The sequence below is a fragment of the Panthera leo genome, chromosome D1 (assembly GCF_018350215.1).
Source record: "Panthera leo isolate Ple1 chromosome D1, P.leo_Ple1_pat1.1, whole genome shotgun sequence".
Lineage (NCBI taxonomy): Eukaryota > Metazoa > Chordata > Mammalia > Carnivora > Felidae > Panthera > Panthera leo.
Window position 1 is genome coordinate 81,011,495 of NC_056688.1, and position 576,716 is coordinate 81,588,210.

At 37.1% G+C, this 576,716-nt stretch overlaps 4 protein-coding genes and 1 pseudogene across 7 annotated transcripts; 3 read left to right on the forward strand and 2 right to left on the reverse strand.

The window, feature by feature from the left end:
• Positions 1–160,871: 160,871 nt before the first annotated feature.
• ANO3 (anoctamin 3) lies at positions 160,872–345,651 on the forward strand. Of its 4 annotated transcripts, XM_042905626.1 has the most exons (26): positions 160,872–161,050; positions 162,264–162,335; positions 176,936–177,054; positions 219,059–219,217; positions 232,260–232,360; positions 240,608–240,652; positions 245,664–245,795; positions 248,159–248,265; positions 250,950–251,005; positions 255,010–255,131; positions 258,842–258,976; positions 266,737–266,833; positions 273,355–273,415; positions 303,656–303,738; positions 304,166–304,306; positions 304,810–304,974; positions 317,031–317,067; positions 320,202–320,313; positions 321,068–321,125; positions 326,525–326,622; positions 329,399–329,532; positions 330,623–330,775; positions 333,991–334,138; positions 338,246–338,326; positions 338,503–338,608; positions 343,669–345,651. In XM_042905626.1, the coding sequence occupies exons 3-26, from the start codon at positions 176,959–176,961 to the stop codon at positions 343,849–343,851; spliced, it is 2,610 nt and encodes an 869-aa protein (XP_042761560.1). In that variant the 5' UTR covers positions 160,872–161,050; positions 162,264–162,335; positions 176,936–176,958; the 3' UTR covers positions 343,852–345,651. The 4 variants fall into 4 exon arrangements, with proteins under 4 accessions (XP_042761560.1, XP_042761562.1, XP_042761563.1 ...); XM_042905628.1 differs by lacking the exons at positions 160,872–161,050; positions 162,264–162,335; positions 176,936–177,054 and adding exons at positions 188,375–188,481; positions 190,956–191,005; XM_042905629.1 differs by lacking the exons at positions 160,872–161,050; positions 162,264–162,335; positions 176,936–177,054 and adding an exon at positions 188,375–188,481.
• Positions 274,217–287,026, reverse strand: MUC15 (mucin 15, cell surface associated). Its single transcript, XM_042905630.1, has 5 exons — positions 286,745–287,026; positions 286,542–286,611; positions 279,075–279,805; positions 276,891–277,040; positions 274,217–274,781 (listed from the first exon to the last, which is right to left on the reverse strand). Exons 3-5 carry the CDS (start codon positions 279,766–279,768, stop codon positions 274,621–274,623), a joined length of 1,005 nt encoding a protein of 334 aa, XP_042761564.1. The 5' UTR covers positions 279,769–279,805; positions 286,542–286,611; positions 286,745–287,026; the 3' UTR covers positions 274,217–274,620.
• Positions 345,652–355,279: 9,628 nt separating the features above from the next.
• On the reverse strand, positions 355,280–402,614 carry SLC5A12 (solute carrier family 5 member 12). The gene is made up of 15 exons (XM_042906626.1): positions 402,276–402,614; positions 392,636–392,701; positions 391,413–391,464; positions 390,505–390,572; positions 385,761–385,915; positions 385,502–385,642; positions 379,746–379,875; positions 378,430–378,518; positions 373,924–374,036; positions 369,998–370,065; positions 364,417–364,503; positions 361,551–361,717; positions 359,824–359,927; positions 357,340–357,467; positions 355,280–355,432 (listed from the first exon to the last, which is right to left on the reverse strand). Exons 1-15 carry the CDS (start codon positions 402,612–402,614, stop codon positions 355,280–355,282), a joined length of 1,860 nt encoding a protein of 619 aa, XP_042762560.1.
• Positions 402,615–413,580: 10,966 nt separating this feature from the next.
• Positions 413,581–442,293, forward strand: LOC122201268 (annotated as a pseudogene).
• A 31,797-nt stretch (positions 442,294–474,090) lies between these two features.
• Positions 474,091–474,882, forward strand: LOC122200240 (spliceosome-associated protein CWC15 homolog). The gene has a single exon (XM_042905718.1). The coding sequence runs from the start codon at positions 474,187–474,189 to the stop codon at positions 474,880–474,882; it is 696 nt and encodes a 231-aa protein (XP_042761652.1). The 5' UTR covers positions 474,091–474,186.
• The last annotated feature ends 101,834 nt before the right edge of the window (positions 474,883–576,716 follow it).

Here is a 576,716-nt window from a genome sequence, read left to right on the forward strand (position 1 = left end):
AATAGGCAATCATTGATTGCTTACTGCATACATAAGCAATGGAATGAATGAGGTCTGTGGACTGTCTTATTTCCATCTGCAGTGTGATTTTCTTCCATCTTGTTGCCCATGTTTCTCATTCAACACAAAGCTTTCTCTCAGCCAGCCTTTCCTAACCTCCTTCTCCCTCCATTGTTCCCTCTTTAACTCCTGCCCCCACATTTACTCTCCAATATCCAAAATGTAAATCTGTACACATAAAAATTATTTGAATTTTCACTTTTTAAGATGCTGTTAAAATTTGTAATTGTGTTCAAATTCATCTCCCTCATTCTGCTCTGAGACATATTAAACAAGATCTCTTGCCCTCAGGCTTCTGCAGACACTGGCTGTACACTAGAGAGCAAAAGGGAAGAAACCAGGGAATATATCCCATCTTTCTCTGCACGGGCTGCATCCTTTTCTTATTTTTAATACTTAGAATAGTTTTTGTTCTCCTGCTTGGATCTTAACTAATGAATTGGCGGAAAGTGGCCAAATTGTCTTGGTATGTATATATATGTTTGTGTGTGTGTATATATATATATATATATATATATATATATATATACATACTCAAACACACACACATACACACACACATATATATATAATTCTATGTACATATATATATACAATTTTTTAATTACAATGAAAAGTTCATGTTTTCTGAATGACCATAGGGACTCTGCATATTTAATTCACATCATATTGATTTCATTGATGTGATTTTAGGCCTTTCTTTTTTCTACCGGAAGCTCTATAGAAAACTGAAATAATAGCAAATGCAAATGAATATAACAAATCGCCCCATGATTATCATTTGATACTTACAACGACTATTACTTCTTACCTGGTCAAAGGCCTAAATTCAGCCAGAACAAAGTATTACTTCATGATTCCAGAATCTCAGGTTTATTTTGCTGAAAGTAAACCAATCATATTTAGTTCTATATAAAATTAACCACTTTCATTAAAAAGACTGAAATTAAATATTCTTGATGCTTTCTGTGAAATATTGGATAATATATACTTTTTCAATTACATGGTGGGGGGTGATATGGGTTGAAGTAATAAAAATATATTTCCTGGAAGATTCTGCCAGTTACTCAAAGAAAAAATATATAGTCCAGTAGGTCTTGTAATATTTCCAAGAAATTTAACGAGAATATTTGGCTCTGTCTTAACCAGGAGCCCAATTTACCCAGTAATCTTAATTAAATGAATCAAATGATTATGAAGTTTATCGAGTGTCCTTGCATGGAAAAGGTAGCAATAATACTTTCAAACCAAGGGCCTAGGTAAAGAGTTGGCACCAAAGATGATACCAAGACTCAGAAGAAATTAATTGATTGGACCAACTGCTCTAATTCTGTTGATATAGTGCAAAATGAAAGGACCTTTGATACTTTTTGTGTGAGAATCGTTAACTTTACACCAGTAGAGGAGGGACACTTGTACTATTGTTCATTGTATTAGTATACTAGAGCTACCATAACAGAGCAGCACAAACTGGCTGGCTTTAGACAACAGAAATTTGTGGGGCGCCTGGGTGGCTCAGTCGGTTAAGCGGCTGACTTCGGCTCAGGTCATGATCTCGTGGTCTGTGAGTTTGAGCCTTGCGTAGGGCTCTGTGCTGACAGCTCAGAGCCTGGAGCCTGTTTTGGATTCTGTGTCTCCCTCTCTCTGACCCTCCCCCGTTCATGCTCTGTCTCTCTCTGTCTCAAAAATAAATAAACATTAAACAACAGAAATTTGTTTTCTTACAATTCTGGAGGCTACAAATCCGAGGTTAATGTGTCAGCAGGGTTGGTTTATTTTTTCTTTTTTTAAAAATTTTTTTATGTTTATTTATTTATGAGACAGAGAGAGACAGAGCATGAGCGGGGGAGGGGCAGAGAGAGAGAGACACAGAATCAGAAGCAGGCTCCAGGCTCTGAGCTGTCAGCACAGAGCCCCTCGTGGGGCTGGAACTCACAAACCGTGAGATCATGACCTGAGCCGACGTTGGTCGCTCAACCGACTGAGCTACCCAGGCACCCCAGGGTTGGTTTCTTTTGAGTGTTTTTCTCATTGGGTTGTAGCTGGACACAGTCCTCCCTCTGTGTCTGTGTCCTAATTTTCTCTCCCCGTAAGGACAATAGTCAGGTTGGATTAGAGCCCACACTAATTACTTCATTTTAATACAATAACTTAATCTTTAAAAGCCCTATTTCCATTCTGAAGTATTGGAGGTAAGGACTTCAACATATGAATTTTGGGAGACACCTATTTTAGCCTATAAAACATATAGTAATTGAATTTTGTTTTTGGAGATAAAAAATATATTGGACTTGGTGGTTTTGGTACTATGATGAAATAAAGAGAGAAGGAACTGGAGACAATTTTTTAAAAATCAGAAAGAAAAAAAAGAGAAAAATAAAAAGAATTGCTTCTCGCTATGCCACACTCAAACACATACCAGTGTGACATTCTTTTCCACATATGTATACATTTTCTGCCATTGGTAATCATTTCTCCATTTGTTACATGACTATTTCCTACACATCCTTCTAGAATTAACTTTAGCACCATTCTCTGTAGGAAATCTTGCTCTCTCCCACTTTTATTGATTGAATTCAGTGGTCTTTCCAAGCAGTTAATAGTTAATTCAAACAACAAGTAGTTACCTCAAACAACAAATGTAAATATTTCAAAGAACAGAGAATTAAGTGGTAAGTATTAGTAAAAGACTTTCTGTATGAAGTACAAGTTTAGCGTGGATCAGAACCACTTTTCCATTTACGTACCAAAATTTGCAATAGTTCAAACTAAATTTACCTGGGATTTTCCCAAGACTCTACAAAGCCACCAAGAGAGTATGCATGAATAATTGAGATAACACTCTAGAATCCTAAATTCATAATGTTACCTAGAATATGCCAGAAATTCATCACTAGTAATTTGTCTTACATAGCAAGTATTTCATTCTATACAAAATTCATATTCAGAGATACTTATATTTTCACATGAATATTAAAGGCAGCAGATTTAAAAATATTATTTTTTTATGCTCTCAGTTTCCTTTATTTCATTCATCCTTGGTTCAGCAAGTAAATTTGCAGAAATTTCTTTGCTCATGTTTTTGTAAATGACTTTAAAAACATCGCCATCAGCTAAGAGAGTATAAAACAATTACTGGGTACAATTGCAATCATTTCCATAATGTCTCCCTCTTTATTTGAAAGTAAAGACCAGGAATCTCTTTTCAAACTCAGCAGTGCATAGGTTTGCTGAAATGTGCAGATAGACACCAGTTAACTTTGCCAAATATCTTGCCCTCTTCATGGTCTACAAAATAATCTTACTGCTCCTCTTCACACACTTTTCCTTCTTCTGGGTCCACTGGGCAAAAATTCTGAGATAAAAAAGCTTCTGCTTACTCTAATGCACTCTACACAATACAGCAACTTCCTTTTGACTCTATTGGTTCTTTCTGTCTGTTTTCTTAGCATATACACCTTGTATGGTTTATGAAGATGAAAAATTAGTAAAGAAACTGTTTTGGAACTCTAAAAGAAATACATGAATAACTACGAGCAAAATTAAGCAACACAATACTAACAGCATAAAGAGGAATCACTGTGGAGAAAGAACAGATCTAGATTCTATGGTAAATATACTGGTCTGGAAAGGAATATGAGAAAATCAACATTGATGGAATATTTACTAATGTGCCACATGTTGCTACAAAAATATAAATAAATAAGGAGCCTATAATTTTATGGATTTGGTTCACGATCATAGGCAACAGGAAAACCATAGAGCTAAGATTGAAACCAGATATATCTGATCCCAAGCAAAACCCAATTTTGTTTTGTTTTGTTTTGTTTTTTCTTTCAATTTCTGTTCTACTAGTTTTGAGAGTATAAATATTAAGACTCTGGTTGTTCCAAGTCTGTAAAGTGGAGGTGACATTATCTACCCATGTGATTGTGTTTCAAAACCTGCAAGAACGGGGGGATGCCAGGAAGATGGCGGCGTAGGAGGACGCGGGGCTCACAGCGCGTCCTGCCGATCACTTAGATTCCACCTACACCTGCCTGAAGAACCCAGAAAACCGCCAGAGGATTAGCAGAAGGGAGTCTCCGGAGTCAAGCGCAGACTAGAGGCCCACGGAAGAGGGTAGGAAGGGCGGCGAGGCGGTGCGCGCTCCACGGACTGGCGGGAGGGAGCCGGGGCGGAGGGGCGGCTCGCCGGCCAAGCAGAGCCCCCGAGTCTGGCTGGCAAAAGCGGAGGGGCCGGGCGGACTGTGTTCCGACAGCAAGCGCGACTTAGCGTCTGGGAGGTCATAAGTTAACAGCTCTGCTCAGAAAGCGGGAAGGCTGGAGGACAAAGGGAGGGAGAGCTGCTGAGCCCCCGGACGGCAGAGCTCAGCTTGGCGGGGAACAAAGGCGCCAGCGCCATCTCCCCCGCCCATCCCCCAGCCAAAATCCCAAAGGGAACCAGTTCCTGCCAGGGAACTTGCTCGTTCCGCGCAAACACCCAACTCTGTGCTTCTGCGGAGCCAAACCTCCGGCAGTGGATCTGACTCCCTCCCGCTGCCACAGGGCTCCTCCTGAAGTGGATCACCTAAGGAGAAGCTAAGCCTGCCCCTCCAGCCCCCGTGCACCTTGCCTACCCACCCCAGCTAATACGCCAGATCCCCAGCAACACAAGCCTGGCAGTGTGCAAGTAGCCCAGACGGTACACGCCACCCCACAGTGAATCCCGCCCCTAGGAGAGGGGAAGAGAAGGCACACACCAGTCTGACTGTGGCCCCAGCGGTGGGCTGGGGGCAGACATCGGGTCGGACTGCGGCCCCGCCCACTAACTCCAGTTATACACCACAGCACAGGGGAAGTGCACTGCAGGTCCTCACCACGCCAGGGACTCTCCAAAATGACCAAACGGAAGAATTCCCCTCAGAAGAATCTCCAGGAAATAACAACAGCTAATGAACTGATCAAAAAGGATTTAAATAATATAACAGAAAGTGAATTTAGAATAATAGTCATAAAATTAATCGCTGGGCTTGAAAACAGTATACAGGACAGCAGAGAATCTCTTGCCACAAAGATCGAGGGACTAAGGAACAGTCACGAGGAGTTGAAAAACGCTTTAAACGAATTGCAAAACAAAATGGAATCCACGATGGCTCGGCTTGAAGAGGCAGAGGAGAGAATAGGTGAACTAGAAGATAAAGTTATGGAGAAAGAGGAAGCTGAAAGAAAGAGAGATAAAAAAATCCAGGAGTATGAGGGGAAAATTAGAGAACTAAGTGATACACTAAAAAAAAATAATATACGCATAATTGGTATCCCAGAGGAGGAAGAGAGAGGGAAGGGTGCTGAAGGGGTACTTGAACAAATTATAGCTGAGAACTTCCCTGAACTGGGGAAGGAAAAAGGCATTGAAATCCAAGAGGCACAGAGAACTCCCTTCAGACGTAACTTGAATCGATCTTCTGCACGACATATCATAGTGAAACTGGCAAAATACAAGGATAAAGAGAAAATTCTGAAAGCAGCAAGGGATAAACGTGCCCTCACATATAAAGGGAGACCTATAAGACTCGTGACTGATCTCTCCTTTGAAACTTGGCAGGCCAGAAAGGCTTGGCACGATATCTACAGTGTGCTAAACAGAAAAAATATGCAGCCGAGAATCCTTTATCCAGCAAGTCTGTCATTTAGAATAGAAGGAGAGATAAAGGTCTTCCCAAACAAACAAAAACTGAAGGAATTCGTCACCACGAAACCAGCCCTACAAGAGATCCTAAGGGGGATCCTGTGAGACAAAGTACCAGAGACATCACTACAAGCATAAAACATACAGACATCACAATGACTCTAAACCCATATCTTTCTATAATAACACTGAATGTAAATGGATTAAATGCGCCAACTAAAAGACATAGGGTATCAGAATGGATAAAAAAACAAGACCCATCTATTTGCTGTCTACAAGAGACTCATTTTAGATCTGAGGACACCTTTAGATTGAGAGTGAGGGGATGGAGAACTATTTATCATGCTCCTGGAAGCCAAAAGAAAGCTGGAGTAGCCATACTTATATCAGACAAACTAGACTTTAAATTAAAGGCTGTAACAAGAGATGAAGAAGGGCATTATATAATAATCACAGGGTCTATCCACCAGGAAGAGCTAACTATTATAAATGTCTATGCGCCAAATACCCGAGCCCCCAGATATATAAAACAATTACTCATAAACATAAGCAACCTTATTGATAAGAATGTGGTCATTGCAGGGGACTTTAACACCCCACTTACAGAAATGGATAGATCATCTAGACACACAGTCAATAAAGAAACAAGGGCCCTGAATGATACATTGGATCAGATGGACTTGACAGATATATTTAGAACTCTGCATCCCAAAGCAACAGAATATACTTTCTTCTCGAGTCCACATGGAACATTCTCCAAGATAGATCATATACTGGGTCACAAAACAGCCCTTCATAAGTTTACAAGAATTGAAATTATACCATGCATACTTTCAGACCACAATGCTATGAAGCTTGAAATCAACCACAGGAAAAAGTCTGGAAAACCTCCAAAAGCATGGAGGTTAAAGAACACCCTACTAACGAATGAGTGGGTCAACCAGGCAATTAGAGAAGAAATTAAAACATATATGGAAACAAACGAAAATGAAAATACAACAATCCAAACGCTGTGGGATGCAGCGAAGGCAGTCCTGAGAGGAAAATACATTGCAATCCAGGCCTATCTCAAGAAACAAGAAAAATCCCAAATACAAAATCTAACAGCACACCTAAAGGAAATAGAAGCAGAACAGCAAAGGCAGCCTAAACCCAGCAGAAGAAGAGAAATCATAAAGATCAGAGCAGAAATAAACAATATAGAATCTAAAAAAACTGTAGAGCAGATCAACGAAACCAAGAGTTGGTTTTTTGAAAAAATAAACAAAAATGACAAACCTCTAGCCAGGCTTCTCAAAAAGAAAAGGGAGATGACCCAAATAGATAAAATCATGAATGAAAATGGAATGATTACAACCAATCCCTCAGAGATACAAACAATTATCAGGGAATACTATGAAAAATTATATGCCAGCAAATTGGACAACCTGGAAGAAATGGACAAATTTCTAAACACCCACACTCTTCCAAAACTCAATCAGGAGGAAATAGAAAGCTTGAACAGACCCATAACCAGCGAAGAAATTGAATCGGTTATCAAAAATCTCCCAACAAATAAGAGTCCAGGACCAGATGGCTTCCCAGGGGAGTTCTACCAGACATTTAAAGCAGAGATAATACCTATCCTTCTCAAGCTATTCCAAGAAATAGAAAGGGAAGGAAAACTTCCAGACTCATTCTATGAAGCCAGTATTACTTTGATTCCTAAACCAGACAGAGACCCAGTAAAAAAAGAGAACTACAGGCCAATATCCCTGATGAATATGGATGCAAAAATTCTTAATAAGATACTAGCAAATCGAATTCAACAGCATATAAAAAGAATTATTCACCATGATCAAGTGGGATTCATTCCTGGGATGCAGGGCTGGTTCAACATTCGCAAATCGATCAACGTGATACATCACATTAACAAAAAAAAAGAGAAGAACCATATGATCCTGTCAATCGATGCAGAAAAGGCCTTTGACAAAATCCAGCACCCTTTCTTAATAAAAACCCTTGAGAAAGTTGGGATAGAAGGAACATACTTAAAGATCATAAAGGCCATTTATGAAAAGCCCACAGCTAACATCATCCTCAACGGGGAAAAACTGAGAGCTTTTTCCCTGAGATCAGGAACACGACAGGGATGCCCACTGTCACCGCTGCTGTTTAATATAGTGCTGGAAGTTCTAGCATCAGCAATCAGACAACAAAAGGAAATCAAAGGCATCAAAATTGGCAAAGATGAAGTCAAGCTTTCGCTTTTTGCAGATGACATGATATTATACATGGAAAATCCGATAGACTCCACCAAAAGTCTGCTAGAACTGATACATGAATTCAGCAAAGTTGCAGGATACAAAATCAATGTGCAGAAATCAGTTGCATTCTTATACACTAACAATGAAGCAACAGAAAGACAAATGAAGAAACTGATCCCATTCACAATTGCACCAAGAAGCATAAAATACCTAGGAATAAATCTAACCAAAGATGTAAAAGATCTGTATGCTGAAAACTATAGAAAGCTTATGCAGGTAATTGAAGAAGATATAAAGAAATGGAAAGACATTCCCTGCTCATGGATTGGAAGAATAAATATTGTCAAAATGTCAATACTACCCAAAGCTATCTACACATTCAATGCAATCCCAATCAAAATTGCACCAGCATTCTTCTCGAAACTAGAACAAGCAATCCTAAAATTCATATGGAACCACAAAAGGCCCCGAATAGCCAAAGTAATTTTGAAGAAGAAGACCAAAGCAGGAGGCATCACAATCCCAGACTTTAGCCTCTACTACAAAGCTGTCATCATCAAGACAGCATGGTATTGGCATAAAAACAGACACATAGACCAATGGAATAGAATAGAAACCCCAGAACTAGACCCACAAACGTATGGCCAACTCATCTTTGACAAAGCAGGAAAGAACATCCAATGGAAAAAAGACAGTCTCTTTAACAAATGGTGCTGGGAGAACTGGACAGCAACATGCAGAAGGTTGAAACTAGACCACTTTCTCACACCATTCACAAAAATAAACTCAAAATGGATAAAGGACCTGAATGTGAGACAGGAAACCATCAAAACCTTAGAGGAGAAAGCAGGAAAAGACCTCTCTGACCTCAGCCGTAGCAATCTCTTACTCGGCACATCCCCAAAGGCAAGGGAATTAAAAGCAAAAGTGAATTACTGGGACCTTATGAAGATAAAAAGCTTCTGCACAGCAAAGGAAACAACCAACAAAACTAAAAGGCAACCAACGGAATGGGAAAAGATATTTGCAAATGACACATCGGACAAAGGGCTAGTATCCAAAATCTATAAAGAGCTCATCAAACTCCACACCCGAAAAACAAATAACCCAGTGAAGAAATGGGCAGAAAACATGAATAGACACTTCTCTAAAGAAGACATCCGGATGGCCAACAGGCACATGAAAAGATGTTCAACGTCGCTCCTTATCAGGGAAATACAAATCAAAACCACACTCAGATACCACCTCACACCAGTCAGAGTGGCCAAAATGAAGAAATCAGGAGACTATAGATGCTGGAGAGGATGTGGAGAAACAGGAACCCTCTTGCACTGTTGGTGGGAATGCAAATTGGTGCAGCCGCTCTGGAAAGCAGTGTGGAGGTTCCTCAGAAAATTAAAAATAGACCTACCCTATGACCCAGCAATAGCACTGCTAGGAATTTATCCAAGGGATACAGGAGTACTGATGCATAGGGGCACCTGTACCCCAATGTTTATAGCGGCACTCTCAACAATAGCCAAATTATGGAAAGAGCCTAAATGTCCATCAACTGATGAATGGATAAAGAAATTGTGGTTTATATACACAATGGAATACTACGTGGCAATGAGAAAAAATGAAATATGGCCTTTTGTAGCAACATGGATGGAACTGGAGAGTGTGATGCTAAGTGAAATAAGCCATACAGAGAAAGACAGATACCATATGGTTTCACTCTTATGTGGATCCTGAGAAACATAACAGAAACCCATGGGGGAGGGGAAGGAAAAAAAAAAAAAAAAAAGAGATTAGAGTGGGAGAGAGCCAAAGCATTAGAGACTGTTAAAAACTGAGAACAAACTGAGGGTTGATGGGGGGTGGGAGGGAGGGCAGGGTGGGTGATGGGTATTGAGGAGGGCACCTTTTGGGATGAGCACTGGGTGTTGTATGGAAACCAATTTGACAGTAAATTTCATATATTAAAAAATAAAAAAATAAAAATAAAAATAAAAAAAACAAAAAAAACAAAAACCTGCAAGAACGGTGCCAAGCATATAACCCAAATAATCACTCGTGCATTTGTTCCCTCAGAAACCACTGGCTTAGCAGGTTCTTCTTAAGCAAAGGCAGAAAAGCCGCAAATAGGGATTCCCAAGGGCCACTTTCATCTAAATTAAAAATATCTAAATATCATCTAAAATATCATCTAAATTAAAAAGAGGTTGCTAGAACTAATAATCTGAGGGTCACGTTTGCTGTCTCTGTTGACTGCCAAAGAAGTGATGAATCTCCTAGTTCCAGATCAGTGCAACCACTAACACTGAATTATATTAAGTTGAGCATATTCCTTTCCTAAATGATTTCATTGACAGCATGGTTCTTTCTGTAGTCTTACTTATCACGGTAGAATGGGCCTGGACGGGAGTAAGAATAAGTCACTCCAAGAATGTGATGTGGACACAACTGAAATGATGATGATGACCTGGTCAAAACATCTCAATATGACTAAACATGCATAAATATGATATTTCCCACAGAGTCTTGGGAAAGCTTCCCTAATTCATGAACATTCAGTAAGTAGTTTGGACACTACTCATAAACCTATGTGTAATCTTTCAGGTCCAACCATAGGCAATTTCCAAAGGGAAACTGCCATTTATGCACAGGAATTTAGTGCACAGCCAATGCACTGCAGTTGGTGAAGAGAGAGTCTGTCAAGGACTTAGCTTTGACTTACACTTTCCCCCTTGTGGTCCCCATCCCCCAAGGTAGCCATGCTCTTATATGTCATCTGCATCCCTAGAACAGGCACCTCCATTGGAGGCCTCTTTATTGGGGACTTTTGGCAGAGATCTTTCTCAGGCACTTTTGCCACAGGAGTGCACTTATATACTTTTGGAGAGCAGGACAGGGGGATTGGGGGCATGTTTTATCCACCGTGGCTCAGTACTCAGTAGTTGTCCACTCCCCACCCTTTCTCCTCTTCTCTGTCTCTGGTGGCCCTCTCCATAGTGCAAACCCCACAGCACTATTCCATGGGGAAAAAGATAGAACAGCGGGAAGCCAGAGCTTTCTCTAGTTTAGCTAATACTAGTTTTCTTATACTGTTGCAGTAAGTGATTGAAGCCTTGACTGTTAACTTTCCTTTTGGCTTGTTGTCTTAAATGGCTACTTGAAACACTGTTAGCTCAGCTCTCTCCAGCTCATCTCTGGGTCCTAACATTCATTGTTCATTTCCATACTGCATGGAGGCCTGAGGTGTTGTCCAGAGCAGTAACAGAATCTGGAATCAGACAATTGGATTCAAATTTATACTCTTCCACTTTTTAGTGTTTGACAGTTATTATAGGCTGAATTGTGTCACCCCAAATTCATATGTTGAAGTCCTAACACCCCGTACTTTAGAATGTGACCATATTAGGAGATGAAGTTTTTTTTTTTTTTTTTGGTTTTGGTTTTTGGGTTTGTTTTGTTTTGTTTTTTATTATTGAGAGACAGAGAGAGAGACACAGCATGAGCATGGGAGGAGCAGAGACAGGAGGAGATACAGAATCTGAAGCAGGCTCCAGGCTCTGAGCTGTCAGCACAGAGCCTGACATGGGGCTCGAACTCACAAACTGCGAGATCATGACCTGAGCCAAAGTTGGCCGCTTAACCAACTGAGCCACCCAGGCGCCCCTTAGGAAATGAAGTTTTTAAAGAGGTACTTAAGTTAAAGTAAGGTCATTAGAGTGGACCCTAATCCAATATGAATACTGTCCTAGTAAGAAGAGATTAGGACACACACACACACACACACACACACAGAAGAGCATGTGAAAACACAGAGAGAAGATGGCCATCTACGAGCCAAGGAGACAAATGCTTAGAAGAAGTCAACCCTGTCAACATCTCATCTTGAATTTGTAGCCTCTAGAACTGTGAGAAACTAAATTTCTGTGGTTTAAGCAGAAATTTACATTGTTATGGTGGCCCCAGAAAATTAATATAGCAGTGATCATGCTACTTTCCTTGGCTACAATTTTCTCTTATGTAGATTCTCTCGTGAATAAATTAGTAATTGATTCACAACACCATTAAAAAAATAAGACAATCCAAGCAAAGATTATTGTAAATACTCAAGAAATATCAGCTTTTGAGTTATCAGGAAGATGGCGGCATAGGAGGATGCTGGGCTCACCTTGTCCTGCTGATCACTAAGATTCCACCCATATCTGCCTAAATAACCCAGAAAACCACCAGAAGACTTGCAGAATGGACTCTCCAGAACCAAGCATAGACAGGAGGCCCACGGAAGAGGGTAGGCAGGGTGGAGAGGCAGTGCGGGCTACATGGACTGGTGGGAGGGAGCCGGGGCAGTGGAGGGACAGCCCACCCGTCAAGGCAGAGCCCCCAAGTCTGACTTGCAAAAGTGGAGGGGCTGGACGGAGTGAGTTCTGACAGCCAGTGGGACTTAACATCTGGAATGTTATAAGTCAGCAGCTCTGCTCAGAGAGTGGGAGGGCAAGAGGACACCGGGAGGGAGAGTTGTTGAGCCCCGGAAGACAGAGCTCAGCTCGGCAGAGAACAAAGGTGCTGGCCAGCGACATCTCCCTCACCCATCCCCCAGCCGAAATCCCAAAGGGAACCAGTTTCTGTCACTGGACTTGCTTGCACTACACAAACACCCAATGCTGTGCTTCTGTGGATCTGTCCCTCCGATGGGTCTGCCTGCCTGCCTCCCTCCCGGTGCTGCAAGAACCCTCCTGCAGGAGACCACGACAGCAAAGTGACTTAAGCCTGCCCCTCCCTCCCCTGTGCACCTTGTGGATCCACCCCAGCTAATACGCCAGACCCTATCAAAGCAGCACCACAAGCCTGGCAGTGTGCAAGTAGCCCAGACAGGGGCCACACCACTCCACAGTGAGTCCTGCCCCTGGGAGAGGGGAAGATAAGGTACACACCAGTCTCACTGTGGCCCCAGCGGTGGGCTGGGGGCAGACATCAGGTCTGACTGCAGCCCCACCCACCAACCCAAGTTATTCAAGACAACACAGGGGAAGCACCCTGCAGTTCCGAACCACTCCAGGGACTAACCAAAATGACGAAACTGAAGAATTCCCGTCAAAAGAAACTCCAGGAAATAGCAACAGCTAACGAACTGATCAAAAACGATGTAAACAATGTAACAGAAAGTGAATTTAGAATAATAGTCATAAAATAAATCGTTAGGCTTGAAAACAGTATAGAGGACAGCAGAGAATCTATTACTACAGAGATCAAGGGACTAAGGAACAGCCAGGAGGAGCTAAAAAAATGCTATTAATGAGCTGCAAAATAAAATAGAGGTGATGACAGCTCGGATTGAAGAGGCAGAGAGGAGAACAGGTGAACTAGAAGATACAATTATGGAAAAAGAAGAAGCTGAGAAAAAGAGAGATAAAAAAATCCAGGAGTATGGGGGGGTGGGAAATTACAGAACTAAGTGATGCACTAAAGAGAAATAATCTACTCATAATTGGTATCCCAGAGGAGGAAGAGAGAGGGAAAGGTGCTGAAGGGGTACTTGAAGAAATTATAGCTGAGAACTTCCCTGATCTGGGGAAAGAAAAAGGCATCCAAGGCATCCAAGAGGCACAGAGAACTCCCTTCAGACATAACGTGAATCGATCTTCTGCACGACATATCATAGTGAAACTGGCAAAATACAAGGATAAAGAGAAAATTCTGAAAGTAGTGAGGGATAAACGTGCTCTAACATATAAAGGGAGACCGATAAGACTCGTGACAGATATCTCTACTGAAACTTGGCAGGCCAGAAAGGAATGGCAGGAAATCTTCAATGTGATGAACAGAAAAAAAAATGCAGCTGAGAATCCTTTATCCAGCAAATCTGTCATTTAGAATAGAAGGAGAGATAAAGGTCTTCCCAAACAAACAAAAACTGAAGGAATTCATCACCACTAAACCAGCCCTACAAGAGATCCTAAGGGTATCCTGTGAGAAAAAATACCAGAGACATCGCTACAAGCATGAAACCTACAGACATCACAATGACTCTAAACCCGTATCTTTCAGTAATAACCCTGAATGTAAATGGACTAAATGCACCAACCAAAAGACATAGGGTATCAGAATGGTTAAAAAAACAAGACCCATCTATTTGCTGTCTACAAGAGACTCATTTTAGACCTGAGGACACCTTCAGATTGAAAGTGAGGGGATGGCGAACTATCTATCATGCTACTGGAAGTCAAAAGAAACCTGGAGTAGCCATACTTATATCAGACACACTAGACTTTAAATTAAAGGCTGTAACAAGAGATGAAGAAGGGCATTATATAATAATCACAGGGTCTATCCATCAGGAAGAGCTAACAATTATAAATGTCTATGCGCCGAATACGGGGGCCCCCAAATATATAAAACAATTAATCACAAACATAAGCAACCTTATTGATAAGAATGTGGTAATTGCAGGAGACTTTAATACGTCACTTACAGCAATGGATAGATCATGTAGACACAGGATCAGTAAAGAAACAAGGGCCCTGAATGATATATTGGATCGGATGGACTTGACAGGTATATTTAGAATTCTGCATCCCAAAGCAACAGAATATACTTTCTTCTCGAGTCCACATGGAACATTCTCCAAGATAGATCACATACTGGGTCACAAAACAGCCCTTCATAAGTTTACAAGAATTGAGATCATACCATGCACACTTTCAGACCACAATGCTATGAAACTTGAAATCAACCACAGGAAAAAGTCTAGAAAACCTCCAAAAGCATGGAGGTTAAAGAACACCCTAATAAAGAATGAATGAGTCAACCAGGCAATTAGAGAAGAAATTAAAAAATATGTGGAAACAAATGAAAATGAAAATACAACAATCCAAACGCTTTGGGATGCAGCAAAGGCAGTCCTGAGAGGAAAATACATTGCAATCCAGGCCTATCTCAAGAAACAAGAAAAATCCCAAATACAAAATCTAACAGCACACCTAAAGGAAATAGAAGCAGAACAGCAAAGGCAGCCTAAACCCAGCAGAAGAAGAGAAATAATAAAGATCAGAGCAGAAATAAACAATATAGAATCTAAAAGAACTGTAGAGCAGATCAGTGAAACCAAGAGTTGTTTTTTTTTTTTTTTTTGAAAAATAAACAAAATTGATAAACCTCTAGCCAGGCTTCTCAAGAAGAAAAGGGAGATGACCCAAACAGATAAAATCATGAATGAAAATGGAATTATTACAACCAATCCCTCAGAAATACAAGCAATTATCAGGGAATACTATGAAAAATGATATGCCAACAAACTGGACAACCTGGAAGAAATGGACAAATTCCTAAGCACCCACATACTTCAAAAACTCAAACAGGAAGAAATAGAAAACTTAAACAGACCCATAACCAGCAAAGAAATTGAATCAGTCATCAAAAATCTCCCAACAAGTATGAGTCCAGGACCAGATGGCTTCCCAGGGGAATTTTACCAGACATTTAAAGCAGAGATAATACCTATCCTTCTCAAGCTGTTCCAAAAAATAGAAAGGGAAGGAAAACTTCCAGACTCATTCTATGAAGCCAGCATTAGTTTGTTTCCTAAACCAGACAAAGACCCAGCAAAGAAAGAGAATTACAGGCCAATATCCCTGATGAATATGGATGCAAAACTTCTCAATAAGATACTAGCAAATTGAGTTCAACAGCATATAAAAAGAATTATTCACCATGATCTAGTGGGATTCATTCCTGGGATGCAGGGCTGGTTCAACATTTGCAAATCAACCAATGTGATACATCACATTAATAAAAGAAAAGATAAGAACCATAGGATCCTGTCAATCGATGCAGAAAAAGCATTTGACAAAATTCAGCATCCTTTCTTAATAAAAACCCTCAAGAAAGTCGGGATAGAAGGAAATAACATCATAAAAGCCATTTATGAAAAGACCACAGCTATTATCATCCTCAATGGGGAAAAGCTGAGAGCTTTCCCCCTGAGATCAGGAACACGACAGGGATGTCCACTCTCATTGCTGTTGTTTAACATAGTGTTGGAAGTGCTAGCTTCAGCAATCAGACAACAAAAGGAAATCAAAGGCATCAAAATTGGCAAAGATGAATTCAAGCTTTCACTTTTTGCAGATAACATGATATTATACATGGAAAACCCAATAGACTCCGCCGAATGTCTGCTAGAACTGATACATGACAAACAACAAAGTCCATGACAACAAAATCCATGACAACAAAGTCGCAGGATACAAAATCAATGTACAGAAATCAGTTGCATTCTTATACACTAATAATGAAGCAACAGAAAAACAAATAAAGAAACTGATCCCATTCACAATTGCACCAAGAAGCATAAAATACCTAGGAATAAACCTAACCAAAGATGTAAAAGATCTGTATGCTGAAAACTATAGAAAGCTTATGAAGGAAATTGAAGAAGATATAAAGAAATGGAAAAACATTCTGTGCTCATGGATTGAAGAGCAAATATTGTTAAAATGTCAATACTACCCAAAGCTATCTACACGTTCAATGCAATCCCAATCAAAATCGCACCAGCTGGGGCGCCTGGGTGGCGCAGTCGGTTAAGTGTCCGACTTCAGCCAAGTCACGATCTTGCGGTCCGTGAGTTCGAGCCCCGCGTCAGGCTCTGGGCTGATGGCTCAGAGCCTGGAGCCTGTTTCCGGTTCTGTGTCTCCCTCTCTCTCTGACCCTCCCCCGTTCATGCTCTGTCTCTCTCTGTCCCAAAAATAAATAAAAAACGTTGAAAAAAAAAATTAAAAAAAAAAAATCGCACCAGCCTTCTTGAAGCTAGAACAAGCAATCCTAAAATTTGTATGGAACCACAAAAGTCCCCAAATTGCCAAAGTAATATTGAAGAAGACCAAAGTGGGAGGCATCACAATCCCAGACTTTAGCCTCTACTACAAAGCTGTAATCATCAAGACAGCATGGTATTGGCACAAAAACAGACACATAGACCAATGGAATAGAATAGAGACTCCAGAATTGGACCCACAAACGTATGGCCAACTAATCTTTGACAAAGCAGGAAAGAATATCCAATGGAAAAATGTCTCTTTAACAAATGGTGCTGGGAGAACTGGACAGCAACATGCAGAAGGATGAAACTAGACCACTTTCTTATACCATTCACAAAAATAAACTCAAAATGGATAAAGGACCTGAATGTGAGACAGGAAACCATCAAAACCCTAGAGGAGAGAACAAGAAAAAAACCTCTCTGACCTCAGCTGTAGCAATTTCTTACCTGACACATCCCCACAGGCAAGGGAATTAAAAGCAAAAATGAACTATTGGAACCTCATGAAGATAAAAAGCTTCTGCACTGCAAAGGAAACAATCAACAAAACTAAAAGGCAACCAACCGAATGGGAAAAGATATTTGCAAATGACATATCGGACAAAGGGCTAGTATCCAAAATCTATAAAGAGCTCACCAAACTCCACACCTGAAAAACAAATAATACAGTGAATAAATGGGCAGAAAACATGAATAAACACTCCTTTAAAGAAGACATCCAGATGTCCAACAAGCACATGAAAAGATGCTCAACATCGCTCCTCATCAGGGAAATACAAATCAAAACCACACTCAGATATCACCTCAGGCCAGTCAGAGTGGCTAAAATGAACAAATCAGGAGACTATAGATGCTGGCGAGGATGTGGAGAAACGGGAACCCTCTTGCTCTGTTGGTGGGAATGCAAATTGGTGCAGCCGCTCTGGAAAACAGTGTGGAGGTTCTTCAAAAAATTAAAAATAGATCTACTCTATGACCCAGCAATAGCACTGCTAGGAATTTAGCAGTGCAATAGCACTGCTAGGAGTGCTGATGCATAGAGGCACTTGTACCCCAATGTTTATAGTAGCAACACTTTCTACAATAGCCAAATTATGGAAAGAGCCTAAATGTCCATCAACTGATGAATGGATAAAGAAATTGTGGTTTATATACACAATGGAATACTACATGGCAATGAGAAAGAATGAAATATGGCCTTTTGTTGCAACGTGGATGGAACTGGAGAGTGTGATGCTAAGTGAAATAAGTAATACACAGAAAACCAGATACCATATGTTTTCACTCTTATATGGATTCTGAGAAACTTAACTTAACATGGGGGAGGGGAAAGAAAAAAAAAAAGGTTAGAGAGGAAGAGAGCCAAAACATAAGAGACTCTTAAAAACTGAGGGTTGATGGGGGAGGGGTGGGAGGGAGGGGAAGGTGGGTGATGGGCATTGAGGAGGGCACCTGTTGGGATGGGCACTGGGTGTTGTATGGAAACCAATTTGATGATAAATTTCATATTAAAAAAAAGAAATATCAGCTTTTACTTTCCTTTGTCTTAGCTTTGAAATACATTCCCTTCATTTCTGCCATAATAAGCCTCCCTGTTTTAAGACCTTTCACCTCATGTTCTGCACGTACTGGAAGGTTGATCTTTGATCAGATCCCTTACCTATGCCAAATGATTAAATGTCCATAGGACACATTTAAACTTATTGATGTGCTCTAAAGGCAATCCGCTAAAATGGTGCCATTTTATTTTATTTTTCCAACTAGATCATCTATTAGCCAGCCCCAATTTTCCATTTCAGTTACAGTGGTATACTCTTCCCAGAATCTATGATATTTTAGCATTTGTTTTTGCACATACTTTTGCTCTATCCTTGAAATGTTCTCCTCTTTTTTTTTCTTTTCTTAAGCCTTCTCATTTTTTAGTGCTTAAGTTGAAGAAGATGTTCTTAGCAGCCGCACTCCTAGCAGTCTCAAAGCAAGCAAGGAATAGGAGTTAGGAAATGAGGTCATTTAGAGACACGTCCCAAACCTGTTCATTCAGCAAGCAGTTATTGGGATTGCTCCATCTGATAATAATTGAGCTAGATTTGGATATAGGACATGAGAAAAGTATAGACATGTCTGTCCTCCAAGAATTCATAGTCTGGCAGAGGAGACCACTACGCAGCACACAATTAAATATCCTATGCGATATCTGAAAGGACGTTTTGTACAGATAGAGGGATATGTGCAAATAGAAGGGCAGAGCCAACTTTTAGTAGGCGAGAGCATTTGAGCTGAATCATGAAAAATCTAGAAACATAAGCTAGGAGAAAAAAAGAGAAAATGTGCTGAAAAAGAGACATGTTCAGGGATCTGCCAGCGGTTCAACACAACTGATGTATCTAAGGAGAGCAATAGGAGACAGGAGGGAGAAAGGGGCAAGAGAAAATCTTAGATGTGAGAGACATTTGGATAAGTAGAAGTCACGTAAGCCAGCCTGAGGCCAACATGTGGCCTTTTCCCTATCTCTTGTCTGGTCTGAAACAAAAGCATATTATGATCAGTATATTTGCACCTGCTTGCAAATGGCTGATAGTTACAGATAGTCTTGATATAGGACATATTATTTTTGTGTCTAAAAATCCTCTAATGGGCGAAAATCACAACCAAAAGGATAGTCATAAAGATTTAAGAATTTCAATTACATACTGTGATTTGGTCTTTTCCTTTTTCCCTCCATGCTCTTTCTACCAATTTTTTTTTTTTTAATTTTTTTTTTTCAACGTTTTTAATTTATTTTTGGGACAGAGAGAGACAGAGCATGAATGGGGGAGGGGCAGAGAGAGAGGGAGACACAGAATCGGAAACAGGCTCCAGGCTCCGAGCCATCAGCCCAGAGCCTGACGCGGGGCTCGAACTCACGGACCGCGAGATCGTGACCTGGCTGAAGTCGGACGCTTAACCGACTGCGCCACCCAGGCGCCCCTCTACCAATTTTTTAAACTTCTTCATTGTTTGCCATCCTTTCTTTAATTTCTTGTATAATCAATCAATCAGAGGTATATCATTACCACTTGAAGAAAGAAATTTAGAAGATCTTTATGAATGTTATAAACTAAAAGATAAGTTTTAAATGCCATTTTGAGGGGTGTCTGGGTGGCTCAGTGGTTTAAATGTCCGACTTCAGCTCAGGTCATGATCTCAGTAGTTAGTGAGTTAGATCCCTGCATTGGGCTCTGTGCTGACAGCTCAGAGCCTGGAGCCTGCTTCAGATTCTGGGTCTCCCTCACTCTCTGCCCCTCCCCCACTTGTTCTCTCTGTCTCTCTCTCAAAAGTAAATAAAAACGTTTAAAAAATTGAAATGCAATTTTGAGATTTTGCTATACAATTTTATGTTGTTCTTTTCTAAAATTATTTAAGATAATTATTTTTTCACTCTAAGACCGTAATTTATATCTATGACAATTTCTGGATAATACTTAAGTGTGAACTTGTATGTTTTCAAAACTCTGGATTAATAAGAAAGGGTGAATGACAATATTAAATACTAAGCCTTTTGAGCATTTGTAACTTTTTCTCATTTAAATCTATAAAATCCTGAAAGGTAGGGATTAAGTTCATTGTATAAATGAAGAAACTAACCATCAGAGCTACTAAATAATTGACCATTGCTTCATTGTTTTATGTTACAAAATGTCAGTGTTACCTCAACCATTTCTATTGACAAATTCCAGTGTGTTTCCCTTAAACTGAGGCTAAAAAAGTGCTGGTTGGAGAGCCAAGGATGATAAACTTTATAATGGACTAGCTTATACCTGGAATAATCACATTGACAATCATAAAACCCTTTCCAAGTTTTAATTAAGTAGCATTCTTGTGAAACTGATAGTTTTCATTGCTTGGACTTACTCAGACTCATTTGATTTCATGTTTGTCTTTTTTGTTTTGTTTTTATTTTTGTTTTTGAAATGCCACTGGACTGAATCCAGAATAAAGAACAGTTCAGTAAGGGAAGAAAATCATTTTCTGTGTAGAATCTACCAATTCATGATGATGAGCTTCATAAACAACCACTGAAAATGTTATTTTCAGATTCACCATGATACAAATGGCAAAACAGAGGCACAAAAGGTTAATTAATAAATGTATGTGAATAGTAATTAGTAAATGTACTGGTGGGAATCAAATCCATTTGATACAATATCAAACATTCTTGTTTGCCCAAATCACCATGCTTTTACAACCACAATATTATAAAAATAATCTTATTTTAAATGATACTAAGAGAAAATTTGTGACTCATATTCTCTTAGACGCTTTAGTGTATTTTTATGGTCAGGCTATGATTTTTGCTGAATAAATTCTAAAAATAGACCCCCCCCAAAAGAAAATATATATGACTTTACAGTGAACCCCACAGACTAGCATATGAACATAGTCATATGAATTGCTAAGATCTGTTCTGCACAAAGATTTCATATTAGCTAAGAAAATGTTCTAAAAAATATATCTAAAATAAAACTGAACTGTACCAGACAACCATCATTATCAGGCTCTTCCCACAATATCTTTTAGTAAAATATAAGTCTTGAAAATATGTGTCTTTCACTTTCATTCTTTTATTTTTCTTTACAGGCAGACTTCTCATCTTCTTTTCTTTTTTCTTTTCTACTTTTTTTTTTCCTTTTCTTTTCTTTTCTTTTCTTTTCTTTTTGTCTTTTAATTCCAGTATAGTTAACATACGTGTTTATTAGTTTCAGGTGTACAATATAGTGATTCAACAATTCTATACATTACTTAGTGCTCATCACAGTAAGTTTACTCTTAACCCCCTTCACCTATTTCCCGTCTTCCCCCTCACCCCCCCTCTCCTAACTATCAATTTGTTTTCTGCAGTTAAGAGTATGTTTTTTGGTTTGTCTCTCTCTCTTTTTTTTTATTTGTTCACTTGTTTTGTTTCTTAAATTTCACATATAAGTGAAATCATATGGTATTTGTCTTTCTCTGAATGACTTGTTTCACTTAGCATTATATTCTCTAGCTCCATCCATGTTTTTGTAAATGGCAAGATTTCATTCTTTTTTATAGCTAAGTAGGATTCCATTGTATATATATGCCAATATACATAAGTAATATTCCATTGTATAAATATGCATCTTCTTTATCCATTCATCTATCAGTGGACACTTCGGTTGCTTCCATAATTTGGCTATTGTAAATAATGCTGGAATAAACACAGGAGTGTATATATTTTTTTTCAAATTAGTGTTTTTCTGTTATTTGGGTAAATACCCAGTAGTGGAATTACTGGATCAATGGTAATTCTTTTCTTTCTTCTTTTTTTTTTTTTTTTCTTTTTTTTGAGGAACTCCGTACTGTTTTCCATACTGGCTGCACCAGTTTGAATTCCCACAAATTTGTGCATGAGGATTCATTTTTCTCCAAATACTCACAACATTTGTTGTTGCTATGTTTTTGATTTTAGCCATTTTGACAGGTGTGAATTGATATCTCGTTGTGGTTTTGATTTGCATTTCTCCAATGATTAGTGATTCTGAGCATCTTTTCATGTGTCTGTTGTATATATTAATTATGTGTTATTATGACATAAGAAGAGGAATAAAGGCACATATATACATACATACTTCAGATTGTAACAAAAAAAGAAAAGGCTAGCTGAACATGCATAATATATCTTTAGTCCTGTAAAGATTTTCATGGATTTTGGAGGAAGTTGTTGTAAGTCATCTGATTTTTAAGGGTTAACTTTTTGTGTTTTGTTTTATTTACATTTTTGTGGGGCTGACGAATATTATATATTTGAAAAAACAGAAAATATGGATTTGATCTCTAAGCTGACATATTTAAATGCATGCTGCTCAAATGAAGTACAATTTACCAAAAAAAAAAACGTTTTCTTTATTTAACAGGAATGGCCAAATCTACTAAAAAGAAGAGAAAATATGCCATATTTCAATTTTATGGTACAGTATTTCTTGACTGTGCTCTGACTAGAGTAAAATATGATTCTTTAGAGATGCCTAAAAAAATCTACAATTTTTTTTCAGGATTTTTATTCACTTTATTTTTGGTAAAGATGAAATGATTGACCTTCATTTGACTTTAAATGCCAAGACCCATAATTTATAAAGTCCTACAAACAGATCTGTAAACCATAGAAATCCATTAAAAATACATTTAAAATGGATTTCTTTCAAGGGAAACATTAGGAACTCTCCCTTACTTCCTGTCTTGGAACAGAAGTAGGACTTAATATTTTTTCTCTAAAGTCATATTGTGAGTCAGAGGTCAGTTTTTTCCCCAATATAACTTTGGAGGTCAGGTCTCAGGATATTGGATAAATGTTCTAGAATGGCAGATTTCAATTTGATATGGGGGAGGGGGCTTTCTGACATCTAATCCAATACTTGAGGATTAAGAAATAATGAGGGAATTGATACATGAAATTATAATAAACCTTTAAACACTTCCCTTCTCCTCTCCTTAGCTAAATAACTTTAGGACTAAATAAATCTTGCTTTTAATCCTGGTTTTGTTGCTTTCTAAATGCATGACTGTGGATGAGTGGGTTAACCTCTCAGAGGCTGTGTTCTCTGTAATTTGTAAATGGGAGCAACAATGTTTTCTTCGGTGGCTTGGGGGAGAGTGAAATACAATAAGATACATGCAGGGTTTAACACTGTTTGTGACCAAATACAGGTGCTCTGCACAAACAGTTGCCTGATTTATAAGTGTGTATTTGTGTGTGAGCAAACAAGTGACCCTCACGCAGCTGCATTTAAAAGCCTGATCCAACAAAAGCACCTAACACAGGTATTATGCATGTACCCCAAATGATGCCACACTTCTTTGCCCTCAAATACTGTTAATGAAAAGAACTGTCCAAGGATATTGCCAACCATGCGGACGCCTAGACCGACCTCAGAAATTTTGATTAGGAAGATCAGGGAAGGAATCTAGGAATTACAATTTTAGCAACTCTCCCTAGGTGAGTCTGAGAAAAGTGGTCTGTCAAGAAACTCTGGGTTCACTTTTACAGGTGAACTTGATATTTGTGTAACGTTGAGCTCTTTCCAAAAATAATGCAAGGTTTTCATCTGAAATGAGGGTGTCTGCATACAGACTATTTTAGTGTGATCATGCTTATATTCAAAGAGGGATCAGTTTCCCAATGAATAAGATCCCATAAAATGGATATCCCTTCAGGGGTTGTATTTTAGAAATATTTATTTTTGTAAATATATAAATATATTATAATATATAGATATATAAATATATTATTTTATACTTATAGTCTATTTAGTAATAGACTGGCCATTATTTTCAGTTAGAACAGCACTTTCCACTCTGTTCTATTTGTTAGGATTACATCTGGTTAGAACACGTTTTCAGTAGCCACTTTAGTATGTTTGAAGTGTGTCCCACCTCTCTCCTGTAAAGATAAAATTGGTTAACCTGGCTTCCCACCCCTTTCCTTCTTGTAGAGGTCATCCCCATCAAAATGACACTCTTCTCCTCTCTGGGTTTCATTACCTTTGGGCTTTGATGGGCATAATTGGTCACCGTGGCTTCAAAGTGACTTAACTGATATTTCATATCTGTCACTTGATTGACCTCTCCTTTTACAGCAATGGGCTCTCACTAACCTCTGCTGAGGTCGCCTTTGCCGCTCAATCATGCTCTGAATTGAAGCAGCCCTGTGCCAGCTGGTCCCAGCACGAAGTAAGCTTGCCCTCTAGTGGCCACCGGTTATATTGCACTGCAGGGGTTTTGTTTCTGCCTTTGCTGCGGGTTGGGGAGGCCTGGAGGCCAATTTAAGCCAGAAATCAATTCATCCACACAAAAAATAGGTATCTTTCAGTTTCACCAAATAATAATGTTCTTAGTGTGAGGATTTTTCTCATAGTATTATTTTGGATGAGCTGACATGAATAGCCTTTCAATAAAACTAAGCAGTTATTAAGGAATGCGTTAAGAGTATGTGTTTTTACTAAAAAGCTATTTTCCATCATATAAATGGAGGAACGAGCATCTGGCAAGGAGAAGGAACTCCCCGTGCTATGTCTAGACTTTAATGTAAATTTCTATCATAAAATGTCTTACTATGGCTGATATTAAGTAATACATTTTGACTCCCAAGATGTTTGAATTCTCATCATCTCCCTGCTCTTAACAATCTTTCATTGGATCCTTATTGCCAATAAGTTAAAATATAAACTTATTAGAAAAAGATAAATAAGGCTTTCACAATTTGGGCCAAAGCAGTCTTTTTAATCTTTTGCTACTCCTTCATTTCAGATCCTGAGATTCTAACCAAATCAAACTACATGTACAATTACATCCAATCATACTTCTGTCCTTTTTCCTCCATGTTGTTGCTTCTACTTTATATACCTTTATTCCCTTCTTCCTTCCTTTCCTCCTTCAGAGACTTCTATAAATCCAGAATCTCTTTATTACATATCTATCATCTATCTATCTATCTATCTATCTATCTATCCATCTAGAGAGCATGAGCAGGAAAGGTGCAGAAGGAGAGAGAGAGATAATCTTAAACAGGCCCCACGCTTAACACAGAGCCCAACACGGGGCTCAATCCCATGATTGTGAGATCATGACCTGAGCCCAAATCAAGAGCTTAACCCACTGAGCCACCAAGTGCCCCCAGAATCCCTTCTTTGTGATGTAAATGTTATCTTCTCTGTAAAGGTTTCCTGATTTTTCCTTCTCCCTGATTATACCTTGAATATTGTACTGCATCATCCCTGAATGTACTAGAGTGAGTTTGTAAGGGTCTTAAAACCTGGGAGTGTGCCTGTGATCTAAACTGTACTTAGGTAAAACACTCATCAATAAAAAAATGATTTAATATATAAATAAGCTCTACTGTGTGTCTAATTATAAACTGGTGGACATAGTCTGAACTTAATTCTACCAATGGCTTTCTTTCTAAGACATTGTTGGTGGTGTTTGTCATTTTTTCAGCTCAGTGTCCATTCCCCACCATTGTAGTAACGACTCTCGGATTCTCTTTCCAGTGATGTTGACTCCATCTAGTTCTGCTTCCATTCAGGAGCATATGATTTAGATCTGACTAATGAGAGCAACACATTCTTCTGGCTTGGTGACTGACTCAAAGATGGACAACATTGGGATCTTTGCTAATTCTCATGGAAAAGAGACTCATACTTTTCTACTATGAATCTTGAAAAATGTGAGGAATGGAAATTCTACCACTATCTTTCTACCATATGAAGCCACCGTTATGATAATAGAGCACAGAGACAGAAAATTGGGGGGTTGATGATATGGCTGAGAATATAAATTAAGTCAAGACTCAATAAAGTGTATTTTGGAATGTGATCCAGTTAAGATTGAGTTTTTTGTCTTTATGGAGCCTAAACAGTCATAACTGATCACATATATTTTACTGTTTATCCTTACTCAGACCTCTTTATTCTTACTTAATTCAGCTCAAGCAGCAAGAAAACAAGCATCCTTCAATAAATAGTTCCCAATTATTTGGCATAAAAATACGATGGTTGGTTTGGACCCCAAAGGTACGAATTCTTAGATATTGCACTTTGCATCTGTGTCTCAGTGTTCCCAGTGCTTTAAACTCCAATTACCCAAAGCAGTAATTTTATGGTTATCATGCTCTTTATTATCTGTCTTCGCTGTGTAATTCCCTACTTCTCTGTTAATGTTCTCTGCACCTTCCAAGCAATTTACTTACATTTGAAATTTTGTTTCAGTGTTCTTCTGTGTGAAGCCAAACTAAGACTAAGCCTCTCTGCGTGTGTGTGTGTGTGTGTGTGTGTGTGTGTGTGTGAGAGAGAGAGAGAGAGAGAGAGAGAGAGAGAGAGAGGTGTATACTGTATCCTGGGATTTGTATATTAGGACCCTTTTATAACACAAGTTGCTAGGTAGACATCTTTACTTTCATACATTTATAATCTACTTCTTAGAAATCACATGGCCTCCATGGACTAGTTTAGAGAAACTCTAGTGTTCTGGAAACAGATAGCTTTGTGTGTAGGATGGAGGATGGTGGGAGAAATTGGAGGTAAAAGCAATGTCTTGTGACCACCATAGCAGTGCAGGAGAGATAAAATAAATGCTTCATCCATTGAGTCTCTGAGCCTTTCTTCGTATGGTCCAGTGGTGAGAGGTATCATCCCTGGAAGCAGAGAATTTAAAGTTGCTTCACAATTTTGCCTAAGTCAGGATTTTATAATTTTTATGATTATTATTTTATAACAATGAAAATAATCTTGTGACACAACCAGTGCATATAAATGGATATCTTACCAGACAGCTGCTGCCTCTGTGAATTGTTTTTTGATGGTGGTGGTTTTTGTGGGTTTTTTTGTTCTAAGTCGTGGAATTAAAAGTTGTCATATAGATATGTAACTGTATGGAACTTTGCAAATCATATATCTGGAAAGGATTTCACATCCAGAATATACAAAAAACTTTCCTACAATGTGACAACCAAAAGGCAAAAAACTCAATGTTTAAAAATGGGCAAAGGATTTGAATGGAAATTCTTCAAAAAGGATATACAATGTTCAATAAGCACATGAAAAATACTCAGTATTATTAGTCTGTTTGCTGTGTTTGAGCTCTGAGTCAAGTCAAATCATGGCAGCCTTGCAACTGGGGTCTTTCTTCCAGAGAGCCACCCAACAGGCCAGATGATGACAACTGTCTGGAAATATGCCTTTGAAAGGGCTCAAACCCCTTTCTGCTTCCTCCAGTGGCTGCCAGGTTGTTGATTTTCACCATGGTTGTGGACTGTTGTAGTTTAAGGTTAACATGGAGGTGGAGAATGGGATGAGAATAGAGTAAGTCAAAACATTGCAAAGTTTGATATTGGTGAGATTCAGCGATTTTTCTCAAATAAAGCCTCCTTGAATGGCTGTTAATCTTTGGTTTATTTCCAAACTTCTGCAAAAGTTAATTCTGACAATGTTTTCCAGTTTTCTTGTTGCTTCTACGAAGGAGAGTTTTTTTTGGGGGGTGGGTGGGTATCTTTACTCCATCCCTAACTGTTACCTCTTATAGAACTATAGTATGCTATCAGAGTCAGGAAGCTACATTGGTACAGTGTGTGTGTACATTCTAGGTCACATTGTCATATGTGCAAAGTTGTGTAACCACTACTTAAATCAAGATACAGAACTATTATGTCATCACCAAGGTTTCTCTTATGCTACCTCTTTATGGTCACATCCACCCCAACCCCCTCTCTTCCACCATTTTTAAACTCCATGAACCATTTGTCCCCATTGCCCAGGAATTGTGTTTCTTTGCTACACTCAAGTATTGGTAAGGAGTATGACAGGCCTCTCCACAAATGCAATAAAGATACTAGAGTATAGCAATTGGGCCGCCAGTCATTCATGCTCCCTGGAGTCAGAATGGCTCATTTTCTTGGCTGCCGAAATCAGTAAGAACATCTGTCATTGTTTTATCCCTAGCAGTCGGTACATAGTAGTAATAATACTTCACTATGTATCAAATACTGAAGTACTCTTCATACAGTGACTCATTTTTTTTTTCTAATGTTTCTTTATTTATTTTGAGAGAGAGTGAGACAGTGCATGTGAACAGGGGTGGGGCAGAGAGGGATAGAATCCCAGGCAGGCTCCGCACGTCAGCACAGAGCCCAGTGTGGGGATCAGTCCCACAAACTGTGAGATCAGGACCTGAGCCAAGCTCCAGAGTCAGAGGCATAACTGACTGAGCCACCCAGGTGCCCCTCACTTAATTCTTATTGTAATCCTTTGAAAGTATTAAAATTAGTATCTTTATCTAAGAAATAAAGATATAAAAGGCGAAGTAACAGTTATTAACTAAGACTGTCCAAAGCGTACCTCTGATGACTGAAAAAGACTTATTCCTCTTCACACTTACCTCCAAAAGATTATGGAAAACTTTTCTTTCAGAAACTAAAATTTTGCAAAGATATTCCAATGTGGAGTCATTATGTGGAGAAACCTTTTTTTTTTTTTTAATCCCACTCAAGGAATTAAGGGTCACCAAAAACATGTACCTGAGATTTCATCAAAATGTGTTGTCAGGAGGCATGAAACATTTTTGTTTGTCAAAAGGATGTGCAGAATTGGAAAGCCCAAGGACTTGGTTATGTGCTGATAAGTTCCTGAAAATACTGTTTGAAGAGACCTAGGCTTGCCCTTTGTCCTTCTATGGCCCCTGTTACAACTAGAGCGAGATAGTCTTTATAGTCTTGAGGGCAAGGTCTTCCTTAAGATCCTTGTCTCTTTTGGAAGATGTGTCCCCCAGCCCAGCTCACATGCGTCTTAAAACACATAGCTCATCAATAATAGAACCACCTAGATTAGCCATATCTGTATATCCTCCTATGCTAAAGAAAAAAAAATGTGGAAACCATTATTCTGTACCTACACACTGTCTAATCTGTTTCAGAATTCATATTAGCAGCAGGGAGCTGTGAAGCAGGGCTAAGGGTGGCATTATTTTGGCTGTCAATGGAACTCTTTTTTCCCTGAATTTGACTTTGCTCTGATATGATCAGCCCAAATTGCTGGGTGTTACACAAAAAATTTCTGAAACTCCTTGTTTTCAACTGAAAATATAGTTGAAAAGACTGTTCATATGATAATGGAGTGAGACCCAGGAATCAGTCTGAACTGTGCTTTTCCTCAGCAAATAGGTTCCTGGGTTTTTGTTCTTTTTTCTTTAGTACATTCTCTGATGTCTGTGTCTGTGTCTATCTTTTTTTGTTGATTGTTGGGAAACACAGGGACAAATTTGTTGCTGACTTCTAATAACGTTAGAGGACGCTAGGGGTGCCTGGGGGCTCAGTAGGTTAAACGTCCAACTTCAGCTCAGGTCATGATCTCACCGTTGGTGAGTTTGAGCCCTGTGTCAGGCTCTGTGCTGACAGCTTAGGGCCTGGAAACTGCTTCAAATTCTGTGTCTCCCTCTCTTTCTCTGCCCCTTCCCAGCTCATGCTCTGTCTCTCTCTCTTTCAAAAATAAACATTAATTTTTTTTTTTTAATTAGAGGACTCTATAGCCAGCATTCTGAATATTAATTTCACTTTTGAATTCATCCTTTCCCTGTAATATTTTCCTTGTATTCCATTTCTTCTCTACTTTTAAAACCTTAACATGTATATTTATTCCTTTCTTTAAAAAGATTACTTTTTTTAATTAGGAAATTTGTTATTATGTAGGTCACTTTGTGGCATTAAAAAAAAAGTCGATTAACATGACTAGATAAAGTTGAAAACAGAAGAATATATCTCCAGTCTATCCACTTAAAAAATAATACTATGGGGGCACCTGGGTGGCTCAGTCAGTTACGTGGTGGACTTTGGCTCAGGTCATGATCTAATGGCTCATGGGTTCGAGCCCTGTGTCAGGCTCTGTGCTGAGGGCGCAGAGCCTGCTTGAAATTCTCGCTCTGTTGTCTCTCTCTCTCTGCCCCTCCCCTACTGGTGCCTTCTCTGTCAAAATAAAAACGTTAATTTTTAAAAAATTAATTAAAAAACAAAGACAATTCTTATGTATCACTTCAACCATGCATCAGAGGAAAATTCAGGTTTCATGAAGCCCCACTAGTCTTTAATTTGGAGGGACTTTTGAAAAAGAATACAATGTTACAAGTATAGAACTGGAAAGTAAATGAGAAAATAAATCAAAAGCACATTATAACTTTTTAAAAGGTCACAGAACCCACACACATCACAAAAGCCAGAAAAATAACATATATCCTAAGTCACCACCTGTCACAACTCTATAATCACTTTTCTTGCATTTTGACTCCACACTCTTTGAATATTTTTAATGCATTTTTATAACATTCTCTACAGAAGAAAATTTGAAAGGCAACTAACTCCTTGCTTCCTCCAAATGGTTGACTAAATGTTTTGAATTATGATGTTTTTAAAATTTTTGTTTGTTTCAGTGTCATGTCACTGCATTTTCCCATGTAAGAAACGATGCTTTTCATGCACCAGTCTGTTAGTATAATTTTATCTTAAAAAAAATTTTTAAGTATATATGACAATGTGAGCATAAATGTGGGATCCATTTCTTGGTCTTAGAAGTGCCAGGGAAAACAAGGGATCTTCGCGCTTAAGATTTATTAACTTCACTGTAAATCCGTTCTGTAAGTAAGGACAGAAGCACTGTGCCTTTACTCCGTTGCTTAAAGCATTTAACAATTAGTTCAATCTAAAAAAGAAAAAAAAAAGTAAATGCTCTTCAAAATGAGAACAGCCCAATGACTTCCTGGAAAGAGAAAAGGCATTTAGAGTGGGCCTACTTGGTCTGACCTATGCTGAGTAATTTTATAAAAATGATATCATCTACAAATCTGTTCAATAAACTCTCAGAAGCACCAATTGTCTAGCATACTAGGAATCTCATTGGCAACGAGGCAGAGCTGGTACCTTAACTTCTAATGGGGGAAGACAGATAACGAACAATTGAACAGATAACTATAGATTGTGATGAGTGCTCTTCTGAAGGAAACAAATAGGATGCTGTGAGAAAGAAAATGGAGAGATTGGGATGCCAAATTTAGATATAGAAAATTTCCACAGTGCTATTTAAGCTGAGACTGCAAGATGAAATGGAACAAGATACGAGAAAAATGAGAAAACTGTGGCCAGAGGGTGGGATCAGTTTGTGCTAAGACCATGAGACTGTGACCCACGTGGAACAATGTAGAGAAAAGCTCTGTGCCGAACTGAGGGGATAGGTGGATGGTTTGATGTAACATAGGTGGCACAGGCCTCAGATCATGCAGTTCTGGAGGCCAGGGCAAGGAGGAGTGTAAGTGCAGCCAGTGGTGAGCATTTAGGGGCTGGTTCTCAGGTTGACATGACACAGCCTCCATTCAGTCTCCTGTGTGCAGTATGGAGCATATGAAGACATTGCAGCGAAATGGGGAAGGAAGTCAGGAGGCTGTTCTGACAGTAAGGGTCAGAGGGCATGGTGGCTTGCACCAGGTAATAGGTTGCAGATGGAGGGGAGTGACTTAAATGGTAATTGCTGATGAGCAGAATGAGGCAAAGTACAGGAAAAAGAGGATTCTAATTTGATTCCCTGGTGTCACATATTTTTACTGATGTGGAGAAAGACTGGGGAGAAACAGATTTCATGTAATCCTTAAAGCAACCCTACAAGGTGACTGTTTTCATACTCACTCTATGTATATGAAAGTGGGTAATAAGAGGACTTTAACTGCCCTCCTCTCCTTCGGTTCAGAAATAGAAAAATATAAATCAAAAATTTCCTGGACTTATTGCCCTAATAAATGCACATATGGAATACTGGTCTTCCTTGCTCCCACTAAGTTTTTGAATTTGGGGCCTAGTTGGTCTGCAGGTATGGTTAGCATTCAAGAGCCTCTGTCTGCAAGCCTGAATTCAGAGCTATTCCGTTAGAATCATCTTGCCTTCAGAATTTCCACTAGAGGGAGCCAGCACAATGTGTTTTGTTTTCGCTTCACTGCGTTGTTTTTGGTAACTTGTAAATTTAGTACGTACTGGCTGCCCATAGACTTAATCTTAATAAAGTTCACTTTGTTATCTTTTAGAAAACCGTATGCATATTTCGCACAAGATCCTAGAGTCTTCATACAAAGCCTTTTGGAAAGATAAAATGTAGGAAGTTAAGAAAACGTAGGAAGTAGGAAAAAAAGAAACTTTTTTTTTTTAAAGCTACTTTTTTGTTGCTGTTATTTAAAGGTTTATTTATTTTTGAGACACAGCACAAGCAGGGGAAGGGCAGAAAGAAAGGAAGACACAGAACCCAAAGCAGGCTTCAGGCTCTGACCTGTCAACACAGAGCAGGACTAGAGCTCATTAACTGTGAGATCCCGACCTGAGCCAAAGTTGGACACTTAACTGACTCAGCCACCCAGGTGCCCCAAAAAGAAACTCTTATTTGTATTATCGGCAACAAAACATCTGATTTAAACTGTGGTGGAGGAAAAAATCTGAAAATATTTTAGTAAATAAGGCATATAAGATTATGTAAAATTTAATAGAAATCATTGTTATTACCTTAAAATGTATAAAATTATATTTGTTCTTTCTTATTCACTGTGCTGTCTTTATTTTTATTTTAGGTGAATATATAATAAATACTCATGGACAATAAAATTTACTTTTTAGCATGGCCCCCAAATCTGCTTTTCCTGTCATGTCATGCATTACTGAATCTAAAATCTTTGTGCTCTAAGGAGTTTTTGGAACACTTGTGTCATGGAGGGTAAATATTTCCAATTTATGCATAACACAAAATAAGCACAAACAATAATAATAATAATAATAATGTAACCATTTGGGTGTCAGTTGAGCACTTTACTATAGAAACTTATTTAATCATTTCCATTAAATCTAAAGTGTTGGTTTCAGATCCACTGCAAGACAGGGGAACCTGTCCTTTCCCTTTGTCATGTGCTCAATTATGAAATGTTGCATGGGGACATTGGCAGCAACATAGCAGCAGTCCATGGAAAGATATGAGTGATAAAGGCATCATTCAAAGTGGAGTCTCTAATGTGCCAGTAGACGAATGCCCATCCAATGAAGCATGTGTTTCTAATTTGGGATTGCCTTCCTCTCAGGGATCTGACACATAAGGTGTTATGAGTTCTGAAAGGCTTGGATTTCATTTGCTGCCTCCTGACAACCAGATACAGTGGCAGATACCATGTTATGAATCCATACTGTTCTATCCTAACAGATGGCCATTAGCTCAGCCTGCTGGGGAATCAACCTTTTGTTGTCTATCTGAAAATAAGCAAGTCAGCTCTTCACATCCTGAAATTACAATGAGAGAAATAGCCCAGGGAGCTCTGAATACAACATGTGACAATAAAATCTGGGGAAGAGAACTTTCTTAACCACAAAAAGATGTGTATTCTATATAGCTTAATATTTTTGTATTCAGAGCACGTGAAAGAAATAACTATATTTTGACCAAAGGCCTGGGACGTCTAAAAGTTTAGCTGGCTGGTCCTGCATTCTGGCTACACATTGAAATCATTTAGGGAAATAATCTGTTAATGATCTCCAGTGCTCAAACCACACTTCATCGCCATTAAATCAGAACTGCTAAGATTGAAATCCAGGCATAAGTTATTGTTTTAAGGTTTCCAGGCTTCTCCCTTGTACAGCCAATTCTGAAAATCATTGGTGTTTCCTAAACCTTATGTTATAGGTTTCACCTTGGGACTTTGTTAAAATACAGAATGTGATTCAGTATCTCTGGAGTAAAGCCTGAAATTCCGGGAAGATGGTGATATTGCTGTTAACACAACACTCTGTATAGTAAGGATACCAGACAATGTGGGTGGGTTTTCCTGTCCATGATAAATATGGGTCCCAGAACTCTTTCTGCTCATTTGGTGATATTAATTGCTGCTTGATCATGCAGAAGCTCTTGGACTGTTGACATAACCTTCAGCTTATCTTATGAGAGTCTGTAGCTTTCTTCCAGAATCTACTAAGACTTTTTGCTTTGATTATTCTCCTTTGGGGAAACCTGGACAAACAGATGTAGATTTTTAGCAGAAAGGAATTTATAAAAAATGAACTGTACATGAATGAATGGAAACACAATGCCTTTGCTTTTATGTTCCCTACCTGATTACTGCATCATTAGTATAATATGTAAAATTAGATCTGTGGATTTTTGAGATGCTTTTTCACTGATCCAGAAATAGAGGCACAGAGAAGTTAAGCAATTTATCCAAAGTCACAAAGTTAATAATTGGCGAAATCAGGATTTAAACCTAGGCAGTAGGTGCTTCTAAGCTTTTGCTCCTAAGCACTATTTTATACAGCTTTGCAATAAACCTGACAGGAACCAGTTGATAGATAAGCCTTGAAAATGTAAGTGACTTACTCAAATATCAGAAAATGATCAATGGCCAGGGATGGGTTGAAACTCATTTATTTTCTCTCAATTACAAAAAGGAAGTCCAAGTTGTCTACTTGGATGCTGAATCCGAAGGAGAATTTTGTCAAATAGAAAATGCTAATTTCTGAGGAGTCCTGAGGACCCTCTGTTGATTCAATTTCCCTTCCATTTTCTTCTCCATATATATTTTGATCTGTTCACACCACAGAGAATAGACTAATGTTGTCATAAAATTAATCAGGTGATTGTGGAAGGCAGAGAGTAGGCTTCCTTCCTGCTGAAAATATTTATGTCTCAGGCCAGGAGGCTAAAAGCCCAAGAGGGAAGGGGATGAAGGCAGAGGAGGCTGGAGAGAAGGGCCCTGGCAACACTCTACCTGTCACAGGAAGGTGAAACTGCCTGAGGGGAAACCATCAGCTTGCCTTTTTCCTAATTTGCTTTCAAGATAAAGAAGTGGGAGTTTACTTCGCAGCTGTTATTGCTGACATTTGAGAGGGTGGTTGTTCAGAAAGGCACAAATGGACTGTATGTCAGCAGGCAGTAAAGCAGGATTTTTTTCACTATTTAAAAAAAAAAATGTTCCAAGAAAGTGCCTACAGGAGAAAACATAAACTTAGAGTCTTAAACTCTCATCTTTTCTGTGAGGGGGTATGAAAAGGACCCCTAGCTATATTTGTTTATCTAGTTAGCTAGCTGTCTAAGAGCTTGCCATTCTAGCCTGGGTAATAATGAACACAAAAGAGAGTGGATGAATTGGTAGACTTTCCCCAGTCTCTGTCTTCCTCCCAAATATCAGATCAATTTCATTGGCCTTTGTGTGCCTAGAGCAATAAGGAAAACATCTAAAGCAGACCAGTATTGCCCTCTTTAAGCTGTACCATGGCCCAGAAAGCAGAAGATAGGAGGAGGGGAATATCTTCTTTCTAACTGGATACACTAAATTAGTCAACATGGGTGTTTCTAAATTAAAGAATATTTAATTAAATGGTGCCACGGATCTCATATGCAATATATATTAGCCTGCAAACAGCCTCTTAGGACGACGCTGCAGTAGGTGGGTTAAGCCCAATATCCAGCCATGAAGTTGATTATAAGTGAACACAATCTGTGTTTCTTTCTGATAGATTTCAGTCCAGAGTTTGTGTCTGATCCCTGTGAAAAGTAAGACAGGAAACAGAAAAATCAAATAAAGTAATAAAGTCACCATTGTGGGTATCTGTAGCTTGGTCCTGCTCTGAATCCCAGGTGATTTAGAAATGACATAGTCCGCATGCCTCACCCACCCCAAGGCCACCTCAAGGGCAAAGGACCTGGGCTATCTATCTACTACAACCCATTAATCATTAGTTGAGAGATGTTCCCAGGGATACTAATTCCCTAGAACTCCTAGTCTGCCTTTCACAGGAACAGAATAGGCACAGATGGTGAGAGGAACCCTTCAAGCAGAGAGACACAGATGCTGGCAGCAAAATTCAGGAAGACATGCACAAAAATGGCAAGGACAGGGCACTGCTACAGCAGTCTTCAGAGGTTATACGTTCTAGGAATGCCAAATTCAACTATTATAACATTATTTGCAAACACATCTAATACTCAAGCGAAATTGTTTGCTTCCAAAATATGATAAAGGTGCATTTTCACACTAACATATTAACATCAACTCTGTTGCTGGCATGCTGGCCTGGTAATAGACACTGGAAATAGAACAAGGAAAGCAGCACACCATGAAGCAGCATAGAATACAGAGGAACAATTAAATACGGTTAGAGAAAAAAAGGCCTGTGCTCCGTCATGTCCTTTTTACTAGATTTATAACCCTGTGCATGTCTTTTTCATGTGTTTACATGTATAAAGATGTATATTTATGATGTTCAAGTTACTGCTAAAGTAATTGTACCCAGTGGTTTCCATCTATATCAGAAATGCCCCCTCTGTCTTCTTCTTCACTGGTAAGCCCTCCTAAAGACTCAGATTTTTCTCAGACATTCAGCTGGGCTATGTTCTGCTTATTAAAACTTTGTTGTGACAATTTTCCATAACCTTATTAAATGACTATATTTCATTTCTGTCCAAATGTATGTATAGCCTTTATTACAGATCAACTGCTTTCTTTACTGAAGATAAAGAATTCTCCCAAAACAAGTTTATCATTTAAATGATTTATCTAGGGCTTTTCACTTGTGCTATGAAGCAAAGCATTGAAAGAAATACAAATCGAAAAAAGATATGCTTATAGTTGGCCCAATGAATAACAAACTTTAATAATAATTCACAATTTTGAAAAATAGCCTCAGGAATGGAAAATTAGATAGAATGATTAAGAAAAAAATAGTGAGATAAAATTTTAGTTGTCAAAGTACTTCTCACAGAAAGACATTCACTTGATGCATTAATATTGGCCAGTGTATTTGAGTAATAAGTGTTTAGCTATAAAAAAAAACAAAAAAATTAATTTTCTTGAGAATGCATTTTATTTTTTATATTACAGTGATCATTGAATGTATACTTAAATTTTAATGTGATCTTCAAAAGTTGAAAGGTTTTTTTACATACACAGCTACACAAATCAAAAATTATCAGACAGCATTTCTCAGTTTAAAGTTTAAGAAATATGATCGTTGACTCTAAAGATCCAAAGCATTTACTGAGCTAAAACATCAGGCAGAGGCATGGATTCTTGGTCTCGAGAATAAGAAATGAGCTCTAAAAAATTACCTAAAATAGAGTCACATTCCAATCCCCACTTGACAGCTCTAATGAATTTTGCCTTTCTCCAGGCAGAAAAATAATATATCGTACATTAAATCATGCTAATTCCAGCTTGAGAATAAACGAATGACCTGTTACGTCATATTGCTTTCCAATAGGTCCAAATTAGGTTTAGGTTCTATGGTGTGACATTTTGCACCGAGAGATTGGGAAGCAACTGGGGAATGGATCTCCTGTCCTGATCTACACTTAAGGTGTATCATGTGCCCATTTTTATACACAGAGCTGGCCCAAGGTAGAAGGATAGAGTCAGAGAATAAGTGGAAGCCCATCTTCCCTGAACTCCCAATTCTGTCTCTCTCTCACTTCCTCCATTTTGTATGCCTTTTTTTCTCAACATAATCACAGTATGTGCTCATTGTACAAAATTTTCTAAATGCAAAAATACATCATGAAAAACAACCCAAATTAACCATAACTCAGACACCCCAGAATCACCATTAATATTTTAAGGTATATCCTTACATTGATTTTTTTTCTGTATAATTGCGTGGTTAGAAATATATCTTTGAGCTCCTAACTATTGCTTTTACTGGGTTAATTCCAAAGGATCATTTCTCAGAAAAAAAACTGAAAGTGTATAAATAAGGAATGACATTTTAGTGGTAGGTTTTGGCTAATGACAAGGAGGTGGATGCCTCCTTCACCAAAGCAAAGAGCTAGCCTTATTTATATAAATAGGACATTAAAGCCTCATTTCATGAACCCATCCTACTGCCTGTTTTATTTTACTCTTTTTATGAGTAATTTGATGACAAGTTTTTTTTTTTTCATCATGAATGTGTACCCACTAAAATATTTTGATTTTCTTATACGTCTGATTGTTGCTTGGGGGCTATGACTCAGGACTAACAGTTTGCATGAAAGAACAAATCTCAATTATCACATTTCAGAATTTATTGACCTTGGTTCTTCATGACAGACAAATTTAATCAGTTAATGACTAACATGCATTTCTGACATACAGAGAAATCTAAGGTATGGCTGTGAAATACCAACGATGACTCATGATTATCTTCAAAGCTAACTCACGTTTTTTTTTTTTTTTTCATCCTGGAATTCAAGGCCCTACCCGATATGGTTCAAATTTCCATTTTTAAATTTGTCGTTAGGATTTTTTTTCACAATATAAAATATGATATTTCTGAAAGAACACAAGGTTTATAATTAGCTCTGATTTCAACTTCTTACCAGAATCTGTTTTCTCTGTCATCTTGTCAATTATTTATTTTTGTTAAAACTCTAATAATACCTACTTCACTGAGTTCTTGTAAATATTAAATAAAATGAGGTACAGGATGTGAAATACACAGCAAGGTAACTAGCATGAAGGAACATACTCAAGAATGTTATTTCCATTCTCTTTCCTTTGATGAGACTTAGCCTCCAGCCAAACGAAATTATATGTTGGCTTCCATGCCTGTCTACCCACCTCCCTCCCCAAAGAATTTTCTCATGTAGTCCTCTCTATTTAACTTTCACAGTTGAGACCTTTTTATCTTGGAGATATGAATCAAAACATCTTCTTCACAAAATATTTGCTCACCTTGCTCTTCTAAAAATTAATATCTTTTCTGAAATTGCATCAAAATGCTTTATCTATACTTCTCTTTCAGTCATTATTACTTCTTTCCTTACAGTATAATGTTGTGTAGACACAGACAAGCTCCAAGTTATTTAAAAGAATGAATTCTAGAGGATAAGGCATGCTTTCATCCCATTCTGTCACTAATCTGTTGTGTTACTGTGAAGTGTTCAACCTTACTGTACCTCAGTTACCTCTTTTTTTAAAGTAGTGGTAATTATAATACCCATTTTCAAGATTGGTGTGAGTACAGTAGCTGACACTAAGGATCTAACTAATGATGGTGATGATAATGAGCTTTGTGAGGGCAAGTCCAATTTTATGCAACTTGGGAAACTCCACAAAGACTAGCACTTAATCAGGGCTAATTAAATGAGGAAATGAATAATATGTGTGTTGGGACATAATAATGGGAAACAGGTAGCATGATGCTGTGTCCTGTTGGCATAGTTCCACCGTGTTCTGATACTTGCAACATCATGGGCTATCCTGTTGTTTATTTCTTAGTATCTTTGACATGTCTTCCTTTGCCAAGATGTCGAGCTTTGTTACACATTTCCAGTAGCTGTTTATAAGAATAATTAACACAGTATTATCATGCCATGTATGTATGTTAACTTGAAAATTTAATACCCATTGCACTAAGATGTTACACACTATAGCACACTCTCAATCACATAAGTAAATGCGTCTATTGACATTTTTGTTCTTTCTACTTTCTAGTTCTTACTTGCCTCATAACTAGCACCTAGAAACATATGAGGAGTAGTTAGATCTTAAAATGCTATGTAAAGAAAGTCCCTGGGTGAATATTAAGAAAAATGCACACTTTTCACTACTGTGACATGTGAGAAAGAAGAGAGAGAAATGTACAGAACAAGGTGGTATGATGTCAGGATTCAGACTGTCTTCTTTTCTGGCAGGAACCTAAGTAGGAAGGTAGTTTAAATATCTATAAAGGTTTGGAGAGTCTGAGAATATTTGTGTGCTATTGGTGGACATACACAAGCATTGACTGAGGATTCTAGGGACTTCTACAAAAGTCTATGCTTTGATATTGTGCTTACACATACAATACAGGGCTGAAAAAGAGGTGGACATATATAGATGGACCTGAGGAAGTGTTCCATATCCTGTGGTCTGTGAATGCTATGCAATGGATTTAAAACCTTCTTCATGCCTTTGGTGAAGTGACATGGAGATTTGGGGAGTTACGGTAAACCTCAAATGCCTTAGAAGTCATACGATGCCTTCTTTTAAAACTCAAGAATGTAAATCTGCTCCTTTCTGTTCCCTAATTGCTAGGGAAACAATACTTATTTTATGGGCAAAGATGTTTGGAAATCAAAGTGTCTTTGTCTATTGCCCTTGCCTTGATGCTACTCATATTTCACAAACCTAGTTGTACTTAAGAATTATTGTACAGGTTTATAAAATCAAAACTATGTATAAATACACAGAGGTGTTTTCCAGGTCAGTTTGGTCTAGTATGATTTGTTTACAGTGATCAGAGGAAATGCGTCCTCCTAACATTTTGCTGATAAACAATTTAAAGCAGGAACTTGAAATCATTAGGGGTCCCCAGCCCTTTTGAAGACTTGATGAAAATTAGGGATCAACTCCCCAGAAACAAATGCATATACACTCGTACACAAAAGTCCTGAATATAATTTAAGAGATTAAGAAAATCCCCAAAGCCCAATCATGTACCTTAAATTAAAATAAATCCTGCTTTAAAATTTAGTGCAGGGCTTAACACAGTTTACCTTGGAAGTGCGAGCTATTTTATATTCATTAAATTCCAAAACCTTTGGCACCAACATTTGTAAGAAAGAAAAAAATAAATTAAGAATTATCTTAAACAGTAAGAATGAAGTCAATCATCTCCATAGCCCTTATATCACCACACAACACTTCTTTATTTGTGTCAATGAACAAACGTATCCCCATTAACCCATATTATGAAATGGAGCTGTGGATTCCAAGAGCGAGTTACTTTTGAATTCTTGCATGACTTTTTGCTAGCTATTCAGTTCAAAATGTTTAAAAATGTTACAAAGACTATAAACTTAGTAGCATATATCTTCTTTGCATAAGGATGACAAAGCAGGTGAAAGTTTGTTCTGAATTTTATCAAAATGGGTCTTCACCAGAGAGGAATGTATTGCTTCAAATGTTACACAGTAGATTGTATCTCTTATCTTAAAAAATAAATGCATTTTCAAGAAGATTTTAAATAATGCCTTCTGTGGTTCAAGTTCATTGGTTAGGGCAGAAACTACTGGTAGTTAGGGCAGAAACTATTAGCTGCCCATTCAAGAGCATTCTCCCTTTCGTACTTGCTCACAAGACATTTTTCTTCAGGAGTGAGGAGCATAGTGCTCAGGGAAAGTGGGGCTGTCTCCTACAATCCAGGATGTGAAACATGATTGGTTTGCAGCAATTCAAGATAATACCTAACCTTTAAATTGGAAAACAAAAGTGACTGATGAGACTACTCTGAGATACTGTTCTGAAACTCATCCTGTCATCCCATCATTTGAATGTCCATTTTGTTTATCCTGAGTGATTTTTCCCCCCACTACCTGGCTCAACTGTTATTCCCAGTAAATGGATCCAGGTTTTACATTGCTAGGAAACTATGACATCTACATCTCTGTGGTTTCTGGATTTGGGGGTGGGGGAATGGGGGGTTGTTGTTTTTGCTTTTGGTAGAAACAGCTTCGGTCTAGAGCAGATCCAAGGATTCCATTTCTTTATTTTTGTTTGTTTCTGTTGTTCTTGTTTTTCACTCTTTTGCTTTGTAATAGAAGAAATCCAGTGTGGGTGGCTAGAGGCTGTTTTATAGAAATATATTCAGATAGAATTTAAAGATTATTATGCTGGGATTTAAATATTCTTGCTACTTTATGTTGCCAACATTTGTGATCGCAATTCAGTGTGAGAGTCCCTGTGTGTTTGTTGGAGGCCACAGGAAGATGGCACATTTTGGAGAGTTGGGGGGTGTAAAGGGGATGGGGTGTAGAAATTGAAAGAACAGGAGTGGAATGTGGGCTCTGTGCAAATAAAATGTTTTTAAAGGACTGCTGTCCACAGTTTTGGTAATTATGGTTTATAATCTTTTCTTGGGAGTCAGAGACTTTATATAACATGATCTCACTGAATCCTCAGTGAAAGTACTATTTTATGGGCACCTGCGTGGCTCATTTGGTTAAGCAGCTGCCTCTTGATTTCTGCTCAAGTCATGATCCCAGGGGTCATGGGATCGAATCCCTTGGCTGGCTCCATGCTGAGCATGGAGACTGTTCAAGATTCTCTCTCTCTCTTTCTCTCTCTCTGCCACCCCCCTGCTCTCTCTTTCTCTCTCTCTCTCAAAAAAAAAAAAAAAAGAAAAGAAAAGAAAAAAGAAAAAAAATCACTCTTCTAGTTATTATTCTTGTTATTGTAATTATCATTACCTCTCTCCAAGTGGGGAAACAGAAGGCTCGGTAGAGTAAGCAGCTTTCCCAGAGTCACACAACAAAACTGAGAACCAAAATTTAGACCCTGTTCTCTGATTTCACCACCTACACAATGCCTTTGCCCCTTCCTGAAAAAGAATGACTATGACTTACACTTTGATTTATAATTCTCTCTGAAACATTTAAAAACTGAAAAATAACTCATGCTTTTCTTTTTCTTTTCTTCTTCTTCTTCTTCTTCTTCTTCTTCTTTCTTTCTTTCTTTTTTTTTTGCATATCTTTAAGAGACAGAAATATATCTGAGACAACGGATGTAGATGTCACCAATTGACAGCCTGCTACTTCTGTCATTTCTCTAACACATTTTTTTATAACCCCCTTGTGATAAAGCCTTTGTTTTTCCCTTAGCAACAATAAAACTCTTTTGAGCCAAGAAATTAATAGAGATAGTAAGACTAGTAAAAGGCATTAAATGTATTTCATCACACTTAAAGGTATATATAGCAAAAAAAGTTATCAATATTTCTTTAAAAGGTCATGTAAAAGATATGTAATTCTATACAAAGTCTAGACGTAAAATAGATCATCAACTCGTATTTCCACCAGATATTAGATCAGATTGAAATTTTCAAAACTACCTTTAGCATATCTGTGGGTTTCGTTCTTACAGATGTTATTGTTTGGAAATGAGTCTGACAAAACAGTGCCCAAGGGACACTTTGAGCCAAATTTCTCCCTGTTCCTACCTTCACCTATGCTTCCACTATGTTCGTCCTGGGATTTTTTTTTCTCCTCCCCTCAATCTGTAGAACTCTTACACTACAGAGCTGACTCTCTACGTCATTCTGTTTTTATGTACTAACCTGTACATTCTCTTGGGATAAGCATACTTCAATGCTAACTGGAAAACAGATGGTGAAAACAGCTACTTAAATAGTACCACTAATGCTGTTCCTTGTCTAAACGTGTGTGTTTAATAAAAGAAAATGAATTGGTTTAATATTCTCTGTAATAACGTGATGGTGGGTAGCAAGGTTGGGTTTTTGTTGTCGTCCTTGTATTGATAACTGCTCTTTTGTGCAATGATTTATATGTAAAAATATTCTTAGTACCTAAGGAAAATAAACTCTCATTACATGAATGAGTTTATTGAAACTGCCTTAGGCAAGTAAGCAGTTTCTTTATGAGTCCCTGAATGTAAACATCTCTAAAATAAGAAATGAGAAAATGTCCATATGACGTGCCAGGGCTGGTCCTGGCCTTAGATTAATTGACCTTCGCCTTAATGCTTTGGGGAGTGAGGAATATTAAGCAACATATTTAAATCATTGAAATTCAAATTATGTTTTTGTGTGTTGTTTTGCTTTTACTAGTCTAAAAGGGAGAGAAAAATTTTAATATGCTCTCGAGGTAGAGTCCTGCCAGTTACGCACACGGATTGCATTCCTCCTTAAACCAGAGATTAATTTTCTATGAGATTTGAAGTGTTTACTGGGGTTAAGGGTTAGGAGAAAAGAAAAGGTCAATCATTCTTGCTGTTTTTGTGTTAGGTGGCAGAAAATCATCCCACAAATAAAAAAGTTGTAGATGTGGGGTGCCTGACTGGCTTAGTCAGAAGAGCGTGTGACTCTTGATCTCAGGGTCATGAATTTGAGCCCCATGCCAGGTGTAAAGATTACTAAAAATAAGTAAACAAATAAACTTTAAAAAAGTCATAGATGCTTCTATTATATTTCACTGCAGTGAGTTATTATCACTGATGAATAATAACAAAGGCACTGATTCGCAAACCCTCCTATTCCAAAGCTAATAAGGCCTAAAGGATTAAAAAACGTTTGCATAATTTACATATGAGCAATGGAGCCAGATTTTACTGTGAACAACATTATTAGTTTATAAGCCATGTAAATTTGGGTTTGCACTGAATGTCAGGACCTGGAAGCTAGAATGTTTTTAAAGATCTTCCAGAATTCCTGTTACTCATGAATCCTCTCTAGGATTAGTACAATTAATAACTGTTCAAATATATTTGGGTATCTCTGGAGACAGGGAGCCACAACCAAAGAATATCATTCTGTATTGGATAACTCTTAAAATTATGTTGGTCCAAATATTTATAAGTTATGCTTTCAGGGTTAATTGATGAATTATTTCCTGTAATGTAAAGATAGTACTCACTGGCTGCTTATGTGCTTATATCCCCAGTTGCCTGAACTATTCCACATGTGTATATGTGTAATTTCTTTGAACCTCCTAGTATTTCAGCATTCCCTTTTGATACCTATAGATACCTTTGCATATCCTTTTGTTACCTTGTTGACATCTATGAGGATAATTTTAAATTTTGCTTTATAAAGAACTGGTTTTTAGTAGTAAGTATTTCTGTCAATATCAGAAATAACCAGTGAGTGTCACTGTTCTAACACAGACAGATACTCATGGGTTTATTGTCATAAAATGATCAACAACATCTTGCAGAAGCCATAAAAACTTGTAATTATTCAGAACACAGGCAGTGGGTTGGATGAATCAAGGGTCCTCTTATTCCACCCACATCAGCTACTATAGAAATTTTGGACAGATTTACTGGTGCCTTTTTTTTTTTTTTTTCACTAGTCTACTTCAGTGTTGCAAGAAGAGAATTTATTTTGCTTTCTCTTCAAAATAAAAGACTGTCCATTTTTTTCCCTAAAATATTCTTTCTACTACTCAACCATTTATTTTCTGTAAATAACTTTCTCCTAATTTCTGGTACATATTGTTATTTCTGACTTGATTTCAATTATTTACTCAATTGATTATTGATATAAAGGGGAAGACAGTAATTCTGAGGATTCATTTGTACTAGGTTTCCTTCTAGGCATTTCATGTATACCCTTTCTTCTAACTCCACAGTGAGGAAGTCCTTATTCATGCTATTGTATAGATCAGGGAAAAGAGACTGAGATACGTTAAATAACTTGACTCAGGGTGACATAGTAGTACATCTGACATTAGAAGCAAAGATTGTCTGATACCAGAGCCCAATACTTTCCATTACATCCTCCTGCCCTCAGACTATACCTGCAAAAATGGGATGCTTAGAAACTACTATCTGAATTGTTGTGAACATGTTTGGATTTTGATGAGCTCCATAGATAGCATCTCTTTCCCATTGCCTGATTTCTGAACCAATTGAGAAATAGAGCACTAGAGACTGACGGATATCAAAAGGTCGGCTGTATAATTGATGAAAGCTAGGGCAATGAGACTTTGATGTGTGGCCAAATGAGCTTTCCCAACTTCCTCTCCTTCTGAATCTGAGACCTGCCCATCAACTAGGTGACCCAGCCAGGAAACCTGAAGCAACTCCCATAGTGTCAGACCCCTTATATTGTGGCAGGAGAAAGGGGAACAGCCCAAAATGGAGAAGAAGGAAAAAAGTTTTCCCATACTTGAAAATGACAAAACACCCTGATAAACTAGGTTTTTCCCCAAAGAAGAAAAGCTAGGAGTATACTCTACTGAAGTTCCTCCACGTAGGATTATTTTATTAATATGCAATTTTATAATGCAGATTATCAACAAATACAGAGAATTGTGGAAAGGAGTACTCAGCTCCTTCTTGCCCTGAATACAGGATTTTTTTTTCTTTAAAGAGTTCAAATTTACTATTGGTAACAGTAAAAAGATGTTTTAAAGACTATCAGTATTGTATTGCCAACAGACAGGTAATACATTTACAAAACATGTATAGAATTTTATATACAAATAATGAATTTAGGAAATAAAGTAAATTAAGACACTACTAATACAGGAGGAAACCAAAAGAATCATCAGTACTGAGAAAAGTGAAATGAAAGCAGCATTTTTAAGAGTCCAGGGTACTTAAAGTAGAGAGATATACCACAAACTCATAATCAAGTTATGTATGCCCCATAATTCCCTTACAAGGATAATCAGGTGTTTATCCTGTAAGCATTTGTGCAGTGATGAACTCTTAAGTTTTTAAACTCTTAAAGATGCATTTAAAAAGGGATGTGAAAAAGCTACTCCCTGAATCAGATGTTTTTTGTATCTGCAATGGCAAACAAGATTATTTCAGGCATTGTAGGGCTGGTTATCATCTAATAATTATAAGGACTTGAATTTTTACACTTAGTGAAATGGTAATTCACTGAATGAAGGGTTTCAAGCAAAAGAGTCATTTCATTTTTAATTCATCTGCCTCATGTGTCTTCACTCTCAATCCCAAACTTACTTTCATGGTGGGCAGTAGAGACACCACTTAAGAAACTCGCAGCAGTGGAGAGGGTGAGAAGATATGGATAGGTTCTGGATATACAGGTACTTAGAAAGTGGATTTGATGAGGGTTATGAAAGAAAAGTATCAAGATTTTGGTCTCTAAGATTTCCTCCATCGATTGAGATGGGAAAACTATGGTTGAGTTGGGTCTGGGAACAAATATCAGAAGATTCATAAGAATGTTGAGTTTGGACACAATTCTTTCAGACCAAATAGAAATGTAAAGACAGATGTGATATAAATGCCTGGAGTTAGGGAGAGATATCTGGATGGGAGATATGCATTTAAGAGGTATGAGCATATAGATAATATTTAAAATTATGAGACAGGTTAGATCACCAAGGATAGAGAATAGAGTATAGAAGGGAAGGGTCCAAAGCCTGAGTCATAGACATTTCCAAAGTTAAAAGGTCAAAGGATGAGAGGAACATACAACAGAAACTAAGAAGGAGCATCTATCTAGAGAGTTGGCGAAAAGCGAAGAAACTGTAACACCTTGGAAGCCAAGTGAGGATAGTGTATCAAGGAAGAAAACATAAGCAATTATGTCAAATGTCCCTAATGCAGCCAATAAGATGAAGATTAAGAATGACTTTTGACTTTGGCAGTAAAGAGACCATCAGTGACCCTATTACAAGTCTTAGTGGACGTATGGGGCAAAACAAATGAACAAACAAAGAAAACCACAAAACTTGTGGAAGATTTAAGAAGAGCAATTAGTAATGTGACTATTGACTGTACTTTTGTGGAATTTTGGAGCAAAAGGAAACAAATAAATTGAGAAAAAAAGACATCAGGAGAACTGGAGCCAAAAGAGGTTGCTTTTTTTTTCTTTCTTCTTTCCAATTTTTTAGGGATTAATGCTTTCATGGTGATGGGAGGTTGGACTTGATTCTGTAAGGAATCTTTCTATTCAAAAGCATGAGGGAATTATTGGGCTGAAGTAGGTGAATAAGCAGAGGAGATGGTTTTAGCTGGGAATGCAGTTAGTTTATGTAGAGTATCAGGCAGGAAGTCAGAATATATGGGTACAGATGCCAGTATGTGGGTGGAAGCTGTGGAAGTTTTCTATAGATTGCTTAAATCTCAGTGAAATAGGAAGCAAAATTATCAGCTGAGAGTGTAGAGTGGGGAGGAGGTGGGTGTTAGAAGACAGAATTTGGAATAAGGGAATAAAATATAAAATAGTCTTCTAGGTGAGTAGGAAAACAAGATGACCAGGGAAAGATATTGACTGCTGGTCACCATAAAGGACCCACTTAAGGTTATGAATATGAATTTGAGATAAGTCTACCTGTTGGCACATTTTTTCTTCTAATTGTGATTTAACTTCAGGTGTACATGTGGAATTATTATACCTTGGACCCACACACATCTCACATTTAAAAATAATTTTTTTGTATCTTTCTTATTCTATTCAAAAGCATATTTTTGCGGTGCCTGGGTGGTTCAGTTGGTTGAGGTCATGACTTCAGTTCAGGTCATGATCTCACAGTTTGTGGTTCAAGCCCCACGTTGGGCTCTTTGCTGACAGCTCAGAGCCCGGAGCCTCCTTCAGATTCTGTGTCTCCCTCGCTCTCTGCCCCTCCCCCACTCGTGCTCTGTCTCTCTTTGTCTCAAAAATAAATAAACATTAAAAAAAAGTTAACAAAAAAGGCATATTTTTAAATAATATACATTTTCATGTTATAGCTTGTCTGAGATGGTATTTTAAAACATAATACAAATGCCTGATAAAGTGTCTCTTACACAATTGCTAATGTTTTTCCTCCTTTTGTTTTTTTCCCTCTTGATGGTGAATCTGATTTTAAAAACAAAAAGCACCCACTTCAACTAACATAAGCATTGAAAACTATTTTAAAGATCAGTCTCCTTCCCCTCTTACAGATTAGGAAACCAAAGCCCACGGGAGAGGAATGGTACACAAAATTCCATTTACTTCTATGTATACATACACACACACACACACACACACACACACACACACACACACACACACATAATTTTCCAACCAAACCTCACTTTTTTTTTAGAGCTTTGTCACAGATCCAACTCTGCCTTATGTTATGATGTGGCCAGGGGGTATTACTTATTCAGATTTTGGCAGTCATATAGGAGCAAGCTGCTGGAGCTTTCATTATAGATATTCTTCTGCAGAACAGGTGTGTAGAAAAAAGTCTATGCTAATTCCCAGCAGATGCTCAACCTGTGTTGTCCCATATATGCACCAGCTCAGCTGAAGCAGAAGTAACCTATCCCTGCATAATATCACTCACATTATTAAGAAAATGGCACTACTGTTGCCTGGTTACCTCTTCATTTTCTTAATTGCCTCTTCATAATGTGAGTTTCATAAGCTATAGCAACCCCATGGAAAAACCAGAATTACAGAGAATTACCACTGTCATCAGCTTTCCAATTTCCATTTGGAATTAAAAATCTAAATACCTTGACCTGTCTCTGCCATAGCTTTAGAACCTTGGTTAAGTAACTGAACTTTCTAGGACACTAGTTTCCTAACCTATTAAATGAGTAAAATGGACCTGGTCAGTGGTTGAAGTACTTTTAAAGTAGCTACACTCAGGCTGTGTGAGATGTGAAAGTGAAGTAGAGGTTTTATTTAAACCAGAGCTAAAGTAGCTCAATTGTGTACTCTCTGAACACCCTCCCACCTTCCTAGATTTCCTTGAGAAGCTACACAGAACCCAAGAGCTCCAAGAGCTCCAAGGATCGTGCTTTTAAAACTGCTAGATGACAGGATCTAAATTTTTTTGGCTCTGTCATTCTATAAGCCTTTGATGCTATGCCAGAGGGGTGTATGTGTGTGTATGCATGCGTGCGTGTGTGTGTGTGTGTGTGTGTGTGTGTGTGTGTGTGAGAGGGAGAGAGAGAGAGAGAGAGAGAGAGAGAGAGAGAGAGATGAATGAATGATTCAGGTAAAATATGCTTATGCATCTATTGTTGCACAGATAAATACCTTAATACCATAGAGCATTGACTGTTTTATTTTTTCCCCAATGATGTAGTTTCAAAGGAAAAGAAGTAGGCTCAAAGTGAAATCAATATAGACCTTTGCCTTCTCATTTCATTTTTAAGCCCTATCATATAAATAAACCTGCATCGTTAGAAGAATTATTACGGTTAAAGGTGGTAGAGAATGATTAATATCAAAAATTTCAAAGTGGGAAAGAGACTGGTGATTCAGCCCTGCTAAGCTCCAGGTACTGGTCAGAGGCTGTATAGGCACCTGCCAGGATCCAGCCAAACTGCCAGCCGTCATGTGGTATCTGTCTTACACAATTCCTTATACGTGAACTGAATAAATGTTAGCTCAATTTTTGGAGAAGTGAGGGAAAAAGGCCCCTTCATACAGAAGTGGCTAATGTAGAAGAGTTCACTAAAAAAAAAAAAAAAAAAAAAAAAAAATGACACAAGTCAGAATACCTTTGATATTCTAATGAATAAACTGAAGTCTTTCAGTACTATTTTCAGGGGCACCTGGGTGGCTCAGCCAGCTAAGTGTTGGACTTGGGCTCAGGCCATGAGCTCGTGGTTCATGAGTTTGAGCCCTGCATCAGACTCTGAGCTGACAGCTCAGAGCCTGGAGCCTGCTTCAGATCCCGTGTCTTCCTCTCTCTCTGCCCCTCCCCCATTCACACTCTGTCTCTCTCTCAAAAATAAATAAACATTGAAAAAAAACTTAAAAAAAATAAATACTATTTTCACAGATTTCTTTATATTTATCTCACTACAGAAGTAAAATAAATAATTACAACAGCTGGAATGTATTTAAAGTTCAGACAAGAAAGTTATTATTATTTGGATGCTAGCATTTTTAATATTCTAAAATATTTATTTTCAGCTTTTACGTAGCCGTATATATGTATGAAAGAGATTATAATGCCATGAGAAAAATTGTTACACCAGCAATATATAAAAGTAGCTTGATCAAACTCTCGCAAATCTTAATTATTATCCATTTTTAGCTCTGCTAATATGATGCCATATTCTTGTTTTCATGTCATTGATTATTAGTGAGGATTAATATTCTTTAGTATTTACATATTTTTAATATTTTTTTAAATTTTAAGTTGTTTTATAGAATAGAACAAGCTTTCCATTTCATTTTTTTAAGTGACTGAAAGGTATCACTTGCAGCAATAGCCAGTGTAGATTAACATTTATGTAATGTTTAGTGTTAAGGATTCATATGTAATATAAAAGTCCCCAAAGAGGAGCATTACCTCTTTGCCCATTAGATTCATGTTAATTATTCTATTATTTGAAATTAATATTCTCAAATTGCAGGCTGTTCCTATAAAATTTTATAATAATGAAAGGTACATTCCCCCATTACATCTCTAAGCCACTCACCGCAGATAACTACTATTACAACTTAATGTATACATTACTCTATGGTCTTGCTAATTTATATAGTACAGGTAAATACATATTAGAGGATGGGTTGCAACCAGGGAGGTCATAGTATAATAATTTTTGAAACTTGATTTTTCACTTAAGAATATAGAATAATATATTTTTATATCAGTCCATGTAGATCCACCTCATTCATTTTCTTTAAGATTTTGTTTTTAAGTAGTCTCTACACCCAGTGTGGGACTTGAACTCACATCTCTGAGATCAAGAGTCACATGCTCTACCATATGAGCCAGCCTGGCACCCCCATCTCATCCATTTTAATGACCTTTTCATAGGATTGTAAAATGTAGACATACAAATGTGTTTTATGATTTGTCCCAACTTTAGGCGTAGCAAAGCAATAAACATTATTGTGCATCTATATTTAGGCTCTGTGTGTGTGTTTCAGGAAGAGAGACTCTCAGGAGTAGAACTGTTCCATTAAAGTGTATGTGCATTTTCAGTTTGTAAGTCACTGCCAAACTGCCCCTGGTGAATGGGACTTGTCAGTTTAAAGTCTTATCAAGACTATATGGCAGCACCCATTTCTCTACATGTTGCCAACCCTGGCTATTATGAATGTTTTTAGAAATGTTGGCAATCTAATCACATTTTGTTTTAATTCTTACTCTTTAATTGTTCCTAAGTTTTCACACTCTTACAAGAACCATCTCCATATACGTGTTAAGGAATGACTGCAGTTTATTTAAAAAAAATAATTTTTTTAATGTTTATTTATTTTTGAGACAAAGAGAGACAGAGTATGAATGGGGGAGGGTCAGAGAGAGAGGGAGACACAGAATCTGAAACAGGCTACAGGCTCTGAGCTGTCAGCACAGAGCCCCACGTGGGGCTCAAACTCACGGACCGCGAGATCATGACCTGAACTGAAGTTGGATGTTTAACGACTGAGCCACCCAGGCGCCCCTGGAATGACTGCAGTTTAAAGCATATCTTGATTTCCTCTTCTATTCACTTGTTAATATTGGATTTCTAGAAACTTTCATGAGTAATGTCTAATTTTATTGGATGATAGTCAGAGAATGTGCTCAGAAATAACTTTTTTGGCTCCCTAAAAGAGAAACCCTATGGCTGTGCCGTCCTAGCAGCCTGGGCTGTGGGCTGGGGGATGTATTGCCATTTGGGTAATTGCTGAGGCATAGAGTTGCTAACCGAACAACATGAACGGAAGACCCACTTTTGAGTAATTGTTTCACGATTGCTTCAAAAACCTTTATCATCCATACGTGGCATTCATATTTCTGTATAATAATTCCACATACACTACTGTCTTTGAGCTAAGCAACCAGCTAATCTTTTTTCCCCACCTCCTAAAAGCTTTCCTGCCTTAGAAGCAGAACTTTTGCCTTCCTATGTTTCATAAAGTTTGTATTTATTTTCCACATGCACGTATCTATATTTGTCTTTGGGCCTTCCACAAATTTATTCTAGAAAATCTATTTCCTTTCAATCAGATGATTAAATTCATTTTCCCTAGATCATACTATATATCCCATACCTATATCCATGTCTATATTACAACTATGTGCAACTATGTTGCAGAGGGTTTGATAAGAAACATATTTTAACCCTAGTTTAATAATTTGGAAACTACTTTTTAATAAGAGAATAGGGACTTTAGATCACCCAGTTCCATCCCCTCATTTTACAAAGACATAAATTAAGGAAAAGGGAACTTCCCAAGGTTATCCACTTAGTTGGTCATGACTCACTTTCATTCTGAACTAATGAACTAATGAGCATTATTTCTTTGAAAAGAAAAATTCACACAAACACCTTTGATCCTAATCAAGAAGAACAGGTGTAGGTTAACTTGCTTCAGCATTTATAGTGTGTAATTCATTCTAGTTTAGAGATCATTATTCATTGAATCAGTAAGTGTTTGCAAGCAACATTGATGAGTCTTAGCTTTTGCATTTGAATGACTTCTCACGTTGGCTGCTCTTCCTTTCCAGATTATATGCAATTCCTCTGATGATATTGGTGTCCAGATTTGTCAGTTTATTTAAGCTACTTAACCAGATTAGTTTAGGCTTTTCCACTGTGTAGGACTACAGACCTAATTTTTGCCTTAGTCATAAATCTTCTTAACAGAGGGCTTTCACAGCAATAGCAATTTTGATTTCCAATATTTAACAAGTAGTCTGAACTTACTTAAAAACCAAAATTTTAATGAAATATTTTAACTCACTGTTGTGTTTCTGAAGATGAATTAGTCTAATGTGAAGTTCTTCTTTCAACGTTCTTTACTGAGCTTTCTCTAATTTTCATACAAGATTTAAATATTCAGCCAGATATACATACTGACATAGAAACTAGTATTTTGAACCTGATAAACATAGACATAGAGGACAGCCTTTCCAACTACATTTGGGATATAGAGTTCTCCCAAGATAAACACTATAGTATTTTCAGTTCTTTGTTTTTTGTTTTTTGGGTTTTGTTTGTTTGTTTGTTTGTTTGTTTTTTCCAAATACTCGACTTCATGTCTTCTTTGGTTTCCTTTCTTTCTTCTGCAACCAGCTCTTGTCATTGGTCAGGAATCTGTCTTGGCCCCCTGTACTTTTTTCTTCCCATTTTCTTTTCCAAGGGTTTACTCCTTATGTAGATTCAGCCCTCACCTTTATGTGCATAATATCTCGGTCTATGTCTCCTACTCCTATCTCCCCCTCAGGCTCATGAGCCCGTGTACTGAATTATCCCAAATTCAACCCAAAGTAAGTAAGTCTGAAACTGAGCCTATCATATCTCATACCTACTTGACCTTCCTCCCTGTTTAGCCTGTGGAAAACATGTGTCAGGTCTCTGGAACTTAAAATATTAACATGAACTATCATTTTATCTCTGTCTCTCCCCGTTTTCAAATTCACCAGCCAACTATGGTTTTCTGATGTATCTTTTGTCATGTTGCTCATATATTTGAGTTTCTACTGCTACAACCTTGATTGGAGCTTCAACCTACCTTTAAGAGTTCCCAGGTGATCTTGGAAACTTTTCCATAATCTTCTGCCCACAATTGCCAGATTAATCTTCCTATAACTTGCTTTCAGTAATTAGGACCTCTCTTCAGTTTCCTTCAGATGCAGTTAATGATCTAGTGAAAAAGACAAGATTTTTCAGTTTTGTTGACTATTGCATGATTGAATTGGACTACATGTTTCTTGGCTTCCTTATGTCATTCTCTGCATCTATTGGTCTGAGTTACACAAACAGGCCTCTCACAAAGCCTTGGCTATTTTACTTCCACACTATCCTTCATTATTTCTCACATTGAATTAACCTTGTTATCTTCTTGGTCTACCCAAATTCTTCAAATTCATACTCTTCAAATTCAGCTTAAATCCTATCATTACCTGAAAATGTTGTTTAAAATTGCTATTGCAATTCTGAAAAAAAAATCTAGTCTTTGCCTCCCCAAACCATTTTATCTGTGTTGTCATATTCATAGCATGACTGGAACATCTAAACAGGCTTCTATATAAGTGCCAGGTAAGAAACCTGGGTTTAAGTCTCAGCTCTGTGACTTCCAAGCTGCATATTTCCTAACAAGCCCATAATACAACACACACTGAGTCTCAGTTTGCTCATCTGTGAAGTAAGTTGGGTTAGATTAAATAGTCTTCAAATCTCTTTCAATCTTATGATCCATAAACCGATATTTAAAGGCATTTTGTGCAACACAGTATAAAATATACTCTACTTTTATAAAATAAACTCTACTATTATAAAACAGACTGTATTACATATTTATCTGGTGATCATTAAATTTCTCAAGCCCCTGCCTTTATAAGAATATTCACACTCCAGAATCAAAATAATAGACAAACTATAGAATTATTTTATTTCTATTATTGTAAGAAACCAATTTATTTAGTTGACCTGCTACTAAAATATGAGCCTTCCTACTAAATAGGTTCTGATACCAATTCTAGTGTGAGGGGGAGTCCCCATACCAACAAGCAATTCTTGGGATATGAGCTGAGTGTCATAAAACTCAATTCAATTATAACTCTATTTATCTGGAGATAGCATTGGATTCCACAGGTTATAAGCTCAGTCCTATAAGACTCCTCTCCCCCCACCTCCAGATGCCAGTCCTAAACCCAGGTTATCACCTGTGCTTCTGATGGGCCGGATACAAATTTGAGATTCCAGCAGCGCCCTTCTTGGACTTCATACAGATAAACATGAAGGAATTACTGTAATTATAGGCAGAAGAAGCTGTTGATTGACCACTTATTGAATGCTTTCTATGAACTAGGACCGAAGCCAGAACTTAACATCACAAATGCTAATTTATAAGCATAGACTTTAATGTTTACAACAACATTCCAAGGTAGTTATTATTATTCCTATTTTGCAGAAGAAAAAAAAATGAGGTTAGAGATCTTAATCTCCCCACAGTCACATAGTCATCTCATAGTAGATGAGAGCAACATCTACTATATTTTATTAGGTATCTTTTGAGGCTTAGAAACATTTCTGGAGAAAGGCTTATTTAAAGGGAATGATTATTTCTAAATGGAGGTGTCACTTAGAAAAGTGCCTGTCAAGGTAGCCTTAGAGCTGAGTCTTCTTTTAAAAGAAGAGTAGACTTTCCCTCAATCTCATGGGTAGAGAAGGCATTTTAGGCACAGAGAAAAGATTGACCAAAATTCCAGAGTCAAAGAAGTAGAGGTCATGTTCAGGGAATTCTGGTGATTTGGCATGGCTGAACAGAAGAGCAGAGGGTGAACAAAGAGAAAGATACAGACTTTGAGTTTGGGTGGGCAGGATATTAGAAGAGTGCATTACTCACCCCGGGAAAAAGTAATTGGAAGGTCTAGCCATTCTAAGTTTTTTCAAAGTCGACAGCTAAATCAGCTTGCATAACAGCACACAGACCTACCCACCTGCTTAGTTTCTAATGCAATTTACTGAAAAGTTGTGTCTTCCTACACACTTCTTTATAACTAATTTGACCTATACCAGATAGCAGTTTTACAGCAGCTATAGTCAACATGAAAAGCTCTTTTTTCATGATAATTTTCTATTCTCTTTCTGGTCTACTGAGTTTCTAAGCAAAATTTTTCTTGTTCCTTTGTTCCCTCTCACAGGCTTGCGAAAGTTGTGCTCATCTCATTGTGAGCTTGAGAAGAGTGTGTGGGCTGCCAAAGGCAAACACAGTGAAGGTGAGTTATGAGGGTGGAGTTTCAGGTGCTCTCACCAACTTTGCTCTTCAGTATAATGGTGTAGCAACTGCAGAGTCTTTGTGTGGAGTGAAAGTTTAACACTAATGTGCAGGATCACATTCATGTGATTAATGATCAATGTGACACTTTAGCTTATCATGCAGTTTGCAAAGCACATTCGCACCTGTAATTTACTTAGTTTTATCCCAAGCTGCTGGTGAAATTGCATTTACTTATAAATGTCTTATGCAAGATCTTACATACAAAAACATTTGTACCACTTGTTTTGAAGAAATGTATTCCCATTATAAAGTAGTATCTTGGTAGTCTTAGTAAGTATTAATAAATTGATCAGCTAAAGGCCACTGCACAAACCATTTGATATATACTTAATTATAACTCGTTTTTTTAAAGCTTTTTTAAAGTTTCTTTATTTTGAGAGAAAGAGTGAGAGAATCCCAGCAGGCTCCACACTGTCAGTGCAGAGCTCAATGTGGGGTTCTAACTCACAAACTGTGAGATCATGACCTGAGCTGAAACCAAAGGTTGGACGCTTAACCAACTGAGCCACCCAGGTGCCCCAACATTTACTTACTTATAATTTTAACATAAGATCTTTAATGTAGATTTTATATGGTTAATTTTTATATATAGGCAGTCCTTGAATTATTGTGGTTTAACTTACAATTTTCCATTTCACGATTGTGCAAAAGTGGTAAGAATTTAGGAGAAACTGTACTTTGAATTTTGATCTTTTCCAGGCCAGTGATATGTAAACCTTACTCCCTCATGATGCTGGGCAGTAGAAGCCACAGCTCCCAACCAGCCAGCCACATGATCACGAGGGCAAACAACCAATGTACTTAGAATCATCCTGTACCCATACAACCATTCTGTTTTTCACTTTCAGGAGAGTATTCAGTAAATTACATGAGATCATCAAAACTTTATTATAAAATAGGCTTTGTGTAGATGACTTCACCCAACTTTAAGTGTTCTGAGCACATTTAAGGTAGGGTAGGCTAAGCTATGATGTTCAGTAGGTTAGATGTACTACATGCATTTTTGACTAAAGATATTTTCAACTTATGATGGGTTTATTGGGACATAACCCAATGAACATATCTACATAAAACAACAAACTGCTGTAAAAACCTTAAAAGTTAAAAGTTAACAGTAAACCAACACATAATAGGTAAAAGCAGAAAAATGCAAACTATATTTAGCAATAAACTTTTTTCCTGAGATCCAATCATAAAGAGAAAGAACAAGGCTATTAGTTAACCAACTGATTGGTTACTGATTAATGAAGTTAATTAAATTGTTGTGGTTAGAAAATAGATCACCCAGAAAGTAGATAATCAAACAAGAAAATATGAAAACAGAGAGACAAACATTGGTAATACTTGTTACTCTTTTTTTATTTTTTTCTTAAAAATTTTTTTTGATGTTTATTTATTTTTGAGATTCAGAGAGACAGAGTATGGGGCGGGGGGGGGGGGGGTGGAGAGGGGGAGAGAGAGAGGGAGACACAGAATCTGAAGCAGGCTCCAGGCTCTGGGCTGTCAGCACAGAGCCCAGCGCAGGGCTCAAACTCATGAACCATGAGGTCATGACCTGAGCCAAAGTCAGACACTTAACCGACTGAGCCACCCAGGCACCTCTAGAGAACTCTTAATGGGAGAATTTACTCTGACCCAAGATATCCCACTGCCTCAACACCATATGGAGATGGGTATATTGAGCTACCATAGCCTAGTGCTATTAACCTTTCAAATTGTATAACTCACTTTCCTTGTCTTGATTCCAGGCTTTACAGAAATCTTTACATTAGAATCAATTTTCCAGTGTGTGTGTTTTGGGTAATGTTTGCTGAATATATGCCATAATTTCCAGTATCCAAAGCAATACTATTTTCCATGACATAACAATAATTTTATTAGTATTGTATTGGTATCATTTTATTCCAGGGTTTGTACCCTTTGACCAACATCTCCCTATTCCTCTATCTCCATGACCTGGTAACCATCATTCTACTTGGTTTGTAAGAGTTCAACTTTTTTAGATTCCACATGTAAGTAGGAACTTACAATAATGTCTTTCTCTGACTCATTTCACTTCACCCTCACATTGTCACAAGGGGCAGGGTTTTCTTTTTTTTTTTTTCCATTTGAATAATTTCCACTGTGTGTGTGTGTGTGTGTGTGTGTGTGTGTGTGTGTGTGTTTATCCATTGACAGACAACTTAGGTTGTTTTCATGTCTTGGCTATTGTGAATAATCTTTCATTGAACATACAGGGTGCAGATATTTCTTTGATGTCCTGTTTTTATTGCCTTTTTTTTTTTTTCATTTCTTTGGATATATACCCAGCAGAAGAGTAGCTAGATCATATGGTAGTTTGATTTTTAATTTTTTGAGGAAGCTCCACACTATTTTCATAGTGGCTGTGTCCATTTACATTTCCACCGACAATTCACAAGGACTCCCTTTACTCCACAGCCTTCCCAACATTTATTAATTCTTGTCTTTTTGATAATAGCCATTCTTTTTTTTTTTAATTTTTTTTAACGTTTATTTATTTTTGAGACAGAGAGAGACAGAGCATGAACAGGGGAGGGGCAGAGAGAGAGGGAGACACAGAATCGGAAACAGGCTCCAGGCTCTGAGCCATCAGCACAAATCCCGACGCGGGGCTCGAACTCACGGACCGTGAGATCATGACCTGAGCCGAAGTCGGACGCTTAACCGACCGAGCCACCCAGGCGCCCTGATAATAGCCATTCTAATGGCTATGAGGTGATATCTCATTGTGGTTTCAACTTGCATTTCCTTAATTAGTGATGATGAGCATCTTTTCATGCACTCGGCCATTTGTGTGTCTTCTTTAGAAAATGCCTATTCAAGTCCTTTATCCAGTTTTTAATCAATTTTTTTTTTTTTGCTTTTGAGTTGTAGGAATTTCTTATACATATTGAAAACTGCAAACTCTTTATAGATAGTTTGAAAATATTCCCTTCACTTCGTTGGTTTCCTTTTTTTGCTGATTGTTTCTTGGCTGTACAGATGCTTTTTGGCTTGATTTGGTCATACTTATTTATTTTTGCTATTGTTGCTGGCACTTTTTGTGATTTTTTTTGTCATATCCAAAAAACTGTTGTCAAGACCAAAGTCAAGGAGCATCATCTTCATGTTTTCTTCTAGTAGTTTTATACTTGTGGATCTTCCATTTACATCTTTAATCCATTTTGAGTCAATTTTTGTGAGTGGTGTAAAAAAGGGGTCCAATTTTCCCTATTCTACATGTGATTATCCAGTTTTCCCAACACTGTATTGGTATTATTAATATATCCTGAAAACTTGGTTGCCATGACTCCACCTCTGAAAGATGTTCTGCGTCCTTCTGTCAAAATCAGATTTCTGAGACTATAACGAAAAATCAATTTCTTACTACATGTAAGTAAAGACCACCTTAGGATGCCTCTCAGCTATCAGTACACTAGCTTTTCTCTGATATAAAGTTTGTTTATATGTTTAGTATGTTTAGTACTTCACATCACTCACAATTTTGCCCCTAAATAGCTTTCTTGTATTAAGTAACACACACAGGAAATTATCTGAAGTTTCTGCATACCCCCCAAAAAGGCAGGGTACGAAGCTGGCAAGGGTAATGGTGAATTAATGAAGAACCACATGACTAAAAACAGGCTTTTGGATAATGTCAAGCGACAATTAGAGTATTAGCAGAAACTGGTATTTATCAAGTTATTCTATGTGCCAAGGACCGTGTTAAACTCTGTGTGGGTCAACTCCTCTTGGCAACTCTATGAAGCCAGGGTTATAATCAACTACAGATCAGGCGAGGATCAGACATGTGGAGTAACTTGTCTGTGGTCTAGCTACTTCTTCCCTTCCCAGGGGCCTGAACTAGGACTTGAACCAGGTCTGTCTCCTAAAAAGACAGAGCCCTTGACCCTTTCCAGACATTGGTGTAATCCTACAAATATGTGACACACAAAATTTCCAACTGTGGAAATTATAATTAGATGTGTTTCTGGAAAAGGAATATTGTTAGTTTTGTCTTCAAACCTATGTAAGAGATGGTATTCTTACATAATAAGTTACCAAAATCCTATGTTTGGATAAATACATGACTAAAGAGAAGAAGTATAATTTACAAGGCAACTCTAAGTGGACTTTTGAAAAATTCCACAATTCCACAGTTCTTATTTTTATCACAAGTGAGTAATTTGTCACATTTAGACTCACCGGTGATGTTAGATGATATGCCCTTTCTACCCTAGTAAATGCAAATTTCATAGACAGTTTCCATTTGTCATCAACAAATTGACATCCTGGGTCCAACCTGGTTTTTTTTGTTTTTTTGGTTTTGTTGTTGTTGTTGTTGTTGTTGTTGTTGTTATCAAGGCCTAGGCTTCCCAGGCCTACCTGCTCTGGAACTAGGTGACCACAAACCAGACTTATCAGAGAACACCCCTTGTCTCCTTTCAGAAGGAGAGGAAACAATCCTCCCTACTCATTTTTGTATATTCCTTAGTGTCAAGTCAGGGTATTTACTAGTTTGTTTTTTCTTGGGAGTGAGAGGCAAGTTTTGTCACATATACTTGTTTTGTTTCAAATTACCTTATTTAGGTATGATTGGCATGCAAAAGCTGCATTTAATTAATGTACACAACTTGATGAATTTGGAAATAAGTATCCACCTGTGAAATCATCACCACCATCAATGCCATAAACATATCCACCACTTACAAAATTACCTTCTTCCCCCTTTATTTTTTTTCTTTTTTGCAGCAAGTAGAATGGTGGTTACCAGGGGCTGGAGGGAGGGGAAAATGAAAAAGTGTTAGTCAAAATGTACAAAACTTCAATTATGCAAGTTGATTAGATTCTGGAGATGTATTTATGGTAAGGTTAATAATACTGTATTGTACACTTAAAATTTTGCTAACAAGATAGATTTTATGTTATGTGCATTTGTTTATATCAAGAGACTTTGTTACAATTCCATTGTTCTGTTAGTCTATCCAAACTCCTTATAGTCAGTCTCCTTGATAGTTCTATGTCTACATAGGGTTTGTTAACTCATCCTGTGATTCTGTCTTCAAAATATTTGCATATCTCAACTGCTTATCGCCTTCACTGGTACCACTGTGGTCTGAAATCCCATCACCTCCCCACCGGAAAATTGAAATACCTTCTAACCAGTGTCCACTCTAGTCTTTACTCCCTCCTCCACCTCTCACACATCTTTTCTTGACAGAGTAGCTAGGACAATTACTTTACAACCTAAATCAGATAATACCACTCCCATTTTCAAAAACCTCCAAAAGCTTTTATGTCATCCAGACCTTACTTAAAATGAGCTGCCACGCCCAGTTACCACCCCTGTTTTCAGTTCCTACTGATGATCTCATAGGGCACAGGGCCCCCCTGTGGTTCCTCTCACCTCTGGGCTGTGGCATTGTTGTGGTTTCTGTCTGGAATACTATTGCCCCTGATGTGTGCATGGCTTATTACTGCTTCACCTCTTTCAGGACTTTGCTCAAACATCATTTCCTCAGCAGGATGCTGAGTGGACCTTCCCTGACCATCATACTTAAAATTGCATGCTTCTCTCCCACCCCAAGGCACTTATTTTTCTTCACAGAACTTATCTGATATGCTGTCTTTTGTTATTTTCATAATATCTCTTCTTCCATCAGATTGTACACTACATAGGAGAAGAAATTTTCCTTTCTTTTTTCTGTTTCAATCACTATCATCAGTGCCTGGAATAATGCCTGATTAAATGGTAGGTTCTCAAAAATATTGTTGATGAAATGAACTACACAGTAATCTATCTTTAAAAAAGTGGTATTGGTAAAAGTTTATTTAGTACTATATTAATTTCTCTGTAGTGGATTTTAACATTAATATGAGATCCTTAGATAACAATCTCTGCTTTTCTTATACGTGTCCTGAAGGTAATCATTAGCCAAGCCCTGACGTGTGTGTGTGTGTGTGTGTGTGTGTGTGTGTGTGTGTGTGTATAATTTCCCTAGTGTAAAGCAGAGCACTGCCTCCCACATTAAAGACTGATAGTCTTCCTGTCTTAAAGCCAAATTACTTACTGTAGGGAGATTCACATGATTCTTCTGGCATAAAGGTCCAGATGTTCCCCTTAATTTATTGAAGGCTTTCCTCTTAACACAGCTCTTATTCTCCTGGACATAGTAGATTATTAAATATCATAGGAATATAATTAAATTCCATTTTCTTAGGAAATTTTGTTTTACATTAATTCCAAATTATTGATGCAGAATATAATTTAATCTTCAGTCACAACCCAAACATTGTTGCTCCTATTTGCCATTTTATTCCTAAATAACATTCTAGAAAAGCCCAATCTTAGCACCTACCCATTCTATTCTGCAAAGAAAAAGCAAAAGCCAGCAGATCTGTAAAAAAATATGTGCGGTGGAGTGACCTTCCTTTATTAGGACGGGTGTTCATTCACTCATTCATCATAGCATTGTGGTAGATCTCCTTTGCAACAGACACTGAGTTAGGTGAGAAAGTACATGAGGAAAACTGAAAAGAACATTAGATTCAGAATTAGGAGAACCAAGTCAGACTGGAGCATATAATAGCAGTGTGACCTGAGCAAATAATCATATTTTTAATGAAGAAAATGCAGGTACTAATACACATTTCACAAGCTTAGATTTTGTATGAGTACTGAAAGAATTATTATGTTGTAAAATAATTTGTAAAATGCTATATGAATATAAGAATTTTCATTATCATGTTATAATAAAAATTGTATTTTTATATAAAATTAAATATCATACATCATTTCATAACGTAATAAAAAAGGAAGTATATAAGAAAAGAAGAGGTTGAGAGAAAGGGAATGTGAACGCAAGGGACCTCTTCTCAACTTAAAAAATTCAAGAGGAGAAGAATATATAAATGTTAATAATCAAAAACAACATCTGCCTGTCCATCAAAAGATAGAAATGTAGTTTGCGGGTCCACAGTCAAAAGTTTAATTTCAATGTGGCAAATTCCATAAGGCCTTATCAGCAGAGTAGCATTTGAGCAACGTCTTGTAATGGAAGTAGCTCACTGGCAGGTCATTTGTCCCCTATTATAAGATGGCTTAGGAGGTGATTATTGTATTAATACAGCATGGCGGTCAACTACATGAGCCTTAGAGTCAGATTTTTTTTTTCCAAATCTTAGTTATGCATTTCCCTACCTAGCTGAAGGATTTTGAGTATATTACTTACTCCCTCTGTTCCTCAATTTCCTCATTAATAAATTTGAGATAATAGTACTGACCTCATAAGGCTAGCATGAGAATTAAGATAAGTGCTTCACATACTAAGGTCACACTAAATGTTAATTGCTGTTATTCTACTTGTTAATGCTATTATTATTGTAAGTGAGGCAGCACACAAAATTCCTGTTTCCAGAAATGGATTTGCAGGAAAGAATGCAAAGAAATGAGGTGACCCCTTGATCATCTTGGTATAAGTGAGAGTAGCAAGTTGGCCTCCTCTTTGCTTTTTTTTTTATGGCTATTTATTTATTTATTTTTGAGAAAGAGAGAGAGAGAGAGAGAGAGAGCGAGAGAGAGAGAGAGTGCGAGCAAGCCGGAGAGGGTCAGAGAGAGAGAGAGAGAAAGAGAATCCCAAGCGGGCTCTGCACTGTCTGTCACACAGAGCCCAACCTGGGGCTCAAACTCATGAACCGTGAGATCATGACCTGAGCTGAAATCATGAGTTGGAGCTTAACCAAATGAGCCACCCAGACGCCCCTTCCTCTCTGTTTTTGTTTTTGTCTACTTCTGTATATTAGTGTCTCTACCTTACAAAGCTCATATTGTCCACGGCCCCTCGCTGCAGTCCCATCTGGTGCTCAAAGATTTTGGCTATTTGTCTCTGTAGGACTCCAGAATTCAGGAATCAGGGAACATAAGACATAAGTTAAATAAGTGATAAACCGATACAAGTCATATTAGTAATGATTTAGTAATGATTTAATGTTTTTTTTCTCCATTTTTAACAAGAGATGTTCAGTAAATATCTTAAGAAGCAAAAGATAAACACTTTATCTGGGTATTCGAGTCACCTCCCAAACCAAAAATTATGCCTTATAAATACACACCAATCATCATCATCATCAAGCCATTTAACAGTGTTATTATTTTTAATTTATAATCACTGTCACTTATTACTGGTTTTAATCCCGACAGTTTTACAAGTTAAATAAGTATTATTTTTTTAATTTATATGTAATTTTTGTGTCCTTTTAATAAATTCTAGGCAGGTCTATGAGTATGTTATTTGAAAAAAAAAAAGCCAGGTATAGACGATCACAGCTTCCTGTGGTATTCAGATGATGAGCAGTCCATTTAGTTATTAGTCTATAGAAATCTCAACATTTTATATTATTTCCAATCTTATTATCCATCAGTCCATAAACATCCATTTCACATGGCCAGAGTCTGCTCTTTTTCTAGTCCTCATCCTTTTCCTTTCCAAAATCTGAGTTTTTCTAGCTCTCTGCTCTTGCTCCCAGCACCACTCTGAAAGGCTTTGTAGCAAGCTGCTGGAACGAGGTCCACATGAAGCTTGGAACGTCTAAAAATCTTTCAGAGTCTAGGAAGGACAAAGGGATGAGTTAGGAAGGCAGTCCACAATATCCCAACGGGAATGGTAAATGGAACCTTAACTTGCTGAAAAGTGTGATGAGTTAGTGAATTAGAGGGGAGGCATTGACTATTCAGTTCCACTTGACCTTTGGCAAGTGTAACAAAGTATTAGTTAATTTAAATACTAGATAAGCCTAATAAAAGGACCTCAAGGCCAGATTTGTCCCTTGTTTATAAACCTGAAACTTCTGCTTTATAAGCTTCAGAAGTTTAAGAAGGGAGGGGGCGCCTGGTTGGCTCAGTCAATTAAGCGTCTGACTTCTGCTCAGGTCATAACTTCACAGTTCACAAGTTCGAGCCCCACATCGGGCTCTATGCTGACAGCTCAGACCCTGGATTCTAGATTCTGGATTCTGTGTCTCCCCCTCTCTCTGTCCTTCCGCTTCTCTCTGCCCCTCCCCCCCTCTCTGCCCCTCCCCAGCTTGGGCTCTGTCTCTCTCTCTCTCTCAAAAATAAATCAACATTAAAAAAAAAAAGAAGTTTGAGAAGGTACAAGATAAATGAAACATAGTCCTGCTAATGTTGACTGTCCTTCATCAAGTGACTGATGAGTTACGCCATAGTCTGTCTCTTAATTCTGTTTTACTAAAGGCCTATCATCTCCATTTATGGCAGGGGTGAGAGTAGAAAGGGTGAATAAAGAATGAGGTGATCTCCTGCTCTTCACAATGAGTGACCTATTGTCCAAATATTTATTCTAGATGGGCTCACCATAGTTTCTGGTTTGTCAGACAGTCCTTACTTGTAACTGTTGTCCATCCAATGTAATCATAGTGACCCCTTTCATACCTAAAAGTATCCGAGTTAGGGAAATAATTTTCTGATGACATTAGTGCTGGTTAACACAAATGTCATAGCTATTGACAGACCAAAATTGCATGGGTGCAGAAAGACAAGTAAATAATTGCTAAGTACTATATGAGATAAAACTGTTATAGTGTCCAGACTCAGAGCCAGATAGGCTGACTCTAGTCAGAACTCTACACAATGCAGGCTGTTTTAAAGTTTTACGTTAAACATAAGAGACCTATCTTACAGGTATCAGAACTAAATCTAAGGGAAACAAAATATACTCAGGCACATCCCTTAGGAAGTAACAGAGCATAAATTTTAACTGAGATCTTCTGAGGTCAAGGCTGCATACTTTCCTAAGTGTCTCCTTGTTTGGAAACCAAATACTAAGAATTACGCTAAACATAACAGTCATTACACTAAAGGTACAATTTGGTGATACATCTCTTAAGAGAAGTAGAAACTGAGAATAAGACTAATCGTTAGGGACATGACTAACTGGCACAAAAGAATCAGAACAATTCATGATTCTATATAATTAAGTTCTCAATTATTTAGTAAGGATGAACAAGTTCAGAAGAGACTTCATGTGGGCTGGTCTATTCAGGGAAGAGGTGCCATTGGGCCTGGGAGAACTTGGATGATGAACAGCAAGAAGAGAACATTCCCCAAAGAGGAAACAAAGGGCTGTTTTCGTGAGGCAGATCAAGCACTACATTCTGACCCAAACAGAGTTTGTGCTGGGAAATCCAGAGAAATCTGATGGATAAAATAGGTCGGGCCAGATAATGAGAATGTCTTTAGTGTTTAATTTTGTTTTACCCATGCATATACATAACTTTACATAAATGCGTACATGTGGTTATTCACATGCTTTTGGATGTATAGTTGTTTTCCTTTTTCTCTCTTTTGTCTTCCTTCTCAGCCTCTCTTCTTCCGTCCAGTTGTATTAACCTACCTACCCATATTAACAACCCAGCATGTAGCTTTCTCTATATTTTCTCCCTGTCCAACTAATCAGATAGATACCCTACTAGGATAAATCATAATCTGCCATATTGGTGGGTATGAGTTTTGTTTCCAGTGTTTTGCTACCAAGACCAATGGTACAATAAACAACCCTGATGTATGGGTCATTATTTATGGCTGCTTTATTTGAATGGGATAGACTTCTAAGAGATGGGTTATTGGTTAAAATAGGCTCTAATGCTTCACAATTCCAAAGCAATGTATGAAAGAATGCTTTTCCCAACATCCCTATAAAAATAGATACCATGGCTCCTTTCCATTTTTGCTAATGTGAAGAGCTTAAAAATATACCTCGCTATTTTAACTTCTATTTCCCTGACTACCAGAGAATTTTTTTTGTTTTAAATTATGATGTTTTTAGATTAGAATCTTACAATGTGGTCTGTAAATACTCTGCATTTAAATTTTTTTTAATGTTTATTTATTTTTGAGAGAGGGAGAGAGAGACAGAAAGCGGCAGTGGGGAGGGGCAGAAAGAGGAGACACAGAATCAAGAGCAGGCTCCAGGCTCTGGGCTGACACTACAGAGCCCACACAGGCTCGAACCCACAAACCACGAGATCATGACCTGAGCTGAAGTCGGACACTTAACTGACTGAGCCACCCAGGCACCCCAATACTCTGCATTATTTTTTTTCTGTCTTGCTTTACTTTTCCTTCATTTTTTTCTTTTTATCAACCAGGGTTCAATCAGCAAAGCAGAATGAGAAATACTTTAAGTATTATGGAATAAGGATTTATTATAGGAGTGAGAACTTACCCAACTGTAGGAGTTTTGTGGAGAATAGTCCAAAAAGGGATGTTAGAGAATCAGAGAAAAGCAACTAGCCAGTTCTTTTGAACACTTGCTGTGGCAAACAAACCAGAGTTTGCCAGGGAATCTAGAGTGGGTCCATGACGGAGCATTGGTGGAGCAGCCTATGGAAAGACTATCACCTCTGCACCTGCTGGTGGCATGGTATTTCCATAGAGCAAAAAAGAGCTGGACATGGTACTGGGAAAAATAGGGACCTTCTAGAATCTGTCTGCTCCTGTGTCATTGTCTCATTGTTTGTAAGCACAGTGACCTTCAGAGGAAGTGGCTGCTGCTTTCCTTTAAGTTTACTAGGCTTGCACAGATTTCTTTTTGATCAGCTTTAGCCTGGAACCATATTGGGAAGGCAATTCTGGAGAAAGCGGTTGTAGTTTAGTGAAGTTGACACAAAAGGAACATAACAAAGCACAGGACCAATTTTTGTGAATGTCCACAAAATACAAAGATAAGTGTAATAAGTGTGATCTTATAAACTTCTGTTAAATGAAGTTCATTGTAGTAAGTCAATCTAGATCTTTAGTTGTTTACTTTGGTCTATTATATTAAATTTTTTGAGAAATATTTATTGTCTTCCATTACATTTGCAATTTTATCAATTTGTCCATCTAATTGTTTTGCTTTTATATTAATGACTGTACAGTTTGGTGCATAAGGTATAGGACTTATATCTTCTTTATAAATTATACCTTTAGCTTTATGTAATGTGCCTCTTTAACATTTTATTCCGTATAATGTGAAATTCCATCTTGACTGATAATATTGCTAGACTTGCTTACTTTTTTATTTGCATTTACCTGAAATCATTTTGACCACCACTTTATTAGTTTCCATTAACTAATGGAACAAAATATATATATATATATATATATATATATATTTTTTTTTTTTTTTTTTTTTTTTTTTTTTTTTTTTTTTTTTTGCACAGAGTGCTTATCTTGATCTTAATCCAATTTAAGTCACTGTCTTTTAGTGGATTCTTTTTAGAGTCCTTATATTTGGAATATTGGCCGACATGCTTGATTTTATTCATTTCATCTTATTTTAAATGTATAATTTGTCTTCACTGTTGAGTACACATTTTCCTTTTCCTTATTTTTCCTGGTTTGATCAAGGTGCAATATATTTCATTTGTTTTCTCCTTGGAAAGTTCATTGTTCTTTCCCCATTCATTAAATATTATTTTTTATTTTCCTTGTTCTCATAATCAAATGAGTTAAACAAAATTATTTTGTCTATTAATATTCATGTTTTCATTTGCCTCTTGTTTGATCCCCTCCCCAATAAAAGAAGGTGTTAAGACTATATTAAACTTTTATTTTTCCTCTCTAATTCTCCTTTCCTTAGACTTCTGTAACATTCTTATTTAGCCCAACTACCTGGATTTGTTGAAATTAATAATCAGAATTTATTCTATAGTGTTTTCTTTTTAATAGCTTTTTGTAGTTCTTATGTTAAGTATCCCTGGAGTGTGTATTATTATCCACTTGAATTTAATTAGGTAAATAAAGATTAGATACAATTATATTTTACTCTTATTTTATCTTGAGGTCCCTTTTCTAATTCACTTTTTAAAGTAGAATCCTTAAGTATTTATTCAAATAGACTCTGTAAGTTATACATTCCTCAAATTATTGAAGATTTTCAAGTGTCTTCCTGTACTTGAGAATAATTATATCTTGTGTAAGTATGTGATTTTGAGATGAAGTCATTTATATCATCAACCTGAAGAAGCTATTCTAACTTCCAGCATTGCATATGAAAAAGTATAATGTCAGTCTCTTTTCTGTTTTCCTTAATCAATATTTTACTGATTCTTAGGTGACAAAACCTTATTTGAAGATTGGAAAATATAGTCATGATAGTTAAAAGGCAAACTTTCCTAAAAGTCACCGGAAGAAAATTCTTGTTTTTATTGTGTAAAATGTGTTGCTATAGTGGTTTTTTTCTTGTTCCCCCCTCCCCCACAAAGTGTTCAACCACTCTTTTACAATAAAACGCCACAACCAGGGGAGACTTGGAACTTCAAACGTTTAGGGCTTATATAACCATTTGCTATCTATTCTTAAAGAAATTATAAAGAGGGGCGCCTGGGTGGCTCAGTCCGTTGAGCATCTGACTTCAGCTCAGGTCATGATCTGGCGGTCGGTGGGTTCGAGCCCAGCATCAGGCTCTGAGCTGTCAGCACGGAGCCTGGAGCCTGTTTCAGATTCTGTGTCTCCCTCTCTCTCTGAGCCTCCCCCGTTCATGCTGTCTCTCCCTGTCTCAAAAATAAATAAACATTAAAAAAAATAAAAAAAAAAGAAATTACAAAGATGTACTGTTTTTCTGGTACAAAGCTTACAAAGACTAAAAAAATATATATATCCTGGCTGAAATTGGCACATAGATTCCAGTATATATTTGTTAAATGTACTAAAAATAAAATAGGTAGTTTTATTCTAATATTTGTAGAAATTATAGGAAGGGAGGAAGAAGAACTTTATTTGATATAAAGTATGATTTACTAAATATTTTTCAAGGTAATATGATGTGATCATCTACTCAGTAATTCTAACATAAATTATTTAGATTAATGAATACAAGGGCTATAATTGACACATTGTTAATACATAAATGTTTTCAAGTTGCCAATATTTATTTTTTAAGTAAATTCAATGCTGGCACATTAAATAATTAATTCAGTAACATTTTCATCCTATTAGTTTTATTTTTTTGCAAACTGTCTCTTCATCATATCATTATTTAATTTTAGATCCCACTCAAGTTCATATTGCCACAAGGTTTCTATTTGTAGATTTCAATCAGTGAAGATTTTCTGTACTATTTCTACTATTTTCCTTTGGAGAGGAAAGAGGAATAATCCTAGTCAAACCAGCCACAAGGATTATATTTCTGAAGTCAGAGCATGTGAAATTCTCTTCCAACTGAAAAGAATCCTAGAATACGAGGGGCAGAAGAGACCTTAGAGAGCATCAAATCCATCAACCTTATCATAGATGGGACACCTTGAACCAAGAAGGCAAAGTGATTTGTACACTGTTAGACGGCATGCTAGTTTACACATCAGGACAAGACTCCCAAAGCAATGCCTTCCCTTCCATATTTCTCTGCTACGTCAGAAAGGGGACCTTCATGCCAAGTGCTGATTTTCTGTTTTCAATTTTAAATCTGTGCTACTATTGGATTAAAATGGCATAACCACATTTTCTGCCCAGACTATTTTCTTCAATTATTTTCATGTTTATTTGTTTTTGAGAGAGAGACAGAGACAGAGACAGAGACAGAGACAGAGACAGAGTGCAAGCAGGGGAGGAGCAGAAAGAGAGGGAGATACAGAATCCAAAACAGGCTCCAGGCTCTGAGCTGTCAGTACAGAGCCCGACATGGGGCCCAAACCCACTATCCATGAGATCATGACCTGAGCCGAAGTTGGGTGTCCAACTGACCTAGCCACCCCGGTGCCACCTGCCCAGACTATTTTTAAATACTATTGCCATTTTGTATTTTTTGCACTTATTTTTATTTATTTATTTATTTATTTATTTATTTATTTTTTTGCACTTATTTTTCTAACATAAGTCATATGCATTTGGTGGTTAAGGTGGCTGCTTAACTTACTATCCAAAACAGGACACGTTTTAAAGTTTGAGGCCATTGATAATTACACTGTGACAAAAAGCAACCCAGAACATAATGTCACTCTAGGGATAAATGGAGAATTAGGGTAAAATATCAATAAGCAAAATGAAAAAAAAAATAATTACTTCACCCCCTATCTTCTTTATGTAGACTCTGCTTTGTTTTGAGTTTTATTATCATAAATCTGTGCATATAATTTTTTTGCAAAAATTGACCTCACACTGCAATATTCTTTGGCAATTTGTTATTTTTTTCAATTTTTTTTAATGCTTATTTATTTTTGAGAAAGAGAGAGAGAGAGAGACACAGAGAGAGAGAGAGAGAGAGAGAGAGACAGAGCATGAGTGGGGGAGGGGCAGAGAGAGGGAGACAGAATCCAAAGCAGGCTCCAGACTCTGAGCTGTCAGCACAGAGCCTGATGCAGGGCTCAAACTCACAAACTCGGAGATCATGACCTGAGCTGAAGTCGGATGCTTAACCAACTAAGCCACCTAAGTGCCTCTGCAGTTTGTTATTAATAAGTGACATATTGAGGTGCCTGAGTGGCTCAGCTCGTTGAGCTTCCAATTCTTGATTTCGGCTCAAGTTATGATCCCAGTGTCATGGGATCAAGTCCCACATCAGGCTCTGCGCTGGTTGTGGAGGCTGCTTAAGATTTTCTCTCTGCCCCTCCCCCCATACAACAAAAAAATACAAAAAACAATAAATCAGGAAACTTTTTCCAGGAAATAAATATTCATGCACACTATCTCTTTAAAGGATTTCTTAATATTGCATTGTTAATGTCTTTGGGGGAATGTCAAGCCAGCAGATACATTCTTTGTTCCTGCTGGACTGCGTATGTTAAAATAGAGATCACAGAGTATTCACAATCAGTCACTCCAGCCTCCCAGGGCCACAAATACATTTTCTCTGAAAAGAAAATAGGTAACTACAGAAGCTACTTTCATTTCCACCTCCTACTGGCAAACACCCCAACAACCAGTATAGCACAGGCGTAAGTCAGCAGAAGCATCAAGCTATCAGAATAGACACTAGCCATAGACTAGCACTTCCACATCCAGAACTTCAGCTGAGTTTTCATGGAAAACTTGCTGTTTTCAAAAGCATGGAAATTCACCAAAATGTGGTAGAGTGGTCCAGATGACCAGAGTATCAGTTTAAGAAGTTATGAAGATGAACAGATGTAGAAAATAAATCAATAGTTATTATAATCCTAGATTTTCTAAACAAAACAAAATTAGTCTTTATGAAATTATCTGCCTGGAGTAAATAAAATGACAGAGCAATATAAAGCCATAGTTTTACATGCTAATTTTGAAAGGCAATTAATACACTGGGCTGATATTTGAATATCTTATTATTAGACTCTTAGCAAACAAGAGAAAAGTTTGTGCCTACTTTCAAAAGCATGCATATATAATGCACAATACAAACATGGTAAAATGCCATGAAATGACGTTAGTCATATTCTATAGGAATTATAGGAGATTAAATTCACATCTAACTTGCTTTATAGTGGGTGGATGTGAAAAAAGGAAGGCTTCATTGTGGAAACGGCATTGCTTTGGGGACTTAAAGGAGAGTAGGGGTTGAGAAAACTTGAATAGGATGGGAGTTTTAGGATGAGCATTTCAAATGCAGAAAACAGCAGCAGCAAAAGAAGAGAGGCCTATGAGGAAGAAAACCATTGGAGGAACAAAACGGAGTGTAAGAGAGTCTTAGAAACAAGATTAGAGAGTGTTGAGGGCAGATCATGGGGCTTCTTGAATAGTAGAACAATAAACATGGTCTCTATTCTATAGGCACCCTGAGTGATGATAAGTTTTCCACAGAGACATAATATTATATAATGTTTATTCCACCATCAAATACTTTTTTCCATGCATCTTAATGCAGTCTTCTTAAGCAAATCATTTTGTGTCCCTGTCTTTTCAAAATACTACGTGATAATGGGGTGCCTGGGTGGCTCAGTCAGTTAAGCATCCTACTCTTGATTTCAGTTCTGGTAATGATCTCATGTGGCGGAGTCCAGCTCCAGCAGGTCCAGGGGTTTCTGAAGCATAAACGGCCTCGGTGAAAAAGTGAAAAAAAATAAAATAAAACAAAAATAACAATGGACACAGACAACAGCAGTGCGTTGATCTGGCCGATTTATTGTAGCAAATGTGGCATTATATCTGCTAGTGATTTCCTTGGCATCTACGTTTTTCTAACATTACCTAATTTTAAAAATGTTTCTATGTGTAATCAACCTTTAAGAAATAACGTGGCGATTTTCTTGTAATGTTCCCTCATACCCTTTGATTATTGATTAATTTCTTACATTATTCCATTATGCATCTGCATTTATCTATAATCTATAAAGCATTTGCTTTGCTGTTTTCATGAAAGGTCATCTATCTCTCAACACCTCAAGTGGAACAGTTATAGGGACATGACCTCCTAACCACATGAGGCCAGAAGAACAATGTGTTTGCCTCGGTCCGAGGTGCCAGGAAGGGGCCGGAAGGGCCTTAGAAACCCATGCCTCACACATTCTCAGAGAGACAATGCACCTAGGAACTAATAAACCATTCTGTACCTTAACCCACTAGGTTCAATCATCATCATCTGGAATGCCTCCGAGGGGCCAGGCGGGCCTAGCGGTTGAAGTCACCTGTGCCCAGAGATACACTCCTTAGTTGCCAGAGTGAGGCTTTCAAATCCATGTTTCTCCTTTGTCGGCCTCTTTGCTGGCAAACGCATGAGGCTATCCTTCCTGTAAGTAGAGGAGTCTCCATAGGGGATGGCAAGAGCTAAATGTAAGGCCGCACAATTTCTTGCGGAACCTTATTTTCTTTCCTAATGGTTCTTTTCCCAGGGGGCCTGTCGAGGGCAGTTCCCCAACAGACAATACCCCAGGTACTTTTATTAAGGCCAAATTACCTAGAAGTGGGAGTACAAGAAGCTTCTCTGTCCGTGAGCCGCCTTGCAGTCACCAATCCGTCCACAGCCCGGGCCCTGCCACTCAGGCTGGGATAGCTTGGCTTCCAGCACTCATGGTTCTTGGGATTTGAGCCCGGTGTGGGGCTCTGTGCAGACAGCATGGAGCCTGCTTGGAATTCTCTTTCTCAACCTCTGTCTCTGACCCTCCCCCAATAGTGCTCACTCTCTCACTCTCTCTCAAAAAAATAAACATTAAAAAAAGTAAAAACAACAACAAAATACTGTGTGATAAGAGCACCTCAGGCTGGGTTCGGATTAGGTGGAAGCTGCTGATTTTCCTCCATTGCATTCTCTTAGGCACTTACATCCTTAGGACCTGTCATTCCTCAACGCATCTCTGAGCATCTAGCCTGGCTGTCAGAAGGACTCACCTGTTCTTTTACTGTCACGTGTGGTCAGCTACACTAGGCTTTGGGGGAAACAACGGTTAAATTGTACTCCACCCTTCACGTATCACAGCACTGGGTTTTCTGAAGAGCTTGTTTGTGCTTCTAATAGAGTATGGATAGCAACTCGCACCAAGAAAGTAGTTCATATATTAAATATAAATATATATAAGCATAAATATATAAATGATTTTAATATAATTCCCCTTGGTTTTGCATAAGGAAGAAGACAGCTACCCAAGCCACTAAAGCAGCATTTTTCTTGAAGTTATTTTAAAATTTTAAATTAATTGCTTTCGTTTCTTATTCATTAGTAAGTATTCATTCAGCTTGTGTGAAAGGAACTATACTGGTCTCTGAAGAAACAGTCAACATTCAGTCCACTCTCAGGGAGATCAGAGTCTCTCTATAATAATGTCTCTGGGTGAGCTCTCCCCTTCTGTCTTCCTTACTCTTCTCAAATAAACCCATTACCAATGTGACTTGGTTATTTAATTTTGCCTTTTATTTTGTTTAAATGCTTATTTATTTTGAGAGAGAGAGAAAAAGAGCACATGCATGTAGGGGAGGGGCAGAGAGAAAGGGAGAGAGAGCATCCCAAGCAGGCTCTGCACTGTCAGCACAGAGTTGAATGTGGGGCCTCTATGTCATGAGCCATGAGATCATGACCTGAGCTGAAACCAAGAGTTGGACACTTAACCAAATGAGCCACCCAATTGCTCATCATTTTGCCTTTTAATACCTTAAATAATTGGGTTTTCTATAGAGGGAATGACTGAAAAGAGAATTGCTTTATTTCAGTTACCATTTAGGTAATGAGAGCAGAATTGGCAACCCAATTTCAATTAAGTCATTTATTCAAGACCCAAAGAGGTAATGACAGAAGTCTCACATTTCCTGTGATAGAGCACAAAACAGGGAAGCTAACGATTGGCTGAGCTGAGTGTTCATATTTTGAAGTTCAAAGGAATAAAAAACCTCCCAGTGATGTAAAAACAGAGTTTCCTACCTCTTCTGGGAGGCAAAAGTTAGCATGTGGTCTGATAAATTAATTACCTAAGGAGGACATGAGACAGGTGGTGAGCTGTGGGAGGGTGAATGCAGCAGAGACCTGAGCAAGAAAACAAAACAAAACAAAAGTCCAAGACTGAAAAAGAAAAATTACTTTGTAGCATGATAGATAAGGAGAGAGTTTAAGAATCTATGTATAAAATCCATATCAAATCAGTATATATCATTTGTAAAAAGTAGAACATGACAAAAATTATGGAGGTATAAAAAAATCAGCTTTAATCCCTATTTGCAAAATTACTTATTTAGAAATTTTGGTATGCTTCTTTCCAGTCTTTTTTTTTTCCCATTTTGCAAAACAAAGTCAAGATCATATAACATATGATAATTGTGTTTCATCACTGAACATTATATAAAATATTCTCTCATCTTTAAAATTTGAAGAAAGAAATTTAAAACCAAAAATAGTAAAAAAATAAAAAAAAAATCAGTTTAGCCATCTTTGATGAAGCTATTATATATTCATTCCTAACCTTTCCACAATGGAAATGTCAGATTCAAAAATTTCCTCTTATCAGTTCATAGGAAGATTTATTTTTTAGGAAGGTCTTTGTTCAAACCCCCTGCCCTTGTTGCTTTCAACACACACACACACATACACATACAGCCTTTCCTTCTCTTTGCATTGCCTTTCCTGTAAAGCAGATGGTGCTTGAAATTTTCTAGGGTCCTTACGAAAGCTGTTCCTCTAGCAACCTTCCTTAAAAGACTGATTTTAAAACAAGCAAAGATGTTCTTTGAATTCCCTGCTAGCCAATCTGTCAGTCCAGCCTAAAATATTTCTAATTAAAAGTAATAAACTTTATGAGAAGATAATTTAACCATAGTTGGCACTGCTGAGGTGAGGGTGCGATGGTGTTAGAAATACCAAATCACGTTTTTTTATAATTAATTTCTAATGAGGTTCTAATTCTTAACTCATTCCTGGCTCCAGTGCCCACATCTTTGCCTCCAGCTGAGTTGTGGTTGGAGAAAATTAGACATCAGCAAAAGAAGAGGCTCTGGGAAATTGAAGATGTCCTTCTGCCTGGAAGTGTAGAGTAGAACCATAGGCTTTTACTTCTTTCAATTGTTCTTCCCAATTATGAATTGAATTAATGTTCATATTTCCACAATATTTCTGATTCTAAACGTAGTGATTTAAAGGGGTTTTTAAAAGAAGATCAGGGGGCCCCTGGGTGGCCCAGTCAGGTAAGCATCCAAATCTTGCTTTCGGCTCAGATCATGATCTGGTGTTTTCATGGGTTCAGGCCCCGGGTCAGGCTCTGCGCTGGCAATGGAGCCTGCATGGGATGCTCCGTCTCCCTGTATCTCTGTCCCTACCCCACTCGTGCCGTCTCTGTCTCTCTCAGAATAAATGAATAAACTTACGAAAATAAAATAAAAAGAAGATCAGATCTTCATGGGTAATAATTATAATAGTATCTGGTATTTACTGAGCTTTACCTTCCTGCCATGAACTAGTCTTTAAATATATTATTTAATCCTCACCTAAGAGATTGGGTGGTATTAGAATTCAATGAGTTGGATTGTAATTGGAATGACCTATGAGTTGAGCTACCTGAGAATTTTAACTGCAGATGAACAAAATATAACAAAAACTCCCTCAGGAATTCATTTATTGTCTTGGGTTTCAGTGCTCTTTTGTATAAAATAGCTGTAAAATGAGGCTTTGTGGAGACAGTCTCTGAGGTTTGTTCTGAATCTTCAAATCAAGATAAAATTCACACTGAGTTAATTCTTTATAACCAAGTATTTCTTCAGTGCCTGCATACTTAGTTTTTACTGAATGTTCAACATCTTCTTTCTGGAAGCACTGTTATCCTTCATTAAAGACAGCTGCAAATTCTTTGCTAGGCCTTTCACTGGGAGTGGAATCCAATTTCTGTCTTCTCCAGGCTTAGCCATTGAAAACTCAAGAGGACTCTAGGCAGAACCACCAGGCTGAGCCTAGCCAACCTATGAAATATCATGAGAGATAATAGTTTCGGAGTGTTTTTTTATGCAGTCATATTTAACTGGAACATCTGCTTGTTCAAAGCTACATTCCCTTTACTGCCCTTATATTATGTACTACAGGTGAAATCAAAAAGTGTATGATAGTAGCTCAACCTGTGTGAGGTTTTGAACATCTTGAAACAACTGTTTTCTCTTTATCATCTGCCTTTACTTGTATTCCTCAACTGACTGAGCTGGTCTCACAAACCTTCAAAATTCGGGAAAGCATATACTCTTTGCTCTTGTTCAATAAGGTTACATCTTCCACAAGGAGCTAAAAGGTTTGAATCAGGCAGCAGGAAAAGGAAGGTAAGAGGAAGAGAGACAGAAGAATGTGTTGAACTGGCTCCTGATTCTATTTTGGCCAGTGTGGTTTGGCCCTCCCATAGTTACTTCACCTCTTTGATATCAGGTGTCTTTCTCTCTCAACATAAGGTGATGGTTATTTATGATTTTGAGAATTCTTTGTTGTTGTGGACCTTAGTTTCTTTTACAATATTAAAATAATATTCTATATACGTTATAAGGCTTTTGCTAGGATTACTTTAGGTATCGTGGAGAGTGTTTTTACAGCACCTGTTACTGATAAATGGCCCCATGCCATTATTATAGCATTCAATGCCTCAAAGGCTGAAGTACAAGAGGATAACTCACATGCAGTGGTGTTCTAGACATTTAACATAGCTTATCTGATAAAACCATTCTACTGGCTAAGTGGAAGTTATCCATATTTCCTGTATGCAACTTTAAGAGGAAAAGACAAAAACGTCTCTGCATCTGCTGTTGCATTCCTCTCAGGGGAGAGATAGATCAGCTTGGCCCTTCTGCAAGTGCCAGTGTTTACAGACCAACTTTTAGTGAATTAAAACCGTACCCCGATATAATAACTCGCCTCAAACTTGAAAAAGAGGTAATTACTTAGTGGCTCCAGAGATTTGTTCGGATTTATTTATAGTCGCTAAGAAAAGTCCTCCTCTCCCTCTCCCAGCAAACCCAACACAACGCCCACCCACACTGCGGCACTGGACGCTCCGGGGATGCGAGGTTAATTCCCGGAGTAGCCGCTAAGGGGAGCTGGACGCTGGACCGCCCTCCGACGTTGCCATAACAACGGTGGGCGCGCAGCCTTAGGAGCTAAGTGCCGGCTAAAGCAGGTGTCGGATTGCAGCGCGCTCTCGGAGGCTCAGGGATTGTGTGGAGCCCGGGAGCCTGTCAAACAGTCTGGTTACTATTCCTCCGCCTCCCTCTAGGACAGCTTCCGAACCCAGCTGGGACGCACAGAGTGAAAATGGTCCACCATTCAGGCTCGATTCAGTCCTTTAAACAGCAAAAAGGTCAGTTGGAATCTTGGTCCCCCCTTCCTAAGGGCGTCACATCCCCCTCTGCATGCCCTTGCAGTTGTGTAGGAGCATCCTTTCCAGGCTAATGCGACGCAGAGGTGGAGAACTCTGTGAAGTTAAAAAAAAAAAAATGTTCTTTTTCTTTTCTTCTTCTTCTTTTTTTTTTTTTAATGCTTCTTCACTCTGCATCCAAGATGAGTCTGATTTCTGAGCCTCCGCACGGTCCCTGGGTGAAGCAGAATTCGTCATTTCTGGGACTTGATTTAATTTATTATCTCTGCTAAGACTGCTTCATTGCATTGCAGTAAACCAGCTTAGTAGGGGTTGTCTTATTAACCCAATAGTGCTTTGAGTTTTGAAGACAGAAATTCTGGACCATGTTTGCCCCAGTCTGTGATTCAAATGGTTAAGAAGCTTCACATGAGCAAATCTCTTGTTTGAGATGCTTTTACCCGATCCTAGATAAATGAATTTTAGGAGAGTTCCAGAAGTTGGCCTGTTGAAAGGGCTCTGAAACTTTCTTGGAAAACTTAATTTTGCCTGTGTCCTATGCTTGATTCTGGGTTTCAAGCTTTTGTTATTGTTGGTAGGTTCCTCTTCTAGGGGCTTTATATTATCTCTCTTAGCTTCTCCTTCAAGTTTCCCCCTGGATGCCATGGTATGAGTCTATATATTCATAGTCAAATTAAGAAATATTCCAAGTTATTCTCACTCTTTGGTCCTTATTCCTTACCTTGTTGAAAAGTATTTTTACAGAGCATGTTTATTTTTAGGCATATCCCCAGTTTTTTGGAGTTTGTCCAGAAACATATTAAACAACAATGCCATTTTATTGACTTAATAATGGTAATGGTAATTATGCCATAGTTGACCATACGATACCTAAGATATATGAATTCTGGAATGGTAAATTGGCTCAAAGTGAAGTTAGTATTTACTTAAATATTCCTACCTTCCCCCCATGTTATCTATACTCTATCTATCTATCTATCTATCTATCTATCTATCTATCTATCATCTATCTACAGTCAACAGTTGTTTCTATGTAGATCTTAAAGCAAAAACTGGATGAACATACCAGGGACAATTTAGTAGGGATTCCTTCATTAGTCAGAATATGGGACTGAATGAGCTTCAAATTCCATAATTTTGTACTCTGTTAGAAGTCCAAGTTCTCTTGGTTCTTAAAAAAATATGTTGAAATGGGAGTGGGATGAGAGACTGTCCAGTTAGACCAAAATTTCACCTAGTGTGCGATTCCATGTCAAATCTAAGTGTTCCAAAGAAAATTACATTGCTTTAAGAAGTCATGTTCTCTTTAATCATTGTTTTAAACACATGTGCCCTTTCAGAATGAAGACAAAGATTATAGGAACTTTGCCCCAGCTTCATACAATTAATATTCCCTCTGATACATGGCTAAAGGTGACTCATTTCTGGAACTTGGAACCTTGAAATGGTCCTCACACAACTTATTATGTATGGATATATATTTTGCTTTTAAAAGCAAACAATTGCCAATTTAAGGACCACCTGTCATTGCTCAAAGTGAGTTATAAAAATTATGCAAATCCTAGTTCTTCATATTGTCCAAAAACATTTGGTTTCCTTTATGATGCATTATGAGACATTTATTTTCAAGTCTTACTTGTCGGCCCAAAAGGCAACTTTAGCAGAAGGATAAATATGGAGAGGAGGAGGGAATAGGAAAAGAAGCAGTAATAAAGTGGTTCTGGTTAATTGCTTCTTAACCCTGAATGGGCATTCCAAAAAGACATACCAAACTGATGATTAGCTATTTTAATTCCTCAAAGCAGCAGCAAAATAATATTCTAGATGCTTTATGACCCAGGAAGCATGAGACAAAAAGCTTTCAGGGGTGTTTTCACCATAACATTAACCAGAAAACTTAACATTAAAATGGAGAATATTCTGTACTGGAACTTGGGAGTTCTAAATAGTAAGCTCACCTTCATAACTAGCTTAAAAACCTTGAGCAAAGTGTTTAATTTCCTTGGACTTAGCTTGATTGAAAAGATTGAACCCCTGACCCCTATGCCTTTTCTATTTCTCTCTGTTCCTTAGGGAAGGATGGGAGCAATGTGAAAGCAGAGATAATTTCTTTCTGGGCCAAAGAGGAAAGCCCTGCATTTAGTTCACTTTTAAGAAATAATGTAGTTGAGTAAACCAGTTTATGGGGATTACTTTTAATCAAGTCAGATTAATATCTGTTTTTGATTTTGATTTCAATATTATAATACCTAGAAAGAGCCTGAATATTCAGAAAACACCCCTTTTGTAAGACTTTAAAAATGTTTACCATCACTTGAAAAACAGATACCCTCTATATTTAAAGTCTCAGCAGGTGTGGAGATTTTCCCTTATATGAGAACTCTGGGGCAATCAATTCCTGATCCAAATTTCCTCACTGATATTATTCAGCGTTTTCAACAAATCAATATAGATGCCAGAATCGTTATCTGTAAAGTGAACTACTGTACATAAAACCAAATTTCTCCATTAATTTAATCTATGATCTTTGTTTTCATCCCTGGATTTTAATTCTACATATGCTGCTTACAAGTTTTATTCTGTAATATATCTAATCTTCAGTTACTGTGTCTATGAATTGAAGATAATATCGACATTGCAGAGTCGTAATGTACTTAGCAGTTCATCTGGCACACAAATCGGGGCTCATAAATATAGTGAATAATTAATAATAATAATAATATGATAGTCACTCTTCTTCCCAGACTCATCTGGCTTTTGTTGACTATTTAGGAGTAAAAAACACCCTCAGCACTTCCCTGTTAAGTTTTTGACCTTTATTTTACTTTGTCTTACTTACTTTTGTCATTTTGGGGTATTCTTTTTGGGGGGGTATTCTTAAGGAAAATTAGACTCCAGACCTTCTAAAGATTTCTGACAATCGTCTTGAGTTACAACCACAAACTACCCGACTCATATACCCATTCCTCCAGAAAGCCTCTCAAAAATTCCCATAGAGTAATTTTAGATATTCATTTCATAATTTCAAAATGTTATTGCAAATAAATTGTACTTATTCACTCTCCACTCAACCCCTATATACCAGGCTCTTGCTGTGTGCCCGGCATGGTGCTTAGCAACGGCATTATCAAGAACACTTTCATTCTTGGGGTGCCTGGGTGGCTCAGTCGGTTAAACGTCCAACTTTGGCTCAGGTCATGACCTCACAGTTTGTGGGTTCGAGCCCTGTGTCAGGCTCCACAGTATGCAGAGCCTACTTAGGATTCTCTCCCTCTCTTTCTGCCCCTCCCTGACTCATGCTTTCTCTCTTTCTCAAAATAAATAAATAAACTTGAAAAAAATAAGATTTTCATTCTTGAAACTATTATTGAAAACAGATTTTTCAGAGAACTTTGTATAGTAGGAAGTCTGAGAGGTTCACTAAATACAATCTTTATGCAAATTATAGGCAACTCTGCATTTTTCTAGGAAGATGTTTTGTTTCTTGACAATGTCAGCTAAATTTTGTTTTCTAAAGAAGAGCCCAACATATATTTTTAATTTTTTTTAATATTTAAAAATTTTTATTCCACTGTAATTAGATTGTTTTATTAACAGGCTTAATAAATTAGTAAGTAAAATGTGAGATGCCTGGGAGGCAGAGTATTCCACAGTTTCTTTATTTCTGAAGTCTCAAGGGTAAATTGGGGTGTATTATGCTTACAGAGAACTGGGAGTGTGCATTTGCCTTTGCCTTAGCACATATTGGAGGAACACATTAGCTGGCAAATTAGCAATGATATCTGGTCAAAGTCCAACTGTGCTTCCCAGCCTGGCTTGCTCTGTTCACTTGATTGAGGATGGATTCATGTATCACGCAAAAGTGGGCGAGAAAAGGACAATGTGAGTTCTGGCTTCTGGTGGCTGTTATTTACCAATACAACCAGTAAGACTTTCAGGGAAACCATAGGTCACATCAAACACAGACTGTCCCTAAAAGGCTTGGGCTTAATGGGATTTGCTGAAGCTGTTAAGTGATTCATCATTATTCTCAGGGACATTTGGTTAAACATGAAAAGAATGTTTTTAATAATTCCATGGAATCAAACACTTCCTACTCAAAAAGTGGTTTAATAATAATAATCTTTACACTTATATGGGAATTCACAGATCACAAAGCCCTTCTATTTTCCTTTTCTAAAAATAACTTACTTGCTATTGCAGGTGCCCACCTGTAAAGCCTCTTAGCAGCCATCCTGATTTGTGTCCAGCTCTTAGTTTACAGTACCCTGCAGGGACAATGTTGCGGGAAATATCTAGTTTCAGAATCCCAGATAGCCACTAGTTAAGCCTCATTTTCCTGTCACTAATATATTTAGGATCTAGAACTTCCCTATACTCATCCCCTGGCGAAACCAGAAAAAAAAAAGTGCGAAGCCATTTATATACTGACTGAAATGCATTCACACAGGTATACTGACTCTCCCTGGTATTTTGACAGTTGATTCTTTTTTCTTTTTATTAGTCTTTTTTAATGTTTGTTTGTTTGTTTGTTTGTTTGTTTGTTTGTTTTAAGAGAGAAAGAGAAAGAACAAACAGGGGAGGGGCAGATAAAGAGAGGGAGGCAAAGAATCCAAAGCAGGCTACAGGCTCCAAGCTGCAGAGCCCAACTTGGGGCTCAAACCCATGAACTGTGAAATCATGACCTGAGCCAAAGTCAGATGCTTAACCGACTAAGACACCCAGGCACCCCGACAGTTGATTCTTTTATTTATGACTACAGAGAAAGCAATGTCTCTCATTAAAATAATTCCTGCTACATAGGAGAAAAAAGTTGATAGACGATATTTCAGGGACAGAAATTATACTTCTCTCAGGCTGATACTGAATATCAACCTGATCATCACAAAGGATGGACATCTAATCTAATTGTGAGACCCCGAGATCTTCTACTCTGTCCCTTAATGTTCACCCTTCTCTTCGTTTATTTCCTCAGTAGATATCCTACATATATACAACTCTAGCTCCCCAATGATAATCTCCTAGAGAGGGAGAGCCAAGCTATGAAAAGAATGTAGATAGTTCAACCCCAATAGAAAACACATGTGTCCAGGACCATTTCTTTAAAAATCCTGCATACCTCAAATGGCTCAGAAGCATTACTTCAAAGTGAGAACACTGAGGTTTAAAATGATGACTTTAAATTAATAAAAATACTATAGAGTTTGTGATAATACATGTCCTCTATTTAGGAATGAAGAGAAGTGATAAGATTTAAAAGAATTTCCATCTAGAGTAATTATAAGATAAAAGTATGTGTTTCAAACTTATCTAGAAGTTCAGTTATCCAAAACATCACATTTGTTAAGGATTCTAATGAGCTAAAGTCTTGGGGTGACTGGTGAGAGAATTGAGGTTTAGGTGTTATATGCATTAACTCTTAATAAGTGGTAGAACTAGGGTTTGAACCCTCCCTGACTCCAAAGTCCACATTTTTTTAAATATAATTTATTGTTAAGTTAGCTAACATACAGTGTTTACAGTGTGCTCTTGGCTTCGGGAGTAGATTCCCATGATTCATCACTTACATACAATACCCAGTGTTCATCCCAACAATGTCCATCACCCATTTTCTCCTCTCCCCATCCCCCCATCAACCCACAGTTTGTTTTCTGTATTTAAGAGTCTCTTATGGTTTCACTCCCTCTCAGTTTGTAACTATTTTTTTTCCTTCCCTTCACCCATGGTCTTCTGTTAAGTTTCTCAAACTCCACATAAGAGTGAAAACATATGATCTCTGACTGACTGATTTCACTTAGCATAATACCCTCCAGTTCCATCCGTGTTGTTGCAAATGACAAGATTTCATTCTTTTTCATTGCCAAGTAGTATTCCACTATATATGTAAACGACATCTTTTTTATCCATCCATCAGTTGATGAATATTTGGGCTCTTTCCATAATTTGGCTATTGTTGATAATGCTGCTATAAACATTGGGGTACATGTGCCCCTATGAATTAGCACTCCTATATACTTTGGATAAATTCCTAGTAGTGCTATTGTTGGGTTGTAGGGTAATTATATTTTTAATTTTTTGAGGAACCTCCACACTGTTTTACAGAGTGGCTGCACCAGTTTTCATTCCCATCAATAGTGCAAGAGGGTTCCCCTTTCTCCACATCCTTGCCAACATCTTTTGTTTCCTGAGTTGTTAATTTTAGCCACTGTGACCAATGTGAGGTGGTCTCTCAATGTGGTTTTGATTTGTATTTCCCTCATGATGAGCGATGTTGAGCATCTTTTCATGTGTCTGTTGGCCATCTGGTTGTTTTCTTTGGAGAAGTGTCTATTCATGTATTCTGCCTATTTCTTCACTGGATCATTTGTTTTTTGGGTATTGAGTTTGGTAAGTTCTTTATAGATTTTGGATACTAACCCTTTATCCAATATGTCATTTGCAAATATCTTCTCCCATTCTGTCATTTGCCTTTTAGTTTTGCTGATTGTTTCCTTGGCTGTGCAGAAGCTTTTTATCTTGATGAGGTCCCAGTAGTTCATTTTGGCTTTTATTTCCCTTGCCTTCAGAGACATGTCAAGTAAGAAGTTGTTGCAGCTGAGGTCAAAGAGGTTGTTGCCTGTTTTCTCCAAGGATTTTGATGGTTTCCTGTCTCACATTTAGGTCTTTCATCTATTTGAGTTTATTTTTATGTATGCTGTAAGAAAGTGGTCCAGTTTCATCATTCTGTATGTTGCTATCCAGATATCCCAGCACCATTTGCTAAAGAGACTGTCTTTTTTCCATTGGATACTGTTTCCTGCTTTGTCAAAGATTAGTTTGACCATACTGCATACATTGTGGGTCCAGTTCTGGGTTCTCTCTTCTGTTCCATTGGTCTATATGTCTGTTATTTGTGCTTATACCATACTGTCTTGATGATTATGGCTTTGTAATACAGACTAAAGTCTGGGATTGTGATGCCTCCAGCTTTGGTTTTCTTTTTCAACATTACTTTGGCTATTTGGGATCTTTTGTGGTTCCATACAAATTTTATGATTGTTTGTTCTCATTCTGAGAAGAATGCTCTTGCTATTTTGATTGGGATTGCATTGAATGTATAGAGTGCTGTGGGTAGTATCGACATTTTAACAATATTTGTTCTTCCAATCCATGAGCATGGAATGTTTTTCCATTTCTTTGTGTCTTCTTCAATTTCTTTCATAAGTTTTCTGTAGTTTTCAGCATACAGTTCTTTTACCTCGTTGGTTAGATTTATTCCTAGGTATTTTATGGTTGTTGGTGCAACTGTAAATGGGATCACTTCCTTGATAGCTCTTTCCATTGCTTTATTATTGGTGTGGAGAAATGCAACTGATTTCTGTACATTTGTATCCTGCAACATTGCTGAATTCATGTATCAATTCTAACAATTTGTTGGTGTAGTCTTTCAGGTTTTCCATGTAGAGATCATGTCATCTGAGAAAAGTGAAGGTTTGGCTTCTTCTTTGCCAATTTGGATGCCTTTTATTTCATTTTGTTGTCTGATTGCTGAGGCTAGGACTTCCAACACTGTTAAACAACAGTGGTGAAAGTCAAAGTCCACATTCTAATGGCTGCAAGCTACTGGCTGCAAGCTCTTTGGAGGACTGTTGTCCTCAGCAGCTGGGAGTCATCTCATTCCCATTTGATTTCCACCATAGCTGTTTGTAGCTTGTCCCCTTGTTCTACCTCTTCTCTGTAAAACAATCAGAATTCAAGGTAGATTTCTGAGCTATATCATGGGTAAATCACTGTCCATTCTGTGGCCTTAGGAAAATGAAAAATTTAGACAGAATAATCTCCATGTTACCTTCTGACTCTGCCATTCATCAGAAGTTGCAGAAGTGTGAAATCCTATTCTAAACCTAGCAGGCAACCTGTCTGTCCCCTTAGTCACTGCCTTTCCTGCTGAGTTGCATTGCAAAGCAACAATTACTTTAAGTTCTGGTTGGTTTCAACTCAACAGGCATGTAAGAAACCAGCACCAGCTGCAGGATCCTGGTTCACCAAAGCATGAGTCCCTATATTCACAACTTCACTGTAACTGAGACACAGTTGGCCTTGGAGGAGAGGATTTCCACGTGCATGAAATTGGGTGAATGTGAAACTGTTTTGCAAATGCATTGTATTAGTCTCAGTGCACTTTTTATCATAACATTTCTAGAAAGTTAGTAGGCTGACCAAAAGACATCTCTCAAAATAACTCCCGAAAGTGTATATATTTTATTTGGCTTTGGAGCACTATTAAAAGCAATTTAGGTGGAGGGAGAGGGGTTGGGCGGCTTTGCAAATACACACACAAGTCCAGTTTAAACCCAGTTTCCATCCCTCAGTGGTATCTTGAGCAATTTCTTTGCTGTATTTCTCTACTTTAGCTCATTTCTCTGAATTCTAAGACCTACGTTTTCAAGATTTAAATAATCACCTGAAGTTCTTGTTAAATGCAAATTATTCACTCCCTCCAGATTTACAGTCTCATCTCATTCTGGGGAGGAGACTAAGAATCTATGTTTTTAGCCAACATGCATCCTGCAGGATTCTAACAACTGAGCCCATTTGGGAGACAGTTTTATAAAATAAAATAAAAATATAAGCAGTGATTGAGATAATGAATTTCAGTATGTGGACTATAGCAAGTTGTAAATAGGCTTAACTATTATTATTAGTGGCAAACTACACAGATCCTAGATATACTTAGCTGATGATACATGCACTTAGTCTTAATGAAAATATAACTTTAGTGTGTTTCTAATATTAATTATAATCCCCTAATCCTTTGTTTTTAAGGTATGATGAAGCTCCTAATGGAAGTTAAGTACCTTGTCTCATTTATGGACACTCCAATAAATGAGTTAGGAGACTTATAGAGAAGAGCTCTCAGACATTGTCTTTCGTTGTTCTGTCTTGACCCTTGTAAATACCTTAAATGCTATCAATTCTTTATATTTGCTATAGGTATTTTAGGTCCTATTTATTACTATATAATTTTTTTGAAAAATAAGGGAGGTTTAGTGAATACCCTCTCATTAAGAAATATCTCAAAATGGTGTCTTAAAAATACAATAATACATGGTAAAAGTTTATAGTTCTTGATTTATGTATAGGGAAGCTGTGTGTTAGGTTTGTAGTGTTTTAATTGTTTTATAATTCACTGTCATAATTTAAAGTCATAGTGAGACACACACTTTGTGAAATAAAAATATGGAATCACAGAATTGGGTTTGAATCTTAAGACTGTTCACATAGTGATCGTGGGCAAACTAATTTCAATGTGTTTCAATTTCCTTATGTACGAACCCAGAATATTAAGTGCCATTATTTAAATGCTTATTCTTTGCCAGATACTATTTAAAGTGTTTTGTTTGGGAGCACCTGGGTGGCTCGGTTGGTTAAGCATCTGACTCTTGATTTAGGCTCAGGTCATAATATTCATAAAGATAAATTTCTGTTATTGTAATTTCATAGATAAGGAAGCTGAAGGAGAAAAGCTAGCTGGTGTTCAAGGTCACACAGTAGGAGTAGTAGAGCTAAGATAGCTATTTGTCAGGTAGGAATGTCATGAGGATTAGCAATTCTGCATGGTTAGTTCCTCCTACAGGGGTTGCTATATAGTAGGCTCAATACTTGGTGACTAATGTTTTTATAAAACACAAGTAGCTCCCTACCCTAACTTCAGATCAGTGAAATTAAGGACTGTCCATTATCCAGCACAAGGTTTTTGTTCCTTACCTACATAATCTCCACTATCTACTTGGTTGTACCAATAGTTCTCAATTCATTTTTCAAATAATTCTCCCAAAGTTTAGATGAATGTAAAGATTCAACTTCTTTTTCCTTTTAGGTAAAGTGAATTTAATTCACTAACGTTAGCTCAATTTAGACCTATTCAAAAGATATCAAAACATATTTTAGCTGTGAACTGATGGATATTACAGACACAGCTGTACACTTAGAGCCAATCATACACTTCTAGTCTACTTGCCTAAAATGACCTTGACTACAGACTGAATATAGCAACACAAGATGGCCCCAGACTAACAATGAGAGAGATAAGTGGTCAAGAACTTGAGTGGAGGAGTCAAGCAGCTTGAATTCAAATGATGCTTCTTATGATTTGTACGTATGATTTTTGCCACAATTTTTACTTCTCTAAATTTCCCATTTTCTCCTATATAAATTAGGACTGGTCGTGTTGTTTAGAGGAGTACTTGCTATAGTGTATACTAAAAAACAAACAAACAAAAAACGATAAGACATATACCAATCTGCCTCCCTCCTTTTTTGCTACTTTTTCTGATCCTGAGGAGTTCTAAGACATTCCAATACAATTTATGCTTGTGATATCAGTGTTCCTACTAAACATAAGACAGGAAAAGTCAAATTTAACACCCTTTCCTTACAGTTCAGTACTTAGGTGGATTTCTTTTGAATCATGTTATATCTATACATTTCAACATAACAAGGGCATAAATTTAGAAAACAGAATTATCAAATTCACATAATTGTTAGTCTCTGAATTTGCATTTACTCCTGGTATAGCATTAGCAATTTTTTATTGTTTATGATATTATGCTTATAAAATTATAGATATTCATGACAACTAAAAAGAATTTTTTTGATGTTTATTTTTGAAAGAGAAAGAGAGAGAGAAAGAGACAGAGCATGAGTGGGGGATGGACAGAGAGAGGAAAGGGAGACACAGAATCCAAAGCAGGCTCCAGGCTCTGAACTGTCAGCACAGAGCCTGATGCGGGGCTCAGACCCATGAACCGTAAGATCATGACCTGAGCCGAAGTCGGACGCTTAACCAACTGAGCCAACCAGGCACCCCTAAAAAGAATTTTATTTAGATGTAGTTCAAATTGCTTCTTTCTATTCACCATATTTTACATATTATGAAATATACTATGGCCTGCTATAATAAGAAAGAAGCAGCTTTAAGATGTTAGTCACTGAAAGCAGATAAGAAAATTGAGGGTAAAACAGTAAATTCCTATTTCCTTACTGAGGAAAATACTGTCTTTTAAAATATTGTCTTTGATGGGGCACCTGGGTGGCTCAGTTGGTTAAATGTCCGATTTTGGCTCAGGTCATGATCTCACAGTTCGTGGGTTCGAGCCCCGCATCAGGCTCTGTGCTGACACCTCAGAGCCTGGAGCCTGCTTTGGAATCTGTGTCTCTCTCTCTCTCTCTCTGCTCCTCCCCTGCTCATGCTCTGTCTCTCTTTCTCTCAAAATTGAATAAACATTAAAAAATATTTTTAAAATACTATCTTTGGAAAAATAAATAAGTAAATAAATAATATAATACTATCCTTGGTATAATGCCTCCTTTAGACCACTTATACTTTGAATGATGCTTTTCTGTTTCTAGCACATTGCTCCAAGACAAGTGAGTCGGTGGTATATACCACATTGAACAGCTTGCAATTAGTCATAACTCTTCCCAGATGTGAAGAAATCACCCACTCAGAGGCACTTATACCCATTTAGACAACAGTACTCTAGAATTTAAATCACACATAGCAGTTACGTTAGCATATGGTCCATATAAAATCATGTTTTGCAAAACTTAATTTATATACTCGAAAAACACTATATAATATAGCCGAACAATGAATGCATGTATGAGAATATTCTATCTAAATGTAATGTTTTAGATGTAATTCTTATAATTTTCCTCATATAATTGGAGTCCTCTGTGGTGCTTGAGAACCACATTGTCTTTAAGAATGTCGTGATTTGATATCAAAAAGTAAAAAAGGGATGGGGAGTTTCTGAACTTTGCTTCAGACCTAGTCTTGGGAAAAACAACAACAACAACAACACCTTTTGTAGTCAGTCACAAATGTGGCAGTCAAGGCTTTTTTGAAATTATACGATATTCCTTCCTTCAGCCAAGTTAAAAATCCTTGATGTGAATGATACTCAACAGATATAAAGCTTAATATATTTGAATTTTATTTCTGCCAAGAATATTTTGTCATATTTAAATCTATTTAACTTCTCAGTAAAGGAAAAGATGTTATCCTGTGTTTATTGAGCACTTAAAGATACCTGTCTGAAAGCATGAAGGATTTGTAATTGAACTTCCTGTGTTTGGCTCATCACTGTGTGCTTGATATGCATTAACTCGTCTAATTCTCTTGAAAATCCATCAAAGAAGGTACTATCCACTCAATTCTACAGGTAAGGAAATTGAGGCCTACCATGACAAGTAGTTTACTTAGCAGTGTAAGATGAGCATTTAGTAGTGTAAAACAGGTGTTTAACTTAGCTGGAATTTGAACCAGCAGTGTAGCTGCATTACTTGTTCTCTTAAGAGTATAGAAGTTTTATCAAAGTAGCTGAAAGGAGTTGATAATAGTTCAGAGCCTGTTGTGTGTCCATCCATGTGCTAGTCACTGCATATATGTTATATGACATAATTCTTATATTAATGCTTTGATGCAGAAGTCTGTTTCACAGGAAAGGAACAGACTGAGAAGGAAGTCTCACATGGCCACACAGCTAATATGTGGCAAACATAAGATTAAATCCCATGGACTTGCTAGTGTACCATGAGATACATTAGATTTAGGAAGAGTAGTTCTGTTTCTGCCATTAGTTATCCTGAAAAAAAATTGGATTAGGAAAAACAGCATATTGATGAATAGTTACAATGAACATTTCAGGGTATGATCTCTGTCTGTCATGAAAAGTGGAAGGATTATGGCCTCTTATGAAATTCATTCAGTTACAAGATACAATAGGCATATCAACTAAGAATCTTTCAGAATTTCTGTTACAGCTTATTTCTCACTTTCTATAGGATGGTGACAATCTGCGAAGATTTTCTTACTGTCTCAGAAAGACTCCCTTCCATTCTCATGCTATTCTAAACCACCTTCTGCAAGAATACCCAGTTCCCTTCAGTGTATTCTCCACCCTACCCTCTCGAATCTAAACTTAACCGTTTGTTGTTATTTCACTTGGATGTGAATGTTGGGTGCTCAGCTTGTCTGTCCTGGAATGGGAAATGACACGGGACCAGGAATCATGGTGCCTAAGCCCGATGACTGTATGTTTCTGAAAATATGTACTGAACATCTACTATGTTCCAGACACTATGCTTAACGTTGAAAATATGACATTCAATACAATTTGACATCTGCTGAGGAAACTCTGCTAAAGTTTATGTTCCTTTCCACTGATGCCTCTATGTTGAAGCACTGTGAGTATCTCTTAGCCATTTTTATTGAAGAAATAACTGGCTGTCATCAGTTTGGACACTCGCTTTAATCATGAAAGTGTTCTGGTGGTTAAGGAATCTCTTAAAATTTTGAAAGCAAGCAAAAGAGCTTTAAGAACAGCTATAGTCAGCCTTGTCCTTGGAATAAACTCCTGGGAGCTGATCCAGCATTGAAATCCAAAAGCACTGCCTATATTAATGTTTTGGAAATATTTTTAATAAAATTTCCCAGTATCTAATTTTTATAAGGAGGTAATATAAGATGGTAGTTGCATACAGAAGCTTCAGATTCTTGCACTGTCAATGTGCAAATGCAGTATTGACATCATAGAGCAGAGGAGGCAAATATCTGTGTTCTAAATGATCATTTCCCCTCTTTCATCCAAGTCAAAGCCTGACTTGAAAATATTTCTTTACAGAGTTTCTTTACATTTCTTTACATTTCTCACAGAGTTCATGTGGAAATGAAATCTTTTTGTCAACCTTGTTATGGAATCAGGAATTCAGCTCTACCTTATCTATGGTGAGAACAAGTCAGTGTCACTTCTTTTACACTCTCCTGCTAGAATTTGGAGTGCCCTGATCAATCTCTTAAGAACAAAGTGCCACGTTTTTCTACTTTTTGATACTACTTGTGGGAGAAAGGAAGTAAAGACAAAGGGGGAAAAAAGAGGAATCAGAGCAAAACAAAAAGGTTTGGGATTGCACTTTATGATGGAATGATGAAATAATTCAGGTATTTCTCACATTATATCTTGAAAGTCTAGGTATTGTTCGGTTTACTTAAAAATGAGTGGGTTGAACAACATCTTATACAATACCATGTGTTCCCCAGGGAGCAAAAAATGGGTCCTGAGCCAAAAGATCCTAGTTATGATTGATCAACAGCCTCTCTGGCCCTGGACACCAAGTATTATTTTCAGAGATGAAAAAGAAAGGTGTAAATGTTCTCAGTTGTAAATCCCAGTCTCAAGTGTAAATCCCAGTTCAATAATATCCCCCTCAAAAAATATCACTTATTTCATTTTTAATCCCATCTCTTCCCTATATTAACATGTGGCTTGCAACATAATTTACTCTTTTCTTTTCTTCTCTTCTGAAAGCATTCCTGATTCTGAAACCAACAGGAATCCCATATCACCACTTAAGTACATTCTGCCTTACTTTACCAGTGTACTATGATATTAACAAATAATCATGATTTAGGGTAATCATAATATACTGATTTTTTTTTTTTTTGGTCAAAGAGAAAGTCATTTTCTCAGGTATAAAATTAGTATGGTTTTTATTTATTTATTTTTAACATTTATTCATCTTAGAGAGACAGAGTGTGAGCGGAGGAGGGGTAGATAGAGAGGGAGACACAGAATCTGAAGCAGCCTTCAGCACTGAGCTGTCAGCACAGAGCCCGATGCGGGGCTCAAACTCACAGACCATGAGATCATGACCTGAGCTGATGTCAGACGCTTAACCGACTGAGCCACCCAGGCACCCCAGTATGGGTTTGATACATTAAACTAATACCATGAAAGGCATAGGACATTCCTTCAAGAATGCCACACTCTTGGTAGCCTAGCTTGAGAATCTAAAAGGATTTGTTGTATAATGTATTGATGGAACTCTTCCCATGTTCTATATTCTGAAGTTTATAGGGATTACAGGGGTGCCTGGGTGGCTCAGTCGGTTAAGTGTCAGACTTCGGCTCAGGTCATGATTTCACAGTTAGTTGGTTCAAGCCCCTCAACGGGCTCTGTGCTGACAGCTCAGAGCCTGGAGCCTGCTTCAGAGTCTGTGTCTCCCTCTCTCTCTGCCCGTCCCCTGTTCACTCTCTGTCTCTCTGAAAAGTAAACATTAAAAAAAATTTTTTTTAAGAAATTTGAGGATTACAAAGATGGCCAATTCATACCTGTCTTTAAGAGGGCCACAGTAATGGGAATAATGGACATTAAACTTTTGACCTAACTTCGATTTATCATATATATTTATGATTAACTTCTCTGAGTTCCTGAAGACCAGGTTTTGAATGAATCTCAAATTATAACGAAATCTCTCATTTACTCGTATTTTAGTTGACTTAGTGAATTTTACCACACACCGTGGAAATATAAGGGATTTAGGGAAAAAATCAGAAGAGGACTTTATTCTCTAAGATCTGACATCCTAACAAGGAGAAAGCTGGGCAAAGGGAAGTCACAGCAGAGTGTGAGAATGTGGATGACATGCCCACTAGGGACGTGGAAATAGGAGATGAAGAACTCTAGCCTAAGATGACGAGATGGGTTTTCAGGACAAGTGTATGGTTGCTCTTGTGACATTATTGGGGGTTTGCTTCTTTCACTTCATCTCACAACTTGTTACCAAGGAGGGCCCCTGATTGTTAAGTAAGTACAGAGGTTTAGGAGACTCTTTGAAAGGAAATCATGAGCTTATTATTATAGTGATTCTTATGTTAATAAGAGATGTTGGGGTTTTTTTTTATGTTTATTTATTTTTGAGAGAGAGAGATAAATAGAGCATGAGTGGAGGAGGGGCAGAGAGAGAGAAAAACAGACAGAGCTCAGGCAGGCTCCAGGCTCCGTGCTGTCAGCACAGAGCTCGACTCAGGGATTGGACTCATGAACTGTGAGATCATGACCTGAGCCAAAGTCAGATGCTTAACCAACTGAGCCACCCAGGTGCCCCAGAGATATTGTTTAGTTGATTGATTTAGACACATTATAATCACTCCCAACTCTGGGAATTTATTTTGATTCATAGCATGCACTTAATTCTAAATCTGTGTATTGTTTTAGTACCAACTACGAAATTAACATACTTAGAGTTTGATCCTTAAAGTTGAGCTTTAAAACCACATTAAAATTAGGGGCATCTGGTTGACTCAGTCAGTAGAATATGTGACTCTTGATACTGGGGTTGTAAGTTTGAGCCCCACATTGGGTAGAGAGATTACTTAAAAATGAAATCTTAAAAAAAAACTACAATGAAAATTTAAAATCCAAGTTTAGATATTCCTTCTGTGACCTAATTAGATTAAAATAATAAATGGGGGGCGCCTGGGTGGCTTGGTCGGTTGGGCGTCCGACTTCGGCTCAGGTCATGATCTCACGGTCTGTGAGTTCGAGCCCCGTGTTGGGCTCTGTGCTGACAGCTCAGAGCCTGGAGCCTGCTTCCGATTCTGTGTCTCCCTCTCTCTCTGACCCTCCCCTGCTCATGCTCTGTCTCTCTCTGTCTCAAAAATAAATAAACGTTAAAAAAAAAAAATTAAAAAAAAAAAATAATAAATGGTAATACATATATAGTTCTAATAATCTCTTAAATTTGTAGGACTGTTTATAGTATATAGCATAAAAATATGATAGAAGGATCAACACACATCTCAAATACATGGAATCATTGTTATTTTTAACAAGCATTTCCTAGTTTTCCCTAGTAACTGGTACTGGTCAGTAAGAACCCTTCCTTACTGATATAAGCCATGTTGAGGAATGAGAATTTTTAAAGAAATGACTAAGCCAGTGAAGAAAGAATCTTCCTTAGTTTTGGGGGGAGCCCTGACAGTAGCAGAAACCCATAATTAAGCATAATGACTTCCTTTCTTACTAGAGCAGAGATATGTATTCTGGTAATGCCCACTTTACTTTAGAATGTCATTAATCGAAAGAAGAAAGAAAGAAAGAAAGAAAGAAAGAAAGAAAGAAAGAAAGAAAGAGAAAGAGAGAGAGAAAGAAAGAAAGAAAGAAAGAAAGAAAGAAAGAAAGAAAGAGAGAGAGAAAGAAAAGGAGAATGAAAACGAGAGAAGGGATAGTGGGGGAAAAGCAATAACAGGCAGACAGACCTGAGAGGAGAAACCCCCAAAAGCAACCCAAAATGTAGAAGCCAGTTCACTGCTGATACCAAGTACCCAATTTTGAAACTTCCTTAGAAGGACTGCTGTTGAGAGTAAGAGCATGTCCATTCTTCTTTGGGAGCTGTGAGTGAGATTGATCAGCAGAACATGACCCATCAGTATCAGGGTGGTGTAGCACGTCCTGCAGAAGCGCGGACCTTTCACCTTCTTGCCTAGGACCCGTTACCAACTCTAGCTTCTGCCCGAGTTTGAGTAGGCTGCTTAGCAGGAAATGTATCTGTGCAGTTTATTTGCTCATGACCTAAATTTAAAAATGTTTTCTAATATTCACATTAGCATGATCATGGTAGAAAGTATGAAAAAATATTAATTTTAATAATTATACCTGTTAAAACATTCTATAATTTTAAAATATTTAGATTCTGATTTTCTAGTTTTATCACTATTTAGCTTTGTTTATTCATCGTTTTCCAGGTTATCATTACTTAGGCTTGATTTTGTGTTTAGGTGCAACCAAAGTTTTACAAGTTTCACATTTTGGGGTCATATGTATATTTTGATCAATTTCCCAGTTGAAAAGAGCACAACTTTGTGATATTTTTTAAATAGAAAATGCAGATATATCTGATGGAATGCCTTCTCTTGAAACCTTCATATGTGAATGAAAACTTTTTGACTAGAGGATACTTAACACAGGAATAGTTTCCCCTAAATATGATAACTTTGAGCTGCAGAATGCAGCCCAGAGAAGTTACTGTAGCAATGGTATAATTATCATTTCATATTCTTTTATTCTTGCCTCTTTACTCAACCATCACAATTGATTCTATAAACTCAGGGGTGTATACACATTCCAAATCAATTTATCTTCTCTCTCTCTCTTTTTTTTTTTTTAATTTTCATTTCTCCCCCCTACATTCTGGTAGTGCTGCTTAAGATTGTCTTTCTTACCGATGACTTAATCTTTCCATGGGTAGATTTTGTTCTTTTATATCTTCAAAAGGCATTTTTAATGTCAACCAACAAATTATTAACCCTAAATTATGTCTTAACTTACCCACTCTGTTTTCATTTTGATGTGTTGTGAACTAATTTTTTTGAGGAGTCATTTTTATTTAAAGGGAAATTGTAGATTCTGTCTATATGTCCTTTGCTTATTGTAGCATATCTTATTCAAAGTTTTTCTCTTCTGCAACCTTTCAGACATATTATTTCTTCTTGTATTGAAAAAAAGAAAGACATTTCATTAGTCCTATGACTTAATTTCTAATCCTCATCCTTGAGGAAAGAGAGAGATCTATATAGCCAGGTGTTTGAACCAAAGCAGTTTGAAAGGATTCTCCTAATCCTGCTAGTTTCCCACCCTCCAATTAGATGTTAAGGTGGATGACTGCTTTCTGTTCCTTTCCAGTTCGGTGAGCTTGAATCCTGAGATCACTGGAAGTGGGTCTTTGGACAGGCTCTATAGGTGCTCATTTTTAAAAGTGTTTATTCTGGGGTGCCTGGGTGACTCAGTCAGTTAAGCCTCCGACTTCAGCTCTGGTCATGATCTCATGGTTCATGGGTTCGAGCCCCATGTTGGGCTGTGTGCTGACAGCTCAGAGCCTGGAGCCTGCTTCTGTGTCTCCCTCTCTCTCTGCCCTTCCCCTGCTCTCTCTTTCTCTTTCTCCCTTTCAAAAATAAATAAACATTTTTTTAAAAATGGAAAAGTGTTTATTCAGTCACCTATACCTCTGGGTACATTTACTAATGAAAATTTCTTTTTGGCCTGGTTTCTACTTAAGACACATTGTGTTTCTGTCTAATTCATTTGTTTCTGTTTCCTCCTATATCGAGAAAACCCAAGGAGGTTTCTCCCAAGGAGAGAACCCAATGGAAAACTTCACTTCCAGTTGTTTTTTCTGTTTGGGATGGACACACTTGCCCTGGGCTAGCTTTTCATCTGTTAATACCTAGAGATGAGGGATACAGTCTCCTAATCTGCCTGCCCAGACAAGAGATAATGGTGAACTCAAACCAGAATTCCTTCAACTTTCTTGTTGCAAAACAGCACCAAAGATGACTAGATTATTTAACCTGGCTTTGTCTATTCTATCATTATTTCCTAGTTTCCAGCACTGAGGTAGGAATGAAGATTCATTCATTTACTTTTTTGGTGCTCTCTTCCTTTCATTTCTTTGGCCATTGGGTTGGGGTGCGGATGTGGTTCGGAGAGAGGGAATTAGATACTTATCTTTAACACGCAAACTCCCCAGAATTCTCTTAGGAATTTAATTGAAAACTTTACCAATATATGGATTATATTTGTCAATTTGCCCTTTTTTTTTCATTTTCTTTAATGTTCCCTGGATTTTGTTTACTATTTTCTTTGCTTTTTGTCTTTGCTATATTAAATTTAAGTTTGCTAGTTTTCAACTTCAGTGATTTGGAAGGTGTATATTCTGTTTGAAATTCCCCTAATGGTCTGGACTGTGCCTGCTGTTCAGTAAACATTAGATCATTCACATGTTCTCCACTTCATTACCTTGATTACATTTGCCCATCCAAGAATTTTTTTTCTGTAAATTGGAAACTGTTCCAGTTTTAAAATTTCTTCGTAATGAAACCTGTCTACTTTCCCTACTTCCTTGAACATAATCACAATGAATTCTAATTTTCTGTTTAATCACTGGCCCTACCACCCACCAATAAACTATAATCTATTGAGAATAGGTTCTTATTAACTTTTTATCACCAAACTTGAAATTTCCTAACACACAGTAGATACTTTTAATTCTATTTTTGAAAAATTGCTATGCAAGGGTAATGAAATTGAGACCTCTATTAAAAACTTTTAGTATTTTTTTTCTTTTGCTACCCTAAAGCATATTTGTCTGAAAATAAATGATTCAACATATGAATAGAGGCTCAAACAGAGCTGCACTAATTAGGAGGTATTGCTAAGACTACCGTTGCTGATTTCTCATTAAGCCCTTGTTAAAAAATTAAAGTATATATAAATATATATATGCATGGTTTAAAAAACAGCAGAATAGTGACAGAAGTTTCCAGAAACAAACAAAAAAGTAATATCCTGTCCCACCCCTCTGAACTCCCCAGGCTCTCTTCCCAGAAATAAATTTTTTAGCTTTACTACTTACTAATGTTTGTTCTGGGACTTCTATGATTTTATTACTTGTTAAATTAAAATATCTATTGATTTTCTGTTGAGTTAGTGGACATTTAACTTTTCTTTCTACCTCTCTGTCACCTCTGCCATCCCTGCTTCCTTATTGTCCCACTAAAGCAGTACCGATTTTGATGAAATCAATGGTTAATGTATGTATTATTTTCACTTTAAAATTGTTTAGTGCTAGTCAGGTGGTAGTAGTATACTAAGATTAATATCTTTTCAGGTAATATTTCTTATTTTTCTCAAAAGACTTGTTTTTACCTTTGCTATATTTTCATTGGAACTCTTCCATCATTTTTTAATGTTCAAAATAATGTGTCACACCCCTAGCAGACATTTTTTTCTTATGCTGAAACACATGAAATTATAACTTTTTTCCTCAGGATGTTCCTTCATCTTACCTGTCTCCTGCTCCCATGAGAAATTTTTAAATTTCAGGATTAAATTTCAGGATTGTCATACTGGGACTTCTCTTTCTGGTTTTCTTCTGTTAGATCTCCTGTTAGATCTCCTGTTCCAATTAAAAAATGGACAGAGGAGGGGTGCCTGGGTGGCTCGGTTGGTTAGGCGTCTGACTTCAGCTCAAGTCATGATCTCACTGTTCCTGAGTTCGAGCCCTACGTCAGGCTCTGTGCTGGCAGCTCAGAGCCTGCAGCCTGCTTCGGATTCTGTGTCTCCCTCTCTCTCTGCCCCTTCCTCACTCGTTCTCTCTCTCTCTCTCTCTCTCTGTTGAAAATAAACATTAAAAAATGTTTTTAAAAAATGGACAGAGGGATTGAAGAGACCTTTTCTAAAATTGACCTACAGATGACCAACAGGTACTTGAAAAGGTGCTAATATCACTAATCATAGGGAAATACAAATCAAAGCCACAGTGCGATATCATTTCACACCCATGAGATGGCTACTGTCAAAAAGATGAGAAATAAGTAGTGCTGGCAAGGATGTGAAGAAAAAAGAACCCGTGTGCACTGCTGGTAGGAATGTAAAGTGATGCAGCCACTATGGAAAGAGTATGGGCGTTCCTCATAAAGTTAAAAATAGAACTACCACATGACCCAACAATTCCACCTCCTGGGGATTTATTCAAAGAAAACAAAAACACACACTGGAAAACATATTTGTCTCCCATTTCTATTGCCACATTACTTACATATAGCCAAGGCATGGAAGCAATTTAAGAGTCCATTAGTGGTCAAATGAATAAAATGTGGTATATATACAATGGAATATTATTCAGCTAAAAGAAATATTGCCATTTGCAACAACGTGGATGGACCTGGAAGCCATTATACTAAGTGAAATAAGTCAGACAGAGAAAGACAAATACCACACAATCTCACTTATATGTGTACTTTAAACAAGTGGAGCTCACAGATACAGAGAAGGGATTGGTTGTTTCCAGATGCAGGGGTGGGGTGGGTGGGCAAAATGGGCAAAGGAGGTCAAAAGGTACAAACTTCCAGTTATAAAGGAAATCAGTCATGGGGATTCAATGTACAGCATGGTGACTACAGTTAATAATCATATACTGTGTATTTGAAAGTTAGTAAGAGAACAGATCTTAAAAGTTCTCATCACAAGAAAAATTTCATAACTATATATTACGACATATGTTAACTACACTTATTGTAATCATTTTGCAATATGTACAAATACTGAATCATTATGTTGTACCTCTGAAGCTAGTATGTCATATGTCAATTATACCACAATAAAAAGACAGATTCCTGCATTAGTTGTGTAAATGCAACTTTACCCCTAAATTTCATCCTGTTAAGCTTCATACTCAGGATGTGACTGCATTTTATACTTGTTTACCAAAAGCCAGAAAAGGCCAGTTTAATTTAATTTGAAGTCTGGTTTAACCATATTGGAGGTCAGTGCTTACACCATCGATAATGAAAAGCTGCTGTTTAAAATGAGAAGTATCCAGATTCTTAATGAATGTTTAAGAGTTCCATCATCCTGGGGCACCTGAGTGGCTCAGTCCATTAAGCGTTCGACTCTTGGTTTCAGCTCAGATCATGATTTCATGATTCATGAGCTCGAGCCCTGCATCGCCGCTGCACTGAGCGTGCAGAGCCTGCTTGGGATTCTCTCTCTCCATCTCTCTGCCCCTCCCCTGCCTGTGGTCTTCTCCCTTTCAAAATAGATAAACTTAAAAAAAAAAAAAAAAGTTCCACCATCAAGGGGAAAAAAGGCCCCTGGGTGATTTTGCAAGCATTTTGTAATTGCAGAAGTTTAGGAATATTAGATTTATTTTTCATTTCAAATACCTGATGACATTTTGTTGTTCCACACTTTGTCCTATATGTTTTGAAGAGACCTATTTTTTATAGTAATATTTATAATGAAATATTATTGCATTTGACCCAGAAATGTGACTTAAATGGCCATTTACAATTTAACTGTTGGTATGATTCTAATGATTTTGTTGAGCTGTTTTTGTTCATGCTTCTCCTTTCTGAGCGCCAGGCAAAAAGAATAGAGAACATTTGCAATAAACATATTTATTCTGAAGGGAGAGTGCAGGGATGGTAATTAGGCCTCCAGTGTCAGCTGCCAACTTTGTTGCTGACTGATGATTTAGAAGGTAATATCTCTGAAAATACTGTTCCAACTACTTTAAGGGTGTGCTAGGTAGTACAGTGGGAGCCACTTACAAAACTGTCAGTAAATATTCATCTTTAGTCCTTTGGCAATCTGATTTCTTTTTTCAATAGCCCTCTATTTCTTTAATGTTTTCATCTCCTCGTCATGACTAGTTTATCTTCTGGCTCTGCCTGTGAGTAGTGAACTGTGTCAGGTTTTTGTAAAATACCTTTTCTTTCTTTTTTTTAAATAATGTTTATTTATTTTTGAGAGAGAGAGAGACGGAGGGTGAGCAAGGGAGGGGCAGAGAGAGAGAGAGAGACAGAGACAGAGACAGAATCCGAAGCAGGCTCCAGGCTCTGAGCTGTCAGCACAGAGCCTGAAGTGGGGCTCGAACTCACAAACCGTGAGGTCATGACCTGAACTGACCTTGGACGTTCAACCCACTGAGCCACCCAGGTGCCCCTTTCTCTCTCCTTTCTATCACTATTAGAATATAGCTAAATACTTGCCACTTACTTTCTTTTACTTGGTGCCTGATTCAAAGAGTCAGGAGAGTTGATGGAATTGTACATCACTATATCCCTTGACCCCTCCTCCAAATAGGAGTTTTTAATATGAGGATGGCGATTAAATGTGACTCAGATATTGCAGCTTCTCTCACTGATGCTCACGGATCTTGAGTCAAATCACAGACTTACATCATTCTCAAAATGGTGCTCCAGAATTCCACAATCAATCATTATCATTTTGCTATATTTACTTAGAAACAAAATAATAATGATAAGCACTTTTAGTGCCTACTGAATGTTAAATAGTCTGCTTGGGGTTTTGTGTAGATTGGTCTCTAATTTTCACAATAACTGTACAGGGTAGATTGTGTTTTTCCATCATTCAGTTATGAAAATTAAAGGTCTGAAGGTTTAAGTAACTTCAATTCGGATTGTTCTTTGTGAGCTCTAAAACAGCTATACCTTACCTAGAAATTGCTCTTGTTGCATTCAGCAAGCCAATATATCTTAAAGGAATGACCGATGGCAAGCAGCTACTGATTTTTTACTTTCTATAATTTATTTATTTTTTATAATTTACATCCAAGTTAGTTAGTACATGATGCAACAATGATTTCAGGAGTAGATTCCTTAATGCCCCTTACCCATTTAGCCCATCCCCCCTCCCACAACCCCTCCAGTAACCCTCTGTTTGTTCTCCTTATTTAAGAGTCTCTTATGTTTTGTCCCCCTCCCTGTTTTTATATTATTTTTGCTTCCCTTCCCTTATATTCATCTGTTTTGTATCTTAAAGTCCTGATACGAGGGAAGTCATAATGATATTTGTCTTTCTCTGACTGACTAATTTCACTTAGCATAATACCCTCTAGTTCCATCCATTGTAGTTGCAAATGGGGAAAACTGAGATCTTTCCCCCTAAGGTCAGGAACAAGACAAGGAGGTCCACTCTTGCCACTGTTATTCAACATAGTATTGGAAGTCTTAGCCTCAGCAATCAGACAACACAAAGAAATAAAAAGCATCCAAATAGGTCAGGAGGAGGTCAAACTTTCACTCTTCGCAGATGAGCAGCTACCTATTTTTAAGCACATGGCCTTGAAGCAATTCTGAACTCACTCTAGCTAGGACTGACTCTAACCAGAGGGATTTCACCACCAGTTTCAAGTGTGTAAACAAAGTGTGCCTCAGATGATCTGATCATCTCCTGAATTAATTTGATCTTTGGGGGAAGGAATTACCTTTCTGTGAATTGCACTATAATATTACACTGTTTTTCTCCAGATATTAAGACTGTTTCATATTTTGTTCATTGCTATAGGTCTGAATTAACTTGCATAATTTTGCTTGCTAGTCTTTCCCATGAGGGAAGCTGTCACATGCATCCTCTTTATAATTTTATTCCCATCTGTGGTGCTTTACACATAGGATATGTTCAATAAATATTTCTTAATGACTAGCTAAACTCATGACCTAGAATCTTCCCTCAAGACTCTCTCCACTCAGTTGGTGGGACTAAAGTATTCATGTATCAATCAAGAAGAAATGATATAACTGAATGTTTGTCCTACAGTGAGTAATGTAATCTGTGAAATGTATTTATCAAGAGAATGGGAAATTTTGGGGAGTTGGAATAATCAGAAATGTCATCATTTCCATTAAATTTAAATTTGTGAATATCTTAAAGACAGAGTTCTCCCATCAGCCAGATGAGGAAGCTATGATCTATACGGAGATTAAATAACCACCCCTAAATCATCCAGTTAGATAATGGCAGAACATAAACTCATCAGGCAATCCATGGGCAATTATTAATTGATGCCCCACTTCTAGGGTCTCTATTAATCAAGGTTCTGTTTAGCACTACCATAAAATAGTACAGACTGGATGGCTTAAAAAAAGAAATTGATTTCTCACAGTTCTAGAGGCTGGAAGTCCAAGATCGAAGTGTTGTACGTTTGGTCTCTCCTCAGGCCTTTCTTGTTGGCTTGCCCATAGTCGTCTTCTTGTTGTGTCCTCATGTGTCCTCTTTCTCTGTGTACAGGCATTCTTAGCGCCTCTTCCTCTTCAGTATAAGGACACTAGTCCTATTAGATTAGTGCCCCATCCATATGAACTGACTTAATCATAATTACCACATTAAGGTCCTGTCTCCAAATATCATCCCATTGGCAGTTAGAATTTCCTAACTGAATTAAGTGGGGGACACAATCCAGTTCATAAGAGGGTTTAAAGCTGTGCTTTCTGAGAATGTGTCCTTGGACTGTGTTCATATTATTGAGGCAACCTACACACTCTTTCTTAATGGATCTCTCTTTTCTTCAAGTCTCCTGTCAGCTTCAGTTCTTATTGAAAACTGTGTTACCTCTATGTTCCCAAATATAGCTTTTAGAAAAAGAGAGAGGAAACCAATTGGTCTAACTCATCTCTCCAAAAAAAGAGGATACTATAGGTCTCTGCTGTAGACTCTGGGTCTAGAGTTCTTTTTTGTCTAGCAAGAAACCAGGACGCAGGATTAAAATGTGAGAGATGGCTAATGTCCGGGGGAAGACAAGAACTCCGATTAAGGGCCAATGCTCTGTTTTTATTAGAATCAAAAAGTACAAGAAAGAGGGATACCTGGGTGGCTCAGTCAGTTGAATATCAAAAAAAATAAAAAAGTTTAAGGGCCTACTTTTGGTCCATTCAGCCATGACTAGGACAGCCCTTAAAATACTGTCTTTCTAGTAGGGGTTAGCACATATTAATTTGCAATGTTACTTAAGTGAAGGGATAGGCTATTAGAAACTGTAGCTAGTAGAACAGATATTTTAACAACATCAAAAGCAAAAAGAGCTCAGTTTCAACGTTACAGTAAATATTGCTGTGAGTCCACATAGCTCTAAGGTGCTTGGTTCCAAATCCAATAAGCTGAGATAACGTTTTAATTTCATTTCTGTTTCCATGCAGAATGGGTCTTTTAGAAAATGTAGTCACATCTCTGTAAGTCTGGGCCGTGTTTGTTTTGAAATTCCGAATTCTATAAGTATTAAATTCTACCTGAGTGGACAAAAAATCCTGGAGACAAAGAGCCCTTGTCTAAAAGTGCTGAGAGAACTCTGCCTCATCACGATGAATACAAATATTAATGACAGCACTGTGTAGCTTATAGAATGAGCCAGAAGAATCTATGAATTGTGAATTTCCTTTAGTAATTAAAAGTGAGCTCTAACATCAGATTCTGAATAATATGTGTATCACAGTTTATGTCAACAATCTCAATATGAATGAACCCCTATTTTAAAATTATACATTTCCCGGAAAGAAAATTGGCAAAATTCAATTTCCTTTATTCTTCCCTGATTTTGTATTATATAGTACCTTTGACCAGTGCCATGTGTGAAGAACTGACAGAAAGCGAAAAGAGGAGGGGGGCAAAGAGGGAGAAGAAAAGGGGGAGAGGAAAAAAGGGCTCCTTTTGAAGAACTTGCTTTTTTTTCTGATACTTTACGTTCAAAAAAGCACAAAGATCTGTAGTTCTGGCATAATTCACTCCTCCCCCCAACTTACAGGGCCCATTTCAGAGAGCAAAATAAGGACTCATATATTTTTCTATTCTCAATCAGTTAAATAGGACCCTAAAGTAACACATCTTCTCAAATGAAACAAATCTGTGTATGTTGTGCACACGCATGTGCCGAAAGCATGGAGGTGAGTAGTGGGAGAGTGAAGATGAGACAAGAGGCAGAAGATGAATTGTGAAATGCTATCAGATTTCAGAAGGGAATCCTGGACATCTTTCAGAATCTGTGCTGTCTGGAAACATTTAAATGTCAAAGAAACGATACCATTTCTCTTTGATATTTCTAATTTTCAGTCCCTTCCTCCTGTTTCACATCCCCCTCCTTCTCTAAATGTTTTGTCTGTTTCAATTTGAGAGCTCTAAGCCTAACAGGTCTAACAAAGATGATTCTGTCACACTTTGCTTTTTTAAAAAAAAACTTTTTTAATGTTTTATTTATTTTTGAGACAGAGAGAGACAGAGCGTGAGCAGGAGAAGGGCAGAGAGAGAGGGAGACACAGAATCCGAAGCAGGCTCCAGGCTCTGAACTGTCAGCACAGAGCCCGACGCGGGGCTCAAACTCACAAACTGCGAGATCATGACCTGAGCCAAAGTCGGGCGCTCAACCAACTGAGCCACCCAGACACCCCATACTTTGCTTTTTTAAATAGGAAGCAACAACACATTGTCAGTTACCATTTTTTAAATAAACTTTTGTTCTAGTGTCCTTGGCAACCCTGCAGGATACACCTTTAATTGTAGCTCTTTTTTCCCATTGTGTCTGACTTTGTTTCTTAATCCCAAATTACATACTCAACACAGTACCTGCTCATAACTTTATCTTCATTTTTCTCTTCACCCCCCATATAAAGAACATCTTCTTCCATGTTTCCTTCAAAGTGTATTGACTACTCTCTTGCTTACTGTTGTTTTCTAAAATTGAAATCTTCCTAGTTCCCACTGAACCATTGTGTGGGAGTTCATTCTTGGATATTCAAAAGAGTTCAGTTTGAACATCCAGGGTTCTGCCTCCTGGCACCCTGCTGGTTACCGAGAGAGAAAATGGGATCCAGCAAGTGAACACCTTCTCATCTTTTCTCTCCCTCTATATACTCAGACAGCTCTTTGATATAAGGATAAAATCTGTTCTCAGATGAAAATTAAGTTGCCCTTTTTAGAAAAGCATATGCTCTATGAGTGTCCAAAACTCTTAAAAATGGATTGCTGGCCTTTTGTCTTCTTCTTGATGAACAGTCAGTCATTCAGACCTGGAAAAATTGAACTTAATACTTTTTTTATAAAAGAAGTTACTGCACATTTATAAAGGGTAATGAGTAAATGGAATTTCCTTTTAATTTAATTACCAATCTTTAACAGTGCTTTTATACTATTTTAGTATTTTTTATTGGATACTGATTGATTTCACAATACACCAGACACTGTTCTAAGTCCAGCAGTAAACAAAACAAAAATTCGGATTCTCAGGGAGTTAATATTCTGTTTGGAGAGAGAGAGAGTAGAAGTAAGGAAAACGCATAGTATGTCAAACAAATGGTGACCAGTGCCAAAGAGGTAAAAATTAAAGCAGGAAAAGGATCCATGAAATGGTGGAGTAATAGTCAAAATTTAAAAAAAATTGTTTATTTATTATTTACTTTTGAGAGAGAGAGAGACAGAGAGCAAACAGGAGAGGGGCAGAGAGAGACACACACACAGAATCCAAAGCAGGCTCCAGGTTCTGAGCTGTCAGCACAGAGCCCGGTGCAGGGCTCAAACCCACAAACTGTGAGATCGTGACCTGAGCCAAAGTCAGACGCTTAACCGACTGAGCCACCCAGGTGCCCCATACTCAAAATTTTAGATTGAGTGGTTGCTGAGCATTTTTTATAAAAAATTTGTTTTTGAATATGTTGCTTTATAGAAGGAAGAATAGTAAAAGATTATAGAGTATTTGGAAAATTTTTAAATGTGATAAGAATATGAAGGATAACAAAGCATAGACTACTACCTAGAAATTATAAGTTTTATCCTACTGGTGTATTTCCTTCCAATTGTTTTTCTAAGCCTAAGGATTTATACATACAAATGTGTGCATACATTTATATTTGCATACATGTATATAAACACAGACACATAGTGTAAGGATTTTTTGAAAAGTCACTTCTATTCACTGTTGGTGGTTATAGAGTATATTGATAAGAACTTGGATACTAGGACCAAATTGTTTTGGCACAAAACTGTTCTGCTACTAATTTTGTGTTCTTGGACAAGTTATATATGTATGCTGGTAAACCAAATCTGTAAAATGGAATAATAATGGCACCTGGCTCACAGTGTCACAAGGACTAAAGAAGTTTTAAGAACAAACAGGTGTATATGCACATATAAGACTTCTACATCTACCCCAGCAAAGTATAGTGGTATCAATTTTATATGGTTCTGAGATCTTATTTGCTTTCAGGTTCATGGCTGCGTCATGGGTATTTGTGTTTGCCAGATCTTATAGACCTAGGTAAATTAAAGAGCATTGAATAAGGATATATGGCCAAAGGTCTAAAGACTCATATTTCTTTTAGGCTCATCTGTTTCTGGAATCAGTAGTTCATTTTTGTGAGAGGAAAGGGCTCCTTCATCAAACAGTTACTCTTTCTCATTTCTATTTCTGTTTGAGTGGCAAAGAAGCCATTTATGGCATCAACTCTTATTTGATAGGATAAACATCACATTTAGAAGTTGAAATATATTAAACATTCATATTTGCTATGGCAGTGGCAAAGCAAGATGTTTTTCAGTCCCTCATAGGAGGTATTACAAGTGAAAGGATCCACAACTTGGATGTACAGATCATTTTAATGCTTTTGTCAGTTTCTGGAATCAGTCTTTATAACTGATCCCTTAAAGATCAAGAAACCTGGTCTTTAGGAAGAAATAAATCAAATTTCAATGGAAACAAAAAAGGTGAGTAATAATCTCTTTTTTTCATTTCAAATTATATAATTTATTCAGGTTGACCTTTGAAATTAAATATTGTATCAAGATTTTGATAATAAAAATGATATATTCCTATTCCATGAGAGTATAAAGAACTATTTTTACTCATGTGCCATATAGTTAGACACAAGTGCAGACATTTATCTGCAAATAAGTTATTAATAAGTATTTGGTGTTTGGTGGAAAAATTAATGTTAAAAACATGAATGAGTGGGTTATTGCTGGCTGCAACACTTAAAGTAACAAAACTACAGGAAATTTAGTATTTCCTCCCCATTTTCTGTGGCTCAAGCACGGTGGTAAATACTTTAGAGGGTACAGAATAAGACATGGTTTTATGCTCGAGTAGTTTGTGGTTTTGTTTTTGAATAGAGAAAGGGGAGAACAGTAGAGGTGCATAAAGCAGTGAGAGAAAAATTCATCAGGAGAATTATAGGAGAGCTCATATCACAGGACAAAGAGTAGCAGAAACATTATTTTCAGCCAGGGAGGATGTTATCTCCAAAACAGCCAACAAAACCCCATGAGTATAGAGTCAGAGGCTCAAAAGTTTATTTTGAAAGTGTGCATTCTCAGAAGTACATAATCATGTAACCAAAATGCAAAGAGTAGCATTGCATTAATGATGGTAAAGAGAACAGCGCCTAGAAGACTTTATAGAGGCCACTTGACTTTGAGGTAATTGAATTCAAGCACCACTTTGAATGTCAAAGAGCATGTATTTGATTTCCAAATGATAAGATTTCATTATAGACACATGAACGGACGAGTGAGATCATTGTAATAGATCCATGAGCCTCCTAACCTCGGCCTCCACTCACTCCTCATGCTGCCCTTTGTAAAACTACACTCTGTTCTTAGTCATAGGCCCGCAAACAAATCCAGCCTCCATATCCATTAATAAGAGGTGTATTAACGATTGAAAAGACATGGGGAAAAGTAGTCACATCACAGATAAAAGAACTTTAGATTCTACATTAAATATCTGATCATGCCCTTTAAGCATATCGCACTTTAATTTTTCACCCTTATCCTGAACGACCCATTTATCCCACTCAGCAAAATAAAACTCAGCAGTTGGTTAAAGGGAGACCATGTAAACATACCCCTTGAGGGTCTCAGTCTTTGTCATAGACTCTGGGTCTAAAGTTCTCTTTTGTCTAGCAAGAGAGCAGGACACAGGATGAAAAGTGAGAGATGGCTAATGTCTGGGAAAAGACAAGAGCCCCGAATTTTTATTAGGATCAGAAGGCTTACAAACATGGTGATGGACATGCACAAAGAGACAATGAATCTGTGAACATTAACTTGTAACTTGTGGACGTGAGCAAAAGGGGGTCTTGAAGATATTCGTGGTTAGAGGTTTGGGTTAATAAAAAACAAAATCTGGGCACTGGGCGGTAGGGCAGAAGGTTGTTTACAGCAGACATGAGACACCACCTCTGTTTATCTTAACTAGCCTTGGGGATGAGACAGGTAGGACAAATAACCTGAGAGTTAACAAGCCACCTTTCTTTGGTTAATCATCTCCATTCTGGGCTGCTACACCTGCAGCACAGTGGTCTATAGCCCAATTTACCTGCTTACTTAACTTGGTCCTTCCTTCCTATGAAAGAAGCTTTCTGCTATAGTACTAAATTGTGTGTGGGGGGAGGCACTTCCACCCTGAATACCTAATCTTGTTTATTTTGTATACCTATGTTCTGTATTGGTGCCTTTGCACCTCCCTATTCTGGGGCCTTTGCCCCTCCCTCTCTATTCTGGGGCTCTGCACCCCCTCTCTGTTCTGGGGGCCTAAGCCCCCTTCTGTATCCTTATTCACCTAATCTTGTTTACCTAAACTTGGCTGTGAGCATCCTATAGCTTTGTAATTCTTTATGCCTTGTTAACCCATTGGTGTATGCCCAGGGGATTCCTAAGCTTATTCCCCACAAGTCTTTATTTACATAAGGATTTTTCCTCAAAACTTATTTACCCAGCAAAAGTAGGTCTCAATGTAGAGAAAGAATCTATGATTAAGAGTTGGAAAAAAGTAGTGCTATTCTAAGAAAATAAGCCTGACATCAGTACATTATTTAAAATGGAGGGATATGTTGGAATGTGCTAGAAAAACAATAACTATTGATTATCAGCTATGATTTAGAACTTAATAGTAACTCTCTGGTAAAATGAAGAATGAGTATTTTATTTCTAGAAATATAGAGTGGATATATATGTAAACCTTTTTTCTTCCCTTGGAAAAATACCCTTGACAGCAAGAAAAATCATGATTGTATTCATTGTTTTCAAATTGCATTTTCAGAAGATCGTATTGCCGTTTCTATTGATTAACATATTCATTCTGTCCTGCCATAATATCTGAACTCCAGCCAATAGATACTAATTCAGCACATATATCATACACACACACATTCAATATGTGCAGAGAGCTTTCTATGCTCAGCAGCTTCATCAGAAGTGAGATGGTAAAAACCATACAACACTTCAGTTTGTATTTCACAAGTGAGAAGTTCCAACACAGTAATTCAGGCTGTACTGCTGCTGTAATAATGACAGCATCCATACAATCAACATGCAACCTTATGGTTTTCAAAGCAACATTCTCTTCATCACCAGTGGCCGATCAGAGACCTTCCCTCTCCACTTTGCTAGGATTTCCAGAGATTAGAAATTAATTAGTAAGAACATCCTCTAACACCTCACACTTGGCTCCTCTCCTCTTGTCTCTCATGTACTCACTCTGATAATCTCAGATAAAAATAAGCATGAACTCCTACATTAAGAAAATTTGATAAAAATGGTATCATTTCCTAAAGCTAAATACCTAAGGAGAAACAGTTTCAGAGACAGGTTCGTTAGTCCCCAAATGCTTTTCTACTGTAGAATTAGTCATCATATCTCAGAAGTAACATGAATATTCTCTCAAAGCCCACTTCTGTCTAGTAGCAAGCTCACAGCAGTTATGAACCTAGCCTTGTAAACCCTAGTTTTTCTAGCTCCTTGAGGATCTCCAAAAATGGCACTGCTTATATAATTAGAAGTGTGTGTTACCCAAGCTAGAAACTGCCCTCCTTGGTTATGAGAACACTGGCATTATTTGAGAAGTTGAAGAAATGCAGCCCCTCACCCTATTTTTTTATTGCTAATAGTTTTACTGCAATGGTGAATCCTTATGGGGAAATCGCATATATCCCAATCTATAGGACTTCAGTGAATATATATCTGACTTGATATATCCATAAATGGCATTTTTACTGTGATCTTTAGTGTTAAGTTTTAAAAATGTATTCACTCAGAGACTGCAGCACTTTCAGACGAAGACCACACTTTCCAAAGTGTGGTCCTGGGAATTCTAATAAATTGAAGAAAATAAGAGAAGAGGTTAATGATCAAATAAGGTAGGAATTTATTACTTAGTATTTACTGTCCTGTAATCACATCTGAGGTGGATAGTAATAAAAATTAGCACATTGAAGACACAAATAAGTTTTACCAAGCTCCTGGCCAAACAGGTTTTAAACAAACTTGTTTTCAACCAAGTTATACTAACATACTATAAAAGAATTCCACAAAACATGCTTTGAGAATTTTTAACCGAAGAATGGGTCATGAAAACCACATATTCTATCATGTTTAACTGTGAATAGAGCTGTGAGAATCTTTACTTATTTCTGCTTTGGATGATAGAGTGGATATTCTACAATGCATGTCAGAATGTTTCTGCCACTTTAACTCAGGTTAGCATAGTGGGTTGTTTTAGGAAATTACAGCAATTTATATAATAGGTTACCCCCATCCTAAATGACTATGAAATTATGACATCTAACATGTCAAACAGTATTTTCACACAATTACTTTAGGTTGCCCTTGAAGCACTGCATTGAAAAAAGAAACCTAAAGCAAGTGGTAAGATTCAGCCTGAACTAAGAGAGAAAAAGAATTATTCAGACTCCTGATGAAATATGTGCACTGACTAAAATTTGCTTATTTCAAATCTCACCAAATGTACTAGGGTGTTTGTCTTTCTCTGATTGATTTGTTTCCCTGAGAATAATACTATCTAGTTCCATCCATGTCATTAGAAATGGCAAGGTTTTAATCTTTTTATGGCTGAGTATATATATATATATATATATATATATATATATATATATATGGAATATATATGGAATATATATGAAAAAAATTTTGATGTATACACAAATTTTTTTCTTCTAAGTTTTTATTTAAATTCCAGTTAGTTAACATGGAGTGTAATAATAGTCTCAGGTATAGAATTTAGTCAGAGAAAGACAAATACCATATAATTTTTACTCATAGGTGGAATTTAAGAAACTAAACAAAAAAGCAAATGAAAAAAAAAAAAAAAGAGGCAAACCAGGAAACAAACTCTTAACTATACAGAACAATCTGATAGTTACCAGAGGGGAGGTGGGTTAAACAGGTGATGGGGAACAAGGAGGGCACTTGTCATGATGGGCATCAGCTGATGTATGGAAGTGTTGAATCACTATACTGTACACCAGAATCTAATATTATATGTTAACTAACTGGAATTAAAATAAAAAATTTTTAAAAGAAAAAAAAAAAAAAACTAAGAGGGCACCTGGTTGGCCTACTTGGTTAAGCATCCGACTTCGGCTCAGGTCATGATCTCGCAGTCCGTGGGTGCGAGCCCTGTGTCAGGCTCTGTGCTGACAGCTCAGAGCCTGGAACCTGCTTCGGATTCTGTCTTCCTCTCTCTCTGCCCCTCCCCCACTCGTGCTCTGTCTCTCTCCATCTCTCAAAAATGAATAAACGTTAAAAAAATAAAACGACTAAGGATGTGGAAGTAAAGGATTAGAAGTAATAAAATGTAACAGAGTAACAACAATAACTAACCCTTATATAGGGCATACTTTGTGCCAGGTGTTGTTCTCAGTGCTTTACAATAACAATTGTCAATAGATGCCCTCAGAATCTGCAAAAGGCAGATAAACAAGTAATAGTTAACTTTAGACATGAGGTAGTTGAAAGCTGAGTGTCTGGAGAAGCCAACAAGAATCATGCCTATCTGCTTCTAGAACTTAGAAAATGTCAGGGATTGTAAACACCAACTCTGACTGGGATACATGGGTAGAGTTTAGAGAGGATTAACTGAAAATCTTTTAAAAAGAACACTCCAATGCATCCAAATACTCAGGCACAATTCCCAGTTTCTGTTGATGTTCTTTTACCCCTGTTCTCTTGAAACTAGTTTATCACTCAGTCCCTCAGTTCTACCCCCAAAATATGCCAGAGCGTGCCCGTTATTCCTTGTTAATCTGATTCCAACACCATCATTTCTCACCTAGATTAATGCAGTAGCCTCCTCATTGGCCTATTTCTATTCTTACTTCTTACACTCCATTTTTCCTAAGTGTGGTAGCATTGAGAGTCCCTTTCAAAAAACATCAAAACTAGGTAAACACGATGGGCCTCATTCTCCGAACTTCTTTCATTGGACATTTGGCTTCTTCTGTGAACATCTCCCCTGGGAATTCCACCTTGCCTGATGTTATTCTCTAATAATTCTACCTTGTTTGGGGTGCCTTGGTGGCTCACTCAGTTAAGCGTCTGACTTCGGCTCAGGTCATGATCTCACGGTTAGTGAGTTCGAGCCCCACGTCGGGCTCTGTGCTGACAGCTCAAATCCTGGAGCCTGCTTCGGGTTCTGTGTCTCCCTCTCTCTCTCTGCCTCTCCCCCACTTGTGCTCTGTCTGTCTCTATCTCTCTCTCAAAAATAAATAAAATGTAAAAAAAATTTTTTTAAACAATTCTATCTTGTTTAATCATGTTCTTCCTTCTCTGGTCTCTTAACCCTTGTATAGTTAGTCTTGAATGTATGCTTTTTCTCAAGCTGTTTAATGCATTTAAATTTTCTCTCTTTCTTTCTTTCTTTTTTTTTAATAACTGCTTAAATCCTACTTACTCTACAAAACTTTTCATTCATGGTACTGGCACTTTTAATTTAGAATTATATAACATATGATACATATGTTATACTTAGGGGATCCTGGGTGGCTCAGTCAGTTAAGCTTCTGATTCTCGATTCTGGCTCAGGTCATGATCTCATGGTTTGTGAGATGGAACCCTGTGTTGGGCTCGGCACTCACAGCACAGAGCCTGCTTGGGATTCTCTCGGTCTCTGTCTCTGTCTCTCTCTTTCTAAAGATCTTTAATTTAGTCACAGGTTTCAGGGATTAGGGTGTGGACATCTTTGGGAAAGGGGTGTTATTCTGCCCCTCCTAGAGGAGAACTGGAAACATCAATATGAACATATCAAAGTTCATACATACACCATTATGTTCTTCCCTGTCTGGTCTCCAAAATCCCCTTCCCCCTGTATGCTTAGTCCTGAATACCTGCTTTTTTTCTCAAGTTGTTTAGTGCATTTGAAGTGTCCATTTAAAAAAAAACTGTCTAAATCCTATTTATTTTTCAAAAATGTCCATTGTGATAGTTATTTTTAACTTAAAATCATGAACGCTTGATACATGGAAAGTAATGAAAAGAATATTTAAGCTATGACATATGTACTTACATGTATATGTATGTGCTTGTGTGTATATGTGTGGGGGTGTATGTAATTTCTTCACTTTTTGTGCTGAGTGAACCTAGAAGCAAAGGTGCCCGGTGGCAACAAACACCACAACAACCGGGCAACAAACGCCCGGTTCTTGATTTTAAAGACCATCCTCCCGTAAAAGAACCAGGATCCTGTAGAAATGCTTAGACTAGGGCAGGGGAAAGACATGGTAAGTCTGGAAAAGCTTGTGCTAGAAAATAAGAATGTTCTCAAAGAATATGAGGACATGTAAAAATGACACAGGCCAAATCTGGGATAATTTTAGCATTAAAATAAATGATGATAATGGATTTAACTTATTGAATAAAATAAGAATCTATGATTCCATATTTATATACATAAGTATGAATAAATATATACATAAGTTGGGGGTGAGACAAGGCTTTCTCTTACATTATAAAGCAGAATTAAGAATGCAGAAGGGATGATAGAGATAGGTCACCTTTTAGTAATCATCATATCGCTGGTCAGTTCAGGTGGAATATTCAGTAGAGGCTAAGGCTGGTGGGAGGAAGTGTGATGAAGAATATAATTTGCCATAATCTGACATTATCTTTCCAAAAAATGCTAATCAATTACAAAGGAGATATGGTGGCTTGATTGTTTGGAGAAACCTGGCTGATACCAACATGACCAAGTGATCTGCGTTCGCGTCACAGTGGTGCAACTGAGTTGACATCCTGAACCTACTGACTCAATGCGCTGAGAAGAGTGTATTTTTGTGGTATTTTTGCCAGGAATTTCTTACAAGAAAACACCAGACAGATTCAGGTTGAGGTTCATTCTACAGAATATAAAGGTTATAATCTTTAAAACTCAAAGACTTGAGAAATATTCCAGAATGGAAGGTACCAACAAGACAACTAAATATGTATTGCTGGATACTATCCTGGACCAAAAGGAAAAAAGAAACATTGTTGAGGTAATTAGTAAAATTTTTAATCACATCTGTGGACCGTACAGGAGTATCTTATCAATGCTGATTTCCTGAGTGGGAATATTGAATGGTGTATGTAGAAAAGCGTCTGATATGTTTTAGAGAGGAAGTGATGCACTCAAGTATGTAGGAATGGTGAGGCAGCATGACAGTAGCTCTCAGAAAGTTTTGAAAAATTCTCATAATAATTTGTGTTGGGGATAGAGAGGAAGAGGGAAGGAGAGAATGGAAAGTGATGGATGAATTGGTCCAAAGTGGTAAGGATGCAGGTGATCAGAGTTGAATCTGAGAAGTTCCAGTTCTTTTTTTCCGTATCTCTTAACCTCTCTCTCATTATATCTCTTTTCCGTTTTGCCCTACATTCTGTGTAATTTATTTGTTTAAATCCAGTACTTTAGTTCTTTCTTTAGCTGTATGCAATCAACTATGTAACTTCATTGAGTTTTATATAATTTTTATATTTTTTATTTCTAAAATTTCTTATGGAATTTCTTAAATCGAAAGTTTTATGAATACTCTTTGCTTGTTCATCTTTTTGAGTCTATATTTTATTTTTAAACATTTTGTTCTTAGTTACTTTATGTTCTTTATGTTATTCCAGTATCTGAAATCCTTAAGGATCTAAACCTGTTTTTATTTGTCCTGATTTTCATTAGTAGAGGTTCATTTCCTTTTCTCTTCGGGCAATCTTTGTTGTGTCTTACATTTGGGAGATCTTATTTGATAGGAGTGCCATGAAGGCTTAAACCAGGAATGCATTTGTGTTTTTCTTTTGTTGGGATCCTGGGGGCTATGTGCCTGGAACCACTTTTCCCTGCTTTAACTGCCTAAGCTTAATGTGGAAATTGTAACTTCAGATCCTCACTTCGGAGTGGCCAAAGGTCTAGACTCCTGGGTAACACAGGCTTTCATGTTCTTACCACTCACTATCTCTGGTTATTTCAAATTGTGGTTAGTTCTTTGTTTAGTTGTTGTTCGATGTGTTTTGTTTTGCTATTTTTTAGCTTTAGAAAGTTTTATTACTTCCTACAAACCAAGAAATACATTACAATATGTTTTAACCAGAATCTTCTAGCAGAAGAACCCTTCAAAATGTCAAGAATTTATTTATGCAAAAAGAGGAAAATTGAGTATATAATGTTTTAATGGTCTTCCTAAAATTGTCTATAAATAACACCAATGTTGTATATTCCTTATTATGTTGGCATTAGCACAGAGTTCCACAAAAAATAGTTGATAGTAAAGTGAGTAACAAATGAATTAATGAAGGTCTATTTGAAATCTCATCACGGGGCGCCTGGGTGGCTCAGTCGGTGAAGCGTCTGACTTCGGCTCAGGTCATGATCTCGCGGTCTGTGAGTTCGAGCCCCGCGTCAGGCTCTGTGCTGACAGCTCAGAGCCTGGAGCCTGTTTCAGATTCTGTGTCTCCCTCTCTCTCTGCCCCTCCCCTGTTCACGCTCTGTCTCTCTCTGTCTCAAAAATAAATGAACGTTAAAAAAAAAATTAAAAAAAAAAAAAGCTCATCACAATAGCCTTTAATGTATCTAATAGTGGCTAAAATTTACTAAGCATTTAAATATGACAAGCAGTGTTCCAAGTCCATGGCATGTAATATCTCATTTAAGCCCTTGTAATGTATGTATGACTACTTACTAACCATTTTCTCATTTTATGAGTGAGGAAACAGACTGAAACAGCTAAATGAATTGCTTAACATCAAACCTTATATGTGGTCCCATTATGGCCAATTTTTTTTTTTGTCTACTGGTCACAGAGCCATGTGAAGGCACTGCTGATGTCCTGCTTTGAGAGAAAGCTGACATCTACGCAAAGATGTATTATGTAAGCATAAATAAATAGATAACTAAATAAATGTGTACACACGTGTATACACACGCACACACCCTATACACACATCTTTCTACATAACCGTCTTTCTTAGATTTTTCTAGCAGGATTCTGCCATGTAGACTTTGCTCAAATAGAGTAGCATTGGGCATTCTGTACCCTGTTAGCACTTGAAAGAAATATTGAGGGAACATTTTATACTTGAGAAAAGCTAAAACTTTTGAGGCAAACCTAGAGGAGTCCCTGTCTTCAGAATGCAAAATTTAGTGCTTAGAGGTAAGGCCCCCCAAATTTCTTCCTAAGCAATGAATCCTTAGGACAACTTTGTTTGATATGTTAAATTAATTTATAAACTGGAATATTTTTACTTTTTTTCTATCTCCATAGCAATAAGATCAAGCCAATGTCAAAAGATATTAGCAGCTACTCCAAATATGATTTTTTTTCCCTCTCTTTGTTAGTGAAAAAAGTATAGAAACATAATGGTACAGCACTGAATAAGAACATATATTAAGACTGCCGAGGTTTAAGTCTTAGATCTACAACTTATTCTGTGGTCTTAGACTAACTTAACCACTCACTGCCTCAGTTTCCTCACAAACATGTTGTGATTATTATCAGTACCTATCTTATAAGGATTTTATGAAGTTTAAAGGCCAGTGAATATAACTGACTGACTGAATGAATGAATGAATGAATGACTTAAGGGTCTGATACGTAAGTATCAGAAAGGATGTGGTTTTATTGTATTCCTCCAACCTTAGCCAAGCTGACCTGCTCATTTTCAAATGGGTACTCTGCAAATTGATAGCTATAAATACCATTCTTTAGAGACCTTATAAACTTTGATTAACATTTGAAAAGGATTTTCTGATTCCTATGAAAAGTCTTACTTTACAATTATGAATATGTATTAGGTACCACATGTTTGCTAATTTTGTCTAAAAGTTGAATATCTCAAGTTACGTTTTATAGTGCTTTATCTTCTCATTATACATACTGAAAAGGTATTATTTTCTTCTTGAATAAAAAGCTATGAGGAATATTGAAATTCTAATTTTGTATGTACTCTGCAAAATTCTAGAATTTAAAAGAGGTTTATAATAAACGTAATGTATTTTTGAAATATTATAATTAAAAGGCACTGTACATCCATGATGCCTAACTCAAGAAGTACGTACTAAGCTGTCTTTAGAAGTTCAGTAAGTGTGTACTAGTCTGAATTGCGAAGTAACATTTGAAAGCAGATATGAAAGTTTAGTAAGAAGGAAAACAAAGAGGGCAATCAATAATTAACCACTTACTATTTCCTACCTTAAGATGGTTTTGTCTTTTACAAGTGTCTTCAAAGTGTTAGAATCTGTAGGATATGACTTTGTGGTTGGCAGAGAATAATGTATCAAACTCTTGGAATATCACCAGTAGTGTCTGTCAGGCTTTTTTTAGTGAAGCTGTTAGAAATATGGACTCAGATTACAACTCAAGCATTTCTATTGGATGTATGGTCAAGTCTCAGTAATTCAAAAAAGGATTATTTCTGGACAGTGTTGTGTACAGTGCAAATTATAGGTTGGAGAGAGTAGACACAGAGAGATAAGAGACACATTTAGCAGGTGATTACCATAAGGTTAAAAAAAAAAAAAAGCACCGATGAGAAAAGAAAGAGACCTCAAAGCCTACTGCAAAACCCCCTTTTCTTGATTTTTGTAGGAATTGGCATTATGCTGTTACAGATTGAGGCAGGGGAGAGACTGAATTAATTGAAAAGATTATATAACATAATCATTTCTTAAACTTTGAAATGATTTGATTATTTGGGCCTGGGCTTCTGTAGGCTTTATTGCTCATTAGCTGAATAATGTTGGATAATGACCCTCCCTCATACTTAAAATAGGAATAACGATACTCCTATTATGAAACCTTAAAGGGTGTGAAACTGCTTTGTGAATTCTAAAACTACACAGGTAAAATGAAGGAATCCAATATCCATCACTATCTTTCATGGATTGTGAAAATTTGCCTAGGGATAACACTGAAAGTACTTGAAACGTATTTTCTTCATTAATTTCTCCCTTTAGTTATTTCATTAGGATTAATTCCTAGGAATGAAATCACCCATGAAGATAAACATCATTATGCTCTTACTATGTATTGCTGTATTATTTTCCATAGTGATTAAACCAGGCTTTGAATCTAGAAGTAGTATATAATTTTATCAGTTTCTCAGCTACCTCAACCGACCTGGGTTTTAGTGTTTATGTTTCTCCAATTTTATGATTATTAGAGTCCCCAGTGTGGTTTTAATTTATATGCTTTGGTTGAACAATATTTATAGTTGTTTTTGTCTTATTTTTTTTATTTGAGAGCACAAGCGAGGGAGAAGGGCAGAGGGACAGAGAGAGAGAATCTTAAGCGGGCCCCATGCTCAGTGTGGAGCCAGGTGCTGGGCTTGATCCCATAACCCTGGGATCATGAACTTGAGTCGAAATCAAGAGTCAGACACTCAACTGACTGAGCCACCAAGGCATCCCATACAATTAATTTTTAAACTATATGTATTTTCTGTCCAGTTGCTTTTCATTTTTTAATTTACTAAATACCTTGATATTCTTCATGGACACTAATAAACAAAACATCTACTAAGTTAATTATTTGCATTACTGTTTTATTAATTATTAAAATGTATCATATTTGATAATTAACTTTTTATTAATTAACAATGAAGGACTTACATTGATAAATAAGATAATAAAAATTGACATTTTTCCAATCACATTTAATATTGATATCAGGGCACATGGATGGCTCAGTCAGTTAAGTGTCCAACTTCAGCCCAGGTCATGATCTTATTGTTCATGAGTTTGAGCCCCGGTTTGGGCTCTGTGATGACCACTCAGAGCCTGGAGCCTGTTTCAGATTCTGTGTCTCCCTCTCTCTCTGCCCCTCTCCCACTCATGCTCTCTCTGTCTTTCTCATAAAGAAATAAACATTAAAAAATTAGTATTAATATGTTCCTAGTCTATTTTCTTTTTAATTTGTTACTTTTATGTATATTAATTTATATATATATGCTTATGTATAATTTTACACTCATGTATATAATTTTCCTTGGTAATTTTTGTCTTCTGTTTCAAAGTTGGATATATTTCTTCAAAATATACTTATTTTGAAATGTGGTGGGAAAAGTTAGGTTCTGAACTGACTGACTCCCCTCCTCCCTGATCTCTCACCTTCCTAAAATTCTGTGACTTGCTCTTTCCTGGTTCTCTTTCTTATAATCTGACTCCCTTTCTCCTTACCTTTTTCCCTTCCTCTCATCCTTCCTTCCTTCTTTGTCTCCTTTTTGTCCATAAATATGAGTCATTATCTCGAGTCGTTTCTCAACTTCCCTCCCTGTATTATGTTCCTAAAGGACTCATCTCCTCAGACTGTACCTCTTCCCAATTTTTTTAAATAACTGAGGTACAGGCACAAGACATGGTACTGTTTCATGTATATTATTATGTGTCACCATTAAAACAACTCAGTAGGTTGTTCATACCTGTGCTTTTACACATAAAATGGTAACTCCTGAATCTAAGTGATTTGTCCAATAATACAAGGCTCATAAATGATGAAGCCTAGAAAGATTCCTAATGTTTGTTAAACTTTAAAGCCTTGTCTTAACTTTGATGCTGTATTGCCTCAGTCATCTAGGTTCCCCATTACTCTCAAACTCTGGTCATTCTCCATCCCCTCTCTCTATCCCTTCCTCTCTTTCTCTCTGCAGTGTCTTTCAATCCATCCCTTCCTTCTCATTTCCTCATTGCATAAATTCCACTAACAGCTCACTGTATCTTTGACCAGTGCATATGCTACTCTCTACCAACCACCATCCATCCTTTCCTTCATATATATATATATATATATATATATATATATATATATACACACATACACACACACACACACACACATATATATACACATATATATATACATACATAGATATACACATATATATATGTGTGTGTATATATATCCTTCTATATACCTTCATATATATATATATATATATATATATATATATATATATATATTCTTCTATATACCTTCCTTCATGTATATTTGTGTATATATATGTATATATGTATCCTATATATATATATACACACATATGTATCCATATATATCCATATATATATATATATAGAGAGAGAGAGAGAGAGAGAGAGAATATTCTAATATTCTTGGTATGATATTTGACCGTTACTGATAACCAAATTTTCCAGTACCTCATCATTCACTTCCTTTGGGAATATACTGTGAACTAAAAGATTTGTGATTTCATGAAAATTAACCTCTACCTTTTAGTTCCCATGCAATTGTTCCATCTGTACCAATCACTGATAACCTATAATTACTTTGGTGGATCCTGTATTTCTGAGAATGCACTTTTATCCTCCCCACTTTCTTTCCTTCTTTCTTTCTTCTTTCTTATTGGTGCTAGACCCTGTTTCAGGTCTTCTGTTGTGGAGGATAATCTGACTTTGCAAACAGTGGCATGGGGGTGGACAACAGAGAGCTTTAGTTTGTTGGTTCCCTGTTTATTTACATTCTAGATAGTTTTGTAGTTAATAGGGGTCAAAATTTAGCCATTTCTGGTAGTCTCTTTATGCCATGAGTCTCCTCCTCTCATTTTTAAGACTCAACTCAGGAAAGCTTCCAAACAAAAAGATCAATGCATATACCCAGTTACACATTTTTTTTTCCTGCTTCTGAATTATTTATCTGCTTTTGTAGTTATAAGCTTGTTGCCTGTGCATGGACTTTGTAAGAATCTGGCCTTTTTAGTCAGGAAATTATAATACTTAAAACGTAGTTAAGCACATGGAAGTGCTAAAACATAAAAAGTGATACTGGGCTGGGCTCTTGCCAGGTCTTCATAACACACTAGCTGTTAGGCCTGTAGGAGTTCTAAGCCTTAAAAGCTTCTGTGTCCTCCTCCATGTGGTGGGGTATTATATTTGCTCGCCTGTGAACTTCTCACAATATGATTTGAAGCAAGAAAAGCATTCATTGTGAGCTATTGTTCAACTGAATAGGAAAAAAAAAAGTTCTTCGTGATATGACTGTGTTCATTACAAAGAAAGGAAAGTTTCCCCTTGATGGTTTCAGAGGTGAAACTAGACAGAGGAAAATAGGTTTGGAAAGAGATTCATTGGCCATGTAGAGGTAACAGACCATCTACATTTATTGTTGGAGCTGATAAAAATTCAGTCAGACTTCCATCTCACGGGTTCTAAATCAGAATTTTGAGAGGTGAATATGGGAATACTTTCATTAACTGCCTTTCTCCCTGCCCCCAACACACACACACACACACACACACACACACACTCACTCATAGGCATTTTTGCACATGCTGCAATTTAAGAACTAATGATAGAGGCAAAAAAGTAGAAGATTAAGGGATGAATCTTAAGGGAAGATTAAGGGATGAATTTTGGAAATATCTACATTTATAGGAGAGAAAAATGAAGAGATGGGAAATTTAAACTCAAACAAAAACAAAATGAAGACACATAAACATTAGAAAAATTAGTATCATTTAAGCCAGAGGAGAAAAATTTCACCTAAAGAAGACACATACATCGCTATGTTACGCTGTGTTAGTCAGAGCTCTCCAGAACAACAGCAACAAAAAAATAGGCTATATTTTAATAATTTATGCACTTGGCACATTTGATTTTATTTTTGATTTTCTTCAACTTTACATTACAGTTGTGCCTACCAAGAGTTGGATAATCAGTCCCCCTAATGGAATTTGGAATTGTTAAGCATATAAATTAGGGCATCCTGATGATTTATGACTTAATTACTTGTAGTCAATCTTGTTATATTAAAAAGTTACACTCAACTAAAGTAACCACTGTCTTTCTTTTGTAAAAAGGTAATTTAACTGGCTTTCCCTACAATTGCCATCCATGCAGTGCAAAAGTATTGGCATATATTGGTTCATGCAGTGACAGAGGCTCAAAAATCCCATTATCTGCCATATGCAAGATGGAGACCCAGGAAAGTGGTATAGGTCAAAGAAATGAGGGCGAAAGAAGGGGACCAATTTTACAGATTCCAGTCCTAGTCTGAATACCTAAACACCAAGAGTAGAGTACAGAGGAAGACTGATGTCTCTGCTAAGCAGTCAGGCAGAGAACCAGCAAATCCTTTCTTCCTCCATCATTTTTACTATTTAACTCTTTTTTTCTTAATGTTTATTTTTGAGAGAGAGAGAGAGAGAGAGAGAGAGAGAACGAGTGGGGGTGGGGCAGAGAGAGAGGGAGACACAGGATCCAAAGCAGGCTCTAGGCCCTGAGCTGTCAATACACAGCCCGATGCGGGGCTGAAACTCACGAACCATGAGATCGAGATCATGACCTGAGCTGAAGTCAGACACTTAACTCAGTGAGCCACCTTTTTAATTTTTTATTTAGGCCTTCAACACATTGAATGATACCCACCCATGTTGGTGAAGACAATCTACTTTACTCAGTCTACTGATTCAAATGCTGATCTCTTCCAGAAACACCCTTAGAGACCCATCCAGAATAATATTTAACCAAATACCTGAGCAACCTATGATCCCGTTAAGTTGACACACAAAAGTAGCTATCACAATCAGTAAATAAATAACAACAACAACAACATTGAGAAGATAACAGGTTTAGAAATTAGGAGGTCATTGGGGATATACAGAAGGAAACTCTAGTCTTATTTGCAACAGAATTTAGGAGAGAGGTATAGGGAATTAGGTGTGAGGGCCAGAGGTCTGGAAGTTGAAGACTGAAACAAGATGTTTAAGAATTTGTAGTAAAGAAATAATGATAGACACAGATTCTAGCTCTGTTGTTAATATGCAGAAAAGTCCTTGGAAAGATTTGGACTGCATGATTTCAAATGTACCTTCTAAATCTAAAAAATCTATGGATGCATATAGGGCAACTGAGTACATGTATCCTTCTAAGATTCTACCAGACCTCTTTATTCCTTCTGGTACCAATCACATGTACTTCATTTCATTGCTTTGTGAGCCCATGCCTTTTCCTGCTTATATTCTACACAATCTTCAACTTTTAGAACATTTTTTAATGTTTATTTATTTTTGAGAGTGAGAGAGACAGAGCATGAGAAGGGAAGGGGCAGAGAGAGAGGGAAACACAGAATCTGAAGCAGGCTCCAGACTCTGAGCGGTCAACACAGAGCCCAACACAGGGCTTGAACTCACGAACCACAAGATCATGAACTGAGCCGAAGTCAGACACTTAACTGACTGAGCCACACAGGCACCCCTACACAATCTCCATCTTTATCATCCTTCCAGCATCCATCACAGCACCAAACACATCCCTGTGTACCTTGTGGCACTCAGTGAATGCAGGTTGAACCCTTTCCCCAGGATTTCCTTCTCAAAAGATTCATAAACCCAAGAGCACTGCAGCGTGCCCTCTTTGAGAAAGGAAGAGATAGAGGGAAAGAAAAAAAGAAATCAATATCTGACCATAGAGGAAAGAAGCCAAGAAATCAGTATAAAAGATTCATCAGGCATAATACAGTGAAGAACCCCATGCTCCACCCCCCAGTGGATGGGGACCCTTGACCTTGTCTAGATTCCGCCTTTTTAACAGTTTTAATGGATACTATTAATCACAATTAAATTTCTGTATCTCCAGTAGCAGTTGACATTTGTTGCCTTAATAATCAGAAGGCTTTAGATATTAAAAAGCAAATGTAAGACTGAATTTTGTTAATATGCTAGCAAATATATCAGTCTAAATTTTTTTCTTTCATATTATAAAACAATATAATTTGGGAATTGCTATTGCCATAAAAAGATCTTTTTTAAGTTTATTTATTTATTTTTGAAAGCAGCACAAGCAGGAGAGGGATCTGGGTGGGGTGGTGGGGTGGGGGAAGCAGGAATCCCAAGCAAGCTCCACAATGTCATTGTGAAGCTTAATGCAGGGCTCGATTAATGAACCGTGAGATCATGACCTGAGCTGAAATCAAGAGTCAGATGCTTAACTGACTGAGCCACCCAGGTGCTCCCCCAAAAGATCTTTTCTAAAAACCTCAAACAAATAAATGGTTAATGTATATACTAATAAATGTTTTGGTTTTTTTAATGCTTTGGTAGAAATATAACAGATTATTTTTAGATAATTTAGATAAAACCTTTTGCCTGGAAACACAGTGAATTTACTTTTAAAATAATCTGCTAACAATATCCACTTGATTTGTAAAAGCATTTTAACATTTGTTTAAGTGACCTTTCTAAGTAATGGCATGTTTTGATCAACTTGATAAAAATAGCTGATTTAGCTTTTAGGATACCAAAAGTTAATTTTAACTGGTGAAATTTCACTAAGGATCTTCTGTAAGTCACCTGCTTTTATTTATTTTCCCAAACCACTTGCATAGTCTGTCGTTTTTAATACTTAGGTAAAATTCTAATATTCTCTAATTTGTGATAAAATATTTTCTACAGTAATTGCTAGATCTAGTTACTCATAGCTTGAAAAATAACTTAGCTAAATAAGAATTAGAAAAGTCATAAAATCAGGGAACTTTTGAGATTATTTGTTTTTGACATTATTGTACTCATAGGGAGACAGACTCAGAGAAGTTATAATGCTTGTTTGGATCATAACAGAGACTAGAACCCAGACCTTCCCACTCACAATTCCTTTTGTTTATGATTATCTAATACCCATAAACACCATTCTGTAGACATTTCATTATACATTATGTATCCTTACATATTATGTTACTTCATAAAAGATCTATTTCTGAGAAATGAGTTTTCTTTCTAGCTGATTTCAAATTATAAGCATTTTGTATATTATAAATAGGTTTAGAAGTCAGAAAATCCACAAGAATTTTACAGAGTTAGAATGTTAATCAATGATATTTTGGCCAAATTGACAAACTAGTCAAAGCTCTGAATGTCCTAAAACAGTACTGACTGAGGCACCTGGGTGGCTCAGTCATTAAGCGTCCAACTTCAGATAATCTGGTGTTTCCTGAGTTCGAGCCCCATATCAGGTTCTGCACAGACAGCACGGAGCCTGCTCTGGATTCTCTGTCTTCCTCTCTCTCTCTGGCCCTCCCTAGCTTGCATGTGCTCTCTCTTGCTCTCTCTCTCTCAAAAATAAATAAACATTAAAAAAAATGAAAATAAAAAACTAGTACTGATTAATGTCTTTAGTAATAGAAGCTGGATTGAAAAAATTTTAATTAATTTCTGTATATTTTTGCAATTTTCTACAATTATCAATCTCCTAGATAGTAATCAATAAATAAGCAAGCATACACCAAATACTACTTCTCCAGAGTCCTTTCATAGCTTCCCAAGGCTCCTGGGAACAACATCATATTATAGGAAAACTCCTATGGAATCTGAGGCCAGTCTGCAAACTTGGATAAACTCAATGTTAAAATTTAGTGTTTAGCCTGTGTGTGTGTGTGTGTGTGTGTGTGTGTGTGTGTGTGTGTTACTCACAACAAACTTGTATAGAAAAATATTGTTGCCCATTCTTTGCCCATGATAAACCTAAGGTTTGGGGGTCTGTTTGCTCATTTACAGTCCCACAATGGCAGCACCAGGTGCATCACTGGGCCCCTTTTCTGGTGACATTTCCCTCAAGTCCTTAGAGAATTCTTTCTCTAGCCTCGAATTCCCTTAAGCCTGTACCTGTCTGTACACTTCTCATACTTCATTGCAATTATTTGAAACTGTTCATTTTTCCCATTAGACTGTGTATTTCTCAAGTATAAGAACCAAGTCCTATTTCATGGGTGTCCTCCTACACCTGACATGGTATCCTCAACTGTAGAGCAGGTATCAGTACATTGTGTGAAGGGGAAGATCAGTTTTCCTCTAGCCCTTCTATGTGGACTTAAATTTATTTCCATAATAATATTAATAACATAATAGTATATTATGTCCACGTATTGTGTTTTCATTCCACACCAAACACTTGGCTGAGCACTTAAAATGGATTCTTTTAAAAAGGGATTATCTTATTTATTTCTCACAATGACCCCTACTAAAGGCACTGTTTTAGTATACTTGTTCAGTTGACTTTTTCCTTTCCCCTGGGGATAGGAGACCCCTGGTACAGAACCTCAAGTTTCTCATTCTCCTCAGTTTATAGGACTTTAGGTGCAGCTGTTTATCATCGTTTACTTACAGGTAAAGAATTTGAATTATGCTGCCTCAATCTCAACAAAAGGACTGAGGAAGTTTCCAATAAGTGCACAGTTCAGACTGTTCAGTTCAATCAATTAACTCAGACAAAAATACCAAAGATCAAAGACAGAGGAATATGGGCATTTTTTAGAAAGACCTGGGCCCCAATCTTGAATATCTGTGACCTTAAACAAGATATGTACTTACTCTGAACCTCAATTTCCTCAGTGGTGAAAATGATGCTACATTTTTTTTTCCCTAAGAGATGTGATGAATTAGATCTAGCACCACAGCAGAGGTTTTATAATTTTGCATCTGGTCTCATAAAATGTCATTTTTTTTTAGCCCATTTCCCTTTTGTACCAAAAACAAACAAACAAACAAACAAAAATTATCTGGAAGTTTTTCTAAAAAACAAAATACCAAAGTAGCCTAGGATCCCAAGATTTCTCTAAAAGTTTTTCCCCCCATAAAAACAGAGCTGAAGTTCTTTGACACAAAAAGAACACATATTTGAAAGAATGCCACTATATTTTTATAACTTTTGAGAAGGGATGAAGACATAGTTGACAGAGGTGAAGATGTTTTCTTTCTCTAGTCCCTTATATACTGACACATTCAACCTCTCTTACATTCTCCATTCCATGGTTTCTTTCAGCTCAAAAATGGTGAAGAAAACCTGTTCTCTTTGATTCTTCTCAATCACTATGAGGATGGATGAAAAAAGCCCTTGAAAATAAAAGGTGCCACACAAGAGTATTGTATTACATAAGAGACGTGTGATTAAAATCTGCAGAGCTAAATAAATATTTAGGAAAAGAACACTCTAAAAATATCCTGGTGCAATGCCAAGTGGCAGTCCGATTTGCAGTCCACTAAGGAAGAGTGTACCCAGAATCACACTCCATTCAAGGTTCTGGGCACTCTGGACTTGGAGGAAGCCAGATAGCAGAAGTGATTTTTAAAGCACTCTAGAGGGAATTTTTGCCAGAAATAATGAACTCTCGGCCAGCATGTGATCGAGAGGAAAGGGCTCTGTGACTTTTCCAAAGACTTCTATGAATATAGTGTTACCTTTGGAGAGGAATGGGAGGAAAAACTGAGAAGAGGTAAAAAGTAGATTTCATGTGTATGGGCAATGTTTTATGACTTCACAAGCATGACCCAAAGCAAATTTAACAAAAAGTTAATATTTGTCAATTATATGTCACTACATAGATGTTCACTATGTGCTATACTCTGTTTCTTTTGTATATCCAAGATAATTAACAATTTTAAATTGATTTTCCATCAGGATCATGAGGCATACTGCAGCATGGATAATGATGATTAGGACTAACTCCATGAAAGTAACTGTATAAGACATGAGGGAATGTAAGCAATGCTTCACAGTCTGGTAGAGGTACGTCTTCCTCATGGAGCCATGCAGGATGTGTCCTGCAAAAACCAAGGGGTGCTATTCATGTAGATTATCATGGGGCTTGTGTCCCCTGGTATTGTCCCATTCATCAACCCTTGGAAGGAAAGGTGAAATAGAAGAATAGAAGGAAGCAAAGTGCCATTTAGAAGCTGAGATGAACTTAGTGGGCAGGACCAGTTTCCTGAATGTTTTGACTTTCAAATTCAGTCTAGAAAGGTAACTAGAATCTGGGTAGACAGATAACTAGAATTTGGAGTCCAGAGGGAGACAGACTTTCCAGGCAGATGTAATAATAAAGGCAAAGTCTTACAGTTGAGACCATAGGTTATTTATACATTCCTCCAGCTCTTAGTTTGTCCAATACACTTTGTTACCTACAAGAACTCAAAATCTCAGGAGAGGGGTGTCTGGGTGGCTCAGTCAGTTAAGAGTCGACTTCGACTCAGGTCATGATCTCGCAGTTCATGAGTTTGAGCCCTGCGTCAGGCTCTATGCTGACAGCTCAGAGCTTGGCACCTGCTTCAGATTCTGTGTCTCCCTATCTCTCTGCCCCTTCCCCACTAGCTCACTGTGTTTCTCTTTCAAAAACACGAATAAACATTAAAACAAAACTTTTTTTAAATCTCAGGAGATAAAATTGTGCTGACTCACTTTTTGCTCTCCAGAGCCCAATTTTACCTTCTCTGTCCACCAGTCTCTTTCTGTGCATTTCATGGAGCACTTTTTAAAAAGCAATTTTTTTAACGTTTATTTATTTTTGAGAGACTTAAAGAGACAGAGCATGAGCAGGGGAGAGGCAGAAACAGAGACACAGAAGCTGAAGCAGGCTCCTGGCTCTAAGCTGTCAGCACAGAGTCCAACACGGGGCTCAGACCTCCAAACCGTGAGTTCCTGACCTGAGCTGAAGTTGGCCGCTTAACCTACTGAGCTACCCACGTGCTCCTCATTGAGCACTTTTGCACTAAATTCTAAGAACATTAGGTCTTCTCTCAGGGCCCTTTGGTTTACAAAACAGGACTCTGCAGAGGGATGGTGCTTTCAGTGATAGAGCAGCCTCCCCAGAAAAACCTTTCTAAAACAATGCTTCCCCTTATTTGAGTGGTTTCAGTTATCCCCCATCAACTACAGAAAGTCTTTAAAATGCAAACTCCATAGCATGACTTTCAGACTCCTACCGATCTTCACCATTTCATCAAATTCTGTCCCATTGTCCATGTGCTACAGCTACTTTTAGTGCCTGCACTTTCTTCCTCTCCTGCTGGGTGTGGGTGGGAGCCCAGGCCTTCTATGCAAATAGGACTCAATTACAGGCATCACCATTTACCACAGTTTTAATCTGGGCAAGTTTTTCCTCAGGGAGCTTTGGCTCTTTCTTTGCAAATGAGATAAAAGTATTTAAGGTTAAGGGTGATTAGTATATTTAAATGAAATAAATGTAAAGTGCTTAGAAGATTGTCTAGAGATACCAAACTCTCAATATATTTAGTTCCTTTTTTTCTCATTCATCTTTGCAGTCCTTTGCTTTTGTTGAGTTTTGAATAAGTCCTTCCCTTTCTCCTTACCCCCAGTGCCCCAGCCACACCATTTTTAAAAGATTTAATGTAACATTGTATCTAGCCCTTATCACATTGGAAAGTAAGCACCTTCCCCCCTCTTTATTTTGTGTTTCTTCTCTATACAGTATCAACTGCTTTCCTTGGATTTGAGATAATATTATATTGGGTTCTAGACCTAAATTGTTCATTTTATAGTCTGCAAAGGCTACACTCTTGATAAAACACACAGTATTTAGGAAAGTTGAAAAAAAATACATTGGATCCTGCCAACCAAATATAGATTACTGAAATTATTTCTTTATTTGTGTCATTATTGCCACATTAACACCACTGTATTAAGTAAGGCCTCTGTACCCACAAGTAGTGATTCTGCAAAGCACAGATTGTTTTCCCTTTGTGCTCCTAATCTGGGCATTAACCCAAACATTTGAGGAAACTTAATATGTGAGGTCATTAGGAGAAGTGGTTTCTGTTATTACTGGTTATGAGCTTAGAGTGGATTGCTGGGGCATTTTCATAATCAAATCCGAATGCTGAGGAAGCACTCAACTGATCACGTATGCCAGCACAGGCATAAGGCAGCTTGCATGTGTGCGGGACTGAAAAAAATCATAGCATATGAAAGGGAGATATCATCTTGGACATCTCCCAAATTTTATTTATTTTCTTGTTTATGGAAAATATAATATAAAGCAATATTGAAAACCATTTTGAAATACAAGTCACTTGTAACAAATTATAGTGCATTTGTTTTGCATATCACCTTCTGGTCCTTGACCATACATATACATATTTCATAGTTTCAAACATAAACATAGTACATCTGCCATTTGGCATGTTGCTTTTTATTCCATGCTTTCTTTTTAGTATTTTTCTTTTCTTTTTTTCATATACAGCAAAACCTTGGTTTGCAAACATAGTTCATTCCAGAAAAAATGCTTGTAATCCAAAGCACTTGTATATCAAAGTGAATTTCCCCACAAGAAATAATGGAAACTCAGATGATTTGTTCCCCAACCCAAAAATATTCATATAAAAATGTATATAATACTGTAATATAATACTATATATATATATACACATATATATATGTATATATACACTTATATACATATATATATGTGTATATATATATAAATTAACCTGCACTTACCTTTGAAAACCTTCATGGCTGGTGTGAGGGAGAAAAGAAAGGAGGGTTATTGTGTAGGACAACTTTCACTATCACTAACGGATGTGGACTACAGTACAATATTAATAAACTATTGTCATATACTGCATTTAATGTAAATTGCAATAAGGCAGCAGAGGAAAGGGTCTATATCTGCAGGCAGCCTGACCTAGAATGAAGCAAATCATTCCTAAGCTTACTCTTGTATGGTAAAGCAAAGGACCGTCCATAGGTGCTTTGAAGTGACAAAAAATACACCAGTGCCAGTTGTGGGCATCTTCCAACATTCTGAAAAATCACCGATTTCTGCCAAACACCGTGGCCTGAGACCAAGCATCCAAGCATGGGGGACAATCACCCACAGTCCCGCAGCAAAAGAGAGAGACAGAGAGAAAGAGAAACAGAGACAGAGAGAGAGAAGCACTGGCTTGTGATCATGTGACATTCAACATCACTTACTACTTGTAATACAAGACATCACTCATTTATCAAGTAAAGTTATTAGAAATGTTTGCTTGTCTTGTGGCGCACTCACAGAACAAGTTACTCGCAATCCAAGGTTTTACTCTACTTGCTTTCAGTCAGAGAATATTCTAGGTGCTGGAGATACAGTGGTGAACAAACATTCAGGGTAAATGCAAATTACCTATACACACATATAATATGTATGTATATATTAATCAATTAAAGAAAACAGGGTTTCAATTAGTAAGGAGGAAATGGGTAATATTTTTCAAAAGGTAATTAATAGTATTTCCCATAGCTTTCCTCTCTGCCACAAACAAGAATACCTTTTTTTTACTGTGCACATGTACTAACAATGCTTTCACCTCACAGCCCAGAAAGAGAGAAAATACCAAGTTGCCACCATGAACTACTTTCATCCAAAAGTCAGGTCAACTCTGGATAGTGTTGCTATTCTCTTTAGAAAGAAAATTGTTAAATGTTTTTCTGGCAAAAAATTAAGGCACCAACCTTTAGATACCTGTTACAGGATGGCACAGAAGGAACAGGATATCTGCAAAAAAAAAAAAAAAAAAAAAGCCTATTCCCAAAAGGTAGACTGGGAAATCAAAAACACAGTAGTCGCTGAGACTTAACATAGATCATATCCCTGTCAATGGGACGATATGGATTCTTGGTCATGGAAGTAGAGTGAGTTTTCAGTCAGCCAATCATGGGGCAGCCCTTGATTCTGTTCTCTAAAACAATTTGCTTGGTTTATTGTCTTCCATTGTCCTGGTTCTGCCTTCCAGGAGTCTCCCCTATTATTCTCTTTCATGGCCTTATCTGAGGTGGACAATTAGGAGAAGACCTTTCTAGACAAAGCACATGGTTAGGAATCCACTTCCTGGTGTCCACATTCAGAAATACATGCATGACCTAATAGCTGAACAGAGGGTTTTGTGAAATAGATGTTAGTGTTTTTAGCATTAGTTTCCTGGTAATTTAATGTGCTACTGCTCATTTGGTTCCTGCCAGTCTCGTGCACTAATAGCAACAACCAGATGTTTTCAGGTCTTATCTAACATGAGATTTCCTCATTTTAGCCAGATTTTCTTACATTTTGTGAACTTTATTGCTAAATTTTCTACTTCTCTGGCTCTTTTCCTACTACCTTTAGTGTGAAATGGAAAATTATGTTTTCCAGCTCTATAAGACTCCAAAACATCTATTTTTATTGTATGTCACAAAACACTTCCCTGAGAAAGCTATATTTTACTCCATTCTTGATTTTTTTTGATGAGTCATTTTTATCTAAATTTTGTCTTTTCTTGGACAACTACTACAAAATAGTAATCAGTCCTGATATGGAAGCATTCTAATTCCTATTGTTATTTTAAAAAGTTTTTTTAATGCTATTTATTTTTGAGAGAGAGACAGAGCATGAGCAGGGGAGGGGCAGAGAGAGAGGGAGACACAGAATCCGAAGCAGGCTCCAGGCTCTGAGCTGTCAGCACAGAACCCTTTGTGGGTTCCTGAACCTACAAGCTGTGAGATCATGACCTGGGCAGAAGTCGGACCCTTAACCACTGAGCCACCCAGATGCCCCCTCTATTTCCTATTTTTAAAAAAAATTCCTCTAATATTACACACTCAAAGAACAGACAAAAATTAAGTAACTGTTTTACAATCTCTTAACAAGGGCTATCCTCTTCTAGGCCTGAAATTGGGTTATCAGTGCCCTATGTTCCATGTTGGAGTTTGGCACACTTTTTTCTGTGAAAGGCCCTGTAGTAAATACTTTGGGTTTTGCTGGCCACGTGCTGTCTGTTGCAACCACTCAGTTTTGACACTGTAACATGAAAGACCTGTGGTCAATATATGAACAAGTAGACATGGCTGTAAAGCAGTAAACTTTATTCACAAAAAAAAATGCCAGGTTGGATTTGACTTGCAGACCATACTTTATTGACTCCCTACTCTAGCTCCTTCACTCATTTGATTCCACATTGTAGTCTGTTATTTTCAACTCCTTGCTGTTCCTAAATAAATTCTGATTTGACAGTAACAGAAAACCTAATTCAGAACAATTTGAACAAAGAGGAACATTTATTTTCTCACATAACCAGCAATTCCAAAGTAGGCTCCTTCAGGATTGTTTAATGCACCAATGCTGTCAATCAGGATCCGTGTTATATACCTCTGTCCGCCCTACCATCTCCAGAGTCTTGTTCTCATCCCCAGGCTAGTGTACCTCATAATCGCAAAATAGCTGCAGCTATCCCTGCAGTTATACACACACACACACACACACACACACACACACACACACACAACATCCCACTGCAAAAAGTCTTCCTTAGATCTCCTTTCACAATGAGAAAATTTCCCTGTATGCCCTCATTTGCATACTTCCTTTCACTTTCTTTTGACATAAATGGGGTCACATGCTCACTTGTAAGAAATCACGGTTACAAGACATGGTATTATCACCACTGGTGTCGACTTCTCAGGATTTATCCTCAGCTGAGGGGTAGAGTCACCTTTTTTAAATGGGTGGAAGTCTAAACAAAATCCAGGTCCTGATTACAGTGACACAGGAAATGGGTTTTTGGGCAAAAGACCAATAGTGTGAAAACATACTTATAGCTGTTTGTGACTTATTTCCTTTGTAAAATATATCAAAAGGGAAATCATCCAATATTGTTCATATCTTTGTCATTCATGCTTACATTTTATCCCCAAAAGTTGGAAAGGATGTACTTGGATGACTTATGCAATAATCCTTCCAATATTTCTACTAAATTATTTTAATTTTTTAGTTTTATGATCTTTTATTATGGAAAATTCCAAATAATACAAAAGTAGAAGGAATTATATGTTGAATACCTATGTATATACACTCAGCTTCGACATTATCAACCAACCTCTAGTCGAACATATTCTATCTATATACACTTATTGGATTCTACCATCCACTAGATTAGTTTTCATCAAATGCCATATATCATGTTTTATTTAGTAAATGTTTCAGTGTGTACCTCTAGAATTTAAGAAATTTTTAAGACCAAAACCAAAATATCATTTTCATATTAAAAAAATACTATCCTTAATATTGGGATGCTAATACCCAGTCCTTGTGTATATTTCATGAATTATCTCAAATGTAGTTTTGTAGTTGTTCAAGTCAGAATCTAAAAAGACTCATACATTGGAATTGTCTGGTACGTTTCTCAGATTTCTGTTAATGCATTGGGTCTTCACCCTCTCATTTTGTCTCTTGTGTTATTTGATGGACAACTGAAATTTTTGTCTTTCAGATTTACCTACATTCTAGATTTTGCTGTTTACATTCCCTTGGTGTGAACATGTGTCTTGGCTTCTTGTATTTTATGTAAGATTTAGAGACATGATCAGAAAGTTAGATTTAGAAACATGATCAGATTCAGATTGAATTTTTGTCAAGAGTATCTCATAATTGGTGTTGTACGTTTATATTAGGAAGTACATAATACCTGGCTTCTTCTCTGTCTCCCCATAATAATAGCAGCCATGGGTGATCATTGTCTAGATTTAGTATTTTACTAAGACAGTATTTTATTCTAAAGATGTAGAAATCAAGGTCTGGTTAGGTTCATTATACATGGTCACAGAGGAAGCATGGCAGTTCATCAGCAAATCCTTTTGGATTTAACTTCAAAATGCAGCCTGAACGGGAACTTGTTACACCTTCTGCCTCCCTAGCACGTTAGTGCAACATGTTTTCTGTCACTGAGACTACTTCTGCAGCACCTTAACTGTCCACCCTCAAGCCTTACTTCCTCTAGCCTGTTTTCCACATAACAGAGCAAGCCTTCAAAATAGCTATTAAACCACATCCCTGTTTTTAACCTTCTACTGATTTCTAATCTCACTTGGAATAAAAGGCAAACTCCTTAGCAAGGTTTACAGGCTCCTACAGTATATGTCTCCAGGCTTTGCCTTTGCCTTGTGTTCTTCACTCTTCTGCTCACTGTTCTGTAGCTCCAGAGGCTTCTTTGCTCGTCCTGGAATGTTTCAAGCACTTTCTAACCCAAGACCTGCACTGGTTTTGCAGTCGGCCTAGGATGCTCTTACCCCAGGTGTTTTCAGACTTCATCGCCATTTCATCTTGATTTTTGTTCATCCTTGACCTCCTCGGATTGAACTTTTGTGATGGCTCCATTAAAAACCGTCCTGCCCATCATTCTCTGTTCTCATATCTTGTCTTTGGTTTCTTTTCTCAGTTCCTTATGAATACCTAACATTACACACTTTTATTGACGGTCTTTCCCACTTCTGAACAATCTGAGGAGGGATTTTGTCTGTGTTGTTCACCCTTCTAATATGATAGGATTAAAACAATGCCTATCCTATAGTAGATGCTCAGTAAGGTAAACGTTTGAATGAAAGGGTGAATGAAGGAATCTGAGTAAGAGCTACAATGAGTAAGTCCCAGTCTTCATCAGCCCTTGTCCATGGGATGCTATGTGGTAAGCTTGAGTTTCGTTTTGTTAAACTCAATATGCAAGAATCCTGGGCTTACATGCCTTATGAGGCCAGATAAGTGTTGTATTGCCTAATCACTTTGGAAAACTGCTTCCCAAGACAAATTTGCTCCCTGTTTGATCTGTAGAAGGACTGCTTCCCTTAGGGACTAAACCTTTCTCTACATTTGATTCTATTTAAGGAAGAAAAAAAAATAATTAAAGAGCAAGTATGTTGCAATGATTAGAATTAATGGAACCAAAGTTCCTAGACTGTTTCTGAGTCTTGATAGTCTGGCAAGTGCTAATAGCTGTATAGCTGGAGCACCTGTTACTGTTATTCAACCAAAAGTTTGTTTCGGTTTGCTCTTCCTGGTGACACTTCCAGTTTAGCAAGGGATTGGAGGGCGAGTCACTTGGAAAACAATAGTTATAATAATACAGTCATTATCAGTGTTATGGTGAAAAAGCTACATGGGGAAATATAACAGTGATTTTACAGAAATACCTCAAAAGATGAGATATTTAAAGGAAAACCATAAAATTCCATGGCTTATAAAGTAGAATTAAGTTTTAAAATCACATTGGCAATTCTTGGTAGATTTGCTAATAGCCAGTGGCTAATTTGAATAATAAGCAATAACGTGTGTGTGCTTGCGGGGGGAGAGACTGAAAGTCATTATATGGCAGTGCCTAATGTACAGTGTTTGCCTCATAGCGAGCATTCAAATAATGTTAGTTTTTTCTGCCTCTAATAGATACTGTATAGTTTTTTTTTTTTACTCGTTCCATGGGAAAATAATAATCCACAAAGTGAAAAAAGAGAATAATTTAATTGAATAAAATGTTATTTGCTTTATATTGTATCACCTGCTATCAACAAAATCCCAAAGCTTGTAACAATCCATTTCTAGAATTCTTCGCTATCACATTCGGATGATGTCACAATACTGCTTAAATCTTTTATGAGTTTGTCACCAATTCTGTTCTTGGGGTTATTTTCTTCAAGGTTCCGTTAAGGAAAATAGAAAGGAAGTCTTCTTACTGATAAAGAAATTATAAATGGATGTACGTTCTTTGGTTCTTTACATTTTTGGGTGTTGTTAAATTTGCTGACAAAACCTAATAAGCAAACATGATTGAAAAACCATCGAGAAGACATTAAATCTCAGGATATTAATGGCCAAATCTCCACATACTCTTTATAGGCCAATTTATTAGATGACGAAGACAGCGTGTGGCCACCCTCTACACATGCCATGCATCTGAGCTAATGATGGAGACCAAATGATCCTCACACAGGTTTTTTTTTTTTTTTTAGTTTTTATTTAAATTCTAGTTAGTGAACATACAGTGTAATATTAATTTCAGGTGTACAGTTTAGTGATTCAACACCTCTTTTTTGTGTTAATTTCTTTTTAATGTTTATTTTTGAGAGAGGGAGAGAGAGAGAGAGAGAAAGAGAGAGAAAGCACAAGCAGGGCAGGCACAGAGAGAGACACACAGAATCCGAAGCATACTCCAGGCTCTGAGCTGTCAGCCCAGAGCCCAACGCAGGGCTCAAACTCATGAACCGTGAGATCATGACCTGAGCCAAAGTCAGACGCTTAACCAACTGAGCCACCCAGACACCCCAATTTAACGCGCCCATACAACACCCAGTGCTCATCATAGCAAGTGCACTCATTAATCCTTATCACCTATTTAACCTATTCCCCACCTACCTCCTCTCTTATAACCATCAGTGTGTTCTCTATAGTTCAGTGTTTCTTGGTTTGCCTCGTTCTCTTTCTTTTCCCCTGTGCTCATTAGTTTTGTTCCTTAAATTTCACATATGAGTGAAATCATATGGTATTTGTCTTTCTTAAGTTTTGAGACAAATCCTAGCATTGGTAAAAACTACTTTTCAATTTTGAGCAAATTTTTCATTTTGCATCTCTGATTATCAATTTCTTTATTGATTAATTGTACAGTCAAATTATATCAGTAGTTTTAAATTTTTGGAACATGACTGTGTGTGTTAAAAATTCAGATTCTAGACTCCTTTCTGAGAGACATAGTTGTCCTGGAGAAGTGTTAAGGAATCTGCATTACAATATACTCTGCAACTGACCTTGAACCTCATATTTAAATTCCATAGACTGGGGTGCCTGGGTGGCTCAGCTGGTTGAGCATCTGACTCTTGGTTTCAGCTCAGGTCATGATTTCATGGTTTGTGAGTTCACGCTCCACATTGGGCTCTGCGCTGTCAGTCCAGAGCCTGCTTGGGATTTCTCTTTCCCTCTCTCTCTGCCTCTCTCAAAATAAATAAATAAACTTAAAAAATAAAATAAAATAAATTGCACAGCCTATCTATAGGGTCTCCACTCACTCTTCAATTTCTGAATTTTTTTTTCATTTTCTTCTAAATGCTGTGTTTGAAAGTGACATTTTTGCATTCTAAGCTTTGATGGCATATCTAATAAGTAGGATCAAACATAGCATACACCTAGCCACTATGTTTCATCTGTCAGGGCCTTTGCTGATAGACCTTTGAATGCAACTTTTAACAGGGAATTCTTGTGAGAATTCCACGGGAATCCCATTTTATTTTTGATAGAATTTTCTCAGCAAATCACAAGATTCTTAGAAAACTTTGTTTTGTGTAGTTAGTGCTTTGCCTGAATTAGACAGAGACAGAAAGATTTGGGGTCTATATGGACCTAGTAATCACAGTGGCAAAATATGACTGGCTATGTGGACCTATGGTTAACTTTCAGGGGTACTTTCTTCAGGAGATAAAACATTAAGACAGCCTAGTGTAAAATGGCCAGGAATCTATGGCAGTGTGTGTGTGTGTGTGTGTGTGTGTGTGTGTGTATTGGGGTGAGAAGTTGGTGTTGGTGGTTTGGTGGCAGGTATGTGTGTGTGGCTGACATAGTCTTTAATGTCAATTTCCTTAGTTGTTATAGTCATACAAAATATGCTTACTGTTTCCCTTCAAATTTGTGATCTACTACAAAGATTATTATGTTTGTTTTATAGAAATCAAGACCTGGTTTAATTTTCTCATATACTAGGAAATATAAGATTAACTCATTTCTTTTTATCAGAATGATTAATTTCCATACAGCTATATCTGTAATATACATGTGATATACATATACATAATATACATATATATATGAATTAGAAAAAAGTTTATATGAGTCCAAAGTCCAGCATTATGTGTTGATCAGGAAAAACAAAGCAAACATTTCTGTAATTAAGTGTTCCCATTAATTCTCTGAATACATAATGAACTTATCTAACCCTATGCCTTTGTTCATTTCTTCTGTTTTTGTACACCCAGCTTTGCCCTCTGAAAATCACATGCATCCTTCAATACATAACTCAAACAACACCTTTTTTTTTTCTTTTACTACCATTGCTATCTCTCTGCTTCTATGCTGTTGGATCATACTCTATTGCTGACAGAATGTTTTTTCATAATTAGTATTAAATGAATATTTTTCAGTCAAGCTCCATGACCTGTGAATTCTAACCTCCTAAGCTTCTCTCGAATCTGTTTATTATTCTCTTGTCCCACAGCTACAACCATGGTTGAAGGCCACCAATACGTTGTCCTGTGGATAACTGAAGCAGCCTATTCTCTTGTTGCCATGACTTTACTTATATCCTACTCACATCCATTCTACATGCTGAGAAGACAAATTAGACTGTGTCACACTCTACAGTTTAAAAGCTTTCAGTGGCCCCCCATTGCCTTAAGATAAAGTCTAAACTCCTCAACAGGCCCCACCAGGCCATTCAAGAGCTGATCCCTGCTATCCTCCAGTAGCTCCTTTTCTTCTCCCTCCCCATTCTGTATCACTTTCTACTCTGTTTTCCAGTAATATCAAACTTTCCCCTCACCTCCAGGTGTTTCTATGTGTTGGTACTTCTCTCTAGAAAGCTCCACTCTCCCATCTTATCTAATTCTTATCTATTCTTCAAGTACAGTTTAGAAATCTTTTGGTCTGGAAGGCTGTCCCTGCTCCCTACTCCCACTGTAAGTTCTGGTAAGAAGCCCCTCCTACACGTTGCAGGGGCTTTGGGCACTTCCTCTACCAGAGCATTCCTCACACTCTAGCAACTGTAAGTTCTTGTACACGGAAGGGCGTTCTTTTGCCTAAGTCGTCATTTCTCCCTAGATCTGACACTACATATGGCATGTAGTTCAGCAGACATGGAAGTACTGAAATGAAATGTACTCGGTGCATGTTTTTCTTGGAAAATAAAAGAAAGAAGATGCTTTTGTCCTAGAGTCAGCTAACAAAGCCTTGAAGAATGCACATAAAATTGTTTATCCACCGGCTGTTTGTAACACTGGATTTCCATTCCCCATATCTACCATCTATTTTTTAATGACCTGACATTTGAGGGACAGCAGTTACATCATGAATTCATGCCAGTACATTAAATCTGTTATATATATTCACTACATATATATATATATATATATATATATATATATATATATATGTATGTATATATGCTAAGAAATCTCACTAAGAAATTTGCTGTGAAATAATGTGTTCTCTCTCATTTTCACGACAATAGAAATTACCCTGAAAGCAATGAATGTCATGTATTTTTCCCACAGCAGATTATTTCTCTCTAATCATCTTTCTGTTTGTGCCTTGGCAGGGGTATTAAATTGTGTATTAGTAGGATGGCAGTTTAAGTGATGTGCTGCCCTCCTCTTGCTTCTAGCAAAATGATGTAGTAAGTAATAGGGATGATATGATACCCTTAGAAGCCAGGCAGCCATATGGCTGATTGTTAATGTGATTGAGTAATTAAATAACTATGTCTCCGTGATAGGGATCAATGCCATAATAATTTTCTACATGGTTGTAAACCTTCTGATCCCGAGTTCTTTTTCTTGTTCCTGCCACATTCAGTATTTTCATGAATTGCTGGAATGAATCACAAAGAAAAAATGCTTTTGACATTTATACAGGTAAATAAATCTTAAAGGGCTAGTATTCAGTATTCAGGTATCACTCAATTTTCGCTGAATAAATGTGTATCCAGGACTTATCAGGTATTCTTATTGAGTGCTTATTAGGTGCCAGGCATTGTTGTGGCCTTAGTGGTAGTCTCACAGTGTAGCTGTGAGCAAGCCATACTTCTTCCCTGCTGGAGCCTTGACATATAGCAGCTATTCAGACAAAAATCAAATGATTGCAGGGAGAATTATTTCATTACAATGGAATTACATGTCTACATGTGGTAAGATCATAAGCAGGGAAACCTCATTTAATTGAGCTGAGATTAGAAAATATGTCCTAAATAGCTGCAGGTAATCTCTTTCCTTTATAATATCAAGAGCTGGTAAAATGGGCAGACTGTAACACAATGGAACTGAACACAGGTTAGTAGGTGATTCTGAGTTGAAACTGAAGTCATCACCTTTATGACAATTGAAGGGAGATGCTGTGGCTTGGCAATATCCCACAAACCAGTTGCAGAAACAAGGTCTTTAGAGAAGAAAGGACTTAAAGGGAAAGTAAGAGATGTGTGCAAATATTTGAAGAGCTGTCATATGGAAGAAAGACTGCATGTAGTTTTCAATTTTCTGAAGGGCAGGACAAGGACCAATGTTGGGCACCATAGGAAGGCAAATTTCTGTTCTACAACAAGAATTTTTTAACAGCTGGAATGGTCTGAACGCAGAACAGGCTGCCCTGGGGGAGCCACCGACAGTTTCAAAGCAGGGAATGACATAATCTAAGCAGAAGTGCTGAGTCTAATGTTAACAGAAGGATCAGTAGAAATCTCCATTGTTTGGAGGATGGCGCTCCATGTATGAAGGGTGCTGCTGGTTGTCAGAGCAGTTTTGTCTTTCTGTCCTGGGACCTGAGATTCCTGAATCTCTGACAGGATTTGTCTAGTTCCAGGATAAATCTATTGGCTTAAATTACAACTTTTTTTTTGAGTAGAATAAAGAGAAAAGTCTTTAACTTTGATAGAAATAGAGGCATCCATTTGTAGAACTTGACAGATGGAAAAGCAACTCAGATTTATCCAAAGATTGAAATATTTCATTCTTTCATTCAGTCGTTTGCTCACTCTGAAAAATATACAGAGTATGGTGTCCCATGGTTTGGAAGATATAAAGATAAATTAGTTGCTGATCTTGACTGCAAGTAGTTTACAGTTTAAGAGAGAATACTGATATAAATAAATAAGTGTACTCCAGATAAGGAGACATTTATTTTAATAAAAATGTTAAGACTAATTAGATTAGCTAGAGTTGAGCATTTTGCCAGTGTGAGAAAAACATTTATCATTTACACTGTTTGCAGTAATTATCGTAAATTAAACTAATATTCCTTTCAGAGCTATGCCAATCAGAGTGTGAATATTAGGTTGTATAGAAGTAGACTTTGTAAAAAAGAAGTTATCACAGGGGCGCCTGGGTTGCTCAGTCAGTTAAGCGTCAGATTTTGGCTCAGGTCATGATCTCATGGTTCGTGGATTTGAGCCCTGAATCGGGCTTTGTGCTGACAGCTCAGAACTTGGAGTCTGCCTTGGATTCTGTCTCCCTCTCTCTGCCCCTCCCCTGCTCACACTCTGTCTCTCTCTCAAAAATAAATAAACATTAAATTTTTTTTTAAAAAAGAGTTAGCACAGATTTTCAAAAACAAATTGATCATGCTAATATAATTTTGCATTTCACCAAGTACTGTCTTTTAATGATTCAAGTCAAAACACTCAGGGATGTGTTCACCAACTGTAGCCAGTATGATCTCCGTGTGACATGCTGGCAGGTTTCTATGCACTTAATGGATTCTTGTCTACTCATCTCACTTCCTTCTTATCATCTCTGTTCATTTGTTCAATCCAAGAAATTTGCACCTATTTTTGACTTTCTCATATTCTCCATTATTTGTGTCTTAACAAATTCTGTATTATAGGTATAATTAGTTGTATCATTGTTTTAACACATTGTTTGCATTTGAAGATTGCATTTAGACTTGTCCTTGCTCCCACATAGAGTCTAAGATTAAATGTTATAACCCCGTATCTTCTACTCTCCTTCTGATATTTCAAGATAGGGCCAGTGAAGTGGATACTTCTCCATTTATGCGGTTGATCCTGAAAATTAAAGGCATATTAATTGGAAAATTAATGACATAAAATCAAGCTTATTTCTGTTAATTTTAACCAACAACAAATATATCCAACTTATATACTGATCATTTCTTAAATTAAGCACATTATAGTTTAAAATTTTTAAATATTTATAGAGGGAAAAGAGAGCCATTGTGAAAATCCCATAGGATTTGGGAAAATACAAATCCTGGATTTGAATATCAGTTCAATTATTTATATGAACTCAAGCAATTTAATTAGGCCATCTGGCTGTATATTTTCAGCCACTAGTTATATGAGTTATATGAACATTTTATGGGATCCGAAATATTATATATAAATGGTTTAGCACCATGTCTGGCATACAAAAAGCCCTTAATAAATGTAACCATTATTATAATAATATATACTAAACTAAAACAAGAAAGTCCAAATAAAGAATTTGTTTTATAAGTAAATTCTAACTCATCAAAATCATAAAAATCGTACATGAGTATCAATCTCTGTGTGTATACATTCTTAATAAGTAACATACTTAATCTCTTATGACTGTGGTAGAATGAAGCAATATTGTTATTGATTTAATACTCTTATAGTTGTTTTAGGATTTTTAGCATGTGAAGGTATATTTTAAGGTCATGGTTGGCCCTGGTGTGCTGAAATCCACACAATACTTCAAATTGTCCCACCAGTGTAAACCACTGAGCAAGTTACTAGAAGGGAAATGAACAAGGATCTGTGATCCCTGTCCTCAAGGGGCTGAGTCCAATGGTAGGGATAGAACTTACTAAGAAAAATTATAATTCAAATAAAAATGATCATTATTAGTTAAGCAGACTAGGTGCTATTAAAATTCAAAAGAAGGAAATTTTCTCTTAAGGGAAGAATAAGGAAAGATTGTACAAGGGTATGGATATGTGTGGATGCATTATTCAATATATTATTGAGTATTATTGAATATTGAGTATATTGAGTAAAGTATAGAGAAGGTAAATCATACAGAACCACATTCCTCCTAGTCCTCTTTACTTCGAATTAATTACCTGTTCCCATTTCATCCTTATTAAACTCTAAAATCACAAATGGAGTCAGAAAAATCTCCATGTGTTTCTGGAATTGCATGTTCTAGACAATCATCATTGTTGCAGAATCCAGGGATCCTTCCTAAAGAGATTCACAGGACTCTTTAGGAATATTTTATACGTGTGCCTTACAACAGGAAGGAAGAGACCACCCTTACTTCACCCTATAATCCCATGGCAGCCATGAATTCTATTTACTCAGCAGTGCTGAGCCTTGCCTTGGCACTAAGTTGCCATGATGTTCATAAAAGCAGGGGGAGGAAATGAAGAGATAGCTATGCCTGGCTTAATCACACATATTTTCAAATTGTCATCCTGGCATCTCTGAATGCCTTTCCCATAGGTACTTAAGAAATTACTTCATTTATTTTTTTTTAACCAGAAATAATGATTAGATTGTCTGTATGATGAATTTTTTTAAATCCCTAAATAAGAGTATTGCCATAGAGTTTGGGAAAACTGATTTCTGAACATTCCTTAAATACATTTCCCTGGAATTGTCTAATTTTTTCAATTTCAGTATAATTACTCTCTCATATTTGTAGAAAAATCTTATTATTTTAACTCACATATATGTTATATATAAATATAAATTTCAGTCTGATTTAATATTCCAGAGAACCAGTTTAAAGTTTTATTTAAAATATATTTAATACGAAATAAACTCCTTACTTTAAGGTTGTACCTTATCCCCAAAGCACTAATGTCATAAACTGTATTTATGTACTGTTTTCATTGATTTTGTCTTTAAGTTTTCTTTTTTTTTTTTTTTTCAAAATTGAACAAAGAGATTGGATTGGTGGAGAGAATTTACACACATTGGCTCGTAGCCAAATCTATAAAAATAGGCTGCTAAGTTTATAGCCTCCTTGCATTTATTGGCAGCTCCACAGTGATGGATTTAAGAAATTGAAAAGAGGTTTAATAAAGTACAGATAAGAATAACTAGAATACAATTTGAACTAAATAAAGGCCTTGAGACTTCTCTTAGAAACAGAATGACAAAATTTAACTACGGAAAACCATAGAATACTACAGTTTTGGAATTGGAATTGTCCAGAATTTGGAAGTTAATCCACATACAATATTGGAGTAATCCCATGATTTGGGATTTGTTTTGTTTGTTTTTTTTTATTTTTAATAAAAAACATGCAGTACTCTTCTCAGAATTGTCTATGATCTGGCCAATTTGTTTGTTTTTATTTGGAGAAAAGTGCTTATGGTTCAGAGGAGTGACAATTTTTTTTTAATCTATCATAAAACCGCATCTCCACCTTCAGCATACACACTTGTGGCCTTAGGTCTACCTAGAATTTCTTTACAAACTCCTGAATATACCTAGATCTGCCCTAAGTCCACTGTACCCATTGACATGTGGGAAAATGCCATATGACAGACCTGTTAGGAATTTCAGAGGGCAGTATTCCCTTTTGAATTAGAGCCCTATCTAAATTTATTCATTTACATAACAGAGTGTACTCAGAAAGCCTTGTCAAGCCCAACTGAAGGTGCTATGTTCAGTGTCAGTGCTGTGGCCTAAACTGAGTTAGGAACCTAGCCAGGTTCCAGGGCCATCTGTTTGCCCACTGCTGCCTCTTTGACTGCAAAGGGCTTGTAATCCAGTCAGCGAGTTAAAAAGAAAGAAAGTAACCTGAAAATGTATATCCCAATCAGGAACTGTGCGGGCAGATTTTGCTAAGAGACCCAGTGGGCTCCTGCCTTTTGTATCTGACTGCATTTCTTTTCCATTGTTCTCATTGCAAAAAGTAGCACTTCTTTATGCATCAGTCCATTTTTCTTTTTAAGGATTAGAAAATTTTCTGGACCAGGGGTACCTGGGTGGCTCAGATTCTTGATTTCAGCTCAGGTCACGGTCTCAGGGTCATGGGATTGAGCCCTGCATCAAGCTTCTTACTGAGCATGGAGCCTGCTTGGGATATTGTCTGTCTGTCTGTCTGTCTCTCTCTCTCTCTCTCTTTCCCTCTATCCCTCTCCTTTTCACTCTCTCTCTCTCCCTGTCCCTCTCCCTTTTTCTCTCTCTCTCTGTAAAATAAAAATTAAAAAAAAAAAAAAAAGAATTCCATACCATTTCTTTGTTCTTTTGGGTGTCACTTTGGAAAAGACTTATCAAGAACTTATCAGTGTTTTTTTTTTGAAAAACCTGTGAAATAAACCCAGGCACATATTTTCTTTCCCTTTATCTTTGAACTGGGCACTAAATCTGCACAATATGAAAAATTTTGAAAACGTTCTTTTCTATAATGTCAGTCTGTCAATTTAAATACATTCTGTATCATAGTGACAAGAACAGAACATTTATATTCAGACAGCTTTTAAAAGAAAATTAGGAGGCAACGAAACTCATTTGAAGTTTTTGACATTAGATTTTGACTGAAGTAAACGGAATATTCTTTTTTTTTTTTTTTTACTTTTTTTAGCTTAGATATAATGATTAAAGTGCTCAGCATTGATTTTGTATAGATTGGAAATTATTTTCTTATTAACTATTCCATTTTACATAACAGGTGGTGTAGCTCTAAATACTTTAATGATACTCTTGATATGTAAGTATCTATATGATAAGATCATCCACACTCTAGTCTCCTTCTCTACCCTAAATAAAATAACATTTATGAAAACAGTTGTCTGTTGTCCCTTAGACTTTATTTGAATGTTGGTATTTCTATTAAGTAAGTATGTTTCAATAATTCTGTGTAACTAGACAAAAAAAATGGGAAACCAGGATTCCTGGGGATTTGTAATCCAGTCAAATTGTAATTATTTTTTGTGTTAAGACAAAGACTTAGCTGAAACCCAGGGTAATTATTTTCAAATCTTACAATAGATCCATGTGAAAGATATGCAGAGAAGATACAAGATACATTCAGGAAAAATCACTTTTTTTTTTTCCTAACTGGGGCCTTGGCCTCAAAATTCTACATGAAATTGCTGACTCTGCTAAACTGGGCTCTGTTTTAAGATATAAAATAACAAATAGCAGATCTATTGGCCTCCTAGGTGTGTTTCTTCTTGGCCTATAGCTAATTATAAACTTAATATTACATTCTTTCAAAGCCTTGATAAACACAAGGAAATATTGAAGGAAAATGAAAACATACCTAAAGTGTAATCTCAACTGGTTAAACCATCGTCCAGAAGATTAGCTGCATAAGCTCTAGTTATACTGTTCTTGCTTCACTTTTATAAGAGAAGATAGGCAAGAGATAGGCAAGTCCAAGAGAGTCTGGCCACGGCAACCTTTTTGTTGGTGTACCTATTGGCTTTACTGTCAACAACAAAAATTTCCATACCTTGGAAGTGGACTATAAGAAGGGAGAAGCTTTGTGGTTGCCCTAGAGCCCATCAATAGTATTTCTTCTTGAATGTATGAAAGGTGGTACTACAGTGAGAGGTACATAGCTTGGGGATCCTATGGACTTGAGTTCAGATCGTAGGTTTGGCAATTATGGGGTGAATGTTTCTAATTTTTGTTTTCTCACTCTTGAGTATTTATAATGAAAGCTTTCTTTCAGTTTTATTTGAGAATTAAATATAACAACTATCACAGAGGTATGCAAGGCTGGTTCAACACCAAAAAAATCCATCAGTATAATTTGCCACACTGACAGATTTGATAGGAGAACTACCTGATACATCAATAGACATAGACAAAAGAATCCAACATCTGTCATTCTAAAAGTGTCAGCAACCCAGGAATACAAAGAAACTTCCTCCATTTGATACAGGGCATTTATAAAGAACTTAACCTTTAACATCATACTTAATCGTGAAAGATTGCTTTCCCACTAAGATCAGTAATTAGACAAGGTTGTCTACTTCCACCATTCCTACACAATATTGCATTGGAAGTCCTAGAGAATAAAACAAGGATAGAAGAAGAAAAGGTATCCAATTGGAAAGTAAGAAGTTATACTACCCTTATTTGCAGACAACATGCTTGTCTACATAGGGAATTCCAAGGAATGATTCAGGGAATTGAATTTCTAATGTTTAACAGGCCATAAAGAAAAAAAAATTTTCTTGAAGCTAATAAGTAAGTTTCCAAGTTGACAGAATACAGTGTCAATACACAAAAATCATTGCATTTCTTTACATAAACAATGCACAATTGAAAACTAGAAAATTGAAATTTAAAAGAATATATGAACTTTTTAAAGGCTCCAACAAAATGACACAGCTAGCTATAAATCTAATAAAATATGTGCATTATTTGTATGAAGAAAACTGCAAAAATATGATTCCACTGGGTTCATGGACTGGAAAACTTGATACAGTTAAGATGTTAATTCTCCTCAAAATGATATATAGATTTAATTCAATCTCAATTATAATGTCAACAATTATAGATAAACCAATTATAGATAAGCTGATTCTAAAGTGTATAAGGTAAGGGGCACCTGGGTGGCTCAGTCAGTTAAGCGTCTGACTTCAGCTCAGGTCATGATCTCATACTCTGTGAGTTCGAGCCCCGCGTCCGCTCTGTGCTGACAACTCGGAGCCTGGAGCCTGCTTCGGATTCTGTGTCTCCCTCTCTCTGTCCCTCCCCTGCTCATGCTCTCTCTCTGTCTCAAACATAAATAAAAACATTTAAAAATTTTTAAAGTGTATAAGTTAAGGTAAAATAACTCAAATAGTCAAAGCAATAAAAAAAAAAAACCAAAGTTTGAGAACTAGTACTACCTGTTTTTAAGAGACACTATAAAGCTAGAGTCGTCAAGACAACTTGGTATAGGTGAAAGGATAGACACATAATCAACAGAGCAGGATAGAAAACCCAGAAAATAACCTACACAAGTAGAGACAACTGATCTTTGACAAAGGTGCAAAGACAACTGAATGGAGAATGCAGCCTTTTAAAGAAATAGTTGACCATAAGGGGCACCTGGGTGGCTCAGTCAGTTAAGCGTGAGATTATTGCTTTTGGCTCAGGTCATGATCTCCTGGTTCATGAGTTCAAGCTCTGCAGGATATTACTTATCCTTTATCTTTTAAAATGGACTTTTTAAAAAACCATAATACTAACAGCAAAAATTTTCTTATCCTAAACTTATTGAAAAAATATCCAGAATCAATACCATTTTTCTGTTTTCTTTTCTAGTAGAAGTTAGTTTTTTCCCATTCTTAAGCTTTTGAAATGAGCTTTCAATTATAAAATATCAAACTATGTTCAAGAGAAGATATGGAAATTGCCAGCCTTTGGCACACTATGGTGAAACCCATAAGTAAAACAACAGTAACAGGTGGCAAAAAGTGGGAAGTTCTGTGTTTACAAATGTTCGTGGCAGGCTAAAAATATAGAACAGGTTGTGCCCTGATGCAGTACTGGTTAGACTAGTCACACTTGTGTTTAGGTTCAGAGTCTACACATCAGTTGCTTCTAGTTGACTTAACTGGTTTTACCAATAAGTCTTGGTTGCAACACATTTAATTAGATTTTTAGGTTTTCAAAATGCCATCATAGACTTGTGAGATGTGGTAGGAGTCTTCAGATCCTTCCCACTTCAAGAATCGGGTGTAATCCAGGTTTCTTTGCTGGGCCCATGCACTTGGGCAAAATCCAAATGCCATCTTTGAGCTCTTCACAGTGGAACAGTTTGTCCTGTGATAGTGTAAACATTAGAACTTTGCAGCTTGTCAGAAGTACTATAAAACTTCAAATTTTATATCCTAATCCAAACCCAAGAATTTGTTTTCATTTGGAATTGCCTTGCATGAAGCAGGCAAGAATGATCAGGAGTTCTGTCTTACTCCTTTACACACACACAAAATGATGGGGAGAATCTCAGCTAAAGGTTTATCTCATGCTTCTTTTTTTATTTTTAGTTTTTAACTTTTTCCACCGTGCATCCTAAAGAAATCCCTTTGCATCATAGCACATTTCCTTAATACCAGCAATCTCTTACTCTCAGCTTCAATTACTGCCAAAATCTGTTTGAGTACTAAAAGGGAAGCAAGGAAATTAATGGCCACTGAGGAGGGAGGAGTAGGATTTGGAATAGCTCAAATCATATGTGGATCATTGTTTTTGTAATAATAATGTTCATATTTATGTCACTACCATATAAACATTTAATTTAAAGAAGAAACTCATTTGTATTCCAAAAAGCATTATAGGTAATAGGTTGTATGAACATTCAAGATTCAGAACACTGTTTCATGAAGAGTAAATGCCTCTTGATGTCCCCTTGATATTTTATTTATTTATTTATTTATTTATCTATTTAAATTTTAATTAGTTAACAAACAGTGCAATATTGGTTACAGGAGTAGAATTCAGTGATTTATCACTTACATACAGCACCCAGTGCTCATCACAAGTGCTCTCTTTAATACCCATCACCCATCTACTCCCTGTCACCTCCTTCCATCAATCCTGTTTGTTCTCTATCATTAAGAGTCTCTTATGGTTTGTTTACCTCTCCTCTTTTTCCTCCTTCCCATATGTTCATCTGTTTTGTTTCTTAAATTCTACATATGAGTGAAATCTTACAGTATTTGTCTTTCTCTGATTGACTTATTTCACTTAGCATAATACATTCTGGCTCTATGCAAGTCATGGCAAATGGCAAGATTTCATTCTTTTTGATAGTTGAGTAATATTCCAGTGCGTGTGTGTGTGTGTGTGTTTGTGTGTGTGTGTGTGTGTGTGTGTGTGTGTGTGTGTGTGTGTGTCTGTCTATTTATCAGTCCGTGGACATTTGGGCTCTCTCTATAGTTTGGCTATTGTTGATAATGTTACTATAAACATTAGGGTGCATGTACCCCTTCAAATCTGTATTTCAATCTCTGTGGGGACAAGGAGTTTTATCTCTGTAACCTATGGTCTAGAAAGAATATCTAGAATCTATTAAATACTTGTCAAATGAAGATATTAATTGGTAAACTCAATTAATAGAGCTTCATTTGAGTCTTATAAGTATTTATTTGCATACTATGCAAATATACGTAATTTATGTAATTATACATAATTATACGTAATATAATTATATGTAATTATATGTAATATGCAGACCCAGTGCCACGTGCTAGCACTGTGGCTGTGAACAAGGTAAACATGGTCCTTGCCCTCATGGAACTTACCGTACAGCTAGAAAGACTGTATGTTAAATAATAGTCCAATAAATAAATGCAAATGTGAGTTCTATTAAAGCAAAGTATATATTTCTAAGAGGACATACAGCAAAGAAAATGAACTTATTTGGGGTGGGCTGTGTGACTTGTAAATTAGAAATAACACAGATAAAGATAAAATGAGACCTCTCATTTCAACCTTTGGGGCTTTGAACATGTATTTCACCACTTTAAAAACCCCTTCATAACTTAGTGCCTTTCTTAGAGTATTCTGTCTTGCATTAGATTTATTGGAGACCTTTACTTATTCACCCTAATACCTAATATGTTTTTTTTTATTTAAAAAAAATTTTTTAATGTTTATTTATTTTTGAGACAGAGAGAGACAGTGCATGAATGGGGGAGGGGCAGAGAGAGAGGGAGACACAGAATCAGAAGCAGGCTCCAGGCTCTGAGCCATCAGCCCAGAGCCTGACGCGGGGCTCGAACTCACGAACCGTGAGATCGTGACCTAAGCTGAGGTCGGACGCTCAACCGACTGAGCCACCCAGGCGCCCCAATACCTATTATGTTTTAATTGAATGAGATAAATTTTGATTTTGCTAATCACTCTTGTTTCAAGGCTGAGTATGCATAGTTTACTTTTGTCTCCTGCACAGTCTTGCACTTAACCAGCCAGTCAAAAGTACAATAAAATCAATAGTTTCCTTTTCCATGTTTACTTGTAAACATCTTAGAATACTTGCAACCAACCTTATAATTGTATTCTCTAATGGTAAAAGTATGTAATGTTTCTTTCTGTCCCCAAAGGTTATGCTGAAAGTTCCCCCCAAGTTCTACATCGTATGTGTGTAGTGAATAATCTTGGTTCATCCCTCTAAATCCATCCTGCACCATATTCTACCTTGTTCTGTTCCCCAGAGAGCAGATATCTGTGGACTACAACAAACAAGAGTTTGCATGACCTCTAACTACTATTTAGATTTGACCAGTTGGGAAGCATCAGCAGCAGATTAGAAATTGACAAAAGAGAGGTTGGGGTATTTTGTTTCCCTGGCTCGCTCCATGCCCTTCTGTGGTTTTACAGTGGCTGCGTTCTGCTCTCTCATCACGTAGGTTCTGCAGGATTTCCTCTCCTCCAGATATAATCATCTCTAGGTTCTTATGTCGGCTCCCTCTCCCTAGTCTGCAGCTCCAAGGATAATAAAGGTTTTTGGCCCTTGTTAGCTGTAGGGAACTTCAACAACATTTATTGGTTTCTCTTAGACCTGCCCACACCTTTCTAAATAATCCCTTTATTAAACTTGTTTCACTTACTCTCAGTTAGCCATCCTATTCTACTAGGACTCTGCTACAAGAGATATACTTTTCCTTGTTCGAAGTGAGAGTAAAACTGAAAAATGAAAGAAGAGCAAACTATTGTAAAAGAAGTTTCTGGGTAAACAAAGAAATTGCATGTTTAATTGCAAAGAGCAGAGACCTGGAAGTTAGATGGACCCTGTTTGCTCCAGGCTCCAACACTTCCTACGTGTGGGACTAGACACCAGTTACCTAAATCCTTTGATTGTCACATTTAAAATGGGGATGGAAAATCTTAACAGGACTAGTATGAGAATTACTGATAACATACAGGATGCTCCTGGCACTTCATAGGCACTCAGTAAATGGAGCTTTTAAACCAGCAATAACTTCCAGCAAAAAGAGCACACTCAAGCAACAAATCAGAGATGTTTCTTTAAACACAACAGAGCTACAGTGATTTTGACACAGAAGAGAAGAAGAAAATTCTGTCTATATTTCTATTTTTTCCTCAATGCTTATTATTTAAATAAATGTGCTTTCCTATAATCTACTATTATAGGAGAGTGTGTTTGAATTTTATAGAATCAAATGGCATCCTGGCATTCTTGGACCATCAATTTTAAAATATTTCTGAGTAAGGTGTAAAGTTTTCCTAAACCACATAATGCATCTTGAGATTAGAACAAGAGTCAGACAACTACATTTGTTATTTTTTCAATCTCTCTCTTATAGACATTATGTAAAGCCCATTAGGTCATATTATCATTTTATTTTACCACAAGTCTTCCAGAATTCTTCTAACCATTTACTTGGTAGAAATTTCAGAGTTCATTCTATTAAAGAATAAATATATTTTTTTCACACGAGTCTTAGGATGAGTTAGTTTTCTTGAAGAAAAATTTTACCAAAAGAGTACATCTTTTGAAAATGTATATTTTACACTAAGAAAATCAACCATTTTTTTCTTTACTCTCCTATTGTCCCTTTGAAGTTTTCTAAGGATCTGTTTCTTCCAATTAAAACTCTATATCAACTCAAAGCCCATTGAATTAAATGGTATCTGAATGGCAACTTTTCTTCCTTTGGTGTCAGACATTTTGAGACTTCATTTCTAGAAGATATCTTATTTGCAATTATATCTCTTGGACCTTTGGGTATGCACAAGTAAAATGTTATTTCAGTAGATTCCTTTAAGTATGTCAGCATTTACGAAGTGCTTTTAGAACAATTGGAAGTAGCTAATTGTTGCTTTAGAAAAATCTGTTCTATAGAAAATGACACATGGGCTGCAGTTGACAAATTTATCCTTGAACTCAGGAGCTGCATATGCTTACCAAAATTGGCATGTTACTGTGGTCTCTTCTCTGGTTATTAGTTTTAAATAATATTGAATCAATATTATTCGAGGGTATCAGGTAAAGCCACACAAGGAAAGAAATGGAACTTTGGGGCACAGAAGAAAAATGTTCTGAATGCTATGGGGGTAGCTGATGTTAATCATTCCGTGTGAAGAACAGATACTGTTAGTTATGCCAAGCAGAATATGATGATATTTAATATGGAACTTTGAAAAGAAACTTTGTACTCTTTAGAATGCTAGGATATCAGACTTAGAGCTTAGACTATATTGGTTTCTAGCAAAGACTATCTGTATAATAGCTTTGGAAACCCTCAACAGCTGAGGAGATGAGAAAGCACTGCACCGAAGACCCATAGGAAGGAAAATGAAGAGCTGTATGTAGGAAGGACCTTCGTTTCATCTTCAACGTTATTTTCTCAATTTTCGTTGAGTGTTGCATTTGATAAATATTTTCAGCAATCGTGTTTTATATGGGGAGCTTTCTATCTTACATGCATAGTCCTTTGAAGAAAATGTGTTGAACCCACGAATTATAAATAAAGATGGAGAAGTAGGAGTAGGAATACGCCAAAAATAATCCAGTCGGATTACCTTCATAGACAAGACTTCACTGGCATTACCACCTGTATTAGGAGTTTCTCTTGGGTGGTTTTATAATGCCCTGTGTATATTTTATATTCTCTTTTTAGTATAAAAACTGTTTTTGTGTTTGTGCTTCCCCTCTGAGTAAGCACCATGTTACACTCAACACTGGGTCAAAGTCTGGCCTAGAGACAGCACTCAAGAATTGTTTGAAATCACTACATAAATGATAAAAAACTAAATAAAAATCAGTCTTAAAAATAATAATTGATACTTATTTTGTGTAAATCAGTTACACACATTGTTAACTCAGAGCAGATTATATATTATTCATATCTATTCTTTTATAGATCAGCACAAGAAATACAGTTTAGATACATGGTGGGTAGGCATTTCCTGTTGATATGTACCAAGCAGCACATGTTCATTTTTTCATCAAATTATATTCCACAGTTTGTTAAGATTGTGGATATAGAATTATAGGTTCTGAGCTATAGGTTCAAGCTCAGTTGGCTTTAGCTCTGTGGTTTCTACATTCCAAGCTCTCTGCTAAAAACGTGTGTGATATTTATACCAAGGGAAGCCATGGTAATGAACCATCCAGGATTGGGGTTCATGAGGAGCCATAGAGCATTCTGAAAAGATCCCAGGCTCTGAAATCCAGAAGCTATAACTTTCACATTCAGTTCTGCCAGTTGCTAGTTTTATGAACTGGAGGAAGTAAATATCTTAACCTCTCCCAGTTTCCTTCCCATCTAGGGTGGGCAGTGTTTAAAAATCTTTTGTAAATATTGACAAATGCAATTATTCAAGAAAAGACCACAAGACATAAATCTGTGAAAAATAAAGGGCAAATAAATATATAAATAAATAAAATAATACCCCAAAGAGCAGTAGCTAATTTTTATGCCTCATCTAGACTCACCTAGACTCCAGCAATAGTTCCTTTATGCCTGTCTGTCTCAGTGTGCCACAAACAGATTTTTTTCCAGTTCTGTAAATACATTGCAATCTTCCTACCTCATGACTTTCATACATGTTATTATCTTCCTGTAAAAGCACCTTCCACAAACACACATGCACACACACAGACATCAATGCAAACATACATAAACACTTTTCTATATGTTAGGTTCTTCTTCACGTTTTTGGCCTAACGTGTCACTTCTTCAGAGAAAATGTCCCTGACCACTTCTTAAAGGAAGTCTCCTTTATTATTATCATTATATAACTAACTACCTCTGGGTGGCTCACTTGGTTGAGCATCTGACTCTTGATTTTGGCTCAGGTCTTGATCTCACAGTTCCTAGGGTTGAGCCCTGTGCCTGGCTCTGTGCTCTCAGCATGGAGCCTGCTTGGGATTCTCTCCCTCCTTCTCTCTCTGCTCCTTTCTTGCTCTCTCTCTCTCTCTCTCCTTCTCTCTCTCTCTCTCTCTGTCTCTCAAAATGAATGAATGAATGAATGAATAAATAATAAATAAATAAATAAATAAATAAATAAATAAATAAAATAGCAATACCTGTATTTTCATAACATTTCAGACAATTTATGTGTATATACTTATTTATTTTGGTTTGGTCAGTGTCTGATTCTCAACTAGAATACAAGTCCCGTGAAGGCAGAAATTCTAAGTCTACCTTGGTCACCAGTGTATACCGAGGGCCAGCAGAGTGCCTGCAGAGAGCAAAGGCCCATTTCATATCTGTGAATGACTAGGTGTATACTGGAATGAATGAAATGACAGAACACACTGGCAGCATCAGTGAGCATAATTAAGTTGTTCTCACTCCATACCAGTTTATGAAGTAATGTCTACTAAGTCAATAGTCATCTTTCATCTAAAGAACTGTTGAAACTTTCCCTCGTGTTTGAATATGGTAAGAAAGGGAAATGCAGAAGTTGTTGCTTTTTGAAGCTAGATGCTAGGGTCAGTGGATTAAAGTGAATGGTATTTTATAGATTCCCACGCAGGCCATTTCTCTGGGGCCCAGGGGACATGTCTCTCTCAGTTCAACATCCTTACCATCAACTGTTACAGTCTTTCATCTCTGCACCTTCTCTCTTCCCCATCCCTTCCACAAATATTTATTCTTTTACTCATATGTTCTGCTAGAGTAAAAGGTTATTCTCAACCAGGCCCCAGAAACTGAAACAGTGTCCTACATTGGTGTTTCTTAAAAAAATAGATCACATTACAAAAGACTAATAGACATAAAAACTTACTAGGACAGGTTTGCCCTATGTTATTCCTTGGATGTAGTGTAAAAAACACTAGTTGGTCCTTAAGAAGAATTGTCTAGTGTTTTTGCAGGATTTCACTATGCTTTCTGTGGACCTTGGGGAATTCCTGTTCCAGAGAATCTTTTCTCTTCTCTTGTCTTCTCTTGTCTTCTCTCCTCTCCTCTCCTCTCCTTTCCTCCCTTCCCTTTTCTTTTCTTTTAATTTTTGAGAGAGAGGGAAAGAAGGATAGGGCATGAGCGGGGGAGGGGCACAGGGAGACAGAGAATCCCAAGCAGGCTACACACTCAGCATGCAGCCCAACACGGGATTCCACCCCATAACCCTGGGATCATGACCTGAGCTGAGACCAAGTCTGCTGCTCAACTGACTGACCCACCTAGGCAGCCCTTTAAGAGGGTATTTTCTTTTCATGTCATGACAAGGTCCCAGAAAATCAAGAGACAGGGTGTTCTGTTTCCAGTCAATTCACAGTTCTTCCTTGTGTCCCCTTCAAGGTCACATTCCATTTGCACACTGAGACTAAATGTGAAAACAGATACATATTTTTATAATACTGAAAGATAAAATCCCCACACCCAGGTTTATCTGAATTTCACCCATTCAACCATGTCTTATTTCTGTAGAACCTCTGTAAAAATTGCCTTGTTATTTCTATCTCAGTTTTCTCATTTGTCTCAACAACAGTACGTACTGGTACCTCTACGTGTCTTCATTTGAATCCATTCTTTGAAGAGCTACTTAGAAATTTGGAGTTTATTTGTGAACTGACTACAAAATTGAGTAGCTAAACAATTATTGGCCTAAGAAATTTCAGGGGAATTTAGTTCAATTTGCTTGTATGTTAAATATGATAATTACTGAAAATGTACCTTTCCTTTTCTTCACCCCTTGCCCACACCTATTATGACCCAGATTTTACTCAGTCTCAAAATTGAATTTAAGATAAGTAACATTCATTAACTGAACGTTCTGTGTACTAATGCATTTGCATTAGCCTTTTCACTTTTCAATCACTACATTAGAAATTCACATTAATACAGAGATTCAGCATATGGGCAGGTGAATTGGGAGGCTGGTAGAAACAGATGTGCTTATAGCTATGTTGTTTATGTGTTTTAACCTCTACTGGAATGGACTTTGCTAAATGTTCTTTACATTTCAATGTTGTGAATTTGGGGGTGAATAGATGATGTTCAGGAGTTTTGAACTAATTTGTAGACACACCTTGATGTGGTTTTAGCTTGGAATATGAACACCTTTCTCCTCATTTATCTGTGTGACATAAGTTCATATTGCTTTTCCTTTCTAAGTCTCAATTCCCCATCACCAAAGAAATAACAATACCTGGGGGTGCCTGGGTGGCTCAGTTAGTTAGGCATCTGAATGTATCTCCACTCAGGTCTTGAGTTCATTGTTTGTGAGTTCAAGCACTGCATTGGGCTTTGTGCTGGTGGCATGGAGCCTGCTTCAGATTCTCTCTCTCCCTCCGTCTGTCCCCTCTCCCCCCCAGGTGTCTGTCTGTCTGTCTCTCTCTCTCTCTCTCTCACACACAAAATAAATAAATAAACTTAAAAAAAAGAAATAATAATACCTGATCTGTAAGATTATTAGAAAATCAAATGTAGTATGTATATGTTTAAGGGAGAATAGGGTATAAAAAGAAGGGCTCAGTTTAGTAAATAGTAATTTGAATGTTTATGTACTAGGTTTATTTACTTGCTACTTGGAAATTTAAATGGTTAGGTTTGTTTGTTTGTTTTTTTGTTTTACAGAAGCTTTAAAAAATGATAAAAGGTCAGGGGCACCTGGGTGGCCCAGTCTGTTAAGCATCTGACTTCAGCTCAGGTCATGATCTCATGGTTTCTGGGTTCAAGCCCTGCAGCAGTCTCTGTGCTGACAGTCAGAGCCTGGAGCCTGCTTCGGATCCTGTGTCTCCTCTCTCTGCCCATCTCCTCCTTGCACTCTGTCTCTGTCTCTCTAAAATAAATAAACTTAAGAAAAATTAAATTAAAAAATGATAAATGTCAGCTGAAATCTGTTTATTTCTCAGAACTGTTTGACAAATCTCTCACTTTCCCTGACAAAATCTAAACAAAATGAACTCAATTAGTTCTAGTCCCTATGTGGTGCTTTTCAAGAGTACTTTCCTGAAACAGTCATCACAAGAATTAAAATGTATTTTTTGCCTTTTGCTGATTATTTCTCACTTCTAAAACTTGCCATTTTGAATTTGCAGGTATGAATGTAAGCAAGAGTGAGATAACAAAAGAAACTTCGTTAAAACCGTCCCGGAGATCCCTGCCTTGCCTTGCCCAGAGCTATGCCTACTCAAAGAGTTTGAGCCAATCCACCTCTCTCTTCCAGTCAACGGAGAGTGAATCTCAGGCTCCCACTTCTGTGACCTTAATCTCCGCTGACAAAGCAGAGCAAGGTGAGCGCCTATCCTGTTCTTTTGTTCAACTTGCAGAGTGTTTTCAAGCCATTCCTTCTTTCCCTCATACATTCTACTAGTATTTATTAGAGCTCTTTTGCAAGAAGGCTGGCATAGAAACAACAGTACACTAGTTAATGGGAGGCCAGTGGTTGGCCAGATGTGTTTTTGCTTCTTCCTTGCCTTGAAAGTAGCCAACTGTATGGGAACCTGGACCTAATATTTTCTGTTTGCAGGACCAGACAGACCATCTACCTGAATTGCTAGGTCATTATCATTTCTCGTGAGAATTTATAACCAGTAACTGAATAGAATATGTCAGCAATAATAAAATCAGTTTCCTAAAAAGAAAGACTAAAAACTTTATGTAATATTGACAGTAAAGCAATGAAGATTTGGCTGCGGGAAGATATGGTTGGACAAGTGTTAGCAATCAGATGTTGGCACTGAAGTCATAGATATTAAAAGGGCTGAAATACAGGGAAGTGCCAGCTAAATTCCGCATTAATGAGACTATGTGGCCACCCTGGTCACCCTTCTCCACACATCTGCCAATCTGAGACACCATTATGCTTTTAGACAATTCCTTTTCACAAAAGCCAAGAGTCAAAGTACAACCAAGCCCTCTGTCATTCAGTGGGTGAGGTATGTTTTTATTTTCCCATCCCATACTTTTGTCTCATGAGAATGCATTCCTTTGTGAGTCCTTGGGGGTATTTCTTCCTCTGGATAACTTGAAAATACCAAGATTCTCTTTTTAATAATATTGTGAAATCACTACCAATTATAAGTAGCTTACATCCATGTCCAATAACTACTTTTCTAGTAGCTAATTACTCAAGAAAATGAAGGTATTAAAATATAATAGAGATATATCTGTTATTGAGATATTTCTCAATAATATTTTCAATATTCTCAATATTCAATATTCTCAATATTCAATATTTTCAATATTCTCAATAATTATTGAGAAATATCTCAATAATAGATATAATATATAGATATATAATATATAGATAATATAATATATCTCTATATTGAGTTATTTCTCTTATTGAGTGAAATTTTAATTAACCAATTTCAACTCGTTAACTTAAAAAAGCTTCTTTATGTTTGGCTATCATTTGGACATCAGCCACCATGGTCATTTTTCTAAACGTTAATGTTTCTATTTCCCAAAACAATGTATGTCTTTTTTTTTTTCTTTTTCCAGTTAATGCTGAGGAGGATAACAAAGACTCTGTGCTCAAATGCTCTTTCGCTGACCTCAGTGACTTTTGCTTGGGTAAGTTGATTTCTAGTATTTCCTACTCCTTTATCCCCTCTCCAAAGGTAAGCTGCCTTCTTCAAATCTAGAACATTATTTTTAAAGAAAAAGATGCATGCTTGGTCTTTAGTATTTGATGGGTGAGTATAACAATCTAAGGTGAAAAAATGACTAAGCTATTTCAGGTACAGTTTGAAATTCAAGTAGTAGAAGAAGATTTGTAACGAACAATTCTCATAACCCAGAATTTTTTGACACTTTCTTTCAATTCTCTGTGAATAAGCACATTAATACTGTTATTTCTAGATTGTTTCAAATTTCAGCAGTATCTGTTAATCCCCTGTTGTGTCAGATGAAGATTTTGCATAACCTTTCAAATTGTCGTAGTTATATTGCCATTTAAAATTTTAGATCTCTCTGCCGATTAAATTTGTAGCTTTAAATAGTATATTTATACCTTTATATCATGTTCTCTCACATTTTAATGATATCTCTTGTCTCTTGGCAAACAATGCTTTGGCAGTTCCAAGTTGTTATGACCTCTGTGCCACTCTTGAGTATCCCTAGAGTCAAGGTCGAATTGTTTGCCCTTTCCAGCCCTCCATCTATTACTCAAAATCATGCCACATTAAACTTTCTTCTTTGTACCACGAACTTTAGTTAGTTTTATTTTCCTAGATTCTGGGTTTTTTTCTTGTTGAGAGGAGAAAATACCTCATCTTCTAAATATTCCCATATGTTCCAGATTCTTATTTTTATATCTTTATCTCATTCTTCTTCTTTAAAAAGTTCTTGGTGTTCACTGGCTTCTCATTGGATTATTGGATTCAGTCCAGTTTCTAATTTCCCACATACTCTTCTTTCTTACTTTTCAATCTCATTTTTTTGAGTATATCTTTAAGCAATTACCTCTGCAGGCTCATGTGAGATGCAAACTTTCTAAGTTACTGTATGTCTGAAGTGACTTCAGTTCACTCTTAAATTTCATTTTATTTTCTTAGTTATAAAGTTCTAGGCTAAAAATCACTTTCCTCAAGGTTCCTGGGTGGCTCAAGCGATGATTTCATGATCTCACAGATCTGGAAGTCAAGTCCCACAATGAGCTCTTCACTAACAGTGTGGAGCCTGCTTGGGATTCTCTTTACCCACCTCTTAAAATAAATAAATAAATAAACATTAAAAAATCATTTTCCTCAAAATCTGGAGACTGATTCACTGCCATCTAGCATCCATTGTTACTGCTAAAACCTCAATTGCTGTCTGATTGTTGTTCGTCAGTGATTTTTTTTCTTCTCTCTGTGCATTTTTACTATATTTTTGTGTGTTACAAAATTATACAACATAATGTTTTGGTGTGGGTACATGTATGTGTGTGCATTTGTTTTCATCTCATGGTTTTAATTTCTGCCTCTGCCTCAGTTGTGGAAGATTTCCTGCACTTTCCAAATGACTTTTCATTTCTGTGTGTGTGTGTGTGTGTGTGTGTGTGTGTGTGTGTGTTGGGGGAAGGGTGAGGTCATATATGTATATTTGATTTCCAAGAGTCTTTTTTGTTTTCAGAATGTAGCTTTTTCAGAGCATCTTATTGTATTTCATGAACACAACATCTCTAATCTCTCTAATTACACTTGTGATTATCTTAAGTTTTCCTTTGATTTTTAAGGTTAAGTCTACTGTGGCTGAGATCCATTTTTCTGACTACTTGAATTAGTCATTCTCTTTTAGGCTGTAGAATTTCCAAGAGTTTCTGGTGATCTTTGTTCATCTGTTTACATTTAAGAATAAAAGAACACTGGCAACTGTTGCAACTTTTTGAAAGTTATTTATTATCATGTTAATGAAGTCTCCAGAGCAAGGGATAGTCAATGTACTTGAAAGCTCATTCAACCATCTTGATCTTTGTTTCTTTGCTAACAAGTTGATGATGAACAGCTCTTTAAGGATGAGCCAAAGAATGAAACCTATAGAGCACTTATCTTAGAGACTCAATACAGTTTTACATTTAAAAATCTATCCCCCCCCAAAAAAAATAGTATCATAAATGAAAAAAAAAAAACATTTTTCCTCACAGCTTTCTTGATAAGAATTAGGAATGGAAGAAAATTGAATATTCTGGTAATTGTACTATTGAACATTTCATGACATGTTGCTGAGTGGGGGAAAATAGCTGAAATATAAATACAGACTTTCTCTCATTTTAGTTAAAAGCGTATTGGAAAATAGCTAGACAGAAATATACCAATATGCCAGCTAAGAGTGCATGTCTCCATACAGTAAGATCATTTGTGCTTGTTTCTTTCCTCTTGCTGCCTATATTGTCTTGTTTTCTCTAAACAACATAAACAAATATTATATAATAAGAATATGTAAAGAAAAAACTCACATCAGAATTTTTTTGGTAAGTAGAGAAAATTGCTTGTATTTCAGTCAGAATAACACACAATTCTATGGATAGCTTTCAAAACTGAAATTTGAAACTGGTTGATAGTCACCCAGTATTTGGAATAACAGTAATACTGAAAGATTCTATCCTGACCCTCTGTTGGGAGTCAATATAATTTTTATTTATTTTTCCTATAACAGAGACAATTTTACTTAACCTTCTCTTTTGCCCTTTGCTATTATCATGCAAGATTTATTTCATTTGAGTCAGATTTACATTCAGATCTGTAGCTTGCTGGCCTTGTTACATGAGCAGTACCTTTACACCGGGGCTTTTCTTTTTCATAAACTAAATAGAAAGAAAATAAAGTCAGGACATTACTGACATCACTCTGCTCCAACACTTATTTTACAACCTCAGCGTGAATTTATTTATAACCTTCAGAAAGTTAATCCTAGATTTTCAGTAGTGAGCATATCAGTGGCCTGGCTGCATTGCCTACATCAGTGATTCTCAACTCTGGCTGCACATTCTAGTCAGCTGGGAGCTCCAGAGAATCAGTTTTAATTGGTCTGAAGTGAATTCAGGATCTATAATTTTAACTACACCCCAGATAACTCTTAAAGGTAGCCAGAATGAAGAATTTCTAGCCTGAAACATGTATCCTGATTTCTCTCTAAGGACATCCTTAAGGTACTTTTTCATAATTTTTCAAACAATGAGCTGTGTCGTTTATCATAGCATTTTGAATTACTGCAAATTAGTCATGTTTCTTATAATACTCACTTTTGTGTGTGTGGCATAGAAACGGTGCTGACTTGTTCAGTTTCCTAATTAAAGGAAGACAACCACTAGCAGGTTCCTTTCATATACAACATCAATATCAAAAAGAACTTTTCATAAGAACAAATGCACTCTATCAGAGTACAAAGGTCTTTCCCAGAGTAATTAATTCTGAAAATGGTGACTATTGTTATTTTCCAATAAGAAGACAAAAACAAGAGCAAAAACCTTGTCCAAAACATCCATACAGATGATAACAGTTTGCAAAGCATCTTTCACTAATAATTCTCCCAAATTAATACTAGTTAATAGCTTAACAATAACTCTGGCCATGCAAACCTTTCCATTCAATTCTATGCATCTTATTTTGATAGGTTGCCATCACACATGTTAACACTGTCACTAAATGCTTAATGTAACTGGGTGTCCTAACTCTGTGTTTCTTTCCTCGTCATTCCAGTGTATCCCAATGAATCTACACACTTGACTTGCGTTCCTGTCTCTCCAGGCATTGTACCCCATAGTCAATATTTTAGCACCCCCAGCGTCAATGTACCATTTATTCCATTTAAAGAAACATCACAGCTTCTAACGGGATTAAAGCATTTACATACAAGGTATTTGCCTTTACAGTGAAGGTGAGAATGAAGCTCTGGCTGATGGTGGTATCACCAAGCATTCCAGGAATCCATCTGGATGTAACACCTGGCTGGAAAGTACCCTTTTAGAGTCAGCTGCATATCTAAAATATGAATGATTTTATCGTGTTTCAGAAAAGATCCAGCAAAACGATGTCAAATATACAAAGAGTGTAATTAAATAAAGCATGAGTATTTTAGCAATACATACTCTCTTTTAAATTCAACAAAGTTACATTTTCTAATTTTGCTTTTAGAGTGCAGACTGCCAGCTTCTGGGTGGGTTAACGCATTTCTAAGTGCCAACAGGCTCTGATACAATTTTTTGGAAACTGACTGATGCATCTAATTAATAGCTGTGTGTGTTTTTTTTAAGTGAACTACTTTGAATTGCCCCATGAGAGAAGATCAATACTGTGGCAGGGTTAACTGCATGTAGTCAGTTCCATTGAGGATGAGTATTTCTCACTGTTCCAAATGATAGCTATGGAGGAAGGAACATTCATGATTCTATTGATTCAGACCTGGACATTTTCACTAAGTTTGCCTAACAGGATTTGTAGTATATATGAATGAAATGCTGCTTTCTCAGCCAGACATTGGCCAAATTCTCATTGTTGTATCTACTAGCTGTGTCACTGTGGCATATTATTAAACAGTCTGAGCCTCAGTAGTCTCATTTGTAAATTGGAATTAATGATCGATACTTTGCATGATTATTGAAATAAATGAAGAGACATAACTCCATCACACTCCTAGCATGGTATCATAGAGGTTCAACAATATTTGCCCATTGCTTTATTCACTCACTTGTAAGCTTATCTTTCACCCCAATTTTTCTGGGCTCGGAGAGATCTTCACTAACCAGTGATTTTTAAGGCAGAATGGAATAGCAATAATTTACTGAACACTTATTATACAACTCTCTACCTGCATTATCTCACTTAATTCTCATAACAATTCTTTTGATTAGGTACTATTATTAACCTCTTTTTTTTTTAATTTTTTTATTTGACGTTTATTTATTTTTGAGACATAGAGAGAGCATGAACGGGGGAGGGTCAGAGAGAGAGGGAGACACAGAATCTGAAACAGGCTCCAAGCTGTCAGCACAGAGCCCGATGCGGGGCTCGAACTCACAGACTGTGAGATCATGACCTGAGCTGAAGTCAGTCGCCCAACCGACTGAGTCACCCAGGCGCCCCAATTAACCTCTTTTTATAGCTGAGGAATCTGGCCAAGAGATAAAATCACTTGCCAAATGCCATATATCTAGCCAAGGGAGAATTGAGATTCCAACCCAGGAAGTCTTAATCCCTCGTTTTCTCAAACCTTAACCATCACAGTAGGCACACAGTCAGTCCTTTGAGGTGAAAAGTGGTTAGCGATGTCCATAGAACAGTAGCTCTGCAAGATGTTATTAAGCATGAGGCTGTGAGCGGCGAAAGATGGGGGTAACACTGCATGGCAAAATATATTTGCGAGATGATTGAAGAAAGCTAAGCAGGGGGGCGCCTGGGTGGCTCAGTCAGTTAAGCATCCGACTTCGGCTCAGGTCATGATCTCACAGTCTGTGAGTTCGAGCCCCGCGTCAGGCTGTGTGCTGACAGCTCAGAGCCTGGAGCCCGTTTCAGATTCTGTGTGTCCCTCTCTCTCTGCCCCTCCCCTGTTCGTGCTCTGTCTCTCTCTGTCTCAAAAATAAATAAACATTAAAAAAAAAAAAAAAGAAAGCTAAGCAGGTTGGGAGGTTTAGATAGAATTTGGTTTTTCTTTAATTCTACTTTTCATAGAGCAGCTTTCAAAGCCCGGGCACCATTTCACCCTGTGCCCCCACCTACATAGACAGACAGACAGATTCACACACACACACACACACACACACACACACACACACACACACACACAATTATTCTGGAAAGTGCTGATCCATGTAACAATGAATTTGGAATCTTGATGTAATGATACTCTTGTCTATCAGTCCTGGAAGCCCTGCCATCATCACCCACCCTTTCTGTTGTTAGTATTCTGTAAAATGACAAAGACAGAAAAATCCATACTGACAAGTAACTGCTGCTTGATTCTGCCCACACTCATGCTGCAGCAAAATCAGATAACTTCAACATGATATAATTGGGGCTTATTAAAACCAACATAATTTGAGTCCAACCAACCAAAACATATATCCATCTAATCTTGTAAAATAAACAGTTTGCTAATGTTATGAAATGAGTCCCTTAGGAAGTGGTTTATACTAGAGTGGTAAGATATTTGTTTTCTATGAGCTCAATAGTTCAGCTTGGTGGAATGTTCATTTTATTTCTTAAAACAGTTATGGTCAAATGAGTATAGGACGATTTTACTTTCATTCTGTAGTATTAGATGATCTCCACTAAGTTTTAATTTTTTTTTTCAAATAGCATTTCATCTTCAGACGGGGTAGAAAGGAACTTTGTAGTAATGTTACCAACCTAGTTCAGGATTACAGAATTAAGGGAATTACAATCGTTTCAATTGTTTATTAACCCCATTAAGTAAGTCCTCTTGACTCAGTTTTCAAATTCCATTCAGAATCTGACGCACCTCAGCTCTTGCTGCTGCAAGTGCTGTATCCAGGCCACACCTTGTCCAGTCTGCCACGTCTCTTGGTAGATCAGCCCAATAGCTTCCTAATTGTCTCTGTTCCAATGCTTGTCTCATTATGGTCTATTTTCCATAGAGCAGTTACAAGAAGCTTTCATAAAAGGGAAATTAAATCTCATCATTTTTCTACTCAAATCCTCCCTGTTTCCCATAACATGTAAAATGTAAACTCCTCACTGTAGCCTTCAGAGACCTTACAGGATATGGGCCTGATCTCTCTAGAGCACTTGCTAAAACTTCGTTTGACTCACAGTGCTGTAGCCAACCAGCCCTCTTTTTTTGTTCATAATGAGCTTGCACTTACCCCAAGGCCCTATGCTGATAGAAACTGGATTTATACAAGCTTCACTTTGTGTCACCTGATCTTGATTCAGGAGGTCTTATCAGGAATTAATAAGATTTATTTTTTCCCTCTTCCCTTTTCCAGAGGAGACTTTGTGAGTCTTGTTGGTGCCTGTAGCCCAGAATCAGAAACAGTACCTTATACAGAGTAGGTACTCAAAGAGTATTTTTAGCATCATTGGAAGGATAGATGAATGGATGAAATACAAGGAGAATATTGACACACATATCTTTGGAGAATCTGCTCTCCATTACTACTTTGCTTTCCATGATGTCATTCATAGCTGTGATTTTTCTCACCTGTTAGGAATCGGTTTTCTCACAGAAAACCTAATCTGTGTTCCTCTTTTTGATGTAAGTTGTGTTGACAAACCTTTTTGCAGAGCACTTAAAGACCTAATAGCTATGACTCTTCTTAAGCAGTAGGAGAATGCCTTTCTAACATTATCTTTACAGGAAGTCCTCCCAAATACCCATTTAGATGCTTCCTACTTTCTATTATTATAGCACTTTGATTATAATACTATTATACTCAGTTCACCAGATGATAATTGCTATTTATATCTGTCTTATTCATATTGTCTAATAGATACTGTCTACTCAGTGGTAGATAGATGGAAAATTGATGATTAGGTGAATGTATGGAACAATGGATGTGGATAGAATAAACACTGGCACATTGACACAGTGGAAAGCAGTTTATCTTCAAGATCTGCCTAGTTGTGGGGTGAGGGGTGGCACTACCTCACCGTGACCAGCTAGTGTCAGGACTTTAGAACATTGCTAGTGTAGGAAGAAGTAGGCAGCGAAGGACTATAAAGAATAAGTCTGGATCTTCATTACCACCATGTTCTAAGCACTAAGTAGACCATACATGGACCATTAGGTTTATTCTTCATAGGACACTTCAGTAGACTAATAATTTTTAAAGTCATGGAACTTATTAGCAGTCAGAAGATCCAGTTTCAGGAACTATATCATTCAGTAGAAAGGTATACACTGTGCCTCAGGTTCCTGATTTATGAAATGGAGATCTCAATATTGCAGTTTGATATTTTTCTTATAAGGTAAATTGGGATTGAACAGAAATGAATTAAGAGCTTTTGTGAGATACAAGTAAAGAGAATGCACATTGGGAATATTCATGTTAATTAAAAATTAATTAATATGAAAACTGATTTGGTTTTGCTAAAATCATTATTAGTTCTCTTTTCACTGTATCAGGCTCCCTGGTTCAACATATTAAATAATTTTTTAAGCTTTGAGAATCTTTTTTTTAATATAATTTTAATTATATATATTTTTTAAATATAATATAATTTATTGAGATAATTCACATACCTTACATTTCACCAATTTTAAATGTACAACTCAATGGTTTTAATGTATATAAATTTGTATATAAATTATAAAGAATAAAAATAACCTTGGGGTGCCTGGGTGACTCAGTTGGTTGAGAGTGTGACTTCAGCTCAAGTCATGATCACACAGCTCGTTGAATTTGAGCCCCGTGTCAGGCTATGTGCTGAAGGCTCAGACCCTGGAGCCTGCTTCAGATTCTGTGTCTCCCTCTCTCTCTGCCCCTAACCCACTCGTATTCTGTCTCTGTCTCTCTCAAAAATAAATAAACATTAAAAAAAATTTTTGAAATAACCTTAAGCCATTATTATTATTATTATTTTAATCTTCGGCCCCAACTACTCTGGCAATCCTGGAACACACTATCATTAGCCACGTATGAGAAGGTTGCACAGGTGGAAGTAAGTGGAGGCCATCTAATAAGATCACTCACACATGTTTAAAATTGCCTAACAGTTACCTTATCCATTTCCAGATACTCCAGCAGTTATATTACAATGTAGCAAAGTAATGAAATGGCATTAAAATAAAGAAGAATTGAGCTGGAATACTTTGTCGGTTAAAATTACACTCTTGGAAATGGCTCTAAGGTTTATGCTGCAGCCATAGGAAGCTCCTATCCCGATTGGTCCCCTTGAGTTTTGAGCCGATGTTGGTTTGTAAACAAAACTTGGAAGAGTTAATGGATTCTCACTTGTCTCAATAAAAGTTTTCATCATAAATTATATTACTGATGATTGAAAAAGGGATTTTTAGATTAGATTTTAAATTGTTCATTGGTATACTCAGTTAATTACGTTACTGTCCATTTAAAATAGATGATATGACTTTTTTTGTAGCCCCCAAATAAATAATTGGTTTTGTATATTCCTAATTACTAGAATTATAAATTTAGAGAAAGATCGAAGGAAAAGAATATGAATTTCTTCAATACCTTATGTGTACAAATCACATAGATTATTTCATTTAATTCTTGGAAGATGTTATTATCCCAGATTTTCAGAGTAAGAAACTTTCACTGACCCACTGCCTTTAATCTAATAAATGACATAACCAGGATTAATTTGGGCTCACCGAAATCATTATTAGTTGTTTTTATTATTTTGGACTTTTTATTACATTGGGCTCCCTACTTCAACATATTAAATGATTTGTTTAAGCTTTCAGAATCTTGTTTTTTTTTCCTCATATAGTGGCCGTATTGAGACATCGTTCACATACCATAGAATTCACCCATTTTAAGTCTACAACTCAATGATTTCTAGTATATTCACAGAGGTGTGCACTCATCACCATAACCAATTTTAGAATATTTTCATCACCATAAAAGGAGTCCCCATACCTATTAGCAGTCACCTATTATTCTTACCCTAACTCCCCAAGCCTCATTTACTCTCTGTTTCTATAGATTATTCTGGACAGTTCATATAAATGGAATCACATAATATTTGGTCTTTTGTGACTAGCATTTTCACTTAGCCTAATGTATCCAGGCGGTCATCCATGTTTTAGCACTAATCAATACTTCGTTTTTATTGCTGAATAATATACCATTGTATGGTTCATTCATTCATCCATCAGTTGATGAATATTTGGATTGCTTTTGCTTTGGGGGCTATTATGAATAATGCTGCAAATTTTTTGAGAATTTATATTTTCATTTATGTTGAGAATGTACCCAGGAGTAGTATAGGGAATCATATAGTAACTATGTTAAAACTTTTGAACAACTGCCAGATTGGTTTCTACAGCAACTGCACTATTTTTCATTCCCATCAACAGTGTATGAGGGCTTGATGTCTCTATATGCTCACCAATGGTTGTTACTGTCCATTTTTTTTAATGTTTTTATTTTTTTTGAGAGACAGAGCACAAGCGAGAGAAGGGAAGAGAGAGGAAGAATCCTAAGCAGGATCTGCACTGTCAGCACAGAGCCCAATGCAGGGCTCGAACTCATGAACTATGAGATAATGACCTGAGCTAAAATCAAGGGTTAGGCACTCAGCTGACTGAGCCACCCAGATGCCCCCATCTTTTTTATTATAGCCATCCCAGTAAGTGTGAAGTGGTCTCATTGTGGGTTTGATTTATATGTCCCTGGTAATAATGATGTTGACCATCTTTTCATGTGATTATTGGCCACTTGTATATCTTTTTTTGGAAAAATGTCTATTCAGATCCTTTGCCTATTTATAAATTGGGTTATTTGCCTTCTTATTAATGAGTTGTAAGTATTATATGTATGTATGTATGTATGTATGTGTGTATGTGTGTGTGTATATATCTATATCTATATCTATATACTCTTCCTGTTTCTTATATGGATACAAACATATATATGCATGTAAAAATGTTTATTTGTGTATATATACATGTATATATAGCATTCATATATCTTATATATCTATGCTATAACTTAATATCAAGTGCTGATATATATGTACATGTATACCATGCATTATTTTGTGTGTGTGTGTGTGTGTGTGTGTGTTATTCTACGTCAAGTGCTGATAAAAGTAATAAAGACTTATGAGGAGACAAAGAAGTATGGGAGGTTTTATTTTAGAAACAGTGGTCATGGACCACTCAGATTCTCTGAGGCTGTGACATGAGCAGATGCTTGGCTGCAATAGGGATTGAGCATTCCTGGCAGAGAAAAGAGCAAGTACAAAGGCTCGGTGGTGAGAGCATACTTAACATCAAGGATGGTGCTTACCCAGGGTGCCATGATGTAGATATGACTTTTACTTGGAGCTAAGAAACTATTGGAAGGTTTTGAGTAGAAGTTTAATGTAATTTAACTTAAGCTTTGAAAGGGCCCCTCTGGCTATCATGTGATAGTAGCAAGATATAGAAATAGGAAGCCTGGTTAGGAGATTCTCACAGACTTCTGCCAAGAAAGAGTGGTGGTTTAGGTTAAGAAACTACAATGGTTGTAAATTATCAACTTCTAGATATAATTTGAAGGTAGTTCAGACAAGAATGATGGACATTTAAATCCCGTAGTCATTCAGCAAATTTTATTGAATGGCAATGGCAGGTCAGACCTTGTTCTAGACGTTAAGGACAAAACAGTGAACGAAAAAGACAAGAAAAATGAACAAAGCAAAAAACTGGCCCTCAAATACCCTAGTGAGGGAAATACATAGTAAATGAAGATAAATAAAAACATATTGCATGTTCAATACTGATAGATGCTAAGGAGTAAAACAAAGCAGAAAAATAAATGATACTTCATGCTCAGTCAACAAAATTTACTCAAGGATAGGACATTAGGTATAAGAGAAAATGAGGAGTCATGATTTTGGCCTGTGTAATTGGAAGAATGGAGTTGCTATTTATTAAAATGGTAATTGTTCCTGTATTTTATTATGCATAGACTTGGGAGAACATTCTTGTGAACATAGATTTTTTTTCTTTTAGATCATTTTAAGATTCCTCTCCAGTTGTGCTCTTAAAACATATTGACATACTTTGTTCCAAAAGTTTTACCAATTTATATTGGTTCAGAAAACAAATGACTATTATCAGTTTCCCTAGCATCTGGATATATATTTTTTAATTTTTTTGTGTTTATTTATTTTTGAGAGAGAGAGAGAGACAGAGTGGGAGCAGAGAAGGGACACAGAGAGAGGAAACACATAATCTGAAGCAGGATCCAGGCTCTGAGCTGTAAGCACAGAGGCCAACGTGGGGCTCGAACCCACGAACCTTGAGATCATGACCTGAGCTGAAGTCAGATGGCTTAGTCAACTGAGCCACCAAGATGCCCCTGGATATTTTTATTAAAAATGAAAGATGCAATGGGGTGCCTGGGTGGCTCAGTTGGTTAAGCATCCTACTTCGGCTCAGGTCATGATCTCACAGCTTGTGATATTGAGTCCCGCATCAGGCTCTGTGCTGACAGCTCAGAGCCTGGAGCCTGCTTTGGATCTGTGTCTCCCTCTCTCTTTGTCCCTCCCTGCTCACATTCTGTCCCTCTCTCTCTCTCTCAAAAATAAATAATAAAACATTTTAAAAAATGAAAGATGCAAAAGAATATTTCTGTACTTGCATAAAATAGTACCTTTTTTATTTTAAGTTTTTGGTCATTGAAAGTATTAAACCACATAAAAATAAATAAGTTTTTACCAAATTTATCTCATCTTTCATTTCTTGTCTGCTTACAATTTTTATCTTTATCTATTGGGGTACTAATATTTATCTCCATCCTTGTCAACTTTAGGAGGATAGAAAATTATGCTTATAATTAGAGACTCTACCTTTTTTCATTCAACAAATATATTACAATTTTTATGTGACCCCATTTTTTTTTAATTGTGAATATTTTATTACTTCAAAGTTTCCTAAATCATCATCTCTCCAAATACTACAAGAAGCGGTATTACATAGTGGCTAGAAATGTAAGGTTAGAGCCCGATTTCTGGAACTCTATTGCCACACACCAAATGTAAGATTCTAGGTAACTGCTACATTTCCTCATCAGTAACAAAGTCTAGAAATAATACCTGTAAAGGATTTAATCGAATAATATGTGAAAATAATATGGCACCCTTCCCAGTGCTCGGAACAAAACCATTGGGACTATTGTTGACTTTTCTCTTTCATATGTCACACCCAATAGAACTCTGTTAACTTTTCCTTAAAAAATACATCTTCAGTTTGATCATTTCTCCATCTTGATACCACCCTGGCCCAAACCATATCCTTTCTACCTGATTATTGTAATAACTCCTACCTAGTTTCTCTGTCTAAACTAGCATCCCTCTCCCCACCTTTGACACTTACATCCTTCCTTTCTAATGTATATTTTCCAGTGCACTCACCAGAAAACATACTTACTGTTTTCTTAATTTGTGTTATTTATCATTTTCTTCTTGTACTTGAATGTCCCATGAAGGCAGAATTCTGTTTGCTGCTATATTTCCAACTCTTAGAACAATGTCTGGCATATCATAAGTGTTTGATAAATAGTTGTTAAATGAATCAAATGTAATCTACATAAATGTAGGGAAAACATTATGGTATATTCGTGAGCATCAGCTTTGGAGTCAAATCTGGATATGTTTCAGTTCTAGATGCACTCCTTATTGAGTTAGTGACTTTGACACAATATTTAATCTCCATCTGCCTTAATTTACTAGTAAATGTAGGTAAAAAAAGCATACCCACTTTGTACAGTTGTTATAAGGATTAGAGGAAATAATACCTGTAAAGTTTCTGGCTCTTCATATGTACTCAACAAATGTTAACCATCAGTTAGCTCTTTTTAATAGATCTAGGTGAAACTGTAAGTGCTTAGAACATTTTAACATAAGTGGCAATTAATGACATACTAAGACATAATATTACCTGTCCAATCTTAATTCATACCATTGCTAAGATTCCGATACTCTGGCTGTGCATAGTATAACATATGCACAGATTTTATGCATTACTAATAAAAGAAATTAATGCATGTATAATAAATAATTTTTTATTCTGTTACAATACTAAGTCAAATGATTGAACTCTTTAAAGCATTATACATGGCTGTCTATGTCAAAGTTTATGTTTCGTGGGTGTCAACAGATGGAATTGAATAACTCTCTCCAAAATATTTTGATTTATTTGAGAAAGCTAAATATGTACGATTCTGTTTTTGAATTTGAAGAGAGGCTTGTGTCCTATGGAATGCAGATTTTGTGAGGCATGTCACAGTTCTTGGTTGTACTTGCAGTCACCATAGAGGCTTCTTGTTTTGTACTTTTTTACCTTGACTATAGCTTCTTCATTGTTCATATATGCTCTTACACGTGGTTGATATTACGGGGTCTTACTCTTTTTGTAATTCTAATAGGAATTATTTTTAATGTCCTCTCCTTTTTTTCTAGTTGTAGTTTCATTTCAATCTCCTAATATTTTTAAAAAGATTTTCTTGTAACGTTTGTTAGACTTTCTTCCATAATTTTTCAGAGCTTCTGTCACTCTTCAGTCAAATTCACATTTAGAAAACTTTCCAACTTTTAAGAAAACAAATTCTCAAAATTCATGCAGTTTTTAATTAAGCAAACAAATGTTTGGGAATCTATTGAATTTCAAAATTCATACAGTTTTTAATTAAGCAAATAAATGTTTGGGAATCTGTTGAATTCTTAGAAATATCTTTGTCTTCAAGTTCAAAAGAGGTGATGAGCTTACATGATTCTAATGTTATTTTCAAAGCTTAAGTACATTGAACAGTAGAGATGCATTTAATTCTTATGAAAGTTACTGTAGCATCAGTGTTAATCCACTAACAGAGAAGCTGTCATGTTATTTCTTTTCTTTCTTCTTTTTTTTTTTTTTAGCTTACATTTTGGCCAAATGGTCATAAGAGAGTTATACTTGGCAAACCCTTGGAAAACATGAATAAAAGAGAGATTAGTACATTTAAAGAGAAAGAAAAGGAAGAAGTATAAAAATGGATGTAATTTTCTCTTTCTCTTTTCTAGCCCTAGGAAAAGATAAGGATTACATGGATGAATCAGAACATGCTAATTATGACCGATCTCGGCTTATTAAAGACTTTGTTCCCAAAGATAATTCTGAATCCAAGGCAAAATTGTCTAAGGTAATACAAACTAAACTGTCAATAAGTCACTTGAAAGCATTATGTCTAAAACCTTGCATTTCCTTTCAACATTAATGCATATTGTGCTGGAGGGTATAAGAGGGCACACAGCTTAATACACATCTTTAAGGACTTAAAGGTGGAAAGTTATATGTAGACATCATATTCATGTATATTATCAAACATTTTTTAAAAACAATCTGAACTGTAACATTAACCTTTAGGGGTTTATTGCCTCATTTTACATTTTTATTGAAAGGCAGCATGGTTTCATGAGAGCATGGAATGGACCAAGATTTGAATTCTAGTTCCACTCCTTCCTAGTTGTGATAATTTGAACCGGTTAATTAAACTCACTGAGCCTTGTTTTTTTCATCTGTAAAGTTGGATTATGCTGTCTGGTTGACAGAATTCTTTGATGAGTGCATGAGACAACCATATGAAAGTATTTTAAGAGCATAGCTGACTATATGCAGGTTTTTTATAACAACATGGAGGCAGAGAATACCTCATTGAAACTGTAGTTCTTCCACAGAGGAAGAACTGGGCTAGAGTTCAGTTTAAAAAAGAAAAAAAAAAAAACCTGGCTGCAGCAATCCGACCATCCCTCAAACAAAATGATTTTGTGCACTCTTCAAAGCATCTGAGTTTGGTTATTCAACACCAAATAGCATCCCTGTTTGATATGTTCCAAGACAAATTCTGACTCAGTCCAAGCCCACTTTTTTTTTCATTGTTTCCTATTGATTAAAGTGGGAATGGCTTTGTAAAAGAAATTTGCAGGTTAACACAGGGGAATGACTTGTTTTCATTGTCTCTGCAAGTCTAATAATCACACCCTTGAATATATATTTCTCTGATGTTTGATTTGGTTTGGCTTGGATTAGTGTTGAAAATCCCTTCATTAGTCACCACAAAAGCATCAGTGAAGAAATTTGGCACAATTTAAATATTACCATCATAAATGAGACCAACTTTGATAAATAGATGTAAGAATAAATGCTTGTGTCAAATTTCTCCATCCCTCTTTCGTTTTGTTTTGTTAAATGTGATCGGTATTTTGTGCCAGTAACTCTTAGGTTATCTTTACAAATCAGGAGTTTGTTTACCCTGTTACTTCATCCGCCTCCTTGTGACTGTCTGATCATCATGATGTTTAGAATGTTTCTTCTATCTGTGAAACATTGTTCCAAGTCAACTGAGAGGCGAGGTTATCAGAAATGGGAAAAAAAACAAGCAAACAGATGTTATTCTTTAAGATGCCTATGGCACCAATGAGCAGGCAAACACAGTATGCTTTAAATAATTAAGAAATGAGGGGCTTCTGGATGGTTCCACCAGTTAAGTGTCTGACTTTGGCTCAGGTCATGATCTCACAGTTTGTGAGTTTGAGCCCTGCATCAGTCTCTGTGCTGACAGCTTAGAGCCTAGAGCCTGCTTTGGATTTTGTGTCTCCCTCTCTCTCTCTGCTCCTCCCCCGCTCATGCTCTTGTCTCTCTCCTTCAAAAATAAATAAAAACATTTTAAAAAATTTAAAAAGTAATTAGGAAATGAACTAAGATTAAATAAAATCTGTCTCATCTGCTTCTCTAGTATTTACCACATGCCACCAATGATACCACACCATTTTATTGTTGCTCAACAGTAGCCTGCCCTTTCTTTGTTTCTTTCTTTCCTTCTTCCTTCCTTTCTTTTTTCTTCTTTCCTTCCTTCCTTCCTTCCTTCCTTCCTTCCTTCCTTCCTTCCTTTCTTCTTTCCTTTCTTCTTTCTTCTTCTTTCTTTCTTTCTTTTTCTTTCTTTCTTTCGTTGTAGGCTCCACTCCCAATGTGGGGCTTAAGCTTGAGCCAGAGATCAAGGGTCACACGCTCTACAGACTAAGCCAGCCAGGCACCCCAACAGTAGCCATTTCTCAATCTCACTTTGACCAGACTTGAACTGTGTAATATAAAAGTTAAGAAGAAATAGTTAAACCTGCATGCATATTTTATTTTTGATGTTAAGGGAATGGTATGTGATGATGGTAATAGTTGTTCCAACTAAGAAATCCTAGTATAATGTCTTACTGAATCTAATTACATACTTTCCTGCTATTGTACTTCTACTCAAAATGTAGAGAAAAGTCATGCATCACCTGGGTGGTTTGGACTCACTTTTTTAGATTCTGTTGAAATACATACACTTTTATCCATTTCATAGCTTAGGTCACAGTACAAATCCCGTTTGAACAAATGGTCCCATTATAAAAAGAAAGAAAATGTTTACTGGTTACTTGCCTGTCTACAAATGAAGGGCAAAATAATCTGTTGGATTATGTTAATTGTGTACATTTGTTACAGGGAACCTTGAAGAGCAGTGACTTTTATTTCTACTTTTTGGGCCAGTATCTGGATATCCTTACATTTATAAATTGGTCAACCTTCCTCTTACTCCTTCCCCACTACTAAGTGATATGAGTATTTATGTACATATGTGTGTGCATATATTAGATTATGTATATTTTAGATTGGACCTTATGAAATTGACAAGATCCCTTCATTTATGTGCTACAAAATAGCAACTTTCATATTGTTTAAATTAACATGTATGAATATATGTATACATTCTGTGACTGAAGATCTGTGCTTCAGATCTGGCTGAAGATCTGTGCTTCACACATTTTTTTTCTGGTTGGGATATTGTACTGGTTGCCACATGCCCCATGCATATGATGTGATGCAACTGATATTTTATGTCTTTATAGAAGTTACTCAATTGCAAAGGGATCATTTTAGAGGTGAGGGAGCAAGTTTAAAAAGCAAAAACTTTCAGGAGAAAGTGACTGCTAATGGAAACTATATCGTGAGTAATGGTAAGTACTGGATTACAGGAAAACAAGGGGAGCTTTCTAACAAAATTTGCCATATTTCTTATGAACCTAGCTATAAAGTAGGTAAATTCATTTTACATTGAATTTATGAGGAAGTCTGTTGAGCTCATCAGCTGTAAAAACAAACAAGCAAATCTAAAAATGTATGGAGCATTTGATTTGTCAACCATTGTGCAAACGTTGCCTGAATGATCTTGAATCAGCATGCTGAGTTTAAATTATGACCATATATCCACTGCTTACGATAATTTGATAAAATAAGTATATTTGTAAGGCACCATAGTTTGTTATAGAATTAATTTTGAGAATAATGAATTGGATCTTTGGGATATTTTATTCTAATCATGAACTTTTGGGATGTCATTTATGCTAAAATCCTTTAATATTTGAGAAAATGAAAACATCTACAATACAACTACATCTACAAAAAAACATCTACAACTACAACTGATATCTCCTATGATGAAGTGATATTGATAAAGTAATAGAAAATAGTAGTAAATATTTATGTTATATATTTGGAAGATACCATGTGCAAAACTTGGCACTTGTAGGACAAATGAAGATCGCACATATGGACAGGTTTTGCTGTCCAGGTATCGGGATGCAACACAGGATACATGCATACAAATGGAGAAAGCTAAGAGGCTCTGGAAATGAGAGATCATACTAACTATGTGATAAGTCTAGATTTAGGCTAGCCTCAAGCTTTTTGACAGGAGCCATTTTAAATAACTCAGAGGCACTGTAGTAGATGGGACATAGGCCACAGTCTTTCTTCCTTATATCTCTATTTTTAGCACCTCCCATCAAGAGATAGAATCGTTAGAATGGCCTTGGGCCTTGCTTTGGCTAGCAGACTGCTGCAGAAAGTCACAATGTGACAATACTGAACCTTGGACTCCAAAGATCTTGCGCTCCCATTCTTTCTCTGGGACTGTGCCTCCACCACAGCAAACAAGCCAGAATTGTCCTGCCTGAGGATGAGCCATGTGGATCAGAACCTAGTGAGCCCAGTTGCCCCAACTGAAGCAGAAATATGAGAGAATTCAGTGGCAAAGACCAGGAAACTCAGAGCCTGAAACAGTTCAGCTGAACCCAGATGAACTACCCAGTTGGGCCCAGCCTCCCCACCGAATCATGATCTAAATGAAAATCGTTTGGTGATGATTTGTTTCTCAGCAGTAGATAATGGATGCAGCCACGAATGTTAAAAGATAGCATGTTGGCTGACACCAGTGATTGTTAATGTAAAGTGAATTTTTCCTCCATTACTGGGAATATTTGAAAAATTGTCCCTAGGTTTTCCACAACATACTCTATTACCCATTTCGCTCCACAGAGCCCAAGTATATTTTAAATGTCATAATCTAAATAGCGTGGTATCTAGCCAGCCTATCTAAAACATTCTGACATTGTTTATCTTTAAAAAAAACAACTCTATTTGCAAAAGTGTTTTCTTTGTGATAATATCAAATCAGGGTAGAATTTCAAGATTACCTTCAATGGAACTATGTGTGGATAGTTAGCAGTAGTCACAAGTACCCACTAAAATTGGTGAAGAATTATTTTTTAAAGACAAATTTCTTTCTTTTTTTCTTTCTTTCTTTCTTTCTTTCTTTCTTTCTTTCTTTCTTTCTTTCTTTCACATTTTGACAAAAAGTCTCTGTCACAACTATATGGATAAAAAATTTCAGAAAGTAAATTTGTAATGAAAAAAAGAAAAAATTCTATAAATCCATATAGACCAAGGCACCTGCTCTGACTGCAAGCAGAGTTCTAGAGTAGAGAGATTGTTTTTAAAACAGTTTGGGTGAATATTTCCTTTTTCTGTCTTATTAATATAGAGATCATTATGAATAATGATTAAAGGTAACATCCTACAGCCAGCTGGATGACCCCCAGAAGCAAAATCCCTCTCTGTCAAAGCGCCCTGTCCTACACACCAGCTAAGGCCTCTAGATGTGGATAATTTACAGGAAACATCTACAGTTCATTTAGGTTAGAAGGCACAAATCTGTGAAGCAGAACCCATGGCTTCTGTAGTGAATGTTAATGAAGAATTTCCTGCTGCCACTATCCCTCAGGATGCCAAAAACAATTGCAGATGTGGCCAATAGCCAGTCTGGGAATATGAATCTATATTCCAAATTACAGTGACTTCTCCTCTTAAAGGATGCTGAGTATCAAAACAGACAGGAAAAAGGTTATGGATCAGGAAAATCTTGATATGAATATTTTAGCAGTTCATTAAATTTAGATCACAAAACCATTCAGTTTGACTGTGTCAACTGGCATTGGCAGATGGTGTTCATCTTTAACTCAACTGGTAGCAGGAATAATTTTCTATGGAGGCTGGAGACACATCATATGTTGGAGAACACGAGAGGAGGATGGCCTCTGCAGTTTCCTGTACCTTCCATGTGGGTATCAGCAAATGTTTCATGTGCCTCAGTGGCTCTTTGCCTCCAAGTAGTGTATAGGGATTATTAGCATTCTGAACTTGCATACTTTTTTTCCTAGCAATTATGAGATAATGATGACTTAAACTACAAGATAAATGACTAAACTGGGCTGCTTTAATTGACAAAATTACACATGAAATTAAGTGCTAATTATTTGCATGTAATGGGATAAGTCAGTTTCTAAGGAAAATGTTCATATTTTCATAATGTTAAGACCAGAAGTAATATTTTTTTATTTAGTAATGTTATTGTTGGAAATGGTACCCTAAATATTTAATTTTCATATATATTATGGAACATACAACAGGTTATCTTGATTTGTTCATCTTTCTGGCCACTTTCTTAAGTTTATTTTCTTGTCTAGCATAAGAAGACTTCTTTTCCAGCAGCCCAAAAGATGCTTGGTCTTGTTTGCAGAGTCTTTGTCTAACATAGAAGAAAGTTTTATCCTCCCTGCAACCATAGGAGTTTAGTGCCATTTAGTATTTGCCTTGACCCTCAGAAACCTTCCCTAGTAAGTGGTGAGGACTTGTGTTTTACCAGCCTATTGGTAGTGTAGATATTACAGAACATTTAGTGTAAGATTTTTTAGAATCCTTCCACATTATCTGTAGATTACTTAAACCTAAACGTAGTATGTGATGTGTGTCTGTGTGTGTGTGTGTGTGTGTGTGGTGTTATGATGAAGGTATTTCACATCGGTAATGAAATATTGATCTTTCAAAAATGTGCAAATGTTCTCACAATAATAGGTCAATAAGGGGTTACACTAATTTTAGATGCCTAGTGCATCTTACACCCAAATGAATTATTGAAGAGCTAAACAGTTAATAGACTTAAAATGGATATATAAATATAAAATAAGCATTTTTTTTTTTTTTTGCTAATCACAGAATAGTGAAATGGCCTTTCTAAATGGTCTTTTTAAAAAAACAATAAAATTGACCATGGGGGCGCCTAGGTGGCTTAGTCAGTTAAATGGCTGACTCGATTTTGCCTCAGGTCATAATCTCACAGTTGTTGAGATTGAGCCCCGTGTTGGACTCTGTGCTGACAGCAGGGAGTCTGCATAGGATTCTGTCTTTCCCTTTCTCTCTCTGCGCCCCCCCCAAAACAAATAAAGAAACATTTGTAAACAATTGATTATGGAAAACTTGACAGATTTGACTATTTACATACTAATCAGTATCAAAATTACTGTAAATAAAATTAGAGTAAGGGATAAACGTAAGATATGATAATGAACTTATATAATAGAACATACTTACCAAACAATAGTTAATATTCTTAACTTATAAAGATATTATATAATCGATAAATATGAGTGAAAAAATTGAAAAGTAGTATAATTTAACATGTAAAACTATTAGCAGTCAGTACTAGCAATTGCAGAAATGCAAACATAAGCAATGTTCTTTTTTAATGTTTATTTATTTTTGAGAGACAGAGTGTGAAGAGGGGAGGAGCAGAGAGAGAGGAAGACAAAGAATCCTAAACAGGTTCCAGGTTCTGAGCTGTCAGCACAGAGCCTGATGTGGGGCTCGAACTCACCAACTGTGAGATCATGGCCTGAGACAAAGTCAGACTCTTAACTGACCGAAGCCACCCATGGGCCCCATAAGCAATGTCTTTTTTTTTTTAATCAAATTAAAAAATAATTTAAAAAAAAGCCAGTATTGACACTATAAACTGTTTATTGCTAGCTGGTAGACATGTATATTGATCCTCATTTTCTGGAAAACAACTTAACAATGAGGATTAAAAGCCTTAAAATAATCTTACCTTATGACCCACTTCTAAGAATTTATTTGGAGAATATAATTAGATGTTGGCCCATATAATTATGTTTGGATGTTTCTCACACTGTAATTTGTGGGTGGTGAGGGACTATAAACACTTAAATGTTCTAAAGTAAAATTTAAAATTAAAAATAATAACGCCTTCATTTGCAACGATGTAGATGGAACTAGAGTACACTGTGCTAAGCGACATAGTCAAAGAAAGACAAATATCACAATTTCACTCTTATGTGGAATTTAAGAAACACAACACATGAACATAGTGGAAGGGAAGGAAAAATAAGATAAAAACAGAGAGGGAGGCAAACCATAAGAAACTCTTAAGTACAGAGAGCAGAGTTGCTGGAGGGGAGGTAGGTGGGGAGGGTGGGCTAAATGGACATTGGGGATTAAGGAGGACACTTCCTGGGATGAGCACCAGGTGTTATATGTGGTAAATCACTGGATTCTACTGCGGAAAGCAATACTACATTGTATGTTAACTAACTTGAATTTAAATAAATAAGTTGAATAAAAACCAATCCCTCAAATGAGGCAATTGAAAAATAAACTTCCAAAAATAGGTAAGGATGAGAAATGATCACAATGTATGATTATACAAGAAGGTTGTTATTAAAAGCAACATGTACAGTTTGATATTGATTATATAAAAATATCTAACTCTTACTGAGAAGATACACAACAAAATTTTAAGTGTTTATCTCTGGGTCATAGGATTCAAATGATTTAAGGTTATGTCATGTGTTCTTAAATTCAAGCCATAAGTATTATCATACAACATCATCCCCATTTTGAAATTTTACACGGCTAATGAATGACTGAGCCAAGATTTGAAAAATAAGATGGTTCTGTTTCCTGAAACTGCTCTTCCACTTGCTACACTGGCAAGACAAGAACAGTTCAGGACTTCATCTTTGTAGTCTGGTAGCTATTGTAAGTAGCATTTCGGTTCCTCCCCCTAATACATATTGATCACTTATACACCGGAAGCTGCGGTAAGCACTTTGTATGTATTATCTCATTTAACTCCCACACTCAATGAGAGGAACCAGTAGTAGTCTCATTTTACTAATGAAGAAAATAAAGGTTAAAGGTGTTTTGTCCAGTCTCTGATCTAGACAGTAACCCAGCTAGATTGTACCATGTCTCTTTGATTCCAGAACCTGTGCCTTTCTGACTCCAGTTCAGTAGTTAACTATAAGAAATATACTTACACATTAATCACACCTTCAAAAACCTTGAAATGTTGCTCTGAAATAGGCAGCTTTGCTTTTTATTCTCTGTGTGGCTAACCTACAACATCCCAGGAATGGACTGACCTGTTTGTACTTTATTTTTGTATCAACAAATAAGTAAGTAAAAAAAGCAGGGAGTTTGTTTCAAATTTAATATTACTAAATGTCAGTAAAAGTCAGTCACAGGGAGTGGGTAGGTATTCCTTAGGATTGCATAATAATCAGTAGATAAAATATTTTCAAATGCATCTACTCTATGGAACAGGAATTCCCCTTGTCAATCAGAAAAAAAAAATGTTCAACAGCTATGTTGGAATGGAAGGCTAGGAAATCAAGACATGAAGACATTTTAATTGTAAGAGTAAATTTAGGTGAGGGATGAATTTGATGAATTGGTGTCTTTAGTTCTTTCAAAGACTATATGGGAAAAATATGCCTGCCTATTTAGTATTCCATAGCCAGTACAAGTAAGCAAATGAGATGTACAGATATTTTCTCTTTCCTGACACTAATATTTAGGTAGTAAGACATATAGGAAATTTCCTGAATCATCAACTCACCGGTTTTCTCTATGAGAGCTTAAGAGTTCATCTTGGGAGATCTACCTTCTAAGTCTCCCTGGGGAACTTAGCTCTAAAATGAGAGCTGCAATAACCTCTCTGCAGAATTTGTACATGATTATCGGATGCGAAAGTAAACTCAATAAATTAGTGTGTCAGCATACCATTGAAAAGGTTCAGATGATCGTTCTACTTGACTTTTATACATTCAATCAATGGTAGGCCCACATCAGACCGGTTCTCTGCTTAGACATGAAGGCAGTCAGAGAAGTCAGATCAAAACTTATGTTATTTGGATACATTGAAAGTCAAGTTTACATTAATCTCCCACCTCCAGGGCCCCCAGGTTATGTGTGTAGAGAAAGACCACAGGATTGGGGGTTGGAGCATTTAATAATGCTAATATTAAATACTACAATGGCTAATATTTATTGAGGATTTTTCAGTGATTTTGTTGATACATTCTTTTAGCCTCACGACAACTTTAAAAAGGTGGGGTCTGTTTTTTACTCCCATCTCATACGTGTGGAAATGGAGGCTCAGAATGGCTAAATGATTTCCCTGTTAATATACAATTGGGGAAGCAGTAGGTAGGAGTTGTATAGAGTCCACCACCCTGTTAAGCATTGGGCGAGGTTGTACAGACTAGAGATGTGCACAAGAGACTGTAGGAAGCGTGAAACAAGTTTATCAGGTAGTTCGAGAACAGGTTCACATTACGGGGGAATGAATGACCATATGTATTAGAGACCATGAGTTTTGTGCTTTCCGCAATGTTTTATGCTTAAGGAAAAATACAATAAAACTAAGACTCCCATGCTCAGATCCGGATAAACTGTAAAATATTCGTTCCTCCTGTGATGCTTCTATTCCTTCACCTTCCCATGTCCTTTTCCTCCATTCACACTAGCATGGAGACTTGTGTGTGTGTGTGTGTGTGTGTGTGTGTGTGTTTAAGTTTATTTTTGAAAGAGAAAGCACAAGTGAGGGAAGGGCAGAGGGAGAGGGGAAAGAGAATCCCAAGCAGGCTCCCCACTGTCAGTGCAGAGACGGATGCAGGGCTCAAACTCAAGGAACCATGAAATCATGACCTGAGCCCAAATCAAAAGTCAGATGCTTAACTGACTGAGCCACCCAGACACCCCAGGGCATGTAGACTTGTTAATATCACCAAATGAGCCTATCAAAATATTAATTATTTGAGCAGCTGTCACTATTTTTAAAGAAAATGTCAGCAAATATAAAGCGCTGTTGAATTTCTTAAATAATTTCTGATGCTTGTGGAAATTTTTTAATTGAGTAATTGCTATTGACTGCTTTGCAAGATATAAATCGAGAGTTCAGATAAGGGTCTCAGTCATTGAAACCTGGATGATTTGATTAATCCCTTGATGACAGGCAATTTCAACACAAGGATTACAATAATCTATGCTTTGTCTCATAAAGGTTTCAAGCTATTGTGTGAAGTTAAAATTCCCTATTTTGTGGGTTCACTGGAAGACCAATTTTTAAGCATGTTGGTTAATTCAAGGCCATATCCATTAAGTGGCTGTTACTTAGTTCAGTATCCTGTCAGTCCCAATTCTAAGCTGTCTTGTGGAGGCTTTCTTGACAGATATAAATGTAATCCTCTGTTGGGTCTCATCATGTAAATGTTAACCACAGAGGGACAAAACTGTTCGATTGTATTTTCAATTTATTTTTAGATAACATTTACTTCTGTTGCTTTCAGATTACAGTCACTTCGTAATACGTAGCCCTGAGCCAATATGCTACAATGTCAAGTTTAACCAGATGCAGGATTTTTCAGAAACCATAAAGGTTTCTATTGTACCTTTCTGCCATGAACAAGAAAATGAGGCAATTTCCTTGAAAAGCTGAAAAAAAAAAGGAAATCCTAGTGAACACCACTCAGCTATCAAAAACATTAAATAAAAAATGTTTCATCAATAAAAAAGTTTTCTTTGCCAGACCACTATTATTCAGACTGAAACATACCTCCGACCTTTATGCTAATCTGCCCAACTCGTTTAAATAACATAAGAATGTGCAATAGATTATTAGAAATTGACAGTAAAATTATGAAAATGTCACTGACATTATATGACTAAATGTCACTTAGGTGAATCATACATAGAAACTATTAACCAATGACACATGAAGATGTCCTCTAACCCCACCCCCCACCCCATAGCCAATCCTCTTAAAAAAATTTAAAAAAAAAAGAGAAGTTCTTATAAAGAAATGAGTTGTCTTTTTTTTTCTTTTTTTAATCATTATTCAAACTCAGGCATTTTAAAGAGTTGTCTAAAAACCCTCCAGTCAAATGCCTCCTGCAGCATTCAATCTGTAACACTCTAGCTAATGGAAAAAAAGCAGGCAGTGGAAGGGAGAACTTTCTGTTGTCGTGCTGAAGAGTGCTTGAAAGAAGCTTGTCATTTGCAATTCTGTTGTCAGCAATGAAGGATTCCAAATGCAGCTGAACCCAGAATTCTGACGGTGGTACGTTTAACAGTACATCAATCTAGGAATTCTATGTTACTTTCTGTTTCCTTTGAAATATGTAGAGAAGCCAATTAAGAATAATTGATATTAGTTTCAGAACTGGGGATGAGTATGTCTCTTATTTCAAAATATCAGAAATGCGTTCTTAAAAACTTGAAGTATGTGATCTAAATTGTTACCTTTTGAGCATCTGTGTTTGTCTTTGTATGTGAAACGGTGCCTTTCTGAAGTTTTTACTGTTTTTAAATGCATTCGATTATTGGTTTCACTAAAATAGTTACTCCCAAATCCTACTGTAAAATTAGGTCTTGATTCAAGAATATGTAAGATACAATTATTTGTAAAAGTGTATATTTTTAAAATGTTCTTAAGAAGTTATTTTTATATAAAATATTTTAGTAAATAATTTCGGTCAAAATAGAAAATCTGAGAAAAAAAATCTGAATTGAAAGAAGCATAACTCGCAGCAAAAAATGTTAAAGTAAACAAGTGACAACAATGAAAGTCACTGTGATTTAAGCTACGGAACAAAATGTTTCAACCTGTTATCTTTATTTTCTCATGGTTTTAAAGAGGATAAAATTAATTCTTTTTCCATTCCACAGGCTTCATTTTGATTTCTTTGTTTAAAAATATTAACTGCTTCCCTTTAGGAAATCAGAGGTTAGGTTTCTGAATCCGCATTTCAGGTGAGATCACTTAAAATGGATATGGAAATAAATATTCTTTTCTTTAAGAAAAAGTAAGTACTCAACAGAGTCCTTACATGGTATTTAAAACAAAAAAATCTGTGAGCAGGAAAGGTATACCCAAATATATTCTTAGTGAAAGTAAATTACTAAGATGATATTTAAAGCTCACATACTTTTTTTTTTTTTTTTTACAAATGTTTGTTTCATTGAGAACCTGGTAGAAAATCAGTCTATGCTCCATCATAGATCATTCTACTTAGAACAGCTTGACTTTTGGTTTGCTTTACATAAGCCAGAAAACCTTTGATATTTTGAGTAAATAAAAATGGGTGGACAGAGAATAATATAAGATAGTCTAAAAAACACGACTTAGTGCAATGCCTGTCACATTATAGAAGTTCAGTCAGTATTGTGTTTCTCTCCTCTCTTTAGTTTCCTTTTTAACTTTTTAAAAGAGTATTTACACTTGCTTCATAATTTTGACTCTTTCCACGGATATATACATCTTATCAGATGGTATTCAAAGCCACATTTTATCCACTTATGCAGATCAGGTAACTCAGGTGTTTTGGATCCAATCTGAAGTCTTGTCTTCAGTGATTAATTTTCCATCTTCTTTGTGACCCCATTGATACTGTGTTGACCAATGAATCAGCTTTATTAAATAGGACACTCCAAATGTGAAAACCTAATGATTCCCCTTAAATATAATAAGTAAATCACTATGGGAAAATTACAACTCAAAGACAAAGTATCTGATAAATCATCCAGATCAATTCATTGTTTTAACCATAAGAGAAGTGGGAAATGCAAATTTTCCATAATTATATCTGAATTTAATTGAATTAATACTCAGCCATCAGTATAAAAGTAGCTTTACATTTGAAGACTCCTTTCAGGAAAGAGTCTGTGCTGCATAATTATACTTAATGATCATAAAAAATATGCATGCTTTACTATGTTAAAAGCAAACTTATAAGCAGAACTATCACTGTTAAATTAAAACATATAAAAAATATCTTTTTTGACATTATTTTCCTGAATAAAATGAGAGACTACATTTAGTTATATTTAAGGTTCCAACCTCACATTCTAAGAAATGTTGGCTGCAGCAACTTTTAAACAGAGATACCTTACAGCAGTCGTTGTCAGACTGAGAACAGCAGAATCACTTGTAGAGCCTGTTCTCACACACACACACACACACACACACACACACACACACACACACACACACGACCAGCCTCTACCCCCAGAGCTTCTGATAACAATAATTCCAGTTGAACCTTGAGAATTTGCATTTCTAACAAGTTCTCAGATAACGTTGATGTTCCTGGTGCTGGCACTACATTTAAGAATGACTGCTTTAAATATTCCTTTAATATCTCTAGTGGACTCTGCATTTGGAGAGCCTACCATATGCCAGACTCTGTACTAAGTCTAGATATGCATTCATGAATAAAGAGGCAAAATCTCTATCCTTGCAAAGCTTGTAGTCTAGTGGAGGGGTCAGAAAATAAATAAGTAAATCAACACCTAAATATCTATTTGCAAGTTGTCATTAAGTGGGTCCTTAGTGGTGGAAGGGAAGCTTCCTGGGGTGACCAGGGAGGCAGTCTCTCAGAAGAGATTGAAGACCAAGAAATGAAAGATGAGAAGTCAGCTGAGGAGGGAAGAGTGGGAGAAAGAGGCATTCCAGGCAGAGTGCCCTCTTGGAGGGCCTTGGGGTGGGAAAGAGCTTGGTGTGTTCAAGAAACTGATATGTGGCCTGTGTGGCAGGAACACAGAGACCGAACGCCAGGATGGCCGAAATGAGAGGAGAAAGAGAGGTAAGCAAAGCACAATATTGGAAGGGCTTATGATGGGGAGTTTGGATTTTCTCCTAACTTTAAATGGTTTTGAACAGATTTCTGTTTTCATGGAATAACTCTATGTGTGAGGATGGGGGGAACAATGTTGGAAGGAGGGGTGACAGGACAGCATTCCTACTGGAGGAGGACCATTGTTTAGCTGGGAGTGGTTACAGCTGAGATGGATGCATCAGCTTCTAATATCAAAGTGTGGAAACCACAGAGATGGCATTTATTTAAAAATCACCTTGAGGTTGATTATAACGACATGGAAATATGTCAAGGAAATTAAAAAAAAGCAGGTTTGAAAGCAAAATTATAATCATGTGTAATGAGAGAAACCAATGATAATGGCAAGATTATAAGTGATTTTTATTCCCTTTATTTTTATGCAATAAGAAAAAAATATACATTATTATAAAAATTCCTAAATTCAGATATTTAATGAGAAAGAAAAATCTGTGATTTTTGAGAAGACAATCATAATTTGCATAATTAATTAAGCTATTTGTGGTGTGTGTGTGTGTGTGTGTGTGCATGTGCATGATGCAAAGTACAGTGGATACAAAATGAATAAAATATATTTCTTGTCCCCAAAAAGTTTGCAGTCTATTGGGGAGGGCAAGAATAGGGACGTAAGATCAATGGGTCTCAAATGTTAGAGTATGTAAGAATTAACCTTTATGCTGTTGATAACCCTTCCAGGTACTAATTGCTCCTATCACAACCCGACACCTAATAAATCTTTCTGTGTGTGTGTGTGTGTGTGTGTGTGTGTGTGTGTGTGTGTGTGTGTTTATTTTATTTTTAGGAGAGAGAGAGAAAGAGAGAGAGAGCGAGCCTGAGCATGAGTGGGGGAGGGGCAGAGAGAGGGAGACACAGAATCCTAAGCAGGCTTCAGGCTCCCGGCTGTCAGCACACAGCCCGACGACATGGGGCTCGAACTTTCGAACTGTGAGATCATGACCTGAGCTGAAGTCTAATGCTTAACCAACTGAGCCACCCCTGTACCCCAACACCTAATAAATCTTGAATATACTCTCCCTTTCCCATGCCCCTTGCCTTTGCATGTAGAGTTTTCTTTCCCTCTTTCATTTTTCACAAATCAAATCAAATACTATTTTTAAAGACTTTTTTAAAGAGCATTTTAAGTTTACAACGGAACTGAGAAGGTGGTGCAGAGATTTCCTGTATCCCCTTGCTCCCACCCATGTGTAGCTTCTTCAATTGTCAACATCACTCACCAAAATGTACATTGTTTACCAAGGATGAACCTACACTGACACATCATGTTCACCCGAAGTCCATTGTTTACCTTACAGTTCGCTCTTGGTGTTGTGTGTTCTGTGGGTGTGGGCAAATGTTTAATGGCATACATCCATCATTATAATGTCATACAGAGAATATTCATTGCCCTAAAAATCCTTTTGCTCTGCCTATTCATCTCTCTCCCCTCCCAAGCCATTCCCCTACCTATACTCTACAGCAAACACTGATCTCTTTATTTCTGCTTTTTGTTGTTTCCATAGTTTGTCTCTTCCAGAATGTCATATAGTTGGGATTATACAGTGTAATTCCTTTTCAGATTGGCTTCTTTCACTTAGTAATATGCATTTAAGGATCCTCTATGTCTTTTCACAGCTTTATCACCCATATATTTTTAGTGCTGGATAATATTCCATTGTGTGGATGTACCAGAGTTTATTTATCCATTCACCTACTGAACGACATCTTGGTTGCTTCCAAGTTTTGGCAGTTATGAATAAAGCTGCTTTTGACATCCATATGCAGGGTTTGGCAGACATAGATTTTCAACTCCTTTGGGTAAATACCAAGGGATACAATTTCTGGATCACACATGTCTAGTTTTGTTTGAAACCCCAAACTGCCTTCCAAAGTGGCTGTGCTATTTTGCATTCCCACCAGCAATGAGTGAGAGTTCCTACCGCTCTACATCCTTGTCAGCATTTACTATTTTCAATATTTTGGATTTTGGGCATTTTAGTAGATGTCTAGTGGTAACTCATTGTTTTAAATGACATATAATGTGGAGCATCTTTTCATATGTTTATTTGCCATATTTGCATATTCTTTGGTCAGTTGCCTATTTAGTGATCATACACCATTTTTCATTGGCTTGTTTTTTTTATTGTTGAGTTTTAATACTTCTTTGCTTATTTTGGGTAACAGTTATTTATCAGATGTATCATTTGAGAATACTTTCTCCCAGTATGTGGTTTGTCTTTTCCTTCTCTTAATATTGTATTTCCCAGAGCAGAAATTTAATGAGTCCAGCTTATGATTGATTTCGTTCATGGATCGTGTCTTCCGTGTTATATTTAAAAAGGTATTACGGTATTCAAGGTCATCTAGGGTTTCTCCTGTTACCTTCTAGGAGTTTTATGGTTTTATGTCCTACATTTAGGTCTTTGACCCATCTTGAATTATTTTCATGAAGAGTGTAAATCCATGTATAGGTTCTTTTTCTTTTTTTTTTTTTTTTTTTTTTTTTTTTTTTTTGCATTCGGATGTTTAGTTTTTTCCAGCAATATTTGTTGAAGAGAACATATCCTTTCTGAAGGAAGATGGTTTCTGTTTCTCAGGATAGTCCCTTTATCTTTGCTGTCATGGCACTTATATTCACCCCTCTTATAGCATAAATCACACCAAATTGTAATTACTTGTTCCTCCCATTTGTCTCCCTGACTAAATTACTCTCTCTTAAAGGGATCATGGATTATTTGTCTTTGTAATTACATTATGCCTTGCACAGAGCCTGACTGATAATAGAAACTCATGATAAGCTTGTTAAATGAGTGAATATGAAAGAGAATATTATAACTCTAGGTAGACTACAATAGAATTATTAGTGTGGCTTTCAAGAGTTAGGATAAATCTTATGGAGAAGACAAAATCAAGTTTGTCTTTAGATGAAAATTTTTGAGTAATTTTACTTCTAGGAATTTGTATTAATAAAACAATTAGAGATATTAACAGAAATATAAGAACAAGGATATTCATTACATCATTATGAATCACTGCAAAGGATAACTTAGCAAAGCAAACTGAAATATGCTTCAGTAGAATATAAATAAGTAATGATCTAACCATAAAAGTGAATGATGTTCAGCTTTTTACAGTGTCTGGCTGTTTAACCAGTGCAATAGGATATAGCCAACCTGAACCACTAATCCTCAAGTGAGCCAATGGCACAACAATAAATAAAACAAAGGAATATAAAATTGCATTATTTCCCACCTTTGGTTCTGGGATTCCCTGACCCAGCAGATCTAGTCCACATAAGCCATGAGACTATGAAGCCATGGACACTCTTCTCTGAAAATCTAGAAAAACTTTAGGGAACCCTGGTATCATAAATCCTTAATCTCATGTGTATCCTTTGCACCAAAACAAAATGAAAAGAACCCATTACTCTTACCTAGAACAGCCTTTGTTTTTAACCTAACTCAAATGAAATAAGATAAAATTTTATGTATTGATGTAAAGATGTACAATGGACTGTTACTGTTGTTTGTCCAAACATCATTTACTTTGTTGTTCAGGTGGAACTGACCCTGTTTCCTCACCCTGAGATTGCCAATCAGAATTTTCCATCCTCTTGATAATAACAACAGGTACACTGACGGACAAGATCCTCAAGCTGAATTCTGCTCTGGGATGTTTTCCAAGAACTATAAGGAAAGATGCTCCCTCCCCAACTATAGGAAGGAGGTTATTTTTAAAGGGATTGAATAAGACAAGCAGAGAAACAAACCACAAAAAGCAAACAAAAACAGAATTAAGAGACAGATATAAAGAAAAGTTGTAATAGTAGAGAGAGTGAGAATTTTGACAACTGCATTTGGATCTCCAGAACCAGCTTTTTTGAAGTTAACTAGCTCTACCCCTGGACTTTTCAGAGGTAGAGAGCTGAATAATTTTTGCAGTGTGAGCAGAAAAAAAAGTCTTTCGTGTTAGGGGAAGTTATAGTTGTCTGATTTGTGTTGGATTTCTGTCATTTGGAGCTAAAAGAGTCCTGATTGTTCTGGATATTTATGATATCCTGTTGAGTAAGAGCAGATTTTTTAACAGTATGTATAAAATCCCATGTGTGTTTCTGTGTTGTATATTGCATTTTATATCTCATATAAACGTGTATACATACACACATACAGTTACATCTAGGTTTGGGGGTAGAAAGAAGAAAGAATGAGAAATTGAACTCTGAACTTGTACTAGCAACCCTCCCTGAGCTGTTGTCTCTAGCAATGCTTGCGCTATTTTGTACCTATCATACATATTGTTGGAAAAACAGCGGAAGAGTCGGAAAAAAGAAAAAGAGTTGAAAAGAGCCATTGTTAGGAGCAGTGGGAGGATCGGGGCAATCAGAAGAGCAGCATGAGCAGAAGTTCAGAGTCTGGACTAGATCACGTGTGTGCAGCTGCCAAGGCTGGAGACACACCTGGCTACAGCACATTGTGTGGGGAGGAACCGGCTGTGGAAAGACTACAGATGGGGGGGGGGGGGGCAAGGTGGATTCATGTAATGCGTCTTACTCAGGAGCCTCTAGTGCCTCATGCCTCAGATCTGTTTGTGTCATCCTGCTGACTTACGGTACACTTTCGGGCACACTGCTGGATTGGAGTCAGCCGACTGAGCTGCTGCTGGGTGGACTCAAACACGAAAGCAAATTGGGTTGTGTTACTCCTTAACTCAGCACCATGTGTAACCCCTTATATGAATGCCAGCGTGGCCCTTTCAGTTTACAGAATAGACCCCTGTTTGATGCTGCGGGACGAATACGGCATTGGAGGATCTTTTGTGGATGATACCAGTCTTTTATATGCCTAAGAGGAGTAGTAAGTACAAAATAAGAATTAAGAATAATAATAGCAGGGGCACCTGGGTGGCTCAGTCGGTTAAGCGGCCGACTTCGGCTCAGGTCATGATCTCACAGTCTGTGAGTTCAAGCCCGCATCGGGCTCTGTGCTGACAGGTCAGAGCCTGGAGCCTGTTTCAGATTCTGTGTCTCCCTCTCTCTGACCCTCCCCCGTTCATGCTCTGTCTCTCTCTGTCTCAAAAATAAATAAACGTTAAAAAAAATTAAAAAAAAATAATAATAGCAAATTACTGAAGTAATTGACAAATAATATGAGCCAAGGAGTACATAGGGTTTATATAATAAACATGTGAACTAGATATGATTCTTAGCACCTTTTAATAGATACATGTCTTTCAATACAAGAAGAGTTAAGAACTTGGCTCCTGGACTTAGGACACACAAGTTTGGATCTTGGTGCTGCCTCTTAGAAGTTGCATTGGGAAAATTGTTAAATTCACTGCCCCTCAGATTTCCTCTCTGTAAGAGAAAGTGCAGGAATGGTAGCAGTCAATATACCTACCTCTTAGGGTATTTGTGAGGAATGAACGAATATTCATTTAAAAAGTTAGAATTGTATTGGTACACCGTAATTTTTCAATAAGAAAAAAGATTCATGTTCCTATGGGTAGGGAAATCAAAGATTTGAGAGATTAAATAACTGGTCCCGGACACACAGTCATAATGAAGGGCAAAGTTGGCCTTTTATTCCTTCAGCGGTCTGATTCTGGGCTGAGAATGAGAGGGAGATTGAGGTTAGAGAAAGAAAGAATCCAGAAGGAGGAGGCAGGTATTTCGAAGTTTTAGGACTCTAGGAGAAAAAAAGAAAAACTAAGAAAAAAATGATCTTGGAGAAGAGATTTGTCTATCGAAGTGTGTTGTGGTATGAAACCTCTCATTTTCCTCTAGACTACAGGTGACAAATTACACTTTGTTTACCAGTGCTCTCCACAAATGGGGTTTTGTGGGGAGGGGTGGGGAGAGAAGTAAATAAGAGGATGAGGGAAGTTCATAAATGCTAGATGTTGTATGTTTATAACCGAAGAAAATAGACCTAGAATGTTGGTTGCTGGAATGCTCGCTTCTCCCTGGTGCCACCAAACAAATGGTTACTAGTCTTTCAAGGACTTCGATAATGTCTAGGTTGGGCCTTGTCAATAAGGTTCATCTTCAATATTGGATGGAAACGGAAGGTAGAGAAGGAAATAAGGCACCTGAAAAAATGGGTTATGTGAATTTGAGGAGGCAAAGAAGTGTAAGAAGTCCCTAAACAAAATAGGAATCTGTTGCTGCTCTGAGAAACTTTTAAAAGGCAAACAAAACCTAAGAAATATATTTAAAAGATATATATATATATATATATATATATATATATATATATATATTATATAAAAGATCAAAATGTGTTCAGTTCTCTCCCCCGCTCCTTGGATCATGGAAGCTTCTGGGGATTTTGCTTGTCACTTGGGATTGATTTTGTAGAATACTTATAAATCTGGTCTTTTATCTTTTATTTTCTCACTCAGAAGTAAGCTCAATACAGATGGTTTATATCTGTATCTAAGAAGACATCCTACTTAGAAATTATCTGACTTCAGATGTTTCATATCTCTATGTAAGGATAATTCACATATCCATATAATTGGATTCCATTATATTATCTAAAATATATTTAACGTTGTCTTTTTAAATTAAAATGTGTACATCAATAAGGCAAATATTTTTTAGGAAATTTATTTTTAAAAATGCAAGGGGGATTAAATAATTAAAAGAGAATGCCTTTAGGATTCCTAAATAGAGGTCTCGGGACTGCCATTATCTGTAACTGTGTTTATGTTTTCCTTTATGGTGCCACTGCATTGGAAAGCAATCTTTTCAAGAACTACAAATGCTTGCCAGAGCATTTTAAGTGCTGAACATTTCAAAATGTTTATGTGTTTATAGATGTGAATTTTCATCCTAGTCCTTCTTAGGTAAGCAGTTTTTCCTTCGGTATCAAGGGGAAATGCAGGAGACTGCCTACAAGGAATTTCTTATCTTGACATAAGATCCTAGAGTTTAGCACATATGACTGGCATTTTTGACATTGAGCGAAGTGTTTTTATTAAGTGGGCGTAAGGCAGCCAGCCATCTGTAAAAAGAAAGGGATCCTGGGGAAGAGACAAAGATTAAAGAAGTACCACTCTTGTAGAAGCTGGACCTTGGAATCTGTCATCTTTGTTTGATAGGGTCTTGATGTGGTACTGGGTCAAAACAGCAGATAAGAGGGGAGGCTTTTAGTGGAAAAAGTAGCATTGGCTAACATTTATTGAACACTATTATTAAGAATCACCTCTAATGTTGTGTGTTCCTCATTCACCATTACTTAATGCAGTTGCCACTGCCCTGCAGACCTCAACCTGATTTGCAAGGACTCTGGTGACATAGAATTCTTGGGTTTCCGAAGTCTCCAAGAAATGAGTCACAACAATCTTTTAGCCCAAAACGACTGCATTCTTTATTCCTCCGCCATGGTGGGTGTCAATAGCAGAAAGCTGAAAAGCAACTTCAAAACTCTAGCTCCCCAAAATTCTGCTCAGAAAGTAGATTATTTATCCTGTTTAAACTCCTGCACTGTGAGTGGCTCTGCCACCCCGCTGGAAGATGTCCTGCCTTGAAGTGGCCTGAGTTCCCAGAGATTGTTATAAAATTCATGTTTTACTCTGCCTTCCTTCCTATATATAATTTAATCCTGTGCATCTCCTCCTTATCATAAGGGAATTATGGAAATAGTAGAATTGGAGATTTTTGTGAGGCTGAGTAGTTACGATTTTAAGGGTCATATATAGATTTTGAAATGAATTATTGAATGTAAATGTTTATTTATTTTTGAGAGAGAGAGAGAGAGAGAGTAATCATGGGATAACTCTCCTATCTGGTTTATCTAGCTTGTATACATTCACCATAGAGCAAATACTAGACTAAGCACCACGTAAACAGTTGTAAAGCAACAAAGACGTGTTCTGTGTCTTTATGGTTTGAGATAAATAAGCAGTGGTGGTAAAAGTCTTCAAAAAACAAAAGCATTTACTGATGCCCACCTTGGTCTGTTTAAGTTACAAATATGCTAATTCTCAAAATGCCTGAAAATTTCACAATCAATTCCTGTGAGCAGGTGCAGGCTGGCTCTGAAGAAGGAAAGATGTCAGTGTTAAGATGGTAATTCGGAAAGTGGAGGCAGGGTATCACAGGGCTTCATTACCAGGAATCCCTAAGAAGTCCCAAACATAAGGAAACATAATTTTCTTTGTTCTTCCTTTGCTTTATTTTTTTTAGGCTATATAAAGATAACCAGAAGAAATTCTGCTTTTAGACACAGTTCATCTATGTCCTCTCCATACCTAGGTGGAAAGCAGGTGAATTTTAACCTACCCTTCACATGGAGTCCTCATCTCCATTTCCACTTTTCCCTTCTACCCAACAGCACTAGACTGAGAGCAGCCTTGCTCTAAAATGTATAATTTTCTGAACTTTTCTCAAAAGCAAGCAAAAATGTAACAATTCAAAGGTAATGCATTTGACTACTATACATTATCTGCTAAGTGGGTAACTTGGGCTAAAGATATTTAATTTTTTCAAAGGTACAGCTTAATATATCTTTTTAAACTATCATTTGTAAAATGTAAAGCCAAACAAGGTCATCTTTAAATCAGCCATAAAAGGGCAAGGGCTCCTCTGTTTGTTATTTGTCATTTGAGCACAGATAAGCAAATATATGTTGATTGTGGGCCATGGCATAGAAATACCTTAGGTATCCAGAATTAAAGTGGTGCTTGATACAATTGAGTTCTCCTTGAGACATTAGAATGAGACTAGGCCTTGGTGTCTCATGAATGAGTCAGAGAGCTGAGGTGTATATACCCCTGGCTTTACCTCAGCTTTTCTGTCGCTTCTAGACTGAGTGTTCGTAGATGCTTTTGCCTAAATAGTTATGACACCATCTGATCTGGATTTTTTTCTCTTCATGTATATAGTTTATAGTTTTTTTTAACTTTTTCTTTTTCCATGTCTAGAGTCATTTTACTTGTATGTTACATGATTAGGAGAAACTACATGTTGAGAAAGGCTACCTTTGGTTAGCCCTTACTGGGCACCATAACTTCTTCTATTTAACTTCTGCAGCAGCAGTTAGTTATCTTTCTAAACACATACTTGAAAATGCTTTTTATTTTACTACATAGCCACTTGGTCATTGAATGCCTGCCATTTGTTTTGTTAAAGCACATGCATTCCTCAGCCTGACGCCCATTCAGAGTTTCATTTGATAACTACAGCAGTAAGTTCACGCTCACTTACCCACATGGTTTGACTGGAGGGTGTATCTGTCTTGTTCATTGTTTTTCACACATGCCTAAAATAGTAACCAGGACAGAAGAATGCGAACTTCACACTTGTTAGAGGTACCTAACTCTACATTGTAGGGAATATTTTTCTCCTACTTTAGGAATGAGGAAATCAGTGAGTAAAAAGTTTAGTAAAATCCAAGTCCACATAGACTTAAGAGGCAAAATCAGAATTCAAATCCAGATCTGTCTGCCTCCATTAGATGGAAAGAAACAACTGAGATAAAGAGAAAGACACAATTTTCATCACATCACAGGTGATTAATAAACATTTTTGTTCAAACTGAAATATACAGGATCTGCCTTTAGTGCTCATTTTGTTCTTCTGATTGCTATTTACCTCTCTCTCCCCAGTCACTTCAATAAGTGTCTGGGGCTGAGTTGGAGCTAAAAAGAGATTTGCTGAATGATAGATGCCTCTGTTTCTACAGCATGTAGCTCAGAGTAGTTGTTAAGTACATTACAGGCATGCGTGTGTCTGTGTGCACACACGTGCGTAGTGTGTGTGTGGGAGAGAGAGAGAGAGAGAGAGAGAGAGAGTGCAAGCATGCACTTTTTAGGTTAATGAAAATTTCACCTCTTGAGTTTTAATAATCTGGCTTTCATGAGATGTCACTTATTTCCCTCCTTGTTTATTGACATATCTATTTACTGTCTATACAGGATCATGCTGGAAGAGGACTGCTATGGGCAGTTTCAGGGGCAGTTCCAGATAAAAGATAAGCAGTGATTTAATGGCTTTCCAAATCCTTCAGGAAATTACAATCTCATGTCAAGCTTCTAAACAGGAGGGCATTAGGGGTACCTAGGTGGTTCAGTTGATAGAGGTCAGATTCTTGATTTGGGCTCAGGTTTGGATCTCAAGGTTCGGTTCATGAGATTGAGCCCCATGTTGGGGTCTGTGCTGACAGCAAGGAGTCTGCTTGGGATTGTCTCTCTCTCTCTTTCTCTCTCTCTCTGCCCTTTCTTAGATCCCACTTGTGCTCTCTTTCAAAACAAATAAACAAACAGGGGTGCATTACAAAAGACTTTCATCAGTAAATCAGCAGCAGACAGCCAGTTTTTCTGCCTTCCAAGCTAATGTCCTGACCACTCCTGCCTTATATTATCATTTCTGTTTTTTAAGTGATGTACCATCTATTACTTTTTGCCAGATTTAGAATACTGCAGCCACGGAATAGAGATGCAGCTTTTACATGGTAGGAAGGACACAAGTTAACCCAGCTCTGGACCTGAGATCAGTAATGTCAGTTTTTAAAATTCATGTGTCTCTGTCCTGACCTCCTGTCTTCCTACTCCATCCTCCCACTCCTCAGTGACTGTAAATCCCAGTCTGAATGTCAGATGCTCCAGGCACTGCTACTTGGTTTCCTCACGGCATTTCATTTTTCCCTTTCCACCATCAAAACTCAAACCACCTTTTCTCAAGTCTTTCTCTTGAGCAATGAAAATAATAAACCCAGATTAGATCTAATTTAAGCAAAGCATTAGTGGCTTGTTACAGCTACATGTTTGCCAAAGTATGGTTTTTAAAATAATTTTTTTATTATTTTTATTTAAAAAAATTTTTTTATTACATTTATTTTTGAGAGGCAGAGAAAGACAGTGAGTGAGTCGGGGAGGGGCAGAGAGAGAGGGAGACACAAAATCCAAAGTAAGCTCCAGGCTCTGAGCTGTCAGCACAGAGCCCGATGCAGGACTTAAACTCAGGAACCGTGAGATCATAAATTGAGCCGAAGTCAGACACTCAACTGACCAAGCCACCCAGGCGCCCCTAAAATAATTTTTTTAAATGTTTGTTTATTTATTTTTGGGAGAGACAGGCAGTGAGTGAGGGAGGGACAGAAAGAGAGAAGGAGAGACAGAGAATCCCAAGGAAGCTCCTTTCTGTCAACACAGAGCCCTATGTGGGGCTCTAACTCAGAAACAATGAAGTCATGACCTGAGCCAAAATCAAGAGCCAGACGCTTCTGACTGAGCCATCCAGGCACCTCTAAAATAATTTTTAAACTCCATCACAATGACTTGAACATTTTTAATAGATATGACTTTATTTTAATGTTAGAAAAAAATATAACCAGTGCATTCAACTTGTTAATTTTAGGTTAATATTATTTTGACAAAGACTATTTTTAAAGAAAAAGTGTAATCTAAAAAAAAATAATGCGTTGTCTGTGGCTCTGTCCAAAAATAGAGATATATGATTAATGTTTGAGAAACAATGCCATATTGTATCTTGTCTAATCACTTCTCTGATGACAGTTACCATTCACCTAGAAACTAGGGTCCTCTTATTAGTTATTTTATACACTTTGGCCACCGTCTTCACAATCTTCAGGGAAATAAACAGACCACCTTATTATTACCACTTTATGAATGAAGATGCTGAAACCTTAATGGGGTTTTTGGGCACAGTGACATGAGATAAGAAGCATAAGCAGGACTTCATCTCTGGTGCTCCAACTATAAGTCATACTATCTTCGCAAAATTAAAGACTTAGAAACGTCTTCAGTGACCTCTGTTTTAAACATAGGCCATTGGTGTGCATTAGTTTTTCATAGTCTCCAAAAAGGCAAGATCAGTAGGGGGGAAAGAAATGTTCCATACCTTCACTCATGTCCATTTTTAAAACAAATTCATATGACTACCTTGTTAGATTAGCTATAGGGTTTCCAAAGTGCTTGGAGGCTTTGCTCTTATGAGGTTCAGCTTATTTCTGTCAAGGCCTGCCAAGGGAGCTGAGTTTACAGAGGCAGGTGTCCCTAGAACTGGGAGTATTGTGAGATTGCCTGGTCCAGAAGTTCTCAGCCTGCCTGGTGTCATAGAGCTCTAAGGGGGCTCACACATGAGCCCAGGGCATCTACGAAGTGTCTGAAATTATATGCATAATTGTACAAATATGTAAGTATGTGTATTTTTCTCAAAATACTGCCTATTACCAAGGAGGGGTTTAAAACCACTAGTTTTGTCTTGATCTGCCCTCTACAGCCTAGGAAACCAAACTACCAACATTGGAGAAGCCTATACAAGTACAAATAGCCAGGACCGTTATCTTAAATGACCCTCATGGGGACCTCGGAGAGTTCATCTTTCTCCCTCTCTCCTTATAAATATCTAACTTACAGCAGCAAGAGTAACTCTGAAACTGGAAAGAACTAAGCTCATGGTATAAAATGGGCATTAATATTCGATGATAAATTTTCAATGCCAGCTTTCCAAAGTTTCCAACATGACCTGATTTATTTTTACTCACTAGATTATTTGTAGCCAATGTGATAAGGCCGTCTGCTTTATGATGTTAGCAAAATTAGTTGTCTGATAATCTGTCTTCTGCTTGTTGGGTCTCAAGAGATCCTTGTCGTATTGATATAGCTTTTAAGGAGAAGGAAAGAGAAACAATGGACTGCTAGGTCATGAAAAATAATTTTCTGCAAATGTAAGGAACACAAATCTCATCTATTCTGCAAGAGCCAATACATTTCTCATTAGATCAAATCCATCTAGGTGTGAAGGTTCTGGGTGATTTTATCCTCTGCCTTCATAATGTATGTAATTAATGATAAACACTGAATAATTCAGAATAGTTTGCTTCAGAGCATTATGTGAGTTTTCCTAATTTCCACTTATGGTCAAGGACACTAATGATGATACTAACCATTTATTCAGTGCCAGAAAAATTGATACCCTGATCAGAAGGTCTGTCATTTCAAGTTAAACATTCAAGTGAAACAGTAGCCTTTGACCAGGGTAATGTTCTGGGCCACTCTGATGGTTCAGAGAGATTGTTTTACCCGTGCTATATTTTGACTTGACTTTTATTTTGCATTTGCAAAACTGCAAGTGAATTCAACCCCCTTGTATAATTGGACTTTTCTGTGTTGTGCTTCCCATTTGTTTTAGGCATCTGTTATGCCTTTCATCTGTTATGAATCCAGAGCCAAAAGAAAGGAATGTTTTAATATTTCAGATGTGTTTACTACTGATGTGTCCTAAAAATATCTTGGACACACTAGGTTGTTTGGTTTTTTCACCTTTGTACCCATAGTGACTGCACACAGAAAAGTGCTAATACAAAAGCCAACCAACATGTCCTTGAGAGTAGAAGTGACTAAGTGCTCGGATATGCGCCTTACCTCTCCATTTCTGATTTCTATTCTGTTCTGAACTTGACCCAGCAATTCCTCACTACCTTGTGAATTCTTTGATCCTTTTTAAGGTTTTTGCTTTGCATGTGTGCTTGTTTTTGTGGGAAAGGTTGATCCCCCAGACTAGAAATAGTGCAGCATTTTAAAGAATATTTCCATTGGGCTTGTGAGATTACCAATATTTTAAATCATTTCCCTAAACACATGTTGGAAATCATCAGGTGCCCCTTTATTATGAATATTCTTGTTTTGTTTTGAGAGCTCTGTAAGGAAGAATATAGCATTCATGATAGCAAGCAATGCATTGATGTTACTGATTTTTTTCAAACCCTTTACAATAAAATGGAATTTGATTTTGTTTTTCATTTAAAATTTGATCTGGGGACTCCTGAGTAGCTCAGTCGGTTAAGCACCCAACTCTTGATTTTGGTTCAGGTCATGATCTCAAGGTCCTGAGATTGAGCCAGCATTTGGCTCTGCACTGGAAGTGGAGGCTGCTTAAGATTCTCTCTCTCTCTTCCTCTGCCCCTCTTCCACTCTCCTGCCTCTTGTGTAATCCCTCTCTCAATGAATGAATGAATGAATGAATGAATAAATAAATAAAAATAAAATTAGATCTTTTAGTCAAAATCTTCATTCTCATACTTTCAGTAAATTCTTCAGTGGTTTTTGCTTCTGTTTTTTAATTTCCAACTGATGGCTGGCAGAGTGCAGAATAACTTCAGGCTGGATTTAAGTAGAGTTTATGTGTTAAGTTGTCGTAGGTGGCTGACATGAGACGGACAGTGTTCGCATCTCTTCAGCATGTGAGCTCTGAGGTGATCATTTGTTTCTAGTGATGCCCCCTGAGACCTGTGTTATATAACAAATATTCAGCCAAGTACATTCTGAAGCTCTAATTGGCTTTATATTCATCTATTCATGAATTGAGCAGCTTCCCCTTTAGCAAGTAGAGGGGAGCTGCAGAGGGCTACAGAAAAGGAAAGGTTTTTAAAGGTAGAGAAGGAATGGAGAAAAGGAAAATTATTAACAAAGAATCCACTGTTTTAGGCAAGGTCACCCTCCCAAGGGGAATAAAAGGGGCTATCAATAAATTGCCTTGTGTTGACCAGGAAAACCCCATGTTAACTGGCTAAAGGTTAATTCCTGAGGTGGGTAAAATAGCAGTTAATAAGGTAATAAGTCTTGGTTTACTGACTTGGCAACTTAACCTAAGTTATGCCATTTTGAGCCTATGGTTTTCTTTAAAGAGACCTCATAGAATTCCTTCTGAACCACCAATGATCAAATATGTTCAGTGTAATATCTCTGATAAGGTAATTTTACCATATTTCATTTTTTAAAAATCATAATGTAGGCACAAGTGTAGTTTACTGAAGGGGGTATGTAGCTTAGTGACCATGATTAAAATTGGAGTTTTATAAGTTTAAAGGTTTTTGATTATAGTTACTATAGGGTGGGCCATTTTATGTGTCACAGAATGTTTTTTTCCTTTTTAATTTTTATTTATTTTGAGAGAGATTTAGAGCATAAATTGGGGAGGGGCAGAGAGAGAGGGAGAGAGAGAATCCTAAGCACTCTCTGAGCTGTTGGTACATAGCCCAATGTGAGCCTTGAACCCACAAACCATGAGATCATGACCTGAGCCTAAATCAAGAGTCAGACACTCAACTGACTGAACCAGCCAGGCACCCCTGTTGCAGAGTGTTTCATGCATTTAATTCTTAAAATACTCATGCCAGGTTATTATTGTCCCCGTTACACAGATGAGGAAACTGAAGCTTGAGTTATAAGTAAGATTTTAATTGCTAAGCAAATATATAATCCCAGATTGTTGATTTCAAATGTCAACAGCAATGTTGATCTTTTGAATCACTATTTTATGAATATTTCAGGCGTATTGAAATTTGTATTATTAGACTATATTTAGCTATGTCCAATACTGAGCTTTACTGGATCTGAATTGCTTGCCATGTTTGTTTCAGAATAAATTATTACAGAAAGAATTGAAGACTCCCATGTAACACTGCCTGATCCTTTTCCCCAATTTGTGTCAGTATAACCACTCTTCTAATTTTGCTGATTAGCTTTCTTATAGTTTTATACATTTACTATACATGATATATCCTTAGACAGTATTGAATATTGTTTTTCAGATTTTTAAACTGTGAAGAAATATGTAATGTATTTTGTTCTGCTTTTTTGAAATTGCAACAGCTCCTCTCTTGTTTAATGCCTATTAATAGCATCACTTTTTTTCCCTGTTGTATTATTTATCTTTTCTTATTGATTTAGAGGAGTTATTAATATATCCTGGAGACTAATCCTTTATTTGTTGTGTTCATGAAAAATATCTTCTAATTAAAGCTTACCACAGTCTCTACTATCTTTTAATGTACAAAGGTTTTATTTGAATGTAGTCCAATTAATCAGTTTCACCTTCTTACCAGCCAAAAGTTTTTAGTCATGGTAAAAACAAACACATGAACAAAACTGCTTGTCTACTACAATCATCAAAATAGCCTCCTCCATTTTATTCTAAAAGTTTTAAAATTTTGCTTTTCATATTTGTCTTTAAATTCTTTAGTTTTTCTTATTTGTATATGGTATCTTTCCAAGAAAATAGCTGACTTTTTCAGTGCCAGTAAATGACTCGTCTACCCTATCCAAGAGTAGTATATAGATATGTAATTTCACCTCAGTTCTGTATATGTAGGTCTTTTTCTGGGATATCTATTTTTCTCTTATATTGCTTATTCCTTCATGAACATCCTGCTGCCTTAATCACTATAGAATTGTAATAAATATTTGCATTTTGAAGGACAAGCCCATGTACCTAGTTCTTTTTCAAGATTTTCCTATCAAAGGCACTTTGATATTCCATATAGTGGAAGGATTAGTTTGTTATGTTACATACATTTACACAAAACTATGTTGAAATCTTCAACTAAATGATATAAACGTATAGTGAATGTGAGATAATGGGCATTTTCACAATACTCAGTCTTGCTTTTAAATGTAACACAGGCAAATTTATGCATCATTTTCTTTTTGAATCCTATTTAAGAATTATTCACCTCCTGTGAATTCCTATGTCAGCTTCTAGAAGGTATATATATTCTTGTTCATTTTACTATCAATAATTCATCTGTAATTGATTTTTAGAACTTCATTGAGAAAAAATTCATGTACCATACATTCATTGCCCATTTAAACTGTCCAGTTTGGTGATTTTTAATATATTCATAGGGTTGTGCAGCCATCACCATAATATCCATTTAAAATATTTTTTTAAAGATGAAAACCTATACCCCCAAAAAATCTGTACCCATTAGCAATTACTTTCCATTCCACCCACTCCTCCAACCCTAGGAAATGATTAATCTATATTCTGTATTTATTTGTCTAGTATAGAATTTCATATAAATGGAATCATGTAATATATGGTCTCTTGTGACTAGCTTTCGTCACTTTGTATATTTTTTTAATTAAAAAAACATTTTTTAATGTTTATCATTTATTTTTTGAGAGAGATACAGAGAGTGAGTGGGGAGGGGCAGAGAGAGAGGGAGACACAGAATCCAAAGCAGGCTCCAGGCTCTGAGCTGTCAGCACAAAGCCTGATGCGGGGCTTGAACTGTGAGATCATGACCTGAGCCAATGTCAGACGCTTAACCGACTGAGCCACCCAGGTGCCCCTTTACTTTGTATAATATTATATTATGTTGTAGGTTCTTCTATGTTGTAGCATGTATCACTATTTAATTCATTTTTAATGCCAAATAATATTCCATTTTATGGACAATACCACATTTTATTTATGTATTTATCAAGCAGACATTAAATTGCTTTTTTTTTACTATTATGAATAATGCTGCTGTGAATATTTATGTACAAGTTTTTGTGTGGATGTATCCTCCTGGGTGTGAAATTGATGATTTGGTAGCTCTATGTCCAACATTAAGAGTAATTGCCAAACTGTTTTCCAAAGCTTCTTCACGATTTTACATCCCCACTAGTGATATACAAGGGTTCCAATTTCTCCATAATCTTGCCAATACTGTTTTAATGTTTGTTGTTTTGATTGTAGCCATCATAATGGATGAGAAATGGTTTTTCATTGTGGTTTTGATTTCTATTCCCCTATTTCTTCATTTCCCCCTATTTCTTCATTTTGTTGAAAGCTGTCAAATGTGCCTGTTGGCCTTTTTTAAAATCTTCTTTGAAGAAATCTATATCAAGATTCTTTATCCATTTTTAACTGGATTATTTGTGTTTTTAATGTTGAGTTATTAATATATTGTGAATACAAGTCCCTTTTCAGATAGCTTTTTAAAAAATATTATTTCCATTCTGTGGTTTGCTTTTTCACTTTCTTAATGGCATATTTTTTTGGAACACAAAGGTGTTTAATTTTGATATAGTCCTGTCTTTTTTTTTTCTTTCTTTCTTTCTTTCATCACTCTGCTATTGGTGTTGTATTTAAGAAATCATTACCTAACTCAGGGTCCCCCCATATTGATACATATGTTTTAATCTAATAATTGTACAGTTTTCCTTGTTACACTTAGGTTTATGATGATCCATTTTGAGCTAACTTTTGTGTATGGTTTAAGATAGGGATCCAACCTCTTTTGCAAATGGACATGCAGTTGTTCAGGCACCATTTGTTGAAAAGACCATTTTTCCCCCATTGAATTTCCTTGGCAGTTGTTGAAAGTCAATTGACCATAAATTTGTGGGTTTATTTCTGAACTAGAACTTATGTTTGAATACAGTCTAAAGTACAATAATTTTATTACATGGTTATCTAATTTATCTAAATCATCATTGCTTACTGAAGCATATGTATCTTCACTTTCTTTTCTAACTTTATTGAATTCTATTTCTTTAGCTTATTAGTTATTTAGAAGTTTTATTTTTAAATTTATCAGTGTTTTTGTCCACTATTTTTGTTTTTTTGTTTTTTGGGTTTTTTTAATTGATTTCTACATCTTTACCCAGAGCAGCCACACTATTGACTTGCCAGCATGTGTTATGGTTTTCTACTTTTTTTCCTACCTTGAAGCTAGAGTTATACATATTTTCCTGCTAATTCCTCTGGAATTTCAATAAGCATACATTTTATTTTATCTATAACTTCTAGGTGTTTTATGACATAAGGGTTTTGAAATTATGTTGTTGGCCATATTGCTGGAATCACAACCTTGATTTTCTGGTTTTGTGCCCTACTTCTAAAACTTGGTGCTAGGTTTTTACTGGTGGTACTTTACATCTCTTCATTTTCTCCTTTAGACATTATTACAAGGGTCAAAAAGAGTGCCATCTTCTAAAGTATGGGCTTTGTGTTCCAGTTGATTTGTGAAATTTGGTAACCTTGAGTTAGATTGGAGACCGCTTTTCATTTTGGAGTAAGAGAAGACCTATCTCTTATTTTCTCCTTCACATTGTCAAACATGCTTACTCAGGTAAAATAGGTCTCAGTTTTCATTTACAGTTTTTTCTGAAAAGACCTTTGAAGCACTTTAAGGAGTGAATTAAGCTGCCAGATATTTATGTATCATTCTGCACAGAAATTAAAACCCTAGCCAAAGTTTGTTGAAAAAACTTTAGGGGTCTTAGAAAATAGCTTCTTGGAGAAATATTTGGGGAAAAGAAAACTGTCATGGAATGTCAGAGCCATAAACACCCTTTATCTGTTTGTTAGAGCACCCCTCCTTGATTCATGGTAGGGAATTGAGAGAGGAAACGCCAATTGTCTGAAGCCACAGCAGTAAGGATAGAAGTATGAGTAAACCCAAATTCTTTTCTTTTCTTCCTTTTTTCCTTTTTAGTGTCCTCTGTTGTGACATTTTCCAAACCGATATGTTATTCCCCCGGTTATTCTATTGAGGAGTTTGGTGAGTGAGACTATAAGCCTTCCTTCTCTCATACACTATTTCATGATTTCTTTCTTTTTATTTTTTAATGTTTGTTTATTTTTGAGAGAGAGAGTGTGTGTGAGAGAGAGAAGGAAAAGCAGAGAGAGTGGGGGACAGAGGATCCCAAGGGGACTCTGCACAGACAACAGAGAGCTAGATGCAGGGCTTGAACTCAGGAACCATGAGATCATAACCTGAGCCGAAGTTGGACGCTCAACCAACTGAGACCCTCATGATTTCTTTTTAAAGTCAACTTTTAATCATTTAAATAAGTTCTTTAATTTTTATCTAATTTATATATTGTCCCTTGTGATTTCTTTTTAAAGTCAACTTTTAATCTTTTAAATAATTTCTTTAATTTTTATCTAATTTATCCATCTTACTTTGACAGACTCTAGGATGGTCTCAATGATCTCTGCCTCCTGGTACTCATACTCTTGCATAATCCTCTTCCCTATGACTTTCTTCTAAACACTAGAATAAAGCAGAGGTGGTGAGGTATCACGTCTTTGATTATGTTACATTACATAAAACTCTGTCTGGCTTTCAGACTTACTCTGGAGACTCTTCTTTTCGGTTTCCTGAACTAATTGCCATGTTGGGAATACCCAAATGTCAAAGAACAGTAGGAAGCTTCAAGGGGCTGAGGTTGGCCTCCAGCTAACAGCCAGCACAAGGAAATGAATTCTGCGAAGGTTCTGAGTTATCTTGGAAGTGGATTCTCCCAAGTCAGGCCTTAAGATAAGAGTAAAGCCCCACTGACACCTTGCTTGAAGCTTTGTGTGGTGTAAGCAAAGGACCCAGCTAAGCTCTGCCTGAACACCTGATCCATGGGAATGTATGAAGAGACCGTCTTGTGTGCACATTGCCATACTTAGTTTTCACTTCACAACAACTGTATGAACTACTGATATTTATACCCCCTTTTATAGCAAAAAAAAAAATTTGACTGCTATCTATAACTTGAATCTTATTTCCTATCTTCAAATCCCATTTTTCTTTTTATTCACTAAAAGGAAAGGGCCTGCTTCTCTTTTAATAATGTGAAATGGCCTTTATTTAAAAAAAAAAAAAAATTTTAACGTTTATTTATTTTTGAGACAGAGAGAGACAGAGCATGAACAGGGGAGGGGCAGAGGGAGAGGGAGACACAGAATCCGAAACAGGCTCCAGGCTCTGAGCTGTCAGCCCAGAGCCTGACGCGGGGCTCGAACTCACAGACGGCGAGATCATGACCTGAGCCGAAGTCGGCCGCCCAACCAACCAAGCCACCCAGGCGCCTCTGAAATGGCCTTTATTTATGTTCTCCCAAGGCACCAAACTTTTTTTGCACCTTAATCTTATTGCATCTTGTATTAATTTCTTTACTATACCTGCCTTACAGGATATAATCTCATTCTGCTTTGTTTATTACTATATTTTCAGACCACATGTGCATTTAGTATTGCTGGGAAATGACAATAAGAGATACAAGGTAGTTTGTAAGGTTTATGACACTTAACTTAGTCTTTTAAAAAACTTTTAAAATTATTTTTTTTAACGTTGATTCATTTTTGAGAGACAGAGAGAGACAGAGCATGAGTGGGGAAGGGGTAGAGAGAGAGGGAGACACAGAATCTGAAGCAGGCTCCAGGCCCCAGGCTCCAAGCTGGCAGCACAGAGCCCGATGTGGGGCTTGAACCCACAAACTGTGAGATGATGACCTGAGCTGAAGTCAGACGCTCAACCAACTGAGCCACCCAGGCGCCCCTAAAATTACTTTATTTTTTAGAACAGTTGTAGGTTCACAAAAAAATTGAGCAGAAAGTCACAGATTTCCCATATAGCCTTGCCTCCACACATTTAGCCTGTCCCGTTATCAACATCCCCTACCAGAGTGGTACCTTTATTATAGTTTACGAACCTGCATTAACACATCATAATCACCCATAGCTTACAACAGGGTTCACTCTGCTGCTGTACGTTCTGTGCATTAGGACAAGTGCATAATGACATGTATCCATCACTATAGTATCACGGAGAGTGATTTCACTGCCCTGAGGATACTCTGTGCTCTGCCTCTCATCCCTCTCTCTCTCCTATCCTTGGCAACCGCTGATTTTTTGCTGTCTTCATAGTCTTGCCTTTTCCAGAATGCTGTGAGTTAGAATCGCACAGTATGTAGACTTCTCAGATCTCCTTCTTTCACTCGGCCATGCAATCACCTTTGAAGCTGAAAAAAAAGCATTATATGATTTAAAAACAAATCACCAAACTTTGGATGCTATGAAGTCACCCAGCAACAGGAAGAGCAGGCATTCTTTAGTCCTACACATTCCCAAGTGTCTCTCTTTGCCTAAAAGTCTTCCTGGAAGAGTGAAATTCGAGAAGTAGACCTAGCTTGAGATTGGAGTATGGTCTGGAATGTCTGTAGTATGCTTTGTTATTGTTCAGTTTCTGTTGTGTATATATATGCCCTTTGGAAGCTACAAAGGGCAAATGGCTTTGTCCCACCTGTCATGTATCCTGGGGGCAGGTGAGGCTGCACAATCCATCTGTGCCTGCCTCTAGGTCAGGGTAAGGGGCAGTGGCTTACTCCCTTCCCTGAAAGAGAAGAGGCTCTGCCCTGCTTCTCCAAAACCTCATTCCTTCATCCGGGGGTTACACAGAGCCACACAGCTTACACACCCAGTTGGTGTCAAGGAAAAGGGAGACAAAGGGAATTGCTATGGAAATCCCAGATGGGATAACGTGCTCTTTGGCTACCACAGGACCTTTCCATCTGCCTCAATCTCAGCATCTGTGAAATGGGGGGAAAACTGTACTTATATCAGTTTTTGTGAGCATGAAATGTGTAAACATATGCAAAGTGTGTAGAACAGTGCTTGGTTTCTGTTCAGCTCATGTTAGTGTTATTTCTTTAAATACTAATTTATTAGTTATTATTTTTTTAAAAAAGCAGTTTTCTCTACCAGGTGTAGTAGGAGCTAGAATACAATCTACCATCTGATAAGGATACCCCAGAGTCACTGATTTAGAGAATATTTGTATTTCTTTTGTTAAACTTTATTTTAATGTTTATTTACTTTTTTTGGAAGGGGGAAGGGCAGAGAGAGAGGAAGACACAGAGTCTGAAGCAGACTCTGGGCTCTGAGCCGTCAGCACAGAAAATATTTGTATTTCTTTTTATTTCTTTTATTACTTTTAATTATTTTTTTAACGTTTATTTCTGAGAGAAAGAGAGACAGAGCATGAGTGGGGGAGAGGCAGAGAGAAAGAGAGAGAGAGAGAGAGAGAGAGAGACAGACAGACAGAATCCGAAGTAGTCTCCAGGCTCCGAGCTGTCAGCACAGAGCCCAACCTGGTGCTAGAACCCACAAACCTCAAGAACATGACCCAAGCCAAAGTCGGAGGCTTAACCAACTGAGCCACCCAGATGCCCCTAATATTTGTATTTCTAAAGATGATGTGGACTAGCAAGAGGGTTGACATTCTGTTGAGTAGGCAATAAGCCTGGCCAGATTCTTATCCACAGTGAAAGCCACTGTATAGCATTGAAGTCTGATTTTTTTGGCATTCCTATGACTCATAATTAAAGATTATTTGCATAGGAAAGTTTGCATAGTAATTACATTTCTGACATGTTTTAAGTTAAGCGAGGTGCATTAAAAGATATATGTATTAATATACTTTTTATCCCCAAGGACACTTAGAAAATTAAAGCATTCTTCTCCTGTTAAGTATCATTTTAAAATGGAAAATTTTTATGACAGAAAAGCCAGAATTAGTATTAATTCAGCAGCACTTAGTAAATTTCTACTCACGTGCAGGATTTCTTCTGACCTACAGTGCATGGTGTATTTTCTGTTAGTTTATTTTAACAGAGATTGCTTTTATTGTTGTAAGTATGTGACTTTCTTGACAAAACTGTTTCTCATTTGTCTGGAACTGAAAAAAAAAGATTAAAACCTCTTCTTTTCTGTATAATAAGTAAGGCCAACAATAAGAGCTATTGTGAGCAATGGCTTTAACTGTGAAATGAATCGTAGTTACATACTGAGGCTATTTGGATTTTTCTCTAATTAAGGAGGGTAAAGCTGGAACTTCTGAGTAAAATATGGCATCAGACTATTGACATCTAGACTGTCATTTCCCAATTTCCCATCAATGATTGCCAAAAAAGGATACAGAAATGCAAAATCAAACGCCACTGCTGAAACCCAATGAAAAAGATTTTCATTATTTGAAGATTTGGTAGGAAAAGATGAAACACAAGTGTGAAACACAGTCATTTGGCCTGAAGACAGCCTGATGGGTCCCCAAATGACAGTGGAGAGTTGGGCTAACCTGGCCCGTCATTGGTCCTCAACGTTGGGCTGCCGGAGCCACACAGCCAAGGAAACTAAGCATCCACTGCCCTTCTCAACAATGGCAATCTTGTGAGCAAGCCAGAGTCCTGCCTGCTCCCACTGCCTTGCCCATCCGTGCCTCTCTCTCTCTCTCTCTCTCTCTCTCTCTCTCTCCCTCTCCCTCTCCCTCTCCCTCTCCCTCTCCCTCTCTCTCAATCCAAACAGAATCAGAAATAGCCAGTAGAAGGACATGGCAGTAATTGGTTGCATTCTAAATAGCAGAATTTGGATAAAAAGACTGTTACAGGTGGGAGCAGGTACTGGCTCCCATGCATACTGTACTGTCTTATGCCAGAGTATAGCAAACTAAGTCAATTTTTAAAGCATAGACCAGGACTTTGCAATCAAGAAGAGTCCATCTGTACAGAGACATGTTCCATGAAATCTTGAAAGACACCAGAAAAGGCATCTTACAAGACACCTGGGGTGGCTCAGTCAGTTCAGTGTCCAACTTTGGCTCAGGTCAGGATCTCACAGTTTGTGAGTTTGAGCCCTGCATCCGTCTCTGTGCTGACAGCTCAGAACCTGGAACCTGCTTTGGATTCTGTGTCTCCCTCTCTCTCTGTTCCTCCCCTGCTCACACTCTGTCTATCTCTCTCTGAAAAATAAATAATGATTCAAGAAAAAATTTTTGAAGACACCATAAATTGAAATAAAGCCTGTATACAACAAACTTCATTCTAAGTTAAGATTGGCATACTGCTAAGGTTGAAAACAAACTTTTCCTGGGAATCAGCAATTTTGTCCTAGGTACATACTGACAGAAATGTATGCACACATCTATTGCAAGGTATACACATGAATGTTTATTAAAAATAGGCAAGACTGGAAATGAATAGCCCAAATACTCATCATTAGTAGAAAGCAAAAATAAATTTCATTGTTTTTTTAATCTTTATTTATTTTGAGAGAAAGAAAGAGAGGGAGCATACAAATTTTATCTTATTTTTTGTGACAAGAACTGACTTTTTTGATCTCACAAGGTCAGACAACGTTGAGACTGCTATCTGTGCATTATCTCATTTAGTCACAACAATAATCTTATACTGTTGATAATATTATTATATTTGCTTAAAAGCTGTGGGAACTGACGCTGAGCAGTGAGATTAAGTAACATGTCTACGAACACAGTTAATTAAAACACCAGTCTGTCTAATGCAGAAATCAGTACCTTAACCAGTGTATCATACTGCATCTTACTAACTCAAGTGTATGGTTAACATGTAATCAGTCAGCAATCACTTACAGGTTAATGACCTGACCTAATTTTATATCTGCCTGACAGAGGACTGTGGTAAACTCCCCAAGATAACAGGACCCTTAGTGGCTACTGGCACCTGTTAATAAGTCTTCCTCTGGTACACCTGGGGATTCTTCAACTCTATTCCTGCACATATTAGATAACATTGTAACTAAACAATTACATTCCTGCACATACTCCTGCACATATTCCTGCACATATTAGATAACATTGTAACTAAACAATTACATGCCTACTACTCCCCAGACAGGATAAAATCCCTAAAAGTCTTTTGTGTCCTCTTATTTTTATCCCTCGAGTTTAACACAGTACATAGCACACAATAGGTGTTTGATGAATGCTTGTTAGATTGAAAAGAATAAACTCAGGAAAACATATGCAGGTCACAAATTTTATTTTACCATAATTTTATTTGAAAAATTCTCAAAAATGTGTTTTCATGCAAATAGGCAGACTTCTATTGCTGTTTTGCAAATGTGCTAAAATCTTTGCAAAGTGTTCTTTCTCCACGTGAGCCATAACATGCATATTTTTGGGATACTCTTTAGGAAGACCAGCTTTGCTGAAAGTGCCTGAGCTTTATGGTTTGCAATGCATTACATAATTAAGTTGTTGTCAACACTGTTGAAAGATAAGGTACCTGATGGATGATCAGCATCCCAGGTTCTCTGAGCAAAACTAGTTTTATTCTATCTTCTGGGAATAATAAACATGAAAACTCTGTTTCTAAATTAAATTCATTCTGCATTGTAATTGGAAAGCATTTCACTATTCCAGGTAACTTAAGAGAGGAGTCTTGATTTCATGTTCAAACAACCGTTATGATTTCAAACAATTAAAGAAGTTGTTCTTTTGGTGACTAAACACAATGATATATAATAAATTTCCTGTCAGTTCTGCTTTTAAGCAACAGATTTGAGCAGGTTAATCAGCATCTTGGTTAATGGGTGCCATATATGTATTAAAATAAAATATAAACTCATAACCTTAAAATTTTATAGAGCCTGTACAATGTTTTTTTAAGCATAATTCAGGAGATATTTCCAAATCTCACCATACTTCTGTATTACCATTTTGATAGCTATTTTTTGTTCTGCCTGGTAAAACTCATCTAATAATTTAGAATTCATAAAATAATTAGACAATAAATTAGAATTCTAGTTAATGTAGTTTGATTGTGAACACATTTTTCAGAAACAAAAAAGTTGTGAATAATGCCTAAGGTCACTTATTGTGAAAAAAAATGGCAGTTTTTTTAATGGTAAAACAGCTTTTCTCTGGGAGAGTTTAGCATTTGTTTTGCTTAGACTTAGAACAATGGGTAACAATAACTATCAGAGTTCCACTTTCAGTCTATGCTGCTCTTAAAATATGAAGAGCACATAAAATTGATTAAATACTATCTTGTCTCCTCACACTTTTCCTACCAACCCATCATTTACTTCCAGGTCTTCTCACTGAAGGACTCTTGCCTTCGCCTAGGATTAAATATGTTTTTAATATCATAAAAATCAGAAGACACTAAATAATTAATGAACTGGAGGTCCACCTGGGTGGCTCAGTCAGTCAAACGTCTCAGTCTTGATTTTGGCTCAGGTCATGGTCTCAAGGTTCATGAGTTCAAGCCCCCATCCGTCTCTGTGCTGACAGTGCAAACAAAGCCTGCTTGGGATGTTCTCTCTCTCCCTCCCTCTCTGCTCTTCCCCTGCTCATTCTCTCTCTCTATCTCTCTCTCAAAATAAATAAACATTAAAAATTTTTTAAATAATCAACTGGAGAGGGTGGTATACTTTATGCAATAGAAAATGAAAAAGGAAATTTGTATATGATTTTATTTTAGCCCAGTCCTTGTTGAAATTACCATGAAGATGTCTGGAGGCAGTGGATGGTAGGTATAAAACAAAGGGCACACCATGGCTATCAGTTCTGCTGTAATTTTGTGATTATTTATCTTAACCTGTTTTAATTTGATTTGTTGTAAATACTGGAGGTGAGAGGAGGAGATGTGTCAATATGATCTCTTCTTGGTTTTCTATTCTTGAGGTCAGCCTTACCTGGACACACAGGATTATGGATGTTGCCTTCCTTTCTTCCTCCCACAAATATTTATTGATGCCCACTCTGTATCTGATTTGGGGTGAGATGTCTGGAATAATCTGAGACAAAACAGTAAATAATCCTTGATCAGGCAGATGGTAAACAAAAGATAATAAATGGTTTAGTGTCATATAACATGTTAGGAGTTAGTAAGTGTGAAGGAACTTGAAGGGTCTTGAGGAGAGCAGTTAAATGCTGTAATTTATGATGTGGAGGATCACTCAGGTGTCTCAACTATCATGCAAGGTGTATCTTGCAAGGCAGGCATTTGGTGGAAAATTGCCAGTCTATAAAAAAAAGCTTGGGCGAATGGGCAGAGCAAGGTGAGGGCCATACAGCAGTCTTGATGAGCAAGTGATTAAGCTTGATAAGTAAGCTGTCTTAGTTGGATCACAGTTTTATATCCACTGGACAAGTATCTCTGGAGCAAGCAGCTCAGGAATTATTTTTCAGTTTAGTGTTGTTGAACAGAGCTTTAGAAAATTATACCTATCTGAATATTATTTAATATTGGAAATTATGTTGGCTTCAGTACTTATGTTAAGACTTAATGTCTTAATTTTTGCAATGGGAGTTGTAAGTATTAAAAAAGATCAAACATGTAAGGCACTTATGTCTGAGCCTGATGTTGAATAAATAAATATTCAGCATATGCTAGCTGATATTATTTTTACAGGACCTTACTAAATAAAACTTACTATATGCATTTCGATGCCAGCGTCAGAGAACCCAGGGTCTGGTATCAGACTGCCTAATTTCAAATTCTGGAACATCGCTTGCTAACTTGTCTCCTATTACAGACTTCAGACTTTCTTTAATCAACTTTCCCATATCTCATAACTGGAATGTAAAAACACATTTTTGCTTTTGGAGTGCCAGTGTCCAAACCAAAGTGACTGAGACCAAAACGGTGTGTTTGTCTAGCCTACACTATTAACAGTCATTGCTTTGTTTGCAGAATGACATGAATTACATAGCATCCAGTGGACTTCTATTCAAAGATGGCAAAAAACGGATTGATTACATCCTGGTGTATAGAAAGTCAAATATACAATATGACAAAAGAAACACATTTGAAAAGAACCTCAGAGCCGAAGGCCTAATGTTGGAAAAGGAGGTAGGTGCTTTGATAACACTAGTCGTGTGGTAAAATATGCTGGAAGAGATATAATCTCATATGTTTTAATATGGGAAGTGTATACCACATGGCTTTATAAAATGTATAGTTATTTTCTCCCACATAAAAGAAATACATATGTACAGTCCCACTTAAATATGTATTCCTTTTTTACTTATACATTTCCGTAAATTTAAATATTTTTCAAAGGGCATAACTATTTTTACAGTTTTAAAAATTGAAGAAGGAATAATTATACCTATATAAAGTGTAGAAAACCCTATGAAAATAAAAATGTTAAAAGAAAAGAGTGCCAAGCTGTTAATGTCTGGGTTTCAATATTGGAATGAATGATTTGCTTCGCAATCCTTTTTTTTTTTTAATGCTTTTATTTTTTTTTCAGACTTTATTTTTTAGGGTAGTTTTAGATCACAGAAAAATTGAAAGGAAGGTACAGAGATGTCCCATATAGCTCCTGCCCCCATACACCATCTCCCATTATCAACATCTCCCACCAGAGTGGTGCATTTGTTATAATTGATGAACCTACATAGACTCCTTATTGTCATCCGGAATCCATAGTTTACATTAGTGTTTGCTCTTGATGTTGTACATTATGTGGGTTTGGGAAAATGTAACATGTATCCACCCTATAGAATTATGCAAAGTATTTTTACTGCCCTAAAAATCCCATGTGTTCTGCCTATACATCTCTCTGCCACCCTATTCATTCGCCTGTATAAGGGCATCTTGGTTGCTTCCAAGTTTGGGTAATTATGAATAAAGCTGCTTTAAACATCCTAGTGCAGGTTTGTGCATGGACAGAAATTTTCAACTTTGAGTAAATATCAAGGAGTGGATTGCTGGATCATATGCTAAGAGTATGTTCATTTTTGCAAGAAACCTTCATAATGTCTTCCCAAATGGCTATACCATTTTGCACTCCCACCAGCAATAAATGAGAGGTCCTGTTGTCCAATTCCTCACGAGCATTTGCTGTTGTCAGTATTCTGGATATTGGCCATTCTAATGGGTGTCTAGTGGTAAGCTCATTTTTTTATTTGCATGTTCCTGACGGTGTATGAAGTAGAGCATCTTTTAATATGCTTATTTGACATCTATATATCTTTCTTGGTGAGGTGTATGTTAAGACTTTTGGCTTATTTTTAAATTGAGTTGTTTGTTTTCTTATTGTTGAGTTTTAAGAGTTATTTGTATATTTTGGAATAGCAGTTCTTCATCAGATGTGTCTTTTGCAAGTATTTTCTCAGTTTGTTGCTTGTTTTTAAAAATTTTTTTTAACGTTTATTTATTTTTTGAGACAGAGCATGAACGGGGGAGGGGCAGAGAGAGAGGGAGACACAGAATCAGAAGCAGGCTCCAGGCTCCAGGCTCTGAGCCATCAGCCCAGAGCCAGACGCAGGGCTCAAACTCACGGACCGCGAGATCATGACCTGAGCTGAAGTCGGACGCTTAACCGACTGAGCCACCCAGGCGCCCCAGTTTGTTGCTTGTTTTATCATTTCCTTTGACATTGTCTTTCACAGAGTAGAAGCTCACTAGTTATTTTTTTATAGTTATTAATTGATCTTCAAATGTTGAACCAGCCTTGCATACTTAGGATAGATCCCAATTGGTTGTGGTATATAGTTCTTTTTATACATTGTTGGGTTCTATTTCCTAATATTTTGTTGAAGAATTTTGCATGTATGTTCATGAAAGATATTAGCCTGTAGTTTTTTGTTTTGTTGTTTTGTTTTTGTCTTTTTTTCTTGGAGTGCCTTTGTATTTTGGTAATAGTGCTGGCCTCATAGAATGAGTTAGGAAGTTTCCCCTCAACTTCTATACTCTGAAAAAGATTGTAGAAAATTGGCACAATTTCTTCCTTAGATGTTTGGTAGAAATCATCAGTGTACCCATCAGAGCCTGGTGCTTTCCATTTGGGAAAGTTATTAGTTAATGATTCAGTTTATTTAATAGATACACATCTATTCAGGTTGTGTATTGTTTGTATGTGAGTTTTGGCAGATTATGTCTTTAAATAAATTGGCTCATTTCATCTAGGCTGTCAAATGTGAGCATAAAGTTAACCATAGTATTCCTTTATTAATCTTTTAGTTATAGCGCAGTCCCCTCTTTCATTTCTGATATGGATGATTTGTGTCTTCTCTCTATTTTTCTTACTAGGCTGACTAGAGGCTTATTGATTTACTGATCTATTCAAAGAACCAAACATTTCATCAATTTTTTTCTGTTGTTTTTTCTGTTTTCAATTTTATTGATTTATGAAAGAATTCTATTTTATTGAAATATTGTTGACCATATGTTATAGTATGCTCTTATTCTTTTCTTCTGTTTACTTTGGATTTAAGTCGCTCTTTCTTTTTTTAGTTTCTTAAAATGAAAACTTAGATGATTAACTTTAAACCTTTCTTTTTTTTTAATATATGCAGTTAATGCTATAAATTTACCCCTAATCACAGCTTTCACTATACTTAAAGTTTACATAAGTTAAACTTTGATAAATTATGTTTTTATTTTCATGTAGTAGAAAATTATTTTTCCTCTCTGGAGCTTTCTTATTTGTCCTATGTGTCATTTGTAAGAATGTCATTTAATCTGCATATATTTTGGGAATTTCCAGTTATCTTTCTGTTATTGGTTTCTAGCTTAATTCCACTGTGGTCTGAGAGCAGACACTGGATGGTTTCTCTTCTTTTAAATTTGTTAAGATGTGTTTTATGGCCCAGAATAATTAATCTTCTTGAATGGTTCATGTGAGTTTGAGAAAAATGTACATTCTCTTGTTGTTGGATAAAGGAATCTATAGATGTCAATTACAATTATAGATGTCAATTACAGCAATAGTTGATTGATGGTGTTATTGAGTTCAACTATTTCCTTACTGGTCTTCTGCCTGTTGGATCTGTGTATTTCTGATACAGAAGTGTTGAAGTCTCCACCTGTGATAGTAATTCATTTGTTTCTCCCTTCAGTTCCGTCACTTTTTGCCTCACATAATCTGGCATTCTTATCTGGTACATACACGTTAAGGATGGTTGTGTCTTCTCGGAGAACTGGCTCCTTTATCGCTATGTGATGCCCTTCTTTATCCCTGACAACTTTTCTTTCCTTGAATGCTTTTCTTAAGTGTTCTTTAAAGGATGTTGTATTTTTCTAGTGAAACAATAAAACTACTAATGGTTACTAGAAAAAAATGGAAAATAGAAAGGAGGTAAAAGCCTATTTTTCATACTCCTATTATCAAAAAAAAAAAAACCTCTTACTATTTTAGTTAAACTCCTAAGGTCTTAAAAAACACATATTAAATACATATTTATCACGTTACAGAATGAAAACATCTTAATGTGAAAACTGAAAGTAAAAAAAAAAGTGCAAAATAAAAAGCCAAAGTTCACATCTACTATCGCCCAAATCATATTCTTTTATTTTTTAGTAGCCTTGTTAATGTCTTGATTTTATTTTGCTGGGTGTCCTAAGTATATTTTCTAGATATATACAAATATGCATATATTTTTTAGAAAATTTAGTCATGATATGCATTATATTCTACTACTCAATTCTGTTATTTAACAATATATTATGAATATCTTAAATTGCCTTTATATTTAGATACAACTCATCTCTTTTACTAGGTGTATAGTATTACATCTTGGGGATTTAGTCAACCATTCCCCTATTCAGAGAAAAAAATTTTTTTTTAATTTTTTTTACATTTATTTATTTTTGAGAGACAGAGAGAGACAGAGCACTAGTGGGGGAGGGGCAGAGAGAGACTGAGACACAGAATCTGAAGCAGACCCCAGGCTCTTAGATGTCAGCACCAGGCCTGACGCAGGGCTCGAACTGTGAGATCATGACCTGAGCTAAAGTCGGACGCTTAACCAACTGAGCCACCCAGGCGCCCCAAGAAAAACTTTAAATTACATGTTTGAGGGACTCCTAATTTACTACAAGTGGGATTTAACTACTTTTCTAGAAAATTAGATGGACAAGGTGAAAAAATTTTGATAATTTCTTTGGTTAAATATCTAGATAATTTGCTAATAAGTGTTATCAATGGAATAGAATGCTCACTGTTACTTAGACGTGATATTGGAGCCCCCGCTCTTTTTTTCCACAGGACTGCTTCTGTGATTAGCCTTCTAAGAAACACATTAGGAAATACTGAACTATAACTTGAGATGGATCTAGAGAACTGATATGTTTATTAGCAATTTTTAATATATATAAAATAACAGTACCTTGACTCTTTACAAGGTAAGGATTTATTCACACGCTGCCTAGTGTTACAAAATTGGGCAAGTTGACTTCTGGTCTCAATTTCTATTGATTCCTTTAGTTCTGTTTCCCTTTTTATGTCTCTTCTGGGAATTTTAACCCAGAATATCCATATCAGTGGACTAATTCAATCAATAAGTACTTATTACCAAAGTCTTATGAACTCAATCTTGTATTAAGATTTTATTCTCCTGTGATTTCTCCTCCATACAAACAATCATTTCCTCATCTATTCCAAGAGCAATTTATACATACCTTCTATTATAATATTGATAGTTACTTTGCTCACATATCTCCAATTATTTATCAATTCAACAAATAATTGTGACAGGTACTATGCAAGCTACTAGGGATCCAATGAGTAAAGTAGACCTTGTCCCTGCCTTCACTGAACTTTCAGTCTACATGTGAGTCTGTCGTGACAATTGTGTAATTATGAAAGAGGTATGACTTGGCTCAGTCTCCAGCTAGTTTTCTTGGCAGTAAGTCCAGATTCTCTTCTGAGTCTTCCTCTCCCTCTTTCTCCACCATTTTCTTAGCAATAATACAGGATGTTATTCATCCAAACGGAGTCCTGTTCTGCTTTTAAAGGGCAGTCCATTCACCTTTGAGTTCTAACTCTTTAGTCGCTGACAAGAGATTTTTTTTTTAATTTTTTAATTTTTTGTTTTTATTTTTGTTTGGTCTAGATCGGCTCTCAGCAAGACAGTGTTTCTATGTGTACTGTTATTGCTGGGCTGACTTTTTAATTTTTTTTTTTTTATTCTGGGTTCCACAATTGCAGCTCTTTTAGTTCATATTTATAGGTTTGGGATTTAGTTCCCATGATTCAATAAAGGATCATGACAGATGATCAGGAAGTATATTCATTCTCATCTGCACATTTCATTGAAATCAACCATCTCCACAAACTATAGCCATTGTGTTGAGCACAAATTACCAGTGTCTGCTTCCTTTTTCTTCCCACTTACCTCCACTAAGGTAAATGACTTTTTTTTCCCCTGACAATGGAAAGTGTTAAGGCTACCCTAGTTCTCCAGAATGGAGGTTAATTGTTTTGAAACAGAATTGGGGGATTTGTATGTCTTCCTTCCAAAAAGGGCCTAAAAGCACTATGAAATGTAATTCAATACTCTCAAAGTAACTCTGCCTACCCAAGCAAGGGAAAATGCTGTAAATTTAAAAAAAAAAAAAAAAAAAGAAAAGAAAAGAAAATCTTGTTACACTCTTTCCACTTGACCAGTATTTGCATAGCTAAGGATACTACCATAAATGGATTTGCATAATAAAGCTGTTATTATTGAAAGATGACTTTCAATATCTACTTATGGATACAATGTCTAAAATTCTTCCTTAAGAGGATACTTTTCATAATTTCAAACTGTGATAAGTGACCTAAAAGACAAGTAAACGATGTTGCAATGATTTATATCAAGGGCAATGATCTCATCTGGAGGATGAGGGAAGACCAGAAGTGAAATTAAAGAAATAAACTTTGAATTGAGGTTTGAAGATGAATAGTACCTAAAATAAGTTGAATAAGAGGGCTAGATGTGATTTTAAGCAGTGACTGCATATTATAATCACCTAGGGATCTCTTAATCTATTAATGGCAAACCCCATCATAACAAGGATCAATTGAATATCATGTAATGGGAAGAAGGATACTGGCATTTTTCAATACCAGAATGAGAGGGGAGTAGGTGAACTTGGAAAGAATGGTGAGGGTTAAATAATTACTTCTAGTAGTAGACTTTTGATGATTTTCTTAAGAAAAATGGGAAACCACTGAATAATTTTAAGCATGGCAGGATCATGACCATATTTGTTTTCTAAGAACATACCTGAGATTGCTGAGAAGACCATAGATTTGAAGAGCATGACTGGATGTACAGACATCATGGCTGGCATTAGAGAAGGAGAGAAAGAAGTAGATTTGTTAAATACGGAACTTAAAATGTAGATACTCAGTGTTTTGGTTATGAAGTAACTATTGTATGCCACATTCTGGGGATAATTGAGAACAAAGATAAAAATGGGCAATATTCTCATGGGAGCAGAGAAACCATAAACATACAAGAAAAATGGCTATTATTAAAACAATAATTTAGGGGTGTCTGGGTGGCTCAACTATTTAAGTGTCCGACTTCGGCTCAGGTCATGATCTCATGGTTCATGGGTTCAAGCCCCACGTCAGACTCTGCACTGAGAGTGTGGAGCGTGCTTGGGATTCTCTCTCTCTCTATCACTCTCTCTCTTTGCCCCTCCACTGCTGTCTCTTTTCCCCTCTCTTTCTCAAAAATAAAAATTAAAAGAAGTGTTCAAAATAAAAAACCAGAATAATTTATATAAGGACTGTGGCTAGGTAGTTATTTTAGCATGGGAGATTTGAAAGAAAGTGCTCTAAATGAAAAGGAGTCCATCATGGGAAGATAAGGAGGCAGAATGCTATCTGCAGAAGGAATAGCCAGTATGATTCTACTGTTGACCAGAAGAGAGCTAATTTGGGGAGAAAGTGGGATGGGGTTATGGGAGTAAAGATCATAAGATAGTAATTGAGGGACCCTTGATAAATACAAGTAGAAAATGTTTGAAATCTGTAGTAGGGCCCAATGAGGATTCTGAACCGAAGGTAAATGCTTTAGTCTTTAGAGTGCAAATAGTAATATAAGCCATGTATGAGGATGAAACCACTAGAGAGAATGAGGAAAAAAAGGAGTGTAGGAGTGAGCCTGTAAAAGGTAGGAGGGAAGAAGAGACACTTGCAGGAGTTGGAGGGAGGTGGAAGAGGCAGAGATGATGAGGAGTCACAGGGAGAAGTGGTTAGCAGGGGTAAAATACTGCCAAGGAGCCCAGGAAGACAAGAAAGAGGCTGGTTCCATTGGAAGTTGTGGAGAACTTGCGCAAAAGCAATGAGAATCACCTCTCTGGAGAGACGACACACAAGCAAAAGGGACAACGTGAGTTGAAGAGTGATGAGGCTGCAGGAAAATAGGCAGCAGCAAATGTCATCACCTTACTCTGTGATGGGAGGATGAAGAGCAGCGTCCACAGAGGGGAAAGAACTCTCATGAGGTTTCGCTTCTCTCTTCCTTTTTTCTTATATGAGATGCTTAAATGATGGTGGGAGGATCCGGGAAAGAAAGGTGGAGGCAGGAAGGAAAGCAGGAGGGGAAGGAAAACAAAGGGCTTACAACATGAAGACAGGGAAAATGAAATTGTGAGCCTGTCAGCAAGTATCAGACTTGTTACTGAAAAGTAGGAATATTTTTAAAAATTTTTTAATGTTTACTTTTGAGAGAGAAAGAGAGACAGAATGTGAGTGGGGGAGGGGCAGAGAGAGAAGGAGACACAGAATCAGAAGCAGGCTCCAGGCTCTGAGCTGTCAGCACAGAGCCCAACACGGGGCTCCACACGGCACTCGAACTCACGGACTGTGAGATCATGACCTGAGCTGAAGTCAGACGCTTAACTGACTGAGCCACCAAGGCACCTCACAAGTCCCCATTTTTAAAATTTACATTCACCAGAGCTAAGCACTGGGTCTAGCAGAGAATAGGTTTCAAGTCCTCATTATATTACATGTTGATAAGGACAATTTCTAGACAAGCCCATCATTAGTAGACAATGATTCATATTCAAAGGCCATATGAATGAATAGGTGTATGGTTTGTGTTTGTGTCCCAAGTACATTTCCAGATCATACGAGCAATTCATCATCTTCTTAGACTTACTCGCATGAGCTACCACATTCTGTTTTCTTTCAGCTCTGTGCCACCAACTCGCAGAGAGTGACTTTGTAAAAACTCAATGTTTAAATTTCCTCTTCTCCGAAGAGTGACTATTCCACCTCTTGGAAAGTCTGGATGAAATAATTAAATAATAATGTGAAGTGTGAAGGTGGTGGGTGTGTTATTCCCTCTGAAAAGCCTGCCTTCATTAGAGAGAAACAGAATAGTGCCAGATTGGGAGCTTTGGACTCCAAGGGAGAAAGTAATCCTTCTCCCTGGCAACACAATCCCTTCACCAACCCCCTGCTCAGTAGCTGCAAGAAAATGAACTACTTTTATTTTGTTTTAAGTAGAGGTATAACAAAAGAGAAATTAATTTGAGGAAGTTATAAAAGAAGACAGTTCACGCTGCTTGAGAAAGATCTATCTATATTTAAAGTTAATACATACAAAATTAGAAATGTTCTAGCTGTATGTGCACTTAGCTTGACATTTCCCTCATTGATGGTAGAGTTAATGCAGAAACATCCCTCTAAAGCATCTCCTTTATTTAAGTGTATTAGGCTTTTTCACATCTTAAAGGTTGACAGGAATGAATTAATAATCAGTGCTATGCCAGCTCTTCATGATGCTAATTTGAATTTTGACATAACACCGCTTCCAGAATAATTCTGGCTTATTTGCACTCTGTTTCCATCATCTCTGGGTTAGGTACAAGTTACATAGAAGGTGCACTCAAAATAAGTTAACTCACTCATTCATCCATTCAACAAATGCTTAGTGAGTGACTACTGTGTGCCCAGCATAGAACTAGATGCTTGGTATACGTAAATAAATAAAACGAAGATCCCTTCTTATATGGCACTTACATTAAAAAAAGACTTGCTATTAGGAGATAATAAATACTATAGGGAAGAGATTAGACAAGGTAAGAAGGATGAGGCAAGGGCAGGCAAGTCGTAGCAAGTGACCAAATGAGAATAGTAGAGTTAGTGAGGGGGAAAGTAGTAGGAGAGGGTGGTGAGCAAGATACTGAGTGTGCGACTCTAAAGGGCTGTGTAGGTCACTGACAGCGCTTTGGCTTTCACTCAGAATGAAACAGTTCCATGATCTGAGTTACATTTTACAGAGCACTCCAGCCATTATGCTACGAGTAGATCATTGGGGGCAAGAATGTGTGAGCAAAGGCTCTGTTGGACAGCACTGCAGGAGTCCAGGCCAGAGATGATGATGGCATAGACCAGGGTGGGTGCTATGGAGAAGTAGAGAGTGATCAGACTCTGGGTGTATATTCTGTAAGGTAAAACAGATCAGGAACCATCTGGTAGTATGAAACCCAAGCTCTCCTGCTGTGGAGGTTAAACCTTCTAAGACCTCTCCCAGCACATATGTCACTCACACGTTCTTCATGCTGTGACTCTACTCTGGCAACCAACATACCTAGGCTTCACGGACCATGATGCTCTGAGGGAGAATGAGATCTCCATTTGTACCAGAATAAGCACTAGCTCCTGAAAAACTTTTTTTTTGTCCCAGGAGCTGTCTGTTCAACAATAGAGACCCCTGCTTTCAAACTCACATGGAGCACCGGCGGGAATGCAATGATCAAATAGCAGTGCATTTCTCACAGGCTTCTTTATTCAGTCTTAAACCATTCTACACATAGAATGTGTCAGTCTTGTATAGATTGGTTTTTTTCTGACTCATTCATTTTCATGGAGGCCTCACTTCCAGATTCTGAGGAAAATGCTGAAAAACAACCCACTTCTCCCAAGGAAAAAGCAGTAACATACAGGTGTAGGACAATTTAAATATATATAAAGGAAGAGATGTCTTCCAAAGAGATTCTGTAGACTATAATCTACAGAAATACAGTTTTATTACAATTTATACCCAGTTGATATTATCCGAAAAATATTTAATTCCTCAATAACTTGATCCAAGTCACCTGCTTTAGAGTTTTCCCCAAATTACAGGTTACTGGTTTTGTACTTGTATAATTGAAAGTCCTGCTGTTGAAGGCTTACAAAACCAAAGGGTAAAGATGAATCTGATAGTGTTTTATAAGAAAAAAAGAAAAAGAGAGTGCTGGACAAAGATTCTAGTGAAGTTTTGAAATTATCCATTAGTTTGGTTAGGGTCTGATATAAGAAGCCTGACCTCGACAGGAAATGAACAGATAACCTGTTATACTTGGGTACTTTCTATGTCTGGTCTTTCATAACACTCACACCAGCTCTGTGAGTTAAGATCATCGTCTCCCTTTGTCAGGAGAGAAAATAGAATCATAGAGGTTAGGTAACTTTCTCAAGCTCACAGAGTAAAGTAAATGGTAAAGATGGAATTTGTACTTAAGTCTTTGTGATTCCAAACACTATGTTCTGTCTACCATACCATGTAATTTCTTCTAAGTAGGCAATTAGGATTGAAGAAATTTAAATTGTGCTTGGTAAGTGAAAGGCAAGTTGATATAACACCAGTGGCCAACACCATAATTTTAAAAGAAGAATCTTTTGAATATAAGAACTTTTGTATGGCTTAAGCAGGAAAAACTATAATAAAACATGAAATTCTTTCTTCACTTGCCTCAATGAAAGAGTCATTTAAATGCCTATGCTTTTTCTGTCTTAGATTTTCTTGATTCTATCACTTCTGCACAGAAACCTTTCAACCAAGTCTGGAATAGTCACTAAAAAGAACCTAGAGATAACATCATAATTGTTCTCCTTTCTCTTTCTAGCTGGGTAAAAAAAATACATATTTAAAACAAATAGTTGTTTGAATAAATTAATGCTCACTTAAAAAAAATTTTATGTTTATTTATTTTTGAGAGAGAGACACAGCACAAACAGGGGAGGGGCAGAGAGAGAGGGAGACACAAAATCTGAAGAAGGCTCCAGACTCCAGTCTGTTAGCACAGCACCTGATGCGGGGTTCAGACTCAAGAACCGTGAGATCATGACCTGAGCCTAACACACAGGCTTAACTGACTGACCCACCCAGGTGCCCCAAATTAATACTCATTTAAAAAAATTCTACACATTATTTTCTCAAGCAGAGCTAATGTGTATGACCTTGGTCTGAATTCAAAGGCCTGTTGATATTTGACACATACTATGTCTCCTTCTGTCATTGTCCATTTTATTCCCATCATTCTTTACCTAATATTTAAAACAAACATATTTGAAGTAAGAAAAGCCTTTGGAAACTGTACTTAAGGGCAAGCATCTTTTACTATTTTTCCCTTGATGATTTGCAAGCAAAATAGAAATACTTCAATAAGCTATCAGGGAAAAAATAATCCATGTTCCAAAATTTTGGAAATTTAGTTTACTTTTCACCATCTTGGATATTTTTAGCAAGTATATGCATATTAAAGTTTGTCAAAAGCCCTCCAGGGAGAAACTCAAAATTTTTGTGGCCATGAAATACCCTGCCTCTTTTTTTTATAGTACTCCATAGAATATTAAACTTCAGCAAATGCTAGTGTGTAAAAGTGTCTGCCCAATGACAATGATGCCCTACATATGAGTATTAGTCTGATGATTATCCCATGGCTCTCTAATAATACTTTTTGTATTATTATTTATATTAATATTGGTAATACTCATTTGAAATATTGTTTGGGCAAACTTGTGAAATTAGCCACATCTAAAACATAGGGCTTCATGAATGTATGGATATGAAACATTAGTTTAATTATAAAATATATATGCTTTTAAATTAAACTGATAAATTTCTTCTATGCTTTTGAGATTTTAAGATTGTTATGTTTCTTGAGAAGTTCCATCTAGATAAAATTTATTTACTTTCATTTATTTAAAAAAAATTTTAACGTTTATTTATTTTTGAGAGACAGAGTGAGTGGGAGAGGGGCAGAGAGGGAGACACAGAATCCAAAGCAGGCTCCAGGCTCTGAGCTGTCAGCACACAGCCCGACCTGGGGCTTGAACTCAGGAACCGTAATCTGAGCGCAAGTCTGATGTTTAACTGACTGAGCCACTCAGGTGCCCCATCTAGATGAAATTTAAATAAACAACGTTAACCAGGGGCGCTTGGGGCTCAGTCAGTTAAGCCTTGGACTCTTGGTTTCGGCTCAGGTCATACCCCAGATCCTGGAACCTGCTTCAGATTCTGTTTCCCTGTCTCTCTACCTCTCGCCCACTCGTGCTCGCTCTCTCTCAAAAATAAATAAACATTAAAAAAAAATTTTGTCTGGAGGCACCTGGGTGGCTCTGTCGGTTGAGCATCTGACTCTTGATTTCAGCTCAGGTCATAATCTCACAGTTCTTAAGTTCAAGCCCCGTGTCAGACTCTGCACTGACAATGCGGAGCCTTCTTGGGATTCTCTCACTCTCTCCTCTCTCCCTGCCCTTCTCTCTCTCTCTCTCTCTCTCTCTCTCTCTCTCTCTCTCTGTGTCTCTCAAAATAAATAAATAAACATTTAAAAAATATAAAAAAAAACTTTTGTCTGAATCAAAGTCACCCAAATTTCTATGGATTAAAAGGTTAAAGTAAGTGTGCAAATTTGACAGCTAAGGTCATGGACTTGCATGATTTATATTCCATTTTTCCCAGGATTTAGCGACTCAATAAAATATGCCAGAAGAATAAGTGAATGAATTAATGAATGACTGGTGGAAACTGTCAGTGTTTTTTATTCCCTCTGAGTAGGATCATGATAAAGTTTGCAATAAGACTACCTTCATATCCCTGACTGGCTTAAGATTTTTCTGATTGGGTATTCTGGATCTTGATAACAGTCAATATAAGAAAATGCACTAACTCACATAGGTGACTATTTCTTGTATCCATGCAATGGCATTATTACATTTTTATGAAGGTGTTGCTGTGTTGAGAATTGTTATTTGTATAAATCCCCTTTAAATCAGTGACAACGGTTTATGTGGAGACAAGGTGACGGTGTTTCTTCCTTTCAAATCAAATTGTGGCACGGTATCATCAGCTCTGATTCTAAATAATGGTGCCTGTCTTTCTATCCTTTGCAGCCAGCTGTTGCAAACCCTGATATCATGTTTATTAAAATTCATATTCCATGGGACACGCTGTGCAAGTATGCAGAGAGGCTGAATATCAGGATGCCCTTCAGGTACTTCCGAATTTTACTTCATTCTATCTCAGTACATATTAAGATGAGTCTGTTTTCTGCAAAACTTTAGAGCAGTACGTGTAACTCTTTCTATAGAGGAAATGCTTTTTCTCCCAAATTTTATAATAGGTTGGGCACTGTTTTTTTTCTTTTAAGATGCTTGCCAAATGTGGTAAACTTTATGGTCCCTTGGATGCTTCGTATCATTTCTCGGTGGACTTACCTAGAGGGAGGGAAAAAGTTGATCCCAAGATTAATCTCATTTCTTATTTCATATGGGTTGATAAAACTCTTACTGTTTTTGTGGAAGGCAGGAAGCATAAGGATGTAGCATCCATTTGTAAACAAATGCAGTGTTTTTTGTGGTGTAACAGTTACCAAGAATCAACTTCAGTTGCAGTTCAACCAGGTGGCTTTTCAGCTCTGTCCTCAGTACCAGAGTACAAAGGGAGATGAGAAGCCTACTCCATTCGACGACTTTTCCATTCTTCCTATAGACAAACAAAGATTGAATAGACATGAGTTTCCTTATATTGTGTATAAGGAAATCTGTTATGTGTAGAATGAACCACTTCCTTCATAATTTCTCAAAGTAAAATTCAACAGTGTTCCTACTGTGTGCAAAGATACAAACATTTATGCTTATTTGGAACTCAATGTGCTTCATCACTGATAAGAGGGTTTAGAAGGAGTAACCAGATATCAGTAAAAGAGCCTCTAAATAATGAATATAATGAACAGTAAGAGCACAATGCAAAAATATAGAGAAATGTGTCAGACCTGGTAGCATGGAAGACGCCAGTTCTGGTAAGAGTGCTGACCTCCTCAAGTCTTATGACAAGCTTCTATGTTATTCAAGATAAAATATGAGATAGTGATTCCATCTTTTTAAAGTTTCTTTTTAATGTTTATTTATTTCTGAGAGAGTAAGACACAGAGTGTGAGCAGGGGAGGGGCAGAGAGAGAGGGAGACACAGAATCTGGAGCACAGTGCCTGATGCAGGGCTGAAACCCACAAATGGTGAGATCATGACCAAAGTCGGATGCTTAACAGACTAGGCCACCCAGGCACCCCTGTGATCCTATCTTTTTAGTCATTTGAAACACCTCAGGCTTTGAAAGATGCAGACACAGTCATTGTCCACAAAACAGAAATTAAGCATTGGCAACTACTGAAGAATCTTACTACCACTGTTAGAATTGGATACCTAAATTGGCTCATATTCAAACTTGGCTAAGAGTTTAATAGTTCTCTTTAATATGATATTTAAGAGATAAGCAAATAATACCTCAAAAAGCTTGGCAAGGAATAGTGAATATTTTTTTAATGTTTTTATTTATTTTTGAGACAGAGAGAGACAGAGCATGAGCAGGGGAAGGGCAGAGAGAGAGGGAGACACAGAATCCAAAGCAGGCTCCAGGTTCTGAGCTGTCATCACAGAGCCTGACGCAGGGCTCAAACTCACAGACTGTGAGATCATGGCCTGAGCTGAAGTCAGACTCTCAACCGACTGAGCCACCCAGGTGCCCTGGCAAGGAATAGTAATATTAACAATAAAAATCATAAGACGATAAAGAAAAGTCTTTCTAATTCTTCAGCATGTATATAAATGATAAGATATACCTAAGAGAACCTGAAGTCTGTACATTTCTATGAATCTTGGTTCCTAGAAGCAAATAAGGGTCTATGAGATGTTACTTGTGTTATGATTAGATAGTTTGAGGTCTACAAAGGACTGCTTTAAATTCAAGTCATTTTATTGAACTAATTTTGAGAGTATAGCTTGACAAGTATATACTTGTAGTATTCTACATTTCTTAACATCAGAGGAATTTTACCCCTTTGACACTGTGTCATCTTCTAAAAAATCTTGAAATACTTGCCTGGGATATATTAAAGGTGATAATGGGAGAATATTTGCTATTTGCTCTATTTTATTTCTTCTTATTTGGTTTGAACATATTCACATGACATATAATCATGCAGAATTAAAACAATGTAATAAATTTTAACCTATGAAATTAAAGAAGGATTTTACAAATAGTTCTGTTCAAACATTGCACAGATATGGTAATTGATCACCTTTGTTTATTTATGATGGAAGTCAAATTTCATAAACTATTCTGAAACTCAACTTGAAAATATTTTCTATGAGCTTTGAAACTCATATAAATCTTTTTACACCTTCCACTTCTTAAGAAGATAATTGAAAAATGTGTAAAGACATTCCTTGAAGTATCACTTGACAATTGTGGAAAATGGAAATATCTTCTATGTTCAACAGTAGAGGATTTCAGTATATTTCAGTAGAGGATTTCAGTATACTCTTGGACTGGAATATAATTCATTTATAAAATGAATGGGTATACAATTTCTTAATGACTATAAGGAAATAGTAAATAATAAAATTTAAATTATATATATATATTATGATATGTAATTACTTAGTGTAATTGCAACAATGTAAAATGCATAGACATAAAATAGGAAGAAACTATAATATGCTAAAAATGACTGCTCCTAATGGGGGATTGTGGGTACCATTTATTTTATTTATATGATTGTAAAATTACCGATTTTTAACAAATTCTAACTTGACTGCATGATATAAACACAGGATGCAAAAGAAGTAGGACACTCAGGGGATCCTGGGTGGCTCAGCCTGTTGAGTGTCTGACTTCGGCTCACGGCACGATCTCACATTTCATGAGTTTGAGCCCCACATCGGGCTTGCTGCTGTCAGAGCAGAGCCTGTTTTGGATCCTCTGTCCTCCTCTCTCTGCCGCTCCTCCACTCATGCTCTGCCTCTCAAAAATAAACGCGCGCACGCGCACACACACACACACACACACACGCATGCACAAAGTACAACACTCAAGACAATGACCTAGTGTCTGATATCATGATGAAATTGCTATCTTAACTAATCAGGTGCCTTCATCCTTCCCTAGTCCTGTGATCTCACCATTGTTTCAAAAAAGAGTTGTAATTAAATTCATGTACAAAGCAATTTCCTCTTAGATCTAAAAGGAGGAAACCTTTGAAGTCTATCACAAAGTGTCCTGTTTCTGTGGGTTTCAGCACTCGGGTACAGTTCAGAATCAGTAAACATTGTGTGTAAACATCTCACCAAGTGAGGCGTCTGGCTGGCTCAGTCTGCAGAATTTAATTCCTTTGTTTTCTTTTTCTTAGAAGTTCATTAAAATGACAGTTACCTTGTCGGACTGTGGGTGTCCTCGGTTGGTATGACGTAGAGCTTAGGTCTCCAGGCTGTGTGCCATGGTGTCCTGACCCAGGATGACTTTTGGAGAAAATATTCTGTTCAGATAGATATTGTTTTCTTTTTTTAAGTGATATTCTTTTTTTTTAATTTCCTGGTAAGACTGCATTTGAAAGAAGAGTTCTGATAGATCCAAAGAAAGAAATATGAAAACCCTGAAATGTAGGCCCTTACTATTTCTTCTTTTTGATGTTGTGGCTGAAATTTCTTCTTTATAACATGTTTTTAAAAATAATGTTCACATGGAGTGCCTGGGTGGTTCAGTGGGTTAAGCGTCCCACTCTTGATTTCGGCTGAGGTCATGATCTCATGGTTTGAGAGATGGAAGCCCACTTCGGGCTCTGTGCTGGCAACAAGGAGCCTGCTTGGGCTTCGTTTTTCCTTCTCTCTCTGCCCCTCCCCCACTTGCACTCTCCGTCTCTCAATAAATAAACATTAAAAAAAACAATAAAATAAAATAAAATAAAATAAAATAAAATAATGTTTACAATGGCTACATACTAAAACTTTTGGAAAATACCATTGGTACTCTCATGATTTAATAACATAAATATTAGAAAATATGCAACATTTCCAAAATGTATCAAAGGAATACTAGTTTCACAGGTTCTTAAGAAAAAACTATCCTGTAAGCAAATATATTTCTGAACTTTTGAGTTAAACAGTAAGTTTATTTATTGTAGATTCTCATTCTGCCTTTAAAGTACGTTATAGTCACCTGGGAAACAGTAAAAATCAAGTCTCCAGGAACTCTCCCCCTAGACATCATGGAATATTAATTCTGGAAGAGCAGGTATATACATTGTTAACAAGCATCCCACATGATTCTGATGCAGATGGTAAAGAAATATTGTCTTGGCAATTTTAATATTTTAATAAATCTTACCATTTTTAAAAGTTAGTTATACAAAGCACCCTTTCCATTTGATGATGGGATTTTTTTATCTTCATATCATGGTGTTCTTGGGAAAACAGTTTGACAAATCCTGGAACACAGAGTTTTCTTGGAACGCTTTCCAGAGCAGTTTAAATAATGGATGTAACATTAACTCCTTAGTAACTTCTCATTTATTTTTAAGGTACACATGAAAATTGGCATAGCCGTCACCTTGTAAAAAGAGAATGCTACACAAGCATAAGCTAAATGGCAAAGTGTTTTTATAACGGCTGATTCAGTTTCCACTTGTCAACTGTAACCACATTTAAGAACATATATACTGACTTAAAATCAAAATATGCAAGAATAACAAAGAACTTAAACAGGAAAAGCCCATATCTCTTTTTAGGGCAAGGGTTTTTAAAAAATTTATGCATAAAAAAATTTACCCATGTTTGGCTGTCCTGCATATTTATTCAGTGTTGAAACCTACATGTTATATTTCACAAAGAAAAATTGCAAATTTATTCAGAATAAATTATTAGAGTTATAATCCGGTCTGCAAAAGTTTTCTGCTTTTTGTATGAACATGAAATGTGAGCATTTTATCTAAATTCTCTGCTTAAATATATGTGTAGAATTTTATATACCTAAATTTTCTAGCTATTTCTTTTTCTGATTACTATTCCAAGTAAATATGGCCTTGATGTTTCAAAACTACCCAAGAAAAATTCAGAGGATAAAAATAGTTCAAATTTTCTTATTTGAGACTTGATGTTTCAAAACTACCCAAGAAAAATTCAGAGGATAAAAATAGTTCAGATTTTCTTATTTTTGTCCTATCAGCAAGGACTTAGTCTGTGTTTTCCACATTCCAGAAATATCATGTGGTTCAAAGATGATGCTTATTCATTCTTAACTTTCATATGAAAAGAGTCAAACATATTGTAAGCCAACTCAGCCATCTCCTAGCTCTCTGTTTGAGTTCCCTGATGGGATTCTTAAGCTTCTCCCACAAATATTTTAAACACAGTAGATTTGAGGGAGGGAGATGTTTTTAAAACATTAAGAATAATATTTTTATTATAATTGGGATTAAACTTAGATCACTTTTATATGCAAAGGATCCTTCACTCAAAAATATAATAACATAGGAACATTCAGACAGCCCAATATATGAAATAATTAAGAGTGAAATCGTTCTGGGGTGCCCGGGGGGATCAGTCAGTTAAGTGTTTGACTTCAGCTCAGGTCATGATCTCACAGTTTCCAAGTTCAATCCCTGCATAGGGCTCTGTGCTGACAGTTGGGAGCCTGGAGCCTGCTTCGGACTCTCTCTCTCTTTCTCTCTCTCCCTGACCCTTCTTCGCTCCACACTGTACCTCTCTCTCTCTCCCAAAAATAAACATTAACAACAATTAAAGAGTGAAGTAGTTCTGTGTGACAAGGAGCAGGGGACGTAGGGTTCCACCCATGTGACTGCCCATCTCCCTCAACCCCGTGGCTGTGTGAAACACTGGTTGGAAACAGTGGTTCACATAACAACTTAGTTATAGTTTTGAGTGGCAGTTGTAAATAGGTGGGTAGGTAGATAGGTAGATCGATGCTGTCCTGATGCAAGGTATAAAATAGAATCTTTCAAATGAAAAATTCAGGGAAAAATATAGAAAGCTCTATCTATGAATAATATGTAATTAATAAAGGTGGAGGATAAATAAACAAGGTGGAGGATTATGGGTAGAAAATGATATGGTCCTGCAGGTTTATTTGTGAGGAAGAATTAAGGAAAATTGCAAGTTATTATGGATTTCAAGGATTAAAAATACACTTGTGTATTGTTGGGAGAAAAACAAAATGTCACCAACCCAGAAAACTTCACAAAGGAAAACACTTGTATTAATGAATAAGCATTAAATCAGAATGTGATGTGCATCACAGGCAATTCTCCAACAGATTGTAAAGACAGAAGGAAATTCCATCCTTTAATATAGCCAAACAGATAAGCAATATCCAATCCTCAAGTAAGAGGACACAACAGCAATAATTGTCCCACATAGTTTACCCTAAATTTGACTGGGGATTAGAGTGTTAGTTATTTGGGAAAAGTGAGTCTCTTAATTTTTATTTGCTTTCATAATATTAATAGTCTAAAAAGTATGTATATTCACTTTTTATAACTTCATTCCTTCATTTTTCCTTATTGTTCCCAAAACATTTCAAAAAAATGTTTATGAAAAATTTCAAACTAGAGCAATAAAGATAAATGTAGAATCGTGTTTAATCCAAACGTCCCTCCCTTGCTTTTCTAATATACCTCACCATACCTATGGTCAATAATTATAATTTTTATCTCCTCTAAATAACAGTCCTAGATTTTTTTGTGCTGAAAATTATTTTAAACTAATTTCTGCATTTTTAGCTTTTAAAATATATATATATAATACCTCATTTAGCAAATATTTATTAAATGCAAAGTGGTCTCAGGCCTTGAAGGAAATAAATTAAACTGTAAATTAAACACTTATCAGCCATCTGAGTGCTTACTGTTTATCAAATGATGTACCAAGTATACACCAGGAATACAAAGTGAAATGAAATAAAACTACTATCTTCAAGAAGCCCAATCTCCTGTAGAAGATAATCAGTGATCAGTTATATAATGATGTCTAAATAATGCAAGCCAATCTGTGTACAGGAAGTTCAGAAAGAAGATGGGTTTATATTCCAATGGGGATTGAATTATGTATGCACGCAAATTTCTGTATATTTGAAAAAATGAAATGGGGAGATAATTAAATGAGTTTAAGATGGATGTAGCAAACCTTGAAATTCCACATTTGAATTTAGTATTGAGGTATGGCAAGGACAACTGAAAAAAATTCTTTTCTAGCAATATAACCAGTGTTTGCAATGAAATGCAGTAGTACAGAAGGTTTTCAACTTTTCTAAGCAGTTAATAACACAGTTAGGACCACATATTGATTGTCCTGACTCAACCCTGCTTTCTAGATACCACACAGGGAGGAATTTACTGATCCTCTGAAATGGGTTTTGGTGGGTGGGGATAAAGAGTCATTTTAGAAGGCCCAGACTATGAGATTCCTGCGCTCCAAAATGAGGATGTGGTAAGAATCTTTTAAGAGTTGAATTAACCCCTGTCACCAGAATTTTTAGTTTGTTTAAAATCAGACATGGTATACACCTACTTAAAACAAACTACTCCATGTTTTCCCTTTGTAATTCATTCAAAACCTTAGAATCAGTGGTAGGACCCCTTGTTATCTGTGCCTGTTCATCATCCCTTTTACCACTATGCTCAACTTGCAGTTTATGCTTCAGAGATTACTGAAGTAGTTGCAGTTTCCTGAATCTTGCAATACTTGGTGTTGCTCCTGTAATTATGTCAAGAATACCATGTCCTAAGTATTTTATTCAGAGGATGACTCTTATGCATGTATCAAGATTCAACACAGAAAACACATGCTCTAAGAAGGTTTGCCTGATTCCTTTCTCCTTCATCTACAAACACTAATTGAGATCCGTTCCAATGTACACGCATAGCCCTCTCTGTTTTCCTGCCTTATCACACTTTATTATAGCTATCACTTATCTTTGCAACTATAAAGGAAGCTCTTTGAGGGTAGATACCCTCTTTTTTTGTCTAAATTTTTAATGGTTATACTTTAACATACCTTGCAAAATAATAAGCATTCGTTACATATATGTTTAGATGGATAGAAATATAAATGGATGGATGGATGGATGGATGAAAGACTTCATATAACACGTAAGCCAATGATCCAGTTCCTATGCACTGTGTAGCAGAAGACAGAGTCAAAATATGGACTTAAAAATAAAATATTCAAAAGTGATGTATTGATGTATCAGAATTCTTTGCTTATTAACTTAGATTCTGAAATTAAAACAAGGCATATTCAGAGTTCTGACTCTATTATATTGGCTTATTTCATGTATTTCATAGGCGGGCAGAAGTTCGAGTGTTAAAATACTCAATGTGGTTGAATGTAGTCACTCTCTGGTTTCTCTTTTTTCACGTGACTCTCTTCAGCTGTATCCATTATTTTTCAGGAAAAAATGCTATTACACTGACCGGAGCAGCAAATCAATGGGCAGGTTAGTGGTGATGTGTAATTTGTTTACAACCAATCTGTCATTTGGGAAAAAGAAATAAAAAGAAGACATTCAATTACCCACATCAGCAGTTGTAAATTTTAGGAAGAAAAACTTTTCTGATTTGTTCTACAATTTCCAAAATGACTTACACCAAATTTAACCATGTTTACAATAAGATAATCTATTTTTTTTTTCTACTTACCATTGCCATTTCTGGAATCCTCTCTTGATGTAATGTTGTGGCAGGAGAATTTTAATTGCCAGTTAGCCTCTTAGGAGATTTTAATGTAAAAAATAGTTATAAAACCAGGATTGATGGGTAAACGATGACCCTCTAGAGTAATAGAAGAACAGACAGGGCAAAAATCTTCTGGCTAATTCAATTTAAATCTCTTATTTGACAAAGGTGGTCAAGGAAAGACTAGCATCCAGAGTGACAAAGTGGTTTATCAAGGCCACACAGCATCTTTTTGAATCACAGACCTACTCTTATTTCACCAACTGAGCTGCCTCTCATATTCTAGCATTCAAAACAAACTTTTCTTCAAGAGCATCATCTCAAAACTTCTCTTTAAATATTGTGGTAACAGTAGCTATGACAAAGGAATTAATCAAACCACAACCTTGAGACAGGAGAAACTCTCCCACCTGAATCACCTTGGCCCTGTTTCACTGAGGAAAATGAGCTTTCATTTAATGGATGCTAGAAACAAAAGGCTTCTTACACTTGGCTGTTTTTCTGCTTCTTGCAAAAGAATTCGTTAACGAAAGCGGAATGTCAGTGTGACAGAATACACTCTATTGAATAATGTTGCAGGATATTACAAGTCAGAATGACACAAAACTAGAATCATATAGTGTGAATATCAGAATGCTTTAGGAAAGGATTCCATAAATGTAATTCCTTTACCAAAGAAAGTGGCTGAATATAATTTGGGACATTAGAATAGGAAAAAGTTTAATTTTAGGATAGGGGAATGTTGGACTCTCTTAAGCATTAAATTTAGATGTGGTAGGAACAGGTGACGGGAAAAGTAAATCATAGGGGGAAAAATTTGAAGTTAGAATGAATATTAAAGGAACTAGTACTTAAAAGTCTCTTTAAAATAATAAAATTATTATTTATGCTCCTTAGCCAGGTCAGACTTTTCTGTTTGTCAGGTTAACATGGTCAGATTTAGAATGAGTTTTTATCATTTCCCTTGGACATATTTGGTCCTCGTCTGTGTAGCAAATTTTCAAAATTATTTTTCTATAATAAAGTAAAAGTCATTGGAATGTCACAACATACAAATTTACAACTGCAGAGGGTGTTTTGTTTTGTTTTGTTTTCTCTACATGAGCCTGCATCATGTTGGATGTATTGATAACACATCTGGGTTAAGTTCAGTGTGCTCTATAGAATTAGTGAGATTTTGCTACTACATAATTAGTGGGTTTTCTGATAAACATCTTTCTTTCAGAGACTTGCAGAAGGATAAAACCCTGTATATTAAAATAGCAACGAATTTCTATGTAATATTATATAATTTAGTTTTAGTGCGCACTTGCTTTTGGAATGTGTGATAAACGTGTATATTAGACTCTATAAAAAACATTTTTAATAGTGGAAAAAGTATTTTTTTTCTGTTTTGGTCAAACTTAAAAGTAAACTAGAAAAATAAACACCATATTGTATATCATAATATGTTTTATTATCTTTTGTGTTTGTTATTATTTTCTGTTTAATTTCACAAAATGAAAATTCAGTTATATTATTCCAAATAATTCTTAAACTACTTTAAGCATTACTATAGCCTACCTCTTTACAATTTACTTACTACAAATAGTGATAAGTATTTACTGACTTTTTGGATGCATCTGGGAAGGGTACAAATAAATAGGACGGGCATTTATAAATGTATATGACATACTAAACTGAGAAAGAGAATGTCCTGTTATTTGCTTGAGTGTAGACTTTCAATTAAGGAAATGACTGATTTTGATATTTTTCAGACTTTAACTTTGGAGAAGAAATTTAAGTGTTTTCTCGCTTTCTTGTGTGTGTGTGTGTGTGTGTGTGTGCGCGCGCGCGCGCACGTGGTGACAACCATCATTATAAAAATTTAAAACCTAATTTGTATACAGTTGGAAAGAGAGAAATGAAAATCAGTTATGTGCACCTAGATTTCACTTGTGCTTTTCCTTTATTGGAGTGGGAAAGATATTTTGTGCATGGGTATTTTGACCAGTAAACATTAGGTGGTGAATAATGTACAGGCAATTATCCAGCTTTTCAAGATCATCATTTCTCCTGGCAGTTTGATAGAAAATGGCTGTAGTTTTATTATTGCTGCTATTTATCATTTGTTTACAAAGCGTTTTCACATTCAGTTACCAAGGCATCTTCAAAATAACCCTTCAGGGAGGCAAAACAAAGAGTAACTGGTTTTGCAGATCAGGGAAAATAAATGACCATTATCACCAATCTGCACCACCCCGTGCCTCATTCCCCGGCTTTCACAGCTGGTTGGGTAGAGCCTGTGCTCTGACTGGGTTCTTTTGGCCCTTTAACCAGATATCTTACCAATTTCCAAGAATTCTCTGCTTTCCATTGATGTTAGCAAAGGAACTTAAAGCTCCATTAGGAGTCATCTCCACAATGTGCCATCCATGAAGTCTTGAGTCCGTAAGATGGCCAAGGTGACACAGATTCGCTAGAGTGTAGATAAAGCATTAGATTATGTTGGTGATGTGTTGGTGAGACTGATACTAATAGACAGAGTAGTAACACTCTCTTTCCTTATTATTATCATAAACATTAGTGAGTATTTACTGGGTGGATTCAGGTGTTACATATTTAATTCTCAAAATATCCCACCTTTTAAGATAGGAGAAAATTGAATGAGAATCAAGGAAATTGAGTAATAATCCAAAATTTTGCATCCCATGATTCAAATCCAGACCTGACCACATTTCACTATCAGAATCATTTGCTTCCTCGTGGGAAGTGTATATGAAAAGTCTTAATTATAATATTGTTTATTTTTGTAGAAAATCAGTGATGGCGTGAGAGCCTTTTTATTTTTTAAATGTTTTTAAAGTTCACCTCTGCTTCTAATATGTTTGTATGTTGTCAGAGATAGGCCCTCAGGATCTGTAGTTCATCAGCATTTCCTAAGTCCAGTCAGAATGTATCCTTCTATTTGATCCTTCCAGCCACCTAACAAGGTAGGACAGATAGAGTCACTTCCTCTCTCTAGAGATGAGGAGCCTGAAACTCCAAGATTGAATTTGCCAATTTCAGTAACTGACAAATTAGGTCCTGGGACGCTCATCCTCCACCTTCTACCCCATTGTTTCCCTCACTGTGCTAAGTCTGAAAAGCTGGAGTGATTGCCATATAATCCATTCAGTGATTTGTAAGTGTCTGTGCACTAGTCGCTGAAATATGGAGATATTCTGTGATTTCGGAAGCTTTTGTTATCATGAGAAGAAGCAAAGTGAACACCTCAGATATTGCTCATGTATTATTCTAGGCTAGAAAGTAATTCTTTGGTCCCTCCCAAACCAAAAATGACTTGGCATCTGTATGATAACCTACCTGGCAAAGGAAAGGTCCAGACTCTCCACATGCCAAACTTTAGGTCAGGAATTGATTGCTATTTCAGATGATTCATACTAATTTTACCATAACAGATTTGAATGAAATAACTCCTAAGATACACTATTAGCTGCCTGCACATTGCTATACTGAATTTTTTAAAGCGTAAGCAGAGCTGACCAAGCAGATATTAAGAAGCATTGTATTTGTCTAGGAAACTATTCTCTCCTGCTACTTTGAGTCTTGCTATTGCAGAAGAGCCCCAACATTGGTAAAGATGGAACCTTGTAAGTAGTGTGTAAATATTGTGCTATTTTTAAGTAAACATAATTACTATAGTCACTCAGAATTAAGTTTTCAGAATCAATCTCTGGAGTCTATGTCTCTTTCTTTTGCTTTTTTTTTTTTCTTTGTAAAGTAAAGATGATTCCAGTCAGTATGTATACATAAGAACTGGGTTATGACTGTAATCTAAAGCTGAGACCGAACGAAGAAGTATCCTGATGTAAAATTTCCTGAAACAGTATCTTAATGTCATATATTTAGTGTCTGTGCTAAACCCATCACTCAAAGTGCAGCCAGTGGATAGCAGCATGGGCATCCCCTGGGAGCTACTTAGAAATGCAGGATCGTAAGCCCCACCCTGGGCCTACTGAATTAGCTTTTTACCAAGATCTTCAGAGGATTCGTTTGCCCATCAGTCTAAAAAGTACTGCGAAGGCTCCTTGCCTCAACTTGTTAATAATCAAGCTTAAGAAGACACCAACTTACAAGTCTCCAGCAAAGTCAATATGTTTTTGATGAGTGAGGAACCTGAGGCAAGAAGTTAAGTAACATCTGTCAGTTTGCACAGCTCCCGTGGCGCCATGCTGCCTTTGAACTGTTTTGCTTGACTCCAGAGCCCTCGCTGTTTCTATCAAGGCAGAGGTTCACAGCTCTGCTGGGTGTGTTGTACTCATTTCTTTCTTTTTTTTTCTTTCCTTTCTTTTTTTTTTTTTTTTCTTTTTGGTAGGGCCACATTGCTGTAGATTTTTCAAAGAATCAGGGAATAATCGATAGCTACATATGTATAGGTATACATACATACATCTATGCACTCACAACTTTGATAGATGTGTCATGCTTTTATTGTGTTTATGCTCTTTCCTACCACTGTCTCTATATATGATGATTTTTTAATATTTTCCACAAGATATTTTGCATAAGGATAACCTAGTTACACTGACTTTAAGCAAATGCAAGGTTTGCTTTGGTTTGAAATTTATGTCTTTTGTGTGAGAACGAAAGAAATGCACGTGTGTGGGTATGACTGTCTTTTTGGAACTCCTTTCCTCGCCCCCCACCCGCCCCCCCCACCTCGGAATGGTGATGGAAGGTAGGCATGACTCTGGAATGCAACCTAATCTAGTTCATGTGACTTTGTTCCAGTGTGCAAAATTATTTTAGAAGGATAAAAAAATGGATGTCCCAAAACCCAATGGTTCTCGACAAGTCAGCTTTTCCACACCTGGAGGAATCAGACTGCTATACAGGCCCCTTCAGCCGTGCACGGATTCACCAGTAAGTTCACATTTCTTTTTCGTCCACCACCTGCCTCGATACCTTTCAGTATCTAGGAGTTTTTGATAAAGTAAAAATACCCTGGAACAGTTCCATTGTTTGCCAAATAAGTCAGAGAATGTATCATTTTATTAAAACGTTTTTATACTTAATTTACCAATAGCACTCAGTGAGCATTATTAATTCCTAATCAGCTGATTTAGGGACATTCAAGTAATGAATATAATTAATTGTAAACTCATGGGCCAACAGTCTAGCTCCCAGTTCTTTCAAAATAATTATGATGGTGGTAAATACCCAGTTAAAGTAACAATAATGGTAATATGAATAGAATTGCTATTAAATAACATGATTGAATATGGATTATTCTAATTAATAAATTATATATAATTACATATAATTAATATGTATTTATTAGTTTAATCCACTTGAGTCTAATTGTATGAAACTAAGATGAATGAGAATTTTTTTAGGGACTTGTTGCATAATTCTTTGTCTACATCCCAACAAGTCTCTATTCCTAAATTCATTCTACTAGTATTTATTGAGTTTTTTCATAATAAAAATTGAGGATATGACACAGTCCCTGTCTTTATAGATGTTGAGAGGCAGGATGAAACAAATGAATTAAATCAAATATTTGGGAGGAGAGAGTTCCCATTAATTATTGCCTCTGTAACATGTCCAGTGGTCCAGAATCCCGTCTCATACTGCCTCTCAATGCTCCAATGTCTCACACTGTGCATTTCCCTATCTTTATGTTTATCCTATATTATCTAATTATTACTTTACATTTCTGTCTGCCCTGCTACACTGGGAATACTGTGAAGACAGGGACTGCAACTTATTTGTTAATTTATATACCATGTGTTTTCTCCCTCTATAATGCAACTCCATGAAAAAATTGAACTTAACCTTCTAAAGAAATATTTGTTCACAGAATTCTGAACCAATCTGATGGTAAAAGAAGTGTGTGGACACTGCTTCTGATTATTACAATTAACAGAGCACAGAGCAGCTATGGTAACTTGGTGCATAGTCAGGTACAAATCAAAAAGCACAATATCAAAATCCTGGAGGCTAATAAAATGGACAAGTATACAGATTAGCATGAAACAAAGCGGAGTAAAATCAACGTGTTAGGAAAGACACAAATACAATGCACGTTTGTACAAGAGAGGGGGAAGCTACATCCAGAGGAAAGGATCTAGGAAGCCTTTTTGAAGAAGATAGTCCTTTTCAGCAGGTAAAAATGTGGAGGAAGGTGGAGAGAGGTGGGGAGAAAGACATTAGAGACAGCAAAATGCCGAGACAGCAAAAGAAGTGTGACATTTTAAGGTGTGATAAATTCTACAATTTGAACAATCAGATGCAAGAAGCCAGAGCTGTAGAGGATCAGACTGAAGGAGAGGCTGAAATGCAAAAATAGAAACCTGAGAAGAAAATGAAAAATTTAATTATGCACGTAATGCTGAAACATTAAAAGTAGGAGTGCTCTAAGAATCAGAACTATGCTGGAAAGGTCAGGTTGGAAATTGGACAGCCAGTTAAGAGGACATTCTTCTCATAACCTAGTAGCTCAAAGCCAGAGAAGGGCAGTTCAGGTAGAAAAGTTGATTAGTTCAGCAGTTATTTGAATATGGATGGTAAAGAGAAAACAAGAATCATAGAAGACCTAATACTTCAGTACTAAGTGCCAGAAAAAAAATGGCAGATTATTAGTCACAGAGATAACTGGAAAAAGGAAGCAGTAGAAATTGAGCATGCTTCCATTTTTTTGAGGCTCCCGGCATATGACAAAGTAGATGCTAAAACAGACCCTTCTTTTCCTGTCAAGACCACCCTTTTGCTCTTTACTCATTGGCTCTAATATGGTTCCTCTTTGCAAAGCTTCCTACCTGGGTAGAGTACAGGGCATGAATGGAAAGGGAGAACTATTGTCACTCGTTGCTGAACTTCTAAAAACAAGACAAATTAGCTTGGAAGGTGTGGTATGGGCAAATTATATCAATTTTTAATGTGTTCTATTTGGCACTATATTGCTTAAGGGAGTACAAAATTTACGGGAGCCAATGGACAATCTAATGCTGTCCTTGTTTCATGCTAAACAAGAAATATGAGGACATCCAAGCTTCCTTATAAACTGAAAGATACTTAAATGAATATTTGATAATGTCTGTATTATTTATAAGTATATTTTGTCTCTGCCAATTGATTTTTTTTAAGAGGATGGTTTGACTTACTATACCTCTCATGCATTAGTTTTAATGGGAGAACAGATGGATGAAGACCTATGAATTTGTAACTGTTGCTGGACTCTGTGCTCTGCTTTGAATATTAAAACAAATCCCTTATCTTAACAGCTTCATAATAAACAATAAGGACACATTCTTCAGTAATGCTACTCGAAGCAGGATAGTCTATCACATGCTACAGCACACCAAATATGAAAATGGAATATCAAAAGTGGGTAAGAACACTAATTAAAAATATAGAAAGGGTAGAATTTGCTGTTACTAATTATATCCAGAAATATTTATTTTGACATCTGAAGCTTTGCCCTCATGCGTTAAATATGAGGATATAATGCATTGAGCACAAACTCTAAGTATTCCCTTCTTCAGCCTTTCAGTAAAACAGAACTAAATAAAACAATAACAACAAAAACTTCTTCAAGGGCATTTAGCCATATGTATCATATCAAAACATGAAGAGTGCTAACACTTTGGAACAGAAATTTCATTTCTTGAAAATTTTCTTAAAGAAATAATCAGACTTTTGAATAATATATGCAGAAGTTTGTTAATAGTGACTTTGTTTTATAAACAAAGATTAGAGTAGAATAAAATTGTAAACAGTTTAATTGTCCATCATTAGGCACTGACAAAAGTTAGCTTCATTGCCATAAATGCATCCATTTAAAACTGTTATTCTTAACTCAATTCTTTTTTTTGCATTATTATTTTCCATATATATATATTTATTTATTTATATTATATATATACACACATATATATAATATATATATAATTTATTGTCAAATTGGTTTCCATACAACACCCAGTGCTCATCCCAACAGGTGCCCTCCTCAATGACCATCACCCACTTTCCCTTCTCCCCCACCCCTCATCAGCCCTCAGTTTGTTCTCAGTATTTAAGACTCTCTTATGATTTGCCTCCCTCCCTCTCTGTAACTTTTTTTCCCCCTTACCATCCCCCATGGTCTTCTTTTAACTCAATTCTTAACTCTTGACTCAAATTTATCAAACATCTGTTATATGCTATATGTCACAAAAAGCATATGACACAGACCCCTTACTTGTGGAAAATTGAAAATTAGTGGTTAGTTCTCCATTTACTGACTTTGAAAGAAATCTGCAATGTATAGTCATGTGAAAAAAAGGACAGATTAAAAACTGTAAGTCTAAAAAACCCCAAATAAACAACAAACTATAAGTCTAATGTAATCCCATTTCCTAAATGCACATTTATAAAAAGATAAAAGTCTGAAAGAATGTATATACAACTTTTTAGAAATTATCTCTAGAAGGTGAAATAACAGCTAATTTTAACTTTCTGAATTTCTGTGTTGTTTAAATGTATAGCAGTATGCTGCTACTACATGTATATTGCAAAAGAAAATTTCACCTAGAAAAATTAAATGAAATTGCAGTTTACGTAGTGCAGAGCAGAAAACAGTGGGTAACAGTCGAGCTGGTCTTTTACTTATTAGGGTGAAAATTACAAGACATGAAAGAGATTCAATGTTAGTTATGTCCTAAAATCCTTACAAATGAAAAGTTGACACACACTGGAAACTTGGACCAGTCTCTACTGAATTGTACTAAAATATAGTGCCACAGAAGTCAAATGTACTATGTCAAGTCATTTTTTTCAAATCAGTCATTTTTTTTAAAAAGGAAAGTTCAGACTTTGGTTCTCCTCTGATTAATAATTTATTTATTTCAGAGTAGTCAAAATAGCTAATTTGGACACTAAATCCTTACAAAAAAAAATTGACACCTAGTTTTCTACATAAGAAATAAAAATAGAGGAATCCAGAATACAAGTTAAAAGTGTGTCTAAATGATAGCATTATGTGCTTATGTAGTCTTTATGACATTTCAAATGATTGCAAAGATATTATGCCCTTTGTGGAACATACAGTATACACAGAAGAGTATAAAAATAAAATTAAAAGTCCCCAAACCCAGTTGTCACTCTCCCAAAATGATACTGAATATATACATAATAAACTTGCATGATTCTAATAATGATGTGTGTGTGTGTGTGTGTGTATATACATATGTATATATGTTGTGTTATATATGTGTATAATATATGATGTATATATATCATTATTAGAGTCATGCAGTGTTTATGCTTTTCTGTCCCTCTTAAAAAGTATTTATGAATATTTTATCAAGTTGTTTAGTATGTCTGAAACATTGTAAATAGTTGTACAATATTCTATTCTAGGCATTCAATAAATTGCAGTTATTTACTAAACACCTTATATAAATGTACCATAATAATTAAATGATTTCCCAATTTTGGATGTACAATGATCTTATTCTTTACCAATGTAAACAATACTGCAACAAAAGTTATTCTCCCCAAATTTCCCAATATCTAATCTTACAAAGACAGTAAGAGAATGTCCATTTCACTACACTGTCACTGAGATGGAGGAGATTTTAAGAAGTGTCACATATTGCTGTTTGTCTCTTTGGTTCAGTATTAAAGATTTCACAAGACCAATATCCTTCTGAAACATTTTTTCTTTTTTGAGAGGACACCTCCTTGGCTTTTTTGACCAAATGTTGTTGTTGTTTTGAGGCAGAAAAAAACCCTGCTCCAGTTTCATGTGATCCCAAATAAACGGTATTAAAATGCCTCCTATTTCGTGATCTGGCAAAGTGCCATATGTTAGTACCTTAGAAATCTCCTTGCTGAATGTTGTCAGGACACAAATAGATTCTTTAGTATCAGTCTTTCACAACCCCACTGCCCTCAGAGGGGATGTGGCTATGGATGTTGTTTGGGTTGCTTTAAGTTGTTAAGTTACTTTGTTTTCCCAAGTATATGTGTGTTTCCCCAGAGGAAAGTCTTCTTTCAACAGACTCAAAAACTGTTTTTTTTTTCTCTTTCCAGGTATCTGTAAACTTATAAATAATGGCTCATATATAGCAGCTTTTCCTCCACATGAGGTAATTTTGAAATACAATTTCAATTAAAAAAAAGTTTCTCATGATCAAAATGCTGATTTTTTTTTTTTAAGTCTGGCTGCCGTCTTGTGAGAGGATTCAGTCAGCAAGTGGCCCTGGGCCTCTCTGAGTCCCCATTATGATCTCTGGCTGCACACTGGCCCCTGTGCTCCAGAACCTTTGTGCAGTTTGTCCCATATTAGGAGTCGTGGCCCCAGAGAGAACTCAGGAACATTGTTCAACCACTCTGACCTCCTTCCTCTGTTCCAACACAGAGTTCTATGCTTGACCCAGCTTGGGATCCGTACCACTCTCAAACAGGGCAGGTTCTGGTTTGTGCCTAAGACAAACCCAACAACAAAAACCTATACCCCATTATTTACATGATTCTCTGCCAGGTTATTACCTGTTTACTAATTTTAAGTAGAAATGCCTGCTCCAAGCTGTGGTGAATTCTACTGCTGAGTCATGAACGACATTTGAATCAGTTTTGAACATCCTCTCCCAACATGCACACACACACACACACACACACACACACACAATTTTTAAGGCAATTTTGCATTTTGAAATAAGAACGGGGTCTTTAGAGGTTTAATGTCTGCAATCTCAAGACCCATCCTTTCTATTTATAAAGGCTGAGGATTCACAGGATGTAATCCCTATATCTGAGGAATTCATAGTCTAGTAAAACGCATAAGGGATAAAAAGCATTGAGCACTTCCTATTTGGCACTGAGCTCAGTGTTTTGTATGGATTATCTTATTTAATCCATAGACTAACCTTTTGAGATAGACAATAGTAATAACTCCATTTTTTTAAGCTAGATCATTGAGGCACAGAAAAGCTATTAAAGGCACAGACTTAAGACCAAGAAGCCAGACTCCAGTGCTTGTATTCATTGTGGTATGCCTACTCACAGTAGGAAAAAGATTAATAACAGGTAATATGTTAGCTTGTTTCATGAGACAGGCCCTGTGCACCTATTTTCTTGTTACTCTGACAGTAATCTTGGGGGGTATATATTATTATTTTCTCATTTTAGAGATTCAGAAACAAGGCTCAAAGAGATTAAACACTATGTCAGATTTGACGTAGTCTGTCAGGGGTGAAGTGTTCAGTGTAGCAAACCTAAGGCCCTGGGAGAGCTTCATAGCAAAAGAAGGTTTCGTTTGTTCTCTGTGTAAGTAATTTCACCTATATAACTAGTCTGTGTTCTAACAGTTTGACACTTTCTTGTGTGAAATTTGGAAACTATTAGGAATCGATTGTAAATAACAGTCATTTTCCCACTCATTGTTATGTGTTGGTTGGAGGAAGGGACTATTATGAAGAGGTAGGGGAGGTGGTCACTGAGTGCACATGGTTCTCTGAAAAGAGATGGAAATACATGGACCAGCAGGGGTCATCATTGCAGTCAGTTTTCTCTTACAGCTACCTGGTGTCACTGTCAACCCAGAACAGTATGGTTGAGGTTCTTGAGCAGAATTAAAACAATGATATACTAGGGATTCTAAGCTTAGCTCCTAAAACCCAGGAAGTACCTATGTCTGACCACTGAAGAGGTGACCACTGGGAAGGAAATCAGATATTTTAAAAAGATGATCATGAATGACTGAAAGAAAGCTGAGATTTTGGTTCACCTTCCCTTACTTACCTGATCTCAAAGCAGTCTACCTTAACAAGCCAGTCCAATTGCATAAGCAAACAAATCTTTCCCAAATGGACATACCCCATGCTTGAAATCTTGACCTTCACTTTCATCTTCTTAGCTTCTGATCTTTAGCCTTTAAAAACCTTGGGCTCTCTTAGGGAAGAAAACTTGAACTGCACCACAGGAGGAAAACTTTTCTCTTCTTCCGTTTGGGGTTCTTGGGCTAGCCTAATAATTAAGTTGACATAAAGCAGGTTAATAGGAGAAAAGCAAATTTACTTATGCATGTATAGGATCCCCGCAAAGACATGAGAGCCTCTCCAGCAGTCAGGCAATTGAGGTTTATATGCTATCCTGAGCTAAGAAGAAGAGGGCAGGCATCTGGGACTTGTGGAGGGAAGGGACAGGGAAGGGAGACAATTCATAGGACGATGAGAGGACGAATATTGGATGAGCCAGTGCTTGCCATGTCTTGTAGATAAGTATTTCTTATGTAAAAAAAGTTATCTTTGGTAATACCTCTCTTCCTCTCATAGGCTTCCTATCTAAATTATTTTAAGAAGTTAAGGGGTAGGTAAAAAACTCTTCTTGAGTCTATTGGCCCTAGTTATCTTCAGCTTAGAAATAATCTACATGCTGAGGCCCCTGGGTAGCTCAGTCAGTTAAGCGGTGGACTTTGGCTCAGGTCATGATCTCATGATTTGTGAGTTTGAGCCCTGAGTCAGGCTTTCTGCAGTCAGCACGGATCCTGCTTTGGATCCTCTGTCTCCCTCGCATTCTGTCCCTACCGCATTTGTGTACCCATTCATGTGCCCGCTTGTGCAAGCACACCCTCTCTCTCTCTGTCTCTCAAAATTAAATTAAATTAAAAAAAAAAGAAATCATCTACATGCCAGAGTAGCACATTCTGCAGTCGCCCATCCTGAAGCCCCTCAGCACTTTACCTGTACTCCCATCTTTACCTAATCAATTTATCCATTTCATTAGAAGACCAGAGGTAAAATCCACATGTGTTTCTCATTTCAGTCTTGAGGCATCTGCAGACCATGATTCAAGGTGTCCTCTCTCTTTGTAGGAACTCACACCCCTGGTTGTCTGGGATCACTCAGATGATAGTTTTCTACTTTTCAATGGCCACAATATATCAAACTCTGCAAATTAACTAAAATTGATTTTGTACTCATATGTGCATGCATAGCACTTTATAGTGATTATCCAAGTGGACCCTCACAAAGCTCCTCTGTGGTAGAAATCATTAATATTTATTCTTGTTCTCATCATCTACATGAAGAAGCTAAGGCATAACTCCACTTGTTTTAAAATTTGGTTAAACTGCTTATAAAAGTAGAATCACACATTGGAATGAGAGGGAGTTTGTCAAATCCTGTGTCCTAAGTTTTGGTTTAGAAAATAGAGTTGCCAGGGGCGCCTGGGTGGCGTAGTCGGTTAAGCGTCCGACTTCAGCCAGGTCACGATCTCGCAGTCTGTGAGTTCGAGCCCCGCGTCAGGCTCTGGGCTGATGGCTCTGGGCTGATGGCTTGGAGCCTGGAGCCTGTTTCCGATTCTGTGCCTCCCTCTCTCTTTGCCCCTCCCCGTTCATGCTCTGTCTCTCTCTGTCCCAAAAATAAAAAAAAAAAAAAAAAAAAAGAAAATAGAGTTGCCATATCTATTGCCCTCCTTTTTTATTATAAGTGTAAAGCAGTTCAGCCTTCAGGAAACACTGTCCTCTATGAGGCATATATATTCTCTGTGTCTGAAATTGTAACCCATGCAATAGTTTTTGAGGGGAGATATAAAGAACTTGAAAATGTGTCCATTTTTGGAATATCTTATCTAAATTAAGTTTTAAGTATTCTAGAATTTAAAACCTTGAATAGCAATTGTGACGTAGACTTCTTACACTTTTTGATTGAACATTTGCCTTCTTAGCCTCTGTAAATGAAATCAGTATTTTCTGGGACTGAATTGCTTCTTAAAGCAGAATAATACTCTTAATTTCTGAAGTAAAGATTACAACAATTTCTCTCAATGATGGTGAGGGTATAGTGTTTATTAAAAGGCCTGAGGTTACAAACAGTAAAACCTAAATTCTTTATTTTAAATGAAAGGAACCTCATTGGTTTAAAAAGGGACTTTAAGAAAGGATTTTTAAGGGACTGTCAGAATATTTTCAATGAAAGAGAAATATATAAAGGCATTACTACATTATTCCAGTGATGGGCTTAAATTTAAAATTTCTGCAGCTTTCAATAAGCTGTTAAATTGTTCTGTAGGGAAAAAAATAGTAAAAGCAGTTCCAATTTAGTTCACATATACTAAGAGAATGTGTATCAACTTATCTTATGTGTTTCAGGGAGCCTACAAGAGTAGCCAACCCATCAAAACGCATGGACCTCAGAATAATAGGCATCTATTATATGAGCGCTGGGCACGCTGGGGAATGTGGTATAAGCATCAGCCCTTGGATTTAATCAGGTAATGTGGATGGATCAATATTAGATGCTCTATTATGCTGTTTTGTTGTCATTTTCATAGATTTGGAATTATTTAATTTAGCCACCAAATCATCTATATCATTCAGGATGCAGTTAGGAAAAAGAAGCCACTATAGGTCTTTCAATAAAGGAAACTTAACTTAGGGATTTGGTTATACAGGGGATAGGAAAGCTGGGAAATCAGGCAGGAATAGTGAGGCAACAGCAAAAAATTGCTAACAACCTTAAGGCTGGAGGGAAAATGGGATAGTGTATATTTCAGAGCCCACTCCTTGGGCCCTTGGGCAGGAGCTATACCATCCATGACTAGGACTGTGTGCAGAAAACTGAGTGTTGGAAGTGGAACCATGGAGAAGGCATGGCTATGCTGGAGGATGGCCAAGAAAGAAGGAAAGATCTTGTTTCCCTCTTCCTTCCACCTTTGACTCCTGGCCCAACTTAACCAGGAGCTATTTACAATGGAACCTGTGTAATTGACTTCCCTGTGAGAACAAACCAAAACAGGGAAAGGCAGAAAATGGATCTGAGAGCAAAGAGGAAAATGACCAACATGGCATCTATGCATATACTTGTCTTTCAACAAAGATTTTGTGTGTATCTATTCTATTCCAGGAAGTATATTTCTAGTGAGTAACTGCTCTCAACTGAATTAGTCTCCAAATATTGTCATATTCATGATTTATTTAATTTTTGTGGGGGATAATATGTTCTTTTAAAAAAATCAGGAAAATATATAATAAAAAGGACTTAAGTTTCTAGCTAACTATAAATATTCTTAGAATGAAAGAAAAAAGAGCATTCATAAGTTTATATATGTTAATATTTTGAATTCTTTATGAAATATAAATATCAAGAATAACTCATAACTGTTCCCAGAAGAAAACTGATAGAACTGAAAGAATAGAAGGAGTATCTGAAGAAAATTTAATAAAAGAATTATATACAGAAGTATAAATAGTATCAAGGGAGCAAACATGATGATGACGAAGCTTCCAGAGACTAGCAAAAGTTGGATATTGTCATCAATCCTAGGCCTGGAGGAACAAGGGGAAGGAAGAGTTGATAGGATTGGGCAAAAACAGAAGAGGGCGATGCCTGACAGAAGCTATAGTCTTAGGAAGAAAGCAGCTCCGGCCAGGCCATGCACCAGGAGGGAGAAAGTCAGGATAATCAATACATCAATATCTCTTTGATCACACCCTGGGATCTTCTGCTGGTGGTACCTTCAGTTGGCCAACAAGTCCATCAGGAAGCCAGAGGAAGGGAGGAGCATAAGTGATACAGTCCATGAAGGTGAGCCTCCTGGGGCACAGAGCAGAAAAGAAAAGCTTAGCACAAAGATCTGGAAGTACGGATCATAATATCCAGCACCAAACCATTTTTATTTCAAACATATTTCAAACTTGGGCATATCCCAGATCGAGATGTGTTTATTATAATTCTTTCGATCATAACAAATTATCAGATTCTGATTTATGTAGGGGAATGAATTGTTATTTTAGGGATACGTGAACACAGTGAGATGTGCTGGTTCACAGAACCGTATTTACTAGGTACTAAAACAAAGTTGGTATTTTCAAGCAAACATTTCAGTGTCAATAATTCTCTTATTTGCTGGACACATTGCCATTGCTGCTTCAGGTCATTTCAACAAGTGATAAATAGAGTTATTTGGCTACTATTACCAACTATTTGGATATTATCATTGAAGGAAATTTTTGCTTATGAAAATCATATATTTTGTGTGTACGTGGCTGAAGAGAGAGAGGGGAGATGAAGGAACCGCCCAAGCTGAAGGCCATAAAAGAGTATAGATAGCATTTCAACGCATTCCTCCTCTCCAGGAACCTGCTTGTTACCGAAATACAAATCAGATCAAAAGAGAGTGACTATGGGTGAAGTGTAGTGCAGAGTGATGCCAATAGCCACCCCCTCTTCCTCCTTGCCTTCTCATGGTTTTTGAGATACCTCTAGAGATCCTAGAAGATTGTGAATACCAGTACTCAAAGTCAAAGGGGTTTTCATCAGCTTTCTCTGCCTGGAAATAGCTTCTCCCTCTCCTGAACCAGATCTAAAATCTGCTGTAACCTATGTGATTAAACTACTGTCAAATAATATTGTTGCCCCTCTGGACTTCAACAATGTGTAATCGAAAATCTCAGTAGAATTCTGTCTGTATAAGGGAGGGTTGTCTGTGCAATGCTCTATGATTGTTATTGTAAAGGCATTCCATTATGTTAGTAATATGTGCTAAAAACCTACTCTTCTCACAGAGGAACACTTGTTAAAAGGAATAAATGGCTTGTTTGAAATACCTGTTAATATAAGCTTTCCTCTGAAGTAGAACATTATCGTTGTATGAGAAGTGAATGGACCACTGATCTATGTCTCCCAGGAGAAATCAATGTAAAAACAAAAACTTAGATAAATGATCCTTCATGGAGGATGACTCCATTTCTACACCTGGTAGAATATACAAAATTTTAATTGATATAATACAGAGAAAAATAATAATTTTCAGAAAGAGAAGCCTTGTGAAGGGAAAAATAACAAGAAAAATTTCTTCCCAACAAAGAATCTCTGCCCAATTGCAGTATTCCTAAATGAATAGTAAAACACCAATTTTTAAAACTATTGCTGGGACAAAATTGTGTTACATAGCCATTTTTAGAAGATAGAGACCAAGTAGTAGTAAAGAATGCAGGAAACTATTATTTCTTATCAGAGCTTTAGAAACTGTGTAGCAGTTGGTATTGTCAGAAGACTTCGTGAAAAGAGAGAATTGGGTAGTCATTAGAATTGTCCTATCCATCTGCCATTTCCATAGAAACTATGCTCGTCAGCTCAAGGAAAATAAAACACATTCATTTCCTTAGCTTCATTCAATACTCCCTGTGGTGGGAGCTAGTGAAACAAGACACAGGTCCACTTCTAGGCACTTGCAGTGTTATGGGGAGGGAGAGAAAGGGAAGAGTGACAGATAATTAATTGTCTTAAAGTGTTGTAAATTTAGGACACTGGAATGTCAGTAAGGGCAGTATAGGAGCAAAATCAGGGCTATCTTACCCAGGGTTGTAGTGTAAGTCAGGAAAAGCTTCTTGTAAGAAGTGATACAAACTGAAGGATGCATACAGGCCAGACAAGGTAAGAGAGTCAAATGTAATATTCCAAAGTCAGGGAACAGCGTTAACCAAGGAAAGAATCATGTGCTCCAGGAACCACAAAGTTAACTTTTGTTGTGGAAAGTGTAACATAATTGTGCAGATTGTGTCTAGCAGAAGGGAGTCTGGCCAAGGGTGCAGATGGAGACTGAACTGGAATCTACTCTCAGCATCTACCTATAGGGGAGACTTCTTTCCCTAATTCACACAAAAGTAGTTTGGTTTACTATAGTTCAGTGCATGGAAAACAAAGAGATTCTACTAGGAGAATGGAGAAAGGCAAGAGTTGGGCCATATTAAGAAATTCGACACAGAAAGAATACATTTTATAAAATTGCCCCTTCTAATGTTTGAAGATAAATAGCATCACCATCATTGGATTCATTAGCAAGTGGGAATATTAAGATACACTACATGGAACTGAGCAGGAACTGAGCTGTTATATCCATCAAATTCTGACCAGGTGTGACAGCAACATTTGTAGTGTTACTTACGTTACCTTAAGCTAAGAGTTGGCTTTCTTGTGCAGGCTATACTTTGGTGAGAAGATTGGGCTATACTTTGCTTGGCTGGGATGGTATACTGGAATGCTGATTCCTGCAGCACTTGTTGGCTTGTGTGTTTTTTTCTATGGGATATTTACAATGAATGCAAGTCAAGTAAGGTAAGCTATTAACAGACTTATTAAAATGTGTTGGCCTTTATTCTGACTGGGCACAATCTTTACGATAATGCTGACTATAAAAAGCAAGTCATGGTGCTACAATTTATTTGCTGGTTTTTGTTTTTTTTTTTGAGGGGAGGGGAAAAGCACTATTTTTTAAAAGGCTATTCCAGGGGCGCCTGGGTGGCGCAGTCGGTTAAGCGTCCGACTTCAGCCAGGTCACGATCTCACGGTCCGTGAGTTAGAGCCCCGTGTCAGGCTCTGGGCTGATGGCTCGGAGCCTGGAGCCTGTTTCCGATTCTGTGTCTCCCTCTCTCTCTGCCCCTCCCCCGTTCATGCTCTGTCTCTCTCTCTGTCCCAAAAATAAATTTAAAAAGTTGAAAAAAAAAAAAAAGGCTATTCCATATTTTTATATGCAAATTCTATTGGGCAAGTTCTAAGACTGTTTCTCTTTATGCAAAATTTCTCTTGCCAGTACATCCCACATAATAATTCAACAATGCAATGAGAGTCTTATGTAATTTACATTTTCATAGTATTTGCTAGTCTAGAAAGCCCTCTCAGTACAGTAGTTCAAATAATTAGAATAGCTACAATTCTTTAAACACTTACAATATACAAAGAGCCTCCTGTTAATGTTTTTTTTTCTTTTGATATGAGCTTCACTACCACCCTTAGAAGTGAGTATTCCTTTTTGCATCTGAGGGAACCTTACATAGTTAGAGAATAAACAAATACATAAATATCTGTAGCACATGATTCCAGCTCTAAGTAATCCTCTCTCCTGAGAACATAAAATCAGTTTGTATTTTCTTCTTCTTCTCTATAAGAACATTTTTTTTAGTACCAGCTTAAGGTATCAAGACAGTAGTGAAATAAGGTTTCACAAAAATCAAGCAGTTATCAAAATGGTGATTTTCTGTTAAAGTTGAAATACTCAAGATTTGGGTAAAGGCACAATACATTATTATTCAGCAGAGATAAGACTCACCCCAGCATTAAAGAATCCTCTTAGCAGCATCTTCTATTTAATATATACAAGGATATCATCAAGTTCAGGCTTGTATGATACAATTCAAAATTATGAAACGTACTTTTTTCTCCTTTGGTCCATCTTTTAACCATGGCCTCGCTACTGGGTAGTAATCATGACAGTTAATGGGATCATAAAAATTCATTTCCTTGAATTTTCTCTAAAAATGTATATATATATATGTATATATATATATATATACACACACACACATATATATATATATACACATATATATGTATATATATATAATTTGCATATATATATAATTTTCATATGTATATGTATAACAATTTGCCTAAAAACAAAATACAGTAAAACCTTGGTTTGCAAGCATAATTCGTTCAGGAAACATGCTTGTAATCCAAAGCACTCATATATCAAAGCGAATTTTCAAGAATCATCACCTTAATTGTGATCATGTGATATTTGGCATCACATACTATTTGTATTCCAAGATATCGCTTGTTTATCAAGTTAAAATTTATTAGAAATGTTTGCTCGTCTTGCAGAACACTCACAGAACAAGTTACTCAGAATCCCAGGTTTTACTACTTTCTCTGTCCTAGAGTTAAATCCAGTTCCATAACCAACTTCCTTGATTTGGTTTCTCAGTGTCCCCTTGTTCTCCATGAAGGCCAACTATTAATTAGTTTGAACACTAAGAAACACTTACTATTCAAAAAACAGTTCACCTGGTCATATGTTTATTTCAGAGATTTGCAAACTCACTACAAGAATGGAAAGCAGCATCTTCCAGAACAAATTTGTGCCCAGTGGGAACATCCATCCCTATGTGGGCATATCTCTATATGCTGTTGAATCAGTATCCTCTGAGCCTAAGAAAACAGGTTGTGTACCGAAGTTATAGTGTCTTGAAAAGAAAAACTTTTTTTTTTTGCTACTTTTCTATTCTCTGTTTCTATGAATTTGGCTTTTTTAAAGATTCACATATAAAGTGATACCATGCAGTATTTTTTTCCCCCTCTGGCTTATTTCACTTGGTATAATGCACTCAAGCTCCATCCATGTTGTCACAATTGGCAACATTTCCTTTTTTCTCATGGCTGAATATTCCATTATATACTATACCACATCTCCTTTGTCCATTCATCCACTGATGAGCACTTGGGTTGTTTACATATCTTGGCTATTGTAAGTAATGCTGCAATGCACACAGGAATGCAAATATCTCTTCAAGATCCTATTTTCATTTCCTTTGAAGATATGTAGATATTTAAAAGTGGGATTCCTGGATCATATGGGAGTTCTATTTTTAATATTTTGAGGAACCTCCATATTGTTTTCCATAGTGGCTGCACTAACTTACATTCCCATCAGCAATGTTTTGATTATAGGCATCCTAACAGGTGTGAGGTGATACCTCATTGTGGCTTTGATTTGCATTACCCTGATGATTAATGATATTGATTCACCTTTTCATGTACCTGTTGATTTGTATATCTTCTTTGAAAAAATAATGTCTATTCAGTTTCTCTGCCCATTTTTTAAATCAGATTTTTTGTTTGCATTGAATTGTATGAGTTCTTTATATACTTTGGATATTAACCCCTCATCAGATATATGTTTTGTAAATATTTTCTCCCATTCTGTAGATTGCATGTTTGTTTTGTTGGTTAATTTTTACATATGGTGTAAGATAGGGGTTCAGTTTCATTCTTTTGCACGTGAATATCCAGTTTTTCCAACACCATCTATCAAAGAAACTATCCTTTTTCCATTATATATTTTGGCCCCTTTGTTGAAAAGTGCCCACATATACATGGGTTTATTTCTGGGTTCTGTATTCTGTTCCATTGATCTAGGTGTCTGTTTTTATTCCAATGCCATAAGTTTTGATTACTATAGCTTTAAAATTAATATTATTTGAAACCAGGAGATATCATGTTTTCCATTTTGTCCTTCTTTCTCAAGATTGCTTTGCCTATTTGAGGTTTTTCATGTTCCATACATATTTTAGGATTGCTTTTTCTATTTCTGTGAAAATACCATTGAACTTTCATAGAGATTGCATTGCATCTGTAGAAGTCTTTGTGTAGTATGGACATTTCCACAATATTCATTCTTCCAATTCATGAGCACAAAATATCTTTCTATTTATTTGTTTCTTTTTCAATTTCTTTCATCAACATCTTAGTTTTCAGTGTGTAGATCTCTCACCTCCTTAGTTAAATTTAACCCTAATTATTTTATTCTTTTTGGTGCAATTGTAAATGGGATTATTTTCTTAATTTCTCTTTTTGATAGTTTATTGTTAGCGTATAGAAATGCAACTGATAAGTGTATATTGATTTTGTATTCTGCAACTTCATTGAATTCATTTATTAGTTCTAACAGGTTTTTTTGGTAGAGTTCTCAGGGTTTTAGAAAACTACTCTTTTAATATGAATGGATGAAGACATAAAATGATTCTCAGATGGTTAGCTATTGTTCAGATTGGTTCTATGGAGAACATATTCGCAAAGTTTATGTGTTGTAGACTCTGTCCTCTATCCCTGCAAAGCTGAAAATGAGCAAAACAATGAAAGGAATAGATTTGCTCTTGCTATTGATTTATGTACCAACAGAGTAAATTAGACTTCTTGTATATAAGTACCTTTAGAACAAGGAGTGCTTTAAAAGGCATTAGCAAACTCTTTTCTTCTGCGCTTTATGGTATTCTGTTACTGCTACTCTGTCACACTATAATTAACATCTTGTCAGACTTTCTATTCTAAACCAAGATAAGCATCACTGAATATCTTGACTTTCAAAACTTCATGGGACTGAAATTTTCTATTCAAGGTGTCAGACATGGTTAAGTCGTAGGTGTTATGGCAGGTCAGGAGAGGGCACGGGGCTTTTATTTGGTGTTGCATTGTCTTAGTATTATTTTATGAAACTCTTTATTTTTTATTACAAGGTAACAAAATGTTAAGCTGAAGATTGGGTTGGATTTATTGTGTTTCTACTGTCTATATTTATATAAATTAAGGTCATATTACCTGTTCTGTAGCTCATTGTAGAATTATGTAGCAATCAATTTGTGGATTATTTATTGTATATATATGTACATGTGTCTATTTATATGTGTTCATTGGCCTTACCTAACCAAATGTGGTCAGATTTTTGCTGGCAGAGTACATATCATAGGGATGTGAAAATGAACAAGCAGGCAGATAAAATAGTTTTTCAGGTCCAGAACAAAGAGCAGAAGCCCCAACTTTCTAGTCCCTTCTTTCCTCTTTGGTATTAGAACTTGCCAAGAAATTTATGTGGTTTTCAGTATCAGACCAGCCTTTCAGAAACAGTTGGGTAATACAGGACCTCTTGAACCCTCTCCTGACAACATCCTTAGCAATGAAGTTTCTATTTATCTAGTGCCTACAATATGCCGGGCACGGTATCAATATCCCTTATGTAATATCCCAGTTAGATATTATCTTCATCTAGAGATGAATAAATAGATCCTCAGAGAGGTAAGTGACTCGGTCAGGAGAATGTATATAGTATGTGGTCAGCTAAGTTTTAAACCTTTACTGGATTCTTTTTAATTGTGGTAAGACCACTTAACATTAGATTTACCCTGTTGACAAAATTTTAGGTGAGCATTACAGTGTTATTAACTCTAGGCACAATGTTGTACAGCAGATCTCTGGAACTTATTCATCTTCTATAACTGAAACTTTATATCTGTTGAAGAGCAACTCCCCACTTCCTCCTCTCCTCCCCCGGGCGACTACGATTCTGTTTTGTTTCTCTCAGTGTGACTGTTTTAAATACTTAAAATATGTGAAGTCATGGAGTATTTATCCTGTGCGTGGCTTATTTCACTTAGCACAATGTCCTCCAGGTTCATCATTCATGTTGCTGCATATGTGGAATTTCCTTCTTTTTTTTTAAGGCTGAATAATATTCTATTTTGTGTTTATACCACATTTTCTGTATCCATTCATCAGTGGACACTTGGGTTATTTTCGTATCTTGGCTATTGTGAATAATGCTGTAATGAACACAGGAGTGCAGATTTCTCTTCTAGATCCTACTTTCAGTTCTTTTAGATATATACCCAGAAGTGGGATTGCTAGATTATATGGTAGTTCTAGATTTAATTTTTTGAGGAACCTCCATATTGTTTCCCATAGTGGCTGCACCATTCTACAGTCCCGCCAACAACGTGCAAATGTTCCAAAACCTCCACATCTTTGCCAACACGTGTTACCTTTGTTTTGTTTTATTCTGTTTGGTAATAGCAATTCTAATATCTTGCGATTTGGTTTACTTTTCCCCAGTAATTATATCTAATTCTAAAATCCATGTTTTGCTCATGCTTCCATACTGCCTTCCCTTAAACATACTTTCACATTTTCACTTTCCTCAAAGTGACATCACCAAGCACCTTTTCTGTGCTTTGTCGTCTTTATAGGATCACAGGAGGGCCCGGGAGTGGGTCCAGACATCCACCCCCGAAAGGACAAATTGCTAGCTTCTCCTGCTATCTTAAGTTGGTGGTAATTATTATTTCCTTCAAATCAGCCCTTGGTGGTATGTCTGACAATAGATGTCAAATAAAAGAAAGCCACAATTCAAGTGGTGGTTTCTGTTATCAGGCTGCGCAGAAGATATGAAGAAACACTCATGCTGTGCACTCTCCCTCCCTCTAGTGGTTAACTAAACTCAAAGAAATTTGTGCTAGTATTAAATTCTTTATTGTAGGCTAAAATATATGTTGTCAAAAATTGTTTATTTTTTTTATGTTACATACCGAGTTAAACATTGAACGACTTACCAAAAATGAATTTAATAATTCTGGAATTCAAAATAGTGTTCAGTCTGATGGTTTGGGATTCTAGACACGGTGTTTTGATAGATTTGTGCTTTTGTTTGACAATTTAGGAGATGGAAAATATGACGTGGTAAATACTGCCTCTAATACTTTTTAGTATGGGATTTCAATGCAGGACACATTGTGTTATTCTTGAAACACAATGAATTTTAAATTGTAAGCAAAATCCTTCAAGGACTGTTTTAATTCTTCTTGTTCCTACAAATTAGTAGCATTACTAAGAGGAGGTATCATCTTTTTCTTTTGGTCTTTTAATATGTGTGTTTTACCTGCTTTACTTCATATAGACATCCCAATTAGTAGCAAGATGGTGTGTGTGAAAGTAGGAGAATTATAGTATTTTTTAGACCCATAACACTATCATCATCAATACAAGTATTATAAGAAAATTTTTTATTTTATTTTTTATCTGCCAGATTTTTTTATTCAATTACAGTTAACATACAGCGTAATATTAGGTTCAGGTGTACAATATAATGATTCAACAGATCTGTGAGTTACTCCATGCTCATCATCAGAAGTGAACTCAATCCCCTTCACGGGAAAGTCACTTTTAATATGAAATAAAAACATTTCTCTTTGAGATACGTTGTAGCTGATGGAGAACTTGACCTAGAATCACAAAAACCTAAATTAGGCTCCCTGAAGTACCTCTTTTTAGCTGTATGACCTCAAGCAAATTACTTAAATTAAACATCAGTTTACTCTCAGTTGTGGAGATAATTAACCATTGCAGGAGATTGCAGTGAGGACCAGACTTAATGGACATGAACCCACTTTTGCCCACTTTAAAGCATTGTATTACTATATAGTATAATTACTTACTATTTATTCCCACTTTAGAGTGAGATTTCATACATCCAGCATTTGAAATACATTGTTTTTTTGCTTCATTTGAGGGTGTATTTTTGAAAACAGTAAATTGTGCTGTAAACACTGCCAATTAAACCTTTATTAACAGTTGCATTTCCAGACTTACTGTCAAAAGCCTTTAAATTACTTTCAACATTTCCAGAGCAGATTTAATTAAAGACAATTTATTTAGAGGCTACTAAGTGGGAAAGGGCCACTTCTGACAGATAAACGCACAAAACATTTTAAAAATAGGTTGCTGTGAACTCAGGCTGAGAGGCTTTTGAGAAATTGTTACTGGTGCCCTACTCCTATCACAAGTCATCTAAAATGTATGCTGAGATCTTTAAAAGGTAGTGGGCATAAAACTGAAGAGACAAGTATTATCAAGTTATATTCTAATAGAAAATATAATAGGTTTCAGTAAATAAAGACTATGTCATGTCATCATGACTGTGTGTCAAGACACACAGTCAACAACAACAACAACAAAAAAGTCAACTCCCTCAAATTTCCACTGAATGTGATGCCCCTGTTGGCTGGAGGGTGAGTTATGAATTTGTGTGGATTTGTGTGAATTATGGGTGCTGTTCATCTTGGTGATTCTAAGGCGTGAGATCCAGGAGAAAGATTTGATTTTAGCTCAGCCACTTCCAAGCTGTGAGCTTGGCTGAAACTCCCGTGGGTGTTCCTTACAAGATTACCCTCACTGCCACGAAATCATGTGTATCTATCTTTGTAACAAAGCCCACAAGTGTCTCACAGGTGTCAGATATGGCCTACTATCATTACCGTATCCAGGCAGAGACTTCTAAAACTGAAGAAGTCAACAAAAATGTCTGTATCACAAATATCCTAAAAGTTTGAGTTGGAACCACTCTAAGTTCTTGCTTACCTGTCCACCACTCCCACTATCCGTGTCTTCTTTTCCTCTCTGCCTTGCTGCTTCCCACAGGACTAGCCAGAGGAGCTAAGCACCTTCTTAAACGTGGAGGTTCATGCTTTCTCTCTCTTCTTTGGTTTCCCAAGCCAAGAAATTTGCAAGGCCACTGAAGTCTTCATGTGCCCTCTCTGTGACAAGAACTGCTCACTGCAGAGACTCAATGAAAGCTGTATCTATGCCAAGGTGAGTGTGGACCCTCGCATTCTCCTTCCCGAGCTCTACTTTTCCTCAGAAGTAGGTAGGAAAAAGTGAAAACTTGAATAGATCATCATTCGGCAGCAATTATAAAATGAGTATATTTTTATTTGAATATTTTATTCTTCCTTTGTTTTTATAACCGATTATTGTCATATGGACATAAACTTCCACTTGGAATGACATCTAGATTCTTTTTAGGAGAAGATGATTATATCTCTTGCTAATGATTAAATTTCCATCATCCATGAATACTCATTACAACACTTTTAATTTTAGGGGTACCTGGGGCTCAGTCGATTGAATATCCAACTCTTGATTTCAGCTCAGGTCATGATCGCAGGGTTATGGGATCGAGCCCTGCACTTAAGATTCTCTCTGTCCCTCTGCCCCACTCCCCAGTTCATGCTCTCTCTTTCTCTAAATAAAAAATAAAAACAAACAAAAAACCCCAATACTTTAATTTTACAAAAGAAAGGAAACAACATACTAAAAATTCTCAAGTCGCTGCCTATTAGGATAACCTGAAGGCTCTTAAAACTTCTGAAGCCCAAGCCATACCCCAGAGTAATTAATTAAATCAGTATCTTGGGTTTGGAACATAGACATCCATCTATTTTAAAACTTCCCAGATGATTCCCATGTGCATACAAGTTTGAGAAACTGAATTTTACAATGATTATTGTTTATATTTAAAAGTTTCATTGAAGTATAATTAACATATAATAATATGTACACATCTAAAGTGTGTAAATTGACACATTTTGACATTATATATGCACCTGTGAAACCATCACCCCAAGAAGGATAATGGACATATAATCACTTCCAAAAGTTTCCTCATGGCCTCTTGTAATCCCTGCCTCCCTCTCCTCCCCAGTTCCACCCCTGTGTCCAGGCAACCAACTGCTTTCTGTCTTTATAGAAAAGTTTGTATTTTCTAGAGACTCTTATGTAAATGGAATCATACAGTTTGTGGGTTTTTTTCTGGTTTCTTTCACACAGCATAGTTATTCTGAGATTCACCATGTTGTAACATTTATCAGTAGATCTTTTCTTTTTATTGCTGAGGAGTATTGCATTACCCAGCTATGCCAGAATTTGTCTATCTGTTTATCTATTAATGGACCCGTGGGTTGTTTTGAATTACCATTTTACCTAAAGCTGCTCTGAACATTCATCTACAAATCTCCATATAGGCACTGTTATTTCTCTTGGGTAAAAACCTAGGACTAAAATGATTAGATTATATGATAGGTGGGTGTTTAACCTTCTGAGGTACTGCCAAAATGTTTTCCAAAGCATTTATACCATTTTACATTCCAATCCACAGTATATGAGGGTTCCAGTTTTCCATACAGTCACTAATCCCCAGAATGGCTAGTCTTTTTTATTCTAACTATTCTAATAGATGTGTAGAGGTATTATAATTTAGTTACTTGGACATAATTTGGTCCTTTTGGGCCTTGCTTTTTTTTAAGTTTTATTTATTTTGAGAGAGAGAGAGAGAGAGCCTGAGCAGGGGAGGGACAGAGAGAGAGGGAGACACAGAATCCCAAACAGGCTCTGTGCTGTCAGTGTAGAGCCCAATGCAGGGCTCCATCCCATGAACCCTGAAATCATGGCCTGAGCCAAAATCAAGAGTCAGATGCTCAACTAACTGAGCCACCCAGGTGCCCCAGGTCTTGCTTTTAAGATTTGTAAGGTAGGTTCATAGCAGTACTGTAACTAGCATGATTTTTTCCTCGCAATGAAAGCAAGATCTGGCCGTGTACTGTAGCAACTACACTGCAAATAGAGGATTTCCAGTCTGGCTGGTGGGAATGGGCTCACTAATAATCCTTTCAGGTGGTTCTTTCCTCAAGAGGTTTCCTCACGGACACGCTCACTGGGCACTGTCTGGGGTGCCCATGTTTACATCCTACGAACTCTTTCCGTGCAGTAATCTGAGGCAGTTGTAATGCTCACCTCACGTGTTTCCTTCCTCCCAAGGATCATTAATGGCTCTTCCTGCCTAGTATCCACTGTCTTGAAATCTGTTGCTTATGTATTTTGTGCATTTTTTGTTGTTTCCAGAATGGGGATAAAATCAATCTCAGTTACTCCATCTTGTTCAAAGTAGAGGTCTCTATACAATGAAGTTTGATGAGGCAGAGTATAAAATCAGAAGTCACTCAATACCCTACTACAAGACCAAACCTAGTAAAATTAGCTTCTGGATAGTTCATTGTGAATACAAGGCATAGGAAAATCTGTTTTGTTTATAGTTTAGTTTATAAAATTATACTTAGTTTTGAATTTGTTTAAGTGTTCCACAAAGATGTCTTGTTTTGGGAAGCATTTTCTCAATACATTTTGCAAAAGCCACATATTAAAGTTATGAGATGTAGAGATACATGTCCTCCTAACCCATGCATTTCAAGGATATATGACAGCCTTAGGGATACCAACAAATCCATATATATTTTACTTCTACTTTTACTTGTACAGAGTTAGTAAAACACACTAGCAGTATCTGAACACTAAAAATAAGAAACACCCCTAATGGCAGAGTGATAAAGCAAAGAAACTGTCAAAGGAAACACTAAATATAGGAGGCGTTTTGTCATTATGCAATATTAGTAGAAAAGAGTGTGTATAGGGACAGGTATGACTAAGAAAGAATTCAGTTAATAACTATTTTAAGGAAGGTGGAAAAGTTACCTTGCAGAGGAGAATATTGTGTTCTGGAACAATGCAAGAAATAAACGCCACCAGGAAGAAATATTTAATATGTATTATATATGTTTCTCTGACTAAGATAAAATGTAAGTACTCGTTTTATACATTAAAAATAAGAATTACTATTCTTTCATTGATGGAAATAATGTTCTTTTTTAGAAATGTTTTATAAACTTACACATCTAGAAGTTATTTGAAGGGAAGTGTCAGAAATAAAGGAACAGATGATTACCAAAAAACAGGCCAGACAATCTAGGATCATCTGGCCACATCTTCTAGAAACTTGCTAATTTCTTGTGGAGTCATTCACCGCTTGTGACAAGTAACAGAAAATTAAATCTGTCATATTTTATTGAAAAGTATGCATGTGTACATGTAATTATTTTAATAATTTAAAGGATGTATTTCATGGAACAAAAATGGTCCCTTCATATGATAAAAATTTTATTTAAGTACATTAACATTTTCTTTGATGATTATTTTCAATTTTAATCCTTAAAAATATGGTAATTAAGAAATTTTTGCAATTAAGTAATTCAGTGATGTTTGCACATTTATTTAAAAGCACCTAACACCACAATGTCGTTTGCATTATGGTAGGATTTTTCGTTTAAGGTGCTATCATTGGATAGAAGAGTTCTGCATTGTTTTCTCATATAATTTTAAAAGTGCCTCAACCCTCGAGGTGAGCCTTGTTCATAATAATTAGTTTCTGGGTTTTTTTAACTTAATAAACTTTTACTCAATACCAAATATGAGCTCAGACCATATATTTATATTGAAGCTACAATAGAAAGAGGACAGAGTATTTTTTCTTTAAGAAACTTCATAGAAAAGTGGGTATGGGATCACATAAGACATTTGTTAAAAAGTAGATTCTTGGGCCCCAAATCCTAAAATTCAGAATCGATTGGTCAAGATAAGTCTTAGAATTCTGCATGTTAACAAGCTCCTTAGTTGATTTCTAGGACCACATTTAACAAAGATATTGCCCTAAATAATAATGGATCAGGAATGGAGAGGAGGTTGGGTGTGGACTACTGATGTTTCCATGTTTGATGCAGCTTGTAATCAGGTGCAGTGGACATAGGCAGTTACACAGATTTTGCCCTGTCTGAGAATAAAGGACTGAAGAAGTGAGAGAGGCATGAACTCTAGCCTAAATTCCAACTCCTTTCTCCTCTTTGCACATAATAGCCTGGTCTGCAAGGTTGAATCTGCCCAAGAAGTGCCTGTTCTCCTTGGCCCACAGGGGCTTTAATGGAGTATCAGTGGCAGTTTCCACATGCTTATGCTCCTCTGAACCCGTCAAACAATTTTAGAGACAGACCCAGCAACTACAGCAGAAGAGGAATAGTCTGTAAGCTTCCAACCTAGTAAGAAATTTACCTCTGAACAATACCCACATTTATTGGTTTCTAGCCACACTCAACTCTCCAAGAGAAATGAGATGTCAAAGATAACGGAGAATTTGTGCTTCAACACAGTTTTGTTTGAGGTTCAGTTTGCTTCTGTCTTTATATATTATTCCTATTCACATCAACGATGTTGAATAAAATGCTTGTCCATAGGTCCCCCTGTGCATAAAGCGGAGCTGTTTTTCTCATAAAATAAGTCATTGCAAACATACACTTGTAGATAAGACAAACTTCCTTTTGCTTTTGGAAAAGTCTATTCTGTTTTGGGAATTTTTTTTGAGATTTCATCTGGAATTTTCTTTTATAGGGCAAGCGACCCTTTCCTATTGAGCAGAATGCCTCTTTCCCCCTTTATTCTCCTGCCAATCATCCGCTGAGCTTGAGCCATCCATGCTATGCTTGACTCTTTCTTCTCCCTGTTCCCTGTTTTCATTCAACAGCTCTTATATCAACACCCTCAGTGCAACCCTTAGCACCTCAAGCTATAACCACAGGCATCAAATTGCTCTTATTGTGTCTGTGGCCCCCCACATCATAATGCATCCCACCTATCTTAGTGGCTAATATCTTAGTGGCTCTCACACAAGGATTTTATACTTTTATACTCCTCCTTAGGATAAGTTCTCAAGTTTTCCATTAACTCCCATTTTAGCTTAATCTCCCATTACATACATGGAATCTGACATTACATGAGGATTACATGTATACCTTGCTGTGCCTAATGGATGTATTTCTAAATCATTCATGTTTAATTTATGGAGTAAAAAAAAAGGTACCTGAAAGATTTGTAAACAAACTTAGAAGAAATAAAATGAAAAACATTTTTAGGGAAAACATTGCATAAACTATAACAAATCATATTCATACCACACAATTATTAAGCATGGCCTTTCATTTGCCACTTTTCTAAAAGGACTGCTCTTTCTGGAGCAGGAGAGAGCCATTATTCCTTAGTGACCTTTAAGTCCCCATGTGTAAAGTCTCTGTTCTAACACTCTAAGAGGCTGTTTCCTGCACTAAGTCTGTTATAAAGGAAAGCAGACAGCTGTTCAGCTGCTTGGCAACAGCAGGTGTCTCCATGGGATGCCTTTGGAAACAGAAACGCTGGATTCCCCCACTGGGTGTAATTTTATGAGCACTGTAGGAGAATTTCTTTATGGCCCCTTTCTCTCCTGTACATAATATATAGTGATGACTCTTGTGAAAACCAACTCACATAACATTTTTAGAACTCCCAAACCTCATCATAGAAGTTCAGGGCCATCCAGGACATCTTGCACCTACCCACAAACCTTCGAAAGGAGCACATGTGTTGTATAATGATATTTTCAGTAGCATTCTATCACAGGAAAACACACCCTACCTTTATCTGTTTTACATATTGTTTTGCAGAGTGTTCCAGATGTTACAATTAAAATACATATCAATATTGTTTTAATGCTCCCACTGACCAGTCTCTAGACTGTAGACTGAGCAAAACAAACGCCATTCTATTCCCACTTCCCTTATAATAATGTTCTTTTGCCCTTATTTGGCCTTTCTCTCCTGTGAGGATAGTATCCCTCTTCTCCCTATAGTTTCTATAGTATTTATATGACTGTCAAATATATATTGCCGTGGCTATACTGTTTTAATATCCCTCACTATAAGTATAGTGAGGGCATTATGCAAATGAAAAGAAGCAAAGGTAAGTTGAATTTGCAATTTATTAAAATCAATCTTTGCAACCATGAATATTGTATTCAGTAATACAATTTTTTGTTCTTTATAAAAATTCAGATAATGTCTGATTCAAAAACACTCGGACTATATCCTAAATCTTAAGTTATATATGAAACTTCTTTAAAAAAAAAAACAACTCATAGCCACTATTGGACCCATGGCACATTCTGAAAGATGTCAGAAAGTAGGGATAGCACTGTGATACTTTCCACTGAAAGTTCTGGCTCATAGGTGGAATTCTTCATTTTGCAACTTCCTCAGTCCTGGACGTTTTGCTGACAGGAAGTGCAGCTAGGTATGCCTCAACTGAAAAGCTAACTTTACCTTGACCATCTATGCCCCACAAATACTTCCTCAGGGTACTAGAGCCACTTCTAAGCAGAAATTGAAGGTGAAGTCCAAAGGGAAGAAAAGGAAAGAAAGAAGAAAAGGGGGGAGGGGAATGCTGATCCCTTACATCTCCCCAAAGAGAAAATCATATGAAACAGTTTCAGGACCCATGAAAGGATCTCATATCTCATATTTACAAATCATAAAATAATGTGATTCCTTTTGGAAAAAAAAATCATAGAATCTAAATGTAGATGGCAATCACTAGATTATTATAATCAATATGTGACTAATATTTTTGCTTTGTTTTCCATTAAGGTGACATATTTGTTTGATAATGGAGGAACGGTCTTCTTTGCTATTTTTATGGCAATATGGGGTAAGTAAGTTCTTCTGTTACTTAATTCCTGTTACTTAACTTCTGAGGCTACTGCTGTGTTTCTTCACACACACATGTGCAGGCACACACATGTCCATTTAACAGTGAGACCTCTTGCTTTGTTTGCCCTCTTCACACATTCAGTGCTTCTTTGGGAATTTAACTATTGATCTAATCCTCTAGTCCCTAAAACCTCAACCTTCCTATACTAAGAAGTGTATTTTTCCTGCCGAAGGTAGGTGGTAATTAAGAACAAACTTTAGCATATGACTGAAAGATGTCATATGAATCCAAATGACACTTATTGTATTTCTGCTTGTAAAAGTGATGCTCAAAAATTTTTGTTTGTGTAATATTTCCATTCATCAATTTTTTAACCTTATACTTTATACACTTAGAGATACAGAATCTATCCCATATATGATCAAGCAATGATACCTAGTACATAATAAATCTTGCTCTTATTTAACATCTTAAAACTGTAAAAATTATGTACAAATATATGCTTTGGCTGACTTTTCCCCCCATGATTCTCATTGAGTCTTTAAAGCACCCAATTAATTGAGGCCTAAAATAAAACAGTTTAGAATTTCCCACTCTTTGAAGAGAAGTGATTCTTTTCCTGGTTAGGGTCAGTTTTCCAACCATGGCCCTGTTGAAGGCAATGTCATTGTCAACTTGGCAACTCAAGGGGCTTACCATGGATGTGCTGATATAGGAAAGCTAAATGTACTAGAGAACAATCTCTCACTCCTATTACTTTAATTTCCCAGGCACAGAAACTCTGTATACTCTTTCTTGTTTTAAGTCAAAATTAAAAATAAATTACTCTTCCATTGTTCCTTGAAGAGAGTGACAATCTTGATGTATGGCATTAGGAGTATAGGGTTAATTAAATTATCAGGCAGGGCAGTCATGGTGAAACTCTTTAGTTTCACCCGATTCCCACAAACGTTTCCTACTAACAACAAAATAGACCAAAATACAAATTAAGGTTACTCAGTAGATGATTCAGCACAGCCAAAAATGGTAAGAAAGGAAACCTTTCAGATTATCGTCTATGTTTCTGCTACTGGTCTCTTGCTTTTATGGTTCTCCTTGGCACAGGCCACATGACAGTGATCTTGCTTCAGCTTTTGGAGGATGGGTTTGTGAAAAGACTAGGATGTAGGCGATCATTTGCCGTCAGAAGCCTTTCCTCTGTTTTATACCGAGGTACGAAGTTGAGGTATGTCATCCATAGGAATGCCGTCACGTGCATTTTCTCGGCCTGCTGGCATAGATGAATCATTCATAGTTGAGTTATAATAACTAGAGTTCCCAAAACTCGCATCATAAGGTTCCGGTGCATTGTCTAATCGCAGAACTAAAAAAGTAACCAAAAAATAATTATTTTATGGTAACAGTCTGGAGAATGCATGCTGAGGCATCTGCCAGACTATAGAAATTGTTCTAGATGAGTAGGTTAAGTACATCTGTTATATGGGCTTTTCAGACACTAGGTTTGAAATTTAAACGAGTGCATATTTTTCAATACACATTTCTTTCCAAGACTAAGAGAACAGTTTAACTTGTAAAATAATTTTGCTGCCAATGGACCAAAAATAAAGGAAATAAAGGAGAAATCACAACAAAAGGAGAGCAATACTTTTCATGAAGAAGTATAGACATATGTCTCATTGATTTTTGAACCTTGTGAATTTAAAGCATTGTCAACATGTTCAGAATTTTTGTTTCTGGTGCAAAAAATAATTTTTAAAAAGTGAAGAGCATTAATTTTAAATCAGAGTCATGATTTTACTAAGTGTCTCAGCATTTTTATGGTTGAGCCAGGGAAGATGGAGACAGAAGAAAACTATCTGTAGAAGCTTATGTTTCTTTATGATAGATCCTAGTTATCATGCACTTGACGATTCTGATTAACGTTATAAGAGATTACTTTTTACTTTTTTAACAAATAGCCAATTATTACTATCTTAATGATCTTGAGTTTATTTTCAAAGAGAACTTGGCATGTACTAGGTACCTTTAAACATTAAAGCAGTGACTAATTTCTAATTAGATTAGTGATCTAATTATTCATTTAGGTAGTCTCATATTCTAGCTATTCTTTAAGCCATCTGTTTACCAACTGGGTTCCTGGTAACCTGGGGGAGCTGTCTTGAAAGAGTAAAACTGGTGATATGATTGAGTTATTCCCCTCTGCCTCAATCACATCTTAAATTGTATCAGTTTGATAGACTGAGCTTTTGCTTCTGATAACAGATAAAGAAAAGATTCTGGTGTTAAGAAAAAAAAAAGTTGGATACCCCTGTTTTTGAAATCCTATCCTTTAATTTGGAAAAGTGCCACTTTTTATTTTATATGGATTGCTGGAAACCCCCAGAATAGAATTAAGTTAAATTTTCAATTAACAGATTTGGTTCTGAAGATGAACAATATGTCAGTCGTGATCTGAACTTATTAAAATCAAAAGACTTTCTCAACAGGATGTACCAGGGGCATTTAACTAGTTTTTTGTTTTTGTTTTTGTTTTTGTTTTTATCATGGCAAGCGTCCCTTATGTAAACCAGAAAACATATTTTTTTCCTGTAGTATTAAAAAAATGAATCAATCACTTGAAGTTATTTCATTTCTATTCTAATTAGTATTATTGCATTAAGAACAAATTCAGTGCTTTATTCTTAGCAGATAAATTTCTTTTCATAGATGCTATGGTTGGTCTTTGCTATCACATGAGTGAAAAATTCCTGAATTACTGTGACTTTATGTACCCAAATATACAACTCTTCATAGATTCTGTTTTAGAGACTTATTAAAATAATTGATTGAGGGCAACTGTATCTGTGTAAACTTTAGAAGAACTCCAAATTAGAATAAGTCATTGTTCAGGCGCACCTGGGTGGCTCAGTCTATTGAGTGTCTGACTCCTGGATTTCCACTTAGGTCATGGGATCAAGCCTTGTATCAGGCTCTTTGCTGAGTGTGGAGCCTGCTTGAGATTCTCTCTCTCTTTCTTTCTCTGTCTCTCTCCTCCTCAGTCCTCCCCACCCACCAACCTCTCTAAAAAATAAATAAATAAAAACAATAAGTCATTGTTCAAATTCCTGCTGCTAAGAGATCCAACATGACAAAGAATGGCTTTGCAGTTATTGCTAACAACACTGGCCATTTTTTCCTTAATAGCATGCCATTATCTTCCAATTTTATAGACATGTTTCAGGTTCTGGGATTTGGTTTATTTAAAAGTAATTGTGATGCAATGAACCACAGTTCCAAATGGTTTCCAAATTCCACCCACAGGTCCATAATTATTTTGGTTATGGTCTTTGAGAAACAGAGAGAGATCATAATAAATCTTTGGTCTGTTTTTGTCATATGAATCTCTGAATCCCTTCTAGGTAAGGTAGTGAACATTATCATCCCCTTTTAATTAAAACCACTGTATGTAGTGAAGTTCTAAAAGTTGTTTTACCTGGTTCGTTTCTGTCATCATAAAGTCGGCGATGGGAAAATGAATCTGTTTTCCTTTTTCCGCACAGCAAGTAGCCAACAAGACTAAGTAATGAAGCACCCAGAATAGCACCTAAAATGGCCCCAAATACTACTCCTGTATTTTTATTCTCTAGAGAACAAAGAAAAAATAATTAACAGATAAAGAAATAGAAAATAAATTTTCAAAGAAGAGAAATATATACATGTGGACTTTATAACAAAGACTGTTAAAACTCTCTCTCTCTCTCTCTCTCTCTCTCTCTCTCTCTCTATATATATATATATATATATATATATATATTTAATTAGATAATGGTGATGTGTGTGTGTATATATTTTATGGAATACTGAGTATTTGGGGTATATTGGCAAATATACCTCCCGATAAAACCACACTTCAAATTTTGAATTACCTTGAAATACTTCTTAGTTTTATAACTGTCTTTCTTTCCTTTATAAACAACAATAGTACTGAAATGCCATGTGTATGCTCCATTAAGATCTGATTTCTCTATGGACTGCCATATTAAGTTTTTAATCAATTCTGAATCTCTAATGAACTTTAATGATGAAATGAACTTTGAGCTTGTTTCTATAATAATTGAAAAATAAAAAGCTAATGGGAATAAGTGGGTAATAGAAAATGAATCCACAAAACCCTAACAGAAAAGGCATTATAAGGAAAAAAGCAGTGTATCCTGATACAGGATATTTCCAGATACAACAAACAGATCATAAGCAAGATGTTTTCAATGTCTTGCATATTGAGAACAGATGTGTAGGTCTGGGGGTTCAAAATTTTACTCAATCATCCCTTTCACCAAGTACCCTATCTTAAACTAAGTTATCAATAAACTATGTAATGCTCCCTGAACTCATATTTAGTATATTGTATTTTCAGTTTTAAAAAAAATTTATTAAGTGGATAAAATTAATTAGTTTTATTTATTAAGGGGTCTTGTAAAGTCTGTAATTCTATATTAAAGCCCACTTATAAAAAAATTACCTATACATTGGAAGCTTTAGAGCAAAATTATTAATAAAATAAAAGTAAAGCAAAGTTAAGTAATTTTCTTTTGATTAAAGAGTAAAGGTAGGCAGCATTCTCAGTATATATATTGAGTGTAGACAGACAAAAGAGAGAGAATATTTATTAAAAATCTTTCTGATGTAATATCAGAGGGGATACGAATAAGAGTATGTGTTAAAATTATAGCTAAAATGAATATATATGTACACAATGTATTAGTTGCAGTGCTATTTTAAAGCCTAGATTTCAGAATTTAAAACTTTTCCTGTAAGCTAACAACTTTCAAGTAGGAATGTGTATGTGTGATTTTTTGTTTACATCATTAATATAATCTAGAAACAAGTTGTATTGGAAATCATTGAATTCATGGGGGAAAAAGTATTGTTTAAAAATTTCAGGAAAATAAACACTTGGTTAGACCTGAAAAAATAAAAGATTATGTATTTTTATTAAATATTAGATAACGTTTTAAAGCTTTACGTTTTAAAGCTTGGCATAATCCCTAAATGAATTATTAAAATGTTCCCATGAAACAATTTTCTTGTGACACTCACAGCTGTATTCAATTTTGATGGTGTTCATTAGGTACCAACTTAAAAATTCAGGAGGATCTTCTTTGGTTGAGTTTATTTACATGTAAAATATATATCAGTGTTCTTTTTTCCTGTGATTGTTCTGTGGTATCAGATAATTTATAAATTCATTTATTTCAATTTTCACATACGTATGTTTTTAAAGTTCAGTTGTATATTATTCCTAAAAGCATGGGAAATTTCAGGTAGCTTTCTAAGATACAGTGAAAACTGTTACCTAGCATCTCAAAACTGTACCACTACCTCAGTCTCTATTCCTTTTCAACCTAACCTCCTTTTAAATTTGTCCCACTGTCTCCTTACATTTCCATACAACAGTGACTAGTGCATGCTGACTTAAGCCCTAAAATCCCTTCACTATTTCCAACAAATATCATGGTCACCCCCTCAAAGTGAGAACCATGTCTGCTATTGCGGACTTCCTGGTTTTTTGTTTGTTTGTTTGTTTTTTTAATATGGCACATTCCTGAGATATAATCTACATGACTTAGTTCGAGATTCAATTTCACACAAAAAGAAAGTTAAATCCATTTATATTTACCTTCTTGGGGGTCTGATGTGTTTGAGAAGAGTTTCGAATTATTGGTAAACTTTAAGGTGGGCTGTAGAGTGGTTGTTTCTCGATAAGGAGTAAACCCTACGAAGCTATCACTGGTTGTGGTGAGCCATTCATCTGTTTCCGTTATCATGGGGGACGCAGACGTGGTGTTTGGTGCTGCAGGAAGGATGCTAATTGAAATGGAACTGTTGTCAGGAGTTTTCATGGTATCACTGGCTGAAGACCAAGTGAACTTTTCTGAAGATAGAGCAGATGTAGCATCGGGAGGTGCCGAGACAGGCTGAGGATTTTCGTCTGCTATAGATGAGTTCTGAGGCAATTTAGAAACAAAGCCTTGGATCGAGGGAGGATTTGTGGGAAGCGTAGGCGTGGATCTTGGATTCCCAGAAAAGTTGTTTGTCGATGAATTGCCAAAGACCTCTGTTGTTCCATGGTTTTTATTTGATGGATCCCAAAGAGAGGAATTACTTGTCTTGGGATTGGAGGTTTCTCTATTTTCTTTATCTGAGCTTAAATTTGCATCACTTTCCAAAGGAACAGATGCATTTTGCATCGCTTTTAAGCCTGCTGCAATGCTTTGTGTTGTGTTTATTTCTGGACCTTCTTCCCCAAGGCTTTCAATTAGTAGTAAACTAAACATTTTTGAAATCAACAGAATTTTGGCTGAGGTCAACATTGTAGCCTTTTTTGGTACTGGTGTAATTAAGGGGAATCTGAAAGAAAAAAAGAACAAGCATCTGAATTATTCAACAAAATAGCAAATTTTTAAAAATGGATCTACATTTTTAAAGTGATGAGGATTGAGACACCTGGGTGGCTCAGTAGGTTAAGCATCATACTCTGGATTTCCGCTGAGATCATGACCTCACAGTTTGTGAATTCGAGCCCTGGGGCTCTGTGCTGATACAGAGCCTGCATCTGATTCTCTTTCTCCCTCTCTCTCTCTCTCTCTCTCTCTCTCTGTCTCAAAAATAAATAAACTTTTTAAAATTTTTAAAAATGTTTTTATTTATTTTTTGAGAGAGACAGAGTGCGAGTGGGGGAGGGGCAGAGAAAGTGCCAGACACAGAATACAAAGCAGGCTCCAGGCTCTGCCCCAGCTGTCAGAACAGAGCCTGTCGAAGGGCCTTGAACTCAAGAATGGTGAGATCGTGACCCGAGCCAAAGTCAGATGCTTCTCCAGCTGAACCACCCAGGTGCCCCCCAAAAATCTTTTTAAGTGATAAGGATCTAGATACGTAACACTAAATTGATAATACCATACTCTTTATTCTTAAAGTTTATTTTGTTTGGATTATGTACTAAAACTAGAGTGAGTTCTATATTCTGTATAATATTTCTTTCTTCTTTCTTCTAAGGAAGTGCCATGCCAAAACTTTGTCAAGCCATACACCACTATTCCACTATTTGAAAGATCATTTAGCTTGGGACAAGTTGAAATATATGTATGAACTATGAACATATACATAGAGTTCATATGTATATGGAATATTATAAATAGATTGCTAAGTAAAGCATTGTAAATATGGGACATGTAGAGCTGGCTGATTTGTTTAACCTATTTAAGAAAATATGTTCTTTATAAAGATGTAACTTGGAATATTTATGATGAAAATGATGTTGCTGATTGTACTGTAAACATACCACTTTCAAGTGAATCAGTCAGAAAATCCACTTGAAAATATTTCACTAGCACCTAATCTGAATTATTTGAATTTGAAATTAACATCCCTTTTTTGACAATACTTTTCACTTCATGATGCCCTTCTTCCTATGAATCCCAAATTAGGGAAATTCAGAAAGACTTTTAGATTTTAGGATATTTTTTCCTTGTATCCCCTTACTGTGTAAATGAAGAATCTGGCTGGGAGCATGTGTGGAAAAATGACGGTGCCAGATAGTAGCAGAGTTGGGGGTTGAAACCCTTGTACAGTTCTCTTATCCAGGCATAATCTTCTGCCTCTGAAGTGTGGAAATGCCATAGTTCACAGATAGCAGGAGATAGGGACAAGGTTTTAAAATTAGATTTATATTAAAATTCTGACTTGCATTATGGATAACCTGTGAAAAATAATCACATAATAAGCATCATCATAATAATCATATTGACCTTGCAATGGTGTTCTGAAGAGTGAAGATTTAAGTACAAGTACCTTAAACAATACCTGACCTAAAGTAAGTAGCTAATAGACATTAACTTCTATTTTTTTATTATTAGAATATAATTTCTGTGTCTTACATTTCAAAGGGTTTGCAATTTCGTCTTACTTGATCCTCACAATGATCCCTGGAGACCAAAATAATTATGCTTGTAATATCTTAATTTTGCACAGGAAGAAACTGAGGTTCAGAGTGGCTAGTAATGAAAACTAGTGAATGGAAGAGTAGCACTGAAATCCAAGACTACTGACTCCAACCTAATTAGATGCTAAAATTTGAAAGATCGTTAATATTAAAATATTCTTTTAAAAACATTAGGCTATTCCTCCTCAAACGATAGAGTCTGAAAACTGATATCCTGCTCTTTGAATTGTATCTTAGAGCTTATTTTTCACTAACAGCATCCAGGGTAGGGAGGTGCAACTGCTATTTTTAAGGTCCAGTATTACCTACCTGCCTTTTTTTTGTTATTTTAAGGCTTATTTATTTATTTGAGAAAGAGTGTGTGTGTGTGTGTGTGTGTGTGTGTGTGTGCGCGTGCGCGCGGGCGCGCGCATGGGGGAGGGGCAGAGAGAAAGGGAGAGAGAGAATCCCAAAAAGGCTCCACTTTGTCAGCACCTAGCTGGACACGGGGCTCGATCTGATGAACCATGAGATCATGACCTTAGCCGAAATCAAGAGTCAGATGCTTAACCAACTGAGCCACCCAGGCTCCCCACCTGCCATTTCTTAAGAGCGCTTCCAGAAATTTTTGTAATTATTTTCAACCTTAATAATTTTTTATTAGGGTTTGAGGAGCCTCAATGTACTCCCTCTGATTTTCTTTTAAGTGCCCTCTCCCTGATTAATAGTACCTTACATAGTGGTACAATTTAAGTATATTTATACTACATCCTGATATATATATTTTTTCAAAAGCTTTTAGTAATTAGTTCATACCTGTGGATTTCTAAGGCTTTACAAATATATGCCATATCTTATGCTTATCACTTAAAAAAATTCTACTTAAAAACCTAGGCAGACAGGCAGACAAGAATATTCATAGGAGCATTATTTATAAATGTCTCCAGCCTAAACATCCATCAGTAACAGATCAGATAGTAAATTGTGAAATATTCATACATGAAAATTAACAAACTAGAGCCATGTACAACAGAGGTGATTATGACAAATGTAATGCAGAGCTCACAATGCCAGTTGTAGTGTGTGATTTCGTGTATGTAAAATTCAAAAACAAGTAAAAACTGTCAAAAGTTTTTAAAAGAATGTTAAAAGTCAGGAATGTGGTTACTTGTGGGAAGGAAAGAGACAGTACTGATTAGGTAGCCATGGAAGGGACTTCTGAATGCTTGTGATACTGTCTCTTAACCTGGTAGGGATTACCTAGGTGTTTATATTTGTGATACTGTTTGTTTATATTTTTCACATTTCTGTGATAGCCAAGAAAATGGGTATAGGTCCTAAAAATGTTAACATAATTGGAAAACATATTACTGTTATGCATTTATTAAGTCAGATGCTTCACATGTTTTCTCATTTAATTCTTACCCAAACCAATCAAACATACAATGAGGAAAGGATTGTCAATCCTGTTTTACACATAATTAAATGGGGCATTAAAAATGTAAGTAATTGTGACCAAGACCACAGAGCTAATGACTGAGAGATAAGGTTAGGACTCAAACCTCAGTATTAAAGCTAGTAATCACTCAACTGCATAAAAGAAGTTACAAAGGAATATAGAAACTGGTTTCAAAAGGATCTAGAATTCAGCTGCTTTTTAGAAAGTTTTTCCCACCAATATATTTTTAGCACCGCTTCTCCAAATTGTATTATTTTACCCAAAGTAGTTTATAATACCATGACTGTAAACACTAGAAAACGAGGGCCTTCTACCTTAAGTACCTCTCAAACACACTAAATACACTTTTATCCCAATTTAAGAAAATGCCAGCAATCGTCTCTATGGTTCTGGGTGAACACCTTTAGCATATAGTTTACAAATTAACAAAACACAAGTTCTTATCCCCAGGACCTTTAGTTTTCACCAACACATTATTAAATGGATGCTCCACCTGGCACATTTAAAATACAATTCAGTTTAGTTTTAGAAATACTTACATGTATCTTTTCAGAAACATCCTTCTGTGAACTCTGCCAGGTTCATAGCAAACATTATAACCTTTCTCATTATCTAATTCCAGTGGTCTGATTTCTTTACGAATTATACTTAGCCACCCATTGTGTCATTACTATACATTTTGACTTGCTTTCCCTACATCTAGGCTTTCTGGTTATTTTTTCATCCTAATGAAGTGGTGGTCAGAGGGGAAAAAACAGCCCTTAGCTGTTCTAATTTTCTCATGTTACATGAGGAATGAGCTTTCACTCCCTTCCCGTAATGAGAATCCACGTATCAAGAGTCAGCAAAGTGAGTTTTGTTGTTCCTGACTCACTTTGTAACATTGAACCACCAAGGGGATCTCTCTACCCTTTACCCAGCTTTTGACTGTAACTTGAAAACCTAAGGTATCAATACCCCAAATGAGCCAAGGCTTCTGTTACTGCCTATAATTTATCTCGAGGGAAAAGAAAGAGAAGAGAGAGACGATGTATGTCGTGAATACTATTTACAGTTTATTCCAGTTATGGGTAAGGCTTTCGCCAGAATCAGTTTATTCCTGTTGTCCCAGCCTGAAGCAGAGGACACTTCACTTCTGCTCCTTGTTTTCCAAGAGAAACAGTTTACACCTCTCACTCAGGTCCCTTCATCTTAAAGGGATAGAAGTAGGCAGGAATAGAAACCATCAGCTCTTCAGAATCCCAGGCCTGGGTTTTTGCTGGAGAAAAGACTAGGAAATGTCGGTTAAGTTCGACCCCATTCTGACTTAAACCAGACACACTGTAAGCAGCAAAATCTAAAGGAGGTGATACAGGCGCTCTGAAGGGCAGTAAAAGGAATCTGTGCTCTTTTTCTTTGCACTTTTTTCTCAGCCTCTCTCCATCTGTAGAGTTTAAATATTTAAACTGTGCTGTGTCCTTGTTATGTGAAGTTATGCTGGATGATGGTTGGTGTGCTCATGTGTGCCCAAGTTCATCTGTCAACCAGGTGCCCTGTGGAGGCAGACAGAGATGGGACGACAGAAAATACAATCGTAGAGCAAGAGCAAATCGGGAGAACCAGGTAGCATCATTCCCCCTCCCGGTCTTTGTCCCTTCTTGCCCCTAGGTGGGAACTCAGGAGAGGAATTTGGAGACTGTATAACACAAGAACTGAGCTAAGACCATTACAAACTTGAAAAACCTCTAAGACTAGAATTATTATACAGGGAAGAGAAAAAGAGAGGAGGATTTCCTTCCACTCTGTGATACTTGAAACACAGATTCTAAACCTGTCTGTATATATTGAACTATTTTTATCGTTTCTGGTAGTTAACAAATTTTAAAATATGCTTTCAGAGAGTATGAGCTTCACTTTTTAAAAAATAATTATGGTACGTGGAGAAAATGAACACAGTTTTCTCCCCTGTTTTTTGGTGTTGGCACTAGAAAGTGGTTTCACATTTGAATTTTGTATGGAGGGCTGCAGAGGTGGTGGGAGAAAATGGCAACCATGTCCATTGAGGGAAACAAATTCACACTGTCTGTGCATAATTTTGCTTCCCCTTAAATGCATAAAGTCATTATTCTGCCCAGTCTTCCTGTTGTAACTGAGTCATACCCATTTTATACCAAGCTTTAAAAATAAGGAGGTACCCTGCGAGGTCCACCTACGCAAGGGAAGAGAAATGCTAGTTACTCTAAACTCAGTCAAAATCCAACTGTTAAAGGACAGTGTTAGTTCAGGTACACGAAGGGGATAATAGAAAACCTGGATTCTGCTGTGAAATAACTAAACAATACTTGGACTGTGCTTCTTCTCTCTCGGTTGCTTTTGCTTGTTTCTTATTATAGATCTCAGGCTACAGATTAAGACAGATGGGTTTTGTTTGTCTTTGTCCTAGGAAATTCAGTCTGACATGCAGCCAATAACCCAGGCAGACCCTGAGTGTTACTCTTGAGTGGCCTTTACAATCTTCAACAGTATTTGCCGTTCCTAAATGAAAGCCACAATAAATGAGGACCTAATGAACTATGCTCCTAGAAATGCCTCTTTTATAAAAGGGTTTTGAGAAGTCTTAGTAGCCAGAACGGAGGATTGTACCTGAGGACCTTAGGGCGTATCATTTACTTTTATTTGATTTAAAAAGAAAAGAAAAACATGACTTTTCCTTTAGGAAAAAAAAAATTCAAGTTTGTGAACATAATTCTAATTAAAAGACGGGTATGCGTAAATCCAGGAAAAATATTTAGGTCACGATCCCAGCTCACGTGAGCATTCTTAGTCATAAACTTCAGTGCTGAAATAAATAATTAGGTGGAAGAGTATCAATCTTAGAAAGAAAGACTGTCTCCAAAAGAAATATTCTGGACCCCAATTCCCAAGCTTGGGGTTTTCAGCCTTCTGTTACATTTCACTGTCTGTAGAAAATGCCTCAGTAGATCAAATAGAAAGGGCTAAGCAGTAAATAAGCATCCCTTTAATTAAAGGAGCCTTTTACACAACCACAAACTGAAAATAATTTTAAGGAACTTTATCCACACCTTCATTCCATAAGATGTGTTCTGAAGCAACTGACTTAACAACGTTTTAGGTATACAGTGACTGCTGGCCGTAAGCACATAGCATGTTAAGTGAAATAGTTTACATACACAACGTTTTGCCATTTTTTTTGATTAATAAAATCCTTGGAAAGATATACAGAAGCCTGTAATTCAAAGATTGTTCTTCAAAACCTGTCTTATTCTAGTACTTTAGCAAGAACCTTAAAGCCAAAATGCATAATTAAAATCTAAGTAATCAGTTTTCATTCTTGCCATTTCCACTTTAGACATGTTGAAACTTTTACTAAGATCTGATTTAAGGAAACTCTCCCTTGTATTCATGTACATTTTAAGTGAGGTTTTTATTTAACTCTCCAGCTGGTTCATCATGTAGCAAATTTGGCAGTAATTGGAAAAACTAAGTCACTTGGTGCAAATGCTCATTTGGAAGGTGATTACTTAACAAAACAACTACCTGTTTTTTCAAGAATCTCCGTAACTACTTGCCAGAGTGGCAAAAGTTGAGCCTGCTTTGATTCTCTTTGGTAAATAAATGAGGGGGGGCGGGGAAGCAAAGGGAAAAAGTAAGGGAGAGAGAGAGAAAGAAAGAGAGACAGAATCCCAGGCAACCCAGCACACCCTTACCTTCAGGTTTTGGAGGTATTTACAAACAGGAACTAAAATATCACAGACAGCTGTCCTGGCTGCAACGCGTCTGCCGAGGATTAGAGAAAGCAGAGGGGTGAAGTATGACAATGTCCCACTGGGCAGGAGGGTGTCAGAAACAAAATTTGGTGGAGCTGGCCCAATCTTGCTTGTGTAATAGAGCACCCAAGAACCTGACTGACCTGCTTCTCAGCTGTCAGCATGAAGATATCACCTCATTCAGGCCTTAAAAAAAAAAAAAAAAAAAAAAAAAGCCCAACCCTCCAGCTTTCATAGGTTGGTCCATTTTGACTTTGAGGCAGGCTGGGTCTCTTGAGCGGTGGCAAACCAGGGGTCATCTGTTTCCTGCCCCAAATGAAAAAAAAAAAAAAAAAAAGGGAGAAAGACTTTGGTAATGTCCCTTGGTGTATCAGGAATTTCTGGCACATGCTGGCTTCCCCCTTTGCAGGTGAAGACACCAAAATGACTCATGGCCCGCACCTGTTGCTTTGTGCAAGTCCTATGATGTTTTCTTAGATCATAAACAAACCTGTCTTTCTCATAGTAGGGTACCAAACACCTGAATGGAGAAAACATGGTGCGAGCAGTAGTGAGGGGCCTCATGTGCAGGGCACCAGTCGGTCACTTAACACAAAGTGAAAGAATGTGTATTGGCATCCTTGAGAAAGCTGTGAAGCATTCGGTTAGAAATAACCACCGGGACTGAAATGGGCTTTCTTGCTGACTTTAGGAGTTTGGGGAGAATGGCCACACAATCCTGAGTAATCCTGAGAGCCTTCACGTTTAAGTAGTTTCCATCCTGTGTTCTCTTTGCTTTTACTCTCAATTTAGGAGCTGAAGAGTTTCAGAAGTGCCCGGGCAATGTTTGATTAAATACGGGAGTTGAATAACAACCTGGCATGCTTCCTTCACTTCCTTCCACGGCTTATGAAAGGGAGCCGAGTGAAACTGTAGTTTCTGGGATATTCTGCACACCAGTATTTGGGGGCCAGCGCCAAGGCCCGTTGAGCTCAGTATGCCTAAGTTTCATGCTTAGTTTCTGTTGTTCAAGGAGATAGGTTTCCAACTGCTGAGAGAGAAAATGAAACTTTAGCTGGAGTACAGGAGCTTCAAATTGAATGCAAAGAATCTACCCAGTTAATTGGCCCGGGAGAGAACAAGGTAACGCTATAGTTTTAAATTTTCTGAAGCCCAAAGGCCCCTTCAGAGTTTCATTAGGAATTAAGCCAACCCCTAAAAAACATTCCCTCAAAAGATATTTAAGCTGTGTCTGCACTGGTATGAAGAAAAGCAAGTTAAATTAAATCAAGCAACTGGTTACTGAGCAATAGCTTAATAGAATTCATTTGGTTATTTTCAGATTAGTCAGTTACTAGGAAAAAATCCAACTGAAAAAATATTTTATGTCTATTGAGAGAACTGAACATGATTTGGCAGGATTGGGTGTGCCATACCCGTAGGGATTTTCCTAGATATGTATATGAATATCATTACCACTTTCTGACTTGACCATAGTAATTATGGCCTATACCAGGCATGGAAATTATAAGGTACTTCTGCTATACCTGTCTGCTTTCACTGTGTAAGAGTCAAAGTCATCTCCCATGACCCTCTTTTCTGGAGACTCTACCTATGGCCTCAGAATCCTCTTCATCACTGCTCTCCTGACAGCCATCACCAATTGATTAAAATGACCCCGGATGTAAACCCTATTTACCCTTCCTGTCATGAGCACATCTGGAAGTAAAGTCATAACATAAAAATAATGCATATATTTAACACCTCAGTGGTTACTTAGCTCACTTGGTTGTGATCAGAAATCTTTGTGAAATCACCTGAGTTGGAGTTAAAATGTAATTTCTTGCCAAACAAACAAGTCTCCATGAGATACATTTCCAGGTATACACCATGTTCTAGGTAAGACCAATCCCATTTGGCCCTCGTTTCTCCAGAGGGACTCAACAGCCGTAAGAGACAATTAGCTGGCACTTTTATTAGCCAAGCCAGCTGAGATGACACATTGTGTGATGCCCTACCTATTTTTTTTTGTACTAACCTACTATGGTACCTTTCATCTGGCACTCTCCAATTGCTTCCCACCCATTAGGTCTCGTAATATATACTGGAAGAAGCAAACCTTTGTTTGTCTGAAATGGTAGAACTGATAACAAGTGGAGTTTCTAGAACACAAAGTTACATTATTGTCACCGATGGGTCGGAAAATGGAACCAGAATGTAGCTTGGGACCATGCCTCAAATAAAATTAAAAGATTGCTCTGAATCCAAAATATAAAAAAGATATTTTATTTGTATAAAAAAGATATATACAAATCCTATAGCATCACATGCCTGATGCTGATGTCACACAAAGGAAATTTTTTGCAATAGATCATTAATAGCAGGTTCTGAGTTTGAAACAAGATATAAATTGAATTTATGTTTTGTCTCTCCTTAGGGGCATGGGCACTTTAAGAAAAAGAAATACTTGAATAATAATTAAACAAGCAGCATCATGGTTATATTATTTGAGGATAATTTAATGATATTCTTCAGAGATACAATGGAAATTGATGACTGGGAAATTCCTTATGGTTGATAACACTAACAATTGTTTAATATAAGCTTATTTTTTTTCCTGAGTCATATGGCATTATAATATGATCTTCTTCATTTAACTGTATCTTTATGGAAAGATTAAGTGCTCCATTTTGTTGCTAAGGACATTCTACAACAATGTCCTTTGTTAAGTAGAAGTTGTGACATAGCATATACATATATGCAGGTGTACATACTTGTATGCATACTTACATAAACCAGGAGCTAGGGAAGGTTGTAAACACCTGATTTAAGAAAACCCTAATAAATCGGGGCACCTCTCCCCTGCCAGTTCCATCAAAGGGAAAAAAAGCCAGAAAGAGAGTGGGGGGTATTGCTAAAAGATGATGGAAACAATTTAAAAACAAACACTACCTCCTTAGAGCATTACCACTGCCGGCATGGTCTGCCTATATTACCAGACTTTATAAGCATAAGGTAGCCCTACTGAATCTTTATTCAGTGCCAGAACTCTGAGGCTGTCCCTCTGGCTGGGTACTCCTGGCTCATAATCACCAAGAGAGAAGCATGCATGGTAGGAAAGGCTCAAGATACCAAGTCATAATTTCCTTGTTGAATCCTGGTTTTGCTACTTACTGGTTTCATGAGCTAGCCTGATCACCATCATATTTCCAAGACTGCTTTCTTATTTGTAAAATAGAAAGAGTGCCACCTACCTCCTAGTCACCTGTGGGGAGTCGATGAGATAAGGTAGGGAAAGTAATTCTGCATTACCTGACACTTAGTAGGACTCCATTGGTCCTAACTATAATAATTTTTGTTTAGAGATGGTAGAAATTAAAGGTTCAGCACCAATGCGAATAGAAGTCGAGATGATTCCAACTAAGCATGGAAACATGCTGAATTATTTTGTGTTCATGTCCATACCTTGGCACATAGTAAATATACTCAGTAAATGATAATTGCATGAAAATGAAATAATTTTTCTCCAATTTTAATTGATTTTTTTTCCTGACAGAGAGGCTTTCCACGGTCACCTTATAAAGTCTACAACCCTCCTTTCTTGACCTATTCTATCTCCTTTCCCTGCATTATTTTACCCATACCACTTATCACCATTTAACATCCCCTATATCTTATTTTTGCTGTTTATTGTCTGTTCCTGTACTAGAAAACTCATGAAAGCAAGCATTTTTTGTCTGCATTCTCAATTGCTTTATCCACAGAGCTAGAGTAATTCCTTTAACAGACTAAATTCTCAATAAATGTATAAATGAATGAATTAAATAAGTATACAAACAAATGAATATAATTAACAATAATAACAAAAACAGTGAAAATAGTAAGTATAAGACATCTGTAAACTCACTTTTCCTCTACCTAGGATATTCTTCCAATTGTTGGCTCATTCAGATATGAAATCTGCTTTCTTTTTTCACTTGAGGATAGTTCTTGGGCATCTTTGTATGATTGTACATGTACATTATTGAACAGTTTGCTTCAGCAAGCAATAAGAGTTGGTGGATAGTTTGTGAGAAAAGTTCATTTTAACTATGTGTTCATAAATCTTCTGTTGTAGCAGGTGAGAGTGTAGACGTTATTGCACAAAAGTGTAGATAATTGTGGGTAGATGTGGTTTGGTGGGTAATTTTTTCTGTATACTTTTTTTTGATGTTTATTTATTTTGAGAAAGAGAGAGAGAGAGGGCATGATGAGCAGGGGAAGGACAAAGAAACAGAGAGAGAGAATCCCAAGCAGGCTCCAGGCTTTCAGCCCAGAGCCCAATGTGGGGCTCAAACTCACAAACCATGAGATTATGACCTGAGCTGAAATCCAAGAATCTGATGCTTTTAACAGACTGAGCCACCCAGGCACCTCAGTACACCTTCTTTATAATAATGAGGTAGACAGCAAAATTGCAACTGAGAGTGTTAGGAGTGTATGTGCTAGATGTTAAAAGGGGAAAGAGAAGGTATGACAGCATGGCACAAGTCCAGTCAAATCATTAATTTAAAACAAATCAACTCCCCACAGCATACCTATATTTTCCTCCAGTGATGCTGGTGTGCGTGAATACAGATAGACAGGAGCGTGTGCGTGGATACAGATAGACAGGATACAGATGGAGCATTGGTTTTAACTAGGGTCTGATAAAACTATAAGTTTATGATAAGCTGAGACAAGAGTCAGAACCCTGAGGGTATACACAAGTGGGTGAGTATAATGGCAGACGATTAGAATCATAAAGAGGAAAGTGAGGGCACAAGGGAAGGAAAGGACAGTCAAAATATAATGGGCTGAGAACTGAAAAATCTAGGTCAAGAGTCAATGGATTGAAAATCTGAGTCAAAGGATTATTGGAATTGGAGGTTTTGGAGAGTAAGCTAGGAGGATGGAGCTGATAATTGGAGATTTTAGAGAGTTTGCAGTCATTGATCAAAAGTATGCTATGGGAGTACATGAGTGAAATAGAGTAGGAGAAAACAACTTTTAAGATAGAGCCAAGGTCCTAGAAAGATGATCTGTGTATATTGCAATTTCAAAGAATTAGTTTAGGAGTCCTGCTGAAAGATTTACACTGAGCCAAGAATTTAACAATCTTTAGAAAAGCTAGAGAAGTGTCCAATGGTAGGTGACATCCACTAGGAGAGGTAGTAGAAAGTATGGATTGATAATGTGAGACTCAAATCTGTGAACCTTTAAACGAGGAGGGAGAGGAAATGGTCTTGAAGCAGCAACGAGGAGCAAGAAATTCACCACCTCATCTTCAGTCCCGATTAGTATGGGAGACAAATAGCTATTACCTGAGAATGCTGCATGGAAATTAGGGTTTCAGGGTTGTCCCAGGTTTCGGTTAGAGCAAGAAGGTGGGGGGACACAAAAGACATTACTGTCGATGACTTTGAACACAAGAGGGTATAGTGAAAGTATCTCAGAGTGTTGAGAAAGAATAGGAGATGATCACAAAGGCGATGTCTATTGCCCTAAAACAAGAGAACGAAAATTTGAGGGTTAAAGGATGATCTGGAATCCCGGTCTTCTTTAGGTAACTGATATGAACAGAGTTAAGGTGCACGGTGATGGGACCCAATTGTGAGTGATGACAGGAGAAAAGGTGGATGCGTAGGATACAGACATAGGGGCATCTTGCCAAGATGGAGAGTTCTGGGCTCCCTCTATACTCGTGCTCATAGAAGAGTTCTGAAGTGAAGCCTCTTATGCCTAGCACCCCAAATGACTGCTCAACCTTGCAAGTGGCAACCTGCTGGAAAATGGTATTGCTCTAACATGTACATTCTACTCTGTTGTGTAGAAGTGCTGCACAGCGGATTCATTCCTGGATGGAGGAGTATACCATTAAACAAGTTTCTTTCTTTCAGAGCCTTGATTTCATTACAGAGCCTTATCACTTTAGATGACTGTTGCTCCATTAATCAACTAGGCAATTTATTTTTATAAGGACTTAATGAAGTTACGAAAAGGCATACATATAATAAAAGGACAAACTGCCAGATTCATAATATAACTTATTTTGCCACCTTTAGGAAAAGATCAATCTATTAATCCTTTCTTAAATATTAAGGCAGATAATTAGAAAATCCTGACATCTCTTTTTTTTTTCTGGTTAGAAAGCTAGAATAGCTAAATAATAACCATGGCAGCAACAGCACACAGAGTTTATTTGCTGAGTATCCTCAGTGCTGAGCCACGACCTTGCAAGGGGCAGAGCGAGGAGAGAATGAGAGGCCGAGGCTAGGTCTGTACACTCTGAAGAAGGTTCTCAATTTGTTTCTTGGCTCAGAACCCAGGGCAGAAGAAAAGGAAACTTACCCATGACCTGAAGGGAATTCCGAAATCAAGCTCACGGATAGCAAATAACAATGACAAGTGGATTTTTCATCCATTCAAAGGACTCTAAGCCCCTTAAACACTTTGAAGAGAACAATGAAAACATGTTACATTTAACGAAGCTGACAGTTCCTAGGAGCTCTTAGCTACAGAAAAAAAAAGTGTGCAAATCAGGACAGAACCCTTAAAGAAGGACACCTAGGATCATTGAAAATCCCGTCCTTTGAAGGAGTGTTTGAAATCAGTAACCCTGGCTTAGGAGTCAGAGTGACCTGGGGTACAGAGTCAAGTTCATCTGGGAGGAGTAAAATAGCAACCAAAAAATAATTTCTTGTACATGAAGCTGTTGTGAGGTTTTAATAAGTTCGCATGTGTGAAACATTTAGCAGGATGGCTGGCACATATGTGTGTGATACGTTACAGCTATTCATGAGAAGAAGGCACACAATTTTCGAAGCTATTCTAAGAAAATAATACAAAAATATGAATACAAAATAAGGTATGAAAGTAACTAACCTGGGAAAAAAATCACAAATTTACAAATTAAAAAAATCTTCAAATACATAACATAAAAATTCAGAAAGGTAACAATATTTTAATTAACTTCCCACATGCTTTTTGCTCTACATTTTTTGTCTGTGTTTTATGAAAGTACCTTTTAATATGACATTTAAAAAATATTCCATAGAACGTGTAGAAGAATAATGCAGTCTTTCCTCTTCCTCTAGCATGGTTGATTGATAGTCTTTTTTATTGATAGTTTTGAAAAGTTTATTTCAGCTTTAGAACTCATTATCGGTAATGTCATGTATTTTTAATATTGTGGCAAATTTGAAAATGTCTGAGATGTGTTTCACATATGTTGGAAATGTAAACATAATTTCCCATGGCATATTTTCTAGCTCCTGTACTTCATATCTTAATTATTTTGCATTATCAGTGCTGGACGCCATAGAGCACCTCTCCATACAACTCCTGGCCTTGCACCTGAAAGTGTCAGCATTTGAAGGGGAAGGAGTTTCCCCAGAATTCATTGCTGTATTAAGATAGTTAATAATCTTGAAAAATTTATGGAAGTGCCTGCAAGCCACATAAATGTCTCTTACTAAATCCAAACTAAATGTATCCCTGACTCAACAGTCAATTAGTCAACTGTCAGAAACACTCAGGGCCACTCTACATCCAGTATTTGAAGAAGTCAGAGATTCTGGCTGCATCTACAGGGAACTTTTAGACAAAATTATAAATATACACAATTCAGTTATTCTTTGACTACTTTAATATTCGCTTGAATTGTGGATCAAGAAGCATTATGTTTGTTTGTGCATGTCTGTCTCCACAAATTCAGATATAGTGTTCCAATAAAACAATGTATCTTTTCAGATAATTAAGTGATAAGCATGTATCAAAGTCTTATTAGAGTTTTACTGCAAAGGAAAAGTCCTCTAAGAGACCAATGCAGAGATTTCTGTGTTGGTAGAGGCAGTCAAAAGAAAAGAGAATGGTTAATAATCATTTTTAGGCTCCAAACAACAACAAAAACAGAAAGGATTTCAGGTCAAAGAACTTTAGACTCTTGATTGATGGAGCACTGAGTGGATGAGCAGTGAGCCTTCCCGAAGTTCTCCATCTCATTTAGATCTATTAGAAATTTGCTTAAACATTTTCATCTGTGCTGCTAATTTCTTCCCAGAAGGATGCTGCAAATTATGTAGCTCAAAAATTTCTATCCCAAACCATATTTGGAGTCATTTTGCTGTTGGCAAGAAAAAGGTCAACATTTGGATTTGGATTTGGATTTCAGCCAAATGTCTTCCTTAGGTAACTTAACCTGCAAGAGCTTCAATTTGCTTATCAACTGAATGAGATCAATAACATTTTAACTTACCTGGGTTGTTGGGGAAATGATATTGGTTAATTTAAAAATAGCAAGCACAAAGTCTGGGACAATGTAAGTGCTCAGTAAATGCTAGTTCTCTTCTTCCTCTTTGGGACTATGATGCAACACATTTTTTTTTTTTTTTTTTTTTTTGTATACTCTCTTTAGGAATAGATGAATGGACTCTCAAAACCAATAAGTTTTGAATTAAAATATTTACTCTAGAAGCAATTTTACAGTCTTAAACTCAAAAGAAGAAAAAGGACAGACAGTATGTTGTTTGCTAGGTTGTGGGCAAAAGGTGAAAAGTATCTGGAAACTGATTATGACTGAATTTGTGAATCAATTTAAATATAAAGAGTGACAATATCTTTATTTTTCTTGCAGAAAGATATACAATATGTTTCAATTTTATAAAGTATATTTTATATTGTATATCTTTTATGCAGTAGAAACCAAGAACTTTGTCTATATATAAAATTTCCTCTGTATGACACTAGAATATTGAAAAAAATTGGTTATTAAAATTTGTTATACAATTAAAATGAATTAAGCATAGTTAGACCACTTACAAACTGCACCTCATTTAATTCATTCATCGCCCCTATGAAGATGATTTTACTACTCTCAAAGTTGTGAAAATGGAGAGTTGTCGTTACTTAAGCTTCTGTCCCTGTCATTCGTCACACAATTAGAAAGGCATATAGGCAGCTTGCAAACCCAGAACATGCCTACTCCAAACCACATTCTTTGTCTAGCACCACATTGCCTTTCCTAGGTGTTTTTGTTTTTTGTGTTTTTTTTTTAAGATCACTGTAACTTGATCAAGAAGATAAATTTTGTTGTGTTTATTATAAAAATGAAGTTAGTAATTTCTTTAAAAACAATTTTTTAACGTTTATTTATTTATTTTCGAGAGGGAGAGAGAGACAAAGTGTGAGCAGGGGAGGGGGAGAGAGAGAGGGAAACACAGAATCTAAAGCAGGCTCCAGGCTCTGAGCTGTCAGCACAGAGCCCAATGCAGGGTTCGAACTCATGAACTGTGCGATTGTGACCTGAGCCAAAGTCCAGCACTTAACCAAGTGACCACCCAGACACCCCACTCATTTCTTTTATACTGGCTGTCATTTGGGGCACCTGGGTGTCTCAGTCGGTTAAGCATCCGACTTCGGCTCAGGTCATGATCTCACAGTTTGTGAGTTCGAGCCCCGCATCGGGGTCTATGCTGAGAGCTCAGAGCCTGGAACCTGCTTCAGATTCTGTGCTCATTCTCTCTCTGCCCCTCCCCAACTTCTCTCTCTCTCTCTCTCTCTCAAAAATAAATAAAAATGTAAAAAAAAAAAAAAAAAAAAACACAATTTTATACTTGCTGTCATTCACTGGTCATGCCAAGCACGGTTTTGAGTGAACTCTACCCAATTCCTGAGGGAAATTGGAATTATAAGGGAAAGGCAAATTTTTAACACTGTTTAGGGCTCTGGCACTAGCTTAAAATGAATGCAGACCTTAGTTCTGGATCACTTGGTTGGAGGCCACAAGCTATTTCAGAGATTAACTGGTCAGGTATCCTGTCTTGGTGAAGCTTTCCTGGGGAGGTCAGGCCAGCACATGAAGGGGTGTCAGGCATTTCAGAGACTCAGTTATGAATTTGTTTTTCCTTTTTTCTTTTTTTTTTTAATTTTTTAAAAGTTTTATTTATTTTTGAGACAGAGAGAGACAGACAGAGTATGAGTTGGGGAGGGGCAGAGAGACAGAGACAGAGACAGACAGACAGTATCTGAAATACGCTCCAGGCTCTGAGCTGTCAGCACAGAGCCTGTCGCAGGGCTTGAACCCAGGAACAATGAGATCATGACCTGGGCTGAAGTCGGAGGCTTAACCAACTGAGCCACCCAGGCACTGCATGTTTTTTTCTTTTTTCAGTCATAAATTAACAACCGGTGTGACCATACCTTTGGGTACATACCAGTCATAAATATACTGTTCAAGAAAAATACTTTGGATGGAATTACCAAAAATTTAATTATAGCTGTTTATCAATGGTGAGAGTGTAGATGACTTTTATTTCCTTCTTTCTTTTATTTTCTTCATTCAGCATATACTTCTTGAAAGCTTCATATAAAGCAGGCACTGCTACACCTCTGTTTCAGAAGTGAACCAGGCAAGGTGCTGGTCCAGTTATTTGCACTGGTGTTTTTATATTTGTAATCAGAAAATGTCCAGCAGAATTGGGAAATTTAAGTGTATCAAATAGTTGAATGGTAAGATGAAGAAAGGGCCTAAAAGAAATTAGTCCTGTGCTTGAAATGGTTATTATATTTTAGAAAACTATGCGGCAAATGCTGACGAGGTTTTATTTGTGTGGACTCCCAATTTTATAGCAAGTCAATTGAAAGTATCCATTTAAATTTGAACAAATGCTACTATAATGTGTATACATAAATGCCGATACCATATTGAGTGACAGAAGAGGTAGCTTTAGAGGGACTCAACATCAAAAAGTATGCTCTGGTCAAGATTGTCGTGGGAGTTCTCCTGGCATCTTAATATAGCATGTTGCTGTTTCTGTGTATATTCTTACTTCTAAATGCATTTTCCTAGAGGAAAACCTATCAAGCCTGATTTTAGGAATTGGTGAAGACTGTCAGTGCTTAGGGTTCCAATGCTGGCCTTACCATGTTCTTAGAACCTAGTTGTTTGTTGTTTTCTTTTCTACTTAGTATTGTTAGAGAGGAAGAAGGAGGGGAGGGAAATTGGAAGTAAAATTAAAGAGAGACGTGATGGCCTTAGACAAAGAGGAAATTTAACAAGACAAGCAAGTCCTGACTAACCAGTTCCCAAGGCACAGTGTCAAGTACAGTTCAGTCCAAATCTTGTCACTTCCACATATTTATAAGGTCTTTCTATTGATTAGCCTACTTTATAGTTATGCAAAGAACTCCATGAACTATATTTTTGTAAGGTGCTAAGGCGGGGAGGCGGGGGAGAAAGTAGCTTTCTCTGGGCATGGACACATCAAGTGTTCCACATTCGAGGCCCTTCTGCTAATGGTAGAACCTGTTCTGTGAGGTTTCTATTTCTACCTCATGTATAGTGATGTTGCAATCCTCTGTGGGAAAGGCACATTATGCTTGAGGATGTTACTGAAAATAAATCTGGGGAGTGGAAGAGAGTCTTTAGTGGTACTTGGATGTTATCTACATTGGCGATCTCAGAAGTGTTGCTCTGATAAACTGTTGTTTCAGCGGGTCTTCTTTCGAGAAGGCTTTAAATCTTTATCTCTTCTGATGAAAACAATACTTGGAATTCCTTTTTGCTCTCTGTATTCAGACATATTTAACTTCGTTTGTGCTGGGGATTGACCTCTTTCCCCTGCTCCTTCTCCATGAGCTCCTACCCCCTGAATGTAGTAAAGTCGTTTTTAAAGCTTTTTAAATAATAACTGTTCCAAATCAAATTGAACTTAATTGCTTAATATATAAAACAGGTATAGAAGGGACTTCTCTATGGGACTCTTTTCCCATATCTCCATGGAGCATCATTTGAAAACCTCTGGAATAATGGAAAGAGCACTTAACCAGAAGTTGGAGTCACAATCACTGGATTCCACTCAAAAATTCAGATCAGGGGCACCTGGGTGGCTCAGTCAGTTAAGCGTCTGATTCTGGGTTTCAGTTCAGGTCATGATCTCATGGTTCATGAGTTAGAGCCCCACACTGGGCTCTGTGCTGACAACGTGGAGCCTGCTTGGGATTCTCTCCCTCCTCTCTCTCTGCCCCTCTCCATACACGCTCTCTCTCTCTTTCTCACTCAAAATAAATAAGCTTAAATTTTTTTTTTTAATTCAGTTCAATGTAACATTAACTGAGTATGTCAGTGTACCAAACACTAAAAATTCTAAGGAAGAAAGAAACTCTAGAAACTTAACTTCTAAGTGTAGATGAAAGCAGATGTAGAAGAAGGTAAAGTGTTGTAGATGCTTTGGCAGATTTCTAGACAAGGTGAGTGATGCTTGTCAACCACTCTGGGCCTTATTTTCTGAAATTTGAAATAATGGAGAAAACTACATATAGAATCTAACCTCTTTGAGATGCTTAACTTTACGATTCTGTTACTCTGTGCCATTGGCTTTAGATCACAAAGGGAAGCCACTGGAATTAGACATGAGGAAATGGAAATTCAAGATGCAGCCTGTGTATTTTAAAATTTTTTAAAGTGGAGAAAACTGTCACTATAGTCAGAGGCAGGAGTAAAAAAAATAAACACAATGTATACTTGCCGAGGGACAGAATTATGCCACATCATCCTCAGCTTTTCCATAATATTCCTCCTACCTCCATGACTCATGTGAAAGCTGACTTTGCCCTGATAACAAAATGCCCTTCTCCAATGGAGGCCTCTTATCTTCCTCCCCCATCTGCAACCCAGTTTCACAGGACCAAGAGGAAGAGTTGATAAACTCTACACACGGAAGGGTAAAAAGAACATAGGTGGTTGTACAACTTGTACAATGTATACTTTGTAGGAAATAAAACTGCTCTATAATCCATTTCCCACAGACAATTAGTGTTAAAACCTGGCATATTTTCTTTTGGGCACTATGTATATATAACTATAATATATCTGATTTATCTAGCTACTTATCATATATACACAATATATATACACATATATATACAATATACTATAACTTTCTATAACTTCATCAACATCTATATTTGTTTTGACACTTTGTTCTAGGTGAAATTATTTTTCCTTTATACATTTTCATTTTTAAAGTATTTTCACTTTTACATTGAGAAACTTTAATATACTCCCTGTCCTCTTTACCATCTCACGGTCTCTGCCACCCTGCTCATTCTGAGCCATTGTTCCTTTGTCCTTCCACATGAGTGCATGCCAAAATTTTCACCACCAATTACAATAAAATTATGAATATTTGCTTGTCACTTTCATGGCTTATAATATACTCTTTTAGAAGTCACTGATTAGAAGACTCCTAATTCTTCTTGAAATTCCCATACCAGTTATTTAATCCTGAACTAGATGCCAGTTCATCCTCTCATCCTCTACTATCAAGAGATACTCAACACCCAAAGAACAAACAACTCACTTAAGAAATGGGCATGGGGCACCTGGGTGGCTCAGTCGGTCAAACATCCGACTTAGGTTCAGGTCTTGATCTCGGAGTTCGTGAGTTCAAGCCTCGCTTCAGGCTCTGTACTGACAGCTCAGAGCCTGGAGCCTGCTTCACATTCTGTGCCTCCCTCTCTCTTCCCCTCCCCTGCTCATGCTCGCTCTCTCTCTCTCTCTCTCCCTCCAAAATAAGTAAACATTATTAAAACTTTAAAAAATATAAATGGTCAGAAGACCTTGGGGCTTCCGGGTGGCTCAGCCGGTTAAGCGTCCGACTTTGGCTCATGTCATGATCTAGAATTTACTTTTTAGAATTTACTTTTTAGTGTAGGAGGCAAAATGTGAGCCAGTGGGACATATCTTGCTGATGACTCAGGGCAGTGTGGTGGTTTATTTGATTATGTATTATTGAAGTTTGGGTGCGTTTAGATGGACTGAGCACTTTGCAGTTTATGGTAAGTCTCAGTCTTTCCTGCTGTGTTTATATTAGGCCACACACCTGTACCTACTTGAAAGGACCTTGAGGCCACTTCAGCAGGATGCTTCCGCTCCACCCTTTTTCTCAGGTCTTGGCATATGTAAATACCCTTTCTTCTTTCCATGGCTATTTGATATAGTTGTGTCAGGGTACCGTGCAAGCCTTCCTAAGGTTCAGCCTACTCTTCAGGTCCCATCTAATTGCCCAAGTTCATAATTTGGGTTTTGCATCTGCTCTGAAATTGGCTGTACAATGAGATACGGTCTTCCCAGAATCCCGCTTCCTTTTCAGGCCCTCACTCAAGCTCAGAGCCTCCTGCTGTAAACCTGGGGGAAACTTCAGGGTTGTCGTAAGAATCAAGCCCATTGATATTTTTCATCACTTGGTATTTCAAAATTTACTTACTTTCTAAAATATGGTCTTTTGGTCTTTTGAGGTATAATTTACATGCAATGAAATCTCCGTAGATATGTTTTGATCACTTTCGAAAATGACAAACTTTTATAGCCACCTCTCCTGTTAAAAGTATGGAATATTTCAGGGCTCCTAGATGGCTCAGTAGGTTAAGCATCCAACTCTTGTTTTCAGCTCAGGTCATGATCTCACAGTTTCATGTGTTTGAGCCCTGCATCAGACTCTGCACTGATGGTGAAGAGCCTGCCTGGGATTCTCTCTCTCCTCTCTCTGCCCCTCCCCTGCTCATGCTGTCTCTCTCTCTCTCTCTCAAAAATAAATAAGTAGACTTTAAAAAAATAAATGGAATATTTTCATCACCTCCAATAGTCCTCTCATACCACCTGTCAGTCATCCTAGCCTCAGAAGCAACCACTATTCCAATTTCCAAAGTTAGCTAATTTTATTAATTTTGTTTTTATTAAGTTTAGTAGGAGTTAATAAGTAGTACTTTCCTTCCTTCTTTGATGTTTGGTATACTGATAAATCCCATGACCTCCTTCTAACTAAAAAATTTTTTAAGTGAGAATATTGATTCACTTGAGTTTAAATAATTTGTGAATAAAATGAATATATCTCAAACTGAGAATGGATCTTTAACACGAAGCCTAGTTTGTCCCAAGGACAAAGATTTGTGAAAGTTAAAATTACACCAAAGCCAGTCTTCACGATCACAAAAACCAAGATTACCTTTATTTCTTAGATTTTCTGGGAGATGCTTCTAGGCAGAGTTTTGCTGGAAAGATACATTAGGAAATGACCACGTGACACATTTAAACTTTAAACCTTGACTGAAGTCAGTAATAATTAGAATTTTATTGCACATTCTGTGTCATGTTCTGTATGAGAGACTTTAAGTCCTAGGCTTATAATCACTTCACATCATAGCTGCCTATTTTAACACAATGCTTTTCTTTCTTCAGTTTTCCTTCCATAATAAGTTATTTCTCTGTGTCTCTCCTTCAGTGTACTTCCTCTATATCCCACCTATGTTTTAAGTTCTAGATCTCCCTGTTGGTAACAGTAATCATGGCCAACTCTTTTTATAGCAGATCAAGTATTTGGAAAACTTCATTTATCTTCCTGTCAATGCACTTGGCTATCTCGATTCTTTTAGCCATACTTCCTCTTATAAAACTGTATAGAAAATCAGTATATAACATATAGAGTAGGACTGGGGAAAAAATTAAAGCCATAAAGACTGTATGGACAATAACTAGCAAGAGTTTCAGTCCCAACTCTATAATTTATTAGCTATGTGTTTTTGGACACAGTAAATTCATACCTTTGTTTCAAAAGTCTGATGAGAGTAATACCTGCCATATCTACTTGTGTTATGAAAGTAACAAAATTAGGGACACCTGGGTGAATCAGTTGGTTAAGCACCTGACTCTTGGTTTGGCTCGGGTCATGATCTCACGGTTTGTTGGATCGAGCCCCACATTGGGCTCTGCATTGACAGAGCAGAGCCTGCTTGGGATTCTCTCTCTTCCCCTCTCTCTGCCCCTCTCCCCACCTCATGCCTTCACTCTCTCTTTCAAAATAAATAAACTTTAAAAAAAAAAGCAAGTGACAAAATTAAATCATATGTGAGAAAGGGAGATATAAGATAATGTGATTATGAACATTGTATTTCCTAACCAATATTAGGGCTGATTTCTAATTATAAAGAAAAAGACAACAAAACCTCAGAATCATCTTCCCCTGGCATTCTTTTGTGAAGAAGGCAAGAGGCTGTATTCACAGATAGGAAAGAAGACCTCACTCCTTTGCTCTATCAACTGCTTGTGGTGGTGGTGGTGGTGGTGGTCTTTTCCCAAAAGCACATGTTTCTATGTTTTTGCTATAATTCTTCCTTCATTATAACTCTTACTACAATGTAAGTTAACTTTCTTTAGATGACTGTCTCACTCTACCAGATAAGAAGATCCCTGAGGTTAGAGTTCCTTGCCCCAAATGAGAGAACAGCAAATGGAAGGATGGATGGATGGTTAGATGGATGAATGGTACCATGGCTTTTAAGAATTCATGTATGAGGTCTTAATGATGTCCACAAAGTCTTGAATGCTTGCTGTAAGATGAAGACCTCTTACCAGAAAAAAAAATCAATCTTTCGCTTAATTGTTTACACAGAATATTCACATTATGGTTCAGGCATTTCTTTACTTTTTCCATGGAGGCCCTTGTAGTCCATGCTGAGTTCACCTAGAAAATGCATCCAAGTGTTTTCTCTGTTTTTTTTTTCCTTTTCTTCTCCTTCCACCATGATACCTTGTGCTTTTCCTCTCTCTCTCCCAACCCATCCCTCTCTGGGTTCTGGAGGAGTAGCATCTAGTCTTTATTGTCATTCCTGGCTGGAGAAGCCATTCTCTAGGTCTTTTAGATGATTTTGAATAAGCGTATACAAGTCAAAAGGGACAATATATATTTAGCTCACTAATATTGACCATTTCTTGTAGCATCACTTTGATAGGTCATACTAGCAAAGGCCTATGCTTATAATCCATTGAAAAAAATTACTTTCTAGGAGTTTATGCTGACAGTAATGTACAGAGACATGGAGGAAGGGGTGAGGGAAAAATAAAAGTCCATTTATATAAATACAAGTTTAATTTGTTTTAATAATTTAACAATGCAGTGGAAATGCATTAATCCAAAAAAGAAAAGCAATGATGAAAGAATGTGATGTGGTTGGGTAAAGGGTAAATAATTAATAATAATAATAATTAATATTATCTATAGCCACAGTCTTCTTGGAATTTTGGAAAAGGAGAAGAAGTACACTGACCTATACTTGGGACCTTATTGAATGGGAAGAAGAGGAGGTAAGATGTTATGAAACCAGGAGATAGAGAAACTGGGATAACACATGATGCAGAAAATTATTCACTGTCCTTAACATCCAAGCTGGAAGCAATTAAACACCATTAGATTTTCCCTTGGTGTTTTTTACTAACAACATTTCTTATTTCAGGAAGAGAAGAGAGCTCATTGATGGAGCTACGTAATTTTTTTTAAAGCACTTCCATGATATTTCCTAAAATGACATTACTGAAAAATTGTGCTAATTAATATATGTGTTAGGGATTATCTGGAAAATAATTGGCATTTTATTTTTTTTTAAGTTGCTTCTTTTCCAAGACTTGCTATAAAAGTAGGCCAAAATCCAGGAATTTTGTATCAACCACTGGATGATTTTTTTTTTTTTAATTTATGACTTTGATATGTAGGTAACTTTAGTCTCTCTTCCAGGAAACACTTCGTCCCCAGTTTGAAGCCAAGTATTATAAGATGGAGAGAGTGAATCCCATTAGTGGGAAACCTGAGCCACATCAGCCTTCCTCAGACAAAGTCACTCGTCTTCTTGTTTCTATCTCAGGAATATTCTTCATGGTAAAGTATAACCATCAGTATCAGAATGTTGTTGGATTCCATGTTTAGAAGGAAGTTCTAAGATACCAACTTATTTTGCAACCCTCAGAGCACAAGAAACCATATCCAGCTCAATACCTTGGTACTACATACTATTAAACAAAATTAAAATCACGGCGAGTCATGAATGATTGCAAAGACAATTTGGGCATATCTTTAAATAAAACACTCTTTCAGAGAAACAAAAATCATCTAAGATAAAATGGATATTTTTTGTGTTTCCCTGAAATTTATTAAGACTAAGCATTCCACTTGAAAGTGGAAATTTGAGCAACTTAAATCTTACAATATGTATTTTGACTCTAATGTAACTCAATCCCTTAAAACAAAAAAAAATGATGTATTCTTTCTTGGAAAAGGCAACTCCTTTAGCTCTGTGGGGGCAGTATATTAATCTATGGTATTGCTTTTGGTTTGTGAATTATGCAAAATATGGATGTCTCCTCTGGTCTCCCATATTGTAGATTTCTTTGGTGATCACTGCAGTGTTTGCTGTTGTCGTGTATCGCCTGGTTGTCATGGAACAGTTTGCATCATTCAAGTGGAATTTCATCAAACAACACTGGCAATTTGCAACATCAGCTGCTGCTGTCTGTATCAATTTTGTAATCATTATGGCACTGAATCTTGTAAGTGTTTACAGTTTTCAATAGGCGAAAAGGCATGGGTAGGGGAGAAGTCTGTTTCCTTCATGCTTGGATTGTATTTACAGGAATCCAAAATGAGACCAGCAATGCAACTCAGTTTAGCAGAAACAAAGTTCATCTATGTGGTGTGGATAATGGATTTTTTAAATTAAAATAAATAATGGTTGTACTGTCATCCTTTCCTTTGAGTTTATAGTCTTGATTAGTGAAAACTTCCATTCTAGCGTGTCTAGTGTGGACTAGAAAAGGTGCTATGCTCTTTTCATTCAAATAAGGGATTTTTTGGGTTCAAAAACCATTCCAAAAAACTGAACCTCAGTGGAGAATTTGTTACAAAGATATAGAAAAATCTATTCGAAATAGAAAGCTTGTTATCTCCAAGGCTTAATGTGATATAGAAAATAGCTACTCTATTTCTTTCCTGGGTCTAAGCATTTTTCTCCTTCCTTTCTTCCTTCCTTCCTCCCTTCCTCCCTTCCTTCCTTCCTTTCTTCCTCCCTCCCCTCCTTCCTTCTTTCCTTCCTCCATCCTTCTTTCCTTCCCTCTTTCCTTCCTTCCTAATTTCCGTCCTTCCTTTCTTCTATCCACCCATCCTTTTTCTTTCTCTTTTCCTCTTCCTTCCTTTCTTCTTTCTTTCTTTCTTTCTTTCTTTCTTTCTTTCTTTCTTTCTTCCTTTTTCAGTTCTTCTGTTTGCATGTCTACCCTCTTTTATCAAGAAATGTCTGCCTTTACTTAACCATGACCCATCTTTCTCTCATAGCCGCCAGGGATGCTGTGGTATTGCGATGATTTTATCTTCTTTGGCTCTAACTACATGACCATGTTGGTCAGGTTTCCATAGTCCATTTAACTGAAATTATCTACTATTTCAATGTACTAATTTCTCAGAGACAGCATCTGATTGGTTCAACATCAACAATCATGTCCACTGATTGACTTGTGACCTATATGGATGAGAGGACATTATTATGCCTAGGTCCACATTTTCAGCAAGGACTATGGGTGGGGTCCTATTTTCTCTGAAGACAGGAGGCACTGTTTAGCACACTTAGGATAATCTCTGTCCTTTAATTATTCCAACAATGACACAAGACCAGTATTCTCTCCATTATGTAAATAAGGAAACGGATTTGGAGAGTTTAAATAACTTGTCCTAGATCATACATATACTAAGTGTTAATGCTAATATATTTACATCATGAGATAATTTTTGTAGATATATGAGAAATATACAAATAACGATGTTGATATTATGTACAGGTAATGTGCATTTGGTTCCAAATATAGATTGACACAGATGTTTTGCGTGTTTAGACTGGAGAGGGCTAGGTCCATTTAAAATAATCAGGAAAGATTTTCAAAGAAAAGTGAAAAGTGATTGTGATAAGTAAGTTTTAATGCAAGGATGATAGTTAATATTTCCTACTGGGATCAGCTTTCTTCAGATTAATTTTTCTGGTAGAAGGAAAATACTGTTTGCAGTCTCTCCAAATAAACCACATAATATATTTAATTTATGTCCTTGGCTCATACATTAAAGTAAATAATAAACACTGAAAAAAATATAATACGAAGATGGGGAGGCATGGATGGTAATGTATGTAAGGTACTATAGGTTGCACACTGCACAAGTCACTACATTGAAGGAGGAGCCATTCATGGCATAGATGTAGGTTTTTATATTTATGATTATACTCTTCTGGTAGACAGTGAAAGATCTTGGTTCTAACAAAATCAATTTGTTATGACAATTTTACAGTAAACAAAGATTATTTGGATTGGCTTCATTATGTGAGGAAAAGGAGGCTAAATAAATGATGTGTTTATTTCTAGGGAACACAAGCAACCAACCAGTCTGGTCTTAAATTGACTTTGTTTTTTATTTTTAGTAGGTTAGTTGACATAAAAATGATTGTCCAGAGTCCTGCTATCTAGGATGACCTTACAGGCAAGTAGGGACATGGAAAACACTGAAGAATGAATGTTATCATAGTCAAAGCACAGAGGGCTTTGAGTAAAATGGGAAAGAAACCACACACTGCCCCTTAAATTGGTGGGGTTGTGATGGTGTATCAGAAGACTCCATGCAAAGAGGACAGGGTACTTATTCTGATGAGCCAAGAAAGAGCAGAAAGTGGATTGTCATTTGGGGAAATTCAACCCACAAATGTACAGAACCACAGAAGTGCATATTCTTTGTTCTAAGGGAATGGTAAGGGGTGTCTATAAAACATAAATTTATTGGAGAATGAAGAAAGAGAAATTAGAAAAGTAGATCAGTGCCTAGCTGTGGAGATCTGGAATAGCATGTAAATAATTTGGACATCATCTTTTTTTTCTTTTTTCTTCTTGTGAGCAGTGGGGAGCCACTGGGTATTTGATAGGTGAATAACCACTAATTAGTGTACCTAATAAGATACACTTACAGATACGAAAGACATTAAAATATTAGAATATTGTATTATGTAATCACTATGCTGATTAATTTTAGAATTCTCAGGAAAAATGTCAGGTTCTCTGGAAAAAAAAGTGTGTTCAAAACTCCTAAAAGTAAAAGTAGATATCCTGAGTGCATTATCAAACATGGAAAAAATTGGAAAAATAATGATTACACAAAAGTAATGCTATGTCATCTAAAACACTGTATTAATAAGATGTTCTTTTGAATTTTAAGTAAAAAGATGATAATTTCCTGTTGTATAAATTAATCCCAAATTTAGACAAAGATGTAATGATTGATGAACAAACATAAACCTGATTTTAAAAATATATCTGGCAAAGATAGTATCAAAAATCAAACTAATGAGCAATTACAGCTACACAGATAAAAATCCCAAGTATACATAAAAATGTTATCAGGAGTTATCTCTGAAAAGTACTGGTGATTATTTTCTTTACATATTATCTAATGGTAAACATAGTTTGCATTTTCACGTTTTTTTACAATAAGCTTATTTTCCGTTTAAAACTAGTAAAAGATAAATATTTGATATTAATTTCTGATATTTTAAAGAAATCATAAATGATGGCAGGCCAAGATTTATGTAGAAGGATAGGTTTTTATTGTATTATTTAGAGTAGTAAATATTAGCAACAGACCCCTTAAATGAGCAAAAATAAGAGAATATTAATTCAAGTTCTATATAATGGAACATAATATAACCAAGTAAAATGCTATTTTAATATTATTTAAGGACATGACATGCAGATACATACAAAGCATCTACAACTGCACTTGATTTCCATTAGAACATACCTGCATTTTTAAACTATAAAGGAGTAACAATAAAATGTTGACACTGTAAGGAATGGCAATAAAATGTGGTTATCTCTCAATAGTGGGATAATAATTTGATTTAGTGTAACCTTTTTGGTTCTTTCAAATATTTATATGTAGATTTTTACTTATAATCAGAAAAAAAGAATCCTTACTTTTAAAACATTCTACCATGACCTAAAATTTGGAACAAATTAGAAATGGAATGCACTTTATTTTTACTCTATATATGAGTCATCCATAAAACCACACCCACCCAGGTAGCAAACTTGGGTTACTTTTTAAATTTTGTCTTTCACTGCATAGAGAGAAGGTTTATCAGTGGCTGAGCCGCATGCCAGCACACGTGCGTGAGCGCATGCGCGCACACACACACACACACACACACACACACACACACTCTCTATTCCCTCTGTTCCCATGTGTGCCCCCTGCCCTTCCCCTGCCCTTGAATACTGCCCAGGCTCTCATCACTTTGTGGTGTCTCTCCTCAGTTTGGTGTCTGAATAAAAAGCAGTGGACACAGGACAGAAGCAAAGCAAAGATTTGCACTTGATCTTTGTGATCCTAGCCATGCCACAAACATCTCTGAGCGTTCAAATGAGGGTGATAAAACTAACGCATAGGAGTATTGAAAGATTAAGTGAGATCTTCTAGTATGTGGATGGGTCTCAATAAATGTTAACCTTTTTCCTATTTGCTTCTCTTCAATATTTTAAAATTTTATTTCTGTTTATAAGTCTATATACACCCCATTGTCTTTATTGCAAAATACCAACATTTTCTTTAATTTTTCCCTTTCTTTTCATCTTTAAATGATAGAGTTTATTTATTAACCTTCAGTCCGATATAGGAATGCCAATAATCTTTTCTTTGTTCTTTTTAAGCTCTTCAAACCACATCTCATTTATTTATAATTTTTTCACTTTTTTTCTTTAAATATTACCTATTACTCATTCATAAATTTCTAAGTACTCAGAGTTGTCTGTAGAAAGGGAATCACTTCTAACATGTTGTATTATGTCTTTTGATCCAATGTACGTCTAAAATATAAGAAAATTTGAAATATTTAATTGGTTCATGCAAAAATCATACCACTGGGCTAATTTTCAGTAGTCTTACTTCTTTTTAATGAGTTTTTTCCTTTCTGAAGTCTATTATTTTTATCTTTTTTAGTTTTAAATTACAAAATACATTGTTGCTATATAATGTACTGACAGTATGAAAACATTAAAAATAATAAGAAAAGTTGCTATTTTTTACCCAAAATTCCACCATTGTCCCATCCAACCATAAACTCATTGTACCCATTGGAGGTCATCAATGTTAATGGTTTCATTTCTGTTTATTCCCCTCACCGTCAAGTGTTAGTGCCTTCAAAAGAGTACCCTGTGTTCCTGTGTTTGACAGTTTGTTCCAAAGACCTACTGGTCTTCAAAAATATCTTAAGTGAATTAATGAACTGGGCTAATATTTTTGAAGATGGAAATTATTACATAGACAAAGAAAATGAAGAAACCCAATGTGTATCATTAATTTATGCTTGGGAAGGCAAGCATGACACTTCTGGGAACAGAACCTCCAGGTCCAGGGTTCAATCCTTAATTTCCACCTATCTTTTCAGTTAAGCTGAAGAACTTGTCATGATCAGAACCTATAGTTGAATAAAATAGGACCCTTTACCTTCATACATTTTCCTTACAAAAGGATTCTATTTTCACCAAAAATTCAAGAAATTGAAATTTTGCTGCTGTTTCCCTTGGTGTACCAAACTCCAATTTCGTATTATTCCAGGTGCTGCTGAATGACCAATCCCTTAAGCTCTGACTCTGCCCCATTTCCAACCCCCAACCCCAGTTATCATCCCTTCCCTAGAATAACAATGAACCCACATACACACAGTCTTCTTTCTCATAAGCTTCAGATACAATTTGTTCTCACTGAGTTTGTACATTTAATGAGGTTCAATATATTCTTTACTCCAAAGTACTGCATTTTACAGATAACAAAGGCCGAACTAGATGGAGTAAATCTCTAATTGTAGAAATAAGATCTCCGGAGGCCGATGAGGATAGCATTATTTTTGTCATAAAAACAATCTTTTGAGATTCTCAAAATCCCACTAGCTCTACTTAATTAATACAGGAGCCCATGTAACTACCTAGTACTATAGCTCATCCGTTGTTCCTGAGAGAAGACAAAACTGACTTTCTTTTTTTCAAATGTTTATTTCAAATGTTATTCAAATGTTGGGAATTTTGACATAAAGATTTAGAGATTGTTGGAGGTGAACTAAGCTGTAAAATTTCTCCTTTGCCCTTGCCACTAACTTAGGAAAAGATTTTTTAAATGGATTTAGCATAAAGGAATTGAACTACAAAGCCAACTCAACAAATGTGAAAAGAATGTCCTATTCCTCTGATTTAATCAGTATAAAACCATAATGCCCTTCTGAATTTATGTATTCCCCCCCTACTCAAGATGTTAAGGCACTTCACATTATTTAACAACCCATCTAATTTACCTGAACCCACAGGGTCTTAATCAAATAAACATAAATTAAAACCATTAATCTTAAAATGTCAACACTTTAAAAAAATAACACCACCAAAAAGAATGACCTAGAATACCAAACACTACCATCTGTTATTTTTGGACAAACACTAAATATGCAGCACATAAAAATGTGCTTTTTGTTTCTTAATAGCTAGACTGTGTGATCCTTGTGCTACCATAGCCTCCAAATGAGCATTTGGCGTCAGTCAAAATAGTCTACTAATCTCATAGGCTTTTCAGCTATAATACATGTGCATGAAAATATTAAATATAGGCATGGCAAAGCCGTTTCAATCAGTCTAACAATTTTTTAAATCAGAAACTTTTAATATTTAATGTACACAGCCAGAAATCTTAAGTCATTCATGCATTTGTTTTGTCTCTTTCATCGAGTCAATGACTGTTGTGACTTCTGCTTCTGTAACATCTCTCTTACCAATTCCCTACTCACCATTCTCACTTCTACTTCCTTAGTTCAGCTACTTGTAATTTCTAGCTTGGACCATTGCAGTAGCCTTCTCACTGGTTAGTCTTCCTGTCTTTGTTTTTCAACTCTTTTCATCTCCCTTGCCCACTGCTCTTAGAAGGATCTTTCTAAATTGCAGATTTGGTCATTTTATTTTGTACTTGAAACTGCTTAACAGGTTTCCATTGCCTCTAGTGTAAATTCTAAATGTATTAGCAAGGCATGGAAGACTTGATTATTTAAAGTCAGTTTTCCTTTCTCTTCTTGTCTAAAGTTGGGCCTCACTCCCTCCCTTTCAAACCACTCTTCTCGCTCCCTGGCATTTTACTTTTTCACAACCATATCTCTTGGTTCAGCCTATAAAACCACTCCAGCCTACAAAACCATTTCTGCTTGCTCCCTGGCATTTTACTTTTTCACAACCCTATCTCTTGGTCCACAGTGCTTCCTCTATTTACCTTTTTAATTTCTTTTATCTCCTTGGAAGCTATTTCTTTATCTATGAAAATTCCAGTAAAGGATCATTTCCTTCCATAAAGCTTTTTCTCAATCCGAAATGTAGAATCAAATAATCTCTTCTTTGTGTTTATTTTTCTCACAAGGTGCTTGGACATGCCTATTCTCCCTCCTTATCAGACTCCCTTGATAGAATTAAACAATGCCTCCTGTAAATGCTCTCCTGTTACAGTGCTTGGAGCATGACTTTTCTCCCACTATCAGGGTGTAAGCTCCTTAAGAGCGGGCCTCCTCACTTTTCTATCTCCAGGTCTTTTGCCTATGTCAAAAAGATATTTATAATATATTCTTCAAATAAATTTTAAATACCCTGTTCTCTAAATTTTCTAGCATCTTGAATATTATTCACATTGCAGAAATCTTAGCATCTTGGATAATTGCTCAAAGTTATTTTTGTTATTGGAATTATATTTTCAATGTCTTTCAAGTTTGCAGCACTCATTAGTTTCATTCAAGCTAATAATTAAAAAGAATATACATCCTCTAAGGTTTCAAAACAAATGGATCATAGCATCCCTAAGTAAATATTCCATTTGGGATAAAAATATGGGTGAAAATAATTAAAATTTGATCACAAGTCCATTCTACAGATCATGAAAGTACTGAAGAATGTTTCCTGTTCTTACTAAGCTTCAAATCACCTGGAACACTTGAAAAACTAGAGATTTCTGAGTTCCATTTAGAATCTCCTGTGTAGAGCTAGGAAATCTGTATATAAAACAAAATATTCAAAAATATTCTCTAAGTGAGTCTGATCCAGCCAGTCTCTAAAATGCCATTAGGAAATCACCAATTTAAAGGATCTGAGGTAATTTTGATACATAGCCAAGATCAGAAACTACATTTTCAAAACTAAATTGCAAATAATTTAACAATGATTAAAACTTCAACATATTATTTTAACATCTCTTTACCAGGTATACACCTAAAAATCCACAAAACCAGAATTTGAAACCAGGAGTTACTCTTCACTAATCCCATCCTTTTTGTCCTTTATGTTGCTGCCCTGAATGCTCTACTACTTAAAGGTACCATAAGTAGCAGGGTTACTATTATATCAGGTAATATTTCCAAGAAGATTTTAATGAAAATTAAAAATGTGCAGGGATACCTGTGTGTCTCAGTGGGTTGAGCATCCAACTCTTGATTTTGGCTCAGGTCAGGATCTCAGGGATGAGATAAGATAAGACAAGACAAGATAAGATAATTTTTGAAAAATAGAAATTAAAAAATGCTTAAATGTGCAAGTATTCCAAAATGTATATTCTTGTTGCCTGGCAATCAAATCTTAATTAAAGAATAGGTGACAGTAGCATGACAGCTGTCTGGTCTCATGATTAATGTGTAATTTTAAAGAGAAAATAGAAACATCACTGAAGAAATACTCTTGTAGTTTGAAATATCTGGGATTAAGCCAGTTAAACTATTTCAACATTGTCAACAAAAGAATGAGTTTTTTTTGATATTCTTCTTTTCATTTTAAAATTTTTGTACCCTTTGTACACTATCACCAAAAAAAAAAAAAAAAAGATAATTCAAAATACATTTAACTAAAGTATTCCATGTTGATTCTGGACTCTTTCACATGAGAGATTTATTTCCATCTCTAGATTTGAGAACATCCATTCTTATGTTTCTCTCATGGGCCTAACCACTGAAGACCTCAAATGTACCTAACTTCTTTAACACTTGGTTACCAATTACAATGCAAATAGGTTATTGTGGAATAGGGTGGATCAAAGGATTGGACCACACCTCTTAATGTGGAAAAGAGGTAATGCCAAATGACTCATTTAATAAGAGGACCAGCTTTTTAAAAAAAACATTAGTTTGTTCATGTCTATATCCATGGTTTCTAGAAATTCAGAAAGGTAGAATTGAATTCTGCAGAACTTACTGTGGACTACCAGGCCCTGAAAAAATGGTTTCCTTCTGAGACCTCTCTAACTCCTTTCTTACTACGTTGCTCCTTTACTGCCTCCCCTCCTGATCCTTCAACATCCTTGCCCTTTAACACACCAAATGTGTCCAATCTCAGGGCACTCCCACTTCCTATTTCTGCTCACTTCCAAGGTAGTGAGCTCAGATCTCTTCTTGGCTCCCTCCCTCACTTCACATATGAGCTCTATGCTCAATTGTTGCCTTCTCAGAGATGTTTTCCTGACCACACTATAAAATAATACTATTTAATACACTATATAATACACCATAAAATAATAAGGGTGCCCACCACCCTTCTCTATGTACACAGCCTCTGTATTTTCCCTTTGGGTACTATTCTTTTCCTGACCAATTGCATATTTGTTTGTCATTTGTCTCTAACCACTGGTATGTAAGTTCCATGAAACTGGAGACTGTGTGTATCTGTTTACTGTGTTCTTTTTTTTTTTTTAATGTTTATTTTTGAAGGAGAGACAGAATGTGAGTGGGGGAGGGGCAGAGAGAGACTAGCCACAGAATCCACAGCAGGCTCCAGGCTCCAAGCTGTCAGCACAGAGCCTGATGTAAGGCTCAAACTCACACACCGTGAGATAATGACCTGAGCTAAAGTCAGATGCCCAACCGACTGAGCCACTCAGGCACCCCTGTTTACTGTGTTCTTAAACACTATCTGGCCCATTAGAAATTCCTCATAATTAATATAACATAATTTAACATAATTAACATAATTAATATATATGACCAAGAGAGTTTCAGCTTACTGAATGCACTAGAGAGTGATGGCTAGAAGTATAGGTTCTCCAGGGCCTCTGGGTGGATTTTTTAAACGCCCGACGTCTGGTTTTGGCTCAGGTCATGCTTGATCTCAGTCTGTGGGGCTCCATGCTTGACAGTACAGGGCCTGCTTGGGATTCTCTCTCTTGTGTTTCTGCCCCTCCCTCTCTCCCTCTCTCAAAATAAGTAAATAAACTTTAAAAAAAGTACAGCTTCTCCGACAAGAGATCTATATATATAATGCACATATATAGTGTAGTGACCACAACAATTGTCCCTGAACTTCCCTATTCTCTCTTCCCCCAAATACATATCCATTCCCACCTTGCACGTGTGTGTGCACGTGCGTGCACGCACACACACACACACACACACACAGCCCATGATTGCTTGCATACAGCATACGGTTAGATATATCTAATTATGGTTTCTTCCTGCATTTTGTAGTTTTGGAGTTAACAAGTCAGTGTGCAGGAGTTGACTTTGTAGCTCATCATCATGGTGGTGCCAGTTAGCTACCATCTGGGCCTTCGATGATGCAGGTTCTCAAGTACCCCAGAAAGCTTTCCAAGACAATATTTCCAGGGGTGACACAGCATTTCTGTGATTTATAACATTCTTCCAAAGATTACTGTAATCCACTGGGGGCATCTCCTATGGATATTTCCATTGCAGGGAAACAGGTTCTGTGTGCCAGGTGTTAGGACAAAAATCAGAAATGGTTTCTGGGACAAGGCACAGGATAAATGGTACAAGAGAACCGTAATAGTAACTCCTGACTTGGCTATTAGTTTAGTAGTGTTACTTAGGCAAGGTACCTGACGTTCTAAACATTGGTTTCCTGTTCTGTAAAATGGGGATAATTATACCTATTTGATAAAATTGTTGTAAGGATCACATTAAATAATATTATATCTGAAGCACTGCTTGGCACCAGCCAAATACTCTAAATGGCAGTTATTTAAGTACAATTTTCTTTCACTCTCTATGAGGGCACTGAATTTAGTGCTAGAAGCACAGTACTGTGGAAGTACTATTTGTTGATTTGTAAGTCTATCCTGTCACACTGCTTTGGAGTGTGGATTCTATAATCATCTTACTTGATAAATGGGCCTTGGAAAAGAACATGTGAAGACAATTTTGGTACTCATGAATTCAAGGTAATCTTGTTCTAAAATTTAAAAAAAAATCACAGTTTGTGTATATAGCTAAAAATTAAAACAAAAACCACAACAAACTGCACAAGAGGTAGAATGAGACTGTTTATACTCAATATAATCTTTCTGGCTCAGGATAGCTCTTCAGAGGAAGAAGCATAATCAAGCAGATTATGAATAATCACAATAGTTTTAGTGAAAGAACTGTTAGGGAAAGTAAACAACTTTTAGAGTGTCCAGATACCTACCTATTAATTTGGCATGCCAACAGGTAGAGTTCCTGGAATTTATAATCTGAAGAATAATGTGTTGAATTATGGGGTTATGTAGTTATATTGACATGTACCCACATATACCCACAAGCACACACTACCTTTCTGCCTGTAGCGTATTTGTTTTCTGCAATATGTTTACTTGGAATTTTGGGAAATATGTTTCCTCTCCTTAAGTCTGTATGAGTGATGGACTGGGTAAGAGGAGAAGTGGGAGGGTGGCAGAAGGTGAAAACTGTTACCACAAAACTCAGTTGTGCTTGTAACTTACTTTTGAATTCCACAGATTTTACTTACCAGTCTTATTGTAACACCAAACCTGTTCTGTTCTTTAGGAATGCAAACTACCACACACTGTTTGTCTTAGCTTGAAAATTCTTTGTCAATAATAAAGAATCTAAATTTCCACTTAGAATTCCAGTATAGTTAAAATATATATAACTTGGTGATCAAATCCCAGATCAGCCATTGATTAGTTGAATGACTTTTGTTAAAAAAATATTTTTAGTTTTTTAAAGTCTCATTTCCTTGATTTATAAAATGGAAATAAAGATAGCTACCAGAAAAGACTTATTACTACAGAAACCAAGTGTGTCTGTATGTATATATACACATATTTATAACATGTTTATATTACACATTATACGTCTTTAGTGTGTGTGTGTGTGTGTGTGTGTCTGTGTGTGTGTAAAGCACCACATAGTAAGTTTTAAAGCATGCTTCAGCTTAATTAAAAATGTAGCCACTTTGGGGCGCCTGGGTGGCTCAGTGGGTTGAACGTCCAACTTTGGCTCAGGTCAGGATCTCACAGTCCATGATTTGGAGTCCCGCATCTGGCTCTGTGCTGACAGCTCAGAGCCTGGAGCCTACTTTGGATTCTGTGCCTCCCTCTCTCTTTCTGCCCCTCCCCTGCTTGTACTCTGTCTCTCTTGCTCTCAAAAATAAATAAACATAAAAATTTTTTTAGAAATGCAGCCACTTTGTAGACTGGACTTTAGATCTTTCCTTGAATAGTGTAAATATCAGCCTCTTCTAGAAGAAAAGAAATAACATTCACTATTTGTTTTCTTTTATTACAGGCTTACGAAAAAATTGCTTACCTTCTCACCAACTTAGGTAAGTCCTTTGTTTTTATCTCGTTCCCTAGTTAAAGAGTAACATATGGACATATCAGTCTGTAGTTGCTTTATGTATTTTAGCATTTTTTAATGTTTATTTATTTTGAGAGAGAGAGAGTGTGAGAGCACGTGCAAGCTGGGGAGGGGCAGAGAGAGAAGGAGAGAGAAAATCCTAAGCAGACTCCGGGCTGTCAGAGCAGAGCCCAGTGTGGGGCTGGATCCCACCAACCGTGAGATCATGACCTGAGCTGAAATCAAGAGCCCGGATGCTCAACCAACTAAGCCACCCAGGCACCCCTATTTTAGTATTTTAATATCAACTTCAGTTTTATAAATTGTCAATCAAAATGAAAGACATGCATGGAAGGTTGAAGCATTCTGTATAACTACAGAGAGGCAGTTTATGTAGTTAGCACACCTAGTTCTCCCTACATGGAAGTGCTTTTTCCCTACCTTAGCAGGTCTTTGGGCTTTCCCCCAAATATTTGTTTTTACCAAAATGTTGTACTATATGTACACAAATTAAAAGGCAAAATAGTATTAAGAAATTTATAAGTAAAACCAGTACTCTGCCACATTACCCATTCTGATTTTCCACTTTCCTGAGAGACTACTTTTTAATAATGTTAGTAATTTCTTTTGTTATTTCCTATCCTATTTCTAAAAAATGTCTCTGACATTCTTAGATTTTTCAGCTTTGGGAAGCTATTGCCTTTCTATTCCAAATGACAAGAACTTAGATCTTAACATTATCTGCAGTGTTCTCTCCTCGCACACTTTCCTTCTGTCACATGTTATACACACATAATTTCGCCTCCTTCCAAAGCAGTTATAGTCAACAGATTTGGACTTTTGTAAAAATTTTTTTAATGTTTGTTTATTTGTGAGAGAGAGAGAGAGACAGACAGACAGACAGAGTGTGACCAGGGGAGGGACAGAGACAGAGGGAGACACAGAATCCGAAGCAGGCTCCAGGCTCTGAGCTGTCAGTGCAGAGCCCTACCTGGGGCTCGAACCCGCGAACCATGAGATCATGACCTGAGCCAAAGTCAGATGCTCAACCGGTCAACTGACTGAGCTGCCCAGGCACCCCTCAACGAATTTCAACTTTAACTCAAATTAACAGTGTTTACATCATTGTTTTCTATATAACTGTTTTTATATATAAAGTATGGGGTGTACTATGATTGTTTCCTTTCTTATACAACCTTTATACTTTCATGATGCTAATAATAGCCATTTTTCCTTGATTTTCTACATAGTTTCCTTAATTTATCCCAAACTTTCTGCCTCAACTCTGAATGGTCTCTAAACACATTCAAAAACATCAAGTACTCTACTCATTTTCTTTTCTTCTTAGAGTTACCCTCCCTGAACCCAGTGTTACTCCAGTCTCGAGGGCCTACCCTTGACAGCTCAGAGCCTGAAGCCTATTTCAGATTCTGTGTCTCCCTCACTCTCTGCCCCTCCTCTGCTTGTGGTCTCTCTCTCTCTCTCTCAAAAATAAACAAACATTACAAAAATTTAAAAATTAAGCCAACTGATGAAAAGAGTGTCAGTTTTGTCAGACAGAAGTCAATTCAAGAACAAGAGCACACATATGAAGAAAATAATAAGAATAAAGTCACCATGTTAATATTAGGCAAACCAAAATTTAATATCTGTTTGAGTGAGAAAGAGAGATACTTCATACTGATGAACAGTCTACCAGGTCAGTACAATAGTCATGATTTGTCTATATCTTTTTATAAGGCTCCAAAATGTAGAAAGCAAAACATGATAGAAATTCCCCCCAAAATTGATGAAACCATACTCAAAATATAAGCCAGGACACAAAGCATTTGAATTTCATAACTAACAAGCTTCTCTTAAAATATATATAAATGGGATGCTCAACAAAAAATATACATGTTCTTTTCAAACACTTGATAACATAGACAAAATATATCCAAATAATTTGAAGGCAAGTGAAACTGCAGCTTTTTTGACCCAAAGCAGAAATCACACAGGAACGTTTGTGGATCATGACGCAACAAAATTAGAAGTGGAGAACCAAAAACAAACTACACAATGGGGATTTTTTTTAAAAATCCATATTCTCATCTCTAAATAAGTTTTATGGTAAATTTGCAAACTGTTTGGAATGCAGCAGCGGTGAAAACACAACCAACCAAAACTTTGGAGCAACACAGGCTCTCCAGACTGCTGTCACTATGGCCCACCAACCAGTCAGCCTGGGGACCGCCCCACAGACCCCTGTCACTTCTGGCACATACTCTCGTTGGACTTGGACTCCCGCCAGACCAGTTCCCCTGTTCTGTGTCTGGATCATGCATACGTCGGGGCCCATCTTTTCCTGAGATCAGATCCCATCTATTTTCTATCCTTCTTGAATTCTTTAATTGTATGAAAATGCATATTAGCTGTGCATACAGCTCTTCTAGCCTTATTTGGATACTGGGTGGGAGTAGAGGCTACAATACACACTGCCACCTTTATCCCATCTTTCTCATTATTTTTGTTTTGTTAAGAGTCATAGAAACATAGGACATAAGAATGGACAGTGTTCTTGAAATCATCTTGCCTAATTCCTTGTTTCATAAACATTAAAATTGGTTGCAAAGAAAATGTAAAGAGATCCACTTGAGATCCCCAGAAAATTAGGTGTAAAGTTGAGATAGGAGCTCAGCTCTTATGACTGAGGTAGCCCTCTTTCCTTTTACCATTCCACTTCTGTCTGTGCGAAATATCCATTCTTTAAAGAACTCTGTGGATAATTTAGGTCCTTATTCTAGCATAGCCAGTTTGGGTGAAGGACTGATGCAATGTATATGGTTACTTCTAAATGACAATAGCAGAGAGAATCCTGAAAATCTTTATATATGAATAGCAGGCATTGTATTTTTGTAGCTCTGGAAAAAGTCTAAAGATTGTATCGTTGGATCCCTTTATCAACCCTGTACAGCAGATATCATCATTCACATTTTGCAGATGCTGACCTACAACTCAGTGATGCTGAATGTCTTGTAGAACTAGTAAATGTTCAGAACATGAACCTGGGGTTTCTGAGTCTATATCCATATTTCGTGTTTTTCACCTCATCTATGTAAACATATCCTCTTTTCCTTTTAGAATATCCTCGAACAGAATCTGAGTGGGAAAACAGCTTTGCTTTGAAGATGTTCCTTTTCCAGTTTGTTAATTTAAATAGTTCTATCTTCTATATTGCTTTCTTTTTGGGGAGGTAAGTCAACTTTATGCATATTGTCTTTGCAGAGTGAAAAAGATTGCCAACCGTTCCATTGCCAGTTTGTTAACAAGGGTGACAAATTCTTGTCCCCTGCCTTAGAAAACTACTAGTCAGTCTTCACATATGTTTCAATCAAAAGACTTCATTCAAAGTACAGGACAGGTGCTACTACCAATTAAAGTTGGCATAAAAAATAAAATCTGTGTGCCATGCTTGGGTTGAATGATGATTATCCAATCATCATTGATAGTTTTGTTAAATACGAAAATAATTTTTGTATAACCCTAGGTTATAGTTCCTTAGTGTGGAAACTTCTACCTATCACGATGACATCTTTTTCCCCTGTGTTTGCTGCACAATATGAAAAAGAAGCGTATTAAACTATGCTCAACACTCCAGCGGTACTGAAGCTAGAACCATTTTAAACTAAACAACTCAGCACATTACATTAATGTTCATTAGCTAGGTGCACAGAACATTAAAGATCTACAGGTGAAAGTGGAAAATTTCCTTTGTCTGGTTTGTCTGTACTTTCTCACCCCACTGGCATGGCATTCACACACCACATTTTTTTTTTCCTTTTTAAGTCAGGTACTTTGATGTGTAAGCATGGTCTAAGTCAGCAGTTCGGGGACAAGATGCCCCAGTGAACCTTGATGTCTACCTACACATGCACTTGTTGTGATGCATTAGATGTTCTTCAGTCAACCCCACATAAATGCTAATGAATTAAAATGCCTTTTTACAGATTTGTAGGCCACCCAGGAAATTACAATAAACTTTTTAACCGGTGGAGACTGGAGGAAGTAAGTAACCTTGTAAGGGTGGGTGTGGGCCTGGGCGTGGATATGGGTCAATGATGATAGAAGGGGAGTGGGTGGGAAGAGAGACACAGAGAAGTTGGGTACACGGAATTTCAGACATGCTGAAGATGCTTTACTGGTAGAGAGTTCTTAAGGGTTCAGAAATGAAGGAACTACATCTTCCCAAAAAAAGGGTGTGAACTTAAAGGTTAAGCCCTAAAATCCTGACCTCAGCTCTTTAATTTTCTGTCAAATCCATTTCCTCATTCACAAAGCCCAGAAATTTAGCTCCAGGGATTTTTCACTTTGGGGGAATTATTATAATCTATTCCATGGGTTTTTGAACTTTTAAATATGTTAGGTTTCCTTTCAAGCAGGGGAACTTCATCCAAAAGAAATCTTACTTGAAACACCAATCTGTAATTATATAGATGTGTGTCTTCTAAGTCTCATAGTTTTGTGTTGATTTATAATATATATGTTATAGAAACAAAAGGTCTAGTATTGCTAGATCACAGGGTTAAACACTCTATATATTGTCACTGAGACTGACAAATTGTCTTCCAAAATGCCAGTCCCTATAGCGTATGAGCCTGCTTCCTCAGACTTTTGCCAACAGAAACATTTTAATTTTTACCAATATAACATCTAAAAGATATCTCCTTTTGATTTCAGCTCCTTTAATTACGAGTAAAGTGTAGAATATTTTTCATACGTTTGTTGGATAGTTTATATTTCTGTGTGTATGCGCTGTTCTTGCTCATTTCCATTAGACTATTTTTCTCTGTCCTAATAGTTTATAGACTAATAGGCTCTCATCTTTCAAATTTGCTGAAGATATGTTTCTCATTTTCTTGTATATCTTAATTTTGTTTTGATGCATTTTTTTAAAAACTGTAGAACATTTTTCAACTAAAATATCATTGCTGTTAATGACTTCGGGCATTTATATCATGCCAAATAATGTGTTTTTCATTCTGGAAATTAAAAAAGAAAAAGCCTCACACTTGTACTTTTCACTAATGTTGTTTTTTAAAATATTAACATCTTTGTTGCATTGGAAGTTTATTTCTGTGTAAAGAATAATCAAGATTTCCCCCCACCCCAGTTAGCAGTCACATTTTTAAGTAATAATACATTTTTTCATCACTCAGCAAAATAAGATTTCAGGACTTATTATATTCTCCATCTTGAAATCATGTCTATTTCTGAGCTCTGTTCTGTCTCATTGGTCATATGGTTTATTGCTTCTCTAGTTCAAAATTGTTTTAATTATTCTAATATAAAATCCAATTCAATATATGGTAGTATTACTAGGAGGTCATAATTTACAGAGAGGCTAACAAAGGATTCCCCGAGAAAACAGATACTTCCAGTCTCTATATAAAAATTTCTCCAAAACTCAGGGGAGTCGTCATTGATATTGTCTCCCTAGAGCCTTCTAGTTGATTGGAATATATGGAGAAAACCTAAAACTTCCTGAGAACAACATGCTTTACATCATAGAAAACTGGTTCAAATGCTAACCTTGCTACTTATTAATTCTTTGCCCTTAATTTAATCCCTCTGAATATCTGTCTCCTCATCTGTAAAGTGGCAGTAGTAATACTTAGGTTGCAAAGTTGTTTATAGATAAGAGGCAATTTGCATAACACACTTAGCACAAGCCCTGGTCTTTGGAAGGCACTCTGATTGTAGCTGATAGTTATCAATGCTCTGTCTCCACAGCCACCTGGTTATTATCCTCTCAGGCGAAGACAGATGAAGGCTTTCCATAACTCCAGGCCTCCAGGAAGTCCCCAAATCAAACTTGCAGTTTTCACTCATAGCCCAGATTATCCTATATCTGCTAAGAGGCTTTCATCTACCCAGTTTGGGACCCAAGGCTTACTTTTTACCAGGAGTGATCAACTGGATTTAGCAAAGGGCAGTGTGGGGAACCGAGTGGTACAGGCAGGTAGATCTGCATATTGATGCCACTTTAGGAACTGCTGTCACCAATAATTTTGTTCAGTTGGATACTTTTACTCTTAAATGTAAAATTATTGGAAGTCATGGTTCTTCTTTGGGAATCCCAGAGAAACAATCCCAATACTGGTGTCAAGAAAAATGTTTCATAACCATTGTAGACATTTTCCACAATATATATGGATGGCCGTATTTTCCAACAAATTATTATTTATTTTGAAAAAAATCAGTGAAATGAGAAATGTGAATTTGTAATAGACCCTAGAAATTCTAGAACTGTACACATAAATCTACTTAATGGAAGATAAAAATTGACTCTTTGAATTCAATCATACCACAAGCATTTATTGACACATACTCTATTCCAGCACCCTACTGGGTAATATGGGGTATGCAAATGAAGACGTCCTTTTCCTTGCTTGATGATGTTAATAGTTTTGAAGAAAAGAATATAGCCGTGTTAGATAACAAGTATTTTGTCTTTGGAGTCTGACGATCCACATTCTAATTCAGTCCCACCCAAATGCATGATTTTAGTATCTCTAGGTCTCAGGTTTTTCTTTTGTAAATTGTGATAAGAATAACTATCTCAGTAGTATTGGTGATAGGAGGATAAAACTGGATCATGCATGTAAAATCCCTGGTACAAATAGTGGTAGCTTTTATAAACAAAGAAAAGTACCTCGGTTTTATTTAAAACATTTATGAATTGGCTATACTAACCTTTCTTCATACTGTGCTGTATAATATCTCACATAAACATGTTCTGTAAATCTGGGGCGCCTGGGTGGCTCAGTCAGTTAAGCCGCCGACTTCGGCTCAGGTCATGATCTCGCACTCCGTGAGTTCGAGCCCCGCGTCGGGCTCTCTGCTGACAGTTCAGAGCCTGGAACCTGTTTCATATTCTGTGTCTCCCTCTCTCTCTGACCCTCCCCCGTTCATACTCTGTCTCTCCCTGTCTCAAAAATAAACGTTGAAAGAAATTTAAATCATGTTATGTAAATCTATATAAAATGTTAATAATGGCTAATATTTAATGAGTGCTTGCTATATGCCAGCACATTCCAGCAATTGTCCCTAACTGTTCTAGATGTATTAATGCATAAATTCTATTATTATACTCATCTTACAGAAAAGGAAATAGAAATTGATACAAGTTCTATAATTTGCCTACAATTATAGAAACCTACTTGTAAATTGATGAAGTCATCAGTTGATTCAACCAACCTAGCATCAGAGTCTGCGCTTTGAACATTGTGCTTTCCAGCCACCATTGGGATAACACAGAGGCACAATCGAAAACATAAAGGCAATTGATTTGGATAAGAGATGGCTGAATGATTGCTGACTCACACATGTAAATTGGATTTAGAGTAAACATACTTCATGTAAAAGGAACACGGGTATCAGAATCTGATAGTCCTGTCTATCACCTAGCTTTATCATCTACAAAATGAAGATACCAACACCCATCTTATGAGGTTCTCAGGAGGAGCAAATGAGAAACATATGTTAAGGCCCCCAGCTCTGGGCTGTCCACAGTCATATGATTTTTTTTGGGGGGGAGGTGCAAAGGGAATGAAAGCCTGGGTCTCCTGCATGCTCATTTATGCTCTTTTACTCATTCAAAGTATACGCTCTCTTACCAATTGAATTTTAGACTTGAAGGACTATATTTCTCCAGAGGGAACCATTATATGAGAGGGGCAGACCCACAAAAACTATTTCTGCCCTATAAACCACAAAGTCATAAAGGCTCAATTTTAACAAAATTAAAAATGGCCTGTCATCCAGGCCACTTTGGCCTATGACTGTGGAGAGTGAGCCAACCACATGGTTCTATAATGGTCTTTGTTTTCCCTTTCCACATAATAATATGCTCTGGTATTCAAGGCAACAAACACACTTGGTAAATAGAATTCATCTGTAATGTTATGTACAAGAGTAGAGGATGAGGGTGCAACAGACCAAGGCGTTCAGTTCCATTACCAACAGTCTACACTATATGACCTTGTACAAGTTAATTTACATCTTTGAGTCTATTAAAAAAAAAAAAAGTTTCCGCTTTCAACTGGGGTCTATGCCTGCCTCTGTAGCTTAGTAATTATTCTGTTTCAGACGTTGTACGGAACCCATTTATCATATATATGCGGGAGAACTAGGGGGTCCTAAATTAATCCTAGAAAGAAAGGGCAGGCTTACATGGGAGAATTGAGACTTCTCCACACAGTAAAAATTACCGCTGGCAAGCCCTCTCTCTGGCTCAGTTTAGGGAGTTTTAAATTACTGGGCTGGAACCAGAAAACCAGGCTCTTCGTGTCCTAATTATCTGTTCCCTTTGAAGTCCCACTGGTACCAATTTGATAGAAATAGAAACTGTGGATCAAAGCTATAGTGACTATTGTTCTTATGAGCAGGACAGGAACCCATTTCTAAAGAAACAGACCCACGCTTTCCTACCCAAGTGTCTTCTACAGTGCAAAGTTTTCAAGCAAAACACATTAGTTGCAATGTTCATTGCAATCACATTTTTGTTTGTGGGGGTTTCTAATGCTACCCTTTATTGCATATCTGAAAGAGCAGAGAGCCGCAGAGAAGGCAAAACTGGGTCATACTGACAAGCCATTCTGTGGCATGCTTTTATCACTAAAAAATACATTCGAGGTAGATATTCCCTCTTCAGGATATAGAGCAACTGCTACCTACCTTGAGAGTGGGCTAGACTGAATGACTCACTTCAGAAAAGAACAGGGAAAGGGCAAAATGAGTAACGTTACAGTAGAAATACCTGGCAAACACTGTATCAACCAAGTGATGAAGATTAATGTCACTAGTGATGTCGTGTGGAGAGCATGTAGCTTCTGATGGAATGTGATGAAAATGGTACTTTATGTTTGTGATCTCCTTCCATCCTCAAAACACATAAGCCCAGGTTAAACACATGAAAACATCAGAGAATGTTGGTTTCTCAGCTTTGACAAATATACCCTGGTGATATATAAGGGGCAATGGAGGACTGAAGTGCATACGGGCATTCTCTGTACTATCTTTGCAAATTTTCTACATTTAAAATTATTATAAGACAGAAAGTTTATTCTAACTTACACATTTTTCTATCTCCTGATTGTTAATAGATATATAGTATTCAGAGCAATCATTAAATAGGATCATGCCTAATACAGACCTTGGCAGATAGTAAGTGCTCATTAAAAGTTAGATTTCTTGTTATTGCTGTTACAACTTTAATCACTATTCTTCTCTAATTACTGAAAACATCCCTATCAGGTGCCTTATACATGTTCTGTCTTCCTTGTTTTTATTTTCTTTATGCACTGAGATAGTACTGCCTGGTTTTAGAATTTGCTGTACAGTTTGAGGGTGGGGATGTGTAACCAACTGAGAAGAGCAAAATCATAGTTGTTGTTCTGTTTCAGTGTCATCCCAGTGGCTGTTTGATAGACCTCTGCCTCCAGATGGGAGTGATCATGTTTTTGAAGCAAATATGGAACAACTTCATGGAACTAGGATACCCGTGAGCACTTTATTTTTTAAACTTGCCTTATTTAAACTTGCCTTACTGGGGCCGGGTAACCAGACAGATGAAGGTTCAGTTCCCCCCCTGCTGCTCACCAAATGTGTGACCATGTGTGAGTTAGTTAACTTTTCTGAGCCTCAGTTTTCACATCTCAAGAGGGTATCAATGGCTGTATGTGCCTTGAGAACACTGGTAAGGAGTAAAGGAAATAGTGCATGTCAAGTACCCAGTACTCTGTTCAACATATTAAGATGCTTTTTGCTATTTTTAAAGCACTATTGACAGTACAGGTTCTTAAGGATAAAAATAACTTTCTGGTTTTTTCTGGCTACCAAAAGACCAAGGCAGATGTTGTTTAACAAAGAGAACCTCTGTTCATGCTCCTCGATGAAGAAACAATAAAACAAAGATACAATTTTGGATAGGGAGGACTTGTACTCTTTATTACACCAAAAAAAAAGTCATTAGAATAGGATTGATTGTGAAAACAACCATATATATAAACAACTATATATATATATATATATATATATATATATATATATATATATAGTTTGTGAAATATATATATACATTGTGAAAACAACTATATATATATATATATATATATAGTTTGTGAAATATATATATACATTGTGAAAACAACTATATATATATATATATATATATATACACATATATATATATACATATATATATATATATATATAATATTCTGTTTTGTCTCTTTAGATAGGGTTTATCTGTAAAATGCTGACATGTTGAATGCCTACTTTTATATCATATAAAATAATATTACTCTTCCAAATACACTGGAATACAGTGTATGTAAAACAATGTCATATGGAAGCTGTAAGGCCTAATCAAGTTTAAAAACATGACTATTTTGAAGAATTTCTTGACGCTAGAAGGACTAGTTAACTGATGATATAAATAGCTTAGGTTTAGTCATCAAATTATCCCATCATTCTTTCTCCTTGTTGGCTTACAAATGGTATCAGGACATTTCAGAGCAGAGACCTTAGGACTGGAGAAGTGATATCAACCCTGAAATCTGCCATGAGACATTATGTTACATATTAGGCAGTTAGAGCATGGACTATGAAATGTCTGAGACCTGGTTCAAATACTTTCTCTGCCTCTTGCTAAAGATGCTTATAATTTACTTCACCTCTCTCTGACATTATTTTTTTTTATAAAATAAGGGATTTGTGGAGATTGCATGAGATACCCAGTGGTCTTTAACCTTAACCAATAAACAACTGAGCCTTTTTGTGAAGAGATCCTCAATATTCCAAAGGGATGAAAATGAATCTCTTGTAAATGAAGAGAGCATAGGGATGTAGGGATAGAAGATAGGGTAGCCCACCCCATCATTCGTATCCCTTCCTATCCTTGATTCATCTCTTTGAGACGTAGGGTTTGGGAATGTCATTTGAAAATAGCTGAGGAGATTAGGTAGCAAGTGCCTACCACAAGATCTGATGTGCTGTGAAATAAATAGCTTCATAAGCACCATCAAGATGGTATAGTAGTCATTATCTTATTTAGAATGGCTATTGTTATCATTTTCTGTGTACTTCTGTACATATCACACACTTTGGATAGCACATTTTCACGATGGCTTTGCCCAAGTGGTCAGCCTGGATTGTGTATATCAAATCCCAAATGTACAATGGTAAGGGGCATTCTGTTGGTGTTCTTTCAAATCCAGCAGGAGTGAACCAGTCACTGAACAGTAATTTTGAAAATTTGATAACATGGTTCTCTTTTTTAAAGTAAAATCTTAAGCAGACCGAAGAAAATAAAACTGAACCAACCAGGCCTGCCTCAATCCCAACACCCAGCCCCTTTTCCATCTTCATGAGGTCCCAGAGGCAACTTCCATGGGACATACACTGAAGAACTACCTGACTTTTGGATCAATGGTTGTTTTTTCAACACCCACTGAGTATAGATATGTAATTAATTATATGTGAGAGTTGAGGTACTATTCACTGAATCCTGTAGGATTCACTTCATTCTAGAGGTAATTGTCATATAACCCTTGAAATAATTAATTGCCCAGATGTCCCCGCTATATGCATACTGGGATATTTCTGTGCCATGTAATTTCAAGATTGCCCCTACGCTAGGGAAATACTGTTCTTAATTCCTTTCCAAGTCTTTTAAATGGACTGAGACACAGATCCATTGCCTGTAAATTATTGTTCACTATATTAACAGAATGTAATTGTTAATACTCAAACCCTTCACATTCATAAACTCAGAGGTGAATAGACTTAGTAATACATTGCAGGATAGGGACTAGAACCTATGTCTCTTGAAACCTTAACTAGGACTCAGTTATTCAATGTGAAACATGACTTTACTTGTGTTTCAAGAGCACAGCTCAGCTGATTTTGGGTTATGAGCAATGAAGAGCTCAGATCCAATCAAATAGGCAACATAGAAGTTTAAGTATTTATATAGGTTGGAGTGGAGGAAGGAATCAGAAATGGGTATTTATCTTATAAGTATCAGGAAGCACCTAAGTGTAATGGGAGGAATTAAATCCCGGATACATATGTAGACATTTAGAAGATCTAGGAAGGCTGAGACCTATTCTCTCATCTTAAACTTGGAAGTTGAGACCGTGCAAATATCTCTAATTCCCAGAAATGTGTAGTGTACTCCCAGAGTAGTGATATTTGTCTTTTCTTAATGCACTACAAATTGTTTACTACATACTTACCTAAGAGCTCAAAAGCCCTTTGTCTGTTCTGTGATATAGGTTGATCCAGAACTGGTGGTCACGACATAAAATCAAGCGAGGAGTACAAGATGCTTCCATACCTCAGTGGGAAAATGATTGGAATCTGCAGCCCATGAATATTCATGGACTTATGGATGAGTATTTAGAAATGGGTAAGGAAAGAAACTTCTACACAGCTCTTTGGCTTTCTTGATACTCTTTTGTAACTTCACACAGGCTTTGGTTTAAGAGAGAAAACCATCTCTGTCCTTTCCAACCCCAAGCATTCTAAAATACATCTGTACCTTTATCTCAACATAACTAGAGAAGAGATTAAAACATTGTCCTTGGAGGGGCGCCTGGGTGGCTTGGTCGGTTAAGCGTCCGACTTCGGCTCAGGTCATGATCTCACGGTCCGTGGGTTCGAGCCCCGCGTCGGGCTCTGTGCTGACAGCTCGGAGCCTGGAGCCTGTTTCAGATTCTGTGTCTCCCTCTCTCTCTGCCCCTTCCCTGTTCATGCTCTGTCTCTCTCTGTCTCAAAAATAAATAAACGTTAAAAAAAAAAAAAAAAAAAAAAAACATTGTCCTTGGAAGGCTCACAGATTCTGTCCTCTGTTAGCTGTAACATTTGACCAAAATGGAGAGTTTTCTCATAGTAGAATACCTAGCTTTAGTGCAGGTATTTAAAAGGAACAAAATAAAGCAGAATCCATTCCTGTGTCAATAACATACCATCCTGCCAGGATAAAGCAATAATTATTTCGTACAATAAACTTTTGCACAGACCTGGTATGAGTTCGATTGAGAAACCCACTTATTTATATTAAGAAAATAAGGATTCCCACTCCAGCTGTTAAAATCTTTGTGTATTGTCTTGACATTTACTTTTGCTCTGGACTTTACTTTTTCTCATCTATTAAAAAAAAAAAAAAGACAAGATGAGGTCTCTTGGGTCCCTTCTAGAGCTAAGCATTTTTCTTCAAGCCCTCCTCTTTGACTTTTTTTTTTTTATTCACTCTTTCTTCATGCTGCATGGCCTAGGGGTGGAAAGCACATAAACTTTCAATCCATTGAGATCAGAGTTTAAGTGCAGGTTTTAGGATTTTTAGCTATCTACCGTTTTGCAAGCTTACTTAACATGTATGAGCTATAATTTTCTTAGCCGCAAAATAGGATGAGCATATTAGGATATGAAAGCATATCCCTAATATCAAGAAATGATATTGTTTGTATTACTAATTTTGTAATGCTCTCCCTTTACAGTTTTGCAGTTTGGTTTTACCACCATCTTTGTTGCGGCTTTTCCTCTGGCCCCTCTTTTGGCCTTATTAAACAATATCATTGAGATCAGGCTGGATGCCTACAAATTTGTCACCCAGTGGCGGAGGCCTCTGCCGGCTCGAGCAACTGACATAGGTAAGATTCAGGAATTAAATGGTTCTTGCATTGCTAAGGCCATCAGGTGCCTTGAGCTTAGCACCATGTGGGTTTCTATTGTTGGGGTTCCCTTCCAACTATAACAAAAACTGAACAATTTGGGTTAACAAAATAATGAAATGAACACTAACTTACTTGGGAGTATGTTTATACTAAATATGCTATTTCATGAACTTGTTTATAACTAAAAATGATCTCATATACACATTTCCATGTTAAGAAAAATTGCTCTTCTTCATTTTTTATAATTCCTGCACCAATTTCTATTACATGTTGTGTGACATTTCTAAAAACTCATTCCCTTAAATAGAGATGTTTAGATTGCTTCAGTTTTTCTTATTATAAACAACACTGAGGTGAACATACATCTTCATACATACTTTGGCTGATTATTTCCTCAAGATACATTTCTAGAGTGGAAATCCTATGTCAAAGAGCGTATACATTAATTTTTTTTGACATTTAGCATAATGCCCTCCATCCATTTAAAATTTTAATAATTTCTCAACATGTTCTCTAGAAATACTGTGACAATTGATACTCCTACCAGGTATAAGAATGGTTCTTTTTTTTTACTGTTGTTCATCCTCACAAATCTGAGGAAGAAAACCATGTGATCTTGTTATGTTTCCCCACATTTTTATAACTATGAGATTAAATACATTTGTATTTCTTCTTTACTAACTGTGTATGAACTTTGTCTATTATATTTGATTTGGTAATCTTTATCTCCATGTTCACAATATTAACCTTTGATATATAGGTTGCAAACATTTTCAAATGCTGCTTTTTAACTTTTCACTCTATCATGAATAAGTTTTTAAAGTGTGCATATTATCACATTGATATATCTCTCTTATAGTTATTATTTCTGGCATTCTTAGAAAGTCCTTTAGAACTCCCATTTTTTCACCATGCATTTTTTTTTCACCATGTATTTTAGATATGTGTATGTTATTTGGTTATCTGTTAGCCCTTTATGGTTTTATTTAAATTGTTGATCTAATTGGAATTTGTTAATAAAGGGGTTGAAATTGGTATCCAGCTTTTTTTTTTCCTAAAGAGTAGCAAATTTTCCCAAAACCATTTATCAAACACTTCATCTTTCCTAGCTTGTTTGAATTATCTCTATTATACTAAATTCTATATAAACTTAGGTATATTTCTAGAATCTCCATTTGTCCCTTTGATCTGACTACTTATTTTTGGCATACTGTTTTAATAAACTGTGATTTTTGTAATAGAAATTCTAAGTATATGAAAAAGCAAATTCATACTTTTCCTTCTCCTTTTCGGGAATTTTCTGGCTAATATTGCAAAGTTATCTTTTTGGTTAATTATATAAATATATATACATACATATAGTTAATTATATATATGTACATATATATGTAGATATACTCCACAGCCAACAAAGTTTATTTCAAATACACTACTAACCTGCAGAGATTTAATGCTATTCAGCTTGAGTTCCCATTTTTAAAAACAACTAAAATTATTACTATTATTTAATTTAAATATATTTATTATTTCATTATTAAAGTAATATGAGCACATTAAAGAAAATCTGGAAAATAAATCAAAAAAGAAAAATCAAACCCCATTCCAAGCTTAATTAGTGTTTATTGTACTTTCCAATGCAAAATGTATTACTTTGTTAACTTTTGTAGGTTGTCTTGCTCAAACCAGACAACGAAAGGTATAAAAATAGTTAATATTCATCTTCCCTCTTTGCCTGTCCCTTCTACCTCAGGGCGTGAGTGATATCAGCTAGGCATTACACTTTGTCAGTGTTTTTCTTCCTCGTACAAATATACAAAAAATTGTACACTTATGGATTCTGCATTTTTTTTTTCTTCATGAATATCCTCTAGCTCAAAACATATTGGTGTCATTCATTTTAATAGTGTAATAATACTCATAATAGATGTATGATAAGTTGTATAGTCATTTACTTAGTTGTCCCAAGCAGGGAATAAACATTCATAAATATAACTATGAATAAATATAGGTGTAAATATAGACACAGACATAGATATTATATATATTGTCTATCACATATCCATAGATGTGTATGAACAGTGTAACTCTGTAGTACAGATCCCCAAAATAAGGCCTACCAGATTAAAATGTATTCACATTTTAATTTTAAAAGATATCAGATTAATCACCACAAATACTGTAACAAGTCCTACTTCAAACAATTACTTTCAAAAGGGTTTCTGTTCCCACAGTCCCTCAATAGCAGTGGATGGTAAGAGACTCAAATCTCCTACAATCTGGTAGATTAAAAAAAAATCTTATTTTTTTGAAAGGTATTTCTCTGAAATGCTAATTTTCAACTAGTGATTGATTATTTTCATTTCCATAGCAATTACTCATTGGTATTCTTGGCCCATTTTTCTCTTGGGTAGTTTGCCTTATTAAAATGGTAGGACATTTTTGTGTATTCTGTATAATAACCCTTTGTTTTTTGTGAAGCAAACATTCTCTCTGGCGATTGTTTTCTTTTCACTGAATATTGTTACTTTTGTAAAACTATATGTTAAATTTTGATGTATTCAAATGTTTTAATGGATTCTGATTTCTTGTCTCATGATTTTTTATGTCATGTATTTTTTATTTTTATTTTTTTCATTACAACTCAATATAATGAAACATAAAGATTTTGAAAAACAAAGAAAAGGGATGAGGGTTGGAGACAGTTGCCATCCTATCTAATTACCTTTAGCACTTTTGAGTATTTCCTTCCAGGACTTTTTTTCTTTTTTTTTTTATCAATACTTTTAAAACGATGTTTAATCCTGTTTCAAATATCACTTTTGACTACAATCAATATTATATGGATACTGTATACAATTTTAAAAGCTTTTTTGTGTGTCTTTATACCAGATTGGGAAAGTCCTGGGTCTTGACACAAAACTAGTTTTGCACTTTTACTTTAAAAAGGTACTTGAAACAATTCCTAATGATATTTTAATTTTCAGATCTCTCTAGGTAAGGTTTACCTTCCCTCTGTGGAAAAGTATTCAGTAGATTCCAATCTGTACTGAGATACTGTGCTAAGGAAGGAAACCATGAACAGACCTGGGGTCCCAAAATAAGTAAAACATTCTCTCCAAAGAAGACTCATTAGAGGGTTTTAATGTTTTTTTTTTTATTTTATTTCCTATCTTTACTCTTTCTCCTACTAGGTATCTGGTATGGAATTCTTGAAGGAATTGGTATATTGGCTGTTATCACCAATGCGTTTGTAATTGCTATTACATCTGATTACATCCCACGTTTTGTCTATGAATACAAATATGGCCCCTGTGCAAGTCGTTTTGAATATGGTGAAAAGTAAGGTTGAAATTTACACATTTTTTCTTATATATTTTGTTTGTGATTGAAATGGGAACTCATTGGGAAGTTTTGTTCTGTGACTGTTAAGGTTAATGTTTTTGATCATTGCACTTAAAGTGTGCTTATTGGATGAAATCAAGCGGGATAAAAAGAGCAACAGTGTTTCTTATGCAAAAATTGTGAAGTCTCTCTCTGTTTTTACTTGTAAATGCCTCACTGGTATCCAAATGTTAAAAAACATTATAATGTATTTAGAAGTGGAAGAGACATTAGAAATCATGCAATGCAATCTTCTGACTATATAGATGGAAAAATTGGGCCCACACTGGTTAATCAAATTGCTACAGGGAATAAAGCTAGTTTGTAGGAGATACAGTGTGTGAAGGAAATGTCAGCTACATGATGAGAGAGTTGTCAAAAGGAATTTATAGCTAGGGATTTTAAGGTGCAGAAAATATTGCCCTGGATCTGTGTCCTTTTTTTTTTTTTTTCCTTTGAAATTAAAATTTGAATCCATGCTTTAGAGCAGGGTTTCTCAACATCTGCACTATGGACATGTTAGACCAGATAGTTCTACTTGCAGGGATGGTGGGGGTGTTTCTGTGCATTGTAGAATATTTAGTAGAATCCTCGGCTTCTACCCAGTAGATACAAATAGCAACCTTCCTACTCCTCAAGTTGGGACAACCTAAAATTGTCTTCAGATATTGCAAAATGTCCCCTGAAGAACAAAATCACCCATTTTACAACCACTGTTTTAGGGGAAATGTGTTTTTCACATCTTTCCTTCTTGAAAGCAAGTATTAGGAAAGAATGTCAGAGAGCACTAGCCATGGGGAATAGAAATGGGAGTTTCAGCTGCAGATTAGCCTTACAAGTGGAAGAAGTTATGGGAGATAAAGCAATGATAGGAGAAGCCACTTCAGTCCTACCTCAGGGGCAGGTTTGAGCATGCGTCTCATGTAGATGCAGGGCATGTGCCCCAAGATGCTGAGCTCTGGTTTACGATGAAATCAACCCTTAGCTCTACTGATGAACCGATATTTTCTCAGAACACTGAGACGCTTTTCTGAACATAAACATCTCAGTTTTTCAAAGAGAAGTAATAAAGACATAAAATCTTATTTTGTATTTTGGAGTCATGTCAAGGGACTTTAACTTAAAAGCAAACACCCTAGATTGAAATTCTTACTGCCTTTTACAGTATCATCAATCTGGACCCTTATCCAGAAGGGTCGCCTTGATCCAGGCACAATCATCAATCTGGACCCTTAATAAAGAAATAGTGTCTAAAGTAACATTTTATGAACTGTAAAAGACAATATAAATAAGCTACTTTTAGCATGAATAGTGAAAAGCCAAAAAAAGTTTTTCTTAATTTAAAATAGTCTAGAAGTGGATTTTAAGGGTTTATAATACGTAGGCATGTTTGGGAACCCTCTTCCTTAGAAGTGTTGTTTGCTACTGTCTTTGCTTCCATCTAGTGGCAGGTGAAAATGAAAGTGGTTGGTTATCTGCTGTGTATTCATTTCCAGTCCTGCCTTTCATGTAGATAGCACCAGACATCTCCATATTCAGTGACTAGATGTAGAATAACTTTAAGAAGAGATGTAGAGGGCTTATACGAGGTTGAAACTGCACATTCCTAAGACCATCCTGTTACTTAATTTTTTCTAGGTATGCTTAGCAGCTAAGCTGGAGTAGATTCATTCAGATCAGAATTTTTCAGACCAAGATAGCAAAAGGACAAAATGGCTGTGGAGAGGAGGGTATTGGCAAGAGAGTGGTTAAAATGACAAATCATGGGGTCTGGGATGGACAGGCAAGGGAGTAAAACCAGTGCAGTCCTTCAGAATTCAGGGTTTACAATGAGATACATGTACATTTGAATCCAGGTTTGAACGGCCGTTTGTTCTGGACAGTGATTTTCAACATGTGTGTCCTTCAGAGTCCACAAGGCCGATATTGTTTTCATAATAATACTAAGATATTCTTAGTTTGTTTGCTATAATGACATTAGTACAGATGATACGAAAGCGATAGTGGATAAAATGCTCTTGTGGCTTTGCGTAACTGAAGGCAGTGGTACCAAAAACAGCAATGACTGTATTCCTTTGTATAACCACCATTTTAGAAAATGCCAGTAAGAAAATTCAGAATGTCCTTGATGAAACAATAATTATTACATTTATTAAACCCCCGCCTGGAATAAATGTCTTTTCAGTATTCCATGTGACAAAATGCAAAGTGTGATAAAGCACTTCTCCTATATGCTAAAGTGTGGTGATGCTCGTCTCAGAGTAAACCACTTGCATGATTGTTGGATTTGCAAACTACACAAAATGCTCATACTGTGATATAATGATTTCCAGATAAACTATGGTTATTCAGACTGGCGTATGTAGGAGACACTCTTCTAGAAAATGGACAAAAGTAGCGTGTCATTTTAAGAAAAATAACTGACATATTTGTTGCCATTAATAAAGTTCAGGTTTTAAAGTGAAAATCAAAATTTTAGATAATTTTATCTACCACTGACCTTGAAAGTTTCCCAGTACTTACAGATTTTTCTTGATAAAAATCAATGGTGATATTAACAATTATGCTTTTCGTAGTCTATAGTAAAAATATAACAATATTTGGAAGATCTGCATAATTCAAGAAACAAATATTTCCCAGATGACCCATATTTAAGGTTACAAAATTATGCATAGATAAAATATGACTTCAAAACACAAGATAGACCTGTGGATTTTAATGTAAAATCCATATAAAAAGTTTATTGATACTTTAAGACTCCACATTGCAATTAAACTTTAAGAAATGGCACAGGTAGAACTTTGGTGTAATATCCATGAAAACTATCAACAATTATTTGAAGTGCTATTAAAATATCCTTTGTTTCAACTACTTATCTATGTGAGGCCAGATTCTCTACTTACTCCTCAACTAAAACACCGTTCTGCAATAGATTTAATGCAGAAACAGATGTGAGAATGTAGCTGTATTCCAGTAAGACAGACATCAAAGGATTTGCAAACATGTAAAACAATGTCATTCTTCTTACTATATTTTTTGGAACTTATCACTATTTTCCTTTAAAAATGTGCTGTTTATATCAATTTGTAATGAATTTGATAAATTATCTTAAATGAATTAATAGATAAATATTTTCTAAATTTATTTTAATTTATAATGTGTGAATAGCAATGCATCCACATTCATGCAAAAAGGTTCTTGAGATCCTAGTAATTTTTTTAAAAATTTAAAGGTTAGCTGAGCTCAAAAATCTTGAGAATTATAGACTTGGAGGAAGTTAGTCTCTGTAAAACTTAGTTCTTTATATGATGGAATTGATAATGTACATGCTCTAAGGTTATTGTAAAACTTAACTCTGACTACAATTTAATACCTCACCATCAGGATAGGAATTTCTACTTGTTTTGTTCATTGTCAAATACCAGTCATCTAGGAATTTTTCTAACAAATTATAGGTCCTCAATAAATATATGTTGTATAAGTTAAATCACAACTACACATGCTGTTCTATTGGCTGCTTAATTATAATTACAATTATAATTAATAATTAGACAGATAGTGTGATTTGCACGTATAAAACATATATTTATAGAGTTTTAACACATAGGAAGTAATTAGCACAATGCTTAGTGCACAGTCAGCGCTTAATAAATGTAATCCAAATGAATGGGGAAAAACAGTGGAGGGGTGCCTGGGTGCTCAGTCTGTTAAGAGTTTGACTTTGACTCAGGTCATGATCTTGCGGTTTGTAAGTTTGAACCCTGCGTCGGGTTCTGTGCTGAGAGCTCAGAGCCTGGAGTCTGCTTCGTATTCCGTGTCTCGTGTTCTATCTGCCCTTCCCATGCTCATGCTCTGTCTCACCCTGTCTCTCAATAATAAATAAATGTTAAAAAAAAAATTAAAAAAAAAACAGTGGACAAGAGTTTGTCTCATTAACGTAAACGTACATAATAATGGAAGTTAGAGGATTAATAGGACTTACTGAATCCTGTCATGTGTAATGAAAGAATTGGACCAGAAATTTATAGATCTCTGAATCATGTGATACTTTTCTTTTTTCCCCAGTTGTTTAAAGGGATATGTCAACAACAGCCTATCCTTCTTTGACCTGAGTGAGCTTGGTGTGGGAAAATCTGGTTATTGCAGGTACATACTTGTAAATTATAGCTATCTTTTCTTCTTGCTTTTATCATTCCATCTCCTCCCTCTACATGCTAATGAGGCCATTTCAGCTGTCATTTTGGAGTTTTGGTAAATTACAGCATTTGGGGCCTCCATGCTTTGGTCTCTATTCCTCACATTGTTTGTCTTGTGGATTTTAGGTACCGGGACTACAGAGGTCCCCCGTGGAGTTCTAAACCCTATGAGTTCACCTTACAATACTGGCATATCCTCGCTGCACGATTGGCCTTCATTATTGTGTTTGAGGTTAGTCACAGGCTGATGAAATTACTATCAGTAAACCCTTTTCCTACTGATAAATGAGTTGGCCCTTTCAAGTCAGCTCATCACTGACTTCCAAAAAAGGACTTGTGTATATCCCAGTAAAAGATTCAGATACAGTGAAACTGCTATAAGAAGTGCAAAAAAGCAAAAGCTGAATAATGTAAGAAGGTAGGTCAGTGGGTATTTATGCCAGAAAACTAAGATAAAAGAAGCTATTAACAGTTCAACTGAAAACTTAGGTTTGAGCCTGTTAGTAACCATATTTAAAAAGGAAAGGATGGTTTTCATCATGTGACGAGAGAATCTATACTTATTCATTGGGAATAAGAAACATATTTTCTAATAACTTAATTACAGTTGACCATATGTGTGTTTGTATAAGGGACATTGCAGAATTCAATAAATAATGCCCGAGAACACTTTCATAAAATGTGCATAGATTTTGATTATCAGAGTCATGTAATAATATTAGACTGTAGTCCTGTGAAGAAATTTTGGAGAAGCTACAGTATTGTTGCCTTCCTTAGCATATAAGAAGCTTGATGCCGTGGAGAATTTAGTGTTGGAATATATTGAGTATCGATTCTCTAAGGTACCATTAAGTTCCATGGAAAAACTGAATGTATCTGTTTTTTTATGGAGAGGAAAAAAAGACATACATAAGACTTTTGGAAAAAGTTTTTTTAAAGGCAGATATACCTCTCCACTGATCTCCAAAAAATATGTCAAATTTTGTAGTGAAGCATCCTTCATCCATAAAACGAAATGCTTACCTCTAAGGTTTAATCCAGGATGAAATTCTATTTACCTAATGGTTCCATAAGCTTATAAAAGTGTCTCCTGATGAAGTGTGACGTTTCACTTTATTACAGGTAACATAAGAGAGGTTAAGGCATATTTCCAACCCAATGATTCTAAAAAGTCTTCTTGTTATTGTGCATGTTTTTAATGTACACTTTTTTCTTCATCTTCTTTTGGAACTCAAGTGAACAGTCTTAGTCAAATGCCTCAATTTACAGCAGCCTGTCATCATGGAAACAAATGATTCCCTCTTTATTTTTTCTTCTTTATTCCTCATTACTAATTCCATTACCCACCCACTCCAAAAGCACCCACTCTTTTTTCTTCAGTAGAAAATTTCCCACATGTTTATTTGAACATACACATATGTATATATAGTATTGTTTTAAGTGTTCTTTTTTCAAAATTACTTCAATGGTATTATGCAATAACTTATTTTTGTCTCTTACCCAGTTTACTTTTTTTAGACCTAGACAGAGATTTTTCTATGAGGTCAATCCATATTTAGATAATTTCTTCAGTCTACTTATGTATGATAGTTCATTGGTTTTAAATACCATATTCCCCTGTGGGTGGGTACTTGGGCTTGTAATAATCTCTCTACCTCTATAAATCTCTTATAAATATTGGACATACTACCTTCTAAACATACTTAAGGGTTTTTCAGGAACATTATACTCAGGTTTGGAAATTGTTTAATTTCACATAATACTGACAGATTACGCTCCAAAATTCCCTTAGATTTTCACCAGATTTTCATATAATGTGAATTTCTAATATTTTGCAATTGAATAAGAGTAAGGTAATATTTTGTTTTAATTTTGTTTGTTTGTTTGTTTTAAGCTGTTAACTCACGTCATCAACTTTTAGTACTACAAAACCATTTTGGTTTCCTTTTTTGTGAATTTATAACCTTGATCTATTTTTGGCTGAATTTCTAGTTTGTTGCCAAATTTCAAGATTTTCTTACGTGTTCTACATATTAGTCTTCACCAGTTATAAATATACAAGATATCTTTTTCTTGTCCATAACCTATTAATTTTATCTATAAACAAGTAATGTTTAATTTTGATGTCATCAGGTCCTTCATGGTTTTCCTTTTAACGTTTTTGCTTTTTTTGTGTGTAGTTTACTTAGGAAATTGTCTTATCTCCAGCTCAAAAATATATTCTACTACGTATTTTACTATTAATTATATAATCTTACCTATCACATGTGTTAAAGATATCTGGACATTTTATAGAGACTAAGGGAAAAGCTTATTTTTCTCATTCAATATAATTTTTATACTGCTGTTTATTAAATAATATATTATTTAACCATTGATTTGTAAATCCACCTCTGTAATAATCCAATTTCCTATAGTAGGTGTGTCCCCGGCCACAATGTTCTGATTTCATTACTCCATTTGTCTATTCCTGTTCCTTATCACACTATTTAAATGCCCTGGCTTTGGAATATATCTTCATATCTGATAAAGCCAGCCACTTCCTACCCCTGCCAAGTTTGCTTTTTTTTTTTTTTTTTTTTTTGAGAGACAAAGTACAAGCAGGGGAGGGGCAGAGAGAGAGGGAACAGAATCTGAAGCAGGCTCCAGGCTCTGAGCTGTCAGCACAGAGTCCGAAGTGGGGCTCAAATTAATGGACTGAGAGATTATGACCTGAGCTGAAGTTGGATGCCCAACATATTGAGCCACCCAGGCGCCCCAAGTTTGCTTTTATTTTTAAAAATTGCCCTAGCTCTTTAGAGTTATCCATCATTTATATACATTTCAGAAGCCATTTTTCAGGTCCCTCAAATATCATGCAAGGATTATGGTTAGAATTGCATTTATAGAAAACACATGTTGACTTATTTACAAAATCTGTGCTGATTCATTAATCAACATGAAATTTATTCAAACCATTCTAATAGAGTCTTAAAATATTCTCTTGCTTGTTCATTCCTTTTTATTTCCAGAAACTTTGTAGATATTTTTATTGCTGTTATAAACACTGTCTTAGCCTCCATTATGATTTGATTGATTTCTGTTGGAATTCTAATGGTCTTTTCTAACATGTGCAATGTTCCTTGTTTAAGTCTTTCATTGGTTCTAACCTTCTGTCTGTTAAATCTGTTGGATAGCCTTTTCAAGTGATAATACAAGTCGCAAATAAGGACAGCTTTGTCTCTTCACTTGTGAGGTTTATGCCCATTTCTCTTGCTTTCCTTACTGTGTTGCTGGAAATTTCAGTAAGATATTGAATAGCAATGGTGTGAGCAATTGTATCTTGTTTCTAAATTTAATGGAAATACTTCAGATTTTTTAAAAATATATTTGCTGCAGGTTTTTTGTTTAAGATACACTCTGTCAGTTTAAGAAAATTATCATCTGTAACTGGTTACAAGGCTGCTTTGATAAATGGTAAACTTTAGCCTTTTAAAAAATAGATTTTTTAAAATACTGAATCATTCTCTCTATGTGAATCCGTTTATAGCTTCATTTATTACCATTGTATAGGACTCGGAGCATATTCTTCACTGTTTTAAATTATAACAAATGTTTTTGATTTTTATTTCTATACTTTTGAGACCCATTGCTGGATATTTATGTGCATACCAAATATATGATCAGGAAAGAAACTCCCGATCTACTTTTCTATGGTGAATACGACAGGCTTTACTGTGACCTACTGTGCAGTGCAATTTCCTGAGGCACTGACGTAAACCCAGTTAAAAGTACCTTGAATTCCTCTTTTCCACATAACGAGAAGGTTGTCACAAAGTCCTGTAGGTAAATTCTTTTTTTCCACACATCATCCTAACTCTATCAGTATCAGATTTTCTTTTCTGAGCAACTGAAAGGTCTACTCTTCTCCATGGGAAAAGAAAAAGGATGCAGTTATTATAATAGGAGATGATATTTAAGTGGTGCTTCTATTGCACCAAGCCCTTCTTTAAGCCCTTCACATATATCTGCTCATTTAATCCTCATAATAACCATTAAGGGATATCATTCCTGTCACCATTTTAGAGATTAGACACAGAGAGCGTAGGTGATTTGCAAAAGGTTACACAGCTAATAAGGGTCAGAGGATGGTTCAGACATAGGCAGTTTCATTCAGCCTCTGAACTTTGGACCACAGGCTTATTACCTTTTGGTTTTTGGTCCTGTCTTTTTTATATACAATACTTTTGGCAGTCTATTTTTTTTTTTTTTTTTAAATTTTTTTTTTCCAACATTTTTTATTTATTTTTGGGACAGAGAGAGACAGAGCATGAACGGGGGAGGGGCAGAGAGAGAGGGAGACACAGAATCGGAAACAGGCTCCAGGCTCCGAGCCATCAGCCCAGAGCCTGACGCGGGGCTCGAACTCACGGACCGCGAGATCGTGACCTGGCTGAAGTCGGACGCTTAACCGACTGCGCCACCCAGGCGCCCTTTTGGCAGTCTATTTTTAAAAATTAATACATGTTTATCATAAAGGAATTATGTAATAGAGACAAAATATTTTACAATATTTGAACTTACTAGAGTAGAAAATCTATGAAATGCATGTTCTGGAGATTGAGTCCACAGTCTCACAGAATGCAGTCATGGGCAGACTGTTTTCTATGTGGCTTATACAATGTGATTATGATCTATCAGACCTGAGTTTTCCTGGATGTGATCTTTCTCATCTCTATATATCAATGCATGTTATAATAGGATTGCATAGTATATAAGGATTTTATAGATGTGAACTTAAGATTCATTCAGTGTTTATAAAGTGATTTTTAACATGTGGCACCTAAAAGAGGAAAGAATTCTCTTTTCTCCTGATACTTATGTGATGGAAGACAACAGTATAGTTGTTCCAATATAATTTCTTTAAAATTTTTTAGGTTTACTTATTTTGAGAGAGAGAGAGAGAGTGTGTGTGTGTGTGTGTGTGTGTACCAGCACAAGTAGGGGAGGGGAAGAGAGAAGGAGAGACAGAATCGCAAGTAGGTTCTGCCCTGTCAGTGCAGAGCCTGATGCGGGGCTGGAACTCACAAACTGTGAGATCATGACCTGAGCCGAAATCAAGAGTTGGATGTTTAACCGACTGTAGCACCCAGGCACCCACCAATATAATTTCTGAAAATATTAATATTCTAGATAGTACACTCTGAGTTCTGATGCTTGATTGTAAGGCAAATGCAACATTGTTCACAATCTGTTCTATAATTGGCATTCCAGAATCATTGAAAAGTGTACTTTCTCCTCTTAAATTTGCAGCACCTTGTTTTTGGGATCAAGTCATTCATCGCATACCTGATTCCGGATGTACCAAAGAACCTGTATGACCGAATACGACGGGAGAAGTACTTGGTCCAAGAGATGATGTATGAGGCTGAACTAGAACATTTGCAACAACAACGGAGAAAAAGTGGTCATCCTGTTCACCATGAATGGCCTTAGTTAATACCTGAAGGGCAGTACCAATGGTGGGAATGATAGCAACCTTAAATTCTAGGGGGGATCCAGGAGGAAGGCATACCTGGCAAACCATACATATGATATGTTACTTGGAAATGCATCACAGCCATCTCTGAGATTTGGAATATCCAGGCTTCTAGGGAAGAAAAAAAAAAATGACTCATGACATCTAAATGGTTAGATTGACATTGCAGGAAGCCGGGATCTAATTCTCAGAACCAGCCTCAGGGAGTTGTGTGTTTGGAGACCTCTACCTTCCGTCAGCTGCATTGTGATAGGAAGGGTGATGGTGAGGTTTCTAGCAACAGTTTTCCATGTAAACGTTCATAAGCCAGGCATGCTTACAGTATCACCTGCTCTTCAGTCACATACTAATCTGACTTTGGAAACTTAGGTGAGTTGAGATACTTATAAGAAATGACTTACATCAGTTATTGCCTTTGCTGCCAGAATTCCATGTCCCTTCAGCTTATAAGTTTGGGGAATTTTTTTTCTGAGTTTATGGATCTGTGCTACAAGGAATTTATGCTGCTTTACATTGACTATGCAGTCGAAGAGTTGCACACCTTTATTAGTCAAACCAAAAATCTAAGATTCTAAAAAGAATATCATTCACTGAAACATACTCTATTGCATTGGCTACATTCAAATGTTGCTACATTCAAATGTGTTGTATCACTGACAGAACAAGTTTCACTGCCTTTTTTTTAAATTAAATTTCAGTAGAGCCACATACTTATAAAATATGGGTGTTTATTCTCATATCATTTAGAATACCACTCATCCATATTTTACCGTGGAGGGCTGTTTTATAGTATGTTTAATTTTTTCCTCCCTAGTTTATTATAACAACTCTCACAGAATAACAGAATAACTTGAAATGCTGTAAATATGTTGGTTTTCCTTGTATTTTTGCACCTTGGCAATATGTAATGCAAGTTACATTTTGTGCAGCTCTGAGGTCAGTTACATGGTATGCCATCGTGACTTATTTATTCAGGAAATCAGAAGCCAGATGCTTTGCAACACGTTAAGCTTTTCTAACAATGTGCACTTTTGTTCATGAGCTAATGAAAACAATGCATGAATATAAATTTATATTATTTGTAAATACACACACATGTATTTTTTGTTTTATTTCCTTTTCATCAGTAAAGGGAGTTTTCTGTTACTGTTTCTTTGATAGATTGATTTGGTTGATTTTTGAAAACTCTCTAAAACTAAGATCAAATCAACAATGACAGACATGGTTTTGCTTTGTTGTGGAGTTGCTATTTCGGTGTCAACTCTGTGAGTGTTATTGTTCACAGACAGATGCAATGGGAATGATGAAACCTCAAGTAACAAAAGTCTGGCGGAGGTGTAAGCTCTGGGAGCAGGTGGGGAAGAAAGAGGAGAGTTGAAGTAAGGGAATGTGTGGGAGAAATCAAGACACCTTTCCTTGCGAAAAAAATCAAAACTGATCTCAGTCTTCCTCCCCTGGGAATGGGGTGACGAATTACATACTCACACATTTATATACATATATATAGTCATATATATGTATTGTGTGATTATTATTTGTCCAATTAGGGTTTTTTTCCAATTAAAAATTTTCCAATTTTTTCCCAATAAAATTTTCCAGTTTTTTCTGATTGCTTTCCAAATAAAGCATGGTTGTTTCCAAAATGTATAAAGACCAGATTAAAGACAATGGAAATAAAGCTGCTTTGTATATATGCTAGAGTATCTCTAGTAAGAAAATCATAAAGTTTCTCTTACTGGAAAACTATTTGCTATCATTCTAACCCTGAAAATGTTTTTTTGTTTTTTGGGTTTTTTTTTTTTTTTTACTTTTTCTTCTTTTATTCCAGGAAAAAGCTGACAGATTATAGTTGTTCGTTGGTTTGTTCTTGTCAAAAATGAACACTTCCCCACTTGCCCTCTGATTCTGGGCAAAAGGAAGGACCCCAGACTCTAAACTTCCCTCCCAAGCCCTTATTGCCAAGGACTCTTACATTCAGATTCCTCGGGGGTTCTGTTTCTGCCACCTGCTAATCATAACAACTAGTTCCACTAACTGCACAAAGGAGTTTTAAACTCCTCCATGTTTGTAGTATCTGCAGCATTTCCTTTTATTTTGTTAGTTGAATGTATACCATGCCTGAGGATAAATGTTCTGTATGCCTATTGAAGACATAAATGAACCTGACACTTATGTCTTTCCCAAATTAGGGACACAAGACAAAAATATTTGTCTTACTGTAGAGCAAAGAATAGTGGTAGTCATGCCCTTGAGAATTCTTTCTGCTCTTTCTGAGTTATTTTTATACTACCACCATCAGTGTTTAAAATCGTATTGATTGCCTAGAGAGAAAGAAAATGAAAAGAGAAAGGCATTTTCAATAAAAAATTATAATACATTGATTTAGGTATTGCTGCCTTTGGTAATTTTCGAGACGAATAGAAAATGAGAGAATCACCGAAAAAGTTACCTGAAATCCTCCTTTTGTGAAACAATGCAGTAGAAACTAGCTATGCTTTTATGGTTGTTGACAGCAAAATATTGACAGCCCCTCACAGTATGTGAGTTTTAAGTCACTCTGCTTTCGTTGAGAGACATGTTTTATATCATGGTTTTCATAGGAATACAAATTATTTCACAAAGATTTATATAGCACACACTATTCTCAGGAATTCTGTATTACATGAATGCTGCTTATCTATTTTCATATTCTAAATCGTTGTCTTTTCAAGCAAATGACTAACATATATGTGCATGCAGTCTGCCTTGACAAGTTGTTCAAAGCTGAAGCACTTTCCCAGTCCAGTGTGTGAAAAATTTATCGAGACTATAGCTGAAATAGTTTGCAGTTGTCTGAGTCTGTGCACGCACTTTTCGATAAAATGCTGCTGAGTGACTGCATGATGAAATACAACTTCTGAACGCTGCACTTTCTTCCAGAATGGCTGTTAGCACAATCTGTTTTAGAACGGAATGGAAAGGAACCTCTTTCACTCAATAAATTGTGTGATACGGTATTTTTCCTATAATTTGCATGTTCAATTTAATCCTGCTTGTTTTTTCACTATAAGTTGGAGTGTGTTTGGGGAGAAGGGATTGCTCATTCTTTAGCTCTGAAGGCAATAGTTTCCTATTCTTGCAAGCCCTTGTTACACTCTTAAAAAGTTTTGGCTATTTGTTCTCTGATAAGCTCATTGTCATCATCAAGGCATTTGCACATGAAAAGTACAGATGGAATCCCGTACTGATTCTAATAATGCTTTGTTCTAGAAACAGAGGGGAGAGGAAGGTTGATTTGTTCTTATGAAAGCAGTAAATGTTTTTCACACAGAAGCATTTTCTTTTTTTCACACTTGGGCTGACTCCACCAATCACCATCAAAATCTCCTTAGGATAGGAATTTTAGCACAGATAAAGTTCATGCCAAGAAAGGAGGACATACAGGGACAGTGTAGCCAACTGGCAACAATAGGCTACCAAATTGCCCATGTTCTCTCAACTTGATGCTCAAAATTGAAAATTTAGGTTGCCTGAAGAGTTGTGTAACTAATATGGTTGAGCTGATAAGTTTGTCAATTGGAGGCAGGTAAACATAGGCCCAGGGTATGGTGTGTGTGCTTGTGTGTGTGTTTGTGTGTGTGTTGGGGGGGGGGGGGGGTGGTGCACGTATGCATACTTACTCTCTGAGATATGCCCAGCTCAGTCCTACTATGGTCATAAGGTATTTCCACTACATTTTCCCCCAAATCACTATATTATAACAGGTTTTAGGAATAATTGTAGATTTCATCCAGAGAATAAGTCATCATCTTATTCTTTCTGGTATTTTCAGTCACTTAGGAGAGAACGTTTTAGGAATGGCCTAAAAAACCCGGCTTTTGATAGAAATGTGTGAATTTCTCTACAGGCATTGCTATTCAAATTGAAATGTGCCAAGAGTTGTCTAACTGGAAGATTGATTTAGCTTTAGCTAGAATCATTGGTCAAACGAGGTTCCTACTACCTAAGATGTATGCATTTGCAATGGTGATGTCTTCAATGCCATCTGGATTCATCTGAAAAACTACATCCACAACCACATTTGATGGTTTTCTTTCTAGAAAACACAAGTATTATAGCCACTATGTTCTAGCAACATCCACATTAAGGCATCTTTTTTTTCAGGAAAGGAAAATGAAAGCAGATACGTTGATAAAAAAAGAGACTCATATTTAGGATAAAATCCAATTTCTTGTATAATTAAAATCTACTCTCAGGGAGAAGCAGTTTATCCATCGAATCTCACTGTTTTATATGATGATCCCACTTTGTGCCCCAGCAGGATTCTCCCTAAATAAAACTGGTTCTACATCCAGCTGGATCCAAGTGAGTCTTGAGTACACGAGAGAGTAAACTGTGTGGATGCTGTGTTACATCTTTCTTTAAGAAAGAAGGGGGCAAATTTCCAGACATATGCCTATATTGACTTCCTCAGAATATTTATTTCCATCTTAATTCTCTCTGTGTGTGGAAAAAGCAGTTTCTCTGCTTTCCGTTTTTCAGGAGGGAAAACTTCCTAAATTATTAGTTGAAAAGCAAAATTTAATGATACCTATTAAATGGTCCCCACAAAATATAACTGTTATATATATGGATGGCTAACCCCATGTGGTATTCACACTGCCTCAAATGCTTTATAATTATTTTGTCGGTGTCCATGCCACTCAACATTACCAGGTGAATATAGTCGGCCTAATTTATTTTTTAAATGATTATTTTTTTAAATAATCTCTATGCCTTACATGAGGCTTGAACTCACAACCCTGAGATCAAGAGCCACGCCCTCTACTGACTCAGCCAGCCAGGTGCCCCCACATCAGGCTAAATCTAATCTTTCTAACAAATAGTATGAGCCAGACTTTCCCCACTTTTCATTAAGTGAGAATAGGGGGATTGAGTGGCCAGAAAAATCTGATGGCAAAGATAATTGTGGAAGCAATGTTTGGGGTATGGTTGAGGGGATGTAGAGACTTTCCTACCTAAGCAAAAGTGCCTGCTTTGCAGGTCTTATTTCAGCTTTTTCTGTGCACATACCCTGACTTCTTTCTGACTGAAAAACAACCACAGTTTCATCCATTCTGTAAAATTCAGAAGAAATGAAGTTTTTTCCCATTATTTTTTTTCTTTATCTATTTTAAGATTACAAAGCTAAATATGGTAAGCTTAGATTTCAGTGACAAGTCTAGCCAAAGAATAAAAGTCTCAGTTTTCAAAGCTGAAGATTAAAAATGCACTTAAAAATATATGCAATTTTATCTTTCTAAGATGTGTGGCTATTGGCATCAATATTGTGTTTTTCATCTAGGAAGCAGCTAGTGGAGTCCTTTAATTGAAGAGGAAGTTTGGGGAAGAGACAGTGGTTTCTCCAACCATTTTTATTCTTACGTGGATTATTAATTATGAAGGATCATTAAAGACTCTTTCTAAACTCTCGTAAGAAGTTGTAATGCCAATTTAAGGAAGATTTGCTCCTTTGAAATAGATTGACTCCATTTTTCAGGTTACCATTCTTGAAAGGTACATAAACCTTTATTATGTAGATTCCAAATCAGTCAATGACATTGGCTCTACAAATTCTGCTGTCTTACGCTGTTACAAATAAGCAATTTGTGAATTGCTCATTTATTTTCTTACATGGCAGTTACATTAGGGCATTGAATCAATATACTACATGAAATTATTTTTTAGCTTTTAAATATGTCAAAGCAGATTCTGTAATGAGGAACTGGATGTTCAGAACATCTGTATATACACAATTGCTTTAACATTTTTGAAAAACAGATGAATGGTTGTTTCTGGGAATTCCTAAGGACAAAAAAGCCAAAGTCTATAAAAGACATCACCATTATATATTGGTTTTCTTAATTTATAGTAACCTATTATATTAAGTCATAAAATCCTTCTCATGGTTACTTCTGAGACAGTGTGTGTGTGTGTGTGTGTGTGTGTCCCCAAGCCTTTGGGCAGCCCAAATATTATAGATATTATCCAAAATATGTAAAAGAAGTCATGTTAATATAGTATGTCAAATCTTATTTTGATGTATGATTACTTGGTGACTTGGTAGACCTGCCTTAATCTATTAGGTTTATATAAAAGATTTTCGAGTGGATAACTATTTGCATCCCACTCCTAACCCTGTAGAAAATATTCACATTGATCATTTAAATACACTTCAATCTGAACTTACTTTTAAAAACAAATAATTAAAATAGTTATGTATCTTATATATCTATACTCATTCTAAAGACATTTTACTTAAAATTGAGTAGTTGTATAAATACAGCACTAAATTTAGAAGTATTTCATAGCTGTATGAAAAAAGACACACAAAATTTGAAAATAGAAAAAAATAATTTTAAATTTCCCACTAATATACAGAAATATTAACAACTAACATTTCCATGATAGAGTAGGATTATTTTTCTAATTTGTCATGAAAGTATAATGAGAGAGGCACCAATATCTTCTCACACCCCAAGTAAGGGCCATGTTCTGATTAAATAGCCAAATATTTGTATATTTAACTCTGTCTTCTGAATATAGCCGATATTTCAAACACCAGGAGTGCAATAATAGACAAGGGGGCTTATGAGTGCTTGTTACTCACATAGGCATTTGCAAATCTAGATTGGTATGGTCAGGAGATTGGAATGGAAATAACAGCATTAACTCTTTCCAAGAATTACAAATTAAAATAACCCATTAGATGATTATCAATTATGAATTACACTTGATTAAAATTTTGTTTCCTTTTAATATCATTGGTAATATCAGTTAAATTTTAGTTGTTTGGAAATAGATTATACTTCAAGGTTATTAATGTTAGATAAAAGAGGTAACTTTACAGTATACCCAGCTACCTTACAATACTGAGATTGAGCACATGAAATTTCTGAATATACAAATGTATACATAGAGAGCTAAAATGTCTGTAGCATTTTAAAACAACTTATTTCTAAGAACAATTTAAAAGGAGATTGCTCTACTTTTTTTTTTCTATTTACTGATCTGATCTTTGTAATAATGTTTAAGTAAGATTGTAATACCATAAAGATTTGAAATATTGTTTGCAAGTCCCCTGGTGTGTGGCTTATTTCTTTTTCTCTTTAGAATGAAATGCTAGAACCCTATAAAATCACAAAGGAATGAAATTTATGTTCATGGAATATTATTTGAATTAAACAACGGAAAAGCCCTCGCCCCTTCTGCCGTTGTTGGAAGAATCACAGTTATAAACTGTGCACTGAGTCATACACGTGGCTTGAGATGCCGTTTACGTATAAGTGTTACATTGGTAATACTTAACAAATCATATATATGAATATTGCATTTTCAGTAATAAACTTATCTATCTTTATAACAGTGGGGTTTTTTTTCTTTTTTTCAAGAATTTAGGACCCTTAGAAATCATACTTTATTTAAAATTGCCATTCAAAGGCTACTGTTTGGAAATTAATGGCATGACTTTTAGTTTATAGTTTATGGTTACCTTGTTCTTTCTAATTCTTAAACCACTTCAGTAATTCACATACTAAGCCAGTATCTTGAAAATTTTAAAGAGAAACAGTGAACCAATTTAACTTAAAATGAATACTGTAATATCACTTTCTTTATATACTGCAGACTAACAAGTATTGAATGTTTTGTGGGGGCCAGTCACCATGCTAGTTCATATGACTTACCTCTATAAATCTTCACAACAACCCTATTACGTAGGGACAATTTTTGCTCCTTTTAATTTATAAGAAACTAAACTCTAAAAAGTCTTGGCCAAGACTGCTGAGACAATTTATGTCAAAACTTACATCTAAACCTAAGCTAAGTCCAATCTGTCACCTTCATCAATAAGCTGTACTTCTTAGGGCACCTGCTTGACTGAGACGGTTAAGCATCCACTTCTTGATTTCGGCTCAGGTCATGATCTCAGGGTTTATTTGTAGGATGGAGCCATGCATCGGGCTCTGTGCTGATAGTGCAGATCCTGCTTGGAATTCTCGGTCTCCCTCTCTCTCTCTGCCCCTCCCCTGCTCACTCTCTATCTCTCTCTCTCTCTCCCACACAAAATAAATAAAGATTAAAAAAAAAAATAAGCTGTACTTCTTGCTCCAAATGGTACCAAAGAGAATATCAGTGACCAAAATGAATTCATCAGCATGAATGGAAGAGAACACTGAAGTCATTCGTTTCATTTTTACTAATATTTGTGATTGAGTTTAAAAGAAAGAGACCAGCATTAAGTTTGGCACATTTTAGGCCATCTTAGAACTCATCATTCATAGCTCCATTTACTGAGAATATCCCTGGTCATTCTGTGGCAAAAATGGCCACAAGTTCAGCGTATTTCCATGGCCCGGATTTAACTTGGCACTGAACAGACCTTATACCACACCAGCAACCTTGACACAAGTCTGAGCTGATATTCCTAGGGAGGAGTAAGAGTAGGAGAGGTGCAAGAAAGTAGTCAAGTCTATTGGCTGCACTTACTTCACAGTTTCTGTTTAGCCACACAACAAATGTGGTTCCTGGACACTGTGGAAGATGGTTTTTCTCTTGAACTCCCATCTGGTCTCTACCTGAAGCCTTAGATTTTTCCATGTTTGTTCAAATAGGAAGAATTAGGAGGGATCCTTATATTGAACTCTCCAAGCTCTCAGAATGTTGTCATAATGAAAGACGACAGAGCCATTTTTATAATGATGATGATGATGATGATGATATCTTCCATTTGTAAGTCATTTTATGCCTTGATAACACTCCAGGTAAGAGAATCAGTGACTAAGAAAAGAAAAAGTGTCCCAAAAAACCTTCTGGGAAAAATGCTGACCTAGTGATATCTGTGGAATAATTTCTGAGTAAAATTTGTGAGTAAAATAAAGAACTATTTAGTACAGTTTGTTTTTGTACAGTTTCAAGTGAAAGTCCAAAATCTTGAAATGTATTATTTGATATATATCTATATAATACACACACACACACACACACACACACACACACACACACATATGCCCCAGCAGCCTCTCACCCAGTGCCTTGAGTGTCTGGTGTGTCTGGAGAAGCAGCTCCATGCCTTACTGGTTCTTAGCAGCAGAGACCACACCTGCGTGCAGGCACCTATGCACTTCCTGGGGAGGGGGGCAGCTGTCAGCTCAAAATGTCTGCTTTAGCAGACTTCTATGTGCTCTCTGATGCCTGTCTGCTGATCAGTTCAGACACGCCTCGGGGACTATGGTTCATGCTCTTGCCTGGAAAGAACACCACTCTGTGTTCTTTCTCCAGCGTTAGAATCTCTGACGGGGATGTGGTGAGAAGGCAGGATGCAGGGATAGTAACGGATTTATCTTTTCCTTAAAGTAAATAAGGGGTAATTTATCAGTAAAGCATTCCTCTGGGGGGAGAAAAAGCCACATATCCAATGGCTGCTGTTTATGAAATTCTCATCCTCAGAGTGGTTGTTTCCATTCCCAATCATAAGATATTTACTAAACCAATGAGGTTTGGCCAAATTTTCAACGTTCACCCAATATATTTTTGAGGCTCTAATTCATAGGAATGTCCTAACTACTAAATTGTTTAGAAAACAATTGCGCCTTTCAATCTACAAATGCTTAGATCAATACCTTCATTACCTTGCTGGACTAGAAAAAGTGTTTCTAGAAATTCTGCTCCTTCTCATTTTCAGATATTTTTCCAAATGTATTTTTTACTTATTACTTCTTTCCTTCCTTTTCCAAATGTATTTTTTCTCATATCGCTTGTAAACCACAGCCCAATTCTCTCGTTTTCTCCCTGTATTCTCCTCTTCTATTGAGTGGAGGGAGAGAAGAAAAGCATTGGAATGTGGCTTATAAATTCCAATTGTTCTTTAGTTCCTTTGCATATTTTTTACCACTGATTTTTTTCTATATTCTCTCCCTAATAACAAATACTGGTTACATAATTTTTCCCCCTATCTTATGCTTCTTTTAAGGTTTTCTCCTCCTGGGTTACTTTTAAACAACATAGCCTTTGGGACTTCTTATCCTTGCCCATTTGGACCATTTCTTTTTATTTTGCTGATATATTATTTCTAGACCTTTTGATCTCACCTGGCCACCAAACTAAATATCTGACACCTGCCCTAATGGACCGGACGCTGAGATGTTGGCTCGTTTCCTACTATCTTTCCTCTGGTCTAGCCCCTGGGGCACTGGTTCTTTTTTACTTTTTAAGGATTTCATTTTTTCGCTTCATCCAAAAAGCTTGCACTGCCTTTCCATTTGTTAACTATTGTTCAATTGTTTCCTGTTACTCTAGAACTTAAAAAATAATTTTTGTGAATTCAACTGTATAGATCTTTATTTCTCTCACCTTAGCCTGGTGGAACATGTTGAGCTGGTGTAGAAGAGCTGACTAAGTAGAATATAATACCTGTGGATGAGGTATTTTGCTCCAAAGAAGACCCCATGACTAGTGAAATCTGTGGGCTGCTAAGCTACTTGCAAGATTCTCTGCCAGATGCCATCCTAACAGCCTCCTACATAGGACATGCCTTTTTCCTCTTTACCCAGCCCTGGGAAAGACTCCAGACTTTTGTTGAGCACAATCATTTTTCCCTTGTAAGGTGATGGAAAGAAAGAAATACTACATCAAGAGCCCAAAGGGAGCAGTGTGTTTAGTTATGATTGTGGCACTCACTAGATATACCAGTCCCTCTCCTGTACTGAGCAAAATTATTTATAAGGCTTGGTCAGGACAGCTGTAGTAGCAGGGATGACTGGAAGAAGACTTAAAGGTATGGGGGTGTGGGTTGAGGGGGTTGATGGCATTTAAGTGTTCCAACTGTAACTGCAGTGTGGGGTGATGTGAAATGTGCCTACATATATGTGAGATATGGGGGCTGGGGTAGATGGCATTCTTCCCTTTTATCAGCAGTGATGGAGAAGCATTTAATATGCATACCCCCTTCCACATTCTGCCTGTAAACTCCAAGATACTTGATTCTTAGAGAACCATCAAAAACCAAACCAGACAAACAAAAACCCTGAAGTTTAATATGACATAAAGCAAAGGGACTGATTCTTTTCACTGTGGTAAAATCCAGTCCTAATTCAACCCAGAAGGAAGTTTGCCAGTACACTTAAGGTTTGGCTGTTTCTTCTCATGTGAACGTTGGGGTCTTCCAAAGAATGTCCTGGGAATATGCTGGAAACAGTCATTTTATTTGTAGTTATAAATAAGTATAAATAGATATGAGACATCCCTGTCTTCTAGCAGTGGCAACTACACAAATCTGCTAACCAATAGGCACATAGTACACGGTCTGTGTGTGTGTGTGTGTGTGTGTGTGTGTGTGTTGTGTGTGTGTGTGTGCTACACTCGCATGCGTTAGAAATGAGTAATCTTCTCTAGTGCCATATTGTTGTAGCTTTTGTCCTTGGGATCATGGCCTGGAATATTGACCAGGTCTTCTTGCCTGAGTCCATTCTGTAAGACAGATTCAGCCCCTTGTTTCCAGGAACTGCCATTCTCAAGGTTTTCCTGAAGAAAATGGAAAAAAAAAAACCACAACACATATTAAAGAGTTAGTCTTAATGTATTCCAAATCACTCTCAGTGAATCTTGCTCAGCACCACCCCCAAATGATATAATATGATCAAATGATATGATATCAAGTCAAATGTTATATAAATAGGAAAGCAATACATTTCTTAATTCATAACTATGATGATGATTCAATTCACGTAGGTACTATCTCTAATGATAATAAAAACAGAAAGAACAATGTAGTGAACATTCGCAATATATCTTGTGTTGTGTGATGAAATGTATATTGTATATCTCTCAGTTAGTATAGTAGCCCTGTAAGGTAGTAGCGTTATCTCCTTAGGAGAAACAAACCTATGTCTCAGACAGTGGTGCTGCCCTTCCTTCATGAACAGCAAGGCCTCTTGATCATAGCAGTGGGACCTACATGCAGACTCCCCCAGAGGTTGCCTAATGTCATCCTTCGGGAAAGGAACCCAATAATGACATACTAAGTACTCCCTCCCACTCTCAGCTCAGCCTTGAGAACAGAAGCTGCCTGTATCAACAGGATTTATCATTCATTCCAGAAAATTCTTGCCCAGGAATATAAGTCGCAAATCAGTAAATAGCTTGATTATTTCCTTCTAGAACTTCCTCCAAACCCATTTACCAAACAATGAACTGCTTGATCAGCTGCTTTCTCAACAAAATAGAGTGCCTTCGCATTCTGAATGCCTCTCAAGACAGTGCTCTCCTTTCTTCAGTAATTATTAAACTCAGTTTTACTTCACATCCATATTAATATGGTGTTTTGGGGAAGGAGAACAACTGACCACTTTGGTGATGTGATATAGGTAAAGAGTCTGTCTTCTAGAGTACTGAAAGTATGAAATGTGTGGGACTGAAAGAAAGTCAATAACCCATAACTAAGAAAAAAAATATACACTCTTACACTTAATGAGGCAGAGACGATTGACATAGATAAGACCATTTGCAAACTTAACAGGAAACGTTACACCTCCCAAGGTCCAGCTGTTGTCAAATGCTGTAATAACTCTGAGGGATTATTACTCTCTTACCAAATGGACACTAGACAGCTTTTTTTTCATTCCAACTTAGACTCCTGTCAGAATCTTACAGTGGGAACCCACACCTTACAAAAAATGTGCCCAGCATCCCTCTTGTTAAGGGTGGCATTGCCTGCTTTCCCTGGAGTGACCCCCACCCACCGCCTGGGCTGCATCAAGTCAATAAGTTAGATTTGGTCTGACCACAGGCTGTTGCTGGTGGCCTTTGGCTGATAGGAGCTTAATGACACTTGGATGGTGTCTCTAGTCTAAACAATTCTCAGTGGGATAAGGGGAGTTGGGCATCCTGCTGCTTCTCTAAGAAGTTCTTCCAGTCAATCTGACTCTATATTTACACTTCATGGAGCTAGAGATGTTTGTGTCCAGATGGCACTGTATGCTCTCCTCCCAGTTTTCAGATATAAACTGAGGTTGAAAGAGGTTAAACAATTTACCCAAGGCAAGTAAGACATGGAACCAGGATTACATCCAGGGCTGACTCTAAAGTCTATGCTTTTCACCATGATACTAGATTGTGCCCCCTGTTTTATTCCTTTTCTTCTGTTCATTTTTATATTTTTCCTAGAATTCACCCTCAGAATGGGTAAAAGGACTTTTGGAAACTAACTACTTGCAATGCCAACAATTCACCCCAAAGGTACATTTACCTGTCAACATATTTATATGCTCAAAAGCTAATCAGCTGAGGTTAACTGAAGCTGAAACTAGATTCAGATTGTAATATTCATTGCCTTCCTTTCTCACACCCACTTTTGTAGATGGTTTAATTGGGCAACAAGGGAATCCTTGTGAACTCATGTGTGTTTTTCAGAAGCTCAAACATCAGCTTACCTGCTCAGTCCCACTGTCATGCTGAACACCACACCAGCACAGTCTTTTGTATTTCTTAGACCAAAAGCAAAATAAATTGCAAACCGGCCTAATTAGCAGTGGTTGAATATCCTTGCCACTTTGATAACCTATTAATGAAAGGACAGATGGATTAGGTGATTGCACATTTCTAGGTCTTCTATAAAGATTTAAGTATTGTATACTTACTAAGTAGGTCACTTCTTAGTATAAGAGTGAAAATAGGCCTGACTGGTTAATAGACAGAGATTGGTAACTGCTCAAAGTGAGTAGGAGGATAGATTTTTAAATATCCAAAAACTGTCAGGTCAGGCAAATTCACAACTATAGGGTTAAACAGAGACACCATACTTATTTTAAAGATGGATTATGGAAAACTCTATTCTTACCCTTTGTAGGTCAACAGAGGGGATAGCAGGAATCATGATTTCTTCCTTTAGGAAAACTCTTGGTTTTTCACTCAAATCAGATATTTTAGAAGCCATCAGAGTCAATATTTGTAAAATTAAAAAGATTATGTTTACCGTTTCTTCTTCCTTCCACCCCAGTATCCTGAATAAGCAATACTCTGACATTCCCTTCAGCAAGTCTAGGCTTTCCTGACACCTTCTTTGCAATCTTTAAAACACACCTGTCCAACGTCCCATTCCTTCAAATCCTGCTGTGGAATAAGTCAAATTGATATTTGAACCAAGCTTTAAAGGATGACAATATTTCCTGCCTAGAACTTTTGCAAATCTTGGTATCATGATAATTATTCACAAATACCCAATCTCATTCAATGGTAGTCATTAATTCAGCAGCCAATTTAGTCTAAATGTCCCTAAATGGGGTAGCAGAGTGATGGTTTACAACCTTGATCCCATTCCTCCTCTGTTCCAGACACTGTGCCAGTCTATAAGCTTTTTTTTGCAAATTTATTTCTAGAGATAAAAAAATGTAGATTCCTAAAGCTTCAAATTGAAGTTTAAGTGATATATTCCCCGGCATTATGTCACTCTGTCAGAAGACATTCAAACAAATAAATTGTACTCCTCTTAATAATAGTATTTGCTTATTAGTGAAGCCTTCTATGTACTAGGCATATTTTATGTAGACTATAAAATATATCTAATCTTTATAAAATAAATATTGTGATTCTCCTTTCATAAGTAAGGAAATAATAAATTTTTCTATGGTTTAGTAAATGACAAAACAAGAAATTAAACATATGTGATCTTAAAGCCTGAAACACTCCATTTTCCTTAGTGTATGTGTATGAGTGGGCAGTGAAAAAGAAAATCATATAACTTCAAACTTATAGCGAAGGGCAGCCTGAATAAGAAATATTTAATCCTGAACCCAACTATCCCCAGGGTTTCAAGCAGAGAAAACTTTTCTCTCTTAATGTACCACAAAAGTATCGAAGAGTTCTCAAATAAGATAGATACTTTATGTCTAAGGGAAGAAGCTGAGCCTTACTAAGAAAAAAGAGTTCTATACTTCACATGGATTTTTTGTTTGTTTCAAGTTTTTGTTTAAATTCTAGTTAGTTAATATATAGTGTAACATTGGTTTTACTTCATATGGATTTAGATTTAGTTTTATTCTTGGTTGGGGGAAGGCTTTGGGAGATGGTAAACAAAAAGCCAAAATTTAGGGCTGCAGTTCTCATGGATAAGAAGGTTACAAATGAAAATAGAACTCAAGTGTGAGGCTCTGTATTTGCCCTCAATCAAGAGCATGTATAATCCATTTAATGAGCAAGACCATAGGAAACAGGCACTGAAAAACATCGTCCCCTTCTGGTGGAAACCACTTTTGTCAACAGAAACTACAAGGCTATAACAGCATAATTAATGAGAAGGGAGAAGCTCAAAAGGGATGAGACCATTTCCTGTGGATGAAGAGTTTTCCCCCCAGGAAAAAAAAGAGTTTGCGCTTGAAATGTCACCAGTCGTAAAGCAACTTTGAGTGAATTTGAGAAAGACCTCCATCTAGTATGTTAGTTAAGGCTCACCCGTGAGATAGGAGGTGGTTATGAGAGAAACTCCAGTCTCTTACTGAGATGAAGGAGGAAAGAACTCTTAATATTTAACCTTTCCTACTGATTGTTACATTACAAAGGATTTTCCTACTGCTTTACTACTGATTGTTATATTACAAAGGATTTTCTTACTGCTTCTGGGGGCCATGTGTTGAAGCACCATTTCTTTTTCCTGTAATGTATGGGGAACGTTTTAAAATAGATGTTATATATATATATATATATATATATATATATATATATATTAATAATCATATATATATGATAATCAGGAGAATGATTTTGCATATGAGCTTCAAGAGAGTAAGCATGTCTTTGGGAAGAAGGGTTTCTTGCAGTGGATCCAAAATCACACCAGTAAGACATCCATCTAGCCCACCAATGCATGAGGCTAGCCCATGTCTTCCTTGGCCCCAAAGAGAAGAATCCATGTAACCAACCTGTTATGAAGCTGATGATTATCCCAGCAGCAATGCATCCTAAGCAGCCCACTGCACTGTAGTAAAGGTAGGAGAGCGAATACCAGGTGTCAGCGATTGCAGGTCTGTGGATGACAACAGCACGTGTCAACAGTTCCATGAGTTCTGAGGTTATGATCCACAATGACTTAGAGGACTATTGAAGGTTCATTGTAGGGCCTGGCATTTCTCAAAATTCCAACACTTTAATTTTTTGCCATTTGGTTATTTTTTTTTAAAGAATCAATTGTAGACTAACTGGGCTCTATATTGCACTCAATCCAACTCATCCTTGCATTATAAGTATAGTAATGTATGCACTAAATTATAAGAAGTACAATGAGGACTGTGCTTTCCATTTCTTTTGTATTATTCACTCTTTAGACATTTATTAAGCCAAGATTTAATGCCAAGAATTGTGGCAGATATTGGAGATAAGAAGATGAGTGAGCTGCAAAGTATACATATAGGAGCTAACGGACAATCATAAAGTGGAAGGGTAGCACCTCGAATTAGGAAAAAAGAATTCTGTGAGCATTTGAAAAGAGTATCAAACCCAGGCTTGTGTGTGAGACAATACCTGAACTTGTTTTTAAAGACTAGTTAGTAGCTATTCAAGGAAGGAAGGTAGCTAAGGCCAGGGTCTAGCACTCCAAAAAAAGAGGACAGAAGAAGCACAGGCAGGAGGGAGGGAATATGGTGGACCTGGGAACTATAATAGGTTATTATGTGTTTGTAAGATTTATGGAAAGGAATGCTTCTAAACTAAATGAAATTCAGAAGCAAATGGAAGCAAGATAATGGAGTGCTCATAGACTGTGTAGGCAGGACCACATACTCAGGAGCACAGTCCTAGGATGTGGCTCTACCTACTTCATCCCAGTGCAGCCCATAATAGTTTTTCCACCTGATACATAGAGTTAAGGAGCTATCCAAAATTCTTAGATTTGTTTCTATAAACAATGAGAGTGTGAGAAAGTGCATTTATTAAAGTCAGGTACAGTGCTACAGGCTGTATTTATCCTTTCTCACTTAATCCTCTCAAAGCACAAGCAAAGTAAATATTATTTCCCTCATTTTTCTTTCAGAGTCTCTTGAGAATTCACGAAGTAACAAGTTATTAACTTATGCAGAGACAGAGTGGATAAATGATAAAACCCACATCCAAACCTAGGCATTTCTGATTTCAAAGGCCATGATGTTCTCCCTATACCATGTTATCTCCCGCGTTTTGGTGTCTTAAATTACCTATTCCAGCCAGAAATACAAGATAAATCCTTTGTTAGGCCCAATTTAGTTTGATCTAGAAGCTGCAAGTTCACAGCAGTGCTCCCAACCCTGTGTCCACAACCATTCTACTCAGGTCTTTACTCTTTCAAGGGCACGAACCTTGATCTTCATACCCACCCATCTATCCCCGCCCCGCCCCCCCCCCCCCCCCCACACACACACTACTTTTCTTATTTTGAACTCATAATTCCAATTAATTCTTTTGCTGAGTTCACTCTTGTGAACCTGGGATGCAGAGGAATGGATATTCAGAATATTCAACACCCCTTCATGGCACTCATCAGTGCTGGGCACTGCCCAGAAGGACTCTCACAGGAAAGCAAGACCAGGCTCATCAGACTTATCCCTGGAGAATGCCTCTTCCTCAAACCTGGTTACCCACTGCCTGGGATTGAACATCATCTTTAAGTTCCACATACCGGCTGGATAGCTCTGTAGGTGGTGATAGTGTCACATTTGATGGGACACACTGGTCTGTTGATAAAGGCAAGGGCCATGTCTTGGAGTCTGGTGCAGGGTAGATAAAGGCCCCAATGGCCACCCAAAATGACAAGGTGATTCCAGTCAGAAGGCCACCCAGTGCACCCTTGATGAAGGGAAAGAAAACGTTAGTGAGAGATTTGACAAAGCTGTTGAAAGAAAAAAGAGATGAGGAGTCCATGCCTCAGAGATTCTTACTGACCACCCTAAGTCTTGGCCACATGTGCTGGAAACAGCACACCCAAACTGCTTTTCTTCCAACTCCCACAATGCAGTCTTATTTAGGAGTAACTTGTTCCTTAAATGAAAACACAGGGGAATGCTTTAATGGTTACGATTTTTAGATTTCTAGCAGGAACTTTTTTTTCCCTCCGTTTAGCTTCTTCTTACCATTTAATCCGTCAAGAGACATACAACATGATGACTATAGTTAACATCCCTGTCTGGTATATATAGAAATTGTTAAGAGAGTACATCCTAAGAATTCTCATCACAAGGAAAAAAATATTTTTTTTGTCCATATGAGATGATGCTAAACTCAATGTAATTATTTCACAAATATGTAAGTCAATTCACTATTCTGTACTTCTTATATTTATACAGTGCCATATATCAATTATATTTCAAAACTTGTGGAAAAGCCTATTAAGACCTCAGTTCCTGGTAGAAGAATTTCAGAAGCCTGGGAAAACCTCAGAAAATGGAGACAATGTCATTTTTCATTGACAGCCACTATAAGCTATTATATAGAAATTCTTTCTCCCATATCTCTTTCCAAGTGATTCTAGCAGAGTCCCTGACTCACAAGCTTGGAGCTTTTTGTTTGGGTCTAAATATTAGCAAGCATATTTACTAGCCTTGTCATTTAATGGTTATGCTTCTTGATAGATAAACAGTGAAAATCAATGAGTGATAGAGTCATTTCTCCTATAAAGGAGAAAGAGCAGTCTAGCAGTGATCAGCGCCACTGGAAAATAAAATCTGAATCCTCCCAGCCTCCATTAGATAGTTGAGCCTTCTATGTGAGAGAGAATAAGTTGGTAGTTTCTCTGTTTATTCAGGGAAAGACTTTTTGATAACAGGACCAGAATGTTTTCTTCATTATTGTTTAGGGAAACTAAAGCAATGTGTGTGACTTGAATACTTATGCCTTGGTCTAGACCAGAAGTCTACAAAGTTCTATTACAAATAGCCAGTTAGTAAATATTTTAGACTTTGTGGGCCATCCAATGTCTGTCACAACTACTCAGTTTCTGCCCGATAGTACAAAAACGGACATACACATTATGTAAACAAAAGGGAGTGGTTATAACCGATAAAATTATTTTTGGGCACTGAAATGTGAATTTCATATATTTATGGGTCATGAAATTTTTTTCTTCTTTTAATTTTTTCCAATAATTTAAAAATATGAAAACCATTTTAAGCTTGCAGGCCATACCAAAATCTGGACGCTGGTTAGATTTGGCTTGAGGGATGTAGTTTGCTGACCCCTGGCCTAACAGTGAAGAGTGAATGGATTTCAACAAGAAGTTCAACCCTCAGAGATTTGTGGTAGCTGTCTAGAAAGCCATGCTGAAAGGGTCCTGGGGCTTCATCCCTATTTTGTGGAGAGAGCTATGATTGATTAGTAGGATCAGCTATGGCCAATGATGGGGGGAGGTAACCCAAATTTGTAACATTTACCTCCCTCTACCTAGAGCAAGGTGGTTTTCTGGGCTAAATGGAAGAACCACAGTTCACTAACATAGATAACAAGTTAATGTGTAGAATGACTAAGATATTCTGTAGCTCATTATTAGTTTTTTCATGGCCATATTGCCTTCCCTCATACTATCTCTCCAAAACATACCTATCCTTGTCAACCTCAATATCAGAAAAGTAAATTAAAACAAATAAGACTGTAAGGGAAACACTACAAATTCCCAAATGCTCCCTGCCTATCCATGCTCTTTGCCTATGTCCATAAGATTTATCTAGAATAGAGGCCAAGAAGGGTCAGATAGCTACAGTCACCTAATTAGACATATCATGTGACTCAGGCTTCACTGAGCACCCTAAAGTATATTTAAAAGTATGCAGAGTCAGGTTTTTTGTAGTCTAAGGACTCTAAAAAATATATGCATATAAGTGTATGAATGGCAACAAGTGAAAAGATAATTTTGCTACATTGAGAAAATTATGATTTTTAAACTGTGTTAAAGAGTATTATATTATTTTTTCAAATAAATGTTCATTTTGATGTATATTTATAAAGTGATCCAACCAACATTTAGTTAATATACAATTAGCTTGTAAACCAGCAAAACGAAGAACATCTAGCTATCAGATACACCAGGTTTGTTTACTCTCTTCTTAAATTTGTTAATTAAGTTAGTTAAATTTGTTATAATTCTAAGTAAAATGGAGGAAAAAAAAGAAATTTACAAAGCTTTTTTTTTAGGTTTTCAAAGTTGTCTTTAACCTAAATTATTCCCAAATTCAATATACCTTTTAAATTTCATTATATGCACCCTGAATTTAGGGAGAACATTTCAAACCCTAGAGCCAACTTTGATGTCATGACATCCAGTACTTCATGTGCTCCTTTTACTTTCCTTGTTTTCAGCTTCTTAAAAGGCTTCACTGAAGTCAGAGAAAGGAGGGCTTGGTTTCTGTTTAGTTCCACCATGGAAAAAAAGCCACCATTTTTTTTCCCCAGCCCAGAGAGATGGCCTTTCCAAAGAGAAGTGAGAAAAGAGAGAAGTTGTCTGGGCTTCATGAAGTTTTAGCTGGGAATCATGGAGAGACATGCAGGAGCCTTACCTTCCAGTTCACAAAAGGGAACAGGATTCCCAGAGAGAACAGACCCAGCATTGGTCCCCCGCACATGCCATGGATGCTGAGGGCAGCCTGTGGAGCAAGACAGATCTCAAAAACTTGCCCACTCCCCTGAATCCACGGCCACCTGGGATCACTCTCTCTCTCTCAGACCCAGGATAAAATTTAACCCTAGTCCTGCTGGTACCACTCATTACTTGCATGCTTTCTGGAAGTCATTTCTCCCTTCTGGGCTCAATGATAAGCATTGTATAAAATAATAAAAATACATACATTTGTGTGTGTGTGTGTGTGTGTGTGTGTGTGTGTATACATACACACAGGTAATTTGGATTTGATAGAAGTAGTTTTCCCTTAAGGTGGTCTCACTGATTTGTATACATTTTCTATCTTGTCAAAAAAAAAAAACAATTTTCTTTTTATAATGTACCAAATAAATGTATCTATACCTTATGTTTCATGCCTTACACAACTGATCACCTATTCTAATCTTGTTTTAACAATTCTATCATTTTGATAATAATACATTACCCCACTCCCACCATCCCACCCAGATGTTGAACATTAAGTTGGGACATGGTGGGGAGGCCAATGGACATTCCATAGCTCCGTATCTCATATCCCATTTTTAAGGGCTCCATTTTCTTTGGAGATTGAGGGAGTTTGACAAATGCATTTCCATATGTCTTAGACTCTAAGTTATTGAGCCCACTGACTTGGCAAGGGGCTTTCATTAAACTAATCTGCTATTGGCCTGTAGCTTTGTGCCATGGTCTTCCAAGAGTCTTGGACATACACGCATTGATCTGCATGCAAGTGAACAAGCATGGGAGAGTGCCAGCATGTGTGAACATGTGTACGTACATGCACACATACACACACACACACACACACACACAGCTATCCTGCAGTGCAGCCTCTTTCTTTTTCTTTCTTTTTTTTTAATGTTTATTTATTTTTGAGAGACAGAGCACAAGCAGGAGAGGGGCAGAGAGAGAGGGAGACACAGAATCTGAAGCAGGCTCCAGGCTCTGAGCTGTCAGCACAGAGCCCAATACGGGACTCGAACTCACAAACCGTGAGATCATGACCTGAGTCGAAGTCGGACGCTTAACTGACTGAGCCACGCAGGCATTCCTTTTTCTTTTTCTTTCAATGCATCTGTAGGGCTCTTAGGTCAACAGCTGAGATTAAGATGCTCTATAAAGATACTATGTGTATCTTAATGTTTGTCAGGCACCCCCTATGTATCAGGTAGTTAAGATGACACTCCAGAATAATGACTTCATTTCATCTTCACAATTACCCTGTTCAGTAGATATCACTAACTGAATTTTATAGATGAGAAAACTGCACTGACAGAAAACATATTAAAGATATAATTTCATTTAGCAAATGGGAGAGGTAAGATTTAAGAGATTTAAGCTCGCTTTTTTGGCCATAAAACCCACCTTTTCTCTCCTAAAGGCAGTCTACAGAAAAAAAAAATGTCAAGAACACAGACTCTCATAATGGCTCATTTTGTTTAAGGGAAAAAATGTTCCTGAAAGATTCCATCACTAATAGTCAGAATATTTGGATTCTAACTTTGATCCTGCCTCTCATAACTCTAATTTGTGAATGTTCTGTTATTAATTCAGATGCATTCTATTTCGGAGTGTCTTTTTTGTGAAAGATAGATAGAACCAAGAGGCCATCAAATCCCCTCCAGCTGTAATGTGAATTCTTTTCTCTAGAAAGATGAGGTGCAATGCATTGTTATATTTGTTTTTCCAGTTTAATTTTTTATGAAGTCAATGCCACAGATAGATCTTTGACAAGATAGAGGCAGAGAAGATTAAAGCCGATATTCTTCCCCAAAGTCAATACTTAATTTAATATTCTTGACGTTTCCTTTGCTGATTGATAACATGAATTCATAATTGCCCTGACTGGTGAATTTGGAAGATAATTTACTAGCTATTAAATAAGAGAATCAATAAGTTAGGAAAGGTGTTTATCCCTTCTAGTGGAGGAAAATACATTAACAATCTCATAAAGTCATCAGCCAATATGCTTCTGTATAAAAAGTTCGTCACATGATAAAAAGAAAAAAAAAATCCAAGAGTTTCTGGCTTTTGAAGATATGCATTTCTATAACCTACAGTACTAAACTAATCTTAATTTTTATCTTTGTTTTTGTTGTTCTTAAGCGGGTTCAATTGGGGGAAGACTTAAATCTCACCCAATAGCTTTCTCCTCAGTGGGCAAATCTCACATAAATTGCTCCTGCAAACTGGGGGTGATGAATAAAAGGATGTGCTTTGGGCTGGGGGTTGCCTTACTGTGCCTTAGCTTTCTCATTTCAAGTGGGAATCCATGCCTGCTTCCTGGGTTTTCCTGTGAGCATTCAACGTGTAATCTGAGAAAGGTCAGAATCATGACTAAGCACTCTACAGCACATAATGGGTACCCCCCAAATGCTATCTACTATTATTTTTTCCTTTCTCTTTTTCTTAAGTTTTAATTTTAATTCCACTTAGTTAACATACAGTGTTATATTAGTTTCAAGTGGTATCCACTATTATTATTACCTCCTTTAATTGTTGTTACCTACCTTGTTAGTGAGCTCTCTGGCTCCTGAGGCATGTCATTTGTTGGACTGTTTGGAGACCTACGAGGCACTTTCTTAAGTGGAGATAAGAACCTGCTTGGAACTCATTACAGCCCTTAGGAGAACTAGATGAGAGTCATTAAGATAGAAGCATAACGGATAGAACGGCCTTTCTGAAAGTGAGCTCTGCAAATCACTAGTTAACATGTGATCTTTGCTGCTTTTACCTGCCCCCTCCCCCTGTTTCTGCCACCACCACCACCCCCTGTACCCTCTGCCTCCCTATATATGGTCTATGGTCACATTTTAAAGAAAACCTGGGGGTACCTGGCTGGCTTGGAAGAATGTTCAGCTCTTGAGCTCAAGGTCATGAGTCTGAGCCTCCTGTTGGGTGTAGAGATTATTTTAAAAAAACTTTAAAAAATAGGTTTCTTGGGGCGCCTGGGTGGCTCAGTCAGTTAAGTGTCCGACTTCAGCTCAGGTCACGATCTCGCGGTCCGTGGGTTCGAGCCCTGCGTCGGGCTCTGGGCTGATGGCTCAGAGCCTGGAGCCTGCTTCCAATTCTGTGTCTCCCCCTCTCTCTGACCCTCCCCCGTTCATGCTCTGTCTCTGTCTCAAAAGTAAACATTAAAAAAAAAAATTAAAAAAAAATAGGTTTCTTTATTTTAGGACTTCCTGGGGTGTTCAATGTGCTAATGTGGCTGTGGATTTCTGAGAGGGGCACGGAGTGTGCAGCATTTCCCAAATGTCCTTGACATTGGAAATTTGCTTTCTTAGAGCATTTCACAGAATGAAGGTCTCCAGAACACACTTTATAACGTCCTAAGTAAAAGGGCCTTTGCTGAAGAAGATTCAGGCTGCCCACTCCTAGCACCATCCACAAACACACACCATGAGTATCGCATGGCTTTGTGAACACGAATTGAACCTGCCTTTATCCCTTATGTCTGTGAAACTTGGGCTTCAATCTTCCCATGTGTAAAACCTGAATAGGAATGTTGTCCCATTATGTTCAATCTAGAAAAGCTGTTTGGAAAATTAAATAGGGGAACTATAGTTGACTTTCTGCACCGTCAAATCAGACGTATTTAGAGAAATGAGAGGGACACCCTATGAACAATATCTCTCCTAGGAAACAAGAGATCAGAGTTTGCATTTCTTGCCAACCAGCCTCTCCTCAACTGTGTGAACTGTGGGGCATACATTTTAAACAATCAAGAAAGTGGGCCAAGCATATCCATCTAAATAACGACAAGCAGATGAGAGCATCATTTACAATCATCCCTGCTTTATCGTAAGCTCTGTTTTAGACCAGTCTTGTAGGTCTTTGTGTATTCTAGAGCCCTTCCTACCTCAATTGGAAATAAGATTAAAATACAAACGTTTCTGAAAAAGAACAATTTAGTGATTGAAATTCTTGCTAAATTCAACATGATGATACTTCCTTAATAGTAAATAATGTTTGGGTAAAAGGGAGAAAGCAGTGGGGCACAAGGCCTCAGAGCTGACTTCTACATGTGGTCCCTATGAATGTATGGAAGTAAACTGATAAGAGATGCTGCTGATGTCACTAAACCTACCAGTGCTGCTGTGTGAATGAGCAAATAACAAAGTGCTCCAAAAACTAGGAAGAGGTTATCAAGCATCTGTGATAAAACAGTAAGTACCTAGCTTACCAGAGGGGATACCGGGTTTCCAATCCTACAGCTTCTTATGTAGACAACTGAGCTATTGTATCCCTCAATCTCCCTGACTTACTCCCTGGAGCTCAAAATAGAAAGAAAGGATTCTTCATAAGTAGTCATTAGAAGGATCAAGTCAGATGCACAGCTCTGCAAACTAAGATGTGTTCTGTAAAAATCAGTGATTGCTATTCACGCACCCTTATTCATTTCTTTGCTGAAGCAACATTTATTGAAAAGCTATGCTGTTCCAAGATAGTACAAAGGATGTTGAAATTATGCAAAGATGGGGTCCCCAGGTGGCTTAGTCGGTTAAGTGCCCGACTCTTGACTTTGGCTCAGGTCATGAGCTCATGGTCATGGGATCGAGCCTTGAGTCAGGCTCCACACTAGGCATGGAGCCTGCCTAGGATTCTTTCTCTCCCTCTCTCTCTCTCTGCCCCACTCCTGCTCATGCTCTCTTTCTTTCAAAATAAATAAATAAACAGTAAAAAAAGAAATTACGCAAAAATACAAGGGGGATATAGAGGGCTGAAGTAGAATCTGAAGATGGGCTTTTCTACTGTTGCTTCCAAGGTGGCTGATTTGCAGAGGGAAGAGGGGTGGCTCAGGAGACTTGGACCATAAACCTCGCTCAGACACTGACTAGCTGTGAAAACCTGAGCAGGATATTTTCACTCTTTTCTGTAATTATCTACAAAATGAAGATGCTGAAACATATTGTCCTCGGGACTCCTTACCTTCTTTTTATGGAAAGGGGAATTGGATGTATGAGAGGCAGTTCACCCTAGATAATAGATAGAGGTGGGCTCATGGGCCAGCTCCCCACTCCTTACTTATGTGCCTCTGGGACAATCACTTCTTCTCTATTTCTTAGTTTCTTCATCTGTAAAGTTAGTATATTAATCATACCACCCTGAGGGAAGTGATAAAGGTTAAATGTGGTAAAACATTTGGGATTGTGTACCTAGAACGTAGGAAGTGCTCCATTTATAGCAGTTATTATTATTATTATTGTGATGATAATTATCATTACTGCTTTTATTTCAGGATCATACATGCTCAGATCTGGATTTTAAAAGGGCAGTGTACCATAATTGACTTCCATTGCTAGCTTTTAAAAGTTTCCCCTTCTGAAAGCAATTTTGGTTGAAATTTTACATGCATATTTCATTCGGAACTGGTATCAGAGTCTCAGCATATGGCACTTGGAGGAATAAGCAAAGCCTTAGCACAGAAAGTGGGCAAAAGTTGCTAGGAAATCAAAGGTGTCTTTTCTTGTTTTCATTACCTGCACAACACCTCCCATGAGAGAGGCAGCCACGGCCATGGAGGTACACATCACACCAAACAAGAGACCTGAAAGAAAGAAAACCCGTGACCATCATCCAAAGTGGCTTTGAGGAATTTCTTGAGCTCCTGCCCAGGACTGTCTCTGAGGGAAGCCATTTTGGAAGGGAACTCGGTGAGAACTGTCCTTGCCACTCAGCCATCACAAGCCCCAAGAGGGTAAGGGGGGAGACTTTGTTCCCAGTCAGGCAAAATGAGCTGGAATCTGGCCTCAAGGTGTTTTCTCTCCAGGATTCAGGAAGAAAGTTACCATGTGGATGCAACATGAAAATGCGGAAGAAATTCCGGTTTGACCACTCATCAAAAATCAGCTGAAGAAATCACTAACCTTTCTGGGATTCAGAGAGCTCTTCATTTTTAAGATGGCTAAAGTATCTATACATTTTACCTCACAGCGTTTGCAAATCTGGAATGTTTTTTCTAATGTTTTCCTTTAGTGCTTTATTCATGTCATCCTTATGGCCCTTTGTATATTGCATAATGATTATTTGTTTACATATCTACATGGGAGATCTACCAGGGCCATCAGAGTACCTCGCCTTTGAAGCATCTCATGCAGGGCCTCAGTACCAGGGGAGCTTGAGGGGTGAAGCAGCATATGGGTCTTACTAATCTTTTTAAGATGATGAGTTCTTTTAACCACCTTTTAAAAAACAACTGTTTTTATGCATCTTTGTTTAAAGATCTTCTTAAAATTACATTCAATTCCCATTATAACCCTTAAACTAAATAAGGGAGGGATAAAGAGACAAAGAGTTGGAGATATAGGCCCAGCCACAGTGACAGAAACGGACAGAAAATGATTTTGTTTATTCTGTTTGAAATGATCTCTCAGCTAAATATCTAGCTCAGTTCCCAACATGATTATTAATTCACTTTTATGGAGTACTGACCATATGTCAGGCACTTTACCAGTGCCAGTGCTATAAAGTCAGAATGTGATTCCTGCCCCAAAGATCTCACATTCTAGGAATGTGAGGAAGGGACTACACATAAATAATGCATCCAATAGTGTAGTGCCTGGTACATCGAAAGTACCATGAATTTATTATTATTATTATTATTATTATTATTGTTATTTTATTTCAGGTTTAGTACATGATATACATGATATTTAATATCAGGAACTCACTCTTAAAATGAAATCAGTCTAACAACTTTCAATGCAATCTTTTCCAACTTCTCAATAAGATAGAAAAATAAGGAAGCTCACAACTACACCAGAAACCAAGTTTGATCAATAAAAACATTTTGGAATTCTAAAATTATTCTCATTATCTTTAAAGGTGATAGACTGGACTGCAAAAAATTTAAGTTTTACTGTAAAATTGAATTTATATAATTACATAATAATTTTATAATAAAATATAAGGAGTGAAGCACAGTTACAGAATTAAAATCATTATTGTTAAGAAATTTGCTTTGTGGAGAGGAAAAGAACAAAATTACAAAAATACAAGAAAAAGTAAAGTATATGGAAAACAAAAAATCCAAATTAGAAGAACATTTAAGAATAAGTAGATAAAAACAATCGATACTTTCAGACACTTACTAGAAAACCCATTAGAATTTTAAGAACCAACAAGAGTTGGATAAATGACCAGATACAAAACAAAATAAATGAAAAGTTGAAGGTGTTCCACATTCATAATGAACAGTTTAGAAGATACTATGGAAAAAGCATCCCGTTCATAATATCAATGAAAGAAGAAAAGAAGAAAAAGGGAAATGAGAAGAAGTGAGAGGAAGAGAAAAGCTGAAGGAGGAAGACATAAGTGTAATTAACATACAGGGTAGAAAATATGATACCATTATAGAAAAATACTATTGCTAGGTAGAAAGCTTACAAAGATGTCAATTCTTCCCCCAAATATTTTCAGATGTAATGCAATCCCATTGGGATAGAGGTGCAGCTCCATGATGTGCAATAAAGTATTTTAAAGTTAATATGAAGAATATATAAACATATATTACCTAAAGTTTGTTTTGGTAGAAAAAAAAAGGAAAGTTACAATTGAAAAATTTTTAAATTTTAAACTAAAAGAAAAGTGACAGGAGTTGCTCTAGCAGATATTTTAAGTAAAACACTATAAAGCTAGAGTATAAGACAAGATGGTATTGTCCTACAACTGGTAAATAACTTAATGAAAAGAAGTATATGATATTCTTAAACAAATCCTTATAGATGAAAGAGTCTTATATTGTATATTATCATCACTGAAATATTAACAACCAGTGAATAATACTAGATTAATGATGCTGAGAAAATTGGCTGTATAAGAAAAAAAATTTAGATCCTCATCATAAATCAAATAATTTGAATACATTTAATATGAAATACAAAATTATTGACAGTCTAGAGAAAAATAAGGAAATATTTAAGTATGTTTTTAATGGGAACAAATTTGTAAGCATAAAGAAATGGATAAAATAGTAAAAGAAATGTTACATATATTTTAAAAACTATGTAATATAATTTCTGTACATCAAACATGTATTTAAAAAAATCTGAAGGACATTTTTCAATATACAAAGGTAACATTTCCTTTATACATGAAGAGATTTTACAGACAAAATTTCTAGTATCTCATCAACAAACAGAAAGCATAAATAATTTTTTCACAGAAATACAAATGGTTATTTATGATCTGACAAATGTTCAAATTCACTATAAATCAAAAAATATAAACTAAAGCAAAAATGTGATGTTATTTTGCCCATGAAGTTGGCCAATTTTTGAAAATACTGATATCAAGTGCATAGAAAAATATGTCATTACTCACTGCTGCCACACATAAATATTAATTGGACCATGCTGGAAACATTTTTCATAATATATATCAAGAACTTCAGTGAATTTGTATTATTTGATTTGGTAATTTTCTATTGTATGTCTTTATTAAGGAAAAAATTATGTATGCCATTATAGATTAATGTATATGGGTAACATCACAATGTTACCAAAAATGAAAAAAGATTTTAAAAGGTAACAACATAAAAATAAAAAAGTAAGCCATTTTGCAGACTATTAAGAAAACATTAAAAAACCATGTTTTCAAATAATGCATACATGACACAAGAAAATGCTCACTATAGCATCCTAGAAAAAACAACAAAGAGCAAAAGTAGCTATAATTTTATTCAAAAAGTGCATATATTTTCTCCAATTACCTATATTTTCTATAATACTTGAATAATAATATAATTTGTTTATACCTAAGAAGAAATGTTTTGCAAAACTATAATTCAGTATGGTAAGTGCTACAGTGAGCGTAAACATAATATGCAATGTGTGATTAAGCAAAGAGCAACTATTCCTAGAAGTGAGCTTACCAGGAGTTTGGTAATAAAAAATTCTTTAGAAAAGAATTTGGCATAATGTATAAACTTGTCAAATCACCATGTGGTACACCTGAAACTAACGCAATATTGTGTGTCAACTATACTAAAAAAATTAAAATAAGTAAGTAAATGACAATTATAAATAATAAAAAAGACAGAAAAGGAAAGAATTTGACTTTATTAGACCATGTGGTTGGCTACAGTGAGCAGAATGTCTTCCCATGTAGAGGGACGGATATGATCAATACAAGGCATAATCGGGAGATGTTGAAGTGACAAATCTAGCGTGTAGGGGGAGTACAGAAGAGTGTCGAATATAAGGTTGGTGAAAGGTAAGCTAGCTGGTAATTCTCTCCCGTTACCCTCCTGGTATCTTTGGAAGTGTGAATTCATACGTGAAATTCCTCATACATCTCCGTGTGCCTTTGTGCCTGTAATGAGTGCTGAATAGCATGTGCAGGATTTTGACATGCACCACATGTACATTTCATGACATGGAGTAGAAGATCCACCGGCTGTACCTACATAAGCCTTTACTGATCCACGTGCTCAGCTTGTCGGAGAGACGGGGAAAACAACTCTTGACAAAATCCTCAAAGGTCACTGTTGCTAAGGCATTGATGCTTGCAGCCACAGTGCTACAGGGAGAGAAAAGCAAGAACACAGTCCAGGCTAAATAAAGCTGACCAGCCTGCCCCCTCTTTCATAGCAAATAGACAAGACAGGGCTCTAGAAACAAAAAACAGATGCAGACATGTCCTTATCCTGGGATTTCAGGGGAACAACGTGGCCTGCCTACTTGCTCTTCAAAACTGTTTCTGTGCTTAGTGCTCTCTGATTTCTTCTTCTAATGCCTACTAATGCCCCTGAACAAGACATTAAATGAGTTAGCAGGTGGTAATAGAGGTTGTGCATGAGTGTGTATGTGTGTGTGTGTGTTTGGTTGGACTTGAGGCAGGAAATACTGACTGTCTTAATCCAGGAATAAGTACAATTTGCCATTCATTAATCATTCACTCATACCATTTATGCATCCATTTATGCATCTCTCCATTCTACATATTAGGCATATGGTGGCGAACCAGAAAAGCATACACCTTATACTCGGTGACATAGACATTCGATAACAAATTACACAATTGGTCCCAGTTGGTATGAAGGAAAATACCAACATGCTATGAAACTATGCCTTGCAGAGTCCTAAAGTGATATGAAGTTAAGGAACTCTTTCCTTAGGAAATGATGATTAAGATAGGCACTGAAAGGACCCATGCAAATTGGGGAAAAGATGTTCCAGAGCAAAGGGAAAATTACATTTAAATACCTCTAGATGGAAGACTTGTTGCATTCAACAACCTGAAGCCACCAGATTGAGTAGAATGCAATTTGTAAAGGAGAGAGGAGCAAAGGATAAGATGGGAAATGGGCAAAGACTAAAACCACATAAAGAATCTTATATTCCCTCTGATTTTCCACCTAGAGTCCACTCTTAGGACCGTAAAACTCACTTTGATGACAGGGAACCTGGAAATTTGGGTTTTCTTTGCAGAATAGCATGAAAGCTTATTTAATTCCTCATATGGAACAACATCCTCCTTAAGGTTTTAGCAGAAGTAATCTCTCCATAGCATCCACTGCCAACTGTGTCCCTTTCTTAGAATTTTTGGTCTTGAGACCAAAAGAGCCAACCATTCTCTTACGGGGGAATTACCTTTTGACAAATATATGTTTTCCACTCTGGAGAGACCCAGCCTTAGAGTAAGAAGGAAAGATAAATAAGGAAAGCTCTTTAGAGAGGGGCAAAATAAAAGCTACAGTGTCACCCCTTCATGTGTTTGACTCTCTAGTGCTCATTTTTCCTGTCCTAAGTTTCCCTGAGATCTTAATCTTAACACCACAGAATAATATCACTTTGTGTTCTTGATGCAAAAATCCTAAAAATAATATTAGTAAAAACAATTCAATAGTACACTAAATTAGAATTACACACCGAAGCAAGTTAAAGTCATTATATAAATTCAAGGGTGTTGCTGTTTTGGAAATCTGTCAACATATTAATATGCCAAAAGTTAAAACAAAAAGCCACTTCAAAAATGCCAATAATTTACTAATATTTAATATCTCTGATAAAAAAATTTCCTAAAAGAATAAATATATGCATTTTGTTCTTTTTTATAATTTATTAACTTAAAATGAATATTCTTAAACGTTAATAATATCTCTCAAATTAAAACGTGATATCACATTTAATGGTAAAATCCAAGAGCCATTTCCTTTAAAGTCATAACAAAAATAAGAATTTCTGCTAATCTCAATTATTACCATTGTTCTCAATGCCCAAGTATATGAGAGTGAACATAGAAGTGTAACTTATTAAAAAAAGAAAAACTCAAAAATATTTGCAAATATTATGATTTCTGTACAATCAAATCCCAAAGAATTAACTGAAAATAATCAGGGGAAAAAAATCTACATATCAAGGGAAATTCTGTAAAAAGAAAAACATTATGAATAACAGACATTAAATCATATCTTAAAGCATAGTGGTTAAAATTATTAGTGTTTGCATCATTATAGATAAATAGACCAAATAACTATAAAGAAAATCCAGAAAAAGTCCCAAATATATAGAAGAATGTAGGATATAATAAAAATAGCATTTAGAGTCACTGATGGAAAGACAGCTTATTTACCAAAAAGTAATGGGACTACTGGCTACTATCTTAGAAGGAAAATAAGTGTCAAGCTCCACTTCAGTTTTTATACCACACATATAGTCTAGATGATTTGAAGGTTTGTTATTTAATAAGACCATAAATATACTAGAATGGTGTCTGGATAGTTAGTTATAATGATAGAATGGAAAAGCCTTTCTGAGAATAATATTAATCCAGAAACCATAATGTAAAAGAATTGGTCAATATAAATTAGAATCTCCATATACTCAGAAATAAAGCAAATATACAAACAACAAATGAAAAAACATGAGATATATGCCAAGAGGCTATTTTTATTGTATATAAAGAGGAAAACTTTAAAAAACTAACAAAGAACATAAACTGGCATGTTACAGAAAAAGAAATACAAATGGCCAATGAAAGTAGGGAAATGTAGCCAATCCCACTTATGGTCAACCAAATTCATATCCTAATTAGTTACCATTTTTCACCCATTTGTTTGGCAAGTTGAAACGTTTGATAGCACCCAATATTGGTGGTAGTGTGAGAAAAGAGATGCTCTAGTATTTTCTTTTTAGAATATAAATTGTTGAGAATTTTTGCAGCTGAATTTAGCAATGTCCATGAGAAGTTTAAACTATTAAGTATTTGGACACAGTAATTCTACTGCTTGGAATGTAGCCTACATATATCCTTGCACAATTTCACAAAGATATACGTTGTAATACCTTATGGATTAAGTGTTTGTGTTCCCTCACAACTCATATGCTGAAGTCTAACCCCCAAGGTGATAGTATTTGGAGCCGGAGCCTTTAGGAACGATGAAGTCATGTCAGTGGAGCTCTTATAAATGGACTTAGTGACTTTACAAAAGAGATCCAAGAGAGCTCCCTTAACCCTTCTACTGTGTAAGGACACAACAAGAAAATGGTCATAAATGAGCCATGAATTGAGCCCTTACCAGACACAAAATCTCCCAGGGCCTTGATCTTCGACTTCCTAGCCTTGGGAACTGTAAGAAATTGTTTTTTTTTTTTTTTTATAAACCACCTAGTGTATGATATTCTGTTATAGCAGTCTGAGCAGACTAAGATTTGTTAGATATGTCTTACATTAAAGGATTGGTCAAATAAATCACAGATTTTAAAAAAGAGTAGGGTACATCTACTGATGTGGAAAGATTTCTAAATTATATTACCTCAAATGAAACCATATATACAATATGACCCTTTTTTTCATTCACTAAAAGGTATATATGTTCCCATAAGCAAAGAAATTTTCAGGTTCATTGACAAGAAATTAACAGCGGTTAACTCTGTGGGTGGAGACAAAGGATTTGAGGAATAAGATATAAAACTTTGACTTTGATCTTCTGTTATTGTTTGAATTTTGACTCTGACCATTTTACTCTCTTAAAATTGGCCTTTGACAAACCTTATCAATGATTATCTGCAACTGAGCTCCAGGAAGGGAAGTGAGGCTTTTCCAACCAGCTGAGTTCATAGAGTCAAAGGTCTGGCATAAAGGAAGGTAATGATACTACATTGATCTCAACACTGTTACCTCGACCCTTCAAGTTACCATCATCTCTCAACTGTGTCAAAGCAAATGCCTGTTACTGGTTCCCCACTTTCGCCACTCTTGCTTTATCACAGTCCTTGGCCCTGACAGAAGCCTGAGGCTTTAATTGTATGGCATTGCTCACTCTCTAGCTTCAAACCTTCTGAGAAAATTAGTAACGGGAAACTTCACTAAAATGAGGTCAGGAGGTTTCAGCAGGAGATCTCATGCCCTACCACTTGTGGTCAATTGCAGATCCATGAGGAAGACAGGGACTTGACCTTGCACTTGGATACTACTCTCTATTCCAGCTTGAGGAAGAGAAGCTTTCCCCTCAGCAACCACTCAGCCAATGAAAAGCTGCCACACTTTGAACTCCCAGTTCAAATGGTCTTTTAGTTCATAACAGCCTTCCCAGCTTAGTCCTTTTCTCCTTAAAATAAAGCATACCTCTCCTTTGTTCCCCAGACGTGCATAAAGCTTTGCCACTGCTTATTTGTCCTGGATTATAATTCTCTTTTATTTCCCAATAAGCCCCAATAAGCACATCTTTAGCTGGTAAGATAATTGTCGGTTTTTATTTTTAATGCTCCAAGCTACTTCATAAAGTTTTCTGAGTAAAGTTCTATACATTGTGTGAAGTAAAGCATTCAGCAAGCCAGCTGACACACAGTAAGTACTCAGTAAGTACTGGTGATTACTACCACCATCACCCTTGTCATCTCACGCCCTTGCCATCACCACTGTCATTATCATCAGCATCATCAGAGCAGGGTGTTGTCAATATACTAACCTCAGAGTTCCGCTGAAGGCACAAGCCACAAAGAGTCCAGGCAGTCCTGGCATTGTGAAAAATATCTCCATGACAAAGTACGGCATCAGCTTTGGAGGTAAAACAAGATAGAATTAGTGGTCTTATCAGCAGAGTCTGAAATGTAAGAATGTCTATTTTTAGCAAAAGAAGGTGGGAAAAAAAAGACAAAAAATAAATAAAAATAATACAGGAGTTTGCACAGACTAAGGTTGTTACATGCTTGCAGTTGAGGTTATAATCAATCCAATTTCAGGGGACCTGAGGTCCAGCTCCAGCTGTAGGGAAGGCGGAAGGGCGGGAAGGGGCAGTGGATACTAGGAAAAAGGGTTGGATCAACTTAGAAAGTTCAGGAACTTGTTTTGTTTTTCTTATGTTTGCAATGTATGCCATTCCCTTATCTGTTTACCCTTAATGTTAGCAGTTAAACCCTAACAACAAATGCTTAAAACAGGTCTTCAGAGAATGTAGGTATTATGGTTCCACTCCGTAGCCAGATTTGTGAGAGGGGGACGCCCTCCACCCCGCAGGACAGAGGGGACAGTGAAAAATACAGAGGGGAGAGAGGTGATCGTTCCTCCTGAGCATATCCTCCATAAATGGAGGGTTTTTTTTAATGTTCATATATTTATTTGAAGAGAGAGAGAGAGAGAGAGAATGAGCAGGGGAGGGGCAGAGAGAGAGAGAGAGAGAGAGAGAGAGAGAGAGAGAATACCAAGCAGACTCCAGACTCGACACAGAGCCCAAGCCCAACTTGGGGCTTGATCTCACTACTGCAAGATCATGGCCTGAGCCAAAATCTAGAGTTGGATGTTCAACCGAGCCACCGAGGTGCCCCATATAAATTTGAAAGCACATTTAATGTAGTACATTGGGTTGATGGTGTTCAAGCTATGGTGAGAACACATGCGCAGAAGCATTATAGAAACAAGGGTCATATTGTTCAATCTGAGAATAAAGCATCTTTAATGAACCTTGAGACATATAGAAAAAAGAATTTAAAGGCCACATGGATAACCAAAGCTATGGGTTCAAGCCTAACCTCCATGCTCCTCAGCCTTGTCGTGGCCCCTGGCCTTGTCTTCAAGGACAAGGTGAGATACCTTTTTACATGTCACTCCCCACTATTAGAACCTGGTGTGTATATCACCCAATAGGAAAGGAAAGAAATCAACTCTCTGGGGCTTAGGAAGTGCCTTGAGATCCAGGTGGAAAAAGAGAAAGAACCCATATTACTCATTGATGGCCAGAAGCACACTGATTTCAGCCATTCCCTCTGGACCCAAGGGAACACATACCTGGTCTGGTGCTGAGATAATGCCAGAAGTCCAAGGGTCACAGTCTTTGAAGTGGGAGTACATGATTAAGCCAGAGAAGACAGCACATACCAGAATGATCCAGAGACCCAACAAGTTAAAATACAAGGCTCTAGAGAAGAACACATAGATCTATCAGTAGCCTCTATGCCATATTACAGGATGATGAAGACATCACCAAAAATTCAAGGTGAAAATTTTGGTGGCTTTTTGCTGTAAAATAAAATTCCACAGCTTTCAAGAACCATTACATTTTACACTTTTGCAATTTTTTTTTTGTTTGGGAATGTTACATTTTTAGAATGATTACAAAAATTTAATGAGGACTTTTGATGGCTTTTCTCTTGAAATAAGTTTTTCTGCATAGTCTCAATGTGTGGTATAAGATCTTGGATGAAATTTCATATACCGATCACTCATATTATGTAACTGCCAGTGACTTTCACCCCACTCAATTCATAAAACTGTCAAAAAGTAAACTTACATTTTAACATCTTTACTTCTAGGAGGATAATGAGATAAATGTAGAAGAAGACACATTTTGGAAATATTCACTATATTCATTCACTATCCGAATGAAATTTAAAGTTGATTTTTTTTTCTTTTTAGAGAGAATAGAAAGTATACAAAGGCTAGGTCATTTTCCCCATATTCTGGGGAGCGTTTCTTTATATTGTACAACACACAGGTATGCTTGATTCCAGTTTGAGTGCCTTGACAATATGCTATGGCTATATTGTAGCCATTATTGATTTCTGAAAGTCAAATTATTACTAATTTTCTTTATCTCAAGGAAGATTTGAAAGTGGACTGGACTTATATAAACAATCTCATTCTGGAGAGAGTTTCAAAGGGCCAGGAGAGCAACAGTGGGAAATTTCTTGGATCCAGTCATTGTTCAAAGGGAATCAGATACATCCACATTTAAATATAAGGAGGGGTGCCTGGGTGGCTCAGTCGGCTGAGCCTCTGACTTCGGCTTAGGTCATGATCTGATGGTTTGTTGAGTTCGAGCCCCGCATCGGGCTCTGTGCTGATGGCTTAATCCTGGAACCTGCTTCTGATTCCGTGTCTCCCTCTCTCTCTGCCCCTTACCCACTCGCATTCTGTGTCTGTCTGTTTCAAAAATAAACATTAAAAAATTTTTGTAATTAAAAAAAATAAATATAAGGACACACACTAATTTCAAAGTCTCTTAACACCCATAATGTATAGGTATACCTAGCTTTCATAAAACGCTTAAGTCAAACTACTCATTTATGAAACAAATATGGTTAAATAATTATCTTGTTTGGAAGTTTCTATTTTATACTATTTACATTAGAAAAGGGACTTATCCCAGAAGTTACTTCCTTGAGAGTACTCTAACAATGCTTGGTGTTGAGTTACAAGTTTGTTTGCTTGTGTTTAGAGGGGTTGAGTTAAAGACCGCTGTTTGGGAATAGAAGTGACACATGAGGTGGCCAATCCCTATTAACTGCACTTTTATATTCTTGCTTTCCTCCCTTCCAGACAACTGGATTCAAGCCTTTATTTAGGCCACCTCGAGAGAGGCCTCTCTGACCTTCTTTATTTGAAACAGTCACTTTCAGCTGTCTTATCTGTTTCCATTCCTTATACTATTTTACATCTTTACAGCATTTATGATAATCTGAAAGTATATAATATATTTATTTGCTTATTATTGTTTTCTCCCATCCAAACAAACACAGTACTATAGAATAGTGCTGGCACATAGCATACATGAAATTATTTTTATTTGGGGTAGTGAATAATTGAAAGAATTAATTAATTAATGGTAGAAATTGAGTACAATACAATTGTACTCTTTACATCATTTATTTTTAAAAAATAACATTGATCCCAGAGTCAGAAAACTTTATCCTTAATAGCCATCTGACCTTAGACAAGTTATATAACACCTTGAGGCGGTTAAATCATCTGTAAAACGAGTGTTAACACATCTGCTTTATTTCTATCATAGGACTAATATAAGGATTGAATGAGTTACACTTTGTTAAAATAAATGTAGGCTATATAGCCATATAGAGAACATTCACACATTATCCAAAACAATTTTAAAGCTTCACCAGTCAACTGTGGGAAATGAGAAACCAATGGTGAGACTGTATTAAATATTAAAGCCCTGTGTTGTGAATTTGTTTTTTATTAGAAACGGACTGTGATTCCTTAAAAGCTAATTCTCCTACTTGTAACTTAAGCGGCTCCACTGATTCATTCAAAACATATTTATCAGGCATCTCCATGTACGAGGTTGTTCTAGATACTGGGGCATAGCAGTGAACAACACAGAACCCACCCCCATAGAGATTACATTCTGGGATTAGAGACAGGTGATGATCACCGAAATGAAAGAAATGAGTAAGATGCTTTTAGATGTGATAAAGATATGAGGAAAACAAACTAAGGCAGTAGGAATAGAACAAAAGTGACTCGTGTGTGTGTGTGTGTGTGTGTGTGTGTGCGTGTGTGTGTGCATGTGTGCTTATCTTAGTCAGGAGATGGGATGGAGACGGGAAGGAACCTGAGAAACTGCATCAGCCCCTACTACCCTCATAGCACTATTTAAGATCAGTAGTCTTGAAAAATAAACTGGAGTCTAGAGGAGGGGAAGTCAGTTTCCAAGGAGCACATCTAAAATGACACGGTGGGTGATACTATTTCGAGGCGCCAGGAAAATCGATTGGGTTTAAGATCAATCAAATCATCCTTAGTGAGTAATCAGCATTCCTGGTCATGAAATTATATCATAAACAAATGCCTGGTTTTAACCCATGGACACATTCAGTATGAACATTCTGGATCTATTTTCACCTACAAATGTTTCAGGATGTATTTTCCCAACTAGAAGAGCTTTTCTTAAACTCTGATGGAATGTTTTAACGGCTCCAGGCTCTCAGATAATTGAACAGAAGCAGAGCATTTAATCAACAGTCTGCAGGGCCTCCTAGGTGAGAGCCGATGGGCAGCTGGCTCTGCGTGGCCTCCAGCCGACTCCGTGGTGAACCTCAGCCTTCCATTGTGTGACAAACAAGAGGCCTCACCACATCCTCACTGCAGCCTTCCTTCCAGCTGCATGCACTTCAACTGTCCTGACCATTTGGACTGACTTTTCATTCCTGAACTGTATGAACTTAGTCAATTTGGAATCTCTCAGGGAAGTGTTTTCTAAAGAGAATTTTTATTTTTTCACCTTTCCTTATTCTCACAAAATTCGTATCATAGCAGGGTGGCTGGGTGGCTCAGTCAGATGAACATCTGACTCGATTTCGGCTCAGGTCATGATCTCAAGGTTCGTGAGATCGAGCCCAGCATCAGGGAGCCTGTTTGGAATTCTCTCTCTTCCTCTCTCTCTGCTCCTCTTCTACTCTCTCTCTCAAAATAAATAAATAAACTTTAAAAAATTCCATCATAGCTCTGGTTCTTCCACAGAAGTGGGGATGGGTGGAACCAGGAGTTGCAATCCTAAATGCTTAAGAAATCATGTACATTTTTTCTCCATGCGTATCTCTCTTTTTCTGACAGTTTTCATACCCATTAAATATTCATGCAACAAATTCCAGACGCCAGGCAACTATTGTAAATGTAATTGTATTGACTTTTGTTTGATTTCAACTCACTAAATGAGGCTTAAAGATATGCAAATACAAACACATACTTGGGAGTGTGTGTGTATATGTATATGTCTGTGCCTACACATATACACATATCCTCCTTTGTATACAGACACACACAAATATGTGTATTTCTACATAAATATGTGTTTCCAGGTATGCGTTTATACATACACACATGTAAGCATGGCCTTCTTGAAGCATAACTTTTCAAATAAGCGATAAATATTTAATAAGCACAAAATATTACTCTTGACCTTGTGGGAAAAAATTTATGAAAAAGATACATTTCCTTATTTTCAGGTACTATCGTAGTAATAGGGAGAAATTAGCGTGTTCACAAGAAAAAATAATGTAACACAAACATAAGATTAAAAAAATCTAGATGTAACAGAGAATTATTATTTATTTCACCATAAGATCCTTCCCTGTAGAGATACAGTCAACTTCATTTTATTTATTTTATTTTTTTATTATATACAGAAAGGGTGTACAAGCAGGGGAGAGGGGCAGGTAGAGAGAGCAAATCCCAAGCAGGCTCCATGCTCAGCACAGAGCCTGACACATGGCTTGACCCATGACCCTGGGTTCCTGACCTGCACTGAAATCAAGAGGTGAAAGCTCATCTAACTGAACCACCCAGGCGTCCCCAGTCAACTCCATTTTAAAACAGAATTTTAAATGAATTTTAATTTTATTTATTTTTTAAGTAGTTTTTATGCCCAACATGAACTCACGACCTCAAGATCCTCTACCTACCAAGCCAGGCAAGGGTCCCTAAACGAATTTTAATTAAAAAAATTTTTTTTACATTTATTCCTCTTTGAGAGACAGAGTGACACAGAGCACAAACAGAGGAGGGGGAGAGGAGACACAGAATCTGAAGTAGGTTCCAGGCTCCAAGCAAGCGTTCAGCACAGAGCCCGATGTGGGGTTCAAACCCACGAACCGTGAGATCATAACCTGAGCCGAAGTCGGTCACTTAGCCGACTGAGCCACCCAGGCGCCCCATGAATTTTAATTTTAAATGAATTGTGAGATCAAGGTCACACTTGATCTTACATTTTAAGTAATGCAGCTATTTGATAAAGTGACGATCTTGTGTGGAGGATTTGTTAATATTATTTATTGTAATAGGATATGAATATGGTATCAGTGAATTAATGGAATACTAGGTAATGCTTTCAATTCTTCCTTCTGAGAATGTGTGAAATATAGAAGTAATATGTGCTCTTTTGGAATTCAAGTTCAAAATGGTGAACCATGTCTCAGCAATGTTATCTTGTATTCAGTCTAAAGAAAAAAACTGCACTGCAAGTATTTTAAAATCAGTTGTGGAAATATTCACAGTGGCTGTTTCTCACTCTAAGAAACATGGAGGTCATCCTGACAAATCTGGGATGCTGGTATTTGGACAGCAACAATGAGGATAAAATGTCCGGTTTAGATGTAATTCTAGCCTATTGCTTCCAGTTCTGCAGAATAATACATCACTTCCTTCAATCCCTGTTCCAGAGCAGGATGCCTTGAAGGGTTTGGAAAAGGCTTCATAAGTTGTGCCCCTGTTGGAGTCCTTCAGGGTAAGCACGCCCAGCAAGACTGGTGACTGCTAGCTCAGCAAGAGTTGAATTGGTGGAAGCCCTATTATGTCTTACCTCATTACCTTGGCTTTCCTTTTTTTAAACCTGTCCTTGGAAAACTTAAGGATATTTAAAAGAAAAATAGTGCTCAAGAGACCACAAGCTGAATCAAATAAGTGATAGGGGCCACCTCATCGCAGAAACTGTAAGTAGAAAATCTATGCTATCTACCTCTGCATTGTCAGTCATGGCACCTGATTTAACCCAGTAATTTCTCAATAAATGGAGGTAACAAATGATGGAGAGCAAAGGCAGGCAGACACAAGCTCAAACTCACTTCCCTGCTAAGATGGGAATAGTAATGCCTGCCTCAAAAAATTGTTGAAATGGTTAAATAAATCTTTCCATTTCTCTGTCACACACACACACACACACACACACACACACACACGTGCACGTGCACAAGCATATAATAACTACCCAGTAAGGGAAAAGAAAACAGAAACATTTATCTATAACTTACAGTTTTGCATGTTTTTCTGTTTTGCAAGAAATGCATCGCTGTATGGTCGACTGATTAACACCATAGATCCCGAGCCATGTAAAAGTTCCTCCCACCGAGATTGTCCAAAAAGTGTGCCGCCTGAGAGGGTCCACATCAAAGCTGTGAGGCACAGAGAAGTGAGTGAACAAAGATGCTCTTTTAATGCCAGATATTATTTTAGTTGTTGAGGTCATGCAGCTAAATTTTATAAAACATGGAAAAGTAGTATTGGACATACTCAAATATATTTAGTCGAGATCCATTTGTTGAATGCTCTATTACATTGTGTAAGCCACCAGCATGAGCTGATCCTTGAATGAGAACCGTTAAGAATCCCACAATCATGACAACCATCTGAAATGCATCTGTCCACACCACTGCTTTTAATCCTCCCTGCAATGGAGACAATGGATGTGAGTTATTGAAAAGGAAGGCTACAAGTCTTCCAATTCTTTACAACCTCTCCACTGATGCAATCTTTCTTTCTTTCTCTCTTTCCTTCCTTTCTTTTCCTACCTTCCTCTTTTCTTTCTTATTTTCTTCTTTCTTTCTCTCCCTTTTCTTTCTTTCTTTCTTTCTTTCTTTCTTTCTTTCTTTCTTTCTTTCTTCTTTCTGTCTTCAATAGTCACTGAGATATTTTATGTGCCAAGCACTATGTTATGCATGGGAATAAAAATGGCAAGTAAAAAAGACAGGTTCATTATTTAACTTCATAGAGTATATAACCTGGTGGGAGAAGCAGATACCAGACAATAATATAACTAATTATTTAGGATTGTGGACAGTGAGGTTAAGAAGGACAGGTTACTATGACAGCATATAGCAGTGAGTCCTGACCTGGTCTTGAAGAAGTGGCATTTGAAGGATGGAGATGTATGGCTGAAGAAATGAGAGAATGCTAGAATATGTAGATCGAGATGTATACAGAATGCCCAAAGGGAGGTTGCTGAATTTGCTAGAGGCCAGAACACACAGATTTTGACAAGTCTACATAAATGATTTCTTAAGAGCAGTAAGAGAGCATTAAAGAGGGGTGACACAACTCATTTGGTTGTGTCCGACTTCAGCTAAGGTCGTGATCTCGTGGTTCTTGGGTTTGAGCCCGGTGTCGGGCTCTGTGCTGACAGCTCAGAGCCTGGAGCCTGCTTCGGATTCTGTGTCTCCCTCTCTCTCTGCCTCTCTCCCAGTCGCGCGCTCTCTGTCTCTCTCAAAAATAAATAAACATTAAAAAAAGATTTAAAAAAGACAGCATTAAAGAGATTTACATGATGAGAGATTTTGTTTGTTGGCTTCATAGTGGTGTCAGGAGTGGTTGTGTGGACAACAGATTGCTGGGCCATGGAAAGAAAAGAAGGAGCAAGAGATACGCTCAGAGTTGACGTCAGTAGTCTGTGCCCAAGATGACAGAGGTTTGGAGCAGGGTAGAGATGGAAAGAAGTGGGTGGATTTGAAAGATACTTGGGAGGTCAAATCAGTATAACATGTGAATAATTGAACACAGATTTTGAGGAAGTGAAGGAATTGAGGACAATCACCTGGGTCTGGTTTATACAGCACGAAAGTTATTTTTTTTAATTGAGTGACAGTAAATAAATTTGGGGGAACTGAGATGGTAAAAGGCTGAGAAAGAAGAAAAGAAAGAATGATAGATTCCAGACATTCCTGGAGAAAGGAGCTTTAAGAGGTAGAGGATGATCAAATAGCAAACAAGGCAGTCTCTCCAGAGGATCAATCTAACAGTAGAGCTCAGGACAGAGGCATGAGACAAGAGGTTATCATGGTGGTTATCAAACCCGATCCTCTTTAGAGTCACTTAAAGAGTTTGAAGATAAACACACAACAACGTCCCAGCCCCAAACCCCAGGATTCTGAATAAATTGAGGTGTGGGTGGGGCCCCCGTTCTGCATGTTCTCTGAAAGCTCCCCAGGGATTCTAATGTACAATTATAGTTGAGATCACATGGTCCAGAGGAAAGGAGGTGACAAAGAGGCTGCTAGAGTAATCCAGGTGTAGGATCCCTCGTGACCACAGTGAAGGTGGAATGAGCAAACTGGGAAAGCTCAAATGAAGCGATATAAAAAAAAGTGCTTTGAAGATGAATAAGTACTATGAGAATGGAAGGACGTGGTATTTTTAACATTGAAAAATAGAATTATCATCCCCGGTTACTCCTCCAGAGTGTCAAGAACTTCTGTGAAAAGATGACAGGCTTCAACTTTATCTGGAGAAGAAAGGAGACATCAGGGTTGCCCTATCATTTCTTTTGTAATTAAAATGTAACTTAATAAATAGTCATCAAAGCCCCTCCAGAGGCCTTGCATTTGTATATTGTGTTCACATCCTGACATGAGGAATAATCAATACTTACCTCCCACCTGCCAATTAGTGGTATTTTGATTTTCTTTAAAGACATTAAAGCTTCTAAACCCAAATCACAACATCAGATTTTAGTGATATGAAGACCAAATGTCAAAGATGTCAGTTTCCAGAGGCTACTTGATATCGGTTATGCAAAAATATGCATAAAGCTGAACTTCAGTTAGACATGACGTAAAAGAACAAAACACTTTATGAAATGTACATCAAAAGGCAGATTATAGCCACCATGAAAATTTCTCTGACTCTATAAGTCTTTCATACAATCACACACACACACACACACACACCACTGATCTATAACCCTGATCATGAGATGTCACTGATGTATTTAATCAGTCTGTGATGTTTGAAATCTAATGTTTACCTCAGTAGATTGCAAGTCCCTGAATGGCAGGAATCACTTATTGTTTTAATCTTCCAAAGGTTATCTTGGGTACGCTATGCATTCATAGGATTCTAAAGAGTTTGCAATACGAGCAACAAGTGTTAGATAAATAAGCCACCATTGTAGTGAGATCCAGAAGCCTGTAACCTGGCTAGAGAGAGAAGAGATGGGACCCAGGTGTGGTAAGGGATTATTAAATGGGCGGGTTGATGCACATCAGGAAAGATTTCCAAGACTAGGCTAAGAGGCTTATACTTTATCCTGTGGAACAATGGGAAGCAAGAAGAGAACTGGGTCAGTTAAGTGGCATGACGAAATGGGTGATTAAGATTAATCTTACAGGCATGCAGGGTGGAGGGAAGCACTGAAAACAATTAAGAAGCAGTAAATTTAGTTCATTCTAGCTTATTGTAGTTATTAAAATATCCAGACTTGTTTCTGACATCTTACTTTTCGGTTTCTATTTGTGCCCTATTTTTTTCTTTTCCTTTTTTCTCCTCTTGCTTAAATCACTTGAGGTTTTTGTTTTGTGTTGTTTTAATTCCCTTTTTCCACTTTGACCATTCTATTTAAATGGGATTTCTTGAAATGTTGCCATAAATTTTTAAGTTAGAGTCTACATTTAAAGAATGTCTTAATCCCCAGCAATTCAAAGATTATAAAACCACCAAGTCTGATTACTCTCTTCCTTATTTACATGCTATGCTGTCCAAATGAGGGTTATTCTTTTTCTTAATCCTCAAATTACATATAATAGTAACTGGTAGTATTGGTGTATTTTAAAATATTATAAATTATAATATATAATATATTATAATATAATGCATAATTAGGTATGTAAATTATACCATACTAAAAAAGTTATTCTTTATCATTAAGCACCAAAAACTGTTTGACTAGACTTATTAAATGTTTACTATTTTATTTTCTTATCATTACTTCCTCCATCTAAAATTGGATAATTTTCCTTCTTCCCACAGTTTTTCTAGGTTTTTCCTAGATTTTTCTAGGTTTTTCTCAGGGGAAGATATATTAGTGGTAAATTCTCTTGGTTCTTGACAGTTCCTGAAAGTTAGTTTTTTGCTGAATACGCAATTATAGGTAGACATTGTTTTCCATTAATGCTTTGAAAATATTATTTCACCATTTCTGCCTTCCATTATTGTTGTTAAGAAGTGTGCCTTGTATGGGTAGGTGCCTCAGAGCAACTAATCTGTCACATATGGCCCGATGTACATGGACCAGGAGCTTATTTTTAACCTAGGTAAGAGATATGTGTCTGGGATAGAACGAACTAGGGTAGTGAGAATGGAATGAAAAAAAAAAGACAAAAATCAGTAGTGCAAAGAAATGGTGGAATTTGAATGTATGAAAAAGACAGGGGCATTTTTAAGTTGTATATTTTCATGATATATGTTCAAAAAGTGTCTGACATGCACACAATACCAAACTCCATGGATGGTCTGCTCTATGATAATATAGGATGATTTTATTTTCCTCTACAGAGGAGAAAAGAGAATCCAGCTATCTGAAAACTGTCATATTTTTAACTGGTTCCTTACAGCCTCTGTATATGGTTGCCAATGACTCCGAAGAATGAAGATTCTCTTTGCAGAGCATGATAAATAACAGATGCCCAGTGAATTTTTTTTGAACTAAACTGATTTTAACAATTATATAAATATGTGCCAATACCACCCAGCTTCCTTGATTAAAAGCCGAGCATGTGTTAAGTCAAATGTCAATGTAATCCAAGATTATCCATAAATAACAGACAAAAGCTCTGGAATCCTCAAGTTTACAAAATACCAGCATCCTTGATCATTCATACATGCATTTTGTCTTTCTCAATCACTAGGCAGTGAAGTATATGCTACCTATAGTTCATAATTACTGTTAACAAGCACTTTTTTTTTCTCAGCAATTGCATATGGTCACTTATTCTCTGATCAAGGAGGTACTTCTTTCATTAAATCTTTTCTTTGCCATGACTTTCTCGAATGAGCCCAGAACCCCAACTCTGCCAATGGTACTGAAAAGAAATTTAAATAAAACAACAGCACCTTCCTCAGGAAACTGTGATGGATAAGCCAACATATTTCTATTGAACTTTGGAATAGTAATTTATGCTATAAATAGACACCCTGTTGTTGGAGATTTGCCCTTATCCCATATTAGGAGTTGGTGCTAAATACTTTTTCACAGTTAGATACGTACCAGGGTACAGTAGAAAGTGCAAACAATTCCTGTTGCGAACACAGAGCCCCAGAGATCAAACCCAGTCACTAGAAAAGGAGAAAAATATTGAAAGAAGTTACTCTGAGAAAAGTAGAAGAGCAAGTTATATGAGGAAAAAGTCACAATATTTTTGTAAATGTTCTTCGTGGGCAAATGGAAATCAAATTAGAATTTTCTCTTATTAAATTCACCTCTGATAAAGATTATGTTTTGCATTGTTATACTTCAACTCCCTGTCTAATTTTTAGATAATATTAATGGCCAAAGTTTTTCTCCTAACATTCTGCAACTTCAAGTTTTTGCACCAACTTTTTCTTAGCAGATTTTGTCTGAGTGCTTTGAAACCACCTGAACATCAGCCATGTAAATATTTCTTGATATAAGTACATAGAATGATTAAATTGAATATTGAATACTTCTAATATTATAGGTATCATTATGAAATTAAATTTTTAAATTTTTTTGTTTCTAGGATTCTATTCTCTCAAAAATGTCACGTATAATTCTTAAAACAATCACTACAACTACCTTTTACACCTATATTCAGATCAACTACTTCATGAAATCACTCAGGCAGGATCATACATTATAAACTAATTTAATGACTTTGTGCATGCAATACCAAAATTGCCACCCTTTCAGTGATTAAAAAAATAAACAAACAAAGGACAATCTAACTTGGTGTTTGAAACCACGTAGGCAAAATGAAGCAACTAATGATTTCCATTATTTTCAGTTTTGGAATTTTGGAGCTTTATGTTGTGACCACTGCAGTCGCTAGAGCCCCCTAACCACAGGAATGTCTCCCCGAGATGTATGCATATTTCTCAAGGTGTATGTAAGCATACGGACAATGGGAAGTACCCACGGGAGTATGGGTAACTCACCTTGATTGAGTGCCAGGGCAGGGGCATACACCACCACTCCTGTGTAGAGAATCTGGTGGGGAAACAGGAATCAGGTGAACAGTGTGAACGGGGACACGGAAGAGAGAGCTGCCTCAAAGGCTCCTTATTGACCTCAGAGAGGTATCTCCCTCAATATGTGCACTGGACATGTCACTGGCAACCACTCTAATCTTGAAATCATCGATCACTGTCATCAGTTTGCAAAGGGTTTCATAAGCATTAGATGGAGGAAGAGCATTGGACTTTCAAGAGTGCTATGAATGTTGAGATTTTATGGCTAGATATGGTGTATTTCTGAAGGATATAAAAATAGGCTTCCAGGTACGTTTCTGATGTAAGCTTTCTCCACCCACCCCCGCCTCCATGCATATATCGCAATGACTCAGCCTCATGTTTGCAGCTTGCTGAAATAAGGATTTTAGAATGGAGAGAGTACAGTGCAGGGATGACTATAACAACGTGGGTGGGCTCATCTTTGGACTCCCAGGATTGTAGCCACTACACTGACGGAAATGAGTGCAGCCCCATTTCCTTTTAAATGGGATTTCAACATTTAGAGACTGGTGTGAGGGTTTTAAAAGGCAAAGGTGTATGGGCATGTCAGGGAGTGCTGCTTTTGTCATTTTCTCTCTCTTAAATTCTTCAGTTGGTAAGTGGGAGTTTTGATTAAGAAAGGGAAGATTATTTTCCAGCAAAAAGTACTTGGTGAATCATAGGAAGTGAACCAACAGCGTGCCACACTCAAATGGGGGGCAGCATGAAGGAGCCCAGAGCCTAGGAAGTAGGAGAGAAGTCCAAAAGTGGAGAGAGGGAATATTGTCTTAAAATTATTTTCAGCAAAATGGGCATTCCTGTTTCAACACAGTTCACCAGTGAAAAACCAGTTACTGGACCATTTCATATCCAAAGCAATGTTTACAAGTGAAAGAAAAGTTTTAAATAAACTGTTAACGTTTTTTTCCTCTGTGGTTTATAATATACACCTGTTTGTTATTTATTATTTGGGTGGATATACGGGATCTGTACAATGTGGATAACTCTCAATGTAATCACATGTCTCACAAGTGCTATCCTTGGAAGAAAGTAGTTTCCTCTTGGCATTAAGTCTGTCCCTTAGTTTCATGAATTGTCCCCTGAAGCAAACAAACCCATCTCTTTTCACCCCACACATTCTGCAACTGTAATGGTCCTCTTCCCCTTACCGTCTGCACGATGTAGATGACAGTGGCTGCGTAGCGTACTGGTTTATTGAATCGCAGTTGTAAGTACTAGAAAGAACAGAGAGAAGGACAAGCAAAGAGTCAGAGTTTTACACAAAAGCTGCTCAGAAGATTCTCGTATGATCTCCCTAATTCCAATCCTTGCCCATCCATTCCATCAACCATACATCTGGCACATTGGTTCTGCTACAGCAAGGTTCTAATCATGTCACTCTTTTTCCTAAAATCGTCAATGGTTATCGTTGATAAAGTGCTCATGCGCACTGGGTATTCTCTACCAATATGTATGTATATATATATACATATTCACCAATTCTTAGTCATCTTTCAAGAACACAGGCCCAGCAGCCATGCCTATTCCTACCTATACTTTCTCCTCTGCGCTCTGAGAGCAATTATATTACACTATTTATTACATTAAACTTGATCACCTGCTGTCTTGCGTATTGATGTTGGATTCATGTATCTCACTGTATCTGTTCCTTAAGGCTACTGTATAACAAATTACCACGGATTTGATGTGGCTTAAAGTAACAGAAACGCATTCTCTCGAGACTCTGGAGACCAGAAGTGCAAAATCAATTCACTGGGCCCAAATCAAGGTGCTGGCAGGATGGAGGCTTTAGAAGAGAATCTTTACTCACTTAACGGTAAAATAATTTTTATTCCTGAGACTCTGGTTCCATCACTTCCATCACAATGTGGCTCTGTGGTCACATTGCCTGATCTCCTGGCTATCCTCCCTCTGTGTCTGTCTTAGAAAGGTAAATATGACTGTACAGAGGGCCTACCTGGATAGATCCAGGATAATCTCTTGTTTTAAGAAGCTTAATTTAATCACATTTGCAAAGACCATTTTTTTTTTTTTAAATCATGTAAGGTAATGATCACAGGTCTAGGGATTAGAATATTGACTTTTATTTTTTAGAGGGGAAGCGATGCATTTTTCAGCCTATCACACTTACCTTCCCTGATACATGTAAACAGTGTCTTCTATTTTATTCACTTTTATTTTCATCTTTCATATATTCATTCGTTTATTAAATAATTATTACCTGACTTCCTTACTGCATTCTAACATGCAATAATACCAAATATGATATAATCTGAACCCTAGGGGATTTTACAAATTAAAGGAGATGACCAATAACAAATTTATACTAATAACAAGTGATGCTTCAGGTATGATATGTTCTAGAAGAACTACCAGGAGCTGTGCACACGTTAATAGCTGGATCTGGTTTACTGTTGGAGGTCAAGAAAGGTCTTTCCGAGTAAGTATTCTAGACTACACTAGCATTTGTCTTCTCCTGCATAATAAACATGTACGGAGTGAACAAAATAAATGTGAAAAGTAAAAAATGGGGGCACCTGGGTGGTTCAGTGGGATAAGAGTCTGACTTTGGCTCAGGTCATGACCTCATGGTTTGTGGGTCTGACTGAGCCCCACATCAGGCTCTCTGCTGTCTGCGTGGAGCCCACTTCAGATCCTCTGCCCCCCCTCTCTCTGCCCCTCCCCTGCTTGCTTGCTCTCTCTTTTTCTCAAAAATAAATAAATATTTATTTATTTATTTAAATATACATATATATATATATATTTTTTTTTTTAAGTAGAAAATGTGACTTGAGGTTTCAATTTCTTGGTAGTAGTTTCAAATTGGTTGTAATTCTGTCTTACCCGCATTGAAAAAATATTTTTTTATTAAATCAGAAGTTAACTACTGGTTTCTTCTTTTCCTGGAAATGATACCTAACTGTTGCTTCAAGGCATAAGATGGGTCCTTCTTTGAAACCTAAAAGTAACTCCCTTGGCAGAACTGTTACTCAACTTCATACTAATACACATGTCCCAGTTTACCCTGATCAACCCTTACTCCAAGAAAATAACCATATTCTTTGCAGACCCTCTTTCTTCAGATGATTGATTCAGTACACTGTGTATGAGTCAGGAAATAGTCTAGTGGGTGTGTAACTAAGGGCACCAAATATAAGGAAAATATTCTTAAAGAGGTAAGGAAGTCAGTGAAGAGTTAATTCTCAGATGTCATAGGATAGAAAATGGTGCAAAACTTTTGTGGTGAAGACAATTTAGGTTCAAATCATATGCCCTTGAGAAGATTCATTTACTGCACTAAACAACGGCTTTCTTTTTCTAAAACTGGTGCTTATAAGTCTCAAGTGGCATAGTATTTGATAAAGCCAAGTATAGCAACAGGAATATAATGGGATCTTAATGACTGTAGCTGTCACTGTGGATGCAACACCTGAATTTATTGGCGCTCACATTTCCAGTACATGTTGATGGCATCTAAATGCACCTGTGATCATTTGCTTATGGGCTTTATTTCAGCTCTTGCACAGGGAAAGCTAGAAGTGCTTGGGGGTGTTATTGGCCAAAAGCCAGTGACAAAAGGGAGTTAGACAAATAAATATTCTGGCTTCTTTGCCATTGAGGAAGGACAACCCTGAGACATGATCCATATGTCTCCCAGAGATCCTCAGTAAGATTTGAACCTCAATTGCTCACAGTGGTGACCTGCTCAAAAACACACCTTCTATTGGCTTCATTTCCTTCCATTTCCTTCCTTAACTGCCACTTGCTTCGCCATGTTCAATGAAATTACTTCCCCCCAAAATGATTTGCATTCAAATCCTTGTCTCAAGGTTTGCTTCTGGAGGAATGTAATTTAAGGCAAGTATAATCCAACTGGCAACTTTAAAAATGCTCGTGAAAAAAGGTGTATCCTGCTGATGTGAATATTTTCCCCATCACATAAAAGAACTCAAGGTAGCCTGCTGGAGGATGAGATCAAGTGTAACACAGATAAGCTGTCTTGACTGAGTTCCCCTAGACCCACAAGCCACTAGCCAACCAATTAGCTGATGGCAGTCATATACAAGGTCCTAAATGAGACCAGGAGGAGAACTTGACTATTTTACTGGACTCTACTGAGCCTAGACCAAATTGCTGACCCATAGAATTGTGAGCAAATAAAATTATTTTTTTAAGAAATTTATTTCGGGGTGGTATGTTGCACAGCATTAGATAACTGATATAAAAAATCATACCAGGAGTGGAAAAATATCGTAGTAAAGCCCCAAAATATTTGGTGTTGACTTTGGGACTGGATGACACTGAAGTTTGGGAAAGCAAAGGGGAGATTGTTCCTGAAAAATGAAAAGACAGTGAGGAAACTGCTACAGAAATCTGGACGAAGTCAAGGGTTTTAACATCTTTGTTTAGTTTCACGAAATTCAGTCCATTCAGTCTAACCTGAGAGGCAGTATTGAGAAAAAACATATGTGAAAAAAAAAAAAAAAGATGTAGATCAAAAGTAAGACTCCTTGAATTCTAGGTTGAGCTTTGCCGCTGTCTCACTCTGACCTAACCCTCTGGTTTCTCTTACACGAGACAAGAGAGACAATTCCAACTGCATAAGTTTGTATCTGAATGAATGCATTTACCCAGTCTTTCAATTAGCTCCTCCCTCCATCAATGGTCCTCTTTGGTGTCTATCTATCTATTACTACAGTCTAAGTAAAAATGAAAGTTCAACCAAAGGGTTGCATGCTTCTTGCTCGTTTTCAAAAATAGCACAGGTAACACTTACCATCATTATATTCGATTATTTTCAAAACCCCAGACCTGATCAAGCTACATTCTTTTCTATCTCAGTAAAGAGTAAGTCAACTTCTTATGTTGGTTCAAACTCACAGAACATGGATCCATTCTTTACTCCTCTCTTTCTCTCACTCCCCACATCCAATTCATACAAGAATCCTGGTGCCTATGCCCACTTTCAAAATATAGCCACTTGCATCATCTCTTACCACTGCAATAACATCAGCTTTTGCCTGGGTCACAGTAAGAACCTCCTAACTAGACCTCTGGCTTCCACAGTCAAAACCTTAGAATCATTCTCAACATCCAGCTAGAGCAACACTCAAAATACAAATCACATCATGTCACTCTGTCGAAATGCTGTAATGACCCATCTCACAGAGAGTAAGAGTCAATCCTCACAATGACCTAAAAGGCTTTATAGCATTGGTTAAAACCCTATCAAACCTTGAATATCCATTTTAAAGCAAACATATTATAACAGCATTTACTATGCTGAAATAATATTCGATAATGACATCTTACGCCTACACATCTAATTTCTGAAAATTTAAATATAGTTACTACAATACAAGTGTAAAAGGAGAATTAAAAGGGAACAAACTTACCCTCCAAAGTATGTCATCTATAATGCTTAAAAACCACTATAAAGGATGATATTTTAAGAGTAGTAGCCTGTGCCTTCTTATAATGAAAAAGTTTGGATTAAAGAAAAGTAATTCCGAAGCCATTTAGTTTTTAAGAAGTCCAAGAAAAATGAGAAAGCAGGCAAACACCAGCCTATAAACTAGTGCGAAGGGCAATAATAACAGACTGTATTTATTAGCGTGTGATAAGAAAAAGAAGGAAATAATTTTAACTGAAGTGAAGACAACATGATGAGACTAATTATAAACTGTCCAAGTAGAGATAACAAAAATGTATGATATTGCAAATGAGCTGAGCCTAATTTATAACGTGAGGGTGAGAACAATTCCTTATGCTTTGACACGGGACAGAATAATGATAATGTCACACAGATGGCACATCTTAGTCTCAAAAATCCCACTTTATATCAAAGCATTTAAATCAGTTGGCTATTGCTGTATAGTACTCACCCAGAAACTCACTGGCTTCAAAACAAAGGACATAATCAACTATTCTGCAATTAAAAGAAAAAAAAACTAAAAATAAAAAATTTAAAAAAGGATTTAATATTTGTCATCATTTTTTGTGGAATTGCTGGGTTATTTTTCTACTTGTTTCCCCAGGCCTCTCATGGGGCTGCGATCAGCTGCAAGTTCAGCTGGGTGGGAAGGTCCAGATGGCCTCGTTCACATGTCTGCTAGGTGTGTTGGCTGCTGGTTGGGGTGCCTCTGTTCTCCTCTCTGTGTTCACTCATCCTCCAGAAGCTAGCCCAGCTTCCTGACATAGCAGTACCAGAACAGCCTTCCAAGAGGGCAAAACCAGAAGCTATCTACCTCACGAGGCCTAGGGCCCAAATACACACATCACTTCTGCCACACTCTATTGGTCAAAGCAAGTCACAAGGCCATCACAGATTCAAGGGGTGGGGAAACAGACCCCACCTCTTCCAAGCCTTTAGCACTTTAAAGACCCCGGAAAGGATATCTATGGATGGATAGCAGGGAATGGAGGATGAGCAAAGAAACGTAAATTCAAGTTGCTATAAAGAGCTTAAGTGGTATAAATGTGGGGACAGTAACAACAACAATTATACAAATCTCTTATGCAGCATTTACCATTTGCCAGGTTCTGTTAAAAGCATTTGCATGTAACACCTCATTGACTCCTCACAGACATCCTTTGAGACAGGTGCTTCTATTATCACTATTTTACATATGTGGAAATCAGGTACAGAGAAGTTAAGCAATTTTCCCAGTCATGCCACTGGTAGGTGGCATCACTAGCATTCAAAGCCAAATAGACAGAGTCAAGAGTCCATGCTTTTAATCCCGGCACCAGATTGCCAATTCTTATAAAGCAAAAGCCAATCCTCAACTCATATGCACTTTACACAATCTGAATTTCTTATTATTAGGGTACTAATAAATTTAAAATATGTAGAGGGCAGGGGCACTTGGGTGGCTCAGTCGGTTGAGCATCCGACTTTGGCTCAGGTCATGATCTGGCAGTTCGCGAGTTCGAGCCCCACATCAGACTTGCTGCTGTCGGCGCAGAACCCACTTCAGATACTCCGTCCCCCTCTCTTTCTGTCCCTCCGCCACTTACTCTCCCTCTCTCAAAAATAAACAAACACTTAAAAATAAAATAAAATATGTAGAGGGCAACAAACTCTATAAATTAAAATCAATGAAACCCTTACATTTCCTGTATCTGTATTAATTTTATAATTGAAAGGCAGCCTCAGATCTCCTCAGTTACATATTTGCAAGTGGTTTAACGTAGTAAATGAACCACTTGACTAAAACCAGTTACAACCAACTGTGTATTGAGTAGCACATCTGGAATGGATTGCTCAGTAAATTTTTCAGTAGTTTCAAGACAATGTTTTTATTCCATTTTAATTTGGGGAAAATATACTAATTTATAGTGTGTGTGTGGATAACTTTTTATTTTAAAAAGTTAACATTATTATGTAGCAAAGTACTACTAATTTCCATTTGCAGTAGCTTTTGAACATGAGGGCATTAAAAAATCACTAAACACACGGTGCAAGTATTCATTACATATATGCGTTTTACATACTGCAAGATACCTAGTGTCCCTGTTCATGCTCCCTAAATTTCAGTAGTGTCCCCCACTCATTGCCAAATTGCCCCATAAATATTTAAAGCTCCCTGTGTCTGCCACCACACCCACTAAAACTGCTACTCCTTGTAATGGGGTCCTCTATGTCTTTGATCTCATCTTTCTCCTTTCTCCCCTTGGCTCACTCTCCTCCAAGCACACTGATTTCCTTGCTGTCCTTCAAACATGCTAATCACACTCCCCTTTTAGGGCCTTTGTGTCTGTGGTTACTTTAGCTTGGGGTGTCCTTCCCTCCTATGGTGCAATTGCTTGCTTTCTAGAGGTCCCCACTGAAATAAATGCCTTATTATCATTGAAGTCTCACTTTACCACCCTACACGAATTATCAACATTCTGCACTCAAAGCAGAACTCCTACTTTCTACCTTATTCTATTTACCTTTTCTCTATTGTATTTAGTAGGGCAGGATATCTTTGTGATGCAGCATTCAATCTCTAAAGTTAGACTGCCCTGGGGCCCCCGGGTGGCTTAGTCAGTTAAGCATTCAACTTCGGCTAAGGTCATGATCTGGCAGTTGGTGGCTTCAAGCCCTGCATCCGACTCTGTGCTGACAGCTCAGAGCCTGGAGCCTGCTTCAGATTCTGTCTCCTTCTCTACCCCTCCCTGGCTCGCTCACTCGCCCTCCCTGTCTTTCAAAAATAAATATGCATTTAAAAAAATTAAAATTAGACTGCCCAGGTTTGAAAAACTGCCACTTGCTAGCTATGTGACATTGAGCAAGTTACTTAACTCTATGTGCCTCATTTTTCTAGTCTGTTAAATGGGGATGATAATAATAGACCCTATCTAAAAAGGTTATTTGAAGGCCAAATGATTTAATACGTGTAAAGTCCCTAGAGCAGTGCTCAGCACACAGCTAAATAGCAAATACATTTCTGTTATGACCGTCCTACATAGTATGTTTATTGATCACCTTCTCTGCTATAAAACAAGTGCCATGAGAGCAGGGGTCTGCCTCAGTGCTTCATCTCTAGGACCTAGAGTGTGCCTGGAACATAGATGCTTAATGAGTATTGAATGGACTATTGAATTAGTTGTAAAAATTATTTTCCACATTTGGCTATTTTTTTTATATATATAATTTGAAAAGCTCTCTCACACTTAATGAAATCTTCATGAAAGAAGGGAATTATGATTTCCTACATGGAAGCTGAAGGTGATAAACACTTGGTAACTTGCACAAGGTCATCCTATTATTAAGTAATGGACTTTGAAATCGAATTCATGTTTTCTGACTCTTCTCTCTATATCCCTTGGTCTCCCTCTCTCTCTCTCTCTAGCAGTTACTTAGGTTTTGTTTTTTGTTTTTTGTTTTTTGTTTTTTGTTTTGTGTGTGTGTGTGTGTGTTTTGTGTTTTGTGTTTTTTTTTAATGCTAGCAATGCCTTTGGGAGTCAAACCTTAATAGCTGATTGGAAAAACCAAGGATATATTTATGTTTTCAGCAATGAGGATGATGAGCAATGAGGATATGTGCATATGTATTTTAGGACTAAGTATAAATTTAGTCATTTTCCCTTGAATGACATCCTAAATAGTAACTGTTGTATTACCTAATTCTGATTACCTAGTTTTGGTGGGGAGGGGAGTTGGAGGTTGGATATTTGGGGTATGATTATCTATGGAATCACAAGTTTTAAAACTTTCTGGAAAGTTTGTGCCAAAGTGGCTTTTGAAGTCTAGAGTAATCCTTTATAATCATTTAGTTTAGGGGGAAAAAAAAGAGGTCTTTTAAGAATCCTCTGCTGTGACTTAGTAGGGATCGTACTGGATAAGGAAAATAAATACCTTTCTCATAGAAACCGACTTAGGATCATGCTTAAATATTGGACACACAAATTCAAGGTTTAACATGCTATTTTTCTAGATAATTATGGCAAAATCAAAACTGCCTCATTTTCTTTTCATTAATATAACCCCCTCATATCATTTAGCATTTCCCCCCATGGAAATATTTTCTAATTTTTTAAAAAAACATTACCATTTCTCCACTGAAAATTGGAGGATAGTAATAACTTATATTAAAGTATTCAGCTCTATTATATAATGGAAAGGGATAAAGACAAAATGGGCTCTCGGTAGGCTTTATCTGCTATACAATTTCACTAAGCCATTTATCTAAATCTCAGTGTTCTTATCTGGAAAATGACAATATTTACAGTATATGTTCTGAATATTTTTTAGAATAATGATGTCAATAATACAAATAATAACATTAACTCTCTCTCATTGAAACTCTCCTACAAGTCAGGCAATGCATAATGTGGTTACAGATAGGTTCTCATCTAATCTTTGAAATGCCTCTGGGATTGGCTCCAGACTTTCATTTTACAAATGGAAAAACAGTTGTGTGTCCAAAGGTAACCTTGTCCCAATAACAACAAAATGTATTTTTACCGTGATGTGTAATTGTCCTGAAAATAAATGTGTTTTTCAACTACAATGTGTTATTAAGATGATGTATGTTATTAGAAGAAGAAGAAGAAAAAAAAGAATAACCAAAAATGTTCAAGTGGAGAGAAAAGAGCAACTCCTTCCAAAGTAAAGAAGAGAATGATGTGTTTTGAAGTGTTGGGGTTCGGAGCCAATGGCCAAGAAAGAATTCTTGAGATGTCTTCAGTGCAAAAAGGTGTTTTTGTTGTTGTTGTTTTTTTTTTTTTTGTTTTGTTTTTATTTTTGAGACAGAGAGAGACAGAGCATGAACGGGGGAGGGGCAGAGAGAGAGGGAGACACAGAATCTGAAACAGGCTCCAGGCTCTGAGCAGTCAGCCCAGAGCCCGACGCGGGGCTCGAACTCACGGACCGTGAGATCGTGACCTGAGCCGAAGTCGGACGCTTAACCGACTGAGCCACCCAGGCGCCCCTGTTTTTGTTTTTTTTTTAATAATGGGAGCAGGCCAGGACCCAGGGGCAGAAAGAGCTGCCCTGGGGTTGAGAGGAGTGACTGATTATATCCTTGGGAGCTGGGGGAGGCAAAGACAGGGGAAGTTTCCAAAAGGACTTTCATGTTAAAGGAGACTCACGGGATCCTCCAGGCCTAGCTATTTCAAGTTAAGGTTGTTTTACCCTGTAGCAAACCATGAACAGAAAGACAGTTGGGGGTTCCTGGAGAAATGTTCTAGTCCACCTGCCTCAAGTATTTGTCAATGGGCTGCAGGTTATAAGAAAATTTAATTCTATCTACATTTCTTTGTGCCTTTGTTTCCCACATCAGGTAATAGTTGTCTTACCTCGTAAGTGCTGGTGATGCCAGATCTGTAGAACACAGGGAGAAAGAGCTCTGCCGTGAGGATGATGACGAATGCGTAGGAAATAAAGAAGAGCAGAAAGGATGCCCCAAAGCGATAAACCTCGGAGGGGGCCCCTAGGACCGTGACAGCTGACATGAAGCTGGCTGTCAGAGACAACGCTACAGGGCCAAAGCTCATTTGCCTTCCCCCAACCAGGAACTCCCTTGAAGTTGCCTTTTTCCTCTCCTTGATAGCAAAGAACACCCCAATTCCAGAGGAAATGACAAAGAGGGCTGCAAATACGACGTAATCCCAAACTGCGAAGTTCTTCACCTCCATGCTGGGAGCTATGGCACCAGAGTGTTGCTTTCAACCGGGTCTCAGGGAGGTTGTTTCCAAAAGCAAAACTCAGTACAGTAGACGTTTTGCCAAGAGAGGAGGCTGTAATTTACTGAAAAGATTGATGAGCACAGGTACTTGAGTGGATCTTCAGACACCAAGTTGTATTCAGAGAAGACCTCAAGAGTTGGCTACAAAGAAGATTCTGGTAGTGGTATTGGTACCAACAGATGAGAACTTGAAATCTGACCCCAGCCAGGAGCTGTCTGCTCCTGGACTAAAGCATGTGCCACAGAGAAGGAATTCAGATGTGTTCTGAAATTAATAACCATGGGGGTGGAATGGACTCTCCAGATAACATGCTCTTTTATCTTCTGGATTTTTTTTTCTGACTTAAGGTTAAACATTACTGGGGAAACAATGGAAGTGATACAAGTTGACCATCTCAGCATTTTAAATTAGTGAAATGGAATCTGTAATACACAACACCACCCTTAGTGGTGTCTTATCCCCTGAGCAAGGGAGGGCGGGGGATGGGTACCTGTGATTGCCCGAGGCAGGGAAAAGAGCAAAGGACTGGTATTGAGGAGACCTTTGCTCAAGTTGGCTCGGATCGTAAACAAGCTGTGCAATTGTTGGCAAATCGTTTAATCTTTCTGAGCTTCATCTGGAGCAAGGGGGTAATAAGACCTTACAAGGGTTACTAGGAGTCTTTCAGTGTCTCAAACTTGCTACCCTGTTTTTCCTGATCTGTAAAATGAAAGATAAGAATATCTACCTCATTGGCCATTATTTGTGTTTATAGTAGGGTACTCCTGAACAAATAGTCATTTCTCTCTTGAATCAGAAAATGGATTTACCATTTTTTAACTGTTAATAAAGCATCTGTAGTCCTCAGTTTTATCTCCCAGTCTCCCCTTCATTTGGACATTTATGACACTTGTACCCAGAGGCTAAGTCAGAGTTAGCACTCAGACAAATGAGAAAAGGAAGGTGAAAATCCAGTTATAGATTCCTGTTTCTGATCTTGTTAGATTGCCAATTGTTCTGAAGTGTCCCCAGCAAGCCTCTGGGGGCGACAATTTCTCCATTTTGTTCACACTTTTCCTCTTTCTCAGCGGTCTTCCCAGACCCTAGCTCTACAAAGCCTGGTCATTCCATAGGGTCTAGTTCCTGTCTCCTCTGCTCTGTGGAACCTTCCAACTCGCACCTGCTCTCTCTACCTCAGCTCCTATGGGAAGCAGCCTCCTATGATACTCACTTTGAATTCTGAAAGAATCCTCACCTATTTTAATGAACGTATATGAGGATCTGCTTGAATTGGTCAGTTGTTGTAGATGACCAGCTTCTGGAAGATATAGGCACGAGGCCTGGTCCATAGTGCCCAGGAAATAGTGGCCACTATAGAAAATAAGGATATAATTAAAAAACCAAAAGAAGAAAATATAAATTATTCAATATGGCCCAAACCAGAAAGATTTTCTGTCAAACAGAGGAAATTCTGATTTTGCTTTTGACATCTGGATAAAAGAATAAATCTTTGATTATTTTTTTTAGCCTGGATACTGTCTTCACTCCTGACTTTGCTCCATGGATTTGATTTAGGCCACAGGAAGCTCTGATGGCCAAAACATGCTTTTAGTTACAAATAAATACTCTGGTTACAAATAAAGTCTCTGCCTGGAGCTATCTGCGTCCTGTTGTTAAAATTCTTTCTCTAACTTTGCAGACTTGATATGATCAGTTTTAATGGGAAACTAGGTCTTTAGTATTTTTATTTTAACCGAGGCTTTTAATTATTTTTACCATGAGGTATTCTAATTATATAACAGGTTTTTGTTTGCAATGGTCTCAGCAGAAAATCAGAACTCTGGCTTTCAGAGACTTGACTACTTCATACTTTAATATTAACACCAACTAAGTGTTAATATTCAATCCACAAGGTGTGTAAACAACTTGTTCAGGTCAGGTGAACACGTGTTCTCAACATTATCATTACTTCTGTGAGGTCCCAGGGTTAACTACCAGAAGCTTGCAGCTGACGAGGCAATGAGTGCTGCTGTTTTTAATGAACCATCATCAAGAAACAGTATTGTCAGGGTGCCTGGGTAGCTCAGCGGGTTAAGCATCTGACTTCAGTCCCAGTCATGATCTCGAGATTCATGAGTTCGAACCCCTCATTGTGCTCTGCCCTGGTGGTGTGGAGTCTGCTTGGATTCTCTCCCTCACCCTCTCTCTGTATAAATAAATAAATAAAACAGTATTGTCTACATAACTTCCATTTGTCTTGGATTTCAAAATAGTGAAGAAGCAGAATGGTTAATTGTTTGACATGCGGAGGAAGCTACATGCGTCTCATAGTATAATATTCCTTGCTTTTAACATTTTGCTGACTGTAAGTCACAGCGTCAACTTATTAATTTCATTCTCAGTTATTTCCCATTTTTCAAAAATCTTTTTCTCCTTTTGGTAACATTCAATATCTTCAAATTCTCTATTTCCCAGTGAAGCTCACTCTATGCAAGGTTCATGATGATTATAAAGCATAGAACCAATTTATTAATAACTTTTCAGGGAAAACAAAAGAACCAGCACACTCAAATGCTATATCAATTAGAAGGTGCATCCGTATATCAAAAATATTAACATGGAAGAGAGAGGAAATGTATTTCTTTGATCTGAAGAAACCCCAATATCTCCAGCTCCCTTTTGCAGGTGCTCCAAATGCAAACATTTGTACCTTATTCCTTTGTATGTGCTGTGACCTTTTTTAGAAGGTAAAATGTCAAGGCCTTCCCTCCCAACACATTCTTCCCTAAAGATGCTCCACTATCTAATTTACCCACCACCTAATAGGTTAGATTTGTTGTTGTTATCATTAATAGTCTCCTTAGTTTAAAATAGTTTTGCATCTTGCTTGGAACAAGTTCTAATGGGAAAAAAGAAGAGAATTTGAGAAAATTAAATGCTACCAAAGGGAGGAAAGGGCAAAGAAACTGGCAAGACCCGACACCTGGGGGAATGGTGTTGGGCACGTGGAATAGGAGTGAAGACAGAATACAGGAATCTGACTGGTGGCACAGACATCTCTCAAAACCAGTGAGGATTTCTCAAAACCAGTATAAGAAGAACCAAAGGTATTCTAACAATGATAGTAACTCATATTAAATCTTATTTTTTCTAGCTTATTGAGATATAGGTAACATATAACATTGTATAAGTTTTAGATGTATAATGTAGTGATCTGATACACTTATATATTGCAAAATGATTATCACAGTAGGGTAAGTTGATTCCATTATTTCCCATTTTGGGGGCAGTGGGGGAGAACATTTAAGATCTACTCTCTTATCAACTTATAGGTAAATAATACTGTATTGTGAACCATGTTGTGCTGGAGTGTAATTCCCTTTTTTTACCTGCAACCTTTATGGAAACACTGCTACATCACTGATATTATATTGGTGTTTCAACATTACACCAAAGGGAAAAGATGTGTTCATCTCTGGGTTCAACATGGGGGATAAGGAAGAAAAACTGTTGAAGGAAGTATGACACCTAGGGGAGACTGAGAATCCAGAAGAAACAAAAACTGGAGAAAGACCTCCTGACAATCTTTATAATCTTGGCCACTGAGGCAGGGAAGACTACTAGGTATCATAGTCTATCAAAGTCAGGAGATTAAGCTTTCTTGTCTCTGTTTTTTGGTCTTCTGTTTGTGTTTTTGCATTTCTTTCTTTTTCCTTTCCTTCTTTCCTTTCCTTTCCTTTCCTCTCCTTTCCTTTTCTCTTTTCCTCTTTTCTTCTTTTTCCTTCTCTTTCTTTCCTTCCTTCCTTCCTTCCTTTCTTCATTCCTTCCTCCCTCCCTCCTTTCTTTCTTTCTTTCTTTCTTTCATTCTTTCTTCTTTCTAATATTAAAAGAATTTAATATTCTTTTATCCACCTAGGGCCCCTGGTGGCTCAGTCTGTAGAGCTTCTGACTGTTTATTTGGGCTCAGGTCATCATCTCCTAGATGGTGGGATTAAGCCCCATGTGATAGCGTGGGGCCTGCTTAAGATTCTCTCTCTCCTCACTCTCTGCCCCTTCCCTGGCTCATGTGTGAGCACATGCGTTCTCTCTCTCTCTCTCTCTCAAGATAAATAAACTTAAAAAAAAACAACAAAAAAATGAAGGGTGATCTGAGAAGGTTGGAGGATTTGGGGAACCAGGAGTTGACGCTCGAATTTCATTTACATACTTTCGCAAGGAAAAGTGTTCCCAAGCCCTACCGTAATATAATGGAAAACACTTACCTGCAACAAGAGACCAAATTTCTTTCTCTACCCTGACTCTAAGGGTAGATTTTGTGCTGTTTTATCTGGTTCTTGGTTATCACATTTGTAAAAAGTGATGGAATATCATATTAATAATTAGAAACTTAGATTAACGTAAGTAACTAAATCACCTTTTCAAGTCTGTTTAAATGTCACCTTCTTTGATTAACTTATTTAAAATGCAAACAACCACTTCCAAATCTCCTCTTTCTGCTCTATTTTTTCTTCAAAAATGTATTCTCTACTAATATACTGTATAATATCTTAAATATCAACATCCCTCCACTAAAGTGAAAGCTTTCTAAAGGGCCTTGTCAATTTTGTTCTCTGAGGTACTCTCAGTACCTAGAAGTTTCTGTCCCATTGTAGATACTCAATAAATTAAATTAAATTGTATAAATTCTAAGGATCAATTACATCTTCATAATCTATGTTGAATTCCTGTTTTACTGAGAAAAAAAGGAAAAAACCTCAAAGAAAAATTTTCAAGATTTTTTTTAAAGCTGAAATATTGATATACCTCCATTCACATTTTCCACATAAAACTGAAATGTGTATTCTGTCCAATCAAGTTCCCAAAGTCACTGTAGCTAAAAGTGACTGTAGTTAAAACTTCATTCACTCATTCTCCATGCACTCAGCAAAGCTGAAGAGGTAGTGACTCAAGCCTTGAAGAAGCAAATTTCAAAGTCCAGCAGATAATTTTACTTAATATTAAAACAGACTACTGGCATCGCACAGGGAGAACATTCTAAAGGAATATCCAGTTGGAAGGGCAAATGGGCAAGAGGGTCAAGGTCCTTCACTAACTGCCCTAAGGACCAAGCAAACCCTCCATTATAGGACAGCAAAAAGGAAAAACACTTGCATGATCTGCTATGGGCTTGATTTGCTAAATAAGCATAAAGAAAAAAAAACATTTCTTGTTTAGTTCAGGCTTCTAAGTATTAAAATAGAACTTTTGAATAAGCTTTGAAAATGAGACAGAATTTGCTTGTGTCTGACGCTTTCATATTTGATGTCACTTTGGTCCTTCTGGCTATAAATCTGTAATTTTGTCAAAAAATAAAAAAATAAAAATCTGTAAAAATTAGTGTCAATAGTCTCATTTTACAAATGGAAAGAAAAAAGGTACAGAAAAGGGTTTTATCCAAGATCAAGAGCAAGGTCATATAGCTGCTGAGCAGTGGTTTTAGACCCAAGCACAGCCTGGATAATTCTGAAATCTATGCTGTTTGTGCTATTTCTGACAAAGACATTTTCAGCTTACTCACTTTCCAGGTTTAATGAAGAGACTTTGCAAAAGCATTGAAGAAAAATCTAGGTTTTTCTGTCCTGGCAATCTGAACAGTGACAATCAGTACATCTCCAGTGAAATACAGCAGTGATAACCAAGGTTCCCTGTGTCCTGCAGTACTGTCATATTCTCAAGTAACTTATAAATAAATAAATGAATAAATAAATAAACAAATAAATAAATAAAACTTCAATTCAATTCAAGAAAGTTTTGATATTAAGTGACTTTTATTATTGAGTCTCTTTGGAAATGCACTTGAACAATATAGTATAGTTGGCAAGTTCTTTTTACTTTTTAAAAATGTTTTTAATGTTTATTTTTGAAAGAGAAAGAGAGAGACAGAGTGTGAGCAGGGAAGGGGCAGAGAGAGGGAGACACAGAATCCGAAGCAGGCTCCAGGGGCTGAGCTGTCAGCACAGAGCCGGACGCGGGGCTCCAACTCACCAAACTGAGATCATGACTTGAGCTGAAGTCGGACACTTAACCAACTGATCCGCCCAGACGTCCCTATAGTCGGCAAGTTCTGACGTAATGTTATCGTTTACCAAGGAAACTCCTTTGTTCCTAATTCCGTATCAATTCCAGGTTTTTCTCGACAGCTCTGTCACCATCAGATACCACTATGAATAAATGACTTTTGAGTATTTCATGAACATTTGTCATCACTGGGAATATACAAATGTGTCCTGGCCTCAAAGGCAAGATTAAAAGAAAACTGCATATATATTGTGTAATGGTAATTACAACATATAGTTTTTCTAATAGTGACTCCTTTTATTGAAGCTTTCTCTTGGTGCCTCTGCTTAGGGTTTTGGGATATACTAACAAACTTAAATGTGAGAGTCAAGAGACAGACACATACTTATGTGTCAATAAGTGGAGGGTCTTATTATTAATAACGAAGACTGGAGGATTTGAGCCAGAGCTAGGCTCACAGTTTTGCTCAGTCATTTATAATTGTATCGCCTTAAACAAGGTGTTTCATTTCTTTGACACTCAACTGATCATCTTCAAAATAGAAATAAGACCCTTTTTCACTAGACTGCTGTGAATATTAGGGATAAGATAAACACAGGGTTTGAACATCACAAGAATTTCAAAACTGACGTCTGTCACTGTATAAGTGGCAGCTGTCACATTTCAGCATTTGTACTTGAAACATACAACTTTACTCTGGGAAGAATGACGACTATGGGGAGACAACATAGGAGGAACCATAGTGTCAGTTGTAAATATTTATTTCCCAATTCAGGGGAACAAAAGTCAGATTCCTGACTTGGAGTTTTCTTGGTTTTTGCTTTATTCTGTATATGCAACGTCTAAATTACCCAAATCCCCCCAGTTTCATTGCTCCGATATAGTTTATCATGTTAGACATTTTATATAAATTTTCTCTTTCTTTTTAAGCGAACTTTTTGTATCTTCGTATTTTGTTCTTACAAACGTGGTAAAACTTGTAGCTCAGCTGAAATCTGTCGGGCAAGACTGCAGCTACCTTTGTTTTGTGATTCTGTAGATATTTGTGGCCCTCATGGCTTCTAAGTAACTTCTTGCCACTTTTGCACTCTAAAAAGCAAGTGTATGGCCTATTTTACAAATAAATGTCTTAAGCTTTCACAGATCAGGATTATTTCAGTCCCCTCATGAAGCCAAAAATGTTATGGAATATCATAACAACTAGGACTTCAGGAAGAATGTGCAAGAAAGCACATTTGCAGGCAATCTTGTATTTTAAAATTCTAGAGGATTAGAAAGAAGGGTTCATGGAAAAACATTTATAATACCAGTGCCTTCGCGGGACAAACATGGGTTCAAGAAGCTATTTTCTTTTTGTATTAAAATATATCTTTATATGGAAATGGGTATATGGATGAGATTTTCATGTGTTTACCTACTACATTTCAAGTTCAAAATCCCACTCTTTGTCCCTGCCAAGTATCTTTTCAAATAAATAGATTTTGCTTGAGGTTTGTGAGGTCTGTCAGGCGTAACTGAGGTTTTCCTAATGGGAAAGCATGAGTTTGTAGCAAAACTTATCAACTGGGAAAGAGATGATACTGTGACATTTTTAACCATAAGTACTTTTGATAACAATTTTAAGAAAACATTACAAGCCAAAGAAGTGTGCTATGTTTGTTTTTAAGAATTCATCACCAGTACAAATTAACAGGTTGTGTGTAACATAACTGAGGAAGGAGGGTTGGGATGAAGAGGTGAGGGCACAATTAATTCCGAGATGTTGAAGATATCACCAGGTAAGCTATTTCTCCATTTTCAGTATTTTTAAAAATATTAGATCAAAGGAATTTGGGATTCGAAGTAAAAAGAATTGAGTCTGACACCAGTTCTACTGCTAATCTCCAGTGTGACCGTCAGCAAAACAAATAAAAAGACTTTGTAGAGGGGCACCTGGGTGGCTCAGTTGGTTAAGCGTCTGATTTCGGCTCAGGTCATGATCTCAAGGTTCCTGAGTTTGAGCCCCTCGTTTGGCTTTGTGCTGACAGCTCAAAGCCTGGCATCTGCTTCAGATTCCATGTCTTCCTCTCTCTCTGCCCTTCCCCCCCACTCGTGCTCTGTCTCTCTTTTTCAAAAAAAATAAATTAACATTAAAAAAAATTTTTTTTAAACTTGTAGAATGAAGATGATCCTACTTACCTCAAAGAGGCTGTTTTGAGGTTTCCTTACTATTATGTATTATAAACTGGAAAAGCATTACAGGGTACTGGCATAATGCCTTCAGGGGGAGGCAGGGAGAATAATAATAGAATCTTGAGTTTAGACATGAAATGGAACTGGATTGCATTTTCGCTATATTATTTTCTGACCATACAACTTAGCTTGATTACTTAATCTGTCTGAGTTTCCTTTTCAGTAAAATAGGAATACCTGACAGGGTAGTTGTGAGCTCATTGTCTAAGGCAGTGTCTACCACACAGTAGTTTTTCTATGCATATGGTTTCTTTCTTTCTTTCTCTCTTTTTTCTTTTCTATGGGAGTATTAGCATGGATTCAGTTTAATAAAACAAGCCTTTGTTGAGTGCAAACTACATAAAAGGGTCAGAGTGAAGTGCTCAGAAAGTATGCAAGGCAAATGAAACCTGGTTCTTACTCCCCAGATATCTATTATCCAGTAGGGGTGTGGAGATGGGAAGATAGGAGGGCTGTTTCTAAATAAAGACTTCATGTAATTTATGATCCATTGTCTTAACTGGGACTACTATTAGTGAAAAAGGTAGTGCTATGATACTGGGGCAGAGATGTAAACTGAGGCTGTCCCAAGCAGACCAAGACAAATGGTCACCCTCTATACAGGGGGATAAACAGTTGGGCACTAGAAAGTGAGAAAATAAATTCAGCTGAATTCCTTCAACTGCCTCAGACCAACTTTTAAACCAGAGATTGGTACTTTGTTTCTGATCACAAGAGGTTGCAGAATGTTCTGGTTTCCAGCCCCCACTCTCTGGCAGTGTCTCCACTGGGGAAAGGCTTGAGCTCAAGAAGGGGCCCATCCTCCAACATCTTGTGAAAAAACACCCTCCCACACATCATTCCCACCCAGGTGGAGGAACACCTACACTGTGGCTGATATGCTTTGATGCTCTACTGAGACTGACTTCTTAATGTGTTTATTTTTAGTCACCAAAGAGTGAAAATGCCCTAATTGCCCGTGGAATTAAGGTCAACCTCACTGTCAAAGGGGAAAAAAACAGAAGAGCAAGTAGATCTCATAATACCTAAAAATAGAAACATTTGTATTTGATTTTGTCTGTGTATTAAATTTAGGAGCTTCTATATGATATATTCATAAGAATCAACTAACTCTGCTCCTACTCAACAGGAACCTTTCAATTTTTAGGAAGCGTAGCCGTCTGTCCGTTTATTGTATGCCCGACATTCTCTTTCCTTAAGAGAGACACGTCTTATACTTGATTAAAGGGTTCTGGTCTTGAGTAACCACTGAACTTGCAAATCTGGCATAAAATCAAGAAAAAAAAAAAGGAGGGAGGGGGCTTTTAAAAATCAGTTTGTGACCTTGTAAGGCAGAAATAAATGTTTACTTTTATGAAGACAGGGTATCATGGTAGATAGATCATGACTTTTGTCAAATATGGATTCTTTTTCAAGCTCTGTTCCACACTACAAGTTTGAGGGAAGTTGTGAAAACTGAGACTTTGTTTCCCTAGCTGTAAAATAGGAACAATTTGAAGGGTAGTTGTGAGGACTAAATAAGACAATGCCTGTAAAGTACTTAAGATCATTAATATTAGGAATAGTATTATGGTCATATGGATAACTAGTACCAGGTGTACAGGTGAGGTTTAATAAATGATAACTCAATAAACGGTCTTACTGCTGAGGTTATAAAGTTATAAATACAGTAACTTACAAGAAACTTATAAGAAAATCTTAATTTAATTAAAAATTTTTAAATCTTTACTTAGCAATTTTCACACAACCTAGACTACTTTTTATTCAGCTAAAGACTTGTTTTTGGACTTTGGCTTCTGTTAATCATTATTTTATCTACTATTAAGATGTTGTTGCCTACCTGCACTAAAGTTCACAGGTCCACACACATAAATGTAAATACAGCTGAAGTTCTACGACTTCTTGAATTGTAAAGTTTTATCACAGGGACTAGTCAATCATTGAGTGTGAAGGAAAAAGATAGTACTCCTTCTTAGAATAAAAGCAACACGGTCAACAATTTTTAGGATCTGAATCGTCTTGGATGAGACCTTTTTGTAAGTCGATTTCACATGCCATCCTTCCCAGGAATTAAAGGCTTACTGAGGGAGCATTTTATGTAAGCTTGTTCCCAAGTCTAGCCCTTGGGAAAGAACATTCAGAATGGGCAAGAGAAGAAATGAAATGGACCTTTGTGGACCCACCTGTACTATGTGCCAGTCAGAGGGCTACGTACCACATAACAAACCCAAATACAGGCAGACCTCATTTTGGCGCTTGGCTCTATTGTGCTTCATAGACATTGTATTTTTTACAAATTGAAGGTTTTTGGCCACCCTGCCTAGGGCAAGTTGATAGGAATCGTTTTTCAACATCATTTGCTCACTTCATGTCTCTATGACATATTTAGGTAATGGTCAGTATTTCAAACTTTTTCATTATGATATTTATTATGGTGATCTGTGATCAATGATCTTTAATGTCACTCTCATAGTTGTTTTGGAGCACCACGAATTGCCCACATAAGAAGGCAAACCTAATTGGTAAGTGTGTATGTTCTGACTGCTCTACTGACCAATCTTTCCTCCATCTCTCTCTCCCTCTCCTCAGGCCTCCCTACTCCCTGACACACAACAATATGGAAATGAGGCCAATTAGTAACCCAACAATGGCCTTTAAGTGTTCAAGTGAAAGGAAAAGTCCCACTTTTAATCAAAAGGTAGAAATGATTCAGTTTAGGGAGGAAGACATGTCAAAAACCAGGATAGGCTAAAAGCTAGACATTTTCACCAGTTAGCCAAGAGGTGAATGCAAAGGAGAAATTCTTAAAGGAAATGAAAGGTGCTTTCCCGTGAACACATGAATGATAAGAAAGTAAAGCAACCTTATTGTTGACATAGAGAAGTTTGAAGATCAAACCAGCCACAACATTCCCTTAGCCAAAGACTAATCCAGAGCAAGGCCCTAACTCGCTTCAGTTCTACAGAGGCTGAGAGAGATGAGGAAGCTGCAGGAGAAAAATTAGAAGCAGAAGAAAAATTTGAAAGTTGGTTCATGTGGTTTAAGGAAGAACCCATCTCCATAACATAAAAGTGCTAGATGAAGCAGCCAGTGCTGATACAGAAGCTGCAGCTTGTTATCCAGAAGATCCAGCTTAGGTAATTAATGAAGGTGGCTATGATAAACAACAGATTTTCAGTGTAAATGAAACAGCCTCCCATTGGAAGAAAATGCCCTTTAGAACTTTCATAGCTAGAGAAGAGAAGTCAATGCCTTGCTTCAAAGTTTCAAAGGACAGTCTGACTTTCTCGTCAGAGACTAATGCAGCTGGTGACTTTATGTTGAAGCCCATGCTCCTTTACTATTTGAAAAATCCTAGAACTTTTAAGAATTATGTTAAAGCTTCTCTGCCTATACTCTACAAATGGAAAAACAAAGCCTGGATGATAGCACAGCTGTTTACAACTTGGCTTACTGAATATTTAAGTCCACTAAGATGTCCTGCTCAGGAAAAAAAGATTCCATTCAAAATAGTAGTGTTCATTGACAGCGTGCCCGATCACCCAAGAGCTCTGACGGAGATATACAACAAGATCAATGTTGTTTTCGTGCCTACTAACACGATATCCACTCGGCAGCCCACAGACCAAGGAGTAATTTCAACTTTCGAGTCACATTATTTAAGGAATACATTTCATAAGGTTATAGATGCCATAGATGTTAATTCCTCTGATGCATCTGGGTAAAGTAAGTTGAAAAACCTCTGGAAAGGATTCACAATTCTAGATACCATTATGAACATTTGTGATTCATGAGAAGAGGTGAAAATATCTACATTCACAGGAGTTTGGAAGAAGTTGGTTCTAACCTCCATGGAAGACGTTGATGGTTTCAAGACTCCAGTGGAGAAAGTAACTACAGATGTGATGGAAACAGCAAGAGAACTAGAATTAGAAGTGGAACCTGAAGATGGAACTGAATTGCTTCATCTCATGATCAAATTTGAGTAGGTGAAGAGTTGCTTCTTCAAGATGAGCAAAGAAAGCGGTTTCTTGGGATGGAAGCTACTCCTGGTGCAGATGCTGTGAAGACTATTGAAATGACAAAAAAGGTTTAGGATATTACATAAACTTAGTTGATAAAAATGTTCGAGAAGATTGACTCCAGTTTTGAAAAAAAGTTCTAGTGTGAGCAAAAGTGTATCAAATAGCATCTCATGCTACAGAGAAATTGTTAATGAATAGAAGAGTTAATTGATGTGGCAGACTTCACTGTCTTATTTTTTAAATGTCCACAGCCACCTCAACTTTCAGCAACCACCATCCAGATCAATCAGCAGCCATCAACATCAAGGCAAGACCCTCCTCCAGCAAAAAAATTAGGACTTGCTGAAAGCTCAGACGATGGTCATCATTTTTTAATAATAAGGCCTTTTTCAAAGTGTTTATTTATTTGAGAGAGACAGAGAGAGAGAGCAGGGGAAGGGAGGGGCATAGAGAAAGGGAGATATAGAATCTGAAGCAGGCTCCAGGCTCTGAGCCATCAGCACAAAGCCCGAAGTGGGGCTCAAACTCATGAACTGTGAGATCGTGACCTGAGCTGGAGTTGGATGCTAACTAGTTGAGCCACTCAAGCATTCCAACAATAAAGCATTTTTAAATTAAGGTATAAACACTGATTTTTTGACATAATGCCATTGTACACATAATCCTTACTAGTATAGTTATGTCTAACATAAAATTATGTTTAACATAACAAACCTAACATAGTCTAGTATAAACTTTTATATGCACTGAGAAACCAAAAAATTCATTTGACTTGCTTTATTGTAATATTTGTTTTATTGCAGTGGTCTGGAACTGAACTTGGCTCGTTGATGGCAATGGGGATGATGGGGCTCTAAACCAATAAAAGCTAGAAGACAGACTTAACTGCCAGAAACTAGGATGTCACAATTGTTATAACAAATGGCAAGGTCAAGGTAGCAGTCACAGGGTCTTAAGTCAATGAGAGTTGTGGAGATAGTAAATAGAACACAGTCTCTAAAAGCACTGATACCAGGGTGCACCTGGGTGGCCCTGTCAGTTGGGCATCTGACTTTGGCTCAGGTCATGATCTCACGGTTTGTGGGTTCAAGCCCTGCATCAGGCTCTGTGCTGACAGCTCAGAGCCTGGAGCCTGCTTCAGATTCTGTGTCTCCCTCTCTCTGTGCCCCTCCCCCACTCATGCTCGCTCTCTCAAAAATAAATGAACATAAAAAAAAGTCTTAAAAACACTGATACCAGGATGTTTATCAGCATGTTCCTCAAAGTCTGCATTACAATGAGTCCACTGTGTTCATGAACTCACCTGCTGGCTGTTTCCTCAATGCGTGACTGTGTACTAGTGATTGACATCCTGGGAAATTGGAGTAGCCCTCACACTGGGCCCTTGGCTTATGGGGTAATTGCTAGTACAATGGAGAAGTCAAATGGAAACCTCTGAAACTGCCTCCCACACCTGTCCAACATAGCACATCAAAAACAACATCACATCCTGAGAGATGGTAGACAGATTAAAGCATTAAAAGATTTAAAGAAAGCAGGAGTAAGAATCCTTCTCACAGTTCTGTTTCATATGCTAGTCTGGCTTCCTGTAAAAACCAGGTGGAACCTGGACAGTTATATAGATTATCGCACACTTAACCAAGGAGTAGCCACAATCACATGTCAAACAAGATTATCCATCTATCTACCTATCTATCTATCTGTCTATCTAGATATCTATAAAACCATAGATTGATATAGTATGGTTTTTCAGGACTTGATGTGTGACCCTTAATTTGGTGAGTGTTCTTTTCTATTGAAACAGGATTGAGGATCTGAAACAGTTGACATTCACAATAAATAGATGACAATATATTCAATAATTTTAGCCCAAGATTAGGTTAACTTTCCTTCTTTATGTCATAATATAGTGAAAAAATCTGAGCTATCCTGACACACTGCAGAATATCATACTGATCTAGTACAACATTGGCATCATGCTGTTTGAACAGAATAAACTAGAGGTGACTAAAATGCAAAAATCTTTAAGATATAAGTGCTGTAGAGATGACTCGATAGATCCTATGAATATTGAGAGATCTCCCACTTTGAGGTTTCAGTGAAACATTTTAGGAAGCCAGAAATCAGGGATATATCAAGATACTTCCTTAAAGTAAAAGACAAATTATTATTGCATCCTCTTTCACGAAGAAATCTAATTTCTGGAAGTCCGTTTTTTCTTTTTCTTTTTTCCTGGAGACAACTCATTTCATACCCAGGAATACTGCTCTGGACTCTACACTGCGTGCCATGAAAGCATGTCATCTTTGATTGGGACCCATAGAAAGAAAGGGCTCTGCAGCAGACCTAAGTGGCAGTACAAGTGGACCAGCCACTTGGGACACATGATCTGACAAAATCTGTGGTATTGGAGATGTTGTTGTGGAAAAATGTGTGCTGATGAGTTTATATCGGATCCTAGTGGGAGAATCAGTGGGAAGACTGCTGGGTCTGGACTCTGGTAGAGATACAAAGTTTGGCCTCAGAGACCAAGTGACCATACTTTTGTTAAAAGTGTCCCTACTACCCAAAGCGATATACAGTTATTTCAAGATATCTCCTATCAGTGTATTTCAAGATATACTACAAAGCTATAGCAATCAAAACAGTGTGGTAATGGCATGAAAATAGACACATAGATCAGTGGAACAGAATAGCGATCCCAGAAATAAACCCACGCATTTATGGTCAGTTAATCTATGAAAAAGAAACAAGAATATACAATGGGGAAAAGACAGTCTTTTCAATAAATGGTGTTGGGAAAACTGAACAGCTACATTAAAAGAATGAATGACAGTGGATCACTTTTTTACACTATACACAAAAATAAGCTCCAAATGGATAAGACTTAAATGTGACGTCTGAAACCATAAAACCCCTAGAAGAAAACATAGGCAGTAAATTCTCTGACATTGCCCATGGCAACAATTTTCTAGATACGTCTCCTAAGGCAAGGGAAACAAAAACAAAAGTAAACTATTGGAACTACATCAAAATAAAAAGCTTCTGCACAGCAAAGGAACCCATCAACAGAATTCCCCATCATGACCTGGCTCCTGTTGGACTGACCAAATCATAAAGCCAGACAGTAGTTCCAGCAGAAATTCATTATATGGTAGAAATTTTATTTTTTAATTAAAAAATGGGTTTTTTTAGTGTTTATTTTTGAGAGAAAGAGAGAGATGGAGCTCGAGCAGGGGAAGGGCAAAGAGAGAGAGGGAGACATAGAATCCAAATCAGGCTCCAGGCTCTGAGCTGTCAGCACAGAGACCAACGTGGGGCTTGAACCCACGAACCATGAGATCATGACCTGGGCCAAAGTTGGATGCTTAACTGACTGAGCTGTCCAAAAATCCCATGATAGAAATTTTAAATTCAGTATTGAGCATAAGTAGGGCAAAGCTTGGTTTAAAGATGAGTCAAGTTGGTATATGAGTGGAAGACAAAAATGGACAGTGACTACAATATAGCCTCACTCAGGGTGGCCTCCAGAGTAGCACTGTTGCTCAAGTAGACCAATAAACTACTGGGTGTCAAGTTGATTATTGAAGGTCCTTTCCAACTTGGAAAGGCCAGTGATTTGTTCTCAGAGAATGGACATTTAATTCAAGTGTGGGTTTTTCTTTCATGTCCACGGACTGTACCACTGCAAAGAGGAAAACTGCCTTCTTTCCTTGATTTACATACACATAAATTTGCACTAATTGTAATGTGGAGTAGACTTCACTAAAGCTTTGGGGAAGATAGAGATGGGAGGGCTGTTTACATCAGCAAAATGAAAACAACTTTTGGGGGGTGCCTGGGTGGCTCAGTCAGTTGAGCATTGGTCTTCAACTCAGGTCATGATCTCACTGTTCGTGAGTTGGAGTCCCCTGTTGGGCTCTGTGCTGACAGCTCGGAGTCTGCTTTGGATTCTGTGTCTCCCTCTCTCTGCTCTTTCCCCACTCATGCTCTCTCTCCTTCAAAAATAAATAAAAATTAAAAAAAAAAAGAAGAAAAAAAAACCAACTTTTGGTTATTCATCTCCTTGTCTCCCCTCCCCTCCTCTCCTCTCCACTCCTCTCTCTTTTTCTCCGCAGGAGTCAAATCCATCAGCCAACTAATCAAATAAAAGTCTTCCTATTTTCTTCTCTAGAGTAATTCAGCTCTTTTTCAGTTCCTACCCACTAATCCAGGTTTGCACACACCACCCCCCCCCTCCATTGACCAATACAAAATGTAAAGAAAACTTTGAATTAATGCTGTTAAGAGCCCAGTCCTTGTCTGGTATGGGAGCAGGGGTGTTTGATCTTCCAGATACAGATATAATAAAGTCCATATTGATGATGCTATAACAAAACCTTTGAACTCTCTTTATTAGGAAATAGAAACTGGTATAAAATTTAATTATATCCTACTCTGATTCCTTTTTTTTAAATGTGTATTTACTTATTTTGAGAGAGAGATAGAGAGAGAAGCAGAGAGAGAAGAAGAGACAGAATCCCAAGTAGGTTCAGAGCCTGAAGCAGGGCTTGATCCCACAAACTGTGAGATCATGACTTGAGCTGAAATCAAGAGTCTCGATGTTTAACCGACGGGTCACCCACAAGCCCCTATTCTCCTCTGATTCCTGATTTAGGTGTACCAGTACCCATATTTCCTAAAAGGTAACATTGTAAAATGCAGGCATAAATATATTTGAGTGAGGTCAAACATTGCTGTAATTGATATATTTCAAATCATCCAGAGAAGACCCATGATTGGCTTTTTGAAGACCTGGTTCAAGTTCTACAAATTAGCTAGTGCCTTAGTTTCACCTTCTACAAATGAAAGCACATGAATAAAAATGCCAGCCCTTCCTGCCTCATGACACTGATAGGACAGCTAAAAGAGAGCATTATTTTGAAAATGAGAAACAGTTTAGAAGTATTTCAGCTTACTAAATATTTTTGGATTTTAATAAGACTTCCATCATCAAAGATATTATTATGTACTGTACATAACACACATATGGACGCTATATGTGTATTTAATCTCTATATCCTAAATTATTGAAGGTGAAGGTTGTTTGGAGCCAGTAGTTATAGATCAAAGATTGGCAAACTATGGCCCTCAGGTCAAATGTAACCCTCATTTGATTTGCCTGCTTTATAAATATGGTGTTATTAGAACACAGCCCTGCCCGATAAATGTGTATGTCTATACCCACCATCACCTTTAATCAGACTACTGCCTCTTTTTGCAGTCAGTGTGCCTGTTAACAAAGGCATAGAACAGGTTTGTGTTTTTGCCAGAGCTGAGAAATGAATGAAGGTGTCAGCGAAGAGGTGTAGTGAAACCATCTCCTGGTCATGCTTTAGAAAAAGGAGTTGGTGCCTGGTTGTTTCTTTAGTCAACATGTTATAACTTGAGGAAAGGATTTTAACGGCCCTTAACAGAAGAAAGGGAATTTCCATTTCACAAGTAATTCAGAGTCATGTAATGCATAGAATTTAAACTTCATTAAAAAATCACTTCTGATCAGAAAGAAAAGATAGGATCGACACACTCACACTGGCATTTGGAATTAAAGTGTTAGTATCAGACAAATACATCAAATCTCTGATTTTTCAGCTCTGCCGGATTTCAGGCTTTCCCTGAGAGCAATGGTTATAGATTAAAAAGAATATTACACAAAAAATTTGCAGACCAGTGATCTAGTGGCCCCCTGCTTTCGGCACGTCAACTTCTATGAAATGACACTATCTATGAAAACGGTTAATTACAGCTCAAAGATTTGCCATGAGGCTCAAATGAGACTGGATCTGTAAGTGGATTTTAAAAATTGGATTTGGTCAAGTGTGACAGAGAATTACTAGAACCAGACAGTCATTGTTATAACTCGTGGAATGGCCAGACAGCTTGAGTACAAACTCTGACCTTACTACTCACTAGCTTTGTAACTCTGCAATTACTTAGCCTCATTAGGACATTTTCCTCATCTGTAAAATACAAATTTTAATAGTATTCCCAAGTATTTATGAAGTTTAAATGAGCTAACATATGCAAAATGCTTACCCAATATCTGAGGCATGCTAAGCACTTAATAAATATTAGCTGTTAGAGTAATTATTATTATACGAGCCCTTCCATCTTAGATAGCTATTAAGTAGTAGCTTACGCCATGACTCTCCTGTATCAAATATCACTGTCATCCTTCCTACAAGTTTGGCTGGAGGTTGGCAAATCGGTATGTTGTAGCAAATTAAATATTATTGTGCCAAGAAAGTTGTAAAGGTCTCCATCACACTTCTATATAGGTATATTTTGTCTACTTATAAATTATTTACATGCATTAATATATTATGCATACTTTGAAGTATATAGACATTTAATAGAATTTAATTATATAATTTAAATACAGACATTTAATAGAAGATATATATAAATTTATAGATTAAGATAAATATATTATAATAATTATTATATTATTTATATTTATATTATTATGTACTTTATTTATATATAATAGTATAACATAAATCATATTAGTATATTATACATATTAGGCTAATAAGAAAGAAGACACATAGATATTAGATACATAATATGTAATATATAGGCATATATATGTGTCTGTATATAACATATATACGATAATTGCTTAATATTTTTTCTTGTGTCCTAATTAATTCACTGGTGAAAAAAACTCCCATTTACAGACTACTGTACTAGTCATTCAGAAGTAGGCATGGGGTGCCTGGCTGGCTCAGTAGGTAAAACATGTGACTCTTGATCTTGGGGTTGTGACTTCAAATCCCACATTGGGTATAGAAGATTACTTAAAAATAAAATCTTTAAAAAAAAAAAAGGAGAAGTTGGCTGGGAAAGAAAGTCATGGGTACACCAGACTGTGAGTGTTTGAGAGTTTGACAGTATGTTTATTAAACAAATATGTACTTCATGAATAATAATAACTAACAAAATTCAATGTTAAGTATCTTCAGGCATAGTGCGAAGCAAATTACATATTTTCTCCTGTAATCCATACAATCACTCTCTGAGGTAGATACTAATTTTATTCTTCAATTCATGGATGAGGAATATAAGAATAAGAAAGTTAAGTAACTTGTCCAAATTTCCTATCTAAGTAAGCAGTAGAATGATGTTTTGCAACCATATATCCCTCCCATAACCAGTGCCTTCTCCCTTGGTAAAATCATAATAATGATAATTACTACCTCCATTATTACTAAATATTATATTCACTGGGCACATATTATATGCCAGAACTTTACTAAATGTTGCTCATAGGTAACAAGATAAAAGATTTGTTCAACGAACTCCTTTGATAAGGAAGCCACATTAGAGAAGGTGAAAACCTAAGGCTGTATCTCAATAGAAGACAAAGAAGCAAAAGAGAAATAAACTACATTGGAGGATGGTGGATGAAGTTGCAAAAGACTAAAGAAATAAGAGACAGAGGGAAAAGAGAGAAATCAGCTAGATGGTTTGAGGCTAGTATATATTGAAAGGTTATATAATGTTGAAAAAAGTTCCTTAATATGAGGACTTTAAACAAAAGAAATATCTAATGTTTAATTAGAAAGTTTTAAAATCCTTGCCATATATTACCCTCTTTTGTTCTCCCAAATCTTCAGGGACTTTTACTACACATGTAAGTGCTCTGTATTTCCTTTTCCTTTTTTTTTTTAAAGTTTATTTATTTTGAGAGAGAGAGAGAGAGAGAGAGAGAGAGAGAATACCAACTAAGATCCACACTATCAGTGCAGAACCTGATGCAGTGCTCGAACTCATGAACCGCGAGATCATGACCCGAGCCAAAATTAAGAATCAGGTGCTTAACTGACTGAGCCACTCAGGCACCCAAGTGCTTTGTTTCTTGATCTCTCTCTCAGTCTTCTATCATCTTTCTCTTTCTCCTTTCTTCTCTTCTGATATTCAAGGAGAGGACTGAGTTTCTGAGAAAACCATTACAGAACTGATAAGAACCGGAGAGAAAAAGCAAGACTGTTCATATTCCAGAACAAATTCAGAAAAAGTGAAAAGCCCAGCATCAGAACAGACCATGAGAATACAAAACTCTGTCCCATCTGAGAAGGGGTTAGAAATTCCAGGCAGTGTACCGTGGAGCTCTGGTTAAATCACTCTGTATCTGCAGGGTTACAAGATGTCATGAGTAATTTTTTACAGCTGCACTGTGGGGGCCTACTGCTCTCCGAACTACATTGTACATCAAGTGCTGGGCACAAAAGTGAGTGTGACACCTGCCAGGATGTCACACGCTCTTCGTGAGACTGTAACTCAAGATAACCAAAGAGAAACCCAACTACATTCTCAAGAGATGAGGTCAGGTAATACAAAATGCCCTGGGAAGTGGAACACTCTGAGATAGTGTATTCAATTTACAAATCTTCCCATTATCACCTTCTACAATAGTAATTAAAACTAATGTGTAGAGCTCAGTACTGAGCATCAGGGGCAGACCTAAGAATTCTATATCTATCATGCCTTAATTTTCCTTACAACACTTTGAGAAAATACCATTGATTACCATTAGCCTATGGATGAGGAAACGGAGATAAAGTTGCCTAAGGACATACAATTTTTATAAAATGGTTGCAGAATTCAAACCTAGGCAACTTGATTTCCATTCTTGCATGCTTGATCACTATTCATACTGCCTTCTTCTTGTGGTAGCCGATGGCAATAGCAACTATAAAGATGATGCACAGGAGACATTATAACTGCCTTTTATTGAACAAATAGATGTGTCATGCTGGTTAATGTACGCATATTGTCTTATGCAACATTAAAAACACTTTTCAGGGTAGTAGTAATTTTTTCATTTCTCAAGAGGATGTAGTAATTTGGCAAGGTCACATGGCTGAAATCAGAAGTCAAATCCCAATTCAGTTCTGTTGGACTTCCCCAAACCTATGAATAAAGCAATGATCTATCTTTAGCTGCAGTGAATAATCCCACCCAGTAGATAAAAATTTGGGTTTATTCTGCCTTTTTAATCTTGGAGGGAATGCTTTGTCTACAAGCGTGTAGCTGTAGTCTCTGTGCCTTCTAAGGTCTTGAGGGTCAGGTCAGAGATCATGCATCTCAGAGGCACCACAGAGACCTCTCTGCAGCACAGGATGTCAGAGGACCCTCCACAACAAAGACCATACCAATATTCATGGGATCAGACTCTTAATATTTCCTCCTTTAAAGGGAAAAAAATTAGAATATTTCAAGAGCATGAGAAAATTATAAAATATCAAGTGAGGTTTTATGGTCATATTAAAGTAAATCCTTATTTCCACTCATTTAAAATTGCTTTGGAAAAGCTTAGTAATGACTTACTCACTTCCCAAGAACTAAATCAAATTGACTTCTTTGTGGGAATTTTACATAATCAGTCTCAAGTGCACTCATGAAACTCATTCTTTCTTTAGTGTCTGAGACATTACTCTTCCCCAGTTTTCCTCTTGCTTCAAACCTTCTTTCTCATTCTCTTTTAATGACATGCCTTCTTTAGCCTGTCTCTTAAGTATGTTGCCTTCCCAGAATTCCATTTTTGATCCTCTTTCTTGGTTACTCTGCTTAGTGAATCTTGTTATTTGGCTCCCCAACAGCTCCCTTCTATTTCCAAAAGAACTCAACTTTTTCCAGTTCTAAAGTTTGAAGAGGATTGATACCCATATCAAGGAAGCAAGCACAGGTCTTTCTAGGTCTTCACCAATAAGCATAATCTCATCCTCTTTCCTGGTTGCAGTGGCTGGTTCACAAGGATACACATGAAGTAAGGTGTAAGTGAGTCAGTACATCATGTTCCTCCAAAATTAACTGGGGATAGAGTAAGCATATGGTTTAAACTAGTCAATTAGAGCAAATGTGTGGAAGAGAGCAGGAATTGATGGAATCTGGTTCTTATGGCCAAATTTCAACTGGACCTACCCTAGTTTGGGACACTTCAATGATGTGAATCAATAAATTACAGAGTTTGAGTTTAGTTTCCTATTACTTGCAGTTATGAGCTTTTCAACGGGCTCAATATACCTTCTAAGTAACAAAATCCACTTTCTTTATGTATAATTATTTAGCTTCTCTGAGACTCCCCAGATTAAACAAGAAGATATCGACAGAAATGAATAAAACAACAATATTAAAACTTTTAAGCATCATGACTGTCATGTAATATAACCGTGACTAATTATATTGCTGTTATAATTATTTATAATCATTCACCTTTTATCTTCATTTGACTCTTGAGCATCAGACCAAAACGTACAACTATGTGTTGCACATCTCCACTTGGATGACTCCTCAGCACATAAAACTTCCCCCTGCTAAAATACAACTTTGTTTCTATTGTATAAGCTGCAATTTTACTTCTTTTGATTGGAGACACAAAGTCCTTCAGGACTGTGGCTTACATGTAACAAAAATGAAAACATCCCAAGACTTTGTAGTGGCTTTGCCCATAAAAGCAAGAATCCACCAGGGCTTGTTGTGAAGTCCTTGATTATCATTATGACAGAAATATAGCACAGGGAGAGTATACTTAATGAGCTCTTTCTCATTTGGGGAACTCACTTGGCATGGGTTTGCACAGAAATGCTTCACTCTTATAAGACCACAGTACCTAATTAAGCAGTCCATGGTATTTTACTACAAATAACATTGCGTTCTTATTTCTGAATGTTATTTCAACTGGTACTTGATCTCCTTCACGTCAGATTTGTGTGAGTTTTTCTAATCTTTCCTTAGGTATGCAACATTATATGCTTGCCAAATTTAGATAACTTCTTGGAACAGATTCAGTTAAACTTCATGGTGGAGCCCTGTTATGATCAAGGTCAAATACTGGCTTATGATAAATTTTCAGATCATAGGAAAATCTAAAAAGAATCCCATTTTCTTTTTCTCTCACTTTTTGCCCTACCCCATCTACTTGTAAATTCTTACATATATGTATATAAATTCTTATATATATGTAAATTATATATATATATAATTTAAAAATTTTTTATGTTAATTTTTGAGAGAGGGAGAGAGCATGAGCAGGAGAGGAGCAGAGAGAGAGGGAGACAGAATCTGAAGCAGGCTCCAGGCTCCAAGCTGTCAGCATAGAGCCCAGCATGGAGCTTGAACTCACAAACCATGAGATCCTGGCCTGAGCTGAAGTCAGAGGTTTAACCAACAGAGCCATCCAGGCACCCCATATATATGGTTTCTTTTAAGTTTATTTAGCCACCTTGAGAGAGAAGATGTATGAGCACAGCAAAGGGGCAAAGAGAGGGAGATAGAGAGAATCCCAAGCAGGCTCTGCACTGCCAACGAGAAGCCTGATGTGGGGCTCAAAACCAGGAACTGCAAGATCACGACCTGAGCCAAAATCAAGAGTCAGAAGCTCAACCAACTGAACCACCCAGGCACCCCTACTTATAAATTCTTAATTTTATCAAGTCCAACACAAGACATTGTATATTTGTATCTCAAGGATATATTTCCTAGGATGAGTGTGTGTGTGTGTGTGTGTGTGTATGTGTGTGTGTGTGAAGAGGAGAAGTATTGAATTATCCATCAAAGCTCACTCATATGGTCAATGTTAGATATTAGCTATTCTTTTTTTTTTTAACGTTTATTTGTTTTTGAGACAGAGAGAGACAGAGCATGAACGGGGGAGGGGCAGAGAGAGAGGGAGACAGAATCGGAAGCAGGCTCCAGGCTCTGAGCCATCAGCGCAGAGCCCGACGCGGGGCTCGAACTCACGGACCGCGAGATCGTGACCCGGGCTGAAGTCGGACGCTTAACCAACTGAGCCACCCAGGCGCCCCAAGCTATTTTTTAATTACTACTAGCTTTAGTACTTTTCTCTGCATATCTGTGTGGAGTGTATGTCAGGGATGGGGAGGGTGTAGAGAAAAAGAGAGAAACACAGAGAGACAGTCTTATGGCACAGAAAAATAATTCTCACCTGATATACATATAATGAGAGGTTATCTTGCTAACTTTAAAACAAAGATTACTTAGAATTCCATCTAGCAATCCATATGGTTTTATCTGATGACACTGGTTTGTTTAATTGCCAACTTTTTCTCTTTCAACATTAGCTGCCAGAAAGTTTAAAGCTAAATTGCTGGCTCAAACACATATTAAATGTGTGACTCATTATAGGTTGAATGATTAACCTTATTTATGGTGGCATCTTGCATCCAGTCTTTTATGATTTTTTCTGTATTTTTTTTACTTACTTTTAACCCAGGCAAATTTATTATCTTTTACTGTGCTCTGCAAGTCATTGCTAAGCCTTCTGAAATAATAAATAGGTAGCCAATATGAAGGTCTATAAATTGTGAATAACTGAATAATTATCTCATATACTTATTTACTTTTTTTTTTTGGAGACATGCCAAGTTATTGTGTGTACCCACTGTCAGCTAGAGGCCAGGAATCGACATTAGCCATTAGTCTGAGAGGTCCCTCTCACCTACTTTGATTCTTCCTCTCAAATCTCTTAAACTCACTCTGGCTTCAACATTCCAAACAATTTTTTTCTGTTTCTGGTTCTCCTTCACATTTGTAAGCCTTTGCATCATGACTTCAACTTTACTAAGCATTTCCTGATACCTGTTAAGCACTATCCCAACCTCATGTCTTTATCTATCCTGTGAACACATACAATGAAATTTTCTTAAAATCCTGTTATCTTTCTCAAGAACAACGATGTGTCATATGAAGACATTGTAGGACTCTAACGGCTCTCACTGGCGAGCCCTGTCTTACTCCTACAAATTATTTTCCTCTGCTCTCCAACATGGACCTTCCTCTTCAGCCATTGTTCTCATTTTTCCACAGCCATGTCACCTTCATTCCTGCTTCCTACATGTTCATTCAGTTTCCATTACTGGAATATCCTCCCTGCTCTTCTCCTCCAATTCAAATCCCATCCAAATTTTAAGACTCAAGCCATAGTTCCTTTACAAAGGTCCTAAATCTTGGAGGTTGTTCCCCATCAAATGTGTAATAGTTTATATATATATATATATATATATATATATATATATATATAAACATATATATATGGCTAAATAGATATATAGATACATAGATAGAGAGAGATATTTACTTTCTATAAATGAGTTATGTATTTCTTGATGACAAGCATACTATTGTATTATTTTCTTAGTTCAGGTCGCTAAGCACATCATTGAGAGTTAGTATAAAATTAGTAAAAACTCATTAAGCCATGATCACACTGTAATCGAGCACTCAGCCAGGACTATATGTTTGAGAATCTGTGAAATAGAAGACCTCAGGGATTCTTTAATGGTCTGATTTGTCCAATCAAACATTTCATGATGATAATACAGAGTCAAATTTGCAATACAATCAGAGTCTCCAACACAATATAGATGAGAATGTCTGTGGTCTGTGTTCGGTGACTACAAACTGTGATTGAATGTGGTTATGGGGAAATATCTCTATAAAGACCTGTCAAAAAAATGAATTTGTTTTCTTTTTATGTACAGGAGACTCATGTTCCTTCTTAGGAGTTTGAAAAGTTAATCTGAGATTTTCAAGATTCACAGGCCCTAGGCCTTGCTTCTCAGGAAGTCTGGTATACGGCATGTGCGCTATGATTTTTCCCTTCCTCACACTCAGTGTAGGTATAGGCCTCACTCGTGTCACTATGACCAAGAGGGCCAGCTTGGTAAGAGGTCATGCTAATCCTTTCCTCTTTAAGGACCCTTCTTCTCATCACATAAGCCAAGGTGCAATTAGAGCAAACGGAACAACTGACAGGTCAGCTAGAGCCTCTTCAGGTGAGGACTTGCATTAAGTGGAAAATTATGTCCTTATGGCCCTGCAATCCCCACTTGTTCTCATGACTTTGGTTAGGAGTTTGTTCTGTAGGCCACGAGTACCCACTGGAGATTTCTGAAGGAACTATTTATATAATTTTTATAACAAAATCCCAATTAATAAGTGTAGAAAGATTGATAACGTTTTCTACAAATCCTTACCTCGCAGTCATTTTTACTAATTACTGATTCAGGCAAGGATCGGCAATAGACTCTTAAAACTTTAGGTGAACGTTTGACGGGATAGAGATTAGCATCCATCTGTGCCCCACAGACTACGAATCACTTATGAAGGGGAAAGTGGCGACTGTGTAGTGGAGAAACCAGGCAAACACCACTAGTCAACTCATCAGAATCAACATCACCAATAACAGAACAACCTGATAGGATGTGCCTGCCTATGTAGTGCGCTGAGATGACAGAGCATCACTTATGGGCTATTGAGCCAAAATGTGTCACTGGAGTCTAAACGTAAGGAAAATTTTTTTCAAAAACCACGATTGAAGTATGCTCTGTAAAATAACTGTCTTGAACTCTTCAAACATGTCAGCAATGAGTGATCATGGGTTGGATTTTTGTTTTTTTGTTTTTGCTATGAATAACATTTTGGAACAACTAGCAAAATGTGAATATTAGATAATAGTAATGCATTATTGTTAATTTCATATGCATTTTACTAATTATAAGTTATTGTAATTATAAGTTATTACTAAGTGAATGTCCTTGTTCTTAAAAGCTATGTGCTGAAATAGAAAGGGTCAAAATGTCACTTATTTTCAAACATTTCATAGGTAATGTATATATAATATGTATATTTGTGTAGATTTAATACATATATATCAATCTACACATATAATGTACATATATTTATATCAACACATATAATATGTAGGTATGTGGACAGAAAAGCCATGGTGTGCAGTGAATATGGAAGCTCAGGGTACTATCCCCAGCTCCATGTGGTAGGCAGACTAGTGACCTCCTAAAAATGCCCACATTCTAATCCCCAGAATTTATAAACATGTTAGGTTACATGGCAAAGAACCATTAATATTGCTGATGGAATTAGTTGCTAATCAGCTGAATTTGAGATGGGGAGATTATCCTGGATTATCACAGAGGGCCCTTTCGAATCTGAGGATTCCTATAAGTGGATGAGGAAAGCAGAAGAGGCAGAAAAAGAGAAATAGCAGCATGAGAAGGCCTGAGATTGAACTTGCTGGTTTTGAAGATGAAAGAAGGGCCCACTGGCCAAGGAATTACGATGGCTTCTAGCAGCTGGAAAGACAGATTCTTCCTAAAGCCTCCAGAGGAATATAGCCCTGCTGACACATTGATTTTACCTAAGTGAGAGCCGTTTCTTCTGATTTCCAGAACTGTAAAGTAATAAACTTATATTGTCTAAGCCAGTAAGTGTGTGGAATTTACTATAGCAGAAATAGAAAACTAATGCACATTTTTTTTTCAAAATAAAAGATTAAGAAGACAAAATTATCATGAAAATGAGTTTTAAGAATGTGATCTCTGAAGGTAAATTGTGAAGGTAAAATACTATCTATAGGATTTGTCACCTTTTGGACACTTGATTTATAACACAAGTGAAGATGAAAAACCAGAGTGGCTCAGTTGTGTCCGACTCTTGGTTTTGGCTCAGGACATGATCTCATGGTTCAGGAGTTTGAGCCCTGTGTCAGGTTGGGCACTATCAGTGCAGATTCTTTCTTGGGATCTCTGCTTGGGATTCTCTCTCTCCTACTCTCTTTGCCCCTCTGTCTTCCTGTCCACTCTCTCTCAAAATAAATAAATAAACCTTAAAAAAAAAAAAAAAAAAGAACCAAAGTAGTGCATCTGGGAATCAACACATTGCTGAAGTACAATAAAACCAAGGCCAATTTACATCCCAAACCAAAACCATTTTATATAAAAATATATGACATATTTTAGATAGTATATAACATATTGAAATGCCCCTCTCTATATATATTTATATAAATTGTCATTTGGGGCACATAAAATATTACAAAGGGAACTGAATTCTATTCCTGTCTCTGCTAGCTCATTTTGCAAAACTGGGAAATAATATAAATCCTCTGAGCCTCAGACTCCTCAGTTGTACAAGAAAGAAATGATATCTGTCTTGAGGAATGCTGTGAGAATTAAGTGAAAAGGGTGCAAATACCTAAAAGAGGGGTTAGTATAAGATGGATGGTCAATATAGAAAGCAGTCAACATACTTATTACTATTGTTGGGTTTTTTTGGTTGTTGTTCATAGTACTGCTGTTGACACTCAGTGACACTGACCTCTCTTGGTTCTTTCATCTTTTGGCCCCTCCCCATCAATCCTTTTCTGCCTCCTCTGTCTTTATCCACCCCTTATATCCAGGCATTTCATAATTATTGGATCTCAACCCTCTTTTGTTCTCAAACTATATTTATTCCCTGGGTGACTTTTTCCTTTTGATGACTTAAAATATTGCCTCACTTTTGGTGACATCTTAGTATCTGTATCCAATTGAATGCCTAAGTCTGAATCCCATCACCAAAGTCACAGAAAGGCAGAAATGTAAATTACATCTTTGAAAGGTTTGGCAGGGAAAGAAGACTAGGAACGGTGACTTAAAGGAAACACATGATTGAGCAAAACTAGTTTATTATTTTGTTTTGTTTCATTGTATTTTGGGGGATAAGGGAGTTTTAGTTAATTTATACATGAAGGGGAAAGTTGCTGAAGGAAATAAAAATAAAAGAAAGAGGAAGATGATTGAAGGGGCAAGGGAGAATTAGAAACATGGGATCAAGAGAGATTTGGAGGGAGAATTTAGTATGATGTGTGAGCTTGGGTAGGTCCTGACCCCAGAACTGAATTAGAAGGAGGAGAGAGGGTGAGTCAGGAACAGAGCCTTTGAACGATTAACTCACTTCTTTAAAGTTTTTTGTCTCCAGAAGCTCCAACTCTCAGGCATTGGTTAATGTTCGGTATGTATGTATAGTGCTTCTCATATTTGATAAGCTTACATTGGAATAGATTTGAAGACTTTTTAGTAATTTCAATGCTAATTATTGCAACATCTGACAAAATGGTGCAAGGCAATTTGAAGCCCACCATGCCTTTTCCTCGAACATTAGAAAAGAAGATGAATAGGCGAATTGTGTGTTTGTGTGCATGTGTGTTTGAGCAGAGCCTCCAGATAAAAATTTTTTGCACACTATGAAATTGTAAGACTTCTTTATAATATTTTCTCTGTTCAGCTAATATACAGAGAGCTTTCTGTGTGTGTCTGCCCTTTCTATGGTTGTCCAGGAAAAGTCCTCAGAATGCAGCAAACACACACAGTAAGGTGCACTGTGAATTTCTGAAGGCCTCCCATAACTGAAGACAGTAGGTCATTCAGAATAACGTTAATGGAAAAACTGCCGGAAATGGGCCACACGCCCTAACTCAAATGACCCTTTCTTTTAAAAAGTCATAAAAAATGACTACATAAGACCCCAATCCTGCTCTAACACATGAATAGAATTTGTATTCATCGTCCACAGACCATAGTTTGAAACAAGACTAATGTGAACCAGCTGTGTTGTGTCACAGTACAACGAAGTAGGCAGTGGAAACGCCTTCTAAGGCACCACAAGATGGCAGCCTCATCATGTTGGACTCTTCTATGGTTTCCCTGCATCTGCTGGGTTTTGAGTTTAGAGGCAAGAACCTCAGGGTAGAGGAGCACCTGGGAGTAAGGATTCAACCAAGGGCCACAAATAAATGAAAATCAATTTATTTTCTTTTTAAAGTGTATATTATATATATAATATGTTTTTAAATTTATTTTGTTTTGTTTTGTCCTCAGGAAGCTACTGAAATCACACATGTAATTTGCAGAGCTCTGCCCCAAAGTCCCATCTGGCTTGACACTGCTGGTTCTGGTGGGCCTGAGGCCAGATAGGACCATCCAAGCCCAGGAGGCAATGAGTGAGTCTCTTGCTGCTGGTGCTTGCCTCCTCAATGCAGAGGTCCCGTTTGCCCTTGTATGGGATTCTTTTCCTTTTTCTCTTTAGTCTTCTAAGTGGTTGAGAAATCAATTTATTTTTTATTGATGTTCAGTTCTAATTTTGACTTAACTGTCCCCTCTTATGATGCACTTTTGACTGCATAATTTATCTTACCAAAATTTTAGAAAAGGCAAAATAATTTCATTCAGTAAAGGAAGTATATATGTTGGAGGTTCCTGAGGAAACACATTTTGATATGCCATGTATACCAAACAGGAAAATAATTTAAAATACAAAAAAGTGAAACAGAGTAACATAAAACTACACAATCTTATTACTACCCAAAGATAAACCCTGTTAACTGTTTTACAACATATAAATAAAATTATTTTCCAAGATGGGATTTTACTATACAAAGATACTGTTTTATAGATTAAAAAAATCTGATGGTGTATTTTATGCATTTTTATATGTTAAACATGTATTTCCACATAATAAATTTTAATGGTTATATATTATTCCATTGTGTCAATATGCGATAGTATGTTTCATTAAGTCTTTACAACAAACATGTTTTTAAAAATGCGATAGTTTTATAGAAACAACAGTTTAAGAGGAGAGGAAGAAAGGATAGGAAAGAATAATGTGAGTGAAGGAAGAAAAGATATAGATTAGAAGAGAAGGATACACAGAGGAAAGAGATAACCAAGAAATGAAAGACACAAATGTGAAGAAATCAAGAATGTGTGAAAGATAGAAAAAAGAAAAGAAAGAACAGAGGGGAAAATAGCAGAAATGATCTGCAGTTAACCATCAACCAGTGGTTGGCTTTTCATATGGCTTAGAGGTTTCAGATTATCAGCTTTTATCTTTGCCCTTTGAAATACTCAGCTGCTGACAGACAGGTGCTATATAGTTGTTCTTTACCTCAAAGGCTGGCAAATTCTCACTGAAGAACATTGTAGAGGAATGATAAGACACAAATGAATCCTGAAATTGTTCTCTGGTTGCAGCTATGGATCAGTGGACTGTCAACCCATGCTTTGGAATTAAGCAGAGGGCCAAATCTCCAGAAGGAGAAGAGACACAAAAACATATTTCTACTTCTAATTCAACAATAAGATTGTGAAGAGAACACTCATACCTGACATGATAATTCATGTGTAATGATTTCCATGAAATGTGATATTTAATAAAATAAAAAAATGTAATGTAGATGAGAAATACACAAGCATACACATTCCAGGACATGTAGACAGAAAGATGTGTAAGTATATGTACTAAGTTGGGACTGGCTATGAAACTAGAGGTGTAAAGGGATTATAAAAGAATAATTGGCTTTTCACTTGATTATTTCAATGGTAAGCCATGTATTTTTTTTTATTTTTTTAATGTTTTTTTATTTTATTTTTGAGAGAGAGATTGACAGAGTGTGAGTGGGGGAGGGGCAGAGAGAGAGGGAGACCCAGAATCGGAAGCAGGCTCCAGGCTCTGAGCTGTCAGCAAAGAGCTTGATGCAGGGCTCAAACTAACAAATGGGGATATCATGACCTGAACCGAAGTCAGACACTTAATAAACTGAGCCACCCAGGGGCCCCATCATGTATTGTTTTTAATAAACAAAAATAAACTAATAAAAAGAGAGAAGTTCAGCCAGCTGAGCACAGCTAATTCATGACAAGAAGGGAAGGGAGATGATTTTGCAGAATCCGTAAATCATGGCTGACAGGAACAGCCCCTCTGGTATCACTCCATTGAGTGCTTTCTCCAGAAGTCTCCAAAGGCCTAAGTCTTGGCTGATGTCATGTGACTCTCATGTGATGGTGTGTATTTTAAGCTTCCCTTGAAGAAAATTCTTTGTGAGGCTTGTATCTGGAGCTCTTTATCTTCAGATAGTTGCAGCTGGCAGCATTGCGTTTCCTGAAGGAATAAGGTGGATTAGAAGACCTGAGTCATCAGCACACAACAGGCTTCAGAGGGAACAGAGCATTTTTAAATGATGACCTTCATTTCTGTGAGTAGAGCAATAGGAGGAGAAAGTAAAGCGAAGAAAAATATTAAGTTTCTCATGTTTCAGAAATAAAGGTAAAAGAACTAGGATTGACCTACTCTAACAATTCCCCCAAATCTTATATCGTGGGCTCCTAGGAATCTCCAAAGATTAATAGGGGTCTGCAAGCCATTTTCAATATTTCTTAAAATCTAATGGCAATCATATATTTTACCACAGTAAGGCTGCAATAATTGAGTTAAATATCAAGAGTTTTCCCTTGTCTGGGACCTTTCCAGCTCATTTTTATATACCATGTTAAGTTCTCACATAGAAATTCTTGGGTTTTTAATAACAAAGGGAAAATAATTAACAATTGCTCAAGAAATACAATCTTTACCCTACTTGTGACTCGAAGTCTCATCTATTTCTTGAACTCTACCCTTTGTTTAATTTTCCAGCTTATTTCCCTTCCCTCGTCCCAGCTAGTATTTGGCCGTGTTGGCTTTGCCTCAGGACATTCATCTGTGCATGACACCTCTGGGCAGCTTTGATAAGACCTACCCAGAATTCAAGGCCTCTCTTCCTGCAGAAGTGGAATAAAACCTACTTTTGCTCTATTGAGAACATGCTTTTTCTTACAGTCAGGCAGAATCTTTGCTCAGGATCCTTGGCAAGTATCTGGCATAGAGGTAATTTTCTAGCAGCTGCCGCCAGACACCCAGACTCCCGATCTAGTAAATAAAAAAATAAATAAATAAATAAATAAATAAATAAATAAATAAAAGATTATTGATTATACCACTTGGGAAGCTGGTAAAGTGAAGGTGGCTCAGGAAAACTTTTAATAAAGATTGTGGGGATTTATTTTAAACATAAACATCAAATGTCCAGTCTTACCTTTTAGTTCTGAAGTCACAGGAAGATATCCCTTCTTGCATAGTCACTGTATCTCTCCAGGATAATTTTTAGAGGGTAATTTACGAATTGATCACTGTGGGGGACAACTAAATTATTGTAGAGACTCTGTTAAGGCCTTGCAAAGATTCAAGATGAAAGAACTTAATTTTTGATCTCTAGAAGATTACAAATGTGACAAACCAGTCTATATACTACAACATAAGGTTGACTAAAACACGTGGAAAATTCTATGGAAGTACAGAGGCAGAATTGCTGGAAAGATTTTATGTTTCTTAGTGAAACATTTGAGCTGGTACCCAGAAATTTAATAATTTCTTTTTATTACAATGGATGAAGGTGGTCAAGAGCAACAACAATCAATTTAAAAATATTTTAATTTTTTAATTTATTTTTGAAATGTTTATTTATTTTTGAGAAAGAGATAGAAAGAGAGAGCAAGAGCAGGAGAAGGGAAAAGAGAAGGAGATGGAGAATCCAAAGCAGTCTCCCCACACCAACAGCAGAGAGCCCGATGTGGGGCTCAAACTCATGAAACAAACCATGAGATCATGACCTGAGCCAAAGTTGGAGGCTTAACTGACTGAGCCACCCAGATGACCTTAAAAAATAGTTTTAAAATGTTTTAAAGAGTGGAAAGAAAGAATATTCCAGCCATAGGGAACAGTATGAGCAAAGGCTTGGAGACATGGAAAATATATGGTAAAATGGAAGGCGATAAGTATACTATAGTTCTAGAGTTGAAAGTAGAGGAGACTGTAATAGAGAGAAAGTCTAAAAAGAATTTCAAGGCCAGAATATACACAGCTCTGAATCCCAGGCTAAGGAGATTTCATTTCTTTTTATAATCAACAAGGAGCCATTGAAAGATTTTGAGTAAGAAGTGTTTTCAGAATTATGCCTTAGAAAGATTTATCTGGCAGCCACAGTAAGATAGTAAGATCAGAAGCCAGGAAACCAATTACCAAAATAATACCGATGGCAGATGTCGAAGACCTAAAATAGTACATTTTGAAAAGAGAAGGACTAGTCCCGGCCACAAAAACATCTGTAGTTTGAGAAGGTGGGTGCTAAGATTTTTCCTGTGCTTGTCAGTTCCATCACTGTCACTGCTCACAAAGAAGATTTAAAATAAACGATTCTATTTAAAAAGAGTTTTATAAAAACAAGCACACAGAAAAAGCATCTTGGTGAGCTTGAGGACAGCAACAGTGCCCCCAAAGAGGGAAAGCCTTGGCCACGTAAAGGCCTGATGTTCACATTTCCAAAGGCTCTTTTGTCCTTTAAATTGTACCGTCAGTGCAGTCAAAGGAGGGGGAATTATAAAATGTAATGCTTTTGTAGAGAAAAATGTCATCCATTTGCCCCTTCATGGGAACAAATTAGTTTACAAGTTTATCTTGGGAAATTAGCTTTGAATAAACAACTTAAAATATGATCATGACAAATTCAGGCCACAGAAATTAGAAACTTCGAACTAAAGAATGTGAGGTCTTGAGGGAAAATTTAGAGTTTCTTATGCATTTCATCTTCTATTTACGTATTTATTTTTCATTTGACAGAGAGCTTCGCTCTTTGGTCATGACCCAGGTGACCGTGTTTTGTTACCAATGTCTAGTCCACCAGCCACATCTCAGAAAGCCCTTCAAGTTATCAATAGCCAGGCTTTTCATCACATTTAAATAACCAATATGATCTTAATACACTGATAAATTCCAAACAAAATCAAAGTCAATAGTCATTTCTTTTATGGCCTTATGATTTCCATTAAACTTTCAGAGATATTGAAAACAATATACTGATTCTTGTCACTACCGTATATTACTAAATCCTAAAGGATCACAGGAACCTTGGGTGAGGAACAGTAGTTCTAACCTTATTTCAGATGAAAATGAGTCATGGAGAAGGGGAATACTTCCAAGGACAAATAAGTGTCCTCAACATCCTATAATTTAATCTTAAGTAGCTTCTCAGGCCAAGGGAAAGAGGCCAATCTTACAATCTATTTCAGTGGTTGCTTGTGTCCCTAGAATGTGAGGCTGATTTACATGCTGTCTGGCTTCTGACTAATAGACAGAAGGCCAATGGCTGCCCCTTGAGCCTTGCGCTTGTCTGTAGGGTTTTCCCTGAAAGTGTTTAATTATATGAAAAAAAGCAGCTGTCTTTGATTCCACAACGTGCTTAGCTAATTTCCCCAGGTTGCTTTAACTCTGCCATCTGGACACATTACTGCTCTCTTTGGATCACTTTTAAGTAACCATGACAAGGAAAATTTAAAAAATAAAAAAGATCAGAAAGACACATACACACACACAAACACCCTCCCCCCTCAAAAACAAAACCAAAACCCAGGAACAGAAAACAATGGAAAGAACCAAGACAGGGTTGATTTTCCTGGAGGGAAAACATAGTTGCCTGGTAATTTCATTTTAGCTCTGGGAAAAGAGCCCTGGCTATGTCACATCCCCTTCTCTGCTTTTCCTCTGCTTTCTTTCCTTCTCCTTTACTCCATGCCTGCTCTTGTCGTCCATTCTGTGTGAATAGGACTGGAGGCATTTCAGGTACACAGTTTCTATTGAAGAATTCCTTTCAGTGCAAAGGGAGAATATAATCAGATTGCTTGATTTCACACCTATGAGCTTGATTCCAGAGATGCTATGAATTAATGATCAGGAAAATATTTGCAATGAGTGAGAATTTTGTCCATGTGCAGACTGTACATGGTCTGAGTAGAGAGATGGAGGATGTAGAATTTCTATCAGCTGTGTTTTCAAATACTCAGTGTTGCATGCTTGTGCAAGGAAAAGTCAAAAACTTCTGTATAGTCCCAAATCCTATGATCAAATGTTTTATGACTTCCGTGCCAAGTATTTATACAACGTATTCCTTAGTGCCTTCCATGACTTTTAGAAAGACTTTCTTACAATAAGCAGAGGTTGGTTCCCTGTGGGCTACCTACCCCTTGTCTCCTAATCCTATTCCTTTTACTCATATAGAATAAGTGAAATGCCTTTCTCCTCTGATGGATCTTTCTGAAATTTCAGAGATGTTATCACAGCTCCTCTGAGTTTTCTCTTCTCCAGGAAAAATTGTCCTTGCTTCCTGAAATTGTTTCTCCTAAGACTCACCCTTAGATGAATTCCATGTGTGAATTCCTATTTTTCATATCACCCAGAACTAGACACAATCCTTTCTGAAAATAGCACAAGTAATAAATATTCATTGAAAAAAATTAAAACACGGGTATCCAAAAAGTGTTTTAAAATTATCTGTGAAGAACTTCTTTCTTTCTTTCTTTCTTTCTTTCTTTCTTTCTTTCTTTCTGAGAGAGAGCAAGCATGAGCAGGGGAGGGGCAGAGAGAGGAAGAGAGAGAAAGAATCTTAAGTAGGCTCCTGCCCAGCTCAGAGCCTGACTCAGGGCTTAATCTTGGGAAGGTGAGATCATGACCTAAGCCAAAATCAAGAGTTGGATACTTAACCCCGGCTGAGTCACCCAAGCGCCCTACCTTTGAAAAATTTCCATGCAAAAATGGGCTGCTTTTGGTAGTCTGACGTAAAATCCTTCAAAATTATTCACATGGAGACATACACTATTCAATGTTAGCAGGATAGTTGGGTGAAAGGAAACTCAAACGGTCTATTTCTGAACATGGCCACAAAAGAATTATGTTGTAGTAGATCTTTTCCCAGGAAATGTCACCTAACTGATTCCTCATAGTTAGGTAGAGCAGAGGTCAGCAGACTTTTCCTGTGATGTGCCAGGGAGTAGATAAAGTAAATGGTTCAGGCTTTGTGGGCCGCTACGCTTTCCGTTGTTGCTGCTTCTTCTCCTCCTCCTTTTTCCCCCATTCATTTACAAACTTAAAAAAATGTTAAAACCATTCTTAATTTCTGGGCCATCTAAAAATAGGACGCTGACCAGATTTTGTCAGCCGGCTATAGTTTGCTCATCCCTGCTCCAAGGGAAATATTTCATATGACTTCACAATGACTGACAAGCCTTGTCCCCTTAATATTCCTTGGTATATAGAATTGATCCCTGGGGAAGATTTGAGTAAATGTGGACCCTCCTAGGAAGGAAGGAATAGAGACCTCGAATACGACCTTTTTGAGATCAAATTTTGTTACAGTCTCTCTGGTGGGTTTATTCCCAGCTGAGATATGATAGCTGGAATGTATACCAATGGCTCCAAAATTGAACTAGCTCTGAGAGAAGGAGACTTCTGGATTATTGGCCTGGACCTTTAAACAGTTGGAGAAGAGAACCGACAGTAACATGGCCTATGATTAACTATGCTAGTTTAGTAGAAAGACTATGCTTTGGAATTAATGACTAAGGGTATGAGTATATTCTTGGAGAATTATAATCCTCAGAGGAACTCAAGTGGCAAGTTCTCTGTTTTAGTCATAGATTATGTTGTAGTAACAATTATCCGAAAACTCTGCAGTTTAACAAGATAAAGGCTTTGGGTTTGATGGACAGCTTCCCCAGACAGCTCTCAGTCAGAGATCCAGACTCCTCACATTTTGTGATGTCACTCTAACACCTAACCATGTTTTTCATGGGAGGAGAAATGCCTGGTAGACTCCTTCAAATAATTGAGAAACAATTTGAGGGAATCTGGAGGTCCTGTGTGAGCAGGTCAAACAAAGCAAGAGTCATTAAATTGTATTGTTATTAGAACCTCATTTGTTCCCACAAGCCAACAAGGTCTGGAAGAGCTTAGAATTAGTTGTGCAGTATGTCAGTTTTTGATGAAGAGATCATCTGTTAGTAGGTAACTGGCTGTAATTCCTGAATAGAAGTCTAACAAGAAAAGCGATAATAGCAGCATTTCCTTTTGAAATCTCACTTTACAGATTGCAAACTACTTTTACATTCATTATGTCAGCTAATCTGCACAGAAATCTGTGAATAAGGGGTCAGTGATACATCTATTTTACAGGTCAAAAATAAACACACGAGATGTTAAAAGTGTTCAAGGATGTGTTGTTAACTAATAATAGTGGGCTTGTAATTGCGAGTTAGAATTTGTGACCCTAAACCGCATATTCTTTCTATTATATCAGTTGTTTTCAAGCTGTGTTCTGTCCAGCCCTACAATTTCACAAATCTGTCTAAAGAGAAATTTGGGAGGAGCAAGAGGGCAAATGAGTTCTCTACCAAACTTAACCAGAGAGGTTACAACTTTATTACCTAAGTATTTGAGGCTTCCCTAACACATTTGAGTAAAAGTTTTGTGCCTAACTTAAAAAGTAAAAGCCCCTGCTCCAAAACACACTATCTTGTGATGCAATGGATGGGATTTTAAGTGGCTATAGCCTGTCAAAAAGTAAAGGTACGGGGCACCTGGGTGGCTCAGTCGGTTAAGCGTCCGACTTCGGCTCAGGTCATGATCTCACGGGTCATGGGTTTGAGCCCCGCATCAGGCTCTGTGCTGACAGCGCAGAGCCTGGAGCCTGCTTCAGATTCTGTGTCTCCCTCTCTCTCTGCCCCTCCCCTGCTCATGCTGTCTCTTTCCGTCTCTCAAAATAAATAAATAAATAAATGTAAAAAAAAAAAAAAAAGTACAGATAGAAGCTTGGTTTCCAGAAGTGGAATTTGAGCTTGCCTAGAAGCAACAGTAATTTGATAGAAGACAAGAGTTATATCTGGCAGATGCGTTTCATTTAAAACACATTTGATGGGCCCTACTGTGTTCTAAGTGTTGTGTCTATGCTTATATCTTGCTAAATACTAGTCCTAAAATTTAGTGCTAGGTACAAATACAGCTGGAAGTCAAGCAGTTCTAAATGTGATAAGAGGAACTCTGTAGAGTATAGGTGTCCCATAGAATGTTCCACAGCATTGGAAATATGTTTTATACCTGCATTACCTAATATGATTGTCACTAGGCTGCATATAGCCGAGAAGCCCTTATAATGTGGCTAGTGTAACTAAGGAGTTGAATTTTTAATTTTATTTCCCTTATTTTTTAAAGTTTATTTATTTATTGTGCATGTGTGTGTGTGTGTGTGTGAAAGACAGAGAGAATGTGAGCAGGGGAAGGTCAGAGAGAGAGAGGAAGAGAGAGAACCCCAAGCAGATCCTACATTGTCAGCACAGAGCCCAACACAGGGCTCAATCTCAGGAACCATAAAACCATGACCTGAGCCGAAATCAAGAGTCAGATGCTGAACCGACTGAGCCACCCAGGTGCCCCATAATTTTATTTCCTTTATTTATTATTTATTTTATTTATTTATAATTCCTTTATTTATAATTTTATTTCCTTTAAATAGGCGCACGTGGCCACTGGCTATGGTACTAGACAATGCAGCTATAGAGGTTTGGAGACAGAAAATCCTGATAGTGCCTAGAGATGGCCTCATCACCGCTGCCACCACCATCATCAACACTGGCGTCCTCCCCACCCTCACCCTCATCGCCACCATCATTATGATCTCTGCCACACTAGCTCTGGCCAGCATCACCTCTCACTGGATTGCTGCAGCAACCTCTTATATGATCCCTCTGCTTTCATTCGTGCTTCCCTCCAACATATCACAACCAAACGGACCTTGACAAAAGCAAATGTGATACATACAACTGTTCGCTTCAAATCTTGCCGTAGCCCTGCATGCATTTTGGATAAATGGCAACTGCCTCGATAAGGCTCACATGTTCCCTTTCCTGTCCCACAACCAGTTTCATGTGATTCTCATCCCTGCCTGTTTCTCCAGCCTTGTCTCTCCCCAGATTTGTATTTGGGCTATATAAAATGATTATTTCTGTACCTTAAATCTACCACACATTTTTGTTTTGTTTTGTTTTTCTTTTTAATCTGCAGGCCTGTGTAACCTTGTTTTTTTCTTCTGAGGAGATTTTTCTCCCTCTTGTTTTCTGGAGCCATCCTGAGCCATCCCGGAGGTCTCGGTTTAAATGGTACATATTCCAGAAAGCTTCACCTGAATCCCTCAGGCTAAGTGGGTGAGGTACTCTATTTCTATGTTTCTAGAGTTCCCGGACTTGGTTTATTTTAAAACTCACCGAGATGTATTGCAACTGCTTGTTTAATATCAGTCACCCCCACCAGACAATGAGTTTCATGAAAGCCCAGAGTTTGCCTATCTTTTTCAACCAGGATTCTACCAGGCCCCAAATGGGTATTTCATACATTCTGGCTTATTGGATCAGTGAAACCTGAATGAGTGAATGTGTTCCCATGAGGATCAGCCCCAAAATGCCCACCACCACGACTACCTTCTGCCATCTCTAGAGTATCACAGACTCTAATCCTGTCTTCCCTTCCTTTTCTTCCAAATCACTTTGCTTTCTAGGTTAACCCAATTAACAAATTCGTGCTGTCATTGACTACTAGTAGCTATAAATTACGACTATGAGGATGAATATCTATCTTCATGTACACAGGATCATAATGGAGATTCATTGGTTTAATGTCAAAAATTGTCCTAAATGGAAATTTCTTACAATTAGCAGGTAGGTGGTTGGGAAACAAGGCTTAGGGCAAGAGGACCTCTAACTTTCACTTTTTAAGTCACTGTCTGCCTCCAAGCAGTCACCTGCTCTACTTATATTTAAGTCTGGCCTTAGATTTTTGTCTTCCTGAACATATGTTGAAAATGGGGATTTTCTGGGACACTTCAAAGATACTTAGTACTGGAAACATTGACTTCATTGGAAGAGAGTTATGGCTCGGCATGATGAAAAAGTCAGGAATTGTGAATGACGGACACAGAAGAAATGTATATCTGGAGATGGGAGCAGAGAGTCAGGGGAGAGAGCTATGTGCTACCAGACATAGACTATGGACGAGGTTCTATTTTGGGACTTTTATAGTAACTCATTTAATACTCAGTCACTAATACCTTCTCCACTTTTTAGTTGAAAAAACTGATGCTTACAGAGGTTGAACATAATAAAAAATGAGCCAGACTTGATCCTGTACATCCATCAATGGCCATACTGATATACCATGTTTCCTTTCAACAGAATAATTCAAGATCAAGTCAAATTGGAAGAAGGGCCATAAGAATAGCACATCTAGAGAGTATTCTCTGAGCTGGATGAAAGTGAAAAATGAGGAAGACAAGAAAACAATGGTTCTTTCAAGGCCACAAAACTCAGTAACAAAAATGAAAGAACCAAGGAAAGTTCTGCCTTCTGCAAAGATGGAGCATGTGGCCACTCACATAATGGGGTTTGAAGGTAAACAAAACAAAGCTTCTCTCTTCGAACCACTCCCCTCAACTTGTCTGCCTTGTCTCCTAGGACCTCACTCCTTTGGCAAGAAAGAGTACTATTAAAATCCACGACTTATATATAATCTATAAGGATAACATGCCAACATTTGTCTGAAACCACCCTTCGTAAACACTTGCTAATTTTTGTCTGCCACCATCTTCTCCTTTCTTTTGGTAATAGCTTATCAAATTTCCTTGGGGAAACTATCCCTCTTCCATTTTCAATCTATAGAGTTAAAGTAGGACTTCATGAACTACCTTCTGCTTCTAGAGTTGTGCATTGGATCCAGATCTGTCCATTAGTAATTGATAATCAGTAGAGAATGTAACCCTCTCTGTGAGTGGTGAAGGAGTGGGCATATGACCACCCAAGCTGGGTCAGTGAGAGTTCTACCCAGGACCGTACTAGATCAACTGGGAAATAAATGTTTGATTCATCATAGTTTCTAAGCTGGTGTGGTGCAAGCTTAAAGCTGTTGGTGATTAATTCTGTCACTACATCCTGAGAGCCAACCTACGAAATGATGCAATACCAGAGAGAGCAAAGCTGCAAAGTGGAGAAAGACACATGATTGATGACAAAATGTGAATACCTGGATTTGGTTGTGCCTGAAACTGTACGTTAGGAAATGTGAAGTGATATTCTATTTGACTGGCTTTCTTTCTTTTTTTCTTACACAGTTTCAGCTGTGTTTTGATCACTTGTAACCAAGAGGCCTAATTAATTCACCTGCTATTCATGTAGGTATTATTATTAGCCATCCCCAGCTTAAAAAAAAAAGACATTTTTAGAGCAGTTTTAAGTTCATAGAAAAATTAAGAGGAAGTACAGAGATTTCCCATACACCTCCCTGCCCCAGTGCAGAGCCTCCTTGATTACAAGCATCCCCCAAGAACGCAGTACATTTGATGAATGTACAATTGATGAACCTACATTGACATAGCATAACCACTCAAGGTCTGTAATTTGCATTAGGTCTCACTCTAATGATTGTATAAATATATAATGGATTGTACTAATATATAATGACATGTATCCCTCATCAGCATACCCTTTTTCAGAGAATGAGGAAACTGAGGAAAGATGAGAACAACCTGTTGATGAATATAATGGGAAGGATTAAAGCCCAGATATGAACCCCAGGGAGTCTATAGCCAAACATCTATCTTCCTAGGCACAGCTTCAGTGGTCTTCTAAGTTCCAGACCCCTGGAGACTTTAAGAAAGTCCTTCAGGGGTGCCCGGGTGGCTCAGTCAGTTAAGCATCCACTTTGGTTCAGGTCACGATGTTATGGTTCGTGGGTTCAAGCCCCACATCGGGCTCTGTGCTGACAGAGCCTGTGTCTCCCTCTCTCTGCCCTTCCCCTGCTCGCACTCTGTCTCTCTGTCTCTCAAAAAAAAAAAAAAAAGTCCTCGATAAAGCAGTCAAATCAATTGTATTAGCCCTCAACCCGTGAGTACACATCTTTTTAATAGGCTATGTGACAAAAAGAGAAGTGACAAAGTGTTAATGAAGCTTACAAAATATGATAGTTTTGTCGAGGAAAAGCAATTATGTAATTGAATTGGGAGATGAACTAACAACTTTTTCATGAAACACCATTTTACTGAAAAGAATAAGAGTCAAATTAAGATTATTCACTCCTGAAGTTTTGTAGATAATTGCTCAAAAATGAATGAAATCAACCATCAAAATTTATGGGATGCAGTGAAAGTATGCTTAGAAGGAAATGTATGGCATTGAATAAATGTATCAGAAAGAAGAAAGATCTAAAATCAATAATCTAAGTGTCCACCTTAAGAAACTGAAAAAATAAGAGCAAATTAAATACAAAGAAAGCAGAAGAAGAAAAAAAGATTAGAGCATAAAAAAATGAAATTAAAAACAGGAAACTAAAAGAGAATAAAAAAAGCCAAAAGCCAGTTGTCTAAAAGGCTTATCAATAAAATCTATAAGCCTCTAGGCAGGCTAAATAAGACAAAAAGAAAGAGGACACAAATTATTAATACCAGAAATGAAAGAGAGAACCTCACTGTATATCCCAAGTACATTAACAAGATAATAAAATTATAAGCAATGCTATGACCATAAATTTAGTAACCTAGTTGAAATGAACCAATTCCTTCAAAGATACAATATCCCAAAACTTATACAAGAAGTAGGCAATTTGAATATCTATTAAAGAAATAGAATCAGTAACTAATAGCCTCCCAAAACAGAAAGCACCAGGTCCAGATGTGTCCTGGCAAATTCTACCAAACATTTAAGGAAGAAATTAAATCAATTCTCTACACTTTCTTTCAGAGAGTGGGAGCAGAGGAAATATTCCCTAACTCATTCAATGAGGCCAGCATTACCAAAATACCAAAACCAGACAAAGACAGTATAAGAAAAGTACAGATCAATGTCTCTCATGAACATAGTAGATTCAAAATTCCTCAAAAACTATTAAATCAGTGGTTGCCAGGGGTCAGTAGGGAAAAAATAAATAGGCCACACATAGAAGCTTTTTAAGGACAGTTAAAGTACCCTTTACATGATACCATAATGATGGATGACTGCCATTATAACTTTTTCCAAACTCATAGAATGTACAACACCAAAAGTGAACCACAATGTAGACTATGAACCTTGGGGACCACTCTAATGGGGTATGTTGACAATGGGAGGCTGTGTGTGTGTGTGTGTGTGTGTGTGTGCATGTATGTGTGCATGGGGAGGGAGTATATGGAAAGTCTTTGAACCTTCCCCTTTATTTTATTGTGGTCCTAAAACTACTCTGAAAAGCTAACAATTCAATCAAAAAAACATTAAAAAAAGAAATGAGTATGTCACTGTAAGGCAAATGGCTGATGGCATTTGTTGCTATCCACGAAATTTAAGCTTTTGAGTGAAAGCTAAGATTTTGAAAAATTTGTATATGTCACTATGACCTTAATAGCATCCTAATGACTTAAAAAATTTTCTCATGAGATTAATGATGATATTAGCAAATGAAACTCTTTGATATCCTGTCATGAACTATGTCAGTAATTGAGAGACCAGCATAAAAACAGTTAACAAATATTGATTTAGGTAATTAGTACATGACATTACAGGTCATGTAATAGGTAAAAGGTTCTTGCAAAGTAAAAGGCATTGAGTTATAATGTAACAGATTAAGAGAAGTTCATGAATATGGCTTCAGATTCCATTTTGCAACTAACTTTAAGGAACTACCCATTGTCAGTTTTTGGTATGTTATCAAAAAGATTGTAGGCAATATTTTGATTCTTTTCATGTCCTTTAACCAAACTGATGTATCACAACAAACTGAATGCAGAGCCCATGTGACAATGTAGCTTTCTTTTGTTTTCTTTTGCTAAACCAGATATTAAAGAGATTTGCAAAAAATACAAAACAATGCCATTCATTGCATTAACTGTATGTTTTGGGAAACAGTTTTTTTCTAATAAAACTATTACTCATGTTAAGATGCAATGGATTTTGCTATTCTTATTTTCAAATGACTCAATAAGCATGTAAAAAATTTCTCAGCTTTAGTTTTTAATACAGTAAATATAGATAGATATAATTTACATAAATACTGTAAAAGCTTTTTGAGATCTTCAATAACTTTTAAGAATTTAAAGGGATCCTGAGACCAAAAAGTTTGAGAGCCATGACACTATATCTATCCTGCTTCTCAAAAATAAAACAGATGTGCTTATGGTTCCACCCTAGGTAACTTCCTTCTTAGAGGGAATGAAAAGCTAAACAATAGATAAACATATAAATAAACAAAATAGTTATCATTGAAAAAATGTTTTGGAGGAAATAAGCACAGGGTTGTGATGATAACTAGATGGAAACTAGGCAGGGTGTGACTTATGGGAGACCTCTTTGGAGAAGTGACAAGCCGAGATGTGAGAAATGGGAAGATGTCATCTATGCAACAAGCTAAGAGAACCATGATTCGGGCATGGGGAATAGCAGTGCAAAGACCCTGAGGCAGTAAACAGTTTGGACTAGGTTCCAGAATTATATCATTCCAAAACCCATGCTTTGCTTTCCTTCTCTGAAACCACAACTGATTTCTCTTAGGCCAGCTATGCTCTGGCTCTTGGAACAATCCATCTGGAAAACGGAGCAGAGATTGTTTTGATTCTTCCTAAGCGATGGCTTCACAGCCCATTCGTTGGCAGGTTAATCAGGAGCCTGCAGACAGCCTTTCATTTTCTCTAAGGAGTAGAACTCTCAAGTGCAATGCTTGTCAGTAGTACCAGGAAACTGCTGTTGCAAGAAGAAGGAGGAAAAGGGTGGAATTTAATTTTACAGGGAGAAGACTTAAAGGCGACCTATAAATTATGTAGCTATTTTTCTATACCTTGGCCCCAGTCTGGAAGTTTTCAAAATAAATTATTTGAGCCAACTTCACTGTGGTTGCACATATTACATCGTGCACTGTGGTCTCCGAAGCATGTGTCTTTTGCTGACCTGGCATTTTGAAAAACTGCTCTGACCTACTGAAGAAAGTGGTGGTTCCCAGTGAAAGTGTTTGCCCATTTCCCACTCCCTGAGACACTGTCCACTTACTGAGTTCTCTGACTCGGAGGTGGAAAGCTAAAAAGTTCATATGTGTAGTAAGCGAGGGAAACTATTAGCATTATTTCACTAAATGATGGGATTTCCTTATATTTGCAAACGTCAGAGAGTAATAGATCTCCTCTCCTCCTAGGAGTAAGCCCGTATAAAGCAGTAACTGGGGCGACATTAGAGGAACACACGAGTCAGTGCCAGGGTGCCGACTTCCTGGTGAAAGCACTACATCAGATGCAGTGGGAGACCACGAGGGACAAGGTGCACTCGGGTCAACATAACCCAAAAAAGTTGGGTGACTAGGACAATTCAGGGAGCCAGCGATTCGATTCGTACTTGATATCTTTGATACAGCCTTGTAGTCCAAAGAGCCTGTGTTCGTGGCTGGATGTTGTGTAAGGGAACCACAGGTACTTTCTTGCTTATGATGGGTAATGAGACGATTCACCTCAGGCTTCCCTTCTCTTCCTCTCTACATTACCTTTCCCTTCATGGAAAGGTATTTATTTTCAATGTTTTTGGTTGTTACCCCTATGCCAGTGACTCAGATGTTAATTGCCAGTCCCGACTGGACATTTCACCACAGAACCGCATATCCAAAATCAAACCTCATATCCCAACTCAATGCCATAGCTCGGCCTTCAGTGTTGATGTTGTCTACTGCTTCCCATTTTTGCACATGGCTGCTTTATATTTTCTGGGTTTTGTGAGTAAAATAGAGAGGCCACTGATGACTTTCTACTTTACTGTTCTGGTGGAACTAACATTTAAGCCTTGAGCCAGGAGGGCCTACTGCTTGTAAACTTAAATCCAGTCACCTTAATATGATCCCGTGGAACTCACTTGAATCCAGCTGGACTTGAGCCTCTGTTCTAGGACAGTAAAATTGGAAGACAGCAACTCTGAGATGAGCCTCCTCTCAGTGAAAATCATCTAAGGGGAAGATAGATGGGCTTACCGACTCCCTGAAATGGACTTGGAATTTTTATTTTTTCCTGACCAGTTAGCAATGTCTGTTATTCCTTTAAAATGTCTTTTATCTTCCTTCCTATGCCTACTGGCTGTCCCTACCACCAACTTAGAATCTAAATTTGTATCATCTCAGACATAGGTTTTATTCATATAGTCCTAGCTGTTCTCTCTGTTTACAAATTTTACCCATTCCCAGCCATCCTGTAACCATGACTGTCTGTGGCTATCAAGTGCACGAAATTTACAATGCCTCCCTTTGATTCCTCAACTCTAAGACTCTGCATGAATTGAGTAACTGTTAGTTGAGGCAAGTCTGGTTTTCGTGACTACCAAAATGCATCCTTCAATGCGAGCAGGCTCGGAATCATATAGTGTGGACACAAGTATTCTTGCTATTATGTCTTTAATCAAGCTTTTTCATCTTTAGAAAATACCCTCTCCATTGCTTTGTGTTTTTATGAAGACCTAAGGCTTAATTTGAAAGTCTGGGAGAGAGAAATAAGGCATCCAAACTATTATAAAGTGGATACCCTGTTACAGAGTGGAGGAATTCATTTTAGTGCAATAGTGGTTGAGCTACTCTTATTATCTACACAGTGTTTTTCTCCAGGAACTGTGCCAAAACCTTGGGCAGAAACAGCAGTTAAAAAGAAAAATGATTCTGCTAAAATTTCAATTGTGACCTTGAATGCAATGCTTTATAGTTTGTAGAGGACAAGGAAGGATGATTGAAATATCATGGATGCACAGAATGGGGAGCATGAAGCTCACACCAGGAATGGAAGAGAAGCCAAGAAATGTCAGGGGTGACAAACAGAGAGACATCATAACTCAGAATGTCCGAGGAAAGTGAACTTGGCTGGCACCATCATGTGGCAGTGGAAATTGCTACATTGTCTACATTCACTGCACTTGCCTGAGGAAATGACAAAAAAATCCAGGGTTGTCTAAAAACAGTGAATTCACAAGCACAGGAGTTTCTCTCTGGGGTCTCCGTAAACTAGCTGGGAAAGAGCAAAATTCAAAGAGCATTGAAGTTCCCGTGATTCTCACAATTGTGCTGAGAATAGAATGAAAGAAATTCAACTTTGCTACTGTGTTTGTGAATTGATTTAACCCACAGTCTGATGAAACCTGGGAAACATGACTGTGAGTTTTACCTAAGGTGACTACACATCCAGTTGTCAGAAATAGCCCCAGTGTGTGCACCACTCCTGTAACCGACTGTCCCAGTGTCCCGGTGTGGAGGAAAAATTACACTTTCTCACCTGGTTCTTTCTTCCATATGTACCATAATATTCACCTCTTGAGATGAGAGATGTTCAACTCTGATCTAGCTGCAGACACCAAACTTACAGGGTCTGGAAGTTTGTATCAACTTCAGGGCTTTAATCTGACAAAGCTTGCCACTGGAAAGAAACAGATGGAGATGGGTGCTAAATTCTTCTTGGGCTTATGTAACATTTCACTTCAATTTCTTTTTTTTTTTTTTTAATTTTTTTTTAACGTTTATTTATTTTTGAGACAGAGAGAGACAGAGCATGAACAGGGGAGGGGCAGAGAGAGAGGGAGACACAGAATCTGAAACAGGCTCCAGGCTCTGAGCCATCAGCACAGAGCCCGATGCGGGGCTGGAACTCATGGACCGTGAGATTGTGACCTGAGCCGAAGTCGGACGCTCAACCGACTGAGCCACCCAGGCGCCCCCTTTTTTTTTTTTAATTTTTTTTTAACGTTTATTTATTTTTGACTTCAATTTCTAACTGAAGGCAGAAATCTCCAGAATCTCCTCTGTTTTTGCCGGACTTTCCAAATTATTTTATTCCATTCTGACCTTTTGTTTTCTTTTTCACTGTCACAGCCAGGAGGTGACGGTGGTTAGGGGAAGTAAACAATCATGATAGTTGCTAGTTTCCCTTACACTGTAGCAGGTGAAATTTGCTAAGCTCCTTCACATTTCTTATATCACTGGAGTACTGTGATACTCTGGCAAGTAAGAAGTCTTTATTTGCTACTTTGTAGATGAAGAAATTAGGTTCAGGGATATCATGAGAGTTCACAAATTGTTAGAAAGAAGCAGCCTAGGGAGTCTAAGGCAAGTCCTCAAGGTTTTAGCCCAGATTTCTTTCAACTATAGAAGGTCCCTTGAAAGTTTCAGTTTCCATCATCTCAAGTACTTGGCAAGGGGACTTCTGTAACTCTAGTACAGGTTTCAACTTGTAATACACAACTCAGTACTTATTTTTTGGAGCAGCAGGCCTTGTAAGGGCCTCAGAGAAGAGCACAGAATTACTTCTCTATTCTATATTTCAACTGTCTTTTAAATCACTTTGTATGTTCATGTTTATATTCAGACTACTATGAATTGTTCTGAATCTGTTCCACACACTTTCAAGGTGCGGGACACACACACACACACACACACACACACACACACACACATATATGTATAAAGAACTAGGACACTTTGTATCTTTACTGGTGTCTACCAAATAGCCTTATATGGATACCATGTAGTTTAAACCAGCCAGAGTTTTTTCGTGGGAGTACATAAGCCTCTTTAGAAGTGCAAAATTTGGGAAGAAAAGATACATCACAAAAGAAGAGGGCTTTGTCAGTATTTCACCAGATATTTATTGAGTTCTCTCAAGTATAACCTCCACTTCTGTTAATATTAATGGATGTTCCACATGTGTTGGGAGAAAAAAGCTTATTCTTTGGCATAAGAGAAACGTAAGCCTGAATACTTTTAGAAACTGATGGCAATTCTGATGGCACGGAATAAAAGTGGAGCACAGGTTTCACAACTGAATTATTCTGGGCAAAATGTCCTAGCAGGTTGTTCAGACAAGTTTATTTCTTGGGCAGCAAATACAGAGAAATGAATAATTCAGGCTTCTCACTCAATGCACGTGATAGTTATCACAGCAAGATCCTTTTAAATTTTTAAATAATTGTATTCATTTTATTATTATACTCTCCTTTAACCCACCCCACTGTCATTTCCCTACCTTCCCTACCTTTGGGTTGAATCTATTCTAAAATGTTCAATGTGGTCTTAGGTGTGTATATAACCTTGAAAGAAATGTAGCATCATTTTATGTGTACTTATGTTTTAATCTGTATAACTATTAGTTTCCAGATCTTGTTGTAGTTCTTCTTTCTTTCTTTAGACTCAGGACTTGTTTTTCCCCCTTAAATGTATCCTTGTTGCTGTCAGTCTAGTTCCTTACTTCTAACTGTTGCCGAGTATGCCTTCATTACAAATGTAGCCACTGCATTTGACTTAACCATATGTGCAGTAACAGACATTTAGGTGACCCCAGTGCCCTATTTCGCTAAACAGTGCTCTGATGAACTCCCTCATACCTGTTCTCTTATGGAGCTATAAGGGAGTTTCTCTAACATACACATATAGGAAGAGTAGGAATATTTGTTGTGAGTGATACCATCACTTGTTTTACTAAGCCTTACTAAATTACTATCCAGAAAGGCTGCAGCTGATGAACCATTCACTAGCAGTGCACAAGGATTCCTTCACAATTGCAAAAACACTTGCCAGAATCCAATTCTATATTTTTGTTAAATGGGTATAAAGTTCTTGTTTTAGTTTGTATTTCTCAGATTACTATACATTTGAGTATCTCGTCATAAACTTATGTTGAGTTTGCTTTTCCCTTTCTGGTTTGTTTATTCATATACTTTACTTTCTTTGTGATTTTTACCTTCTTCTAGTTGAGTTTCTACCATAAATATTATTCTCTTTTCAGCATACCATTCATCAACTAGAGAATTTAAATTTTGATGGAGTCAAATCAATCCCCTTTCCTCTGTAAAATGTGTACTTTTTTGAGTGTTGTTTAGAAATACTTTCCCACCTGAAGTTTTGAAATATATTTTCTTACATTTTATTCTATTGGTTATTGGTTTTGTAGATTTATTTTTAATATTTAGTTTCTCATTTGCTTATGGTTTATATTGTATCTTGTGTGAAGTAGAGATCTACACAGTGAGTCTTTTTTCCCCAACAACTTGGAAGTAAAAATGTATTTTGTCCCAGTGATTTTTCATGTTTCCTGTATCATACAAAAATATATGTGCATTTATTATATTTGTGTATGATATTTGCTTCAGTCTTGGCTCTAGATCAGGCAAGAGAAGAAGTTAGGAAGCTCTATAAATGGCGATCGCCAATGTTCAGAATAAAAGAAGATGGCACCTTGAACCGAAGAGCTTGTGGTGGAGGCAAGGAGGAATGTTATGATTCAAGGTATATTCAGACTATAAAGGTATAGGAATTACTAATAAATAGGGAGTGGAGAGAGAGAGAGAGAGAAAGTGATAATAACAACTCTTGTGCCATCTAATGAGAAAGGAAAAGCTAAGGAGGGAGAGTGAGGGAGGTAAAAATCAAGAATTAGGTTTTTATTTCTATTGTTTTGTCCTTACCTGATTTTTTTTTCCTAAAATAAATATACTTTTACAGAGAAAAGTTATTTTAATGTGTGCCTACCACATGCTAGACATCTTGGTGGACATTTTACCTCCTATGTAATAATTCAGTTGTGGATGTCTTAAGTTTGTGATACTTGCTAGCCATCCAAGTGGAGATGTTGAGGTTAGTTGCAGCAGTCTGGAGCTCAGGAGAATGTTGGAAGCTGGAGAAATGACTTTGGGAGTTGTCAGGACACAGATGGTATTTAAAATCGTGAGACTGGGTGAGATCACCCAGGGAGTGAATATAATTGGAACAGTCTCAGCACTGCAGCATTTAATGGTCAGAACTAGTAGTGGGGTCGGCAAAGGAGAGCAAGAAGGAGAGTTTGATGACCGTGGAAGGAAGTCAAGAGATTGTGATATTCCAGAAACCAAAGGAGAAAAATGTTTTCAGAGAGGGGAAACATTCAACTGCCTCACAGACTGTGCTAAGAAAATCAGGAAGACAAGAATAGAACTTTTGTCACCATGAGAAACTGCATTTGTCACCGTGGAGGTCCTTGAAAATGATGATGAGTGGAATTTCAGTAGAATGGTTGGGGGAGAAAACCTGTTGGGAGAAGTTCAGGAGAAAATGAGTAGTGAAGAATTGGAAGCAGTAGGTATGGACAATTCTTTGAAGGACTTATGCCATAAAGTAAAGAAGATAAATGGGAAAGAAGGTGCATGGGAATATACATGATGTAAGATTTAGGAAGGTTTTTGTTTGTTGTTGGCTGGTTTTGTTTTGTTCTTTGTTGTTGTTGTTGTTGTTTTAATGTGAGACGCTATAGCATGTTTGAGTTGATGGGAATGACCCAGTAGAGAAGGAAAATTTAACAATGGGGAAGATAGAGGGAAGACAGAGGAATAACCATTCATTTTGAACGCCATCCAGGACACTTCTGGCATGGTTGGGTTCTGTAAGAGCAACAAGGGTCCATTCAAAGTAGCAGAAAGAAGACAGAGCGTATGAACATCGATGCAGGTGGGGTAATAAATTAGGTAGTAAGATGATGAGGAAGGGAGAGAAGGGATATTGGAATTTTGAAAAGAGAAACAATGGTGTAAAATACCGATGGTGAAGTAGAATAAGTTTTTAAATAGTCTCCTTCATAAATTAAAGTGCAGAAGAATCACCAGGGAGTTTAATATCCAAATTCCTATGGTCTATGCCCAGATAATTAATTCCACACAGTTATGGATCACACCTGAAGGAGTCTTGAGTTAATAAGAATAAAATAGGCCAATAGGGGATGTCCTCCTCTAGACTGGGCAGCATAACAGCCATAAATTCTAAGGATTGTGACTCTTTCCAGGGACTTGGGAAAGATGAAAAGGTAGGTATATGGACTTCATTTTCAGGCAAGAAGAAAATCCAGGTAACAGCAACTAGATCCAGATATATGTGTGTGTTGGGATAAGTTATGGCACCAGGACATGGTGTTAAAGGTGTTTGAGGGGTGCCTAGGTGTCTCAGTCGATTGAGCGGCCAACTTGGGCTCAGGTTATGATCTACTGTTTGTGAGTTCAAAACCCCATTTTTGATCCTCTGTGCCCCTCTCTCTCGGCCCCTCCCCCATTCATGCTCTATCTCTCAAAAATAAACATTAAAATAAAGGTATTTGAAGAAAGAATGAAATCATGCCATTTGCAGCAACGTGGATAGAGCTGGAAGGTATTATGCTGAGTGAAATAAGTCAGTCAGAGAAGGACAGATACCATGTTTTCACTCATAGGTGGATCTTGAGAATCATAACAGAAGCAATGGGGGAAGGAAGGGGAAAAATAGTTACAAACAGAGAGGGAGGGAGGCAAACCACAAGAGACTCTTAAATACAGGGAACAAACTGAGGGTGGATAGGGGGTTGGCAGAGAGGGGAAAATGGGTGATGGGCATTGAGGAGGGCACTTGTTGGGATGAGCACTGGGTGTTGTATGCAAGCGATGAACCATGGGAATCTACCCCAAAAACTAAGAGCACACTTTACATACTGTATGTTAGCCAATTTGACAATAAATTATATTAGAAAAGAAAAAGAAAAGGAAAAAGTCCAATGCAAAACAAGTAAACAGTCCAAACCAGGGTCAGTCCTAAAGTCCAGAGTTATAAAAACCAAAGTCAATGGAAGTACAAGGGGAGAGCAAGATGGAGAACATAGCTTGAGAGAACAGAAGAGAACCAAAATGTACATACCAAGAACTCTTCATGACATTCTTCCAACTTGCCTACCAATTAGGAGGGAGCTGTAGGAGTGTCAGGGTTGCTGTGTGTGAATTATGCCTCCCAGATATACGCAGTGCACAATTTGTACAACCAGAGGTTGGGTTCTCAGGATTCATTTTAGAATCAGAGACCCAAGTTACATGAAGATATCTCTGCCAACAGAGGAAGGGGATCCCTTAGGGTACCCTTCCTTCTTTTCATAGCCCACACCTAAAATCTATTTTAAAAAGTAAAATTTACTAATAAATAATGAGTGTTGGCATGTTTCCTAAGTGATTTGTTTGAATCTTATTTAAAACTCACAATAAAGTTGCCTGGGTGGCTCAGTTGGTTAAGCAGCGAACTCTTGATTTCAGCTCAGGTCATGATTTCACAGTTCATGAGATCGAGCCCCATGGACAGCGTGGAGCCTGCTTGGGATTCTCTCTCTCCCTCTCTCTCAGCCCCTTCCCCACCAAAATGAATAAATATTTAAAAAATTCACAATAAACTTACAATGTTGATATAAGGAATACCCTGCAGGAAACTGAGATACAGACATAAATAGATACATAAAGAAATACATTGAAATCCTATTGCTTTAGTTATTAGGACACATGACCTGCTACAGAAATGTGAATTCAACTTAAACCTGAGTGAGAGAAGCAGTATAAGCAAAAGGTGGACTGTTGAATAATGATATGCTTTAGAAAATCTGTAAAATAAATAAGAGGGAAATCATTAAGAACTGTCTTATTGATGGAAGTTGTGTGCAGTTGTCCAGAGTCTTGAATGTACATGTGCTTTCAAAGGGACTCATGGACCATTTCAATGTCATTGCTAGTGGTCTGACTTGTCACGTGTCATTTTCATTTCTTAGGAAACTAGGGTGGCAATTAGAAGTCAGGAATTTGGATGAAGAAAAATTAAACCTAATTAAAATTATGATATGACAAGTCAGGAAAGAAAAAACATACTTGGAGCCACATTTTCCCCATGCAGATACTTTTCTAACCCATGTGCTTATGTACACCCTGTACATCTCCCAATTCTCTCCCTTTGCTGCAAGGGAGACCCCCCCCCCCCCCCGCCGCCAGGGACCCAGAGAATACCATTTCACTGAGCATGTATTTGGCTAAGCTTATACATTCTGCAAATATGCTGGTTGCTCATCTAAGTATGAGGAAAATTGCAATAAGTTCTGAATTTCAAAAATCTCACACATTATTCATATCACACAGAAATGAAAAAACAATCTTTATCTGGTCTGAGCAAGTGTGGTTAGTTTGAGAATAGCTTGAGAGGCTCAACTGAACAGGAATCTCTTAAAAGCAATCCTGCTCGAACATAGTAAATCACAGGAAAAAGAAGTTCTGAGTCATTGTATGTGTTGATATTTGATCATTGCATATGCTTGATAAGGTTCAAATGCATGAGGCACTGCCCTCGGGAATTCTCCCAACCAGGGAGCTAAAACAATGAGGGGGTGAGATTTTTATGGGAAAGACTAATAATGTTTTTGGTGTCAATTAGAGAGGCAAATGTGATGTGATGAGAAGGCTCTGGATGAAAAGTGAGCCCCGAGTTCAAGTTCTAGCTCTGTCACTAGCAGTCCGGTAGGTGTTGGCTTTTTTGACTATCAACTGAAGCTGTTGCATTTTATTATCCTGAGGTTGGGGTAGTGTGACACAGGATTAAGGACTCAAGTCCACAGAATCAGACTTGACTGGATTTGAAGTAGTCCTCACTTGCCAAGGAACTGAATATAACTCATTTTAAAATTCACCGTTGAATTAAAGCACTAGAGTATCCAGGATTAGAAGCCAAACCAATAACCAGGATGAAAGGCACACACCTCCAGGGCTGACCTTCAGCTGGCATGCTACTGCATGGTTGTACCAGAGCTAAAATATTGGAATACTTCCTGTGGGCTGGAAGAGTCTCTACCCCAAGCCAGCCCGCAGACCTCCCCACAAGCTAGCAACTGAAGGACACAAACCTCGCCTAGCAGGGGACCTTCAGGATGTTGATCTGGAGCAAGCCACAGTGTCCATTCCAATCGCTTGTTCTCCATGCTGAATCAATTACTGCATATTTTAATTAGTACCCCAGCATCCACCCCAGTGAATAGGGTGTCCTCTGCCTCTTTCACTAACCAACTGAGGCTCAGCCATAAGAAACAAAGGAAAGAATGATGGGTGTGCCTTCTCTAGATCATTGCCATGCAACCCCTCCCACCCTACCCCCAACTTCTCATAGGAAAAGGGAGAAGGTATAATCAACTTGACCCTGGGTTTCCCACAGCAAGAAATTGTGAAGCATTTGGTTGAGTACGTGGCTGGGATGCTTCTGTTTAAAACAACAAAGAGAAGTGGTACTAGGGAGATCTGGATCCAAACCCTATTTCTAACTTTTTACCAGCTGTCTATCTCAGGCAACTTCTCCGGATTTCCTATGCTTCTGTTCCTTCATCTATATAATTTTTAATAATAATCAAAATAGCTAACATACATTCATGCATTAACATATAAAACTTGGTGCTGAATGGTTTATATGAATCACCTTATTTATTTTTCACAATGACCTTATGATGCAAACACACTTTCATTCCCTTTTTACAGTGAAGGAAGCAAAGATCAGAGAAATTTAGTGGCCTGTCCTTGTTCTAGCTCACACAACTGTTAATAGGGGTTCCAGAAAGTGGACCCACTTAGTTTGATTCTCAGCTCATGTTCTTAAACTCTGTCCCCCCTCCAAAATGTAAACTATTCTCTAGGATAGCTACCACTATTTTAATGATAACCAGATCTCTATGAACAAGAATCTTATTTCTGACAAACACTAATTATAACCACAACAGAGCTAACCCTTTGAAAACTACCCTAGAAAACACAGACCATATGTTCATCCCATCTTGTAGGGTATCTTCGAGCAGGATCGCACCACAACACCCCAATGCCAAGCATCGTGTCTTCAGAAGCTTGATAAGCAGCTGGTTCTAGCACTCATGGAACTGATTGCACTGCTTGTAGATGAAGGATTATGGAAATTCTGGATTATGAAATTCTGAATGTTCAAAGCTAACAGAGAAGATTTTGATCCTGAGGGAATACAAACAAAAAGTAAACTTGAGAAATGGCAGTATACAATGAAAAGCAGCTGCCACAAGAGAGTTTGTTTTGCCAGACTGTGGAGTCCACAGATGCACTGAGTTTCTTATGTCGTGCTATTCAGCTTTTTGGGAGGCATGCCTGCTCTATCTCCTGGGTTATTTAGTTAAGACCCAAGGCAGTCTTTGAGTGCAAATATTTTTACTCATTTTCTCTCATTAGAAGAGAAACTGAAAATGCAGAAAACGAACACTTGTCTTAGACCTTCATGGGCCCCAGAGCCCAAGGAGGGACACTGTCATAAGAAGCAGAGCTGCTCTGAGAATAGGTTGTAGCCTTGGTGTGCACGAAAGGTGACAGAAATCTGACCCCAAGAGAGAATTTACGGTATCAATTCTGTAGAACAAGGGTGGATATTGCTTTGCTGAAAGTCTCAGAGTGGTTGTTTTGCCAAAGTTCTACTTCTTGTCATGATCTTCCTCAGATTCACTGGCTGCATAAACCATATTCACCTTTTCTTGCCAGGCCAATGTTAGATTCAGAATTTAAGTCATTCATTCTCTTAATAAGCACTGATTGATAGGCCAGAGGAGGTAAGTACACAGACTCCTGGGACACAGACTCTGGTGGGGTGTGCAGGGGACAGGCAGAATGAGAGCTGCAGAATAGACGGGCTTAAAGGCAACCCACTCTACAGGATGTGCACGGGCATTGTTTTTAGCATCAGCCTGAAGAGGGGCCCCTGAACTACCCTTTTTGTGTTAGATAACCCTTTGAGCAAGGCGGAGCATGGATTGGAGAGCGGAGAGAACTGGGGGAGAGTTTAAGGACCAGTTCAAGCAAGAATTAAGGGAAACTTCAACTGAAGCTGGAAGTAGAAGATAGTAGCTAGACAAGGAGGTGGGGGCAGAGCTGGAAGAGGATTTTTGGAAGATAAAAGCCTAGGGAGCAGCCTCAGTAAGTGCTGAAGAAAACCAAACCGAGCAAAACAAAAACAATGTTAAAGATCCAGGGAATGGAACGGTAAGTAGCAGATCAAAACTAGATGGAAGTTTCTAGAAACCAGATAATGGGGAAAAGGATACTTTTTCAGAAAAAAAGTAGGGGAATTTCTCCTGAAACCAGAGGGATGAAAGCAAGAATGCTTACATATGTATCCGTTTCAAATGCTTTTATCTAGGCTGTTTAATCTCTGCTTTCACTCAGAATATGAACTCCCTCACCTCTCCCCAACCAGAAACCCCACAAAACACCTTTAGAGTCTCTGTAAGATCCACAATGTGAGGGCCCTAAGAGAAACCCAGGATCATTAAAGCTGTTCAAATAGCAGTCCCAAGAAAAGAACTTCTTCTTATAATTTTTTAATATAAAAGATTTAAACATTAAAAACCCTATGCCTGCATGAACTGATTTACAAATTACAGAATTCTTTTCATTTCATAGCCATAGAATATGAAAAAAAATATATATATCCCATATATAATTTTATATGGAGATTATTTAATCAGAATTAGTGTCCTTAAAAACTAGAAAGATGTGGGGTGCTTGGGTGACTCAGTTGAGCGTCTGACTTCGGCTCAGGTCATCATCTCATGGTTCGTGGGTTCAAGCCCCACGTCAGGCTCTGTATTGACAGCTCGGAGCCTGGAGCCTGCTTTGGATTCTGTGTCTCCTTCTATCTCTGCTCCTCCCCTGCTCACACTCTGACATTCTCTCTCAAAAATCAATAAAGACTAAAAAAAACCTAGAAAGATGCATTTCTGCTTTTCCCAAAGCTTACAAATAGTAGACTTTTCACATAACGTAGCTTATAAAACACTTCAGAGACAGACTTAAAAATTCATGAGGCCATATCATAAGATGAAATGAAGAAGTGCAATTAATAATTCATAAGTCATAGAAAAGGTATCTCTGTTCCTGTTTAAAAAATTGAAGCTAGTTTTCCTTGACCCCCCTCCCAAAACAAACAAACAAGCAAACAAACAAACAAAAAAGCCAACCTCTTTGTAAATTTAAGCCAATGACTGAGAAAATCATTCTGGTAGATTTACTTCCCTTTCATCTAACAGGTTATCCACTGGAATTATGTGAGCCATCATTTGCATGCATGGATAAGTAAAATGCAAATTGACAGGGCCTGTATTAGGTTTCTTATGCGGTGTAACACACAGCCATAAACTCAGTTAACTTAAAAGAACACACATTTTATTGCCTCCAGTTCCATGTATCAGGAGTCCAGGCATGGCTTAATTGGGTGCTCTGGTCAGGTTCTCACAAGGCTGCAATCAAGGTGTCTGCCTGGCTGGGGCCTCACCAGAGGCATCAGTGAGAAAAGATCCTCTTCCAAGCTTCCTCAGGTTGTTGGCAGAATTCATGTCTTTTTGGTTGTAGGTCCAAGGTTCCCAGTTTTTGTGGGCTATTGGATGAAGGCTGCACTCAACTCCTGGAGTTGCAGTTTCTCACCACGGGGCCCTGCCTATAGGCATTTCACAGGTGGTAGTTACTTCTTCGAACCAAGAAAGGAGAAAAGTCAAAAAGTCTCCCTCATGTAAGGTAGGCAGTAACCTACTTGTAGCAAAAGCCCTACAGTACCTGGGCATCATTTTATTTCAAGGTTGGTGTTTTATGTATTAAGTGTACCTGTCACCTTTTGTGTAATCTGTCTCTACTCCTGGTATGTGTAGGTATATAAGGATTCGTGAGACATCTTGAAAAACACCTGGAAGAAAATGGGACTGTAAAACCAAGAATATACTAGGCGGTACAAAAAGGCATTTTACATTTACATTGTATTTTTGCTTAAAATAAATATGTTTTCTCCATTCCAGAATGCATTGGCAAAGACAACAGGATCACATCAGGGTTAAACCAGGATTAGACAAACTTGAGCTTGATTTCTATCTCCACTAATTATTACCTAGACATTTTTTATCAGTAAGTATCCTTATCTTTAAAATGGAAAAAATATGATAGAATTGCTGTGTTTCTCCTGAAATAAGTATTTAATAAATACTGTGATTGTTTTAATGGTGGTGGTTGTCACTACCATGAGCCACAGTAACAAAATCAACATCGTTATCTAAAGGAAAATTACTAGCGAGGAACAGAAAGTTGTTTTTCAGCAAAAAAATAGAGAAGACACGTGATTTAAATATTAAAAGGATAGCTAGTACTTGATGAACAGTGTAAATAAAGGTAAAGATGTTGTCTCAATAGCAGCTAGATCTCTGCTATTATTTGTTTATATGATACGTGTTCATGCTAGGTGTCAATTACTGGCAGCTGATAGAAAATCTGTCCTGGGGCGCCTGGGTGGCTCAGTCGGTTGGGCGTCCGACTTCAGCTCAGGTCACGATCTCGCGGTTAGCAAGTTCGAGCCCCGCATCGGGCTCTGGGCTGATGGCTCAGAGCCTGGAGCCTGCTTCCGATTCTGTCTGCCCCTGTCCGCTCTCTCTGCCCCTCCTCCGTTCATGCTGTGTTTCTCTCTGTCTCAAAAATAAATAAACGTTAAAAAATAAAAAGAAAAAAAAAAGAAAATCTGTCCTAAAACTGAGCAGCTTATGTTGCTTCTATATCCTGTTTCTCAAATGAATTACACACGTTTCCTCTTTCCTCTTGGGCTAATTAGAGAATTTTAAAGGGGAAAAAAATCCTGACACCTGTGATAAATAATCTAGCCTCATAAACAACACATCTGGAAAATGTATCTGGCATTCCATGGGAAATAGATCTGGCATTCTAAACTGTAAATCATGAGTGTTTTGAATGTTGAGGTCCTAAAACAAATTATTTATAAAAAATGAAGATTTTAAAAATGGTCCATTCCCCCTGGTAATTTTTTCATGATCTAATAATTCATGGTGTTTTGGGGTTTTTTTAGACGTTAGAAAATTAAGAAGGGAAAGAAAAATAGGAAAACATAATCTGGAGTCTAGAATTATTTTTGTGCAAGCCTGGGCAGCTGTGTTTCTAATTACACAGGAGGAGGTCTTTAAATGACCGTTTCCAAGTATTTAGTTAATGCCATTGGAAACTACAGAAGTGTGTGTGTGTGTGTGTGTGTGTGTGTGTGTGTGTGTGTGTGTGCATGTGTGTGCATGTGCATGGGTGTATAAATCCACTTGGTTATTGGGCAATATTGTCCTTTTTTCATAATAATGACATGTTCCAATTATAAATGCACTGCAAATTTATTCTAGACAACACGGTCTTATATACACATAAAGAGAAGAAGATAAAAATCACAATACCACTATACACATAATCTTTATGTACCTTTTCACACTTCTATACAAACTCCCTTCTTCTACCCCAACATATATATAAATATCTTACTAACATTTGATCATAATAAATGAGATATTTTCATAACAGCTTTTAAAATTTGCAATACTTTGTTAGCAGCCATTAAAAGCCATTAAGGCCTGTATTTATTGGCATGTAGATGAACACAAACAAATATATGGGTACTCTAGAATTTATTCTAAAGTTGCTTATGGATGACAGCACCATAAAGAGAATGCTGTGCTGTTGTCCTTGTACATTCATATTTTCACACAAATCTGATTATTTCCTTAGTATAAGTTCTAGAAGTGAAGGTGATGCCTCAAGGTGAATGAACATTTTTGAAACATTTTCTTAAACTATTATCAAATTATTGTCCAAAAAGATGTATCAATTTACATCCCCATTTACAATTTGTGGAAGACCTGTTTGGTCATACTCATGCCAAAGATGAACTTTACTCTTTAAAAAAAAACACAAAAAACAAGATACTCATTTAAATTCTTTTACATTGACATCTCAACGTGGATAAATTTTATATATTTGATTACACACTTGATTAAATACCTTTATTAGAGATTAATATTTATTATTTTAAAAACTATTTAATATGTTATTTATTGATTTTGTATATGAGTTTGTCTGTTCTTATTTATTTTAAATCGTTTATTGTAAGTCAAGGTTATTAATGCTCATTTTATTGTATTTGTTGAAAATATCTTTCCAGCTCACATCTTTAATATAGTTTTTTTCATCTTTTCTTGCTATATAGAAATGATACCTATTATTCTAACAATTGCAATTTAAAATAGTTTCTTCCTTTGTTGTAAACTTAGAAAAATTTTGTTCCTGAGCTCCTAATAAGATATTTACTTGCATTTTATTTTTCAGTACAAATATTACATTCTTAAATTCATAATGAGGTTTATTTTACTTTAAGTTGTGATGTGAGATTCTCAATTTTTTTCAAAATGGTTATCCAGCTTTCTTAACTTCATTTACTGAAAAAAATAACCATTTCTTTCTTTGTGTATTCTTTCTTTTTGTGATTCATCTGTCCTTTTCCTCTGTATTTTTTCTTTATTATACTTTAAGTTCCTAGAATGTTCAAAAGATAATCTTAAATATTCAGTGCAAAGTATCATTTTCACCAAAGCTGAGAATGAAAGGTAAAGCAAATAAAAACCATTCAATGGATGGTGGTGAGATACAGAATCCAGAAGTAGCATAAAGAATAGAGTGGTTCCTTCTGGTAAAGAAGAGAGGGAGATCAGAAGGCTCTGCAGAAAAAAATGACATCTGAGTGGATTTTGAGGGACAAAAGTGAGTGGGCAGGCAGAGAAAAGGTGAAGGAAGAGCATTGAAGAGGAGAAAAAGCCTTTTTGACCTTTCTAGGAAGAAAAAAAATATTTCCTCTTTTGTGTATCCAAAGCATTTTGGTAATATTCCCATTACAACCTCAGTTAACATTCATTGAGGTCTTACAATGGGCCAGAACTTGCTTAAGTAATGTCTAAGGGTAGCATAATTCATTTAATTCTCCAAACCACCTGTCAGGTAGGTACTATTATTAGCTCTATTTTATAGGTGAGGAAGCTGAAACACAGAGATCCTAAGTAACTTGGCCAAGCTGGTAAGTGTCAGTCAGGAACTCACTCAGCAGTTGGGCTTCAGAATCTACACCAACAAGTATTATTATGCCATACTGCTTCTTAGTACATATCAAATTTAAGATTTAAAAAATTTTTTAATGTTCATTTATTTTTGAGAGAGATGGAGACAGAATGCAAGTGCGTTAGGGGCAGAGAGAGGGAGACACAGAATCTGAAGCAGGCTCCAGGTTCTGAGCTGTCAGCACAGAGCCCAACGCGGAGCTCAGAACCATGAGCTGAACCCGAACCAAAGTCGGACACTCAACCTACTGAGCCACCCAGGTGCCCCTGGAATTTAAGATTTTTCAAAGAAAAACTTATATATTTACCATGAAAGCTAAGTGTGAAATTTATGTATTATCAATTTCTTTTTTAATTTCTTTTCACCTGCAGTAATACATGTATTTTTTGCAAAAATTTTAAGATAGGTTTATGTCAATTATTTATTGTCTGTGCAAACTTTATCAGTCAGACAACTCTTGACTCTAATTTGGCCCTGTGAATTGTATGAAAGCATGCCCTGGTGCACTGAGTGGTGCTTATTCACATTCGGTCTCCAGACCTGAGAAGTCTTGGTTAATTCCTGGCTCTACTACTTTACTGGTTGTGGGTCCACAGGCATATCATTTATTCCAAGTACATGAGAAAAGTAGTTGAAAGAGATGACATAGCAGATGTGAAAGCACTTAAGTTCTCAACCAAGAATAATGGGTTTTTTAAAAAAACCCAAAAACCAAAAACCAAACAGCAACAACAACAACAACAACAACAACAAAACCTTTATAAAGGAAATGTAGCAAGACAATAAAATAAATGGAAGTCACACACAGTCCGTAAAAACTCACCATAACACGTCTTATTCTGAAACTATTCCAACACAGGTGAAAAGACACCTACTCCTTTACCCAGGTCCTAAACACAGCGGAAAGAGGAAAAATATCATGTATGTAACTTGAACTTTTGGAGATAAGCCTAAATGGTTCAGTTACAGAGCCAGAGGCATGCCATTCATTGCTCATTACTCTTTCTTTCTGTGGGAAGGCTGGCTTTCCCAATGTCTATGTTAGTTTTCTCAACTACCAGATAATTCTAGGATAAATGATCCCAAGCTTCTTGGGGAGTTGAGCCAGTTAGTTTCCAGGATCTAATGAAAAAATGCCTCCTCGTGCTCTAAGGGGAAGGCGACATTTAATTCTGAGGTTAGCAGCAATCATAAATATTTGAATTCATACACGATTCCAAAAGTGTCCTATAAATGTGGAACTGATTTTAAAGCCATAAGTAAGGACTAGTTTATAAACCTACTAGCCCAACATCTGTGATCTATAATAAAAATTTTTTTTTTTAAAAAAAGCAAGATTTGGGTCGGAGAGAAGATACCATATGTAGGAATGGAAACACAGTGGAAGATAAACACTGGTAATTTGGAAGGAGTGTTTTGTCTTCTGAGTGGTGTTGACTTGTTTGAATATGTACTTATAAAGATGAGGATGTCTGTTTCATTGTATTGTCTTCCAGACAGAGTCTAATAAAAAAATCAACATGACAGATTCCTCCTTGCTGGGATCACTAATGGCTTACAAAATAAGCATTTGGATTATTTTATAATTTTTATGATCTCAATTAACTTGATGGCCAATGACTTTACATACAAAGAAAGGAAGACATAGACTAGATTGATGATAAACTTAAATCTCTGAATGAATTTTATCCTATTGGGCCAAGATGCCCTTTGAAGTGGAGACCTAGATGACATCACACCCTCACACCCTATCTCTCACACACACACACACACACACACACACACACACACGCACACACATACAAATCCAGTTTGTGATTACTAAGTGTAACTATCTCATTAAAATTTCTTGCAAAAGAGCAAGGCAGAGTCAGAAGATACAATCCTAAATTTGCTTCTAAATATGCAAAAATAGCAACACAACTGGCATAAATGTCATGATGGTACAAATAAATAACGTTTTCCCTTCTCTTGGAGACCTATTCAATGTGTTCTGAGGCCCCAATCATGGTTGCTAGATGTATTTTTGCCTGTGCAATAGATATAGGGAAGTTTATAGATGAAATGAAATTTAGAAAACAAAGACTCTCACCTGTTCTTTATGCACATGAGGAAACCACGGCACCCAGAGAGGAAGAGAGATCATAGGGCTTGTTGGCTTCAAGATAAGAACTAGATACTAAGGGTTTTGACTTCCAGCTCAGTATTCAATAAGTTATAAAATCTTGTTCAACTTATTTGTTCAATTATAAATAATATCAATGTATATTCCACCAGGAATACTGTGCAGAGGAGAGCCCATGAGCTTCCATGAATGTTATAGCCTACTAAGATTTTTTTTAAATAAACAGATAATCACATTAAGACTTAAATAATTTAAAACTGTGATAAGTACTAGTAAAGATAAGAATAGGATGCTTGAAAGTGTATAAAATAAGGACTTAATTTAAATCAGGAGAGTCAGCCCATTCTGCGTAAATGACACTTAAGCTGCAAACTGAAGAATGATGAGATGTGAGTGACTGGACAACACAGGAAGGGAGCACGCAGAAAGGCTCTGAGGCATTAAAGAGGCTGACACATTAGAGCAACTGAGGGAAGGCCAATGTGCAGAAGTAGAGTGAAGGAGGGAAGGAAGAGCCATGAGATAAGATTTGGACGATAGCTAATAAGAGAAGGACCTTATAAATTATGTCAATAATTTGTCTAGCAGCTAAAAGGAAGCCATCAAAAGATCATAAGCAGAGTATAAGTGACATGATCTAATTTCCATGTTTAAAAGACATTAAAAGACATTTAAAAGACAATATATATACATTCATTTAATTAGACTCAAGGGAGCAAGTTGAAAAAAGCTGCTATTGCTGATTTAGACTACATTAATGGTGAGAATGTTGGGAAGCGGACAGAATTGAGACCTGTTTGGGTGATATACCATCAAGAGGACTTATTTATTGAGTGGATGTAGGAAGTGAAAAGGTGAAGGTGTCACAGAAAGTGTCTTGGTTTGAGGCCTGAATATCTGGTTATATGGTGTCCTGAATGAGAGACTGGCTGAGAAACAAGTTTCTGTGAAAAGGTGGCAAGTGGGTAGAAAACAAGAGCTTAGAGATCAACGTTTGGCCCATTAAACTTGCACTACCATGTAGAGTTTTAAGAACAGAGTTGCATCTTGACTCAGAAGAATATTGTAGAAATAACATACTCATGTATTGTTGGCATAGAGATAGAGTTTTAAATCCATGTGAATGGATGAAGTAATTCACACAGTACGAGGGGAGGTGGGAATACAGGGTAAGCCTGAACTCTGAGGAATTCCAATATTTAGTAGTTGAGCACAGGATGATGAAGTGGTAAAGATACAGAGAAGACAATATCAAATTAAAAAGAAGAAAAAAAGACATTATATTGTTATGGAAACCAAGAGAATATAGCCATTTTAGCTGCATGCTTCTAATAGTTTTGTACATATTGTAAGCATAAAAGCTCAAAAAAAGACACATGTTTTTAAGACCTTTACCTGTCATGAACTAAATGTGTGAGCTTGGGTAACTCATTAAAACTTCCCTATCTTTAAAATGGGAGTCATAATCTCTTCTCATGTGTTAGATTGTGATGGACATCAATTAGAGTAGCATATGCAAGACAAACTTTGTAAATTGTTCATTGTTATACATATTTCAGGTTTTCCCATAAATAAGGCCAGAAGTTTTTGTTTGTTACTGATTTACTACTGATTTTAAGCTGTTATTAAGATAAGGGCACCTCTCTGGCTCAGTCAGAAGAGCATGTGGCTCTTGATCTTGGGGTTGTGAGTTCGAGCCCCACATTGGGTATACAGATTACTAAAAGATAAATGAATAAATAAACTTTAAGGATACCCAAGGCTATTACGATAATAAGTAAATTACATTATCAGGATTTATTGATTAGGGGTGGGGGAATGGGCAAAACAGGTGAAAAAGAGTGGGAGATACAGGCTTCCAGTTATGGAATAAATAAGTCACAGGGACAAAAGGCACAGCATAAGGAATGTAGTCAATGATATTGTAATAGTGATGTATTGGGACAGATGGTAACTACACTGGTGGTGAGCACAGCATGAAGTATAGACTTGTTGAATCACTAATGCTATACACTTGAAACTAATGTAACATTGTGTGTCAAGTATACTAAAAAATATATTTATTTATTTATTAGAATATCACTCTTTGTGAATGCGTATGGTGGACTTAACTGACCACTAAATATGGCATTTAATTCCATCAGAGGAATGTCTGCATGTTGTGTACCCCAAGGTGAATATAGAGAAGAAGAAGCTAGGTGAGTGTAAAAACTTCTATTAAAATGAATGTGACCCACCATGACTCTGGGAGTTGTTAGAGGTCTCAAATTAAATAAGCACTAAGGAATTACTATGCTCCTCTCCAAACTTGCTCCTCTCTTCAGTGGTTAATCAAGTCACACTGAAAATAGTCTTTGCTATAATATTAGTCCTCCTGCTCTGGGCTGAGGTCTTCTTTAATCCTTGGAATGTTTTCTTCATCTTCCCCCTTGTCCATGATGAAGAGTTTCTCACTTTGAACAGTCACTTCGAACAACAGTTACAGTTTGTTATTGAAGCATGTGGTCTTATCTCCTGGAGACAAGAGACAGTGTGCACTGTTTATTATAGCAGAAGAGAAGTCTAGAAACCCTGGTGGCTGTCGGGCACTGAGAATGGAAGAATGAGAAAGTAGATAGTTGCAGGTTCAAGTCAGATATCTGAAGTAAGAGACTGATTTGCTGACAGGCACAGTTTAGGAAAACTCTACGTAGGGCTTACAGGCCAATAAAGATTAATTTTACTAGGTCTTGAAAGCTGTTAAATTTTGTGAGTTCCCTATAAAAATGGTTGAAAACCTTTGAAGTTTTGAAGCAGTTATTAAAGGTAATCACATTATTAGGTGGGGCAAGGCAGGAAAATGAGGAAAGCCCTGGAAAATGGTGTTAAGCAGAGCAAAAGACATTGAAATAAGTATTGAGAGACACTTAAGAAACTCAGAAGGCAGTATGATTAGGAGCCTGGGGTACTGAGTTAGAGTTCCAAATCTGCCTACATGGCCTGTAAAAATGCTTCAAGGCCTCCTGAGTACAATGAGATAACCTTCTTCTACATAGTACATGTCAAGCTATGTCTATATCTCTCAACTGATCCTCTCTCTGATGTGTGGTCATCAGTCACGTCTTCCAAATTTTAGGAGGATGCAGGTCAACTTGAAGCTACTAGAAAAGGCAAGGATGAAGATACTGTGGTTTCAGACCCAGTCCTTTCCTACATTCATTGATGTTATCCTAATGCTACGTTGCATCAACATAGATTGTACTCATGTTGAGAATATACTTGTTTCAAATGGAGAATTAGCAATTGATGATTTATGCCTAAGGTTTTGATTTTTATGCCCATACTTTTTAATGGTGTCATCTGAAAAGTAACTCTTTTTGGGAGTCACTCTTCCAGGATGGAAGAAAAAACAAGTGCAAGAAAGAAAAAGTAATTTAGTGAAGAAATGTAGGCTTGTGAATGCTCACCTTGTGCAAAGTGGAAATTGTCAGATGACATTAAAAAGCAGCCAAGGTGGGGGATAAGATACCCTTTCAAATACTGCTGCATTTGTTGGCATTTAAATTCTCAAGAAAATAATCCTAAGTGACGTCCTTGCTCTTAATGAAAATAAGACTTGTACTCAGTAGTAGTTTTAACTCCTTTGGAGCTTCTGATGGTATATTCCATTACTCCTTTTACTTTAAAAATGACCAAATGGAAGACCTCAGCCAAAATAGCCTCTTAGAATAGAGGCTGGCATTTTAAAATGGTTAACAATCTGCTTGCTTGTATCTTCACACTGCAGCATTTTCTGTTGGTAGTTGAGGTTATCTGAGAGGAAGAGTTAATGGGAACTGAAGAAAGTGTTGGATTTGCTGGTTTAGTAAGCAACAGGCTGAAGATTGGTTAATGGGCAACATTTTCTACAATGGCGGTTCTTAAGGTGTAATCCCTGGACCAGCAGCATCAGTGTACCAGGGAACTTGGTAGAAATGGTAATGCTCCAGAATTAACACCCTAGACCTCCTGGATTGGCACCTCTGGGGATGGGGCGCAACAATCTGTTTTAACAAGCCCAGGGGAGTGGGATGCCAATAAAGTTTGAAAACAATTTAGAGGAATACATTTTCCTCTTAGCTGGAATGAAATTCCTCATTTTTGTTGTCAGGGAATAGCATTCTGTCTCTGCTCATCTTCATGTCACTGTTCTTTGGCTGCTGAGTTTTAGGGATTTTTTTTTCTCGGATCATCAAGTTAGTATCTGGCACAGCCAGTCCTTGTACCCAGGACATCTGAGTCCACACCCCGGGTTGCCCATTTCATCACTCGCTCCCGTGGGTTTACGTCAGCTCCACATTGCACACTGGAGGGACACTCCCCAGATTCTCACTCATCACATGGGAAACTTAGAGTGTGTCAGTGGCTTACCCAGAAACCATAAAGAAGGCAGTGATTTCAGGAACATTATGACAACATGAGGGACCTAAGCAATTGACTGATTTACGAAATTCCACCCCTGGAAGGGTTTGTGAGAAGCCACACAATTCCCACGTTGCACTTGGTTTTAATTCTGAAATACTTCTGCTCTTCTCTTCCTGGATAATATTCATCCTTCAGGTCTCAGTTTAGACAGAACTTTTTTTGGAAGCATACCCTGATTAAAGGTAGGCTAGATCAGATACTCCCTCAGCACCCCACTTGTTTCCCTGCACCCTTCATGATTACTGCTTATTGAATTATCTGATGGGAGGACTGAGGCCCAATCTGTCATGTTCAACAATCTATCCACAGACCTACTGAGCATAGCAGCTAGCATATTATTTTAAAAAATTGTTGAATGAACATCCATATATTTCATATAATCACATGTATAAAATATCTTCTCTTCTGAAAAAAGATGAACATCTAAAGTAACTCCTTTTGATGGGGCACCTAGGTGGCACAGTCAATTGAGCGTCTGACTTCATCTCAGGTCGTGATCTCACGGTTTGTGAGTTTGAGCCCACAGTCACTGACGTCAGTGTAGAGCCAGCTTTGGTTCCTCTGTGTTCCTCCCCACACACACTCTGTCCTTCCCCCCACTCATGCTGTCTCTTTCTCTCTCTCCCTCATAAATAAAGAAAACATTTTAAAAATTATTTAAAGTAACTCCTTTGAGAGAATGTAAAGAGTTCACAACATCTCTTACTCACTCTAGTATCTTACAGACCCATCTGCTAGCAAATCCAGCCTTCTATTGGACACTAGTATCCTAAGTTAAACTTAGCTAATTTCCCTTTTCTGACATCAACAAATATGGAGAACATCTGAGCACTAGTGTCTGTATATCCTCATACTGTTATATTTAGGTTATTTGTTGGCCTTCTCTTCTTTACATCATTCATCCAACTCCACTCTGTTCTGGATCCTTCCAGATATTCTGTTTCCTGCATCATTTAGGGATAACTTGCTGTAGATCTCAGACTAGTCACTTAACTTTCGAGCCTCAGTTTCCTCATTAATAAAGTAAGAATAGTAATGTTTTTATATATTTGCTGACACTAAATTAGATGATGTATATGAAAGTGATTTGCATGGTGACTGGCACATAGCAATTCTTCTAGAATTATTCATCTTAATTTTTTTCTTTTACTTTTATTCCTTGTGATTGTTCATGCAGAGCTGTTTAGGTAAAGCTACATGAAGTCACTTAGTATCTTACTGTGTCTTCATGATAATGTACAAAAATTGCTTTCTATATCATGAATAATGATAAAGCAAATAAAATTTGCAAGGTCTTTAAATTGACCTAAATTGATCTTTTCTGGGTTTCACAGAGTACCCTTTAGTCCCCTGTATCTTAGAATTTTGAAACTTAATGTTTGACCTTTACTATTGAGGATAGAATTTGGAGATAATGAAGAATCCAGAGGTTCTGAAAAGTCAACCCAGGCAAGCCAGTAAAATCTTTGGTCCCTATTCTGAGACTAAAGTCTTAGGTCAATAGTAAAGCCCAAAACAGGAAATGACTCTGGGACACGTCAAGATTCATGTTGCATGACAGAGGTTGAGTATCAAGAACCAGAAGGATAAGACATTGCAGTAGAAAACAGGGATGTGAGAACAGCTGTAAAGGAAATTTGACTAGTTATATCCTCCTTTGTTCACAACATTCCCTTGGGTAGTAGTTTATGCCCCACAGTCCAGTATCTGATCCTATCCTATCAAACCCAGTATTATTTCATAATCTTGGCCATTACCTCTTAGGTTGTTCCAAACTAGAAGTCTAATTATTTTATCCTGAACTTATAAGCTAGATTTTCCAGCCTTTTGCTCCAGCAGTTTTATATGATTTATATATATATTTTAAAAAGCTATACATAAGGAACCAGGAGATTTGGATCTTACTCTCCACACTATCATTTTCTCGTTATGTAATTTTGGTTCAACCCATTGATCTCTGAGCCTAATTTTCCTTGTCTTCCAGTAATAGTCAAGATATATTTTTAGAATAAGACTTTCTTTAGAATCCATTCATCTCCCAATATCCTAAAGATGTCATCAATTAGCCTACATACAATATTCCAGTTGTCCATGCAGCATAGTTTTTCCTGAGGAAAAAATCATATTTTCTCTTTGTCCTCATTACTTTCCTAAGAAAGTTCAGAATTTTCTTGGCATTTTGATTACAAAAGGCTGCTAGTCTCATGTCCATGGTAACTTTAAAAGATGTGAATGAGGCAGAGGCTCCTGGGAGGTGCGAGTCGTAACGGTGTCTGTATGATTTCCGGAGGCTGCAGCATTAGACCCCGGCCGACGTGAGCGGCAGGAGGGTAGTAGCATAAAAGATGGCAACAGCAGCTAGGCCAACTTTTGAACCTGCGAGACGGGGGAGAGGAAAAGGAGAAGGTGATTTCAGCCAACTCTCAAAGCAGTATTCAGGTAGAGACCTACCTTCTCATACAAAGATAAAATATAGACAAACCACTCAGGATGCCCCTGAAGAGGTTCGCAACCGTGACTTCAGGAGAGAGCTGGAGGAGAGAGAGCGAGCTGCCGCCAGAGAAAAAAATAGAGATCGTCCAACACAAGAATATACAACCTCCTCATCCGTGTCAGAGAAACCTCGGTTAGACCAGATTCCTGCTGCCAACCTTGATGCAGATGATCCTCTAACAGATGAGGAAGATGAAGATGAAGATTTTGAAGAGGAGAGTGATGATGATGATACTGCAGCTCTTCTTGCAGAGCTAGAAAAAATTAAAAAAGAAAGAGCTGAAGAGCAGGCCAGGAAGGAACAAGAACAAAAAGCTGAAGAAGAAAGAATACGTATGGAAAACATATTGAGTGGAAACCCTCTCCTTAATCTCACTGGCCCATCCCAGCCTCAGGCCAACTTCAAAGTTAAAAGAAGGTGGGATGATGATGTTGTTTTCAAGAACTGTGCAAAAGGTGTAGATGATCAGAAGAAAGACAAAAGATTTGTAAATGATACACTGCGAGCTGAATTTCACAAAAAGTTCATGGAGAAATATATTAAATAGTACAGTTTTATGTGCTTAAAGACTGTAAAATGTAAACGAAAAAAAAAAAGATGTGCATGAGAACAGGATGTACATGTAAGTGTGTATATATCACCCATAGTTGAAGTGAGACCAAATTTAAGTATCACCTATCACCATTCATCTTCAGTGTACACATGACACAGTATTAAGGCCAGTTGGCCTTTTCTTAGACCCACAGTTATGCTTTTACGTTAATATGCTAATGTTTTTAAAATTAGTATTTCCAATCTTTGTCTTTTCCTGAACTTCAGATGCAACTGCCTACCATACAACTTCATCTGCTTGTCCTAAGGTACCTTAAAATCCATATATCCAAAATGGAGCTGTTAATCAGCCTTCTCAGATACCAACATGCTCTTCTTCTTATTTTTTACAACGGTTAGTAATCTCTTCCATTCAACTACCTACACAAGTTACCTGATAGCTTAACTTCTTCATTCTCTTACCCCATTTCCACATCTAATTAGTCAAAAGTACAATTGATTCAACTTATTACATCCATCTTCAGCTAAAGTCCACCTCTCTGTCACCACTGTTTCTGCCCTAAACTTAGTCTTCATTATTTCTTGCCTGGAGTATTACAATAATTTTATGGCTATTATCTCTCTGGTCCAAGTTACCATTACTTTTATTATTGGGCTCTTAACTTGCCTCTCTGTTTCCACTATTACCCATTCTTCATGCAGTAACCAAATTTATCTTTTAACAGTTAAAATCACATTATGTCATCTTCCTGTTTGAAATCCTCTAGAAGGTTTCCATTTCACTTATAATAATCCACATTGCTTGCCATGTCTACAAGGAGCTACATGGTTTTGTCATTTGTTCCTTTTTGAGCCTCATGTCCCAAACCCACCCTTCAGTATATTCTAGCTGTGTGAACTTCTTCCTGTTCCTAGAACATGCCAGATTGAATGCCACCTCAAGCCTTTGTACTACCTGTTCTCTTTGCCTGAAACAGATCTTATCCCAAATCTTCATCTACTTAGCTCCTTTTGTCATTCAGTTCCTGGTCAAATGTCATCTGGAAGAAGCCCTCCTTGACCAGTCTATTTAATGCTGCTTCTCTCCTGGCCTACATATTTCTTTTCATGTTGCCCTGTTTTCTCTATATCTTTTTCATGATCTGGAATTATCTTATTTACTGATCAATTTGTGTACTGTTAATTTTCTGTTTCCAAGCAGAGATAAATTGCCCTGCTTACCATGGATTGTACAAACTTATAAAACCATGCAAACTAGATTCTCAATAATTAATAAAAAATTGTTTATAGTGTGTTTTCTTGGGGCAATGAATGACATTCCTGAGGAAATAGAGATCTTACTCTACTCTTCTACACTATCTGAAATTATTTTTCTTATAAAATGTATTGATTTTATACTAATAACTAAATATAAAAGTAAAATATTATATGCCTGATAATATACAATTTGTTTGTTTTCTATTCTTCATACCAAAAGAAGACTGTGTTCAACTTGATGATTTGGTATACATACTTATTGTGAAATGATTCCCATAAGTAAGTTAATTAACATGTCTATCACCTTATATTGTTACCTTTTCTTTTTTATGGGACTGTTTAAGGTCTACTCTCTCAGCAAATTTCAAGTATATAATACAGTATTATTAACTATAGTCATCATGCTATATATTAAATCATCAGAACATATTCATCTTATAACTGAAAGGTTGTATTCTTTTACCAACCTCTCCCCATGTCCCCTATCCTACAGCCATTCTATTTTCCATTCCTCTGAGTTTGAGTTTGAGTTTGTTAATGATGCCTCAACAACGCTGGACAAAAACCTCTCTGAATCCAGACAGATCATAGAACTAAATGTGAAAAACAAAACAATAAAACTCGAAATATTGGAAAAAAATAATATGTGTTAGGCGTAGTCAAGGAAATTAAGCATAAGCATTATGGAAAAGAAAATCAAATTTTACAATAAAATGGTTTCAGAACTTATCATTTTAAAATAATTATAAATCCTTGTGGTCCCTGGGTTGCTCAGGCAGTTAAGTGACTGACTTCGGCTCAGGTCATGATCTCATGTTCGTGAGTTTGAGCCCCACGTCAGGATCTTTGCTGACAGCTCAGAGCCTGGAGCCTGCTTCAGATTCTGTGTCTCCCTCTCTCTCTGCCCCTCCTTTGCTCACATTCTGTCTCTCTCTCTCAACAATAAATAAATATTAAATATATATATATACAAATGAAATAAATTAATTAAATATATTAAATAAATTAATTAAATAAATATATTAAATAAATATATATATTATATATATAATCATAAATCCAAAGGAGGTTGAAAAGAAATGTATGCAAATTCCCATGAACACTTACTTTGTATAAAACTAAGAAATTGGCATTGCTACAATCCATAGAGCTCATTCAGATTTCAATAATTATACGTGAACTTGTGTGTGTATATGTGTGTATAGTCCTATGCAATTTTATTACATGTGTAGCATTGTATAACCACATAAGCATCAACATACTCAACTATACCATTGCAACAAGACTCTCTGGTGTTATCCTTTATAGCCATACCCATCGTGTCCTTCCACTCCTAACCCCTGGCAACCACTAATCCATCTGTTTTCCATCTTTATAATTACGTTATTTTATACACGTAACATAAGTAGAATCATGCAGTATATCTTCTTGACTTTGGCTTTTTCTATCAGTATAATTTCCTTGAGGTCCATCTAAGTTATTTCACATATCAATAATTTGTTCCTTACTATTGCTGAGTTGTATTCTGTGGTATAGATGTACCACAGTTTGTTTAAAAGTATTTTCCAATTTTATCTATCACAAATAAGGCTATTGTAAATACTTGTTTATAAATTCCTGGGTGAAAATAAGTCTTCAATCCTATAGGATAAATGCCCAAGAGTGCAACTGATGGATCATACAGTAAGTTCATTTTTAGTTTTGAAAGGAACTGCCAAACTATCTTCTAAGATAGCTATGCAATTTTATTTTCCAACCAGAAATATATAAACGGTCTAGTTTCTCTGCATCATCATCAGCATTGTGTGTTACCATTATTTTTCACTTTAGTTATGTAATTTTTAACAGATTAAAAGTACATTGATATTGCTCATCCATTTCAAATTACTTTTACAAAGGAGAACCTAAGTGTGTCAGTGGGTTAAACATCCTACCTCGGCTCAGATTATGACCTCACAGTTCGTAGGTTTGAGCCCCATGTTGGACTTGGTGCTGACAGCTCAGAGCCTGGATCCTGCTTTGGATTCTGTGTCTCCCTCTCTCTGATCCTTCTCTCTCTCTCTCTCTCTCTCTCTCTCTCCCCCCTCACAAATAAACATCAAGGGCACCTGGGTGGCTCAGTTGGTTAAGCTTCAGACTTCAGCTCAGGTCATGATCTCATGGTTTGTATGTTTCAGCCCCTCATCAGACTCTGTGCTGACAACTCAGAGCCTGGAGCCTGCTTCAAATTCTGTGTCTTCCTCTTTCTCTGCCCCTCCCCCGATCTCTCTGTCTCTCTCCCTCTCTCTCTCTCTCTCAAAAATAAATAAACATTTAAAAAAATTTTAAATAAAAAATAAATAAATGAAATAAATAAATAAACATCAAATTCTTTTTCAATGTCATACTTTCTAAACAAAATATTTATTAAACAGTTCTCTCATACAGAAGTCAAATATCCTCTGGGATCTTTCAAATCAAAACAAAATTTTTAATATTATGACACATGTGAAAAGAAAAACAAAAATGTTTATGTAAAACAATTACAAACTTAAAATACAAAGCAAGGTGTCAAGAAATAATTTTCCTTAAGTTTTTTTGGTAAATTCCTCAATGGTTAAAACACTGATTTTCTTTGAAATTATAATAGAGTCGCACAAAATCCCAGACTCGTTAAGAAGATACATGCATATTTTCTATTATGATGAAAAAATTAATAGAGCAAGTTCCTCAAATAGTAGAAATAAACATCGCAACCAGTGAAATGTGGGAGAACACTTTCATCCCCAAAAAAAATTTATAGGAAAACAAGAGCAACTAATTTCCTACTGACAAGAAATATAAAAAAATAAGAATATAAAAGAAGAGTGAATATCTTCCTGTGGCTTGACTGAGTCATGAAAGTCATGCACAGTTGAAAATATGAGTTATAACTTTATATTTTCTGGGCACCAAGTTAATGTTAAATAAGGTTAGTAAGCTAGTAAATTATCTCTGTGGCTGGTCACATGACTTGGTTGAAAGTATCCAGCAATTATTGCCTAGTTCTTAATTCATAGTATGATTCATATTAAAACCCACTAACACAATGGGAATATTTCATAACAGGCTAAACAGAATCAGTGACTAGTGAATGAAAATGGGACATGGACTAGAATCCAGCAACCTTCTCTTTTCTGATGGTTTCCTTCAATTTGGTTGAACTCCAGCCACTGAGAGAAAGCTTATCAACAGGATTTATCGGCCTGAGTGACAAGTTTTGGCATTCATGGTTTATTCTGTCCTATGATGTTGCAGACCACAGAAGCCCAAACAAAAACTAGGTAGAACTAGACTCAGAATAGATACTCCTACTACACTAGGGTTATTTCCAGAGCTGCTATGTTCTATATGGTAGCTGCTAGCCACATGTAGCTACTTAATGTAAATGTAAACTAATTAAAATAAAAAAATTAGTTCCTCAGGTGAAGTAGCTACATTTTCAGTGCTTAATAGTCACATTCAGATAATGCCTAATGTTTGGACAGATGACAGAACGTTTCCATCACACATCATGACCAAAAATTCTTTGGAAAGCAATGTTCTAGAGAGGGTGTAAATGGATAATAATACAAGGAAGAATTTAATCCAGGCACTTTGAAAATAGCGTATAAGTTTGCTAGTGCTGCTGTAACTAAGTACCACAAGCTGAGTAGGTTAAATGATAGAAACTTATTTTACAGGTCTAGAAGCTGGAATCTGAGATTAGGTTGTCAGCAGGGCCATGTTCCTTCTGAAGGCATTAGGAAAGGATCTCTTCTGGGCCTTTGTCTTAGTTTCTGGTAGTTGCTTGGTTTATGATAGCATTGCTCCAATCTTCACGTGTCATTCTCTCTGTGTGCATGTCTCTATGTCCAAATTTCCCCTCTTATTAGAACACTGGTTAAATTGAATTAGGGGCCCATGATACTCTAGTATGGCCTCATCTTAATTAATTGCATCTGCAACAATCCTATTTCCAAATGAAGTCACAGTCTGAGATAATGGGATTTAGGACTTCAACACGTAAATTTGAGAGGAAATACAATTTAACCCATAACATATAGTATCTGGATGTATTGTGACATTACTGAATTGTTAGCAAGGCAACAAGACCCATCATGGCCCATGGAACCCAGAAAGAAAAACAAAGGGTTGATAGTAACAACAGAAACTTTAAAGTAATATGCAAAGATCCTGCCAACAAATGTCTGTGATAAACAAGCAGGGAAATAATTTTCTCTTGCCTTTTTTTTTTTATCAGTTTTTTATTATTTATTACACATTCAGGAACACAGGCTTGAGGCTCAAGTATAAAACTTTTGTCTTTTGCAAAGAAGTTCAGGCCAATTTTCTAAAGAGCCTGAGATGATTACTAGTTTAGCTAATCAAGAATGGTACCAAAGGTAACAAAGCAAGTCAACACCCCAAATTCCAAGACATATAGTAAAGACACAGTCTCAGGAACAAAGAAGAAGTCCAAGTATCATGACTGAAACATAAGACAAACCCACAATAGTAGAACTGTGGAATCAATCACCTATGAATTAAGGTAGAGTTCCTTAAAACTCCCTTCCCATTTTCTGTCCCATAAAACTACTCTTTCTAGTCAAGCCCTGCTATCCCATACTGGTATCCTTCTCTTGGACATAATTTCATCTACTTTCTAATTGCTTGGCTTGACCTACTCCATGAAGTGCTTCCGATACTCCCAGCTTCTACTACTCTAGTCTCTTGTTCACTTAACGTCTTGTCTTTCAAATACAATGTTCAATTTTCCCTTCTTGGTGACCTCACTGGCTACTAGGCCAATTGTCCCCTCATTCCCCCTTCCTGACCCTTAATATTGCTAATATAATCATCTCCTCCCAATTCAGCCAAATTTTGGAAACTCCTTACAGCAGCAATATCTTCCCAAAACTAGCTGTTATTTTGTTCATGACTATGTTTTTGTACTTGTTTTCCCATCCAGGTGTGGCACTCCACTATCAACTTGGAGGATGGAATAGGATTTCCATCATTATCTCTTTCATATAGTTTCTTTGGATCCCCCTCTACATCCCTCTTTACTTTCATCCACATAGAGATTCATGATCTAACTTTCTGAGGATCCCTCAGAATCACTCTTAGTGGCTATGACCTTCCGGTGAGAACAGAAGTTGCCTATTATAGAATCTTCTTTGTGTGTTCCAAATGAAAAGGTGAAAATTTTATTACTATAGTAATCATAATGTAGATTTGGGTAGTAATATAGATAGTAATCCTTTTGCAAAAGAGATTTAAATCTGCCCTTCTGAATTAAAAAAATGATTATTGGAATCAAATTGTATGGGTCTGTTAGACTGTTTAAAACAGTGGAAAGGAAAAGTTAATTTCCTGGTCTAAAGACCATTGGGTACAAGGAAGTGTGTGTGTGTGTGTGTGTGTGTGTGTGTGTGTGTGTATCTCTGTATGTGAAGACTGGGAGAAGAGAAGGGAAACTCAATTATATACACTTTGTTATTTTTTAATGTTTATTTATTTTGAAAGGACAGAGTGTGAGCGGGGGAGGGGCAGAAAGTGAGGGAGAGAGAAAATCAGGCTCCATGCTGTCAGCACAGAGCCAAATGTGGGACTTGATGTCATGAGCTGGGAGAACATGATCTGGGCCAAAATCAAGTCAGTGACTTAACCGACTGAGTGAGCCACTGAGGCACCTCACAATGAGGCACACTTTAAAATGCATTTCAGTTATGTGTACACACACATATCGTGCAAATTTATTTTAACAGATAAGGCATACTATAAAAATATTGTTTTAGCTCCTACTTTTTACTCTTAATAACACATTGGTCATTAAGTTGACAATTATTCAATGTTTTAAACTATGCCTTGAGGAACATGCTATGAATGCATCTGAGAGAACATGTCATATTATTTAATTAGTACAAATTGTAAAACATATAAATCCTTGGTAAAAGGGTATATAAGCTGAAAAGTAGTTTTACCCATATTCATACACACATTCAATGTATGAAAATGTCTGCTTTATTATAATAGATAAGTTTTAAAGCCTTGAGGTCTTCATGGTTATGGACCATTTCAGAATAATTCAAAGCAAAGGCAGGTTATGATTTTGTAGAAAAGATCCACATAGGCTGCCTGGGCTCTCAGAAGGACACACACTTGGCTGTCAAGATGGCAGTAGCTGCATCAGAGCACAGTCTCTTCCTGGCTCTTCCTACCATATGTGAGAGTAGACGCTAGACTAGTTGTTCCCAGTATTTTAAATAGCAAAACTGCCTTTTAAACTTTCATGTTCAAGTAATTATGCTTTGTTATCAATTTGTTTTGAATATACACTTTATAAAATCATTGCTAACTTTGATAATGCTTTTAAATTTCTTTTTATCTGATATTACAGAAAATTTCAAATATTAAAAACTAGAGAAAAGAATGTTAGCTCATCCCCCAGCTTCAATAATTACCAACCCTTGGCTAATCTTATTTCATCTTTACCTCCATTTTTCCTCAACTTTCCTCTTCCCCAAAACCAAATTATGATGAAACTAGTCTTTGATACCATATCATTTCATCTGTAAATATTTCAGTATATATCTCTAAAAGATAAGAACTTTAAAGAATCCAAAATCACAACAGCTGTTATTAAAATCAATTCCTTATTATCTGGTCAATGTTCAAATGCCACTGGATTTGTCAAAATTATTTTTTTAATAGTTTCTTGGCTTGATTCAGGATCCAAATAAAGTCGATATATTACAATTGATCGATATGTCTTCTGTTACTCTGAATCCATAGCTTTCCCTCAATCACTTCTTTTTTCTTTGTAATTTGTGGAAGAAACCAAGTTATTATTCCTTAGAGATTTTTATAGTCTAGATTTTAATGATTTGTTTTAATAGAATAGCTTCACAAACTTTATCAACCCTGTATTTCCTGAAACTTATAGTTAGATTAAAATACATGATCAGATCCAGGTTCTAAATTTTTGGCAACAGTAATTCATAGGAGGCATATAATATCTGGCTCTCTCTCTGGTGATTGTTTTCTAGATGAATAATGCATTTTTTAGAGTTTATATTTTATTTGTCACAAAAAGTTTGGTATTTCTGTAACAGTAAGCATGAGGCAGGGAGTAGTAAGAGACAATATTAGAGAAGTAGATTATAGTCTCTTATGAGCTATATTTAGAAGCTAAGATCTTATCCTGCACCCAGGATGTAAGAAACCAGTAATGGGTGTCAAGAAAGAGAGTGACATAGTGGATTTCTGTTTTATAAATACTACCTAATCAACTATGTGACAGAGGTTTGGGAAGAGACAGGACTAGAGATCAGAAGAACAATTAGAGACCACTATAACACTTCAGTTGAAAAATGAGTTTATTGAATATAATGATCGTATGAATAAATTAGTAGATACCCTGTTGGTTTTCCAGTTAACCTACTTGAATCTGGATTTATTTCCTACCACTCTATTGAAATTGCAATTTAAAACTAATCAATAGTTCAAATTGCTCAATCTAAAAACCTTTACTCATTCCTCATCTAGATTATTGAAACTATAAGTGAAGGTCTCAACGTAAACTTAGAATACAACTCCTGGTCCAGTCCACTTAAAGCAGTATCACTCTGCATCACCTCCATGACATAGAAGAACAACAGAGGAATATTCCAACTTGGTTATGATGGAGCATGAAAGGCATGGAAAACACAGACCACTTGATTTGACCAATAAAATCAAGAAAAATTGGGGGAGTAAAAGGCTCTGAGGAGAGATAAATAAGTCAGTTAAGTATCTGCCCTGAAAAACCCAACGTGTGAAAAAATAAGAAAAATTCAAAAATGCTTGTAGTTCATGTCCTTGTCTTACCACCATTTATAAAAAGGCTAACAGATTTTCAAAGATAGGAGAAAAATCAAGGAATTCTTCAGAGAAGGAGTGGATATAGAGCTGAGCCTTTAAGGAAAGGCTGAAGTCAGATGGATGGACATGATAGAGGAGAATGTTCTAAGTCAGAAAGGCACAAATGTTGAGGTGAAATTGTGAAAATGTTGTAGTCAAGGCACATATAAGTATATTCATCTTACTGGGATGAAAGTTCTCTTTTGGACAGAGGAAGATGAAAGTTGACTAGATGGTCCTATATTAGAAATTCCAGGATTGAGAGTTTGTTTTTGATCCAACAGACAGAAGTGGCTTAAGTTTTAAGAATATTAAATGAAAAGAACAGATTGAGGCTGGAGGTAAGCCCAAAACTTGGAAATAAATTAAGAGATTAATGGTTAATCTTCTAGGCCAATTTAGAGTGGCAACCATGGGAATAATAAGGGAAGAGAGATACTTTAAAAAAATCTTATTTTGAAATAAGAAATGTAATATTTTCAAAGGAAAAAACTTCATATACATTATTTAAAACATAAAATTTAAGAATTTTGATGATTTAAAACTTCTAATATAGTTTAGGTTTGTGGCCTAATATAGATGGCATAGTAGATCGCATCATTCCACAGAGATTTAGACAAATCTCAGAATGTCTATATTTTTCATTTGATCTTTCTTTGTGTATTAAACAGAACCACAGTAAAGTGCTCACATGGAAGAATATTGCTCTGCCTATTACAGAAAAAAATTGTCTTAAAATTTAGGCCACATATGTAATTTGAAATTGGCAAAACCTCTTTTATTTATTTGTTTATTTGTTTATTTGTTTATTTTTGCTTGATTTGTTTATAAGTGATTCTTATCCTGTGCTACCCAAACCCCACATACTTGCCCAAGGTTACACAACAAGCTAATGGAAGGAATGGGATTAGAACATGAGTCTATTGGATCCCAGTCTGATGTTCTTTCCACTAAGTGCTCACATCAGAAAGGATGCCAATTTATCCCTCGGCTGAAATGGTTTGGGGGGAAAAATGTGAACTTGACTTGGTTCGTTTGGAAAAATCTCTCCCTCATTTGATGGCTCTGAATTTTCAAATGTAATGGCATGACAGATAAGTACATCAACATTAACCCCATGTGGACTCTCTTGGGACCTAAAATGATGATCTCAGCTGCACAATCAATCTCCACCTCGATGTACGCTGTAAATTTGGTCCAAGGGTATTTGAAACTGTAAGAACATAAAGAGTGCAAAGTATTGAAGAAATGCTGAAATTAATGTCAAAAGAGTACCTGCGTTTTTGTCAGTAGTGGAGGCTGAGACGGAGGAGTAAGATTCCACTGCAATAAACGATGTCTCAACAATCCAGAGAATATCAGTAGCCCCGTGTCTCATGTAATATATTAATTCTTCTACTAAAATTTGAAAGAGAATGTTATGCTAATGTTGAGACATAATTCCCCATGTTTTTTGCATACCTTGCCTTTTGTCTGAGGTTATTTTTTCAAGGAAATTGGTATAGTGAAAAGCCTTAGATAAAGATAATGTCTTCCTCTAGAGTAGAGGACAAGTTTAACGTCAAATATACTATCTCTGTCTAAGGCAGCTATCAGGCAGATTTTCTTGGGGTGCATTAAATAAGCTCTCCTGAGCTCAAAATCTCCTCAGATGTGATGCAAACCAACTATGTGTGCAGGATCCACGTGAACCATTCCATCTGATTCCCATGGAAATTGGAGGGCAAAAAGAACTAGTGCAAAAATAAAGTTCACACTACGTGTTATGCCATGAATCCAATTTTGACCTAAAAACATCACATCTTCTGCCAGCAACCATGAAACTGTGGCAGGCTAACTTGTTACCTTACAAGTAGGGTGAAACCAGACCCTTCACAATTCTTGACAAGTAATTTCTAGTTAGACCTCAAAATAACCATATGATTAACTATTTCTTGGTGTTCATGGCAAATAGAATTTTACTCAAAGGGATCTTGAAAATAGAGAAATTAGGGATTAAATAATGTCTTGGGTTGAATTACCACATCTCAAAATAGACATCTATACTGAGCAGTCAGACTGTAAGTTTCTATTCTGGATTCAGTAAGACCAGTTTTGACTAACTAGCTACATATGGTTCTAAGCCAGTATAGTAATGTTATTACTGCAATTGCTTTTACTCCATGGACCAAGAAATCAATGTGTGGGTTCTGCCAGCTACGTATATGTCCTTTCCAAGTATATATTCAGAAACCAGAGACACCGGGTGCACCCTTGGATGCAGTAGACTCCCTGTGAGATAAACCAGTGTCAGAACTCCATTTATTACCTGACTCTCATACATGTCTACTCTAACAGGAGAACCACAATGGCACTTTGGTTCCCTGGGTATTCATATCAGCTTGGATCTTATATACAACAAACCTTAAAAACATGAACTTTTCCCTTACCTCATTATAAATGGTCAAAAATTCTGTTTGGGGAAGGATTGGGAAAATCACAGCTAAGGTGATTGGACATCTCTTTTAGCTGATGAATTCTGAGAAATAGAACAAGCCAAGATTTGAAATTTAGTGATGGATCATGACTTGTTACTGAGGTGGCTGACCTCAATTGGCTTTCCATCTATTATAACTTTAGGAACACCATGTTCTACAAGTCATATTCCTAGAACCTTATAGATCAGGACCTTGTGAAGGTCATTAGGACCTTACTGCCCATTATAAGAATCATGTTTATCTTGTCTCTGATGGTTAAGTGTTGGCACCTGGTCTCTCCTGTTTTGGCATTCTATCATTCCCTTTGCTACTAGGGAATCTCAGTTCTATAACAGCATCTTTTACCATCAGAATAAGGTTGGAAGATTTACATTCCCTGGCTTCAAGTACTACTATAAGGCATGTGATACCATCATAAGAATAGACAAATATATCATGGGATAGAATACAAAATCCAGAAATAATTCTTTTCCAGTCAAGTGATAAAGTGACAAAGATATCCAAATGGGGTAAGGAAAGGCTTTTCAACAAATGGTTCATAATCACATATGGAAAAATAATTTAAACTTTATTGTCACCTCAGATTATACATCATCTTAATTTTATATGAATGATATACCAAACTTAAAAGTAGAAATTATAAAGCCTTTAGGAAAATGTCTTTGCATCTTGGGTGTAAGTAAATATTTCTTATTCAAGAGCACAGAAAGCAATAAGCATAAAAGGAAAAAAATGGTAAATATCATTACTAAGTGTCCACTTAAAGACAATAAACTAGATCTATGTATTTCTATCTTCTCCCTCTGGAGACCCTACTAAAATTGGTATATGAGAACTTATAAAGTTATTTAATTCTAAATAATGAAGATGACAGAAAATAACTTCAGTGGATGAACAATTCAATAAAACTCAGCCAAAGGCATGGTACTTTGGAGCACAGGCTAGAGTGTTGGAAAAGAAAAAAAGAATATAGAGAAAAAGGGAGTAGATTTTCCACAAAGACTAGAGAGTCATGGAATCCAATAAAGATAGATTTAACAGTGGAGGATAGGAATGAGAGGTAGGGCTAAAAATAGGAGGAGGAACTGTACTACAAAGCGTGATAGACATCAGTGGCATTCACTCCTGTCTCTGTTTTGTTTCTTCCTGGCACCTGGTAGGATTGTACTGCCCAGCCCCATGAAGTCAGAGAGGCCATATGACTTGCTTTTTTAAGTTAAATGCTAGTTAAAGTGATATGTGTCACTTTCTTTAACATCTGTGACAATTTACTCTCCTGGTTTAAGCCTAGCTCTCTAGCTACACAAACTTATTCTTTTTAGCAGGCATTGCTTTCTCTGCCTATTCCATAAATTCTTTGTAGTTCTGTAATTGTAATTCTTTGTAATTCTGTCCTCTTATTTTATTATCATGAATTCTCCAAGGGTGACCCCATCCATCTATGGCTTATTTACTATCCGAACTTCTGACCCTCAAATCTGCATATTCTGCCAAGATATCTCTGCTGACCTCCAGACCCACACATTTAACTATTTAGTGGACATTTTTATTTGGGTATTCCATAGACACATAACACTAAACATTAAAAAAACATTGTTCCTTCTCTTACTATTCTATGCATGAGGTCGCCACTGATAACATCACCATAGTAGAAAAAAATCATAAGCTGGAAGTTGGGTTTTTTTCACGTTTATTTTTGGAGATAGAGAGCGACAGAGAACCAGCAGGGGAGGGGCATAAAGAGAGGGAGACACAGAATCCGAAGCAGGCTCCAGACTCCAAGCTCTCAGCACAGAGCCCGATGCAGGGCTCGAAACCACAAACCGTGAGATCATGACCTGAGCCAAAGTTGGACACTTAACTGACTGAGCCACCCAGGTGCCCCTGGAAGTTGTTTTTTTTTTCTTTTTCAAAATTGTTTTGACTACTCTAGGTCCTCTTCATTTCTATATCAATTTTAAAATTAGTTTGTCAACATCTGCTAAAAAAGTAATCCATCTGAGATTTTGATGCCTGAATCTACAGGTCAGTTTGGGGATAATGAACATCTTGGGAAAGATGCTAAATATTCCAAGCCTCTGCTTTTTTACCTGAAAAAATTTAAAAAAAAAAAACAAAAAACAATAATGACTTAAATGTGTGTTGTAAGGATTAGATAAGGTATTTTATGCCAAATTCTTAACCTTGCCTTGTACATAATAAGTGGTTATCAGTATTGCTATTGTTATCATTGTTATTAACCAAATAGTTTTTATATGTGTCATTTCATGTGATTCTGACCCTAACGATGTAAGATAAAAGGGGCAGCACTTAGTATCATCAAGTATTTGTTGAGAGGTCTTTACTATTTACTCTAAGGGTAAAGAAAGGAATATTCAGGTAAAGGAGTACCTTGCTCAAAACCAAACAGCTGATAAGTGGTAGAGGAAGGTCTTGAATCAAATAAGTCTTCTAATTCTGATACTTAAAAAAATATATAATAGGTATTTAGAGTTATGGGAAGAGTCAAGGAGGCAGAACTGAGAATAAGGATTTACTCTGAGTAGAACCAGGATAGGGACTGACAAAAGAAGAGATTCATGCTTCTTGGTTCTTTTCTGTTTTTCTCTATCCCCTGAGCTCACCCCACTCACACACCGGCCCCTGAGTAATCCAGAGAATCATTTTGTCAGTCTTCCTACAATGGGCCTTAAGTCTTACACACCGGTGGAGGCCTGGGCTCCCCACCGTTGGGTCACGAAATAAGCTGAGAGCTCAGTCATCACTTCATCTGCAATTGTGTCCCAAGTGCCTCCCCCACAGCAGCCACGTGTGGGCTGTCCCTCAGGCCACTTCCTGACAGATGACATGCAGCTGAGAGAGACCAGGGACATATGTTTTGGTGCAAGTGACGTTTAGCTATGAGTGCCTAGTTTGATAGTTTTCAGGATGATCTCATGTTAGAAGCTTCTGGATAGTTAATAAAGTTCTCTCTCACTCCTCTTTTCACTTCCTGTCCATTTCAGGTGCTGGTTTTAAGCTAAGTTTAGTCACTGAAAGAATAACCCAACTAAATTAGATGAGAAAGGCTGTGGATTGAGAATTTTCATGCCTGGCAGCCCTACCATTTTGTGAAAACCACTGAGTTAATATTTGAAGGGATATGTAAACATTTACTTTATGGTTTGGTGCCAGGTTCAGTGGAATATTAATTTTTATGGACACACTAATAAACTTGTGCTACTTCGGGGTGAAAAAAGAAGGAGTGTAATGGAAACACTGACATATTCCTGAAAGATTTCATTTTATCCAACTCAAAACTATAAACACTTCAATGGCTAGAAGGCCTAGAATGAATTGGGTAAACTATGGGATGTATTTTCTAATAAAAGATTTCAATACAATGGGATTTGTTTCTTAAAATCAGTTACTGGTACGAAATGTCATGCTGAAACAGTCCTGTTCCCCAAATTTTACACATACCAGCACACATAGTGTGCTTCTGACATTCCAAGAGGTTCTCAAGAGCTTTGGACTTTAGAGAAATGTTCATAACTGCACAGAAGCGACAGTTGGTGTTACAGAAAGGCTCCAGTGAAGAAAATAGATCTCTGAACTTGAGATAAACTAAAGCCTGCTCCTGAGGCACCTGGAAAGTCCCAGGCATGGTTTTTGAGTGTTGAGTGAATAGGGCATCTCAGGAAACACAGGGGTATATAGGGTGATTCTGTGACATGTAGGTCAGCCATTTGCATTTAGTTCAGTGTCTAGGATTCAAATAAAAGGAATATAGGTTTGATTTTTAAAGGTTTTCATTTGGGGGCACCTGGGGTTCCAGTCGGTTAAGCGTTGAACTCTTGATTTTGGCTAAGGTCATGATCTCACTCTTTGTGAGTTTGAGCCCCACGTAGGGCTCTATGTTGACAGTGTAGAGACTGGGATTTTCTTTCACTCTCTGTCTCTCTGTCTGTCTCTCTGTCTCTCTCTGCCCATCCCCTACTCATGCATGTTTGCTCTTGCTCTCTCTCTCTCTCTCTCTCAAAATAAATAAATATTTTCAAAAAGTTTTCATTTTAAGTTAAGCATCAGATTTAAGAAGTTATTAGGAATACTTTCCTTAGGGATTGTTTTTTAAAAGCACATTCTGGGAAGAACATTTTTTTAAAATATTGTTCCATTTATTGAGGAAACCTAAATGTAATTAGTTCATTTGGCAGCTTATTTACATCACAGACTCATTTAAAGGTTATTTAAATGTTTTGAGTTTTTAAATGGGCTACTCTCAAGCCATCATTTGCTTATACCGTGCTATGCATAGAGGACCACATTCCCCATATCGTGGAGAGGTAAGATTTTTGAGCCTACTTAAAAAAAAAAAAATCTATCCAGGCATATCTAATATAGTCACATCATCACCATCTGTGGCCCAAACATTTGGGAACACCTGTTGGAGCCCAATTCTTTATTTTGTGTGGACATTGTACATTATAGTTGAACATGAATTTAGATATGAACACATGTCATTTAAGTATGGTACTTTCTGTCATCTCTTAAATCAGAATGAAAATTAAAATATAAGCACCAGAAGGAGGTTAAGGAAATTAATTCCTTTGAGATTCAGCTTCTTTAACAGTAAAAGATATAGCACTGTGTCCTGTGTGGATAAATCATGAGAACAAAATAACTTGTATATTTTGCTTACCACAGTACATAGCACATTGTTAGCACCCAAAAGATGCAGCCATTTTGTTAAAGCAAATGGGCTGAACTATATTTTACTGCCATGAAAATAGGTGTGTGTGGTCTCCCCCATCTAGATTCTATTCCCCAACTGTCTTGTTGACACGCTGTTAAGAGTCCTAGATCTTAGTATGTTTGTATATGAAGACGATGAAATCTACCTACATCCTCTGCCTAACTAATACCACACATGAGGGACTTCCTCTTTGACTTATTTCTACAATTTTGGTCTCACATCTAGAGCTTCAAACTCACTTTCCCCCCGCTTGGAGTTGTAGCCTCTCTTCGAAACCAAGGGACCGTCTTCACCTGGACTCATACTGCTTACATGTCATACCTCTGGTCCTATCCCTTTGGCAACACGTGAAAAGTATTATGAAGTAGACAGAGCCTGAAATACAATTTCATAATCGGAGCTGGTCACCTTTGCCAAATTGAACCGATAGATTGTCGCCTTTTGTAGGTCCCTGTGAAAGTATTTCCCACTTCCTGTGAAGGTTTGGTTAGGTAGGGATTCCTCTGTGGGTAATTTATATGAGAGTATAGTATGGCAGAACTATAGCATACATGTAGCTCCAGTAATCTTCTCAACAGTGGGAGGAGATATAGAAGTTAAAAGCACGGCAGACTTCAATTTTTATCTCACATCCATTATTTCCCAGTTATGTGATACTACCTTAAGTGATTTGACCTGTAAGTGGCATTTCTCAGCTAGCAAATGGATAATGGTGGTCTTTACTCAACAGAGTGATTGTAAGGATTAAAGGAGACATAATATTCTCGGTAAACGTCAGCTATTTTTAAGGCAAGACACTGATCTTGATTAAATATTATATCTTCTGAAACAGAGGCTGGCTGTTCTCTGCCCTAAAACTTGAAGAATAGTCAGGGACTATTCTTCAGGTACTAACAAAACTACAGGGGTATCATTTTGGTGATCAGAGTAGTGGTGATTAGGGTTGTTAGGTATGGCATGGGGAACATCCCCCCACCCCCCAAAAAAGCAGGGTTTCATGATGCTGGGACTGAGCTCCTGAGAATCCCTCATGATTCTAGCATGGGGAAAGAACACAGCTTTCTTTCTTTGATGGGTTAAGAGTGGAGACAGCTTTGAGAAGCAGAGATGGAGGAGAATGTGGAGAAGACAAAAAAAAGACACCCTGACTGTCAGACCAAGCAGTACATTTGTCTAGTTAAGTCAAAGAACTGCTGGTTGCAACACAGATCTGTCATGGTCCCAGTGAAGGCATGTTCTGTTGATGTAGGAGAGGAAAAACAATTTTGCAAAAGACCTGCCTCAAGTCTACCAGGGAACTGCAGGTGTTGAAAGCTGTAAAATCAGACAGGAGTCAAAACTAAAGCTCACTTCATCAAGGTGAGGGGGGGACTTCATGAACTTCCCAATAAAGGATTAGTTTATAATTTTCACAAGCTTCCCCTGCTTGTATGTCAGGCTATGTGTACATAACGGAATTTGTCTAGGTCACCCTTACATTACTGCAAAGTGATCCCATGGTGGTTGGAGTAGAAACAGAAGATGGACAGGCGTTTTATTACACAAGATCGGTGCTGAATCCAGCTGTGATTATGCAGTGCTATGCCAGGCTCTATTTCATGATGGTTTTCATATGTTGCTCTACCTAAAAGTCCAAGTTCTTCAATTGGATGAATACATGTATTTGCTATCATACCTAGTAAGATCTCAAAAGTTGCACATATGATCTGTGAGCTTTGGAAGCAAGACAAGTGGATACTTTATGTTTGGTATAATTTATGCGTAAACTCATCTGAACACAGTTCTAATTGACTTCAGGGAAATTTTCAGTCTGGAAGTGGGTTTCAACTTTTCTTTTCTCCAGCAATGCTATTTCTTTTCATTCCTATTCTTAAAGAAAAATATGGTTCTTTCTATCTGTATTATTAGAATAACCCCAAAACTATTCTCTTCAGCTAATTTCACAGTTCAGTTACTTATTTTCCTGATTCTAAATCTGTCATCTTTTGAATATCACACAAGTTCTCTTTTTCCATACATTATGTCTATATTTTACCATATATTATATTTATATTTTACCATTTTAATAGTTAGGATGCTTTCAACTGCAAGTAACAAAAATCACAATTATCAACCACTTAAACTGTAAAGACATTTATAACCTCAGTTTGAATGAAATACAGAGGAGGCGTCTGGGTGGCTCAGTAGGTTGAGCGTCTGACTCTTGGTTTCAGGTCAGGTCATGATCTCATGGTTCATGAGATTGAGCCTCATGTTGGGCTCTGTGCTGACAGCGTGGAGCCTGCTTGGAATTCTCTCTCTCCCTCTCTCTCTCTGCCCCTCTCCTGCTTGTGCTGTTTTTATGTCTCTCAAAATAAATAGACAAACATTAAAAAAGAATGGAATTCAGAGATGAGTACTTTCAGGCTTATTTCAGTGGCTCAACAAAGTCTTCAGGCTTGTTACTTTTAGGACCCAAGATGGCTGCTGCTGCTCCTGGCATCTTGTCCTCTTTCAAATGTACAGAAATATAGAAAGTTGTTCCTTCTTGTGCCTCTCTCTTAATAAACAGAGGAACAATAAAGGAGAAAACTTTTCCTAGAAGTCACTGAGTAGACTTTCCCTAAGAACTATTGTCTAGGATTGGTGGGTAAGTAGCCATTGTAGGTGACTGATTAGTGGCCTCTAAAAGATTTATTTCCATGCTCAAACCTCTGGCACCTATGAATCTTAACTTACTTGGAAGAAAAGATCTTTGCAGGTTTTTAAATTAAGTTAAGCATCTTGAGTTTAAGAGATCATCCTGCTTGATCCAGGTGAGGAGGCCTAAATTCAATGGCAAGTGATCTGCGTGGTGGTGATTATAGAAACATACAGAGAAAAAGAGTAAGAGGAGGCGATGTGACCAGGGAAGTGATTGAAAATAGAATGATGCTGCCACTGGTCAAGGAATGCCCATAGCTACAGAAGTTGGAAGAGGCAAAAAACAAACTCTGCCCTATGGCCACTAGGTGGAGGGCAGCCTTGCTGATAATCTTGATTTCAGACTTCTGATCTCCAGAACAATGGCAGAATAAATCTCTTGTGTTGTTTGTTTGTCTAATAAGACTTTACTTTTTAGAGAAGTTTTAGGTTCACAGCAAAATGTGCAGAAAGTACAGAGTTCCCACACATCCCCCACCCTCACACATGCACAGCCACCCTGTTATCAACATCCTACATGAGAGTGGTACATTATTTGTTACAATCAATGAACCTACATGGACATATCATTATCACCCAAAGTCTACAGTTTACATGAGGGTTCATTCTTGATGTTGAACAGTCTATGTATGGGCTGTGACAAATGTTTAATAATAATATGTATCTACCCTTGCAGTATCATAAACAGTAAAAATCCTCTGTACTCCCCTTTTCATCCTCTGTTCCCTCTAACCCTTGGAAGCCACCAATCCTTTTACTTTCTCCATAGTTTTACCTTTTCCAGAATTTCATCTGGTTAAAATCATACACTGTTTTATTCATCAGAGTTCACAAAAACAGAATCAATAGCGTATGTATAGTTGTGTGTGTGTGTGTGTGTGTGTGTGTGTGTATGTGTGTAGAGAAAGAGAAAGAGAGAGAGAGGGAGAGAAAAGTTTATTGTAAGGAATTGGCTGACATGATTATGGAGCTAGCAAATCCCAACAGCTGCAGAGTGAGTTAGCAAGTTGAGGACCCAGGGGATCCAAGGTTCAGATCTAGTCCAAAGGCTATCAGGCGCAACACCCAGGAAGAGCTGATGTTTCCAATTTGAGTCCAAAGACAGGGAAATAGTCAATGTCCCAGTTCAAAGGTCATCAGGCAGAAAGAATTCTTAGTCAAGGGAGAGTCACCCTTTGTGTTCTACTCAGGCCTTTGACTGATTGGATGAGGCCCACCCACACTCTGGAGGGCAATTTCCTTTACTCACTTTACTGATTTAAATGTTAACTTCATCCAAAAACATCTTCACAGAAATACTCAGAATAATGTTTGTCCAAGTATTTGGGTACTTTGGGGCTCAGTCAAGTCCACACACAAAATCAACCATTACAAGGATATAATCTTTTCAGATTCGCTTATTTTACTTAGCCATAGTGTTTTTAAGTTTCTTCCATGTCTTTTCATAGCTTAATAGCCCAGTATTTTTTAGTCCTGAATTATATTCCATTGTCTGGATATACCATAGTTTATTCATTCAACTACTAGAGGACATCTTGGTTGTTTCAAATTTTTGGTAACTATGAATAAAGTGGTTATAAACATCTGTGTGAAGGTTTTTGTGTGGACATGTGTTTTCATTTCATTTTGGTAAATACCAAAGAGTAAGATTACTGGATGAAATAATAAGAGTATGTTTAATTATGTAGGAATGCTTTCTATTGTTTTCAGACACTAAATTGTGGTAATTTGTTGAAACAGCTCTAGGAAATTGATATAACCATCTTTATTTGCAATGAAAGAAAAATAGAAATCTGTATCCACTATTTTGATCTTAATAGGGGAAATGGCATCAGCCTATAATAAAGAAAAATTTCAAAAATGGTCCTTGGCTGGGGAATCAACATGTCTGAAATACCCAATTCTTTAAGATCCTGGCAAGGTGCACCTGTAGGGCTTTTTAACTACTTGAATTGTCCCTGATATTATTGTAGCTTTTACTCTAGAGGCCAGAGTCCTTTAATTAAACTAATAATAACCAATATTTGCATAATTGTATAGTATAGCTTTATAGAAAGTATTCTTTTTCTGCATCAGTTCATTAGCTTCTAATAACAGTCCTGAGAGGCAAATATAACCATTGTGCTCATTTGGTGGAGACCAGTAGATTGCAGTACATAGAAGCATAGACTGTGAACACCAGTTCTAAGGCTTCTTATCTGACAAAACTGGGGCCATGCCACTTAACATCTCTGAGCCTCAGTTTATCATCTATAAAGTAGGTCTAATACTAACACCAGCCTCGTCATTGTAAACTTTAAACTAGACTAGAAATTATGTGTGTTGGGACCTAGTAAGCACTCAATTGGAATGCTAATGCAATTTATATTTATTATTGTAATAATAGCTGAGAAAGATTAAATTACCTTCCCAGGATCAAATAGTTGTAAATGACAGTTATTCTGGCTCCACATCCATTTATCATGCTGTCCCATGTGTAAGGAGGGTAGAATATAGGTTTAAATCTTTGTAAAAATTGAAAGCTTTGTCTTAAATGGTGTCAAGGGGAAACTCATCACATCACATACATGAAAAGAATATAGATCGGTACTCAGGATTGAGTAAGGCTCTGGTGTGAACTTTCATGTACAGTTATAAATATTCCATGAAAACAATGTTATTTTGATATAGTCTGTCTAAAAAATAAGAAATTGGCCTGGGACAAGTCAGAGCATGTGTTGTTTTATTTTCTTTCCCCAAAGACATTTAATATTTTGGGCAGCAGACTAGGAAAAGATTGTGCAAATAAATCATAGTTGTGGAAAACATATGAACATGTTTAAATACATATGCCTATCCATATGTACATAATTATAGATTTATTTTACTTTTATTTTCAGAACTGCAAGTACACTATCATTTTACAAATACCATGGAGATCCACCATGGTAACATTTAGGAAGAGGAAACTAACATATGCTGAGGCACTGCACTCTGTGCTTTTCATATACTTATTCATTTAACCCTTAAAATAGCTCTGCAGTATACTTATTGTGACTCATTTTATGAATGGGAACACTGAGGTTCATAGAACTCTTGTGATTTTTTTCCCCTCAAGAGTAAAGGCAGACTCAGGTCTGTCTTGACTTAAATCTTACAGTAGGTTGACAATACCATTTGCCTTGGAAAGAAACATGAGTGTCTTGTCTAACCAAGTTATGCTGTATAATACCTTCGTTAAAATGGAATGAAGATGACCATGGATGAAGCAAAAGCCAGACAAAGCTAATTACTCTACAAAGCCACACTTTCATTCCTGAGCTGAAATCAACCCTGTAGTTCCACTTAGCAGGGAAAGTTTCAGGTAATGGGCCAGTAGTGAATCTGGGCTTTATTTTTGGACAGTGGCCACACGGAGACTTGCTGGAATTATTCTAGTATTTTCTGCCAACTTAAACAAACTCTGGAGGTTCAGAAGAGTATCCCATAGATCCGGGAGCAGAGGCGGAAAAGCCACGATGCTAAACAAAAGTACTTTAGAGAGGACAAAATGAAAACATTGAAAACTAAATTTTCTATATTCTGTAGAATAGATGCTGCCTTCCAAAAGGGAAAAATAAGGGAATCTGTAGGATTAGATTACATATAGAGCTGGGAGGACCTACAAAGTGCTCTTGTTATATACAAATGATCTAATTTATCATTTTGACTACTTGTTTTATAAATGTTTAAATATAGTTATCAGATAATCATTAACACAAAAATGAAATCAGGTAATCATTAACATGAAGAAGTAAGAAGTAGATTAGAAAAATTTCATTCATTTGTACAGATAAGTTTAATGATTTTTCCAACCCCAAATTATCAGAATAAAAAAGACAATTGCTAGAGTTTCATTGATTAGTCAGCCCTTTAATATAGTTATTTGCTTATTCTTTTAGTGAGTTTAATTATCACTCTCTAGAGACCTAGGTATATCTGAATTAAAATATCTTTTAAAAAGTGAAATTAATTAGAAAGCAGACACACATACACACAGAAAATTGGTGTAGTTAAAATAGTTGATATTCAATTGACATTATGTGCTTCCAAAGGATAATTATAATGAACTAATTATAATTTTATGCTGGGATGCATAAAAGAATCTGCCCATAAATTAAGGCTAGTGTTGGAATAAAGAGTATGAAAAATATAGACATTTGAAAACATTTTCTTTTTTTTTTTTTAATTTTTTTTAGCGTTTATTTATTATTGACAGAGAGAGACAGAGCATGAGCATGGGAGGGGCCGAGAGACAGGGAGACACAGAATCTGATACAGGCTCCAGGCTCTGAGCTGTCAGCACAGAGCCCGACATGGGGCTTGAATTCACAAACCGAGAGATCATGACCTGAGCCAAAGTTGGATGCTTAACCAACTGAGCCACCCAGACACCCCTGAAAACACTTTCTAAAATGTCTCAGGAATTTTAGATTTCAGGTATGCAATGCAGATTCTCAACTCTTGTTTCTAGAACAGTTCTCTCAAACGGTAATGTGCCTATGAACCACCTGTAGATCTTAAAATACAGTTTCAGAGTTAGAAGGTTAGAGATGGGGCCAAGTTTTTGCATTACTAATACACTCCCAGGTAATACCAATGCTATTGATTTCTGTTAGAGTAACCAACCTACCCAGTTTCCTGAAACTGAGGGATTTTCCTGTGACATGGGATTTTTTAGCTAAATCTGGGATACCCCTCTGCAAACTAAGACATTTAGTTACCTTAGGACATTTTGAATAAAATACTGTGGATTATACCTGAAATTCAACAGAAGAATTTCTTATCATGCTCAGATATTTGTTCACAAATGAGCAATAGGCAAACCCATAGGCTTACATGACATTGCATTAAAATTCTTCTTTCTTTAAAGAAATATACAAACATATTAATATATAATCTATATAAATATAGACACTCTGACTAGGTCTGGTCTAGCTTATGATTCCATCTCTGGTTTAGGTCTAGTTTTATTGCTAAGTGAAGGAAGCCCATCTGGAAAGGCTACATATTGCATGATTCCAAATACATGACATTATGGAATATGTAAAACCATGAAGACAATAAAAAGATCAGACATCAGGGGTCAAGGGAGGGGATGAATAAGCCAGGAAAATACTCTGTAATATTATAATGGTGGATACATGTTATTATACATTCGTCCAAATCCGAAAAATATACAACACCAAGAATTAACTGGAATGTAAATTATGGACTTTTAGGTGATTATGATGTATCAATGTAGATTCATAAGTTGTAACAAATATAACACTCTGGTGGGAGATGTTGATAATAGGGAAGGTTATGTGGATGTGCAGACAGGGGCGTATAGGAAATCTCTGTGCCTTCCCCCAAGTTTTGCTGTGAACCTTAGACTGCTCTAAAATAGAGTCTTCATTTTAAAAATTATATAAATACATATAAAAAGATCAATAGTATCATGCTATGACAAGATTGAGCCCAGTCAGTTTTGGCCTTAGGCACACACAGAGTGTGGAGTGCTTCAGTCTAATGAGATAGATACCAGAGGTTCAGGATAGTGCTGCTTTGCATTTTCATTCTCTGCTTAATGAATGATGGCTGATTATCTAAAAGTCTATTAGTTATCTATTTCTGTATAATAAATTACTGAGAAATTTAGCAGGTTAAAACAACACACATTTGTTATCTCATAGTTTCTATGGGTGAGGAGTCCAGGCCAAGCTTATTGGGTAATTAGGCTCTAAGTCCTTCATAAGGCTACAACCAAGCTATTATTGAGAACCATGATCATCCCTCAAGACACAATAGAAGGGTATTTGCTTCTATACTTACCTCTGTGGCTCTTGTCAGGCCTCGGGTCCTCAATGGCCCTTGACCCTGACAGACATGAATTCCCTGCCACATGGGCATCTCCATAAAGTAGCTGGCTTTCCTCACAGAAAGTGAGGGGGAGAGAGGCAGGGCAAGCTGAAAGCCAGAACCTAATCTCAGAAGTGACAACCCATAACTTTTGCCATGTTTTGTTCATTAGATCAGCCTATACTCAAAGGGAGGGGATTACACATGGACATGAATATCGGAAGGTAGGAATTATTGGAAGCCATCTTAGAAGCTGCTTACCACAGAACAGAGGAAGCTTTTAAGATAACAGCTAGAAATAAGGCCTAAAATAAGGTCCCTGGCAGGAAGAATCATAGCACTTAATGGTTCTTCAAGGTCCACTGTAATTGTCACCTCATCTATAAAACTTTTCTTGACCTCTCTGTCTCTCACCACAAAAGAAAAAGTCAGTCATTTTCTTTATTTTTCATAGTGCTTAATGCCAGCTCTATATTGCCTGCTCCCTATTACACTGGATTACAATATTTGTTGGCATGCCTGTCTCTCCCCCAAGTAGGTGAGAGGTTCATGGGGGCGAGAGCTGTTACTCTTTCCCTGAGTATTTGTTAGACTAACCAAAACTATGACTTCCTCATCACCCAGTAGTCCTTGGAGGACAGACAGAGGATGGGTGCCTAAAGGTCAAGTGGGAAAAGTTAGACTTAGAGAGTATAAAGAAACAGCATACAAGTAACAGATGGCAATATTTAATCCAATGCTGGATGTCTTCCATTTACTTTTCAAACCCGGTCTCCACACTTCTCCCTCCCTCCTCTGTGTTCCAGGAGCCTAAACTTAAGAGATAATAGCCTGGGATCCCTTAACTGTTGGCTTCCAGCTATGCTCTGCCAACAGGAGGCACAAAAGGGAGGCCAGAAGTAGAGAGACGGTGAGGTGGGGTATTAACTTCCTTGGTTGGTTCCTTGCTGGTTTTCCATGTGTTGCCTGTGTCCTTCTACCAAGACCAAGGCTCCTGCTTCTATACGGCTACCCTGTTTCTGGCTCCTAGTAACCCTGCTCTGCTCTGGTCTCTTCAGGTCAATGAGTGGTCCCAGCTCCCTCACTCTTAGTGTCTCTGAGTGAACACACAAGATCTGTTATGCTCTCTAACCCCCACCTACATTTTCCAAATTAGTGCTTTTATTAATTTCTCCTCAAATTACCCAGTTTGAGGGAGCCATCTGTTTTGTGTGATTGAGCTCTGACTGACAAAACTACCATTTCTGTAGAAGGCCAATTTATTCTGGAATTAACCATAGCAAAAACAACAACAACAACAACAAAAAGAAAAATGAAGCTGATGTTGTTGGACTATATGTACTCTACAACAGTGGTCCTTGGCCTCATGGAGCTCATGACCAATTAATTACCTCTTCAATCATATCCAGAGGTTTGTGTTTGGTTGGTTAGTTTTTTAAAGAATTGGTTTTTAAATACCATTAGTAAGATTGAAAACAACCCAAAACATGTCTTTAAACTGCAGACAAATTCTCTCAGACTAATGAAAAAGGAGGAAATGGAGGTTTGTTGTCACCAGTGACTTCTGACAGCAAATGCCACAAGTGGCAATAGTCAATGCACTACATCATAGGGAGGAAATAGGAAAACAGACTAAAAGCCAGCCTAGGAAATTATGTGTAGGTATAGAGTGGGTCAGGCAAGTACAGTTGAACTTAAGAATACCTAAAAGTTATTGAGAACTAAGTACCAGGTTTTATGTGTTTCATTTTACTTTATCCTCACAAAATACTCTGCAGTAGGCCCATGTTATCCCAGCTGTAAACATGGGGAAATTGAGGCACAGAGAAATTAACAGGCCTGCTCAAGTTGTGACATTGTAGGGGATCTGTATATAAGCCTATGACCCATTCTCTTAACCATGACTACATTAAGGATAAAGGAAAACACTGAATGACCAAATTTGGAGCATCAGGTACTAACCTGTTCAGAAATAGGTTAGGGTGAAATGTCTTGAGAAAGCTGTTAAGCATTAACTGTAAACCAAGGGTGTTTATACGTTAAAGACAAGAGGTAGAAAACAGGACCTACTTCTTTCCCCCCATCACTTCAACTCTATCCTTAGATTAGTAAAAGTTTATGCCAACTCTTGATGTCAAGACCCCACACTGCATTTGAGAAGCATGTTTTCTCTTTTTCTTACTCTACTCACTGGCAGGGTAAAACACATGGAAAAAGAATTGGCCCCAATTCACTTTCCTCAATTATTTCCCTTAACTCCAGGCCTGACAATCATTTATCAGCATGCTGTGTCAGCCCTGCCACACCAAGGCCTCAGGAAACAATTTCCTCTGGTGCAATTCCAAATCGGCCCAGGGACCATTCAACCCCTTTTGCAAAGAAGGACTGTGGGGAGCTTCTGGATCTCAGCCCCGTTAGGATTTGCACATTTTGTTTTCATTCTCATCACTCATGGCCAGGAGTAAAGCCATCCTATTTACTTCTTCCCAGGTGTGTAGACCTCACATTTTGTTTCACCTTATGGTCAGGAGAGGGGTAGTTTTGTTAACATGGAGCAAGTCTAGGTTGCCTATCGTCCACCATGGCTATGGCCAAATTCCAATTTATGAAGAGTATAGAACCATTTTTTTTCTTTCATGGTACCAAGGGATTAATAACAAGAAATTGGCAAGAAATTGCAGTCTACAAGCTGCAACCAATATGATTTGATATAATCCAGATGTGCAAATCTCCTTCCCCCACCCTTTGCCCTCTGCATATAGGTGTGTGACCTCAGTGAAGGCAGGGCTGGTAATTACATTTATTTGCAGACATATAGACTCTGTTTCCCCAACCCCTCCTTTTCCTACTTTGAGGGAAAGAGTGATTTAGAATGTATTTTTACACTTACTAAAAAGGATGTGGAAATAAAACTTTAATTACTGGAAAAGCTATTCAGAAGAAAGTATATTTTATCCTTCCAGAGACATGAGTTTTTCAAGACAGAACTAGACCTCGTCAGTTGCCACAACCCCAGGAAGCAATGGAAACCTCACAAACTGGGCAGAGTCCCTGCCTGCCCGTTACAGTGTGGTCAGTTCGATTAGGGATGGAATGTTCTAAGACATGGCTCATCTGTCTGACAGTTTGGACCTAACTGGGCTACAGACATTTTTTTCCCCAATTACCCTGCTTCTGTTACCACAGCTGCACAATAAATCACCCTAAAATGTATTGGCTTAAAACAGTAATAATCACTTATTATTACTCGCAATTTTGTTATAAGAATCTAGGAGCAACCCATATGTACCTTCTGACTTGGGGGTCTCTAATGAGGTTGTAATGAGACAGTGACTGGAACTGGTACCATACAGAGGGCTTCTCACTCACATGTTTTTATACCTGACCTGAGAAGATTAGCGGCTAGCACAGCTGGGGCACCTTGGGCATCTCTCTTCACATAGTCTCTCCAGAATGGGGGCTTGAAGATAGCTGGACTTTCTACATGTTGACTTAATGCTCTGAAGGTGCATGTCCCAAGAGAGACAGAGACAGGCTAGGAAGACGCAATGTCACTTCTGGTATGCACTGTTGCTTGGGGTAGTCACCATGGCCCATCCAGGTGTGAAGTGTGGGGGAAGGGCATAAACCCTACTTCTTTTTGGAGGTCTATCAATGTCATACTATAAGAGGAACCTATGACTTGGTTATGTCTGGAAAGTATAATCTGCCATATTCCTCCAGAAGCTTTATCCTTGAAAAAAATAACAACATTCAGTTATAATGGCTACTTTTTAATATCTGAAAGTAGAGCCAATTGGTTGACTAGGGACTTCTTAAACCAGTTAGAAATAAAGTTTTAGATACTCAGTTTTTGGAATACAGGGCCCATTCAATTGGGAGCTTACAGAGTCAAGCCCACCTCCCAGTGAGGAATCTATGAACTTGCATGCTCAGGTAAGGATCATGGTTATAATAAAAATAGAAAACAAGTTAATATTTTGAACATTTCCTAGGTGTTAGTCACTGCATATATTAGTTACCTAATGATGATAATCATTAATTGAACAAATATTTATTAAATGGCTCAATTGTATCAACACTGACATTGTTGTGGGAAAGATAATTAAGACTGACTCTGTTCAATTTCCTAGAAGTGATACAACAGGAAATCCGATTCTCTCTCTGTCTCAAAATAGATAAATAAACTTACAAAGAAATAAAAATTTAAAACTGGTATTCTTGTTTTAATTTATTTGATAGGAACAAGTACCTAAGTCACTAGGAAAGATGGATATAGCCATGTCATTAGAAAACAAAACTGATGAAGATCATGATATTTTTAAAGTAACAAGCATTGAAGAGTGCTTACCTTTTTGTTTCTCTTATGTTTTCGTTTTCACCGTGATATCTAATTTCTTTACATCTATAGTTTATTTAGAACATATATGAAAGAATGAAGAGTAAGTAGAGAAAGAGTAGGGAGGTTTTTTTTTTCTATTTTATCTACATGTGAACATTGGGACCTCATTTCTATAAGGACAAGAAAAATGTCTTCAAACCATTTTGGGAAAAACTGAGTAGTCATGGTAAAAATATCAATTGTAATTCATTGACAGTCTATGTTCTGTCAGGTTCTTTTCATAAATTAACTCAATTTTAAACTGTAACCCTTTAAACTAGCTATCATAATTCCCTTTCATAGGTAAGAAAGCCAAAGTAGGTAAAGTTAAATGGGCTACCCAAAGTATCAATTGGAACATGCCAAAAGCTGTATTTGAAACTGAGTCTATTGGCTCATTCCAAGACTGTGCCTCAATATGGAAGAGTTGATGCTTTTAGTCATTGTCCCAGAAGGGAGTAGTTTTCACTAAGTCAGCCAACTACTACCTGCTGGCGAACACCAATCCTTAACCCAATGGTCCTGGCTTTTTCCTTTACTAGCTATATAGATGGGAAATTGTGCCTTTTCCCCACTCTGTCCCCTTTTGCCATGTAGATGAGCATAAAGATTTGGAAGCCATATGTTGTAGATAAAGGAACCACATGATGGAAGGACCTTGGGTTTCTGTATCACACTTCTGAGGAAAAATACCTGATGATTAGGAACTTGTAAGAATTGAGATTTTATTGTTTTTTTGTATCTTGTTATTGTTTGGTGTTATCTTAAGCAATATAATTCATAATGAATTGTTCCCTATTCTATGAAGCTTTTGTCCATGAATTAGGTAAGATCATCATCAGAAACTAAATAAAAATATAGGTGTCACAGATTTTAAACCTGAATAATTCACTTTCTGGTAGGAAAAATAGGCATGCAACAATAATATAGGGTAAGATTTGTTGAAATATACATGTCACATACTATGATAGTCACCTCATTGTTATTATTTCATTTAATCCTTATAATAAATCTGTTAGATATTATCACTGTTGTTGTTATTATTCCCATTCTATTGACAAGGAAACTATATAATAATAAGGAAATTTCTTAGCCTCTTTAAGCCAAACATTCCAAGATATTGAAAAATGTCCCTGAAAGTCAGACAATTAAGTGTGGAAATCAGATTTAAACCCCACACAATCTGACTATGAACTCTAAGTGCTAAATCAATACTGACATGCAGCATGATAAATGTTATTCAATAGTAAAGTATGAACACAAAGGACTGGCTAGTTTTATTGGGGCATGGATATCCAGAAATATTTCTTGGAAGAGGTGATTCTTCAGCTGATTCTGAAAGAATGGAGAATTATAGAATCATCAAGTCCTATATATCTCGCTAAGGAGATTGTGTCTATTCAAAAGATGGCAAGAAGCAATTGAAGAACTGAAAAGAAGAGTGATGGGGTGAGCCTCACATTCTTTCCAGGCTTCCTCATTTTTTTTTCAGAAATACCAAGCCCATAGGATTCAGAAAATCTTATGATGCCAAACAGTTGGTTTTTAGGGCACTAAACGAAGCAAATTCCTTGATGTAGACTTTTCTGGAAGGAACCTACTTGTTCTGAACTCTTTGTGCTTTTTTTGTTGTTGTTGCTTCCTTTTTGATGTTGGCTCTCTGAGAAAACATTCCAAAATGTCACCATGTTGATAGCCAAATCAGACCTATGATGAGAACAGCATGCTATATTAGTACTAGAAAAACAAGGTTGTAAACTCTGCTTCAAAGATTTCGTGTTGCCCTTGGCTCTAGCTGGGGAAAAGGCTTGAAAGCAGGCATAGGAACTACACAACTACAAATGTTGCTGCAAATAGAACAGTGATGGGGTAGCACAGTTAGACCTGAAATAAACATCAAGATCGGTTCCCATGAGAGTATCTGACACATAGTTGGCACTCAACAAATATACATGGAGTGAATTAAGACTAAGAGAGATGTTTCCCTCACACCTTTACTGATACCAATGAATATGGATTGCTCAGTACATTCTCCTTCAGTGTGTGTTTTAGATTGAGGGGAATCAGGCAAATGGCCAGAAAGCAAGGAAGGACTTTTATCAATAAAAAGTCTGCCTTTCCAGAATTAGTCTTCCAACTGTCTCATGCACTAAACATGAAATTGAAAATTAAAACCTAATGGGTCTCCATTAGGCCAAGGCTAACAATTTAGCCTTTTTTTTTTTTTAACATTTTTTTTTATTTATTTTTGGGACAGAGAGAGACAGAGCATGAACGGGGGAGGGGCAGAGAGAGAGGGAGACACAGAATCGGAAACAGGCTCCAGGCTCCGAGCCATCAGCCCAGAGCCTGACGCGGGGCTCGAACTCACAGACCGCGAGATCGTGACCTGGCTGAAGTCGGACGCTTAACCGACTGCGCCACCCAGGCGCCCCACAATTTAGCCTTTTAAGAGAAGTTACAGCATTCACCTTTGGCCAAAGTTGGAAAGATTACCTGAATAGGTTGGATGTAGAACATGGTGCTAATAAGACCAGGATTCACAGCTTGTTCACTGTATGAGTTATTTGATTTTTCTGTGCTTGGCACATTGTAGGCATTCAATAAATGCTTATTTACCAAATAATAAAGGAAAAAGAACCATGTGGTATTCCAATGAGACCACCAATTTAATAAACTTGACTGTGTAGTTTCTCCATAACAGACAATTAGGGATAAGAGGAATGAACAAAGCAGTGTGTTGTAGGTGACGTTGATGTTAGGCAGGTACTTGAGCGTGCCACTTACTTGAGTGTGACATTAAGCAAGTTTGCTTGGCCTAAGTCCCTTTTCCTCTGGAAAATTTTGCCTGTATCATAATGTCCCCTGAGGATTAGATTAGCTAAAATAAGTAGAGACTTCATAAATGCTTGTCAGATAGGGAGTCGTTAGTGTGAGAGCACTGATCCCAAAGGATAGGGTTGATAATCGTTGAGTGCTCACTAATTAGACCACATGGGCTATTCATGGTGAGCACCCATTCTGTTGGTTAGTTCCATTATGTACAATACTAAATATTTTATCTCTTTCCTCTGCCTAAAGAAATAATTGTAATGAATCAACACATTTAATTGTGATCTCAGGTCATCAAGGAAAGTGTAGGAATGTAACCCTAATGTTCTAAGAAGTAGGTAATACTATTAAAAAAAATCATGATCTTCCAGAATAAAATTTTTTCTGCAGACCAAGTGGTTAGTCATGATTTATGTGGACAATTCACTTGCTAGAATACTGAAATCCCTGATGAGGCTAGATCAACGAAATGTTCTGGTAGTAGCTATGCCTCATTTACTTTTAGAGAAATTTGCTCACAGGAAGGGCATGGGTTCAGATAAAATGAAGCCTTGTAAACAGGAGTGTTTTGTTGAGATGAGCTAAGCATTGACATGCCAAGGCAAAGGCTCCTGAAAACAGGATTGGGGTATGGCCTTCAGACAGTAGCTTTGCCTAAAGAGCAATGCCAGCTGGGTCTTATGTAACAGAGGGCCTCTTTAACTCCAGCAGGAAACCCTATGTCCAGACGACACCCTCCTTCCAGACACTGCCAGGTAACAGCCTGACTGCCTCCTTTCTTCTCCCTTCCTTATGAAAGAGAGACCCAGAACAGATTTTTCCCTCACAGCCTGAATTCATTAGAGTTTTTTTCTCCCAACCACGCTGTGGAGGTTGAATTGCCCTCATTCATAAGTTGACTCCAGACCAAGAGAAAGAGACAGCAAGCTCCAGCTATTGCACCTAATAAAATGCGTCCACTGGAAATCACAAGCGAAAATTGGATGAAAGATCCTAAATAACAAGGGTCCTCAGAAACCCACGCTGGAATACCAACACTTTTTACAGGTTTGGGGGGTATAAAGATGGTTTGAGCTTAGCATTAAAAAAACAAACTCTCTTCCCCCTTGATCATCATTCTATGCCTGGTTCCAGATGACTCTCGAGGGGTTTCTTCCCTCCAGACAAAACCCTTGCTCTTTAAGGAAGAAAGTGAATTGGGCTTAAAAGTAGATCAGAGACAATGGATTGAGAATCAGATTGGTCTCAGCAAGAGCCCCTGCTCCCTTCTCTAAACATTCTCTTCTCAGGACTGCTCACTAGCACTGCTCATAATTATCTGCTGTCATGATGCTATTGCTTTTGGCAATAAACACTTAGCACATTGCTACTGGTTTTTGCCAAGACAGCATGCCCCACTCAGATTTATGATCTAAAAGATGCAAGACTAGCGTTCACACCATAGTTCATTCCATAAAAGAAAGTGATTATATAAAAAAGTCACCTCTCTCGCTATGTCCCTCCCCACTTTCCCCCAGATCCAAGACAAGCTGCAGAATGTACAACTGGAAATGGGAAGGCTTTATATGGTGAAAAGAGCAGAAGCTTAATGGGATATGCATTTGAAATCTGATTTGAGGTCCGTTTCTCCACTCAGAATATAGTTTCATTTGTTCTTCCAAAAAATAAATAAGACCAAAGGCAAAATCATACATAAAATAGAAATTTCCCATTAACCCCTGATAGTCCACCCCCTGTTTGTGTCTTCCAGCACCTCTATTTATCCATCTTATTCAAGTCAATAAGGCAGAGAACACAATAGGCTTTATAATCAGATATACCTGAGTTCAAATCCACTAAAACTCTTTGAGTCTCAATCTCTCTATTTTTAGATAAGTTACTATGTGGCATGGGAACATCTTTTCTTGGCTAATGTGAGAGTTAAATATAAATCTATGCTACAGTGTCTGGTGCAAGATTGATGCTTACAAAAATCCCTAGCTTCCTTTTTTCCTTCCCTTATGCCTTTGTATTGTCCATCACATTTTCTCTGTAAGCCTGTGTATCCCTTGATAGGCCATTTTCTTTTGTCCTAACCTATGCAAAAATGTTATGGACACCATGCCTTCCCGCTCCCAATTTACCTGTTTCCTTTCCCGGGAGCCCAGAACATTGCTCTACCTTTTGTTGTTCTAACAACATAACTACAGTTAGAGAAAACTGGATCCACTTGGTCAATGTGTTAATTCTCTCTGGTGACATCCTCATTTTAACACAAATGGAGATATACCTTAACCCAAAGTCCTGAGGTCCTCAGATCATTTAACTTGGCAAACATTTATTGAATGCTCACTAATGCAAAACACTGATGTGGATGTAGGGAATAAAAAAGAAAAAAAGACTCTTACAGAATTTGTAGTCTGGTGGGCATGTGTAAGACAGACACACAGAAATAATTATTAAAATGTTAGATTCCAAAGAATATTAAAATAGAAGTTGAACCAAGAGTCATAGGAGTATGTGAGAGAAGGAGATGAATTCCAGCTGGAGAAATATAGGAGCTTCTCTTGCAGGAGGCATATTTGAGCTGAATCCGTAAAGATGGGTTTGGGGAGAGAAATGAGTAGCTTGAGTAAAGAGCCAGCCACTAAAGAATTAATAGTGTTTTTGGAGAATAGCAAGTAAAATATGGTGGTTATAATATAAGTTTCAGGTTGGGAATGTACGGGGTATTTGGAAAATAAGATTATAAACAAAGTTGAATATAAACACTTGAGGCTATGCTTGGCAGCTTGAGAGATCTGAATTTTTGTCTTGCAGTGGAAATCCATTGTAGATCCTAAAGCAAGAATGGTCATATTTATCTATATATGTTAGAGAGACCACTCTGGCAATAGATTTGTATTGGAATTGGAGAGAAGCTGGTAGCAGGCTGACTAGTTAGAAAATAGTTACTATAACTCAGGTCCGCAGTAATATAGCAATAGCAGTCAGAGGGTAATGAAGTGACAGAAGGAAGGAACAGATGGCAGGGGCATTTAGAAGCAGAGACAACAGGGCTTGGCTTCTTCACAAAGTGCAGAGAGTTCCAGAGAAGGAAAAGTTGAAGATTAATCTCAGCTATTTATCCTGGAAGACTGGAAGCATGGCAATGCCATCAGTGAAATGGGTAAGTGATGAGTTTGGTTTGGGGTTTCTAATAGGACAAATAAAGTACAGGCAGACCTTTCCTGATCTTGGGTAGCTTACAGCTCACTGGATCACAGTTTCCTCATCTATAACATAGGCATCATCATTCATGTTGTGATTATCTCACTGGGTTGCTGTGAAAATCAAGCAAGGTCATGAGTGTGGCTGTATTTTTTAAACTGTCAAATCCATTCCCAAGTGAGGGATCAATAAAACCATTCAAATCCCCTATTCTGCCCCCAGAGACAACTCTGTGTAAGTCAGCGTGGGGCTTGCCACACATAAAACAACACCTTGACCTGTAAGGAGAGGGGTTGTTTAGTAAAGAATCTCAAGGAAATGTTCTCTAAATATCACATTTTATATCTGACCTCAGTCTCTGATTTGTTACTGCCAGTGTTCTGGATTGAATCAACTCCATTTAGGGGTTTGACCAAAAAGGTTTTTTGAAGATGAAAAGGAGAACAAAAGAATGAATTGTTACGGAAAACGGAAAGGTCTCCATTTCCTGCAGTTGGCTCACATGTGTGTGACTTCAGCCTTCATTGAGTGGCTGACGGTATGAATGAGGCCAGGCACCAAAAGGGGTCTGAAATGTGAAAGTGAATTAAGTCTACCAAAAAAAAAAATGCTACAAAACCTTCTTTACCAACACCTTCTTTATCAAACTGTCAGGGACATTTGCTATGTCTACACATCTAAACATCAACTATATGGCAATGGGCTGTGATTGGAATCTCTGCATGGGTTGCTAGGACCCCTGAGATTGGTAAAAGAATCACAGATTATTCTGAAAGGATGTGATTTTGGCACCTGCTTTCTGCTGGAAATAGAAGCAGCTGAGAGAGAAGGGGAGCATGTGTGGAGAAGCTACTCATCAGACATCTGGTTAGTATACAGAGACTATTTGTCTAAAGTCTAGTTACAATATTATATACCTGACATTTTCTTTGCCCAGTATGTATGTATGGATGGATAGATTTTTTATCCACGGATGGGTTCAGTTCATTTATTTGTTTATTTATACCCAGACTTTGTTCTAGAAGAAATTAAGGAAGCTTTAAAAATTAGTATTAAGGGTAAATTCAATAGGTGAGAAAATTGGAGCAAAAGGAAAATGTTGTAGACCTAATGTTCGTGTCCGCCCAAAATTCATATGTTGAAAGCTAATCCCCAACATGGTGGTATCTAGGGGTGGCACCTTTGAGAGGTGATTGGGTCATGAGGTGGAGCCTTCATGAATGGCACTACTCCCCTTATAAGAAGAGCACTAAGCAAACACTAAGCTAGCTGATTTCTGCCATGTTAAAGTGCAAGGAAAATGGGCAATCTATACACTGAAAGACCGTGTTCACCCAAACCCAACTATGCTGGCACCCTGATCTCAGACTTCCAGCCTCCAGAACTGTGAGCAATAAATTTATGTTGTTAATAAGCCACTCAGACTTTGGTAATTTGTCTTTTATTTTAATTTTTAAAGTTTATTTGTATTTATTTATTTATTTAGAGCAAGGCGGGGAAGGGCAGGGAGAGAATGAGACAGAATCCCAAGCAGGCTCTGTACTCTCAGCACAGAGCCTGATGCAGGGCTCAAACTCACAAACATTGAGATCATGACCTGAGCCAAAGTCAAGAGTCAGACGCTTAACTGCATGAGCCACCCAGGCTCCCCATCTCTGGTAATTTGTTATAGCAGCCTACACTAAGACAATGAGAGAAAACAAATAATAAATCTGGGGATAGTACAAAAAACCCAAACCATATATTGTTATAAGAGTTGCCACCTGGCTTTAGATTTTTTGGTAGCCAAAGTAAAGATAAATGCACGATCATTGTCCATGGGTATTCAGGAGGCACATAGCTATTTCTGGTAAGACTCAACCCAAGTTTCTGCTATAGATCCTCATAAAAATACCTTGAGATACAGTGGACATCTTCATTGTAAATATTACAGAAAGTCTCATCTGATTGTCTTTATGATAATTTTTCTCAATGAATGAGAATCAGTTTCCTAACATTGAGGTACCACATTTTGGTATGTATAAAGATCATTTTTGAGTCAGTTGACAAAATTGAGAATTCATAATGCAGATAAAAAGTACTGTATCAAAGTTAAATTTACTGAAGTTGGTAATTAATTGGTGATTATGTAAGATAATATTTTTATCATTAGAATATACATTGAAGTACTTAGGAGTAAAGGGACATGATACATACAACCTAGGTCATCTGGGGGGACAGGGGACACAAATGCTAAAGCAAATGGGGCAAAATGTTTACAATAGGTGAATTTGGCATTCAAAGGGTATTTGGATGTTCGATTTGTTATTCTTGCAACATTTTGACAAGTTTGAATTTATTTTGAAACAAAACGTATTTTAAAAATTATTAATTTTCATTAGAATTCAAATACAAATCTCATCTAAAAAGAAGTATGAGGGGCGCCTGGGTGGCTCAGTTGGCTAAGCCTCTGACTTTGGCTCAGGTCATGATCTGGCAGTTTTTGAGTTCGAGCCCCACGTGAGGCTCTGTGTTGACAGCTCGGAGCCTGTAGCCTGCTTCAGATTCTGCGTCTCCTCTTCTCTCTGCCTCTCCCACGCTCATGCTCTGTCTCTCTCTGTTTCTCAATAATAAATAAACGTTAAAAAAATTTTTTTTAAAAAAGAAGTATGAAACCCAGATAACTGACACAATAATTTCATGAGATAAAAGTGCATGAAATGATAATGACTTAATGAAAGCTTCATCAGTAGAAGAAAGATCTACTCTGAGAAGATTGTTTCCCTATGGTCCACACCTGTAGGATAGCCTTCTTGATCAATAGGGAAAACATTTGGCCAACCTTGTGTAATGCTACAACTTAATTCTCTTAAATCAAAGCCCAAGGGGAAACATCTGTCACACAATCAAAAGACCAGTACTATTGATCATTTAGCCTTTCCTGCTGGTGATAAACAATGTCAAACATGTCAGACATGCATGTGAAGAATTTGAAATATTTAATATGAAAGAGAAAGAAGGAAGGAGAAACAGTACATCCAAAAGTGCATTTTAGAAAGTTATAGAAGTAATAAATACTATTTTGGTTTATCAGTAAAGATTACTACTTTTCTCTCCCTGATTGTATGCTTAATTTAGTCAAGACTATACTATACATAATGAAATATAAAACAGCTGAAAAAACTCCCAACCATTATAATGACCTTCCTTAGTTTTTAAATGAAAACTTTAATTATTTTTATTATAAAACCAGTACGTTGACAATGCAGACATTTTAGAATGCAAAAACAAAATTAAAACCACTCATAATTTTATTATTCAAATATTTTCTGTGCATGCATATTTATAAAAATGGAATTATTTTATAATATAGTTTTGAAATTTGCCTTATGTAAACTTGATATAAATTCCTTTGTATAAAACTTTATTTTTTAAACAGCTGGATGTGTTTCTTAACCATAATAGTCTATAACTATTCATTTTCTCTGGTGTAAATTATTATTACTGCTTGTATATGTGTAGAAAGAAAACTGCAAGATAATATAACTACTTAATAAATTTTAAAACTTCATATATAATATAATTTAGGGAAAAAATTGCTGAATTACTCAAATCAACCATGAGGAAAGCCAATAAACTATAATTGACCAATTTAACCTCTGTGCTTCTGTTTAAACAAAACAGCTGCTGGTGATGGGATTTTACCTTACTGAGATTTTTTTCCCCAATAAAAGTTAAGTAATAGCAATGCTGGAGCAATTAAAGGCAATTCATTTTTTCTTGTGAAACCTTTTCCAGTGAACAGGAACTCCAGTTTTCAGTTTGCTTTCCAGTCTGGTTTTTAGGTGAATTTAAAACTTAGGGGGAGATGATAAATGAACGCATAAATGGCAAGGATTAAATCCTAAAAGTTTAATGCATTCCCTGATCTCAGAATGCCTGGTTAATACTATTATATATATATATATATATATATATATATATATATATGCTGGGCAAAGCAAGAAGGATTTCAAAGTAATCTATTATTTCTGTCAGGGTTCTTAAATACTTTATCCATGGAGGATTAGGAAAAGAAAACAGTAAGACCCCTTCCCATTGGGGAATAACTGCTACCTTCTCATACAACCTGTCTGTCCTTCAAACCCAAGCAGGCACTTACTATTACAGTCATTTAAGGTAAAATGGGCTGTTTACTTTATAAGGGAGCCAAGCTGGAAGAAAGCAAGCTGTGGGAATGTTTCTACAACACAATTTCATGCAATTTGGAAATGAAATGTATTCAGGAGTCAAAGATTAGCTTGGACTGAAAAAAAAAAGGAAAATTATTCTGACCAGAGACAGAATGATGCGACTTTATTTTGGAGACAAATAATTTTCCTGATTATGTACCCTTCTTGTTTTGAAAGTCCTTGAGACAACTTTAGTGCTTACAAAATTCCTAATCCACTTTCTTTAATCTGATCTTCTGAGGCTATCCCTCAAATTTACCAGACTCTCGTGTTAACTTTTCTTTTGGACCAGGAAAAGAGCAGTAAAATGCAATATTTTGAATGGATTGTATTGTCTTGCTGTTTCCACTTCTCTCCAATCACATTTCCTATTAACTTTTATATCTCCAACATTGCAAGACCTGCCATCAGCCTGCCAATGCCCTATATCCTGGCTCTCTGTTTATCATCAAAATATATTGGGGACCTCAGGGTCCCAAACTCATACTAAGGACAAAGAGAAAAGATAGCCTAATCAGAAAGCTCATACCTGCTAAAATTTTGATTAGCTAATGAGTCCTTTTAGAAAATAATATGTCTTGATCAGCTGAAGTTCTTAAGGAATTTTATTCCCTAAGACTATAAGGAGAGATATTTTTCATTCCAGGGACCTTTCTATGGACTAAGAAGGTAACCATCTACTTCATCCATGGGAAAAACCAGATCCAGATAAGGCCTTTATTTTTGGAGTCCTATTAATAATTATTGGTATCCTAAAACCTACATGGTGAAGATGGACTATTTCTTTAATTTCACAGTTGAACTTAAACCATGGATTCTGGAAGAATCCAAGTGCCAGAGAGATTTATTACATCGTCCAAGATCAATGAAAACGTATGTGACTGACTGGGTTTAGAACCCAGGTCTTTGGCTCCCCTGACAAACATACTTTCCATAATATCCTGCTGCTAAATTGGAAATTTCTAATAAGATTACAAAATATAAAGAATAGCCATAGAGAATTAGGAGATTTTAACAGAAGATACGTTACAGATGTTTGGAATTTAGCCTTCAAAATATTTTTCAATAGTCCTTAGAATAAAAACATTCTAATTATTCTGGAAAAATATGTATTAACCGTAAATATAATTATCTAACTGGTTCATTGGATTTGTTGTATTGTCCAGTTTAATTTGGTATCATGTAGTATTTGAAACAGTTAATTTAGTGTTTTCCTGATCATTTTCTTGTTCAGAATAGTATATAGTTGCCTGATGGCTGTTTTTTGTTTGTTTGTTTGTTTGTTTGTTTACCCAGAGATATTGGCATGAAAAATGAAGACAACTATGTGAATAATTTAGGCAAAAATATTTTTGCATTTATGTCAACATTGAATATTGTAGGTGAAAGATTGGTACTATCTGATTAGCAAATCAATCATGCATTTCATTTGTGGATTCAATGAAGGTATTTTTGAGGAGGGATGATACATTATTTCCCCCCTAATTTTTATGCATTTTACAAATAACATTTAATAACACTTAAAGAAATAGGGGCACCTGGGTGGCTCAGTTGGTTAAGCATCCAACTCTTAGTTTTGGTCATGATCTCACAGTTCATGGAATGGAGCCCCGTGTCAGGCTCCATGCTGACAGCACAGGAGCATGCATGGAACCCTCTCTCTCCCTCTCTCTCTGTTTCTCCCCCCCACCAAATCAATAAACTTAAAAAATGTTAATGGTAATATGGGAGGGATAAAGAGAGAAAAGCTGCCTAAAATCCATAACTTGAATACTGTAACTAACTGCCTTCCATTTTCTTTTAATTTTTATTTATTTTTTTAATTTACATCCAAGTTAGTTAGCACATAGTGCAACAATGATTTCAGGAGTAGATTCCTTAATGCCCCTTACCCATTTAGCCCATCCCCCCCTCCCACAACCCCTCCAGTAACCCTTTGTTTGTCTCCCTATTTAAGTCTTTTATGTTTTTGTCCCCTTCCCTGTTTTTATATTATTTTTTGCTTCCCTTCCCTTATGTTCATCTGTTTTGTGTCTTAAAGTCCTCATATGAGTGAAGTCAAATAATATTTGTCTTTCTCTCACTGACTAGTTCCGCTTAGCATAATACCCTCTAGTTCCATCCATGTAGCTGCAAACGGCAAGATTTCATTCTTTTTGATTGCTGAGTAAGACTCCATTGTATATATATATATATATATACCATATCTTCTTTATCCATTCACCCACTGATGGACATTTGGGCTCTTTCCATACTTTGGCTGTTGTTGATAGTGCTGCTATAAACATTGGGGTGCATGTGCCCCATCAAAAGAGCACACCATATCCCTTGGGTACATACCTAGTAGTGCAATTGCTGGATGGGAGGATATTTCTATTTTTAACTTTTTTGAGGAACCTCCATACTGTTTTCCAGAGTGGCTGCACCAGTTTGCATTCTAACCAGCAGTGCAAAAGAGATCCTCTTTCTCCGCATCCTCGCCAACATCTGTTGATGCTTGAGTTGTTACTGTTAGCCATTCTGACAGGTGTAAGGTGGTATCTCATTGTTGTTTTGATTTGTATTTCCCTGATGATGAGTGATGTTGAGCATTCTTTGTGTCAGTTGGCCATCTGGATGTCTTCTTTGGTGAAGTGTCTATTCATGTTTTTTCCCATTTCTTCACTGGATTATTTGTGTTTTTTGTGGGTGTTGAGCTTGATAAATTCTTTATAGATTTTGGATACTAACCCTTTATCTGATATGTCATTTGCAAATATCTTCTCCCATTCTGTCAGCTGCCTTTTAATTTTGCTGATTGTTTCCTTCGCTGTGCAGAAGCTGTTTATTTTGATGAGGTCCAGTAGTTCATTTTTGCTTTTGTTTCCCTTGCCTCTGGAGACATGTTGAGTAAGAAGTTGCTGTGGCCAAGGTTAAAGAGGTTTTTGCCTGCTTTCTCCTTGAGGATTTTGATGGCTTCCTGTCTTACATTTAGGTCTTTCATCCATTTTGAGTTTATTTTTGTGGATGGTGTAAGAAAGTGGTCCAGGTTCATTTTTCTGCATGTCAGTGTCCTAAATATCTTCAATTTTATATTTTCTTCTCTATATGAATAGTTTCAGCATTGTGGACATAAATAAATACCACTTTGATTCCATATCATATATTAAACATTTAGTCATAGATATAGGCATGTTACATATGTCTGCTGGCTCTTTACAGTTCATTAAATTGAAGAACATGTGTCACCTAAACCACTGTACTATTAGGAATGTTATTGTTTTCCAAACTTTGCTAGTATAAATAATGTTGCAATGAATATATTTGAACTAGTGTCATTTGATCTCATATAGGGTATACATTTCTAGGAGATTAAAAAACTGGCCCATAAATATGCAGTTTTGTGACTCCCTAATACATGGATCAAATTCCTTTAAAAAGAATCATGCCAAGGGTGCCTGGGTGGCTAGTCAGTTAAGTGGCCGACTTCAGCTCAGGTCATGATCTTGTGGTTTGTTGAGTTTGAGGCCCGTGTCGGGCTCTGTGCTGACAGCTCAGAGTCTGGAGCCTGCTTCAGATTCTGTGTCTCCCTCTCTCTCTGCCCCTTGCCTGCTCCCACTCTGTCTCTGTCTCTCAAAAATAAATAAACATTAAAAAAGAAGAAGAAATTATGCCAATTAATAATAAGGTATATCATTCTTAAAATTCTTTAAAAGTGACACAGATTGTAATTTTAAGCACTCTACTAGAGCGATAGTTTATATTTGTGACTACATGACTCACTGATTATTCTTTACTTTCCACAGATAAGTAATCTATGAAAGTGGGGGGGGGGAGTAGGTCATATCTGTCAAATCTTATCATTCCTAAAATTCTCTTCACATTGGCTGTCAATATTGCAAAATGAATAGGGCACAAACGGAAGGATACCTTTACTACACATTCAGATTGGGATTACATATTTTGTGAATTATGGCTTCAGTTGATTTGATGTGTCTATGATAGTCACACAAGAGCAGTTTGACTGTAGCTCTGTCCAAATATAGCAAACTGGAGAGTTAAATCACATGAGATACAGAAAAATTAACTGCATGTGTCTGAATATATTAGGTGAGGTCTTATTCTTAGTGTATAATATCCAAATAGCTTTCTCTACCCTTGAATATATTGCAACACTGGATATCTGTGAAATCATCCTATTTCTAAACTGCATTGTAAAAAAATGCTTTAGTCTCCATTCCACTAACCATAGCCATTATATAATTAGAGATCCAGGAATTGTGATTATGGGATCATATATCTACAATGGAATTTAACCATGGAAATCTTGAATACACTATATTGATATTTATGAACTCTTAGATTTTAGTTGTCGGGTTTGTTGAAACTGTATATGAGAATATCTAAAAACTTATATTAAATTTCTCATTTTCAGTTGCAGTAAGGAACAAATAAGAAAATTATAATTTTCTTAAATCCATGAGAAAAGACAACTTGAAAGAAGTATTTTTACACAAATACATGAAAACAGAATTGTAAAAAGTTAGTGACACCTTTCTTAACCTAAAAAATACAACAAAATGCAATTCTAAACTAGATTTGAAATAATTCAGTTAGCATAATGTATTTAGTGGTTGAGTTAGAGAACTATCCTCTTTAGAAGTGCTTTTTAAAAATACTTTGGAGTAGCCAACAAAAGTTCGAGAACTCGTGAGAAACAGCCAGCTATTTCCATTATATATTAATTTGCATTTTTGAATTCTTATCCAAAACTGGATCAATTTTCTAAAAATAAATTCTTCATTAGTTGATTTCTAACTTAGGCTGCACCTTCTCTTTCCCTAATTCAATGTATCCAAAGGCAATTTTACATTTGACTGTCTCCCTATGCCTAATTTAAAAAAATAAAAACATAGTAATTATTATCAGAATAAGTAACAGTACCTGAAAATCTACTGTGACAACAGCATTTTGCTTTGCCCTCTACATGTATTTTATCATTTAAATTTCACAACTGTCCTATGACAGATACTGTTATTTTCATGTATTGATTATGAAAGTGACATGAAGAGAAGCCAAGTGTCTTGTTGAGTGTCACAGAAATGATAACTAGTGAATCTGAAATTTGAGCTCAGACCTGTAGCACTTCAGAATCCTCTAAATATGAATTATTGCATGATACTGCCTTCTGATTGTTACCTGAAAGGTATGATTATCTTTGGTAAAACAGTGGGATAGCTGAATATGAACCTGTATGGAAGGATGGAGTCTTTAATGAGTTAAATAGTAGAGATTTGGGGGATTCTTTTAACATCATAAAATACGTATTAATTAATTTCTGGATGGGTCAATTTAATGGAAAACATTTAAGCAGATGTTGCTTATAGACGAAATTTAAGAAAGTGATTTGTATTCCTTTGAGAGGGACAGGACTCTCTGGCTAGAGCCAGGAGGTAAAAGCTCACAGATAGACCAGCTTCAAGACATGTGGCTCAGACTTTGGGTCCATTTCTTAGAATTACACTATAAAGAGACTAGGTATTCAAGACAGAGAGCAGAGCAGATGTGTAATAGGTTCCTCTTGGCTCCCAGTCCAGGGAAAATGAGCCACAGTTGACTACCCCAGATGGAGCTTCTGGGTGGTCTCAAAAGGTAGAACCAAACAGGGAGTTTCCTCATCCAGTCTGGAGGTCCCACATGCACAAGGGAAGAAAGTGTTTAGAGTGTCTGTAGTAAACACTGCACTCCTACATTCTTTTTCTGTTGCTTTGAAGGATTTCAAGGGGGCTGGTTTTTCATTAAAATGGTGCATATGAAATGAATATTAGAAATAACAAGAAGCGTACCTTCAGTGGGTCAAAGAGCAGGGGTTTCTCTACCCAACACATGTTTCTAAATGAATATATATTAAGTGACTACCATATACCAGACACTATTACTGATTTATCTTTTCATTTAATACTTCTTTCCACCTCTGAGGTAAATAACAAACTCTCCATATTGCAAAAAGGAAAACTAGGGTTCAAGCAACATGTGACTTGCCTCCAAGACCATATAGCTTGAATGTGAGAAAGCCAATGTTCTTATTTACGTCATCCTGAATTTTAATGCAGCATTCTGACTTTCTCTCCTAGATTAGCATTGCATTTTGTAGCACAGAAGGACAAGGCTAAACTTTCCGCTTTCATTACACTCATTCTGGTCACTAAGCATCCCTGACCTTTTCCATTAGCTTTCTTTCTCTCTTCCCATTAGCCCTTACTTTCTCTCAGTTGTCTGGGGGAAAGTACACCATCTTTGTACTGGATGTACAACATTCTAGGAAAACCACAAAGGCAATGAAATACCCAAGTCAACACACCAATAATGTTTTTGAGAACTTTCAATCCATGATCACAATAAAGATAATAACCATTTTCCTGTGACATACTGAAAGAGAAACTTATGTTTTCCTAAAACTGTTCATCCCATACACATTTCTACATGTATTTCAAAGGACTGATGCCTAACTATTTTGGTCTTAGTCCATGATTCTATAAAGAATTTTAAAACTATTACATATTGTTTTTTGATTAAAAAAAAATCTCAGTTGAATATGCATTGGGAATTAAGTGAAACACATTAACATTCTTTTATGAAGATAATCCAAAAATTACATCATGCTGCTTGTTTCTACATATGAGTACAATTTTGTGTGAAGCTATTTGGCAACTCTGAGACATCTGCTTCTGAAGTTTTTCTATCAAATTGCTAAAGTAATAATGCAGAAACCAGAATCCTTTTATGCAGATATTGAAAAATTACAAGCATTGTAATCATTGCTTGACAACCTGTAGCTATTCTTTTAATTTTTAATGAAAATCAATCCTTTTAAGATTTTCATAATCATCACAGGAAATGCTTCAGCAGAATCACACAATAAAGTAGTTAGTATAATTCTGTAAATTATATTATTTGCTTCCAGCTGACTTACCAGGGTGTACGAGTGTATACCAATGTAACTTTCCAAAATTATTTTCATATTTGTTTTCCTACTTCCTCTTCCAGACAATAGTGAGAGGATGCTGCTGTTGGTTTCATTACCCCCATTTAAGTGTTTAAGAAATAGAGGTACAGAAAAGTTAAACAACTTTCCTAATGTCATACAGTTGGCGGCAGAGAAATGAGTGCCCAGGTGTTCCTGATTCCCAACCCTTAAGTCATTTTCCAAAATCAGGTCTGTGAAGGACTAGCATCCTGAAAAATGTGAATAGGCATTCTGATAAATATAAGTGTTCTAAGGTCAAGTAAGTTTGAGAAACACTGCATTATGTATTTTACCATTGTTGTTAGAATTTCACAGCACTCATGAGATATTAAAAAATCAGGGAAGTCCTATAATTTAAAAGTCTGTTTATCCTAGAGTTTTGTCAAAATTGCCCATGAACATCTTGCAACCCCCCTAGCATTCTGCAGTACATAGTGTAGAAAATGTTACACTAGCCAAAGTAAGTTTTACTTTGTCTCAGAACTGAAGGTACTACAAAGACATCATTATGCCTTATATATTTTGTTTTTCACAAGGTCTAGAAAATGCTAGAGCTAAGAGTTAAGTGAACATTGAGTGATAAAATGCATGATGTAGGTATTTATAAGTAGAAACTTAAACATATGGATATCGGTTTATTGAAATTATTAACTAGTTTTTTGAACTTCCCCCTGGGGGTAAAGAAAAACAGAAAAAGAGGATATATTGAAAATTCTCTGTGAGCTGGAGAAATATACATTTTATATGTCATAACAGGGATATACATTGAGAAATAATGCAATAGTATGAAGAAATAAAATTAATTAATAAATGTGTTAAATGTATGTGACAAACAAAAATTAATTAATTAATTAATTAATTAAAAAACAAATATATATTGAGCATGTACTCTCTTCTAGGTAATACAAACGTTTCCTCATTTAATCTTCCCAGAACCTTATGAAATAATGTTGTCCATTCAATCATCAAGTCAGTTAACCAATATTTATTAATTATCTGAAATGTGCTTTTTGACTTGTCCTTCAAGGTTTAGTTTAAAAGCCAGGTACATGTTGACATTTAACAAATATTTAGTGAATAAATGAATGTACACACAATCACTGTTGTCACTGGTTCATATGTTATCATCATACTAAGTTGTAGATCTCAGATTCAAGGCTCTCTGCTTTAGGAAGGTAAAAGATGATCGTTCTTGTACTCATTTGCTAACAACTAGCAATGTAAACTTATGTTATGTGAGTTCTTTGGATATTTTTTCTTGTTATTAATTGTTGGCAGGATTTTGGATGGAACAGTAGACCAGAAAGTTGATATTTAGGCAATAAATTTACCGGTATATGTTACTACTTTGTGGCTAGCCTGAATGCTTTTTGTCTCTTAGTGGTCAATGTCTCTTGGACATCCTAGTATTTACATATTTCAACTATTACCTTAGGTAGGGGGAAATACCACTGGAAGACATTGGACTTGACATCTATAAGGTCCTAAAATTTTATAATTCAAGGACCAAAGACCTATATATCCTTATTGATTCCTGATGGACTTCATGAAGATATCACAGCCAGACAGATATAAAGAAAAACTGAGGTCAAATTATAGTCTTAGGAGCCCAGTCATGTAATTTGAAAGTAAAACCATACATCTTTAGTGACATTCTGCCACACAAATTCCTCCTCATCTGAACCTGAGGCATCTCACGAAGACAGCTGCACTGGGCACGATTGCAGAATTAACATGAACTCAGATAATTTAAGCTTTTACATTTAAAAATGAATGTCAGGCTAAATATTATACTCAGTTCTTTTGGAGTTCAAAATGAAGTGAAGGTTTTGGCTCTGAGATGTGAAAAAAATATCCCCCAACTTTAACAATGCCTTGAGATGCCAGAGTCATCTTGTTTCAGTTATTCAATCAATAAATATAACTGGATGTTTTGGGAGCCAAGAATCAAAAACATTTGTTGCTATTCCCAAAATAAAGAGCAGTACTCACAGGTGTGCTATGTCAGAACTCTTTCAGCTAAAGCGAAGCCCCATGTTCCCATTGGCCATTCATCACTGACCATTCACAGAGGTATCCCATGCAGATTGTGTCGCCGTTGTGAAGTAATGCTTGCTTTCTGCCAAGATCTCCTGAGGACTGAGTTATTGTGAGTCATGATTTCCCCAGAACTGGTAGAATTCCTTCTTGTACAACCAGGCTCATATATCTCAATAACAGCTTTCTTGCTAGGGGAAGTACAGGTACATTTTGATACTGAAACATTCCTTGAAGTGTGATTTGGCACAAACTGACTCAGACTCTTCTGTGGCCTTACTGTATGACTGTTAAATAATTTCCCATTGGAGGGAAAAAAATGGTCATCTGTGCCTTAAACACACACACAAATAACCTATTGCTATTACTCTTGAGAGCTTAGCCAGCAAGATTTATGATTTGCATCAGGACATTCCATTTGTTTTAAGACAGTGGGAAACAATGGCTTGTTTGGGCCTACTTCTACTGGCTTTCTCTAATTTGGGTCAAAATATGTGCTGGGGCAAAGCCTTGCTTCTTTTTATTGCTGAGGTCTGGCTCCACGGAATGTAACAGTGATGGGATTATGGCATGTCTTCCCACTCACTTTCTGTAATTTGGTTGTTTTAATTGTTTATCTAAATGCTGGTTCTTCCTGCAGGCATCAGTTTGAGTCATTTCCCTCATGAGGGCTTCCTCAGTGTAGAACAGGTTTCAATAGCCTTTTCTGCCTTTGCTGCAGTTAAAAATGTTACACACGAGGCCACAAAGTGGTGCTTCATAATGTGCTTTCTTGTTTTCCATTGTTTATTTCGTATTCTTTCTTTCCTTCCCAGCCAAAAACGGTATGTAGGGCATGTGCTCTGTAGTCAGAATTTCTGCAAATCGTACATTTCACCTGCTAGTTCTTTTACGTTGGGCAAGTTCCTGATTTTTCTGTGCCTCATCTACAAAGTATTGATAACAACAGAATCTACCACATAGGAGTAGTATGATTATGCAACGAGATAACATCATAAGCTCTTCCATAACACAGTGCCTGGAATAGTAAGGGTTCACCTAGTGTTGACTTCATTACCAGCTTCTGGAAGTTAGGAGGCACACCTGACAACCTCAGAGGACAAGGGAGAAGCAGAATTGAAATTCAAAATAGGGGCATCTGGGTGGCTCAGTCGGTTAAGAGTCTGACTTCAGCTCAGGTCATGATCTCACGGTTTGTGACTTTGAGCCCCGTGTCACACTCTGTGCTGTCAGTTTAGAGCCTGGAGCTTGCTTTGGATTCTGTGTCTCCCTCTCTCTCTCTATCTGCCCCTCCCCCCTCATGCTCTGTCTCTCTCTGTCTCTCAAAAAATGAATAAACATTAAAAAAAATTAATAAATTCAAAATCAAGTCTACCTTAAGTCAAAGTCTGAAGTATCTATATAGCTAGATAATAATATATGTTCAAAAGACAAAATATATCACATTATAATTAAACTACCTAATAAACTATGGCTGTTTTATAATTATGCTAGGGTCCCAAAATTTTACATTATTTTGCATTATTCTATCAAAAGTTACCCCTGTTTTTCAGCCTGATAGTCCTGGGGCTATATTTGATTTTAACACAAACGTACTTTCCTTCTTCTTTTTCCCCTTCTTCTTCTCTTCTTCTTCTTCTTCTTCTTCTTCTTCTTCTTCCTGAAAATCTTCCTAAGATAAGGTAAAGGAAGACAACTTGCCTTTGAACTTTATGCTTCTTCCAGGACCTCCTCCATTTCTTTCTTCACAAGAGACAACTGAATGATTATGCAAACAGTCAATAATGATGAGGTTGCTAAGTAATCCTCATGACCACCCTGTGATCCCTATGTTACCAATATGGAAAACAATATGGAAGTCAATGTAGGTAAGAACTCAGTTATGATCCCATAATTGTGATTCCAAAGCTGAAGCTCTGAACTATTAAATTATTGTTAAAACCCAAGAAGAGAGGATTTTGAACACTACCCATAGATATTTCATTTGGAACCTTGAGATTTAGTATGTCTATGGAAGTGCATGCGTGTATGTACGTGTCTGAATGTCACTGGGTGGGCCATTCATTGCTCACCCCTGTTTTTCTCCAAGTACTTGTCCATCCATTTGTAATACCTCTCCACAGTTACAGGTGCTAGAATCCCATCACACCCCTGATCTCTCTCCCCAACCAAGGATAAGATTATTTATTTAGAATTAGATAAGAAATTTAAAAAATTATGAACTATAAATGATATATGTCAAAAACAGCAAAAACACTAGAAATATGACATTTTTATTGTAACCAGCCTGATATCCCTTTATAATATTTTTCTTACACTTCTTGGCCTGCATACCCTTTGAATGTTTCTTCATATGACAATACTCTTTGTAATATTTTCTGGAGAGAGAATAGAAAGATAAATGAAACTTTCTTCTTATCATGGCTGATAATTTTTTATTATTAACAGTTTAGAGAAATTTCTTTCAGCTTCTAAATAATTATTAATAGTTCGATGTAAGTTTTTAAGATGCCTGTCAAATTTGGCAAAAAAATTCAGCAATATTCTATGAAGTGTTTTTTCATATGTGGATTGTGAGATTTTGTGGCAGTTCAAATTTTCTTATTCAGTGAATGATATTAAAAATTTTACATTAGTGATAACCTTTAACCAGTTCTAGATGTTTTCATTATAATGAAATAAAAACACTATAGTGTTGTAGTGTGAATTTTATGCTTTTTTTATTCATGTTACTGTTTCATTTCAAATCAGAGAAATATCCACTTTTTTTTTCTTATTCATATAATTCATTCTACTTTGTTAGCTTAATTTTTCATCAAAATAATAGTCTATTCATTGCTTATATTCAAAATGTATCTTTTCTTAATAAATTACTGCATTGGGAAACAACAGATGTTGGCAAGAATGTGGAGAAACAGGAACCCTCTTGCACTGTTGGTGGGAATGCAACCTGGTGCAGCCATTCTGGAAAACAGTGTGGAAGTTCCTCAAAAAAATTAAAAATAGAACTACCTTATGACCCAGCAATAGTACTACTAGGAATTTATCCAGAGGATACAGGAGTGATGATTCATAGGGACACATGTACCCCAATGTTTATAACAGCACTTTCAACAATAGCCAAATTATGGAAAGAGCTCAAATGTCCATCAACTGATGAATGGATAAAGAAGATGTGGTTTATATACACAATGGAATACTACTTGGCAATGAGAAAGAATGAAATCTTGCCATTTGCAACAATGTGGATGGAACTGGAGGGTATTATGCCAAGTGAAATAAGTCAGTCAGAGAGAGACAGATACCATATGTTTTCACTCATAGGTGGATCCTGAGAAACTTAACAGAAGACCATGGGGGAGGGAAAGGGGGTGAAAGTTACAGAGAGGGAGGGAAGCAAACCATAAGAGACTCTTAAATACGGAGAACAAACTGAGGGTTGATGAGGGGAGCACGGGGAAGAGGGGAAAATGGATGATGAGCATTGAGGAGGGAACTTGTTAGGATGAGCACTTGGTGTTGTATGTAAGCAATGAATCATGGGAATCTACTCCCAAAGCCAAGAGCACACTGTAAATACTGCATGTTAACTAACTTGAAGATAAGTTATATTTAACATAAATAAATAAATAAATAAATAAATAAAATAAGTAAAAAAATAAATTGTTGCTTGGATATACTAAGAAAAAAATCATTACAATATACTTCTAAATATCACAATAATTTCTACAGACTGCATACAGTGAGCTATGAAAAATAATTTCATTATATAATGCAGTAATAATTTTATATGCTACATTATTGAGAACATTCCTCATAGGAGAAAACCTCTATTTGGACTAGATGTTGTTAAGAGCCGAATATGCAGCATTAAATATTATATCTGATGAATGAAAAAGTATTCCTCAGACTAGATTTTGGTTCCATTCATTTCAAACCTTGTTTCTTCTCCACTACCAGCATACTTCCAATACCCAGATGCACTGGGAAAGTTCACATCATGATATGGCAACTGGCCATGCAACATTCACTCTTACTACTGAGTGACATGGCCTATTAAGAGTTAGGATTATTCATGCAAGTCACGTTACACTGAGATGGCTAAAAATAACTTAATATACATGGAGATGACTGCAAGCTACATAAACACATCCTGTTAAACATAAATGTATCCTTGAGCCAATTTCCCATTAGTTGGATCCCAAAGATACCCATAGCCTCTGCAGCACCACCAGACAAAGAGAAAGAGGGTAGAAGTGAGAATGAAAGAGACAGTGGCTTTAAGCAATGGTGCTGAAAAATATCTTACTATGTTGGCTTTTCAGTGTGAGTCCCTAAAGCTTAGCATCATCAGCATTACAGCCTATGTTCACACCTGTACTCTCTATTCTGCCTCTCATCTAGATGCTTCGTGCCATACAAAACACTTCTATGCCTCTCTCTGAACACACTTCCCAATACAACCTACCCCTGTTTCCTCACCTGAATTTCCTGAGCCTTTTCCCTTTATATGATTCTTTCTTGTGCCCTGGGATCTTGCTACTCAAAGCATGGTGAATGGACCAATAGCCATAGGAGATTTCTTAAAATTCAAAATCTCAGGTCTCACACAAATCTATTGAATCTGAATATATTTTTTAATGTTTATTTATTTTTGAGACAGAGACAGAGCATGAGTGCGGGAAGGGAAGAGAGAGAGGGAGACACAGAATCCAAAGCAGGCTCCAGGCTCTAAGCAGTCATCACAGAGCCCGATGCGGGGCTCAAACTCTCGAACCATGAGACCATGACCTGAGCCAAAGTCAGACGCTTAACCAACTGAGCCACCCAGGAGCCCCTGAATATATATTTTTTAAACAAGTAACACTATCACTTCATATACTTTTGGGTTTGAGAAGCATGTTCTAGTCGCCACTTCCCCACCCCCCTCCCCCCCCCCCCCCCACACACAAATTCCATGGAGATGGAAGAATACTTGCTTTACTCTAAAGGGAGTTTTTCTCATTGCTAACTCAATGCCCAGTCAAACCCAGGTTTTTCCACACCCCCGACAACATGCTTATCACCTCCCTTTCATGAAGACCATCTCCACTTCTCAGGCTCCAGGAAGCATGAACTTCCCTTCTTTGTAATTCTTCTTCCTTCTTCTAGACATCAAATCGGTTATCATCATTTAGTGACTAAGCAGGCAATTTGGCTCAGTCTTGGAAGGTCAACAGTACTAGTAATTGTTTCCACAGATACATTTAAACATTTAAGGGTGCAGCAATGATATCACATTTCTTATCCTTCATCTCACGATTATCCACATTTTGATGATCTGCAAAACTGTTGACCTCATGTTTCTACTCAATCCAAGCCACATAAGTATTATTATTTCAGGCAAATGTTGTGGTCTTCTCAGTTATTTTTATGTGTTTTGAAGTCAGGAGCAATGTGGATGATGCATTTGAGCCCAGTGTAGTACTTGACACATTGTAGCTTTCAAATAAGGCGTCTGGCTTAATAAGGTAATAATTTGACATTTCTCTGATGACTGAGGAACATTGAGGGCTGCAGAATTAACACTTCGAATTAAATTCTTACTGAATATGATAGAGAGCCAAATGTTTTATTATCATTATTATCATCAAGTGTGCATTTCTTGTCACCACGTATCTCACACATTTTTACTGGAAAGAACAGTGTTTTCTGTCATTTTTTTATATTGCATTTTAATACAGAAAATTCAGTGTGATGAAAATGGCATGAGTCAGAAGTGCTGTTTACCAGTCCCTGAACAGTCATCTATTAGCTGTCTGACTCGGATGCAGTTAATAACCATCATTTATCCTGTTTCCTTATGTGAAAGAGAACAATAACAATGCCAACCTCATGGATTTGTTATTTAATGACATAGAGTATATGGGAAAAGCTTTAAAATCTAATATAAAACCTCGATGTATTTTTCCTCAATTTGTTATTATAAATTAGGATCTTTGATATTAAAATTTGCATCATTTTATCTTAGAAGTATGGTGGCATTTAGTACTAGTTTCAAGAGTAAACAACAACCAAAAATGTCTAAAGTCTGGAATTGGGCCATGGTTGTATAGCTACTTGTACTTTCCGCTCTACAAGTGAACCATGGAAATTTCAAAATCAACAAGGGAGTTTTGTGCAATGACTTGGATGATTAAGAAAGATTAAAATTCCTCTAAAAATTAGATGGAGGGTGTGAGCCTTTCTCAGTTTGTTCTTTGAAGAAAGAGGTGTGTTGCTTGAGATTGAGAATGATGATGAGGCAATGCTTACTTTCAATTAGCCCTAGGCCTCTGGACTTTCCCAAGAAAATTTATCAAAAACTGTATGCAAGAGTTATAGAAGTTGGACAGCATAAACAAACAAACAAAGAAAAGAAAGAGCTATGGATTTAATGTGTCTGTCCTGCCAAAATTCATTTATGTTGAAATCCTAACCCTCAGTGTGATGGTATTGGAAGTAGGGCCTTTGAGAAGTGATTAGATCCTCCAGGAGAGGAGTAGAGACCCCATTAATGGGATTTGTGCTCTTATAAAAGAAACCCCAGAGATCTTCCTCACCCTTTCTGCCATAAGATAGCACAGCTAATGAAATGTGAGTGGAAGTGATACCCATCAAGGCAGAAGTTCTAAGGTATTGGCAGGATCTTGGCTACATCATGTTTTTCCTCTGCTAGTGAGCCTTGCAAGGGTTACAGATATTGGCTGCTTGGTCAGTCTACCTACCAAAGAAGGATGACAACAAGATGGAGGCAATACTCCTAGATATCCCACAGTGATAATCGAGCAGGATACAGAAATAAACCCAAGTGGTTTTCAGTTCCTTGGATTTGGAAATTATTGTATAAGTCAGGGTTCTCCAGAGAAACAGCCATAGGACATATATGGAGAGATTTATTTTAGGGGATTGGCTCATGTAATTATAGAATCTGGCAATTCCAAAATCTAAAGGGCAGGCTGGTAGGTTGGAAATTCAGGTAAGAGTTGATATGAGAGTCCTGAGTTGAAATCCACAGGACTAGCCAGCAGGCTGGAACCTCTGGCAGTATTTTTATAGTAGAGACTTGAGGCAGAATTACTTCTCCAGAAATCCTCAGTTTTTGCTCTTAAAGCCTTCAACTTATGGAGATCTGCCACACTATGGAGGACAATTTGCTTCAGAGTCAACTGATTGAAAATGTTAATTATGTCCACAAAATACCTTCATAACAACATCTAGACTGGTTTCTGACTTAATAACTGGGCACCATAGCCTAGCCAAGTTGGCACATGAACCTAACCATCTTGGTTGTTTTTTACTATAGTATAATCTACCTCAGCTTGACTGATAAATTTCACTTGTTGAAAAAACACTAGAAGTTACAAAACAATATTTAAAAATAACAATTACCCCTATTTTACCATAAAGATCTGCTACAAATATTTCATTGTACTTGATTTCAGTCATTTTTCCTATACACTAAAAAAATTCCAATACTTAAAAAGAAAACAGTCAAAAGCATATTATGTACCTGAGTGGTTTAAATGAATACAAAGAAATCCAGTTTTATATGATCTTTTCTAACATCCAATGTATTAACTCATAAAAATAAACATTTCACTAAGTATATACATACCACTTACACAATCAATAATTTTTATTTACTACATTAGATTTCCCCTATATTTAGCCATTAACTACAAATTCAGCCAATCTCTCCTAATCATAAAATTGCAAATCAAATATACTAGATTATTTCAAATGTTTTAATCATCTTTACTGTCAGAAAAAAAATTCACACTGGTTATTATTATAATCATAAAATCCACCAACACACTTTAATTCATGTTAAACCTATTTTTAAAATGCTAAATATTGTGAATTTCTATTTACTTCTCTATTATCTTTTTTTTAAACTCTGATTCTGATTACTTATTCCTCGAAGAGCTATAATTTTACTTCCCCAACCTAAAGATAGGGTTGGATTTGGGGCAGAGGATGATAAGTAAATATGTGTAATGATGTCCAAGTCTTAGGTATTTCAAGAAGATTCTACCTATGCTCATTATCCAACTAAGCAGGTCTTGTTTTTTGATTTTGACTGTTAGAATTATTAGCTCTGGCCAACCCTACAGCGTTTGATTTGTGTGTATATCTGTGTGGGTGGGTGGGGAGTACACAAGTTTTGTTATCATCATCAACCTGACTTTTATGGAAAGCTTATTTGATAGGATAGCCTGGTAAAGGTCTGTTTTGCAAATGTGTTTCTCAGTGTCTTGATCTTTTTTATATACCAGATATAAACCCCCCCCCTTTATTTTTTACAATTGCTTCTTCTAAATGGGTCCTGTTCAATTAAGTTTAAAGGTATTTCTTAATTATTTCACTGAAATTATTATTTTTCTTCCTTATGAACCAGTATGACTTACACTGTTACCTCATAAGCACTGTTCCCATAGCTAAAAACTCTTTTGAAACATAATTGTCATGACTTTATAAAATTATGTGGTAAGAACACAACATAGTTTTGACAATTTTTATGTATATCACAAAGCGGACGTTGATGTTCTATGGTGTTTCATTGCTAGCAATTTTCAACATACCTTTTTATGTAAAATAAAATGTCAACTAAAGATACCTAATGGCATTTATTAAGATATAATACTAAAGTTTTTATTTTTATTGGATTTTTTTGTTTGTTTTGTTTTGTTTGTTCATTTTACTAAATTGACTGGAAGTTTGAAATTGTTTAGTATTTACTAATGAGTCTTAATTCAAATTCTATGTGCATAATAGGTATAAATGTTAATAAATGCTTTAAAATTATCATTAAAATAAAACAGTGAAAAGAGAAAAAATCCAGTTTTGAACAATTAGAAAAAATTGCACATAACTGAAAAGATATGGAATAAATGTAATCCCCTCTATAAAGCTACATATTTTAGAAGCCATAATGAAACACCAGTAGGAAATATTTAGAACTTGACAAAATAGTTCTGAAATTGATCTAGAAGAAAAAATGAACTAAATAAGCAGTTATAGTACATTAGTAATCATAGCCATGTTTTAAATTCTCATTTCATGTCATACATCAATGATCATTAGGGAAATGCAAATCAAAACTACAATGAGATATCCCCTCCCACCTTCAGAATGGCTGAAGTTAACAACACAAGAAACAATAGATGTTGGCAAGGATGTGGAGAAAGGGGAACCCTCTTGCACTGTTGGTGGGAATGCAAACTGGTGTGGCCACTCTGGAAAACAATGTGGAAGTTCCTCAGAAAGTTAAAAATAAAACCACCCTATGATCCAGCAATTGTACTATTGGGTATTTACCCAAAGAATACAAAATGTACTAATTCTGGGTGCCTGGGTAGCTCGATCAGTTAAACATCTGACTCTTGATTTCGGCTCAGGTCATGATCTCACAGTTCATGGGTTTGATTCCTGTTTCAGGCTCCATGCTGACAGTGCAGAGTTTGCTTTGGATTCTCTCTCTATCCCCCTCTCTCTCTGCCCTTGCCCTGCTTGCATGCATGTGCATGCATGTGCTCTAAATAAATGAATAAACATTAAAAATTATAATAATTATAGGGTGCCTGGGTGATTCAGTCAGTTAAGCTCCCAACTCTTAGTTTAGGCTCAGGTCATGATCTTATGGTTCATGAGTTCAAGCCCCACATTGGGCTTTGTCCTGACACTGTAGAGTCTGCTTAGGATTCTCTCTCCCTGTCTTCTGCCCCATCCCTGCTCATACTCTCTTTCTCTCAAAATAAATAAATAAATAAATAAATAAATAAACTAATAACAATAATAATAATTTTATTTTTTTAAATGTTTATTTTTGAGACAGAAGGAGACAGAGCATGAGCAGGGGAGGGGCAGAGAGAGAGGGAGACACAGAATCCAAAGTAGGCTCCAGGCTCTGAGCTGTCAGAACAGAGCCCGATGCAGGGCTCAAACTCACGAACTGTGAGATCATGACCTGAGCTGAAGTTGGACACTTAACCAACTGAGCCACCCAGGCGCCCCTAATAATTTTAAAAATACAAAATATTCTAATTCCAAGAGATAACGTGCATCCTGATGTTCATAGCAGCATTATATACAATAGCCAAACAATGCAAACAGTCCAAGTGTCCATTGACTGATGAATGAATAACGAAGAGGTGAGATACATATGTATGTATATATACATATATATATAATATGCTATTATATATATATATATATATGTGTGTGTGTGTGTATATATATATGCATACATATATAATATTCCATTATATTACTCAACCATAAAAAAGAATGAAATCTTGCCATTTGCAATGACATAAATGGAGCTTCAGAGTATTATGCTAAGCAAAATAAATCACTCAGAGAAAAACAAATACCATATGACCTCACTTACATGTGGAATTTAAGAAATAAAACAAACAAGCAAAGGGAAAGAGAGAGAGAGAGGCAAACCAAGAAACAGCCTCTTAACTATAGAGAACAAACTGATGGTTGCCAGAGGGGAGCTGGGTGGAGGGAATGGGTAAAATAGGTGATGGGGATTAAGGATGTGATAAGCACCAGGTTTTGTGTGGAAGTGTTGAATCCCTATTTTGTACTCCTGAAACTATTACACTCTATGTTAACTAACTAGAATTTAAATAAACTCTTAAAAAAAAAACCCAAAGCATAAACAAGTTATACACTGTCATGGCTACATTGATTGAAATTGATCATGGCAACATTATGAGATTTAAAAAAGCAGTACATTTTTCAAATGGAAAGTAACTGTATGAAGATATGTTGTTAAGTATACAAATTAATATTATGGGAATAAAAATAAAATATTATGGGAATGGTAAAGGAAAAGAAAAATAGATCAGTTACAAAGGTTAAATTGTTATATAAGAGGTGGATTATTCAATCAATGGTATTGGGACAAAGTCTGGATATCTGGGGACAAATGAGCAAATTATATTCCTACCTCATGGTTTATATCAAAATAAATCCTACTAAGTATAAAATTAAATACATTTTAAAAAAAAGAATAAAATGCTAAGAGATATTATTAAATATTCGTACAGTTTCTAAGAGGACACTACTTCCCAAGTGTTCTATATCTAAAACCAACTGTGGAAACCCCAAAAAGAGTATTAATGTATTTAACATACGAATTTATAAAAACTTAAGTATATCTAAAAATAATTTTTGAAAGTTAAAGGCATAATCTTCAAAAGTGTCAAGATTTTGAAAGCTAAGAATGATGGGAACTGTCACAGATTGGAAGAGACCAGAGACATGACAACTAAGCACAATGTGGGATCTTGGAATAAAAAAGACATTAGTGGAAAATGGATAAAATCCAAATAAATTCTGTACTTCAATATAATTGCACCAAAGTTAATCTCTTAGGCTTTTTTTTAAACCATTGTTCTGTAGTTATGTAAGATAGTAACATAAGGGAAGCTGATTTGGAAGCTGATATCTTTAATGTGTAAAGGTGTCCTTCAAATCAATACAGAAAAGGAATACCCTAATAGAGAAATGATTCAATGACACCAACAGGCATATCACAGAACAGTATATAAATGGATAATAGATACATTAAAATCTTTAATCAATCAAATAAGTGTCATTATAATGCCATTTTCATCCATAAAATTGCAGATTTAAAAATATTGTAGAGGTGCCTGGGTGGCTCAGTCAGTTGAACGTCTCTGACTCTTGATTTCCGCTCAGGTCATGATCTTACATTTCGTGAGTTTGAGCCCTGTGTTGGGCTCTGCACTAGCAGCATGGAGACTGCTTGGGATTCTCTCTCTCCCTCTCTCTCTGTCCCTCCCCTATTCACGTGCGTATGCATGGTCTCTCTCTCTCGAAATAAATAAACATTAAAAAAATAAAATTAAAATATTGTAATATCCTGTTTTAGTAAGGATGTGGGTAAATATAAAATCCTATGCTCTGCTAGTAGAAGAAATTAATATCATCTTTTTAAAGTTTTTTAATGTTTATTTATTTATTTTGAGAAAGAGAAAGAGAGCACATGCCACCCAAGAGTAGCAGCGGGGATGGGGGGTTGGAGGGGGGAGGAGCAGGGGAGGGGCAGAGAGAGAGAGGCAGAGAGAGAATCCCAAGCAGATTCCATGCTCAGCTTAGAGTCCCACACAGGGTTTGATTTCATGAGAGCAAGATCACATCCTGGCCCATATCAAGACTCAGACATTTAACCCTCTGAGCCACCCATGCCCCTCACCTTTTTTTTTTTAATGTTCTTTTTATTTTAAGTTTATTTATTTAGAGAGAGAGAGAGACAAAGATCATGCAAGCAGGTGAGGGGCAGAGAGAAAGAGACATAGGGAGAATCCCAAGCAGGCTTTACACTATCAGCACAGAGCCCTACATGGGGCTGGAACTCATGAAGCCATGAGATCATGACTTGAGCCCAAACCGAGAGTCAGATGCTTAATTGACTTAGCCACCCAGGTGCCCTACCCCTCATCTTTTTAAGTTCATTTTGGAATTATGTATACAAACCTTCATTGTCTCAGTGATTTGTCTTAAGGCAATAATCACTGATGGACACGAACTTTTAACCCCAATAGTGAGGCATTTATAATAAGAACAAATGTTGAAAGAGCTTCTAAATAGCTTCTAATATATAAAATAAATCATGATTGAACCATTCCTGGAACACTAGATAATAATTAAAAGTGAAATTGAAAACTTTAACTTTGTCTTCAATTTAATGGTTAAAGTATTACTGAGAGGAAGACAAGAGAACACAGAAATCCTAGAGCAAAGCAGGTTAGAAAATGAACAAATAGCAAATTTATTGTGAGTTATAAAGGACAGAATGAGAGTAAGACATGGTTGGATTACAGTGACTCAGAACTGGTCCATGCCTGGAGAGATCCACAAGGCATGGATGGTCGATAACTGATATTTATGGTGAGGAAACACAACTGAAAGATATCAGGCTGTATAGCGGGTAACTGGGGACAGTGCTTAGCACAAAATGGCCAATAACAGATAGTCCTTTTAAAAATTGTTATTATCATCCCCTTCATCATTTTCTTAATTACCATGATCAAATTGAGGCTCAAAAAAGTCAACTGACTTGCTCAAGGCCACCCAACTAGAAGAGAATCCCTGCTCTGATTTGAATTCTAATCTATTTCTCCAAGTCCTTTTTCTCTGCTGCTGGTTTAGAAGATTTGGGGGGTTGGAATACTGCATCAGAATGTAAAATATGAAGTGTTGCAACTCCACCCAATTTGGGAATCTGGAATTCCTGTTCCAATACATTTTTATAGCAATCCACAGATGTTGTTTAGCACTAAGCATGAAGAACAAGGGAGAGGGTGGCCAATGGCCAATGGAAATAACTTACACTTAATAATTGTCATTTAGAAATTTTTATTTAAAATGCTGTTACTACTCTGGACAAGAAGGTGGATCTCATACTTATCATTTCTTTCCTCAACCAATAAATAGTTCATGAAAGTGTACCATGATACTACCATGATAAATTAGACCCATGATCCCTGCTTCCAGGTAAATCAATCTATTCCTAGTTGATTTGTTTGTTCACATTTTTCCTCTTGTCATTCTTTCTTATTTTTACTGGTTTGGTCAAATGGTTTTTCATTAAATCTTGTAATTTGGGATTTTCAGTGTACTCTTACATCCTATTTATAGTTAACTTTCCTTTCTGGACATAATATCTATTATGGACACATATTTAATTATTATTTTCAATGAGGGAGGCTATTCCCTTGATCAAGATGTCTATTTCATCAGTGATTTCTCTCTTTCCCCAATATAGCTGGGCCATTAAAGTTGTTTCCTTCCCCACATTCTTCCACTCCATGAAATCTATAAAAAGCAACTTACTTTTTCCCTATACCTACCCATAAAACTCTAGACTCTGCTATTCTTTTAGGACTTTTGGCTTGAGACAATTATGAAGGTTTCCCTTGTAGTCTATCCTAGTTTAATAATTATTTTGTACTTGAATTCCTCATTCCCAGTCACATTCTGATTATCCACTTAGATTTTGATTATAACTATTGCAAAACCTATCACACTTCTCTTCACCTCATATTCCACTATCTTGAACCCTCAATTTTGATTTAGTTGATTTTTGCTTAGAGTTCCTACATAAATATTCCTTCATATGGGATGGATGAGTGGTATGTATTCTTTGATATCTTGAATATCTTGACATATCTTTTTCTTATCCATACAAGTAAATGCTACACTTGGGTTGCAACCATTTCTGCTAACTCTTCTGTATGTACTACTCCACCATTTTCTAGCTTCCATTGTTTCATATGAAAATAAGATGCTGATTTGATTTTCATTCCTTATAAGAAAATTATGTTTTTACCAAAACCTTTATCTATCATCACCATTATACAGTAGGTACCTTTCCATCTTCATAATCAGTCATTAATTTATTTTTGCTGTTTTTGTTTTTCTTCAATTATTCTCTTCCCTCCTTTCGAAATCTCATTATTTTAGCCTGCTAGGTATCCTGGATCTATTCCCCGAGACTCCTTTTCATAAAAGTGCCCATCTTAGTATTTTTTATTTATTTTGAGATATTTATGCCAAAGCTCTAGCTAAAGTCACAGCCATGACCCTCATCTTCTTCTATTTGACTAGATGTGTTTTTTTCCTAAGTCATGTTTATTAATATAATAAAGTTGGGATATTGTACTTGACTTCTTAAAGGTGATTGTTTACATTAAAAAATAAGTTATTGTCTCTCTCCTTTAGCGGTACCATTTCTCTGGGAACCATATGTTCTGTGTCTTCTGTTTGTTCTCTCTCTCTCTCTCTCTCTCTCTCTCTCTGTGTCTCTCACTCTCTCTTGCTGAGTTTATTTGTCTGCTCATTGGAACTGGGGACCAGCTGGTCAGGTCCCCTAACTGGCAGAAGTTCTTTGGCAATAGGCACAGAGGTCTCTCTCTACACAGGTGCTGTGAGCCCAGAACTGGCATCAGAAGAAACCCTCCCTTGCTTCACTATCTCCCAGGCCACCAAGGCTGGCAAAACCTGGCAAATTGGAGTTGGTACTTTCCCAGCTTCAGGAGAAGAGGAGATGAAAGTCCTTTGTTTGGCTTTGCCATAGCTCCTAATACTCAAAACATGGTCCCTAGCGCTGAATGGAAAAGCGAAAACTTTCAGGAGCTGGTTAGAGAACTCAATGATGCTCCACTTGTTTCAAAGTACTCCCACCAGTCAGACTGGATTCATGATTTGAATGTTATGTCTCAGCACAGACATATTCACTTGTTACATTGTATTACGTCTGACTGAGCCCAATCTGCCTAAAATGATGACTAATAAAGTAGCATACATTAGTGTAACATGTAGTATATTCAAGGAACACATGAGTATAAAATCGTCATGTTCCACAGATCATCTGCGATTCAAAATGGTAATAATACTTTCCAAGGTCTTTAAGATCCTGTATTTATAACTGATAGATTTTGTCGGTAATGAACAGATTCCTGGGAAGCCAACATCTAAAACTTTGTCATTATTCCTGTAATATATTTCAACTCAAGATCCCAATTCATATTTCATCAATGATTGCCTTCAATCATAAAAAGTATAATTTTAGGGGCACCTGGGTGGCTTAGTCGGTTAAGCATCCAACTTCAGCTCAGGTCATGATCTCACGGTTTGTGAGTTCAAGCCCCACATCGGGCTCTGTCCTGACAGCTCAGAGCCTGGAGCCTGCTTCAGATTCTGTCTCCTTCTCTCTCTGTCCCTGCCCCCCACCACTCACATGCTCTGTCTCTCCGCCTTTCCCTTTCAAAATTAATAAACATTAAAAAAAATTGTTAAGTATAATTTTAATAGGTACAAAGTGTCTTACAAAATTGAACTTGAGCTCTGAGACATACAAATATAGGGTCACAGTTCTGAACTCAATGGAGCATCTCCAAATTTATTCACCAAGTCTCCTTTTCCTTCAATCTTATAATTAGGCATTATAAAGTTCTCCATTGTTCAGCTTTTCCTTATCTATGGAAAGGGCATATTATGATGCATTTTATTTCCTTTTGTTTTACAATGTTTTGAAAATTCAAATTGGGATCTTTTTTAATATGTATAATTTAAATAATCTAATATCTTTCATCCAGTGAAGGACATAATAGAGCAAACTTATTGGAATACATTTAAATGTAAGTAATATATTTGATAACATGATGTTAGATTGCTAGAATCCATCTGGAGCCTTTTGTAATATTCATAAACAAGTGCAATATATCACAAGATGACAAGAGCCCACAAAAGGATGATAAAAGCCTAGACAGAGCCTAAAAGAAGATACATTTTTAGTCTTTACTACTCTCAACTCTTCTGAATATGTTCTAGTCATTATCTGTTACAGGATTTAGATTGTTTTGGTGATTGGAGAGGGACAACTTGTAAGATATTTGGACATAATAATAAATAAAACTAAAAGTTTAATCAAAACCACTTCAAAATAAATTTGCTACATTTCTTTGCCTTCTTCCATGAAAGTGGTATGTAAAAATTTCCTTAAGATTTCTCAAGCCACTCTGACCTATCCTGTATTTTATACAGTATGACCACAAGAAAGACATGCTTGACAGGTTTTTCTTGGCAGTACAAATATGATGCCTTTGATTTATTCATAGGGTCCCTTAAGCCATTGACCAACAAGTAGCAGCCCTTTCCATGCCCTTTGTTGCTCTCAAAATCAAGTATGCCACAGAACTCTCACTATGTTTCCACCATATTTTAAGCCCTATTTCCCTGGATATGTCTTATTGTGCAGGTACAGAAATCACAGTCCCCATGGTAGGTGGGAAATGGGAAATAGAAGAGTACAAGGGCAAGTTTGGTGTTACACCCCTTCCCCATGTTTCTGACCATAAAGATTCCCCTTGTTCACTCCCAGCACTGTATTTGTTCAAGGTGATACCTCAGCCTTTACCTTCTGAAGCACTGAAGCCAGGAAGAGCTATAAAATTTACTCTGAGTCCAGATGCCTCTTCTTACCTAGGAGGAATTTATAATCCAGAGAGGAAAATTCATTAGCTCAAGTTCACAAAACCATACTTTGGTCAGCACTACAACCTGGGTCTTCTTTTAATCAAATCCTCTTTCTACCACTCTCATGCCTTCTTGTAAAGGGAAAAAAAGTGAATTAACATATTCCTTATTATATAAAAATAATTTTAAATTATGATCTTATAGCTTTGAAAGTTGGGATTTGGGGATCTCATTCCCAGTTTCTTACCTCCATCCCCCATAAAGCTAGTGTAGCAGGTATTCGACAGAAAAAGTATCCTCCACTGAACCCCCACTTCAATATTTATTGCTATTTATAGAAGGATTTGACCCAGAAGGAAGATGTCATTTTACCAGGAACACTAGCCATTTAGTTTCTTGACCCTACAAATGTGTTTGAAGGAATAACTCAATGTTAAGTCATGAACATTGGGGAGCTTCCTGGGAAGCTAACAACTTGAAAAGGGATACTTTTCTCTGAGGATTGAACTTCTTTTAATGGAAAAGACATCATCTCACAAATAGAAGTTTGTTTCCTGCTTTTTGTTAATAAGGGAAGGCAATGTTAGAATGAAGGCCTTGGGGATGAAAAAAAAAATGAGTGGAACAGTTCTTTGGCAAGGCTGCCTGAGGGATTTGGCTTCTTGACAGTGAAAATAGGCCTCAACTATATAAATTATGCAGGTTGGGACAGCCTGAGTCTCAGCCTTTCTTGATGGAGTCATGTGGGAAAGAACGTCTAGACAACAGAAATCAAGTAATTGCTTTTATAACTCCCTATTTTAAAAACTACTAAAAGCAATACTTGCAGGGGACTCTAAGGTAGAGCTGTGGAATATCAGTCAAACTTTCTTCAGCAGCGATATGAAGCACACATTTCAACCCGTTGGAAATGATCAATTATTCCAAATAGCATTTTCCACCCATTGGAAATGATCAATTATTCCAAATGGCATCACCATTTGGAAAAATACTTCTTGTCGATTGGAAAACACAGTTACTTACACTCAAAAAATGCTTCATAAAATGGGAAATTCAACAGACAATGAACTTACATCTGCTATGCATGAGTTCTACAGTAACAAGCTTTCTCTGAGTCTCCCAGAGAAAAAGAGCCTTCTTTTTTAATGGTTTCTGGTGTCTTGGTTTATAGTTAAGGAACATTAAAGGAATATAGTAAACAAAACTTTGAGCTAGTATCAATTTAAATAGGTTAGCCATAATCAAGAATAATAGATGATTGGCTCAGTCAGAGGAACATGCTACTTTTAATCTCTGGGTAGTGAGTTCGAGCCCCACATTGGGTGTAGAGATTACTAAAGCAATAAGGAAATAAACATTTAAAAAAAGAGTAATAGCAAATATTTTGTGTTTCAAAGAGAATTCAAAACTCTAAAACAATGGGTTCAAAAATGTGAAATGTGATAAGAATCAATGTAAAACCATGCATTGTAAGTCTAAAAGTTAATTGTTCCACTATAGCTTGTGGGGATCAAGTTAACGAGAGTTCTTGGATTTTCAGTTTACTACAAAAGCAATATAACCTAGTAATATATTAAACCCTTAAATTGACCAATGAAGTCTTAATTTCTTGGGTAGAAGTAAAATTTCTGTATCAGAAGAAGTGATTTTTTTTTATTCCTGTACTTGGCTAAGCGATACCGCCTGCATTAAGTTGATTTTTGATAAGGTGCAAACATTTTACATACATTCTCAAACAAATCCCACAAAAACTATTGAATAAGTATTCTTCTTATTCCTATTTTAGAGATGAATATATATATATATATATATATATATATATATTATATACAAAATAAATAATTCTAGAATATATAGAATAAAATAAATGTCCCAATTTTGTGTCTAGTTTAGATTAAATCCAGGTTGAAGCTCATCAGTAAATTGGCCAAAAAAAACCCCTATTTTCATTAAGGATCATCCTCCCTGGGGCACCTGGGAGGCTCAGTCAGTTTAGTGTCCCTTGGTTTTGGTTCAGGACATGATCTCACAATTCATGAGTTCAAGTCCCGCATGGGGTGGGTCAGGGGGGGTCTCTGCACTAGCAGCACGTAGCCTGCTTGGGATTCTCTCTCTCCCTCTCTCTGTCCCTCCCACACTGGCGCTGTCTCTGTCTCTCAAAACAAACAAACAAACAAACAAACAAACAAACAAAAAGAATCATCCTCCCTTATGCCCAATGTGGTATCTAAATGTCCAGCACCTAATCCCAGAAAAAGAGGAAATAAGCTAGTTCTAAGTCTCAGTCCATTGGGATCACCCCTGTTAATAATTCTTTAGAACTCTCAGTACCCATGTGAGAGTGAGTAGCTCTGCAAGTGTCATGACTTCGTAAGGAAAAACACGAGAAACTGCCCAACGGTCCTCAAGGGCCAAGGTCTGCCTTAGTGCCAAGTACTGGAGGGCGGTGCTCTGCAATCTCTCTTGCGTGGGAAGCCTACAGTAGAAATTCAACAAAGATAGTGATATTTTTCCAATTATTATAATTGCTTCCTGCCTACCTTCCTTCTTTTTTTCTGTCTTCCTTGATTTCAAAAATAATTTATATCTAAAGAAAAAAACACAGATGTAGCAAGATCAAATTTCTTTAAACCAGATGAAAATACATAAGACTTGTTATAAAAAACTGAGTATGAATGAGGTATTTGAATACAAATGTAGGGACAAGAGAGGTAATGGCCAGACACATACCAAAATAAGTACAACATGGCCTCTGTCTCAAGGGATTTACAGCCCACCAGGGGAAATACCAATAACAGTAACTATAATAATAGTGGGGCACCTGGGTGGTTCAGTGAGTTGGGTGTCTGACTTCAGCTCAGGTCATGATCTCACAGCTCGTGAGTTCAAGCCCCGTGTCAGGCTCTGTGCTGACAGCTCAGGGCCTGGAGCCTGCTTTGGATTCTGTGTCTCCCTCTCTCTCTGCTCCTCCCCTGCTCCCACTGTCTCTCTCTCTCTCTCAAAAATAAATAAAGATAAAAAAAAAAAAAAGAAAGAAAGAAAGCTTTCCTCATAATTATAATAATAGTAATCCCTTCAGTCTGTACAGCAGTTAAATTTGTAAATAGCTCTGGCATCCAAGGCCTTTGCTTGCACAAAGTGCCCTTATGTAAACTCTAAAAAAATGCCCCTTCCAGAATGGACAAATTAGAAAAGTGTGCCCCATTCTCCCAACATGTCTCAAATAGAGTTCCTCATGTGAACCATGGAACACCAAAAATAATTCCAGCAACTGTTTCTCAGTTCTCCCAAGGATGGTACATACCTAGTAGCATTCTAGATGTATAGCAGGTATGTTCATTAATTGTATGAAATGGATGCCTTAGGGCATGAGAGCTTGATTCTCTCATCAAACTCCAAATGGGAAGGATTCCTAGAATCAGATTTAGATTGGATTTAGCCCCTCTTCTCTCCTTCATCAGCAGAATTGAATACAGTGGCCCAAAGACTTGCTTTGTTTTAATAGTGCTCTGACATGAATTCAGGTCTTTAACTAAAGACTTCATTGCCTCTTTTATAGTAAGTACCAAAAGAGGGCATAAAGTGCTACATTTGTCCAGGAAGTCAAAAACTATTTTTAGTCCAAAAACCAAAAGATATTTCATGAAGAAGATGATATTTAATATTTTAGCCCTGCCTCGGTGATATGATTTTAATTGTTGAAACAAGGAAGGATAGTCCTGGTGATGAGGTTTTCTGGGGTGACAGTGGGGTTTGCGGGGTCCAGAGCCAAAGACCAAGAAAGAATTCTTGAAGACGTCTTTGGTGCAAAATTATGATTTTATTAATGCACAGGGACAGGACCCATGGGCAGAAAGAGTTGCCGTGGAACTAGGAAGAGAGAAGGGTTTTATACTATGGAGTTGGGGGAGGTAAAGTCCAGGGGAAGTTTACAGTGACATTTTCATATGCTAAAGACTCACCTGTTATTGGAGGTCTCACTATTGTCAAGCTAAGGTTGTTTTTCCCTCTAGCAAAGCATTAGCATTAAGATTTAGGGAGTTCCTGGAGAAACGTTTTGCTCTGCCAGCCTCAAGTATCTGTCAATGGGCTGCAGATTATAAGGAAATTTAGTTCTATCTGCCATTTCCTTCTGCCTTTGTTTCCCACATCACTATGGAGGGGTGATGAAGACTTAGGTCCCGGAGGACTGTAATCTCTATCAGTTAACCATTTGTTTTTCTCCTTTCCTTTGTTCTTGGGCATCCAGGAGTGCCTGAGGAATATCACACGTACCCCACCTTCAAGGGGGGCAGGTTTCAGCCTGTCAGCTTGCCTTATGCTCCCTCGTCACTGGTAGACACCACTGAGGTGTGGACGCCATCTCAGTTCTGCTGGAGCAGAAAGCTTGTGAAGGCAGAAGCTATGACCCTATGGCCTAGGATTTCAAATACAACTGAGACATTTGGCAGACAATGAAGACATCACCAGACAAGGGCACTAGGAAGAAGCTCTTGGCACTGGCGTGTGTAAGAGACTCAAGCACAATGACTGAAATGCTCATACTATCTTTAATCTGTAACAAGCCCAGATAAATCTGCTTACATTCTAGTTCAAATTAATGTAAACTTGAGGGAAGAGATGGGAGTTGGAAAGCAGCAAGTATACTGGTTAGGAGCAATACCTAGAGTCAGACCGACTTGGGTTTGCATTCCTGACTCACTACTTATTACTAAAGTGAAGTGATAGATTGTGCTCTCTGCCTCAGTTTCCACATTAATGAATCTTACCATTTAAAAATGGCCTGTCTCATGGTTGTAAAAGCCCAACATATTGAAGTTCTCAGTAAGTGCTGATATGATGACGATTAAGGACCGGGGAGAAAAAGGACACAGAAGGAGCAGGCACAGGGCTGGGATAGCAGTGTGACTTGCCCTGGGATTGAATGCAAGGGATAAAGAACAAGCCTGCAGAAGCGTCAACGAAAACTTCAAACTTTCAAGTATTTGTAACTGGGTGGTGCCATTCATACCATCAGGGCTACCAGCCAGGGGTAAATTCAGGTTTGAAAGGGAAAAGAAAGCAAGTGTGGACCCTTTTAGAGGACACGGTAAAAGGCGATCTCACCTCCCCAACACAAACAGTGCCACACAGTCCATGCAGCAGACAGAATTCAGAGATCCAGTAAAAAGGCAGTACCCAACCTTCTGTGGCCCTATGGCCTCAGTGCTGTCTAGCTCCTTGCTACTCAAATGTGGCCCACAGACCAGCAGCATTTGAGCCACTTAAGACCTTGTTAGAAATGCAGAATCTTTGGCTTCCGGGCAGAATGGCCAAATTGGGCTCTGTACTACAAGATTCCAAGGTGATTAGTATGCAAAATAAGTTTCCAGAGGCACTGCTCCAGCCAATAGTGGAGGCCCGAAGGGAGAATGTCAGTTAATTAATTAGATGCCTGAGTCTCACTTGTTTACTCCTAAACTGTGATCTGATTAAAGGCATTTTATTGTGGATGTTGACTCCACAAATAAATTAAAGAAAGAATCATATAGCTTCACTTTGCCTCAGTTTGTTCCATTTTAACCTTATGGGCCCTTTATAGGTCTGGAAGAGAGACCCCAAATAGGACATGCTATATTGCTTAAATTAAACTCCTTATGGAATTAAAATAGTTCACATATTTGAATTCCAGAAAATAATAAAAATTATCACTAAGTGATGACATTTTTCCCTCAAAAGGACGATGGCTTGGCTCTTAGCCTTATGTTCAGGTTTTGAAATAAAAACTCTTCTATTCAATTACTCAAACCATATGTTATATTTTCTTTAGCAAACTTGCCATTGTAAACCCATGCAGTTTTCTTTTGTATGCTTCAGGTATAATCTATACTAGAGTTTTATATAAAACAAATTAATTTTGACAGTGGTAGTTTAGAAGAAGCTTTCATAAAAATGCCACACCAGACCATCTGGAATTGCTCAAAGTCATAGTGGAAGTTATGTATTTTTATTGTCACAGCAGATCATCTCTATTACATATTTTGTGATGCATTCAATGTTGATTCGTAAAAATTACTTCACGAACAGTTTAGTGTTTTCCCTCCTGCGTAAGGAGAATGGAGAAATTTTCAACGTGGATACTGAAAGCCAGAATTAGATTTTTAAAGACATACTAGATTAACGAATATTTATCCCTTCACATTTTTGTTTTAAAGAGTCAAAAATGATTTCCCATATTCATCTTATCTATAACTGAACACCTATGAATTCATGCAAAAGATAAATATTAACACCTACTATGTGTAAGTGTACTAGAGACTGTGCCTTAGGCTCCAAAGACTCAACGGTGAGCAAAACAACAACAAAAACAAAAACATGGCAATTTCTCTGACGGAGCTTATGGAAATTACATGAATAATGTACAATGACAACCATGAGAAATGTACATGATGCCGTGAAACCATATGTTACGGACATTTGAAATTTTCAGGAGGTGTCATCCCAAGGAGGTAATGGTACTGATAAGAGGTGGAGGGAATACAGCAATCGATTTAAGCACCAAGAGTAGCAGAGATAGTAGTCAGGGAAAAGGAAGCAGCCAAAGAAAGTGAATTCCAGGCACAAGGAACAAGAAAAACCTGTGGCATGACACATTAAAGGAAATGTGGCAACCAAGAGCAGCCTGGGGCACACGAGGCTGGAGTAGCAGTGCGACCACATGGAACATCCTGGGCCATTTTAAGGATTTTCCTATGTTATCGTGAGGATTATAACAAGCTTGACTGTTGTCTTTGCTTTAATGGATTAGAAAGAATTAGAAGTCAATAAGGGAGACTCTTTAGATGGTCACTACACTAATGTCAACAAGCACCATAGAACCTAACCATGAGACAAATTCAGTTTATGGCCCATCTGTCTGTGACTCTTTCCAGGGATCATCTTTCCAACCTCATCTCCGATCACTGTCTCAACCCCACAACCATACACCCTATGTTTCTTACTCTTCTGTAAATGTTACATCCTTCTTTCCTCTGAGACTTTACACAGTGATTTTTCTATCCAAAATGCCTCTCTCCTTTCTCTGCCTCTCTTTCTTGAAAACCCAGCTTATTTCTTTAAGAGCACCAGAAAGAGTTCGTTGTTTCTACCTCTCTGCTGGCATTAATACCTTATAACAATTGAATGTATAACTATCACATTGTGCAGTGACTGTTTTTGTTTTTCTCCACTAATAGATCAGAGGCTTTCAAGCTGTTGTTTTAAGCTATCCAAAATTATTCAATGAACCTCTTGTAGAAGCCCAGGTCTATCAAACAGAAGCACAGGGTCTTTCAGCATAAGCAGGGATAGAAGTTCCATTACCCATCTAGACTTTACTTGGAGAAGAATCCAAAATGACCCCAAGTTAGCTCTGTCTGTGGAGTCCAAAATGAATCATCGATAACACACATCTTGGATTTAATATTGGTGGAAGTGAAGTTACTCCCCAATACAGTTATTCTATGATACTAGAAAGCCATAATCCATTACCTTTAGAATATTCTAGGCATCAAGCTAGCAGCAGTCTCTGTACCCTCACAAATTCAGGGCATAAATAAAACTCCATGTATATTTTTAAAGGGATTCTCACTTAGTTTGAAATGAAAGAGAAGCAGCTCAGCCCATCTAACCCCTTTTGGGAGGTATGGAATTAAGTAAGGTAAAGTAGAAAATTGCTCAAGTCCAACTACCCTTTCTAGAGAAATTATCTCCAGAAATAATGCCTCTCCAACCTTCCAACCTTTAGGAATTACGGAGAAATTTGTTGAACTAAGAATCACACAACTGGTTCTCAACTATTGCCTTTATAGATCTGCATAGGTGACCAACATTTCACTCAGGCATATGAGGGCACTTATAATTTCTTGTATTATTCTCAGACTTTGGGGTATCAGTCAACACTAAAACATGAAGAATCTCCTGATAGCATTCTGTTAAATCTGTATAGCTTATGCTTAGTATAAAGAGGAAATGAGTGCTGTACTTCATTTTTGTCAGGGCATACTTAAACACTTTATTTTATATACTGCAGTCACAATGATAGCACCTTCTAGGCCCTTTCAAGAAAATGTGTGTTGACCACATGCCATTTGAAGAGATTGGAGCTTACATTGTGTTGTGGGAGAATGACAAAAAATAAACAAATGTATGATATATTATATAATGATAAGTGTTTTAAAGGGGGAAAGTAAGGCACAGTAAAGGTTCAGAAAGTGATACAATTGTAAGTGGAGTGGTCAGGCAAACTCACTATGGAAAATATGATATTTGAGTAAAAACTTGAATAAAGTAAAAGAGCGATTCATGAAGATAACATAAGGAGGAGCCTTCCTGGCAAAAAAACAAAAACAAACAAGCAAAAAAACCCAAAAACCTGAGAGGGAGCCATGCTTGGTGTGTTCCAGGAACAGGAAGGAAGCCAGCAGTTTTTCACTGAGTCACCTAATAAGAGATGTGCCTGAGAGGTGATAGGACACCAGATTGAATGGAGCCTTATAAATCCTGCTTAAAACTTTGGATCTTATTCTGAGGAAGATGGAAATCCTTGGAATGTTATGAGCAGAAACAATGATGAGATCTAATGTTGTATCTTTTATTTATTTTTTATTTTTAAAAAATTTTTATACATTTTTTGAGAGAGAGAGATACAGAGTATGAATGGGAGAGGGGCAGAGAAAGAGAGAGGGAGACACAGAATCTGAAGCAGGTTCTAGGCTCTGAGCTGTCAGCACAGAGCCCTATGTGGGACTCAAACTCACAAACCGTGAGATCATGACCTGAGCCGAAGTCCATTGCTTAACTGACTGAGCCACCCAATTACCCCTCTAATGTAAGTTTTCAAAGGATTTCCCTGGCTGCTGGGTTGACAACTGAAGAGGACAAATCTTGTAGCAGGAAGACAAGACAGGAGGCTCTTAGAATAATCCAAGTGAGAGATGGTGCTCTTGGGTAGTGGTTATGGAAGTGGTGAGAAAGGGCTAGATCCTGGGTATATTCTTAAAACACAACTATTAGGATACTCAGAAGGAAAGTGAATAGGTGACCCTCCAGCTTAAAAAGAACAAGCTGGGATTAGAGGCAAGTGTTGGATTTATTAGTATATAAGTGGTAATTAATGACATGGCCCAGAATGAGCTCACCTGGGGAGCACATGAGATGGGGATGGTCAAACACAGAGCTCTGAGACACTCCAACTATACATGAGGAGATTAGAAGGATCTAACAAAAGAGACTAAGAAGGCACAGTGATTGAATCATAAGAACCAAGACAGTGATGTCCCAGATTTCAAGTAAGGAAGTATCTCAAGGAGGAACAAATGAGTAACTGTGGCACATGCTGCTGAAAGAATAGAAAACAAGAAAGTTCAGACAATTTACAGAGATATTTGAGGAGTTATGCTATAAATGTAAGCAAAAGAAAAGGGAAGTATGTGACGACGAAGGAGTAATCTTTTTTTTTTTTTAATTTTTTTTTCAACGTTTTTTATTTATTTTTGAGACAGAGAGAGAGACAGAGCATGAATGGGGGAGGGGCAGAGAGAGAGGGAGACACAGAATGGGAAGCAGGCTCCAGGCTCTGAGCCATCAGCCCAGAGCCTGACGCGGGGCTCGAACTCACGGACCGCGAGATCGTGACCTGAGCTGAAGTCGGACGCTTAACCGACTGCGCCACCCAGGCGCCCCAGGGACTGAGCCACCCAGGCGCCCCAAGATAATTCTCATCTTAAAAAGATTACTCCTGGGGCCCCAGGGACTGAGCCACCCAGGCGCCCCAAGATAATTCTCATCTTAAAAAGATTACTCCTGGGGCCCCAGGGACTGAGCCACCCAGGCGCCCCAAGATAATTCTCATCTTAAAACGATTACTCCTGGGGCGCCTGGGTGGCGCAGTCGGTTAAGCGTCCGACTTCAGCTCAGGTCACGATCTCGCGGTCTGTGAGTTCGAGCCCCACGTCGGGCTCTGGGCTGATGGCTCAGAGCCTGGAGCCTGCTTCCCATTCTGTGTCTCCCTCTCTCTCTCTGCCCCTCCCCCGTTCATGCTCTGTCTCTCTCTCTGTCTCAAAAATAAATAAAAAACGTTGAAAAAAAAATTTTTTTTAAATAAAAAAAAAAAAGATGAGAATTATCAGAGCAATATGGGCACTGGCTTACTAGGGTCAATGATCAGAGCAGAATAGCAGATGAACTGATTCACAAATACAGCATCAGAAAGAATTTCTGGAATCAGAATATTATCCCTTTAAAACTAAGAAGGTGAATTGAATTTTGATGCTGTAAGACATTTTCTAAAAATTTGAAAAGGATGAAATGATAGAATATTTAATAATAAAAATAAGAATAAAAGTAATATTTATGTAACAATTTACAGTTTGTGAAGATTTTTATATACATTATCTTCTCCTCTTCTTACATCTGTATGAGGTTGAGTGTTTTTAGCCACATTTTAAGGAAGAATAAATGTGGTTTCAAGAGTTAAAGTGACTTGGCCAAGATCTACTAAGTAGTAAGCTGAAAATATTAAAAGAAAAGCAGCCTTGAATTATTGTAACACCTAGGTCAGCAGGAGAATCACAAACAGGAAGAAGAAGAATGGGATACTGTAACAGTCCAAATGGAAGGTGTTACAGACCTTCACAAGGATAGTGGCCAACACAGTGACGAGAAGACAACACACACCGTGGATGTGTGCACACACACGCACAGGCTCAAATGTACACATTTTCATTGCCTCGGCTTATGAGATCTCATTGGACCCACGGTTTTTTCATCATCAAAATAATACAAAATTGCTCATATCTACACTTCACTTCAAACCCCCTTCACGTTCATTACTTCATTTTAGAGTTACATCTACCCTTCAGGAGATCATTGACTTTTTACAGAAGAGAAAGCAGATGTTCACAGACAGTAAATGACTGGAACAAAATGACAAAGCTGGAACATACCTATGACTCCAGACTCAAAGTAATTTTTTTATATGTTTACATTTTTTGAGAGTGAGAGACAGAGAGAGTATGTGTGCGATATGCACAGGGGAGGGGCAGAGAGATAGAGAATCCCAAGCAGGCTTCATGCTGTCAGCCCAGAGTCTGACATGGGACTTGATCTCACAAATTGTGAGATATCAAGCCAATATCAAGAGTCAGACACTTAACCTACTGAGTCACCCAGGCACCCCTCAAACTAATTTTTTTAATGTCTATTTGTTTATTTTTGAGAGAGAGACAGAGAGCACAAGCAGGGGAGGAAGAGAGAGAGACACACACACACAGAATCCAAAGCAGGCTCCAGGCTCCAAGCTGTCAGCACAGAGCCCGATGTGGGGCTTGAAGACACAAACCATGAGATCATGACCTGAGCTGAAGTTAAACGCTTAACAGACTGAGTCACTCAGGTGCCCCTTAAAGTAATTTGTTGCAAGAAAAAAAAAAAGGAAGATGGAAAAGAAGAATAAAGATAGAACAGTGAGGTCCAGTAAGGTTTCTTGATAACATATGGTGGGATTATACTTCTTCTGTCAAATTCTATTATGGCAGAACTTTTACTTAAGTGCTGTAGGGTTGGGAGAATACATCACCCCTAAAACTTTATTTAAGTCTAGCCAAGACAGATCCCAAGAGCCACAGATCCCCTGTGGGATCAAGACTCCATCAAGACAAACCATAGCATCCCAAACTCCTATCATAAATCTGATAAAAGTCACTAACCTACCAGAATTCTGAGACAGAAATCTTATAATTATCTCCAGTTCTTCCCCTTCCTTGATTTCTCACATCCAATCAATAAAAACCAATCAAATCCATCGCTTCCATCTTTCTTTGCTTCATCCTCACTGTCACTTCATTCATACCATCACCATTTCTTGCTCCCTTGCTACTATTGCCTCCAATGTATTCTCCTTGCCTCTGCTCCTTTATTCTCTGATACAATCTCTGTGATCCTAAATTGCAAATAGTATCACATCATGCCCTGACTTAAACCTTTCAGTATCTTCCTATAATCTAGTGATAGAGTTCAAACCATTATACAATATACATAGTCTTTCATTATCTGACTGCTATCCGTCATGTAACCTTCATCTCATTTTGATCCCATTGTATACTAAACTATTTGCTGTCCTTCAAGTGTACCACATCCTTGGTACCTGCTCTACTCTCTGTTTGAAATACCTTTAATCCTAATAAGCCTTTAAGACTCAGTTTTTGAATTGAACCCCTTTCTTGGTCTTTATCAGCCCCCTTTACCTATCCTACCTGCCAAGGTATTCACACTCTACTCTGTGTTCTTATAGTACATCTTTTAAAATATACTATTGGGGGGCGCCTGGGTGGCTCAGTCGGTTAAGCGTCCGACTTCAGCTCAGGTCACGATCTCGCGGTCCGTGAGTTCGAGCCCTGCGTCAGGCTCTGGGCTGATGGCTCAGAGCCTGGAGCCTGTTTCCAATTCTGTGTCTCCCTCTCTCTCTGCCCCTCCCCCGTTCATGCTCTGTCTCTCTCTGTCTCAAAAATAAATAAACGTTAAAAAAAATTTTTTTTAAATAAAAAAAATAAAGTAAAATATACTATTGGTTTTATACTTGCTGTTTTTCCCTCACTACATTATTTAGCTCCCTGAATATAGAAACTCTTTCATACATCTTTATATCTCCAGAGATTACCATAGTGCCTGGTTTACAGTATGTCCTAAATAAATGATAAAAATGGTGGGGGCTGCAGTGGGGAGGGGTGCCTGGGTGGCTCAGTTGGTTAAGCATCCGACTCCTGATTTTGGCTCAGGTTCATGGGATTGAGCCCCACGTCAGTTTCTGCGCTGACAGTGCAGAGCCTTCTTGGGATTCTCTCTTTCCTTTTCTCTCTGCCCGTCCCCTCCTCTCAAAATAAACAAATAAATAAACTTTAAAAAATGGGGGGGAGGGTATGATGCTACACGAATGTGATGAAATACCTGAGGGACTGAAACTCAGAAGAGTTAGATCAACCTAACTTACAACATACATTTGGATGTTTCCTTCACTCTTAGGTTTTGGTTTTCTCATCTTGAAAATCATGCCTCTTAACTAGATAGTCTCAAAGGCCTTAAGCTATAAAGTGTTCCAAACATATCTGTTTGAAATCAAGTTGTTTAATGTAATTCTGCTTTTTCAGCAAAACCACAAAGCATGAAAAGACATCTAGCCACCTGAGAAAGTCAATTGTCTTCCAAACAGTGAACAATTTATTTCCTAATCACTGGCAGGAACACTTCCCTTTTATAAATAGAAATCTCCCAGTAATACAAACAAAATTGATTGGACCAAGAAATTGAACCTTTGGAAAATATGAACATCCTCCTTTGGAAGATGAGTGTGATTTTGAGAAGTTTCATCTGAAGTCAGCTTGTACATGAAAATCACACTTTGGATGTAAATGGTATTCATGCTTGGAGTCTTTCTGCTTAATCTCTATAGTCATTTGCTAAGTTCAAAAGTATTTACAAAATAAGTATTTTTGATGAAATCTTTGCTTCCCTAATAGTATTTGGAACTAAGAAGCTCTTCTTGCTTATGGAATATTCATTATTGGCAATTTGGGGTGCATTTACAAGCCACAAAAATCCTCTGCTGATTATAGACTCTCTCCAATTTGTCATAGTGTGTTCTGGAAGGAGTTGAATTTGGTTAAACTGGAGCCAAGGTATAGTGGCCTTATGCTGGAAACACACATGGCAGTCGAGTATCATGTTATCCTGAAGCATGGGAATATCATGTGAGACATTTGGAATACACAAAGATATTTTTAAACTACCATTTAGCCATAGTCAATATATGAGAAAAGCTGACATTAAGAGACTGTGAATATGGTAACCCTGTGAATTCTATAATTACTTAACGTTTGTGGGACAGAATCAACTGAGTCTCAGGATAAAGTCACTGATGACTGATGATGAATGGCAGAAATTCAGCTTGCAGTGGATGTAATTCCAATCTCTTTCCTGCTAGACATCAGCTTTGGTTACCAGAATGTCTGTAACTGGTGTACAGAAGTCATTCATGCCATATCTAATACAAAAACAAAATTGGTATATCCCAAGTTATTTTCAAATGTTGGCCTTAAAAAATAGCTTCAGTCAGAAACATTTTAATGATTTGAATTTACTTGTGAAAAATTTGTCTATTATTTGTTTTAAAAGTAAAATAGATTGAGAGACAAACTTTCCTGCCTGTCTCTCTTTCTCTCTTTCTCAGTCTCTCTCTCTCTCTCATACACACACACACACACACACACACACACACACACACACACACACAGTAGTTCAGGACTTGACCAGTGTGTTTCTGGGATGAACAGTTTGTACTGGCACAAGGTAGTAATTTGGAAGAAAGTTAAAAGAGTTGTTCATAGTAGTTCAGTCAGCATTTAAACTATAAAAACACTGTCTGATGAAAAGTGATAAATGACTGCTCGGAGAGTTTCTTGCAGTGGTTAAGAAGTAATGTATGAGTTTAGATAAAGCAGTGTTCCATTTTCCTCAATTCATATCTCTAGCAAAATCAATCCTCCAAATATGCCTTTAAATTAAGCAAAAAAATTTCTCCTGACTTCATGAAATAGCCATTACAAAGCTCAGGTACCAAAACCCTATGGTTTGACAGGCTTATAGAATGAACCTAAGGGTAGGAGAATCCAAGAGAGAGAGAGAGAGAAAGGAAGAGAGAGATTGAAAAACAGAGAGATTTGAAAAATCACTATTTATTGTTTAACAAAGAAGAAAAAGAAGAGGAAGAAGAAGAAGAAGAAGAAGAAGAAGAAGAAGAAGAAGAAGAAGAAGAGAGAAAACTGCAATGCAACACCTACTTTTATCACCATCAAATTCAATAATGGAGGTCCATGACAATGATCCTGGTTTATCAGAAAAATTGTTACAAATTTAGTACTCCCTGTTCAAGAAGGCAAAGGAGTAGAGAATATATATTTTGTATACCAATATTTGTTAACATTTTTCAGTTTTTGACTTGAAATAAATAATTTCAATTATGAGAAAAATTTACTTATACAGAAGAGTGGTTATCATAAAGGTGCCTATATCCTAAAGGGAATGCCACGCCTTTCTAAGGAAACAACGCACAGACACGCTGAAACTATAAAGTGGTGTGCATTTCATTTTCAAGAGACTATTGGGCACATCTGGCCAAAGGCAGTTTCTGACTATTCTACTGCATTATTCCAGTAAATACCTCTCCTTTCTCTTCTTCTTTCCATAGTGATTTTGCCAAAGCCACATTAGCCAATTCCTGGCTACATTTATGTACATTAGTATGGAGGCAGTCACTCTAGCTGTACAATTTATTGAAATTTCCCGATGGCATAGATGATGAAAATGAAAGGAGAAAGGTAAACAAGGTATAATTGTTTGGGTTTATGATTGAGAAAAAGGAAAATCAATAATGTGTTTACAGAAAGGCAATCTTCCAAGTATGCATAAGGAAAGACTTCCTTCCCTATTTCTAGGAGGAGAAAACCCATCCAAAGTCTAATATTTTCTAATCAACATTAATGGTAATAGGGATACCAGTTGGAAGACCTGTCCAATTGGAACACCTGAAGCTCAGCTATGCAGCTCTTGAGGAGTGTGAGAGCTTAAGCCCTGTTTCTCCCTGGACACAACACAACCTTGTCAATATTAAATCAATCAGATAAAAAGTAAGAATGTTCTCCTGAATCTTGTGTACTCTCCACTACAGGTTATAAACTTGTCCATGAAAGACTACTGGTGGATCTCCAAGCTTTATGGAATTGCTTCCTATGAAGCTTAATGCTTTCTGAGGGAGACAAAAAGATCCCTGGTATTTGGTTGAAACTTCCTGCACCACAACCTATTCTGATCTGATGGAAAATGAGAGATATTTTCCCTGTTCAACTCCATCCTGTTCCCTGTTTCCTCCTGCCTGTCAAATGTTCACAGTTCTTCCTTACCTTCCTTCCTCTTCTTATTCTTCTTGCCTTCTCCACTTTCTCTTTCCTTTCTTTCTCCACTATCGTACTTTTTGATCACCTGCAGCTCTTTCTCCTCTTTTAATATGTATTGCTCTTCTCCTTCTTTTACAGTTTTACTAATCACCTGCAAGTGTCAGACACTATTCTGTGCAATGCAAAAATAATTACATTAAAATTTAAAACTACAAATTTGTGGGGTGCCTGGGTGTCTCAGTTTGTTAAGCGTCCGACTCTTGGTTTTGTCTCAGTTCATGATCTCATGGTTTGTAAGTTCAAGCCCTACATCGGGTTCTGTGCTGACAGTGCAGACCCTGCTTGGGATTCTCTCTCTCCCTCTCTCTCTCTCCCTGCTCACTCTCTGTGTCTCTCTCTCAAAAATAAATAAATAAACTTAAACTCAAGGAAGCCACAATCTCCTGCTGAAGATGACAAGCATGAGACATATTTTCACCAATTATAGTAGGCCAGTTTATTATATTCAAGTTCAAGGTCATAATTATTCATGGATATCACTTAAATAAAATATTATCAGATAAAGCCTTTCCCATAATATTTAAAATTAGAAGTACCATCTAATCAGCTCTGCATTTTGTCAATAAAACAGCTTGTCCGAAATTATGGGATGTTTTGCAGGTATACTGACAGCCAGAAGGACATTGCATATGAATGATGTAAGTCATCTCCCCAGGATGTCTCTGATAACAACCAACCTGACTCTGTGTGCTAAACTGGATGCTCTTCATCAATATTGCCTTCTTTCTCCTATGGTTTTGACAACAAACTCAAGTGTGCAAGAAACAGTGACTTTATTTTCTATAAATTCAATTAATTCTAAATTTAATATTTCCTCATTATCAATATCCATTGTCAATATGCTGCACCAATATCCTACAAGTCTGTACACTTCATTAGCTATCATTTTGGGAAACCCTCTCTTTCCCAAGAATCCTGGATATATACATAGTACCTCCAAAATAGGAGATGAAGCATTTTAATCTCCAATATATCATGGTCACAACATACCTCATCACTGACACAGCTTATGATACATTCTTTAAATCTCTGTTAGCATGTCCTACCTCCCAGCCATCTACTCAGGTTTGTCTCATCCTTGGTTCTTGAGCCTCATCAACATTTCTGAACTTCCCAATGGAGGAATGTCTCTTCTTAGATATAAGGCCTCTCAAAGATGAGTTTCTCCTTTCTCTCTGCCTCCAAAACACCTTGCATAATTTCTCCAATGGATTTAGCCTTCTATAAAACTGGAAAAGCTAGACCAAGGGGTAAGAGTAGAAGCAGGCTATCAAATTAGAAAGATATTGCAGTAGCCTTCCAGAGAGATGATTAGGCTAGACGAGGAGTGAGATGGACTGTTGTATTCACATTCCAACTACCTTGTGATGGTATAGTCATCATGGTTCTTTATCCTTCTTTAGCCAATAAGGAAGGAGAAAAGACCAAAGCCTAGTTTTTTGATTCCTGGGCTGTATTGCTGAGGAGGGAAGATAGTACCAGGAACCACTGAGAGAGAGATAATAGCTTTAATTTTCTGAAAAGCATCACAGGATGCTTTGCTGATCTTTTACCCACCATTTGGGCCTCAATCTCCAATTTCAGTATATGATAGCATGTAAAAACAAAACAAAACAAAACAAACAAACAAATAAACAAATACCCAGTGTTCTAAAACCTGAGTAGTCATCAGGTTAGTCAGGGCACTTTGTTAAAAATACAGGTTCCTGGACACTATCCTAGACCCATAAAATCTAAATTCTCTAAAGGCAGGACCCAAGAATCTACTTTTTTAATCTTCCTAGATAATTCTAATGATGATGGGTTTAGGAACCAGTGGAGCAGAATATATGTAATATATCCCTGTGGACTCCCAAAGATAATTGGAAAAGACTCTGCAGGTAATAAGGAAAGAGGATTCAAGTGTTGGTTAAATGATTGGCATACTTGCATTCAGAGACTAGTGAGGTCTCAGGATGAAACACAGCATGTGTTGGAATTTCACTTTTTGAATCTGGAATTCAATAAACCCAGATTCAATTTCAGCTCATCTACCTATTGGCATAATTATCTCTGGACAAGACATGTAAAATCTCATTGTCTCAAGTTTCTGCACCTATAAATGAGGGAAAGAGTACCTAACTTAGAAGATCACTATGGGGATTGAATTGAATGTCCCTTGCCTGCCTATCACCACCTCTGGCACCTTAGTAGGAACTCAATGAACATTCAGAAAAGGACATGTAAAAAACTAAGGATCAGTAACAACCACAAGGTCTCACTTCTGTGTTGCAAATTTCTACAAGAAGAATGTTTGGAAGGCAGTGGACCATTTGGAACAATTTAAATGTTTCTTGTTTCCTTCAGAACTTTCACTTAGACTGAAATTGGTTTAAAGATAGAAGATAATTCTCTAAGGGCATGAAGTTTTCTAATAGTGGGAGTAGTTCTCTAAGTGGGTCATTGGCCCTGCCTTGAACAAAATTGCTATGGACTTGGATGAAAATATACAAGGAAGGCTATTGAATCTGCGCATGACTGGATTAGGGAGGGAGAGCAACTACATGAGCTACTAAGCCAAGATTCCAAGACATTGTCTGCTTATCCCAGTAGGCTAGAGTGGGTAAGATACAGTGTCACTAGTGTACAGGAAAATCTCAGCACTGAAAGCCAGGAAACCACTTGTTCAAATAAAGGATTGAAAAGACTTAATAATAGTTCCTGAGAAAATCCCCTAGGAGTTTAACTTCACTGGAAAGAGCAGAAATTGGTCACATCTATTTTGTGTGCCCCTAGAATGTTATTCTTGTGTCTATAATAGCACTTAGAACATTTTGTTATATTGTTTATTTGGGTTTTGTCTCCCATTTTAGTCTATTTGCAGTATAAAAACAGTGATCACATTTTGTTCATCTTTAAGTATCTACCATCAATATCAGACCTAGCATAAAGTCTATGCTCACTACCTATTTGTTATACGAGTGGAGATAATGTATGAATGTAAGATTAGTGGTATGTATCAGTGGGATATAGCTCTTAAAACCAGAATGATTTTGATTTATGAGTGAAATGGGTACTTAAGAGGGGTGAAGAGAAAAAATATCTATCTATTAAACAATATTGATGAGGTTAACTTCCAAAGATTAACTTTGTCTGCATAACAATTCTGCAAGAGTAATATGATAGTGTGATCCTCACTTATAAGGTACTCTGAAGAAAATAAATATTACAGGGAAGGGGATGTTTCCTGTGTTCAAAAATGGTCAATAATTACTGGATACTCTGGTACATGAAGATTCACAATGTATTTTATTATGTTAAGGGCTTTGAGGAGTTATCCTGCAAATAAACCTATTTAGCCTTATTTATCCTAGTGTTTAACCTGTCTTTGTAGATTAATTTGACCACAGGATCACTTTCGTGTATGTGAGTTACCTATTAACCTCCCAGAGAAAGCACTTGGGAACTGTCACGAGGCTAGGAACTCTGAACTGAGCATCAAGAGCTCTGGGTTCTACTCCTGACTCATAATTAGTGACCTCATGACCTTGGGCACAAATTCTTGGTTTCCCTATCTCTAAGAATGAGTTGTTAGCACTGGATTGCCTTTCAACTTTATTACTGTTATGCTTTATCATCCATGGAATTGGGAGCTAGCTCCAGGAGTATTAGCAAGCATGGTAGTATGGTAAACATTATTAATGCTTCTCAATAACTAGCTCCTGTTTCCTTCTGGGTATATAAGGGAAGCTACACTTCCTAGTACTTCAGGGAGAGGGAGGGACATCTGCCTACTTAAGAACAGAAAAAAATGAGTGGGAATGGTATATGGCACTCCCAAGCTGAGTCAGTGAAGTGCTCTGCATGATTCTCCAATCTGGTTTTCCTCTGTCCCAGCAATCATGGAGAAAGGCTCATTTGAGATGGTGGAGTCCCAGACTGAAGTGGTATGGACCGCTGAATCCCTGCCCTGGCAGCTGCCCTGGAGAATTGCCTGGATTTCCAGCGGATCTTGCATTAGTGGGAAATAACTTGAGGTGTTAAACCACCAAGATGTCAGGGTTGTTTGTTACCACAGCATAAGCCTAGCCTCTCCTAACTAATAAAGTGAGGCTACTACTTTAATTAAGAAACCATCTGATCCCATTTTTAATGGTCATTTGAACCAATGTTTTATATGCCTTTAGATTCTTGCAATTAAAAGATCATCATAAATGGAATAGGCTAATTCTTTTAACATCAAGTACTGTTATTGAAGTCAATATTTTAAACAGCAGATTTCAGGAAGAAAATCACAATGCCCTGCCTTGAATCTGTCACTCTTGACTTCCAAGAAGTTCAGATTGCTTTCACACATGTTATTCAGTGTATGCTTCTACAGTCCAGGAAGGTGGGGGTGGGGGTGGGGGGAGATGAGGTACAGAAGGCAAGGAAGAGAAACCCAAATGAAAATTAGTCTCTTGCCCCACCAGGTGGTCACAGTCCACTAGAGTGAAGGGGAAGCAGACAGTAAACCATAAAATGAGGGCATGAACAAGGAACTTAACAGGCTGGGTGTAGAAGTCACCAACCTGCAGATCCCCACTGCAAAACTGTTTTATTGTTGGAGAGGCTGCTTTAAAATTTGGTCTCCAGGGCCTGATTAATGGGAGGAATTATTCCCAGATCTTAAGGTAATATACTAGGCTTTCTCTTCTTAATTTTGCCTTACTTAGTGGACGGAACGTAACAGTTACTCAACTAATTGATGAAGAAAGAGAGGTGGCAGGAAGCAGACATGAGAAGAAACAAAGGGAGGAAGAAAGAAGGGAGGGAAGGAAGAAATGATTTCTCCTATTTTTTTAAAAGATTTTTTTAATTAATCGCTACACCCAACGTGGGGCTCGAATTTACAACCCTGAGATGAAGAGTCACACACTCTACCTACTGAGACAACCAGGTGCCTTGGTGCCTCCTATTTTTAATGATCCATTCTAAAACCATATATGTTTTCTTCACACATTTACTCAATAGGAAATTAGACCATAAATGTTCTAGGGATGTTGGAATGAAGTATATAATACTGATAATGCTACAGAGTACAATGCTATTCTGTTCCCTCTTTGTCTAACGTCTGTGTGGGTATCTTGTGCATCTGTCCAAAATATTTTTGATTAATTAGGATGAGTATATACATTGCATCTCTGAGTGGAAAAGGAAATCTATGCTGGGTCCAATCCATGTGTCCAACTGCAGTGAATATAGATCCCTGTAAGAGGTTGTAAAAGGAATACTTTTTCAGATTCCCATGAACTGCTTAGATGTTATATAATTAATATAATTTTCACTTGTGGAAACTTGGTCTCCTTCTCATGATGTTTCTGGCTTAAAACAGATTGCTTCTTTTCAGCAGGAAGAATGGATGGTCACTGTTGAAGAAGCAGAGAAGTATACTGGGTGGCTGCCAGAGGAACCATTTCACCAGCCAGCCACTTTTGTTCTTCCCTGCCCTATGAATCCTACTCCCATACATATATTCTGTTTCCCAATAGTCCAAATAACCAGAGAGAAATGCCATAGACTCAATGTCCCCCATTTAAGGTTAACATGAAAATGATTGAGTTTTAATGAGTCCAGTCATCTAGCAGGACTGTGAGGGCAGGGGGCAAGGAGGTGAGGAGTGGACAGGGCCATTGGGGGACATTGCAAGACAACACGTGCCACAGACACCCACTTTATGCGCAGCTCTAATTTGAAAACTTCAGATAAGCAACTTACATGAGGACTCCTCTCTGCCCTTGAGAAGTTAACAATCTAAGTAGATTACATTAACGGATACTTAATATATATTAAACAGATAATAGACTGATCACACAGGATGGTTTTCCATCTATTCTAAGAGGTCTCTGATCCTGCCATTTATTTTATATCCAATGCCACTGTTTAGTTCAAATCAACACTGTCTTTTATCTGAATTATAAAAGGTTTTTTCCTTGTTATTCCCCTTCTCTTCTTCCAGTATTTCTCAAACACTTAGCACATAAGTTTATCAGAAGTAAATAAATAGCTCCCACCCACACTCAAGTAGACAAAGTTACACAACAAGAATACCAAGAGATGGGATCCCTAGGGGGCCACTCAGAGGCTTCTTACTACAGACAGATGACAGCTGTTAAGCAGTTGTACAGAACAGCCCATCAAGATTTGAACAAAAATAGAGCAAGAGGTCTCCAAAGGGAATATCAAAATGGAACTAAGAGATTATTTGATACATGTGACAATATATCAGCACATGTGAAAAAATAGTATTGACAGCATGTAGGTATTGTGTTTAGAAGGAATTATTGAAAAATTTGAGACACTTTTAGCAAAAGGAAGGAAATAAACATAAAAGCGGGCAGTTAACCTGAGAAAGAAAACAAACCATACAAGAAAGAAAATATAATCGAAGAATAACCACTTGGCTCAGCAGCAAATAATACTTACATAGACAAAGTAACGTAAATGGGTACTTAACAGAACTGTCACATAAACTATGCTCAAAGGGAGGGGAAGGATAGAAAAGTCAGGGGGAAAGGAAGTAACACACAACTGGATCCCCATCTACCATAATGGGTCAACAGATCGTTTCCAAAGTTGACACCCAGTGAATAAATAATTTTTAAAACTGATAAATCCAGAAAAGTCAGCAGTAATGTATTATTTAGACACAAGAAGAAAAATGTCAGAAAAAAATAGTCAAAATATCAAAGTTGCTAGAGAATGGAACCAGGATGTAATGGAAGAAAGCCGAGGCTGTTTTTCATTATAAATCTTGAAAGTATACTGTTTAAAAACAAAACAAAACCTATGAGCATATGTTTATTTGATGAAAATAAAAATGAATTTGAAAGGGGCACCTGTATGGCTCAGTCGTTTAAGCATCTGACTTTGGCTCAGGTCATAATCTCATGGTTCATGGGTTCCAGCCCATGTCAGGCTCTGTGCTGACAGCTCAGAGCCTGGAGCCTTCTTCGGATTCTACATCTCCTTCTCTCTCTGCACCTCCCCTGCTCACGCTCTGTCTGTCTCTCAAAGGTGAGTAAATGTTAAAAAATTTTATTTTAATGAATTTGAAAACAAATATATTAAGTGCAGATATACTTTAGGCACTGTATTAGGTATGAAGGATACAAGATGAATAAAGATCATCTTTGATTTTAAATTCTTACACTAATAAAACCTAGGACACAGAAGGTTTTCTTTCTTTTTCTTTTTTAAATATTTATTTATTTATGAGGGAGGGAGAGCGTGAAAAGGGGAGGGACAGAGAGAGGGAGACAGAGGACCTGTCACTGTAGAGCCTGAAGTGGGGCTCAAATCCAAGAACTTTGAGATCCTGACCCGAGCCGAAGCCAAGAGTCCCACGTTTAACCAACTGAGCCACCCAAGCATCCCAGGAAGGTTTCCTTTTTTAAATGGTTTACAACAACTATGTCTTGTAAGGGTTTATCTCTTCCCACTGCAATGGAAGGGGGTTCTAATTAATCGAAGCTTCTGATTAGCTGGGTTTTAATTACTCAGAAGATAAAATGTCTCTCCCACTTTGCCTCCTTTCACTTGTCTCTGTAACTTTCCCAGCACATCAGACCCCCTTGCACGGGAGACACAGAAGGAAGAACTGACCCTGCCTTTCGAGCGAGAGGAGTCCGCACTTAGGACGGCTCCGCCAGCCTGCCGCTGCTGAGTACGCTGACCTCACCGGCCAGGAGTAGCAGACTGTGTTTCCAGGGCCAAGCCACTGATCGCATCTAAAGTGCTATGCTTGAAACGCAGAGAAAGAGAGGAATGTACTTATTGGAAAATGTGTTTTCGCCATAAAACTTCTGAGAAAGTATAAACTGTAAACTAGTTAACATTTTTCCTCTGGACGGCTGGTCAGATATAAAAGTGAGCTGGTGATAGCTCTTGTAAATGTGATTTCCAGGGCAGAGCAATTGCAGAGCACAAACAGCTTCATAAATATTAACAGCTGACCAGTTAAAGGAGATAACCTCTTTTAGTTCACTTGGGGGAGCATGCAGTTTGGATGGGAAACTGTCTTCTAGAATGACACAAGAGTTGGATTTTCAAGCTCATGTATCCACAGAAAATTTACTTGTCCAGAGATTCGGTGGTTTTAATAGTCTGGCTTTCAGCAACTACTACAAAGAAAAGAAAAAAAAAAAACAAACACTAATATTTGTACTGTTATCAATTTGTACAATCCTTTGTAGTTCATCAATTATTTTGGAAATAAAGATGATAGACCAATGTTTCTCACATTAGAAATAGGGGGCATGAAAAAAATAATGATGGCTAGGCTCCAACCATACCAGTGGAATTAGAAGCTCTTGGGGTGGGGCTTTGGCACTGGTATTTTTATAACCATCCCAGGTCACTCTAATGTGGTTAGCAGTGTCTGGGGGAATGTTAAGAATGGGAAGCATGGTTTGGTGGAAAACCTGGGGACACAGAACATGTTAGTCCTTCATTTGCTGGCCATGTGACCTTGGATCAGAAACTCTGTCTCTTTAAACTTTGGTTTCCTCATATGCAAAATGAGGATAAGAATCTTCTTATTCCTTATAGAGAATTTTAAGGCTCAGAAGAGGTTCTCAAAAGCACTTTGCAAACTATGACACTCTGATCAAATATCAGCTCTGAGATTATTTGGACCCTAGTTCTAACACACAGAAGGCATACTGTTATGATCATCAAAACCCAAATGGTTGCCTCTTTATATGACCAACCAAGAGAATGAAATTCCAAGAGTGGAACTTCAGGAAGGAGCAAAAAGTGAGAAAGAAGATACAGGAAGAAGGAATCCAGAAGACCTCCATGGTCCTAAAATCCCAGCCCTAGAAACTTACATATTTTGTTTGAGTTCCAATCGGCCATGCTCTTTGAGTACTGGACCCATGCTATGATGTGGGTTAACTGCCTGGTATAAACACCTGAATGTCAATTGGAATACTGTCTAAAATCTCAGTCATTATAAGGTTGTGTCTATGTATGTAGGCACAATTTGAAGCCTACAGGTATCAAGAGGTGGAGGAAAGAAGGATGTGTTAGCCATGAAGGACATAGAACCAAAGGTCTGGCCACAAAGACTAGATCATTAAGTCGTTATTAACCACCATCCCAGGGACTGTCCAAGACACAGGACAGTATCTGCCTAAAGCCCTCTTTACCCAGGGCCTGAGGCCTTACCCTCTAAGCATAATCTGCTGGGTTCCTGCCAATTGCTACATTCTATCAGGTGTTAAAGAATCATAACCATTGTAGTAGCAAATAGAGATCAAGGAACCCCGGAGGACGCCTTCAGGAGGAGACATAATCTGCACTGAACTTGAAGGTGGACAGGATTGAACAAGATCAACAAAGAGACTATGTTAATAAAGCAAACGGCATGATTAAAGGGAAAATCACAGGCCCGAATAAATGAGACCACACTAATTGTAATCTGTTCTCATATAAGAAGGACCAGCTGCCAGATTGTGTGGGATGAGAGCAGTCCCTAGACAGGTCAGTGTGACAGTGACACTTTTCTCTATCATGTTCCTGAGTGTAGATGATTTCCAGCCAAGTTGACTGGAGAGATTCATATTTTTAGTGGAGAAAACAAACAGCTTTCCATTGTAAAGGCACAAACTTACTATCCATCATTCAACAGCTACTCATTCCATAAGTATTGGGTTTTGGAAAGGTTTGGGTTTAGAGTTTTTGTAGGTTTTCTTGTATTTGTTTTTAGCACCTTCTGTGAGTGCTTTGAGAAAGCCCTGGGACAGTCTGTGTGACCTTGGACAAATGACTCACCTTCTTGAAGCTGCAGATTTTAAAAATTTTAAGTGGGGTAATATTTATAACCACTTCATAGGGTAGTTAAAAGTATTTAATAGGATAATGAATATAAAGCACTCAGCAAAGTGCCAGGCACATAATAAGCACTCTATAAATATTAACAATTGTTATTCCTGACCCACGTCATTGGGCTTGGTCAGGGCAAGAAAATGGGAGGGATACATTATTCTCTGGTGCATAGCCCACTGTTAGCACTCAACCAGCAGGCTCTCCTGACCAAATGAACATGGATTTGGCTGGATTCCAGAACTCCAACCTTACAAGTTCACTTTCTGAGTTTCTCCTGGAGAGCTGCACACACAGAGTTGATGAAATGCGACTGGTCATGCTTACATTTGAAGCCAACTACACTCCTGCCATATGCCTGACATATGTGCTCCTGCCGTAAACAACCATGTATGGGAAAAAAAAGGACAGAAAATGACAGTGGTTGCCTTTCCAGTGAAGAGGATGGGGGTAACTTACAACACAGACGTTGCCATTTACAAGAAGTAAAAGGAGCCCTTGGAATACTCGGGCTGGAGTGTTTCCATTTGGACGCAGCAGCTGTGGGCCAGATGGTCGCTTGTGGGCAGATCCAGGCTGGGAACCTGAGCATGACTTGTGATGATGAGGAAGACCGAATGCAAAACAAAACTTGCTTTCCTTTGGAAAATATTGCCTCAGCTTGCCGAGGGACTTTACCTCATCAGTAACCACAGTCAAGTGAGGATGATTAACAAGAGATGGTGAAGATGAGTCTCTCCCTGCTTATCCTTGAACAAAGGGAGCCTGTGAACTCCTACAGGGCTCTTATTTCTGGCAGTGAGGCAGGTAATGGGTAGGATTCGGTCTTAGATGATTCAAAGACAAGATGGTTTTAAGATTCAGTGTCTTTGGTGCTTGGAGATTTGGCTTCCTTCAAAGGAAAGTTCTTTTGAGAGATTCAGGCTTTTGCAAGGCAACATTTTTTGACCTTACCTGATGATGTAGGTTCCTTTATCTGAGAGCTCCTTAAGGCCAAGGACCACATTTTAGCAACTTTTGTAGGGCTGACACTGTGTTCAACAAATTGTGTGCATGTGTGTGTGTGTGTGTGTGTGTGTGTGCGTGTATGTATGTATGTGTACATGTGCATGCTTGTGTGTGTGTGTGTGTGTGTGTGTGTGTGTGTGTGTGTGTGTGTGTGTTGAGGGGGCAGGGAATGAGAAAGAGAACAAATGAAGGATATGGGAAAGGGGAGGAAGGAAGCAAAGGGATGACGAAGAAGGCAGCACACAGCCCATGGGTCACGGAAGCCAGATAGGGCACAGACCTCTTGATAGATGTAAATACAGAAGGTCTGACCTAACAATGGTTCTACTTAATGATTTTTCAATTTCAGGATGGTGTGAAAGCCACACACATCCAGTAGAAACCATGCTTGGAATTTCGAATTTGGGTATTTCCCCAGGCCAGCAATATGCAGTATGATCCTCTCTCATGACGCTGGGCAGTGGCAGCCTCAGCTCCCAGTCAGCCACACGATCACAGGGGTCGGCAATGATACACTCACAGCCATCCTGCATCCACACAACCTTTTTGTTTTTCACTTGCAGTACAGTATTCCACAAATTACCTGAGATATTCCACACTCTGTTATAAAATAACAGGCTTTGTGTTAGATGATTTTGCCTAACTATAAGCTAATATAAGTGTTCTGAGCACGTCTAAGTGAGGTGAGGCTAAGCTATTAAAAATATTTTCCATTCAGGATATTTTCAACTTAAAATGGGTTTAACAGGATGTAATTCCATCATAAGTCGAGGAAGATCTGTATGGGGAGATTTCAGTCTCTTTAGCAGATGACTGAAGAACTACCGGACGACTGTTCCTCCCAGAAAATACCAGTGCAGACCACCATTGTACAGACAGCAGTCCCAGGAACTGGGAGAAATGGACTGGAGAATAAGAGGAAAATCCTGGGGCGCCTGGGTGGCGCAGTCGGTTAAGCATCCGACTTCAGCCAGGTCACGATCTCGCGGTCCGTGAGTTCGAGACCCGCGTCAGGCTCTGGGCTGATGGCTCGGAGCCTGGGGCCTGTTTCCGATTCTGTGTCTCCCTCTCTCTCTGCCCCTCCCCCGTTCATGCTCTGTCTCTCTCTGTCCCAAAAATAAATAAAAAATGTTGAAAAAAAAATTAAAAAAAAAAAAAAAGAGGAAAATCCTGAATGGGCCTGAGCTTTGCATCTGAATTGACCAGGATCATCTGGAAGTGACTAGGTCAAGTGATCTTCAGCAAGTGGAACAGAGGGTCAAAATAGAAAGAGACCCATTAGCAAAAATAAAGTTTCTTTTTGTATACTTGAAAACTTAGAGGTGCCTGGTGGCCCAGTCAGTTAAGCATCAGACTCTTGATTTCAGCTCAGGTCATGATCTCACGGTTTGTGAGATCCAGCCCCGCGTTGGGCTCTGTGCTGATGGTGCAGAGCATGCTTGGGTTCTCTCTCTCCCTCTCTCCGCTCCTCTCCCCATCACTCAAAATAAATAAAATACATTTTAAAAAATCTTTAAAAAAAATGAAAGAAATTTTCACATCAGCTGCTTGCCGCCTGAAATGTTTCCATTTAATTCAGGTGGACAAGTATTTGTCAAGAGCCTGCTTTGATATCTGAAAAGCCATATTTTTCCCATGGGCAAAATTGTTTTGCTTTGAGCTGGGAATTAAATCAATCCGGGACTCTCTCAGTGGTGAATCAGACATTCACTTTTCTAAAGGCAGAGTCTAGAAGATCTCTCAAATCTCTCAAATGCCTTCCAGCTAGGGAATAATGGTTGCAGGGTTTCTGCAGCACAGTGATGTCACGTATCTCCACAGCACTTTTCAACTACAAAGTGTGAAACTGGCATTACCATCCACTTACTAAAGAAAGGGGGAAATGGAGAGCAGAGAGCTTAATAAAGGACTTGCTGAGGACAGTTACTCGATAGCACAACGAGGACCCCAAGCCTCACCTTCTCACTGACTGTCCACTCCATTGCATCTGTTACTTATGGGTCCAGTCAATGGGCTTAGTTTTGCAGGTTCAAAAACTAGATTTTTTTAACAGTTCGCTCAAAGATTATTAGGTTCTGGAAGATGAATTTGCTGAACCCATTCACAAAACACCAACTTCAGCTGGGTTGGGGAGAAAAAAATCCCTGGTTCTAGAGGGAGGGACAATTATCCACCCAGGAGACCCTGGAGCTATCTGGAAAGCACACAACACAGAATATGTGTGACTTGTGTGTGTGCACGCATCCATGCCTGCGTTTCTCTTTGTTTCTCCACTTACTGTTTGAGGTGTGCTAACCTAACTAAACACCTTGCTGTATCTTGAAAGCAGTGGCCAAGAGAGACCCAGGGTGCTGTAGGTCTTGCTGTCAGAACACATACTCATTACTTTACCTTGGGTTCCTGAAGGAAGGGCCCTTTATCCCATCTTGTGCTGAGAAGGTTATGTCATTCAATGGGAGAGTCACCCAGGTCTAGTTGTGACCATGTCTACTTTGCTATAGATCGGGGCAGCAAGTTGCTATTTTGGACCCTTGGCATGTGCCTGTGAAATGCTGGGGCAAATAGAGACTGAAGTTCAATAAGCCTTTCTCTATGGCATGGGGGAGGAGGCAGGCAACCTCTATAGGTTCTCGATCTGTGTGTGCCTAGGAAATCACAGGCCTGGGCTACATTGCTCCTTTAGCTATCAGAGGCAATAGGCAGGTGAGGGTGACACAGATTTGTAGTTTGAATGGACAAATCAAAGCAAAGCAAAGCAAAGTCAACCAATGCTATGTGCTAGTCTTAGGACCGAAAAATATGAAGTGGGGTAGCAGTGTGTGTGAATATGGTCCTTGTGTTTAGAAAATGCTGGTTTACAGTTACATAGGACTCTTTATCCTAAGATTATTTAGAGTTTTAATAGGCTAATATTACTATGAGATGAATAAACCATTTACAACATTTTCCAAATGTACTTGACCATAAAATGCCATTTCAAGCAGTATCTACAAGTTCTCATTTTAAGAAAGAGAAACTTAGATCAAGAGGTATTGTAAACTGTATATTTTCAAGCAGTGGTACCATTAAGCTATGGGAGCCTGATAAATTGTCCTCCTCTCAAAGTGACAAAAAGACAGTGCCTAGAAACTACTGTGCTTCTCCCTTGAAGAAATTGGAGATGTACAGGTATATTGTTGCATCTTGATTCGATCTATTTTACATACCATACCAACTGCTGCTTTTCTCTTAATAGAATATCTTCCTGTGGACAACATGACCCAGCCCAGTGACTTACCGTTTTGTTTACATCAACTACAATTCCTTCATACTGGGTTAACAAATAATAACAATATAAGTGATTTTAAAAATGAGATAATATGTATTGAGTGCTTATTATGCATAAAACATGACACTAAGCACTTTATAAGCACTAACTAACGTGTTCCTCTAGTGGCTACTATTTATTCCCATATTACAGAGAAGAAACTAAGGCTCAGAGAGGTCAAGTCACTCTCCCCACATCACATAGCTAGGATGGGATAAATTTGGTATTCTAACCAGATATGTTTAATGTAGGTTACCTGGTAGTTAACTAGTATGATATTCAACTTCTATGTCTCTTGATCACCGTGACCAGGCTTGAGAGACAGCTAAATGTTATTGATGAAGACCGTGGACATGGACATATGTTCTGATCAAAGTTGGAAGCAGAGAAACTTATGAAAGTGAGGGTTAAAAGTGCCCATTATTGGGGCACCCGGGTGGCTCAGTTGGTTAAGCATCGGACTTCATCTCAGGTCACGATCCCCCAGTCTGTGAGTTCAAGCCCCGCATCGGGCTCTGTGCTGACAGCTCAGAGCCTGGAGCCTGCTTCAGATTCTGTGTCTCCCTCTCTCTTTGCCCCTCCCCCACTCACACTCTGTCTCTCTCTCTCTCTCTCTCTCTCAAAAATAAACATTAAAAAAAACTTTTTTAGGGGCACCTGGGTGGCTCAGTCAGTTAAGTGCCTTATCTCAGCAGCTCAGGTCATGATCTTGCAGTTCGTGAGTTTGGGTCCTACTTCAGGCTCTGTGCTCACAGCTCAGAGTCTGGAGCCTGCTTTGGGTTCTGTGTCTCCTTCTATCTCTGCCCCTCCCCTGCTCGTGCTCTGTCTCCCTCTCTCTTTTTCAAAAAAAAAAAAAAAAAAAAAAAAAAAAAAAATATATATATATATATATATATATATATATATATATATAAATTTTTAAAGTGTCCATTATGCTGCACAGCAAAAGCTAGAATTATTTTCTACAATCATAGAGATATGAGGAAAGAAAGTAGAGAGAGTAAAAGTGGCCAAAAACATGTCTCTAGAATTAGCCAAATGCTTATCGGAACTTAAGGGACAAGACAAAAGCATATCAGAGATTGGAGACCTGGCAAGAAAAGGTTTTTCTTTGATGGGTCTCAGCATCTTCATTAATTTACACATCCTCAAACATTAGCATAGACCCAAATATGTTATAAATCAAAGGAATTTTACAGACATTTTTTTTCTTGGTGAATTGATTTTTTGAAGTCTATAAGGTTATAAACACTGTAAGCATTCTCTTTTATGTATGTACATAAGCATGTATTTATGTATTTTCCATGCCACTTTTATAAAAAAATTCAGAGCACTCATTTATTTTTAAAACGTGTGCTAAAAAGAAAAAAAACTATAGGAAATTTGAGTAATCACATTTCTATGCTATTTGCAGTCCCTTATATAATAATTAGCATCATATGTTCTCTTGCTTCCCAAAACATATAAGTTTGAACAATTGTTTCTATTTTTTTAAATAGTTTGTTGTTAAAAATCAACCAAAAAATAAAAAGTTCATGGATTTTGGATTTGGGTCTGTATAATTTTAAGTATACCTACTTTGGAACTATATGATATGTAATATGCAGCATGTAATATATGATTCTGGGATTGTTTCAGCTACAGAGAGCTACCTTGCCCTAAGTCATTTCTTTCCTGGAACATCTCAGATACAATGATTAGTCAAGGTGGGGAATAAAGCCATTTCAGTGGGGACAATTCTGATAGGACATTTTAGCTCCAAATCTCCCCATGGGGTAGTCAAGACTGTTAACTGCATCTGCATTGCAGCTCAGCTTTAAATCCCTCTAATCCTGTTTTTTTTTTCTCTTCCTTCCACAGATTTTGATACAAGCTCACCTCATAATAAATGTCTCAGCCCCTAAACTCCATGTCAGAGTGTGCTCACGAGAGAACCCAACTCATGACTTAGAAGTTGAATATAAGATTCTTGACAGCAGGGATGTTTGTCGATCTTGCTCACAGAAACCAATATGTTTCCAGTGCCTAGAACAGTATCTGGCAAATAATCAATTCTAAATAAATACTCGATGGTTTATTTAAGGCTTCTGCACAGCGCCTAATGCCAAAGAACAAAATAAGATACTTGTAAAAATGGGATTGACCTTCCAAACCCACAGTCCCCCGATAGCTTTTACTACAAACCAGCCAACCTAGAGAAGCAGAACTATAGAGAGAGAATAGAAACCAACTTCGTTCATTCTTTCAACATTTATTGAGGGCCTACCATGTGTCAAGCACGAAGTGGGAAAAAAGATAAGCAAAAGAAACTTGGCCTTTTCTCAAGTAGCTTACCATCTATTAGTAAAAGGAAATAAATTAATCACTGATTACACCACAGTGGAGAGCACAATGATAATGAATACAAGAGGTTGTCGGGACACGTGGGAAAAACAAAACAAATAGTAAACCCAACCTAGAGAGAAGTCTTCTCAGAGAAAGTGACATCTGTGGGTGATTTGATGGAATAACCGCTTGCCATTAAGAGCACAGACTGAAGTCCATGTGGGTTCAAATCCTATCATCACACATCAGAGGCAGTGGTCAGATAACCTAACGTCTGCCTCACTAATCTTTAAAATGGGAAAAATTAAAGTATCATAGAGCTGAATGAGTCAATGTCTGTGAAGCATTGAGAACACATCTGTCCAGTAGTAAACTCTGTAAATTAAATAGATATGATTAAAATTGGCAATAGGATTATCCCAGTGGGGAATCTCTTCCCAAATAGAGGGATTAGCAAGTATAAAGGCCAGAGATGTGAGTCTGGAGCCTTCAGGGACCTGCAGATCACTTACTATGTTTAGGAAAATAGGGACAAGGGTGTGAGCTGAGATGGAACCAGAGAGAAAAGCAGTTGGGTAGAAGGGAAGCCATCAATGGAAGCCACCTCCTGGAAGCAGATGCAGACCCACCAGGTTTAGGTCATAAATTTCTAAAAAGGGAAAGCCTGTTGAAGGGTCCTAGTGTGTTATGTCTAAAAATTTTTCTGAAAACTTTGAACCAAGTCTGAAACACTCAGCAAATATCACAGTCATCTGAATATTGGAACTTCTGTGAATGGGAAAATCGAATCTTATAGTCTAAAGAGAACATGAAACTTCCCTTTCCATAGAATTTTCTTTGCTTCTCTGAAGGCAATCATTCAGTGTGAGGCCACCAGGGTCTCTGAGGAAAAATATGGTATCTGGAGTTTTTCATTTTATACGTTTGTATATTACTGTGGAATCAGTAGGTTGGTGTCCAAACGTTCTGGGAATATTTACTTAACCTCAGATAATTTAAGAGGATGAAAATGTTGGTTTCAGAAATAAGGAGAAAGTACTTACTACCATTAAAGGAACTTCCTTCTTACTTAGTCATGTATTGATTGCACATGCATCCCATTCCCTCCTTGCAAAAAGTAAAGAATATTGTATGAGTCTGCCATCCAAAATACCACAGGCTGGGTGGCTTAAACAATAGAAATTTATTTCTCACTGTTCTGGAAGTTGGGGAGTCCAAGATCAAGGTGCCAGACAACTTAGTTTCTGGAGAGGTCTCTCTGGCTTGCAGATGGACCACCTCCTTGCCACATCCTCACATGAGATTGCCTCAGTGTGTGGAGTGAGGGGGCGGGCAGGTGGGGGTACATGATGCTGCTTGGGTCCCTTCTGTCCTTATAGGACACTAATTCTGTAGGATCAAGGCCTCACTCTTTTGACCTCACTTACTATAAATACTACCTTAGGAGCCTCATCTTGACATATAGACACACTGGGAGTTAGGGCTTCAAGACATAGAATATGGAATTTAAGAAATAAAACAGATGAGGGGCACCTGGGTGGCTCAGTCGGTTAAGTATCAGACTTCAACTCAGGTCATGATCTTGTTGTTCATGGATTCAAACCTGGCATTGCGCTCTGTGCTGACAGCTCAGAGCCTGAAGCCTGTGTCGGATTCTGTGTCTCCTTCTCTTTCTGCCCTTCCCCCACTCGCACTCTGTCTCTCTCTCAAAAATAAACATAAAAAAATTAAAAAGAGAAATAAAAGAGATGAAAATAGAGGAAGGGATAAAAAAGAGACAGAGAGGAAGGCAAACCGTAAGAGACTCTTGACTAGAGAACAAACTGAGGGTTGTTGGAGGGGAGGGGAGGAGGGTGGGAGAATGGGCTAAAATGGGTGATGGGTATTAATTAAGGAGGGCACTTTTTGGGATGAGCACTGGGTGTTAGATATAAGTGGCAAATCACTAAATTATACTCCTGAAGCCAATATTACACTATATGCTAACTAACTAGAACATAAATAAAAACTTGAAACAAGCAAACAAAAGGTATGAATTTGGGTGGGGTAGACACAAACTTTCAGTCCATAAAAATATATACTCCCATAATTCCATTTTGAGTGCTCTGAAATGCTGGGAATTTCTAGTTAATATGGACTGAGTATAACTATGATTAAACATTTTCTGTGGCTGGCTTTAACTTCATCCCACAAACAAGTTCTGACAAATATGGATGACCCAATCAGTGTCTCCAATACACTGGTGAAGGATATGGTAGAAATGTCAATACTATAAAGAACCTTCTCTGTGATCTACTTATATGTTTTACCATTTTGTCTCAATATAAAATAGATAGCAAGTCATTGTCTTGAAAAACACATCAGTTGGACCAAAATGGCTATGTTCATTTTTCCCAATAAATAGATTATACAGTCCATTTACAAGGAAGATCCAAAAGGATTATATGATTCACGAATTATCTTGAGAATTGGACTTTAACATTTTGATAGAAAATCCAGCATCCTTTCTCTTTCCTGAGTCCCCAAGACAGGCCAAGGCCATCTTTATTCTGCCTTGCCAAGTCTTCTGGGGTCCACTTAATGAGGACTACTTTCACCGAGATAGAATCATTGTCATGATGTGTGAGATCACACTGGAGCAGAACCAGGAAAGACATGAAATAAGCTGGCCCTCCCGCAGCAATGTAAATCTCAAATTCCTCTCCCTCGGCCAGGGTGCATTTGTGCATTGAGCATTTCCATGTCTGGCTAAACTAAGGCAAGAACACTTCACTCCTTGTGGAAAGGAAAGAACAAGAATTTCAGGTTTGCTTTCAAACACACACTGGGATGCAGAAGGACCCCATGCTTTAGGCATTTTTTTCAGCAGAAAAACATCTGGAGCAATGTCAGGGTGGAGGCTGTTTCCATTTCAAAGTGCATTTCAGGGCTCCTGGTTAAAGCATAGATCCAAAAAGTATTGCTTCAAAATGCCCAGGCCTGGCTGAAATAGTTTGAGCTTAGTGTCTCTCTTCTCTGCCTTTCAAACTTGTCCACATTCCTATTACTTCACTCTTCACCATTCCCTTCTCTTCTCTCTCCTGTTTCTTTCTTTGCTTCCTTTTTGACCCCTTTTCATTCTCTTTTCTTCTTTCCATTACTCTTCCTTCTTGACCATTCCTTTCATACTTCCCTGCCATCAAATTGTCATCCATCTCTTCCCTTATTTCTCTTTTCTTTATTTACTTCTTCCATTTTCCCACCCGTCATATTTGGCAAAGTTTATTTGTGAAATGAAGTTAGAGCCAGCCCAGACAATGTTTTATTTGACTGTTTTATTTGACTATTTGACTATATTTGTCACAGTCAAATCCTTATTAACTAGATCCCTATTAACTAGAAAATTGTAGAATTTCAGGATAATCAAAAGAGACCTGAGTCTCTGTTCTTTACTTTTGCCAAGGAAGGAAAGGGATGGATCTGCCATTGAGACATGAGCAAGAGAGAAGGGGGTGGTGCCCATTCTATTAACATACTTAGCTGTTTCCCTTCCTTCCCTTCTTCCTTCTTCTTTATTTTTTCCCACCTCTATTTCACAATCTTCTCACTATAATCATTCTTTAAGGTGAGTACAGAGGGTATTTTATCCCATGTTGTAGATCAGAAAACTAAAACCCTGAGGGATTATTTAGCTCGAGTGTGGCACAGTTAGTGACCCTATTTGTCCCCCTCAC

What these genes read in the sequence shown, in the direction of transcription:
- ANO3 (XM_042905626.1), top strand. Translation starts at nt 176,959, where the DNA reads ATGGATGAATCAGAACATGCTAATTATGACCGATCTCGGCTTATTAAA. An exon ending in CGTTTTGAATATGGTGAAAA is followed by an intron (nt 334,139 to 338,245) that starts GTAAGGTTGAAA and finishes TTTTTTCCCCAG; the next exon opens with TTGTTTAAAGGGATATGTCA. An exon ending in CCTTCATTATTGTGTTTGAG is followed by an intron (nt 338,609 to 343,668) that starts GTTAGTCACAGG and finishes TTAAATTTGCAG; the next exon opens with CACCTTGTTTTTGGGATCAA.
- MUC15 (XM_042905630.1), bottom strand. Translation starts at nt 279,768, where the DNA reads ATGTTGACCTCAGCCAAAATTCTGTTGATTTCAAAAATGTTTAGTTTA. An exon ending in CACATCAGACCCCCAAGAAG is followed by an intron (nt 277,041 to 279,074) that starts GTAAATATAAAT and finishes TTTGTTCTCTAG; the next exon opens with AGAATAAAAATACAGGAGTA. An exon ending in TGATGACAGAAACGAACCAG is followed by an intron (nt 274,782 to 276,890) that starts GTAAAACAACTT and finishes TTACTTTTTTAG; the next exon opens with TTCTGCGATTAGACAATGCA.
- SLC5A12 (XM_042906626.1), bottom strand. Translation starts at nt 402,614, where the DNA reads ATGGAGGTGAAGAACTTCGCAGTTTGGGATTACGTCGTATTTGCAGCC. An exon ending in TCTCGACTAAATATATTTGA is followed by an intron (nt 385,643 to 385,760) that starts GTATGTCCAATA and finishes TGTGCCTCACAG; the next exon opens with CTTTGATGTGGACCCTCTCA. An exon ending in ATGACAGTGGGACTGAGCAG is followed by an intron (nt 355,433 to 357,339) that starts GTAAGCTGATGT and finishes CATTTTCTTCAG; the next exon opens with GAAAACCTTGAGAATGGCAG.
- LOC122200240 (XM_042905718.1), top strand. Translation starts at nt 474,187, where the DNA reads ATGGCAACAGCAGCTAGGCCAACTTTTGAACCTGCGAGACGGGGGAGA.